At 40.8% G+C, this 576,716-nt stretch overlaps 4 protein-coding genes, 1 long non-coding RNA gene and 1 pseudogene across 55 annotated transcripts; 5 read left to right on the forward strand and 1 right to left on the reverse strand.

The window, feature by feature from the left end:
* Nucleotides 1-65,775: 65,775 nt before the first annotated feature.
* BDNF (brain derived neurotrophic factor) lies at nucleotides 65,776-119,922 on the forward strand. Of its 6 annotated transcripts, none has more exons than XM_089310212.1 (2): nucleotides 65,776-65,904; nucleotides 118,671-119,922. In XM_089310212.1, exons 1-2 carry the CDS (start codon nucleotides 65,902-65,904, stop codon nucleotides 119,433-119,435), a joined length of 768 nt encoding a protein of 255 aa, XP_089166338.1. In that variant the 5' UTR covers nucleotides 65,776-65,901; the 3' UTR covers nucleotides 119,436-119,922. The 6 variants fall into 6 exon arrangements, with proteins under 6 accessions (XP_089166338.1, XP_089166356.1, XP_089166349.1 ...); XM_089310230.1 differs by lacking the exon at nucleotides 65,776-65,904 and adding an exon at nucleotides 66,761-66,885; XM_089310223.1 differs by lacking the exon at nucleotides 65,776-65,904 and adding an exon at nucleotides 66,837-66,968.
* Nucleotides 92,932-312,475, reverse strand: LOC103351120 (uncharacterized). 43 transcript variants are annotated; one of them, XR_011387927.2, is made up of 8 exons: nucleotides 283,327-283,432; nucleotides 278,821-278,887; nucleotides 225,318-225,524; nucleotides 219,241-219,279; nucleotides 190,198-190,270; nucleotides 187,131-187,257; nucleotides 178,962-179,085; nucleotides 177,519-177,809 (listed from the first exon to the last, which is right to left on the reverse strand). It is a non-coding gene; the product is annotated as an uncharacterized LOC103351120 (long non-coding RNA). The 43 variants fall into 43 exon arrangements; XR_016218101.1 differs by lacking the exons at nucleotides 177,519-177,809; nucleotides 219,241-219,279 and adding an exon at nucleotides 143,466-143,729; XR_011387925.2 differs by lacking the exons at nucleotides 177,519-177,809; nucleotides 178,962-179,085 and adding an exon at nucleotides 143,466-143,729.
* Nucleotides 283,386-295,515, forward strand: LIN7C (lin-7 cell polarity scaffold C). Of its 2 annotated transcripts, XM_089310247.1 has the most exons (6): nucleotides 283,409-283,534; nucleotides 284,368-284,418; nucleotides 287,223-287,341; nucleotides 288,256-288,327; nucleotides 290,789-290,998; nucleotides 291,917-295,515. In XM_089310247.1, exons 1-6 carry the CDS (start codon nucleotides 283,498-283,500, stop codon nucleotides 292,070-292,072), a joined length of 645 nt encoding a protein of 214 aa, XP_089166373.1. In that variant the 5' UTR covers nucleotides 283,409-283,497; the 3' UTR covers nucleotides 292,073-295,515. The 2 variants fall into 2 exon arrangements, with proteins under 2 accessions (XP_002709070.1, XP_089166373.1); XM_002709024.6 differs by lacking the exon at nucleotides 284,368-284,418 and having other exon boundaries at nucleotides 283,386-283,534.
* LGR4 (leucine rich repeat containing G protein-coupled receptor 4) lies at nucleotides 311,023-432,710 on the forward strand. 3 transcript variants are annotated; one of them, XM_002709023.6, is made up of 18 exons: nucleotides 311,023-311,667; nucleotides 375,818-375,889; nucleotides 404,872-404,943; nucleotides 406,188-406,259; nucleotides 412,038-412,253; nucleotides 414,321-414,392; nucleotides 416,699-416,767; nucleotides 417,964-418,035; nucleotides 418,202-418,273; nucleotides 418,607-418,675; nucleotides 420,498-420,569; nucleotides 421,632-421,697; nucleotides 422,406-422,477; nucleotides 424,458-424,529; nucleotides 424,842-424,967; nucleotides 426,147-426,262; nucleotides 426,491-426,574; nucleotides 429,677-432,710. In XM_002709023.6, the coding sequence occupies exons 1-18, from the start codon at nucleotides 311,483-311,485 to the stop codon at nucleotides 430,951-430,953; spliced, it is 2,856 nt and encodes a 951-aa protein (XP_002709069.2). In that variant the 5' UTR covers nucleotides 311,023-311,482; the 3' UTR covers nucleotides 430,954-432,710. The 3 variants fall into 3 exon arrangements, with proteins under 3 accessions (XP_002709069.2, XP_017201116.2, XP_069928244.1); XM_070072143.1 differs by lacking the exon at nucleotides 311,023-311,667 and adding an exon at nucleotides 339,769-339,794; XM_017345627.4 differs by lacking the exon at nucleotides 404,872-404,943 and having other exon boundaries at nucleotides 311,071-311,667.
* Nucleotides 432,711-435,594: 2,884 nt separating this feature from the next.
* Nucleotides 435,595-477,239, forward strand: CCDC34 (coiled-coil domain containing 34). Its single transcript, XM_089310358.1, has 7 exons — nucleotides 435,595-436,135; nucleotides 443,430-443,568; nucleotides 451,728-451,835; nucleotides 461,760-461,918; nucleotides 462,434-462,575; nucleotides 473,994-474,100; nucleotides 477,160-477,239. Exons 1-7 carry the CDS (start codon nucleotides 435,789-435,791, stop codon nucleotides 477,187-477,189), a joined length of 1,032 nt encoding a protein of 343 aa, XP_089166484.1. The 5' UTR covers nucleotides 435,595-435,788; the 3' UTR covers nucleotides 477,190-477,239.
* A 29,639-nt stretch (nucleotides 477,240-506,878) lies between these two features.
* Nucleotides 506,879-507,796, forward strand: LOC127484439 (large ribosomal subunit protein uL10 pseudogene; annotated as a pseudogene).
* Nucleotides 507,797-576,716: the final 68,920 nt, after the last annotated feature.

Here is a 576,716-nt window from a genome sequence, read left to right on the forward strand (position 1 = left end):
GGGTTCTTGGTATCACTTGAACAAAAATACTTTTAAGAATCAAATATTTCCTAAGTCATCCATTCTTTTTCCCAGTTCTCTGTTCTTTACTGCGTCATCACCCTGACTTATCCTCTCTGTGAGCCCACTGATGCTCCAGCCACCTGCTCCCCGAGGTATTGTCCTCCTGTTCTTTTTGAATGCACGTCTGAAGTCACCCAGCTCCATTTTGCAGTTTAAATATTTGCTCTTGCTTCTGCTGCACAATCGTAGCCGTTCTTTTTGCCTAGTTTATGTTTTCAGTGACTCATTTAAAATTTTGCCTAAATGGATAAATGAACATTTATGCTTCTGAAAAAATGGTGTAGGATGATGAGTGCATTTGCTCATTAGAGAATTTCTGTCTATACAGATCTATTTTTCTAAATCTAGTGGCAATAACATCTAAAGTTGCCCCCTTTTTCAGATGTTTGTACAGAATTTAGACTTCTTCCATTCTTCCTTTTTTTTTTTTTTTTTTTTGTACAGGATGATAAAAATTACCTAAAAGGATCAGGAAAATGAATGGAGTGTCTAGTTAATTTGATATTCTGGATATCCTAGGGGAAATTCCAAACACATTTTTGTTCAAAAAAAGTTTAAGCTTTTTTTAGAAAAAATGCTTGATTCTTGCTTTCTACCTTAACAATGACACATAACTGCCCTAATTGAGCCTTAGAAGCTCAGACGATTGAACATTCCCTCAAACCTTGAGTTGGCATTTTGAGTGCCAATGCTCCTTGCTCAAGGACACAGCAATTTAGGCATGAACTAAGTACACATTGTCCCTAGGACCTAACTTGAAAATGTCTTTCATCTTTAGTTAGCAAGATTTTGCACTAAATCCCAGTTGTACCTCATTTTTCTTGTCACCCATCAAAGAAAAAAACTTCCCACAATTTGAAATTTTTGGACTCTGTTTTTCAATTTTTCATACTCGTGATTTTACTCTTGTTCTAAGGAGTTAAATACTGCAGTTATTTAATAACAATCCACAGGTTCTCATCTGCTCTTCTCCTAAAAACCACAGTGGTGTTCTCATCTACCCATCCTACGGAGGTCCAGATTGGCCCCCATTGTTCTTGTTACAAATAGAGACATTCATACATCTGTGCGGCCTGCAAATCTATTCTGCTACCAAAATAACAATAATAATAATAATAATAATAATAATAATATTAAATGAGGATAAGGCAATCTGGTGAATTGTGGTGATTTCAGCATAACTGATAGTAAAAGCAAGAGTTTCTCTTTAACTAAGATAAAGAGCAAAAAGATCAGGCAAATCCAAGCCCAGCATAGGCTAGGTGTGTGACCTTGGGCAAATCACCCTGATTTACTTTGAATCACTTCTCACATCTGTAACGTGAAGGGGTTGGATTAGATCACTTTTAAGGTCCTTTCTTGCTAGCAGATTCTAAATCTGAGCTGCCTTATCCCTAATTTGGAGGATGATTCCTCATTGCCTCTTCTATTCCAGTACCATCTTCCAAGGCATCCTATATAAAGACTGATAGTATTTGGTTGTTATTTTTTCCTTGCTTTAGTGCTATTAAGTGGGGTGACTCACAGGGCTGGGTTCCAGCTGGGGGCTCAAAAACTATCCATTTCTTCTCCTTTTTTAAAGATTTATTTATTTATTTGAGAGGAAGAGTTACAGACAGAGAGAGGGAGAGACAGAGAGAGAGGTCTTGCTCCGCTGGCTCACTCCCCAGATGGCTGCAATGGTCAGAGCTGGGCCAATCTAAAGCCAGGAACCAAGAGCTTCCTGTGAGTCTCCCATGTGGGTGTAGGGGGCCAAGCACTTGGACCATCTTCTGCTGCCTTCCCAGGCGCATCAACAGGGAGCTGGATGGGAAGTGCAGCAGCAGAGGCTCAAACCGGCACCTGTAAGGGAGCTGGCACTTCAGGCAGAGGCTTAACCTACCACAGTGTCAGCCCGGAAGCTATCCATTTCTAAGGGGGGAGCTCTGAAATTGTCAAAAAGGAAGAAAAACAAGGAACATCAATCAGTTTGCCACTCCCAACTGGGTGCTTCCTCTCTTGACTCCAATAAAACACACAGCCAAGCAAAAAATAGAAAGTCCCTCAGAGCAAAGCGGGCTCCGTCTCCATGGCCGCAGACCTTCCCGATAAATAAAGACTTTTACCCCCAGGGAGTCAAGTGCACAGTGAAAAAGGGTTCTTTGGAGAAATATCTAAATGGTATTTTCATGTTGTTTGCTATCGAGTACATGTGGTGAAGCCTCTCTTTCTTGCACTCTGCTAATGAATTTGTGCCATTTTAACCCTGGAGGAGTCACTTTGCAAAGACTGTCTCCTAATCTTTATTTAAAATAGTTTTTTCTGATAATAAAAATAATACATATCTAATGTGGAAAACAGAAAAGTTTAACACAATTTTTTAAAAATTATCTACAGCATCACCACCAAGTACTCTGGTATATTCCTTTCTAATTTTTTTTCAGTACGCATAATTGCCCTCTGTTTTTGAACTTGCAATAAGCTCAATTTTCACAAATGTAACATTGCACTAAACAAAGCAATTAAAATGCATATACTACAGCATTATTTGTATAATATTTTAGGATACATACAAATGTAGATCAAGACTATATAAAATATATAGATAAACAGATAGATCGATAGAGCACAATAGATAAAAAAAAAAGAGAGATATCAGAAGAAATAAACCCCAGATTGAGGTGGGGGACACACAAAGCTGTGATAAGAGAGAATTAAAAAGAATCCTTTAACCATTTTGTTGATTTTTTTCCCTCAGATAGAGTGAGCAATATCCAGGCTATTATTATACTAATTCTATGCATTTTTGTAAATCTTAATGATTTCATAATGTAATTTTTAAGCCACCCCCCATATATATACACACACCACTCCAAAAAAGTCCAGTGACAACTCCAGCATCTGAGATGGCTGTATCCTAGTCCCAGTCCATCTTTTAGCTCTGTCGTCCTCCAGGTTAGCTCCATTTTATAGGCAAACTCTCACCTTGTAGTGGTGGAGGGGTAACAAGAGCTTTAGGCTGAAATCCGCATAATTCTGAACGATAACCCCACACTTTCTTCTCAAAAATCCAGAAAGAGGGAGCATGCATATCTCACTCTTTCAGCAGTCCCAGGGAGAACGCCACAGTTCCATCCCGAAGGATCGCAGGCCCCTGGGTGGGCATTGTGACACAGTGTGTGAGGATCACATGCCCATCCCTGAATCTGTTACCCTGGGAAGGTCATTTGTGATGATTTCATTAGCTTGGCTGGATCATGTTTCCAACTCTGCATTTAGAAGGTGGATGGGTGGGTCAATAAAATCCAAACCACACGGACTGGAAAGGAGGAATGGGTGATTCCCCAGTAGCAAACCTAGGTTGTTGTTAGCAGAAGATGAAATAGATGCTGGTTAGTCCTAAACAACAGATGCCTATTCTAATTAGTGAAAAATAATTTACTGAAGATACCTTAGGGACACGGAGGAGAGGATGTGCAACAGAAAGCCGACAGCAAACAACCTGACAACACCGCTTAAACATTTCACTAAAGCTCCCTTCTCACTGTGCTGCCTCCCCCACTTCCCTCAAGTCCTTTCTCTCCTCTCTCTATCTCCTTATACCAAACAGTACCCTGACTTCCTAATTTCTCTCTCTCTCTCACTTATGCAAAACAGTGTTGTTCTATGCATAGACTTACATATTTCTTTTATCTTCTGTGCAGCAAATCCTACAATCAATAGGATGCACCTTTTTAGAAAGCAGGAAAGTTTAAGAATCATAATTTATTACTTGAGTAAACCCTTGGGGGTCTTTATACCCATCCAAGCAACTTATCAGAGCATAGCTCCCAAATGTTTGCAATATTTTAACTTAGAGAGATTTAAATACCAGCTGCTAAGATGATACATTTTCTCCCTATTATCACCTATAAGCTTGCTTACAGCACTGAGATCATAATAGTTTTACAATTTTGTATCCTGCTTTTGCATTTTTCTCGTCATTAATTATCTACTAAAGTATTATTTCTGAAATAGTTATCTAATATAACATTATACAAATATATCATAATTTTAAGCAATTATCTATTGTCGGACATTTAGAATGTTTCCATTTGTTATAAGTAATAGTGACATTAACATATGATCATAATAGTTACACTGTTCTCTCAGCGTTGCCTTAGGATCTATTCCTAGAATTGGAATTTCTTAGTCAATGGAGTGTGAACAATTTTGTAGCTCATGATACAATTTGCCAAATAGCTCCTCAGAAATACTAAAACCATTTACCCTCCCCAGGAGTGTATGAGAATGAAATAAGGTAATTCCTATTTTCTGAGCATTTCTTTCTGTGCCCTGTGATGCAATACTTAATGAGCTCTAAGTAAACCATGAAGAGTCCAATTATAAAGCAAGAATGGAGAAAGGGTGATTCTCCCAATGTCCGGGGTGTCAAACACTTCCAGGAAAAAAGCCAACATGGAGATAATATTACTTTGATTTTACCTTTATTTTCACCCACTCAGTTTTTCAACTCCAAAACTTACAAGTAATTCTCGATTCCTCTTTTTCTTTCAACAGCTCCATATTTAATCTTGCATCAGTCCCAAGCCCATCTACTTCCAACATAGAACCTGAACCTGCATGCTTTCCTTCATTTCTTTGGCTATCAGGTTGGGTCAAGTTACAATTCAACCTTGCCTGGAATGCTAAGATGGACACCTAACTGGTGTCCAGTCTGTTCTGCAGGTAACAGCCAATGTGTTCTGTTCAAAATAATGAAGGGATTCCCTTGATTAAAACTCTAGAGTAACTTAGGATAACTGGATCCCTTCACTTCTTACCTGTGTCACCTTCCTTCCACTTGCAAGGCTTTAGCCACACTGGCTCTTTTGTGCTCTGAAAGCACAGTAAGTGCACTCCCAGTTCAGGACTTTTGATTCCCCAGAAATTAGCATAACTGCTTTTGATCTTAGCCAAAATATGCCCTCCACAGTGAATGTTCCCTGATGTCCAAGCTAGTCTCTCCCACTCACTTCTTTATCATGTAGCTTCCTTTTCTTCATTGCGCTTTTTGTCTTGAATTAATCCCAATATTTTATCATTATTATTGTTTATAATTTGCATCATATAAGCTACATGAATGCTAAGGATTTCAGATTTACAACTATTCCAGAACCTAGAACAAGGCCATACACATAACAGATACAGTTAAGTCCCTCCCTCCCTTAAGGAGAGGGGTATGGTGGTGGGAAATATCATTATGGGCTTAAAATTGCACACCTGAAATACATGAAATCTGTTCTCTTTATATAAATTTTAAAAAGTTAAAAAAAAAGTTCCTCCCTCCTTCCCCTTCTCCCTTTCTTTTCCCCTGTTTCCAGTGCTTTAATTCAGGATCTTATTATCTATCATTTAGGATTCTTAAAACTTTTGTAGCCATTGAGCCCTGTCACTCATTTCTCCACCTCTCTCACCATTTCTGTACCTTAATTCCGAAAGTATTCTTCTATCTAAAACATACCTGAAGGTGATGATTTAAGGCTTGTGAAAGAAAGGACAAATATCTTATTGTGATTTCTCTATTTATTTAAGAGGCAGAGAGACAAAGCACTTGTGTTTACTGATTCACTCCTCAAATGCCTGTACTCTAGTTGATCTTCTGTATATAAAAGTAATTAAAAATGAAACTTAATGAAGAATTGGATGGGAGGGAGAGTAGGAGATGGGATGGATGGGAGGGTGGTTATGGGGGGAAGAACCGCTATAATCCGAAAGTTGTACTTTCAAAATTTATAATTATTAAATAAAAGTTTTCTATTAAGAATGCCTGTAGTAACCCCAGGGTAAAGGCTGAAGCTGGGAGCTGGAAATTCAATCCAGAACTCCCATGTAGGTGATAGCAACCAAATCACTTGTGTTATCAGTGCTGTCTCTCAGGATCTGCAGTAGGAAACTGGAGTCAGGACCAAAGCCAGGTATTCAACTCAGGCACTCCAATGTAGGTCACAGGTGTCTTCACCACTTAGCATTACTTTTTAAGGCCCTCTGCACTCCAATCCAACCTGACTTCCCAATCTTTTTTCCCCAAGAACAGATTCCCAGCTCCCACCAATACACACACACACACACACACACACACACATGCACAAAGCCAGATTATTTATCACTTTTTTTAAAAAAATGTATACTTATTTATTTGAAAGAGTTAAAGAGAGAAAGAAAGACAGGGAGCAGGGAGAAGGATCTTTCAACTGCTGGTTCAATTTCCAGATGATTGCAATGGCCAACGCTGAGTCAGGCCAATCCTAGGATCCAGCAGTTTCTTCCAGGTCTCCTATGAGGGTAGCAGAGGCACTTTGGGCGTCTTCTGTTGCTTTCCCAGGCCATTAGCATGGATGCTAGATCAGAAGTGGAGCAGTCAGGACAGAACCAGTGCCCATATGGGATGCTGGCATCACAAGCAACAGCTTTATTCACTAAACCACAATGCCACCACAATACTATCCCATATTTATCACTTTTAAATGTCTTCTACCCTCTCAGCCTCTATCACTTTGCTCACACTGTTCCATTAGGAAGAACATTCCTTACCCACTAAAATACTGCTCATTTCTCAAGAACTTTCTAAAACATAACTTCTTCCAAGAAAATTTTGTTCCCTCAAGCTAAAATGTATAGTTTCCCTGGTAAGGCAGGGATGACAAAGAGATTCCAAGTCAATTGGTAGCTGGTTCCTGAGGAAGATTTGAGAATTCTGAGGCTGCATATAAACTACTGAAGAAGTAGTTCTGTGATCAATTAGTCATGTCTGTCTTGGGTTTAGGAGTTGTTGAACACATATTTTCTATTCTTGCTTAAGGAATTTGCGTTGTAAAATATAATACTTTTTATTAGACATGTTTCCTTTATACTTTATATAATATTTATTGCTTTACATTTTCCTTTACCTTTGGATTTTGACAAACTCTCTTATGGCATGACACAGTACATGTCACATGGTATCTACTACTTTTCCATAATGGCTTTCAATATAGGTCAGAGACAATGAAGCTAGCAAACAGGTATTAAATGAAGCATTGTAGGGCCTGGCGCCGTGGCTCACTTGGTTAATCCTCTGCCTGTAACGCTGGCATCCCATATGGGCGCCAGATTCTAGTCCCGGTTGCTCCTCTTCCAGGCCAGCTCTCTGCTGTGGCCCAGGAGTGCAGTGGAGGATGGCCCAAGTGCTTGGGCCCTGCACCCTCATGGGAGACCAGGAGGAAGCACCTGGCTCCTGGCTTAGGATCGGCGTAGCTCCAGCTGTAGCAGCCATTTGGGAGGGTGAACCAACGGGAGGAAGACCTTTCTCTCTGTCTCTCTCTCACTGTCTGTAACTCTACCTGTCAAAAAAATAAATAAATAAAATATTTTTTTTAATGAAGCATTCTAGGAAAGTCACTTGAAAGGCAAATTCAGCCCCCATATCTTGGCTGAGAAGATGATGCTGACCTAAAAGTATGATTTTTATAAAAAGCAAAGACTTTAGAAACATATGTACCTTGGTCCAAATATCAGATTTGCCACTTCTTTGTTGTCTAAACTTTGGCAAATTATTTTATCTCTCAGAATCTTAGTTTTCTTAACTGATATGAAGATTGCAACTGCCATTTCATAAAATGTTGTGTAGACTGATAAAAGAATAAGAATTGCAATCGTAGGGGTCAGTACTGTGGTGTAGCAGGTAAAGCTGCCACCTTCATCCCATATGAGCACTGGTTCCGGTACTTCCAACCCAGCTCCATGTTAATGAATCTGGGAAAGCAGTGGAAGATGGCACAAGTGCTTGGGCTTCTGCACTTAAATGGGAGATAGAGAAGAAGCTCCTGAGTCCTGGCTTCCAATGGGCCCAGCTCTGGCCATTGTGTCCATTTGGGGAGCGAAGCAAAAGATGGAAGATCTCTGTCTCTGTCTCCCTCTGTAACTGTGCCTTTCTAATAAATAAATAAAATGTTTTTTTAAATGCAGTCATTAAAATTAGTGTGTAGGGGCCAGTGTTGTGGTATAGCAGACACCTGCAACTTCAGCATCCCATACAGCGCCAGTTTGTGTCTTGGCTGCTCCACTTCTAATACAGCTCCCTGCTAATGGCCTAGGTAAAGCAGTAGAAGATGGCCCAAGAGCCGAGGGCCTTGCACCCACATAGGAGACCTGGAGGAAACTCCTGTCTCTCCACACAGGCCATTGCTGCAATTTGGTGAGTGAACCAACGGATGAAAGTCTCTCTCTCACTCGCTCTCTCACTCTCTCTCTCTCTCCTTCCTATAGCTGTTTCAAATAAATAAATAAATCTTTATATTAAAAAGAAACTAATGTGTAACATTTCAATGTCTCTCAATAGATCTTGTGTTCCTCCCTTTCTCATTGGCCAGATGAGTACTTGATGGCTCTCTTATCTAATGTGGAGGCACTTAGAGTAACTTGATTGACAGACAGGAAACAAGCAGCCCAGATGTCCTCATAGAAAAGATGCCTAATACAAAACCAAATGATCACCCAGAGCCTAAATTTTGAGAGTCAGGATTTGGCAATAAAGGATTACTATGCTTTTCTGAACTGAGTTCATTTTCCATCCCATCAGTCACTCTTTGCCTTGGCTCCTCCACCTCCCTGCTCATGGAGTAAATAAGCTGTTAGACTGCCTCAGCACATTACATACCTTCAGGAAATCCCCCACCTGCCCATGAGCAAGGCTCACCTGAGGCTCTGGACAGTCACGCAGGAAGGGAGAATGTAAAAATAGCACACATGCCAATCCATTTCCTGAAAGCTCACCTCTGGAGCTTACATTACCCGTGAATTAGTCATAACTCTGTCACACTTAACTTTCTGATCATAAAGAGAAAGCCATTGCCATTTCCCATCTCTCTGTTGGACTTCTAATTTAATACACACACACACGCACACACACACACACTTTTTCCCAAAATATTTCTGTTCTTGAATTAAATTATCTATTTCTCCCATACCCCAAACATAGGCCCTCCCTATTCCCTACCACTATGTAGGAAGAGACCAAGAAAACAGAAAGCTCTTAGCACTGAGAGACACATGTAGCTAGTTCTAATTTTCCAAATATCCTTCCCAATGGCTTGCTGTTTTACTACAAATGGGGGTGGGGCACATAAAATGTTAGTCACAGAAGGACTTTGATGAGCCCTTATTTTACAGATGAAGAACACTGGGTCCCGAGATGAGAATGATTTTCCTAAGGTGATACAGAAAGACAACAGTGCAGATTTCTAGTCTAGTACTTTTCTGTTATACTATATGCCTATTTGCCTGTGTCTTAATATATTTCCAATTGTCAGATTGATACCAGTTTTTTATGTGCATACTTTCATCTGGTCCTCACTAGAACCCCAAGTGGCTTAGTTATTATCTCCATTTTAAAGGTGAGAGAGCTGATAGAAAGAGTAGGTCACTTGCCAATGGTAAATAACTCTGAAACAATAAAGGCAAAGTGGGATTTGAACCTAGGAAGTTTAACTTCAGACATCTAACGCTGAAACATTGCTTGATTCCTAACTTTTTACATTTCAGGATCTTTAGACAACCAGCAGGGACCCAACTAGTAGAAAGAAAAATGAATAGTGCATAAGATCAAGGCCAGTGACCAGGCAAGGCAGCTGATATTTTGCCAAGAGATGCAGGAAGGTGAGAGGCTTGCATAGGTTTGTTGCTGCCAGCACTGGGTGCAATGGGAAAAATAGGTCTGTAATATCACTCTGCACCTGCTCTACTGTCTGATGTACAAACTTACGCATCTGACGACCAGCAGCAGAATTCAATCAGTTCCAGAGTTCCCTTAGTCTTCAAGGGTAACTGCTGTGGCTATGCCCAGGGCTATGAAAACTACCTCCAAGATGCTGAGGCGTCTATTCTCTTTGTTTCTCTATATTCTCTCTAGGGCAAGAAACATGTTAGCCTTCCTCCTTTCTTTCTATACTGCCACTGGATCATACCCTTGCTTCAAACCATTTCCCTCATTCTCATTAGAAAAGAAAGGAGTTATTCTCGATAGATGCAGGAAGACAGAGTCCTGTTTTAACCTTGAGGTTTTGCTGGCTTAGCTGGTTTATCCACTAATCAGGGAACTTGGCATCTAATCTGAATTCTGTCTTTTATTATTCTCTCCATCCTGTGACTTTTTCTCTCTGGCCCTAACATTTCCCATTTGTTAAAAGGTGAGTGTGAACTCTAGTAAAGCTAGATCTAAGGTAGACACACACAGCTGCCACATTCTACAGTCCTCAAGTTCTTCAGGAGCTGCTGTCACAAAATGAGGGCAGAGACCCAGGCATATTGCTGGTGTTAGAGAAGGTCTGGCGAACGATAGTGATACAGCAGGGAGCAGCCCACAAGAAAGATGTTGAAGAGGAAATGGCCATAGAGTCCATGAACAACACAGAAAGGCACATTTCATCATAAGAAATTTTCTTTGTTGAACTTCAGAGATGGTACAGTCAGGCTTCACGGGATTGAAGGCTTGGATAGTTAGTCTCCCTAAGAACCACCAAGAGCACTTCTTGGACTGGGAATTTGGCACAGCAGTTAAGAAACTCCTTGGGATGCCCACATCCCACATCAGAGTACCTACGTTTGAGTCTTAGCTCCGCTTCCATTTCCAGCTTCCTGATGATGCACACCTTGAGAAGCAGCAGGTTATGGCTCAAGCAGATGGGTCCCTGCCACTCATGTGGGAGTCCTGGATTGAATTCCTGGCCCTGGATTCCATCTGGCTCAGCCCTGGTGGTTGTGGGCATTAGAGACATGAACCAGCAGATGAAAGATCTTTCTCTGTCTCTCTGCCTCTCAAATAAAATAAATAATAGCTAAAAAAAAAAGGAAACTTCATTGATAAGGTTGAAAAGAATAAGCAATAAAAACCAAAGCCTGCTTAACTAGGGGTGGGTAGTTTTGAATTTTGAAAACCACACAGACACACATTTATTGTCAATGATGTTTCAGTAGGAGTATTATCTAACAGCTCTGTAGTCTAAAATGACCTTCAGAAGAAATCTCCAAAGAGTAATTGGGATAACAATTCCTATCATAGAGATAAGGAAGCAGGTTTGTCCACCAGATTAGGATTCAAAACTACCTAGACATGCTAGAACAGATGGATGAAAGAGATCAACATCAACTCTAGCATTTGAGTCCAAAAATTGAATTTCTCGTCATACAGAGTCTTTGCAGTAGGTCCCAGGAAACAGACTCCAAGGTATACAACAGCCAGCAGTTCCACACATCTGCTTGAGCTGAGCTAATAGAAGAATTTTTATTTAAATCAGGCTGGCTCAAAAGTGTTTGAGAGTGGGATTCTCTGCTGTATAGAAGACTCACTTTGGATTCCTAGATATGTGCTGAGGCATGCACTATCATCAAAGATACCCCCCAGAGTGTACAGGAAAGGAATTGGACAGGTCTAGAGTCAAAGGTAGTTTTGAATTACTATCTTTGAAAATTTGGGCATGTTACCTCTGATCCTATATCCTTGAGCTGTCCCAAAATATGCTTCCTTTGCTTGGTTGTTGTAAGTAATAAAGATAATGTGTGGCCACACTTCTCAGATTAGGTTGGCAAATTCCTAGGAGTATTTGGCAGTATACTTGGGAGTATGGGAGGCCATGGCATAAACACAAGGCATGTTCCCAGTGTTTCTATTTTACTCAATGGCAAATCACTTGCAATCTATTTTTATATTAAGCCAAACAGGGAACTATTATTGAGTAGAAAGGAAAATCTGCTGCCATTTTTACAGCACAGAGTGGCAAAGAACTTTCAGGACAGCAGACAGCTTCTATATAGTCTATTTCTCTTGTTCTCTAGGAACATACATTCACCTTTTCTGCCTTGAGTACCTCAGCAGATTCATAAGTGTTTGTGCACATGAAGTATGTAGCATGGAGTTTGGCACATAGTAAATGGTCAATTATTAGTAAATGTCACTATTTGAAATTTCTGGAATGTAATAATTCCAATGAACCATGTACTAGTAAGAGCATACATGTGTGAAGTTTTAGGTCCAGTAAAAAGCATCCCTTTTGAAGAGGGATTTAAAGGGTTAAAGATCAGAAATCAGAGATCAGAAAACCTATTACATGAGGAACTATTCTATTAACTATTCATAAGGGATTCTTTTGCCTAGAGAAGAGAAGAGAAACAAGAGTTTATTACAATATCTGAAGAACCATGAGGAGGAAAACAGAAGAAATTTGATAAACAAGCAGACTATGAATAGCCAAAGTGGAGTAAATAAGAGGAAGATTAAAATTCTGTAGAAAGAAGTACTGTTTAACACTCTTTAACACTGAATTCTCTGGCAATGGGAAGCAAATTTTAGTGATTAAGGACTAAGGCTTTGGAGTCAGACTAATGGAGTTCAAATTCTGGTTTTAACCTGTCATAACTTTATGAATTTGGGGAAAAGTAACTCTCCTGGGCTCAGTTTTCCTCACGTATAAAATGATAGAATAATGAGACATCTTCACAGGGTTGTGGTGAAGATGATCTGAAACATGTGAATTGCCTGGAACTGCACCTGGTTGAAAGTAAAGCATCATTACATTTTTTTTCACCATGGTGGGCTGGAATTATACATCCAGAAGCCATCTGGGTGGGTACAAGGAGGTACTTGAAGCCCTTGGTGTTATAAAATTGTCCAAAAAGAGAATACAGAGAGAAAAAAAGAGACTCAAAGTGAACTGAAGCCCTGCAATGCTACTTAGGATGCATTTGACTGTAAGTAGTCAAAAACCAATTAATGCTGGATTATCCTATCATGAAAGCCATTTAATACCTTGAATAAAAGAAACATGGAGGTGGGTAACTCTGCGGTTAGTCTAATGCTCAGTGTTGTCATCAAGAACTCAGGCTCCTTCTGTTTTCTATACTGTGATTTTCCACTTGTTGACTTCATCCCCAAGCTTGTTGCCTCATGGTCTAAAGATAGCTGCCATAGCCTAAACTCCATGCCCTCATTCACTCATGTTCAAGACAGTAATATAGTTACAAAGCAAGGACAAAAGGTTTTTAATTGGTGAGCTTTTGTCTCTTCATATGAAAAAAGAATTCTTCTTAGAAGTCCATTTGCATCATTTCCTATAACTGGCTTATCTAAGCCAATCACTAGAAAGGCAAATGAGATTAACATTCCTGCTCATACCAAACATGATATATGTCCCAGATATGAGATAGGAGCTCACCTTCTCTAAAATCAAAAGACCTCTAAGAGTCAAACAAAATTAAGAGATAATGACTGTTGAATAGGCATCACCTGATACATTTGGGCAACGTCGATATTTAAAATAAAAGAGAAGGAAAGAGGCAGACGATGCAAGATCAGAAGCTGGAGAAAAAGCTAAAAGTAAGTGTCAAGAAAACAAAAGGAGAAAGAGTTTTAAGGAGGAAAGAAAAGTCATCACAAACTGTGTTCAGGTAGATAAGAGTTCAAGGTTCCACTGAATTGGCAATTAACAATCTGGGGAAAAGAGTTTCAATGGGGTAGTTGATGTAGGAGCTGTAGAAAGGCTACAAGAAGCTGAATGAAGTGAGGGAACACCATAGGGAGTGGAGATAACTCTTTATAGCTGCTCACTATAAAGGAAAAGATAGAGGGAGGATCACCAGAAGGGAATACAATGTCAACAGAAGATATTTTTAAGATATGAGAAGCTTAAATTACACTCATAGCCTGTGGACATATAGCCAAGACAAAGGAGAGATAATTGAAAAGGAAGAAATGGGATTAAAATAAAATATGTAGGAAAAGATGGAGTCAAGAAAAAGTGCAAAAGCCAGCCCCAGATAAGAAGAATGCCATCCTCTGTGATGTCGTGATGGGGGAGAGTCAGGGAATTGAGTGAAGGGACAAGGAAGGGCAGGCATGAACACAGAAGAAAATTGTATGTGAGTCTCACAGAAAGTACTCAGGTCTACAGCACGAAGGGTACAGGAAAGGAAGTGAGGTGAGAGGATAGCTGATAGAAGCTTTCTATACACAATTAACCTCAGAAAATGCTGTTGTTTCCCGCGCAAGACGTAGAAGTAAAAAGGAAAAGACCAAATCTCCCCATCTTTCTTGGGAGAGTCTAACTTTGGTCTCTTAGGTTCTAAGTGAAAATGGATACCTGAGTACCAGCCAGCCCTTACAGCAGTGTCATTTCTCCAGAATAGGTCTCTGTGCCCAGGAAAGCATTTCCTCTCACCGAGCATCAAGGGAAGAGCCCAACACTTCCCTTGTGCCCATTAAGACCTTGGCATTTCATCTAGGGGGGAGCTTCTGGAACTCGCACCACTGACAAGTGTTCTAAGTGATGGCTTTATTGTTTCCGGTATGTCAGGTCTCATGAGCCTTCCAATTAAAAGAGATAATTTTCTTTCCATTCACAGACACATTTTAGGGAAAATGCCCAATCCATCCAAGTCAATACTGGCTCATCTTTCTCAGGAGAGAAGCCTTTAGCCCAGTGTTCCTATAAAACAGCCATAACTCAGACAAAATACTCCATCCAGGACAACAAAATGAGCCATTGACAGACTGGAATCAAAATGCAATTGAAAACCAATTTTGTTAAGAATTATCCAACTTTTACATGTTGGCTCAGATGTCCTTTAGGATGGAGTAATTTTAAGGTTATAATTATTATTCTTTTGAAATACAGTGAATGTAAAGTGAATTAACATGCACAGAATTGTCTGGAGGACAAAATCATAATGGTGGTAACAACTTTTACTTAAGATATGTTTTGTGACACCTAAATTATTTTTCTATATATTTCATCCTCCCAACAACACTGAGAGAGATATGGTTACTCTCTCCCTTTTGATGATGAGAAAGTAAAGACTCGGGTAGTAATAAGATTCACCCAAAGTCACCGAGCTATGTATCAGACAGGAGATCTAAATCCAGGTATTCATACTTACCTCTTGGCTCTTGTTTCTTCATCTTTAAAAATTGGAATGATGGGGGCCAGTCCTGCAGCACAGCAGGTTGAGCCACCATCTATAGTGCCTGCATCTCATATGGGTGCAGGTTCAAGTCCCAGCTGCTCCACTTCCTACCCAGCTCCTGCTAAGGTACCTGGGAAAGCAGCAGAGTATAGCCCAAATGTGTGGGCCCCTGAATTCACGTGAAGCAGCCAGATGAAACTCCTGGCTCCGGGCTTCAGCCTGGTCCAGTCCTGGTTGCTGCGGCCATTTGGGGAGTGAACCAGCAGATGGAAGATCTCTCTCCTCTCTGTCTGTCTTTCCCTCTTCCATTTTAAATCTGACTTTCAAATAAATAAATAAATTCTTTACTTGAAAATTGGAATAATGGTGATAGCCACTTTATGAATGAGGATTAAGCAAAATGAAGCTTTAAAAGGCAGCATCCTTAGTGCATTGCTATTAGGGGAAAAGTTCAAACTGGACAAACAGAAAATTGCTGAGAAAGTCTAACCAAGAAGCATCAGGCTTCAGTGTGGAAAGGCACATGGATCCAGATTCTTGGTAGTGAAAGACACAAACTGATTCCAAGTGAAGCAGCAAAGAATTTTTTGGCTGGGCATTCAGTGTCTCCCAGTTTCAGTAGGGAGGTAGGAAAGCCAGGTTCAGGCAAAGGGCAGGACATAAGGGAAGCTGAGTGGCCTTGTCTATAGCCAAGGGTACATCCTGGAAACAGTATGCTTAGACCCAGGACACAACTTCTTCCCAGTAGTCTCTGCCAGTGCTATACCTTGGACGCCCTACTTCAATTAGCCATGTGAATCCCAAGTCTCAGTTGATTTGGGAGTATTTAATTGTCCACCATGACTGTGAACCAGTTTCCAGAGATGAGGAGAACATGTATGCTCTAACATCTTCTACTTCTATATTTACATAAAGAGTATCCCCCAAACATGGAAAGAAGTATGATATTCTAAGCAGTAAAAAAAAAAATAGCACTCACTCACTGCAGGTGGTCTAATGAAATTTGTGCTCTTTTTAATCTGACTTTCATTTTCCTATGGAGTGGTGGGCTTCTCAGATTGGAGCATTCCCATTCTCATAACTCTGCTTTTGGCAATTCTCTCTTTCTCAGAATACCTGGGTTTTACTCATGATCCCTCAAATCTCCAAATCCTACTCATTGAGAACGAAGATCCCAGTATGTTTATGGAGCATATTTGAATATAGATCTACCACCTCCCATGAGCCCTCACTGATGAGTCTAGTCCTCCCTAGTAGCCTAGATCTTATTGGCCCCCTCCCTCAAACCAAAGCACATCATCCAGTTCACATGGCTGCTGATTTGACCACATATACTGCTTATCCATTAATCAGCTGATGGACATGGGACTATGAGGAAAGTACAGGAATCAGGTTCTGGGATATCACCAAGTTGATATGCATCTTTTTTTTAAGGAGTTATGTATGTATGTATTTGAAAGTGAATTTTAGGTGGGATAGAGAGAGAGAATCTTCCATCTGCTGGTTCACTCCCCAGATGACCACAATGGTAAGGATTGGGCTAAGCTGAAGCCAGGAGCCGGGAGCTTCTTCTGGGTCTCCCATGTAGGTAGCAGGGATAAAAGCACTTGGGCCATCCTCCCCTACTTTTCCCAGATCATTAGCAGGAAGCTGGATTGAAAGTGGAGCAGCCAGGACATGAACTGGCATCCATATGGGACACCAGCATTGCAGGCGGTGGCTTTAGCCACTTTGCTACAAGTTTGATGACCCCAAGGTTGATATATTTCTATAAATAAGTTACCATTTTTCCATGCTGGTGTGATTTATAAATGAGACTGATGAAATCTGTGGTTTCCAAGTTGGGTTTGACTAGAATCACCAAAGTGAAGGGAGTTGATACATTTAAATTTCCAGGCTCCGGTATGAATCTCTTGAAAAAGGATCTCCAGGCCGGCGCCACAGCTCACTAGGCTAATCCTCCGCCTGCAGCGCCGGCACACCAGGTTCTAGTCCCAGTCGGGGCGCCGGATTCTGTCCCAGTTGCCCCTCTTCCAGGCCAGCTCTCTGCTGTGGCCAGGGAGTGCAGTGGAGGATGGCCCAAGTCCTTGGGCCCTGCACCCCATGGGAGACCAGGAGAAGTACCTGGCTCCTGCCTTTGGATCAGCGCAGTGCGCCGGCCGCAGCACATCGGCTGCGGCAGCCATTGGAGGGTGAACCAACGGCAAAAGGAAGACCTTTCTCTCTGTCTCTCTCTCTCACTGTCCACTCTGCCTGTCAAAAAATAAAAAATAAATAAATAAAAAATAAAAAAAAGAAAAAGGATCTCCAAGAATGAGTATGAAATCCATGTTTCATTTCATTCATTTTGTTTTGTTGTAAGATCACCAAGTTAAGTTTGGGACTCCTGTTCCTTTTAGCTTTCATGGTGAAGTTGTAAGGCCCGGAAGTTAAGGATTCCATTTGTGGGGTCAACAAATTATTTGGTTTAGATCCTGACCCTGTACCTCTCCAGCTCCAAAACTATCCACTATCTTCAAGCATCAGTTTCCTCATTTCAAAGCTGAGAATGATTAAAGTTCTTATCTCATGAGGTTTTCACAAGGGTTAAATGATATCTGGCATATCATGCTCTGAGCCCAGTGCCTAGCCCATGAACCACAGTCAGTGATCCTAGATGGATGATTATGAGGACAAAGAGAGAATAAACGCATCCGGCTGGTGAGTCTGTGTTGGGGGAGGCTTGAGGAACGCTGGTGGAAACATGACTTTCTTTTTTCTGTTTTTGTACTTGATTTAACTGTGTAAAAATATAACTGATGCACTTAAAATGTTCAGGATGTTGGCATTTTTCCCCCTGTTTTTTTGGCTGCAGCTTCTCAGAAGATGCGTTCCCAATGAGGAACATCTCAGTGGCCCTAACCAGTAACTGACTTGCTACTGTGTGTTGGCTCAGGCCTCAATGTGGTCCACCGTAAGCTGCTTTGCCTTAGTGACTCAGCATAGTAGGCCCTTTTTAATTTCTCTCTCATTCCCTGGCCAAAAAACTCTCCCACCTCTTTCTGCCGTATGCTACTGAGATTGCATTTTGTATCATCTACTGGGAGATAGCACAGTAAAATTGATGCTGGGAACCTTATAAGGGTATAAACACTTCTTTGCAGGATGGACGTCATAATAGCAAATCAAGGGTGAGTGCCAATAATAGATTTCCTTGGACTTCTTTTTTCCTTTGCACATCCTTCGGAGCTCTTTGAGGAGGACTGAGATGACATGGCAGCCGGAAATAATCCAAGGAGTCAGACTGAAGAAGGAGTCTTTTCATCAGGCTAGCAAACCAAATACAGCCCACACCCACTCAACCCAAATTTGTCTCTTGGGCCTTTTTGTGGCCCTTAATTAAAGCAGCAGAAGCATGACTTTGGAGTTGAACAGTTCTGGGTCTTGTCATGTCTGCCTCAAAGCTGCATGACCTTAGACAAGTTACCCACTTTCTGAGCCTCCTGTTCTTTGTCCTTATAATAAGTAAAAGCATAATGGTAAGATGAGGCAACATTGTCATTCCCCCAGACACATAGTAGGGATGTAAATATGTTAGCTCCTTTTTTTTCTAAAATAGTTTCCAGTTGATAGAATCAGTCAATTTCAAATGTGCAAAGGGAAGATTTTAGATTGTTCCAACAGGAAATAAGTCACTCCCCCCAAGAGAGTCTTAGGGCATGCTGTGTGATGTGGTAAAAACATTCAGATCAAAATCAGTTACAGGTTCTAGTCTTGTTTTGTAGCTTACCATCTTTTGAACATATTATTTGTGGTCCTTAACATATTATTCCTTTTCTACATGTGCTGAGGACTTTCTATGTGCCAAGTACTGCACTGGATGCTAAGTAGGCCTTATTTTGCTTAGTCTTATAATAATCCCTACAGAGTAGAAATTAGCATCCTCACTTTATAGAAAAGATATCTGAAGGACAGAGAAATTCAGCAATTTTCCCAAGGCCATACAGGAGATAAAGGGTAAAGTTTGGATTTGAATCCAGTTTTGCCTGGCCCCAGAGTCCATGTTATTCATCACCACGCTACTTGGCTCCTACTTACTGTTCCTAAGCTCACGCTCTCTATTCTGCAAAAGTGGGAATAAGAATTCATGCTTATCCCACAGGGATATCTAGACAACATAAAAATCATTGATTAGAGGGACCTTATACACTAAAAGGATCTTGAAAGGAAAAATTATATTTATTATCACAAGGATGTAATGATCTGAGTCCCTAAAAAATAATCTTTTCCTCTGAGAAAAATCACAAGTATAAAGCAGACAATTCTTGTCTGCACTCAGCAATGGGAGACTGAGAACAAGGTGGATTTTACAGATCCATGATGGTGTGTTGGGTAGGGTAGAGTACACACCAAATCTGTATTTACGCTCGGAAAACCACGCTATGCTTAAATTAGCACTTGAAGAATAAAAGCTTCTCTGAAATAGGCTGCCCTTTTAAGCAACACAGACTAACATTCCTATCACTACTGACAACAGTATCTTGCAAGCAGTAGCAAAACGCCTTAAATGCATCACAAATCTTTACCCACCCCTCTACAATCACGTCTGTCAACCTCACACCCTTAGTAACCATCATCTGTGTTAAATTGAAGCTCCTTCTTAACATCTAAATAATAAAAACTATCAGAGATTATCCCTGGATCTTTTGGCTTATTTGATGGTGTGTTATATAGAGATCACATTTGTTACATAGGAGCCCAGACTCATTTAATTAATCAGAGACACCCAAGGCATCATTGCTCTGGCAAAGGAATCAATTTTCCAAATTCATGAAAACCACAGAAATAGCATCCAAGCTTTGCCCTGAGATTCAGCCTAATTTGCTAGGGTCACTTCTCCTACTGCCTGGTGACCCCAACATTGCACCTGGCTGCCTCCTTGGGCTTTGCCCAGATCAGCATTTGCTCTAGGGAGTTCATCCTTTCTCAGCCCTTTCTTTTTCAGACACACTTACACATACCACAAACACACACATATGTGTGCACACACACACATCAAGAACACCAATTCCCATGGAAACCAAACAGGGGGAAAATTGAAAGGCAGTGCAAAATCTACAGAAGAGCTCTTGGTCCCTGTTTCCTGATTCTCCCAAATCTATGGCCCCAAACTCCTCTCAGATACCCATCTGTAGATCTGTGAAAATTCCATACCATTTAGTTTATAGATGAGCAGTGAATTTTTAAGTTCAGAATAAATGACCAAATAATTGAGCATCACAGTGAATAACTAGGAGAGATGCTAATTTTAATGTAGCATGCAGCTGTATGATTGCTGTAATGGACTGCCGCCACATCTGACTACATGACCCAAAATCATGTTTGCACAATAAAGTATTATAGATGTGGGAGGCAAAAGAAGGAGAGAGGATGAGGAAAATATAAACTCTACAATAATATGGATATTATATAATATTATGTGTTTCCCTCATTCTCTGGATTGAATGTAAATTAAAATACAATCATACAATGGAAAATTGTGCTATCTGTGAAGAATGAGAGGGAATCAGTGTTGTGGCATAGTAGGTAAAGCCTCTGCCTGCAGTGCTAGTATCCCAGATGGGAGTCACTTTGAGACCCATCTGCTCCAATTCTGGTCCAGCTCCCTGCTAATGGCCTGGGAAAGCAGTGAAAGATAGTCCAAGTCCTTAGGCCTCTGCACCCACCTGGGAGACCTGGAAGAAGCTCCTGGCTCCTGGCTCCTGGCTTCAGATCAGCACAGCTCCAGCTGTTGCAGCTATTTGGGAGTGAACCAGCAGATGGACAATCTCTGCCTCTTTGCCTCTGCCTCTGCCTCTCTGTAACTCTGCTTCTCAAATAAATAAATAAATCTTTTTTAAAAAAAGATTGAGAGATTTCTAGATACCAAAATGTCTGCTGGCGCCACGGCTCGCTAGGCTAATCCTCTGCCTGCAGCACAGGCACCCAGGGTTCTAGTCCCGGTTGGGGCACCGGATTCTGTCCCGGTTGCTCCTCTTCCAGGCCAGCTCTCTGCTGTGGCCCGGGAAGGCAGTGGAGGATGGCCCAAGTCCTTGGGCCCTGCACCCTCATGGGAGACCAGGAGGAAGCACCTGGCTCCTGGCTTCAGATCGGCGCAGCACGCCAGCCATAGTGGCCATTTGGGGGGTGAACCAACGGGAGGAAGACCGTTCTCTCTGTCTCTCGCTCTCTATTACTGATGCCATAGACAGGAGTGTCAATTGGTAAAGTCAACAACAGGAGTCACTGTGCACTTACTCCTCATGTAGGATCTCTGTCCTTAATGTGCTGTGCATTGAAATTTAATGCTATAACGAGTACTCAAACAATATATTTCACTTTGTGTTTCTATGGGGGTGCAAACTGTTGAAATCTTTACTTAATGCATACTAAACTGATCCTCTGTAAAAAAAAAAAAAAAAAATTATCAACTCCCAACTTGACTCTCACTGGGATTAAACATGACAATAGGTCTGATCTGATTTCATCATCATTAAAAAAATCATCTATTATTTTTCACTTTATGTTTCTGTGTGGGAGCAAACTGTTGAAATCCTTACTTAATGTATACTAAGCTGATCTTCTGTATATCAAGATAATCGAAAATGAATCTTGATGTGAATGGAAGGGGAGAGGGAGTGGGAAAGGGGAGGGTTGTGGGTGGGAGGGACGGTATTGGGGGGAAGCCATTGTAATCCATTATTCGTACTTTGGAAACTTATATTCATTAAATAAATAAATTAAAAAAATAAAATAAAATAAAATAAAATATCTAAGGTACATATGAAAAAAAGAATTACAGAGCTATGTTATTGTATAAGTCCATTTAGGTAAACATGATTGGATGTGGGGGGGATATGCTTTTAGCTAAAATTAGCATACATGTATAGAAGATTTTTGAAAGGATATTTACTTCCAGTGGTTATATGGAATAAGATTATGGGCAAGACATTTATTTTTATAAAGTTTTTTTAATTTAAGAATGACAATCTCTACTATATTTATAATAATAAAAATGATAAAGCCCAGTAAACCTGTCTCTCTCAACTCTGTAGGGACTAATAGTCTCGAGATTTTGGAGACCCCCGTAACAACATCTACAATACTATGCCCCAGAGCCTTCACTGCCCTGTTTAAGCAGATGTATCTGGAAACCCAGACATGCCACATGCTCACCACATCTCTATCCTTCTATTTTTGAAAAACCAAAAAACCCACAGTGACTTCTGTTCATCATTTCTGGTCCAGCAGTGGCCAAGTGGGTGGGTGGCAGAGTTCCAGGTCCTGATGGATGACAAGGCTTCAGCGGCCAAAACGTTACAGACCTTTCCTTCTTCTTCCCCTTTTGTGGATTTTTTTCTGCTTTTGTGCTGGCAAAACACATCTACAGCGTTGTATTAATGAGTCATCTGTCATCAGACTGTAACAGTGCCAAGGAGCAGTCCTTCTGTCCAGTGCAGACTCTGGGCTCTTGTCAAAAGAGAATGACATCTGGATCATGTGAAATATTTTGACTGAGAAGAAATACGAGGTGGAGACACTTGGTCTGAGGTTTCCCTTAACTCGATTTCTTGGCAGATCTTCTGATTAAACAATGAGAGACCTCCCCCTTGGACAGCCAAGCAATGAACATGGGTTTAAAATATGACTAAAAGTAGCCACATGGAGTGTTAAAATCTTTTTGTCGATGCCTGCTGATTGAGATACTGCAAACATGAGAACCTCTTTTTTCCAGGGGCCATCATTTCCACTTCCACCATATTTGTTCTACATGACCTTCAGACAGCCTTCCTGACGCAGTTTCATACAGGATGAGGACCTGACCAGCAAGGGGCAATAAGACTTTCCAGGGAATTTGTGATTGGAATTCAGATTCAGCAACTTAGCTTTTGAGACTAGAGCTGAGAACCGTAAAACCCAGGAGCTATGGGTAAACAGAGTATACCAACCAATAAAGGAAGTCAGTGTTCAGGTAGGATAGGAACAGAACAGATATGCAGTAAGAAGCAAGAGAATCAGCAGTGAGCTATCACAGGAAACCAGAAAGAAATAAACACACACAGCCAGGCTATCTCTTTGCTGTGAGGTTCTTGAAGGCCCCTCTGTATCCCTAAAATAGACTCCTCATTTTGCTTACCAGTTTGAAGAATCTTAGCTAAGGCAACATATGACAAAAGTATGACATTCAAATGAATTCTCTGCATCATAAAATACCTCCAAGGGGTTCAGTATTGTTCAATACTTTGAACGCTTTGATACTTCCTTCTGAGAATAGTTTTCACTACCAACAGTTGAGTCCATTCCAGCATCCATTATCACTATCCTGTGATCTAATCACCATGTTTATCAGATTCTTTTGCTCTGTAAGGCCCAACAGTGGAAGTGTTACTTGCATTATCTTATTAAGTTCTACAACAACCAAAGATATAGCTATCATTCCCATTTTACATATGACAAAACTGAGAATTGGTTATGTAGAGTAGTTTGCTGTAAGTAGTGATAACAAGATTTAGAAACTTAATCTGTGTGACTTAGAGCATGAGTCAACGTGGTAATTTGCCAAAAACTTATTTTTGACTGAAACTTGTCCTTGTAGGGTTTTATTGATTATGATAGGCTGGGACATGCCTTCAGTCTGTGTTAAAAATCACATATAGCCTCCAATGTCTGAGAATTTCTATCATTGGTTCATGACAAAAGAATGTATCATGGTGTAGCCACTATGAAAAAGAGTATGGAAATCCCTCAAAAAATAAATAAATGAACATGAATATCATATGATTCAGCCATTCCACTTCTGGGTATATATACAAAAGAATTGAAAGCTGGAACTTGAGCAGACATCTGAGCCCTGAAGTTCATGGCAGCATTATTCACAATAGTCAAAAGGAAGAAACATCCCAAATGCCCACTGATAGATGAATGGATAAGCAAAGCATGGTATATTTATACAATGGAATAAAAAGAAATGAAATTCTGACTCATGTTATGACATGGGTGAACCTTGAGGACATGATGCTAAGTGAAATAAACTAGACACTAAAGGACAAATATTGCATGATTCCACAGTTTTGAGGTTATCTTACGTAGTCAAAATCATACAGACAGAAAATAGAGGGTGGTTTCCAGGGGCAGAAGAGAGGAAGAATGAGGAACCCTGAGGAGTCTTTAAAATGTTCAAGGAAAATGCTAGAGTAGCATTTGGCCTAGCAGGTAAACTAACAGTTAAGAGCTTTAGTCCTAGCTCTAAATCTCAATCCTGGCTTCCTGCTACTTCATATCCTAGAAGGCAGTAGATGATGGCTCCAGGTGTGGATTCCCAACCACCCAAAGGGAAGACCTGGACTGAGTTCCCAGTTCCTGATTTGGCTTCGGCTGGGCCCTGCCCCTGCTGCCCTACTGTTGTGGACTTTTGGAATATGAACAAGAAGATGGGATCTCTCTCTCTCTCTCTCTCTCTCTCTCTCTCTCTCCTTCTCTCTCTCTTCCTCTGCTCCTGAATAAAATAAATAAATATTTGAAGCTCATGAAAATGTATCATGAAAAAAACTATCCATATATTTTTAAAATTTGCACCATAATAAACCCATCTTTTTAATTGCATTTTTTCCATGAACTTCTTGAAGTACTTTCATACCATTAAGTGTGTTCAGAATTTCAATTTTGGAAGCTGTTAAAATTCTGGAGATGGCTAACAGTAATGTTGGTACACAGAAATGGGAATGCACTTGATGCCACTGAACTGTACACCTTAAAATGGCTTAAATGGTATGTTCTATTATACCAAAATAAAAAAGCATATGTAGAACAGCTTTCTAGCCTAGCAGTTAAGACTCCACATCCCATACTGGAATACCGAGTTTTATTTCTGGCTCTGGCTCTTGAGTCCAGCTTCCCTGCCAATACAGATTTTGGAGGCAAAGGTGGTGGTTCAAGTGATTGGCTTACTGCCACCCACATGGGAGACAGATTAAGTTCCCAGTTCCCTGCTTCAGCCTGACCTATCACCAGCAGCTGCAGGCATTTAGAGAGTAAATCAGCTGAACTCTCTCTTTCTGTTTATTTCCCTATCTCAAATACATAAATAAAAATTAAGAAAAAAGAATATATCACAAGCTGTGGTCCACAGTGGAGTTCCAGGGTGATAGCTTTGAACAAATACATTCAATTCAATTACATAGCTCTTTCCTGGGCACCTGTGATGTAACAGGCCTGCTTTAGAGTTACGGTAAGGATTTAGAGGTTAATGAGATCTAGTCAAACCCTCATGGAGCTCACACTTTAGAGAGACCGCAGAAAGTACCTAAATATAAGACAAAGTGTTATGGAACCAAAAATAACTAAACTTTGGATTATCAAGAACTTGAGGAAGACTTTATTGTAAACTTAACATTTGAGATGGACCTTTGAGCATTGGTAGCATTGCAATAGGAAGATGGCATTCAGAGCAGACAGAATATGGATTAAGGCTGTGCGGCAATATGAGGATTACTAAGCAAAAGATACGACAAACTAGGCAGAGCATGTAAGATGTAGTGTTTATTACTATCTTCCAGTAGCCAGGCACAATATTTTGCATGTATCTCATTTAATTTTCACAGCAGTCTTAGGTAATATTGGAGAAGAGACTCCTGTTCCCCTAATGACAGCCATTTTTCCTCCTTCCTCGTCACTGAGCCCTGATTTGATTTGAATATTTTTCTTACACAGTCTTGTTCTGGTGAGTTCCTCCCCAGTTCTAGGGATGATTCTTTCCTAGTCCACACCAATGATCATGATAATAATTCCAATTGATTGAGCTAAGGGAAGATGAGATTTGACCAAAAAGAAATCCTCCTCTTGGCCCTGGAAAGTTTCCAGAGGACGCTATTTTCTAATGAAAAGAACAAAAAGCTCACAAGGAAAAAGTCCCCTCTTTTTGCTTTTGGATACATCTCTAAGAGTGTGAAGCCTGGTGCTGTGGTAGCCTTTTTGGCACTATAATCATTTGAGTCTGAAGATTAAATTAACTCTCTAAAGATAATAGTAGAGAAAGATGGAGGGAAGCCACTGACTTTTAATTCTCTGAGTTAACCAACTGTGCATCCACATCATTCCCTATATCTTCTTATTTAATTAATATTTTTTAAAATAACATTTAAGTCACTTTAAGTTGGGTCTTGTGTTGATAACAAGGTGATGTTTTCAGAGCAGGTAAGAGATAGGCTGCCTTTAGGTTAAAGGTCAAGGCACCTAACTCCTAGCAGGAGGGGGAGGGAGGGTCATGAGACAAAAACAGTTGTTTAGAACCTGGAACACTAAGATCAAGAGAGTGTGGACAGAAGGGCAGTCCTCTGGCTGTGTGGGCAGTTCAGGGATGCAGAGCATCAGTCACATTGTTTTAGAGTCACACCTCGACTGTCTACACCCTGGGGGAGGGAAAGTGATGGTATTTTGGTGGTGACTCAGCCCTTGCCTTCGAAAACTCAAGGAAACGTCAAGTGTGTCCTTGAAGGCAACCTTTCCTCTGTCACTGCTGTGTTTATATAGGGCAGTGCTTGGAAAGTCTCGTTCTTTTACGCTTCACTTGTCCCAGTGTCTCCCACCTCCTCGACTCTCACGGTGTGGGGGGCCGAATGTCATTCCAACTCTCTTCCTCTGCCTCCCACATGTTTCCAGGCCTTCCAAGCAGGCACTGAGGTGGAGTGACCTCCCTCACCAGTATTTTTATCTCCCATTGAGGGTGAATAAAATTGTGCTACATAAAAATACAATTTACCATGCTTGGAAAGGTTAGACGAAGATTTCAACATAAGATGACCAAAAAAGTCAAAGAAACCTGGATTTGCACTGCAGCTCTGACACCATGAGCTGCATGACTCTAGGCAAGTCACTTAACCTCGCTGAAACTCAAGTTATAAAAAAATATTTATTTGTGGGGCCAGTGTTGTGGTGTAGTGGGTAAAACCACCAACTGCAATGCCAGCATCTTATATGGGAAACTGATCAAGTCTCAGCTGCTCCACTTCCAATGCAGCTTCCTACTAATGCTCCTGGGAAAGCAACAGAAGATGGCTCAAGTCCTTGGGCCCCTGCACCCAAGTGGGAAACCCTTAAGAAGTTCTGGGCTCCTGGCTTTGGCCTTGTCCAGGCCCTGCCATTGTGGCCGTTTGGGGAGTGAACCAGCAGGTGGAAGACTTCTCTGAATTTTCTCTCTCTCTCTCTCTCTCTCTCTCTCTCTCTCTGTTTCTCCCTCTCTCTGTAACTCTGCCTTTCAAATAAATATAAATACATCTTTTTTAAAAAAACTCCCTCTCAAACAAATTTTATAAGTATATATATTTATTTACTTGAAAAGCAGATTCACAAGGAGAGAGAGGGAGAGCGAGAGATCTTCCATCCTCTGGTTCACTCCCCAAAGTGGCCGCAATGGCCAGAGCTGGACTAGGCAGCAGCCAGAAGCCTGGTACTCTATCTGGGTCTCCCACATAGATGCCAGGGGCAGGCACATTAGCAAGGAGCTGGATTAGAAGCAGAGCAGCTGGACTTGAATCAGTGCTCATATGGGATGCTGACATTGCAGGCAGTAGCTTAACCTGCTGCACCACAACACTGGACCTCAAAACTCAGTTTTGTTGTCTGAAGAATGGGAGTAATGTTCCCTACACTACCTGCCACATGGGGCAAGAATTATAATCAAAATAATAAATGATAATCACACCAAAACACAGCCACTGTGCTGACCAAAAGAATGGACCCTGGGCTAGGATCCAAATAGAAATTTTCATCTGAGCCAGAAGGGAAAAAGTCCAATAATAAGAATTAAGCATATGCAAACTATCTGGCTAGATCTTTAAGAAGAATCTGGGAAAACTGAGGGGCACATTTTCCCTGGGGAAGCAGAGGGAAGATCTAATTGGCTAAGTTTCTTATTCTATGAAGTCGATGGCAAGCCTGGGACATTCAGCCTTGTAAGATAGTCATACCATCTCTGTTTCATAAATAAAAAAAACCGCTATGCCAAGAAATCAAAAGTATCAGCCTCTTACCTCTTCACAACTTGGACTATCAGTATTGTTTTCCGGAAGGCTTAAAGATGTTTAAAATAGTCTTTTGTGTTTCCTAAGAGCATTGAAAGGGAACAAACCCTTGGAAAGTAATCTTGTAGCATTTTGGGAATGTTCATGCCTCATCATTTACCCTAACTTGAGACAAGAGTCCTATTGTATCCAGAGAAATAATTCTGATAGTGAATGAAATGTAATAGACGTTTTATAAATTCGGCTGAATAATAAACAAAGGAAACCAACATTATAGCCCAAGCAAATTTCTAACTGCATGGCTTTGGACAGTTATTGAAAATATACATGTTTCAATACAGTTTTCAACTGAAAATGAGAGCTGCCTGGTGGTCTCTTTATGTCTATATGATGTAGTCTGGATGTAGCCAAAGGATGAGAACAATCAGTTTTGAGAAGTAATACAGGGGTGGAAGTGGAGATTAGAGCAGTCACTGGTGTGGGATCAGAAGACCTTATATCCTCTGTCTTCTCATTTGTAAAATGAAAATTTATTCAAATCCATGGTTTTCTTTTGGATGTTCTGAGGCAGCAACTAGAGTGTTTTGCTATCTGAAATCTGACATGAAGCCCCAAACTACCAAATAAAAAAATATGCTGCACAGATTGAAACATTCAGGGGTGCAGAGCTTCCCGGTGGAACAATCCCCTTGTTACACTTCCTTGCCTCCTACCAAGGCCACTTTACTAGATACAGGACCCTATGTCTCTCTTAGGTTTCACAGGCTTGACTTCTGTGCTAAAGAAAGAGAGTTTTCCTGGGTTATTATAATGCATCCAAACTCTTTACCCTCACAACAGACCTATGCAATAGACTTTATAGTAAAGAAGAAACTGAGGTGCAAGGAGTTTAATCAACCTGTGTAAGAATTAAAACTCCTAACTGTGAATGCCTCCTTCCAGATGGGGAAAGTTTCAGTTCCCAGGTGACATGTATTCTGCTCTTTAGAAGATAACTAAAACCAAGCAGAGAATAGCCCAAAACTGCCAGTAACAAGTGATAAGTTCTTGTTTTCCAGAAAAGTTTTCCCATAGCAGTCCTTTTAGAGAACTGAGCACTGTTGGTCACATGCCCTTGGTATCTGGATAGCAGAAGGAACTATCCAGAAAACTTCATGACATCATGGCCTCATGACACCAAATGTGTCAGAACTCTACCATGTGGACTCACACGATGAATCAGTGTGTGCACACAGCACCACCCCTTAGGCATTTGTGGGGAAATGACTTGTCTGGTAGCTCTAATGAGAGTGGACCTGTCAGAAGCCTAAACTGTATCCTTATCTTAAAGAGTGAGCTAGGGTAAATGAGTATCTATGTGCCTCTGAGAAGTGATGAGAAAGAAACAAAGCTACTACTGCACAAATAGATAGCTCAACTTTCTGCTAATGCTAGGGAATATGCAGAGATACCCCAAAACAGACATGTTCCAAACATAAGCATCCTGCTTTCAGAAAGTAGCCCAGTGTCTTTCCACTGTGCTCTGCAAAATTTGGTGTGCAGAAAATATGAGTGCTTGTTCACTCCGGTGCCATTCCTTGACTGTCTACCATTCACCAAGCACTTGTTCAAACCTTCACTGGATGTTTGCTGAGCATCTAGGAAGCACTTCCTTAATCAAGAAATTGTACTGGGATCGGCACTGTGGCATAGCAGATAAAGCCGCTGCCTGCAGTGCCAGCATCCCATATGGACGCCAGTTCGAGTCCTGGCTGCTCCACTTCTGACCCAGCTCTCTGCTATGGCCTGGGAAAGCAGTAGAAGATGGCCCAGGTCCTTGGACCCCTGCACCCACGTGGGAGACCCAGAAGAAGCTCCTGGCCCCTGGTTTCAGATCAGCTCAGCTGTAGCCTTTGCCGTCATTTAGGGAGTGAACCAGCAGATGGAAGACCTCTCTCTCTCTCTCTCTCTCTCTCTCTCTCTCTGCCTCTCCTTGTCTCTGTGTAACTCTAACTTTCAAGTAAATAAATAAATATTTTTTTAAAAAAAAGAAATTTTACTGAATGACTATCATGGCAAACACAGTAAGAGTCCTCCCTTTCCTCTTTTAGCCAATAAAGAATATTTGTTCAGTTCTTTTTTATTATTATTATTTGACAGGTAGAGTTGTAGACAGTCAGAGAGAGACAGAGAGAAAGCTCTTCCTTCCGTTGGTTCCAAATGGCTACTATGGCTGGTGCGCTGCGCCAATCCAAAGCCAGAAGCCAGGTGCTTCCTCCTGGTCTCCCATGTGGGTGCAGGAGCCCAAGCACTTGGGCCATCCTCTACTGCACTCCTGGGCCACAGCAGAGAGCTGGACTGGAAGAGGAGCAAGCAGGACTAGAACCCAGTGCCCACATGGGATGCAGGCGCCGCAGGCAGAGGATTAACCAAGTAAGCCATGGCTCCGGCCCCCTGTTCAGTTCTTTTTGTATATCCATCATCTAAATATTCACTCCACACAGATTTACTAGATTATTTATTATTATGTGCTAGGTGTTGAATTAAGGCTGGCAACACACATGATTCAGACAACACCCCGCCCCTTTTTTTCCCAATACTTTGAAGCACATTGGCTTTGCTTTCTCTACATTCACTTGTCCCATATAATTTAACCTTTAAATTCTAGGCCAATAACTGTTGTAAAACCAAACTTAAATAGTAATATCCTGAGTCTTTGGGAAATCTTCATGTATAAATGCTCATCTTTAAAAATACCAACTGTAAGTGAAAAGTAACACAACATTGGTATTGTCTACATTAGAGACTTAAAATATCTGTATCCCACGAATACTTGACTCTGTTTTATAAAAGGCCTAAAAAATGGCAAATGGATTGATGTTGCTATAAGAAACAAGACAAAGAAAGGAAGAAGGAGGAATTGAAAAGACCAGTAGGTGTAATCTCCCAATTAATATTCATGGTTAAGTTGACCAGATTGCTGTAGCATAATTTTAGGAGTTTGCTGTTCAGGTTTTATCTGAATGTGTTCAGGGTGTGCAGTTTCAAGAACAACTGTGACTTGACTTAGAAGTATATATATTTTATATATTTCCATCATGATCTTCTCCATCACATCAAATGTCAGTTCTCTTCCATGAAGGCAGTAGCGCCCATGTGATGAGCTGAGCCCGCAATTATTCATGCTTCCTGGTCAGGTTATGCCAGGCCCTTGCCAGCCCACATCCAAGTTCTACACAGCCCTTGTTTTCAAAGTAGAAGTACCTAGGACTCACCAAGGTTACCTTAAGCCAGTATCTCTGGGCTGAAGCCACCAGGCTAAGAGAGCATCTACTTTCCTTGTTGAGGGTTCTCTTGATGTCAAGACCAACATTCATCATTTCCAAATGTAGAAACTTGGCATTTGATGTAGAAAATGCCAAATGTGTTTTTTTGCATATCTGCTGCCACATCAGTGATCTGTCCTTAGTTAGATCTCTGAAAAAAGGAAAGAGGGAAGCAAGCTTATCTTTCTGCCTTTTGCTTGCTGGGTGATCTTACATGAACAACTTAACTGTCTGAGCCTCAATGAACTCACATAAATAATAGGAACCTTAATACTCACTGAATACATTGATTATAAAGATTAAATTTTGCATCTGGTACATAGTAGGTAGTAATAAATACAGTTATGAATACTATTGTTAATACTATTCACTGAGTGTTTGCAAGGTAATAAATGCTGGTTCTCTATTAAGCTGTCTGAAACAATTTTACCTTATAACGTGGAACTCTCTTACCTGTATAGCAAACCTATCCATAATTTACATGTTAGTTTTAAGGCAGTAGTCCTGAGACTACTAAGTATCCCCTGAAGAGCTTCATGAAATATTAATTGCTAGGACCCACTCCCAATATTTTTTACTAACTAGGTTTGAGTCAGAAACTGAGAATTTACTTTTCTAACAATTTTCCAGTTGTTTCTGATAATAATGGTCCAGGGCTATACTTGGAGCCCCCTACTCTAATGATATATTATTTAGCATTTATTCAATATTCATTGCATGCCTATCAATAGTAGGGGCTGTTCTCAGTACAGAAGGAAAAGCAGAAAACAAGACAAAACCCTTGTCTTCAGGATTTCATATTCTTTTGGGGGCATTATGTAGTTAAGTAAACCGATAAACAATAATGTTTAATAAATAATAATGCTTCAGATTATGGTAAGTACTTTAAAGAAAATAAAGCAGATTAAGGGACAGTGAATGACCGAGTTGCATTTGAGAAGGACATTTCAGTACAGCAACTGAGGAAGGCATCTCTGAGGAGGTGATATTTGATAAAAATGACAAAAGTAGGGGAAGACATTCGATCTAGGGGAAGAACACTCAAGGAGGAAAGAACATAAAGTGCAAAGAAGGCAAGGAAGAAAACAATTTGAAGATCCTCAGGGGCAGTTAAGTGGCTGCTATGGTCAGAGCATAGTGAGTAAAGAGAGATAATGAGGAGCTAGAATCAGAAAAGGAGGCAGGGAGACCCAGGTCATGAAGGATCTGATGGGCCAAGATATGAAGGTGGCCTCTATCTAAAATAAAATGAAAGGTCTAAGGTAGGCAAGTGATATAATCTAATTTATAATTTTCAAAGAGCACCCTGGCTGTGGGGTAGGGCAAGAGTGGAAGAAGCAGGTGCTACAGTTAGGAGGCGGCTGAGATCCTTCAAGTAGGGGATGAATGGAGCTTGGCCTGAGGTGGTGGAAGAGCAGGTGCTGAGCCATGCTGAGACTCACAGGGTACTTAAAAAGTGAAGCTGACAACACTTGCTATTGAGTTGGGAATAAGAGGAGAATCAAAACTGAGACATGGGATTTTTGGCCTGATTTAGTGAACTAAGATCATCTGTAAGGAAAGTGTTTGGCACAAAATAAGGGCTCAGTTACTCATCTGTGTATTTTGGAATTGGGAAGTTTTCAGCCTGGAAATTCTAATTCTGCCAAGAATGGTCACACAGCTGGTGTACCGTACAATTCTAGAAGATACTCTTACATAGGCTGTGGTATGGATGGAGTTGCATCAAGAGATCCCTTTGGGAAAATCCTGACTTTCAAGACTCTTTCTCTTTGTCAAAACTATCCTTGAAATTTTCTACTGATCCACAACCAAATATAATGCCAATAAACTGTGTTGAGTGCCCAATGTGAATGTCACTCTGCCGGGTGCTGAGCATGTATCATTCATCTGGGAATATTCTAGAACTCGAAGTGCTTACTTTTGGAGAATGAGCTTATACCAAGAAAAAGAGTCATCCTGTCATCAGCAACCAGTATTGATGTAGGAGCATCTTTGGCATTTCACCAAGATTTCTTGCTCAAAGCATGGGGCTAGTTGTACCCCTCCGTTGTGGTAGTATCATTAGAGTGCTTGTGATTTGTAACCTAGACAAGGACACCAGTCTTGTATGACCAGAATTGTCCTGGCAAGCTTGCCACTAGCAGAGATAGAGAAGCAGTCATTCTGTGGGAGCAGTTACGTCTGGACCCTAAATCTCTCCAAGTAACATCAAGAAAAAAAAAATGACTCATCTAAATTCAGTTGTATTTTTAAGAGGTTTATTTTTGTTGTTCATAGCTTAGGAGACTGAGTTGGTATTGTTCACACACAAAAATTATGAAGAAGGCAAAGTTTTTCAACCTCAGCTTCTCTGGCCCACTCTGCTGTTTGAATTTACTCTCAGATGCCCAAGATCCTCTTGAATGTCAACATCAGTTCCCTATTTATCTCTCCCTGGACTCACCTAGCTGCCCATGCTCCACTTGAATTTACCAACTCCATCAGAAGTTTTTCATTCAGAAAGAATTAAAAGATCATTCTAAAGGTGCATCACCACACATCCCCTCTGGATACTGTCTTGATTTGTGATATCCAATATTTATTGAGTGTTTATTACTTATGAGCACTGCAATTCTATGGTTTCTAAGACTATTATTGTATCTATGTATAATCAAGGAAACTGTGAAGAGGTGAAATAAACCTCAAGTTCACCCAGGAAACTTAAAGCAGGGTGGGATGCAAACTCAAAACCCTCTGATTCATAGTCTTGTGCTCTTAAATTCCACCATATTACCTTAAACACAGAAGAGGACTAACATTTAGAAAATACCTCTTTTGATTTTTTTTTTTTTTTTTTGGACAGGCAGAGTGGACAGTGAGAGAGAGAGACAGAGAGAAAGGTCTTCCTTTGCTGTTGGTTCACCCTCCAATGGCCACCACGGCTGGCACGCTGTGGCTGGTGCACCACGCCGATCCAAAGGCAGGAGCCAGCTGCTTTTCCTGGTCTCCCATGGGGTGCAAGACCCAAGTATTTGGGCCATCCCCCACTTCCAGGGCCACAGCAGAGAGCTAGCCTGGAAGAGGGGCAACCGGGACAGAATCCGGCACCCCAACCAGGATTAGAACCCAGTGTGCCGGCGCCGCAGGCAGAGGATTAGCCTATTGAGCCGCGGCACCGGCCTCATTTGATCTTCACAGCGACTCTTCAAGAAAGATACATATTACTGCCACCTATAAAGAAACAAGTCACAGAACAGATGAGATCCTTGCACAAGATCCACAGTGATTACAAAAGTGACTGAGCCAGGATACAAAAGTTGATTCCCTGGATGCCAATACCCATGAGCACCAAAAAGCCCAACTTCATGGCTTCACCAAAGAGTTATGGTATCTGAAGGTTGGAAGAATTTCAACAAGAGAAGAGGAAGAATTCACTCTGGATGTAAAGAGTAGTGTGAGTAGACATAGCAGCTAGGAGTACACAAGGGAATCACCAATGGTCTAGCTCCTCTGCCATATTAACCCAAGGAGAGAACACCATTATTTTCTACATTTCTATACATCTTGTCTCCCCTCAATCTTTGTTTAAAATCTTTCTATGATTTTCCTTGTATAGTGCTTGCATGTTGTGTCTCCTGTCTGCTGCTTTTTTTTGTGTATGTGCCTATCATGACCTCCTTTCTGCTCCTTAGATTTATCAGTTCTTCTGCACATTAGGGCCTCTTGTACTTGCTCTTTTTCTTGCTGGTAACTTTCATTTACCTCATCTTCCCATGAAAGGGCTCAGTTCAGATGTCACCTCTTCAGAGAAGCCTTCCCTGACCACATGTCATTTTGACATATCATTATCACATTCCACCTTCAAATTTATTAAATAAATAAATTTATGTATCTTTGCCCATATTTGCAATTTAAGAGGAAAACCATAAAATGTAATGTTTGCTATAGACCTTTTTCCAGTTAGCTTGTCTACAGACAGATCAGTCTTGCCTTAGTACCAAAATCAGCATTTTGCTAAATTTTCAAACCGTTTCAAAGCAGCTTCTTGACATACGAAGTTCAAAAATGAGAGCAACTTTGATGAAAACCAAAAACCCACATAACAAATCCCACTAGAGGAAAGTGCTTGCAAGAGCTCAGTCTATAAATTCTGGTCTTGATGAATTAGAAGGACAAAAGATACTTGCCCCATAACCTAAAATGTGTTTGTTCTGCTGACCCAAAATCATAGTCAATAGCCCCAAATGGTTTGGAACAGCCTCCAGCACTCCCACAAGGGCAGACTTCACAGATTCACACATCAGTGAACACAACGGTTCTTTTCTGTACCCAGTCCACACAGCATAATTTTTTCACTTATTATAAGCCTCTTCATTTTTGGACCTAGGAGAAGAGGGAAGGTAGTTTCTCTTGTTCAAAATAAGCTTACTCTTGGTTGAAAGAAAACCCCTGAATTCTCAAGGTATTATGGTTATTTTATTATTTTATATTTAATTTATTATTAATATTCCTTTTTATGTTATTTATATATTTATGTAATTTTGCTGTTATTAACATTATTTATATTTTATTATTAAACTATTTTGCTATGAAATGAAATACAACATCAAAACTCTCATTTGAAAGTGACAGAATTTTTTAAATGACAGTTATAAACCCATTGTATGATAACAAAATAGCATATTTTATTTTAAAGACAACCATCTACTCCAAAATATATAGAGAGAAGAATATTATCCTTTTATCTTTTTGTAGATCTCGTTAATGTCTGGCTTAATAGAAGACAGTAATGTTCTCATATCTGATTCTATAGCCAATCTACTGTACTAACACACATAATCCTGACAACCCCATGGCACACTCCCTAGACAGTGAGAGGGAAAATGACAAACATCTTATTCTTGTGAACGTAGTTTTAACTTTGAAGACAGCTGTAAGGGCCTTGGGGTTCATACCTTTTAATTACAGCACTTCAGGAGTACACAAAGTTGCTTAGTTACACAAAGGTTCAGGAGCAGAAATCAGGGATAGCTGAACCACGGGCTCAGGGGTATCATCAAACAACTGCCTCTATCTTGACCTTCTGTGTTTGATGCTGGCTTTGTTCTTGTGCAGTCACTCCCATGAGCTGCAAGTAAGGGTATCAGCAGCCCCAGGTTTACTCCTGAATGAATTAACAACCCCAGGGCAAATACCACCTCATTTCCAGGAGTGCTACCAAAAGTGCTAAGACTGACACTCAGCTCATCTGACCAGCTGAGTCCTGTACCCATCTTCCAAGCACAGTGACACAATGGACAGGGGATAGGAAATGCTGAGTGGCTAGATCTAGGTAGATTTTACCATGGATCCAAGGAAATGAGTTGAGTACCTTATGAACCGCAGGCACACGGAGGGCTGAAAATAACAATGGTCAATTGTTTCTAAGCTACTCAGCTATCATAATGAGAAAACAAAGTGTGTATTTTTCCCTCCTTCATTTTCTCATTCATTCAGTGCATACTGAGGACTTACTCTATACAAAGTACTGTCCTGGACACTAATAATAATCACAAAAATAAAAGCATATCTGTTGCTCATGGAGTACTTCCTATGCGCTAGGTATTGTTTTAGGGGCTCTATGGACATTAACTCAATCCTCAAAATAACCTCAGAGGTATATATTACTGTAGTCCCCAGGACATAAATTAACAAGGCAGGGGCCAACATTGTGGTGCAGTGGTTTATGCTGCCAATTGCAATACTAACATCCCATATCAGAGCACCAATTCAAATCCTAGCTCCTCTGCTTCTGATGCAGCCCCCTGTTAATGTGCCTAGAAAAGCAATAGAAGATGATTCAAGTGCTTGGAACCCTGACACTCACATTGGAGATAAGAATTAAGTTCCTGGCTCTTTGCTTCCACATGGCCCAGACATACCTGTTTTAGCCATTTGGGGAGTAAACCAGTGGATGGATATGTGTTTCTCTCTCTCTCTCTCTCTCTCTCTCTCTCTCTCTCTCTCTCTTCCTTTCAAATAAATAAGTCTTTGTTTTGAAGTGGGGTGGGGGTTAGTAGTAAGACAGGCTGTCTTCTGCAGGACAGATGGGAAAACTCACAGCATTTTAGGCAAGTTAATGAATTCCAGGACAACAGGAGAAGTGTTTTGAGACTGGTACGAAGTACAGACTAACTGTGACCGAGTTTGGGAAGGCTTCACGGAGGAAGAAAGAGAATGCACAGAATGACATGGGGGTTGGAGACATGTTGTGGAAATTGAGAATGTAGTGTGGCTGAAGGAAAATCAAAATAACTCATCTTTTCCATCTTAAATTATGCCAGGAACCATGGCGAACATGCTCATGTATCATCTCAGTTAGTTCACCCCATTGCATATTATTAGCTGTTCGCACAGGAAACTAAAAATGTGATTAGCAGAGCTAGCAAAGGAAAGAGCCAAGACTGAATCCAGATCTTTCTGAGAAGCAGGCTGTATGTGAAGATAGTACGGGGAGGCAGGATGGCAGGAAAAAGTATTCAGGGGTGGAAGGAACATCGTTCCCTTTACAAGGCTGCTGGAGAAAGACAAAGCTTCTATAGATACAGCAAATGTATCTGCCAAGCTGGAGAGACATGTTATATATAGTTATATAGCTTGACAAAGGATTTTTTGAAAAGTTTGTGAATGTAATTACACCTTTAAAGTTCTAAAAGTGAATTCCCATTTAGGGAAACATGTAACACAATGCCAGTATAGAAAGATATAAAATCACATGAAATGTTAACTTTACTGGAAACTCCGGGATCTGTGTAGAGCAAACACATTGACATGTTAGTTTCCTCTCACTTAAACCTGAGAAATGTGACTAAGACTGTGCTTATAAAAGGGTTCTCTCCCACTTACTCAGTTCATTAAGACAGAGGCGTGGTTAGCACTCTTCTGGTGAACAAGAGCATCTGTCTCTAGAAATTAAACTCAGAAGTGGTAAAGAAAGAGGATATCTTAATTTTTAGAATTTTTAAATTTTTGATTGACATGTAATTATACATAAAATTTATGAATAAAGCATTAGTGTGATGCTTCAATATCTGTATACTTTGTGTCATGAAAAAAATAGAGCAATTAGGGGAACAGGCAGTTAGCCCAGGGGTCAAGATTCCCTGGTCCCAGATTGGAGTACTTGGTTCAATTCCCAGCTCTGGCTCTTGACTCCAGTTTCCAGCTAATGGAGATCATGGAAGGAAGAGATAATTGTAAGAGTAATTGGGTTCCTGCCACCTATGAGGGAAACCTGGATTGTGCTTTGGTACAAAACATTTTTTAAGTCCATGCATAGTTTTCCCAAAATGCACATTGCCTATAAATTTTTGAGTATCTTTGTGCGATCAGAGCATGCTCAATGAGAGCAGAGTGACAAGAAAAATTATCTAAAATGAAAGGGACTCTGGTCAGAGCAAGCATTTGTCAAGATACAAGAGAGAACAGATTTTCCCTATAACCTTAGTTAGACAAAGGGGAATAATGAAGGTAAATCTTGGTGTTGTGATTCTAAGCACCATCTAGGAAAGAGCGAGCCTTGCCCAACGGACCTTTTAAAAAGAAAGGAAGGAAGGAAGGAAGGAAGGAAGGAAGGAAGGAAGGAAGGAAGGAAGGAAGGAAGGAAGGAAGGAAGGAAGGAAGGAAGGAAGGAAGGAAGGAAAGAAGGAAGGAAGGAAGGAAGGAAGGAAGGAAGGAAGGAAGGGAGGGAGGAAGGAAGGAAGGGAGGGAGGGAGGGAAGAGAAAAGAAAAAAAAAAGATTTAGTTATTCTAAAGGCAGAGTGACAGAGATGAGATGGGGGTGGAGATAGTCCATTCACTGGTTGACTACCCAAATGACTGCAAAAGCAAGATATGAGCAAGGCCTAAGCCAGGAGTCAGGGACTCCATCCTGATCTCCTCCATGGGTTGCAGGGGACCATGTACTTCGGCCATTCTCCACTGCCTTGCTATGTACATTAGCAGGGAGTTGCACAAGAAGCAGAGTAGCCAAGAATCCATCTGATGTGCCCAGTATGAGATGCCAGAGTCCCAAGCAGTGGACAACACTGGCCTCATACAACAGACTTTGAATAGCATAGCGCCACTGAAATTTCTATTGCAAAGAACAACATGTCATATCACTGATCTCAACCCTAACCAACAATGTCCTTAAAAAAATCTTATTTGTTTCTTCATTTATTTGAGAGAGAGAGAGAGAGAGAGAGAGAGAGAACCCATCTACTGATCACTTCCCAAATCCTGCAATGGTTGGGGTTGGGCCAAGCAGAGACTAGGGGCCAGGAACTGGATATGCATCTCCCATGTCGGTGGCAGGAATCCAACTACCTGAGTCATCACCACTGCCTTGCAGAATCCACATTAGCAGGAAGCTGGGCTCAGGAGCCCAAGACAGGCAATGAACTCAGGCATTCTGATATGGGGCATGGGCATCCTAACCAGTGTGTTAAAAGCCCACCCCCATGTATCATTTTTGAGGAACCAAAATACCTATATCTAAGATATGTCTCAAGCATCTGAAAATTTTGTAAACTCTAATGGTCCCAAGGGGCCACCAGTGAACCAGGTAATCTTAGCCTGTCATTGGAACCAATTTAATATCTTGTATACAGATTCTATGAGCACCATACAATCCTCTGGTTATAACTCAATTTCACATGTAAGTGTTCATGCGGAGAAAGCATGTGCCAGTTCTTGCCTCACAAGTACTCTAAGGGAAATAATGAGTACTATAAGCCGATATTGATAATTTATGTACAATATCTTAATATGCCTAGTTAGTATAAATCTATCTTTGAGAGAATAATTCTTCTAAGTAACAACAAGTCAGGTTTCAGATCAGATCCCAGCCCATTTAACTTCATCCAGAAGTCATCACCTCAGGCTTTGTAGGGGTCAGCTAGCAAGTGTTACCGATATTCTTATTAAACTTACACAAGTATTTTATTTACACTTCTTCCACCTCAAAAATTAACAAAGAACAATATTTTAAACTCAAGCACATGTAGCTTAGAAGTGAGAAATCAGGTACTGGGACATTGAACACAGTCCTTAATGAGTCTCCTGGTTATACTTAAACTAAAAGCCCCACTTACCTTAAAAATATTGTTTTCATTATCAAGGGAAAGTGTTCCCTGCAGTGTCTTAAGCTGCTCTGGGGCGAGTGAGAAAATATTAGAATTTAAATGTGGAAATGAATGTAAAAGATGCACCATAAACTTCACAGACACAGCAGCAGGTACTAAAAGAGGTCTTTATTTTATTAAAATATTAAACGACTATTCAATTGAGTAAGTAGGACTGAAGCTGAGCTGCAGTGGGTATTGTTCTGGCTTTATAACAGCAGTCAGTACCCTTTTTCAAATGTAAATGGAGGGTATCTTTTGTCATCAACAAAAGTTACAAGGAACAATGGAGAATGGGAGAAATGTCATAAAAGCAAAAGGAAGAAAGCACAGAGGTGGATAATTCAGCTGCAACATCCTTGAAAATATGCCAAAAAATCTTTATCTGCTAGGGGAGCTACAGTGGGGAAATCTCTTATCCCAGAAAGGAAGCTTCTTGTTTTCCTGTGGAGATGGCACTGGGCCAGAGTAGCCATCCAGAGGAAAATGGAAGAATGGAGTTCACTAGAAGGAGGCCCAGGTGAAAGCAGAGAGAGTTGTGAGTGAAAGGGAGCAGAACAATTGCCCGCTGTTCTCCAAAGCCTTGTAAGGAAGAACAGTGCTGGATGCAGGCAGGGCGCCTGCAGTCCCTGGGGACCCTATTGGAGACACCCTGAGCAGATTAAAGAAAAGCTGACGCCTCTGTACTGGTCCAGACAGCCAAAAAGAAGCACAGCCTCTTAACATTCCAGCAATTTATGCACTTTTACCACATAGTCCAGGTATCAGCCCAAAAGGAATGTTCATCCAACAGTACCAATTTGTATGAGCCCTCTATTTAACCTGATGCTAGAAATATTAAAGTGAGGTGGGCAAGGTGGCACCACTCAGGACACCCACATCCCATTTCAGACTGGCCAGATTCGAGTTCTGACTCTGCTTTCCATCCAACTTGCTGCTAATACACTCCCTAGATGCAGCAGATGGCTGCCCAAGTACCTGAGTCCCTGCCACCCACAGGGGTCACCTGAATGGAGTTTCCAGCTCCTGGTTTTGACCTGGCTCAGCCCTGGCTATTGCAGGCATTTGGAGAATGAGCTAGCTGATGAAAGATCTCTCTCTTTCTCTTGCTCTCTCGCTCTCCTTTTCTGTTGCTCTGCTGTTCAAATAATTGAAAATAAATAAACATTTATAAAAAAGAAATGTATAAAGCAAGTAAGGGAGAGGGCACAGCATTATTTGTTAAAAATATATTTTTCTGGGCTTTCAACAGGGCTAGTGATTGAGCAGTTAAGCAGGTGGATTTGGGACCTAAAAAGCCTTGACTCAGAATACTAGTTCATGACTTACTAGTTCTACAATCTTATACGCAACACTTACTCTCTCATAGCTTCCTTTGCCTCAACTGTTAACTCAAGAAATAATACCTTTTCCATGAGATTTAAATAAGATGCCTAACAAGGGTTCCCTAGGGCCGGCGCTGCAGCTCACTAGGTTAATCCTCTGCCTTCAGCACCAAAACCCCGAGTCCTAGTCCCGGTTGGGGCGCCAGATTCTGTCCCGGTTGCTCCTCTTCCAGTCCAGCTCTCTGCTGTGGCCCGGGAGTGCAGTGGAGGATGGCCCAGCTCCTTGGGCCCTGCACCCACATGGGAGACCAGGAGGAAGTACCTGGCTCCTGGCTTCAGATTGGCACAGCGAACCGGCCGCAACACACCAGCCATAGCAGCCACTCGTGGGGTGAACCAATGGAAAAAGGAAGACCTTTCTCTCTGTCTCTCTCTCTTTCTCTCACTGTCTAACTCTGCCTGTCAAAAAATAAATAAATAAATAAAAATAAAAAATAAAAAAGGGCAGAAAAGAAAAAGAGATTATTGAAACAGACAAGATTAGAACAGGATAGGAAGAAATGGCTGAAATTGGCAAAAGGACTATCAGTCATCAGCCCAAAAAGCCACCAGCAGACAGCTGACTCAATGACCACATATAGTTCCCCTTCCAATCCTGTGATCCTTGTGCATCACGTGACTTGAATAGCTATCTTAATTTTCTTCTCATCACCTGGTAAGGACCACTCAGTGACAGCAGTGAATATATCACTCAATTATTGTCGGAAAGTGATTCCCGTATACTCCCAAAGCAGACACATCCAACCCACTCTGCAACAACCCTTCAATTGTTAACTGACCCAATCAACTTAGATGGGTGATAGTTCAAGTACAAGTCTTCCACATATACCAAAATACTCGATAGAACCAAGTGGAAAACTTCCACTGAGCTAAGGCAGTGTGGCACACTTGTATTTGCTTTTACAAAATCTACTGTTATCTTCACTGATGCATATAAAATTCACAAATTCTGATAAGCCTTCACCACTAATTTACTCTTAAGAAGCAAAAGAAATCTACCCAGTACTCTGTGATTGGAGGGAACTTACCCTAGCTATAAAGTTGTAGCTATATCTTTCCATGTCTTCAACCACACATCTGTATGCAAAAAGATCCATTGTCACTGGAGCAAATAATCCATTACTGCCCTGGGCTTTGTCTGAAATGTCAGTGAACCTTAAAAGAAGCTTAAGGTTGCCTCTACTCCTCAACTTAGTAAAGCTCCTACAATGGCCTCTTCAAAGCTCTAAGTGCCTGGAGAATTATTCACAGAGTAAAAAAGGAGGCTCTAGGAGCAGTGTTGTGGTGCAATGATGCCAGCATCCCATATGGGTGCCCGTTTGTGTCCCTGTTGCTCTGCTTCCAATCCAGTTCCCTGCTAATGGTCCTGGAGAACATGGCCCAACTGTTTGGGCCTCTGCACCCATACGGGAGAACAGGATGAAGCTCCTGGCATTCATCTGGCCCAGCCCTGGCCATTACAGCCCTTTGGGGAGTGAACCAACAGATGGAAGATCTCTCTCTCTCTCTCTCTCTCTTCCCTCTGACTTCTGTCTTTCAAAATAAATGAATACATCTTTAGGGGAAAAAAGTCTATTATTCCAAGTAAACCAGCTTCCAAATTTTTTAGACAGGAGTGGAGCAGATGAAGGTCCAATAATTTTGTATGAACACGTGGAAAATAACTTTCAAAGTTTTCAACTAGCCTGTGAGAATTCAGGTAGCATGTGATGTTCTTGGGATTTGCTACACATGAAACATTGGCAATGTGACCAAGCCAGAAAAAGCAGGTAAATAATCATTGAAAACAAGTAGTAATTTTCCATGAAGAATGTGATAACATACCATAGGGTAAAAAAAACATTTCTATGAATGATTTCTGTATAATGAACAACATCATGAAGTTTGGTTTGACTTCTACCTCCCTTCCCTTAATGAGGCATTAAAAAGTCAAGCCACAGGGAAAATTTTGGAGCAGGCTGCATCTGAAGTTTTCCTCAGCAAACTCCATTATTAAAAACACTAATGTAGTACAGGGAGTATTAAAACTTTTGTAACATATTGTGCATTAAATCTTTACCCTTTCTTTTCTTTAGCCATTATCATACCACACCATGTGTCTTTCACCACTTTTCCTTTTCTTTAAAAAACAAACAAATTGCTGCTCCACTTCCAATCCAGCTCTCTGCTATGGCCTGGGAAAGCAGTAGAAGATGGATCAAGTCCTTGGACCCCTGCACCCACGTGGGAGACCCAGAAGAAGCCCCTGGCTCTTGGCTTCGGATCAGCGCAGCTCTGGCTGTTGCCGCCATCTGGGGAGTGAACCTGTGGATAGGAGACCTCTCTCTCCAGCACCACCTCTCTTTGTAAATCTGTCTTTCAAATAAATAAAATAAATATTTTTTAAAAAGATTCATTTTGTCTATTATTTGAAATGCAGAGTGACAGAAAGAAGGACAGATGGAGACAGAAAGAGGTCTTCTATCTGCTGGTTCACTCCCGAGATGACCATATAGGCAGGGCTATGATAGACTGAAGCCAGGAGAAGAAACTCCATCGTAGTGTTGCATGTGGGTGGCAGGTGCCCAAGCACTCGGGACCATTTTTCACTGCTTTCCCAGGCATATTAACAGGGAGCTGTGTTGGAAATGGAGCTGCTGGGCCTGGAAAAGTGCTCTAATATTGGATGCCAGTGTCACAAGCAGTGGTTTAAACCCACCATTGCACCCCGATGCTGGCACCACCCGACTTTTTTATCACTCTCTGTTTTCGACTTATCTACTACATGCAAGGTACATGTGCTGTTTAAGCATTTGATACACAATTGGGAACAAAACAGATGAAGTATTTGGCCACATTTAGCTTCCATTCTGGTGAAGTGATAAAATAGATATAAAATGTCAATCATTAATAAATACTTTAGAGAAAAATAAAGCAGAAAGACATTACAGGAAATGTTGATGTGAGGGCTTTAGGGTAAAATGGGCCATGAGGTTAACACCAATATTCTTGAATATGGTTGAAGAATATTGATCTCTGACAAAGTGACATTTAACCAAAGGCATGAAAGAATAAGAGACATATGGTTATCTGAAGTACAAGGGTGCAGGCAAAGAACAAGTCCAAATGTACTCAAGAGCTGTGTTTGAAATGCTTAAAGAGCTATAAGGAGGACAACATAATTGAAACACCATGAGGGAGGGGGCAAATGGAAGGAAGTATAGTTACAGAAGTAGTGAGACCCTTGAGGAGAAGCAAAATAATGTGGAGGTCCTAAAAGGACCAAATCGTAAGTTCTGTGAGACTGTTGGGTTTTTGTGCCAAATGAGATTGGAAACCCATGGAGAGTATTGAACAGAGGAGCAACTTGAATTCACTTTCGTGTTTAAATGATCTCTCTGCGTGCTGTGCTTATGAATATTACACACACACAAAACTGAAAATAGATTGGGTGGGAGCAGATGGAGTGATCAAGAGGCTGAAGAAATAACTCAGATGAGAAGAAATGATAGCTTGGACCACAGCAATAAAGGAGAGTGGTAAGAAGTTGCTGGACTCTAGTTTTGTTTCAGAAATAGATGTTTTGATGGGCTGGAAATGGGGCATGAGAGAAAGAGAGGAATTGGGTATCGTGTCAAGATTTTTGCTCTGAGGAGACAAATAGAATTACTTTTTAACTGACATGAAAATACCATATGTAAAGTGGGATATGGAGGTAGGAGTAGGAATCTATGGCCTGGATTGGGGTATGCTAAGTTGTTATTAGGCATCCAAGTGTCTATGAAGTAAGCAGTAGGGTAAAAAGTCTAGCATTAAAGACAAGGGCCTAAGATGAAACTATGAATTTTGGAGTGAATACCATATAAACTGTATTTGACATCCAAGACTTAGTAACATGACGTAGAAAATTATTGGAAATAGAGAAAAACACCAAGAACTAACACTGAGAACTAAACAATATGATTAGGAATCTGGAGATTCAGAAACAGCCAGCAAGCTGAGGCCAAGAATAGCCAGTTAGATAAAAAAACCAACACAGAAAAGAGTCCAATACTTACTTTTTATTGAAAATATGAATTAATGAATGAATGAGTGAATAAATGAATGGAATTATGGGTTCTGGGGGAAAAGTCTTGGGCATCCTTGTGTTCCTACTAACATAGTCTTTTTATGTTTTTATTTTTTTATTCAAGACTTATTTATTTACTTGGAAGGCATAGTTACAGAGAGAAAGGGAAAAACAGAGAGATTCCATCCACTGGTTCACTCACCAAATGGCCACAAAAACAATGACTGAGCCAGGTCAAAGCCACAAGCCTGGAAATACATTCAGATCTTCCACATGGGTGGCAGGGGCCCAAGCACATAAGCACATGGGCCATCTTCTACTGATTTCCCAGGCACATTAGCAGAGAGTTGGATTGAAAGTGGAACAGCCAGGACAAGAACTAGTGCCTATATGTGATGCCAGCATCACATGCAGCAGCTTAACCCTCTATACCACATTCCCAGCCCCAACATAGCCTTGAAAGGATAAATATAATTATGAAGGCAAATAGTCCTAATGGTAATTATTCTAAGTGAAATAATCCAAGAAACCTGAAGTACCTATTATGTACCTCAGTTTCCTATCTGAGGCTGTAAAGCATTATCTGTTAAGAATGCATGCCATGGGTACCAGATCATGAGAATTTTTATTACAACTTTATTGCTAACTACATGACTTTGGCTGAGTTATTGGGCTTTTTCTGATGCAGTTTCATCATCTGTAAAGGAAGATAATAATAGAATAAACTTCATTAGAACTCTTGAGAAGATTAAATATGAAAACACTTAGACTAAGCTAGAACTGTCTCTGGGACTCAGCACCCAAGTCGTTTGTAGCTCTTATTACATGGCACATGATAGGTGATCAACAACTGGCACAAGATATTTTTAAGCTCAGAATTCTTTCAAAAGAAAGAACTGGAAAACAAAGTTCAATTGGGGGCATTCCAATGGAGTTTGAAGTTGTCTTCTTAGTTGTATGTTTATCTATTTTATTTATTTTTTAACAAATGCCATGGGGTGAGCGCTGTGGTACAGCAGGTAAAGCTATTACCTGTGGGGCCGTTTCAAGTCCCAGCTGCTCCACTTCCAATCCAGCTCCCTGCTGATGGCCTAGAAAAAGCAGTGGAAGCTGGCCCAAGTGTTTGGGTTGCTGCCATCCATGTAGGAGACCTGGAAGAAGCTCTTGGCTCCTGGCTTCAGATCAGCCCAGCTCCAGCCCTTGTGGCCATTTAGGGAGTGAAACAGCAATGTAAAACCTCTCTCTCTCTCTCTCTTTTTCTCTTTAACTCTGCCTTTCACATAAATAAGTCTTTTTTAAAAAATGCCATACCTAGGGTCCTTTTATGGATGCAGTATTTGTCTTTGCATTATGTGCATTCCCATTACCTTTTAAGAAATCTCTCAGGTTCTAAGAAAAATCCTTATTAAATTAAAATGCCTCACTTAACAAAATATTCCTCTATGCTTTGTTAATATATTATGGATTAGGTGTTCTGAAGAAAGTCTACCTAACAGACATCAGATTTTTTTTCCATTAAGGATAATAGAAATGAATCTTTTTTCCTACAGCAAATGGTAGGAGGAGGGAAGAGATTTGTATTGGTTTTTATAGCCTTTCCATTCACTGCCATTAGGTGTTTTAATTTTTGCTTTACTACTTTGAATTGCTCTTCCTTGAAAAATCACTCTCCCTACTTGTTCTTCTTCATCTCATACTCCAATGAGGGAAATTGATATTGAACACTATTTTTCTTCTTAGGTGTGTAATACCAAAAGAAATTCAACAGACAGTTGATCTTACCAAACAGATCAATCAGAAGATGATATCTTGCTTTCAAAATGATCCTTTGCTTTTCAAAAGGAGGTCCTAATAGGATTTCTTTAAATAGGTTCATCTGCAGGACATTGATACAATAATTCACTGTTGAGAACTTGATTCAGCATATAATAAATACTTAAGGAATACCTATTTTTGTTGATGATTATGATCTTCCTGATACCATAGGTATTTGTAGATATATCTGTCCCACCCCAACTAGAGTCAGGATGCTAAATGGATTTTACTTTTCGTTCCAGCTCAGATTGATTGGAAAGAGCTGCCCAGAGCATTGAATTTCAAAAGATTTTGAGACTGAAACCAGGTGCAGACAGAAAGAGCACCATAATCAATTAGAAATGTCTGATATGAGAGTAAGAAGGGAGAGTGCCTGCACATGTGCTTTCCAACTATGCCAGCAGTAAATATCTTCAGGGAAAGATTGTATGCATCTTCAAGTCACTCAGCAAGCACAGCACAATTTATGGTAGTGAATTCATTGATTTCAATTAAATGGAAGGATGGTGACTTTCATGATTATTTACAACAAATCAAACAGCTTCCTTATATAGATCTGGTACTTTTGTCACCTAACCAACATATTTATTGAGCATGTATCAGTTGGAAGGAGTCCCTCTACAAATGAATTGTCAAATTTCCTCCCTCCTTTCCTCCTTGACGAGACCAAAGTATAAACACACACACACACACACACACACACACACACACACACATCTCATTCAGAAACCCACAACAGAGATTTTGGTTGTGTCTTAACTTTCTTGTAATAGCTAGGTGTCTCTAGGTTCTGCCCACAGTTACCTCCCTTACAATCATAATCTTCTATGAGCATTTTTGCTTTGCAGATTTTCTCTATGCTAGAGTTGTAACAATGTGCAAATAGAAGATCAATAGACAAGTCTACTAACTATTGTGTGACAGCTCTTCCTCTAGTCTCCTAAATTAAAGAGTAAGTATTGACAGTGCTTAAATTAAACTAGATCAGAATTACTGAAAAAGCATATGATCCAAACGTTTTTCTTACCATCAATAAAACGATCACAAGTTTAGGAGAGTAGAGGGCATTAGGCGTAGTGATTAAGTTGCTGCTTAGGTTGTTCCCATACCATACCACAGTGCCTGGTTCCTGTCCCAGCTCCCTGCTTTCAATCCAGCTTCCTGCTGATATACACACTGGGAAGCAGCATATGATGGCTCAAGTATTTGGATCCTTGTGACCTACATAGAAGACCCAAATTAAGTTCCAGGCTCCTGGCTTCAGCCTGGCCCAACCTTGGCTGTTGTGTGCATTTGGGGAGTGAACCAGGAGATGGACAATCTCTCTCTGTGTGTGTCTCTGTCACATTCAAATAAAATGGAAATAAATGAATAAAAGTTTTGGAAAACAAGATTTGGAGAGTTTTTACCAACTGTAATAATGACAATAGCTTAGGGTTGTAAAGATGCTTTGGCCTTCTAACAGGAAGCTCCAGGTCTTGGAGCCTAGGTACACAGCTCAGCAACACGTAAAACACTGGAGTTAAGCCAGTATTCACAAGGGAAATCTTACAAGTAATACATTGCATGCTTTGTGTAGTAACTTAAATGTTCTCTCAGTTTCACCCAAATACACAATTACATAGCTTGGTTGCACGGAGGAGCTTCTGTGAGTCTATAAATATTCTAAAATGTAATTTTTTGACAGGCAGAGTAGACAGTGAGAGAGAGAGATAGAGAGAAAGATCTTCCATTTTCTATTGGTTCACCCCCCAATGGCTGCTGTGGCCGGCACGCTGCAGCCAGCACACCGCGCTGATCTGAAGCCAGGAGCCAGGTGCTTCTCATGGTCTCCCATGCAGGTGCAGGGCCCAAGGACTTGGGCCATCCTCCACTACAGTTCCAGGCCACAACAGAGAGCTGGACTGGAAGAGGAGTGACAGGGACAGAATCTGGCATCCTGACTGGGACTAGAACCCAGTGTGCCAGCCCCACAGGTGGAGGATTAGCCTATTGAGCAGCGGGGCCGGCCTCTAAAATGTAAATTTTTTTCTGATAAGTACTTTTAGAAAATGTCCCAAAATAGCTAAATCTCCCTACATAGCCTTTAATTTGTAATTCATAACCATCACCACACCTTTCTTCTCTCTTCCATGTCCCATATTCATTCATATTCCAGATTGAGCTAGTGAAATTGTTTGCTTTTTCCAAGATAATATACTACCTATGTCAAGGAAAAGCAAGATAAGAGACTCATATCTGGTATTGGAATCTTTTCTTCACCATACTTAGCCAAAAGAAGTACTCAGTAAACATTTGATGATGGGAGGAAGGAACCATCTATTTATAACAGCAGAGTCATTAAGCTGTTAAGCAAGATTATTATAGGCCTCAAATTTGGGTTTGATTTGGTGTCATTGTGTTCACAACTTGACTTTTTTTTAAATGCTACAGATGAAGGAAGGAACTCATTCTAATTTTGAATTTAAATATTACAATAGATAGCAATTAGCACAGACATCAAAGGAGTGGGGAAATTTTCACCATTACAAGGATAAGGATGTTATTATTATAACCAAAGAAAGATGATTAGATGCAAACCTATTATAACAGCTTCTAATGAAATAAAGCCTCGTAAAATGGGTTAAATTACCTCCCTAATATTAAACAAATGATTTTACAGAGGTGTCTTGCTGGAACTGAATATGAGGACAAGTCATGGCAAATGAGCTCTCCTGTTATTGCATCCCATAACAAAGACAGAAAATAAACGAATCAATGTAATTGTGATCACATCAATATTTACTTTCTAATCCCTTCCACACGTATTTTCATTACTTTATTAGATTGAAAGGTGTATCAAGTCAGATTTGGGATGTTTGAGTTTCAAATATATAACCCAGTGGAATCTGTACTTATTTGTTGATTAAGTAACACATGTGACCCCTGATAATTTTTAGAGTCAAAGACTCTATAAGAGGGGAAATTTGAATTCTCATGTCATTTCATTCTCCTCCCATAAACACAGAGATCAATTACTTTAATGGAATTTTTGTGCTATTCAAAGTGTCTGCCTATAGCACTAGAAGTTAAGTTTCTAAAACAGCTCTAATATAGAATGGAGGGACAGCCTTTCATCCATGGGAATTATCAGGAATCATATGATGTCTTAACTGGTGAGAATTATTATTCAACCCCAGCAAAAGTATATAGCCCTTTAAAAGAAAGAACAGAATGGCTTACAAATGAAGTGACATCTCAATTTAACAGCTGAAGAGAGCAGTGCAAAATAATTTTGGAAGGAAGTGAAGCTTACTTTAACCAAGTGAAGAATGTAAGAGAACTCAAAGTTGTCAGAATGCAATTATCCCTGCTGGAATTTGGTCAGGCCAGCATCTGACACTTCTAAGCAATGCTGTAGGCCTTTTTAATGAGCATGAAGCCTCTAGATTGGATTTCACCTCAATTCAAGGTATAAAGTTTGCACTCTGTGAGTAAGGAGTTCAGAGATGTTAATTAGTTCACTACCATCAGGTTCAGAATTTCCCTCCTAGAGATCAATAGATCTAATTTCATTTCACAGAAGAAAACTGAGGGCTGAACAAGATCACACAATAAACAAAAAAAATTTTGTGCTTCCTTCTGTGTTCCAAAACCCATCACTTCCTCAATTCAATTTAATTCAACAACTATTAGGCCTTGTTGTGTACCAGACCCTTTGCTAGAGTCCTGGGAATTTAGATGAAGGATACCTGGTTTCTGCTTTTTCAATCTTTATTTATTTATTTAAAAGGCAGAGAGACAGAGAAAGATCTTCCATCCATTGATTCACTTCCCCCAAATGCCCACAATAGCCAGGGCTAGGGCAGGCTGAAGCCAGGATCCAGGAGCCTCAGGCGGGTCTGGCATACGGGTGGCAGACACCCAGCTATTTGAGTCATCACCTGCCGCCTCACAGTATGTATGGTTTCTGGTTTTTAAAAGCTGCTACTCTGGGTGGAGTGACTGACATGGACAGAAGTAATTCTATCAGAGGGCACAGTGTGTTCAATGGATGAATGAATGAAAAAAATGTGGTATATATACACAATGGAAAGAAAAAAAAAAAGAGAAGCCCTGGTTATTTGCAAGAACATGGATGAAACTGGATGACATTATGCTTAGTGAAATAAGCCAGGCACAGAAAGATAAACTGCATGATCTCATTTATGTGGAATCTAAAAAACAAAAAAGAGTAGAAGGGTTGTTGGCAGAGGTTGGGATGCTAAGGAAGGGGGAGATATTGGTCAAAGGGTATAAAGTTTTGGTTAAGAGGAGCAATTTTCAAAGATTCATTATACAAAATGGTGACCACAGTTAATAATAATATGTTGTATACTTAGAAATAGCTCAGAAAGTAGGTTTTTAATGTTCTCATCACATAGAAAAAAAAAACTAAGTGAGGTGGTGATGTATATATTAGTTTAACTGGACAAATTACTCCACAATCTATACATATCTATGCATGTATCAAAACACCCTATGTATGCCACTATATATATATATATACATATATATATGTATACATACACTTTTTCATGTGTCAGTGATAAACTCTAAAAAAGAGAAGGCTGAATGTGCTGAGCTAAAGAACAGATACAAGGCCATGGGAATATGCTAGAGAGAAATATTCCCTTCTCTTAAGAATCTTAGAGAGATCCCTGGGGAGGTCTGCCTTCTTAAACATCCAAGACTCTCTCATAGCTTCCCACTGGGTTTACCTCCGGATCATGGACCCTGCTCTGTCATTTTTCAGACCCAAATTTTAATTCAGAACTTCTCTCAGATTCATAATTTTTTAAATATTGATTTATTTATTATTTGAAAGGCAGAGTTACAAAGAGGCAGAGAGAGAGAGAGAGAGGGAGAGAGAGAGAGAGGTCTTCCATCCTCTGGTTCACTCCCCAAATGGTCACAATGGTGCGAGGCTGATCCGAAGCCAGGGAAGAGCCAGTAGCTTCTTCCAGGTCTCCCACGTAGGTGCAGGGGCCCAAGGACTTGGGTCATCTTCTACTGCTTTCCCAGGCCATAGCAGAGAGCTGGATCAGAAGTGGAGCAGATGGGACTTGAACTGGCGCCATTATGGGATGCCAGCACTGCAAGGTGGTGGCTTTACCTGCTACACCACGAGCGGTCCCCAGATTCGTTCTTCTGGGTTTTTCTCAATTTCAGCTTGAAGACATGGATGGATCCAGGTTTTGTGAGGCTCAGCATATATACAATTTGATATACTCTTTTAAAGAGAAGAGTTCAATAATACAAATATAACTTCAGGTACAAAAGTAAATATTTATTTAGAAGAAAAGAAATCACAGCAAACTGTTGGAGGCTTGGAAGTTTGGTCCCTTTCTTCTTGGGTTTTTTGGTCAACTTTCCAGAAATGCTTACATAGAAATACTTTCTGATTGCTACCTGGCTCCCATATTCTCCCTGCTCCTAAAGCCCACTACTCTATAGCTCCTGGAAACTCCTGTCTGTAGGGTTCTGCGCAAGTGAGATGTTTCCTTACCTTCATAGTAAGTCTGTGTTTGGGAGAAGATTAGCTCAGGGTCACTCAGTGATTAAACTGGCCAAATCAGGAATGGAACGAGGGTTACTGGAGTGGAATGAGCACAGGTACTGACTAGCTGTGTGACATTGTGCAAGTAACTCCTCAGTTTCACTTTCCATCTCTCTTAAATGAGATAATAATATTAGGCTCATAGGGCTGGAAACTATCCTAATAGCCCAGAGCCATTCCTGTGGCTCAAAAAATGATAACTGCCGCAAAGTTTACTAGTTTTCCTTAACATTTTTTTCTTTTTCATTAGTAATAGAATTTATAAAAGTTAGCTAGTCAGATGATGTCCTAAATCAAGTTCATGTCTCCAGCCTGTGTATCAGTTAGGTTTGGTCACATGACTAAGTTTGGACCAAGGGAATATACAAACAGTGTATCTAACTTCCTCAAGTGTCCCTGAAGTCATAGACTATATCCTTTTCCAACCATTTCTTCTTTCCTGGTGGCAAAGAAGTAGCTATATTCTATCATGAGGTGACACAAAGAATGATACCACATACAGCATAAAACAGGCAGAAGATTGGAAGAGTATGGGTTTGTGCCACTACAGGACAGCTCATGGCTCAAGACCACCAACTAGCATTTTAACATGAAGTCAAATTTCTAGCAGACTTAAATCATTTGCATCCAAAACTAATTCTAAGGTTCGTTAAATTCTATGCTCTTCCCCTTGAACTACGTTGCCTTGGATTGGGAGTGTCTTTCCGTGCATTAGTCTTGTCAGATGTAATTAGAAATTTAAAAGGGATTGAATCCTTAAAATGAAATGTTACAACTCAAAGGAGCCACTTGTGAGATGTGTGTGGCAAACCAATAAGTGTTGCTTGCCTGGAATAGAGTATTTCATCCAACCCCACAGGAACTGTAGGCAAGATGGCCTGGTTTCATCATCATAATCAACAGCAGCAATAGTATTACTGCTACAGTAATTTAGGATACTTGTTATCTGCCTGGAAAATTAAAACCTCACAAAATTCCACACAGCCATGTTGATTCCCTGTTACAGTTAAGGAAACAGAGTGAGAGATATTGAGTGACTTGTCTGAAGTGAAGTAAGTGACTTATTAATTGCAGAGTTTATCAGAATATAAATCTCAATCTAAAGTCCAATCCCCTAACATTCACACTTTACCTCCTCCCTGAGCACAAAATGAGATATGACAAGATTGGACCTAAATAGAATTAATACAACCATAAGCATTTGGTAAGTCCGTTCAGAAGTATTTGTTATACCAAGTAGCAATAAGCTACTCTAAAACCTAATGTCTTACATCAATAACTGTATCTGATGGTCTTGGAATTCTTTGCCAGGCAACTTTTTCACTCCATAGGGCATTGACTGGAGTCTCTTAGTGAACTGCAGCTGGTGGCTAGTGTGATGTGGTTAGTGTGCTCACATGCTCAGAACCTTGGCAGAGCAAAATGGAAGGCTGAGCTCCACTGGGCGCTTCTCCCTCTCCATGACATCTCAGAAGCACAGTTGGGCTTCATACATGTTGGCCAGGGCTCCAAGAGCAAATTCCTCTGAGAAATGAATAGGAAACTAGGAATCTCATAAGACCTGGGACCCAGTAATGGACACAGTGTCACTTTTGCTATATGCTACTGGTCAAAGAAGTTACAGGATCTACTAGGATTTGAGGAAGGAGCACATAGATCCCACCTTGCAATGAGAGAACTGCCAAACATTTGCAGTCAACTTTAGTCCACCTCAGTAGTAAATATATTAAAATAATTTTCACATAAATAGGAAGGCAGATAATTTGACTATTTTCCATCTTTTTTAGTTTGCTATAGCCGCTGAAACAAGGACCACACTCTGGGTGGTTTCAATAAAAGAATTTTTTTTTAATTTTTTACTTAAATATTTAGTTATTTGTTTGAAAGACAGAGATATAAGGAGGGAGAGAGAGAGAGGAGAGAGAGAGGAGAGAGAGTGGAGAGAGGAGAAAGAGAGAGAGAGAGAATATAAATCTTCCACTGGTTCACTTCCCAAACAGCTACAACAACAGGCACTGGGCCAGGCTGAAGTCAAGAGTGACTAGCTTCCTCTGGATCTCCCACAGGACAGGGGGCCAAGGACTTGGGTCATCTTCCACAGCTTTCCCAGACTCATTAGCAGGGAGCTGGATCAGAAATGGAGCACCTAGGACTTGAACCAGCACCCATATGGGATGTCAGTACAGTTTAACCTTCTATGCCACAGCACCGGCCCCCAACAGCAGAAATGTATCTTTTCACAGTTCTAAAGGGAAATCAAGATACTGTAGTGCAGTGGATTAAAGCCCCGGGTCTGCAGCACCGGCATCCCATATGGGCGCCAGTTCTAGTTTTGGCTGCTCCTCTTCTGTTCCAGCTCTCTGCTATGCCCTGGGAGAGCAGTAGAAGATGGCCCAAGTCTTTGGGCCTCTGTACCCATGTGGGAGACCTGGAAGAAGCTCCTGGCTCCTGGCTTTGGATCAGCGCAGCCCTGGCTGTTGCGGACAACTGAGGAGTGAACCAGCAGACAGAAGACCTCTCTTTCTCTCTCTCTGTCTCTACCTCTCTCTGTAGTTCTTTCAGATAAATAAAAAAAAAATCTTTAAAAAAAAAAAAAGATAAAGGGGTCTGTCTGCAGGTTTATTTTGCCCTGAAGCACCTCCCCTTCATCACCTTCTTGCTATGTCTTCACATAGCCTTTTCTAGTGTACATCTTTGGCATTTCTCTCTTAGAAGATACCAATTGTATTGGCTTGAGCCTCATCCTAACTAATGGCCTCACTTTAAGTTATTCACATCTTTAAAGACTTCTCCGTAAATATAACCTATTATATTCTGATGCACTAGAGATTGGGACTAAAATACAGGAATTTGGGGGTGGGATTCAGGGATATACAATTTAGCTCACGATAAATGTTAAATAAGTTAAAAAAAACTGAGCCCTAGAGAGAGAGAATGTTGTGTAAAGGTCAGACTATTCAATTTGTAACAGTGAGGAACAGAGCTCTTTCTAGTGCACCACCTTCTAACACATCAGATAATGTTTCCAAGACTTATATCCTGTCTTATAAGAGGTGGGAAACAGGCAAGGGACACCCAATAAAGGCTCAATGCAGGGTGGGCAGACATTCCCTCTTTCCCTTAAAGGTTCAGGCTTTCCATGGCTGTCTTGATTCTAAGCGAATGAGTTCATGGGCCTCTTGATAGACCCAGATCTCTGGTCTACTCTTTCCTTTTTCCCATGTCTTGGCTGACATTTCTGGCATTCAGGACAGTATTTAGATTCTGAACCACAGAAATATTGGAGACTATGTTTCTGCCTTAACGTAGATCTGTCAAGACTTTGGGAACATCTCCCCAGTGATTTGCAAGCTCAGACCCATTCTGGGATTCTGAGTCATCACATTAGTGCCCCCTAATTTGCAGTGTGTACCCCGTCTTTGATTTGCAGTCCTTGGATCTCAAGAATAACCAAAAACTTAGAAAGGAATTAGACTACACTCTCCAGGACTCTCATAGTATGTATGTGGGGGAAGGGAAGACTCCAAAACACATTAAATTGCTGTTCACTGCTCTTCTTCCAGTGTCTCCTCACATTCCAATTATATTTGTGTGTGTCTTTCTACAGAAATAAAGGAGCAATTTAACTCCAACTCATACTGCAAGATCTTATTAAGCTTCTATTATATACCAGTCACGGTGTTGAGGGAGAGCACTACAGGTAAGTGTAACCGGCTCATCCCAGTACACCAACACAAAACAAATTGCAGTAAGAGCAAAAACGTAGATATTAAGAGAAAGAAGACAAGAAGGGGTAAATGTAATCTAGCATTTACAAGCATAAATTTTGAAATCTGAAAACCCTGAGTCTTAACTCCTACTCTAACACTTACAAGATATGTAATATTGGGAAAGTAAGTTGATCGCTTCATGCCTCAGTTATAATGATAATATTATTAGAAGACTAAACATAAGAATTAAGCAATGTTCTGAACACAATGCCTCACTTAGAGTTAGTGCCCAAAGATAGAAACTATAATTTTAACCTGTCTCCTAGTATAGCTATAAAAATTAAGTAACCCACTCCTCATCTAACTGTAAATCTGCTTTTCCTCCAAATCTTCTGCACTCAGTAAATGATTTCTTTAAACATCAGTTGTTCAAGCTAGAACTTTCCCTCCTTCTCATTCCCATAAACCAATCACCAAGTCTTTTTGATTTATCTTCAAACTATATCTCACATCCATTCAGTTTTCTAAGTCTAAGCCTCTGTCATGTCTCACCTGACACCTGTAGTAGACTCCCACATGAACTCCAAATCTAGATCCTTCTAATCCATTCTTCATTAGACAGCCAGTCAAGTCTTCAGATATTTTGCAGCCCTGGCTGTCTTGACTGCAACCCATGAGACAACACAGCCCTTTCCTCCCCAAGGCATGATTTCCTAGGCTGATCTGGAATTCCTGACCCACAGAAAATATGAATATACTAAGATCATATTTTTATATAAGTTATTAAGTTTTAGAGTGAGTTGTTACATTGTAGTCACTAAGACATCACCTCTGAAGCTTCAAAGAGGGTATTTTCTCTTCTTGGAATACTCTTTCCTCTTCTTTTCCTCAAGCTAACCCTTATTTAGAATGCAGAACAGAGAAGAGCCATATGAGAGTGGGGATGCACAATCTCACGTTGTCTAGGTGGAGGAGGAGGCAGTGAGAGGCAACAGCATGCATATGAGCACCACATATTTTAAGGAAAAGCTAAAGAAGCCTCCTCTTTCTTTTACTTATATCCTGAGTGACTGAACATTCACAGTGGCCTGGGACAATCTAAAGGAGTGGATCTATAGAAATTCCCACCAAGAGTTGTCCCACTGAAAAAACAGAGTTGAAAATGAATTTTGACAGAGGTTCAGAGTCCTGAGCTAATTTATAGTATGATTGATACATCTAGAGAGCTCATTAGAGAATCCTCAAAGTTTCTGGAAATCATGTATATTCCAATAATATACAGAAAAAGCTGTTTGCTTATTAACTCTATGAGCTCTATATGCCCCTGATATAAAATGATAGGGCTACTCAGATGGCCTGCAAATGCTTCTATCTCTGTCTCAGAGATCAAATGAAAACTCTGGTCCTCATATTTAAAGTCATAGGCAATGCTCTTTCTTTCTTTTTTAAAGATTTTATTTATATTTGACAGACAGAGTTACAGACTGTGTGAGAGAGGGAGACAGAGAGAAAGGTCTTCCTTCCATTGGCTCACTCCCCAAGTGGCAGCAACGACCAGAGCTGCGCCTATCTGAAGCCAGGAGCCAGGTGCTTCAGCCCCTGCTCCCATGCGGGTGCAGGGGCCCAAGCACTTGGGCCATCCTCCACTGCCTTCCTGGGTCAGAGCAGAGAGCTGGACTGGAAGAGGAGCAACCGGGACTAGAACCGGCACCCATATGGGATGCTGGCGCTGCAGGCGGAAGATTAACCTAGTGAGCCACGGCGTCGGCCCCAGCCAATGCTTTTTCAAAAAGTAAATAAGAAAATAGTTTCCAGCATTGATACAGAAAAAAAAAAAAGTAAGAAAAAAAAGTGAGAGGAAGGAAGAACCCTGCATATTGTAACTGACTATTTACATTTCTCTGCTGAATTGATGAAAAAAGTGCCATTTTCAGATGAAGAGGAAACAGAAATGTGATGTGTTACAGAAGTACAGCCCTTGAGCCTGGGGAATGTTAGTAAAGTTCACTATGTGCTATGAATACAAGATTTCTATTAGATTAATAAATTCTCATTTGAAAATGTTCTTAATGAACAAGGAGATAGGATCTCCCTTACCTTCTCATTTTCTCTCTCTCACTTATTTCCCCTCCTTATGTGAGCAGTGGAGTTTTGCCAGTAGGAACACCACTAACCGAGGGCCTTTAGAAAGGAAGAGCCATTCTTCTGGGCTTCAATCCTTGCCAGAACCCTTCTATCTTCTTTCCATAAGGCACTCTTGTCGCATCCTATTACTTCCACTACTTTTAGAATGATATCACCTCAGTGAGGTACCATCTCTTCTCTCCTTACAAAAGAAAATAGACCTAGTTTCTTTAACCTTTCAGCAGAAGCAAATTCCCCAAATCCCTCTGTCATTCTGGTTGCCTTCTGCTGTGCCTTCTCTAGTTCCAAAATATCCTATTTATAGAAAGAATCCCAGAATGAGCTCAGGACTCATAATATGACCTAACCAATCCTCTTTACATGACTAGAATAATTTTTCCTGACCTCTCTTCTGTTTTGCAGTGTGCCCAATTTATTGCAAACTGATTATTTTTATTTTATTTAAACACATGTTATGAAAAATACTCAAACTATAGCCAGTTACTGACAATAGAAGGTTGATGTCCACTATGCTTAGGAACTTTCTAGAATTAATCAATTCAGGAACAGATTACAGTTTGTAGTTTATGTAACATTAGGGTTAAAGGAACAATCGTTTCCTTGAATTATTCTTGCTATATGGAATTCACTTCAGTAACTAAAGAGCTTGCTGCTCTTTGCCGTGTTGCTGTGCATAATGTGGTGCAACTCCTTCACCTGGGGAATTTGTTGAAAATGTCAAGTCTTGGTCCCTACCCCAGACTCAGAATCTGCTTTTTAACAAGTTTCCCAGGAGATTCATGGGCACATTAAAATATAGGAAGCATAGTTTAGCATCTGTTAAAGTTTCTTTCCAGATGTTTTAGCAGATTAGATCTCAAGCATAGCTTGTTAGGCCCCACCATGATAAATATTCTCTGCTATTCTTAAAACTTTCACTTGGTTTTCATGATCCTAAGTTTGTTGACTCATTGGAGATTTTATTTAATTCCTAAAATGATCTTACAAACCTTGCAAATCCTGACCTGACACATTCTTGACCTGTCTTAATCTTCTATCAAATTTTTGTATTAACAACATCACTTCTCCCTTACTTACCACCCATATTTCCTCTTATTCATCTCTTGTCTGTAAGATGGCTTTGAAAGAGTCATTCAGGCCTTCCTCAATATTCCATGTGGGCTTGCTTCAGACTCATTACAGGGCTGTCTGGTTTTCTGAAATTGAGTTAAGTCATGTCCAGATCTTCTATCGCATGCTTACTTGTCAGGCTCAGAAATATACAAAGATTATTGTAAACTAAATCATGACTTTCCCAAAGCTTTTTCTCATTTGACTCTTTTTGATGCTCTGATTGTTTCCTTTCTAACTAAACTAGGTTTAGTAGATAGAAGACTCCTTGAATTCTTTTTAAATATGAACTCAACACCAGGTTCTTGGCAATCGTTGCCTATTCTTGTAGTTAGAAAGCTTTCCAAATTGTACATCGTGATTCTTTTCTTCTCTTCCTATTGCCTGTGGAGAACCATTAGACATCAGGAAGTGACTAAGGGAGCCAATCTTTCTTACCTGGTCAGAATCACTTCTTATATCACAAACAGAGATCTTCTGCTACCTGTTTTTTTCTTTTTCTTTTCTTTTTTGTTAGTTTGTTTGTTTTAGGTTCCAAGGCAGCAATTATCTCACACTTTTATTCATTAATTATTACAAACAATTTTGAGGTAATTACTAGGGGAGAGAAGGATTGACAGGGGGAAGAAGGCACTTGATGTCTTGGCAATAATTATCCAAGAACTCTTCAAATCAAACACTCTGAGATTGTTTAAAGTAGGGACTTACTAGTAGATGGATCACCAACCACTATCAATGAAACTGACAAAGAATACTGAAAGAGAAGAAGAAATAAATAAAAGTAGGAAGGAAGGAAGAAAATATTCTAGCCAGCACAAAGTGAGGTAGAGATCTTGGCAATTAATTAAAGCCAAATAGAGTTGGAACAAATAGTGGGAGGAGAGAATTAAAGTACTATCTCATCCATGTCTGCATTGATGGATAGGAGGAGTAACATATCATTTAAATAGTATGTTAAATTTACTTTTTGATACCAAGAGAGTAGACTTTGTCTCAGGGGACATTCCAAGCATCTCTTAGTTCTCTAAGAAAAAAGGAACCTTCTTTCATTCTTGGTTTTGTAAATGCCTATTTTGTTGTATCTCACATTAATTCTGATCCACTTCACACACCTCTTTAATGTTCTCATGCTTCTTAGTTTTGATGAGCCCCTTCTCACTAATATTTGTACTTATCATCATAAAAGTCCAGACAAAGAATAGCTTTATAACTGTGGCTTTAATAGAAAACTGTATGTGAACATTCAACAGTTCACCTATACAATGAACATAATGAATGTATGTAGTTTGAAAGCAAAAAATTCTTTCCTTCTAGGCTGTGTTAATACATGTTGTTTTAAGTCTGGCTTCACTGTTAGGTAATAATGCTTAAGAAACAAGATTTGTTTATCATGCAGTTAGAAATGTTTTTAGCATAACTAAAAATGAATGAGGTCAGATGAACCCAGGGAAGTGTGACATTCATACCACAGCTAACGAGGGTTGTGTTGAAAAAATATGACTCAGGAATAAGTGGCCCTGAGATTAAAATTATAACAGGTACAGTGCTTGGCATCTATTTTAACAAATGAAAAGACTTCAAACTTGCTTATATTAGATACTCAATTTCTACATGAAAAAAAAAAAACCAGAAAATTTGAGAAAAGCCTGGAGAGTTAATAATACACCAAATGAAGATAATTATCCTTCAGGTCATTGAAAAAAATCAAGAAAGGAAAATATACATATAGATGTCAAATATCTGTGTCTCTTCATCGTTCCCCTAACTTTACATAGTAAATCTCATTGTGTGGCAACTCACGCCCCCAGTCTTGGTCCATGAGTTTAGGTTTTAGTAATGGCTCTAGGAAATGAGGGCAATGATAGAAAATGTTCCTTAGGAAATACTGTCAATATAATAATGTATTGTCTAGATAATTTCAAACTAATCAATGGTTCCCATTCTGAATCCTCAGACACCCAAGTCAACAACTCAGAGCATCCCAGTATAAAACATAACATTAATTTTCAGGATAAAGATCCATCAGAGAAGCAGCTGATAGTTTATGCAAGCACCACAAACATATTTTTTTAAGATTTATTTATTTATTTGAAAGGCAGAGTTACAGAGAGGCAGAGGCAGAGGCAGAAAGAGAGAGATAGAGAAAGATCTTCCACTCGCTGGTTCAGTCCCCAGATGGCGGTCATAGCTGTGCCAATCAGAAGCCAGGAACCAGGAGCTTCTCCCAGGTCTGCCACGCAAGTGCAGGGGCCCAAGGACTTGGGCCATCTTCCACTGCTTTTCCAGGCCACAGCAGAGAGCTGGGTCAGAAGTAGAGCAGCCAGGACTTGAAATGGCACCCATATGGGATGCCGGCAGGTGGCAGCTTTACCCACTATTCCACAGCACCCACCCCACAAACTTTTGACTAAGTCAAATAAGTATATCTCATAGCTGATAAAGGAAAATCAGAATGTTCATGTAGTAATCATCTCCCTGTGCCATTTCAAGATTCAGCTCTGTACTAGAGTTACTGATTTTATCAACATGCAAGGGAACATATTTTTAGCATTATGGATGGTATTCTCAAAGAAACAATTTTAGGAGCCACATTGTGGTTAAGCCTCTGCCTGTGATGCCAGTTCAAGACCCTGCTGATCCTTTTCTGATCTAGCTCCCTGCTGATGCACTTGTAAAGGCAACAGAGGATGGCCCAAGTGCTCGGGTCCCTGCACACATGTGGGAGACCCAGAAAAAACTTTAGCTCTTAGCTTTGGCCTGGCCCAGTCCCAGATGATGTGGCCATCTGTGGAGTGAACCAGTGGATGGAAGCACCCTCTCTCTCTCTTACTCTCTCTGTCTTTCTCTCCCTTCCTCTCTCTGTCTCTCTCTCCCTCTTTCTGTCTCTCTTCCTCTCTCTGTCTCTGTCTCTCTCTGTGTGTGTCTCTCTTCCTCTCTCTGTAACTCTGCTTTACAAACAAATAAAATATAAATCTTAAAAAGCAAGGAACCAGTTTTGCCTACAAATTCTGCACCCCAAGACCTCTGAGGATGGTATATGCCAGCTGTCTCAGTCTTAGGGCAGCATCTGCTGGCTAATTCATGGATGGACAAAAATTGGCACTTGTGGGCAATATGAAATCCTCTCTTCATTGGAGGAAACTATAGATTTGATGACTTGAAGGGAGGGAGTGTCTGGCATTCTTTTGCGATGACCCTCCTCAAGTCTCCAGGAGCTTAGCAAATCTAGAACTGTCCCTAATGAGGTCCAGGAAGCATTCGTATTTATCCATTGGCTAGAGTCAAGGATTAGCTGGGTTGACTTCAGAGTACCCCAAAAGAGGTATGAACTCTCAGCACTGGATTTGCTGCCAATAATAACAACCCAGTAACAATGGGAACTCCAACAAACAGAGGTCTACATATTGAATTAAGGAATGAAGCACAATTTCCATAAGGCAGGCATTTCTGGGATGGGAGGGGTGGAAAGGACTTTGAAGCAGCCACTGAATGATAATGTCCCATGACTTCTAAGTCATCCAGTCGTGTAAGTGAGGTTTTCATACATCAGAAAGGAATGAGTGTCATTCAAATACACCAGCTTTGATTAGATTAACAAAATTAGAAATTGGAAAGAACTAGGTGGTCTGAAATTAAGAGCTATCTACCTTCTTCTGCAGTTGCTCTCTGTCTCATCCCTGCAGTCAATAGCGCCACGGCCAGGGCCTGCGCTGCCGCTGGTGGACCCCTCTGGTGGAAAGTAAAATCAGTGTCTGTGCCAAAGCTATGAGACCCGAAATGCGTCTGGAGACTTCTCCGGGAACACGCGCTCCTCGGCGCGATGAGTATCTCCATAACAACTGGTTTACATCCATCCTCTGCTCCTGTGCTCAGCCGTGCAGGCGGTGGTGGCTGGGGGTAGGCAAAGGACAGTTTCAGTGGAAAGATACCTTGGGTTAGTGCCTCCCTACCCTGGGGAATGATGCCAATGCTCGAGTTACTGCTATTTCCTGAGGTTTCCGGAGTTCTGGCCAGGTCTCCAGCAGAGAGCACCACCCCTCCCCCATCCCGCCCGTCTTCCCCCTTATTTTACACCAGCGGTGGAGTGGGCCGGAGAGGGGGCGGGGGATGGAGGTAGAGGATTGTTTTATTGTGCTTTTCTCTTCTTGGCGAAGTTCATCCTTCTGCTTCCAAGTTACTTTCCGCCAACACGTGACCTCTCCACTTCCCAGCCTGCGCAGCCACCGGTGGGGAGGCGCGGGTGTTAACCGCGGGGCTTCCTGGGAGAGCCCCTTCCCGGCGTTCGCAGCCTCAGCCCCGGCTCCTGTCGCTCGCCGCTCTGCTCCCCGCCGCGTTCCCCCACGCGCGGCACCCCGGCGGCGGGGAGCCCCCGGAGGATGCGCTAGCGACTCTGGGGCCGAAGCACCAAGCAGACGCGGAGCGCCAAGCCTGCGGCTGGGCCTCCCTCGCTGCCACCGCCGGCGGCTCCGCACTCCGCGGCCAGCCATGCAGAGCTAGCTGCGCACCGGGGCTGTTAACTCACATTTGAGAAGCCATAACCCATTAGAGCAAACGCAGTCATAACTTCATTCAACTCAGCCGCTCGAGAGCTCGGCTTACACTGGTTCCTGTGGGCAACTAGTGGCTCGCTCGGGTGTCTCTCGCCTAGTCATCAGTCCCTAAGAGAAAAAGGGAAAGTTGCCTGACTGATGCGCGCTTCGACGCATGCAGTTGTTCCCAAGGACAAGTCACTTAGTCCCCCCTCCCTCACTCCCCCGCCCCCCGGCCGGCCCCCCAGCCCCCATTTGATCATCACTCACGATCTCGTCGGCTGGAGACCCTTAGTCATGACCGGGGTGGGGGGTGGCGGGGGGGAGGGGCACGAACTTTTCTCAGAAGTTTCCTTTTTAGCAAGGAGTCACAGTGAGTTGGTCACGTAAATAGCTCTGAGAGTCGTCGCCGCCGCCGCCCCCCTTGCCCCCTCCCCGCTGAGCTTTTCTGACACTGTTATTAAAGCGGTCGCCCGCTGGCGCTGATAAGCAACAAGTTCCCCAGCGGTCTTCCCGCCCTAGCCTGACAAGGCGAAGGTTTTCTTACCTGGAGACGGGGAAATCTCCTGAGTCGAGCTCAGCTTTGCCAGAACCCCCAGGTCTGACCCGAGCAGTGGGCAAGGGAGCGGTGTACGTGCTGGGTTATTTTTGTAAGGGTACCCCGAAACTCCTCACTTTTTTTCTGGGAACTTTCTCAGCCTGGACCCAGTGACGAGCGGTTAGGAGGCGCCCCAGGAGCAACCTGCTGTATAGCAGGGCAGTTGGGCAGTCATTGATGACCTCGCTCATTCATTAGAATCACGTAAGAACTAAAGAGGAAACGTGGCTCTCGGAGTGAGGGCGTTTGCGTAAATCTATAGGTTTTTCAACATCGGTGCCGGTTGCTTTGTCTTCTGTAGTCGCCAAGGTGGTTGAGAGTTTAAGCTTGCGGATATTGCAAAGGGTTATTAGATTCATAAGTCACACCAAGTGGTGGGCGATCCACTGAGCAAAGCCGAACTTCTCACATGATGACTTCAAACAAGACACATTACCTTCCAGCATCTGTTGGGGAGACCAGATTTTAAGACACTTGAGTCTCCAGGACAGCAAAGGCACAATGGTGAGTAGCGATAAACCTTGCATTATAATTGAGAAATCTTGACATGTTGCTTAACAACGGGCATATCACGGCGCTTCCTAGCACTTCACACGCCAAAGAACAGCAGCTACTCGGGCCAGGAGAATCGGGTTTTTACACAGTGCAACTTTAATTGGAATCATTTGAGATTTAACACAGCAATGTGGAACTGCGTGGAACAAACTTGGAGCTGAAGACGGGGGGTGTGTTATATTGTCTGTTCAGGGCTGATGCTTGTCTTCCAACCGTCTTGTATTCCATTCTTTGCCTTTATGTGTATGATGTGTGAGCATATTTTATGATTTATATGTGGGCATGTAATTGACATTCACAAGGGGAATAATTTCCATATAAAAACAGTAATACCATTAGAGGTTGGGGTTAGAGCTGGAAAGGGGGTATGGGTGGGGTAGAGGCTGGGAGTTTAGGTGCAGTGGGGGAGGGGTTCCGGGGGGGGGAAATAAGTCAGAAGTGCATATCTCCGGTAATGAAATGGGTAATCCTCTCAGAAGAAAGGGGGCTCATCAACATGTGATCAACTGTTAACAGGATGGCTTTGGCAAAGCCATCCGCGCGTGACAAAACGTAAGGAAGTGGAAGAAGCCGTCTAGAGCAATATCAAGTATCACTTAATTAGAGATGTTTTAGCCTTTTCCTCCTGCTGCGTCGGGTGTGTAATCGGGGCTACCGGGAGTCCATTCAGCACCTTGGACAGAGCCAACGGATTTGTCCGAGGTGGCGGTACTCCAGGTAGCCTTCTTCGCCCCCTGGAAAGCCGGCCTGAGTCGCCCTTAAAAAACGTCTTTTCTGAGGTTCGGCTCACACTGAGATCGGGGCTGAAGAGAGAGTCAGATTTTGGAGCGGAGCGTTTGGAAAGCGAGCCCCAGTTTGGTCCCCTCATTGAGCTCGCTGAAGTTGGCTTCCTAGCGGTGTAGGCTGGAATAGACTCTTGGCAAGCTCCGGGTTGGTATACTGGGTTAACTTTGGGAAATGCAAGTGTTTATCTCCAGGATCTAGCCACCGGGGTGGTGTAAGCCGCAAAGAAGGTAAGCACCGGGCCGGGGACCCCCTGCACCCCAGTTCTTGAGCTATTTTGATTCTCGATCTACGGGAGAGGACGCATGGTGGAAGGGAGGAAGTAGAGGGAGAGCGTGAGAGGGGGTTGTTTTGTGGTATTTGCCCAGTTTGAATTGCCCTAGGTGAGAACCCTGTGGCAAAGCGAGGAGGGGGGAAGGGAAAAAAAAGGTCAGTCTTCCTGCGGATATAATGAGTTTAGTTAACTTGGACCTGCAAATGTCTAATTCAAATGTAAGGTTTTTCTTTTTCTTCCCTTCACCTCCCTCTTTTCCGTTCTCTTTGCTGGGGTGTGTGCGTGTGTGTGTGTGCATGTGTGTGTGGTGTACAGTAAATTCATTACTAATTATGAAGCTTTTGGACAACGTTCGATTTCCTAAAATTTGACTTTGTACCATTCAGAATGAGGCAGTGGAGGTGGCGTGCAGTGGGGGAAAAGGAGGTTGGGGAGAGGGAAGGAGGTAACGCCAAATCTCCAACACAAAATGAATCAAGGTAATTTCAGCTCTTCTAGTGAGGAGGATTCATTCTCCCTGTAACCCTCCCTCCCTCTCTCTCTCTCCCTCCCTCCTTCCCGCCCCCCTTCTTCCACCCCGCCCCCTCCTGCCTCCATCCCTCCCTCATTCTATCTCTTCCTCTCCGTCGCCCTCGCTCCTCGCTGGATGTTTCTTTCTGGTTTTCTTTTTCTTTCTTTCTTCCTATCCTCTCTGCTGGCGAGTTTGGGGCGCTGGCTTGGAGGGCTCCCGCTTTCTCAAGGGAAGGGGAACCGCCGAGACCGCGCTCCGTTTCCCTGCCGGGCCGGATGCCTCACTGAGCCCAGGTCCGGGTCGGTCTGGGTAACTCAGGGAAAGAGAGCCTCTGCTTGGGAGTGAAAGGTCTTTTCCTGACCGAAGAGCCAGGGAGCGGGCCGGGGGCGGGAGTGGGGGGTGGCCTGGGTGGCTGGAGGCGGTGGAGAACACTGGTAGCTCCGGCGGCTGGAGAGAGCCACCAATCAGCTGGTCGCGTAGACCGCCCAGCCAGGGCTAGGTTTCGCCTGGAGGCGCGGGTAGAGGGCGGCGGACAGCCCGCAGGGCCGCCGCCGCTCCTGTGAACCCGGAGCCTGGTGGGTGGTGGAGGTGGAGGGCTCCGCGGGTGAGCCGGGAGCAGCTCGGAGCCGCCCAGCCTTCTGTTCCACCTCCTGGTCCCCGCCTGTGCCCCCGGGGGACCCCGGGAGGCCGGAGCCGGGTGCTGCGTTGTCCTCCTCTTTGGAGAGCCAAGGGACTTGCTCGCTTCTGGGCGGGGGCCACCCACCTCTTCACACTCCTACACCCCTCACTGCCACCCCATTCCTGGGCCCTTTGTTCCGGCCATAGTGCCCAGCCCGGTGGCAGTTTTAGCCCCGGGGCTTGATCGTTCTGGTCTCCTCTCCCCATCGGTCCTTGTTAATTAAAAGGCAAGGGTTTGGGATGGGGGCGAGAGGAGTGTACAGAATACCTATTTCCCAAACTCAAGACTCAAAACTGGTTTAGCGAAAGAAAGAATCCCAACTCTGCGCAGGTGAAAGGATGGATTCATAGGCAACGCGAGGATATTGTGGAAATTTAGAAGGGGGGGGGGAACAGGCACTAGGATCAGATGACGGTGATAGGCTGCTCGGCACACAAAGAGAGCGTAGGGCAGGGTTTACGGAGCAAGCCTACAGCGAATGGGGCACAGATTGTTCCGAGATCCAGTCGTTTTCTCAGTCAGATCTACGCGAGAGGAGGAGAGAGGAGGGGCGGGGAGGGGAGTGTGACGGGAGGGGCTGGGCTTGGGGGCGGGGGGATTTCTGATCAGTCTGATGCAATTCCAAGCGTGCTGCAAAGGAACTCCAAGGCGCTCGCATCACCATCGCCACCCACCCTTCCCAGATGGTGCTGTTTTAAATACGGATCTGCAGGGCTGAACGCAGAACTGGGAGATTTATTGCAAAATCCCAGGAAGGGGGGAGGGGGGACGGGGAATGGAGGGACCGAATTTAAAGGTGCAACGCCTGCTTTTCCCCAATCAAGTGGCAACCATTCGGAATTTCTTTTTCTTTCTGCCTTCTTGTCTCTGGGTTCTAATTCACCAAAGAGGAGGTGTAAATATTGTGACATTTCGAGGCAGCTTGATGGATGAGGAAAAAACTCATCTGTCACTCTAAATTGCAGAGTTCCCTCTCCCCGCACCAAGCCTTGCTGGCGAATACTCGCTGCTGCCTGATACAGTTGCTAGAGCTTCAGATGAATGCACCGTTAAGGGAATATTATCCTTTTAGTCTACTTGCCAATTTATCTGACAGTTGAACCGAGAAAATTGTAGATTTCATGTCTCTGGGAGACAAGGAGCGGAAAAGCTAAACAGTCTAATTTTTGCAACCTCGAGCTCTTTAACAACTTAAATAAACCTCAAAAGTGTCACGTCATTCTCGCGCGCGCGCGCGCACACCACACACACACACACACACACACACATCCTTGACTTGTGAAATGAAATGGTTTCACCTAAAGTGTCGTGGACATGAATGTCACTTTAAGAACGGTGCACCTGGTGTTCAGTGTTTATGTGTATTTACATAGAGCTCTTCAGCATGAAGAATAATTGTTAACCTACAAAATTTAACAGTAAGCTAGCCCACTTTTGTATCTCCTGGTCTTGCATATTAATATTTCTGCCTGCCAGATCTTAGCTTGTTCTAGCTCTCCCCATGGAATATATCAGTATTGATTTAGATGAAAATATGCGAATCCTGCCCATACGATTTTCAGTGTCATTGATAGTAAGACCTACAACACAGCAGTTTTTGGAGGATGAAAGAGAATGTAGGAAAGAGCGTTGCAAACTGGGAAGCAGGCACTCCCTAAACGGGGAGCATCATTGTGACATTCTTCTTGGCATATAACATTTTCGTTTCATGGGACCAGAGTACAAATTATTTTAAAATATCATCTAATATGTGTATGGCCCAGGCAAAAATGATAATTTTAAGAACAAATGATTAGCTGACTTACAAAATATTATTTATCAACTGTCTATCAGTTGGAAATTGGAAAGACAACTTTAAAAAGATCTAAAATTCACACAGATAAGCTTCCTCGTTCATTTACCAGACTCTTTCCCTATCAAATTTCTAAATTCTTGTTAAGAAGAGAAGCTGGTGAATTTCTTTCCTTTTCCTGGCCTGTCCTCTAGGGGAAGCTTTAGTAAGAAACAACATTCCCAAATCAGGCAGTGATGGAAATAAGGCCAGGGGCTGGATGACTAGAAAATAAACAACCAGACACAAAAGCCACAAAGAGAAATGAGGGGAAATCAGCTTTAAAACATGACTTACAAATGTTTTTTATATTTTAATTCTGTTTTAATTATCATGGTTTTAATTTTTGATCTTGGGATCAGGTTCCAACTTGCTCAAATAACATTCCCCCAATCATATTGCTTACAATCTGTCAGTTAGAATGATGTTTAATTGAACATATTTTTTATTAAATATACTTCTACCAAAGGCCAATAAAGCTAATCTTTGCTTTTAATTAGGACAAACTAATCTAACCATTTAAATGAGCTTAATGAGTATGAACTGATATCATCTGTTTTAAAACTCTGCTTAAAACTAAATTTGTTCTGAAAAGCACTGACTTGCCAACAAATTATCTATTTTTGAGCTTTCTTTTCACTCTATGGATAATTTAATGAGTTGCCTATTTTAATTTTACAACTGCTACCTCAGAAGTATCTCAAATTATCTTTCTTTGGCTGGTGTCTTTGCTGATCTGCTACTGCCTCTGTGTGTGTGTGTGTGTGTGTGTGTGTGTGTGTTTTCTAGTGAGAATTTAACAAGCAGTCTTTTAAATTTACATGCATAATCCATGTAAAGAACAGGCATAGTGCTTCATAATAAAAATAAACACTAGCACTCAATGAAGGCTTACTATTTTTGACTACTATAGACATGGGAGCAGAGGAGTTCTTTAAGGGAGAAAAACTAAAATTCTTAAATGATAAGAAAGAAAATATTCATCCCCCTTTGGCTCAAGGGTGACCATAATTTCAAAAATATTTAATTTTTCTTCCTTTACTTTGGAATTTAGAGGTTTAATAAGTGTCCCTTTAGAAAAATACACATGTTCTATAAAGAATAAAACTGTCTGTCCTAACATCATGATGCAGAGATCAAAATATTAAATTCCTTATCTCAGCCTCCACTGTCATTTAACAATTTTGAGGGAATTCTGAGTTTTAAAAATTCAGATGACTTTTTTTCTAACATTCTAAAAGATGCCTGTAAGGAATTCTTTCTTGTAGTGCAGACTTTACTTGTACTTCCCTATTAATGGTAGTTTATATTCATATAGCACTTTGAAATCTCTTTATGGATTTCTTTATTTGACTTCCTTTATCAAACATGTGGGGTAGAAATCATTAATCACCTTTTATAGATGAGAACACTAAGGTGAAGGGTTGCCCAAGACCACTTTGCCAGGAAGAGGTAAAGGCTGATTCAGAATCTACATCTTCATATTTCAAAGATGGCATTCATTCCTCTCTAGACCAACTCTGCCAAGGCAGCTGAGGGAGTTGTAGGCATTACTTCCTCATATTTTTATTTCTTTAGCTTAAGAAATTGCCTACTGATAGTTCTAAAATTTCTGCAGGCTTAGTGCAAAGTTTTAACCAGCCTATGCCCTTCCCTTAATAAACCTTTCTTTTCCTCTCCCAGTTATAGGTTCAAAGAAGGCAGGAGTCTTACTTTAGCAGAAATACCATCTGAAGTACCATCGCCAACTCCCCACAAAACAAACATAGGAAATAGAAGAGCAAAAGCCAAGAAGTACATTACTTTTACTCACGAGTCATAGAATCTGAGGGGTAGGAAAGTTCTCAGAGGCCACTTAGCACAGCCCATATTTGATCCATGAATTCATGCTGATTTATTTTCTTTCAACCCCCAAATTGCATCCCAGTCTTGGATGCCTGGATACTTGTTTATGTTGGTAGATATTCGGTGGATATCTTATTTGATCATGAACTTGACTGGCCATTTCTCACGTTGTGCAAAAGGTACATTTTCTATGGAGGCTCTAACATTCTAAATTTTATTTTGTAAGTATTCATTGACAATATATTAAGCATCATGAACTGTGTTGAGATCGGATATTCAGCAATGAGCAAGTCTCTTAACTTGCTGAAGCTTATAGTCTAGAGACAAAGACTTGTCCCTTCATTACCTCTGTTCCTTGAAAGGGAACAAACTTCTAGATTCTTACTTCTTTCAATAGAATGCAGTGAATCAGAGTAAAAGCCTGAGTTTAAGCATTACTCTCAACTAGTTGTCAGAAGCTAGAAAAGTCAATCACCCAAAATCTCCTTTTCCAGCTCTGACTTTGTGTGATATAAAAGGTGGTCTATAACTATTTATTGGTGGGAAGTATATCCTAAGTTACCCTAACCCTCGATGATTTATAATTTTGGGTTCCACCAATTTTAGCTTGTTAAGAAAAACATTATGAAAAGTCAAAGCAAGTCATTTGAACCCAACATAGAAGGAATCTAGGTATTGAATTTACCGTTTACTGAGGAATGATGACTTATAAAGTTTTAATTTGACCGATGATTTCAAACTTCTGTAGAGTATTCTTTAAAGGATATAGTGTGATAGAAGACCTTTTATCAAAATTTAATCCTTATGTTCTTTGTGCATGTAGATGTTCTAATTTTTCAGGTCATTGCCTTTTAAATCAAAGATATTGCATCTTGAAATTGCCTGAATATCATGAATAATGCATTATATATATATACACGATAATAGGTAATTAGATGGACTAACCAGGAGAAACATGAAAGGGAGCGGGTAGCCCAAGAATTGCAGAAGGTGTGTGGGCATTTTGACATCCAGGAAATGCTATAGATCTGTCCTTAGCTAACTCAGCCTGGTGGAGATAATTAAGAAAAAATGTGGGTGTAAAAAGACTGCAAGCTATTCCCTAGGATTGGTTAGACTGCTGCAGTAGTTCAAAAACAATTGGCACTGCCACCCACACTGGACATGATTGCCCTTTGATGAGGCAGCTATTGACTTTTATAAAGATGCCATATTTAAAATAACTTCTGATGCACTAGGGATGACAGACATCATTCTTGAGTTCTATTTTTGACAAATGGCAAAACATATTCCAAAGTATTAATTTAAAAATAAAAAATCTTTGAAGTCTACTTTCCAAAAACGAGCAGTTTAGCAACATGTGACCTCTGAATTTAACAATTCAGCCTAAAACTGTGAGAAAATCTATGGCTTGTATTTAACAAGTAATGGTCATTTTCTGGACCACCACAGGAAGTAGAAAGTATGTCCTCTGTGTTCTTAATCTCTGAGTGAATGCTAAATGAGCTTCAAAATGTTCACACACAAAGGAAAAGGAGGCTGGCGCCGCGGCTCACTAGGCTAATCCTCCACCTTGCGGTGCCGACACACCGGGTTCTAGTCCCGGTCAGGGCGCCGGATTCTGTCCTGGTTGCCCCTCTCCCAGGCCAGCTCTCTGCTGTGGCCAGGGAGTGCAGTGGAGGATGGCCCAAGTGCTTGGGCCCTGCACCCACGTGGGAGACCAGGAAAAGCACCTGGCTCCTGCCTTTGGATCAGCGCAGTGCACCGGCCGCAGCACGCTGGCCTCAGCGGCCATTAGAGGGTGAACCAATGGCAAAAAGGAAGACCTTTCTCTCTCTGTCTCTCTCTCTCATTGTCCACTCTGCCTGTCAAAAATAAAAAATAAAAATAAAAAAAGACAAAAAAAGAAAAAGGAATTCAACAATTGTCCTAAATAACAGAAGAAAATGCTCTATCTTGGGGCCCAGAGTATTTGCTATAAAGTTATGCTATCTATAAATTACTTCAAAATATGATAAATCTCATATACATAAATATCAGAAAGGGTTGGAACAGATTTTTCTCCAACTTCAAGGAAATAAATCAACTATCTGTTGTCCTTATGTAAGAAGGCTACTATGGGGAAAAAATCCCTAAATTAGGTAATTGTAGAAAGGCTCAACAAACAACAAAAGCATCGGGAGTAGGACAGTGCAGGATGAATGAATGGAGAGGAAAAAGAGGATGTGGAAAAATTTGAGTCAAGAAATAAAAAGAAGAGCCAAGATAGAGTTCAGATTATCCTGGGGCTCTTGAGTCATAGCTTCCTGTGAATAAACCTCAAGGTCTTCTGTCCATGGATATGTTATCTACCTTCTTTTTTTTAAAAAAAAAAAAGATTTATTTATTTATTTGAAAGGCAGAGAGAGAGAGAGAGAGGTCTTCCATCCACTGGTTCACTCCCCAGATGGCCTCATTGGCTGGAGCTAGGCCAATCCGAAGCCAGGAGCCAGGAACTTCTGGGTCTCCCTTGCAGGTGCAGGGGTCCAAGCACTTGGGCTATCTTCTACTGCTTTCCCAGGCCATAGCAGAGATCTGGATTGGAAGTGGAGCAGCCATGAGTTGAACTGGCACCCATATGGGGTGCCAGCACCACAGGCAGCATCTTTACCTGCTACACCACAGCACTGCCCCATTATCTACCTTCTATACCCTTTACTGCTCTGGTTACTTCATTCAGAAGCAATAATTTCTTTTGATTGTACCTTCTTCTTCCATTAAGGGCCTCTTTTTCCCCAACATGTTCCTTAATTATTGTTTAAGTTTTACTCTCTTAGTATTATCTTTTATCAAATGTTGAAAAATCATGGTGTTTGTAACCTTTCATGTGCCATGGAGTCCACTCTTTGGGAAGTCTGGAGAATAATGTTTCTAAATGAATAAAATCGTAACTGTAAGATTACAAAGAAAGCCCATTACAATGATATACAGTTATAAAAATATTAGGAAACAGTATTGTGTGATACAGTAATAGATATACTTTTAAATGCATTAAACAAAAACTAGTAAGGTAAATACTATAATTTTGAAGTAGTGATAAGCATCAATGTATTTTGAAATATCTCTAACAACTGACTTGTAACATGAAGATGTTTGTGATGTCTTGTTATTAAAGTTTGCAATTACTACTGCATGACAATTCTCACACATGTTTGACAACATAACACTTAGGGGACACTTATTAATATAGTATAGATTCAAAAATGTTAATTTAACCAATGGCAACATTAGCTATTGGTTATCATTCTTGGCAAGAGAAAATTGCTGCTTGGTGGAAAAAAAAACCTCCTCAAAATCACTTTTGCAATTAGACAAAGGACCTTATGGGGGAAGGCCCAAATGATGTGATATCTAGGGTGGATAGACATGTTTCTATTGACTGAGTTATAACCTTGCAGTGTATCCTCAAGGTTATCCAGGGGCACATGATACTTAAGTTGTTTTCTGAGGAGCAAATAAATGAATAATAAAATCAAACTTTATGGAGCTCATTATAATGATAATTCTGTATTTCCAAATCTAGTTGAATGTGCACAACCACTCTTCTAGGAAGAGATTATTATTATACTATTATTTTAAAGATAAGAAAACTGAGGCAGCAGTTAATTAATTAACTATACTAAATTAGCAGAGCCAATAAATGTCAAAACTAGACTCAAACATGTATCTAATGTCAAAGCCCTTTTTAAAAAATTACCAAGCTAATATTCAAAGCCCTATGCAGTCTTAGCTGCTACTATGACAATGGCTATAATGCTAAAAATGCTATTAAGAGAAAGAATTGTCCGGAAATAAGTATATAGCCACTGAAGAGAAAGACTAGAATTCTGGGGGGCTGGTATGGCCCAGCAGGTTAAGCCTCCTCCTATAATGCGTGCATCTCCATTTCCAATATAGCTCCCTGCTAATGCACCTTGGAAAGCGGTGAATGATGGCCCACGTATTTGGGCCCCTGCACCCATGTGAGAGACTCAGCAGAAGCTTCTGGATCCTGGCTTTGGCCTGGTCCAGCCCTGGCCATTGTGGCCATTAAATGAGTGAAACAACAGATAGAAAAGCTCTCTCCCTCACTCACTCGCTCTTGCTCTCTCTTTTTCTCTCTCTTCTCCTCTATCTATAATTTTGCCTTTCAAATAAAAAAAAAGACTTAAAAAAACTTTTAAAAAAAAAGGAATATGGGACTGTTCACCTGCATGTTCTTCCTTCCACTTCATTTAGTTTATTACCAATTGGATGATGTCTAACTCCTTTCTTAACTTGTTTAGGGCAATTCCAAGTTAGTTAACTTCTGAAAGTTATTGAGTAAGAAACGTTATAAATTGTTTAGATTAGGATTTAGTGTGTTTAGAAGACATTTCATAAGTTTGCCTTTTCAAACTGTTACTGGCTATAGTACTGCAGATGCTGTGAGGAGGAACGCCCTCTCCAAAGACACACAGTGGATGACAAACCTCCAAAGCTAACATGTTGTTTATAGATGTAGAGAAGAAGAGGATGGACAAGTACAGTCTTAAACGTAATTACAAGGCTTACAGTCCCTGTTGGGGACTAAAATGTTTATTGGCTTTCCTTGTGCAATTCAATGTTCTTCCTCCAAAGGCTCCACTCTAAACTTGGAGCCTCTCTGGAAATAGCATCTCATTTGGGAGAATGCCAGGAATTATTGTTTGGGTCCTTTGTGTCTTTGCATCAACTTTGAACTTGGAATATTTGCTGTAAAAACTAAACTAGGAGGTGATCTGGGTAATGGAATCATATATCTATTTGGGCATCTTCCTGATAAATGCCATCCATCTTCCTCCTAGAAAGCAGCTCCTAGAAAGACGTGGTTTTAAATGAGGGATTGGATGCATACTGGTAAGTCTTAGATAGCACAAGTCAGTGGTCTTGGCAGAGCTTCCAAATTCATGTAAAAAATCAAAGATGTAGAAGTCTATGGAGAGACCTTATCCCACTCTACTCTTAGGGAATAACACCATGAATTCATAATGAATTTTAAATGTCCTGGAACTCAGAAATAAGCCCGGTGAAAAAGGATGATCTTAAAGCACATTTTCATGTGTGAAGAAGTCCTCCCAAAGCCTTGTCAGATGTAACTAAGTAATACAATGGAAAGAAGAATAAGCAACCTTACTTATCTTGGCTCAAGGCTCTAACTTTTGAAACTTTTTGGAACATGAGTTCCAAGTTCAGTTTATTAAGTAATATATAGCTCCTAAAAGGAGTCCAAATTTACATGGAAAAAATGCCGTAGAGATGATCTACTTCCTTAGTTCCTCTACCACATTGAAATCACATGAATCATTTGTTCTTTCTGAATTAGGGTCTGAATGTGTTGCCAGATTTGACAACTACAGTTTATAGCCCACTGACTTCATTTTATTGATTGAGCAGCTGAGGTGCACAGTAGTGATGGTCTTTCAATGTATTCAATAAATAGTTATACGGTCTTTATAGTATCTATGTATACAAGCTTGAGCTAGTGAATTTGCTTGCCTAACTTGGCTAGAAAATGATAGAGTTTAAATAAGGACCCAAGATCTCTTGACTAGAATCTTGGCTTCAAAATCATGTCAAATGACAAAGATATTTCTTCTATTTCCTAGTAATCAAAACAAAAGAAGGACAAAAATTTTTAATTATTTTGATTTTCAAAATAAACTGTGTGCATATAACAGATTACACTAATAAAATATAAGTAAAATATTGATAACATGTCAGTAATAAATTTATTAATTTCAAAATGGGAGGACAAAATAATTATATTTTAAATTTCTTAAAACATCCACAGTTACTTAATAATTATTGAAACACTAGCTAAGACAAGACAAAACAAAACCTCAGGTTTTCATGGATTCCCATATTATTATTTGTGTTTCAGCATTACTGTATTGACTCTCTTGTCTGAGATTTGACATTACTTCTCTTTGTTTTTCAATGACAACATTGTTTTAGCTCTCCTCCACTCCAAGGAAAACAACAATAACAACAACCTGATTTGTTTCCCTTAAAATGATCAAGAAATAAAGAAGGAAATCTAAAATTAATTGTATTTGGCCGGCGCGCGGCTCACTAGGCTAATCCTCCGCCTTGCGGCACCAGCACACCGGGTTCTCGTCCCGGTCAGGGCGCCGGATTCTGTCCCGGTTGCCCCTCTTCCAGGCCAGCTCTCTGCTGTGGCCAGGGAGTGCAGTGGAGGATGGCCCAAGTGCTTGGACCCTGCACCCCACGGGAGACCAGGAGAAGCACCTGGCTCCTGGCTTCGGATCAGCGCAATGCGCCGGCCGCAGCGCTCTGGCCTCGGCGGCCATGGGAGGGTGAACCAACGGCAAAAAGGAAGACCTTTCTCTATGTCTCTCTCTCTCTCTCACTGTCCACTCTGCCTGTCAAAAAAAAAAATAATAATAATGCAATTATATTTGTTAAAATCCACAGTCCTATAAAATATTACAAATTTAATTTTTCAAAGCAATACTCTTTAGAACTGTTTCCTTTGTTCTTATATTACATCCATACTTATGGTTATGCTTTTGAGCAACACTGTTCTAAAGTTGTAGTCTTATAATTATCATCCAAATGAAAGGTAAATTAGATATTTATAAATTAATCCTTAGCAGTCAGAGCTATGCTGATCAAGTCACCATTTCTCATAGTGTCCATTTCACTTCAGGAGGTTTCCTTTTTGGTGTTGAGTCAGTTGTCACCGATCAGGGAGAACATATGGTATTTGTCCCTTTGGGACTGGCTTACTTCACTCAGCATGATCTGTGTTAATACATTATCCCTCATACATTATCCCTCATAGTATTTTTTTTTGTCTGTTCTACTTAATATTACTGGTTTAATTCTGTAATTATCACACAGTTATTCTTAAGTGTTGAAAATTAACCGAAATGTGATCCCTGTTAAACATAAGAGTGGGAATAAGAGAGGGAAGAGATGTATAATTTGGGACATGCTCGGGCTGACTTGCCCCAATTGGTAGAGTTGGAAACATACCAGGGGATTCCAATTCAATCCCATCAAGGTGGCATGTGCCAATGCCATCTCACTACTCCAAGTGATCAATTTCAGTTCACAATTGATCATAATGAAAGGACTAAGAGTCAAAGGGAGCACATAAACAAGTCTAGTATCTGCTAACACCAACCGATAGAATAAATAAAGGGGAGAGTGATCCAACATGGGAAGTGAGATACTCAGCAGACTCATAGAATGGCGGATGTCCTAAATAGCACTCTGGCCTCAGAATCAGCCCTAAAGGCACTCGGATCTGGCTGAAAAGCCCATGAGAGTATTTCAGGCATGGAAAGCCAAGACACTCTGGCAAAAAGATCTCTGTGAGTGAGATCCCAGTGGAAAGAACAGGTCTTCAAAGAGGGAGGTGCCTTTCTCTGAAGGGAGGAGAGAACCTCCACTTTGACTATGACCGTGTCTAAACAAGATAAGAGTCGGAGAACTCAAGGGGCTTCCATAGCCTTGGAAACTCATAACTGGTGCATAGGGAGATTACTGATGCCATAAACAGGAGTGTCAATTGGTAAAGTCAACAACAGGAGTCACTGTGCACTTACTCCTCATGTAGGATCTCGGTCCTTAACGTGCTGTACACTGAGGCTTAATGCTATAACGAGTACTCAAACAGTATATTTCACTTTGTGTTTCTATGGGGGTGCAAACGACTGAAATCTTTACTTAATGTACACTAAACTGATCTTCTGTAAAAAAAAAAAAAAAAAAGAAAGAAATTTTCAATTCCCAACTTGACTCTCACTGGGATTAAACATGACAATAGGTCTGATCTGATTTCATCATCATTTTAAAAAAATCATCTATTATTTTTCACTTTATGTTTCTGTGTGGGAGCAAACTGTTGAAATACTTACTTAAGGTATACTAAGCTGATCTTCTGTATATTAAGATAATCGAAAATGAATCTTGATGTGAATGGAAGGGGAGAGGGAGTGGGAAAGGGGAGGGTTGTTGGTGGGAGGGACGATATGGGGGGGGAAGCCATTGTAACCCATGAGTCGTACTTTGGAAATTTATATTCATTAAATAAAAGATAAAAAAAAAAAAATAAATTAATTAATCCTACAGATGGAAAGGAAAATTGTAAATAAAAAAATCTGAACTTCCAAAGCACAGTAATAAAAGATAATATTAGAAAAAATATGAGGCTAGCCAATAGTCAAGACTATGTTAAACTTCTACATATTTTTGGGACAAATTGACATCATATAGATTAGCATGATTCCCTTTTATAGAATTGAACCTATTTTTTCCCAGATTAATTATTTTTTTATGCATACAAAATGAAAGGAAAAGAAAATTTGTCTCACAAAGTAGTTCTAACATGATCTACCTTCACAATCTGGCTGCAGTGCTCTATGGATATGCTATTCATGTGACCATGATAACTGAAGTCTTTCAGAATCAACAGAAAGTAACAAGCAATGTAAAGCTCACTTCTGTAGCTTACACTGGGAACTTCTTTTTTATTATTAAAGAGGCCAATAGATGGTAATATGTTTGACTCATTTTTCCCAAGGCCTTCAGGAAAACATGCCTATGAAATAAAAGATCTTCAATGAAAATGATTGTCTTGCATTTTGGAGAAGCATGAAACTTGGTAAATAAATTAAATATTTGGTCTTCATTGTTATAATTCAGCATGGAGGGTAATTTGAGGAAAACTGACAGATATCTAAGTTTGTGTCTCAGAATTATATTTAATTTGTATCATAGCATTAGCATCTGACTTCCCAAACTGTATATACAGCCATATACTCCACACACACACACACACACACACACACATACACACTAAGGAGTTTACCAAAGTGTACATATAGCAGTGACTGCAAAAAGAGAAAATTAAATTAAGGGGTCTTGGAATTTAAGTTTATGATTTTACTTCCTCCTATTCATTTTCTATTCCATTCCTCTGTTTTCCGTGTTAAGGAAACACTGTATCTGTCCTATCTAGCTCCATCAGCATCACCTCTTCTCAGCTCCAACTAGACTTACCACTTCTTGGTACCCATCTTGGGAGACTAAGGTTTAAGAATGCCTACTTAAAGCAAACACTTGTAATTGTCACCATTTGGTGGCAGAGTCCCTTGGCAATTTCTCAAGGTGCCATTATGAAGAAGTAATCCCTCTTCCAAGTTTCCTTTTAGACTGCTGCCTTCATTCCATATCTGGCCTAATTTCTTTTGCAGATAACTGAATTGATTTTACAGTCACCATTGTATATGTCCTCAACTGACAACCATGATTAGCAGGAATGGAATACCTGGTGATCTTCAGTTGGGCTATAATTAGAAGGCCCAAAATATTTGGCTACATTGGGTTATGTGATAATAATGAAGATATACCTGATGGGTGACATATTCAGCTAAAAACTTAATTTTTGGTATTATGTAGGTTAGTATGATTCTTTTGTGGAATTCAACTTAATTTTACCCGGGTTATTCTAATTAAGTTTGTGTACAAAAAAAAATTAAAAGAAATGGTCCAATTTAGGACAAAGTGAAAGAGTCAAAAGTGCTGTAGTATTTATTAAGCTTCCCCTCCTGGAAAAATTATGTCAAAACATAAATATGTGTGAGTGTACAAACACTGTAACTTATAGGTCCACAATTTGTGATATTAGGTGAAGTACAGAAAAATCACTTGGTCTTAACCAATTTTGTTGGGAGTGGAGTGGAATAAAAATTAAATATACTAGTCAAGATCTGGTGGGTTTTTTTGAAAATATACTTCCTCTAAAAGCTGAAGATGTAAGATACAGCTTTGATATGAAAGCTTATCTTTTTATTAATCATCCACTTCTGTCTCCAACTTGCAAGGGGAGGATTTGTCAATCTAATTGAATCTTCCCTGAGCTTTTTCTCAACAGCTGTGCTCAGATAATTCATGACTCCCATGTTTCCTGAGCCCTGGATAATTTCACACATATGTCTAGTTTAGGGCTCCATGGTTTCCAAAGAATATGGGGACCTTGGAGGAGGTCCAAGGTAGACCAAGGGAAATGATTAATAGATTGGAAGTTGGAGTTTATGGAGTAGGTTGTGAGATCTGATCTCTTGCTATGAAAAAAGTCTAAGTGGTGACTTAACACAAGGAGGTTAGTAAACAGCTGTTCTCCATCTTCACTAAGATTGGATGAAATGAAATAAGATATAAATTGCAACAAGAACAAATATATATTACAAGTGAGAACCTCCAAGCACTAGCATTGCTGGATTCTAGAAAGATTCTCAGAATAAGGACGATAGGCCTGATCTCACTGATAGGCCCAAAAGCGGTGAGGAAGATGATATAATCTTTTAAGATCACTTCTGAGCCTACCTTTTCATAATTCTAAATAATCACCTTTAGAAAATTTATTTGCCTCAAACAAAAATTCTTTCTCATTTCCTCCTTACTACTTCCTCTACCCTTGGTCCTTTGCCGATCTTTCTTTGAAACTAATAACCATGAATGATTGGGACAGTGATCAAAGTGGGGACCACAACCCCTCTCTCCCAAACCCTTGGTACTCCTCCAGCTTTGGAAACAAGTGTCTTGTCAACACTGCTACGCTACCCCTTGGCCACTAGAAGCATGATGATTGTCATCTCTGGCAAGGCAAACCAAAATGTACTTTTCTACCCTTGATAAATTCATAAGTGGCCCACTGGATGAACAAAAGCTGAAATTGAGAAAGTTTCCAGATGATGCTGCACGCTAGACAGACCTAAAGCCTAACCTATGCCATCCACGTGTGCTGTTGAGGATTTGATTCTCACCATGTCTGGTTATTTGGAGGAGCAGGACAACAGACCCAGTTGAAGATCTTACTCAGTGCTTTTGTCAAAAAGATTATTACAGAAAGACACATATCAGAATCATAGAAAATGTGGCTAAATTCTTAACATATTTAATATAACTTTGTGAAGTTTGGTAATTATTTTTCTCATCATTTTGTGCACTTTTTTCCCTCCATTTTCTTCTTGAAGACTATTAAGTTTAGCAGTTCTCTCACTTCAATCATCACACAGCTTAAATAGGTGGATCTCAAAAATAAGATAATTTGTTCCTTATCTGATTCAATCTCCTGAAATCCTTTAATTTTAACATTGTTAATTTTTCTCATGGCTCTTCTCCCATCACAACAAAAATGACAGTCTGTTTTAATCATTTTAAGTTTTAACTTATGTCCCAAGTCCACAAACTCTCATTCCCTTAGACCATGCTTAAGGAAATAATATAATGAATCAACCAATTTATTCTTCACTATTGATTTTCAAACATTCTCAAGGAAAACCTGGTATCACGGAGGGTTATAAGTTGATGGTTCTCATATGTCTGGGGGTTAGTCTAAGCAAATTCATAATGATTTTTGTGCTGTGTTCTTGATCCAACTAAATATTCCCAGATGGGTTCAGTGTTTTTTTACCTTCTTGTTCTACTCTTCTAATCTGGGCCCTTTAAAAATTTTCTTCTATGGGTTTTTGCTGTTACCAACTAATGGCCATAGCTAGGTACATAATTCCTATAACAGGGGGTGACTAATTTGGACACATTTGAGTATAGCATGGAGCTACTTTGATGGTTCATAAAAGTCTTACTTAAAAATTCCATGTAATGAATAGGGAAATCATTTCTCCATTAAAGTTTTTCTTAGGATAGGCCTAACTCAATAATTTCTTTTTTTCTTTTTTTGACAGACAGAGCTAGACAGTGAGAGAGAGAGAGACAGAGAGAAAGGTCTTCTTTCCGTTGGATCACCCCCCAAATGGCCGCTACGGCCAGCACACTGTGCCGATCCGAAGCCAGGAGCCAGGTGCTTCCTCCTGGTCTCACATGTGGGTGCAGGGGCCCAAGCACTTGGGCCATCCTCCACTGCCTTCCCAGGCCACAGCAGAGAGCTGGACTGGAAGAGGGGCAATCGGGACTAGAACCCGGTGCTTATAAGGGTTGCTGGTGCCACAGGCAGAGGATTAATCAAATAAGCCACGACGCCGACCCCCTTACTCAATAATTTCAAGGATTGAGAGTGACATAGCTCTGCATTGAATTGGGCCTTGGAATTCATCAAGCATGACTTTGAAAACACCTTCCTCATCAGGGGCGCTTTCTGTTGACTTATTATTTTCCCTGTGCTAATTACTTACTCCTGTTTTCAGCAGTGTTTGAGGTCAATTCATCTGATACTAGACAATCCCTCCACCCCCCCCCTTTTTTTTTTCAAGAAACACTGAAGGCAGGAGTAACTAGGAAACTTGAAAAAAACATAATTAAACATAAAATACTTAGAGTGATGGAATTGACTTCAGCCAATTAAAATTATTAATAGAAAAAAATGTGTCAATGTCAACTCTGAGCCTGTTGCCTCTGTTCCACTTGGGTAATGAGGATTAGTTCATATTTCCTGACAAGAATAGATGGGAACTCACATTTCTTGCTGGCCTTTGTCCTCCTGGAACATTGCATTAGGATAGTATTGAACTAAAACCAAAAAGAAATAGATTTTGACTAATTTAAAATTAACATTTAAGTGACACCCAAGAGAAATAGATAGCATTTTCTTATCAAGCTGTGACACCTTTCCTCTATTTGGTGATAGAAAAAATGCTTATATAATAAATCTGTAATTTGCTCCTAACACACTAATCATGTCAGAGACCAATCTTTAAGAAGCTAAATCTTTAAGAAGAACCAGAAATGCATGTTTTATATTTTCGGCATCACCACTGATCACAATGGGAAGAAATTCCATGAAAAGTTTGATCTTATAATTCAAAACTATTTCAATATACTATCTGTTTTAAACAAATTTTAAAAATATTCAGAAGTCCATTCAAGGCACTCGTACAGCTTTAGGTCATTTTGACTTCATTGCACTTGAATATAAGATAATCTTTTAAGGGAAATGGCTAAGCCTATAGAGTCTGAGATCTTAGCATGTGGATAATTCTATAATCACATATGAGAAAATTTGGAAATGCTCAGGTGTGTTAAGAGGACCTGTTCATAAGACTAATCTGAATTGGCATTTAATCTTCTTCTATTTCTAAATGTTCCTGCTTTTTTCTGGCTCCTCTTGTCTCTTCCTCAGTAAAACTGCACCACACACTGGAAAGAGAAGATACAAACAATTATGTATATAATATCAAGGGAGGGTAGGAATAAGAAGATTGGCCACAGATCTATCCAATCAGGCTCTCAGAAAGAACACTTTTTTCTTCAGCAGAAATGGTGACGTAACAGTGTCAGTTTAGAAAGTAAAAGATTTGCCACAACTTCTACCTGAGCAGCACTGAGAATGCTAAGGTTCTTGACTGACATTCACTTACCAGGTACTTTTCAGGAAGGAAGTAAATCACTTAAAACTCTGGGGGCTATAACTAATTTTCAGGCAAATTTAAAGTTAGAAAATAAGCATTAGTTTGATGCTGACATAAAGTTATGTAAAGTGTGGGTGAGGGTTCCTCCAACTCTTTATAAAGTAGTGCATTTTAAAAAAATTATTTGTAATAGTCTGCTACACTGTATTAGGATATTAAAAGAAATTGTGTCTACTTTCAGCTTACACCCCTGGGAACCAACACAGAGTATCCCCAAGGTGACCAAGGCCAGCTCCATGTCCTCCATCCTTTATTACTTTCTAGTTAGCCTGCATATCTCACACAGTTTAAATGTGCCACAATAAACTGCACCATCTGTGCAGTAGGGTAGTTTGTATTGGTCATGTGCTCTGTCAAGTTGACAGAGGTGCAAAGCTAAATGTGTGACACTCTAAGAAAATGCATATATTTGAATAATTTGACTAGTCCAACAATTTGCAAAGGCACTCTGAATGATCACACATTCTGATAACACTTCCCCAGGAACAGAGAGCTTCCTCTATTGAGGAGAAAGGGATGTGAGAAGGGCAATTTCCATCAGGCACACTTAGGTTTACTGAAATCTTGTCTCTGGTGCTTCACTGTGAACTTGGTCTAAATTATTTCCTGGCACTGAGCCTCAGGTCATTCATTTATAAAATGAATAATAACTTCTGTCACTAGTCTTTAGAAGCTCTAAAATAGCTAAGATTAGTAAGCTCATTTTGCTAACTGTAAAGCACTAAGTGAATTGAACTGAGCATGTAATGATACTGTATATTCAGTTCAACAGCAAATTCTTGATAACCACAGAGGGTCCAGGAAAGGAAACTGTTTATAAATCTTTCCCTTTAGCAAAATTAATGTTGGAGTGTTTAAGGAAATTCTTACAGCAATGGGTTTTAGCAATAATTAGGTCAGACTTTTGAGATTACAGAAAAATGCACGTACACAAAAAAGCGCTTACAAAAACTTAGGGAGGGACCGGAGAGATTCCTCTTATGCTCATTTCTGCACCCTTAATTTAAGAAAGTGTGTATGCTAAAGAGTGACTTCTGGTTGTCTACATCTGAACTGTTTGAGGTGCTTATTAAAATGCAAAATCCTGGATCCCGCCTCAATTTCAGGAGGAGGAGGAACCTTCATTTTATCACTCTCCTAGTTGATTTTTATGCTCCGGGAAGGTGGAGAGATTCCAAGTTAACAACCGCTGTCTCGTTCTTTTTGAAGTTTTAAGGTCTGTCCTGATACCTGTGAGTTGGTTGAAATAATGAGAAAACATTTTACCTTCAAAGCCGAAACCCAGATAGATGGTTGAGTTCCTCAAGCGACTAACTGAAAATTGTCCTCTGGCCCCTAGCCACATCTGCTCTGTGGAAGGGTCTCGACCACAGGCAAATGAGAACCCGGAAGATGCGTCTTCTGCTAGGGCGGGAGCTAGGGGCTAGGAGGTGGGGCGAGGTGGGGAGGGGGCTTAACGAGCCAACTCCCAGAGACCCCCGACCGCCCACTCTGGGTGAAGCAGAAGGCTTTTGATTTGTATTTGCCGGCGGGTTCCGTGTTCAAAGGGGTGGCTGTTGGGTGTAGATTTGCTCTGTCTGGAGATGAAAACATCTGCAAGAAGCATGCAATGCCCTGGAACGGAACTCTTCTAATAAAAGATGTATCATTTCGAATGCGCTGCATTTTGATTCTGGTAATTCGTGCACTGGAGTGTCTATTTCGAGGCAGCGGAGGTATCATATGACAGCGCACGTCAAGGCCCCGTGGAGCCCTCTCGTGGACTCCCACCCACTTTCTCATTCACCGCCGAGAGGGCTGCTCGCACCGCCGCTCCCCCCCCCCCCCCCCCCGCGAGCTAGCATGAAACCTTCCAGCCTCCGGCGAGATCAAATGGAGCTCCTCGCTCAAGGGGTGCAAGCCGTACCTCCGCCATGCAATTTCCACTATCAATAATTTAACTTTGCTGCAGAACAGAAAGACTACCACCGGGCAGCAAAGACTCGCCCCCTCCATCCAGCACTGCCCCGCCACACACACACCCCCTTCTTTTTAACCGAAGGGCAGGTGAGAAAGGAATAACAAGAGTCTGAGAGTTTGGGGGCTGAAGTGTTCCCAGAGCAGCTGCCTTGATGTTGACTTTGACGAGTAGTGACTGAAAAGGTGGGTTTCTCTCCTTTCCTTTCGTTTTCCGTTTTCCCCTGTTGGGTCTGCTGGAAGGTGTGTGGCTGGAGCGAGGTCTGTCATTACCTCGGCTCCCCGTAACTTGCTGTAATGTTATCTGGGGGGGCTCATTAATAAAAAATGCCGTTATTATCTTGATTGAATTCCTATTAGGCAAACTCAGGAGAGAGGTCAGTGCGCGAACTCTGGTTAAGCAGGTGTGTTTAAGGGAGCGCGGTAAACCGATAGCCCCCCGCGCTCCGTAGGACCTCATTGTGTGCGCTCGTGTCCGCGGTGCGGGAAGGTGCGGGAAGGTGTGTCTGTGGCTCGGGAAACGCACGCCCTCTCCCGCGGAACTTGGGTGCTGGGATGGGGAAGAAGCGGAGAGTTGCAAGCGGAGAGAGCAAGACCTCCGGGCGGCCGCTCCGCTCTGGCTCTCCCTCCCGCCCTGGCACGTACTGCCCGGGTTTCCACAGAGGGCGCGGAACGCGGGGTTCCCCGCGAGTGGGGCTCGCCCACCCTTTCCAAACCGCCGGCGTCCAGCCGAGGCAGCCTGATCGGACGTGGTGCTAGCAAGGCCACATAGCGGGGGCCCAGGGGAGCGAGAGGTCAGGACCCGCGGAGCGCATGCCCGGGGGGAGCCCTCGGCGCGCCCCCCGGGGATCCCTGGGCTGAGCCGGGCGGAGGAAAAGGCGCGGCGTTCCCTTTAAGCGGCCGCCCCGAACTGGTATCGGTAGCGCGGGCGAGCCTGGGCAGGGGGGCGGGGGGGCGGCGCCGTCTGACCAATCGAAGCGCAACCGAAGAGCTAAATAATGTCTGACCCGAGCGCAGGGTGCAGGCTGGAGCTCCAGGTCCCCGCCGTCGTCGCCGCCGCCGCCGCCGCCGCCGCACCCGGGCGTGCCCGCCCGCAGTCCCGCGCACCCGGTCGCGCTTCGGGCTCCTGGGCCGCGCCGAGGAGCCGGCCCCGCGCGCCCCCACCTCCCGCTGCTCGGGAAGCGTGGATGAGACCCTTGAACTGCAGCTGCCGCTGCTGCTGTGGGGCCGGCGGGGAGCCGCGCCGCGACGGGGACTGGGGCTGCGCGCAGGGGCCCGGAGCGGGACAACGATGTGACTCCGCCGCCGGGGACCCGAGAGCTTTGTGTGGACCCTGAGGTAGGCGAGCGCCGGGCGTGGGGGCTCGGCGCGGGAACTGGCCGCCCGCGGGGAAAGTTGGCCGGGTGAGGGGGTTCCCCGAAGTTGTGGGACGAGGCCAGAACTCCGTCTCTCCTCCCCTTCGCGGGGGAAGGGGAGGATGTGGAGTGGCTCTTGGGGGAGCTTTCTCCTATCCCGCGAGCCCGATGGGCGGCCGGCAGGCAGCCCGAGAGAGGAGGACCCCGAGCAGCCCCGAAGCGTGGGAAAAGAGGCCAAGGAGGACGCGCGGGGCTGCGTCCCGGGGATCCCGGAGCCGGACCCCAAGCCGCGCTGGGGAGCGAGCGAGGTTCGCGGCGCCGGCTGCCGCGGCTGGGGCCGGGGCCGAGCTTAGGGTGTGTCGGACTTGGGTACGATTTTCCCCTCCGGCTGGGTGTCCCCGCGCCGACGGCGGGGCTTGCGCCCTCAGCGCGCACCCCTTCCCCCGGGCTCTGGCCAGTGTGCGCCCGGACAGCTGCTCCCCAGGAGCGGAGAGCACGGAGGACGCACAGGTCCCAGGCCAGAGGAGCGCGAACAACTTGGATCACTGATGCCCTCGGAACTGAAAGGGTCTGCGAGACTCCCGGAGAAGCGGTACCCAGACCTCTCCTCTCGCTGTGGCCCGCCCTAGGGGGCACCCTCCAGGGACGTCAAAGTTTTCACTCCCAGGGTGTGTGGCGGGGAGGGGGGCGGGGGGCGAGAGGGTGGTCCTGACTCGGGTTGCTCTCTGGGGATGCAGAGCTGGGAAGAGGAATGGGCGAGTGAGTGAGCTGCGCCTGGGAAGAAACAGGGGAGGGTTGGGGGCTTTTGTACCGGATGGATCGCGAGAAGAGGAAATGGGAGACTTCAGGGCACCCTCAGGAGAAAGAGCCACGGAGCATGGGGGGGTGAACTGAAGTCTTAGCCAGAGGATGCAGTGTTTGTGCGTTGGGGGTGGAGCGGGCACGAGGGACCGCGGGGTGGGGTGGGGGGGGCCGCGGAGCGTGAGGAGCGGGAGGAGGAGGTGGAGGAGGGGACCGGGAGAGCGGCTCTAGGGAAGGTAGAGGGCGCCCTCTGCCGGCCGTACTGCCAAGCGCAGCCGCTGGGGGCGCAGGGCTGGGGGGTGGGGACGTTAGTGATGGTTTTGTGGGATCCCTTTGGGAGCTGGTAGGCGGGACTTGTTGAATGACGTGGCCGCCTGCGGCCGGGTGGGGCGGGCGGCTCCGCGTCTTAGATTTAGATTCGTCGCGCTCCTTCGGTTGCGGTGCGGAAAGTTTTCCTCGCGCTCAGGGAGTCTTGATGAGCCACGGTTGGTGATGGGTTAGGTGGTCCTGGACCTTATTTCCGGGACTTCCAGGTATCTTGCACGTGCTCTTCAATGTCAGCAGCAAGCAGTAGACCCTTTCCGACAAGAATGCAGCAATGTTCTTGGCTTGAAGCAAAGAAAAACATATTTCTGCGTGTTTATTAACCCTCCTGGTATAATTAAGCAGTATATGGTTGGGAACTTCGATTTTTAACTGCACATAAATGGTGTGCTGTTAAAGGAGACCTCTCAAACTGGTTCAACTTCTTAGAGAGTAACCCCTTCTGCTGTTATTTTGTCCAAAAATATTTTGATGTACTGTTGTTATCAAGAGTCGTTTGGTCTTACAATTTGCCAATATTTCTTTACGTCTTCATTTAATGAGGATATAAATGAGTTTAATTCACCCAAACATGGGAGCATTCAGTGTGTACATCGTGCCCCATTATCATTTTTAGCCTGGGGTTTCTAAGATTATGACATGTAGCACTTGGAACTGTTTCACGTAATAGAAAACAGACCATGTAAAAATTACAAAGCTTTCACCCTGGGAACAACACCCCATCTGAAACAACCAGAGTCCAGCACCCTGATTCTGCAGACGCCTAAGACAGCTTTCTTTTCTGAGTTTACCTCTGAACTAGCAGCGGAGGTAGGAGAAAGGAAAGAGACACTTACTGAAATGTAACCATAACCTTCACTGGAATTTAAAACACGTTGGCTACCCTGACTGGAATTCCAGGGGAATAAAGTTGTTGTCTTTCTTTATTTTGTAAAATGTGACAAATGTTCATAAATATAGTCCAGTAGAAAGTGTTATGACTGGAAGAGCACAGTGCATGTAGGACTATTTTGTTATTACAGAGCACTATTTATAAATGAGATAAGCAGGAAGAAATGAGTTACAGATAAATAAGACCTATGCACGTCTTGAAGCATTACATTTCAGACACACTTAGATATCACTTTTAAAAAAAAAGCATAGTAACAGTAGTTTTTCTCATACTTTTGGAGCCTTTCATAGCCTGTGCAGAGCTGAGTTAATACTTAGAAATATTCTTTATTTTAAGGTGTTACGAAGGCCATTTAAGAGTATAATATGTCAACATTTGTGCATCCAGAAGTTCAAGCATTTAAGAAATCTGTCTTAGGATATCTCATCCTGTGTAACTTTTACTTGCAAACAAAAGGGCCCAAGAAAGTGGTCATCTGCCTAGAATGCAGTAATCAACTCAAATGATTCATGCTTCGTGAGTTAATCGCTTAAATCTCATAATGGCCATAGGAGGGAGGAGTGGTGCTGGAGTATTGCGGGTTCATTTTGACTCACCAGGTGGGGAGAAATCCTGTAAATGTAAATGCAAATTTCTAAAATCAAGACTGGAAGTCCTTGTGTTTCCTGTTTACAAGGTCCATCATCAGATTGTAAGCTACTCCTTCTTCCTGCAGCCTGTAAGAGACAGCTTTTCAATAGTGGGAATGTAGGTGATTGATAATCCCATTTCTTTCAAATATAAATAGCTCTGGTGTGTAACTCAACACACAGAGCAAGCAAGCTGAGCATGCCTACTTGATAGTATAGCAAAGAGTTTGCTTATGTTGTTTTACACTGGCCTTTTAAAACCTGTAAATCTGTCTCTATGTCACACATACTCAACACATGCATGCACACCTGTGTCCAGGTAGTGACCTTTGAAACATAATGCAGCCAGCAGCCTTGGATCTCAGTCATGGACTTAATCTTCCAAGCATCAAGAAAATTGAAGTTGTGCACAATAGAAAGTTCATATACAGATAGTTCTTCAGCATTTTGAGATTTAGATTTAGGAAGTTAGTTGCAGAGTAGGGACAACAGTTTCAGACTTCCCGAATGAAAGCAGAGAGCCTGAAGAATGGAGAATAGCTGAACTCTGAATCTTGTAAGATGAAGGGCGCTTCCATTTCAGATGTCTGTAATGCTGATTTCATTTTAATGGTTAAAACATAACACTTGTGTCTCTCTGTGGAAGATTTCTGTGTGAGGGGGCCTAGCCCATTGCAAGTGACTGTATCCCTTTAATAGGATAATTGCTCACTTGTCTCAACTTGTTTTCAAACAATTGTTATGGAGCACGCCATTTCCACTAATTGCAAAATTGCTGCTTAATTGAAGGACTCTCAGCCATCTAGTGCAACCATTCAGCCACTGGCAGGCTCTGTGATCTCAAGCTGTGAATTGCATTTTAAAGAGGAATCGAGGAGAGATTTCTGTGGAATTCTAGGTTTAAAATGCTGGCAGTTGTTCAATGGAGGAAGAACTCATTTGAAGGAGAATTGCATTAGGTTGAGTTGGGATAAATTTTCTTTATTAGGATGAATAACATGCACAGATGGGCTTCAAAAGTGAATGAGCAAACTTACTGGTTACACTCTGCCTTCCTTTATTCTGTGTAGCATAGAGTAATGTTAAGCAATAAATGATGTTGGCAAATGAAATCCGTATGGCATTTGCATGTGGGACTTAACCCCAGGAAACATGGGGAGGCTTTGGTACTTTGAAGTTTAGGCTTGTGAGTTCTTAAAGTCCCCTTAAACTTCCACTGTAGGCAGATAATTATTTATCCTAAGCATTTTATGCTGAAGTGCATCACCAGATTTCCACAGTCCTTACACTAAAGACTTAGCAAAAAGTCATGAACTCAAATTATTGAATATATGGAATCATTTATTGATGACATTGCAAAACAATGGGACTCACTAATGTATTGACATTGGACAACTTTTCGGGGAGAGGAACTGAAAATGAACATGAGTATCTTCTCAGATAACTATGGAAACTTCACTCGTGTGTAAATATTCAAATTCATGTCCCTCTGGGACATGTAGGCTCTTGGCGAAACAAATCTGAGCAAATATATTGGATGCTAAGAAGTTTTGTTGATAGATTGTCTGATGTTTGAAGATGGTGCATGAGATGACTTAGGGGGCCGGGTATGGAATGGGAGAGTGACTGGGGGGAAGCAACATAAATTTACAAGCTCCAGTGACAGCCATAATAAAGTAAAAGTTTATTTCGAAAGAGCCCAGAGAGTAACAAATGTTATGTAGTTTTCCCCAAAGGTTCACTTGAAAGAACTTTTCATTGGTTGTCATGGTAGTAATGTCCTGATTTTGAAAGCTTGCAGAACTTAGTAGCTTTTAAATGCTCTTTCATCTTTGTGCCTTTGGTCTGACTGAAACTTTATGACGGCCTTCTGTGTTTTTGACATGCCTCTGCAGTCTAGGAGGGGGAAGGCAGGCAAAGGAGAATTTGTTAATGTTAAGACAGTGTAGCAAAGAAATGTAAAATTGCATGATAAAAATATCACCGAATGTCAAACTGGCTTATTAAAATAAAACCTAGAAGCAATCCGTCATTTAATTACAACTGGTATGTATGAAATTAAGATTTATGTGATAGAAATTCAAAGAAAATAAACAGTTTCAAGTTAATTTAAGCAACTCATCAAAAACTGAAGTAATAGTGCCACCTAGAGAACAAAATCATCAGCCTTAGCAGACACATGGCTTATTTCCATATGAACCACATTTCCAAGGCTGCATTTAATAGAATTATGGCTCTATGCAGATTGGGGGAGTGTGGATGCAGGGGGCATGGGAAAATAGGGCAGGGGAGGGTGCACTTGGGATTGTAGATGATATTTTAAACCAGGCAGATCCACAAATCAGTACATGCATGAAGTTCTTTTTGCAAAGTAGTAGCCAAGTGTAGGATAGCCTGCCAGGGATCAAGGGCTAGTCTCCCTTTTAACCTTTGTTATTTTCAGGGATATGCGCTGAAGCAGTGGGTACAAAGCTTCTGATTTTATTCACTTGCCACAGGCAAGTCACTAAATTTTTGAGATAAAATAACACCAAATAAATTGAGTGGAGAAATCTTTAAAAATGCCTTTGATCTTTGCTCTAAGTTTAATGATTTTGGAAGATTTAAGAATAACATATAGGGTCATATATGTAGTAGGATTTAAACACCAAAAAAAAAAAAAAAAAGAAAGAAAGAAAAGAAAACCAGAGAAGGGGAAGCAAATGAAAAGGATTGCCTCAAATTAGAATAGATAAACTGAGCACCTAAAAGGAAACCTGTAGAAGTGAAACTGACACTATGAGAAGCAATGACTTGATCAGCCCTTGTCGTCGCTGTCTAGTAACAGCTTACTATTTTATTCTTTTTAGTATTTTCTTGTTCTACTTAATACAATTGGTTGAACTCTTTACTTAAAACAGAATTATTCTTAGGTGTTTAAATCCAATTGAAAATTGATCTCTGTTAAAAATAAGAGTGGAAATAAGAGAGGGAGGAGATGTACAGTTTGGCACATGTTCCCTTGGACTTATCCCAAAGATAAAGCTAAAAACTTGCCATAGGACTCCAAATCTCATTAAGTTGGCAGGTAGGTACCAATGCCATCTTACTAGTTAAAGTGATCAGTTTAAGTTCATAATTGATCATAAAGATAGGATTAAGTGTCAAAGATATCACATAAATAAGACCAAGTGTATGCTAATAATTGATAGAATTAAAAAGGAGAGAATGATCCAACATGGGAAGCAGGCCACACAGCAGACTCATAGAATGACAAATGCCCTAAACAGCACTCTGGCCTCAGAATCAGCCTCTAAGGCATTTGGATCTGGCTAAAAAGCACATGAGAGCATTTCAGGCATGGAAAGCCAAGACAATTAAAAATGAATCTTAATGAAGAATCAGATGGGAAAGGGAGTAGGAGGTGGGATAGTCTGGGAATGGGAGGGTGGTATGGGGGGAAGAACTGCTATAGTTCAAAAGTTGTACTTTTGAAATTTATATTTATTAAGTAAAAGCTTTTTATTAAAAATATAAGGCTCAGAAAAAAGATTATATAAAGGTATACATCAGAGCCAGCAATAATAACAATAATAATGATGGAACTAGGAACCAACAGTTAGAAATTGCTTAAAATTCTTGGATGACAAAGTCTGTATTTAGTTCATTTATGCATGCTCTCACAACAGCATCCAGAACAGTGTTGGTGGCAGAGAAGACACTTAGATAAATGCTGTTGAATGAACAAATAGATTGACTAACAGTTGCTTTAGATTCTGACTAATGATGTAGACAATGCAGAAATTTTATAACTGTAGAAAATTGCTGGCAGAAATTAGAGAAAATAAGTTTGATAATGCTTGTTTTTTCCAGTACCCATTATGAAAGTCAGTTAGATGAGTTCTAAAATTTCTTATTTATAATCTGATTCACTCACAAAATTCTATTTGCAACATTTGAAATGTTAAAGTCAATTTAGAGAGCAACTATAAACTTGCTGGTAGATTTTCTTTTAAATGTCTTCACATTTTTGGATACCAGAGGAGATGTCAGTTATTAAGCTTCTGGAAATGGAATAAGAAGTCACCTCAAAAGCTTCCTGGAAATATGGAATAAAAATATGTTTCTTTTGATGCAAAAAAATTAAATCTATGCATAGTTTTTTTTTCATAATACACATTTTCCATGAATTTTTTGAAGGCCCCCTCTTACAGTTTTGTGTATCTCAAATTTGTTCCCAATTCTGGTAAGCAGAGGGAAAAAATAGCATGGTAACTTTTTTTAAAAAAAGAGTTATTTATTTATTTCAAACAGTTACAGAGAGGCAGAGAGAAAGAGAGAGAATGGTCTTCCATCCTCTGGTTCACTCCCTAAATGGTATCAACAATGGTGGAGCTAAGCTGATCCAAAGCCAGGAGCCTGGAGCTTCTTCCAAGTTTCCCACACAAGTGCAGAGGCCCAAAGACTTGGGCCATCTTCTACTACTTTCTCAGGCCATTGCAGAGAGCTGGATCAAAAGTGGAGCAGCCAGGACCCAAACCAGCATCCATGTGGGATGCCAGCAATGCAGGCAGTGGCTTTACCTACTATGCCACAGCCCTGGCCCCAGCATGGTAACTTTTAAAAAAAGTCATTATAGGCCGGCGCCGCGGCTCACTAAGCTAATCCTCCGCCTAGCAGCGCCGGCACACCGGGTTCTAGTCCCGGTCAGGGCGCCGGATTCTGTCCTGGTTGCCCCTCTTCCAGGCCAGCTCTCTGCTGTGGCCAGGGAGTGCAGTGGAGGATGGCCCAGGTGCTTGGGCCCTGCACCCCATGGGAGACCAGGAAAAGCACCTGGCTCCTGGCTCCTGCCATTGGATCAGCGCGGTGCGCCGGCCGCAGCGCGCCGGCCGCGGCGGCCATTGGAGGGTGAACCAACGGCAAAGGAAGACCTTTCTCTCTGTCTCTCTCTCTCACTGTCCACTCTGCCTGTCCAAAAAAAAAAAAAAAAAAGTCATTATATTGTCTGTACTTTTTGTCATGTACAAAAGCAGTGAAATGCAGAAAACTTTATTTTCCAAAAAAAGAAAATGACTTAAAAAAAAGAAAAGTGTGATAAACAGCAGCAGGATGTCCATTGAATATAATTTTTGCCACAGGGAATTTAATTTTATCAGTATTGCTGATGGCAGCAGCATTTTCTGATGCTTTTGTTCTGTCTTTATGTACCTTTGAAAGCTGAAACCATGCCCAAATTGAAACAAATTTCTCTATCTTTTCACTTATTTCTTGAATGGGTCTTTACACACAGACAACTCTTCTTTTAAATCATGTGGAGTCTGAAGGTTAAGAAATTTGGAGTCGTGCAGCTGGAGGGAGATGCTTGGCGGAGTCCCAGGTCACATTCCTAGACCAATTCACCAAGGTGTTCTCTCTTAGGCAGCGTTGGGAAGTACATCCAGCACTGGCGTGTTGGCTGATAGTGAGTCTGAAGGCACAGATGATCTGCTTGTCATACTGAAACATAAAGCCAGCGACATTCTGTTGACATTCAGTTGCTGAAATGTGAAATACTATGGTTAAGTTGAAAAAATCTATATGGGTAGAGTAGGGAATTGGTGGCTCATTTTTGGGTGATGACTTATCAGCAGATTGTAGAAAGGAAACCTGGATGTTTTGGGTAAGTGTAAGTTCAGTGTGAGCCAGTAGTGTCACTAGGAGCTGTTAGCATAGCTTCTGAAATGTTGGGCTGTGCAGGTAGAGGTAGATTTCTCAAACAGAGAAGCTAATAATTCTCTTCCACTTCTCTGTGAAGTCAGGAGGTGATTTTGCTCAAATATGTGGTATGAGTAAGAAACCATGTGGTGGCCGGCGCCGCGGCTCACTAGGCTAATCCTCCGCCTTGCGGCGCCGGCACACCAGGTTCTAGTCCCGGTCGGGGCGCCGGATTCTGTCCCGGTTGCCCCTCTTCCAGGCCAGCTCTCTGCTGTGGCCCGGGAGTGCAGTGGAGGATGGCCCAAGTCCTTGGGCCCTGCACCCCATGGGAGACCAGGAAAGGCACCTGGCTCCTGCCATCGGATCAGCACAGTGCGCCGGCTGCGGCGGCCATTGGAGGGTGAACCAATGGCAAAAGAAGACCTTTCTCTCTGTCTCTCTCTCTCACTGTCCACTCTGCCTGTCAAAAAAAAAAGAAAAAAAGAAACCATGTGGTGTTTATGTGTTATGTAAATACGCAATATAGCAAGAGCACAATTTGGCACCATCAACTCAGAAATGTTTAACCTCTTGGTTAACAACAAGGAAGCAAACTTTGACATAGTTCTTTTGTGAAACTCAGAAAACAAAAATCACTAGACCAAGAAGTGGTTATAGATCCCACTTTCTGAAACTAAATTATGCTGCATTCCTAGACTTTGCTGTCACTCCTGGGCATGGCCGTCAGAATACGCAGTAAATAAGTAGGACCAGCAACCACTCCTGTCTTCATTCTTTGAAACAAAATCAGAGAAACAGAAACATGTCTACGAACCTGTAAATTAATAATACAGATATAAATAATAAATAAGTATGATCAGACCAGATTTTTTTCCTAGTAAACTTTTATATGGAACCCCAATACATCAACAACAGTAAGCAGTGCTGGTCAAAGTTGAGCCTCAGGAGGGAGAACATCATGGCTGTGCCTTCTTGAACTCAGTTTTGCCTCTGTAGGAGGTTCCCTTAGCACTCTGCTCGGCAAAGCCCCACTGGAAAGTTTATTGTTCTAAATCAAAAGTCAACAGGTAGAGAAGTTCCTAAGCAGTATAGAGAATTGGTCCTAGTTGCTGAGATTCATAGGTTTGTGATATGCCCAGGCACTTGCTGTATTTAAGAACTTTTATAAGTGGTTCAGATGCACAGGAAAGTTTGGGAATTGCTAACCTAGACGCCTAGTAAATGGAATACCCTGAGATTTAGAGACACTTATCGTTTATTTGATTGTCCAAATACTTGGATTAGACCATGGTTAGAAGGGATTTGTAGCCTTGTAAACAATCAGAAATTCAAGGGTTTTGACATGGAGGCCTGCTGAAGATTTGCTTCTGACTCATAGAAACTTCCTAATCAGACAGTTAGACCTAGGACAGTACTTCTGAACCTGAGGATAAAGTTTTATCCTAGGTCTAACACTTACTAGGTCCATGGCCTTGGGCAAGTTATTTAACTTCTCTGTGCCTCAACATCTTAACAGGGTAGTAGTAAGGATTAAATGTGTTAATATATACAAAGTGTTTGGAACAGAACTTGGCATAGCCAATGTTTCATGAATTGAGCCATCTTTTTTGTCAATAGCATTTTCCAACTCTCAAAGAATAGGTTTTTCCAAAGAAACCTTTTTATTTAATGAGTACAAATTTCCTAAGTACAACTTTAGGAATATAGTGATTCTTCCAACCATACCTGCCCTCCTACCCTCACTCCCACCTCACCTCCTCCTCCCTCTCCCATTCCCAGTCCCATTCTCCATTAAGATTCATTTTCAATTAACTTTATACACAGAAGACCAACTCTATACTAAGTAAAGAATTCAACAATTTGCATACACACACACAAACACACACACACAATATAAAAAAACTGAGAATAAGTTTTACAGTTAATTCTCATAGTATAACTCACTGAGGACAGAGGTCCTGCATGGGGAATAAGTGCACAGTGACTCCTGTTGTTAATTTAACAATTAACACCCTTATGTCTGACATCAGTGATTACCCAAGGCTCTTGACATGAGCTGCCTAGGCTATGGAAGTCTTTGGAGTCCACAGTCTCTGTCAGTATTTGGACAAGGCCATAAGCAAAGTGGAAATTCTCTCCTCCCTTCAGAGAAAAGTACATCCTTCTTTGATGGCCCCTGCTTTCCACTGGGGTCTCATTCACAGACACCCTTCATGTAGGACATTTTTTCAAAGAATACTTTTTAAGTTTAGTTTTTATTGTTATCAAAACAATAAAAAGCTTCAACAGCATGCTTTATGCCTGGGACTTCGCTTTGTAGCAAAGTTGACAAGACCAAAACTCTTATTTCGTAGTAAGTGTCTGAGTCTGTGTGTTTATTTATGACTTTCTTCTCCTTCTATCCATTCAAATCCTACTCATTCTTCAACTTGCTGCTGGCATTTTCCTTCCTCTTATACACCACTCATAATAAACTTGCCCATCTGAGCTTCCAGGTTCATCTGTGATCTCTGTCATAACTTAGTGGTTACTTGTATAAGCAACTGTATAACTATTAAACCATTATTGTGTGTCTTTTCTGTACTGAGTTCTATATTAGGAGCAGGGGATATGATGTTCTTGTCTGGAAAAATGTTCTAGAATGTCCTATTCAGGATCATCTGTTGACTTTAAAAAAATATTTCTTAAATAGAAATGACATCAACTCGCCCAGACCTGGTACTTACATTCCTCAGCCTGCTGATTAAATTTTATTCCAAGTATACCACTTACTAGCTCTATGCTCTTGGAAAAATTACTGACATGCTCTGTGCCTAGAAAAATGTGGAGGAAACTTCTTTTCCCCATTCTTGTGCTTTGACAAGGGTCTTGCTTCCTAAAAGGGAACACTATCCAAGGAATATTGCTCTTTTATCCCATTATGTGTGAGAAGAGAGAATATGACTGTTGAAGCACACTCTGTCATATTCTGGATTGTGTAGCCTGTCAGTCAAAGCAATGGACCACTGCACTGTAATTGAGCTACCTTGTTTCATGGGACTGCCACACCCAAACCTGTGGGCTCTTGACGTTCTAGTCATTATATACTGAGTAATAAATGCAGGGCCTACTTCCCACAGACTGCACCATAATCCCTGTCTTCAATTCCCATTTTTCTGGCTCTAACTCTATGGGTCCCACAACTGGAATTTCAGATACTAGGAAATAGGCTATACTGTGTTTCTAACACAGCTTTGCTAGCATGAGACTGGCCCTGTACTTTTATGTCCACTTGACAGTTTGTTTCTGTTATGTTCTCAGTTCAAAATTCCAAGGGGAAAAGATATGATTGCCCTAAAAATATAATAGTAGGAAGTTGAATAAATGGTAAATTTTCAAAGTTATGTGAAATATGATTCTTGTCCCAGAAAAGCTCTTATAATGTTTGCTTTTTTCCCCCTCTTAGAATTTTAGTTGTAAATCCTTTGGAAGAAAATTACATTTCCTGTAATTGTTAGTCCCCATAAGACATAACACTTCTGGGCACATACACAGTGGGTGACCGTGTAGGTACTTGCAAAATGACTCATGAAAATCCTTTAGTGAAAAGAAAGATTTCAGCATTGTCCTCATCAGCTAGGAAGGGGGTCTGAATGGGACTAGGTAAGTACTTATAAATGAGTGTTTGGTTTCCAATCTATCTGCACCAGCAAACACTGATCTCTTCATGGTTATTCATCTTGCTTTATGAGTTGTGCATACTGAGGGGTGGGCAGATCAGCTAATATAATTTTTTTTTTTTTTTTTTTGCTGAAAAATATAATCTCTACTGAACAAAACTCTGGGCCAAAGCCTTTTCTCCTCTACCATCTTCCTCTCCCTTTTCTTTCCTCTTTTGGGAGTGCCCTTTGTGTATAAGTGAATTAATTACAATGTGAACAGTACCACACTCTACTGTCAGTTTATGTGTCTAACCCACTACTCATCCCTGCTTCTAACAGTGAAGTCCCTAAAGACAGATTCTACCCGTCATTTGGATGTCCCTAGTGCCTGGGCTCAAAGAATGTCTAATAAAAGGAACAAATATTTAAAAATAAATTTTAGGAGAAGGTTGAATCACAGTCATCCTAAGTCCTAAGCCTGAGGAGTTGACTTCCAAAAGAAAGGCTTTCACAGATAACCATAGATAGACAGGTGACCTTTGTAACTCTGAATGGAGAAGAGACAGAAATTGGAAAATTTTGTGGATTTTTTTCCCTTCATGGAATAAACAATCTGCCACAACAGAATTCTCTTCGCATGAGGGAATGACAGGAACACAGCCACCCACAGCTTCAGCTGACCACCAGAGCTCAGCTGATGAAATGGGGTTTTGTGTCTTGGTCCCTGACATGCATCTTGGGGGTGTCTGCTCATTGTTTCTGTGCTCACTTAAACATTTTTATAAACATTGATTTTTACCCCTCTAAAATGACAAACCATGTAAAATTGATCACTGAAAACACTATTGATAGATAGGTGTATCATATGTCCACCTCCATGGCTCTCTAATTTTCTTGTTATAATTGAAAATCAGTGATGATTTAAACTTGGGATAATCACTGATAAATCTATTAAGAGTTATCAAGTTAATTATTCCTATTTTACATGCAGCAACCTTAAAAATGATTTTCCTAAAGCAAAGTACATCAAAACTTGGTAAATTCCTTATAATCTTTGCTGAATGAATAACTGAAACGTCAACTAAAATTTAGTACATTGTTAATTCTTTTTTTTTTAAGGACGTATTTATTTGAAACAGCTACAAAGAGAGAGGGATCTTCCATCTGCTGCTTTACTCCCCAAATGGCTGCAACAACTTCTGGGTCATGCTGAAGCCAGGAACCAAGAACTCCATCCTGGTCTCCCACATGGGGGTAGGGGACCAAGTACTTGAGCCATCTTCTGCCACCTTTCCAGAGACGCTAGCAGGGAACTGAACTGGAAGCAGAGCAGGCAGGCTGCAAACTGGCACTCCAGATGGTATGTCGGTGTTGCGAGTGGTGGCTTAACCTGCGACTGCACGATGCTGGCCCCTGTATTCTTAATTCATAACCAGGGGTAGCTTGAGTTTCTGCCTTGAAGTAGCACAGGAAAGCAAAGCTAGAGAAATTTCTGTAAGGAAGCACAGTCTGCTATGACACATGACGCTGGAGCTCATAGGACATAGTATTAGCCCCAACGTGCGTTCAGAGCTTCTTACTGTGGCACGAAGTCCAGGTCCCTCATTTCATTAAGAGGAAATCCCAGAGTACATTGCTGCAGGCACTGGCACTGGGCATTGTCCTGATCACAGCAGTCAGACATTCTTTTCTAGCTGTTTCTCGGGTCCTAATACCTGCCTTCCTAGCCTGGCATCTGGAGAGCAGTCCCGAGTTAGGGCACCTTTGGTGTACTTCCTCGTGGTTATTTCCAGCCTCTCAGAATGTTTCATTTTGGGAAGGTGAGGAAAGCAGCCCTCAGATTCATGCGATTAGTTTAATATTGTGGCACGGCTTTGACCATCTGTTTAATGGGAGATCTGCTTTCCAGATGACTGAACATATGGAGAAGAGAAGAGGGGTGTTTTGGGGGGTGGAGAGCGTTGAAAGAGTGGTTTTTCATTTGGTCTCAAAGTTTGGGGTAAAAGGTCCTCCAGGGAGCATTTTCACAAGTGTTTGAAGCTTGTGTTTGATTTTGGAGGTCCACTGGAGCCCCACCTGCATGTGACAGGTACCTCTGCATCAGCTATATTGATCACAGGGAATAAGGCCCATCCTTTTCGGTGACTTGTTTGACATTGATGTCATCTTCAAATTCAAGTCTGTATCCTTGTACTCTGTTCCCAGATATGGCTCCCTAGCTTCCCTATTAAGCTTTTCAGAATTTCCAGTATATTCAATTGCAGTTGACCACATATGGAGTCATTTAACCACGTCTTGCTTTTAAAGTCTGCCTTTGTCAGCCTGCTCTTGTTTTCTATTTATGTTTTGGTTCGTCTTTTGGAAGTTTTCTTTCCTCCCTCCTATTTCAGTGCCCTGCATTTGGCCATGGTCACCCCTCAGGCGAGGGTTGTGTTTCACGACAGTTGTTTATAGAGTTGCCTCTTCAGTCTCAGTCTCTAAAGTCCTTGCCCTGTATTGATGATCCTGTAGTAAGGCTGTGACTTACTAAGGCAGGGTGTCTTCTTATCCTTGTCATCCACAGAGGTAAGATAGCAAGGTCTTTGAATTTGTTCACACATGAATCTGTCCTATTTGTTGGAATGGTGAGGTCTCACTTATTTCATAGAGCCAGCTTAATAGAATGCGGAAGAGGCAAGACCAGCACTCAGATCTTCAGTGCTGTCTACTCTAACTCCGTATGTGCCTAAAATTGAGATGGCACTCACCAGATTCATCCTTGTCACCCCCAGGACACACAAACAAAGGAAGTGGTGGAAATCTCTGGAGTATCTTTTGCATCAGAGAAATCTGGGAGATTGTTTGGTGCCCCAAACAAAGCCACTAGGTTAAACATTTCTAAAAATTGGTTATTGTTAATTTTAATAGTCCATGAATTTACATAATTCAAAGTCAAAATACTATTCCAAAGAAGTTTTCATTGAGAAGTCTTGTCCTGCTTGGATCTTGCCCACTCCAGTTTCCCTGCCAAACACACACCATCTCTAGGCCATCACTGGTATGTTTCTTGTGAATCTCCCACAGTGTGTTTGATGGCAAAACAAAGAAACGTGGCTATGCATTAAATTCATCTCTTCTTTTTTTTTTTAAAAAAGATGGCATACCATGTCTGTACCTTGTTTTTATCACCTAACAATAAATTCTAGAGAGCTTTCCTTTTTGGTATATGGGGAATAACTTGTTTACAGTTGCATGGATTCTATTTTAAATATTATTGTAGTTTAAATACATTCTTGTAGCTTGAAATTGGGCTATTTCTACTATTTTTACTATTATATACCTTATTCCAATTAATAACCTTGTATATATAGCATTTTGTACATTTGTACATTTATTTTCTAAGTAGAATTCCAAGGTCAGCAGGAAAATTCATTTATAATTTTGGTAAATATTGCCTAATTTTCCTGCAAGGAACCTTAACTGTTTGTACTCTCATCATCAGTAGATGAATATGTATTTCTCCATAGCCTCATGACAGTATGAGATGAGATGAGAAATGAGAGGCAAACTTTTAAGTGAAGTCTCTGTCCTTCACCTTGTCCCAGGTTTGCAGTGGGAACACTGCACAGTTCCAAGAGCTGACGCAGGCATCAGTTCCAATGGAAACAATGCCTCACCACAGACATGGGCTTAAACCAACTCTCATGGTGCACACAGAATCGATCCACGTTGCCACTTGCAGAATTTCCTGTAATGGAAAGTTGAGCATGCATTCATTATTCGCCTAACTAGCAATGCTGGAGCTAGAGCATGGCAGTGTTTACTAGAACAGAAAAGAAAATTGTTCCACCACAACACACTGCACACCAGGCTTTCAATGCTCTTTTCTCAGCTTTTCCTGGGACTGAGTTCAAAAGATGTATACCAAATCACAGAGAAAATCTTGCTAAGCTTTGAACTTTCATACCCAAGGGATGCTTTTTTGAGGAATGATCTTACATTTTCCTCTAGATTTCAAATTAAATAATTAGGGGTTGGCGCCATAGCTCACTTGGTTAATCCTCCACCTGCGGTACAAGCATCCCATATGGGCGCTGGGTTCTAGTACCGTTTGCTCCTCTTCCAGTCCAGCTCTCTGCTGTGGCCTGGGAAGGCAGTGGAGGATGGCCCAGGTGCTTGGGCCCTGCACCTCCATGGGAGACCAGGAGGAAGCACCTGGCTCCTGGCTTCGGATGGGCAGCGCCATCTGTAGTGGCCATTTGGGGAGTGAACCAATGGAAGGAAGACCTTTCTCTCTGTCTCTCACTGTCTATAACTCTATCTGTCATATAAATAACAATTTTTAAAAAAGAAATTAAGTAATTAGTTCTTTATAAGTTACATTGAAACTTCCATGGTACAGTATAAACTTTGAATTGTGATGCAATATTGCTGAAATTCTTCCTTAAAGTTTACAGGCAGTTTTCTGCATTATACAAATAGGGAATCCTAAAAACACCATGATTCATGACTGAGATAACATTTCCACATTTGAAAAGTATATACCGCAGGTCACCCTCACATAATTCCTTACCATTCTCAGAAAGATTGATTCTCTATCTTGTTTTTATCTGAGGACAGAATAATGTGTTTAGAGAAAAAAATCCCATCAGTTCCACTGTATAGAAAAGTGTGGTAGGCTGGCACCGCGGCTCACTAGGCTAATCCTCCGCCTGTGGTGCCAGCACCCCAGGTTCTAGTCCCGGATGGGGCGCCGGATTCTGTCCTGATTGCTCCTCTTCCAGTCCAGCTCTCTGCTGTGGCCCAGGAGGGCAGTGGAGGATGGCCCAAGTCCTTGGGCCCTGCACCCGCATGGGAGACCAGGAGGAAGTGCCTGGCTCCTGGCTTCGGACTGGCGCAGCGCGCTGGCCATAGCGGCCATTTGGGGGGGTGAACCAATGGAAAGGAAGACCTTTCTCTCTGTCTCTCTCTCTCTCACTGTCTAAATCTGCCTGTCAAAAAAAAAAAAAAAAAAAAGTGTGGTAAATGTAATCTGGCCGAGGCTCCATCTGAGGCTCCGTTCAAATGGAATGACCAATCCAAATGGTCACTGTTTTCTTCTTTTTCTATAGGATTTTTGACAAGGTCACTTTAAAGGGGAAAGCATCACTTCTCTATGAAGTAATTCCACTTGGAGAATTGCATTGATGACTGTACCTGGTCTACGCAAGAGATCATTCCGAGGCATATAAGGGTGGCCTGCCAAAAGCTAGCTGACACACCTCTGACAAATACACATTTTCTTTTGTTGATAATACCTGTGAAAGCTTTCACAACAGGCATTTCCAGTTTTGTTCTCAGGCTCCTAGCAGTTGCTTCTCTAAGAGTCTATGCTTTGCCAGGGGCTGACTGTTGACAGAAGCAAGGTGTTCTATCTTTTGTGCTGTCATCATCAACCCCTCCATGCACATTCAAGATGTTAGCCCAGGTCTATGTTTTGCAGCATCTTAGTATAGCTATCGGGTCCAGATTGCTTCTGTTATTCATGCCAGTGACCTCAGGTACCAGTTTGGTGGGAGACTAGGACTCTTGTTCCTTTGACTTGATGTTGGTTTAACTCGATGTTGGCACAGTCTGAGAGTATGCTGTGTGATCTGTGCTGGATTATCTGTTCTGTTGTCTTTGTGGTCTTCACCAGTTGTTTGAACTATTCCTTGAGAACACATTTGAAATCAGCCTGCCTCCCTGAGCTTTTCACGCACATCTCAGCCCCTCAACCATATTCTTGAAGAACTAGACAGATGGGATGGGTCATGAGTGGGGTGGTATACAGTACAAAGCTTCCAGACACTGAAGAGATCAGGTTCAGGTGTTAAAAATTATAATTATTTTAAAAAGGCACATTGGTACTTGGGTCTTGATAGAAATCATTCTTACTCAAGTGGGGTTGACAGAGGAGTATTAGGTAGTTGTGGTTATGAGTCCGAAAAGCGTGTGATTCTGTTCCAGCGCCCAAAGAGATTTCAGGGGAAAATGTTCTGACATCTTCAACAAATTACCTTCATACATAGTTTTGACACTGTGCCCTATTAAGGACACACGTACAGTTGGTACCTTGAGGGAATAATTCAATATTTGGAAGAGAGTAGTAATAAAGAAACATTACGGTTGTATTCAACCTCTGTGGAATTAGTGTATAACCAAACTGCTTATCAGAAATGGTCATATGGGAGCTTTACTTAAATAAATTAGGAGCTGTTGCAAAGGGACTGTGGGATACCTTTGCCAAGTGGACCTCCCTCAAATGGAACACACCACATCCACATCTGACTCCATATGGAAAGAATCAGTGCAAGCCAGCCCTGGTTCAAGTTCAATCTTCACCACAAGCCAGACATATGGTTTTAGGCAGTTCACTGAAGCTCTCTGTGCCTCAGTTTCCTCAGCTGTAAATTGTGTATAATCAGATTGTCACCTCATTGTTAATATTTTTATCTTCTTAATGCAAGGAGAAGCTTGATATTACTTATCGTTTATGCAGCTGTGTGAGCATCTTCCAAAAATCTCCTTCGTGCACAGCACCACCACCATCAATACTGTGTCAATTAATAGTTATTATGTAGGACTATGATCCCTATCTCATTGCTTAGATTAAACTTATGGATGTTTGAGTGTGCAGGTCATCTGTAGGAATCAATGTTTAGTGCAAAGGAATAAGAGACAATGGATAGTCTCACAGTTCTGTTACAGTGCCTGAATGTTTACATATAGGTGCATTCAAATGGCTTAAGTGATGGGGATATTTTCTGACCATCTGTATGGATCTTTTTGCTCTCTGAGATGATAATGTTTTCCTTATATTTTATAGTAGCTCAGAACACAGCCAGTTTCTTGAGTAGGGTCCACATGGCTCATTATGCATAGGACCCAGAAACTGCCTGACTTGTGCTATTCAGATGAACAGTGACACTTAGCAGGGAGCTGAGTTCAGGCAGTAGGCAGAGGTACATACTCAATTATTTTTCCTCCTGCATTAAGCTATAAATAATGAACACTTTCCTGTGCTTTACAGTAAGCAATTAAAATAAATTATAGAGTTGGATGCAAAAATAACCCAAAGGACAACTGGATGTGTGGAATCACCAGTTTTCTCCATGCATGCAGAAGAGTAATCCTCATTAACACTTAGAACATTGAGTTTCTACCGAAAGGGTTGCATGTCCATACATGTTTTGGCATCTACCCACACGCTTCTGTGTGGTGTGACTGTGCATCCCAGAAGAAGGGCTGTGGTGTGTGCCTCAGCACTCCAGTGGAATTGAACCAACTGATTCCTGAAAATGGTCTCATAAAGGTGAGCAACAAAGAGCTAACAACCCGGACCTGCTAATTGGATCTGTCCCCTAGGATTCTTGTGCTGGTTTGAAAAGTAATGTGATTCCTCTGTCTTCTTGCCTCCTCTTTCCAGTTTCTTCCCCAACCTACTTTCACCTCTCTTGCCATTTTAAATTCAGTATTCTATGTACTTCAGAGGATGGGGTCTAGAAAGGTCCCTTTTTGGTGAAAATTCTGCATCCCATTCTCATTTTAGTCCTTCTGAATTAATGATGTTGAACCTGCCAGCCTGGTCCAAGATATTCTTTCTCTAATGGAAACGCTGAGATAACTAATTAACCACAGGAATACATTGGCTATGGAAAGATTTCAGGTGCACCATCTGGAAAACTGGGAAGGGCAAGCCTTTACCACATCGCTGGGGTCCATTAGGGGTGACAGAGTCTAGTGGGGCATTGGCTCTCAGCTGTCAGCATTCCCATGGCATCTCATGGTAGAAACTCTGTGTCTAGCAAAGTTATTAAGAAACCTGTTGATTTAAAGTTGCCATTTCTGGAGAGAGAGACTGAAATATGTCAGACTGATCTTAATTTTCTCTTTCTCTCTTAAAATTGTAACTGTTTTGGCATGTTCCCGAACCCCACATAATAGCAAACTTACTTTCCTAAAGAAGGATTCCCTTTATCAGATGGGGAGAGTGACTGCGTGTTCTCCCTTTTGGGACAGAGAATGGAGTTGAGTCATCCTTGCGTTATTTTTTGGTGTAGAGCATACTTATTCTTTGATGCTGAAAGACAGTACTCTGGTTTGCTTTCACAACATCTCCTGTTAGTAGATGTGCCTTGTATATAATTTGGAGGAGGTGGTCCCTAGCAGTATTGACGCCTGTACTTTTCAACTGGGTCTGAAGGTGAAACCCAGCAATACTTGAGATACCTCCTGGGAAAACAGGGTCCTTTGTTATTATCTCATTCCCACCCATTTGTTAATGAGTTAACAGCAATATTGTCAGGGTTCTCAGTGCAAGTTATTTGCGCTGAGGAACTTGATGACTTCTTGATGTTTGAAAACTCGCAATCTTTACAGTCATTTGCAAAAACACTAAAAGGGTGGAGTGTTAGCCAGCTCTGTTAACAAAACTGATGCTTCAACTCCCCAGAAATGTAACTTTTTACTATTTGTGGTACTTTAGTAGGGAAGCAAAAGATCTCAAATATTAGCTACCAACTGAGAAACTGGGTAACCTGCTGGGTGCCTTAATTAAAGTAGAGACAGATCTGGGTTAGAGAGGGGTTTCTGATGCTTTGTACTTCTACTAATGTATGAATATTTTACGGTTTTGCTGCTGCTGTCATATTTAGTGCGTTTTTGTCTTATTTTAAATTACATAGTATATGGTAGGAGAGAGATGGTTTTGTTGGTTTCAGGACAAGTGTAGAAATAAGCAATTCAGCATTGAGTGAGTGAGTCACTTCTCCCTGCCTGTCTCTACTTCACCATTTCAGAATAGAAAGAACTTATGTGAAACAGAGACAACTGGCTGAAAGTAATCTGACATCTGGCTGAAGTAAAGTGCCTGGAAAGCTACCACCTGCTGAAGCTAGTCATATCATTTCCTGTATGGTCTTAACTGACTGATTTTTAAAAAAATATTTATTTATTTATTTGAAAGTCAGAGTTACACAGAGAGAGGAGAGGCAGAGAGAGAGAGGCCTTCCATCCGATGGTTCACTCCCCAGATGGCCGCAACAGCCGGAGCTGTGCCGATCCAAAGCCAGGAGCTTCTTCCCGGTCTCCCATGTGGCTGCAGGGGCCCAAGGACTTGGGCCATCTTCTACTGCTTCCCCAGGCCATAGCAGACAGCTGGATCAGAAGTGGAGCAGCTGGTCTCGAACTGGCACCCATATGGGATGCTGGCGCTTCAGGCCAGGACATTAACCCACAGCCGACCCGACTGACTGACTGAAACAAGGCTGCATTAAGTGATTAGGTTGTCCCATTATGCTTGCACTTACCCTATAGCATTTAGGTAAAAGTTAGTGATTGAGTAGGAATCCAAATTTAGGTCAGCAGTGCTCTATAAATTCTTATCTTGCCAAACATGTTTATAGGTGTCCTGCATAAACACAATAGTGGAAAAGCCAGTTGACATAAAGGGAATGCAGATTTTTACTTAATAATATTATGAAAGCTAATATGTTTTCCCACATAATAAATAACCCAACAAAAGAAGTTGAACAGAGGAAGAAAAATGACAGGTTATCACATGGCATGCTGAAAAAGTAGTATAATATTTAAGTTGACTTTGACCCCTTTGTTGTTTCCTTATCTTACACAACTTCCTTTATCATTTAATCTAGTGCTTCTCAACTTTACTAAGTTTATGAATCACCTTGAGGTATATAAATCTTGTTGAAATGCAGGTTCTGTTGAGTAGTCAGGGTAGAGAGGATTGGCTGCATTCTGCTGGGAGCAGCTAAGAGTTTGCATTTCTTGTAAGTTCCTAGGTGATGCTTGTGCTACCGGCCCATTGATAACACTTTAAAAAGTAAAGTTGAGGTCGGTGTAGCGGCTCACTAGGCTAATCCTCCACCTGCGGCACCAGCACCCCGGGTTCTAGTCCCAGTTGGGGCACCGGATTCTGTCCTGGTTGCTCCTCTTCCAGGCCAGCTCTCTGCTGTGGCCCGAGAAGGCAGTGGAGGATGGCCCTGGTGCTTGGGCCCTGCACCCTCAGGAGGAAGCACCTGGCTCCTAGTTTCGGCTCGGCACAGTGCACCGGCTGCAACACACCAGCCGTAATGGCCACTTGGGGGGTGAACCAACGGAAATAGGAAGACTTTTCTTTCCGTCTCTCTCACACTAACTCTGCTTGTCAAAAAAAAAAATAAAATAAAAATAAAAAATAAAAAAAAGTAAAGTTGAATTTAATTTCAGCTCCTGAAGTTTATCCCATACCTTTGTTTTCTAAAACTTTTTTAGTTCTCATAGATATCTCTTTTTGCTGGGGTATTTTAATGGCAAATTTGAGTTGTGTAAATATACTCAATTTATAGATATATGCATAAAATTCACACTTAAAGTTTTTATATAAATTCAAAAGTCTGTATATGCAACTGTAATTTAAATGCCTGTGTTATGTGACTTTTTTTCCCATTCATTATTTCCAGAGTCATTGCAGCTTTACAGGAATTGCCCCTGCCCCCATGACTTCACAGTAGTTGTGGAACACCTATCATCAAACATGATGTTTACTTGATAATTTTTCAGGTCCTTCATTACTGAAACTACATAGAACCCATTAGAATTAATTAAGTTCTTAATTAATGTCAGTATCTACCATGTGTGGGAATTTGGTAAGTAATACACTGTTAATTCTAAACTTTAGTGAATTGTAACAAATCCCACCTGAAATTCTCTTAAAGAAAATGAAGTCCACAGCTCTTGTCTATTCCATTGAGGAACAATGTTTTTTTTCTTTGTACTGTTTGTGGTACCCTTTTATTTAGTGTAGGGTTAACTATACAATCATTAAGTAAGCAAAAATTGTAAAAATTAAAAGTAGGAATGTGAGAGGGAGGAGGAAGAAGGATTGAAGTGTGGGTGGGAGGGAGAGTAGGGTAGGAAGTATCACTATTTCTAAATCTGTATATTTGAAATACATGAAACTTGTATAACCTATATTTTTCCGTTGGTTCACCCCCCAAATGGCCACCACGGCCGGCGTGCTGTGGCCCACGAGCTGCGCCAATCCAAAGCCAGGAGCCAGGTGCTTCCTCCTGGTCTCCCATGTGGGTGCAGGGCCCAAGCACTTAGGCCATCCTCCACTGCCTTCCTGGACCACAGCAGAGAGCTGGACTGGAAGAGGAGCAACTGGGATAGAATCTGGCACCCCAACTGGACTAGAACCTGGGGTGCCAGCGCTGCAGGTGGAGGATTAGCCAAGTGAGCCACGGCGCTGGCCAAAAAATAGTAGTTTTAAAATATAATCAGAAACATATTTGCTAACAGCCTACTTATTTGATATGCATGTCACTTGGGAATGCTTGGTGCCAAGACTTCTTTATAAAAGACTAAAGATGTGTACAGTTTTTTCTTTTATCCCCTACCCCAAGACTGATGACATTATTTCAGCTCACTTTAAGACTTACTGCTCTTACTTTAATTGCACCTCCCTAAATACTATGCAGATAATACCAGCACAAAGAGAATTAAGCCATTCAGGGTCAGAGGAACCTGGTTTGTACAGGGGACTATACAAATTGCTCCAGGTGGTAATTCAGGGAGAACATCCAATTCTTATGGAGCATATGGAGTAAATTTACTCTTAGAGAGGTGTAGGTCTCCTGCCAATAGAAAAATCCTTATTTTTTTCAGGGGTGAGATGAGGGAATATGAGCAGAGGAAGGCAAGAGGACTAGAGCTATGGTGATTTCTATCAAATATACGTATAAATTTATCCATCAAATTAATAATTCAGGGAAATAGTAGTTTTTTTTCTTATGGTAATTACATGTACTTACTACTCTTGGTATGAACTGAAAATGGGCCATTTCCTTGGCACTCTTAGTGAGGATAAGTAATGTTTGCAAGTGCCACTCAACACCATGGACACACCAGGGGATCAAAGGATACTCTGTATGAAGGACTGCATTTTGTGCAGAGTTGTGTTTGGGTTCTCTAGCGAGACAGAACCAATGCAATTTATATACACAGATAGAAGAGGGGCTTTATTAGAGAAAATTGCGCATGTGATTATAGAGGCCAAGAAGTTCCAGGACAGGCCATCTGCAAACTGGAGACCCTGGGATGCTGATAAAGTGGCTCAGTCCACGTCTGAAGGCCTGAGACCCTGGGGGTGGGAGTGGAGGCAGAGTGTAAGACCTGGAGTCTAAAGGCCTGGATTCTAACATCCAAGGGCAGGAAAGGAAGAGTGTATCCCAGCTCCAAGTCAGAGAAAAACCAATTTTATATTCTTCTGTTGCTGTTCTATCTGGGCTCCAAGCCAATTGTGTGGTACCTGCCCTCCTTAAGGGCAGATCTTCCACATTCACCAATCTCTGAAGCAACTCTCACATATATATGCAAAAATAGTGCTTTACCAGTTCTCTAGGTATTCTTTATCCATCTACATTATCAATTAAAATTAACACTCACAGAAGTATATTTAGATGCCCTCATTCATAAACTACATGACAATATACTACTGCATTATAGTACTACATATACATACTACATATGACATAGTACTACACAATATAGTAAATCACATCTTCAAAGGTTCTTCCTACAAAGCTTTGAATCATCTGCATTATCTGATATCATTCACTGAGATATTTAGTTTCAGTTGAATGGTCATTCAGGTAAGTAGGTGAGTTGAGAGGTCAATGTATTGTGTTTTCCATTTCATTTATGGATTTCAACTTCTAATTTTTTAGGAATTACTATATATCTTACGGGTTTCAACTTCTAATTTTTTAAAGCAATGTGAGGTGGTTATTGTTTTGGTGGGTTTTTTCAATTTGCTTCTTAAGTCTTGGCTAAACAATACACATAAATGGTAAAAATAATGCAGAAATAATGTGGAATGGTGGGACAAACTGGGCTCTGCAGTTTATGGCCTAGTTTCCTTTGGAATCTGGGAATCTGACCTTGTTCTACCAAGGGAACCACAGTAAGAGGATGAGTTGATTAAAAAAAAAAAAAAAAACTCCTGTAAAAAATGGGGATAATTATAGTTACCTACTCCTCCAGGATCCTATGAGTCTTAATTACTTAATATTTTCAGAGTGTTTGGAGATCTTTGAATTAAAAGTGCTGAGCTGTGGAATCAAAGTTCAGTGTAATTATAATTGGAAAGCAAGTCTATAGTCCAAGCTTCCTGCCCCCTTTATCATGTCCTTTCTGCCAACCCAGACATTACTGTCGAGTGCTACTCAGCTCTGCACACTTCTGACTGCTTGCAACCCATTGCAGCCTAAGGATCAACAAAATAGATGGTTGATTAATTAAAAAGTTCTATCTAGACTTAATGACAATATTTATTTTTAAAGCTAAAGAGTCACTGAGAATAAAATTGTTAAGCCAACTTGTTTCTTCTCCTCTATCATTTTTTCATGTCCCGCTATGTATAGTGATAAACTGGTCTTCCTGAAGCATTCACTGCTCAGAAACTCTTCTGGGCTATAAGTCAACATCCAGTCCCTTCAGTGTCACCCTCAGAGCCTTTCTGTCTGGAACCTGGCAACCGTTCCATCTTATTTCTCACTATTCCTTTTCCAGAACTCTCCTCTCCAGACGTTTATTCAATGCTTTCCAACCTCCCTGCCATTAATCAAGCTGCCACCCGTCCACTGCTGTCTTTTCTGCATCTGTTCAAATCCTTTGCAGTCTTCTTCACAAAGCATTCCTCCATTCCTTTTTTGGAAGTAGCTTCTTTATTTTTGTAGAATTGTATTTGTACTTCTACCTTTATGTTTTGGTTACATATGTGCACTATTGCCTCCTACACTTGATAAACTGGAAAGTAGACTCCATGTCTGATGAATGAATGACCAGAAAGAAAGCCAGAATACATGTAGTGAAACTGGATGCAAATTAAAGATTTTCAATATTTTTAAAAGATTTATTTTTTATTTATTTGGAAGACAGAGTTACAGAGAGAGATAAAGACAGAGAGAGAGGTCTTCCATCCACTGGTTCACTCCCCAGATGGCTGCAACAGCCGGAGCTGCACTGATCTGAAGCCAGGAGCCAGGAGCCAGAAACTCCATCTGGGTTCCCTTCTTGGGTGGCAAGGACTCAGGCATTTGAACCATCATCTGCTATTTTTCAGGCATATTAGCAGGAAGCCAGATAAGAAGCAGAGTAACCAGGACTGGAAGCAGCACTCAGATATGGAGCGTGTGTATCACAATCAGTGACTTAACTTGCTGCACCACACTGCTCACCCTGTCCAATTCCTGAGAGTTTACAGCTTGGGGCTAGTGCAGCCTATCCTGTAAGACCTAAGAATTTCAGTGGATTCAGTGATGATTTCCAAATGGAAATTTTGTGAGAACTCTTCTTCTTAATTTAAAAACCCACCAGTAAGTTTTTATTGAGTACTTCTATTACATGTTTCTATATCATTGTTATGGAGGATCACACGTGAACCATTTCCTCGGAGAACTTACCATCTACTTGAGGACTAGCCCTAATTAGGGAATACAAGTAACAATAAGTGAGAAGGGGATGAAATACTAGATAAGATGTACTGTGGGAGTGTAGAGGAGAAACAAGGCAGTGTGTGTTGGAGTGATTACAGAAGATGGCGTAAATGATTTTGATGCCTGAACTGGGTTATGAAGGGGAGAAAGAGGAGGAGGGTGGTGGTGGTTAGATACAGAAGGAGATTTCCCAGAAGAATGGAACAAGTCACTTCCAGGCAACAATATGTATAGAACTCCAAGGACTCTGGCCTTCATCAGAAGTGATGAAGTGTTGAGTAATATGAGAAAGTGAAGTATTGGGTAATACGAGAAAGTTAGCTAAAAAGGGTGAGGCCAGATTTTGAAGGGCGTTGGATGCCAGAAAGAAGAGGCTTTATTTGATCAAGTGGAACCAAAAGGCTTTGTGAAAGAGAATGATGAGAATGGTTAGTCAGGCAATGGTCATTAGAGTTGGACAGAGAAGAAAATATGTCCAGTAAAGTAAGGGAACATTGTCATCACAGAATGTAATGGTGAGAGCTGAACCAAGATGGTGGCAATGGGGTGCAGGAAAAGGAAGGGTCAGGAGAAGCATTTTAAGGGGAGACTGTTAGCACATCTTTAGTAACTGGATTTGAAGGCAATATAAGAAATATATTGTCAACATTTATTCTAAGATTTCTGACCTATGCCTAGGTTACCTAAATAGAAGGGAACCATTGTTAGAAGCAGAAAAGATAGGGATACCACTGTTCTAACAAACAGTTTTGAGTTTTGTGTTAAATCTTCTTGTTATCAAGTCTTTCTAAGTGAACATCCAGTAAGAATTGCAGAAATGGGCCTATACTGTGACACAGAAGGTGAGACTAGCACCAGTTTGTGTCCCTGCTGCTCCACTTCCATTCCAGCTCCCTGGAAATGTGCCTGGGAAGGTGGGAGAAGATGGCCCAAGTTCTTGGGCCCCAGCACCTACATGGGAACAGTGGTATCCCTGGCACAGCCCCGGTCATTGTGGCCATTTAGGGAAGGAACTAGCAGATAGAACACATCTCTCTCTGTAACTCTGCCTTTCAAATAAATAAGTAAATCATATATATATATATAATCATATATATAACGATTTCCCAACTGTTTAGTTTAAGATGTCTCAGAACCTTGAGCCATTTTTAGCTGTTAGCGTGAATACTTAGTAAATACTTATTAAACTTACTGTATTTCATTAGTTCGAAAGTGCACCTTGTTTCTTACTCTAACATCTTTCAGATTGCAGTAGTTACTACAGAGCCACTGGTTCCTTAACCAGTTTGTTTTGTTTATTTTTTCTTTTTATACATGCACAAAAGTTCTTTATTATAAAGTGTGTCCAAATAAATCTCAAGGAGCTCTTTCATTAAGTGTCCAATAGGATTCTAAGTGATGAATAGGTAGTTCTGTAGTTTTCTTTCTCAGTGGTACATAAAATGATATGTTTGTTCTGCCGTGATACTATCTTTGGTTTGATGAAATGTGTTTTAAGATAGCTGATCACAATCAAACTCTACCAAAGTGATGTAGATGGTCAAAGTATTCTAAATTCCTATTCTTTCTTATACCTGAAAGTGAGGCATCCTTTGGGTTGTTTTAATTTGTGCTAGAAATAGTAAGAGAAAGAGTTTTTATTCAACAGTGTAATTACTGCCTGCCAGGAATAGGAACCTCCTTGGAGAACCCATTTCTTTGATGGTACAGAATCCATAACATTCTCAAAATCTGTGTTTAGCAGAATGGGAATAGGTATGTTATTCAGGCCCATGTTTCCCTTCCTTATCTCAGACTACTGTGCAGTCCAAGCCACTCTGAGTATACTTGCTGTTCCTGTAAAGTGAGAGTGAGTCTACAAGGAAGTTTTGTTTGTGTCTAAGGATGGTATAAAGTCTCACAGTGGTAAAAAAAAAAAAAAAAGTTATCTCTTACAAAGGTCAAGGATAGAAATATTTGATTTTTAATACCAGGGTCTTCAGTCATTTCTGCACTATGATCGATTGATTGGAGGTAGGTTGCCTATGTGTTCAGTGATACTTTGTGGACAGAAACACAGTCTCTTTTCTTACGGATTTGCATAGCATAATGATTCTGGCATGTGTGTGTCTTTTTGAAAGTTTGTGCTCCAGCCCTGGGAAGTAGGAATAAAGTTAGAATGTTAGGGCTGAGGGATGCTACTCCTTACTACTAAGGGACACAATACTTCAGGTAAGTGATGCTGAAGTCCTTCACCACCTGGCGGTAACCTTGGGTTGATCCATAGGTATGTTTTCATTTTGCTTGTTTATCCATTCTAATTGGCTTCCTAGAGCTTGCTTGTAGAGGTAGAGCCAAACTGAGATTAGAGCAACCCTCTGGCAAACAGGAAGAGATTAATTTTGTGGTGTGCTGTTAAGGGACTTCCCAGGAAACTTCAAAAGCACAGAGACACACTTGCTGCCTATTGCAAAAATGTGCAAAATACCACTCAGCTTTCTAAAGGCATGATAAACTCAGAGCCTATGTTCTCTCTCTCTCTTCAACACACACACACACATACACACACACACACAGAGGACCATATTTCCAACAAAAAGAGAAGTTGGACTTTTTTTTTTTTAGGTAGATTTGTATATTGGCTGGAAAAGCCAAGGGATTGAGGGCTTCAGAGAGTTGGTGGAGATACACGTGAAGCCTGCATATGGGAGGCATTTGAAATTGACTTAAATGGCTTTTTAATGCTGACTTCTCTAGTTTTCTCCTAAGCAGACACATTGTTTTCATGATATCAGCCCCAGGCAGGGACACATCATTAAAATGAGCATACAGAAAATAGTTTTGGTTTGAAAATAAGCAAAACATTTTCAGTTATGGCCACCCAGGTGTAATGACAGAACACTGGAGTTGGGAGCCTCAAGTTCTAATATAAACTTTCTTCGTGACACGAGGCAAATCCTGTATGGCCTTGAGTTTCCTTGCCTAAAACAGCATGGCTCAATGAAATCTTTCTTTTCTGAAATAGAATATCTCTATGAGAGGAAAGAAAGCCAATGGAAAGGCTCCTTGGAGCTCCTTGATTGCTGTTTTATGATTGTGCTCTTCATACCTAGACATTACATAGGAAGAAAGGTTCATCAGACCCCTCAGGCCACCAGTGTTCCTGTCACACATTCCTGCAAAGGACCACATTGCTAACATGAAAAAAAATTACTATTACACTTGCAGCTGTTGCTTGGTAACCTTTCCAATTTTGTGTTTCTTGGGATAGCATGAGCGGAGATCATTAAAAATTTAACTTTCCAAACTGCTTAAAGTGAGGAGAAAGGAGAACTTGAAGCCACAATTTTTTCACTTGCATAGATGCCGTCTAATCTTTATATGCTAAGTCTTGGGGAAAACACTGCATGTCTCTGGTTTATATTAAACCACATTCAGCACACGACTGACATTGATTTGTGTCTAGTGCAGCTGGAGTTGATCACTAAGACGTAAAAAACCTTGACCCTGCAGAATGGCCTGGAATTATAATCAGATGGGCCACATTGTTTCCCTGTGAAAGAAAGCCCTAACCAGTGTGGTGTCTTCTTTCTGCTTTTTCCCTACAGTTCCACCAGGTGAGAAGAGTGATGACCATCCTTTTCCTTACTATGGTTATTTCATACTTCGGTTGCATGAAGGCTGCCCCCATGAAAGAAGCAAACGTCCGAGGACAAGGCAGCTTGGCCTACCCAGGTATGCGGACCCATGGGACTCTGGAGAGCGTGAATGGGCCCAAGACAGGTTCAAGAGGCCTGACGTCATTGGCTGACACTTTTGAACATGTGATTGAAGAGCTGTTGGATGAGGACCAGAAAGTTCGGCCCAACGAAGAAAACAATAAGGACGCGGACTTGTATACTTCCAGGGTGATGCTCAGTAGTCAAGTGCCTTTGGAGCCTCCTCTCCTCTTTCTGCTTGAGGAATACAAAAATTACCTGGATGCTGCAAACATGTCTATGAGGGTCCGGCGCCACTCTGACCCTGCCCGCCGTGGGGAGTTGAGCGTGTGTGACAGTATTAGTGAATGGGTGACAGCGGCAGACAAAAAGACTGCAGTGGACATGTCGGGCGGGACGGTCACAGTCCTTGAAAAAGTCCCTGTATCGAAAGGCCAACTGAAGCAATACTTCTACGAGACCAAGTGCAATCCAATGGGTTACACGAAAGAAGGCTGCAGGGGCATAGACAAAAGGCATTGGAACTCCCAGTGCCGAACTACCCAGTCGTATGTGCGGGCCCTTACCATGGATAGCAAAAAGCGAATTGGCTGGCGGTTCATAAGGATAGACACTTCCTGTGTATGTACATTGACCATTAAGAGGGGAAGATAGTGGATTTATGTTGTATAGATTATATTGAGACAAAAAATTATTCTATTTGTATATATACATAACAGGGTAAATTATTCAGTTAAGAAAAAAATAATTTTATGAACTGCATGTATAAATGAAGTTTATACAGTACCGTGGTTCTACAATCTATTTATTGGACATATCCATGACCAGAAGGGAAACAGTCATTTGCGCACAACTTTAAAATGTCTGCATTACATTCCTCAATAACGTTGTGGTTTGTTGCCATTGCCAAGAATTGAAAACATAAAAAGTTGAAAAAAATAATAAATTGCATGCTGCTTTAATTGTGAATTGATAATAAACTGTCCTCTTTCAGAAAACAGACAAAAAAAAAAACACAAAAATTTGAACCAAAACATTCCGTTTACATTTTAGACAGTAAGTATCTCCGTTCTTGTTAGTACTCTATCTGTTTTACTGCTTTTAACTTCTGATAGCGTTGGAATTAAAACAATGTCAAGGTGCTGTTGTCATTGCTTTTCTGGCTTAGGGGTAGGGGGGATGGGAGGGGTAGATTTCTGTTTGTTTTGTGTTTTATTTTTGTTTGTTTGTTTTGTTTTTTTTTAGTTCCCACAGGGAGTAGGGATGGGGAAAGAATCCCTTCAGTATATATTCTGGTTAATGAAAAATACATCTGTATGTTGTAAAGATGTTCGCAATATCAATCAGATGACTGGAAAGTGAATAAAAATTAGGCAACTGAATGAAATGTTCATACTTCACTTCCCATAATGCACCTCCCAGACCCCGGCTCACCCTATGGGCATTGGTTGGGGGGGAAGCTTCTTTCCTTGGAAAGACCTGCATTTGCTCAGAACACATTCTTTCCCTCCCTCCCCCTTTGGTCCCTTCTTCGTTTTGTTTTAGCTTAAGGGAAAAAATTCAGTTGCGCGCTCTGAACTATTTTACCACTGCTGTGAATAAGTGAACAAATTGTGTCACATCATGGCAATCGTATAAGCATGGGGAACAGTGATTTCTTTTCCTGCTTTTTTTTTTTTTAGAAGAGAAAAAGAACAACAACAACAGCAAATGTTTCCTTTTTAGGAGCAGTGAGATTTGCATAAACCATTGTAACACTTAAAAAAAATCAGGGGAAGGCTGAGAAATGTTTTATAAGTGAAAGCTAGAGTTCTAAATGAACCCAGAAACACCTAGGTCAGAGCAGGAATCCACATTGCCAGTGAAGTGAGACTAAGCAGCCAGATGGAGACTGTGCGGAGCTGACGTCATTTCTTGGCAATGCCGGAGGAATTTCTGAGTGGCCATCACGAGGTCTAGGTGGAGGTGGGGAATGGTATTTGAGACATTCCAAAAGGAAGGTCTCTTCAGGGCCCTTGAGGGGACGCTCGGGAATGACACGTGTCAAGTTGCTTGGACCTCGTGCTTTAAGTGCCTACATTACCTAACTGTGCTCAAGAGGTTCTCTACTGGAGGACCACACTCAAGGCGGCTTATGCCCTCCATTCCACCCCTCTATAATTGTGCATAAAGTTGGATTAGCCCAGAGCAGATTTGGAACCAAATGTGGTATTTGTGATGATGAGACTGACACATTGAAATAGAAGATGTTTGTACATGAACACTTAATTTCTTTGAAACTAGATTTGAGGAAACCAGGGTTTTATCTTTTGAGAACTTTTGGTAAAATAAAAGGGAACAGGGAAAGGCCCCAAGACTCAAGCCAAGTGATCAAAGGCCACTAATAGAAATCTTGTCCAGAGACAAGACTCGGGGAAGGTGCCTTGCTCTGTAGAAGAGGCTGGGACCGAGCTGACACAATCTTGCTCCCCAGAGAAGGCCGCAGCAACCTCCTGCCCATCCTGTCTGCTTATGAAGAGGGCTCCTGTCTCATCTCTGCCATTCTGGGTTAGGAGAAATCAAACTGGAAACCTGGAATAGTGGTCCTGAGAAAAATGGACCCCAGTGGAATTTAAGGCTCATCCCATTCACCCATTCAGCCCACTTCCAAAGCTGAAAACGGTGGTGGTTACTACCTGGACTAGTGTCCTTGAGTTTCAGAAACAACTGCATGCAAATGCTGCATGTGAACAGGGTGAGGGATAAGCTTAAATGTTCCAGGGAATAAAGATGCCACCAGCAAATAATTTCTGCTTGTTTCATTTTTCATTCAGAACTGGCCTATCTTTTACAGTATCACCTGAACACCTGTCTTTAAAACAAGGAAGACTTTATGTAGTATAGATTTGTTATGTGATGTTTGAAAATAATATCTTTGTAATTATTTTTAACCTGTAAGGAATGCTTGGGATATCTGTTATATGTTAACTTTTTGAAGCTTCCTTTGGAGGGACAAAACTTTAACAGCAAAAGTCCCTATCACAATCTTAAAGTATTGCAAGGGACAGATCTGTTAGGTGATTTCATAGGAGACATTTAGCAATTGTGTGGTAAGTGTACCCAAAGAGATATTTCACTATCACATGCTTGGTGGTTTATGTTGATCTGAGATTTATTTTGTTAAAATTTCTCTCTGTTGCTCTTTGTTCTTGTTCTGTTCTTTTCTGTTTTGTTTTTTTTAAAGTCTTGCTGTGGTCTCTTTGTGGCAGAAGTGTTTCATGCATGGCAGCAGGCCTGTTGCTTTTTTATGGTGATTCCCATTGAAAATGTAAGTAAATGTCTGTGGCCTTGTTCTCTCTATGATAAAGATATTATTCACCATGTAAAACAAAAACAAATATTTATTGTATTTTAGTATATTTATATAATTATGTTATTGAAAAAAATTGGCATTAAAACTTAACCGCATCAGAAGCCTATTGTAAATACAAGTTCTATTTAAGTGTACTAATTAACATATAATATATGTTTTAAATATAGAATTTTTAATGTTTTTAAATATATTTTCAAAGTACATAAAATCTGGGGGTTCTGGGTTTTTTCTCTTTACTGTAAAACAAACATGAAAACGTGTTTCCTTATAAATACGTGTGCTCCTTGCTTTAAGACCAACCTCACTAGTTTTAGCAATTGAAAAGTGCCCCAGAGAGGATGCTTATGCAAGGCTCAAGGAGGCCAGTTCTGCTGCCTGTGAGCTTCTGAGAAGCTCTGGTATTGGATCTGTCTTCCACCGTGGAAGACTGCAGTGTCATTTTCTAGGACACTTGAAAGTTTTCCCCTTTGAAGTGATATTCTTTCATCAAGTAGAAAACCATGTATCCTAGCAACATGAGGATCCATGAATCAGGGCTGGCTGGCTCTATGTGATTATAAAATAACTGTTAAAAAAAATCAAACTAGGTTTACTTAGGGATAATGAGAATAAATTGACCCAAATTTAGAAAGTCAACAAATGAGAAAAAAATACAGAAATTCAATATGTGGAGACAGGTCATATGCCCTCAGTTTGGAAATGATGCTGTTTGCAGTATGTATTTGTATCCATTGCACTGATTTAATTTTTGTACATTGAGCTTGCAGATTTTATATCATAGTACCCACGATCTAACAGATTGCTAGGATTTCTAAAAAGGTTTGCCTCTGTGATGGCTGCCAAGCCGCTGGGTAATTTAGTTAAAGTGTTTAAAGTTATCACTAAATCTTGGTGAAATAAATGGAAGGATTTTAAATTAGAGAAAGAGCCATTAAGGAAAAAAAGCATCTGTTCTTACTCTTCAGACTCCCCATTTGAACACTGAGAACCCATCCCAGAACGTGGTGAACTATATCTGTGCAATGTATCATTTCTATTTCAAACATACACACATGGTTTCCTCTTGTATTGTCTTATTAATAAGGATCAAGAAAGTCATAACAAACATTGACTTGTGTTGTGTATATGGAAGAACAGATCGAACTAGATGAATTATTCTCATCTGTCCAGTGAGTTTTCAGAGTACTCTAAACTCTAAGAGAAGCTCTTGACTGCCAGTCACGACAGCCCAGCCATGGAATTAAGACCTTGGTAAACTTCAGGCTCAACCAATTTTCATAGTTGTGGAAGTCTAAAATATTTTTGAAAGGGTTTAGTAAAAGAAAGTGAGAATTAAATGTGACATTCAAATTACTTACCAGAGTTTGGTCTGCATGACTGGAAGTTTTTATTACAAAATGAGGTTAGAGAAACAAAAACAAAAATGGAGGCATCTGTTCACCAACTTGGAGTTAACGGGAGTAAACACAGTAGTGTGGCCATCGGGTAAGCAGCTCAGCCTTGTTTAATTATTAAGATGCCAAGAAATATACCATTGCTTTGACCTATTGTTTTTCACCATGCTGCCAAGCCTTTGTGCTCACTAGTTGTGTCTGTGAAGTCTTTATCGGCTGTATTAATTCTATGATTATTGTCTCAGTTCTGGGTGAGAATCTGAACTAAATTCTAGAATTAATCAGTTCAGTTGTCCCTCATTCATTGAAGTGGTTACTAGACCCTGGATAAAATGTCAAACATCTTTAGAACTGCAACCAAAGGCTTCAGACCTTGCTTCAATTCAGCTCACACTCTCGGCAGTATTAGGGTTTAAGCCTGTTTCCAGTATGTTCCAACACAAGGCCTATTCTGCAAGTGGAATGGCAGCATATTTTGGCAAACCGTTGTTAAAGAAAGTTAATCATTGGAATAAAAAATAGTGTATGTACATAAATATAGTGTCAGTGATGTAATTAGCCTGGAAATTTGGATAGTTGGATATTATCCAACCTCAAAATACCAGCAGAATTGGTGTTTGATGGATCCTGGGCCATTCTTTCAGTTGTGGACTGTTGTTTTAAAGGTTTGCTAGTAGGTTTATGGAGTGAGGCGGGGGGTGTCTGGGTTACGTGGAATTAACTAGTGGTCGATTCACTCCCCACCTAAGAACCAAACACAGTGACACGAGTGGATGCAACCACTCCAAAATGGGTAGCATCTGAAAACATTCCACACCACCCACACCACTACCCCAGTTCTTTTGAGCATCATCATTCATTCTCTATCCTGGCCACCAGTTCAATACTCTGCAGGGAAAAAAAAAGAGTGCAACTTCCTTATTTTTTGACCTGTAGTTAGATACAGTTACCCAAGAAGATGTTTAAATATTAACAGGAAAGTTTGTGGTTTTACACATATTCCTCATTCTTAACAAGAGCCAGTTTTATGGTATGCTGTAGGATTTCCACAGACGTTTATTTTAATCCCTCCAATTATTTGCTAGGCACAAACCACCAAATCATGAGCTACTGAACCTGGCATTTGCTTTTCAGAATAACAGTCCTGTGTGCTTGGTTATGTCAGTAACATGGAATGGTAAAATCTGCTCTTTGATTTGTTAAATCTCATCATACACACAGTGTAAACAAGACCTTTACGCAAATTATATATTTAAGTGTGAGATGCTGTATTATTAATGTCTTTTAAGATGGCAAAACAAATGTCCCTTGGAAAATTAACCCCTTCTGCCCTGCAAAAACTCACACAAAATGCCCTATTCATGACAGGACATGACTTAAGCCTGTAAATAACCAAAAAGTGTTGGCTGAAATACTGTGCTTGAAGTGTGTGTTCTACCTTTGGCAAGGACAAGGATGCCCCTGCACCACTGCGCTTTGTTCCTGTATTTTATGTCTAATGGTTCCTTATAATCAGGAGCTGGTCTGTGTAGAATGAACACAGGGGAAATATTTTTGTCTAGCTTAAGTGCTCACATTTTGGAAAAATCTATAGCAAGTACTGCAGTACACATTTGCATTTAGTAAAGCACATTCTCTATTCGGCCCCAGCGTTTAAGAATTGGTGTTTAAGCTAGGACTTAGTACATATCAGGAAGGAAAAAGACAAAAAAGACATGCTGAAATAGCAGAGACCTCAAAAAGACACTGAGCAGTGTTTGCTTGGAGATAACAGTACTCATCCTCTCCTCCAACTGGGCTAATACAATGATTCTGAGTGTGATCTCTGACCAGCAGCAGCAGCAATGGCTCTGGGACCTTGTTAACAATGCATATTCCCAGGCCCTATCCTAGACTTCCTGAATCAGAAGCCCTGGGGGGGGGGGTAGGGCCCAGAAAGCTGTGTTTCAACCAGTGAGTCTGTGCCCACTCAAATTTGAGTCTCATTGGATTCAGGGGATTAAACAATCAGCCCTCAGTGTGTTTTTCTATGTGATAGGAAATGACACAGCCCAAGAATTTGAAACTCTTGAGTTCTGATCCTAGTCATGCCACTACCTCTTTCCATGGCCCCAAACATATGATTCCAAACTATCTAGATTCCCATTTCCTAAAGCATACAAGAGTAATGGGTGCTCTGAGGTGCTCAGTGTTGGGAGAGTGCCCTGATAATTTAGAAGCACACATAAATGTGTGCCAGAAAAGCTCATTGCAGTTTATAGTTATATTTTTTTCCCTTCCCTTTCAAAGCAACAGCAGTAGTGGATTCAGTACCCAGAGCAAGTGGTCGTTTGTAACACATTTGAAAAATGTGACTGTGAGAAATGAGAAGCAACATGCAGCAAATTAATAAGGAAAAGATCATTCCATCTGGGGAGCTGGGCTCTGCACATGCTGACACAGCTCGCTTGCTCTCTCTCTCTCTCTCTCTCTCAACTAAAGCTATATTGTCACAAATTAAATAGATATCTAGGATTAATCAGCTGTTAATGTCCAGCAGAGGAGTCCTAGGTTCATGCCTCCTGAATGACCAGACTGCAAATACAAAGGTCTTTGTGACAAAACTTTTCCTAATTAGAGTAACTGGTTTCTGGAAATGAAGACCTGAACATAATCTATTCCCATCCCCACTCCATCTGTGTGTGTATGTGTATGTCTGTGTGTGTGCACACTCCTGCACATTTTAAGCTACAAACTGTATTTGAAGATTTTTCTCTGCATGGGATGTAGGCAGGGTGTCCAAATACATTACTGATCTAACTTGGCAGTATTGCAACCCAAATCTAGACTAGGAGTCCTAATAGTCAGCCATTAACTAGGCTGGCAAACACATTTCTGGTCCCTGAGCCTTTAGACCTTGAATCCCTCATCCTCCATAGCAAGAGGCTCAATTGGGTAGTCTTGGAGGTGAATTCCATTCTCCTACCTTCATTGTCTGCAATAAGAAGAGATTAAAGAGGTTTGGAATCATGGCTGGGGGATGCTATGAGATAACTCACCATCCATCTCCTGACTCCCTCCATTTTGGTGCCCTTATTACTTGGTATTTGCTGCAAAGTTGAAATCAGGAGGCACTTTGGGTCAGCGTGTGGGTTGGGGATGGGGGACATGTCTAAGGGAAGGTTTTTCTGGTTTCAACCTGGCCCAGCCGTGGCTGTTGCCAACTGTTTGACAATTAGGCAGAAAGTGCCTTGTTCAAGGTGAATAATTTTTTTGCCTGACTTTAAGCTCACTTTCAAAGCCCAATAATATTATTTACTTATGTTTCCTGTCATGCATTTATGCCTATGGCATGATGCCTAACAAGGAGGATCCTGCAGTCAGTCAGGAAACTCTAGATTAAACTGCTGGATTTACATACTGTAGAGGTTCTAAACAGAATCGGTTTTTGGTCTTGATAAATTCACCAAATATATGCAGCTCTAACCTTGTTTCACTGCCACCCCCAGCAATCTGGACAGATCCTCTTCTTTAGCGGATGGCAATGAGGACAAGGGTATCTCTTGAAAAGTCATGGCAACACCACACCCAATGGCAAGTATCTTCAGGGCACTCAGTCATCTTCAGTATGGTGGGGGAGGTCATTCAGAGTGGGGCTTTGACCAGCTGTTGAGCTAGACCTCAGTGGCATACCAGGGTCTGGAACCTCACTTGATAAACCCATGTTTTCTTTCTAATTGACTCCACTTCTACTCTTGCTTCATGCCCTGCCCCCCTTCCTCATCACCTCAGGGCTTTGTTTCTTCTGGGAATCAACTTTTCACCTCTCAGAGGGCACATAGTATGATAATTAAGGTATACATTTTGGAGCTGAATGCTGGGATCTTAATTATGGGAGCTGTGTGGCTGTAGGCAAGCCACTTTCTCTGTGCCTGAGTTTCCTCACTGGCATAAACACTACCATTTCCCTTGTAGGATTTTGTTAGAATCAAATGAGGTAATGCACATAGGCATTTAGAAAAGCCAAAGATTCATGGGGAAGCCTAAAAAGTGTTTACCAATTCTTAGTAGTCACTTTGCTGACTGGCGATAAGCTGGGCTCACTCAGCACAGACCCCAGAGACCCTTTTCTTATATCCCTGATTCTTTAAATGGACCCCGTCTAGTCTGTGTCATTAGCATCCAGGGCCACTGTGTCTTTTCTGAAAGATTCAGAGAGGCAACACTTGTTTATCCAGTAGCAATGTTGCTTGACAATTAAGCTATGATCACTACACTTAGGCAAATGGAAGAGACAGACTACAATAAAAGGTGTTTTTCTGGACTACACATTCCAAATGAAACCCATTATCTCCAAGTGACCATCCTGGCTAAATGACACTGCCTGAAGCCAGGGTGGAAAGAATGAATTCACACAGTAAGAGAGAAGCAGAAGCCACAGTCACATTCCTAGACGTGATCATGGTACATCAGAGCAATCCTACCTCAACTTTCTGCTCCAGGTCATAGGTGCATCCAGCCCATATTCATGAGCAGGTAGTGCTGGCACACCTGATACAGATTTACTCATGTCACAGCAATCCATAAATGAGGTGGTATATTAGTACTTCCCTTTTAGAGATGAGAGAACTAAGGCACAGAGAACTCAATTAGGATGTCAAAGGTCGCACTACCAGTGAGTAGCAGCTCAGGGACAAAATCTACACCCTCAAGATCTGGAATCATTCTCAACAACTGCAAGTTTGAAAGAGTGTAAAAGCCATCAGGCAAATGACAAATAGTTAGCTACGTATCAGAGCATTTAGGCCACCAGCAGAAAGGGAGAATTCTCAGTGTTCACAGTTTTTCAGGAGTGCACTGGCTTGAGTTTTTAAGGGATTAAACAAGCAAACAGGTTCACATTGCATGGAGACCCTTCCAAAAGTGGACAAAACACTGTTCTGCGCTGAACAATCTGAGAGCAGTTTTCTGGAGCTTTGTGCCAGATGTTTCCAATACCTGGAAATGGAAAAGCTGTCATCCCTTCAACCTCATAGTGGATCTGAAAGATTTCCTTATGAGTTGCTGAGATTGGGTAAACAGAGTTCCCTGAAACCTTCTGCCAAACTCAAGAATACCCATTCCTCCCTATATGAATACTTTACAAAGTTATTTTGCATTTAAGATTGGTGGAAGAGAGAAGGGAAGAGAGATCTGTGTGTCTACATTCATCTTGGACACCAGTACCAGCCATTTCTTTCCCACTCTTCCATTTATGGTGCTCATCACTAATAAATCCTAGCTAAGCTCAGCCTCAGAATCCTTCCCCAGGTCATGCTTCACATGGTCACCACCACTTAAATGACCCCCCTCCCCCCAAAATGAATTCCATTTGCTGTCCTGGTTTTGTGAAAAGATCCCATATGTAGTGAGGTAGATCAGGCAGCAATGTTGAAGTGCTGAGGCCTGGATGTACCCCTCAGGTTAAGCAGCTGTTAGGTGTAAAAGAGTGAAGAATGTTTTATAGACATGTCTATGGAGAGTGGTATCCATGGGCTTCAGACAGAGCATCTGTATGGAGAAGCCCAGTAGAGGAAGATCACGTTAGGAATTAGTTGAACACAAGAACGAAAGTTTCACAATAGGCAATAATGTTACGTCCCCATTTTGTACCAGATACCATGCTAGATGTTTGCATGCTATCTAAAATACTTGTCAACTATGTGACAGTGTAACTTCAGAGATGAAGAAGCTGACAACACAGCAGCCTATATACCTTGCCCAAGGTCACACAGTTCAAACCACATCTCTATTACTCCAAGGCCATAATCTTCTTTTTAAATTTTTTTTTATCTGAAAGGGTTGCAGAAAGAAAGAGAGAGAGAGAGAGAGAGGGAGAGAGAGAGAGAGAGCTTCCATCTTCTGGTTCACTCCCCAGAAGGCCACAATATCCAGAGCTGAGCCAGGCTGAAGCCAGGAGCCAGGAGCTTCATCCAGGTATCCCATGTGTGTGCAGGGGCCCAAATATACTTGGACCATCTTCCACTGCTTTTCTCAGGCAATTAGCAGTAAGCTGGATCAGAAGTGGAGCAGCCAGGATGTGAACTGACACTTATATGGGATGCCGGGATCACAGGTGGCAGCTTTACCCATGGTGCTGGCTCCCAAGGCTCTAATCATAACCATCAGACTAATCTCAATCCTGACCTATATATTTGAGTCATATAGGAAACTTAAAAAAAAAAAATCTATGCCCAAGCCCTACCCTGGATAGGTTAAATTAGAATTTCTGAAAGTGAGGCCCAGACATCTGTATTTTTTTAAAGATTTATTTATTTTACTTGAAAGTCACAGTTATACACACAGAGAGAAGGAGAGGCGGGAGACGGGGGGATCTTCCATCCGCTGGTTCACTCCCCAGTTGGCTGCAACAGCCGGAGCTGTGCTGATCCGAACCCAGGAGCCAGGATCTTCTTCCAGGTTTCTCACGCAAGTGCAGGGGCCCAAGGCTTTGGGCCGTTTTCCAGTGCTTTCCCAGGCCATAACAGAGAGCTGGATCAGAAGTGGAGCAGCCGGGTCTCCGACTGGGAGACAATCCATACGGGATGCCAGAACTGCAGGTGGTGGCTTTACCTGCTACGTCACAGCACCGGCCCCAGACATCTGTATTTTTAAAATCTTTCGAGTGGTTCAGTTGACCAGTCATTGAAGAACTGCTGTCCTAGATTTCTCTTCCTCCAATAAATAGGAGTCAGAGATACTAAAGAATTGTTGATGCCAGGAAACAGGACCCTTGGTGACTAGGACTTGAAGATTAGCTCTACAGGACACTAGTCCTAAAGGACATTGAATACAAGTAGGAGTCTAACCATAGAAGCAAGGACAATGATTTTAAATACTGAAACTGACTTTCAGAGTCAGAATGGGACCACCAGACAGTGCAATCTAGCACTGAGCTCCTGCACCAGGGTCTGTAAATTCCTTCAGACTCCCTGTGATTAGAACAGGAGAATCTGAGTCTACAGATGAGGGTCAACTGGCCATGTGCTGGGGGTACAGAACTCCACTGGCATCTCACAGGCCAGTCATACATCACCCCACCCACCTCCAAGCAACCTGGTCTGAGCCAGGAACTTGTTCCCACAGGTCATTTCACAAACCCTAGGCTTATTCTACTGGACTCCAAAGGCCTTTGCAAAGTTCAAGAGGAGAGAAACGATCCACGTTGATTGTAGTGCTTTCTCTGTTTTTAGAAAACATCATTGGATTTCCCTCTGACTTTGTTTTCTGATCCTTGTAACATATTTATCTTTTCCCCACCCCTACCTCCAAACTGCCAAGCAGTCAGTCCTGATTGACACTTACCGGGAAAAAGAAAGCCATTTCCAAGTCTCACAGTCTCTTCTTGGAAGGCTTCTTTTGGCACTGATGCAGGACGTGCCCAGCTTAGCCAGGCCATGGGCTAATCAAGTTTGGCAGACACTCTGCGTCAGCAGACACAAGCGTGCTAATGCCCAGGTCAGCTGGTGAGAGGGTCAGTGGGCAAATACCTGGCTCCTTCCCCATGTTTTCAGGACAGGAATCTGAGTCCCAGGAATCACTAGCTTATGGGACCAGAGGCTATTTTGGGCCTTCCCCTATCCAATAGAAAGTTAGGGGTGGTGTCATCTGAAACTGCCAAGAAGCATCCAGTTTCACCCTTATCCAGGACGTGTCCCGGAGGAAATGGAAGCAATGTCAATGAGGCCAAAATGCAGGTGTCAGAACTTCCTTTTGTTTTTATTTCTGGGTCATTTTCAGCTCACCCCTTCCCCTCCTCCCACTCAAGTCTTCATTGTGTCTCACCTAGACTATCATAGCAGCCTTCCAGTGGTCTCTCTACCTCCAAGCTATGACCCCCACCCCCTTCCAGACTATGCTCCCATGAGAGAAGAATGAGATGTCTGAAAATTCAATGGAAATAATGAATGTGAAAATGCTTAGCAGTATATTTCACAAGTAGCAACAGCCTCCTCACCACACACACACTGCACACAAATATGTTGATTTGGCAGGGATGCAGTAAATACTCACTGTGACTGCACAGGGGTAAAGTCCAGTGCTTTTGCAAGAAGGAAAACTAGACAGAGGGGAATGCTTTAGGGCAGTAAGGTTAGAGACTGAGGCACACAGCATGGATCTTCTAACAAGTCCTCACCAAAGCATGCAAGGTAGTCTTTCCTGCTTGGTAATTGTATCTCAGTATGGCAATCTTGATAAGAATGTAGGCTGTGAATCTAGGTCTGCCCATTTCTCGGGCAGCCAAGACTGAGAGAGGCAGTAATTTGTGGGGATGACTCAGCACACAGCAGAACCATAATATAAATTTAGAGAACATATGATTTAAAATGTGTTACACAGATATAAATACACTTTGCAGATGGATGGCGAATGGATGGATGGATGAACTTTATGTGATTTCCCTCCCTTTAACATGTCAAAGCGCTCTCTATTGCTGACAGGGCACAAATTAGTCAGAATGGCATTCAAGGCTTTCCAGGGTGTGGTTTTAGTTTGTTCTCTGAGTTTAATGTCCTGAGAACTCCCAACATATCTTGCACTGCAACCACATACTACTTCTCCCTATTGCCTGAACATATCTTATACTCTCCCTTTTCTGTGCCTTTGTTCATTTCCTGTTTCCCTCTTTGATCATAAAAACCCAACATCATAACCTGAAGTAGGGTTGTCAGATAAAATACAGGATAACTTTTAAATTTGAATTTCAGTTAAGCCATGAATAACTGTTTAATATAAGAATGTCCAAAAACTGTGTGGCACATAATTGTGCAAAAAAAATTATGTGTTTACTAAAATTCAATTTTCACTCGGTGTTTTGCAATTTTAGTTGTAACATGGTGACCCTATCCACAAAATGGTTGTTTCATGGGCATCCTCTGGTTTTGCAGATCTCAAAGTGGGATTCAGCACTTTGTATGTCCCATACAGATTCCACTGTCACCAAATCATTAGTCAACAATGTGTGTGTGTGTGTGTGTGTGTGTGTATATATATATATATATATTTATTTATTTATTTATTTATTTTGGGGGAGATTTCTTACTAAATGTGGAAAACTAGGTTTACAGTCCACCAAAAATAGTGTTTTATTATTTTAAGTTCTTATAATGTCCTCTTAGTGTAGGTGTTTTGGCACAGGAGGCTAAGATCACATTTTAAGTGAATTTAACTCTATGCATAAGGAATGAATCAGGGAGTTACTTGAAAATCTGAGTAATTCACCACCCTAATTGCATGTTAAACATATGGGATATTTTTACAAGTTGCAATGTCTAGAACCCATCCCAAATCAAGTGAATCAGGATCTCAGATATCAATATTGCTTTCAAAGCTCCTAGTTGATTTTTCCCAGATAGGATGTGTGGAAAACTATAGGTGATTGCTGGAGACTGGGAGCAATGTTCTTCTCTGGGTGTAATTCATGACAGAGGAGAAAGAGCTATGGCTTTCTTATTGGTTTTTTTTCCCCCTTTGTACAATGTTTCATCTTTTACACAGTTCTTTCACACATACGTGCTCATTTACGCACATTCCACACCCACTGCACAGTCTGGCCACTGAGCCTTCAGCTGTGTGTTCACTTTGTGGGTATAAATAACAAGGTGGCCTCAGAATTGCTATGCAAATATGCAGTCTTGGTTTTGGTTGACTTGGATATTGCTTCACCAAGTTCCCAACTCCACTGTCACTCTTGAGTTCTGGTCTCAACAAGAATTCAATAACTGGTAGTTTCAGGGTATGAAGAGATAAAGGACTTGCTAAAGCAGAATTGGCCAGCTTTCCATGTGCCTCTCCCCACCCCAAAAAACACACACATACACCCAACCTGAACTGACCATCTAGAAGAATACCAACAGAACCATTTCTTGCTGGTTTGGATACATTCCACTGAAGCTCTTCCAGGCATTGTAAAGCAGAATTCCTTTCAGTAGATGTGACTGTAAAGGGATGGATTCTTGACATGGAGACTTTGAAAAATAAAGAAGAGCATGTTCAGAGAGAAAGTGTGGTCTGGGAGTCAGCAGATTGGAATCCCTGACCTTTCTCTGCCCTTTTTTAGCATCTAAGTTGGGCAAGTCCCCCTTTACTTCTTTAACCTCGATCTTCTCCTCTGAAAAAGGAGTGTCTTCATCTGTTTGTGTGGGTATAACAGAATACCCGAGACTGGGTAACTTACACAGATCAGAAATTGATTTCTCGCAGTTCCAGAGGCTGAGGACATGCAAGATCAGAGCACCAGTAGGTTCAGCACTCTGGTGAGGGCTGCTCTGTGCTTCTGAGGTAGTACCTTGATGCTGCTTTCTGAAGAGGGATGTGCTGTCCTCTCATGGTAGAAAGGACAGAAGCACGAAAAGGCATCAAAACCCTTTCATCAAGCCCTTGTGTAACAGCATTCATCTATTCATGAAGGCAAAGCCGTCACAGCTTACACAGCTCCCGAAAGGCCAAAGGCCCCCATCTTTTAATGCAGTTGTGTTGGGGATTGTGTCTAGCACATGAACTTGCAGGGGATGGGGGCAGCAATACTCTTAGGCCACAGCAAGGAGAATGCTGGATTTCATGATGTTAAGCTTCCTTCCAACTCTAACCACTTCATGGATTCTCAGTCTTGAAGCACTATTTGAGAAGTCTGTTGAGACTCTGTGAACCATTCCTAAGAAACTGAATTCTCCCCTACAGCCCTGTAGGTGCCCAGATGACACACTGAAATGAGCACTCAAAGGAGACAGAGCAAGTCCTGGTCCCTGGAACTGGCTCTGTGCTCCTGAAGAAGTCATGTTGTCTCTCTAAGCCCTAGTCTCCTGCACAATAACATGAATTCTAGACTAGGCCATCGGTACTGCTCCTGTCAACTTTGCCATTCTAAGGATGTTAGGTGCCCCAGTGGCTGAGAGTTTATGTCATAAATAACGTGAAATTTGAATGTAAGACAGCATTCAAAGCATGAGGAGAAATCAGAATTAAACACACTGTTTTCTAGGACAGATGAGTGAACCTGGCTAAAAGTAAATAGAAGGAAGCAAAGAAGAAAAGGAGGTAAGGAAAGAACTCAAAAATAAATTTAAATTCTAGATCTATTTTATAAACTCAAGCAGAAATACTTATAAATTGCATTTTAATATAGATATCAAAATTATATCAGATTTCAGAAAAAAATTTCTCAACTCTCCTAATGCAAATCAACTCTCCTTATGGTTTAAAGAAAAGGTATGACGTGTTCAGAAGAGAACTTACGAAGTAAATAAACCTATCTTTTCCAGTTCTTACTGGTAAATAATCACTCTCTCAAAATCTTAGCTCTTTCTCTTCATTTTAATTCTTTTTCCATTTGACTTCTTTTTTTTAAAGATTTATTTATTTATTTATTTATTTGAAAGGCAGAGTTACAGAGAGGCAGAGGTAGAGAAAGAGAGGTCTTCCATCCACTGGTTCACTCCCCAGATGGCCTCAATGGCCATAGCTGTGCTGATCCGAAGCCAGGAGCCAGTAGCTTTTTCCAGGTCTCCCATGTGGGTGCAGGGGCCCAAGGATTTGGGCCATCTTCTACAGCTTCCCCAGGCCATAGCAGAGAGCTGGATAGGAAGTGGAGCAGCTGGGACTCAAATCGGCACCCATATGGGATGCCAGCACTGCAGGCGTGACTTTACCCACTGTGCCACTCCATTTGATTTCTTTAAGAGCCCTTTGAAGGACCTCCAATTATTGGTGCACACTCCTTAGCCTGGCACTTGATGCCCTTTGTAGTGTGACATCAATTAGGGTTTGAGGCTTCACCCCTCCTTAATCTCCTACATATACCCTGAGGTCTGTTATCAAATCAGCAGCTACCAGTTGCTCATCTAGATCTCACCCTTCCTACACTGGGGCCCTTTGTCCTTTCTCACTCCTGTTTCTGCATAAGTACATCCTTCAAGATTCAATTCAGTTGGTTGGTATTGTGGATCAATGGGTTAAACTGCCACATGTGATGCTGGCATCCCATATCAAAGTGCTTGCTCCTGTCCCAGCTGCTCCACTTCTGCTCCAGCTCCCTGAGAAAGCAGCAGCAGATGTCCCAAGTACATGGGCCTCTGCCACCTGTGTGGGAGACTTAGATGGAATTCCAGGCTCCAGTTTCGGCCATGGCCATTTGGGAAGTGAATCCTAGTGTAGAAAATCTGTCTCTCTCTCTCTCTCCCCTTCTCCCTCTGGAACTGTGCTTTTAAATATAAATAAATAAGTAAATAAATAAATCTTAAAAAAAAAACCTCAATTCAAATCCCTCATCTTTCTGAAAGCTTATTCTAATTTCTTAAGCTAGAAACAATCTCCCACAGGCCCTGTGCTGAAATGCTCAGCCCACATCATTTCTCTCTTGTGGTACTTAGTGTCCTCAGCCCTGTGTTAGTGCTTCTAGCATGCAATCTTCCTGAGAGAAGGCTGGTATCTGACAGCAGCACACAGCTCAGGGCTTACATGGCCAGGCCCAGCTGTCCGTCAGACCTAGGTTTGAATCTCATCACTGCTTTAGGCAAGTTACTTGACCTCTTAGCTTCAGTTTCCTCCTCTATAAGAGGAGGATATGGGGGCTGGTGCTATGGTGCAGTGGGTTAAGCCACTGCTTGCAATGCAGGTATCTTATATCAGAGCTCTGGTTTAAATCTTGGCTACTCTGCTTCTGATCCAGCTCCCTTCTTTATTTTTTTTTTTTATTTTTGACAGGCAGAGTGGACAGTGAGAGAGAGAGAGAGAGAGAGAGAGAGAGAAAGGTCTTCCTTTACCGTTGGTTCACCCTCCAATGGCTGCTGCGGCCGGCGCACGGCACTGATCCGAAGGCAGGAGCCAGGTGCTTCTCCTGGTCTCCCATGTGGGTGCAGGGCCCAAGCACTTGGGCCATCCTCCACTGCACTCCTGGGCCACAGCAAAGAGCTGGCCTGGAAGAGGGGCAGCCAGGGCAGAATCCGGCGCCCCGACCGGGACTAGAACCCGGTGTGCTGGAGCCTCAGGCAGAGGATTAGCCTATTGAGCCGCGGCGCCGGCTGATCCAGCTCCCTTCTAATGTGCCTGGGAAAGCAGCAGAAAATGGCCCAAGTATTTGGGCCCCTACACCAGTGTGGGAGACCCAAATGGAGTTCTGCCTTCTGGTTTTGACCTGGCCCAGCCCTGACTGTGCTGGCCATTTCAGGAGTAAGCCAGAGTATGGAAAATCAATGTCTCTGTCTGTCTCTGTCTCTCTCCCTCTCTCTCTCTCACTCTCTCTCTCTCTCTCTCACACACACTCTCTTTCAAATAAATAAAATAAAATAAAATTTAAAAAGAGGGGGGCAGTGCAGTGATAAGAAGGGGAGGAGGCCCAGAGCTCATGACATATGTCAGACAGTATAAGCACCTGATGTTTATTAAATTCATCATTCTCACGGTGACTATAAATGAACCCCACTTGACACACGAAGAACTTAAAGCACAAAGAACTTCATGGTTTTGCTCAAAAACACACAACTAGTAGGCATACTGGTCTGTAAATGCATGCTTTTGGCCACTGTGCTATGAGGGATTTGCAAGAAGTTCACAGATGGAAAAACTACACATGGATTTCAATTTTTTGCATCATAACAAACTTTTTTTAATTCCATTTTTGAAGTACCCACATGTATTACCTCTGTTCTATGTTATTTATTCTTTATCTGTGAATAATTCAGTTTCCTTATAGAAGTTAGCATACTGTTGGCATGAAGTAGATGCTCAAGAAAGAATGATTTGACTGAAGTGACTGGATATTTAATTTGAAGAAATGCACCTGGTTAGATGTAGTTTGGCTGTTAGGTGAATGATGCAATTGCAGCGAGCCAACAACTGGTGAGCCCAGAGGTGTTTTCTGGTTTCCCTCCACTGGGAGATCCCTACGATCCCCAGCAGTGAACCTATCATATGTTCCATTGGCCCTTGGAAGAAAAGATTTCATTTTGAAAAGTATTTGCTTTCCAAAGAAATATCAACAATCCTGAAAATATCAAAATGTGTCAGAGGAAGAATAATGGCAGAAAAAGATTACTATTTTGCTGTGTGACCTTAGGCAAGCCGTTTCATGTCTCTTAGTCTCCTCATCTGTAAAATGACAGGGCTAAGCATAATGATCTTTAAGCTGTAACATTTTGTGATTCCATGTTGTTATGTCTTTCTGTCTTCTTTTGAAATCCCAAGATAGGCCTTAAGGCACACAGAATGCAGAAATGAAAAAACAAATGACCTATATAGGGTGTAATTGCAAATGCAGAGAACAAAACAGAAACAAATGCATATAGGGTTATTTTCATTCCTGCTTATAGATTTGCACAGCATTAGTAGGAATTGTATCTCCTGTGAATTTAATAATATCTTTGCATTTATAGAGGGCTTGAGAATTTTTTTCAAAGGCATCCACTTCTCCTATAAGAGTTCGCTAGACTGCTGAAAACATTGCAGCCAAAACATGAATGAAAGATGCACAGAGAACCTGAGTGTTATCTGCATATCTAGATTTATAAAGCATCCATCATTTTTAAGCTCCGTAAAGAAATTTGAAAGACACACCCTAGAGTTAAAATTATTGCCACCTAAGAAGTAAGACATAAAGATATATGCAGCTACAGATTAAGAATATGAAAGTATTGTGCAAAGGCCTTCCTAAAACATCCTGAGAACCAGGCTGTAGTCCAAAAGATCATCCTAAGAGTTTTCTGCCTTAATAATACCTTCTAAATTTGTGGTACCTTGGAGTTTCTAGAACATTTCAGATTAAAAAAAAAAGACTTATTTATTTATTTGAAAGGCAGAGTTACAGAGAAGCAGAGGCAGAGAGAGGTCCTCCATCTGCTGGTTCCCTCCCCAAATGGCCGCCAGCTGGAGCTGCACTGATCTGAAGCCAGGAGCCAGGAGCCAGGAGCTTCTTCCACGTCTCCCATGTGGGTGCAGAGCCCCAAGGACTTGGGCCATCTTCTACATCTTTCCCAGGCCATAGCAGAGAGCTAGATCAGAAGTGGGGCAGCCAGGACTTGAACCGGCACCCATATGGGATGCCAGCACTGCAGGTGGTGGTATTACCCAGTATGCCACAATGTTGGCCCCACTCACATGGATTTTTAAAAACCTAATCCTTAGAATAGAACACACATCACCACCATCAACTCCACATCTTATTTTACAGATGGGGAAATGATGATTCTGAACTATAAGCAGATTTAGCTTAGGTCAAGCAATGAGTATAATGTACTGCAAGATTAAAATCCAGGTCTTCTGACTCCAGGTCCTGCTTCCTTGTCTCTTTTTAAACAGTGTATCTGAGTTCAACATTTTAAGGAGATCAAAGAGACAGGTGGGGAGGCACTGGAAGTTTTGGTTACAGTCAGGGAGAGTAATACAGAACAGGTGTGCTTGAATGAGGCTGGAAAATCCACTACATGGAAGAAAAGAATGATTCTCCTTGAAACATTTTTAATTGGGAAAAGGTATTTTTATCTCCACTTACAGACAAAGAAATCAAGTCTCATAGTAATGAATCCCAATACACAAAACTAGTGGCCAACTCAAGGTTTGGAATCAGTGTGTCCAATTCTAAATATAATTACTATAAGTTTGTGTTTTGGTTTGCCTTCTGCTCTCCACATAGATTTGGTATAGCCAGCTCTCTAAGCCGTGTGTCCTCATCATGAAATAAGGCTCATAATCACTGGTAAGATCTTGTTATACATCATAGGTGATGTACTATATCCTGAGCCAGGATATAGTACCTGGCTCAAAGCTTAGTGCTCAGTAACTATTAGCCACTAAAGTTATTTGCTAGTCCTGACCATTCTCTTGAGAGTTGCTGCTCTGTTTCTCCATGTCCTTCTAGAAAGATACAAGGGAACATAAGAAGTTGTACAGAAACATAATCAGGTAGAATAGACAGCTCACGTCGACCTTCCCAGTGAACTGTCTTCAATCCATGGACACAGACTTGGTGCATGGGGCAGAGCTGTTTGGATTAGAGGTAAATACCAATTTAAACTATCAAGTTCCCTCTTCCTCTTTCGTGTATATGAAATTGAGACTGCAAAACACATGACAAATTTTGCATATATCTGGAACTATTACATGAAAACATGAAAGTGATGGGATGGCCATGTGCCACCCTGTGGACTGGAGAAGCAAAGATAAACTGCAGGGGGAAAGGATAAAGCCAGTTCACAGAAGAAGGCAGAAACAAGAGAAAGTTCACTACCTCAGTCCCTCCCTGAAAGTAAACTATAACCCTACTCTTGAGTTGCACTTCCATTTCCTCCATGTTGCTTAAACTGGCTCAAGAAGTCTCACTATTGCAGCAGTGACAGTGGCCCTGTAGCCCTTATTCAGCCCCCTCAGTGCTTGAATCCAAACCACCAAATCTCCCTTGAGTCACCAGGCCTGGCTCTTTAGGAAAGAGGTCATGGAAGCTGCATACCCAAGCACCCAGAGGAACACTTAAGCCAATCTGCTTCTGGACTGAGGCTGTGGGGTAAACCTATTTCAGATGATTTGAGCTTTCAGGATGCAAGATCACATTATATGCTGACACCTAAGAGTTCAAGGGTTTGACAGATCCATAACCATCACTAAGACCCGGTCATGCTTACTGCAGGCAAGATAACAAGGGTTTTCACAGGGCAGTGAAGACCCACCTATGAAAAACAACACAGTCTGTGGGAGAAGTTACAGTATTGCTGTGGTAATAAAGCCTTCGTCATTAAAGGAGAGGAACAAACTCTGGCTTAGTGTTATGTGTGTCAGTCCAGTTCCCCACAGCATCTTCTTTATGAAGCAATGTAAGGGTATATACAGAGGCAAATGGGTGCTGAGACAAAACCCACCATGCTAAGACTCTAAGACATCAGGCTACCATCAGTTTGGTAGCTATGCTGTAATATATCACATGAGAAGCATTCATTCTACCCACCACTGCATGTCAACCCCATATAACCTGGACATCTCTTGGCACTGGTGTCAGGAGGGAGACTGGTGCCCAGCACAAGCAGATCACCAGGGAAATGTGGCAAAATAAGGTAGATACCATGTAGAAACCCAGAAGACCAAGTGACTGATGCATGTGCAGCAACGTCTTTGGGCTCCTGGAAATAATTGGATAAAAGAAGACTTTTAAAATAATACCGGAAGTACTGCAGGAGTAATTAAGAGTGTGGGGAGGTGGGAGCAGCAAAGCTCAGGTTAGCAATGGCAGTAACTCATGGGACATAAATACGAACTCCGGCAACCACAAAAATTGGGACCAGATGACCTGAAAGAATTTAATGAGGCTGAAAATTTAGGCCAGTGATGTGAAGTGCAGATGGGCTGCTGAATTGCTGGACTGAGAGTCATCCAATCTCTTTTCCCTTTAATGCAAATGGTAACCTTGGAGATATACAAAGAGGTTTCTCCCTTCCTATCTGAATATCATCACACATATTCTCATCAGAGACTCAGCAGAGGGGATGCCAGCCAGTGCAGGAGAAAATCAAGTTGGGTTTTCCTGTTATCAAGTATGAAAACTGGTATTTTATATTTTTTTACTTGAAAGGCAGGGTTACAGAGAGAAAAGGAGAGTCAGACAGATATTCCATGGACAGGTTCATTCCTCAAAGGGCTGCAATGGCTAGGGCTAGGCCAGGCCAAAGCCAAGAGCCAGGAGCCAGAAGCCACAAGCTTCTTCCAAGTGTCCCACATGGGTGTAAGGGCCCATCTTGCACCATCTTCTGCTGTTTATCCAGGGCACATTAATAGGGAGCTGGACTGGAAGTTGAGCACACGGGACATAAACCAGCTATATGGGATGCTAACATCATAGGCAGGAGCTTAACCCACTGCACCACAATGCTGGCCCCAGAAGATTGGTATGTTAACTCTGAAATACTGTCAGGGCATCAGGTGCTCTGGAGCTGCAGAAATGTATGTCCATCCTTCATAAGCAGGAAACAGATCCTAGGTGAAGCCATTGTGGTAGAAAGGTAGAGCAGGATTTAGTGGTAATTCAACTTGAAGCCAGAGAAACCCAACCTCAAATTATGGTTCCACCACTTAGCAACCATATGACTTTGATCATATTAATTAACTTCTCTGGTCTCCAGTTTATCTTTCTGCAAGATTAGAATAATATGGGGCCGGTGTTGTGGTGTAGCAGGTTAAGCCTCTGGCTGCAACACTGGCATCCCATACCAGCACAGGTAAAGTCCCAGATGTTCCACTGCAATTCAGTTCCTTGCTAATGCTCCTGGGAAAGCAACAGAAGATGGCCCAAGTGCATGGGCCCTGCATCCATGTAGGAGACACAGGAAGAAGCGCTTGGCTTCTGGCTTCAACCTGGCACAGCCTCTGCTGTTGCAGCCATTTGGGGAGTGAAACAGCAGATGGAAGATCTCTCTTTCTCTCTGCCTCTCTGTTACTCTTCCTTTCAAATAAATAAAAATATGTGTTAAAATATTTATTTATTTGAAAGGCAGAGTAACAGAGAGGCAGAGAGAGAGAGAGAGAGAGAGAGAGAGAGAGAGAGGTCTCCCATCTGCTGTATCACTCCCTAAATGATCACAACAGCCAGAGCTGGATTGATCTGAAGCCAGGAGTCAGGAGCTTCTTCTGGGTCTCCTATGTTGGGGCAGGGGCCCAAGCAGTTGGGCCATCTTCTACTGCTTTCCCAGGCCATAGCAGAGAGCTGGATGGGAACTGGAGCAGCCAGGTCTTGAACCATCCACATGGGATGCCAACACTGCAGGTGACGCCTTACCCACTACACCACAGTGCTGGCCTTATCAAATAAATAAAAATCTTTTTTATAAAAATTGAATAAAAATATACAAAGGCAATATTATATAAAGTATCTTCTAATTTTTCTTTTATAAACTGGATTGGATCAATAAATCTTTTAACCTCATATTTATTTTCCTTTCCATTCCTTCCTCTAAAACTCAAATGCCAGTGAACCAAACAGGTAGCCTGGGACCAAGTGGGAAACAGCACAGAGAAGAGGGCCTGCCCCATGTGAAGAGGCTTCCTCAGAGTCAGCTTACTCTTGCTGTGGAAATGCCAGCCCAGGATTATCAGATGTGATATTTCAAGAGAAGCCAGAAATCTGGAGTTTCATGTGAAGTCTCTCATTTTAAATGTTGCAACTAATTCATTTTTTTTTTTTACAAAACCACATTATAAGGCACATCCCCAGCAGTCTGCAATCCCCCCATAGCTGCTGCCTTGCATGCTCTGGCTCTGTTTTGAGGAAGGAAATAATCCTGAGATTGAAGCCTTGACCTCTCCTCAGAAACCTGTTCAAACCTTCCGAGGCATCATTGGCACCCTCTGCACAGAAGGTCATACTGAGGGAGAACGGAAGAAAAGATTCTAAGTTCTATGGCTAAGTGGGGTCTTGATTATCCTTGTTGGATCAAGGATTCCCATGTCCACCTGGAGTTCCCAGAAGTCCAATGGAAGGGTACTTCCTCCATCTTCCCACAAGGGGGCCGAGGTTCTTTGAACCTGAAGTCCACCCATCCATGAGATTCTACATATAGGGAGTGTTCTAACCTCCTAGTTCTCCTCTGGGTTACCTCATTGATCCTGCAAGGACAGGGTAATAGAGATATTCTGTTTTCTTTTTAAGTAAGATATTCTATTTTAAATTTTATTTGTTTCAGAGTGAGAGAGAGAACTAGAGAGAAAGAGAGAGATCTCACCCACTGATTCATTCCCCAAATTTCTGCCATAGTTGGGTCTGTGCTGAGCTAGGTTGAAGCTGAGAGCAAGGAACTCTACCCAGGTCTCCCAAATGGGGTGGCAGGGATGTAACTACTTGAGCCATCACTACCTCCCAGGGTCTGCATTAGTAGGAAGCTGGAGTCAGGAGTTGGAGCTGGAAATAGAAACCAGATTCCTTGTGGGACATGGATGCCATAACCAGTATCTTTTTCCAAAAAGTTTATTTATTTGTTTGAAAGGCAGAGTTACAGAGAGGCAGAGGCAGAGAGAGAGAGGGAGAAAGAGAGAGTCTTCCATCCACTGGTTCACTCCCCAAATGGCCACAACAGCTGGAGCTGAGCTTATCCGAAGCCAGGAGCCAGAAGCCAGAAGCCAGAAGCCAAGAGTTTCTTCCAGGTCTCCCACGCGGATGCAGGGGCCCAAGGACTTGGACCTTCTTCCACTGCTTTCCCAGGCCATAGCAGAGAGCTGGAATGGAAAAGGAGCAGCCAGGACTCAAATTGGCACATAGGGATGCCAGCACTGCAGATGGCGGCTTTACCCACTATGCCACAGCGCCAGCCCCCATAACCAGTTTCTTAACTATGATGCAAAACACCTGCTTCAGTAGATATATTCTTCATGCAAAGCTGAAGGATTATATTTACAAAGCTTGTCAGGAGTTGATTGATTTTGACATTATCTCTCAGGCTCCAATGAGAAATTATCTTGGGAATCAAGTAAAGGAGGAAATCTCAGTGAGAGAGACAGCCACAAATAAATGCAGATGGAGGCCCCTGGAGAAACACTGGCGACAGAGGAAGTCAACACATGACAATAAGGTCATGGCCTCGGTGGATTAACAGGCTATCAAATTCACAAAGAACATGATGGTAATTCAGCCAATCCTGCTCCAGCAAGGAAGGAACACTCATCCAAGGGTTTTATCTTCAATAATCAGACAATTTAAAAATTGTACATGGTTATTCTGCAAGTCTAGTGAAAGGAGAGAGCTTGGGGCTGGCGCTGTGACGTAGCAGGTAGGGCCACCGCCTGGAGTGCTGGCATCCCATATGGGCACCAGTTCGAGTCCTGGCTGCTCCACCTCCAATCCAGATCTCTGCTGTGGCCTTGGAAAGCAGTGGACCCATGTGGTAGGTCCAAAGAAGCTTCGGATCAGCCAGCTCTGGCCGTTGTACCCAATTGGGGAGTGAACCAGTGGATGGAATACCTCTCTCTCTCTCTGCCTCTCTTCTTTCTGTGTAACTCTGACTTTCAAATAAATAAATAAATCTTAAAAAAAATAAAGGAGAGAGCTCACATGTGTAAAATACCTACTATATTCTATAAATACATATTCTTTAGCTATTGGATGTGGCACAAGTTACTTATCACTGAGGCCCAATTTTCATCTGTAAAATAAGAATGATAATAGCCATCTTATAGGCTAATTATAGGAAAGAAGGTAGGGGCTGGAGCTGTGACATAGCAGGTTAAGCCGCTGCCTGTAGTGCTGGCATCTCATATGGGCACTGGTTCGAGTCCTGGCTACTCTACTTCTGATCCAGCTCTCTGAGATGGCCTGGGAAAGCAGTAGAAGATGGCCCAGACCCTTGAGTCCCTGCACCCATGTGGAGACCTAGAGGAAGCTCCTGGCTTCAGATTGGCGCAGCTCTGGCCATTGTGCCCAATTGGGGAATTAACCAGTGGAAGGAAGACCTCTCTCTCTGCCTCTCCTTCTCTCTCTGTGTAAATCTTTCAAATAAATAAATAAATCTTAAAAAAAAAAAAAAAGAAAAAAGAAAGAAGGTAAAGTGTGTGTAATCCCCTAATACTGTTTTTGGTACATAATTATTCAACAACTCATCATGCGTTTTTTTTTTTTAAGGCTTATTTATTTATATGAGAGGCAGAGTTACAGACACAGAGAGGAAGAGACAGAGAGATCTTCCATTGGCTGGATCACTCCCCAGATTGCCGCAACAGCCAGAGGTGGGCTGATCCGAAGCCAAGAGCCAGGAACTTCTTTGGACCTCCCACATGGGTGCAGGGGCCCAAGCACTTGGGGCATCTTCCACTGCTTTCCCTGGACATTAGAAGGGAACTGGATCTAAAGTGGAGCAGCCAGGACTTGAACCAGCACCTATGTGGGATGCTGGCACCGCAGGTGGAGGCTTAACCTACTATACCACAGTGCTAGCCCTGATGATTATTATCTTATTTCAGTGATCTCTTGCAACATCCCAGGAACAGCATCTGCATTTCATGATGAAACTTAGTAAAGAGATGTTTTGTCCAAATTGCTTGCCCCAATTCTTCCAACTAGCATGTCAAGGAGCTTGGAGTCAAATCTAGTTTTGATTTTGATATTTTTCCCATGAAGTATTCTTTTCCTGATTTAGAAAATCTCCCCCACCATCTCCAAATACTTTCACCCATCTGATACCAAGAGCCAGGCCCTCTACTGTCAGTGTCACCTCTTTCCTCTTTCAGAAATATTAAAAAGTATTTAGTTGTGTGTGTGTGTGTGTGTGCGCGCGTGCGCGCACGCGTGCGTACTTCAAGGGGGGAACAGTAGTGGCAGTGTATGTATTACAAAGGAAGTACATTACTACAATTTGGTGAAGTTTATATTTTACTCAAAATCTTAAAGCAAAGGCTTTATGTATGTATGAGTGAATGTAACCAAATTCTCTGTTTATTCTTTATTAACAGAAAAAAATAGACTAGGCCCAATGGCAGTTGCAAGGGATGCCAATCTGAGTAATCCATGGTGATGTCCCCCTGGAGAACTCACTTTCCATAGGAGAAGACAAGTTTGTATATAGAAAATATCCATAATTAAGTATGAACCTTTTCCCTTAACCTCCTCTAACTGCTACAAAGCAGTATCACTTGATGTGGCTAAGAGAATAATAAAAATAATAACTGACATTTGTCAATGACTTGCTAACTGGCTGCCACTTCTAGATGTGCTTTCTAACATTACTATTTAATTCTAACAGTTATTTTGAGATAAGAATTACCACCATTTCCATTGTACAATGAAGAACACAAAGCTTCAATATCTGAGGATTAAATATTAAGTATTAGCTGGAGAGAGACAGCAGAAAGGACAAGATAAGCAAATGCACAACAGAGTAAATCAACCTGGGGGAAGGAGAGCTAGGAGAACAACATAGCAGAACTTGTAGGCCTTATTTTCTAGTCGCATGCCCAAGAATTCTTCTCATATTTTGACCTGTATGGTTTTCTCTAATCCAAGGGAAACAGCTCTACTGTTGAGTGATGGGCTAGATGTGCTGGTAATTAACACAATAGCACATTGAGGTGTGCTGATGGGAGCTGGTGTGTACATGGCCCTGCTCATATGCTCTTCAGGTGAGCTAACCCTAAGGCATGTGTTGTACATGTTTCCAACGTTGCTGTCTGTGGTTAAACTCTGGCTTGATAGCACAGCTTGTCAGTCACTTCCCTTCGCTGCATCACTTTCCTGGGCCTGACTTGCCTTTGCTGCACTTAGCAAGGATAAACCTCTTAAACTTTGTTGCAGGGTCTGCTTCTGAGGAAACATAAATGTAGTATTGCTAAAATATAAAGTAGGAAACGGAAGAGGTGTGGCAGGGTGTGTAGAGTCCACAGTCTGCCATTCCTTCACAGACAGAGGCCAGTTACCAGCCCAGGAGGATGTATGTTGTAGACTCATCAAACAGGTAACATGTGTGATGTCACTGTAGGAAGTCCCTGGAGACCATTTGTTTGTATTATCCCCATTTTGCAAATGATACACCTGAAACCTGGAGTGGAAGATGAATTGTCAATTGTTCCTGAGCTAGTTTGTTGCATAGCCCAAATTCTTGTCACCTGAACACTAATAGTGAGAGTCCTACTCACTGAGGTAAACTAGGGAGATGTTTGGAATGATTTTTGCACCAACTCCACCACCTTTATCAAATTCATCAAAGATTAGAACATTAATTTTTGTGTCCTGACTTTCTCAAAAACCAGCATGTGCTAACCAGTGTTCCAGAGCTGGCCAGGGCATACAGTGCAGACAAATGGAGAACTACTGTCAGTTTGCAAATAAACCTGGGTGTCAATTCATTAACCACCTGCTCAACATAGTCAGTTCACTGTTTCCTGGAAAAATAATAACAGGAAGACATGCATATATGTGCACGATGTAGCATTGTTTGTAAAATTGTAGAAACCACCTGAGTATCCCAACAGTGTAGCAATACATAATGCCATTGAATAAAAGAAGTATAATCTAGAAACACATCAGTACTATACTAAGTGAAAAAGCAAGTCAGAACCATGTAGGTACAGTTTGATCCTCTTTTGCTTAAAAAATGTGTGTAGATAGATATTTTGCTTTGTAAGCACAAGAAAACTTGGGAAAAATACTCATCAAATCATCCACACTGTATGATGGTATAGTTTGGGGGATATTAACTTGTGTTTGTTCTCCCTGTATTTCTTCACTCTGTCCATTGTAAGCAGATGGTCAGGCTTCTTTGTGGCCTCTTACCACAAGGGAGATGTTTGTCATGGGGCCAGAAGCCAAAGTTGTCTGCAAGACACTTCCGATCCTGGTCCTGACTTTTAAAAAGGCTCAACCGTTTGAGGAGAGTGTACTTGGTGTTCTGGAGGAGCTGGAGAGAGAAGGGAAGGTGTTTGCAATGGAAGGGGAATGGCAGTCTGTCAGTCCTGGAACACTCTCCAGAAGAGGAAGATCTCAGATGGGATGAGCCAGGGAGTTGGGAATTCCAAAACCTCCCCAAAGACTTTCCTGGATTTAAAAGAGGCAGCAAAGGGCCAGAACTGGAAGGGACTATGTGATCTGACACCACAAACACCTCAACAGTAAATTTCATAGACCATGTCCAACGGCTGAAAAGACCTCCCTGGGGATAGGTGCTACACGAAACCCTGGGACTTTTGCCCATCTCTGGGTGACAGTAATGGCTGAGATTGAATTCTTAAGCATCTGATGGGATTAAAATGGTTACAGCCTCAGAATTGGATTTACTCTTATGCCAAAAAATAAAGTGCTAAATTTTGCACATCTCAGTTTGTGTAATAAGATTCATATTGACTACTAATAATAAGATGGGAGATTTAAAGAAAAGAGGTTATCACTTCATGAAACATAGTTTTCAAGTGGCAAGTGTGTGGATAGTTTAGATTTTTGTCCCCTTTTGGCTACCACTTCCCTCACAATTTTTAAAAAGTAATGTGGGTTTTAATGTTCATTAAGTCATTCCACCTTCTTAGTCTCAGTCGAGAGGGGCTGAGTCAGCTGCAAAAGCTCCATTTCTGACTCTGAGATGGTTGGCTGTTATCTAACCATTTAAATATCACTTGAAAGATTCACTTCCTCAAATGGATTGTGATGTTTGCACAAACAGGAATGCTCACCCACCTGGGTTTGAATTTCTGGTTCTTCTGGACTTTCTAAAATTTTCTACTCTCTCAGAAAGGAACCTTCTTCCTGTGTTGTGACTTCGTCTTCACATCCAGGTTCCCTTGATGAGGTTCTTTTAAAATTTATTTGGAGGCCATCCCTCTTTGGAGGACAAAATGCCTTTATGGATGGATAGGAAGTACACAGAATATGGTGATAGCTGGGGACAGCTGTAGACAGTCTGAAGTGGACGCTGCTGTCAGTTATAGAAAATATGACTCAGTTTTGAAAAATGCAGTAATTCTAAGTTCCCTGTGTTAGGGATCCATTCTCAGAGAAAGTAACTGTAGTGCAGTTTGAAAGAAATTAACTGCGCTGTAGAAAAGTAACCACTCTAGAGCATAAGTTTGAAAAGGGACGGCCTGATTGGACGGCCTAACCGCAAACCACAAGCCAACTGTCATAACTGTCGTCGCCATGACTACAGGACCCTGAGAAGTCGGTCGGTGGGCGGGGCTAGCCTCTAGAAACTGTGTATTAGGGGACCCTCAGCCATTGTAAACCAGAGGTTGCTCAGCCTCTCTCCCCAGTCCGTAGCGCTTTGTGCCCGTGGGGAGAAGCCCCTGGTCCATAGCGCCTTGTGCCTGCAGGAGTAGGCTTGAGCAATCTCTCCTTCTAGTCGCCTAGAGTATAAAATGTGTTTAGCTTGACCTTCCTCAGTCTCCTTGACTCTTCCTTCGCGGCAACCTGGCCAGTTCCCAGAGGGGGAGATCCTGACACCCTGGATGGAAGGAAAAAGGCAAAGCCCTTTTCTATGTATCAGTCCTCAAGTCCTACCAACCCATCCAATCTTAGTATCTACTGCTCTCCAACACACCTCCAAAATATCAGGCTAGGACTGACCTCTCAAGGGCACAGACCCAATCTCCTGGTCTTTCTACGTGATGAACCATCTCTAGTGCACTTCTCTTAACTTGATGCTATTTGTCTCTCATGAAGCCTACCTTCACTCCTCCTGGCCTCAGTCCCCTTCTCTGAATCCAGATGTTCCTTATTTGTATCATGTTAGTCAAGGTTCTCCAGAAAAACATATATATATATATATATGTATGTATCTCTGATTATATATGTATATATTATACAGTCACACAAATATGTAAATATATATGAAGAGGGAGAGAGAAACTTTAAGGAATAGCACAGCCAACTTGACACAAAATTAACCATTACAATACTGACACTATTCTATTGTTTTATGTGTTTGAATCTTGTTTCCCTAATAGCATTTTTTTATTTGACAGGTAAAGTTATATACAGTAAGAGAGAGAGAGACAGAGAGAAAGGTCTTCCTTCCATTGGTTCACCCCCCAAAATGGCCACTATGGCCGGAACTGCGCCAGTCTGAAGTCAGGAGCCAGGTGCTTCTTCCCGGTCTCCCATGTGGGTGCAGGGGCCCAAGCATTTGGGCCTTCCTCCACTGCCTTCCCAGGCCACAGCAGAGAGCTAGACTGGAAGAGGAGCAGCTGGGATAGAACTGGCGCCCATATGGGATGCCGGGGCCACAGGTAGAGGATTAATCTAGTGAGCCATGGCACTGGCCCTCTCCAGTAGCATTTTAAGCTATGGAGGGCAGGGGACAGAATGATATCATGAGCTCAGGCCTGAGATGTGCTATTAAAAACCTTCATATAGTAACCAGAATCTCAAATAATTACAGTTCCTTTGACTGTGAGTTTAACTAGAAAATGTGGGCTTCTCAGGGTTGGTATCATGGTGTTTAGTGGGTAAAGCTGCTGTCTGCAATGTTGGCATTCCATATGGGTGACAGTTCAAGTCCAGACTGCTCCACTTCCCATATAGCTACTTGCTAATGTGCAGTGGAAGATGGTCCAAGTGCTTCGGTTTCTGCACCCACATGAGAGACCCAGAAGAAGCTCCTAGTTCCTGGCTTCAGCCTGGTCTAGCGCTGGTTTTGCAGCCATTTGGGGAGTGAACCAGTGGATGGAAGACCTTTCTCTCTGTCTCTGCTTTTTTCTCTCTCTGTAACTCTGCCTTTCAAATAAACAAAATGAATACTTAAAAAAGAAAGAAAGAAAATGTGGGTTTCTCATTCTGCTACTGCTTCCTGGATGCTTGATGTGGAAATAAATTTCTATTGTTGTTGAAAGTAAAAACGGTCAGTGGAAATAAATTGTTGAAAATTGTGATTGGGTTGCAACTCTTTTTTTTTTTTTTTTTTTTTTGACAGGTAGAGTTATAGACAGTGAGAGAGAGAGAGAGAGACAGAGAGAAAGGTCTTCCTTCCATTGGTTCACTCCCCAAATGGCCGCTATGGACGTTGCTGTGCCGATCCAAAGCCAGAAGCCAGGTGCTTCTTCCCGGTCTCCCATGCGGGTGCAGGGGCCCAAGGACTTGGGCCATCATCCATTGTCCTCCAGGGCCACAGCAGAGAGCTGGACTGGACGAAGAGCAACCTGAACTAGAACCCGGCACCCATATGGGATGCTGGCATCTCAGGTGGAGGATTAACCAAGTGAGCCATGGTGCCGGCCCTGGATTGCAACTCTTAATTGCCTCTGGATTTCTTTAAGTCATGCTAATCATGATAGACAGTCAGTTAAATGTTTAACTGAGCCATCATCTCCCCTCTGCACCTGCCCACTCCCTGTTCCCAAGACAGATTCATGCAAACACAGACATTGGTGTTAGTGGATCTTTGCCTGAATTAACCGAAGGTTGATCTATTAATTTGAAGTCAAGTCTGACGCATTAATCTTAGAATCTGTCTTCTTAAAAGTGACTGGGGATCTGAGTCAGAGAAAATAACGATACCAAGAGGGAAGCAGAAGGGACAAACTTGTCAGCTTCACTGCTTTGCTTCTGTTAGCCTCTAGAGTTCATCACAATAAACAGAAGCATTTTAAAAGGGTCCCCATTGCAATTGGTCATGATCATACAACGTAGTCCCACTTAGAGAATATTGCTGGTGTGGCTGTTCTTGTTCATTCCCTGAAACCTGTCATCTCTGAGAGAGACGGTATATAATATTTTACTATTTGATATAAAACACATACAAGCAGTATTTCATCTGCCTGTATCATGGTCCTAGAGGTATATTTAGAATTTTAAGCTGCTCCAATGACTACACATTTTGCCAAATTTTAGTCATTGAGGGAGCTGTATTTAAACATCTGTTGACTGCAGATGTTAAGTAGTGAGAAATATTCTTATAAGATGCCAAAAAGCAATTAAAATCATAATATTTTTCCTAGTAACACATCATGCTACATCAGTGGAAATTCAGAAGGATAAAACTCAATGAACAATGAATGGTAATAATTCTCTAAATAAATCATCCATAGCTCATGGCAAAGGAGAATTAACTTTTAACTAAATTATGTTAAACCACTGATGCCAATTTTTCTAGCTTTTGATGAGAGTTTTTTTTTTTTTAAGCCAGACAATGAATGGTCAGGTAGAGAGAAATGCAAGGAAGGATATATTTTTAGCTTAGGGTATGATGGTAATTGGGTAATACATTTCTCTTGTTTTTTTGGTTGGGCCATTGAACCAGAAGATCTTCTCTTGAATGCCAACTTGGAAGTGTCTGATTTATACCTGGGCTCAGGATCCCAGAGCAGGTGTGGAGAGTACAGCCTAGACATGCCTCAATCTGGTTGATGAACTCCACCCAAGACAGTGGAGGAAACATGTAACATGAGCAGAGAGAGCTTTTCTTCTCTACTTCCTAAGATTTTAAGCTGCCTTGTTTTGGTTGCTGGGTGGGGAAGTGGGAGCAATAGTGGAGTTTCCAGAAGACATATGAGAATTATCTCTTAGGTGTGAATTAAGCATTGTCAAGAGACCTCAAAATAGCTCTCTATCCTGACTGAAATTCTACTGCTAGAGTTTTCCTTTAAGTTTAAAACCTTGAAAGGAACATAATGTTCCTGGTTAGAACATTAAAGTCATTAATTGTCAGAAGATCTCTTCAATTTTTTTTCCTTTCAATTTTAGGTCTATTTTTTTGTTGTTGTTTCCTAAGAATATGATTCCTATTTTCACAAGGCTTGGGGCTACATATGTAAATGGTTCAAACATCTCAATTTGTTGACTTAAACCAATTCAAAAAGTAAAAATTCTTGTTTGGGTAAAAGTGAAGTTATCAAGTTGATTGATCCACTCTTTCTTAACTTCATCAATGATTAATTGAACATTTGTCATGTGCCAGTTCCTACATTAGTTCCTAGGGCAACAAAGAAGAAAATCTATCATCTCTGTTTCCAGTATGCTATCAGCTAGATGGAGACACAGGTACATAAGTAGAAAATCATGATGTGGTAAGTGGTAGTGGAGATATGCATAGAAAACTTTTGAGCACAGACCGGTAACCCACTCCACCCTGGTACTGTGGCTTTGTCCCTGAGTTTCCAAAAACAAAGAAAAAATGTAATAAGGATATGATAAATTAATATGTAGTATTTATATAAATTTCTACTATGTATCCACTCCTGTGTAAGTTGGGAGTGGGTGTTGGGGAAGAGGGGAACAGAAGTTGGAAAAGAAAACACCCCTCAACCACCAAAGAGTTTACAATGTAATTGGAGGAAATAATGTACAAATGTAGGAAATGAAGAAAAATCAAAACAACTTGTAAATCTGTAATGTAGAAGTATCAAATTATGTAGGCAAACAGTAAACACAGGTACTGTAAAGAGGGAAGGAGTGATCTAGTAGAATAGTTTCAGAAAGGTCCTCTGGGAGGAAACAGGCGAGAGACAGCATGGAAGGACTGGTCCAACTTATATTGGTACAAGCACAGGGCCCAAGCCATCAAACTAGTGAAGATACCAGGGCTAAATGCCCAGAGCTGGCACTGAGGGCAGGGTAAATGAGTATCAAAGAGGTGACAACAGGGACCTGTACAATAATAAGGAACCAGCCAGTGTGAAGCTGAGTTTGGGGCATGATCTTTTACTCGATTCTCGAGGGCTATGCATTGGACTACATTATAACGAATATAGGAATTAATACATTTTTGGCATCTGGAAGTGAAATTTCCTTGAACTTTAATGTGTTAGGGTCTATGTCTTTTTCATTTAATCTTTCAAATACTGCCTACGTCATGAAATTTACCTGATCTGTTCAGGTAAAATAATGTATACAGATAACACTGTGGCATAGCGGGTAAAGCTGCTGCCTGCAATGCTGGCATTCATATGGGTGCCAGTTCAAGTCATGGGTGCCAGTTCAAGTCCTGGCTGCTCCTCTTCCAATCCAGCTCTCTGCTGATGCACCTGAGAGGGCAGCAGAGGATGGCCCAAGTGCTTGGATCCCTGCACCCACATGGGAGACCAGGAAAAAGCACCTGGCTCCTGGCTTTGGATCAGCGCAGTACCGGCCATAGCAGCCATTTGGGGAGTGAACAAGAGGATGGAATACCTCTCTCTATATATCTCTACTTCTCTCTGTAACTCTGTCTTTCAAATAGGCAAAAATAAATCTTAAAAAAAAGAGATAATAGTATCTAGCATTATGAAGTTCCCTAGGCCAATGTTCTATACACGTTCTTCGTATAACTTATTTGTGATGACAGTCAACATCTTTTTTTTTAAAGATTTATTTATTTATATGAAAGTCAGAGTTACACAGAGAGAGAAGGAGAGGCAGAGAGAGAGAGGTCTTCCAGCCACTGGTTCACTCTCCAATTGGCCGCAACGGCCGGAGCTCCGCCGATCCAAAGCCGGGAGCCAGGAGCCAGGAGCCAGGAGCTTCTTGCAAGTCTCCCACGAGGGTGCAGGGGTCCAAGGACTTGGGCCATTTTCTACTGCTTTCCCAAGCCATAGCAGAGAGCTGGATTGTAAGTGGAGCAGCTGGGACTTGAACCAGCACCCATATGGGATGCTGGCACTGCAGGCAGCAGCTTTACCCGTTACACCACAGTACCAGTCCCAAGTCAACATCTTTTAAGTGTTTCAATGTACCATGTTATGTTCTTTACAAAGATTACATAATACAATATGTAAAATGAGCTTTAGAAGTATGTACTAATATTATCCCCATCATCTATGTGAGAAAAACAAGGCTCTGCAGGATTAAATGATTGCTCTGGGGGCCACTCTCAACATTTTTGGGGGAGAGGGAAGATGCTGAGAGAGCAGTGTAATCAACACCGTGTGTGTACTGATGTGAAATAATGTGCAGCACATGGCACATGTTTGCCAAAAAAATGTTGAATGTGTATTTGGTTAAATCAACATGTTTCAGTTTATTGAAAATAGAGGGATAAAGATTCAAAGCAAATGACACCAGAAAGTAGTAAATAGAAAAATCTAGGATTTGAAGACTATAAGGATTGCAGGACAATTGACCTGATTTCTTCACCATGTCAAATATCTTTACATATATATATATATATATACATACATACATATATATATGTATATATTTACAGGCAGAGTTAGACAGTGAGAGAGACAGAGAGACAGAGAGAAAGGTGTTCCTCTTCTGTTGGTTCACCCCCGAAATGGCCACTACGGCCGGTGTGCTGCGGCCGGCGCGCTGCACCGATCTGAAGCCAGGAGCCAGGTGCTTCCTCCTGGTCTCCCATGTGGGTGCAGGGCCCAAGCACTTGGGCCGTCCTCCACTGCCTTCCCGGGCCACAGCAGAGAGCTGGACTGAAAGAGGAGCAACCGGGACAGAACCCGGCGCCCCAGTGGGGTTTAGTTTGTGCTAATTTAATATTTGGGCTTGTTTCATTCCTGATTTGAACATATCTATTTTGTAAAGTCCTTTTTTAGTAAGTAAGAAAATTTGTGGACTGATTATTGAAAAATACCAAGGAAATATTTATTTTGCATGTGATAGTGCCGCTGTGGTTATGAAAGAAAATGCAAATACACATACAAGTGTGTTGGGAAAGACATTAAATCTGGGATTTGCTTAAAATTATTTAGCAACAATAACTACAGAGAGGATAAATTATGTCAGCATGGCAAATGTTTGCTAGCTCTTAGAGCTGAGTGATGGCTATACTATCATTGCTTTAGTGTTTCAACTTTGCTGTATACTTGACTTTTTAAAACAAGTGCTTATTCTTTTTAAACTTGTGTTTTAAAAGCAGTCTGTTGAAATCTTTACTTAGTATATACTAAATTGATGTTCTGTATATAAAGATAATTGAAAATGAATCTTGATGAAGAATGGGATGGCAGAAGGATGGGAGATGGGATGGTTGAGGGTGGGAGGGAGGTTATGGGGGGAAAAGCCGCTGTAATTCAAAAATTGTACTTTGGAAATTTATATTTATTAAATAAAAGTTAAAAAAAAAGCCACCTAGGCATCCTCCCATACCATAGGACTATTTCTTTGCACACAGTAGGTATTTCACAATTGTATGGTGAGTTATCAGAATTGGATCCTGGGAAACAGCTACAGCATGAATGGAAGATGCCTTTGTGTTCATAAACAAAGCCACAGCTGTGTGGACTCCAAGCAGGAAATCTCTTCTTTATCAAAATGTTCATACTACATGTGGTTTTACAGTGTCTCTTCCTTCTCTCTTTGCCTTCAAGGTTGCCTTTGATGTTAATTTCTATCAGAATTTACATAAAGCTATAAATATGAGGGAGAGGGGCCTCTGTAATGCTGTTCACCTTGAAAGGCTAGATTGCCTGATTATGAAGAGCTTTGAATACAGGCTGAGACATTGACCTTGTCTCTCATTGCAGCAAACAACAGCCACAATATAAGCATAGACATGATGAATCAATGGTTTAAGGAGACCAGTTTCTAGCTCCTCTGCTGCATATGCCTCCAAATCTGCCTTTTAGAAATGCATTTCTCTTGCACTAGGATAAGAATACTCCCAAACCATTACTGTAGAGATAATGGCTGCAAAGGACAGAAAGACATTACCAGTGCTATCCTACAACTTCGAATATGACCAGGCTATTTTTCCATACCAAACCTGTGAGGGATATAAAAAATTATGCCAACAAATACTCTTCTGGAAACCAATTTATTATACCAAATAGGAAATTACTGATACCTTTCCAAGGGGAAACAAGATTGAAAGCTCCTGCATGCAGCCTGCTAATGATAAGATATTTGTGTCTCAATTCCAGAAGCTGGCAATTGAACTCCAAGAAATGAACTGGCACCAATGACTATGAATCATTTCATTCTTGAAAATTAAACAAAGATGTGACTTAACAGGTGATGAGTTGAGCGAATGTGCAATGTTTCCACAAACACTCAGCCATAATACATGCTCATATTATTGGTGTGATTAGAATCCTTTAAACATTCTTGCATTTGAGGCTAAGAAGAGAGAAGAAACCCAGAATATCTGTTTAAACATGCTTAATAAACCATTTTTATGGAAGTCTGTCTTTCACATTAAGTCATGTGTAGTTTTTAGGGCCTGGAATACCTCACTTAAGACATCCTTTTAAAGGGGCCAGCGCTGTGGTGTAGTAGGCTAAGCCCCTGCCTGTGGCACCGCATTCCACTTGGGCATCATTTTGTGTCCTGGCTGCTTCCAATCCAGCTCTCTGCTGTGGCCTGAGAAAGCAGTGGAAGATGGCCCAAGCGCTTGGGCCCCTGCACCCATGTGAGAAACCAGGAGGAAGCTCCTGGCTCCTTCTGATAGGCCTGGTTGCAGCCATTTAGGGAGCGAACCAGGGGATGGAAAACCTTTCTTTATCTCTCTCCCACTCTATCTGTGGCTCTCTCTCTCAAAGAAATAAATAATTTCTTTTGAAAAAAGACACCCTTTTAGAAGCTAGTGTCTGCTTTTGTCCCCTCACCTAAAGAAGAAATGAGAATATACATGATTAGAATTAATAATCACTTACTGTCTCTTATACAACCAGAGACCCACTTCTCCATTACTTTGAGCATATAAAGCTGTGCTGTGAAATACAACAGTCTCTAACCAATGTGAATAAATACATTCAAATAAAATAAAATTAAAAATTCAGTCTCTCAGTTGCATTTCCGGTGTGAAACAGCCACATTTTGCTAGTGCTACTGTGTTGAACAGCCCAGATTTAGAATGTGTGCATAGCAGAGAGAATGGGGTCATTGATAGAGTTCCTATTTCCCTATTTCTTGAAGTTTGAAGAGCAGTATTTTTCTCTATAACTCTCACAAAACGATATCACAGGATTAGTGAGAACAGATCTGAAATTAGTTTCTCCAAAACACATCCTGAAATTCTGTGGCCCTTTTAAATAGTAGAAGATTTTTAATGAAATCTGTCTTTAAATATTCAAAAACAATAGACATGTTGAAAACATTTAAGAATCTACTTTAATAGCTAATTGAATTTTTGACATTTGATGCAAAATAGCATTTTATTATATCTCACTTGAAACTTAGGGAATGGCCTAGGTTTTCATATTTGAAATACTGATTGAAAAAGCCCAAACATGATGAAGGCGTGCTTGTGTAATATAATCTTTTGTGTTTTTTTTTTAAAACCATAGAACAGGATGTACAGTGGCAAATGGGAGTTCTTTCTTAAGTGACTTCAATGACTGATGTCAAGTGGGTGAAATGATCAAGGAGAAGGCTAGAAGCAAAGTTGTTGTCAAAGCTCGAGAGTTGGTATTTTATGTTTATTTCCAGGACAACTTTTGCATCTAATGAAATGATTTGGGTATATTGCTTTATCCAAAGATAAAACCCATGTTAAATTAAACAGTTTCTGTTAGCCAGTGAAGATTAATGGCAAAAAAAAAAAAGTACCATTGCAGGGGAAAAGTATTCACCATTACTTATTTTTAAAAAATATAATGGAGTTCCCATTAACACTAGTCACGATGTTAGGTACACCGAATGTTGGAGAAAATAGGCATTAAAGAGATAATTGAATGTATAATTAATTACAAATGAAATAAGATTATAAAGGAAAAGTGAAAGATCCTATAAAAGCATATGATATGAGGACTAACGAAACTTCGTTTGGGAGTTAGAAAAAATTTGCCTAAAACAATTGCGTTCACAGGGGACGTCTAAATGATGAGTAGAATTTATCCAGGTGAAGAGGTAGGGGAAGAGCACTTAGGATGGAGGATATATATGAGGAATCCTTAAAACAGGGAAGAATATTAAGCATTTATCACGTGGTAGGGAAAAGAAAGAACAAGGAGAGTGTGACCCAAGGCTGGGGAGGCAGGCGAGCACATGCTGGTGCAGCACCTTACAGGCCATGGTCAGTGAATAAATTAATGAATGAAATATGCACACATATAAACATTGCTTGTTTGTATTTTAACAATTATAATTCACAGAAAAAGGCATGATATGCAGAAGTACATGGTATAGAATGTTATTTAGTTATCCAGATCTATGAAAAGAAAGATTTCCAGATGGAAAGAAACTGTGTTTTTAAAGTTGTGGAGGTAACAAAAAATATGGTGTTTTCTAGAAATAGGAAGGGGAAGGACAAGAGGAAAAGTTAAATTGCAGAGGAGGCCAGATTGTTGAAACTTTAAAATGACATGAGAAGGTGAATGAACTTCACTTGTTCAGCAGGTACATTGACGACTTTCAGTACAGAAAGGGCAAAATAAAAACTTTATTTAGGATGCTAGATTAAGTGGTGGTGAGTTTGGGGGAGAGAAACTTCCCAGAAGGAAATGAATTCAGTAGATAGGTGGAATGAAGCTATTGCAACTATGAAGTAAGGAACAGTTAAGAGTATACGGGAGACAGAAGATGGCAATTGGGATCTTCCCAACTGCCACATATATGTGGATATAAAGAGCCAAATCCGAATTTCTCATTTGGCACAGGGACTTAAATTGCTGCTTGGGACGCCACATGGGAGTGCCTGGGATCAAGTTCCGCCTCTACTTCAGCATCAGCTTCCTGCTCATGTGCATCCTGGGAGCCAGCAGAGGATGGCTCGAGTACTGGTGTCTCTGCCATCCAGGTGAGAAATGCCGACTGAGTTCCAAGGTCCAGACTTTGGCCTGGACAATTCCTGGCTGTTGCAGGCATCTAGGGAGTGAATCAGCAGATGGAAGATCTCCCTCTATGTGTGTCTCTGTGTATGTGTCTCTTTCTCTGTGTAATATATATATATATATATATGCTTTTCAAATGAAGAAATGAAAAATATTTTAAATTAAAATTCAAAAGAAATGAGATTGCTAGTTGGTGGTAGCCTCCTCAGCCTCCATTTTCTTCTTCTTCCAACAACATCCGAATCTTCCTTTAGAGACCTGCCCTCACCTCGGTTATATGGCATTTAGTAACCAGCTAGGTATTTGGTAATTGTGTCAGGAATCTCCAGGAGACCCCTTTGGTGTTACTTAACATTTGCTGGGGCCTCCCTGGGGGAGAAATTTCTTTATGGTTCTCCACGAGCTATCAGAGGAGGTCTTTCTCCCTCTGAAGAAAGCAAGGGAAGGATGTGGAGCCTTGAGAAGCTGCTGCCTGTGTATACTCCAGGATGGGGAAAAAATATGTGGATCTTTTGGTCATAGGGGTCGTGTGTGGAGACAAACAGATGACATCAAGAACCTCTGTCTAGCTTGTGCACTGCAGTCCTATACATTTCTTAGTAGCATATTTTTAAACATTTTAAAGTTTTTTTTTTTTTTTAAAGCAGAATGACACAGAGAGATCGTCTATCTGCTTGTTCACTCCCAGAATGCCCACAGCACCTGGAGATGAGCAAAGCCAGGAGCCAGGAACTCCATCTGGATCTCTCACATGGTTGCAAGAACCCAAGTTCTTGGGCCATCATCTGCTGTGTCCCAGGCACATTAGCAGGGAGCAGGATTGGAAGCACCTAGTAGCTGGGACTTGAAACAGCACTCCAATATCGGAAGTGACTGTCCCAAGGTGTTGCTTATCACGCTGTGCCACAATGGCTGCCCCTCACTTACATATTTTTATGAAGAATACCTGCATGATGATAAAAGGTAAGGATGTAGAGCTCAAGTACATGCTCATATCTTGGCTTTTCCCTTTGCCACTGAAGCTTTCTTGGTTTCTTCATTTCTGTTTTGCAGTTTAAATGAAGAAAGGCCTCTACAGTCCTTTGCCAATGCCTGGCACAAGTGGTGAGAGTTATTATAATATTTTTTAATTAACTGTGATTTGAGACAGAGGGAGAGAGGGAAAAAAGGAAAAAGCATGCTCCCATCTTGCTGGTTCACTCTCCCAAATGACCACAATGGCCACCTGAAGCCAGGAGCATGAACTTCATCCAAGTCTCCCACTCAGGAGGCAAGAATTCAATTACTTAAGCCACCATCTTTGCCTCCCAAGGTCTGCATGGACAGGAAGCTGGGTAAGTAGCCAAAGGCAAGTATCAAGCCCACAGGCCCCAATGCAGGCATCCTAACTGGTGTCCTAACCACTAGGCCAAACGTCTGCCTCATTATTGTTGTGATATTATTAATATATGGGATGCTGCAGGCCGCCAAAGTGAGGAGATAGAGAAGATATGTTTAGATAAATATGTATAATAGAATTTAACCCTGTATATGTATACAACAGAAAAAAAATTAATAACAGAAAAAGAGATAACCAGAATTATATTTAATACAAAAATTAAATTATGAATTTGAGGATGAAAGAATTTTATAGCATAATTGATATACAGTTTGAGTGATGAAGTTGCTCAAACTACTGAACCTTCAAGCCCCCTTTTGATTCCTTCTCACTTTCCACAAATTAAGATGAACAGAAACATAAAAGTAGAGCTTATGGTCTTTATGAAAAAGTGATTTTCTGTGTCCTTAGGCAAAATGCCTTCAATTGACACAGGCTCCATCTGTACTCCAGGCAAAACTGCACGTTCTTCTTTTTTTAAATGTGTGTTTTTAAAATACCATTTGGCACCTACCCTACAAAGCTTAAAAATCAGCATTTGAGAAAAAAATCACCCAAAATGTTGCCTCTCGTGTAGAGGCAAGCAAATTGGATTCATGTAAATGATCCTTAAAAAAATGTCTTTACGTCTGTATTCTAACATTGCATTTTTAAAAATACACATTGATTTTAAAATTCTAGTTTCTCTCTATTTTTTCCTTTATTAGAAAAGAATTATGAATTATGTAAGTATATATTGCCTTAAGAAATCTAATGTATATTGCATTAAGTAACCTAGTACATATATCTAAGAAAAATTAGGGACTCATTACTCCTCAAAATGATTTTCAAAAATAATTCAAAATAAAATCCCTTACAGAGAAAAATGCTCAAGGTAACTAAAAATATCATTTAATTAAAATAGAACTTTTCTGAAACTCATGTACTATGTATGTATAGTAACATAACAATGAACATGAAAGAACTGTTAATATATACTCCATTATACTCCCAGCAGCGCTTGTAATTCTGTAAATATTTTGAGCCACAAAGAGATAGCACAAATAGCCCCAGTAATTCAAGAAACTGACTGCATCCAGTGCAGACTGACAGAATGACAGTAAAAGGGGTCACTTTGAGAACTTTCAGGGAAAGGCCGACACTGTGGCATAGTAGGCTAAGACTCTGCCTATGGCACTGGCATCCATATGCACGCCAGTTCATGTCCCGGCTGCTCCACTTCCAATCCAGCTCTCAGCTATGGCCTGGGAAAGCAGTAGAAGATGGTCCAAGTCCTTGGGCCCCTGCACCCATGTGGGAGACCCAGAAGAACCTCCTGGCTCCTGGCTTCAGACTGGTGCAGCCCTGGCCTTTGCAGCCATCTGGGGAGTAAACCAGCAGATCGAAGACCTCTCTGTCTCTCTCTCTGCCTCTCCTTCTCTCTGTGTGTAACTCTGACTTTCAAATAAATAAATAAATCTTTAAAAAATTGTATTTCTTCAATGTGCTTAAATTACAATCAATCATATGAAGAAAAAACTGAAACTGTATATCCCTATCTCATATCAGATACAAAATATTAATTCTCAATGGTTTAATGATCTTTGAGAAAAGCAAAAATTTTAAAACCTTTAGTAAAACATAAATAGATTTTTAGACTTGATCTAGAGAAGAATTTTTTAAACAAAAAGGGAAATAGTGACACATCTGATAACTAAAAGTAAGAACTATCAAAAATATTAAATAATAAAGTGACAGACATTATAACAAGCTTAGGAAGGAGCCTTCCAATGATTATAAAAAAATCCTTTCTTCAGGTTGATATGAATCTCTACTTTATTTCAGATAGAGCGATTGATTAGTTATAATGCTGCTATGATGAGGCCATTTTATCTAAAAGGTTGTCATTGGAATTGTTACAAATGCATCATAGCAGTTTGATAACATCCTTTAGATAATTCTTTCACCTGTTCATTTAATTGCTCATTCATTCATTCATATCAATTAGTAAATATTTATTGACCATCTGCTTTTTGCCCAACATTTCCCTAAGCCCTGAACATCCTCAAGAGAACCAACTAAATTTAGATCATTCATTCATTCAACAGCTGTCTATTGAGTAGCTACAATATACAGGCACTGTTCTAAGAATTGATAAAGAGCAGGGAAAAATGTGAAAAAATTTCCTGACTTTAAAGAATTTACTTTTCAGTGATATCTACTAATATCTCATTAACATTAGTAACTAAAGCTCTCTACACCTAATCCTCAGCTTCTCAATCAAGAATTACAATTCCTTGCAAACTCCCCTTCCCCCCATCAATATATTTCTAGTGCTTACCAAGTTCATTCATTCCCACAATTTGGGGCAGGCTATTACTTGTCACTGGATTATTTCATTTAATTCTATGAGGTAATCTATGCAGGCTTTAACTTTGAAATAAAGTCATACATAGCCTAACTATGAAGATACATTCTAAGAAATATGACATTAGATGATTTCATCATTGTATGATCATCACAGAATTTTCTTACCCAAACTAAGATGCCTCTGATATCACTAGGCAGCGATATGAAAGTATGGGACCATCATCGTAGATGCAGCTCATTGAAGGAAACATTGTCATGCAGTGCATGACTGTTCAGTATAGGCAGATGTCTGTGTGTATGTGTGTGTGTGTGTGTGTGTTTTAATCTACATTGCAGAGTAGTTAATTACCTTTGTTAATTGCCTAAAGCACCTTAGGGGTGGTCAGTTAATACTCAAAGGATTTTAACCAGGAAAACTCCTTGCATAGCTAGTTGGCCTTTGCAAGACTATTAGAATCCAACATTCCAGAGGCAGTTACTACAAAACTATTTTAGTCCTTTAGTTATCATGATCTCTTGACTAACACCAAAGGTTTATCAATTAACATTGGTTTAGCTAGAAGGATCATATAGTCACTCTCCCCATTAACTAAAGCAGGTATGAGAAATATGTATAATTTTTAGTGTCAGTTAACTATTTTCTTTTTTAATTTAGGGAAAGAATCTAGTCACCCGATAACCTAATTGCTCCAAAAGAATCTGTAGACAGGATCCTGAACAGAGGTTGTTGTTTTCTGGTTTCTGCTAGAAATTTAAGCTGAATTGTACCTCTACAATTGTCATATTACAGGAGAATCACAAAGAGCTAGCACTTTGTCACACTAACAGATTGGGTTTGATTACTGTTTTGTGCCTTCTTGTGGTAGAATTTCAGAATTTGGTCTGAGGCCTGATTTCATTGCATAGTAGCACCTGGTAAAGGGATTGTCATGGAGAAAACCTGTAGCCCTCTATGTCTAACTATTACAGGCTACCTACTATCTACTAAAACAAACCTAATAATAACCACTGGAGAAGCTACTATTTGTGAATAAGTCACAGGTAGTCATTTATCATAATATTTTAAACAGGAAGATTTAAGGAGGTTTTTTTTTTAAAGATTTATTTTATTTATTTGAAAGTCAGAGAGAGGTAGAGACAGAGAGAAAAGTCTTCCATCTGCTGGTTCACTCCCCAGATGGCCGCAAAAGCCAGAGCTGCGCCAATCTGAAGCCAGGAGCCAGGAGGTTCTTCTGGGTCTCCCACATGGGTGCAGGGGCCCAAGGTTTTGGGCCATCTTCTACTGCTTTCCCAGGCCATAGCAGAGAGCTGGATTGGAAGAGGAGCAGCCGGGACTAGAACCGGTGCCCATATGGGATGCTGGTGCTTCAGGCCAGGGCTTTAACACTCTGTGGCACAGTGCTGTTCCCTTAAGTAGGTTTATGGATGCTAAGTCACTATATAAAATTCTAAAATTAGGGGCCCACGCTGTGGCGTAGTAGGCTAAGCCTCCACCCACTGCCAGCATACCATGTGGGCGCTGGTTCGTGTCCCAGCTGTTTCTCTTCCTATCCAGCTCTCTGCTTATGGCCTGGAAAAGTAGTAGAAGATGGCCCAAGTCCTTGGGCCCCTGCACCCACATGGGAGACCCAGAAGAAGCCCCTGGCTCCTGGCTTCAAATTAGCTCAGCTCTGGCTGTTGCGGCCATTTGGGGAGTGAATCAGCGGATAGAAGACCTTTCTTTCTGTCTCTCCCTCTCACTGTCTGTAACTCTACCTGTCAGATAAATGAGTAAAATCTTCAAAACAATTTTTTTAAATTATAAGATTATTAAGTGGAGGAACTGGCAATTCTGTGTAGTTTCACAGACTTTATTCCAAACTCTTAATCACTATGTAATGTGAAATTCTGCTTTACATTATTGGACATATATTTGTTTGGTTCTCAACCCATGGGTGAGTTATAAGCACATTAATGCAAGGTTTATCATTCAAGAATACACATTCATTCTATTAAACTTCCTGTCCCCATTGCTTTTCACTTGACTTTGGCCATAATTCTCGGGCACATTTTTGGGTACACAGGGTAGTTCTGGGTGGCAGACATATGGTCTTTTTTAGCCATTTCTGCCTCAGGAAGGAAGATACAGGACATCCTGAAACCCTACTACTTCCCTAAGACAGTTTTCTCCCTAGGATTCTGAATGGAATCCTCTAGAGAGAAAATTATAGGAAAGGGCCAAATTTCTAATCTTATTAAAATTGTCCAATTGTTTGAACTCAGATGCTTGACAGCATATGAAGATGCACTGATCAGTTTACAGCCATGTAATCCAATTCAGATAATGTTCTGCCTAAAATGGCACTACTCATCCTTACTCTGATGGCAGCCCAGACTGGGAGCTTTCCGGCTAGAGCCACAAGATTCCCAGGCCAGTGAACTCTCGGGCTTTGTTCTGGCACACTGTACGTGCTTACATGCATTTAGGATATTGCCTTGTGTTAACTCCAGTGTTCACAGCTGGCTTATGTTCCACTCTCAGCCCTTGAGCCTTTGTAGTCACCTATACAAAACGGCCCCAAAGTTCCCTGAATGGTGCCTGGTGTCAAGTGGAAAGGCCCTACTTGCTTAAGTGTTAATTATGTTTAGTCTATTAGGGCTGATGTAACAAAATATCATAAACTGGCAGGAGAAAGTTATTTCTCAATCAACCAGAAAATTCCTCCAAAACTTCCCTTTCCAATCAATAATTATTGAGGCATCTACCATCTACCATATACTGATTCTGTTTTAGAAATACAACAGTGAACAAATATAAAGTCTTGCTTTTCTGAATTGCACATTCTTATGAGGGGAGTCAGGCAGTAATAAAGCCAAATAAGTATACAGCTATATGAATACAGTAAAGGCTGGTGAAGAGAAAAGCCAACAGCAAAATGTTGAAATGGAGGGCTAAAACTTTAGATAGTGTAGTCCAGGAAAGCCTCACTAGGGAAGTGACTTTTGAGTAAAGACATGGAAGAAGTGAGGGGACTAGGTCTTTCAGTAGTTGGATAACATCATTATGGGAAAGAAGAAGAGGAAACGCCCCAAAGTAAGAACAGGCCCAGCTTTCTGAGGACTGTCAAGAGCACTGACGCAGATGAAAGAGTGTAGGGTTGCTGTGGTGATGGGGACAGGAGGGAGGGATAGACGGGGTAGACAGGCTCTTTGTAAAAATATTTATTTCCTTATTTTCATCTACTTGAAAGGGTAGTAGAGAGAAAGGGAAGGGAGAGATAGAGAGAGAGAATCTTCCACCTGCTGATTCATTCCCAAAGTTCTGCAACAGCCAGGGCTGAGCAAGGCAGAAAGCAGGAACCAGGAACTTCATCCTCGTCAGTTATCATCCATTGCTTCCCAGGATGCAGTAGTGTTGCAAGCAGCAGCTTAACCCACTGCACCAAAACACCTGCCCCAGGCAAGTCTTGGAGCTCAGATTAATGATGTTGACTTGTACTCTGCATTAATCTGACTGGATATAGACCTTCACAAGACCACTCTCTCTGGCTGCTTACTGAAAATAGACTACCAACAGGTATGAGCAAAAGAAGAGAAGCCAGTTAGGAAGCTATTTCAGTAATCCAGGCAAGAGATGATGAAAGCTTGGGCCAGAGTGTGGGCAGTGGAATTGTTGAGAAGGTGGGTATGGTAGAGCTGACAGGTTCTAATAACATACTAAGTGTGTGGTCTAAGTGAAAGGAATGAGTCAAGGCTGACAATAAAGTGTCTTGCCTGAGCAATAGAAGTGATGGAATGACATCAAGAGAAATTCCAAACTTTGAAGTGTGCAAGACAGAACCCTTCACGAGCTCCTCTCCTCTGCTTTTACCCTTTTCCCTCTTGAGCTCTGACCCAATTCCAGTTCTCCTAACCCATCAGGGCTCTCTCTTGCCTCCACACATAGCACCCCTTCTTTCTGTCACACTTCTGACTCCTTCATTCCCTGAAAGAGGGGCTTGTCCTCAGCATATGATTGGTCATGTTCAAAGAATAAATAATGAATGAATACCTAAATAGCTTCTCAAGGATACCATGGTGCTGTAAAGAAGTTTGTCCAAAGCTGAAAGGAAAAGCGTGAATTGAAGAGCTGCAAGTTCCAGGGAGTGGATGCTTCAGTTATTAGAAGCTGGCAGGATAGCGGTGGAGTGGAAACCAGAGTGCTTTATCCATACCCCTTTACAGCATGGACCACACTTGTCAGAATGTGAATATTGGCTGAGCTTCTCACTGGAAATGGTCTTTTATCATCTAAGGCAAAATTCTCTCTCAGGGAACTGTTTCCAGTGACAGCTTACATAGGAATAAAAACTCTGACTTGCATGGTTCCATTTGAGACTACTCAGAGGGACTTTCCCAACATTTGAGCTCCCCATAGAATGGCTGAGGCATGAGTAGGAACTGCCTTGTAGGTCAGCTTCTCCATCTGCTCAATGTCGTCTTCATCATTTCTTTACAGGTGAATTTCCCAGGAGCACTTGCAAATAAACTTAAAATATGCAACCTTCCATCTCAAAGCCTATTTCCATAGAATTCAATCTAAGGCAGGACACACCCTTTTAAAGGACAGATACACTATGGACTTGAACGAGTAGCATCTTTCTGTGCATCTCGGAGACTCAAAGAACCATGGAGGATTCAGGAGGTAGGAAAGCTATGAGGCTGAGCCCTTGAAAATTGTAATTGTTCATTAGTAAAACTATGCAACATAATTTCATAGAAGATTATTCTATCTGGAGGCTAACAGATGGCTCTGAAGCCAAATTTGGGGCTGTAATTCAACAGAGGGATTCTGCTGATGTCACCAGCACTTGAGCTGTGTGTTCTAGTGTGGGCTTTTTAAGGGTTTTGGTTGTCTTTTTTATTTTTTCCTTCTACAAACAGCCATAGAGCCTCGAGAGTTAATTCAGCCTTGTAGTCACTCCAAGGCCATCTGTTGTTCAAATTAAAATACATATTTTTAACTTTAACCTTTCAATCTCTAAAGTTTTAAACCTTTGCAATAGAAACAGTCATTTTGCAACAGCTTTTCAGCTTCCTGATTCAGTGACATCAATGAAAGGGTAATGTCAGATTTGGGGACGTCAGTAAGGAACGTTGGCAGGGCTGACATTGGTGGAGGGACATAGTGAAGTTACCAGGTTATTTTCTGTTCTTGCATGATATGGTGTCATGCTATGCTCTCGTTAGTTGGAGTTAATCGAAACTCTGATTTCATAAAAGATAATTTAGGAATCCACATTTCTTCTGAGAAATGAATAAATAAAGGAGATAGAAAAATATTGCATAAGTTAGGATCTTTTGTTAGTTCTATTAATCTGTTGGCATATTCTAATGTGGAAGACAGAATAAAATATAACAAAAATGCTAATTTCTTTATGAATTTTTTATTTTAAAAGCCATGCATACTCATTGTAGAAAATATGGAAACTCTGGAAAACTGCAAAGATACTTACCATCTTCGTGTCTAGAGATAAATGCTTTTAGTATCTTCATGTATTGCACTCCTATCTAAAAATGTGAATTTAAATACTTCCTGAATGCAGACATGGGGCATTACAACCCAGGATGTGTGGTTGTTGGTATTTGAAGTGGCTGATGCCAATCCCTCATTAAAAGGAGCATATGTTTTGAATCTATTTCCTCATTTTTTCCCCACCAAAATTCATGATTTTTGTGCCATCCTCCTTACCTGTGACAAATGAATAAATTTGCTGAAGCTATTTTAAACTACACAAATTAAAATGGTATATTACCATTCTCAGTTCAATTTAATTCAACAATCCTTTTTTAAAATGAGAGCTACTATGTATTCTTCACTGTGCTGCATAAAGTGTAAGGATGGAGTGGGATAGAAAGACACAAATGTGAAGACCACACAGATTCTATTTCTTCATTCATACAATAAATATTCATTGAACACCTACTACATGCTGTGCATTGTTCTAAGCATTGGAAATAGAGTGAAAAACAATAAAAACAAGGTTCCAACCTTCATGGGGCTTATCTTCTATTAGAGTAAACAGACAAAACCATAAATAAATGATTATTTTAAATAGCATATGTTAATCATGTTTTTAGCTTTCTGTATCTTCTGATAATTTGACATTTTAAAAATGGTGGTGACCAGAAAGCGACTGCCTCTCGAGGGCCAGCCGATTCTTGGAGATAGCCCAAGGTTGAGGAGCACTCTTTTCATATGCCACCCAACCAATCCTGATCCATCTCTAACATCCCATTTATCTAACTCTCACACACCAGACCAACATTTCTACTGCCCTAAATTATCCCAGGGCCAGATACTAGACAGCTGGAGAACATCCCTGTAGCGCAATGCCCTCCAAAATTATTAAAACTAGCCCATTTTAGAGGTTTATTCCACTCTGCATCACCTTTCCCATGGAATGTCCAATAAAGGTTCTGACCTGGGCCTAGCCCTCCCTTCTGCTTCTGCCTCTTACCAAACCTGATGCTTCCTCCATGGCCCTGCACTGTATGATGTAAGAAACAGTTTCCTGTCAAAGGCATTGACAACTCCATGTTGTCACTCAGTCACCTCTATAAACTATAATAATTAAGACATGGTGGTAAGTACTAGGAAGGCAATAAAAGGGAGAGGTGTTACAGAGAGAAGCTTACTAGTGATAAGGAAAGTATTTGCAGTGCTGGGTGTTTTGGCTGAGACCTTTATGACGGAAGGAGCTAGCTACACAAAGAGTGTTCTAAGCGGAAGTAATAGCAAGTACAAATATCCTGCGGCAAGGCCAGCTTTGCACATTCAGTGAACAGAAAGGCCAGGATGGCTGAAGCAGAGTGAGTTGGGCAGAATAGGACAGGAAGAGGTGGGAGACATGGGTGGGGCAGAGTACACAAGACAGTCATGGAATGGAGCAGACCAGACACACTTGAAAATAAGCATGACAATGCATTCTGAACAGTACATGATATTTGCACTCCTCTCAGTTTTTGGGGATACAAGATTGGTGAACTCAAAAGTTTGCATCCTTGGTGCAATTCCAAGAACTATAGCTCAGTGGTGCCATTGGCACTTCTGGGTGGCTGTATTTGATAGCACCCCTTAAGACATACTCTCACCTTTTTTTCTGTGTTTTTTTTTTTTTTTTTTTTTGTAGGGTGAGTCCTTTTAAATTGATGGAAGACTGTTTTTCATCCAGCAGTGTTTGAGGGAAATTATAAATGTTGCAGTTTCCATAATAAGGGCAAAAACCAAGTGCAAGGTGCATATCCCTTGTGGTATGTGCGCAAGGGTTGAGGATGGTAATGAGCAGGAGAGAGGGATGGCAGATCTCCTTAATAAGGTCTTATTGAAGCCCAGATTACAAACTGTTGGGTGGAGAGCATGCACATGAATCATGATTCACAAAATGGGCCTCAGTGCTGATTAGAATGAAAACTAGAAGGCTCAGTCCTGACAGCTTCTTATTGTCAAATACAAGCAGACATACATTCTCCTTTTTTGGTTTGGTGCGACATAATTGTATTTTTGTTTACCTGTTAAGTCCATGAAAAGATTTAGCTTCTGGGTTCAGAAAATAGATTCCAAATATTACAGAGAAAGGACTTTCTTTTTAATTCCCCCTTTCTTTTTTTTTTTAACTTTTATTTAATGAATATAAATTTCCAAAGTACGGCTTATGGATTACAATGGCTTCCCCCCCATATCGTCTCTCCCACCCGCAACCCTCCCCTTTCCCACTCCCTCTCCCCTTCCATTCACATAAGGATTCATTTTCGATTCTCTTTATATACAGAAGATCAGTTTAGCATACATTAAGTAAAGATTTCAACAGTTAGCTCCCACACAAACATAAAGTGAAAAATAATAGATGATTTTTTAAATGATGATGAAATCAGATCAGACCTATTTCTATAACACAAAATATCTTCTTTTGAGCAAAGCTGGGGCTGCAGCTTTACTCAAACGAAAGGGTGTGTGTAAAGAATAGTCTATTAACTGCAATAATATGAGCCAAGTTTTAAGCTTAGGGCTATATAATTTAATACATTTATTATTATTACAATGCTGTTCAGTAGCTGGCATTATTTTCCCCACTTGACAGATGGGAAAACTGGGATTCAGCGATCTTAAATTACTAGCTTAAGGTCAGGCTTGCGCCGTGGCTCACTAGGCTAATCCTCCGCCTGTGGCGCCGGCACCCCGGGCTCTAGCCCCGGTTGGAGCGTGGAGTGTCAGGGGTCTGTCCCAGTTGCTTCTCTTCCAGTTCAGCTCTCTGCTGTGGCCCGGGAAGGCAGTGGGGGATGGCCCAAGGGCTTGGGCCCTGCACCTGCATGGGAGACCAGGAAGAAGCACCTGGCTCCTGGCTTTGGATCAGCACAGCACGCTGGCCATAGCGACCATTTTGGGGGTGAACCAATGGAAGGAAGACCTTTCTCTCTCTCTCTCTCTCTCTCTCTCTGTCTACTCTGCCTGTCAAAAAAAAATTACTAGCTTAAGGTCAAATAAGAGGTATGGACCCAGATGCCCAAAGAACCCAAGTCTTTTTCCTTCCTGCTTGGATTTTACACACCCATGTCTCCCAGTATTCTGTTTAACCAACTGCAGAAAAAGAATAGTCCTAACAGACCACCTCACATAGTTTTTGCCAGGAACAGACGATAATAATCATGACTTACAAATGACTACAGATTGCAATTTTAAATAGAATAAAAAGAAACCACACAGTAGATACCACCAGCTCACTGACAGGCCTCAATTCCAGGTAGCAAAGTTGCATCCTGTGAACATCAACTCTGCAGCCAACTCCTGGTGAGTTTCTTTTTATAGAACTGGGTTTGGAACACACATTTCAAGGTAAAAGATTTTCCCATTTTGAAAAGAAAGCAGCACTTTTAAAGTGCTTATGCCAAGATCTAGACCACTAATATAATATATTCTCACTATTATAATTCTCTATATAATGTTCTTTATAATATATTCCACATGTAATTCTCCTAACATATTTCCCCAAGATTATAATTATAAACATCTATTAAATGTTGATTTTGTATATATTTATACTTTGTCCACACTATATTTTTAAAAGTATAGGAGGCACCTTAGAATTATGAAAATTTAACATTATACAAAAGCTGACAAGTATTTATATAATGCAAAGAAAATAGACAAAAAAAGGAATGTGGAAGCATGGAGAGGTTATGTAACCTGATATATATTTTTCAGACCACTTATCCTTTCTAAATTCAGGTGCATTATCCCATTTGATTCTTGACACAATCCTATGATATGGGAAAACTAAGCAATATTGATAGAATATTATAGATGAGGAAACTGAGATAGGAAAAGCTTACATGATCTTCTTAAGATGACATAACTAGTTAATTCTAGGCTGGGATCAAATCTTAGATTTAATAACTAGTAGTCCAGAGCTCAGTGAATTCTAATGCCCACGTTGCTCAGGTGAAAGAGAACCCAAGGAGTGGGGATAGAAGTGAAGCTTGTCTTGGAACACTTGCTATCTTCAACTATCATTCAAAGCCATCTTGCTTCTTGGCTGTTCCGAGTCCCTTACAGGAGCCTTTGCCCTTCTCCACTCCCCCACCAAAGACTCATTTGGATTAGTCTCCCTGGAAATATAAACCTCTATGTCATCAACATTACCTGATCTAATTTTTGAAGTCTTGGTGTCAAGTGTTGCTTTGGTGAGTGCTGGGTGAACATTGGACGTACATGTGTTGAGACAAATCATAAGCCAACAGTGATGATTATGAAGAATGATGTTTTCATCTCAGTAAAATACAGACCTTCTTATCAACAAGGCTGTCCAAAATCAGAGCGGGCTAGTTGGGTGGAGGGAGGCAAGGAGGAGCCATGAGTTCCCATCCCTGCAATGGACAGCACCTGTCCACAGCAGACTTTGCTGGGGATCACCTTAGCCCTTATCAGTCAGACCAGATGCCTCTGATTCTACTTTCCACTCTTTCAGTCTGTGGTTCTTAGGGAACCTGTGTTGATGGGGTACTATTGCCCTGCCTCACTCCTCTCAGGCAACCCTTTCAGTCAAAGCTCTCACTCAGAAGTGGGACTACACAGGGGAAATTCCTCAAGCCTGGGAGAATGGGGTCAGAAGGACTTAAACACCCCTTGATTGTAGTACAGAAAAAGCCACCAAGCCCATATAACCTTCCTTCCTGGGACAACCTGGCTCTGTGTATGGGTTCTTTCCAAACCTTCTCTTTTTATGTTACCGTTTAAAGGTTTTCCCTAAAATCACTGAGTTGTATCTCTATTTTTAAATGCTTAAAGGCGTTGCTCAGTGAATTTGAATACTGGGAAACTTCATACCATTAAAGCAGCCTTACATTTTAGTCTACTCTGATCTCACAATGGTTGTCTCCACCAAGAACAGCAGTGAGGCAGGAATAGTAAGGAGGAGAGGAGGAACAATTTCTCAGCCTGTGCACTTCCTCCCCAAGGGGCCCATTTCAGTTTTTGGGAGGTGGTATGTTAACAATGCTGCTTCATGTTGGAGGAAAAAGAATGACTGCAGGATCATGGAATGCATAGATAAGATTTCCAAGTGCACTCGGTTTGTGCACTACCTCATCCCTAGCCAAGGTGCAGGCATTCTCCTGTCTCCCTGCTATATTCACCCCAACCCCAGGTTAGTCTCCAGTGTCACTTGTACCAACAAACACACTTATCAAACACCTCCTTTGTGCTGGATATTGTCATTAAGGAGATTATTATCTTGTGGAGGAGGAAAAGCACGAATATTTTTATATGCTGTATTCTGTTCAGAAAAAAAAAAAAAACTAAAGGCAGTGATTTGGTTAAGATGCTACTTGGAATATTTGCATTCCTTATCAGAGTGCTTGGATTCAATCCAGGCTCCACTCCCAATTCCAGCTTCCTGCTAACATGAATCCTGGAAGGTAACAGGTGATAGCTCATATAGTTTGGTCTCTGCCTCTCTTGTGAGAGACCTGGATTGAGTTCCTGAATTCCATCTTCCAAGCTGGTGGGTATTTGAGGAGTAAATAAAAAGATGGGAGAGTGCTTTCTCTCTCTCTCCCTCTTAAATAAATAAGTAATGTTTAAGATAAAAGTTTACAGAAAAAGAGTAAAGTTAGCAACATGAAATGAGGTTGATAGACACAAACCATAGAAGAATGGATAAACAATACAATATCATATGTAATGGAATATTTTTAAGCCTTAAAAAGGAAGGAGATTCTGAGGCATGCTGCAACACAGACAAAACCTGAGAATATTATGCTAAGTAAAATAAATCTGCCACAAAAGGAAAATACTGAATGACCCTGCTTATATGAGATAACTAGGCATATTCATAGAGACAGAAGAAATAGAATGGCATTTACCATGGACTGCAGAAAGAAGGGTGTGAGTAGTTATCATGTAATGAGGATGGAGTTTTAGTTTAGGAAGATGAAAAAATTTTTGAGATGTATAGTAGTGGTGGCTACACAGCCATGTGAATGCACTCGATACTTAAAAATATTTAATTTTGGGGTAAGTGTTTAATCTAGCGGTTAAGATGTCTATGTCCCATATTAGAGTATCTGGATTCAATTCTTGGCTCTGGCCTCTGACTCCAACTTCCTGTTAATGAAAACCCTGGGATAGAGGAGATGTACAGTTTGTCACATGCTTAATCGGACTTACCCTTAATGGTAGAGTTAGAAACATGCCATGGGATTCCAATTCAATCCCATCAAGGTGGCATGTACCAATGCCATCTCACTAGTCAAAGTGATCAGTTTCAGTTCATAATTGATCATAATGATAGGATTAAGTGTCAAAGGGATCACATAAACAAGACTAGTGTCTGCCAATACTATCTGATAGAATTAAAAAGGAGAGAATAATCCAACATGGGAAGTGGGATACACAGCAGACTCATAGAATGGCAGATGTCCTAAACAGCACTCTGGCCTCAGAATCAGCCCTTAAGACATTCGGATTCATCTAAAAAGCCCATGAGAGTATTTTAGGCATGGAAAGCCAAGACAATCTGGCAAAATAAAAAAAAAAATGACCTAAATGAAAGATCTCTGTGAGTAAGTTCCCAGCAGAAAGAATGGGTCATCAAAGAAGGAGGTACCTTTCTCTGAAGGGAGGTGTGAACCTCCACTTTGACTATGACCTTGTCTAAATAAGATTGAAGTCGGTGAACTCAAAAGGCTTCCATAGCCTTGTCAACTTATGAAAAAAGCCTAGGGAGATTACTGATGCCATAAAGAAGAGTGTCAAATTGTTAAGTCAACAACAGGAGTCACTATGCACTTACTCCCCATGTAGGATCTCTGTCCTTAATGTGTTGTTCAATATGAATTAATGCCATAACTAGAAAAAGAGTAAAGTTAGCAACATGAAATGAGGTTGATAGACACAAACCATAGAAGAATGGATAAACAATACAATATCATATGTAATGTAATACTCAAACAGTATTTTACACTTTATGTTCTGTGTGGGTGCAAACTGTTGAATTCTTTACTTAGTATATACTAAATTGATCTTCTGTATAACTGAAAATGAATCTTGATGTGAATGGGATGGGAGAGGGAGTGGGAGATGGGATGGTTGCAGGTGGGAGGGCAGTCATGGGAGGAAAAAGCCACCGTAATTTAAAAGCTGTACTTTGGAAATTTATATTTATTAAATAAACATTAAAAAAGGCCGGTGCCACAGCTCACTAGGCTAATCCTCCGCCTGCAGCGCCAGCACTCCAGGTTCTAGTCCCAGTCGGGGCGCTGGGTTCTAGTCCTGGTTGCTCCTCTTCCAGTCCAGCTCTCTGCTGTGGCCCGGGAAGGCAGTGGAGGATGGCCCAAGTGCTTGGGCCCTGCACCCACATGGGAGACCAGGAGGAAGCACCTGGCTCCTGGCTTCGGATCAGCGCAGTGTGTTGGCCGTAGCACGCTGCCTGAGCGGCCATTGAGGGGTGAATCAACGGAAAAAGGAAGACCTTTCTCTCTATCTCTCTCTCACTGTCTAACTCTGCCTGTCAAAAAAAAAAAGAAAAAGAAAAGAAAGAAAGAAATAAAAGTTAAAAAAAAAAACAAACAAACAAGAAAACCCTGGGATACAATAGTGATGACTCAAGTAGTTGGGTTCCTGTCTCCCACCTGGGAGATCTGATTGAGTTACCAGCTCCTGGCTTCACCCTAGCCCAGCCCTCGCTATTTTCCATTTGGAGAGGGAGATAGCAGATGAGGTAACATGCTCTCACCTCTCTCTCTCTCTCTCTCTCTCAAATAAGTAAATAAAAATTTTAATTTAAAATCATCAAGTTTATGTTATATGTATTTTACTACAAAAAAGTGAACTTCAATAGCTTAGTTAAAACAATGCAAGCCCTCTCGTTAATTCTTTTTAGATTTATTAAAATGTTAAAATTTTGGATGTTGTAGGTTAAATGAAGCACATCACTAAAATTTTTTTAGATATAAATCAAAGTGGAAGAATGATCAAATCAAATAACTTCCAGAGAGCCAGCGGGTTCATACACATGTGAAATGACAAGTGGTGTTCATAACAGGGAGTGAGCATGTTTGAGGCAACCACAAGACTGTGCATTCCTATTAAATTCTCTAAGGCATCCCTATTAAATGTTTAAGAAACTCCAGCTAAACCCACAAAATGCACCCTGTGTCTCAATGTCTTTGGACCAACAGTTAGTGACATTTGACACAGACTGTCATACATTTGCTAACAGGGTATGAATTTGTCTTGAGCTCCTTAGCAACCAATGTAAAAAGAGAAATTTAGTCAGTTGCACAGTTTACACGGTTGCAAGATACAAATCAAGCAATTTTGCAGAATCTCTTGTGCTAAGGATATTGAAATAGGGAAGAAATTTCTTTTGAGAGTTTCATAGAAAGAACACAGCCATGTATTAAACAATAATCTTACAGATCGAGACACCTCCATGAGATTTTTTTTTGTTGTATCCATCATTAAAAATCCACTCTTTATTTCTTTTTGTTTTTTAACTTTTATTTAATGAATATAAATTTCCAAAGTACAGCTTATGGATTACAATGGCTTCCCCCCCATAACTTCCCTCCCACCCGCAACCCTCCCCTTTCCCTCTCCCTCCCCCCTTCCATTCACATCAAGATTCATTTTCAATTCTCTTTATATACTCTTTATGTCTTTTTAAAAAATATTTATTTGAAATCAAAACAACAGAGAGAAGGGGAGTGGGGAAAGACAGAGAGAAATATCTTCAATTTGGTGGTTTACTCCTCAAATGACCACAACAGCCAGGTCTGGGCCAGGCTGAAGTCAGGAATTAGAAACTCCATACTGGTATTCCACACGGGTGGCAGGAGCCCAAGCACCTGGGCCATCTTCTGCTGCCTTGCCAGGAGCTTTAGCAGGAAGCTGGATCAGAAGTTGAGCTTCTCGATGTGAACCAGCATTCTGATATGAGAACCTGGTGTCACAAGCAGCAGCTTAACCAGCTGCACCACAATGCCAGCCCCTGAAACCCATTATTTCATAGAACAGTACCACAAAAAAACAGCTCATCCAGAGGTCAATGATCCAGTGGGAGATAAACTAGGGTTGAGTGAATAGTAAAGATGATGAGGTGCTTTTGGTGTCCAAAGGAGGGCAAACTTCCTGAGAGGTCATTTATAGGGAAAGGCTTCCTAGATGCTGAGGCAGCAGCTAGAGCTTTGAGAAAGGTAGGATTTATGTAAGTTCCTGTCTTGTATATAGTGGGTACACAGGCAATATTTGTTATGTGAATGAATAGATGTCTTAGTCCACTCTGCTGGCTAAAATGAAATATTTTAGAATAGGAGAATTCTGCAGATTGGGAACTCCAAGATCAAGGCTCCAGCCATTTCTTGTGTCTGCTGAAAACTTCTGCTGTGATTCTCAGATAGCACCTTCTAGTAGATTCCCCATAGGGTTGAAGGAGCAAAGGAGCACCCCTGGGCTTTTATAAAGGCACTAACATGGTTCGTGGAGGTAGAGCCCTCATGACTCAAACAATTCCCAGTGCTCCACCTCTAAATACTATGAAATTGGGTGTTAAGTTTCAACATTTGAATTGGGAGGGCACACCAACATAAAGGCCTTAGCAGTATAGAGGGAAAATAAAGGCATTTCAAGGCAAAAGGGATAGAGTATGTTGGAAATTGGAGGATGTTAGGGCTTTCTTGGTGGCAAGTGACAAAAATCAATTTGATTTAAAGAAAATTGAAAATCTATTAAAAGCATATTGAAGAATCATATGTAATTAAAAGAAAGACGTGAGCATTAAACGTGGTAAAGGCATGCTTGAAGGTCCAGGAGCATCCTTTCCCTGGGCAGCCCATATTCAGTGGCTGATGCCCATAGGAATATTAAGGTCAAGCCATCTCAGCTCATGAAGGACAATTATTATGGAAGTTCTCATGGGGCTGGGCCAAGGTTTTGTCAAAACTACACTGAGATCAATTTCTCCTCTACCCAATCCTGCTTTATCTCATAAGTCCTGCTTCCCAGTAAACATCCTGCATTGCAAACTCAATCTCAGGGTCTACTTTCATGGAATTCAATCTTTGATAGCATAAAATACATAAAATAAGGAACTTACACGCTGCCAGGATGCTTTTTCTCTCATCTCTCCTTTTCTCTGGATCTTTGCTCTTGACATTTCCACTCCAGATTGTTTTTCTCCGGCCATTGGTAAATCTGGTTGTAAAGAATATCTGGTAGCTCTAGCCCCAGAAATGATTAGATTCTTATTGCTCAGTTTCTGATTTCAAAAATGTGTAGGGGCCGGCACTGTGGAGTAGTGAATGGGGCCGCCACCTGCAGTGCCGGCATCCCATATGGGTGCCGGCTAGAGTCCTGGCTGCTCCACTTTCAATCTGGCTCTCTGCTATGCGTGGGAAAGCAGTGGAGGATGTCCTAAGTCCCTGGGCCCCTGCACTTGCATGGGAGGCCTGGAGGAATCTCCTGGCTCCTGGCTTCAGATCGGTGCAGCTCCAGCCATTACAGCCATCTGGGGAGTGAACCAGCAGATGGAAGACCTCTCTGTCTCTCTCTCTACCTCTCCTTCTCTCTGTGTGTAACTCTGACTTTCAAATAAATCTTTAAAAAAAATTGTGTAAATTCCAGGAATGATGCTCATTCAAAAACAAAAAACAAATCAACTCTGGCCAGGATGTCAAGGGAATACAAATTTCTAGGCTTGGGTCAAAACTTATTTCTCAGGAATGGGATCATATAAGAATAGACATGGCAGTCACACATATCCATGGAGTTCAAGTTAGGGTTGTGGAGCAAAAATCATAATGATACCCCTCTATTTTAGGGAATAGTAATAAAAATTGCCTTTGAGAGATAAATTTGGGATTTTGACTGCCAGGTGTAAGAATTGTAAAGTATCTTTATCTAGTTAATTAGTTTTCAAATACTTAAAACAATATAACTCTTTTTCAAACAAAACTTACTTTGGGACACCAACATGGTAAGAAGATAACCATGATGCTGCTGATTTGAGAGGATATGTTATTCTTCTCTAGTTACATTTGTCAGCGACCAGAGTCACCTCATTCATTGATTCAACAAATATTCACAAGACTCTTATTCTGCCTTAGAAAATGTGCTAGGTGCTAGAAAAGACAATGGCTGAAAAAACAAACACAATTCTTATTTTCAGAGTACACTACTACAATCCTAGGATGAAGTTTGAAACCCACTTTTCAGAGCAGTCTTGTGAGATAGATAAAGTCAAATAAAGGATTGGGAAAGGTAAAATAAAGGATTGGGCTAGGAGTGCGATGCTACAGAAATACTGAAAAATACTTATCTGGTAGTTTTAAATGTTGCCAACTTGATTTTGGGAAGATCGTTGATTAATTTGAAGCCCATTGCGATAGCTGAGCCGTGAAATGCAGAGGAAATGAAAAGGAAGGTTGGATACAAAAATATATAATATAAGAAAAATTGATGAGTCTTGGTGACAACATCTTAATGGATCTGGCTGGTGTCTATTAATGTATGACATTAAAACAATCCCATATACATTTATAGGTCCTCGGTATTCCTTTCACTTTTCCAGCTCAATCAAATGTACAATATATTCTGATCCACATCACTGCACTTACATATTAATCATTCATGCATTCTTGACAGCCTATTTCAGTTCCATTCTTTCAGCACCCTAACCACTCACACATACTTCTCCCTGGTTCCAAGTACAACACCCTCAAGGCTGATAGCAACTCTGGCCATTCCTCATGTCTTTCTTATATACAATAGCAATCAATATTAAATTCCTGATAATTTACAGTTCAACTAGTATCACATATGCTTTTTTCCAAGATATTGTTCTTTAGCTTCTCAAGGACTTACTTTACATCATATGAAAAAAGATTTAGTACTCTTTTTACATATTTTAAGTTCAAGTACAATTCAATGTGTGATTACATGAGTTAGGGTCTACTTTTCTGGCCTTTATAATGACTCAGTATTCTTGAAGCATCTTTGGGCTGAAGATGCTTGGACAACCAACCTTGTGTATATTCACTTCACAATTTAGATTCTCTAAGAATTTTCTAAGATTATCTCTAGAAAAGTCTTTATGGAATCATTGCTCCAATTCCCCACCCCACTCACATTTCACAGTTGAGGGAAACTGCAGAGGCTAAATATGAAACTTCTTAATTTCAATCTTGTGTTCTTTCTCTACTAGATGATACAGGTAAAGGTAGATACATGTATACCTTGTGAAAATTTACTAAAAGGGATTGGAAATTATTGTTAATCACTAAATATTGTTGGTCATTAAAGCCCTGTTCACAGACAAATCACTGGGGGCAAAGGTTTAGATTTAATTCTTACAGTGGTGTCTGATTCTATACGAATTAGAATTCGTAAGCTTATTCCTAAGGTTGCACCTACATTGCAAATTACTTGAAGGCAAAGTGTGTTTTCACATACCACTTTATTGGCACAAAGATCCTAGGTCACATGTCATTCATTTTAAGCTATTTATTGAGTACTTACTGTGCACCAGGTACTGTTCCAGGTATTTGGATACAGCAATATATAAAGATGACATAGTCCCTACCCTCACAGAACATATTGTGTGGAAAGAAAATTTTATATTGAACAAGTAGGATCCAGTGAAAAGACAATAATCAACAAGTAATACAAAGTGTGACGATAGAAACTCAAAAAGGAGAGAGTGGAGGCAAAGTCTGTGGAAATAGCATTGAAAGTACCCATTTCCTTTCTTCTTAACTTTTCTTCTCTCCTGCTTCAGATACATGAGTGTAACTGGCATCAATGGTGAAAGGCATAAATGTTACAATTCTGAGATATCTGTGTTCGTTGGGGTCCTTTCTATTGTTAAACATGGTGATACCTTAGAGCAAGTAGTATTGTAGGCCAAGCCCAAGATTTATAGTGTTTCCCAGAAGAGAACAACTGGGTGTGACAAGCCTGCATTCATTTATTCAGAAAACATTTACTGTGCATTTATTCTGTGTCAGGTGTTATGAGCAAAACATTTGCTGCCATTATTGTTGCACATGTGTGGTGGGGAGACATATTATAAACAAAAGATCTCACAAAAAAAAAAAAACAATAAAGTACCTTGGAATAAATTTAACCAAGGAGGTCAAAGACCTCTATGATGAAAATTACAAAACACTAAAGAAAGAAATAGAAGACAACACAAAAAAATGGAAAAACCTGCCATGCTCATAGATTGGAAGAATCAATATCATCAAAATGTCCATTCTCCCAAAAGCAATTTACAAGTTCAATGCAATACCAATCAAAATACCAAAGTCATTCTTCAAAGACCTAGAAAAAACGATGCTGAAATTCATATGGAGAAACAGGAGACCCAGAATAGCTAAAGCAATCCTTTACAATAAAAACAAGGCCGGAGGCATCACAATTCCAGACTTCAAGGCATACTACAGGGCAGTTATAATCAAAACAGCCTGGTACTGGTACAAAAACAGATGGACAGACCAATGGAACAGAATAGAAACATCGGAGATCAATCCAAACATCTATAACCAACTCATATTTGACAAAGGACCTAAAACCAACCCCTGGAACAAGGACAGCCTCTTCAACAAATGGTGCTGGGAAAACTGGATGTCCACATGCCGCAGTATGAAGCAAGACCCCTACTTTACACCTTATACAAAAATCTACTCAACATGGATCAAAGAACTAGAGATGCGCCATGACACCATGAAACTAATTGAGAGCATAGGGGAAACCCTTCAAGATATCGGAATAGGCGAACAATTCCTGGAGAAGACCCCACAGGCACGGGTAATCAAAGATAAAATAAACAAATGGGATTACCTCAAATTGAAGAGTTTCTTAACAGCAAAGGAAACAGTCAGGAAAGCGAAGAGGCAACCAACAGAATGGGAGACGTTATTCGCAAACCACACAACAGATAAAGGATTAACAACTAGAATCTACACAATGATCAAAAAACACCACAGAATCAAAACAAACAACCCAATAAAAAAATGGGCCAAGGACCTTAAAAGACATTTTTCAAAAGAGGAAATCCAAATGGCCAACAGGCACATGAAAAAATGCTCAGGATCCCTAGCCATCAGGGAAATGCAGATCAAAACCACAATGAGATGCCACCTCACTCCGGTTAGATTGGCTTACATACAGAAATCAACCAACAACAGATGCTGGCAAGGATGTGGAGAAAAGGGGACACTAATCCACTGTTGGTGGGAATGCAAGCTGGTAAAGCCACTATGGAAGACAGTCTGGAGAGTCCTCAGAAACCTGAATATAGCACTACCACAGGACCCAGCCATCCCACTCCTTGGAATATACCCAAATGGAATTAAAGGGGTGAAAAAAGCCATTTGCACCTCAATATTTGCTGCAGCTCAATTCACAATAGCTAACACATGGAATCAACCTAAATGTCCATCAATGGATGACTGGATAAAGAAACTATGGGATATGTACTCTATGGAACACTATACAGCAGTAAAAAACAATGAAATCCGGGCATTCACAACAAAATGGAGGAAGCTGGAAAACATCATGCTGAGTGAAATAAGCCAGTCCAAAAGGGATAAATATCACATGTTCTCCCTGATCGATGGCAACTAAACGAGCACCTAAAATGATACCCATTGAAGTGAAATGGACACTATGAGAGACAATGACATGAGCAGCCCTTGTCTAGACTGTTGAGGAAAAACTTACTATTTTGTTCCTTTAGTATTTTTGTTGTTGTTGTTGCTCGGTTTGCTCTACACAAGACCACTGGTTGAACTCTGCAATCAATCCACAACCATTCTTAAGCGTTTAAAAATTAACAGGAAATTGATCTCTGTGGAACATGGGAGTGGGAATAAGAGAGGGAGGAGATATATAGGATGGCACATACTCACTCAGACCTACCTCCAATGGTGGAACTGGAAATGTGCCAGGGGATTTCAACTCAATCTTACCAAGGAGGCAGGTACCAATGCCAGCACACTTGGTAAAGTGACAAATATAAATACACAACTGATCAAAAAGATAGGGTAAGTGTCGAAGAGATTACACAAATAAGACCAGTGTAAGCAAATAATGAAAGATAGAATCAAAAGGGAGAGAATGATCCTGCGGGGGAAGCAGGACACACAGCAGACTCATAGAATGGCAAATGCCCAAAACAGCACTCCTGCCTCAGAATCAACCCTTGGGACATTCGGATCTGACTAAAAGGTCCATGAGAGTCTCACAGGCATGGAAAGCCATGACACGGTGGCAAAAAAACAATCTAAATGAAGGATCCTGTTGAACAACACCTCAGCAGAAGGATCAGGCCATCAAGGAGAGAGGCGCCTTTCTCTGAAGGGAGGAAGGAAACTCCACTGTGATATGGCCTTGACTAAACAAATTCAGAGTTGGTGAACTCAAGGGGCTTCCATAGCCTAGACAGCTCATAGCAAGAGTCTCGGGTGATTGCTGACGTCATAAATAAGAGTGCCAATTGTTAAATCAACAACGGGAGTCACTGGGTTCATGCTCCCCACGCAGGATCTCTGTCCTTAATATGTTTATCTATGAAACTCAAAAACAACACTACTAGTTGAACAATACCCTATACCTGGTTCGGTTGTGTGAGTGCAACCTGTTGAAATCCCTGCTTAGTATATACTAAGTTGATCTTCGGTATATGAAGGTTATTGAAAATGAAACGTGATGAAGGGTGGGATAGGAGAGGAAGTGGGTGAGGGGAGGGCCACAGGAGGGAGGGGGGTCGGGGGGAAGCCACAACAATACAAAAGATGCATTTTATATTCTACTTAAAACTATTGGTTGAACTCTGTAATTAATACACAATTACTCTTAGGTGTTTAATCAATGCTATAACTAGTACTCAAATAGTATTTTACACTTTGTATTTCTGTGTGGGAGCAAAATGTGGAAATCTTTACTTAACATACGCTAAATTGATCTTCTGTATATAAAGATAATTGAAAATTAATCGTGATGTGAAGGGGAAGGGGAGAGGGAGTGGGAGAGGGGAGCGTTGTGGATGGGAGGGAAGACACGGGGGGGAGGGGGCTATTGTGGTCCATAAGTTGTACTTTGGAAATTTATGCTCATTAAATAAATTAAAAAATAAATAAACAAAAGATCTCACAAAATGTAAAATTACAATGGCAGGGTTTTGTGGTTTTTTTTTTTTTTTTTTTTTTTTTTTTTTTTTTTTTTTTTGCCAGAGTGTCTTGATTTCCATGCCTAAAATACTCTCTTGGGTTCATGGGTTGTTCAGCCAGATCCGAATGCCTTAAGGGCTGATTCTGAGGCCAGAGTGCTGTTTAGGACATCTGCCATTCTATGAGTTGCTGTGTATCCCGCTTCACGTGTTGGATTATTCTCTCCTTTTTTAAATTCTATCAGATAGTATTAGCAGACACTAGTCTTGTTTATGTGATCTCTTTGACTCTTAGACCTATCATTATGATCAATTGTGAACTGAAATTGATCACTTGGACTACTGAGATGGCATTGGTACATGCCACCCTGATGGGATTGAATTGGAATCCCCTGCCATGTTTCTAACTCTACCGTTTGGGGCAAGTCCAATTGAGCATGTCCCAAATTGTATATCTCCTCCCTCTCTTATTCTCACTCTTATATTTAACAGGGATCACTTTTCAGTTAAATTTAAACATGTAAGAATAATTGTGTGTTAATTAAAGAGTTCAACCAATAGTATTAAGTAGAACAAAAAAAAAAATACTGAAAGGGATAAAGTATTAAATTGTTCATCAACATTCAGGACATTCCATAGCCTTGGCAACTCATAACAAGAACCTAGGGTGATTACTGATGCCATAAACAAGAGTGTCAATTTGTTAAGTCAACAACAGGAGTCACTGTGCACTTACTCCTCACGTAGAATCTCTGTCCTTAATGTGTTGTACAATGTGTTGTACAATGTGAATTAATTAATATAACTAGTATTCAAACCGTACTTTACACTTTGTGTTTCTGTGTGGGTGCAAACTGTTGAAATCTTTACTTAATATATACTAAATTGATCTTCTATATATAAAGAGAATTGAAAATGAATCTTGATGTGAATGGAATGGGAGAGGGAGCAGGAAATGGGAGGGTTGTGGGTGGGAGGGAAGTTATGGGGGGAAAAGCCACTGTAATCCATAAGCTGTATTTTTTTAACTTTTATTTAATGAATATAAGTTTCCAAAGTACAGCTTATGAATTACAATGGCTTTTACAAGGCATGCTTAGCCCTTTTCTTAAATAAAGATGATGTGTATTTCACCATTATTGATGATAGCCATTGAGTGTGGGGAGAATTAACGTCTAAAACTAGACAATTAGTTAATAATTTATGGTATATGCATACATTGGAATGCTAAAAGTGATTAAAATGAATCTAGATTGTATCTAATGATATTTCATATATCACAAATATTCAAAAAATTTTGTAGAGATTTTATTTATTTATTTGAGAGGTAGAGTTACTGACAGAGAGTGAGAGGCAGAGAGAAAGGTCTTTCATCCTCTGGTTTACTCTCTAAATAGCTATGATAGCCAGAGCTGGGTCTATCTGAAGCCAGCAGCCAGGAGCTCCTCCAGATCTCCCACACGAGTGCAGGGGCCCAAGCACTTGGACCATCTTCTACTGCTTTCCTAAGCCATAGCAGAGAGCTGGGTCAGAAAAGGAGCAGCCAGGACATGAACTGGTGCCAATATGGGATGCCAGTGCTGCAGGTGGAGGTGTAGCCTACTATTCTACAGAGCCAGCCCCTCAAAAAGTTTTTAAAAACAGATTTTATACATATATTTCACATGTATTAATCAGTATGTCTATCTAATCTATTAATCTACTTATATGGAGGTAGAGAGATCCAGGGATAAAATCTGGGAAAATATTCTCTAAAAAGTTAACAGCAATTATCACTGACTGATTAACATGTATCTCTTTCAAATTAAAAAAAAAAAACCACATTAATTTAAAAATAAAGCAAGTTGACATCTGGTTTTAAAATGATGGAGTAAAGACACCTGTCTCTGTTCTTTCCAAAATCATCTTACAAGAACAAGCAAAAGGAAAACAGAAATGCAGACTCTGCCTTTGACAAAACTAAGAAATAACTTGAAATCTGAGTGATGATATGTGGGGAATGGGCTGCTCAGTGTGGAGACCACTAGAGAGGCCCATGGAAAAATGAAGCCAGGACCCACTCAAAAACGCAAAGCTCAGACAATGCTGGAAGAGCACCTGTTCTCCAAAGAAGTGGGAGATCCCAGGGAGAGCAACCATCAGTTCTTTATCTAAAGGATGATAGTGGAACATGCAGGCTTACAGCAGAAGCTTCTTTAGCCCTCAGCTGGTAGAAGCAGGGAACCTGGGGTGGAAAGCAGAACGACACAGGCTTAACGAAGCAATCCATGAATGAGATGAGGCAGGGTAGAGGAAAACACTGCACTACAAGCTGACACTAGAAAAATAAAGGCAAGGTAATTCTTTTATATACTTACATAACCACACTCACACAACCCTGCATTATAAGAAGTTTTATGACCTTCAATTAAAATAAAACACAGTTATATTACAGAAAAACTCCAAAAGCTTGAACAGGATGGAGACTATTTTTCTTTCATTTAAAAGAACTTCAAGAATAGCACTTATGTAGTGGCTTCAGGGTGTCATCAGGGAGCCAGGCTCTTGACTTTCTGCTCTGCAATCCTCTGCACATGGTTTCTATCTTTAAAGTCACCTCATGTTTTTAGATAGATTCTGGAGTGCCAGTCATTATATCTACCCATACTGGCGCTTGCAGGGATGAAGAAAAAAAGCCCCTTTCCCCTCTGCTTTTAAGGTGCTTGCCCTTGTATATTCTTTTTTTCTTTAATTTTATTTAAGGTATACAAATTTCATGTATTTCACATGTACAGATTCAGGAACATAGTGATACTTCCCACCTCACCCTCCCTCCCACCCATGCTCCCACCCTTCTTCCTCCTCCATCTCCTATTCCCACTCTTAATTTTTGCAAAGATCTACTTTCAGTTTACTTTATACTCATAAGATTTATCCTACACTAAGTAAATAGTTCACAAATAGTATGAAGGAAAAAAAAATACTGTTCCTCAACAGTAGAAACAAGGGTTGCAAACAATCATTGAATCTCAAAATGTCAATTTCATTCTAATACATTATATTTTAGGTACTCTATTAGCTACCACAAATCAGGGAAAACATATGGTATTTGTCTTTTTAGGACTGCTTTGTTTCACTAAATATAATGGTTTCCAGTTGCATTCATTTTGTTGCAAAAGACAAGATTTCTGAGCCGGCACTTTGGCATAGTGGGTAAAGCTGCCACCTGCAGTGCTGGCATTCCATATGTGCACTGGTTTGAGTCGCAGCTACTCCACTTCTAATCCAGCTCCCTGTTAATGCACCTGGAAAGCAGCAGAAGATGGCCCAAATTCTTGGGCCCCTGCACTCATGTGGGAGACCTGGAAGAAGCTCCTGACTCCTAGGTTCAGGTTGGCCCAGCTCTGGTTGTTGTGGCCATTTGGGGAGTGAACCAGCAAATGGAAGATTCTCTCTTTTTGCTTCTGCCTTTCAAATAAATACATTTTTAAAAAGGGAGACATGATTTCACTTTTTTTTTTTTACCACTGAGTAGTATTCCATGATTTATAAATACCATAATTTTATCCAGTCTTCAGTCAATGGACATCTGGGTTGATTCCATATCTTAGCTATTATGAATTGAGCTGCAATAAACATGGGGGTACAGATAACACTTTCGTTTGTTAATTTCATTTTGGTTTGGGTAAATTCCCAGGAGTGGGATGGCTGGATCATATGTTAGGTCTATATTCAGATTTCTGAGGTATCTCTACTGTCTTCCATAGTGGCTGCACCAGTTTACATTCCCACCAACAGTGGATTAGGGTACATTTTCTGCAACATCCTCACCAGCATTTATTGTTTGTTGATTTCTGTCCTTACATACTCTTAAACAGAATTTAGTCACATGGCCATAACCAACCATAAGAAAGCTAATACTGGATTAGAGGGTATTTTGCATGGGCAAAATCACAATGAATAGAATCTGGTTTCTGTTGTAAAAGAAACATGAACCAGAGAGAATTCTTTATAGCTCAGAAACATGATTCTGTTTTGTATCCTTCCAATAACTTATCAGAAATTACCTCTTTCATTTAAAGATAAGTAGTGATTTTAATTGAACCATTATACAAACCGTATAAAGATATTGTAAGAAAAAGGAGGAAAGAAAATAAAAGCAAATGGCAGATGGAGAATGAACATTTATTAAACAAAAATGTTGTGGACAGGCAGACAAAATTATGATTAAGCATATTGCCATATCACCCAAGAATTCAATACAATTTTCAACAACCTCAAAGCAGAGATACAAGAGCCAGGGAAAGGTTGAATAGATATTGCTGAAAACACTAGAAGGTATTCAGAAGACAGGGCTAAAAAAAGTAAGCAAAATGAGATAAATATGAATAAAGACGAGAGGCTGTAGAAGCTTGTCAAAGTTAAATGAAAAAGTGGATGACTGGTGTCCTTGGATTCCACGGCAGTCCAATTTTGTATTTAATCAAGATAACATTCAAAATAAACAACAGCAAAAAAAAAAAATCAAATCTACAACGTGCTCTGAAAAACTGATGTAGGAGAATTGACTCTAAAATATAACCTAAAAGTTTCTAGATGTTAGAGATAAAGATTTCTTTGGACATCCAGGGAATGACACCAATGTCATTAATGTGGGTAATAGAGTGACTGGGAGACAGGTGACCTCTGACATCTCTGTAGCATCGTTCTGTATGAGAAGATAGAGGAGAAATGTCCAGATTTCTAAACAGCTAAACTTGAGATCAGGAAACTTTTTTTAGTGTCAGATATTAAATGTTTTCAACTTTGTGGATCACAGGATTTCTGTCACAAGTATGAAGTTTTGTTTTTGTGCCTGAGAACAGCCACAGACAATATATAATTGGGTGGGCATGTTGTCTTCCAATAAAACTCTATTTAGAAAAGCAAGCAGACTACTGGGTTTGGCCCAAGCTCCACAATTTGCTGACCCCTGAGATAAACAATCACTCGACTACAAAGGCAAAAAAGGGAAATATTTTTGAAGCTGTGAGATCTCTGGGAATATACTCCACATAATCTAAACTGTTAGAAGACAAACTTCAGTGGACAAAAAGATAAATGAAGTAACTGAAGCAAAAATACTGGCAAGAAATAAAAAGCTAAAATATGTTCTTCTACCTGCAGAACAGAAAAAGAGGCATACCTTCCGGCTCCTTTGGCAGCAAGCGCCTTACAAGCCCCATGACGTGAAAGGATAATTCAAGAAACCAAGACATCTGTTGGAAGCCATAAAAATTATGATCAGTTCTAAATAAAGAAGGTGATGTCACATTCACAGAGCCCTTTAAAAACATCTAGCAATTCACAGGGATATTTGGATTGTTAACCATAGTGACAGCTAAAGTAAGATGTAAAATGAAGAAATTGTATTAAATCAAAGGTTCCTCAGCCCTAGGTGCTCATTAGAATCACCTAAGACCAAAAATGCTTATGCCCTGTCCCAACCCATAACCTGAATTAGAAATTCTGTCTTTAGAAAAAAATATCATTGTTTTAAGCTCTCCAAAAACTTACGTATGCACTCAAGTGGGAAAATCACTAGATTAGATTTTTTATATATTTATAAATTCAGATATTTTATATATGTATATATAAAGAATCATCTCAAGCTGAGAAATTTAGAAAATGTTGCAAAGCAAAGTATAATAGTCAGCTTTGTGTCACCATGGTAAGATACCTGACAGGCTACACGTGAAGGTATGCAGCAAATTTAGCTCACAGTTTTGGAGAGTTAAGAGCATTGTGCTTGCACCAGCTCATTTCTGGGGAAGACCATACTCCTGACTGTGTCACATCATGGTGGATTAAAATGGTGGGGTACACGGGGCTGGCGCTGTGGCGCAGTGGGTTGAAGCCCTGGCCTGCAGCACTGACATCCCATATGGGTTTGACTCCTGGCTGCTCCACTTCTGATCTAGCTCTCTGCTATGGCCTGTGAAAGTAGTAGAAGATGGCTCAAGTCCTTGGGCCCTGCACCCACATGGAAGACTGGTAAGAAACTCTTGGCTCTTGGCTTTGGATTGGCTCAACTCCAGCCACTGTGGCCATTTAGGGAGTGAACCAGAGGCCAGAAGATCTCACTCTCTCTCCGTCTGGCTCTACTTCTCTTTGTAATTCTGTCTTTCAAATAAATAAAATTAAAAAAAAAAATGGTAGGGTTACAAGCATTCACATCTCACGCCAGGAAGCAGAGAGAGCTGGGTAGGGACAGGCTTGCTCTTTTGGTAACAATCCTTACCTGAGAACCACAGAGAGTGCCACAAGAATTACCAAGGGTTTGCAAAAGAACACTTTCACTTTCAGGGACCTAAGGATTTTCTACCAGACTCCAACACTGGAAAGTTCCACTATCTCCAAATACCACCACTTTGGGGACCAAACTTCTAACCCAATGGCCCCTTGAGGAACACCCCAATCATATGTAAACCAAAGAGTCTAAATTAGTTGATTTCAGATGTATACATACCTTTAAATTACAGTTTCCATATTAGTTTGAGTCACAAGGGATTCTAAAGAAAACCTGAGCACTTAATGCCATCCCAATGTAAAGAAACTGGTAAGTATTTATGCATTAAGAAAAAAGAAGTAACTCCTTCTGGCAATGTAGTCAATTCATTATTTTAAAGGAAAAGTATCAATGTTGGGTAAGTTGCCAATGTTGAATGTTCTTTTGTTTCAAAAGTCAGAGTTCCCTGGGATGGTGTTTGCTTTTAAAGAGCATTTCATTAAGACTGGTGCATAATCTACCTCTTAAATCAAATCACTCAGATTTGAAAGTTAGAAAATCCAAAGAAAATTTTAAACACACAAAGAAAAATAAATGAATCTCAATAGAGAAATAAAATATTTTCCTAAAGAAAGCAGATAATCTATAATGATTAAGGTGACAATAGTTCCAGTTTTCCATCACGTGCACTTGTTATTCCAGAGTAATTACTAGTAGTACTCTCTCACTCTCAAACATTTCTCTAGTGTAGGCAAGAAATTACATAGTAATTCTCCTATAGATGCTAACAACAATAAATGAGACATATCTCTTCATTACAGCAGATATAAAAATCTATTCTTGGAAATATATTAATGATTAATATTGTACCTTCATAAGAGGAAGCCAAATTTTTAACCAGAGCTTGTGGTTGGAAATCAGTTTTACTCTGTAGTGAAGTAGGGGGAACTAAATCATTTAGTGGGATCAACAACAATATTTTACAAGAGGATATCAATAAATATTGGAAGGTGCATAATAGAAAATCAAATTGGAATTGTTGATAATGGAATTGGAGAAGTTAGCATTGCTAAAATACTAGGGAAAAGCAGATGCAAATATCAGGGCCACAGGGACTAAATCTGGTCAGGAACAACAAGGAGAGACAGAAGTCAAAGAAAGGATCTAGAGAGGTCATGTATAGTCACTTTTCTGAAGAACTTTCAACTGTTTCCTCCAGCTTTTCACTGACCTAATCACAAAATAGATCTATTGGTTTCTAGCACTCTAATGGAGTTGAAGTTTGTAGAAAACTATTCAAATGAATCTATTCTTGCAAAGATTTCCTTAACTGAGACCTTTAATTCAAATTGTTCAACTTTTTTTTAAAAAAGCCTGATTTTCAAAGAAAACTGATCAAATGGTTTCTAAGATAATTATTCTGAACCAATGTTATTTGATATTCTAAGACTTTCATGAATTAAGAAGAAAATTAAAGTCTGCAGAAAATACAAAGATAAAGTTTCAAACCGGTTAAATCATTCTTGCCCAGAGTATCCTGATGTGCACGACCAGTCAATGGAGAGACAAATGTCACTATCAAATGTCCTTCATATCCAAGAAAGAATGTGTGACAGCATTCTAAAAGTGAGTTACAACATTTAGTCATTAAACAGATATTTATTCAACATCTACTACAAACATAGCATTATGCATCCCTGGTAGAGTATGGCTATTTGTAAAAAGATGTGAAAAATAAACTACAAAAAGAACAAATATGTGCACAAATGCAGTAGTAATGGAAAAGCACCTCATGGGATCCTTGATCAATCTCTTCTAAGAATGGCTTATTTATAGCACCTAAAAAAGACATGGACTTAATCAGTAAGTTAGTGACCTATGATCCTAAGGGAAGACAGAGAACACCATAGCTCTTGGTTTCCCATGTTCTAGTTCCAGAACCTCAGAAGTCTCAACTTCTTATCCTAGGGTTTAATGAGACATCCTTATTCTCTTTCAATCAATTCCTCATTTGCTTAAGCAAATATCAGTGGATTTCTGTTCATTGCAAATGAAGAACCTAAGACAGATAACAAAAGTGAACTTGATATTTTAATATAAGAAAATAACAATAGCTTATTCTTGATGTTTGGTATAATTCATGTCAAGAATATGGCAACAAAAGACAATTTCTTCTAGAAAGAATTGGATTAAATGTAAATGAAAGGGGGAAGGCTCAGTGATAAATGAGGTCTAATCCTAGTGGGAATCCTTAAGCTTTGTGCTAGTATAATGAAGACCACTTGGATGAGCATAAAATAAGAGACCACCAAAGTTGATAGTTACAGAAGTATGTTATTGCCTGTTTAATCAAGTAGAAGCTACAGATAATTAATGCCTTCTTAAAATATACTGGCTGTTTGAGTTCTCATAATTACATAATAATATCCCTCACCTTGCTTTCATGGGTTGAATTTATATATTCATCCCTGCACTTTTGAGCAAACTTTTCAAGCTGTCACTGGGTGACGCTGCCTACTTGTTGACCAGAAGAGCAGTAGTTTCAGCAATATAGCCACCTTTGCCCTCACTACAGTATTCATACAATCACTTGAGTATCCTATGACAGGTTTGTAGTCATTTTCTAAAACAAGAGGGGTGAAAAAATGTGAACATATTGACACTACGATTAAGTAATACAAGGATAGTTCAAAGAATTTGTGGGGAAAATGGAATTCAAGGACAAAGATGGGGGCCGGCATTTGACATAGCAGTTAAGCTGTCTCCTGGGATCCCCGCATCCCACCTTCACTTACAACCCAATTTCCTGTTAATGTGCACACTGTGAGGCCGCAGGTGATGGTCCAAGTAATTGGCTCCCTGCCACCCACATAGGAGATCTGGATAGAGTTCTGTGCTCCTTGCTTCAGCCTGGCCCAGCCCTGTTGCAGGCATTTAGGGAGTGAACCAGCAGATGGAAGATCTCTTTCTTTCTATGTCTCTCCACCTTTCTAGTAAATAAAAATAAAAGATTTGTAAAGATAAGTTTATTTTGGTTCAAAAAGATTCTGAAATGCAAGCATAGCTCTTTCATATTATACATTTTACATAAACTTTTTAAAGAGCTCTTGTACATTTGTCTTTAGCTTATTACAACTAAAACCAAGATTGGAGTCATTTACCATCAATTGAGGTCATAAGGATTAATTTCCCAAATTGAGGCTTAGGTGTAAAGGAAAACAATAACATTAAAGAAAATATATAAAAAATAAGACTGTTATCAAGTTTTTAAGACTGTAATAGGCTGGCGCCACGGCTCACTTGGCTAATTCTCCGCCTGCGGCACCGGCACCCCAGATTCTAGTCCTGGTTGGGGCACCAAATTCTGTCCCAGTTGCTCCTCTCCCAGTCCAGCTCTCTGCCGTGGCCCGGGAAAGCAGTGGAGGATGGCCCAAGTGCTTGGGCCCTACACCCACATGGGAGACCAGGAGGAAGCACCTGGCTCCTGGCTTCAGATTGGCGTGCTGGCTGTAGCGGCCATTTCGGGGGGTGAACCAACAGAAAAGGAAGACCTTTCTCTCTCTCTCTCTCTCTCTCTCTCTCACTGTCTAACTCTGCCTGTCAAAAAAAAAAAAAAAAAAAAAAAAAGAGAGAGAGAGACTGTAATATGATCGAGGTTTTTTTTTTTTTTTTAATTCTTCTGGCAATAGAATCCTTCATTATAATACTCACGTCTACTATTCAATATCTATGCATTTGATTTCCTGCAGTCTCAGAAAAATGTCCTGTACTAAAATAATGCACTACCTCTATGACAAAACTGGCACAGAGGTACAGTGTATGTTTATGGGAAATCTCAACTTTCTTGACATCTACTAGAATTCTTCTGAAATTCAAAGTGTTTAAAAACAGTTTCCTTTACTTGACTGATAACATCATCTCTGCAATAATAGACAGTAAAAAATAATACTGCTGTTTTGGACTAATTTCTGCCTAACAAGGAAGAACTGAATAGTTACCATGTCACCTTGGAATTTTTAATATGGAAAGGAAATATAGGGCAGAACCTGACATGTGCTGAAGATTTTAAGAAAGCAGATGCTGAGAGCTTCAAAGGAAAGGAATTTCTAACACACAGGGCAAGAACTCAGAGTACAGATGCCAAGAAAGATGCAAATCTGCATTCTGGGTGTAACACTAGTTGTATAACATTGATCAAGCTATTTAGCCTCTTTCAGTCTCATAAGTCTCCTTTGTAAAGTAAGGATAATAAGGATCCCACAACCTGCCTAGGGGGAAAAATCGCTTAACTTCTCTAAACTAATTATCTTAATTTCAAAAAATGGGGAAAGTTACAGTACATATAAAATACAGAGGCGTGAGAGAGAACTAAGAAAATGTATATGAAACACTTAGCACTGAATTGGGAAAATAGTGAATATTTAAATACACACACGTTGTACATGGCATTGTATACTGTTATTAAAGGTCTACATTTTCCAGAAAGGAAGATGGTAGTCAGGTAAAGAAGTCAAGCAGAATGCACATCCAGTGATAGTTTAGAAGAGAGAAAGGAGGGACTGGAGACGTAGAGCAGCAGATTAAGCTGTTGCCTGGAATGCAGGCACCTTGATTCATGGCACTGTTTCAAGTCTCAGACACTCTGCTTGCAGTCCAGCTTCCTGCTAATGTGCCTCAGAAAGCAGCAGCAGATGATTCGAGTGCTTGGGGCCCTGCCACCTATGTGGCAGACCCAGATGGAGTTCCGGCCTCCTGTTTCTGGCCTGGCTCAATCCAAGAAGTTGCAGCATTTGATCAGTAATCAGCAGATGGAAGATCTCTCTCTCTCTTTCTGTCACTCTTTCAAATAAAAAAATAATAATATTTTTTAAAAAAGGAAAAGAGAAAATGAAGTACAGTTCCTACTTTAACTGCATTCAAGCTTTCAGATCCATAGATTAAGTAGATTAAGTGACATCTCAAGACTTTTTCCAGGACCATAATTACTGGGCATAAAAAGATTTGTTACAGAGGCCAGTCCTATGGCGTATGGGGTAAAGCCACTGCCTACAGTGCCGGCATCCCACAGGGGAGCCAGTTCCAGTCTCAGCTACTCCACTTTTTTTTTTTTTTTTTTTTTTTTTTTGACAAGCAGAGTGGACAATGAGGGAGAGAGAGAGAAAGGTCTTCCTTTTCTGTTGGTTCACCCTCCAATGGCTGCCACGGCCGGCGCATCGCACTGATCTGAAGGCAGGAGCCAGGTACTTCTCCTGGTCTCCCATGGGGTGCAGGGCCCAAGGGCTTGGGCCATCCTCCACTGCACTCCCGGGCCATAGCAGAGAGCTGGCCTGGAAGAGGAGCAACCAGGACAGAATCCGGCACCCCGACCGGAACTAGAACCCGGTGTGCCAGCACCGCAGGCGGAGGATTAACCTATTGAGCCGCAGCACCGGCCAGCTACTCTACTTCTGATCCAGCTCCCTGCTATGGCCTGGGAAAGCAGGAGAAGATGGCCAAAGTCCTTGGGCCCCTGCACCTGTGTGGGAGACCTGGAAAAAGCTCCTGCCTCCTGGCTTCGGATCAGCACAGTTCCAGATCAGCATACCTCCGGCTGTTGTGGCCAATTGGGGAGTGAACTAGCGAATGGAAGACCTCTCTCTTTGTGTAACTCTGACTTTCAAGTAAATAAATAAATCCTAAAAAAAAAGATTTGTTACAATAATAATAAATTGGCCATCTATATCTTTACAGATTTTGATGTACTTTATAAAGCATACATAGTTTACTTTGATATATTCTTTTGAAGAATATTAAATTATTTAAACCAAAGAAGATTCTCCTAAAGCAAGTCAACAATTAGTAGATAGCATCCCTTACTGGAATTTGCTTCCTCCTTCTGAAGATTGACAAATAGGTCAATGAAACGAATCCTTAATTATCCAACAAGGATTTGAATATTTATTAAGTGCCAAGTAAACTGAGAATATAAATATGACCTTTGCTTTCTGTGAAATGAGGTACACAGTCTTACGATTAGGTTGAAGTTCAAAACATAGTCTGAAATATCAAACATAGGTGCAAGAAAATTGCTGCAGGAACACAGAGATGAAGCAAATATTCTGAGCTCAAAGATCAAAGACAGGGAACAGTTGTAGGCAGGATTGCTACAAAAATACAACAATTTATATGGCACAATACATCAGAATGGCCTTTTGACAGAACAGACAAATCAGAAGATAATATAGTGGCAGTGGCTTTCCTAGAGAAGTCACCAGCTGGAAATGGCAAGACCAGTTAGAACGTCATTAGTGCAAGTGAGGGATATAAGGGCAACACTAAAACATTGTAAGCAGAGAAATAAGAGAATGTAATGTGTAAGATTTCCAGGCTGTATAACAAGCTAACACAAATGGAGTCACTTGAAGCAACATCCATTTGTTATCTTGGTTTTCATTGGTTGTGAGTCTGGGCACAGCTTAGCAACGTGACTGTTCAGCATCTCAGAGGGCTGCAGTCAAGATGTGAATTGGGCAGCATTCCTACCTGGAGGCTTGACTGGAGAAGAATTTGTTTCCAAGTTTATTCTAGTTGTTGGCAGAATGCGTGTCTTTGTGGCTATATGACTGATTTCTCCACTTCTTGGCGGCTCTCAACTTGGAATACCTCTGTACTCCTAGGAGTCACTGTTGAGTCCTTGTCACATGCTCTCTGGTTTCATAACACTGCAGCCTATGTCTTCAATGTTGCAAGAGAACTTCTGTTGTTTTGAGTCTCTGGACTCCAGAAAAGTTGAACATCTCCTTTAAAGAGCTCACCTGTCAGAAGTAGCTACCAGGGGATGGTGTAGTGGCACAATGGGTTAAGCTACCCTCTATGACATGAGCATCCCAAATGAGCTCCAGTTCAAGTTCCAGCTGCTCCACTTTCAATCCAGTTCCCTGCTAATGTACCTGGAAAAGCAGTGGAAGATAGACCAAGTACTTGCAACCCTGTCTTCCACATGGGAAACTTGGATAAAGTTCCTGGTTCCTGGCTTCAGCCTGGCCCACCCTCAGTCATTGTGGCCATTTGGGGAATGAACCAGAATTTGGAAGATGTCTGTCTGTCTGTCTATCTATCTATCTATCTCTATCTCTACCTCTCTCTGTAACTATGCCTTTCAAATAAATAAATTAAGTTAAAATAACAACAACAATCACAACAAAGCAGCTGCTACTGAGGCCCAAGTTGTGGTACCATCAGTTAAGCCACAGTTTGTGAGGCCATCATCCCATATTAGAGTGCCAGTTGGAGCGTAGCTTCTCTCCTTCCCATTCTGTTTCCTGCCGGTGCACCTGGGAAGGTAGGAGATGATGGTCCATGTGCTTGGGCCCCTCCAACATTCAGGAGACCCACGTGAAGCTCCTGGTTCCTGGCTTTGGCCTAGCCTAGGCCTGTCTGTTGCTGCCATTTTGGGAACAAATCAGGAGATGGAAGATCTTTCTTTCTTTGTCATTCTGTCTTTCAAAAAATAATTTAAAAAAATGTAGCTACTACTGGGGCAGGTGTCTGGTCTAGCAGTTAAAATACCTATGTCCCACATTGGTATGCTTGGGTTCAAATCCCAGCCACAGCTTCTAGTTCTATCTTCCTACTAACACACACCCTGGAAGCAGCAGGTGATGGCTAAAATATTTGGGTTTTTAGCATCCATTTGGGAGTCCCAGATTGAGTTCCCGGTGTCTAGCTTCAGCCTGGGCTAGCCATTGTGGGCACTTGAGGAGTATCCAGCAGATGGGAGTTCTCTCCCCCCAATAAGTTAGTTAACTAATTAATAACAAAATGGATCACCTGGTAAGGTCAAGCCCACTCAGGAAAATCCTCCTTGATTAATTAAAAATCAGTTGATTAGGGGATTTAATTATATCTGCAAAATCCCTTCACCTTTGCCATATAATGTAACCTAATCACTGGAGTGACAGTCACCAGATTCATTTTCCCCACCCTCAAGGAAAGGGATTTTATTAATTTATTTATTTATGATTTTATTTATTTATTTGAAAGGTAGAGTTACAGACAGTGAGAGAGAGTGACAGAGAGAAAGGTCTTCCTTTCATTGGTTCATTCCCCAAATGGCTGCAGCAGCCGGAGCTGCACTGATCCAAAGCCAGGAGCCAGGTACTTCCTCCCGATCTCCCATGCAGGTGCAGGTGCCCAAGCACTTGGGCCATCTTCCATTGCTTTCCCAGGCCACAGCAGAGAGCTGGATTGGAAGAGGAGCCACCAGGAGTAGAACAGGCACCCACAAGGGATGCACGCACTGCAGATGGAGGATTAACCCACTGCACCATGGCACTGGCCCTGGAAAGGGATTTTATTGAAATTGTACCAAGGATTAAGAATCTTGGGAACCACTTTATAATTCTGTCTACCACATCTAAGAGCTGATTAGACACAAGGAGGAGACAGGTCAAACAAAATTTTAGCCTGAGTAATTATGAAGATAACCATGTCCTTAACTAATATATGGCACAGAGAAAAAAGTTTTTTCTTTAACTTATCTTTTAATTTTATCTTTCCATGGGGATTTTTAAAGTTTATTTATTTATTTTTATTTGAAAGGCAGAGCCAGAGAGAGAGAGACAGAGAGACAGAAAGACTGAATCACTCCTCCAAATGCCTGCAACAATTAGGGCTGGGCAAGGCCAAAGCCAGAAGCACAGAACTCCATCAGATCTCCCACATGGATGGCAGATACCCAAACACTTGAGCCATCATCTGCTGCCCTCCAGGGTGCACATTAGCAGGAAGCTGAATCAGAAGCAGAGTCAGGATTCAATCTCAGGTACTCCGATATGGGATGTGGACATCCCAAGAAGCAACTTAACACAGTACACCACAACGTCCATGCCAGGAGGAGCTTTAATGAGAAAGATTATGAATCTTGCTCAGAAGTATTCATCTTGCGGTAGAGCCATTAATGCTAAACCAATCACATCAGTTTGTTTCAACAGTATTTAAAGTTTAATAGTGTGGAAGAGAAGGGCTTCTTAACATCTGGAATGATTCTTTCATAAAGTACACTATTTTTTTAATGTTACAAATGGCCATGAACTTGAGAAACAATTAGCAAGCTGATTATGTTTTAATTCATGTCTTCTTCTTTTAATAGAGCATCTAGTCACAGGGATTTTTAAAATTGAGTTGTTTTGATAAATGCTCCTTTCAGGCTCTGTTATTTCTGAGAAATAGCCAGACATCTTTTTTCTCCCAGGAATGTTTATCTTAAAATACATCCAGTAATAGCTGAATGAGTTGTTAAGCAAGTAGATAAATGAAATGCCCAAAATAACCAAGGAAATATTAGGGTTAGCACTAATATGAGTTAAAATAAATAATCCAAACTCTCCTTTTAAACTATCTCATTTATCCCATGACTTTGGGATTACTGCAAATCACACACACCATGGTACACACAACGAAATAAGAACTATTATTACTTGGCACAATTTTTAAAAGAAACATTTACCAGGTCTCTCTTATTGCCAATCCCTATGCTAGAAATTTTTCACATATGCTATCTTATTTCATTCTAACAACTTTGAAATAAAGATCATATAAGCCTCATTTTTTTAGATAGTGCTGTTGAGGCTGCAGTTTCACATTCCACTCAAGCTGGGACACAGGAAAAGCCAGGTATCAGAACCAAATACAGGGATAGTTAAGTTTGTGGAAAATGGAATTAAAGATAAGTTTATTTTTCAAATAGTAAAGCTTTGAAACTCATGTGTATGAAGGAACTTAAAAGAGTTCTTACAAAATGTGAATTATAACAAAATGCTATATGGATTTTAAACATTTTTTGCATGAAAATACAAGTAAACTTATCTTTTAATTCCATTTTTCTACAAAATTTTTGAAGTACCCTTTATATCTAATTCTCATGCCTCATTCTTTCCACTATTAATCTTTCTTCAGTTCTCAGATTAGCTGCAACTTCCTCTAAGGAGTCTCCCATGACCACCGACCACCCTCTGGGTCTTCAGAGACTATGTCTCTCAGAAACCCATTCCCACCACCATGTCTTCCCATAACAACCAATTAGTGCCACAGTTATGTGCTTGACTTTCGGGACTGTATGACAGGATTCAAATTCCACAGGCCAAGATTCAAATTCTGGCTTTATACTTGCTAAGTTTATGAACTTGCAGAATTGACTAAGCTTGAAGTTTTTCAAGTGAATTAGGGGTAGTATCATTTCTATTAATCATATTAATTATTCTTATTGCATTAATAATATTATAGTTGGCTCAAGAAATAGTTGAGAGAATGAAAATTTCTGTTATTGTTATCAATAATAGTGTAGGTTGTTATTGCACTTACTGTGCTGTCATTTGCCTGTTTACTTTCTGTATTTCATGCTGGATTATAGAAACCATCTCTGGGATGGAAGTTAGGCCTTGTTAGCCATGATTTCCCAAGAGCCTAGCACAGTGCCCATGTGGCACACGCCAGGTGCTCAAAAATTGCTGAAGGGAGGAAAGAAGCAAAGAAGGGAGAGAGAGGAGTCAGGAAGGAGTGCAGTGAGCAGGGAGGGAGACTTGAGACTGCCCATTTTACAGGTGTTCCCGCTTTTCCCTGACACAACCTCAATAAAGGCATGAGGATATGTGCTGATATAAATAGACCATTACTCCTCTTGAGTTATATTTAAGGATCAGAGACCTTAAAAATTAGTTTGTTTTGACATCGTTAATGCCCAGTATGAACTGGAAATCCTGTTAGGTTAAAAAGTGTATAGAAAAAGGCAAAGCCTAGAAATTTTTCAACAAGTGATCATTGTCCTCCTTCAGGAGACGAAATCTAGCACTGATGTATGAAATGTAAATGACCTCCCATGAGCTTCAGAACCCCCCACCATCCAGTTCTCCAGCTCCCATTCCCTATCAAACAGAAACTCCAGTGTGGTTATGAAAATGCCAAGGCTCCCATTTTTTTTATTATTTAATAAATATGAATTTACAAAGTGCAACTTTTGTATTGTTGTGGCTTCCCCCCCAACCTCCCTCCCTCCCATGACCCTCCCCTCTCCCACTCCCTCTCCCATCCCGCCTTTCATAGAGTTTCATTTTCAGTTACCTTCATATACTGAAGATCAACTTAGTATACACTAAGCAAGGATTTCAACAGGCTGCCCTCACACAACCGCACAAGGTATAGGGTATTGTTCGACTAGTAGTGTTGTCTTTAAGTTTCATAGTAAAACACATTAAGGACAGAGATCCTACATGGGGAGCCTGTACCCAGTGACTCCCGTTGTTGATTTAACAATTGGCACTCTTATTTATGGCATCAGCAATCACCCGAGGCTCTTGCCATGAGCTGTCTAGGCTATGGAAGCCCCTTGAGTTCACCAACTCTGAACTTGTTTAGTCAAGGCTGTATCACAGTGGAGGTTCCTTCCTCCCTTCGAAGAAAGGTGCCTCCCTCCTTGATGGCCTGTTCATTCCGCTTGGGTCTTGTTCACCAGGATCTTTCATTTAGATTGTTTTTGCCACCGTGTTGTGGCTTTCCATGCCTGTGAAGGCTCCCATTTTTAACTTCATTCATCTCAGCTACACCCATCTTCATATTGTCACCTTTCAGTTCTAGCAGGCCAGTGCTTATTTTTAATTCTTCTGGTGACTAGAATACATTTGGAGTTGCCTGTATATTATTTCCACCCATTGGAATCAGTGCATGCAAGTGAGAAGAAACTATCCAAATAAGTGTATTTAAGTAATATAAGGTCAGGCAGTTTACCCACTCATAGTCCAAGACAATAAAATATTCTTCATATTTTTCACATTTCTTATAATAAAAGTCAGAGTCATAGGTAAAAATGCAAATTATGCAGAAGTCACTGCAGAGAGATGAATATAAAGACAAAGAGCCCTATTCATCTGTGATTCAAAAGTCCATTATTCAGAACACATCTTCTCCAACAGCCTTGTGCATGCTGCATAATTCACCAAGCCCAGCCGTACTTAGGAAGTGATGGTTAAATATTGAAAATCTGATTGGAAGAAGGAGGTGGCTTCCTGCTCTTTCCTGTAATTGCCTTGTCTGATTTTTCTCATGAACAATGTATCACTGGAATTTTTGACTATGATAGAGTGCACCCTCCTGAGAGTTCTGCCCTGAAGGCAAGGACTCCAACTCCGCAGGAGCCATCTGATGGAGGACTTCATACATCTTCTCTGCACCTGTCATCCTCGTTCCCTTGTCAAGCCCCAGGGTGCTGTGTGGAACTTATGTGCCTCTCCCAGCCTGGCTCCCTCCACTCCACCGCCTCTTGCACATTACAGCAGCTTAATGAGTTGAAGAGACAGAGCCAGCCCAGGCTTCTTGTTACAATCACATTCCATTTTCTTCAAATAAACTCTGCTCGGAACAAAAGCAGGGCCTTCTGGGCACAGCCTTTGTTGTGGATGTTTAATCATAACATTTTGGTGGGACCCGGCATATTATGATGACTGCTTTCAAGTAATTTGTGATATACATGCTTAGCGGATGATGTAACTGCATATTGTTGCTGTGCTTTTTGCTCTGTCGCTTCACGAGGCATAGTTTTCTATGACAGTATACTCTACAAATGCAAACAGATGTATTTCCCATGACCTTAACCCTGACAAAATAGAGTTGTTTCATGTATTTCCCAGTTAACATTTTGAAAGCTTCAAAACGTAGGCTTCTAAGTTCTCCCAATACTTGTGCTTTTCACACTTTTAATCATTTTAGATATTTCAGGAATGTGATAACATTGAAGATATGTTAGGACAAGAAATACAATAAAAAGTATTTAGGCTCCAACTATAAAAAGTTTATTTTAAAGTTGTTGGATTCTCTTAAGCCTTGATTTTAATTAACTGACTAAATGGTAAGAAAGAGCTTTTGAAACAAAATGTTAAAAGTGAAAGGCATCTAGAATTAGGTGATATCTGAAAATAGATGTGAAAATCTAGCAAAGAGAATTCCTAATACATTATGATGAAATCACTCTACAACAAACAAATGGGATTTATCCTAAAAGAGCTAATACATAATCGTTATTAGAGCCATCCTGCCACAAATGCCCTATTGTCTCAACCACTTCCTGCTTTGTGTTTTTTGCCTTCTAGGGTCTAAGGAGATGAAAAGAATTCTGAGGAGGTGGGATTTCCTCTTATTTGTGCCTGATCCTTTGGCATTTTCCAGTGAATCCTTACCAGTGAGGTGTGGTGATTAAAAACACTGGCTTTAAAATCAGATAGCCTTAAGATAAAAAAAATTTTCAGTTCTTAATAAGTGATTTTTAAAATTATGATTTCTTGATTTAAAATAGTTTTAGATTCACAAGAACTTCTGCAAATAGTAGATATTTTCCAAATACCCATCACCAAGTTTCCCAGTGGCAATGTATTACAGAACCACTGGATAGGGCCAAAACCAAGAAACTGACATTGATACAATACATTTTCAAACTAGACCTTAGTTGGATTTCACATTTTTTTGCATGAGCTATTTTTGTGGGGTGTATGTGCATATGGTATAGTGCTATGATTGGTATAACCAATAATTAAGACATAAAACTGTTTTATCAGCACAAAGAAACTCTAGGGTTATATGCTTATAGTAACTTCCTGCCTCTAAACCTAACTCCTGGTGTTCACAGATCTATTTATCACTATAATTTTGTCACTTCAAGAATATTTCATAATTGAGGTGGGCATCTAGTCTAGCGGTTAAGACATCCATGACCCATAATGCAGTAGCTAGGTTCAGTACCTACCCCTTGCTCCTGATTCTACCTTCCTACTAATGTAGGCCCTAGTGATGGCTCAAGTAATTGGGTTCTTGCCTCTCACGTGGACAACCTGGACGATGCCTTTTGTTGGCAGCTCTGGAGTAAACCAACAGATGGATCTGTGTGTGTGTGTGTGTGTGTACAAATCTCTCTCAAATAAATTTTAAAAGAATATTAAATAAGTGGAATTATTTATACAGCAGGCAATGCTTTCAGTCTGGCTTCCTTTTTTAAATTCAAAGATATCTAATTTATTTTCATTTATTTATTTGAAAGGCAGAGAGAGACAAATCTCATCCGTTTCATTCCCTAGATGCGCCCAATGACTTGAACTGGACTAGATTTAGTGCTAAGTGCCAAAGACTCAATCCACGTTCTCCATGTGGATGGCAGAAACTCAGTTATATCTATGCTGCCTCCAAAGGTCTGCATTAGCAAAAAGTTAGAGTCAGAAATCACAGCTGAGCATGAAGTCTAAGTAATCTGATATGGAATGTGGGAGTCTTAACTGGTATCTTAACTCCTAGGCTAAATGCTTGTCCCTGCTTTCACTTAGTATAATTCTTTTGAGATCCATTCAAGTTGTTAATACCATTTTATTGTTCAGCAGTATTCTGTAGTATAGCTGTCCCATAATTTGTTTATCCCTTCACCTATTTTAGAACATTTGGCTTGTTTTCAGTTTTTCACTGTAACAAAGCTGCTGTAAACTCTCTGATACAGACTTTTCTATGGATGTAACTTTTCATTTCCCTTAAACACTCATCAAGAGTTTTCTGAGTCATGTAATCTGGGTATGTTTGATTTCATAGGAAACTACCAACTACTTTCCAAAGCCGTTATACCATTTTATATTCCTTGTTATTATATGATATTATGACCTTTTTAAAAAGATTTATTTATTTTTATTTGACAGGTAGAGTTACAGACAGGGAGAGGGAGAGACAGTGAGAAAGATCTTCCATCTGCTGGTTCACTCCCCAAATGGCTGCAATTTGTGCAATGGTGTAGCTGGAGCTGCACCGATCCAAAGCCAGGAGCCTCTTCAGGGTCTTCACATGGGTGCACGGGCCCAAGGATTTGGGCCATCTTCCACTGCTTTCCCAGGCCATAGCAGAGAGCTGGATGGGAAGAGGAGCCGCCAGGACTAGAACCGGCGCCCATATGGGATGCCAGTGCCGCAGCCGGAAGATTAACCTACTGTGCCACAGCACCGGCCCCTGATATTATGACATTAAAAAAATTATTTGAAAGGCAAAGCAACAGAGGGAAAGTTCTTTCGTCTGCTGATAAACTCCTTAAATTCTTGCAGGATCTAGGGCTGAACCAAGCCAAAGCCAGGGGCCTAGAACTCAATGCAGATCTCCCATATGAATGGCACAGACCTAACTGCTACCTCCTAGAGTGTGCATTAGCTGGAATCTAGAGGCAGCAGCAGAGCCAGGACTCAATCCCAGGCATTCTGATGAGGGACATGGGTATCTCAAGCAGCATCTTAACTACTTGTCCAAATGCTCATCCCATCAGTATTGTTTTTTATTTTGATTATTCTTTTTAAAAGATTTATTTATTTGAAAATCAGAATTACAAAGAGAGAGGGAGAGAAATCTTCCATCCTCTAGTTCACCCCCCAAATGGTTGCAATAGCCAGTGCTGGGCCAGGTCAAAGCCAGGAGCCAGGAGCATCTTCTGTGTCTCCCACATGGATACAGGAGCCCAAAAACTTGGTCCATCCTCCGCTGTTTTCCCAGGTCCATTAGCAGGGAGATGGATTGTAAATCAAACAGCCAGGACTCAAACTGGGGCCCATACGGAATGCTGGCACTGCAGATATGATGGCGGCTTAACCCACTATGCCACAGCACCAACTCCTATTTTGATTATTCTAATAGGTGTGTAATAGTAGGACATGTAGCTTTAATTTGCATTTCCCTAGAGGATAATGATGTTGAATAGCTTTTCATATATTTATTTGCTATCTGTTTGTGATCTTTAGCATCTGTTGAAATCTTTTGCCCAAATTCTACTTGGATGACTTGCTTTCTTACTATTGAATTTAGAGCATTTTTTTATATATTCTGGATACAAATCCTCTATCAGATATGTAATTTGCAAATATTTTCTCTCAGTGTATAGTTGTTTTTTTTTTTTCATTCCCTTAGCACATATTGACAGGTTAAAAAGGTTTTAATTGCGGGGCTGGCACTGTGGCACAGCAGTTTAACGCCCTGGGCTGGGGCACCAGCATCCCGTGTGGGCGCCTATTCAAGACACGGCTGCTCTGCTTCCTGTCCAGCTCTCTGCTGTGACCCGGGAGGGCAGTAGAGGATGGCCCAACTCCTTGGGCCCCTGAGCCTGCGTGGGAGACCAGGAGGAGGCTCTTGGCTCCTGGCTTTGGATCTACACAGCTCCGACTGTTGTAGCCATGTGGGGAGTGAGCCATCAGATGGAGAACCTCTCTCTCTCTCTCTCTCTCCGTCTCCTCTCTCTGTGTAACTCTGATTTTCAGATAAATAAATTTTTAAAAAAAGGTTTTAATTGCAATGAAGTTTTTATCAAGTTTGTTTTCTAGTTAGTTCAGGCGAGGAATGGAAGCCAGTGTTCTTTGGACAGGCTCCACCAGACTGGGCAGGTCGTCACTCAGGACAGGATTCCAGGGTTATAATGGACTGAACTGTGCTCCTTCCAAATTCGTGTGATGAACCCCAATGTGGCTATAGTCAGATTTAGGGTCTTTATAGAGGTAATTAAGGTTAAATGAGATCGTAAGTTTCAGGTTTCATTCTGAAGAAGAAGAAACGGGAGATACCACCTTCTCGTCTGTTGCACAGAGGAAAGGCCACGTAAGACGCCAAGGGGCCAGCACAGCAGCCTTGTAGACTAGGCCTCTTGTCTGTGGCACTGGCATCCCATACCGGTACTGGCTCATGTCCTGGGTACTCCTCTTCAGACCCAGCTCTCTGCTATGGCCTGGAAAAGCAGTGGAGGATGGCCCAAATCCTTGGGCCACTGTACCTGCTTGGGAGACCAGAGGAAGCTCCTCGCTCCTGGCTTCCGATCGGCCCAACTCCGACCATTGTGGCCAATTGGGGAGTGAACCAGTGCATGGAAGAAATTTTCTCTCTGTTCTCTGTAGCTCTACCTCTCATACAAACAAACAAAACCAGCAAGAAGATGGCTGCCTGCAAGCCAGAGAGAGGTCTCTCTAGAAACCAACCCTACTCACACCTTGATCTTGGTCTTCTAGCCTCCACAGCTGTGAGAAAATGAATTTCTGCCTCTCATGGCATGATCCTCTGTTATGCCAATCTGCCTTAGCCCATTTTCTGCCATGATAACAGAGTGCCACAGACTGGGTAAATTATATATGGTAGAAATTCATTTAGCTGGCAGATCCAGAAGCTTGGAAATCCAAGATTGGAGGAGTGCATCTGGTGCAGACTTTTTTGCTGTCTCATAACATAGAGGAAAGCATCATTTAGAGAGACAGCCAGAGTAAGAGCAAGAGCAAGAACCTACTCCCTCAGCAACTAACCCATCTGGCCTTAATTCACTCATCACGACAGTGCCCCCACAATCTAATCACCTCTTCTGGTTCCACCTCTCACCATTTTTACAATGACAATTAAATTTCAACAGGAGTTTCAGAGCAGACATTCAAACCATTGCACAGCTAGAGTAGACTAACACAGATTTCCACCTACAGATTCCACAGGGGAAGGGTACCACCTCCTTATTGCAGGGAAAGTGGGTGACAGGCTTCGGTCCGTGAATTCTATTGCCTGTAGCGCCCATGAGGGTGGAGGAAGAACATGACTTGCTTCTAGTCCTTACCTAGAGAGCAGGCAGGTACGGTTAAAGGCTTCTGACTCATTGGGTTGAGCTTTTCACAAAGAACTTTTCATAGCTCTTTGCCTAGAGAATTCAAGCTTCTCTTGTGGCTATTTTGTCTATGCCTGTTTCCACTTTGGTGGTTTCTCCAATGCCAAGGTCAGTAAAAACAGGAAGTAATAAAATGTCCCAGGAAACTCACCTTGAGTCTTTAGATTCTTAGCTAATTCACCTTCTCTTCTCCGCTTTTCAGATTCATGTATTTTATCTAAGATTTCTTGTTATGATAAGTGGAGGGGTTACACGACATGCACCTTTTATATCTTGACTAGAATTGGAAACTGAAACTGTTTTTGTAAAAACTAAACTGAAAAGATTTCAGGATCTTGAGGGTTCTAGAAGTTACCTTGATTGGGAGACAACAGCAGGGTTGATTGACTCGATCTGGTATTGAAGAAGAAACTCTGGACTTGATGGAATTGGTTTCCATTTCAGTTTTGTGTGACCTTGGGGAAAGTGATTCACTCTCACCTTTCCATATTTCACTCTCTTCATTCATCAGAAATGTGACTGGGTTAGATCTGAATTAGGAAATAGATTTCTTCCCTTGTACCAACAAAATGAAATTGGAAAGCTTTGTTCAGAAGTATTCTAAGACCATGGTTAGGCTTAGAGAGAAGGAACATTGTGTTTAATTATTGATGTCTATTGTAGGCACAAAATAAGATCATGGTAGCACATTTGCCTTGCTTTTCTCTCTGTACTAGAAGATCTCTAAGGACTTTGCCAGGTCTAAGATTGTCTGATTCTAATACTGAAAGGAAATTAGCTCGAATGTATAGATTTCCAAGATGAAGATAAAAAATATCAGAAATTATCTTATGAAAAATGAAAATAACCATAATAGAAACAGAAGATAAAACAATTGAGAAAAAAATTTATCTGGGCTTCCTGTCAATCATGGTAAAAGGGGAAACTTTTTTTCTGGATCTCATCTCTTTATTCCTACTTTCTGGTGTGGTGATACAAATTTCCATATTCTCTTTTTTCTTTATGACTTTAGATGCTGTAGCAAAATGTTTCCACCTTTTTAATGGTTATTCTTAAATTTTAGAAGTACATACTTTGTAATTTTAAAAGTATACACTTTCAAAGTATTTCAAAGAGTATAAAGTCATTCAGCTTCAGTATCTCTGTCCTCTCAAATAGGACAAATAACACATTAAGTATCCTGTAAAGAACCACTTAATTTTCTATTATTTTGGTTTTGACTTTTAATTTCACTGTTTTAAATTTAAGAAAAACTTATTCAGTTTCTCTGCTTGCTTTTTATCATCCACCACAGTCTTCCTCTCTGAATTTCATTTTCTCTTTAGAAAAAGATTTTTTTATTTATTTATTGAAACACAGAGTGACAGAGAGAGGAGAGACAGATAGAGAGAAAGAGAGAGAGAGAGATTTTCTATCCACTGGTTCAGTTTTCAACTGATCATAACGGCCAGGCCAGGTACAGACCAAAGTCAGGTGCGTGGAATTCCATCAAGGTCTCCCATGGGGAAATGTGGTTGGAAGAAGGATGAACTGATATCATCTTCCCAGGCAAGCCTTGTTAGGTCCTGAGGCTGATGATAACCTTTTACTCAGATGATTTCCATCAGCATAGAATAATTTAACAGTTTTTTTTTTTTTTTTTTTTTTTACCTCAGCAATTTGTAGATATTGCTCCATTGTCACCTGGTATATGTAGCTGCTAATGAGAAGTAAGCTGTGTGTAATGATGATTCCTTTAAGAATTTGATCTTTCAGGTTAGTGTGGGCTAAACCATCACTTGCAATGTGCGCAGGATGCATCTAACTCTGCACTTATTTTTATTTATGCATCTTAGAACCTGAATTATATTTAATTTGAAGACTTGTGTTTTCAGCACTGAAAAATGCTTAGCCATCATCTATTCAGTTGTTGCATCCTTTCCACTCTTCTATTCTATTCTTCTGGAATTTTTGTTAGGTCTAAATCTCACTTCTCTATCTACCAATTCTCTGAATTGCTTTTTCATAATTTCCCAGTTCTATGTTATATTTTGGTAATTTTCTCTTTCATTGTGTTGATAAAGTTTATGGTATTTTATTTCTAGGATTTCTAATAAATTAATCTTAGATCTGCCTGTTATTTTATTTTTGCATGTTTTGGTTACATATTTTCTTATTTTTCATATTTTTATTTTTTAAAAAATTTTATTTTATTTATTTGAAATGCAGAGTTATAGGGATGTTCCATCTGCTGGTTCACTCCCCTTGCAGCTGGAGCTGGAGCTGGGCCAGGCTGAACCCAGGAGCATGGAGCTTCATCTAGATCTCCCACATGGGTGGCAAGTGCCCAAACACTTGGGCCATTCTCCACTGCATTCCCAGGCTTATTAGCAGAGAGCTAAATTGGAAGCGGAGTAGCTGTGACTCAAACCAATGCCCTTATGGGATGCCAATGTCACAGTCATGCTGGCTGTCCCTCTAGAGGATTTTCAATGGCTTTCACTTAACCATGCTAGGCTGTGAAGCTAGGACTATTTTACACTGTTATATCAGGACCCCTTGCCTGTGGATATAGTTGTATATTACAGCTATAGTCACTGATACAGAAGCAAAAGTTCTGGTTTAAAGCTATGTCAGTATCTTTGCTTCCTTCCTTGCTATTCAAGTAGTATTGGGAAACAGTTTCTTTAAACATCCCTTCATGTCCAAATTGTGATCTCCCTGGTCCAATTCCCAATTACCTGGAAACTTTAGATCCTGTCACCCTTTGGGTGCTTAGCTCCTAGTTTTCTATTCTGGCTGTTTACTATGCCCAAACCCAGCATACCCCCAGCTCTGGCCACATTCATTGCTTTGCACTTCTCTTTTCTTCCTGATTCAAAGAAACATTTATTTTGTTCCTGGAAGTGCTATTGGCTCTTGAATTTTTTTTATTATTTTATCTATAATTATTGTTACTAAGAAAAGGAGGGGTGGTTCAACTGTTGAAACTTCATCTTAAACAGAACTACAATATCTCTTATTCATTACCCAGTTTACATTCCACTTCTTTTGAAACATTTTATCTTGAAGATACATTGAGTAAGGTAATTGGGAGTGGTTCTTCAGAAGTAAACATATCCTTATCAACGTTACATAAAACCATAAAGCATCATACTTAAATGTTATAGAGATGACAATAATTCTAATGAAATGAGAGCTATCATCCAAATAATGTCTAAACTTTGTTCAAGGTTAAAACTTATTAATTCCAAATGGCACTCTTCTCAGCCTAGCTTTTTGATAAGACTGAATATTAAACTATTCAAAATTGAACTCTTTAGAGGAAGTGAAGACATTGTGCTGATTGAAAAGAGATCCATATGTTTTAGTCATATGTCAGGTGGCAAGGCTGATGTTCTGTTATGAAAATGCACAAGTGACTTTTACTGTTACTCCAGAAGAAGGCCTTGCCACCTCCCCAGTGAGCTGTAACAATGCCTGTGAAAAAGCTAAACTCTTAGTTTAAAAAAGCTTCAAATCATCTCAAAGCCTTGGTAGAAACCTCACTAGAGATCTTCCATAGCACAGGGGGAATTTTGTAGGACCCAGAAGGAAGATGTTGACTAAAGCAGATATTAGATCAGAGAACATCAAATGAAACACATGTGATCCTAATTTTCCTCTTCATTTAAAGTTGAATGCATATTAAACAAAGACCTTCCATGTTCTCATCTCAGTTCTGAGGATACTGAAATGATGGCCATTTGTTTCCTGTCCTTGACTGATTACATCAGTACAAGACTAGAGGCAGAGAGACACGCTCAGGAAATAACTAGACATTGTGAAATATGAAAAGATTAATCTAAGGGAGTGGAAATGTGAAAGGGATAAATAAACTTTTTGAAAAGTTTTAAAGGGACAAAACCTCAGTAGAGGGGCTGGCACTGTGGCTCACTTGGCTAATCCTCCACCTGCGACGCCAGCATCCCATATGGGCGCCAGCACTAGTCCTGGCTGCTCCTCTTCCAGTCCAGCTCTCTGCTGTGGCCCAGGAGGGCAGTAGAGGATGGCCCAAGTGCTTGGGCTCCTGCACCTGCATGGGAGACCAGGAAGAAGCACCTGACTCCTGGCTTCGGATCAGCGCAGTGCCAGCGTAGTGGCCATTTTGGGGGTGAACCAATGGAAGGAAGACCTTTCTCTCTGTCTCTCTCTCTGTCTATAACTCTGTCAAAAAAATCTAAAAAAAAAAAAAACCTTGGTAGAATGCAGAGTAAGGATACAGGAAAAATTTATAACTCCAAGATTATTTCCACATGTTTTGTTTATGTGACAGGATTGATAGGTGGGGTCAACCATTGATTGACACAAAGAATATGGGAGAAAGAAAAGGAAAAAGGGCAGTAAGACAAAGGTTTTAGGTTTCAGATAGATTGAACTTTAAGCGTTTGGTGGCCATCTGGGTAAAGGAATCCTCCAGTGGGAAGCTGGATGCTTGGTAAATTTTAAGACAGAAACTATAAAATTAAGAGCCATCAGTTTATATGGACAGTGATTAGAGAAAGAATCCCAGAGGGAAGAGCAGAAGGAGTTATAATTTCTCATTCCATCAAAGAAAGTCCTGATGAGCTGAGACACATGAATAAACATAGAATTAGCATTTTTAAATATAGTAAGGCCACAGAACATTCATTTCTGGAGTCAATTTGATGACTTCTGGAGTAGAAGATTACCTGGACTAGAACCCTAGGTGGAGAGACCCTCAGAGAAGTTCCATTACTGAGAGTAAGCTGCCCTTGAACATAGGAGGAGGTTGAAAGAAGGTAATAAGAGCTACTGGTGCCGCGGCTCACTAGGCTAATCTTCCGCCTGTGGCGCTGGCACCCCGGGTTCTAGTCCCGGTCGGGGCACCGGATTCTGAAGGCAGTGGAGGATGGCCCAAGTGCTTGGGCCCTGCACCCACATGGGAGACCAGGAGGAAGCACCTGGCTCCTGGCTTTGGATCAGCCCAGTGTGCCAACCATAGCGGCCATTGCGGGGGGTGAACCAACCGAAGGAAGACCTCTCTCTCTCTCTGTCTAACTCTGCCTGTCAAAAAGTAATAAGAGCAAGTTTTGCTGTTCACAAGCATCTGTGCCCTGGCGCTGTTATATAAACTGCATTTGTGGACGCAGAAGTTGATGGCTGGAGAGGACATAAATTTCAGGGAAGTAACAGGGTCTTCCTCAAAATTCAGGGGCTTATGCCAGAGTCACATTCCAAGTAGAAAGCAGGTGACTTTGAACCCAACAGTGCTGATAGGACCAATGGGAATGAACAAATGTAGCCAGGGGGACATGAGCAATGAGAATAAAGAAAGGTACTGGTGGATCCATGAACAGTGGAAATGGACATAGATTGGCACCATCAGGATGAGCACCATCAGGGAGCATCAGAGCATCAGAGCAGGGATTACAACATGGAGGCAAGATGAGAAGCTTAGGTTGGAAGAAACCTAGAGATCAAGTCCATGCCCACGGGAAGACTCAGAAATAACTCTACGATGCTTCAAGTGGGGAAACTTTCAAACCACAATAATTTGTGAAACAAAAGGGGTTGCAGTTGTACTTGCTGTCATAGACTGATGAGGCAAGTGATATTAGGAATTACATACAAAATATCTAAAACTCCTAGAAATTCAGGAGTATGTCAAAATGTATTTGAGTTTTATTCATTAGAAAAACATCTGTATTCATTTGAAAAATAGCATATGAAAGTGAAGAACAAATTATTTATTCATACTGAGACTGATATGCAAATAGACTTAGGTACTTAAACTAATTTTATGTCATCTTCCCCACATCATCCACTGTGGGGAGCAACCCGGACTAGACTAAGTTACTGGAATTAAGACTTATTCTATGCATCTGCTCTCCCACAATATGGCGCTGGGAGAGGAGAAAAACAGCTTCTACACAGCTGCCTCCAGTTCAGCCAATAAACTGTAGGACTTGCTCCTGATTGGAGGAGAGCAGCGTACTCGGCGTGTGGGCAGCCGAGTTGGGATTGGCAGAGGAGGACTATAAAGGAGGAGAGAGACGGCATGCACCAGGAACATCTATCTGAAGGAACACCTGTGCAGCCCCCGAGAGAGCCGGCCGGCGGTGTGCTGCTCCCCCGTGGAAGTGGGGAAAGTGGCTAGGGGGAACCGCCCTTCCACGGAGGTGGAAGGGTCGGTAGCCAACCAGGGAAGAACCAGCAGCAAACCCAGGAAGGGCCGAGCAGACAAAAGAACAACGCAGGGTCCTGTGTCGTTCCTCCACGAAGACGGGGAGCGACATAATGGTGCCGTGCCTCGGATATGAAGCCTAGGCAGGGTTTGGTGTCGTTCCTCCATGAAGAGGGGGAGCGACAATCCACTAACCAGTGACTCAAAGACAAATTATTTGGTGCTAGCAAAAGCCCAAAGAAGAGAGTGTGCTGATCCTATTTAGGATGGAATCTCCTCATGGCTGTCAGAAGGTCTAGCTAAAGAAGTAGAAAACTGGCTCTCAGTGCTCATGACCTGACCTCTGCTGCATGTTTAGCTTCATCTCATACCAACGTGTACATTGCTTTTCTTGCTCCCCTCTTACTAGTCTGCTTTTTGTTCTCAAAAACTTCTCTCTCCATGAGAGTCAGGGGTCTTTTGAGGGCTGTTCCCTCTACTTTACATGCTCTAATCTTCACTTGCACACCCACCCCCACCTTTGTCTAATATATTCCCAGGCCTCCTCAAACCAGAAAGTTTTATGCCTCTATGGTATTATGATAGAGTGGGAAAAACAATGGTTTATAAGTTAGGAGAAACTGTTTCTAATCCTTTATCAACTTCTATGTAGCTGTGTACTTTGGGTTACTTTACCTCTCTGGAAATTAATTTACTCATTAGAAAAACAGTTAAAAAATTAAGTGTACCCAACCCAAAGGGTAGTCAAAGAATTTTTCTGAGATAATAGGAAGGCCTTTAATAGTACTCATTCAAGGCACTATATTTGGAAAGCTCTAGGAAGACTTTTCTATTACTCAGCCCACAGCTTCTCAGCCTGTTCCTCACATACTCTACAGTAGACATCAGACATCCAATCTGCCTTCCTCTTTTACAATAAAGGTCAGTTCTCACCAGGTCCCATGAAATCACATTGCTCAAGAATAGTTGTTCTCCCTACTCATGATAACATTTGATGATCCAAAGCCCACAAGTTGTTTGACTAGTAATTACCACCAGGAAACAAAGCTAGCAAAACCAAACTCCAGACCTCTGGAAATCTATTTCTCTCGTATGTTTTATTTTTTTCAGAATAACCTAAACATCTTTGGCTTTTATCTTCTAGCTTTCTTCTTAGATGTAAAGCTCAAAACTTCCTTCTGCTTTAGATCCTGGTGTTAGCAAACTCCCTGAGAATTCTGCAGCAATATTCCTCTTCCTAAAATGAGAAGGAAGAAAGGTTTTCTCCTTGTCTTAGGTGCAGTGTGCAACCTGGAAGCCTCCAGTTCTGATGACTCCATGGAGCCTCAGGAATGACCTGAAAGAAGGGAGGAAATACATGGCCCAAGTGCTACTAGCCACCCCATGCCAGTGCACACATTGAGCACACATTGCTGAGTGAACCTAGAGTTCTTTCCAGTTGATCCTAACTCAGCCTCATAGTTCTACTCATTCCAGCCCTTCAGCCAGTCATCATCAATCAAAAGCCGACAAGTGAGATAAAGCCAATTAACAACAAATACCATTGAGGCAGAATCTTTCTCTGAAAGTTCACTCTTAAAAATTCTGGAGTAACCTTCTGTTGTGCCAGAATTAGAAACTACCTTCAACTCTGTAATGTGTGTGTACTCTGGCTCACTTCAGAGATGTTCAGTTCAGATTGGTAAACTGCTCTAAGAAAAGATTTATTAAATAGGACAATTCTGTTTTGGACAAAAATAAATACAGGCTGGAATGATGTTTATGAGGTAATTTTTTCCCTTTGGCAAAGCAATTTTGTACTTTGTCTTCTATAATTGCTGTTCAGGGCTAGGAAACAAAACTTTTGCAGCCACCATTGGTGGCCTATACAAATCCTTTCCCAGTCTTCTTCCTTGCTAGTGGAATCAAATTTCACTTGGGTATTCACAGGTTTACTTTGCTGTGCCCATTCTGACTGGTTGGTGTCCATCTGTACCCACTGTCCAATATTTCAAAGATCACTTTCTAGCTCCCCTCTGCAGAGTTATGCAGTCCTTCTCACAGCTAGGAGTGAACAGAAATTTGTCCAAGCCAATCAAAGTTATTATCTAATTCTCTCTGCCAGTGATTGACTTAGGTATTAACATATACTCCTCCTGGTTAATGACATGAGAAAGTATGTGTGACATTATGATATAAATGTGTTTTTGTTGATGGTGCCTGGTTCATAACTCCCTCCCCAAGAAACCAGAATTTGTCTTCCTCAAGGTGGGTCATAGAAACTCTGATCTTCCACTGCCTTTCAGTCTCAGAGCTGGCCGTAGAAAAGTCTATAACATTCTTTGATAGTAGAAGACAAGATCCTCATTTAAAAAGGGGTCTTGCCCCATACTCACAAAGAAAGAATGTGAAACAATCTTAACAGCTGGTTTCCCCTATTCAGCATAGTAGTAGCATAAGAATATACCATTTCGCCCAATCACATTTCTGTGTGGTAGCCCATTTCAATCATAACTATGCAATGAATTCTCCACAAAAACCCACAAGACAAGGTTCAGAGAGCTTTCCAGAAGACTGAACACATGGAGGTTCCTGCACAGTGGAATGTCCAGAGAGGGCATGGGAGCTCTGTACCCCTTGCCTGATAACTTTCTTTGTGAATTTCTTCATCTTTATAGTATCTTTTTTATTAGACTGATAAATGTAAGTATTTCCCTAAATTCTGTGAGCCACTCCAGAAAATTAATTGAATCCAAAAAGACAGAGTTGTTCAAACCCTAATTAATGGGTGGTCAGCAGCACAGGTGAAAACCTAGGACATGCAATTTGGAATCTAAAACAGGAGGGAGCCTTCAATTCAGGTAGACAATGTCAGAACTGAATTGACCCAGCTGGTGTCTACTGCAGAATTGATTGCTTGCTTGGTTTTGGGAAGAAATCTCCACTTCTTTTGAGTTCACTAGAGTCTTCTTCATTCATTGTTGTGGTGTGAGAAAGCTGAAGGAAAACATGCAGTTTGTTTTTCAATTCAATAAGTCTAGTGAGGAAACTTCTGGGAAAATGTTTTTCTTAAAAAGAGATATCCACGGGGTTTCACAATAAAGTTAGAAGATAAAATGCTTGTATTCAACACCAGTTCCTTCTAAAGCTCCACTAAAAAGACAGTAAAGAAATTTCCTTTAAGGCATAAATTGTAAGAACAGGAAAATATGAGAGAGGATATCAACAATTTGTTTTGTTTTTGTTTTGTTTTGTTTTTTGACAGGCAGAGTGGACAGTGAGAGAGAGAGACAGAGAGAAAGGTCTTCTTTTTGTCGTTGGTTCACCCTCCAATGGCCGCTGCAGCCGGCGCGCTGCAGCCGGTGTGCCGGCGCTGCAAGGCGGAGGATTAGCCTAGTGAGCCATGGCGCCGGCCAAACAATTTGTTTTTAAGCTAGAAAGCATACAGACAAGTAGGAACTGACTTGCAGAACCAAGTTGAATGTCAGCCATCATGGAAAAGTCTAAGAAAGAACACCATTTCACGAGCATGCTTAAAAGTCTCAGGAAGTGGAAATTGGCCACAAGAATATAGACCAGGGCTAAAACAAAAGGATTTTTAAAGTTTTTATTGTTGTTGTTTGAGAGGCAAAGAAGGAAAGAGAGTTCCCATTCATTGGTTCATTCTGTAAATGCCCTGAATGGCCCCTGGCTGAGGATGAAGACATGAGCTGGGCATTTAGTCCAAGTGTCCCACAGAAGTGGCAAAAATTGAGTTACTTGAGTCATCACCACTGCCTCCCAAGATTCACATTAGCAGGAAGCTGAAGTCAGTTGTAGGGAGGGTTATTGAACCCAACCACTCTGATTTAGAAGTTTGGTGTTTTAATGGGTGTCTTAACTACTAAGTCAAATGCCCACCCCTAAGTGTTTTTTTTTTTAATAAATAAAAAGCATCTCCAAATCTCCTCTGAAAATATAATCATTACCCCTCCCCACAATGATGAATTTTGCTCTAAAAGGCTTAGGGAGCACCAAGCAAAATTGAGGACAAGAATTTAGTATCAAGAATGAGGAGCCTGAGTAAAATTCTATATTCTCAATATTGAGATCCCCAGCCCTCTTCTCTAAGTGGGATTTCCAAAATGTTGGCTGCCAGAATTATACCTACCAGGAAGGAGACTGGAGAGTCTTCTCCTGATAATCTGTCCTGTCCAAGAAAAAAAATTAAAGGTCATGTTATTAAGGATTCCTCTCTTAAAGGATTATAAGAGAGGCTCTAACATTTAATCATTTAAGAGAAGCTCTAACACAATGGACACAGTCCAAAAGACATATAGAAAAGCAACTGTGAATACAGTTATGACACAGGGAGAAGAAAAGTTCAGGGAAATCAATGTCTTCATTGCATCCATAAAATAAAATAAGTTTCTATTTTTATAAAAAGGATAGGAGAGAGTTTGAAAGAAAAGAAAAGAGCTATCAAAAATAAAAAATTTTCAATGAAAAGACTGGAAGATAAATCTGACGAATCTCTCCCCAAAAATAGAACAAAAAGAATGGGAAAATTTGGATGTAGGAAAGCAAATATTGTAACAAAAAAGACTTAGTATTGAAATAATGGAATTTCTAGAAAACATAATGAAAAATCATAAAGAAACCATGGAAAAAAGAATATAATCAATTTTTAAAAAATTTCCAGTGCTGTAGATCATCAAATTCCATCTACTGAGTACCAAACACATGAATAAAAATAGATCCACACTAAGGCACTTCTGTGGTCTAAATTTTACGTTCACCTGCACCCTCCATTCATACATTTACCTAGGCACCAGGGATATAATATGAGTAAGTGGAACCTTGGGAGATTCCTAGGTCATTTTCATTTTACCCTCATAAATTAGATTAGTCCACTCATCTCACTAGACAGCCCAGTGAGCTAGCTCACCTTTTCTACCACCCAACAGAGGTAGAAGGCACTGTCTAGGAGCCTGAACACCTTTACCAGATGTTGAGTCTGATGCTGCCTTGATCTTGGACTTTTCAATCTTCAGCACTGTGAGACAACATTTAAGCTGTTTATAAGCCACTCTATTTATGATCCTTATTGCAGGATGAAATTACTAAAAGATATATACTATGAAATTTCAAAAATTAAAGATTGGGCAGTTATATTACTTACTAAGGATCAAGAACCACAATGGCATCAGATTTTTCTACAGTAGCATTAGAAGTAGAGAGGTTGTAGAGCAATGCATCAGACTTCTGGGTGGAATAACAATCTATACCAATCCTATCAATCAAATATAAGGATCAAATATGTTTTCAACTATTCAAAACATTTACCTTCCATATACCCTATCTCAGAAAACTATTGGAGGATGCACTCCATCAAAATAAAGAAAGAAAAAACAAACAAAGAAACTTGAAAACAAGAAATCCAAAAGCAAGGGATTCACCATAAGAAATAGAACTAGAAGCTCTAGCATGAAGAAGCTTAGGATGACAGGAAAGCCACAGGACTAAGGCGAAAAACCAGCTCATATTGGCACAAGTCAGGAGATTGTAAGAGATATATCTCCAAGAAGATAAAGCTGATAATGGAGCTGCTAAAGGCGCATGACATCCACAAAGAAATATGCCTTAGTCAAAAGCCAAAATGTTGGGGCCAACATTCACGGTGAAGCAGATAAAGCTGCTGCCTGTGAGGGTAGCATCTCATATGGGCACCAATTTGTGTCCCTGCTACTCTGCTTCCAAGCCAGCTCCCTGCTAATGGATGGGAAAAGCAGTGGAGGATGACCAAAGTGTTTGGGCCCCTGCCACCAATGTGGGAGACCCAGATGAATCTCCTGGCTCCTGGCTTCTGCCTGGCCCATCGCTGGCCATTGTGGCCATCTGGAGAATGAACCAGTAGATAGAAAATCTCTATCTCTCTCTGATTCTCCTTCTCTCTCTGTAAGTCTGCATTTGAAATAAATATATAAATATATAAAATATATATGTAATTTATTATCATTTAGTATCATTCTTGATACTAAATTATATATTATATATAAATATACAAAATATAATGTAAGTCTGCATTTGAAATAAATATATAAGTAAATACATAAATATATAAAACATATATATTTATATAAATATATAATTTTTTTTAAAAAGCCAAAATGTTGAATATATCAAATAGAAAAGGTATATAACGACACTGTGGGACCAGCCCTTTGGTTTAGTGGGTAAAGCTACTGCCTGCTGTGCCGGCATCCCATATGAGCACCAGCTCATGATCCGGCTGCTCCACCTCTGATATGGCTCTCTGATAAGGCCTGGGAAAGCAGTGGAGGATGGCCCAAGCCCTTGGGCCCCTGCACCTACGTGGGAGACCTGGAGGAGGCTCCTGGCTCCTGGCTTCAGATCAGCACAGCTATGGCCATTGCAGCCAACTGGGGAGTGAACCAACAGATGGAAGACCTTTCTCTCTCTCTCTCTCTCTCTCTCTCTCTCTCTCTGCCTCTCCTTCTCTTTGTGTAGCTCTGACTTTCCAATACATAAATAAATCTTTAAAAAAAAATAAATGAACTATACCCCTGATGATACCACTGAACAATCCTGAAGCCATCTAGGTCTTCAGACTTCATGTTATGTGAAAAAATAAATATCACTAGTACAAACTGCCTTCAGTTGGATTTTCTTCACTTGCATCCAGAATCATATAATTAACAAAAAGACGCAATTTCCTACAGAAAAAAATGGAGGTGTAGAGTTTGGCGCATGGTTTGGAAAGCCATCATGAATTAAAATAGCTCTCTCATTAGTCACATGAGCACTCCCAACTTTCTCCTGCATCTGTTCAATCTCTCTTTAGCTCTCATTTCCTCAGCTTACTCATATTCTTATACTTTTTTTTCCCCTGTTTTTAGCAAATGGCTGGTTACTACCCCTCCTCACTGTTTACTTCTACCTTCAACTCTCATTATTAAAATAAGAATATTCTCTAGTACTTTCTTGAAAAAATAAATTGAGGAGGTCAAGTTCATATTTTTTTTTAACTTTTATTTAATGAATATAAATTTCCAAAGTACGATTTATGGATTACAATGGCTTCCCCCCCATACCGTCCCTCCCACCCACAACCCTCCCCTTTCCCACTCCCTCTCCCCTTCCATTCACATCAAGATTCATTTTCGATTATCTTAATATACAGAAGATCAGCTTAGTATACATTAAGTAAGGATTTCAACAGTTTGCTCCCACACAGAAACATAAAGTGAAAAATAATAGATGATTTTTCTTAAATGATGATGAAATCAGATCAGACCTATTGTCATGTTTAATCCCAGTGAGAGTCAAGTTGGGAGTTGATAATTTCTTTTTTTTTTTTTTTTTTTACAGAGGATCAGTTTAGTATGCATTAAGTAGAGATTTCAACAGTTTGCACCCCCATAGAAACACAAAGTGAAATATATTGTTTGAGTACTCGTTATAGCATTAAATCTCAATGCACAGCACATTAAGGACAGAGATCCTACATGAGGAGTAAGTGCACAGTGACTCCTGTTGTTGACTTTACCAATTGACACTCCTGTCTATGGCATCAGTAATCTCCCTATGCTCCAGTCATGAGTTTCCAAGGCTATGGAAGCCCTCTGAGTTCTCCGATTCTTATCTTGTTTAGACAAGGTCATAGTCAAAGTGGAGGTTCTCTCCTCCCTTCAGAGAAAGGTACCTCCTTCTTTGAAGACCTGTTCTTTCCACTGAGATCTCACTCACAGAGATCTTTTGCCAGAGTGTCTTGGCTTTCCATGCCTGAAATACTCTCATGGGCTTTTCAGCCAGATCCGAATGCCTTTAGGGCTGATTCTGAGGCCAGAGTGCTATTTAGGACATCTGCCATTCTATGAGTCTGCTGAGTATCTCAGAGGTCAAGTTCATATTTAAATGCAAGGTTGATGGTACCTCTGACCAACTTTCTGATTGGATTCCTTTCATTAAAACAACAGTCCCGGCCGGCGCCGTGGCTCACTAGGCTAATCCTCTGCCTTGCGGCGCCGGCACACCGGGTTCTAGTCCCAGTTGGGGTGCCAGATTCTGTCCTGGTTGCCCCTCTTCCAGGCTGGCTCTCTGCTGTGGCCAGGGAGTGAAGTGGAGAATGGCCCAAGTACTTGGGCCCTGCACCCCATGGGAGACCAGGAGAAGCACCTGGCTCCTGCCTTCAGATCAGTGCGGTGTGCTGGCCGCAGCGCGCCGGCCGCGGTGGCCATTGGAGGGTGAACCAACAGCAGAGGAGGACATTTCTCTCTGTCTCTCTCTCTCACTGTCCACTCTGCCTGTCAAAAAATAAAAATTAAAAAATAAAAAAAAAAAAAACAGTCCCTGGCCCAACCAACCACATGTTGTGGGTGGAGGAAGGAAAGTAGTATTGAGGTCATGGTGAAATAAAACTGGTTACCTGGACTCATTATCACCTCACAGAAGATGGGTGCCATTTCTTCTTAGAATGGGCTGTGGAATAGAATGAGTGACTTAACCTAAGATAACTGATTGCCTTTCTGAAACATCAAAAAAGAGAATACACAAATTCCTTTAATGGCCCATTCCTTTTATGCTACCTCACAGCAAAGGCATTTTAAAGCCTAAACCACAACTTCCCGCTACAATCATTTTCTCTTGTGGCCTCACTGGAAATAAGATACAGAAGCTTCCTACCACAACTATAGTATCCATTCTGGAAATACTATACCCCTTTGATAATCCCATTTCTAAGTAAAAAAGAATCCATTTATTCACACTATTATTTTTAAGAACTAAGGAAGAAAATGTCTCATGCATCACATCTATAGAGCATATCTCCACAAAATGAAAGTGTAGATTAGTTTTTGTTCAACAATAATATGGTATGATGCAAATATCAAAGGCAATTTGATATTTTTAAGAAGGCAAAGATATTTTAAGTTATAGCACTCTAATTCACAGGCTCTGTACTGAATACAATTTAAAGAAATAAAATTTTTGTCTTTGTAGTGCTCACAAAATAACACCAGTCATTTCTTGTGGGAGGCCAGAAACTTATGATGGATGATAGAATTATATATGGAAATGTATATGGATATGCATTACATTATAGAGAAATATACCTAGATATAACTAATGTGCCATTAAGTGCATATAAACTTTGTGACAGCTTGATGTATGCATAGCTGCTTCTAATTAATGTTAATGTGCCTTATATATACAAAAGGGAATTTCAATGTGTATGTGTGTGAACATGTATTGAAAGAGCAAAAGAAACTGACATGTCTTTAAAGACATGTATTAATGTGTACTGTAGACACATTAGCATTACAATGTATCTTTTAATACATGTTTTAACGTGTCTTTAATGCAAACCTTGTAGCAGTTCATCAGAAATATAAAAATGACCTAGCAATGCAGTTATGGAAGATTCGTTGAGGTTTATACATATTTAGGAACTTTCTTGTTAGTAGCCAGTCTATGGACAGTTACACTTCACATTCACTGAGTACTTACAAAGCACTAGAAACAATGCACAGGGCTTCCCGGCTCATGGACAATTGTGGTTAAACTTCCTTTCTGTCCTTCTCGTGTTTGATCCTGCCTCCTCATCTTAGCTGTCATCAGCCCGGGAAGTCCTGGTCACCTCAGCAATTGCTCTGTGCTTCAGTTTGCTGCCCTCTAGATTGTCCACTCCCATTTTCTACAGTGAACACTTTATGGGATCTTCGACCATCAGCCTGGGAGTTTGGTGGAGGAAGAAACTGTCTCCCCCTTACAATTCCTCCTGGTTTCATCATGAGAGAATTACATTGTATGGGAGGGCCAGAGATAAATCACTGAGAGAAGACTCTGCGTATTTTTACAAGTATTTACTTGTTTTTATTTACTTGAAGAGCAGAGTAAAAGAGAGAGAGATGAAAAGGGGGAATGGAGAGAGAAAAAAATATTTTCCATGCATTACTGATGGTTCTATGTATTTGGGAATAAACTTGTGCAAGCGTCATCATCTGGGAAATTATATAAGTAATTAGATGGTTAATTTTAATGTGTCAAGTAACTGGGCTAAGAGATGCCCAGATAGCTGGCAAAAGATTATTTCTGGGGTGTGTCTGTGTGAATGTTTCCAAAAGATATTAGCATTTGACTTATTAATCTGCACTTCTGTTCCCGGGCCTTCAGACTCCAGGATTAACACCAGCCACCACCCTCCACCCACAACCCCAGTTCTCTTACCTTATTGAGTTGTGTCATCAGATCTCTTGTTCTCAGGTCTTGAACTGAATTGTGTCACGGATTTTCCTTAGTTATCCAGCTTGCAAACAGAAGATGGTGGGACTTCTTAGCCTCCATAATCATATGAACTAATTCCAAGTTATATATAATTACTTCTGTTTCTCTGGAGAACTCTTCAATAATACAGATTTTGGACCATGAGTGGTTCTAAAGGTATAAAATTTTAAGGGTGAGTTTTAAAATTAGTTTCTTGAATTTCTGGAACAAGCTTTCTAATCTGATTAAAAATGGTAATGACTATTTCCAGTACTAAAGATAACACTGATAGTCCATGGCATGCACTATTTACAGAGATATATCAAATATCTGCATTGGATACCTCTAACCAATCACTTATAAAGAATAAGAATATTGGCCGGCGCCGTGGCTCAATAGGCTAATCCTCCACCTAGCGGCGCCAGCACACCAGGTTCCAGTCCCGGTCAGGGCGTCGGATTCTGTCCCAGTTGCCCCTATTCCAGGCCAGCTCTCTGCTGTGACCCGGGAAGGCAGTGGAGGATGGCCCAAGTGCTTGGGCCCTGCACCCCATAGGAGACCAGGAGAAGCACCTGGCTCCTGCCTTCGGATCAGCACGGTACGCCGGCTGCAGTGTGCCAGCCGTGGCAGCCATTGGAGGGTGAACCAACGGCAAAAGGAAGACCTTTCTGTCTCTCTCTCACTATCCACTCTGCCTGTCAAAAAAAAAAAAAAAAAAAAAAAAAAAGAGTAAGGATATCAGTGACTCTATATGTGATCCTTCTGAACATTTTTGGAAAACTAAAAAATAGAGCCTGGCACTGTGGCATAGTGGGTGTGAGGCCACCACCTGCAATGCCAGCATCCCATGTAGGCCCCAACTAGAGTCCCAGCTGCTCCACTTCCGATCTAGCTCTTTGCTATGGCCTGGGCATGGGGGAGGGGAGGATGTGGAAGATGACCCAGGTGCTTGGGTCCCTGCACCTGCGTGAGAGACCGGGAAGAAGATACTGGCTTCAGATCAGCGCAGTCCCAGCCATTGCGGCCATTGGGGAGTGAACCAACAGATGGAAGACCTCTCTCCCATTTTCTCTCTCTCTCTTTCTCTCTCTCTCTCTCTCTCTCTCTCTGCCTCTGCCCTCTGTGGCTCTGCCTTTCAAATAAATAGATAAATCTTCTAAAAAATCTGAGAAATAAAATTATGTTGAATGATTGCTCTTAATGTCATTGGGCATAATGATGTTTTTAAAAATTATTAACTTAGGGATTCAAATACATTCTTTGAGTGCTGCATAAATGACCTAAGAGTTTCTGTGTGTTCCCTAAAGTAACCACAAGGCTAAAATTGCTGAAAATCATATGCAAAGTCTCATCCTATGATAGGCTGAATTGCAATAATTCTATGGTTGAAGTGAAGACATTAACCCTGGGAGGTAGCAAATGATGATGGCTAAAGTGCCTGGGCTCTTGCCACCTATGTAAGAGAACTGGATTGAGTTTCAGGCCCAAACTTGGCCATTGTGTGCAACTGGGGAATAAACTAGTGGATGGAAGATCTCTGAATGTCTCTGCTTTTCCCTCTGTCTCTCTGCCTTTCAAATAAATAAATAAAGGCATTCATTAGTAAACAATAGGATCCTGTAAGCTGGGGTTAGGTTGTATGGAAAAAGCTTTTTTTTTTTTTTTTTTTTTTTTTTTTGACAGGCAGAGTGGACAGTGAGAGAGAGAGACGGAGAGAAAGGTCCTCCTCTGCTGTTGGTTCACCCTCCAATGGCCACCGTGGCCGGCGCGCTGCGGCCGGTGCACTGCGCTGATCTGATGGCAGGAGCCAGGTACTTATCCTGGTCTCCCATGGGGTGCGGGGCCCAAGTACTTGGGCCATCCTCCACTGCACTTCCTGGCCACAGCAGAGAGCTGGCCTGGAAGAGGGGCAACCAGGACAAAATCCGGCGCCCCGACCGGCACTGGAACCTGGTGTGCCGGCGCCGCAAGGTGGAGGATTAGCCTGGTGAGCCGCAGCGCTGGCCTGGAAAAAGCTTATTAAAACTAGGGAAATTGAGTCCCTAAATTGTGATTAGTCTTCTTTGCCAGTGGAAGACATCTTATCCCCTGTAGAAGTGGTCTCCTCAACATCAGCAGTGGTATTTTCCCAACCCCTCATGTTAGTCCATCCCCACTCACAGCATGTGAACCCTTCTGCCTCCATCCGAGAAGATTAAATAATTTCCGCAACTGCCCAAGGAAATGGTAATGGCCTTCCCTGAGCCATTATGCAAGATTCTCCTCAAGATCCATCCCTAGCACCCATCTTTGCCTCTAGATCAATAATTGGACTCAAGTTCAGCATGTCCCTGAAAGTGATTTCTAAAATGTGACCCATGAGGGGGCACACTGCATTCCAGAAGAAATACTTGAGTTTTCTAATTTATATAAGCAGAAATATTAGGAACATGTGAAGAGATGGATGTTTAATATGTAGGACAATGGTGTTAGGAAAATAAAGTTGGGTCAGGTCAAATTTATTGATATGGGCTCACTAAAGCCAAGATTCAAAGCTTTAATAGTGCATCTTGGGAGTCAGAAAGAGCTCTACAGTGTGTGGCTGATTGGTTACCTTAGTTTAATGTAGAGAAAGGGATTCAAAGACTTAGAGAGATTAGAATGTCAGAGTAGATTTATTATTTAAGACATATTTACCCACACTGAGAAGGCCCAGAAGACATACCTTTCACCAATACTTTGAGAAATAAATTTATGAGGAGAGTCCCAGAATCTTTGAAGACCTCTGTAATCAACCTTCTCTGCAGACCAGGCTTTATAGTGGGAACTGCAGCCACTCAACTGGAAAACCTAAATGCCATATGAGTAATTGTATTCAGAGTGCCAGGGGCCAAATGGAAGCACTCAAGGAAAGGTGGACATTGTTACTGTGATGGATAGCAGGGCCAAAGAAGCAATTAGAATAGTCTGACCCATGCAAACCTATGGTGTTTCCTAGTTAATCATGGTGTTCCCAAAAGTGCAGGATAGGAAATTTACTATGTTTTTACCTGATTTGTATAACAGAAAATTTTCAAGTCAAGTGAACAAAAATCTAACTGGAATGGTAAAACAGAGAGTCAGAGCCCCTCAATCAATTCCCAGATCTGAGAGATTTTACAAAACCAGAGCCCCTTGAATAAGAGAGGCAGGGTTCCCTCTAAAACACCCTGGTATATTACCCCAATTATTTATTGTTAATCTTTGTTCTAGTTTCACCTAAGAGACCCAAGACATTAAAACAGGGTAAGTGTAAAAATTAAATAACCAGAACTTCTGAAGACTATTGAATACTGACCTTTAACTGACACTGATTCCAGGAGACCCAGAACATCTCTGTGGCCCTTCAGTCAGAATAAGGGGTTAGGCAGATCAAGTGATCAATAGAGTTTCAGCTCAGGTCTATCTCACAGTGGCCCAGTGGAACCCCGCACCCATCCTGTGGTTATTTCCCAGTTCTAAAATGCATAATTGGAATTGATAGACTTTTTAGCTGTCAAAATAACCACACTGGTTCCCTGATCTGTGGAGTAATTCTTGGCTAGCCACGTGGAAGTGACTAGAACTTCAGCTGCCCAGGAAAATAGTAAGCAAAAGTAATACTGCATTCCTGGAGCAATTTCAGAGTCCACCACTAAGACCATGAAAGATGCAGAGATGGTGATTCTGATCACATCCCCATTCAACTCTCCTATTTGGCTTGTACAGAAAACAGGTGGATCTTGAAGAATGACAGTGGATTACTGTAAGCTTAACCAAGTGATGACTCCAATTGCAGCTGCCATAGCATATTTGGTTTCATTGCTTGAGCAAATTAACACATCCTCTTATACCTATTATGCAGATATTACTTGACAAATGCTCTTTTCTCCATCTCTGTCCATGAGGCCCACAGGATGCAATTTTCTTTAGGCTGGAAAGAATAGCAATACATGTTCACTGCCTCAGAGGTATAATAACTCTACAGTCCTATGTCATAATTAGGTTCCAAGAAATCTTTCTTTTTTAAAGATTTATTTACTTATCTATATGAAAGGCAGTGTGACACAGAGACAAAGACAGCAAGAGAGAGAGAGAGAGAGAGAGAGAGAGAGAGAGAGAGAGAGAGAGAGAGTTAGTTCCATCTGCTGGTTCATTCCCCAAATGGTCATAACAGCCAGGGCTGCCAGGCCAAAGCCAATAGCCAGGAACTCCATCCTGGTCTCCTACATGGGTGACTGCATCCCAAGTACTTGAGCCATCATCCACAGCCTTCTTAGGTACACTACCAGGAAGTTGGATTGAAGGAGAGCAGCTGGGATTTAAACCGGCTCTCTGGTATGTTATGCCAGTGTTGCAAGTTGTGGCTTAATCTACTGTGCCACAATGCTGGCCCACATTCACAGAAATCTTGATTACCTTTACCTCTGTCAAGATACCACACTGGCCCATTCCAGAGAGCTGGATCAGAAGTGGAGCAGCTGGGATTCAAACCGGCACCCATATGGGATGCCAGCACTTCAGGCAGCGGCTTTACCTGCTACGCCACAACGCCAGCCACATAAAGTTGGTTTTATCCAACCCACCAAGCCATAACATTGAGCATGCACAGCAGCAGTCCATCATCAAATGGAAGTTTTATATATATGTTACATATATATATTATATATATAAATAAATTCAGATGTGAGAAGGTCCTGAAGATACAAGTAAGTTATAAAGTTACATGAAGTGGCTCAAATGTCCATGGTCCCCATTCCTGCTACACTGCTATATTGTTTTCCCCCTCCAGTTGTACCTATAGCTTCATGGAAACTTCCCTGCAGTCAGTTAACGGAAGAGAAGACCCGTGTCTGGTTTATAATGGATTTGTATAATATGCAGGTACCACACAAAAATGGAAAGCTGTTAATACTATAGTCCCTCACTGCAACATATCTGAAGGGCAGTGATGAAAGGAAATCCTCCCAGTGAATGGAACTTCAGGCCACACACCTGTTTGTGCACTTTGATTGGAAGGAGAATTAGCTAAATGTGCAGTTATATACTTATTCAAGGACTGAAGCCACTGGTTTGGTGAGATGGTCAGGGGCTTGGATGGAATCTGAGTGATAAAATGGTAACAGACAATTTGAGGAAGAAGTATGTAGACAGACTTTTCTGAATGGACAAATAATGTGATGATATTTGTGTACCATGTGAATGTTTACAAAAGGGTGACTTCAGCCAAGGAAGATTTTAGTAATAAGAGAGATAAGATAACTTGTTTTATGGATACCTGTCAGTCTCTCTACTAAGTTGCTCCTGTTATTATTACCTAATGAGTTTCATCGACAAAGTAGCCAGGATGGCAGAGATAGAGGTTACTTCCATATGAACTCAGGAACACAGACTTCCACTCACCAACACTGATCCGATTATAATCACTGTGGAGTTCATAATCTGCCTGCAGCAGCAACCAACACTGAAGAGAGTTCCCAATATGGCATCATTCTCTAGGTAATCAGTCCAATATCTGGGAACAGATCAATCATGTTGAATCATTTACATTGTGAAAAAAATACTTTGTCCTTTCTGGAATAGATACTCCATATATGGGTTTACCTTCTCTGTATGCAATGCTTTTGTCAAAATTATCATCCATAGATTTACAGAATGTCTTATCCATCATAGGTTATTTTATATAGCATTGCTTCTGATCATGAAAGTTATCTCACAGCAATAGAAATGCAAGAGTATGGGACCATCCATACTCCTGGAATTTTCTGGTCTTACAATGTTTCCCGCCACCCTGAAGCAATTTTGAAATATTGACAGAATGACCATTTGAAGACTCAGTTAGGGTGCCTATGACCCTAACCATCACACTGCACCTTTACAAGATCTGGCCTCTAATGGGGACCCAAAAAATAGGAGTTTCCAAGGTCCCTACTGGACCTGTATGGACTTGTATGATTGCTGTCTTCTCAGAGAGAGAATTCTGAGCACAGAAAGTGTCCTTTCCTCTATAAATCTGAAGTGCAAACTTCTACTTTACAATAGGACCTCAGATAGGTGGCAATACTTGAATCAGCATCCAGGATAGTATTGTTTTTCCCATGACCAGGATTCACAGATCCAGGATTGAGGAGTATAAATGGTAGTGATTATTATCCCTAGTGACTCAGTAACAGAATTTTTGCCTCTTGTTTCTGTGATGTTGTACTCTTCTGACCTAGAAGTGGTAGTTCCAGAGGGAGGAATGCTCTCACCAGGAGATGCAACAATGCTTCCTTTGAACTGGATGTTAATGCCACCCACCCAACCAAATTGGGCTTCTCATGTCTCTGAGTCAACAGACAAAGCTGGGAGTGACAGTCTTGAATGAACTCATTGACTCAAAACCACCAAGGAGAAACTGTACTACTATTCTATCATGGAGGTAAAACTGTATGTTTAGAAAATAGAAGGTTCCTGGGCCAGCACTGTGGCTCAGTGGGTTAACACCCTGGCCTGAAGCGCCGGCATCCCATATGGGCACCGGTTCTAGTCCCGGCTGCTCCTCTTCCGATCCAGTTCTCTGCTGTGGCCTGGGATAGCAGTAGAAGATGGCCCAAGTCCTTGGGCCCCTGCACCCACACGGGAGAACCGGAAAAACTCCTGGTTCCTGGCTTCGGATCGGCGCAGCTCCAGCAACTGTGGCCATCTGGGGAGTGAACCATCAGATGGAAGACATCTCTCTCTCTCTCTCTCTCTCTCTCTCTGCCTCTCCTCTCTTTGTGTAACTCTGACTTTCAAATAAATAAATAAATCTTTAAAAAAAAAAAGAAAATAGAAGGTTCCTTATGCAATCTCTTCAAATTATAATGCTCATGAGAAACTACAACAACTCAATCCAGGTAGGACAATGAGTGATCCAGTCCATTGAGGAATAAAAATCTGGTTAACATCACCAGGTGAAGAACTGCAAGTAGCTGAGATTACAAGTAGCTGAGATGTTTGATGAAAGTAAAGGGAAAACAGAATGGGTAGTAGGAGGTAGTTATAAATATAGTCTCAGTTACCATGTTACCAGTTACAGACTTGATAACCCTAATTGTCATGCATATATCCTCCTTATTTTGTTACAAATACATGTGTACATGTACACATAATAGACAAGTATCTTTTTCTTTTTTTCTCATTTCCTTCTTATGTAATGTATGATATATTGACCTGACATCAGTATTTAAATATTATTTTAAAATTTTTAATTTATTTGAATAACAGAGGGAGAGGGGGGAGAGAGAGAGAGAGAGGAGATTTTCCACCTATAGATTCTCTCCCCAAATGCCTGTGACAGAATGAAGCCAGGAACCCAGAATTCATTCTGGGTCTCCCATGTGGATGACAGGGACCCAGTGACTTCAGTCATCACCTACTGCCTCCTAGGGTGTTCATTAGTAGGAAGCTGGAATCAGAAGTGGAGCCAGGATTTGAACCCAGGCACTCTGATATAGGATAAAGGCATTCCAAATAAGCATGTTAACAACAACATCAAATGCCAATCCCAATATTTAAGTATGACTAATTTTATAGTAAAAGAAAGGAGATGAAGAGTAAACATCTTCTCACAGGAGAAGAATAAATTACTTACGGACTTTATTTCTTCTTCTTTTTGGTATTTTTTTAACTTAATGTTTTATTTATTATTTTTGAGATAATATTTTTAATTTACATTCTAGTCAAAGGCTTAATGGTTCAAAAATAAAAAGTAAAAAAACCATAGTCCATCAGGAAAATAAGCAAGGGTTATAAATAATCATCAAATAGGCTGGCCCTGTTGTGTAGCAGGTAAAGCTTCTGCCTGCAGTGCCAGCATCCCATTTTGGGCCCCGGTTCAAGTCCTGCCTGCTCCACTTCTGATTCAGCTCTCTGCTGTGGCCTGGGAAAGCTGTAGAAGATGGCTCAAGTCTTTGGACCCCTGTACCCTTGTGGGAGAACCAGAAGAAGTTCCTGGCTACTGGCCTTGGATTGGCGCAGGTCCAGTCATTGCAGCCACCTGGGGAGTGAACCAGCAGATGGAAGAACTCTCTTTCTCTCTCTCTGCCTCTGCCTCTCTGTAACTCTGCCTTTCAAGTAAATAAATAAATCTTTTTAAAAAATAATAATCAAATAAAAAGGTGCTGGGGCCAGCACTATGGTACGGCAGGTCAAAGCCATGGCCTGTGATGCTGGCATCCCATATGGGTGCTGCTTTGAGTCTCAACTGCTCCACTTCTGATCCAACTCCCTGCTAATGCGCCTGGGAAAGCAGCAGAGGTGGTCCAAGTCCTTGGGCCCCTGTGCCCAAGTGGGAGCTCCCGGCTTCTGGCTTCAGCCTGGCCCAGCTCTGGTTGTTGCAGCCATTTGGGGAGTGAACTAGCAGATGGAAGATCTCTCCCTTTGTAACTCTGCCTTTAAAATAATAATAATAATTTTAAAATGTGTTAAACTTCACTCATAAAAAATTTTAAAACTCTGAAGATCATTAAAATTATAGTAGTATTTATTTCCTGTCATTTTATTTGACAAAGATTTGAAAGAAAGTTTAACAAAACCCTATATTTGAAGCAAAACTGGCACACATATGCATTTTTCTTTTTTTTTAGTTGTTTTTTGTAATTTTAGCTCCTATATGTAAGGGAGAAGAATATACATTATTCTTCTATGTCTTTCTTATTTCACTCAACATGATGTCCTCCAGTTTCAACCATTTTGCTACAAATGATAGAATTTCATATTTTTTAAGTTTTTTAAGCTTTTTATTTAGTGAGAGAAATGCATAGGAGAGTGAGGGCTATATCTAAGAGAGAAAGGGAAATCTAGACCCATAACGAGCAGAGAGTAGGCTAAGAGCCACTTGAGGAAGCGTTTGGTTATGAGCGGCTGCTACAAGCAGCTTATCATAGGCAGCAAAGTGAAGGCAGAGAGCGTGGGCTACCTCAAGGCCAGGTGCCCCGAAGGCAGGGGGCAACAAGGACAACAAAGGTCCCTAATGGCAAAAAGGAGAAATTCATCTTTTAAGGTGAATAATATTCCACTATATGTAGAAACCACCACTTTTTATTTTTCAATCTGGCAAATATTTTATTCAGAACTGTTATAGTAGAAAAGAGTGTTTGACTTCAATAGCATTAATGGGAAAGATGGGAGGATTTTCAACCATTGGATGAGGTTATGAGAAAGTACTGGAATGTTAGCGTGGAGATTAGCCAATGTGGTTAGACCCTATATGTTTGCTAATTGTCACTCACTGATGTTAGGCTCCTAGCTATGCAAAGAAAGTGGACCACTGCTTTTCCATCTTAAGGTAATATTAATTAATACAAAAAGAAGAGTCAATGTAGTTCATAGATAAAATTCTAAAAATATTATGATATTCTTCCTCTCCCTTTCTTTTTTGTTTAATTGTTTTATTTTGGATTTGAGATAACATTTTTTAAAATTTACATTATAGTCAAGGGCTTAATGCTTCACTTAATAAAGAGATCAACAAAGAAAAAGTAAAAAGACCCTAGATCAATGATATATGCAAAGGCTATAAACAATAATCAAATGGAAAGATGATGGTCTCACCCATATATAAGAAACTTAAAAATTAGCACAGATTATTAAAACTACAGTAGTGTGGCATCCCTAACCATTGAGAAACCATTTTCTTTATCATTCATCTGATGAGGAGTACATTGGCTATTGGGAACAGTGCTGCTATACAGATAGTGGAGCAGGTATCTCTTTGATAAAGTAAATTTATGTCTCTTGTGTATACACTCAGGGATGGGATTGCTGAATCAGATAGCAGGTCTATTCTTAGCTTTTTAAAAAATCTCCATGCTGTTTTCCATAATGGCTACCCTAATTTACATTCCCACCAAAAATGTATAAGAGTTTCCTTTTCTCTAAGTATTTGTTGCTCCCTGTTTTTTGGACAACAGCCATTCTGACAGTGGTGATGTGATATCTCATTACTTACTTCCCCTTATAAGGAAGGGATTAGTTTTAGTGTACAGGATAGTTGTATTGTGTTAGGTGGAATTTTGACCTTATGATTGTCTATTTGGAGACTGAGTGTAGCTTAAGAAAATGCATATAGGTGCAGAGTGGTAAAGGGTAAATTTGTACTGGTTAATTTTATGTATCAACTGACCAGGTAAAGGAGTGCCCAGATATCTAGTAAAACATTATTTCTAAATGTGTCTGTAAGGGTGTTTCTAGAAGAGATTAGCATTTGAATTGATAGACCGGGTAAATATTCATCTTTTTTTTTTTTCACCAGAGACAGGTTGCTTTATTGGAAGCAAAGAGGTTGGCAACAGTCTGTTTTTGCAAAGAGACTGCGTGCTGGGGGCATTTGGGACTCAGGTTTTATCTGGTTAGTGGGAAATTTGCCACTGAGGGAGGAGGTATAGAAGGCTGCTGGGGAAAAGTGGGTGTCTCTTTGAAGCCTCAGAGGACTTCCCCCTTATCTGTTTCTTTTTTTTTTTTTTTAAGGTTTTTATTTAATGAATACAGATTTCATATGTACAGCTTTTAGGAATATAGTTGTATCTTCCCTCCAGTCCTGACTCCCCCCCACACTCCCATCCCACCTCCTACTCCCTCTCCCATTCCATTTTTCATTAAAATTCATTTTTAATTCACTTTATATACACACCAACTCTATACTAAGTAAGATTTTCACTGTTCGCACCCACACAGACACACAAAGTAAAAAGTACTGTTTGAAGACAGGTTTTACCATTAATTTTCATAGTACACCTCATTCAGACAGAGGTCCAACATGAGGAGTAAGTGCACAGTGACTCCTGTTGTTGATTTAACAATTAAGACTCTTATTTTTGATGTCAGTGATCACCCGAGTCTCTTGACATGAGCTGCCAAGGCTATGGAAGCCTTTTGAGTAAACAAACTCCATCGATATTTAGACAGGGCCATATGCAAAGTGGAAGTTCTCTCCTCCCTTCAGAGAAAAGTACATCCTTCTTTCATGGCCCCTTCTTTCCACTGGGGTCTCACTGACAGAGATCCTTCATGTAAGTTATTTTTTGCCAGTGTCTTGGCTTTCCATGCCTGAAATGCTCTCCTGGGCTTTTCAGCCAGATCCAAATGCCTTTGGGCTGATTTTGAGGTCAGAGAGCTAATAAATATTCATCTTCACCAATGTGGGAGGGAATGGTCCAATCTATTAAGGGGCTGAATAAAATTAAAAGGTAGAAGTAGGCAAGTTCACTCTATCTGAGATGCATCTCCTAGACATTAGAGTTCCTAATTTTCAAGCCTTCAGTCTCCAGGACTTACACCAGCAATCCCCAAAACAACCCACCCTCAGTTCTCAGGCCTTTTTTGTCATAAACAGAATTATACCATTAGCTTTCCTGGTCCAGTTTGCAGTCAGAAGATCATGAGACTTTTCAGCTTCATAATTATGTGAGCCAACTCAACTAAATACAGGATATAGAAATATATCCTTTTGGCTCTATGTCTCTGGTGACCACTGACTAACACAATCTCCAATATTAATATTCAACAGTCTGCCGTTTCTGAGAATCATCCGGTCTTGGCTATTAGGGATGTCAGAGACTATGGAAACTCGGGCTTTAGAGTGACTGCTCACAGTCTCAGCCGAGGGCTGGCCCCTTGAGGTGAACTTTTCCTTGTGGAGAGGAGTCATGAGAAATTTCATTTTAGTGTGGGAAAAAAAAAAACCTATCTAGACATACACAAAACAACTAAGAAACATATTCAAGGGAGCGAGATGATTTTCTTCATTTTGACTTTTAACCCAAAATGTTACTGTGACCAACCACATATCACACATTCTTTCCAACAGGACAATGACGTATCTTCAAACAATGCAGTCCTGAACTCTTTTATCTAGCTTCTTGGCTGATCTGAAATCCAATCAACTTGAAGCAGAAGGAAGCCTGGACACTTTTATGATCATTTACAACAACTGACTGATCAATTACTGTTATTGTGTTTTCCAGTCTAAAGCAAACATTGAAAGACACTTTCTAGAAAAAAGGTAAATGTTATTACACCATGCCACAAATTCTTCTATGTGACGCTTAAATTACATGTTTTAGAGCAGGCAAACTATACAAATTTGCCAGCCCATTTCCTTTCTTGTCTACTCCACAAATTCCTTAATTACAGAGATCGATTTAACTTCAGGAGGCAAGGGAGTTGAGAGGAGGGGAAAAAAATCTGCGCAGCTCATAGCAGCTGTTCCTAATTATAAAACATTAAGGAAGAAAGTAGCCTATTAGTTTAGAACAACTGCAGAACCCAATCATAGAGCACAAAATCCTATCTTCTTCTGTCTTTGCCAAATTAAGCCAGTTGTTCCAGACTCCACTTCCTAAATCAAAGTCATACATTGAACAAGGGTTTGCTCCTTTCAGATGAAAATCAGAGGTGTTTCTAGAAGGCTCTTTTACCTATGAAATCTATCTACATAAGTAGCATATGCAAAATGAGGGGGTCAATTACTTTAAACATATGAGGTGGGCAGCTCCACATTATAATATTTCAATATAAATTTCCTTTAGATTTCTATAACTGCTTTTAATTTAAATAACATTTTATCATTATAAAAATTATTCATCCTTAGTATAGAAAGTCTGGAAAATAATATTACGCCTACAAAAGAATATAAAAACCATCACATTATCATAATATATATTACTTACTATTTTGGAATTTTTCCTCCAGTTTTTTTTATTCAAATAGATTTTTTCAAAAAAGTATGTCTCACCATATTTGTATAACATCTTTGTATCTCCTTATGAACTGAATGTATATTATATGCATTAAAAACTTCTCTCACACTGTTTTTAATTGATGCAAAGTAGTCCATTTAATGGAAGCACCATCATTGAACAAATACTCCTCTAATCGCATATTTAGGATGCTTCCAGTGTTTACTATTACAAACATTATTGCAATGACTCCAGATTGATACATTTTTGCAAGCATGTATGATCATTTCCTCCTGCTCTGTTCTTCATGTTAGATATTATGGACCAATATTGGCAAAATCTTAATTCTCCAAGTTATTTACAGAATGTTCACTAAGCAAAGATTTCTGTTGTTAAGGGTTAGAGATCTTGTGCCAACTCATTTTTTTTTTTTTTGAAATCTTAAATTCTCATAGAGTAAATTGAAAAACGTTCCTTCTGGGTTGTCTAATTTAAAATGCTCTGAAATGGGGCTCAGCTCAGGCACAGATTTCTTTTTCCAAGACCTGCAAATAATTTTGCAGTGTAGTCAGCATTGAGGACCACTGGGGCTTGTTAGTGAGCTTCCTGGAGGACTAGGAACTTTAGTTCCATGTAGGTGGTAACTAAATCACAAACCCATAAAAATATTTTAAAACTGTTTGGAGCAAATTTTTTGAGAGGCACAACTGTGAGTTTACACGAATGAGTTTTATAGAATATCTGTCGTCCTCATGTGCATGTGTATAAAGTCCACATATACTAAATGTTGAAATCCCTGTACCATCACCTCTTTATTTAAAATCCAGTACAAAATCTACAACAAACAAATGAGTTAGACATTTTTTGGCTGTCATCTTTATTTTAAAACCATTTTTTAAAAGAACAGTGGAAGCATGATGTCCAACACCATAAATTCTCAGAGACAGGAAGATGAGATTCTACTACTTCCTCTTTCTAAGCTTCAGTAATCTTTCAGAACATTATAATCCCCTCCTCATCCTAAAGAAATCTGATCAGCAGCTTACTCATGCAGCTCTCTGTTTTCAGGCCCCCTTCACAGTAGTAACTGTCATCCAGTCTCCCCTCCTCCCTCTGGCACAGTCAGCTGTGTACATTGATGTCACTTGGAAAATAAATGCCTCCACTTCCACCCTCCCCAGCCCCAGTATAGTGTGCTTATCCATTTATATCTTTGGTATTGTTTCATCATTTATCCTATTTGATCTTAGGTCTTTGCATTCAACTCTAAATATCTCTGCAATTCCCATAGAGGGGCCTAGCTATGCCAGGGCAAGCCACAGAAAGATCAATTTACAAAAGACAGGAACTATTTGTGTCTGAAAATGTTGGCTTGTGTTGTCTTTGGCCATTTCCTATGGAATAGAACCATACTCTTAATGAATAATAGAAGTAAATACTAATATTTATTATTTTGTTTAATAAGCCTGGCAGTATACCAAGGACATTGGCTGTATTATGTTTAATACACACAAATAACCCATTTCATGGAGGCAAAAGTGAGGGTGAAAGAGGTCAAGGCACTATTTTAAAGTTACTGGGAAGTAACTGAATGAAATCAAGGAGGCTGTCTAACTTGAGCACCCACATAAACTTAGTTTTGCCTCAAAGGACCTCTACTCTCCCCTTCTAATTTATCTTCTAGGCAAACTCCTAACAAATTATCTTATTCCCTGTTCCTTCAAAATGCCATCTGGAATTATGGTGAAAGATCTGCCTCTCTTATTGAAGTAAGCCACAAAATCCTTTAGAATTTCAGCAGAGAATTCTTGAAGGATAATATTCAATTAGGTAGAATCAAATGTCTGTTCATATGTACCTACTAACCCCAATATATTCCTACCAGAAGTTTTGTTTGGTTTTCAAAAATGGTTTCCTTCTACCCCTTCTTTCTGTTTATACCAAGTTGAGTCACCCATCAAGATCATACTCAGACCCTGCACATACTGTCTCAGGGGGTAATTCCTCTTTTCTTGTAAATTCCTAGTTCACCCAACTACAGGAATCCATTTAGAAAGGCACCAAACGTGAAATTATGATATTTTCTGTATGAGGATACCCCAGAACATTGAAGGAAAATAGAATTAAAAGATAAGTTTACTTTGAGGCAAAATAAATTGAAACCCATGCATGATTTTCTTTATAATACACATTTTCCATAAACTTTCTGAAGTATGCTCATATGTATACTGTACTTGTGATAGAGAATACTCACAGTGAAGGGAAAATTTTGGAAACTAGCAAAATATGACATTGAGAGAGGAGGGAGGCAGATTTGGCCCAATCTTGGCCAAGTTATTACATTTCCAAGTCTTGGTTTCTTTGTCTTTCAAATGCAGAGGTTAGCTTAAGTAAACTCGGTTCTTACTGCTTATACATCTTTGTACAGCCTTCATTATCTGCAGCACTGTGGATGCTGAGCAAGAGATAAAACAGTTCATTAAGTATGAGGCTTCTGACTAATAAAAAATTGTATCTAAACCTTAAGTCCATGTAACCATTGCTCGACTTCAATTTTTGCCATAAATGCAAAATACTATTGAAATTCTGAACTAATTTGGCTTAATGATTTGGAGTAATTCCACCACCAAATCTTATTCAAGTGTCCAAATACAGATAAAACAAAGCTTTATGAAAGCACTTCTTATTGTGGAATATGTACACTACGGAATACTACATGGCAGTAAAAAAGGATGAAATCTGGTCATTTGCAATAAAATGGAGCAAGCTAGAAACCTCATACTTAGGGAAATAACCCAGTCCCAAAGAGACAAGTACCATATGTTCTCCCTGATTTGGGAGAATTAATAATGCACCTAAAATGGGAGCTATAGAAGCGAACTGTCACTTATATCATCAGTGACTTGAATAGTCCTTAATCTGACCATCAAGGGACAGTTTATCATTGTTACTTTTTATTTTGTATATCCTTTTTGTATTGTTTTGTTTTTTTCTCTGTTTTCTTTCTTTTTCTTTTTTTCTTCTTCATACTATATGCTGAACTCTTTATGTAACATAGAGTCAATCATATGTATTCTAAGGCAATTGGAAAAAGATCCCAGTTAAAAATAAGAGGGGGAATAAGAGATGGAGGAGGTAGTCTATAATTGTAAATCAGTATAGTACTGCATACAGTCATTCAGACTTACCTCTACGGGTACAGCCTAAGAACTTGTCATGGGGCTCCAAACTCATAAAAATAGGTGGCATAAATGCCATCTCAACTGTTAAAAATGATCATATTAAATGCTAAAGTCAACATATAGATTGGTTTAAGTATAAAAGTGATCATATAAATAACATCAAGTGCCTGATAATAATAATATAATTAAAAAGGAAGGAAAGTCCAATATGGGAAGCAGTCCATACAACAGACTCCTAGAGTGACATTCACTGTAAATAACACTCTGACCTCAGAATCAACCCTTAAGGCTTCCTGGTCTGGCTGAAAGGCCTGTGAGAGCATTTCAGGAATAGAAAGCCAAGACTCTGTGGCAAAAAAATATCCTACGTGGAGGATCTCTGTGAGACCTCAGTGGAAAGAATGGGCCATCAAAGAAGGATGTACTCTTCTCTGAAGGGAGGAGAGAACATCCACTTTGCTTATTGCTGTGTCCAGATACCGATGGAGTCTATGGTAACAAAAGGCTTCCATAGCTTGGCAGTCCATGGCAAGAGCCTCAGGTGATCACAGACATTCATAAATCAGAGTGTTAATTGTTAAAGGAACAACAGAAGTGACTGTGCACTTACTCCCCATGTAGGACCTCTGTCCCTAACGAGTTGTACTATGAGAATTGACTGCAAATTTTGTGCCCAAACTGTGCTCTATATGTTGGGGGGGTGGGGGTGGGAGGTGGGGGGTGAAAATTGTTGAAATCTCTATTAAACATGGAGTTGGTCCTCTGTCGGGATCTCAAGTCCGAGGCTGGCCCCTGACCAGCAGGGGCCAGTACAGACCCTCTCCAACAAGGCGAACGGGAAGGGTAAGGTTGACGGGTGATGAATACACCACAAACACCCATCAGTTCTGTCAAAGCAGGAACCGCTTTATTGAGGAAGTATACAGGCTTATAAAGCTTACAAAGGACATGCGCAGTAGGGGAGCCAATCGTAGAAAAGGTCACGCAGACACGGGTGGACCACACACAGGGGCACCTTAAGTAGAGTATAGGGATCACGCACTGTCCACATGTTCAGAACTAAAGCGGACCTATCCCTGCCAGTGGTCTGATCTTATGTAGTTTAACCTCGGCAGCCGCAGACATGCCCCTCAAACATCTGCCAGGCGCCATATTGTAATGGAGATTTTAGGCAATGCCCAACAGTCCTCCATATATAAAATCAAACTAAAAATGAACCATAATGAAGAAGGAGATGGGAGAGGGAGAGGGAGGTAGGATGGGAATTGGGGAGGCGGGAAGGTGGGTATGGGGGAAAGAACCACTATATTCCTAAAGTTGCATCTATGAAAAAATACATTCATTAAATAAAAACTTAAAGAAAAAAAAAAAGAAGCACTTTTTTACCTCTCATTAAAAAAAAAAAAAAAAATCTGTCCCTCTCTGGCTGTTGCTGCATGCCAGCCCTGATAGTGCTTCTGCAATAACAGTGATATTTCAGATGCCACACACAATGATGCCTTTTCTTTTTTTTTAATAAACACTTTATTTATTTATATTTGAAAGCCAGAAGTACAGAGAGAGAAGGAAAGAGAGAGAGAGATCTTCCATCCGTTGGTTCACTCCCTAAATGGTTGCAATGGCCAGGGCTGGACCAGGCCAAAACCAGGAGCTTCTTCCTAGTCTCCCATGTGGGTGCAGGAACCCAAACACTTAGGCCATTTTTCACTGCTTTCCTAGGCCATTAGCAGAGAGCAGGATCAGAAGAGCAGCCAGGACACGAACCAGCACCCATATGGGATAAGCCACAGTGGAGGCTTAGCCTTCTACACCACAGCGCCAGCCCCACAACGATGAGTTTTCAAATATACTCAACTTCTCCCTGCTATTGGATCTGGGTGACTCTTCTTACTGAACTCTCTTGACTTACATGACCCTTTTCTCTCCTCTGATGCCCCATTCTCTTGTAATCCCCATTTTAATCTCTTTTATGATTCCTTCTCTCATATTCCCTTATGTATTAGTATCCCGAGTTCCATCCTCAGTTCTTGTCATGCATTCAGTCTTCTTCATTTCTATGCACTCTCCTTGAGTAATGTAATCTGTACTTCTAATTTCTGAAATGGAATTCCACACCCTCACCTCTCTCCTCCGTGTTCTAAATGTAGTAAATACCTCACATATTCCTTAAGGCACACACACACACACACATATACAGATACCTACACATATATGTTATTATATTCCATCCAAAAGCTATTCTAACTTCATCCTGCAAGTAATAAATGAATACAATCAGGGTATAAATGCAATTAAGTCTTGGAAAACCTTATTTTAAGACCCAACTTAAGTCCTTCAGCACCAAAAATTTTCCAAGTAATTATTTTATTTATTTTTAAACTATCGTGCACTGTAATTGATTTTTTTTAAATATTTATTTATTTATTTGAAAGAAAGAGTTACAGAGAGAGAGAAAGAAAAAGGGAGAGACAGAGACAGAGATCTTCCAATCCACTGGTTTACTCCCTAAATGGCCGCAATGGCAGGGCTGGGCCAAGTCAAAGCCAGGAGCCAGGAGCTTCTTCCGGGGCTCCCACGTGAGTACAGGGGCCCAAGAACTTGGACCATCTTCCCTGCTTTCTCAGGCACATTAGCAGGGAGCTGGATTGGAGGTGAAATAGCTGGAACTCCAACCCCTGCCTGTATGAGATGCTGGCACTGCAAGCAGTGACTTTACCTGCTATGTCACACCGCCGGCTCCCATAATTGATTTTTTTGTGTACAGTTCTATAAATTTAACACATGTATAGATTCCTGTAACTACCTCCATAAAAACCATCCAGAATACTCCTGTACCAAGAAAAATTCTCTTATGTTCGCCCTTTGTGGTCACACCTTCTCCATATTCCAAACCTCTAGAAATGACTCATCTTTTCCCTGTTGCACCATTATGCCTTTTAGAGAACAGCATATAAATGGAATTATACAGTATGTACCCTCTAAAACTGACTCCTTTATGTTACTTCAATGCCTCTCTATTTCATCCAACTTGTTTTATATATGAATAGTTAATTCTTTTTAATGATAAGTAGTATTTCATTGTACAAATTAGCACAGTGTATTTATACATTCATCCACCGAATGACATTTGGGTGTTTCTAGTCTTTGGTGATTATGAGTAGAGCTGGTATAAACATTCACGTACAGGTCATTATTTGAACATAAGTTTTCATTTCTCTAAGGTAAATACCTAGGAATGGGATTGCTGGGTCATATGATAAATACATGTTTACCTTTTCAATAAACTGCCAAACTGTTATCCGGAGTGGTTGTTTTCTTTTCCTACTAGCAGAGTATGCAAGTCCCAGTTGCTTTTCTGCATCCTTACCAGCACTTGTCAATTTTTAAAATTTTAGCTATTCTAACAGATATGTAGGATATCTCATTATGGCTTTAATTTACATTTCTTTAATGGCTAATGAACACTTTTACATGCCTACTTGCCATCATTTTTCCCAAATTGGTTGGAATATTTTAGTTCCTTTGCTTTTCCATATAATTTATTTCTAACCCTTTGGCTACTTGCCATCATTTTGCCCAAATTGTTTGGGATATTTTGACACTTTTGCTTTTCCATATAATATATCTTTATTTTTAAATCTTTAACCCTTTTGTTGAAATATAATTAACATAAAATTTAATATATTTAAGGTGTAAAACTTGATTTTTCTTTTTAAAAAATTTTTATTAATATAAAGAAAACAGATTTCACATATTTCATAGATACAATTCTAAGAAGATAACCATACTTCCCTCCCACATCTGTCAATCCCTCTCCTTACTTCCTTTTTTCTTTAATTTTTGCAAAAACATAATTTCTTTGTTTTGTTATTTATTTATTTGAAAGTCAGAGTTACACAGAGAGAAAGAGAGGCAGAGAGAAAAAAAGAGGTCTTCCAAAAAAAAAAAAAAAAAAAAGAGGTCTTCCATCTGCTGGTTCACTCCCCAAATGGCTGCAATGGTCAGAGTTGGGCCTATCTGAAGCCAGGAGCCAGAAGCTTCCTCTGGATCTTCCCACTCAGGGGAAGGACTTGGGCCATCTTCTACTGCTTTCCCAGGCCATAGCAGAGACCTGGAACAGAAGTGTGGCAGCCGGTACGTGAACCTGTGCCTATATGGAATGACAGCGCTACAGATGGTAGCTTTACCTGCTATGCCACAGCGCTGTCCCCAAAATAATAATTTCAATCCATTCTTTACTCACAGGCTTAATGTAGCATTAAGCATAACATTCAATGAGTAAAAAGTAGAAAGAGCACAGTTCCACAGGAGTATAAACAAGGGCTAAAAACAATAATCAAATCACAAGATGTCTATCTCATTCCTACGCATTTTTTGTATTCTATACTAACAAATACATTGTGAAATGACAATTACATTCTGATTAATTTACATATCAATCACTCCCACTGAGTTAACATGTGTGTGGTGAGAAGATTTAAGACTTATCATCTTAGCAAATTCCAGTTATATACCCAGTATTTTCAATTATCATCCCTCATGCTATTTAGTCTTTTAAATGCACTTTAGAATCAACTTTTCTCTGCTAATGGCCCGAGAAAATCATCAGAAAATGGCCAAAGTACTTGGGTCCCTGCCACCCACATAGTAGACCCTGATGAAGCTCCTGGTTTCAGCCTGGCTCAACCACAGACACTGAAGCCATTTGGAGAGTGAATAAGCACATGGAAGCTCTCTCTCCTCTCCCTTCCTCTCTCTCTCTCGCTTGCACTTGCTCTCTCACTCTCCTTCTCTCTGTAACTGTGACTTTCAAATTAATAAATAAGTCTTTTAAAAAAAAAAGCAGCTTATACATACCTACCAAAAACATGTTCCGTTAAATCTATAGATAAATTTGAGGAAAACTGAATATCCACTTTGTTGAATCTTTTAATTCATAAACACAGTATTTTTAAAAGTTGAGATGGGGCCAGCATTATGGTACAACAGGTTAAGCCACTGCCTGTCATGCTGGCATCCTATATTAACATGCAGCTGTGCTTCCAATCCAGCTCCCTGCCAAGACTCCTGGGAAAGCAGCAGAAAATCCCCAAAGTACTTGGTCCCTGTCTCCCATGTGGGTGACCAGGATGGAGTTACAGTTTCCTGGCTTCTGCCTGACCCAGCCTCAGCCATTTCGGTCATTTGGGGAATGAACCAGCAGACAGAAGATCAATTTCTTTATCTGTCTCTCCCTTTCTCTCTGTCACTCTGCCTTTCAAATAAAGTAAATCTTTCTTATTTTCTTTTTCTTTTCTTAGAACACATCCTTTTGGATATATGAGTATAAACAAGGGCTTTCTTTAGTGGATTGGGCTTAGTGTCACATTTAAAAACTCTTTCTCATAACAGGTCATAAAGTTTCTCCTCCAGGTTTTTTTTTTTTTAAGCTGTACATTTTACATGTAGGTCTATGATCCATTTTTAGTTCATTCTTATATCAATTTTGATGATCAGGGCTCATTTTTTGCATATGGTTGTCCAGTTGTACCAACACCATTTGTTGAAGATCTGTACTTAACTCCATTGAATTATTTTGCAACTTTGTGAAAAACGAGGACATATTTGTGTGGGTCTATTTCTGTGTTCTCTATTCTTTTCCAATGATCTGTGTCTATTCTTTTGCCAATATCACACTGAATTGACTGGTGCAGATTTATAGTAAATCTTAAAATTTCATAGTGTAGGGGCTGGTGCTGTGGCACAATGGGTTAACACCCTGGCCTGAAGCACCGGCATCCCATTTGGGCACTGGTTCCAGACACAGCTGCTCCACTTCTGATCTAGCTCTCTGCTATGGCCTGGGAAAGCAGTAGAAATTGGCCCAAGTCCTTGGGCCCCTGAACCCATATGGGAGACCGGAAGAAGCTCCTGGTTCCCGGCTTCGGATCAATGCAGCTCCAGCCATTGCAGCCAATTGGGGAGACAACCATCGGATGAAAGACCTCTCTCTCTGCCTCTCCTCTCTGTGTAACTCTGACTTTCAAATAAATAAATCTTTTTTAAAAAATTCATAGTGTAATTTCTCCAAATTTATTACTCTTTTTCAATATTGTTTTGGTTATCATAGTTCCTTTAACATTACATATGAATCTTAGAATCAACTTATCTGTATCTATAATAACACTGCTGAGATTTGATTGAAATGACACTATTTCTATAGGTCAATTTAGGAAGAGTTACATCTTTGCCATGTTGAATCCTTAATCCATAAAATAATATATTTTCCACTTATTTAGGTCTTCTTTGATTTATTTCATCAGGACTTTTAAATTTTCAGCACACAGACCCCATAGAGTTTATGTTTTGTTAGATTTATACCAACTGCTTCATTTTCTGGATAAAAATAAATTTTTTAGGAAATTATTTTCCAATTGTAAAGTATTCAAATAAAGAAATACATTTGACTCTTGTATGTTGACCCTCTACCTTGCAACTTGGTTAAACTCACTTATTAATACTTGGAATTCTTTTATGGATTCTTTGGAATTTTTTAAAAGATTTATTTATTGATCTGAAAGTTATACAGAGAGAGGAGAGGCAGAGAGAGAGAGAGAGAGAGAGGTCTTCCATCCAATAGTTCACTCCCCAATTGGCCTCAACAGCCGGAGCTGCGCCGATCCGAAGCCAGGAGCCAGGAGCCTCTTTTGGGTCTCCCATGTGGGTGCAGGGGCCCAAGGACTTGGGCCATCTTCCACTGCTTTCCCAGGCCATAGCAGAGAACTGGATCGGAAGTGGAGCAGCCAGGACATGAATTGGCACCCATATGGGATGCCGGCACTGCAGGAGGCAGCTTTACCCACTGTGCCAGAGTGCTGGCCCCTGGAATTTTATGCATAAGAAATCACATCATCTAAAAATCTGCATACCTTTTATTTTTTTCTTACCTTAACACTTGAATAAAGCACCCCGTACAACAGTGAGTGATAAGAGCAGGTATCTTTGCATTGTTCCTAAATTTAGGGGAAAAGCATTATTCTTTCACCCTTAAGTATGATGGTAGTTTGTGGTTGACTTTTATCAGATATTGAGAAAGTTTCCTTCTATCCCTCGTTTGAGTCTTTTTCTTTTCTTTTTTTTTTTTTTTTTTTTTTTTGACAGATAGAGTTAGACAGTGAGAGAGAGAGACAGAGAGAAAGGTCTTCCTTCCATTGGTTCACTCCCCAAATGGCTGCTACAGCCAGAACTACGCCAATCCGAAGCCAGTAGCCAGGTGCTTCTTCCTGGTCTCCCACACGGGTGCAGGCACCCAAGCACTTGGGCCATCCTCCACTGCCTTCCTGGGCCACAGCAGAGAGCTGGACTGGAAGAGGAGCAACCAGTACTAGAACCAGCACCCATATGGGATACCGGCCCAAAAGGCGGAAGATTAACCAAAGGAGCCATGGCACCGGCCCCTCCTAGTTTGAGTCTTAATCATGAATGGATGTTAACTTTTGTTAAATATCTTTCTATCAATAGATATGATCATGCGATTTTTTTCTTCTTTAAACTGATAATGTGGTAAGTAACACTAATTAATTTGAACTAGTCTTACAGTCCCATAATAATCTCTGCTTGGTAATAGTATATTTTTAATATATTGAAAAATCCAATGCTATAATTTTATTAATTATTTTTGCATTTATTTTTATGAAACATTTGATTTGCAATGTTTTGTGGAATTTAAATTTTTTTTTCTTATTCTGTCTTTGGTTTCTAGACAATGCTGGCCTCATAAATTCAATTGACATTGTTCTCTCCTAATTTCTGGAAGAGATTAAAAGGAACTGGAGTTAATTCTTTATATATTTGGTAGAATTTGCCGATGCAATCATCTATGCCTGGAAATTGCTCTTTTGGAAGCTGTTCACTGTAAACACAATTTCCTAAATTGTTCTGCAATCTGAGTTATCAATTACATCTTGGGTAAGTTTTGATAGTTCTACTAAATGTATATGATAACCCTCTGATTACTAGTTTTCTTCAGTTACACCTGCTTCTACCTTTATATCTCTTTAACCTGGAAATACTGATATGTATGGTGGGTGCATCCATAGTATTTTGTTTACAATATATTCAGTTGTACCCAATGTGATTTACTCAATCAATATTAATAAATGTTTCTGAAATGTTTAAAATAATTGTTTTAAGTCTGCTATTTTAAAGAATTTAAAAGTCCTTTAGAAGGAATCACATCTAAATCACAATATCTAAATCAATCAATAACAGTGAGCATCTATTTTAAATATACTATGTGCCAGACATTGTGTATGTGGGGAATAATACATACATTTAATTTCAAACATATCCTACAAGGTACACATAGAATATAAAGGATGATAGTTTCACAGAAAAAATATGAGTTTGGAGTGAAACCAATTTGAAACTTCTGCTGTCTCACTTATCAGCCACGTGACTTAAGCCATTTATTTATCCTCTAAAACTTCAGATTTGCAAATTGAGAAACAGGGATAAAAGTTGTTGTGAGAATAAGTGATACTGTACGAAAAGAGTCTAGGAAAGTAGGGAAATTAGGGATTTGAAGTTTATGATATTTCAAATACAACATCATAACATATTAGTCATGAGACCTTTAGCAAGTTACTAAACCTCTCTGAATTTTAAATACTTCATATTTAAATAGAGCTTATTAGATGATTGATAGATAACAGAAAGAATGAATATGTGTGCAGAGACAGATGAATAGATACAAGATCTTCCATAAAACTTCTTATTTAGGTATTTCTTTCTTAATTATTGGCAACTCCATACATCCCCTGAATTGTTCAGAAAAAAAACAACTTTAGGTAGATTTTGAACCTCTTCCATAACTTGTAACCAATATGAGAGTAAATATCATTAGCTTTACCTTCAAAATCTCTTCAGACTCTCTCATATCTACTATCTCCTCTTACATTATAACCTGAGCCACCTGCTCTAATTGCCACAATTTCCTAACAGGTTTTTCCAGCTTTCACCCTTATGCTTCCAATGCACTACAAGTATTACAACAACCAGAATGATCCATTTAAATTTTTTTCATCTATTCAAAAGGGAGAGAGAGAGAGAGAGAGAGAGAGAGAATTTCACATTTTCTTGTTCATTCCCCAAATGTCTACCAACAGCCAAGGCTAGACCAGGTTGAAGCCAGGATCCTAGAACTCTGTCTGGTTCTTCTTTTTTGGTGGCAGAGACCCAACTTCTTGAGCCACCACTGTTACCTCCCAGAGTGTACATTAGCATGAAGCTAGAATCAGAAGCTGTGGCTCAGGTACTCCAATATGGGATGAAGGAATCCCAAGTGGTATCTCAACCCCTACAAACTCCTGCTCATATGTTGACCCTTTTAATTCTAAGTATGACCAAATTCTCCAATGGTTTCCCATCTCAGTCAGAGTAAAACTGGTCTTTACAATGACTTAAAAGTCTTCCAGAATTCTCCTACCACAACCACCCCGCTATATCACCAAACTATTTCAGGGATCTCTTTTACTCTCTCTCACTTGCACCTGTTCCTCTGCAGACTCACTGGCCTACATGCCATTTTGGGAACACTTCTGGCTCTCTTGCACTGAGGGAACCTTGTACTTCCTATTTCTTCCACATGAAATGTTTTCCACCCAAATAGCTTCAAGACTCCCTACCTCCTTTAAATAATCTTCTTGGCAAGGCCTTCCCTGTCCATTCCACTTAAAATGTCAACAACCTACTCTGCATCCAGAACTCTCTACTCCCTCACCCTGACTTATTTTTCTTTATTGCATTTATCACCATTGAAAATAGTTTTACTGTAGTTACTTTTTTATTGCTAGTACCCTATATGCACAAATGGAAACTGTGAAAGTGGGCATTTTTGACGGTTTCATTCATTTTTTAATCACCAGAACCTAGATAGTATCTAATACATAGCATTTTCTCTCTCAGCCTTTCCCTCATTTCTCTCTCCTTCCTTTTCTCCTCTTTCCACTCCTTCCAATTCTCTCTCTCTTGCATATATATATACAAACACATAAAATGAAAAAAAAAAATGTTTGCTTATGGAATCCTAGAGAAAGCAATCTAAAAAGCAAATCTTCCTTTGTTTGTTAGATACAATCCCCCCCCCTTTTTTTTTTGACAGGCAGAGTGGACAGTGAGAGAGAGAGACAGAGAGAAAGGTCTTCCTTTGCTGTTGGTTCACCCTCCAATGGCCGCCGCGGCCAGCGCGCTGCGGCCAGCGCACTACGCTGATCCGATGGCAGGAGCCAGGTACTTATCCTGGTCTCCCATGGGGTGCAGGGCCCAAGCACTTGGGCCATCCTCCACTGCACTCCCTGGCCACAGCAGAGAGCTGGCCTGGAAGAGGGGCAACCGGGACAGAATCCGGCGCCCCAACCGGGACTAGAACCCGGTGTGCCGGCGCTGCAAGGCGGAGGATTAGCCTAGCAAGGCGGAGGATTAGCCTAGCAAGCCGCAGTGCTGGCACAATCCCCTTTCACTGGGAAGGAAGGTGGGATTTATGGTACATAGTAGTTAACATATATATACTGGAACCTAAACCAAATACTATTTTATTTAGGATAAGAAATAATATGTGTTCTCTAATCACTATCTAGTTTAAGAAAGAAACAAGTAAATATATAAAAAATAAGAGAACAGTGTTCAGGAAAACAGCAAGGAGGGAATTATGAGAGGTTTAAATATAGGTCTGATGTGGTCAAGACAAATCCGGCAATAACAATCAATTAAACAGAAGACTAATGGCATAGTGTGAGTTTGGTGCAGAAGTTTCCCCATTTGATCAACCTAGGGGGTTGATCAAGATGATTCAAGTGTTCCCTTGACAATGAGTCATCCATAATTTCATGATTGCTTTTTCTGTGTTTGTGGTTATGAAATGATCCTCACGCTACCATTCCTAATATTAGAAGATTCTGTTCTAACCAGTACAAATTGTTAGGCAAGGGAGCAAGTGTTTATAGCACGGGTTTATTTGTTCTCCAGTGGGCCTGGGTTACAGTGAACTCAGCATTTACTGAATAAGAAACACATACTAGAACCTTCCTTAATTTGCTGAATGGAACTAAACAAGAGGTGCTTGGGGGCACATTCAGGGGAACTCAAACATCCAGATGGAGGAATGGAGAAGGTGAAGAGTAATAGCTAAAGTGTTCTTGCAGTCTGAAAACAAAATTGCCCTTCTGAGTAAACATTCAGCAAACTGGCCGAGTCATAGCTCTAGGGTTCAGAGGGCTGAACGTGCCAATAGCAACAGTGAAAAGAAGCCTTGAGGACATACAAGGGAGCTTTCTGAAAGTTCATGGAGAGTAATATCATCATTTAATTCTATTTTCCATGAACTTTTTGAAGTCTCCTCAAACCTCCAATTTTCAAAACCTGTTTCATTAGGGAAACTTCCAGAGCTCTGTTTGACATTCTAAAAGTCTAACTCTGCAAGGTTCAGGGTGGAAGCTGTAGATACACAGGGAGCAACTAGGGGAAAAACAAAATCTTTAAACTTACTCTTTGGGAAATGTCAGGAATAGCTGATAGCTGTGTGGAGCGTGGTTATTCTGTGGTCATTATACCATCTAATCCTCGTAACACCCTTAAGAAGCAAGTATTGCTTATTTTCAGCATTTTATAAAACAAACAAGAGGCTCAGAGAGATGAAGGAACGTTCATGAGAGGCAGAGCCAGGACTCAAATTCTGGTCTTCTCACTCCTGATCCTACTACCTTTGTCTACTTGCTATGCTGCAATCCTGGAAAAGTAAAGCTCCATTCTATAGCAACGTTTCTCAGCCTTGGTTGTTCATATCTCCTGAGAAGATTGATACCCTGCTCAGATCTCAGTCCTATCACCAGAGATTCTGATTTAATTGAGCTGGATTGCAATCTGTAAAGTGGGAATTTTTAAAGTTTTCCAGGTAATTCTAATTGTAGTCAGACATGCAAAGAACTATGAGGTTATTATTGTAGATTACAGATTCCCTGAGCTCCATCCCAGGTATATTGAATCAGAGTTCTAGAGGTGAGTTGTAGTGACTGTTTTATAAATAGTGATTTATTATATAATATCTATTATATAATAGGGATTATATAATAAAATATATGATTATACAATAAAATATATTATATAATAGTGATTTATTTTATAAATCCCAGGCTATTTTACTAAGTATCCAGCTTTGGCAACCACTGATCATCATATGACCTTCACAGCTGCTCATTTTGCTAATAATTACTAAAGATCCAGGTGTTAGTCCTACCTCTATCCCTGTTCTCATGGGGAACTGCTTTATCTTCAAAGCACCTGTCTTAAAGAGCCTATTAATATTTGTCCCAGAACCAGTGTTGTGGCTGAACAGGTTAAGCCACTGCCTGCAATGCCAGCATTGCACATGGGTGCTGGTTCCAGTCCAGCCTGCTTCATTTCTGATCCAGCTCCCTGCTAATACACCTGGAAAAGCAGCAGAGAATGGCCTTAGTGCCTAGGCCCCTGCACTCATGTGGGAGACTTGGAAGAAGCTCCTGGTTCCTGACTTCAGCCTGGCCCAGTCCTGGCTGTTGCAGCCATTTGGGGAGTGAACCAGCAGATGGAACCAGCTTCCTTTCAAATAAATACAATAAATCTTTAAAACAAAAATTTGTTCCCAAGAATCTCTTTGGTTGTATGTCTAAAGAAAAAACAATGAAAACATGAAACAAACAAAAAAAACATGAAAGTGTTTCAAAAGCTATAAGACATCACAAAAATGTAAGCTATTATTACTATTGTTCCACATGGTGTTCCTGATTTTTATTTCTGAAATTGATTGCCTGAATATGCCTTGCGCAGGGAAGGGTCCTACCCTCCACTGATTCCCTTTTTAATCCTCTTCCCAGTTCAGAGGAGGAAGCCTATTGGCTGAGAAGGGTAGTTTCAGATTCTTTTTCCCATCACTGGAAAGACTATAAAGAGGAGGTTTGCCCCAGTGAGAGGAAATGGAAAGAACAGAGAATTTTATAACCTCCACCTCAGGCATTTGTTGTCAAAGATACAAATTCAAACAAGGGACTGAAACATTAGCCAATATACTTTCCCAGCACACAAATTCAATTCAGAAATGAGACTGCTCATTACAAATATCATCTTATTCCACTGGGACCATCCAGCTTCTTTATCCGGGTATTCTGTGTCTAGCTCTATAATGGGAATATGAGGAGTGACTTGGGAGTGGGGTGAAGAATCATGAAGAAACAGAACACATTGTGAAGATGATTTCTCAGGTCAGATACAACTCCGGGCTTCTGGTAGGTCCCCACTATTAAAATTTTCAGGACAGTGGCACAAAGGGACTGATGGCCTTCTGTCGCTCCCCCTCTTCGTGGAGGAATGACACTAAACCCTGCCTAGGCTTCATATCCGAGTCACGGCACCATTATGTCGCTCCCCGTCTTCGTGGAGGAACGACACAGGACCCTGCGCTGTTCTTTTGTCTGCTCGGCCCTCCCCGGGTTTGCTGCTGGTTCTTCCCGGGTTGGCTACCGTCCCTTCCACCTCCGTGGAAGGGCGGTTCCCCCTGCCACATTCCCCACTTCCGCGGGGGAGCAGCACACCGCCGGCCGGCTCTCTCGGGGGCTGCACAGGTGTTCCCCTTAGATGTTCCCCTTAGATGTTCCTGGTGCATGTTGTCTCTCTCCTCCTTTATAGTCCTCTTCCACCAATCTCAACTCTGCTACCCACACGCCGAGTACGCTGCTCTCCTCCAATCAGGAGCAGGTCCTGCTGTTTATTGGTTGAACTGGAGGCAGCTGTGTAGAAGCTGTTTCCTCCTCTCCCAGCGCCATATTGTGGGAGAGCAGATGCATAAAATAAGTCTTAATTCCAGTAACAGTCTAGTCCGAGTTGCTCCCCACAGCCTTCTAAGAGGTTTTAACACTTTAGACCCTGGAGAAATCTTTGCAAAACACTTATGCCTTGGGTCCATCCCCTAGATATTCTGACTTAAATGTTCTCAAGTGGCATCAAGTTTTTCAAACCTTCTGTGGAGATTCTAATAGGTAACAAGGCTGAGACTCCTAGGAGAGATGGATGACAGTAAAAGGGGCCTGATCTGTATCTCTAGGCCTCTACCTTCTTTGGGAGTTTTTTGGCCAACCCACCATCATTTTAACTTCAGTGGAGTGTCCATTCTGCTATAAATCTCTGAGTTAAGTGGGTCAAGGTGGGGAGGAGTTACTTAGCTGTGAACGTCTTTAACTGGCACATGAAAATTATACATATTGATGGGATGCCATGTGATATCTTGATACACGTATCTTGGATAAGTTCAAATCAAGGTAAACATATCTATCTCCTCAAATGTTTATCATCTCTTGATGGTGAAAACATTAAAAATATTCTTCCCATTATTATTTTCTATAGTTCCCTTACTCTATTGTGCATTATATGACAAGAACTTCTTTCTCCTAAGAAACTAATTTAATGCCCATTAATAAACCAATAAACCTTTTCCAATCCTTTCCCACCCCTACCCCCCGCCAAGAGTCCTCACATCTGGTAGCAACCATTCTAGTCTGAACTTCTATGAGATCAACTTTTTTAGACTCTCCATATGAACAAAAACATGGTATTCATCTTTCTGTGCCTGGCTTATTTCACTTAACATAATGACCTCTAGTTCCATCCACCTTAAAGCAGATGACAGGATTTCATCTTTTTTATGACTGAATAATAATCTATTGTGTATATAAACCACATTTTCTTTACCTATTCATCAACTGATAGACACTTAGTGAGTTTCCATTTCTTTTCCTTTTTTATTTTTAAGATTTATTTATTTATTTGAAAGGCAGAGAGATCAATCTTCCATCCTCTGGTTCACTCCCAAATGGCTGCAATGGCCAGGGTTAGACCAGGCCAAAGTTAAGAGCCAGGAGCTTCATCTAGATTTCCCACATGGGTTCAGGGGCCCAAGGACTTGGGCCATCCTCTGTTGCTTTCCCAGGGGCATTAGCAGGGAGCTGGGTCAGAAATAGAGTAGCCGGAACTGGAACCAGTGCCCATACGGGATATCAGCACTGCAGGTGGAGGTTTAACCTACAACACACAGTGCTGGCCCCAAAGTTTTCATTTCTTGACTATTGTGAACCGTGCTGCAATAAACATGAGAATGTCTCTTGACAGACTGATTCCCTGCCAATTCAATTGGCAGACATGTTAACCAAGTCAACACTGGTTGGGTATTTGATTAGTAAAAGTTACATGGCCAAAAAAATTAAAAAGACAAGTAACTGTAATAAATGTTGGTAATTATTTAGGGGATTACAACCTCACAATTTTAAATTTGTTATTTTTTAAAACACCTTTAAATATGATTTAGTATAATAAAATAATCAAAATATATATTTATAAGTATCTTTCTAAGCTTTGGCATTAGATAAATGAACACTTAAAATGGAAGAAAATTTACTGTGTCAGATCATTACACACTTAAAAAGTATTTTGTCTTAAACAAGTGGCAAGTAAGTGCTCCAAAGACTGTTAGATGATTCAAAAAGTAATGCTAATTATGAGGAAAATACTGATACATTTCTCCTAAAATGTGAGTTGCAAAAAGACATGAAATTTGATTTCAAAAAAGCAGTAATTCTAAGTATATTTTTTCTGTAACATATCTACTGTGGGGAGCAACTCGGACTGGACTGAGTTACTGGAATTAAGACTTATTCTATGCATCTGCTCTCCCACAATATGGCGCTGGGAGAGGAGAAAACAGCTTCTACGCAGCTGCCTCTTGCCAACTTGAGTGATGACCTCCAGGAGCTGATCCTGCTCCTGATTGGAGGAGAGCAGCGTACTCGGCGTGTGGGCAGCCGAGTTGGGATTGGCGGAAGAGGACTATAAAGGAGGAGAGAGACAACATGCACCAGGAACATCTAAGGGGAACATCTATCTGAAGGAACACCTGTGCAGCCCCCGAGAGAGCCGGCCGGCGGTGTGCTGCTCCCCCGCGGAAGTGGGGAATGTGGCAGGGGGAACCGCCCTTCCACGGAGGTGGAAGGGACGGTAGCCAACCCGGGAAGAACCAGCAGCAAACCCGGGGAGGGCCGAGCAGACAAAAGAACAGCGCAGGGTCCTGTGTCGTTCCTCCACGAAGACGGGGAGCGACATCTACAAATATCTATGCTTAAATTTATATATTAAATGTTATAAGTAGACATTTCATATTTCACTCTTCTCCAAAGTTTATATATTTATGCTTCCTGATTTAAAAAAATTCATAGTGAAAATGGAGGAATCATGTCTAATTAGTCATAAATAGGAGAAGGTTGATTCTCCCAGTGTTTTTCACAGCTTTAAAAATACTCATATGCATTGTGACTCCATAAATTGATGTATTTCCCGTTGTTATTTGACCATGGGAAAATTGATCTACATGAGACAAGAACAATGCTTTCTTTTAAAAAGATTTATCTATTTATTTGAGATGGGGGTGGCATATAGAAAGAGAATCTTCCATCCACTGGTTCACTCCCCAAATGCTAGGGCTGGGCCAGGCAGAAGCCAAGAATTCATCTTGAGATCTTCAGCTGCTTTCCCAGGCACATCAGCAAAGAGCTGGATCAGAAATGGAACAGCCAGGACATGAACCGGTGCCCATACAACATGTAGGAACTGCAGGTGGCATCTTAACCTACTATTCCACAATGCTGGCCCCAAGAAATACTGCTCTTGCCTCCAAGGAGTCTGACCAACCTCAAAAGCACCTTTGTCAAGTTCCTTCTCTTTGATCTCCAAGCAGAATGCCTCTATGTGTGGTGCTATCTTCCAGGCCACCACAGTGAAGCTATTCCCTGCTGGGCTAGTATGTTTTAATCAAGAAAAATATTTCACTTTCTTTTCTCCAAGCCCTGCCACTCCCTGGGGTTCCAGCCCTATTGAATAATTGAAATAACAAATGAGCTCACTGTTCAGATGTGTTCTCAATCATTAAAACAGAATTCTCTGGTCATTTGCTTGCTCAACTGTGTAATAACCCCTTAATAGGTGCCAGCATTGTGGTGCAGTGGATAAAGCCATGGCTATGATGCCAGCAGCCCATTTGGGCACCAGTTTGAGTCTCAGCTGCTCCACTTCTGATCCAGCTCCCTGCTAATGCACCTGGGAAAACAGAGGAAGATGGCCCAAGCACTTGGGCCCCTGAACCCATGTGGGAAACCACAAAGAAACTCCTGGCTCCTAGCTTCAGACTGGCCCAGCTCTGGCCATTGCAGCTATTTGGGGAGTGAACCAGCCTTTCAAATAAATAAATATTTTTTTTAAAAATCCCTTAATAGACATGCTCAATCTGACTTGCCCCAAATGGTAGAGTTAGAAACATGGCAGGGGATTCCAATTCAATCCCATCAAGGTGGCATGTACCAATGCCATCTCACTAGTCCAAGTGATCAATTTCAGTTCACAATTGATCATAATGATAGGACTAAGAGTCAAAGGGATCACATAAACAAGACTAGTGTCTGCTAATACTATCTGATAGAATTAAGAAGGAGAGAATGATCCAACATGGGCAGCAGGAAACAAAACAGATTCATAGAATAGCAGATGCCCTAATCAGCACTCTGGCCTCAGAATCAGCCCTTAAGGCATTCAGATCTGGCTGAACAGCCCATGAGAGTATTTTAGGCATGGAAAGCCAAGACACTCTGGCAAAAACAAACAAAACAAAACTAAATGAAAGATCTCTGTGAGTGAGATCCCAGTGGAAAGAACGGGCCATCAAAGAAGGAGGTACCTTTTTCTGAAGGGAGGAGAGAACTTCCACTTTGACTATGACCTCGTTTAAATAAGATCGGAGTTGGCAAACTCAAAAGGCTTCCATAGCCTTGGCAACTCATGACAAGAGCCTAGGGTGAATACTGACACCATAAACAAGAGTGTCAATTTGCTAAGTCAACAACAAGAGTCACTGTGCACTTACTTCTCATATAGGATCTCTGTCCTTAATGTATTGTCCAATGTGAAGTAATGCTATAACTAGTACTGAAACAGTATTTTACACTTTGTGTTTCGGTGTGGGTGTAAATTGTTGAAATCTTTACTTAATATATACTAAATTGATCTTCTGTATATAAAGATAATTGAAAATGAATCTTGATGCGAATGGAATGGGAGAGGGAGCGGGAGATGGGAGGGTTGCAGGTGGTAGGGAAGTTATGGGGGGGAAAAAGCCATTGTAATCCATAAACTGTACTTTGGAAATTTATATTTATTAAACAAAAGTTAAAAAAAATCCCTTAATATACAACATCCAAAACATCTACCCAAGAATCATACCCTGAGTAATGGAAGGTCAAGTAGTTCTTCTCATATGATAGGCAATGATGATGAGTAATAACATAAACTGTAGCTATAATGAAGTGAGCATCCATTGGACTATGATACGAATGATAAAATGAATAATTATTATGAATGGTATTAATGAATCATATGTGGATGGCATACTATACGGTTTGTTCTATACTAAGCTCATAATATTTAATTCTCACTACATTGAATATCCATTTTACACCTAACTAAACTGGGGAGCAAAGTCCAAACAACTTACCCAGAATCACACAATTTGAAAATGGCCAAGTTCAAGTAGTTAGCCCTTTATCACTGTACTTTCCAACCCTTAACTCTCCAAACTTTATTCTCAAACTGCTTGGGAGCAAAGGCAGTCAAGTTTCATATTACAGAGTTATAATTTGAACTCAAGTGACTGGTTTTTATGCAGTAGCTCCAGCTTGTGGCAGACAGGAGAAAATAAAATGGATAAAAATGGACAGGAGGAATAAAATAAAAGTTCTGATAATGGCACAGAACTTCAGAGAGTGACTAGAAATATTTTTGTTTTCACATAAAAGAAAAAAAATCAGGCACGTGTTCTATTGTATTTGACAACTCTTCAGTGATGAACTCCTGGGGTTTGTTTCCACAAGGAAGAACTGTGGAAAGAGAGGAAAAAACCAGGCCAACGTAGGCTTGCAGCTGGGCCTCCACATGCCTTTCGAAAAGTTACCTCTTGGCTGGTGCCGCAGCTCAATAGGCTAATCCTCCGCCAAGCGGCGCCGGCACACCGGGTTCTAGTCCCGGTCGGGGCGCCGGATTCTGTCCCGGTTGCCCCTCTTCCAGGCCAGCTCTCTGCTGTGGCCCGGGAAGGCAGTGGAGGATGGCCCAAGTCCTTGGACCCTGCACCCCATGGGAGACCAGGAAAAGCACCTGACTCCTGCCTTTGGATCAGCGCGGTGCGCCGGCAGCAGCGCGCCAGCCGCGTCGGCCATTGGAGGGTGAACCAACGGCAAAGGAAGACCTTTCTCTCTGTCTCTCTCTCTCACTGTCCACTCTGCCTGTCAAAAAAAAAAAAAAAAAAAAAAAAGAAAAGCTACCTCTTGACTTTTCATCTAAAAAATGGGGATAATTATCCTTCCTTGTAGAGTTGTAAGACATAAATCATGTGTCATTTGTAAAGAATTTTTACAATAATTGATAGTTTCCTTTCCCGCTGAAAAAGCCATTGAAGACGATTCATGTGTTTTTCTGCCCAGTAGCTTGTTGGCGCTGATATTACTTACAAGTTTCCACCAGGGGGTGATCCACTGCACTCTGAGCAGTATTTGGTTTCCAGTGTATCAGATTTGGCTGGGAAAGGTAACACTAACAATAAGGAAGCTTCAAATCCTGTATAGGGCTTACCTTTGGTAAAGATGATGCAACTTCCCCAATAGCAAGGACATAATTATGTGCAGCAGTAGAACTTCAGTGATGAAAGCTGCACACCAGAGGATGGTCCCCATATTTCCTCAGTGCACTTCCTTCAGTGTAGTTCCCCAGCCACCAGGAAATCTCTGTATCCAGGGAACACTTTAATATAAGGGACAGCTATGAGCGCTGTTTGTATGTTCTGCCTATCCAAAAACATACCGCAATTTGAGGTATTTAAATGTAACTCATGATTAAAACAATTGTTAAATTTTCATGAAATTATGTATGCAGTAGTATTAGTATGTTTTTGTCTTTATTTTTAAACAAAAATTACTGATAAATTATTTTTAGCATTTTTACAGATTTATATTTAACTGTTTAAGTACTCATTCCTCAATTTATGATGATATTATAGCCTGATAAATCCATTGTAAGTTAAAAGACATCATTAAGTTGGGCCGGCGCTGTGGCATAGTGGGTAAAGCCACCACCTGCAGTGCCAGCATCCCCTACAAGAGCCGGTTCAAGTCCCGGCTGCTCCACTTCCAATCTAGCTCTTTGCTTGGCCTGGGAAAGCAGTAGAAGCTGGCCCAAGTCCTTGGGCCCCTGCACCTGCGTGGAAGACCTAGAAGAAGCTCCTGGCTCCTGGCTTCAGATTAGCACAGCTGTTGCGGCCAATTGGGGAGTGAATCAGCGGATAGACGTCCTCTCTCTCTCTCTCTCTCTCTCTCTCTGCCTCTCCTTCTTTCTCTGTGTAACTCTGACTTTCAAATAAATAAATAAATCTTTTAAAAAGATATCATTAGGTCAAAAATGTATTTGAGGGAGTGGGCATAGTGGCACAGCAGGTTAAATTGCTGCTTGGGATGCTAGCAACTCATATTGGATTGTCTGAGATTGAGTTCCACCTCTACTTCTGATCCAGCTTCCTGTTAATGCATCTAGGAGGCAGCAGATGAAGGATTAAGTGCTTGGGTTCCAGCCACCCATAGGGGAGAACTAGATGGAGTTCTTGGCTCCTGGCTTTGGTTATTGCAGGCATTTGGAGAGTGAACCAGGGGTAGAAGAGTGATTGATTTCTCTCTCCTTTCCTTCCTCTCTCTGCCTCCTCCCTCCCCTTCTCTTTCTGTCATTCTTTCAAATAAATAAATAAATATTTTTTTAAAATGTATTTAAGACAGATAACCTACCAAACATAATAGCTTAGCAATGTAGCCTATTGTAGAGTATTGGTTGTTTGCCCTTGTAGTTATGTGGTTGACTAAGAGCAGTGGCTCACTGCTACTTACCCACCATCATAAGACAGTGTTGTATAGCTCAAGAAAATATCAAAATTTTAAATTTGTAGTATGGTTTATACTGAATGCATATCACTTTTACAACACCATAAAATTAAAAACTCATTAAGTTGAACCACAGCAAATGAGGTACTATCTGTATAATTAAATATTTACTATGTCAAGATGGAGGGAATATTTTCTTTTTTAAATAAAGAAAGGTGGGGGGGACTATAGTTTTGGAAAGATGAATGTTTCAAAAATGTAAATGCTGTAGACCAGAACCTACAGTGAACTTGATATTTCATAAGTATATAGCACAAGTACATTTAAAGCCTCAGTTTACTTGCTAATAAAATGGACATAGTATATAACTTGAGTGTTGCTGTGAGGATTTTTTTAAATTTTTATTTAAAAGACAGAGTTACAGAGACAGGAAGGGAGAGGAAGAGAGAGAGAGAGTATACTCCATCTACTTGTTCACTCCCCAAATGGCTGCAACACCCATTCCAAAGCCAGGAGCTAGGAGCTTCTTTCAGCCCATGTGGGTGTAGGAGCCCTGCTGCTTTCCGAGGTGCATTAGCAGAGAGCTGGAATGGAAGTGGAGCAGCTAGGACTGGAACCAACACCCATACGAGATGCCAGTGCTCAGGTGGCAGCTTTACCCGCTACTCCACAGCGCCAGCCCCTTCTATGAGGATTTTAATATGACCTATGTAAAGAGCCAGGCATTTGGTGCAATGGTTGAGATGCTGATTGGGACACCTACATCCCATATCAGAGAGTCTTGAGTTTGAGTCCAGCTCCACTCTCAATTCTAGCCTCCTGCTAATTTGCACCTAGGGAGGCATCAGATGATGCCTCCAATACTTGGGCCACTGCCACTCATACAGAAGAGTTGTACTGAGTTATTGTTTCTTGGCTTCAGCTTGGCCCAGCCCTGGATGGCGCAGGCATTTGGGGTATGACCCAGATGGGAGACTTGCTCACTCTAGCGCGCTCTCTCTCTCTCTGCCTTTCAAAAAAGTAAAATAAATAAATAAATAAATAAATTTAAAGCAAGCCTAGCATGAAACACAGCATGGAACAGACATTCCTATGAATATTAATTTCTTTTGCCTTTCCTGTGAACTGGTGGGCTTCCTCTAGCAGATTCTGACTCCTCAGAAAAGGGCTTCAATACCATCTTAGGACAGAGAAATCTGATTTTAACAGGCTGCTTCAAACACTCAGAAATCTAGGGTGAATACCAACTAAAAAATTAATTAATTAAAAGCCAGTGTGAAAATTATATACACAAAATTGTTAAGTTCTTTTTGAAATGAATGTTGTAGAAACTATTTTAAATGTCTCGATGGAAAAGGAGATAAGAGCTGTCACTGTGCAGTAGCAATTCTGTGGCTTTGCAGTTTATGCTCATCTCTGTGCCTCAGTCTATTCATCTAATTCACCAGGATATTAGTGAAAACAAAGAATACGCTAACGGGCTCAGAGCTCTTCCCTTCAAAACATTATTCTGACATGAAAGCAGCTATTTGTAAAGCAATGCTTAGAATTCTTGTAACTATATAATGGACTGAATACATTCTGTTGTCCTTTTTTTTAAAGATTTATTTATTTGAAAAGTCCGAGTTACAGAGAGGGAAAGACAGAGAGATCTTCTATCCACTGGTTCATTCACGAAGTAACCACAAAAGCCAGAACAGAGCCAAGTTGAAGCCAGGAGCCAGGAGATTCTTCAGGGTCTCCCAAAAGAGTGCAGGGGCCCAAGCACTTGGGCCATCTTCTGCTGCTTCCTTAGGCACATTAGCAGGGAGCTGAATCAGAAGTGGAGCAGCCAGGACACCAACGGTGCCCAGTATAGAAAGCTGATGAAGGGCCTCTAAATTGTTTTTCATAACATGCATTTTTCATGGATCTTTTGAATACCTTTTGTACATAATAATTGAATGAACTATCTAACAAAAAAGTTCTTGTACTGATTTATTTCCATTGAAGTTCCTGAACTTTGGAAATGATCCTCAACTTACCAGGAAGAGCAAGGTTCCCATAGTTGAAACACAAAGTGAGATACACCATGTAGCTAGTAAGGAAACGATCAAGAAAGCAGCCTACATTTGCGGAAACAAAGCACTTTCATAGTAATTCTCTCATTTGATCCTCAACAAGTCTGTGACATTAACGAAGAAAATATTTCTCTTTTTTATGATTTATTTATTTGAAAGGCAGAGTTACAGAGAGGCAGAGTCACAGAGAGAGAAAGAGAGAGAGAGAGAGAGAGAGAGAGAGAGAGAGAGAGAGAGAAAGTCTTCCATCCACTGGGTCACTCCCCATATGGCTGCATCGGCTGGAGCTATGCGATCCAAAGCCAGGAGTCAGGAGCTTCATCTAGGTCTCCCACATGGGTGCAGGGACCCAGGTACTTGAGCCATCTCACAACACTTTTCCAGGCATATTAGCAGGGAGGTGGATCAGAGGTGGAGCAGCCAGGACTTGAACCAGCGTCCACATGGGAAGCCAGCACTGCAAGTGGTGGCTTTACCTGCTCTGCCAAAGCACTGGCCCCAGAAGGTATTTCTTAGTATCTTCACTTTATTCATGAGGAAATTGAGGCTCAGTAAGATACCAGGTAGTAAAGCTGGAAAGTGGAAAGGGGAAATGCTGACTCCTTCTGAAAGGGAGGTAGGTAACAGATAAGAATATTATAATGGCAAGAACACCTCTTGGAGATGGAACAGTTTATAACAAATTCAATCTTTTAGCAGAGCAGGAAGTAGGTTATAAACAAGAATAATCAAAAGGTTCATGGAAAATGGATTAAAAGATAAATTTCTGTACAACAGAATTTTGAAATCTATGCATAGAGGGGCTTTCAAAGTTTGTGGGAAATATGTACTATGTAAAACCTACGCATAGTTACATTTTTGTACTAAATAAAATTACCTTTAATTTTCCATGGACTTTTTACCCTCTGATGACAGCAGTGATATTCATCTGCATGTCACCTTTCTTTGGTTCCCAGTTCCAGTCTAGGATGTTTTGAAATTAATTAAAGAATGCAAGCAAAGTGATTCATTCTGACATTATTTTAACTTTTTCACCTCAGAGGTAAGAACAAAGGAGAATATGCCACCAACCTGACCTGTTTTGGTGAATATATATAAAAGCAAATTAACCAAAGCTTAAAAAAATAAATAAATGGACCGTCTCACCTACCACACCCTTACAGAATGCTAGCCAGAAAGACTTACATATTGTGTTAGCAGCATGAAAGGTGGGGAAAAAGGAGTAGGGCAACCCAAAGTCAAAGTCAACAACCGTTATAAATTTGAGCCATATATTCTTTGCTTACAGGGGATAAGGGAAGAACCAACTTTCCACCGTCTTAATGCAGAAATGAGAGCAAATGTTGATAAACAATGGAAACTCTTTTTCTCTCCTTCTGGTGGGAGGGACATGATTTAAAACAGCACAGTGTCACCTCAAGTCCCAATATCCTAATTAGAAAGCAAAAATGGCATGATTTTAAAAAAAATCACACATAATTCATACATATAACAACAACAAAGTAAGATGTCTCCAATCTTTGGTGTAATGGGATTATACACAATAATTAATGATGAATTTGTAAGCAGCCCTGTTGGCTCTGTTCAAATGCCAAGTGTGGTAGTCCAGTGGATCATCAGTTTTAAGTGTGGATCCCTAATCTAAAGGCACTGAAAGTATTGGCACTGAGAGATGGGTTTCAAATGGTTGTAGAGACTTGAAGGAAAAGAACAAGGCTTTGGGGACTAAAAACCAGCCAGACACTTGGGTTGTTTTCTTGGTGCCAAATGTCATCCCTCTGGTCCACAGACTTCTTTCAGACAGAATCAAACTCAAGCCCAGAACATTCAGCAAAGCACACACCCAACCCATACTTAAATCTCTGCCAGCCTGAGATTAGGCCTGAGGACATCTGTCCTAGCCAGAAGAGGACGAATGCCAGAAAGCTGGAATTTAGCCTACCGTCCTGTGTTTGCTGGGACTTGCATCCTCTGTATCTGCAGAGAGAATTTTGACACTAGATGGCAAATTCCTGTAGGCATGGCTTTGTATGAGGCTGAACAGAAAAATCTCTTTAATGAAGGCTTTGAATGATGGATTATGGTCCCATGATGATCAAACCATTTCAGCCATTCCCACACACAGGGATCACATAACCATCAATGGAACAAGGCCAGCCCTAGGCCAAATTAAAAACTAGGCCAAATCTGTCCTTGGCTTTCTCCAAGCTTGGTGTGTCTGCCAGCCTGCTTTCTTTCAACATGCTCCACCTTCCCTGACTTCTTCCTATTCTCCACAATAGTAAGGCCTAAACTCTTTATGTTGCCTCTGGCTCTCCAAGAAACCCTCTTAGTACCCCTGTTATTTGAAGCAAGGAAAGCCTTGACCCACTCCAGCAAACATTTACTGCATCTTAATGATGGGACAGAAAACATACTATGTACAAGAATTACACACACACACACACACACACACACACTAGGGTGAGTGCCAGGCTCCCAGCTTTGACCTGGCCCAGATCTGGCTATTTCAGCCATTTGAGGAGTCAATCTGTGGATGAAAGACCACTCTTTATTTCCCTCTCTCCCTCTCTTTCTCTCCCTCTCTCCCTCTCTATCTCACTCTCTGTCATTCTGCCTTCCACATAAATCAATAAAAATATTACAAATATTCTCCTCAGCCTTGATGAGAAAGCCTTATAATTCATTCAAAAGCATGACTGGACCACCTACTATAGGAAACAAAGTCTCCTGGATACCCTAGAGAATACAGAGATTAGGAATTTACATTTTTACTTCCAGAAGTCCCTTGAAATTAGGAAAAGACTTAGAAGCAAGAGAAAGAGAACTACATGAATGCAAGAACCATTATGTCTTGCCCAATTAATATAAAAGCTTCCAACTGCCCTTCCTGCTTCTACTTTTATCTCTTATAATAACAATCATAATGAATATAAGTCTATTCACCATCCAGGACCCAAAGTTTTCTTTGTGTTTTGTTTTTGTTTTTGTTTTTTTGACAGGCAGAGTGGACAGTGAGAGAGAGAGACAGAGAGAAAGGTCTTCCTTTTTGCCATTGGTTCACCCTCCAATGGCCGCTGCGGCCAGCGTGCTGCGGCCGGCGCACTGCGCTGATCCGATGGCAGGAGCCAGGTGCTTCTCCTGGTCTCCCATGGGGTGCAGGGTCCAAGTACTTGGGCCATCCTCCACTGCCTTCCCGGGCCACAGCAGAGAGCTGGCCTGGAAGAGGGGCAACTGGGACAGAATCCAGCACCCCGACCGGGACTAGAACCCGGTGTGCCAGCGCCGCAAGGCGGAGGATTAGCCTAGTGAGCCACGGCGCCAGCTTCAAAGTTTTCTTTGTAAAACACAAATCAGATTATGCTGTTTCTAACTTAAACTCTCTCCCTACCCCCCACACACAAAGATTTCTCTTTGTGCATAGAATAGAGTTCAAAGTCCTTCAGCTTCACTGACAAGGCACTATATGAGTGGCCCCTACCTACCTTTCCATCTATTCATTTCAGATATATTGGCTATGATTCTCTTCCTCAGACATTCCTACCTCAGGGCTTTTATCTTTGCAGTAGCCTCTAACTGAAATTTTTTTCTTCCAATTTGTCTTGTCTGGCCTCATTTCATTATTTGGTTCAAATACTCTTTCTTTTTTTTTTTTTAACTTTTATTTAGTAAATATAAATTTCCAAAGTACAGTTTATGGATTACAATAGCTTTTTCCCCCCCCCATAACTTCCCTCCCACCCGCAACCCTCCCATCTCCCACTCCCTCTCCCATTCCATTCACATCAAGATTCATTTTCAATTATCTTTATATACAGAAGATCAATTTCAAATACTCTTTCTTGAGAGATACTTTCACTGACAAGAATTCTCAGTTACTCTGTGGCTAATTTCCTTTCTTCAGGACACAAATCACTATCTGAAACTATCTCCATTTTTTTGTTGTTGTTGTTGGTTACATTACTGGTTAGTTAGTTGGTTGGTTTAATGGAGAACTCAAACTTAACAGGTCCAAAATTGAGATACTGATCTGCCTACTCCACAACTACTGTTCATCTCAGTCTTCTCCATCTTATAGGCACTTCATTTTTGAATTCCAATTCTTCCAGGGACTCAGATTAAAAAATCCAGGAGTCATCATGAACTCCTCTCTTTCTGTAGAGTCTATCGAGAAATGCTCTTTATTCTATCTTAAAACATAACTGCTTCTCCCTGCCTTCTACACTATCTCCTTCATCTTTCACCCATGTTATCACTCTCTCTGACCTTTCTGCTTTCTCCTTACTCCCAAATAAGTTTGTTTTCAACAGTGCAGCCAGAGTGATCTATTAAAAATGAGTACTCTCTTGTCATTTCCTGCCATATAGCTTTTCAATGACTTTTATCACACACAGCAAACCCAGTATCTAGCAGAAAGGTCTGTACTATCCAATACAGTAGTATGTGGTTACTGAACACTTGAATTGTGGCTAGTTCAAAGTGAGAGGTTCTTTGAGTGTAATTTGCACACTGGATTTCAAAGACTTAGTATTAAAAAAAGAAGCATCTCATTAATCACTTTATATTCATTACATGTGAAAAATGTTAACATTTTTGACATTGTACATTGCACAAAATATTTTATCTAAATTAACGTGTTCCTTATGACTTTTTAAATATGTCTAATAGAAAATTTAAATTTATATCAATGACTCACATTTATGTCCTTTATTATAGTTCTGTTGCTCAGCACTGATATAGATAGTATGTAGTTATGATCCTGAATGAGATCATCTAGTGAGTGAGTGTAGAAAGAAAACAGAAGAAGTCTAAGCATAGAATCCTGGGGGTCTTACAAAAATTAAGGAGCCAGGGAGATAAAAGGGAACCATTTAGAAAGATTGAGAAAGTATCCAATGAAGTCAGAGAAGACTTGTGACGAAGTCTCAGAAGCCAGATGAAGAAAATATTTCAAGGAGGAGTTATCAATTGTTTCAAGTGAGATAAGAACTAGGAATTGACAACATGGAAGTCACTGGAGAGATTGACAAGGACTATTTTGTTGTAATGTAGTAGATAAAAATCTAATTAGAGTGCTTCAAGATTGTGTGAAACAAAAACAATCACTACAAACATGAATAAAATTTAAAGAAGTTTTATCAGAAAGTTGGTAAGAAAATGGGAAGGTATCTAGATGGAAGCATGGGATCAAGGAAAAAATGTTTTAATTTGGGAAATACAGTGTGTTTATATGCAGTGTGTTTGTATGAAATAAATTGATAATGAAAAAGAAAGAACCTCTCCAAAATTACTAGAGTAAAATTGCTAGAGTAATCTCCTTGAGTAGATAAGAAGTCCTGGGAGCCACTGTACAAGAAGAGGAGTGTGCCTTAAAACATGGACCACTCCTCCGAGTAATAAATGGATGACAGAATATGGGCACAGTATATGTAGGTTGGTAGAAGTGATGGAAGACACAAGGAAAGTCTCTACTCTTTCGATTTTCCCATTTAAAAAAGAACGACAAAGGAGAAAGTGGTAAAAGTTTAAGGAGAGATAATAAAGTTTGAAGTCATGTTTCTGAAGGAAGAATAGACTAATGAAATGAGTTAGAATTGTTGGACTCGCTTGAGTTTAGTGGTTCATGAGTAAGAAGGATAAATATGTGAAAGTTGCCAAGAAGTAAAGGATGTGTGAAGTGTTATTATTATATGCATAGACTATAAGATCTAGGATGGGTAAGGAGATAATAAGAACATGTGGGTTGTAAAGAATAATGAAAAGATGGTAGGACAAATGTACTGTTGGGTCAGGGAATTTTTAAGTCACAGTGCTTGGGACAGCGAATTGGAAAGATACACAGCTGTGAGCCTAGAGTAGAGTGATTGAGGTTGCGATTATGGAGAAGGTAGCAGTTATTAATAAGGACAAAACTGAAAGTAGTGTATGAGTGGTCCATTCCATGGGAATGATTTGCTAAACCTGAGATTGAGTAAGATCATTAAAGGATAAGAGATCAAGGATCTCAGAGTCTATGGTTTTGAAATCATCATCTACATGGAAAATAAAATCACTGACAATTTAAGACAGGCATATTGTTGAAATGAATAAGGGTGAATTGGGAGCTTAAATCTTCAAGGAACATGATGGGAGGTACAAAGTCAGCAAGTAACTTCAACAAAGAAGGGTAAGTTTCACATCAAGGTCCTAAAGGGAGAAGAAAACTGGGGCTGCCAAGAGCAAAGGAAACCAATGATACATCTCCTCCACATTTAAGTACAGAATTCTAGTCCAAAATCGCATTCCAAATATTGTCCATATATTCCTGAACCTACAAAAGTCAGACTCTATTCCCAAACAAGCTAGAATGATTCTAGGCTTTTTGCTTTAACTCAGAGCAATACGAAACAGATACCAGCAACACTTGATTGGGCTACAAGAAAGCAGGACTTTGGAAGATCCAGGTTACAGAGCACAAGGGACACTCAAAGAAGTTGAGAGTACAAAGATTTTTGCTGATGATGAGAGAAAAAAAAAAAAAAGAAGAAGAGGAGGATGAGGAAACAGGGGTTGGGACTAGAATAAGGAATAAACAGATGAGCTGTAGGTCTGGGTTATACGGAATGACTTGGTAAATTGGGATAAGGGTTATGAGAAATTGTTTGTGATCAACTCAGGCAGATTGTGGTAGGGAAGCTGTGAGTATTCATTGAAGAAGGAAGGTGAGGGTCATGCCAGAACCTAGGGTTGAGGGCTCTGGGGATATTTGAAACATTGGTGTCATTTGCAACACTTCCTCATACCCAGGATGTGTGGCTCCTCCATTAAACTTTATCCTAACAGAGTTAAATACTCATAATATGAGCCTGCTTATACTTTCATAATGAAATTTTTCTAAATTCTGAAGGAGAACATAAGACAAAACAACAGGCCGGCGCCACAGCTCACTAGGCTAATCCTCCGCCTTGTGGTGCCGGCACACCGGGTTCTAGTCCCGGTCGGGGCGCCGGATTCTGTCCCAGTTGCCCCTCTTCCAGGCCAGCTCTCTGCTGTGGCCAGGGAGTGCACTGGAGGATGGCCCAAGTACTTGGGCCCTGCACCCCATGGGAGACCAGGATAAGTACCTGGCTCCTGCCATCGGATCAGCGCGGTGCGCCGGCCACAGCGTGCTGGCCGCGGCAGCCATTGGAGGGTGAACCAATGGCAAAGGAAGACCTTTCTCTCTGTCTCTCTCTCTCACTGTCCACTCTGCCTGTCAAAAAAAAAAAAAAAAAAAAAAAAAAAAAAAAAAAAAAAAGACAAAACAACAAACAAAAAGGACAAAATATCCACATTCCAAATACAGGTTTCTGATGTCAGAAGAGTCCTACCCTAGCCCCAAAGAAGATACTATGATTAAACACTTCATGGTTTAACTTGAAGGAAACACTCATGAATTGCTGAGACAGTACTGCATGATACCAGATGGGGAAGATGTTTTGGAAAGGGGTTTTTAATACCTGAGCATTGGTCTACATCTGCAGCTTAGCTGTTTTCTTTTCTTTTTTATTTATTTATTTTTTTTGGTTTGGAACATTCTTCATATTAACAACAACAATAAAATCACATAAAATCAGTCCATGAATAAATGTTTACTAAAAATCTGAACAATAAAATTTTATCTGATACTCTGAATGAGGGAAGTTCAGGTCAAGTTCATTGAGAGCCAGGAAGATGAGTCACTAGCTGACATCTATAGCAATGCTCTTAATGATTTTTACAATTGTTTCCTTAATAATGGAATCTCAATAAGCAGGTCAATGTTAAATTAATAACATGGAAGTACTCTAAAAAGCATATTAAAATATGATTTTAGCCCATTCATTTAAGGTTTATAACCATTCTCCAGATTTTTTTCTTCCTGGTGGAATATCATCTAGTGAAAGGAAATATTTAAGCTAGGGATAAAGTTTAAAGCACAAAATTAGTAAGCAGGAAAAGTATAGTTTTAACAACACCCAGGCAAAGGCTACGTAGGCATATATCAACACTCACAGACCCTCCCCATGTTTTAGTCAATGAGGAATCACCAAACATGTGTAATGTGCCAGACAGATTGCTACATGCTAGAGAGACCACGGTGATCAAATTGCCATTCTTACCCTTGAAGGTAAGGAATGGGGAGTATAGACACTTTAGCAAACACAATACAACATTGATAATTTGTATGAAAAGTGCAGTACGGAAAATGTGTCATTTGAAGTGAGCCTTCAAGGGTGGGCAGAGGTTTGCTAGACAGAGAAGAAAAAAGTTATGCCAAACAAAACGAAGAGCATGTCAGAATGCAGACAGGTATGACTGAGCAATGACATACCCGAGGACCATGAGCAGTTCGGGGAGGCAGGACTACAGGATCCGGAAGAAGGGTGTAAGAAATGAAACTCTTACTGTAGAAGCACCCAAATTCTTTGCCCCATTTCTAGCCACCATTTACCTTTTTTGTCACCACCCTCATTTCCCAATCCTCAATCATCATAAATCTAAATACAATTAGCATGTTGTGATCTTTGCAAACATAAGTAATGATCTGGAGGTCATGGGGAAAGGTCTCACAGTATAAACTGCATCATCGCCCCACTCTCACCCCTTTACCTGTCCTCAGCTCTTCACTCTTCATCCCATGCTGGTACAATTATTCAGCATTTTCTACTTTCTTCTCTACTGTTTTGGCACCAAACAACCAGAGGTTGACAACAGACAACGCCAAAAAAAAAAAAAAAAAAGTGATCCTCTCCTTCAAAATAATTTTCTTACTATATGCTGATAATCAGAGCATCTCCCTCTGATTATATTTCTAAAACACAGTTCAATTGCTTCAATGTTTTAAACCCTTTAAAAGCTCATTCCAACTCAAAGAAAAAAATCTAAGCATTCATCAGCCTCCACATTCTGCCTCAGTTTAAATAGTAAACCCTACTTCTTCTACATCTTTCCCAACCCCGTCTGTGTACTCAAGACCCACTGTGCCCATTCCCATCATCATTGTACAATGGTGACTTCTTGCTACCACAGGTTCTCAACCCTCATTACTACTGCCATTTTGCACTGGATAATTCTTTGTTGCAGGAAATTGTCTTGTGTATTCTTAAATGTTAAACAGCCTCCTGACCTCTTCTCTGTAAATGCCAGTAACAATTCTCATCCCCATTACCATCCAAGGTCCTGAAAATTAGAAATGTCTCCAGATATTGCCAAATGCCTTTCAAATGTCTGATTGAGAAACACTGGTCTGTAAACTGTTCTCTGGTTACCTCCAGTAAGAAAGCTTTTCTCCCTCCTCTACTCCACAACACTTGCACCTCTGTTAAAATCCCCACAACTGCAGCACCAGCATCCCATATGGGCACTGGATCAAGTCCCAGCTGCTCCACTTCCAATCCAGCTCCCTGCAAATGTGCCTGGGAAATTAGCAGAGGATGGCCCAAGTCCTCAGTCCCCTGCACCCATGTGGAAGACCCAGAAGAAGCTCCTGGTTCCTGGCTTCAGTCTGGCCCAGACTTGGTCATTGTGGCCATTTGGAGAGTGAACCAGCAGATGGAAAACCTATTTTTGTCTCTCCCTCTCTTACTAAACCTTTCATATTTTTTTTAAAAAATCCCCACAACTAAAGAAATAGCAACAACTATTAGAGTAACATTTAGCACCATCTCTCTTTTGTTTCTATTGGTTGCTTATAAGTTTGCCCCCTTCCACCAGTTTGTGAGCTCTTCGAGCAAAGAATATCTTCCTGGTATCCCTAGTGCCCAGTATAGTGTCTTAGTACAATGGGTAACTGGACAACACTTGCTGAATTGATTTGAAAAGGCTATTGCCTTGGTCTATTTGTCTTTTGAATAGCCATGTGATGACCAGATCAGTTGGGGAACTGAGAAGCTAAAAATTATTCTAATGCTGTTTTTTTTTTTCTTTCTAATGCAGGGCTTCAGACATTCCTGAGAAGTTTAAAGAAGCATTAAGAACAATAGATCTGAAAAAAGGTTTGTTTATTTTATTCTCACATTTTACAATGTTTTATAATTGGGTGAATATTAATTTACAAACTCAGTTTAGGTTAGCATAGTAAACTGTTTTTAGTTTGAATCAGTTTACAGACTGAATGAATTTTAAGTTTGAAAAATAAAGATAGAGAAGTGGTTTAAATCATAGGACACAGAACTTCAGTTTATACTAGTAGAAGTATTTTGGATTATTTCATTTATATAGGTTTCATGTACCCAGATTTCTTGAAAGTTGCTTGAGGCCAGAAATACACCTGGGATTTCTTTTCTCTTCCATAACATCTTCTCAGTAAATACCTCTGAGTTAATCATTTGAAAACTTTCCAATGTGCGGAAATAAATCTATTGATTTGAATTCTCCTGGAAATAGTTAAATCTATTTAAGTTTTAGAGGTTGTGGTATGCTATGGCAATGCTTGCCAAAGGCTTATCCCAATATTCATTTCTGCCTTCATCCTTAGAAAACATTTGGGATTTCACAGCTGTGTCCCTTGTTATTCACAAGACTATTTCCTAGTTCCTTTACTGCAAGATGGAGTTATGTATCTGTGTTCTAGCTGATAAGAAATGGGTCAAAATATGTGGAATTTCTGGAAGCGTGCTTAAAATCCCACCTAAAGCAACTGATTCCATTGGGAAGGATGATTTTTATATTCTGCAATTCCTTTTACTTTTTTTTCTAGCATGCAACTCACACATAATGACTGGAACTCCTACAGTCATCTCACATCATGAGTGAATTTGATTATGGAAACCATGGCCTGGGATTGTGGGGAAAAACAAAGAAGCTAGGATTGAATCTTAACTCTGCTTTTGATTTGAGCATCTGCTAACATGTACCCTGGGAAGTGGAAGGTCATGGCTCAGGTACTTGGATCCTTGCCATCCACAAAGGAGACCCAGGTTGTATTTTGGACTCCTGGCTTCAGCTAGGCCCAGCCCTGGCTATTGCAGGCATTTGGAAAAGTAAACCAGTAGATGGACTATCTCTCTGTCTCTATTTCTGTTTCTCTCTGCCTTTCAAATAAATATTTTTTAAAATATTTATAATATATTGTTAGATAAAAAGGACTATTTTCAAAACGTGCTTCGTGAAATGATGACACTGTGTTGGAGTTGTTATACTTGTTCTGAATTATCTATCTCTGGGTTTCTTTTACGCACTTTAAACACTGCTATTTTGAACTTTTCTGAATTTTCTTATAATCTTTATTTATTTATTTGAGAGGAAGGGAGGGAGGGAGGGAGGAGAGGGGAGGAGAGGGGAGGGGAGGGGAGGGGAGGGGAGGGGAGAGGAGAGGAGAGGAGAGAGGAGAGAGGAGAGAGAGGAAAGAGAGAGAGAGAGAATAAGAGAGACAATGAGCTAGCTCCCATTGGTTAGCTCTCCAAATGCTCACAATGGCCAAGATTGTGCCAGGTCAAAGATGGGAGATGAAAACTAAAGCCAGGTCTCCTGTATGAATGGGAGGAACCCAATCACTTGAATTATCACTCCTCTCAGAGTCTGCCTTAGCAGGAAACTGGAATCAGTTGCCAGAGCTAGGAGCGAAACCCAGGTATTCTGATATGAGATGTGGACATTTTAACGGCATTTTAACCACTAAGCTAAACATCCACTATGGACTTTTGTGGTTTTATACAGATGTACTTAATCCTAATTGATACATAAATATTTAATTTGTCAGTAGTTCTCAAAGACTGCATACCACAAAAACTTTCATTGTTTTCAGAAAGCACAATTGTCTGGGCCATACTTGGAAGTTTCTAAATCAAAACTTACAAAATTTACAGGTTGGGCCTCTAGCAGGAACATTTATAATTATCTATATGTACATATAAATATAAAATCATAGGTTAATAAATTAGGCAACTTAGCACATTTGTAGTTACATAGTTATATATTACATATAGTTATTCAGCTATATACAGTATATTATTTAATGGAGAGCTTTCATAATTGTCACTTATATTCCTTTTGCTCTTATAGGGTTAGTAGTAATGTCCTCTCTTTTATTCCTGATTTTAGTAATTTCTCCTTTCTACTGGTCAAACTATTGTCACTTTGTTGGTTTTTTTTTCTCATTTACTTTTAATTTCTATTGTTTTGGTTTTGTTTTGTTCTGTGCTCTACCTTTGTTGTTTCCTTCCTTCTGCTATTTTAGGTTTACTTTGCTCTTTGTTTTTTGCGTATCTTAAGATAAAGGGAAAAACTATTGATTTGAGATCTTTTTTTTAATATAGGTATTATAGCTATAAATTTTCCTCTAAACAGTGCTTTAGCTGCACCATGAATACATTTTTAAACCCCTGCAGAGAATTTTGATATGCACATTTGGTGAGAATATGCTGTACTTCTTTTGTCACTGTAAGGTTTCCTTTTTTTTTTTTTTTCATTTTCATTTTCTCTGGTCTTTGGAATAAACAAAGCTTTTCCTACAAAGCAAAATGCCTTGGCTTGAGGTTGATTAGATATTGCAGAAAGACTCTTGTTTGCAACTCAAGGTTTCCTTTCATAATCTAATCTAAAAATTTTGACCTGATATTCTTCTTTGAGAAGTGAAAACTTCCTTTGAAGGGCACTTTCAGTTGGAAATTTTCTTCTCTGCCTATATATCTACCATGCATTTTTGCAGTCCTGAAACAATGATATCCTGTATGTAGAAGTTAGCTAATAGTGAAACATCCCATTCCACCCTACACTCCCCCTTATTTGGCCTGTGTGCTTTCCTATATACCTTGCTTTTTCCATAATTTGGCAGCAGTATCAGCCACTGCACGTGACAAGTGACATCATTGCTATAATGAGAATTCCAAGCAACACCACTGGATCAAAGCCCATCTGTGTGCCTGCTCCCACACTTGACAAAACAAATTCCAAATTCATTCAGCATGCCGGTGCCATTTAGTCACTGTGACATATCCCAAATTTTGGACTCTATGCAAAAACCAATCTGTGCCCACAAAATTAATCATGGAACACATTTTATGACGTTTGACAACAACTTAAAAGGTTTTCATCTCTGGCAGGTGGCTCTGCCAGTCTGCAAGTATGTTCATGACAAATTCTGAACAATATATTTTGTGTCTGAAAATTCATCTTGCAGGATGCACACCCTGGAGAGAACCAGCACGAGTCTGACCAATTCTGAAGTATTTTTCAGGGACACATAAGCCATACTGCTGTCTTGTGAAGGAAGGATGATGGCCCCAGGTAGTCATAGAAAGCCAAAGAAAAGGCAACAGCTCGTGTGCCAGTAGATGCTGAGAACACTGGCACAATTGCCTGTGTTGGCAGGACCAGGAGTTTGAGATGGCTAATTTAAGCGACAAGATCCTGGCAAACAGATTTATTTAGGGCAAGGGTGCGTCAGGAAGATGCCAGAAAAATACATCAATCTGTGCCTTTAGATGTACTATGGAGTGATGATGAAACAATTGACATTAAAAAAGTCAACCCTTACACTTTAAAATAATCTGCAATTCATCCTAACAAGAAGTAGGGTTTACTTTAGATCTCTAGAACTTCAAGATGGGGTTTTATGTTTTGATCTGAGATTTGTGATAAAAGTTCCCTTCAAAAGATGTGCTTGAAGAGATCTCCTCATCTTCCTATGTTTAAGTGATTAGACCAAGTATTTTTATATATTATTTAATTCATTTTAAAATGAAGCCTATTTTACATGACAATACCATTAAATAAATGAAACTATTTATCCAACATTTTACTTTTCTGAAGCATATGTCAGAGAACCTCTGTTGAGGAAAAAAAAAAAAAGGAAAACAAAAGTTGTTTGTTTTTTTTTTTAATTATTTATTTGAAAGGCAGAGTTACAGAGCGGCAGAGATAGAGAAAGAGAGAGGTCTTCCATCTGCTGGTTCACTCCCCAGATGGCCACAACAGCTGGAGCTACACGGATCCAAAGCAAGAAGGCAGGAGCTTCTTTTGGGTCTCCCACGCAGGTGCAGGGGCTCAAGCACTAAGGCCATCTTACACTGCTTTCTAAGGCCATAGCAGAGAGTTGGATGGGAAGTGGAGCAGCTGGGACTCGAACCGGTGCCCATATGGGATGCTGGCACTGTAGGTGGTGGCTTTTACACACTATGTCACAGCACTAGCCCCGAGAAATGAAACTTTAAAACTTTAGTTGTACTGTTAGAAATCTAAATGCATCCCTTTAATTAAGAAAAATGTTCTATGCAACGTACAAAATTGTTTTTAAATGTGTATTTCATATAGTATGATTATTTGTGTATGGCTTGATAGAGAACAAAATAGAAATTCCACTTGCAGCATCTTGCTTCCCCATATTATGTTCCACTTTTCCTAAATTCCCTAGACAACCCTCTACCCCAAGCTTACCCCACCAACTCCTCTTTACTCTTTATTAATGCTATCTAGGTACAGCATCTTTACAATGTCTCAGGTTAAGAAAGCTTTCAAATCCAGACAGCCTGGTTAGGACTCTATTTGTTCTATAAAGACAAAATACTCACGAGCTGGCTTTCACTGGGATTTGTCTGGACCCAACCTTCCTGTTCTAATCTGAAAGTTCCTCTTCATCTGTGGCAGGAAGTAAAGTGAGGAAGCAACAGGTGAAGGGTGCTTCCACAGGAAGAGCAATTCTTAATTAAGAGACACAGTGATTTAATAACCTGGCATAGGCATAAAGGCAAAAGCACTTCTCCCTCCTTTGTGCTAATAGTCTTCTTTGAGATATAGGATACCACTCCATTTTCTCTTTTGTCAAGTGAAGGAATTGGACTTCTAGATGTCTCCCAAGTTTAATATTCTGGGACTTACCAGTTAGGGGGAAACATTTTGGGGATTTTTCATTATATAATAGTTGATTCTTTAATATTTTATATGTTGAGTATAAGTGGATTGCTAATTAGAACCATATTTTCCTTCCCAAAGTAGCTCCTAAAACTTTTTTCTTCCTTACCTACACCTCATAATTATAACATTAATTTTAAGATTTATGTGTTTACTTATTTGAAAGGCAGAGTGACAGAGCGTAGAGGAGAGAAAAGGAGAGAGAGACAGAAAGCGAGAGAGTTCTTCCATTCACTACTTCACTCCCCAAATTGCCACACTGGTCAGGGCTGGGCCAGGCTTAAGTTGGGAGCCAGGAACTCCATCGGGTCATCCACATGGGTGAAAGGGGCTCAAGTATTTGGGCCATCTTCCACTACTTTCCCAGTTGCATTAGCAGGGAGCTGGACCTGAGTAGAACAGCCAGGACTCAAACCAGCACTCCAAGGCAGCAGGCTCACCTGCTCTACCACAATGTTGGCCCCTGACATGAATTTTAAAATCAGCTAGAAATGTTGCCCTTTATGCAAGGACACTTTATCTTTTTATAATGGAAATAATTCCCTCAATAACACATCTCTGCAGTTTTGCGAAGAAAAAGAATTTTAGGAGGAAGAGACCCTCACAATCACATTTTGAACCCCAAACACAGGTCAGGCTGGCTGAGTTAGAATCACAAGAAAGTTTTCAAATGTAGATTCCCAGGGCCTTTTCACAGATTCTGGTTTATTAAATCTATGAAGCTCAAGGGAATTTGTATTTAAATAAATATATGCTATATTACTTACTGTATGAGTACAGTAATTAATTATGGTTAAGTAATTTTCATGTACAGACCTTATTCAGTGGTGTTGACAGATGAGGAAACAGGTCTAGAGCAAGACTGATATTCTCAAGATCACACTATCACATGGTGGCCCTGCTATGATTAGAAACCAGAGCTTCTGACATTTACTTCAGTGCTTTCCCACGTCCAGTTGCTACTCCTATGGAAACTGAAAGGTCTTCCCCAAATATATACGTAATATATTTTACTACATACACCAAATGCATTGTCTGCCATGCCCAGCCTTTATTTCATTTCATTTTTTTTAAAAGATTAATTTGTTTATTTGAAAGAGTTACAGAGAGGGAGAGGCAGAGAGAGGTCTTCCAACTGCTGGTTCACTCCTGAAATGGCCACAACAGCTAGGGCTGAGCCAGGCTGAAGCCAAGAGCCAGGAGCTTTACCCAGGTCTCACATGTAGGTGCAGAGGCCCAAGGATCTGAGCTTTCTTTCACTGCTTCCCCAGGCACATTAGCAGGAAGCTGAATCAGAAGTGGAACAGCCTAGACTTAAACTGGCACCCATATGATATGCCAACCCACTATGCCACAGCACTAGTCCCAATGCTCAGCCCTTTCTAAAGGAAGATGTTCTGCGCACAGCCCTATCAGAGCCCTAGGTTAATCATTACCTCTATTCCATAACGCACAGTTGATGGAACCAGAGCTGAGTATTCAATCAAAGGTAGCAAACCCATGGAATGACTACAGTTCCTAGGATTCAAACATCTGATAATGCAAATTAATAAATCTAACAAATGAAAATTGTTTAATAACTAAAAATTACTTCAAACCTAGTAAGTCTGTGCTTTCAAACATTCACATAGTTTTTGCAGTCAAGATTTTTAATATCCTTTATGTCCAAATCCCGAAAGCAAACATTTCAAATTGAAAATACAAGGCTGTGGCTGATGTTGTGGCTCAGTGAGTTAAGCTACCACTTGAGAAATGGGCATCCCACATTGGAACACTGATTCAAGTCCTTGCTACTCCACTTCTAACCCAGCTCCCTATTGATGTGCTTGGGAAGAGAGTAAGTAGACCAAGTACTTGGGCCCCTGTCTCTCTTTTTTTTTTTTTTTTAAGATATTTTTATTTTTTATTTGACAGGCAGAGTTTACAGACAGTGAGAGAGAGAGACAGAGAGAGAAAGGTCTTCCCTCCGTTGGTTCACCCCCCAAAATGGCCGCCTATGGCCGGCGCTGCACCGAACCGAAGCCAGGAGCCAGGTGCCTTCTCCTGGTCTCCCATGCAGGTGCAGGGGCCCCTGTCTCCTAACGTGGGAAACCTGAATAAAGTTCCAGTCTCTTTGTGGCCATTTGGACACTGAACCAGCAGATGGAAAAATCTCTTTTTTTTTTTTTTTTAAGATTTTATTTATTTATTTGAGAGAGAGAGTTACAGTGAGAGGGAGACAGACAGAAAGGTCTTCCGTCCATTGGTTCACTCCTCAGGTGGCCACAATGGCCGGAGATGTGCCAATCCGAAGCCAGGAGCCAGGAACTTCTTCCAGGTCTCCCATGTGGTGCAAGGGCCCAGGGACTTGGGCCATCTTCTACTGCTTTCCCAGGCCACAGCAGAGAGCTGAATCAGAAGAGGAGCAGCTGGGACTAGACCCAGCGCCCAGCGCCCATATGGGATGCCGGTGCCGCAGGCAGAGGATTAACCTACTGTGCCATGGAGCTGGCCCCATAAATAAATCTTAAATAAATACATACAAGGCTAATAAAAGTTGAAGATTTCAAAATATATTAAACACTATACAATATTCTGGTTATTAATTTTATCATTACTTTTCATTTTTATTAAAATTTATTCTTTTAAAACATCAAATAGCATTACAAGGTTTACAACTAAATAAAAATAAAGTGTTTTATCACCCTCTGTACTTTCCATCACTTTGTGGTATGCAGTTAATCTATTTTGTATTCTATATTTCCTTCCTCATCCAACTTTTTAGATTTTTAGTATTAATAATTATTTCATTTACCCCCATTTGCTTAAGTTTCTATGTGCTTGTCACCAGTTCTTCCCTGAACTCTCCACTAAAACTGTTTGTGTGGTATCAAAATGGTCACCCATGGAGCAAGCTCTTTGGGACACTGTACCCCATATTAGAGTGCCTGGGATCCAGTTTCCTCCTAATGCGCCTAGTAAGCAGTAGATGATCGCTCAATTACTTGGGTCCCTGCCACCCATGTGAGAGCCCTGGATTGAGTTCTGTCTCCTGGCTTTGGCCTGGCTCAGCCCTGGCAGTTGTGGGCATTTAAGGAGTAAACTAGAGGGCAAAAAAATCTTTTTGTCACTTAACTTTTCAAATAACTAAATAAACAAAACTTTAAAAATAATCATGGCCAAGGGACAGGCATTGGGGCACAGCTTGACACCTGTATCGGATCTATGAGCACTGGCTGAAGAGAGTCCTGGCTGCTCTACCTCCCATCTAGCTTCCTGCTAATACATCTGGGCAGTCAGAAGATGCTAGCATAAGAACTTGGATCCTTGTCACCCATATGAAGTTGTGGGAAACCCAGATGAAGTTCTGGCCTTCTTGGGATAGTGAACCAGCAGGAAGAAGAACTCTCTCTCTCCCTGTGTCGCTCTATCTTCAAATAAAGAAAATAAAATTTTTTAAAAATGGTCATCCACATTGGTGAATTGCAAATTTCATTTTTTTTTCTTGGTGACATCCCATTTAGTCTTCTGCCCTGCTCCAGTGTGACTGAGCCACCACTCTGCAAGCCATCTGCATGGGCTCCCCTGAAAAATGCTGATAATTAATTTGCTGTGTCATTTTGACTGTTACGGGATGCTCAGATGCTAGGTCAGTGAGGCTGTTTCTAAATGACATTAGCATTTCAATCAGTAAACTAAGATCACCCTCATTAATGTGGGTGGGCATCATCCAATCCACTGGGGACTTGAAAAGTCAGAAATGGGGGTGGGACAGGGCAGGGGAGTGGGAGATTGGGGATTCAGTCTTTCAGACAACTGAGATATCCATCTTTTCCGAATTCCTTGTCAGGACTGCACACTCGGACTAAGATTCACAACACTAGCTTCCCTGGGCTCAGGCCTTGGAGTCTGGATTGGAACTACATCCCCATCTTTCCTGGGTCTCCAGCTTTCGGACAACAAATCTGCACAATCACCCGAGCCACTCAATCCCTCAGGGTAAGTCTCTTTGTACGTAGCTATTTATAGTCTTTTGGTTCTGCTTCTCTGAAGCCGTTTCTCTATCCTAGGTGAAGCCAAGGGTTTCAAGTAAGAGGTATGAAACCTGTACCAAGGTGTTAGAGTTGGGAAAGGGGCTTTTCTTAATCTTAGTTGGTCGACACCAGACGCTAAGGAGTGAAGCCTACCTTAAACTCCCACGCGCAAATACACCTACACTGGAAGCGCCGGGAAGCACCTCGCCACCCGCCTGCTCTCGCGATACCCGCTAGTCCTCGCCCTTCCGGCTCCGGTAGGCCCCGCCCCTGCCTCAGCGCCTCTGTCGTCATTTCCTGTGGGTCTGCAGGCTAAAAGAGAAGATGGCGGCGCTGGGGGAACCTGTACGGCTAGAAAGGGGTGAGTGCGGCCAGGGTCCGGACGGAGGTGGGTGGAGGGTATGTGAGAGTGCCGTGTCGCTGGAAGTGAGGAGGGAAGGTCTAGGTCCCGAGATCCAGAGCCAGGCCGTCCATGGTGTTGGCGCATGCAACCGTCTACGTCGCTGTGCGCGGCTCCCGGGAGTGAGCTTAAGGTCTTTTGATTGATATCCAGCCCCGCTCTGTTCAGCACGGACTGTCCGGGTGTTTAGCACTGTTGAACACAACCTTGCCCGCGTTCGCATACAGGCACGGCACATGGGCTCCATGGGTGGCCACAGCAGACGCGGCATTTGGAGACCTGTAAGCTCTAAAAGCAAACGTCACACGCTGTGTTCCGACCGACTACACTCGAACCCATGCACGCGCAAAACCCCGTGTCCCCGCCTTCACCCACATATCACACACTTAGCAGACACGGCACCTCCTCCAGTGCCCCGCTTAGTGCACAAACCGCATTGCTTTCACCCCAGCGTCACTTGTGTTTGGAAACTAGCTTTGCTTTTCCTTTCAGTAAAGGAGAGGATGCTTTAAGAACGATGCTACTGACTTGATCTTGGGAAGTTTATACAACTAGATGGAATAGTGAGTGACACTTGCAGGTGCCATGTTATGCTTTCTTTACAAACACTACAATTGCAAACTGTGGCAGGTTGATTGCTTCTTAGATTGTGAAGGAAAATAAAACCTGTTCCACTGAGTAATGTAGAGAGGAATCGGCCTGTGAAAATACCCGACTCTGCCCCTACCAGCTTCCTGATACAGATTTCCAATATTCCACTCCTGCATCCTCCTCAAATCGTTTTTTTCAAGCAGATTTTAAACACAACAGCATTAGAATCCTTGAAAATAATCAAGAAGTACAAGGTAAGTATTTTGAATACTGTTGGGAAACAAAGCATAGAGTGGAAATTGAAATTATTTTGCACATTGTCACATTTGGTCAAATTTGCAGTTATAGTTATTAATATCCTCTAACAACAATATACATTTTTAGAATTATTGTACTTCTGTCATATCATCCCACAAACAAATGTGTACTTTCAATTGTAAATTTACTCCTTATGGTGTTCACCATTTGGAAGCCTCTTTGTATATGAGATTGTTACTGTTCAGCCCACCAGGCTGTTAATTAAAGCAGCACTCTATGACAGGGGCGTAGCTAGACCTAAGACTGTACATCTTCCTTGCGAATGCAATGGCATTGTGCTTTGTAGATAGAAACAAATCTGTTTGGTGTTAACAGGAGGAGGTATTTTTCTATGAAAGGTGTTTGTAGGATTCTAAGTTAGCATATTTTTGTATTTTTAAGTACAGTGCAAAATGTGTGACAGAAATTAGAAAATACATACAGCCTCTAGCTCATGTGGAAAGAAATGTGATATTCATTTTGAATTTATAGTTGTTAAACACTTTTGAACTTTTCTATAGAACTAAGGGCCAGAAGGTTTTCAGGGGCAGTAAATCTTCATACTCTAAAGGCAAACTTATTTTTTTAATTTAAAATTAGTACCAAATCTGGTGTACTGTTTGGAAAATATTGTTTTTAAATGAGATTTTAAAAATTGATTCCACAGTAAATAGAATTTTTTAAATGTATTTATTTATTGGAGAGGCAGAGTTAGAGAGAGAGAGGAGGGGGGAAAGGTCTTCCATCCATTGGTTCACTTCCCTAATGGCCACAACAGCTGGAGCTGCGCTGATCGGAAGCCAGGAGCCAGGAGCTTCCTCTGGGCCTCCCATGTGGGTGCAGGGGCCCAAAGACTTGGGCCATCTTCTACTGCTTTCCCAGGCCATAGCAGAGAGCTGGATCAGAAGTGGAGCAGCCGGGACTAGAACTGGTGCCCCTATATGGGATGCCAGCACTGCAGGTGGTGGCTTTACCCGCTACGCTATAGCACTGGCCCCAATAGAACTGTTAATATCATTTTTTTTTAATTTTCATTAATCATATTTAGAAATAGAATTAAATTTTTGTGTATTTTGAAATGTAGAACTCCATTTCTGGAATTAGTGATGATTTTGTGTTTTGTTTTCCAAGTTTCTATAGTTCTACAATAGAATTCTCAGCACTATAGTAGAAATAAGTTAGTAGTGGTTCCATTTATCAAGATGAAGTCAGATTTCATCAACTTGTATGTAGAATTTTATCAGAGTCTACTAACAAACGCTTGCAATAATCTTATAAAATTAATGCCTGTGATCAAGATCCCAAGAGCCCTCTAAATCATCAAAACGTGATTCACTAGAAAACGAATTTGAGTACTTATCAGATACATTGTAGATTTAGTAAAGGGTGTTCTACTTTCTTAAATTTTTTTGTTAATTTAAAATTTTTACATGGCTCATGTGTTATAACTTTGCAAATAATTGGTGAACCAACTATCTCCATTATTAGCCTTTCTGGTGGTAGGAAATCATTGCATTTGATAAACATCAGTGTAAGATTTTATTATCTGAAATTGAAAAACCACGTTCCTTCTTTACTACATGTATTCATAATTTTCCAGCTGCAAATACAAAGAAGGCAATATTCTATGAAGAGGACTCTTCAGTCCTTAGGTATAACATGAAATTAGGAACTTCTTCCACTTCAGTCAGGACACAGGAAAGGAATAATAGCCAATACTCTGGTCCACTGGGGTACAAAAGCAGTTCAGAAAAAAAAGTCAGAATAGAGGTAGTTATAGTATTGGAACATGAGTCTGACTCTGAAACTTCTGAATTCGTAAGCATGTATCCTCACACTTCCCAATGAGAACTGACCGGCATGCTTAATGCATTTGCATAAATGTATTCAGCCTCTTAGTGTTGTGAGTAATTGGTGCCCATATAATTACATTTATGCATGCTAGGCCCTTTTTCATGTTGTTGTTTGTTTCAGTCATCAAGTAACTCTTAGGAAAATACAGTTGTCTCCATCTTACAGTACAAAAGAAACTGAGACACTGAGACATTAAGTGGCTTGCCCAGTTATATACAGATAGTGTTGAGGTGAAATTGGCAGTCATAGAGTTTTTATTTTTCTATTTTGTAAGCATGTATTTGATTGAACTTACCTGAATTAATACATTGATCCTAAGTTGAAAGCAGAGCAGTTAATTTTGTTTGTACTGTTTTAATCGGCTCCCTACCATTAACTACACCTGTTAATGAATATTTTGCATCTACATATGTGTCATGTTTTCAGTCAGGAATTGAATAGTGATTTCACCAGCACAAGGAAAATTATCCTGTTCAATGCTTTGGATGCTAATAATTTTTATTGACTAAATCATTCCTGGTAATGTGAGTACTGCCAGCTGTTCTGAAGCAGGACAGGCTCTATCACATTTGAGCCCCAGTCCTTTCTGGTTCTATTCAGTTTTTTATTTTCAATTTGCCTATCTCAAAAGATTCCATTTCCTGGATTTTCTACCTTTTGCAACATGTATTTTTTCCTAATGTACTCTAAAATGTGGCATTCTCAGATTTTGCATTCCCACCTGCCATGTACGTACTTAGCCACACAAATCCTCCCCATATATGTGCATATGCACACTTTCCCCCTCTGTCTTCTATATATTTCTTGTTAGTCCTTGAGAAATGAATACTGTTCCACTGTCACATAGGCATATAGAGAATCCTTGGAGAAAATTATCTATCAGTTTTTTTTTTTTTTTTAACTTTAGATATTTGTAGAGCAATTGAATTGTTGGAAAAACTGCAGAGAAGTGGGGAGGTACCACCGCAGAAACTCCAGGCTTTACAAAGAGTCCTTCAAAGTGAGTTCTGCAATGCCGTGAGAGAGGTAAGTAAATGTGATTCACATTTACTAAAATTTTGAACTGATTAGCCTCTGGAATTGGGGTACAGAATATCCTTTTTTTTTTTTCTTTTTTAAGTTTTTTGTTTGTTTGTTTGAAAGAATGACAGATGAAGAAAGAGAAATAGATCTTCCATCCACTGGTTCACTTCCCAAATGGCCACAATGGCCGGGGCTGGGCCAGGCAAAAAGCCAGGAGCCAGGAACTCCTTCCAAGTCTCCCACAGAGGGGCAGGAACCCAAGTACTTGGGCCATCTTCTGCTTTCCCAGGTGCATTAGCAGAGAGCTGGATCAAAAGCAGTGCAGTTGGATGGATGCTCTGAAGTCAGCATTGCAAGTGGTGGCTTAACCTGCTGTGTCACAATGCTGGCCCTGATTTCAGAATTTTCTTAATAAACTTTAAAAATAGAGTGGTGGTATTAGAAGAGAGATTAAGATGCTACTTGGGATGCTCACATCCCATGGTGTAGTACCTGGGTTTTAGTCCCAGCTCCACTTCTGGTTCTAGCTTCCTGCTAGTGTACTCCTTGGGAGGCAACAGATGATAGCTTGAATTCTTGTGTTCCTACTATCCACATAGAAGACCTGGATGGAATTCCTGTCTCCTACCCTTCTCCTGGCCCATCCCTGGCTGTTGGGGCACTGGAGGAGTTAACCAGTAATGGAATATCTGTCTCCATCTCCCTCCTGCCCCCTACCCCCATTTATCTCTTTCTCTCTCTCTGTCTCTGTCTTTCAAATAAGTAAATAACTTTTATAAGAAATACTAGAACTTGTCCCTCTCAATTTTGGAATTTCGAATCAGATATTTTACAGCACATTAATTGACTACAGAAAGAACCCAAACATAGTATAATCTGAGGTTTAAAATCAAATATGATAACCTTTGGTTTTACAGGTATATGAACATGTCTATGAGACTGTTGACATCAGTAGCAGCCCTGAAGTGAGAGCTAATGCAACTGCAAAGGTAAATTTTTTCATTTACAAAAGTAAGAACTCCTTATAAATTACATGTTTAAAATATGTGATTAATAGATTCATAAGCTTATTTTGAAAACCAATATACAATATCTTTAAAACTACACAAAATATTTCAGGTACTTAAAAATAGAATACATTTTTTAATTGGCTTATAGGATATTTTATCATGAAGGTAATGTACTGACAATGTACTTACACAAATATTATACACATCATGCAGAAATAATATATTACCCATGCGTAATTAATTATGCAGACTTTCATCAAAATTCTGAGTTATGAATTACTGAACACATTTAATGGTAAAGAAGCAATATTTATAGATTACTTGCCTAAAATCACATAAATAGTAAATGGGAGAGCTAGAGTATTTCTCTAGGTTTCTGTTTGCTTTCTGTTTTGCGTAGCTCTGCAAATATATAGAAGAATGTCAGGAGTTATGAAGGTTACCTCTTCATAGCTGCAGGTAGCAGGTTTGTCCTCAAATAATTCAAGCATTGACCAGTGTCTATCATATGGTTAGAATAAATTAATATAAGCTAATAGGTAACTTATACTAGAAATAGTCATTAGCCTATAAGTTTTCATTGATAGCTCACAAAAGGAAGCGCTAGACACTCTGTTGAATACAAACATTTAGCCGTGTGGGTATAGTTTGGCAGAACTGAAAACAGCAAAAGAAACTTGGTGTTTATTCTTATAGAGTTATAGGACCTTTGAGCCTTAGTCCCATCAACTCTAGAATAAGGCCTTTTCACAGCTTCACAGATAGTATTCAACAGATCTTGGTTTACTTCCTCCCCATTCCCATTTTGTCCATGTGTCCTGATGTATCCTGAGCCATCATGAAAAAAATGGCACAGTCTTGATTAAGCCACCACTTGTGATGCTGGAGTCCCAGCTGCTCTGCTTACAACTCAGCTTCCTCCTATTGCGTCTGGGAAGACAACAAATGGCAGCCCAAGTGCTTGAGCCTATATCATTCATATGGGAGACCTGGATGGAGTTCCTGGCTCCTGGCCCAGACCTGGCTGTTGTGACCACTGGGGAGTGAACCAATGAATGGGAGAGCTCTCTCTGTCTCTCCCTCTTATCACTCTGCTTTTCAAGTAAATAAATTTTTAAAAGGCGCCAAATTACTTAATTACCCTTAAAAGCAAAGAGAAACAAAAAATACCAACTTTTTGTTGGAATTAGTCTACATTAGTCTAAATTTGAGTTTAAAAGATATTTTGGCTGTTTCATCTTCTGGTTTTCTTAGTTTTTTAGTTGTAACTAGTTAGCCAAGGCAACCAAAAAACACATTGATAATAAGCACTCCTCTTTTTCTCAATATTTATTTTTTAATCTATTAGTTATTTAGCATATAATACAAATAGTGTAGAAGCCAAAATGACTACATAGAAGGACACTTCCCTGTAAGTAACGTAGGCAGGTTATGTTCTGCAAAAAGGCCCCTAAAGGAGCTGGGCCATCTGCCTCTACAGCTCAGGGCTACCAGCATGCAGGGGGACAGTCTCCTCATTAATTTATAGAGTGTCCATCTGCCCAGCAAGCCTGCTTGTCAAGCTTTGTGAAAATGCAGCTGCACAGAAGTTCTGGCCGCTGAGCAAGCTATGACAGACCTGAAACATCTTAATATTTACTACATACTTTTCAGTTGGTATCTCTAAAGAGCCCTTCTGCTTGGCATACTTCTCAGAACCACCTGTGGATTTATGAGCATTTAGACATTAAAATATATGCCCTCAGTAGTTTTAGGACAAGCTTTGTGACAGCACGTTAAACTGCCCCTTGTAGTGCTGAGGTGCTTGTTTGAGTCCCAGCTGCCCTGCTTCCTATCCAGCTTCCTACTCATACAACTGCAAAGGCAATGGAAGACTACGCATATGAGAAACGAGTTCCTCACCCCTGGGTTCAGCGTGGCTCAGAACTGGCTGCTGTGGTCATTCAGGTAGTGAATCAATGGATGGAAGATCTCTGTTATCTCCTTGTCAATCAAATGATTAATAATAAATTAAAAAAATGTTAAGTTTTATTGATGTATTTACTTGAAAGGCAGAGAGAGAGAGAGAGGGAAAAACAGAAAGGTCTTCCATCTGCTAGTTCACTCCCTGAGTGGCTGCAAAGGCTGGAGCTGGGCCAGGCCGAAGTTGGAAGCCTGTACCTTGTTCCAGGTCTCACATACCTGGGTGACTGGAGCCGAAATACCTGGGCCATTTTCTGCTGCTTTCCTAGACACATTACTTTAGCAAGGAGCTGGATGAGAAGTGGAGCCGATGGGATTTGAACCAGCACCCATATGAGATGCCAGCATTGAAGGCAAAGCTTCAACCTCTGTCCCACAATGCTGGCCCCTAAATCTTTCTCTTTAAGTAGTTTTTAAAAGAGACAAAAGAGCTGAAGTAAGCAAAGGTCAGTTTTAAATATGTAAAATTTTATTTTAGGCTACGGTTGCTGCATTTGCTGCCAGTGAAGGACATTCTCATCCCCGAGTTGTTGAGCTACCAAAAACAGAAGAAGGCCTTGGATTCAATATTATGGGAGGCAAAGAACAAAACTCTCCAATATATATATCTCGAATAATTCCGGGTGGAATTGCTGATAGGCATGGAGGCCTCAAACGAGGAGATCAACTCCTGTCTGTGAATGGAGTGGTAAGAATGAGTTTTATTTCTGTTTGTAGTGATATATTGTGACCAGTTGGGGGTGTATTTGAGTTACAGAAATAAAATGTAGGAAAAAGCTAAGAAACTTTAAGAATCCCTTGAAAGGACAGGTAGTACTATTTAGTCCAGTGATCCTTTTTTTTTTTTTTTAATTAATTTATTTATTTTTTGACAGGCAGAGTGGACAGTGAGAGAGAGAGAGACAGAGAGAAAGGTCTTCCTTTACCTTTGGTTCACCCTCCAGTGGCCGCTGTGGTCGGCGCGCTGCAGCCGGTGCACTGCGCTGATCTGAAGCCAGGAGCCAGGTACTTATCCTGGTCTCCCATGGGGTGCAGGGCCCAAGCACTTGGGCCATCCTCCACTGCACTCCCGGGCCACAGCAGAGAGCTGGCCTGGAAGAGGGGCAACCAGGACAGAATCCGGCACCCCGACCGGGACTAGAACCCGGTGTGCTGGCGCCGCAAGGTGGAGGATTAGCCTAGTGAGCCGCGGCACCGGCTCCACTGATCCTTTTTAAAGCTTTTAAGTGTGCTTTGCTTCTTTCCGATGTAAATTAGCAGTGTTTAACATGGCTTATATGACATAATTAAGCTCTTCAGTAGTGAAATACAATACATTAAATTAGTACTGTGCCCTAATTAGATAAATGCAGTTGCTGGATATATTGGCAATAATAGGATTTTAATAAATGAATGATTTGAGACTTAAAAAAACAGTTCCTAAACTATAAACAGAATTGATACAGCATAGAATTTTATACTAATTAAGATGATAAAGTAGGATTGTTTCTTAGCTTTATAGTGTTGATATTATATAGCACTGAAACTTTTTTACTTAAAAATTATTGTTTTTTTAACTACTTACAAAAGCTAGATACTAATTTTATACCTGTGTGTTTTATTGTAGAGCGTTGAAGGAGAACATCATGAAAAAGCTGTAGAACTGCTGAAAGCAGCTCAAGGAAAGGTTAAATTAGTAGTACGATATACACCCAAAGTCCTAGAAGAAATGGAGTCACGTTTTGAAAAAATGAGATCAGCAAAACGCAGGCAACAGACCTAATACAGTTCAAACTTTGTATTGCAGTTTGCTTTTTAGCTAGAGAAGTTTTACTTGTGACCTACTGAGGGCCGCAATGCCAGTGATTGTAAAAACAAACAAATTTCCCGTGAGATCCTTCTTACCATTTTATAAATACCTATTTTAACATTATTTATGGTTCCAGAGATGCATACACTTTTTTCTGATGAGAAAAAGTAAAAGGTGATGAGGGCGATTGTGTCCTGCTGTTTTTACAGGCCTTTTTCAAATGCAGATTTTGTCATAAAATTGTTATAGATTTTTTAAAATGCTTTTTTAATATTAAAATGTACTTTTACATTCTTAATCTTTTTTTAGGAAAAAATGTTTTCTTCATTTGGCTACATATTTAAAATAATAGTTCACCAGTTCTTTTTTCGCTTACTCTATTTTTTTTAATCTGTAAAATTTCTTTACAGTTTTCCAAGAAATTAAACTTAACAGTCTCACCTATAGCAGTTCATTAAATTGTCAGTGTTAACATCACTGCTGCATTTTGTACTTTGAACACACACATAATATATATATATACTCAATGGTAAATCATAACTCAGCACAGTGGAAGTTTTTAATTTAAGCATAATGTATAATGGATATTCATTTATACTGATTTATACAAATTTTTAAACACTGAAACAATCATTGCTGAAATATGTATTCTTTCATAATATTTGAGCAGTAAGGCAAAAGGATGTAATTTGATTGTTAACATTACTAATTACATCCCTTTCTATTTATATTCAATATATCATAAATTATAAATGCAAACAGGTTCAGATTTCTTCTTTTGCAAATTTTTTTAATGCTATTCATTTTTATTTAAATAAATTTCTTATATTTTGGTCCTTCCATTCCTAAAAATGAGCCAGTTAGTTTGTGGTTGGAAATGGCAGAAGCGAAGAGGAAAAAGTAATACTTTTAATCTCCCTAGCCTCAAGAGTTGTACATTCTTACTAGTTCAATTGAAAAAACTGATTTTCAATAGGAAGAAGAGAGAAGGATTTATTTAAGATATATAGAAATTAATGATGTAATGTATTCATAAGAATCTATGGACTGTGTCAAAATGAGTAGGAACTATTAAAAATGATTGGATTTAGAGATGCAATCTTTGTTTATGGTCAAATATAACGATAGGAATTTTGAGAGATACTTTATTTCATTTGTCCACTGGATGTCACTGTTTTACTAAAAGGCAGCTATTAGTGTATGATTGTGACTGGGATCTAAAAGGCTGAAATTAGAGTTTGTTTTCAGTCACAACTTATAGGAAGTTTCCTGCTTTTCACAATATTGTAAGTGACAAGCAGAAAAGAAGATAGTGGATTAAAATGTATGAGAAATTTGGCATAATTATTGACCCTATATTTGAAAAGTGGGCATTTTGTAACATTCCTTCAGGATGACTAGAAATGTATACCTTTTTCTGCATGTTTGTGAGCACTGTGATTCTTAAAAGATTATTCCAGGTTTCAGTGATTTTTCAGAATAAAAGTCAATCAGCATTGTTATTTATCATTTAGGTATTGAACACTGGATTGCATGGTTGAATGTGTCTTAGTCCACTACAAAATGTGCTTGTTATTGATAGGATCATGTTAAATTGTATATTTTCAAAATTGATGTTTTTAAAATGTTGAGACCAAAGTAGTATAGAAGAATTATGGACTTATTTTAATTTAATTGTAAAATTATTAGTTGTAGAGCTTTATATATTAAAGAGAGGTATTGGTGCATATGAAAACAGTAATATTATTGTTATGCTCGTATTCTTGCATTACAGGGTAAGTAAACCCTGAAGAAACCCTATTTTAGTGTAACTACAGCTGCAGTAGCTTTTAAGAACATATCAACATTTCATTATAAATTACAGCTTCCTGGTTCAGTGTCTCAGCTGTTTCAGAACTTCCAGCCAAGTTAAATCGTTTTGGTGTTGAAACTTAGTAAGTTGAGTAAGCGTTTTTTCTACAGTAATCCACAATCTGTTCTTTGTGTGGGTTGGCACCTATTTATATTTCTTAAAATAAGGATAGCTTGAAGGAGCCAAATACAGTAGTTTTGCTTGCTCCTGTTGAGCATGAGTAGCAGTAGTTTGTTTTCATCATTAATGCAGTTTTCTAGTGTCTCCCAGAATTTTAAATCTTGACCACAGAGAAATTCAATCCTTCAGTGGCAAAGATGTATAGTAGTGGTCTAGTATAGAAAGGAAATGAAGGGAATTTTCATCTTATAAAAGAATGGTTCATGAATAAAACTAGGCATATAGTAAGTATATAGTAGGTGTTTGATTTATAGGTTACAAGTATAAATTATCCACCTGCTCCAGTTTCCACTTATTGTCTTGATATTTCAAAATGGGTTGACTAAAACTTTTGCTGCACATCAGAGCACCCTACAGAACTTGAAGAATATTGATACCTATTAACTACTAAGTCAGAAGCACTCATTTTTTTTTTCATTTATTTAAATGAATGCTTTTTTTTAACTTTAATTAATGAATATGAATTTCCAAAGTACAGCTTATGGATTACAATGGCTTCTCCCCCCATAACTTCCCTCCCACCCGCAACCCTCCCCTTTCCCACTCCCTCTCCCCTTCCATTCACATCAAGATTTATTTTCAATTCTCTTTATATACAGAAGATCAGTTTAGCATACATTAAGTAAAGATTTCAACAGTTGAAGCACTCATTTTTTTAAACCTTTCCTGGTGATTCTAATGGACACCCAGAGCTGAGAACCAATAGTTTTCACCTTTGTAAAATGATCTAATTACACTGGATTCTGTTTGGAAGTATTGGAATGGAATAATTCAATTTGCAGCTATTTAATGATTGATTATATTTCTTAAGCATTAAAGGCAACTTGGCATTCCTTATTTGGAAAGTAATTGCAGTCTACTTTTTTAAAAATAAATTTACCAGTAGTTTAAAAGTAATCTTTTAGTATATGTCATCTTTATGCCCCATTGCCCTTAAAACTTAGAAAAATAAGTGTTTATTATTTGAAAAAGCATGTTTAAAAATTGCAGGTGAGAAATGTTGTCAATGATAATTACTTGCTGTCTTAATATGGCCACTTTAACCATTTATTGAATTAAAGTGGCCTTGTATTGTAGGGTTTGATGATTCAGATGTGTTCTTTAAAAATATCATTGTCCTTCTCTTCTAAATTTCTAAAAGCTTTCTGGTCAAGAACTTAAGTAGTTTGGCTCAAATACTGTGTTTATAATTAAAATGGATATTACATCATTTAATAGAAGAAATGGTTATGGCTTATCTGAAAAGAATGTCAGCATGGCTTGGTATAGACTTAAAAGAGTACATGTTGTGAAAATTTTATAATGTGGAATGATCATTGAAATATCAAGGACTTTAGTAATTGTATTTCCTGAATAAATGTATGTTTATGAATTTTCTAACTTACATTTTGTTGTCTCTGCTAATAATAATTATCCCAAACTCACTAGCTTTGTTCCTTAAAGGTTGTTGCAGTAGTGGAAAATTAGTGGAAAGAAACAAATCAGTTACTGACTCACTAATTTTCAACACTTTCAAACTAATTTGTATTTGGACATGGTTTTTAAAAATATTGAGAAGTAGTATACTTTTTAGTTAATATCCTAAATGATGTGAAATAACACTTTTTCAATAGATCACTTCATTTATGAGTTTAATTCTGATCTAAGGCTTATTTAAAATAAATTTGTATTAGTCATGTCCTTGTTCACTGGGTTTGAAAAATTTACCACCATACCATGGATACGTTTCTGAAAACTTTTTTACATAAAGTAAAAGCATAATCTGCTGATTGTTAAAATGAAACTTCAGATTTTTATATTTTGCTTTGTCTTTTATAAAAGATAACCTCAGAAAAAAAATTCCCTATTTCCAAGCAGGCTGTATGGTATGTGATTGACAGCACAGACTATGGAGCCCAGCTATTCTTATTTGAATTGCAGTTCCACCCTTACTGTGTAATCTTAATCAAGTTCCCTGATTGTTCTGTGCCTTAGCTCCCTCATCTCTCATCTGCAGTAAATGTGCTTGCAAGTATTGTGCCAGTATCTAAAGCCCTTAGAGAGGTGCCTATTTCTATTTGCTGTTTTTTTCATGTAAAGTAGCATTAGGACCTTGTTTGCTAAAGGAAAAATTGTCAAGTAGTAAATTAGCAGGTTCTTATTGTCGATACCCAGAAAACATACCTTTAAGTTAAGTTTGAAAAAAGATAGGAAGAGCAGAATTCATTAGGAATTTTCAGATTTCTGTCTACTCTGATTAAAAACTTCATGGAATTTCAAGATTATTGGAGTTTTGAGAGGTGGAGGATTGAGAACACTTTCAGAATGAAAATCATTGGAAAATAAGTTCAAGTGAGAGATTTGGAAAATCAGAAAACTAATTTGTAAAGAAATGACCCAGCTGTGAGAGACAGTGGATTGTAGGAATAGGTGTCAATACAAGGCTTAATCACTGCCATGAACATGTAAAAGCATGGAAATGTATCAAGCAATAAAATGCCTTCATAGAAGGGTTTTTGACTGAGAAAGGATGAAACCCGGGTCTTTGGGGGTGAGGAGAAGCTGGAGTCTTTGTTTTCTGTGGTTGAAATGTTTCTGTGGACACCTGTGTGTAGGTGTGTAACTGCTGTGCTTTCAAGTGGCCACCTGGGCTTATTGGCCACTCAGAACCTAAAGCTTTTTCCTCCTGTTAGACTATTGGCTGTTAACATGGTTTCATGTTTTTCAGCTCTTAGGGCTCTCTGAGAGTTGTCATTGTCAAGGCAATGTCTCCTTCAACACTGAAGAGAGATGTTTCTGTAGCACCCCTCGCTCCATTTGGTGTGTGATGAGAGTTTTTCTTTGGCTGCAGAGACTGGACTCTGAAGGTTTGTGCAGACTCCTTAGGATCCATGAAACTTATACAAAACATTAATTCAACTAGAGCTAGCTGTGTTGCTTCCACCTTAAAACTTTCCATAGTATTTGGGATATGGTCCAAATGCCTTAAAAAAGGAAGAAAAGTTGGGGCCGGCACTGTGGCCTAGTGGGCTAAGCCTCCACCTGTGGTGCCAGCATCCCATATGGATGCTGGTTTGTGTCCTGGCTGTTCCACTTACAATCCAGCTCTCTGCTATGGTCTGAGAAAGCAGTGGAAGATGGCTCAAGTACTTGGGCCCCTACACCTACGTGGGAGACCCAGAAGAAGCTCCTGGCTCCTGGCTTCCAGTCGGCTCAGCTCCAGCCGTTGTGGCCATTTGGGGAGTGAACCAGACCTCCCACTCTGTTTCTCCCCCTCTCTGTGACTCTACCTCTCGAATAAATAAATAAATTATAAAATTAAAAAAAAAAAAAAAGGAAAGTTTAAGATGGGGGTGGTTAAGGGAGCAGGTATTTGATACAGCAGTTAGGTCACCCCTTGGGATGCTCACATTCCATGTCAGAGTACCTGATCCAAGTTCTGCCTTCTCTGCTTCCAGTCCAGCTTCCTGCAAATGCACATGCTGGGAGGCAACAGGTGCTTGGGTCCCTGCCTTCCACATGGGAGATGTGGATGAAGTTTTGGGCTTCTGGCTTTGGCCTGGCTGTTGCAGGCATTTGGGAGTGAACTAGCAGATGGAGAATGTCTTCCTCTCTCTACCTTTCAAATATGTGAAAATAAAAATTAAAGAAAACCTTGCCATGACTGAAGACGTCCAGCATAATCCATTCCTTACTTCCTCTCAGGCATCATCTCATTCCACTGCCCCACTTGTTCTACCCCATACCAAATCCCCCTTACTGGAAAGCTTTCCCTCTAATTCTCCAACCAACAGGTGGCTCTTCATTCAGAAGTCAGCAGAAGTAACCTTTTGTCCCCTCCTAAAGGTAGGTTCTTCAGCCTTTGTGAATTTGGCAACACTTTGTTTCTATTTTAATTTGCTTAATTGTATCCTCTCCATCAGAACTTAAGTTCCATCCCAGCAAGAAAGATCACAACAGAGCCACCACTGCTTAGTGCAATTTCTTAGCATTGTAGGATGATCTGTTGTTCAGCTGGCTTACTTTCCACAATTTCACTGGCAGATCCAAGAGCTTACATTAGAACTATATAAAAACAGTAAAAAAATAAATAAATAAAATAAAAAAATTAAAAACAGTAACAATGATAGATGCAATACTGACGCCGCAGCTCAATAGGCTAATCCTCCGCCTGCGGCGCCAGCACCTCAGGTTCTAGTCCTGGTCGGGGCGCTGGATTCTGTCCCGGTTGCTCCTTTTCCAGTCCAGCTCTCTGCTGTGGCCAGGAAGTGCAGTGGAGGATGGCCCAAGTGCCTGGGCCCTGCACCCGCATGGGAGACCAGGAGAAGCACCTGGCTCCTGGCTTCGGATCAGCAAGGTGTGCCGGCTGCAGTGGCCATTGGGGGGTGAACCAACAGAAAAGGAAGACCTTTCTCTCTTTCTCTCTCTCTCTCACTGTCCACTCTGCCTGTCAAAAAAAAAAAAAAAATGATAGATGCAAGATGCAGCCATGAAATTTGTCAACTGAGGTTGTTATGTGCCTAGAGAGAACCAAAATACTGAAGGAAAATAATGTCTTAATACCTTACTCAATTCCAAGTAATTGCAGAGGATGATGATGAAGTATACCTTAATTTTTTTACTTACGTAAAAAAGTTCCAACTCAATATTAACCAGAATTGGTACAGTCATTGATTAAAAAGAAAAAATTTGCTGGCGCCATGGCTCAATAGGCTAATCCTCCACCTGCGGTGCCGGCACACCGGGTTCTAGTCCCGGTCAGGACGCTGGATTCTGTCCCGGTTGCCCCTCTTCCAGGACAGCTCTCTGCTGTGGCCCGGGAAGGTAGAGGAGGATGGCCCAAGTGCTTGGGCCCTGCACCCCATGGGAGACCAGGATGAGTACCTGGCTCCTGGCTTCAGATCAGCGTGATGCGCTGGCCGCAGCTCGCCGGCCATGGTGGCCATTGGAGGGTGAACCAATGGCAAAGGAAGACCTTTCTATCTGCCTCTCTCTCTCTCACTGTCCACTCTGCCTGAAAGAAAGAAAGAAAGAAAGAAAGAAAGAAAGAAAGAAAGAAAGAAAGAAAGAAAGAAAGAAAGAAAGAGAGAAAGAGAGAAAGAGAGAAAGAGAGAAAGAGAGAAAGAGAGAAAGAGAGAAAGAGAGAAAGAGAGAAAGAGAAAGAGAGAAAGAGAGAAAGAGAGAAAGAAAGGAGAAAGAAAGAAAGAAAGAAAGAAAGAAAGAAAGAAAGAAAGAAAGAAAGAAAGAAAAAGAAAGAAAGAAAGAAAAGAGAAAGACAGACAAGCATGCATGACTGCCTTTCATTAAATATCTGCTGGACACTGAGCCTAATGCTTATATCGCTCAGCAAGACAGGTGTTATCCCACTTGTACAAAGTCAGAAACCAAATTGTCATTTTTTCAGTGATTCCTGCTAAATCCCAAGTTTATTTTCAAAAGCCATACATTTTCTTGATAACCATGTTGCTCTGCTAGCTACGTTTATTTTTTTTTTTTTACATTTCTGTGTGATTAGATTTTTCTTTTGTATGCTAAATCCATATGTCATTAAATGAGTTTAACCAGTGGCTTATGTCAATATTGAATTAGATGTCTTCAAGTGGTCATCTTTTTCCCAGTGTACAAAGCTGTTATCCATTAAATTGTATGGGTACAGTGAAATATTCTGTTGGCTTACTTTGTATCACAAAATTACAAATAAGTAGATTGTAGCAAATCCTAAAAATCTTAAGCTATAAATGGAATAGTAAATAGCAATTTAAGTGAATTATAACCATAGCACAAAACTTTTTAAAAATAAGGCATTTTTATAACCATTTAAGAATGGTGGATGGGAGGTAGGCATCCAGTATTCGCTACTGGAGCGCCTGGGTTTGAGGCCTGTTCTATTTTTTTTTTTAAGATCTATTTATTAGAAAGGCAGAGTAACACAGGGAGAGACAGAGAGTGACACAGAGTGGAGAGACAGAGAAAAAGAGATGTTCCATTTGCTGGTTCACTTCCCAAATGGCTGCAATGGCTGGAGCTCAGCCATGCAGAAGCCAGGATTCTGGAACTCCATCCAAATCTCCCAGGTGGGTGGCAGGGGCCCTAATACTTGGGCTGGTATCTGCTTCTACCCCAGTCAACATTAGCAGGGAGCTGGACTGGAAGCAGAGTAGCTGGGATTTGAAACGGTGCTCTGATATGGGATGTCAGCATCTCAGTAGCCTTAACCTGCTGCACCACAGTGCTAGTCCCTCAGTTCTGCTTCGATTCCAGCCTTTTGCTAATGCACAACCTGTGAGGCAGCAGTGATTTCCAAGTACGTGGGTCCCTGCTATCCATCTGAGAGACCTGGCTTGAGTTCCCAGCTCCTGTCTTCAGCCTGGTGCAGCCCCAGTTATTGTAGGCAATTGTGAAGTGAATCACCAGATGGGATGTGTCTCAGATAGCATACCTCTCTCTCTTTTTCATATAATAATAGGAATGATGGAAGAAACTGAAGAAAGAAATGACAGTGCAAAAGTTGGAAGAAGAAAGATACTGGCTGTGATATTCATTTCAGTAAAATAAGCAAGATTTCTGAGTCATCTCAATGGGTAGAAACTATGAAATTCATGAATACATGTATTCTGTTTGCACACACTGATGCAGTACCTGAAGCACTGGACAGTGTTCTTAGGATGCAGCAGTAAATGAGTCAAAGTTCTGCTGATGGGGCTGGCACTGTGGCGTAATGGGTAAAGCCACCGCCTGCAGTGTCGGCATCCCATGTGGGCGCAGGTTCAAGTCCTGGCTGCTCCACTTCCAATCCAGCTCTCTGCTATGGCCTGAGAAGGTGGTGGAGGATGGCCCAAGTGCTTGGGCCCCTGCACCTGTGTGGGAGATCCAGAGGAGTCTCCTGGATCCTGGCTTTGGATTGGTGTGGCTCCAGCCATTGCAGCCATCTGGGGAGTGAACCAGCAGATGGGGGATTCTCTCTCTCTCTCTCTCTCTTTCTCTGTCTTTCCTTCTCTCTATGTGTAACTCTTTCAAATAAATAAATATTTTTTAAAAAAAGTTTGCTGATAAGGAGCTCATGTTCTAGTGAGAGAGAAACAGAAAGCAGGTAGTGTAATTTTAGGTGGTGATGTGTTAGGAAGTACAGCAGGGTGGGAGGCTAAAGAGCTATAAGGAAATGAGACTCAGGGACATTTAGTCACATGTTAAGAGTCACACGCAGTGATACCACAGTCCCTTTTCACACTGGGCTGTGTCTGGGGTGGGCTCAGGAATTTGAGCAACCAGCTTGTGGTTTCTGTCAGAACCTTCATATGGCACCAACTGGACCTCCCATTGTGCTTGCAATTGCAAAGTCCTAGCCTTTCTTTCTTTCTTCCTTCCTTCCTTCCTTCCTTCCTTCCTTCCTTCCTTCCTTCCTTCCTTCCTTCCTTCCTTCCTTCCCTCCCTCCCTCCCTCCCTCCCTCCCTCCCTCCCTCCCTCCCTCCCTCCCTCCCTCCCTCCCTCCCTCCCTTCTTTCTTTCTTTCTTTCTTTCTTTCTTTCTTTCTTTCTTTCTTTCTTTCTTTCTTTCTTTCTTTCTTAACAGGCAGAGTGGACAGTGAGAGAGAGAGACAGAAAGGTCTTCCTTTGCCGTTGGTTCACCCTCCAATGGCCGCCACGGCCGGCGCGCTACAGCCGGCGCACCGCGCTGATCCGATGGCAGGAGCCAGGTGCTTTTCCTGGTCTCCCATGGGGTGCAGGGCCCAAGCACTTGGGCCATCCTCCATTGTACTCCCTGGCCACAGCAGAGAGCTGGCCTGGAAGAGGGGCAACCGGGACAGAATCCGGCACCCCGTCCGGGACTAGAACCTGGGGTGCCGACGCCGCAGGTGGAGGGTTAGCCTAGTGAGCTGCAGCACCGGCCTGATGATCCCTTTCTAACATCCTTAATACTTTCCCTGGCTCCCCATCCCAATTAGAGTAAAAACCTAAGCTACTTACTATGGCTACTCACTATGGCCGCCAAGCCTGCTTAACCCTGCTGGTGGCTCCCTCTGCAGCCTTCCCGAGGATCTCCCCACCTCTAATCTCCAACAGGACTTCACACTTGCTCTGCCCGAAATCTCCTTCAGCTGCTGCTGCTGCTGTGTAGTTGTCAGTGTGGTCTGTTTGCTCTGTCCCTAAGACCATAAACTTCCTGAGGGCAACACAGGAGCCCTTCTTGTCCACTGCTGTATACTCAGAGCTGAGACCTCTGCCTGGCACATAGTGGACAACATTTGTCGAGGGAATAAAATGCAGGGGTGCTGTGTTAGACAGGGCAAGGAAGGTGTCTGAGGAGATGACATTTGAAGAGTCCTGAAAATGAAAATATACAAAGTAAAACCATGTATTGGGGTGGACCTTGTGCTATAGTGGGTTAAGTCAATGCTTGGGATGCCTGCATCCTATGTCAGAGCACCTGGCTCAAGTCCCAATTATTCCATATTTTCTGATTCAGCCTCCTGCTAATGCATTTGTCACTGACACTCATGTGGGAGATCCAGATGGAGTTCCTTGCTCCTGGCATTGGTCTGGTGCAGTTCTGGCTATTGCAGGCATTTGGGGTATGAAGAAGTAAGTGGAAGATCTCTATTTGTCTCCTTTATCTGTCACTCTGCCTTTCAAATAATGTATCTTTTTAAAAATACATTTTGTTGGCCGGCACTGCAGCTCAATAGACTAATCTTCCACCTGCAGCGCCGGCACCCCGGGTTCTAGTCCCGGTCGGGGCGCCGGATTCTGTCCTGGTTGCCCCTCTTCCAGGCCAGCTCTCTGCTATGGCCCGGGAGTGCAGTGGAGGATGGCCCAAGCGCTTGGGCCCTGCACCCCATGGGAGACCAGGAGGAAGCACCTGGCTCCTGGCTTCAGATCAGTGCGGTGTGCCGGCCGCAGCGTGCCAGCCCCAGTGGCCATTGGAGGGTGAACCAACAGAAAAAAGGAAGATCTTTCTCTCTGTCTCTCTCACTGTCCACTCTGTCAAAAAAAATTTTGTTTTTATTTATTTCAAAAGAATGACATAGAGAGAGGGAGACATAGAAAGAGAGTTCTTCCATATATGGATTCAACCCCCAAATACCCCAACCATGGCCAACGCCATGAGCCAGGAATTCTATTCAGGTCTCCCCCATAGGTGGCAGAGTCCAGATACTTAGGCCATCTTCTGCTGCCTTCCCAAACACATTAGCAAACAGCTACATTGGAAGCAGAGTAGCAGGGACTTGGACAGGTGCTCTGATGTGGCATGCCAATGTCACAGGCAGTGGGTTAACCCGCTGTGCCACAACACAGCCCTCAGGATTTTAAAACCTCAAATATGTGATTATTTTAATATGAATATTTTTCTTTTAAAGAGAAAAGAAAGTAGCAACACAGATACTGCCCCCCCCCACCACCACCTGTAAATACATAGCTTCTCAGATAGACTGCACAGGTAACCTTTTTCTCCTACTTTTTATATTCTACCACAAGGTGGCGCCAAAGTGCTTTTGTTTCTATTTTAGAATTTTCTATTCGTGTTGCTGAAGATCAGGCCTAAGTTTAACAATGCCCTTGCCACCCATGGCAGAGACCTGCATTGAGTTCTGGATTCCTGGCTTCAGCCTGGCCCAGTCCCTGCTCTTGCAGGCCTTTGGGGAGTGAACCATCAGATGGAAGCTCACTATATCTCTATATCTCTATCTGAATCTCTGTATCTTTCTCTTCTCTCTGCCTATAAAACAAATGCAAAATTAAGTAACTGATCTTTTTTAAGAAAAAAATTACACTTGAAAGTGTTTTCTAAAATTCAAAGCTTTGGGAGCCTGTGCTATGATGCAGTAGGTTAAGCCGCCATCTACAGTACTGGCATCCTATATGGGTGTCAGTTAGAGTCCTGGCTGCTCCACTTGCCATCCAGCTTCCTGCTAATGTGCCTGGAAAGCAGCAGAGGATAACCCAAGTGTTTGTGCCCCTGTACCCATGTAGGAGACCCAGATGAATCTCCTGACTCCTGACTTCAGCCTGCCCAGCCCTGGCCATTGCAGCCATTTGAGGAGTGACCCAATGGATGGGAGCTCTTTTTCTGTCACTCTCTCTCTCTCTCTCTCTCTCTCTGTCTCTCTCTTTGTGGTGTGTGTGTATGTGCTGTCTACCTCTCTGTCTGCAATGCTTCAAAAAAAAAAATCAAAGCTTTGTAATAGAGAATCAACTCTTCCCAAATATATCCTAAATGAAAACAAAATGAACTAACTTAAATATTAGACTATATGAATGCATATCATTCAATATAAAGGTTGGGAGTATTGTTTTTGGTCCTTCTATCAAATATGTACAACTTATTTGAATGGAAATTTTCTTTGGCTTTACCTTAGTTGTCATCAATCACGCTCAAAGAGGGTGTTGAAGAAAAAGGATTTCAGAGGGGCTTTGGCAACTTCTTTTAAGTGAGTCAAAAACCATCTGAGTCACTGAGATTAGCCTTCTTTGTGTGACACTAAATGTATTTTCATATGACACAAAAATCTGCTCTCTTTTCCATGAAAATTAAAATAAAAAGTAAACCAAGATAGAGTAGAAAGAGCAACTGACCTACATATAAGCTCCAGTTCTGTTAGTAACTAGGTATATTGCCTTGAGTAATTTAGTTATCCTCGGAGGGTCTGCTATCTCACTATTAAATTAGGAGGTTTCACACATGCTGCCCAAAGTTCTCTGTATTTCTGAGGATTTATGAAGCGTCAAGAGAAAGAATTTGGCACAACATGGGATAGAACTTTCTAACAGCCAGAACTACCCAAAGATGGACTCTCCCACCTGTACAGATATGAAAATGCTAACCCTAGAGGTATCCAAGAATAGCAGGATGCTGTTTAGCATTCTGAAGCCTTAGCAAGGTGATTGAACGAGTGTTGAGTTCCTTTCTGACTCTGAATTTCCAGATTCCATAAGGCAAATGGAATTGTAGCTGCTTGAAGGCAGGGTTCCTCGGCATACCTTATATCCTGAGGCTTCCATGAAAATGCACATCTCAAATCTGGCTGTGGAAAGAATAATAGACAATCCTATTGCTAAAGCCACACTTCCTACAGGCAGCTTCCAGCCAGTGACTGCACAACTGAGGGCCTTTAACAGGCTTGTTCCTGTGAGCCACGGGACTCCTGATAGATGATTTTGTCTTGAGCACTCCTCACTGAACTATTCTATAATTTCACAGCAGTCCATAATGCACCTTTCTTAGTCTTCAGGCTAAGACCCTCTCCTCCCTTCTGTCCCTCACCTGTGGCTACACCTGTATTTCAGTCTCATGGCTCTGCCAGCCTCCCTCTGCTCCTCCACCATGCCTCTCACAAGCATTCCCACTAATGAATCTCGTTCATGAAGCATCCTGTATCATTGCTTCTTAGAAGATTGAATGCACACACTCCTGTAGCAGAGTTGTAAGTTTGGGGGTGAGGGGACCACATCAGAATTAGGAATTTCTTAAACATTCAGAATCCATCCACCAAGTCCTTCTGAAACCTACCATAACAGAATCAATGGGTCGAACCCTGACATTTCTACTTTTAAATTCCTCCCTGGGTGACTTCTATGAAGCCAGCCTTGCATTAATCCAAACCTTTTAGTTTCTAGTAGAGGAGAATCTGAGGAATAGGTGCATTTTTTTGAGATTTATTTATTTTATTTGAAAGAGAGAGAGATCATCCATCCACTGGTTCACTCCAGAGATGGCTACAACAGGCAATGCTGGGGCCAGACCAAAGCCTGCAACTTCTTCCAGGTCTCCTATGTGGGTGGCAGAGGCCCAAGCACTTGGGGCATCTTCTACTGCTTTCCCAGGCCATTCGCAAGGAACTGCATTGGAAATGGAGCAGCCAGGACATGAACCAGTGGCGTCACAGGCAGCGGCTTTACCCACTATGCCACAATGCCAGCCCTTTAGGTGCATATTAAATATTCTTTGAAAAAAGATCTAAAAAAATGTTGAAAAGGTTGACAAAGTTGTGTTCTTTTAAAATAAAAGGAGCAGGGTGTGCATTTGGCACAGTGCTTAAGTCACTACTTGGGATGCCTGCATCCTATATCAAAGTACCTGGGTGCAAGTCCCAGCTCTACTCTCTATTCCTACTTTCAGTGAGTGTGCACCCTGGTGCAAGGCAGGTGATAGTTCAAGTACTTGGGTCCCTGTCACCCATTTGGGAGACCCAGGTAGGGGGAGAGTTTAATAAACAGCATTTTTAGCATCTTCCTAAATATCTAACCAAATGGCCACAACTTCCCAAATGGCCAGGCCTGGGCCAGGCAAATCACAGGAGCCTGGAACTCCATCCAGGTCTCCCACAATAGCTATTTGGGCAGGATGCCTGTAAGCCATCATCCTCTCCCTTCCCAGGTACATTAGTAGGACTCCAAAGGGTGCTATACTTTGGGATGCAGGCATCCCATGTGGCAGCTTAACGCATAGCACCACAACACCTGCCCCATTTATTGTATTTAAACTCAGTAGGTATTTCTCCCAAGTTGTGTTATTATATCAGGTAAATAATATTTGGAGTGTTTTATAAAGGGCAAGGTAAACTCTTAAGTGACCAGGACTCCTCTGAGCCATTTATTTGAGGAAAGAGGAGACAGTTTTAAGCTTATAATAGGCTCTTGTTTGCCCATTCTTGCACTAGACTCTTCACCAGGAGTTCACTAGGAAGACCAGAATTTTGAAAGTGCTTTATCTTAACTTACAAGAAAAGATGGCCACCATTGATGAGTCTCCCTGTGAATTTTACATAACCCTATGAGTGTTTTCAAAAATAATCAGATTTCAACAAAATTGTAAAAAGAGGGGAAAAAAGTATTGCCATACTATGGCTGATGGGCAGAACTAGTCCAACACCTGTTTTTATTGAGACTCCTTGGAATACAGCCACATCTATTTGTTTCTGTATTACATATGGTTGCTTTCATGCTACAATGGCAGAGTTAAATGATTGCAACAGAGGCCATATGGTTCCACAAAGCTCGAAATATTTACTATCTGGCCTTTACCAGAAAAAGTTTTTTGACCCCTTTATAGAACAATTAAAGCAAATATGAACAATCCAAAAGAAAATAAACAAGTTAAGGAAATGAATAGACAACACATAGCAGAACACACTGGAATGTGCAATAAACACATGAGAAGATGCAGTTGTAGTCAGGGAAATTCAAATTGAAGCCACACTGAGATTGCATTTTGTATACATTAGGTCCACAAATATTTAAGTCTAACAGTATGAGGTATTGGTAAGATTTTTATTTTTTTGCGGAGGGACACATAAATAAGTGCAGTCACTTTTCTGAGCAACTTGGCCAACATCAAATGATGATGAGTGTACACAATCTGTGAGTCAACACTTTCATTCCTGGGCAAGCAAATGCAGGTTTATAAAGCAAATAGGCCCATTTTAGAGAAACTCTTACATGTATGAACAAGGCAAGAACAAGCACAGTTGCATTGTTAGAACACAATAGAAATAAACTTAACATTAACCAATAGGATGATTGAGTAAATACTGGGAGTGACGGTTAATTATATGTGTCAACTTGACTGGGGCAAGGAAGCCCAGATATCTGGTAAAATACTACATTTTGGTGAGTGTTCCAGTGTTTCTTGAGATTAGCATTTGAATTTGTAGATTGAATAAAGAAGATGCCCTCATCAGCGTGGGGACATTCATATTCTTCTGCCACAGGACACCAGTGTTCCTGGTTCTTAGGCCTTTAGACCCACATGGGACCTTATACCATTGACTTCCCTGCTTCTCAGGCTTTGGGGTTTGGACTGGAACTAAACCACTGCCTTTCCTGGGACTCTGCCATACAGATGCAGGTAATAGAATTTAGCATCCATAAACACATAAGCCAATTGCTCATGATAAATCTTTAGCTAGCTAGTTATCTATCTATATATGCCTTTGGTTCTGTCCCATGGCAAACTCTAACATACTGGGTGTAATTTAATACTATATAGTAATGAAAATGATTTAATATTGGCCACCTATATCACGACCATGGATAAAGCTCATAGGTTGAATGAACAAAGTTAAAGAACAGGGACTAATATTGTGGCATAGTGGGTAAGTCCTGTTGGCGGTGCTGGCATCCCGTATCAGAATGCTGACTGAGTCCTGTGTGCTCCACTGCTGATCCAGCTTCCTCGTAATGCACCTAGGAAGGCAGCAGGGAATGGCTCAAGTATTTGGGCTCCTTGCTACCCACATGGAAGGTTCAGATGGAGTTCCTGGTTCCTGGCTTCAAACTGACCCAGACCTAGCTATTGTAGCCATTTTGGGGATGAAAGATCTGTCTCTCTCTGCCTTTCAAATGAATAAGTAAATAAAGTCACAGGACAGTCTTGAATGGTATTTTTTATATATGTAAAATAATACTATATATTATTTAGGAATACGTATGAAAATAGGTATGGGAAATAATTATGAAGTAAAGTATTTCTCAGGGAGAGGAAAAAGGAAAACAATATGATTAGGGAGGGGTACAAAAGGAGTTTCAACCACAGTTTCTTGTTTTTTAAATATTTATTTTACTTATTTGAAAGGCAGAGTTAGAGAGAAGGAGAGAGAGAAAGAAACAGAGAGAGAGAGATCTTCCACTTACTGGTTCACTCCCCAGATGGCTGCAACAGTATTATTTTTAATGCTAGCACACATAATATAGCAACTATAAGAAACGGAACACTTTTGGAGACAGCATTGTGTCGTAGCAGGTAAAGCAACTGCCTGAGATGCCAGCATCCCACAGGAGCACTGGTGAATCCTGGCTGCTCCACTTAGGATCCAGGTCCCTGCTAATGCACCTGGGAAAGCAGTGGAGGATGACCCAAACACTGTACCCACCTGGGAGACCTGGATGAAGCTCCTGGCTCCTGGCTTTGGCCTGGCCAAGTCCAGACCCTTGAGACCATTTGGGGAGTGAACCGGGGGATGGAAGACCTCTCTGTCTCTGCTTCTCTCTGTAACTCTGCCTTTCAAATAAAATAAATCTTAAAAAACCAAAAACTAACACTTTAGTAGACTTTACATTTCTTTCTTCTTTATCTAAGACAACTGTTCCTGATCTTTTGTTTCGCACAAGCTGCAAATTTGAACCCTCCTTTCTTATAGGAATTAATCTGAAAGACAATAAGGAATTTCTTCAACAAAATTTAGATTTCTCCTTTCTCCAAAATCTGAATCTCTTCTTTACTTAAGTTGCCAGCTATACGATTTTATTCCTTGAAAGCAAAGAATAAAGTTCTTCAGGTGTGGCTCATGAGCCTCCTATATCCTTCTCAGTTGATGTGCAGCAAAATGCTGATTCCTGGGCTCTTAGGCAGGCCTACCAAATCAATCTGTATCTTAGATCAAGCTTTACATGAGTTTCTTATGCTCATACCTTGAAAGAAATGGATTATTTGGAAGATGCATAATTACTTACTACAGTTTATAATTGTTAGACAGCAGAAGACAGTGATATACATAGCAAGCGAAACTGTCGTCTTTCAGTGTTCAAAAAGAAAGATCTTAACAGCATCAGTTAGAGAGAAACTAACTTTGTCTCCTCACTTCACTCACCCATGAAATTTGCTAGGAACTAATAGAAATGACTTAGTGGAAGCCAGTATAAGGAATGCTCCCAGATAAGGAGCAGGGCACCCAGTTGTTCTGTGATAATCTTAGGCAGAGCACACTATCTGAGAGCCCAGATCTCTTATCTGTGGAACCAGAGTGTTGTCCACCTGCCTTCAAGTTCTCTTTCAGAAGAAACTGGAAGTGAAGGCATGTCTTCATCTATTGACTTTCTATCTTGACTCTCTATAAACTTACAGTAGTCATGTGCCCAACCTCACATTATTTTTAAGGTAAACTCCTGAATATGCTGGTGATGGAAATAGTTCTCTTTAAACTCCTAGGTCTGCCTCACCAGATGACTGTCTAGGAGAGTGACATTTTAAAACTTTTCTTGCTGTGTTCATAAAACATGTCTACAATATAGGAAATGCTACTCGAAGGCATAGCAGAACACAGGAAAAGAGGACCCCATAAAGCAATATTTGGGAGAGATAATGACTCTGTGTTTGGTGGGCCACCAGGACTCAAGGTCCAACAAAGCAGAGACCTCTGATAATTACCGAACAACAAGGTTGTCACCGGCTTCTCAAGGGTAAAAACTTAGCGCTCAGTTTTGTTGTCTGGAGAATTTGTCCCTTGCTCAGAAACATCACCTCCTTTGACCATTGCAACACTCCCGTGTTTAACGATTTTAAAGGAGTCTGCTTTGCATCGTGGACGATTGGTTGCTAAGATTTAGGCTACCAAGTGTACATTGAGATAGGTGTAAAGAACCTGGGGAAGTGCCGTGTTTTAATTTAGGGTATAACTAAGCCCCCAAGCTTTGTGTCAGATGAAGGGAAACGTTTTCCCTCCTCTTCAAAATCTTTTTTCCGTTTGCACAGCTCCCAGTGTCCTCGCCCTTTGGAACAGAGGAGAGTCATTTGAAACTTAACTGAATGCTGCAGGCAAGTTCTACTTTTCAGGTCATCCAATTTAAGAGATCTAATTTCTGCAGAGGGAAGAAAAAGAGGAGGTGGGGGAGGGAAAGAACAGAATCCTTGTCTTCCGATCTTCCTACCTTCAATCCACAACCTGCCACGCAAATCGAGCCAACTCAGGGATTTTTGCCTTCAACCACTACCACCACCACTACCTTGTCACTCACGCCCGAGACACACGCCCCTCTGGGCCCACTCTCGGCCAATGGCGGCTCCCCTCCCTGCATAGTAATGAGCTCGAGACCTTCCCGGGCCAATGGCGCTCCGGGAGAAGGGTTAGTTTTGCATGTACCTAAATGATTTGCATAACCCAGCGGCCGGGGGCTTGGGAACCGGAGCGTGCAACCCTAGAAGGGAAAAGGACGGGAAGAGCTGGAGCCGCGGCGGGGAGAGAGCGAGAAGAGTCTGGGTGTTTGTACGCGAGCCGAGGCGGGGGCTGGGACGAGGGGCCGGCATGGCTGAAGGCTGCGCTCCGCAACCTTGAAGAGCGGCAAGGCCGGGGCAAGCAGGCGGGTGCGATGGCAGCGCGCGGCCCCCGCAGCTGCGCCGGGCCGGGCGGGCTGGCCTGAGCCGCCAGAGGAGCGGGGCTGCCTCTGCGCTTCCATGGAGCAGCGGGAAGGGCGAAACTCCGGAGCGCCGCGTCCCTGCGCTGCTGCGGCTGGCTGGTGAAGGCGCCGAGCCCGCGCGAATTGCCGAGGGAGAGAGCCCCCGCGCCAGCCCGCAGGCCGGCTGCCCGGGAGCGCCGGGGGGGCGTCGGAGGGCGGCCGAGCGAGCGGCGCCCGGGAGAGGCCGGCGCGGGAGGCGGCTGCAGCAATGCCGGGCCCGCTGGGGCTGCTCTGCTTCCTCGCCCTGGGGCTGCTCGGCTCGGCCGGGCCCAGCGGCGCGGCGCCGCCTCTCTGCGCGGCGCCCTGCAGCTGCGACGGCGACCGTCGGGTGGACTGCTCCGGGAAGGGGCTGACGGCCGTGCCCGAGGGGCTCAGCGCCTTCACCCAAGCGCTGTGAGTGCGGGCGACTGGGGCGCGAGAGGGAGGCTTTGCGGGGGCCTCTGCGGGATCCGGGCCGGCCGTGCCTGTCTGCCAACCCCCAGCGCCCTAGGGACTGGGGGGCGCCGCCACCTGTGTGGGGGTGCTGGCCACTCTCTCCAGTTCTGCGTGCGTGCTTTCCAAACTTTGCGGGTGCGGTGCGAGCCGCGAGCAGCTCTCTTGCCCAGCCTTTTCCGGCTCAGTCAGCCCCCCTACACACACACACACACACACACACACACACACACACACACACCACACTCAGGTGTGTCTGGGGCCAAGGCGGCATCTGGAGACGCTTGTCCCTGGCAACCTGCTCTCGCGGGTTCCTGCTCAGCAGGGTAGGTCTCGCCACTGGTGGGGGGCCAGGGCGCCGAGAACTTGGCCTGAGTGCACACCGAGGCACGTTTTCTGGGGACTCACCTGGGGACTCCCGGGCTCCGGCACGTGTGGAGAAAAAAACACCTGCATCGCAGTCCGCGCCAGTCTCCTTTCAGTTTGGCCCCATCCACGGAGTGCGACCTGGCACCTCGGCCCGGCTCCACTCCCGGGCTCACCCACAAAGATCCAGGGTTCTGGAGCACGCAGGGAGGCCAGGAGCCAAGAACGGGGAAATGACAGGCTTGTCCTGGTGAAAATACCCCTGTCCCCAGAGAGGCCTGTCCGAAGGAATGCTGACCCCAGGTGCAGGGTGTTGGGAGAGAAAGCCCGGGAGCATGTGTTCAGCCGCTGCGCGCACTGCAGGCGCCAGGTTTCTGCTGCACCCAACCAGCGAAAACTTCTCTGAAGCTGCTTGTGTTCCGGGGAGTCACTCAAAAGGCTCGGCCACTCGAGTGCTCCCTCCTCCAACGGGAACCTGAGCGCTTAGAGGTTTCCCTCCGAAAAGAATCTGACATAGGTGCTGGAGGTGGTGTTGGCAGATGCCGCCGATAGAGGAAGAATAGGGTGAGGGAGTGCAGGGCTTGTGTGCTCTTGTTCTTGTGTTGTGTGGCCAGTGCAGCGATTACATCAGGAGCTGGGACAGGACTGTTTGCGAGAGGAAGGGAGTCAGGGAGGCCCATGGGTAAAGGGAATTTCCTTTTCCCTTATTGCTACCCAAAGGGACCTCTTAGAAATAGACAGTCTCATTAAAAGCAGTAGCAGCCCTGTGAAGAAATCCTTTCTATGCAGGCCAGGCTGTAGCTCCAGGTGGGTGGTGGCCAGGTGTTCTGCTTGCCCTCCCCGGGTGGCATTTTAGGCAGCATGGAGGCCTGTGGCCTTGGAATCTGTTTCAGTCCCCCCCTTCAGGTGTTAGGCATTTGAAGCCATTTTCCTTCAGCATGGTGAACTTTAACTTTCTCTCTCTCTCTCTCTCTCTCTCTCTCACACACACACACACACACACACATGTTAGCTTTGCAGTAAAGAGCATTTTGTTCACAAAGGGTCATTAAGTGACAATGAGGTGAGGGACTAGAAGATAGAGCCCCCCCACCTCAAAATCTTCTAGAAACATTTAGGGAATTGGTGCCAAGAGAGAGAGGTGCCTTTACCTGAACCTCTTTCAAGGCTCTCATATAATAGAGAAGCAGGATTTGAGTGTTTTGACTAGTGAGACCTTGTTTAGCAGCTTCCTTGAAATTTAGTAAACAGACTTACCTTGCCATATGAGGAAAAGAGCTTTCTTTATATTAGTACCTAAAACTGCAAAGAAATAGCACATTTTTGTGAGTGCATGCTCCTCCCTCTAGAGCACCAAGACAACTTCCTATGAGAACTCAGAAAGGGAGTGCTGTGCTGTATCTCCAACTCTGAGCTTCACGAAAGTTACTGCGAACAGATAGACACCAGTCCAGATGAGATTGCCTAGACCAGCATCAAGGCAGGCGGCACTTCCTGAGTTGCAGTGGTGAGCAAATGCGCTGTTTTCTTTGATTTGTGACCCAGAGGTAGCATGACAGTACATACCAGCCACTCCTTACTTCATCCTAATACTCCTCATCTCACCCTCAAAAGTATAAATTCCATGAGCAGCCTGCTTAAGAGTTTTCAAGGGCTGTCTGCTTGTATTTTACTCATGAGGAAACCAGTTAGTGTAGTGATTCTCCAAGCCGTGTCTGAGAAGGGGCAGGTGCTGCAGGTGTGCACACTCCAGTGGATCTTACACGATAGCTTGGCACCACCTGGAGTCTCTTTCCAAGGACGTCCAGGCTGCTCTTCCATCACAGCTGTAGTGAGTGAGCCACTGATACCAAGAAACTAATTCTCTGAGCCCTAACTTTTGATTCCCTGGTCTTCATTTCTGCAGCATATGCACCAAAGCGTGTTTAGTTAACCATAAAATTCAACATAAAAATAGAAATTAAAAAGTCAAAACTATAATTATTAATCTAAGTTCCTTATGCATCAAGGACTTGTTCATTGGTAGCACTTTCACTTCTCCATCCTACGTTGGATACCTGGGACTAACAGAGAACAGGGATTTTATTTTACGCAATTTGGAGTCCACACAGCTAGTACCCAGCAGGCATTTACAAAGCTGGAGTGAGTGAGTAAGTACGTAAGGCTTTACACTGAGGAGCAGAACTGGGATTTGGAACTCAGACACCATTCCCATGAAGGGCTGTCAAATCCAGCCTCCTCAGCACTCAGCCTTTTGTCCAGATTTGAGAAGGCCTCAGAGAGAGGGATACCTGCTTCTCCTTTAGGCTCGTTTAAACTTGTTCAGTCTAACCGTGCCTGTTACCTGCTGAAAGCTGCCTTCCCTGAGTCTGGGGACAGACTCAGATGTAATCCTCAGTGTTCTTGATGGGATTCCCACATTCACACCATTTGCTGCACCTGTAGGAATTATCTATGTTTTTGAACAGCAGTTTTCAATCTTATGTCACAATACACTGGCTTCTCACAATTTACCCTGAGATGTGTGCTAGAAGGTAATCTTACTAAATCTAGGATTCCAACATTTATTTTAACAAAGGGGTTTGAAGTTATGCCTATGTTAAGAGGTACCAGTTACATTAATCAGTTATATTCCAAGATTAGGGGAGAAAGAGATGAAGTCACAGTGGTGATGGGGAGGAGATTGTGTGTTGTCCTTTGGTGTAACCAACGATACACCTGTGAAGATTGAGATCCATAGACCTGGAGCACAAATTTTCACATCCTAGATATCCTTCGTGCCTAGTTCTAAGATTATAAAAGCTATTTCTGTGCCTTCATGAAGAGAGTAGTGGATCTGAGCCCTTAATGATAGTCCTTACCATGGCACTGAGTAATTGTGTGGCCTTGGGCAAGTCATTCCACTTTTGTGTTTGTGTGACAATTTCCTTATCTGAAAACTGAAACAATTGAATTCCGCTAGATTATCTCTAAGCTTGCCTTTTGCTTTCAGAAGTTCTCTGATTTTCTAATTCTCACGCAATTTTAGGATGACAGGTGATGATAATGTTGAGATCCTCTCATTAAAAGATCCCAGGAGAAGCAGAATCTTCTTTCAGTTGAAGTTACACAAGCCGGATTTTTACCACTCACTTGCAGGCGTCCTTCTTTGTGTTTAGAAGTGTGTGTTAGGAAATTTGCCATGGAGACTTGTTGCAGAATGCATGACTAGCTAAGGCGCTTTGCTAGGGTAGAATAGCCTTGCTTGTTTCCTGTGGGTATGGCTTAATGCTTGGAAAATAAAATCACTCTGTTTCAGTAATTTGGATACTGTACAAAAAGTTACCCAACATCCTCACTTCCACACGTAATTAGTCATAATCTCTCAAACCTTCACGGTGTGTGTATACTGTAGAGGAGCAGGTTATTGAACTTTTTATATAGGATTGATGATTACCTGGAAGGCCTTGAGGTGTTTTTTTCAAGAATCTGTTGCTTTTTCTTTTGGAAACGTCATCTCAGCTTCTCTAAGGTGTGTTTTCTCAGTATACCCTTCTCTTTTACTAGTATTGTCTGTAAGGATATTTTTATGTATCTTTAGATATTTGCTGTGTTTTCCCCCCTGCAGGTCAGGTCAGTAATCGGTAATTAAGTGTTTATTGATAGAAGAGTTTTGATATCTTTTCATTTCTGAATTATCCATAAATTTCAGGGCAAATTTAGTTTGTGTAGGGTGTGTATCCTTCCAGAGTTTTTATATCCAGGTGAACTTTGATCAAAACACAGATAATATATGAAAATCTGTAAGTATAGTTTGTTGGATAAACTAGTGAAGCACTGAATTTGAATTCTCTTTAAAAATCAGAGAGGAAAGAGGCTTCTGCAGGAATATGGAGACCAGCTCTGTCAATAATTCACAGGAGTGACCTTGAGTGAGTCACGTGCTTAACCCTTTAAGGGCTTTAGTTTCCTCATCTGGAAAACAAGGAAGTCAACAGCTCTAACTGCCAGTTGTTTTCCTTCTATTTAATTTGATTTTTGGTTTTGATGCACTTATCAGGTCCCTTGTGTCATGTTCAGTGAAGGATAGCCGTCTAACATGGGCTCGCTCATTCACCCAGCGTACTGCTCCAGTTGTCCAGTTTAATTGGGATCTTTCCATTGAATGGGGAATTCACTGTCTCAGAGCAACGATGTGCTGGTATTTCTCTTATTCTGTGATCCTTAAGGCTTGCCGTATCCAACAATATTTTATGATTACCAGTCAAACCAAGTGCTTATGCCAGTTTTGGTATCACAAGTATTTAACGTCCAGGCAGTTGGCTCTTTACATTAGAATTGTAAGGTAACATTTGACAGCTTAATCTCTTAGGAAAGATCAAAGTTTGTATTAGTAGGTGGATCCAGGCAAGTTTAGGCATTTTCTTGTCCTCTGTCAGTCTACCTCGCAGATTCTTATTTTAGTCATGTTATAATAGTGGAAAGTACTGACAGCATGCAATTATTAGTTTTGGTTTCTATTCCCCTTGGTTGTGCCTATCCTTTTATTTTCATTTTTTCTTATCAATCAGTAGTGAATATTGGGCAAGATCATGGTTATTAGTCTCTTTCCTGTTAATTTACACAAATATTAAGTAAAATGGTAAGAACTGTGTAAGTGATTCATTGAGATCTTTCTAAGACTATCTCCCACTTCTTGACTATAACAGGAAAAGATATGAATACCCATAGAAGCAGAATATTTGTTGGTGTATCTGGGGTAAAAACTGTCCTGCAAATGTGCCGTTAACTCTGAAAAAGGTAACTAGTAGAACTAAAAGTATTCTTGATAAAACAGCTGTTTCAATTTGTAAAATTTGATCTCAAGGTTTCAGGTTCAGAAATGTTTTCCAACTTATTTTTTAACCAACCTCATAGCCTTCATGTTTTGGCAATGCTAAAGTTTGTTTTCCTATATATAAAGAATATAGATAAGTCCTTTTTACCCTCAACGTTGTTCAGTGAAGTGTGAGTTCTTAAAAGCCTGATGGACGATGATATAATGCTCTAATTCTAAATACCTTAATTGAAGAAAAAAAATCTAGGGCACTTAGCAAATCGGTTCTCTTACACAATGGCTAATTTGTCTGCCTTTCTGGACATTTCTTTTGTTTCTTTAAGTACCTGATGGTCAAGCTGTATGCCAGGTGTCAGCTCTATTGTCTGAGGGTGAGTTCAAAACTGGGTTTAAAAAGTAGTCTTTGCATGAGACAGAGTCTGATTTCATAATTCATTCACATTTAATAACTTCTCACCTTTCCAAAGACTTTAGCAAGTTAGTACTTAGATATCCCTTTTAAATAGCAAGATGTAATTGTGTAGTACTGTACTTCGAATTCACCACCCTAAATATTTGTGACTAAACTTTGTATATGGCTGGGCTATTTTTAGCAAGATTCTTAAAGTACACTGAAGTATTCTGTGTCATGTCCAGGCAATTAAAATTCTGAATGTTTGGGTTGGTTATTTTTAGTCCCTAACACATACTTTTATCCTATTACGTATTTTAATTGTCAAAAAAGCCCACTTAACCAGGTCCTCCCCCACCACAAGATTTGGCATGATGTCTCTGTTATTTTAAATGCAAATGATTTGGGTCCAGGAATGCCTTTATAATAATCTAGGTTCAAGAAGTGAACTTTTTTTTTTTTTAAGTATATTTCTTCACTTTCTTTACTGAAAGGCCCTATGGAAAGACCACTGAACAACACTCCTGGGATAACTTGTTGTCCTATAGAATATAAGAATATCTTTATAAGGAAATGTAAGCCATAGATATTTTGGGAGGCAGCTGGACCAAGATGGGGCATACGTTTGGTTTCCAGACTGCTCTGTTGTCTGTGCGAGTGAGAAAACTTATGGAGGGAGCATATGTATTATATTCTATGACATTTGGTGACTCTTGTCCTTAAAATTTGATTTATATATAAATATTCTGAATCAGGTTAAGTAAAAGGCTGTATAAGCCCCCCTACCTGGTTGTTTTGATTTCTATTTTTACACTAGAAGAAACATGACTAATTTTTTTTTGTAAGAGATTTAAAAAATAACATTGACTATTGAAAGAATGAAAATCTCATTACACTCTGACACCAAAATATTTTTGGTACTGTATTTGAATGGGAGTGTAGAATCCAGCGTCCACAAAAATGGTGACTTCGAGTCTCCCCAGCCCCTTATATTTTTAAAGTGCTATTTGGGGAAATTTTCCTTCCCCAGAAAAGTGATATATATTTGGCAGGAAGATGGCTGCTTTACCTTGGAGCTGTACTGGGCTTGGCTAAGGAATGTGTCTAGGATTGCTTTGGGTCTCCCTTCTCGATTTCCCTCAGGCCTTCACACTCCTAGTGTAACCCCCAAGGTAATTCAGTGCAAATGGTGATGTAGAACCTCCCCCCAAGAGCTTGATTAGAGCTGCTTGCCTATAAAGGGAGATGAGTTTTATAATTCTCACTGTCTTCCCATTTCTGGTTTTGAAGGTGCAGTTTGGGAGGAGGTGTGCTTCTAAGTTGGCAGTCTCTTCTCTGAAACCCCAGGGATGGGGCTATGATGTTACTTTCTGGGTTTTTCCCGTTTCCCTAAGGGCTAAGCTGCGTACTTAGAAAGAAACTATATGGATTATACACAAAGGGCTTGGCACACAGGATATTTTAAGGAGAGAGATCCCTGGTTGACACTGTTCTAGAATGACATGCTTTCTATGTACAGACCATCTCAAAGTGGCTTTCTTGCAGAATTCTCCAGAGAATGGGAGAGTACTGCCTCTCCTCTAATGACCTAAAGCCTATCAAGTCTTCTTCCCAGTAGTTGGGGGAGGGAAAATAATGCCAGCTGTGGACCTTTAGGTTTCTTAACGTCTTTGAAGGCTGTCCTGCACTCTTCAGTCTTCTAGTTCAGGTGCTAAATGAATCAGATTTTTGCATTTTCTAAATGTGGTGATTGCCCTTTGTCAAGCTTTCGTTACTTTTATTTTATTTTATTTTTTTAAAGATTTATTTGAAAGGCAGAGTTACAGAGAGGCAGAGGCAGAGAGAGAGAGAGGTCTTCCATTTGCTGGTTCACTCCCTAGATGGCTGCAATGGCTGGAACTGTGTGATCCGAAGCCAGGAGCTGGGAGCTGCTTTCAGATCCCCCACGCAGGTGCAGGGGCCAGAGGACTTGGGCCATCTTCTACTGCTTTCTCAGGCCACAGCCGAGAGCTGGATCAGAAGAGGAGCAGCTGAGACTTGAACCGGTGCCCCTGTGGGATGCTAGCACTGCAGGTGGCCGCTTTACTGGCTACACCACAGTGCTAGCCCCCAAGCTTTCTTTAGCTCACATAAGTTGAAATAGACACAGAATTCACATAAATTTCATCTGAGTTCATAAGAAGGGAATATTGAATGAATTGTTTTTACAACATTTATTTTTTTGAAATTTCAGGGGGTGGGGGAGGGAGAGAGAGAGAGAGGAGAGAGAGAATCCAGTGGTTCACTCCCCACATGGCAGCAACAGCCAAGGCTGGGCCAGGTTGAAGCCAGGAAACAGGAATGCCACCCAGGTCTCTTATGTAGCTTTCAGTAATCCAAACACCCTAAGCCATCTTAGGCTGCCTCCCAGGCATACTAGCAGGGAGCTGGATCAGAAGCAGAGTAGCAGGACTCCGATATATTGAATGAATTTAAACATTTCAAATATTTTAGTGCTGAATTTCTACAGTTACACATGAGTTTACTGTTACTTAGCTGTTTGTCATAACCCCAGCTTCCGTCTTTTCTGTGTTGCTTCTGTTCATCTCATTTGTTGTTGTTGTTGTTGTTTTTTTTGTATCTTAACATTTTCCTATAAAGAAAAATTTTGGTTGGCCTTGTGTTTTCCGGGATCATTTGGAGTTCATGGTCATGTTATCCAGTTTTTTATGCCACTATCAACTCTCTGGTCTTCTTTTATAAGGATATTTTTAATAACATTTTCATTTTATGAAAAAAAAATGATTTTTTTTAACTTGTGGCTCATGGAATCAAGGCCCCCACATTCAAGAGCGCATTCTAGATATTGGGTGAGTCACTTCACCACTTTGGACCTTAAATTTCATATCTGCAAAAAGAAGGTGCTCGCTTTATCTTCAGGGTCACACCTAGGGATCTTTTTTCAGCATGAGCTCTTTGAGTAACACTGAATGAGGACCCAGGACCCGATGTGTCGTTTCTTTTGAGAGTGACTAAGTATTTATATATGTACATTACCACTTTGTGATTTAGAATTCTAAGTCCTATTTCTTTTATCCTTTGAATTCATGTCAGGTCCAAAATCTATTGTAGTCTTCACAGGTGAACCACTGTGCTAATGGAAAATGGCTATTCAACTGGCAGATTTTCCTTTCAGAAATCCATAAAGATCCTGGTGGAGAAGCATGAGGTGAAAAATATGTATTATTTCATATGTTCATGGAAATATGTATTATCAAGATAGCATACATGGATTTAAATTTTTTGTACCAAAATAAACTTACCTGTAATTCGATTTCTCACAAATGTTTTCAATCCCCTTGTGTTTTTCCATGAAGATACCTTCGTATCAGTGGTACTCCTCCCCTTCCACCAAGCAAGCCTGGTGGTGTGGAGGAGCAGTTTCTGTGGGGGAAAGCAGTGGGGGGAGATCCTATTCTCTTGCCTTGGGGCTTGATTCTGCTTTCTTGAGATAGTTGGTCAAGTATTAGGGTGCTGTCCCAAAGGGAGAATAGTGTATTTTCAGGCCAAATTAAAGACATGTGACCTTTGCTCATGATATCCCTGCCCTTTAAAGATAGTTCCAGTGTAATCTTTGGGTACGAATTTTCTACTTCTAGATTCTGGCATACTGAAGATTTTCATTAAACAAGCTCCTTGGGAAGCCTTACTTGTACTTTCAGACTTTGGAATACTTAGGACTCCACCAATAGTGCTCTTCAGGAATTCTCATGCCCATGGGCGCCAGCAGTTCTTGGTTCATTCTGTCCTTCCTTGTTGGGGATGGGTAGGACTTTCTCAAGGCTGACAACTTGCCTACATGTTTTGTTTCTAGAAATAATTATATTAGATACCTTTTTAAGTCCTTTAAAAGTGATATTTTATTGGTTATTAGATACCTATATATTTTTTATACTCGAGATTATTTTATAGGTAAAAAGGGATGTTATGTTAAAAGTAAATTTTAGAACTAAGTAATTTCTTTAGAATGTTTCATTTTTCTAAAAGGTACAGTTGACTCTTTCTCGGATACTCCCTTCTCTGGGTTTTGATTCAGATCTGATTTGAAAATGAATTCTACAGCTCAGCCAGCAGCCAACACATTCAGTTGTGCTCACTCAAAACCTGAATAGGCTGAGTGTCTCAAATACAGTTGTGCATTTTCTATCCTCTCTTTCTTTTAAAAAAAGGAGGGGGGGATGTTTTTCCCATTACTGTCTTGACATCTGCCTGGTTACACATGAATAGCTTGACCCAGTCCCTCAGCGGGGAGACTACCGTGGCCTTGCTTTCAATAGCCATGTCACTGACAAAGAAAACATATGGAATATTTCATTCCTATCCTTTGCAAACAGAGTCTGGGACTGTGAGGGCATACAGCAGAAGGCTTCCTACTTCATGGTAGGTTGGCACATTTGCACGTTAACCACAGGCTGTGCTGTCAGTAATCAAACTGTTTTCCAAAGCCCCATTACATTCTGTGGAAAGGAAATCCTCCGTTTTGGATAAATCAATTTCTAATATCAGTTTGAATTAAGTCTGTGTGGCATGCTTCCAAGGTAGGATTTCCTACTGAACCATATATATTCATCAAAGGGCGTGTGTGTGTGTGTGTGTGTGCGCGCGCACGCGCGCGCGCGCGCACACAGGGCATTTGGTTTCTGCTTTTGCAGACTTGGTATGTAATGTGTGTTGGGAATGCAGATGCTTGATTCCCAGTAGAACATGCCTTGAGGACTGTCTGCCTTTATGTTTATCTTCTTGTCAGTTCACAGAAAGAGATCAATTGATCTTTCTCATGCTAGCCAAACACTGCTGCATTGACTGGGAAATGTTTCTGCTGTCTAGTACCCGCTTTCTACTTGGGGGCTTGATTTCAATTCAGCTAGCATTAAAGGGCTTTGGTTTTTGGCATCTGAATCTATGGTGTGGAGGCTTGTTGGCAGGTGTGACGAGAGACGGCCAAGAACATGGAAAACAGTGGTAAGTTAATTCCTATCTTTCTCAGGTCTTATTCTGTTTTCAAAAACTTACCCTTTGTATTACCTTGGCTGAGGTAGCATTCTGTTAGGAGAAAAAAAAATCCCAAACCTATGACATTCAAAGGTGAGAATAGTCATAATTCTGGTGGAGAAAATAGTGACATCCATTTCATCAGGACCCTTTCTAATGCTGAAGTTTCCCCAGCCTGAGTGTCTTCTTTTATTATATATATTATATATATGAGCTAGTTTTGACCAGGGTTGGTTTATCTAAAAGGAATTGATCTGTTGATTATTTTATCCCAGATACAGCCAAATATTTATATGTATATGTAAATCTTATCTAGAAGCCATTTATTTATTTATTTATTTTTGACAGGCAGAGTGGACAGTGAGAGAGAGAAACAGAGAGAAAGGTCTTCCTTTGCCGTTGGTTCACCCTCCAATGGCCGCCACGGCCGGCGCGCTGCAGCAGGCGCACCGCGCTGATCCAATGGCAGGAGCCAGGTGCTTCTCCTGGTCTCCCATGCGTGTGCAGGGCCCAAGTACTTGGGCCAACCTCCACTGCACTCCCTGGCCACAGCAGAGAGCTGGCCTGGAAGAGGGGCAACCGGGACAGAATCCGGCACCCAGACCGGGACTAGAACCTGGTGTGCCAGCGCCGCTAGGCGGAGGATTAGCCTAGTGAGCTGCGGCGCCGGCTGATTTCTTTATTTAAAAAATTATCTTTTCATCTACTTTAAAAGCAGAGTGATAGCGATGGAGAGAAAAAGAGAGAGAGGGAAATCCTCTATCCGCCATCTGCTGATTTATCCCTCAAATGCTCTTAAGAGCCAGGGCTGGGCTAGACAAAAGTCAGGAGTCCAGAACTCCATCTGGGACCCAAGTGCCTGAGCTGTCATCTGTTGGATCCCAAGATGCATCAGTAGGAACCTGGATTGGAAGTAGAGCAGCCAGGACTCAAATTCATACTTTGACATGGGATGAGGGCATGCCAAGCAAAGACCCAGTCCACTACCATAATAACTGCCCCAGAAGGCGTTTTTGATGGTTCATGATATCAGTATCGAATATAAGATGTATAACTTTATGCTAGTAGAAGTTATCATCTTTCATATTTTCTCATTACTTCTTTTTATAATTCTTTATTATAATAGATTCTCTTTGAATTTATTGGCTCTTGAAATGTTAAATTTTTAAATTTTTGTTTTATGGTCCTTCACAAAAGGATCTACATAGGTTCCCTCTTTTTCTGTTTTTGTTTTTTTTTTTTTTTTTTCCTTAGTGCTACTATATTTTTATCCTGGAATGAAGGATTTCATCTTGAATGTTCTATCTTCATTTTGTTGACCACCTAACTGAAATATGCCATATGGTAGAATCTCAGATGCTGTATGGTGAGTATAAGGAGCCAGGCATGAAAGACAACCTTCTGTTTCATTCAATTTGTAAGACATTCTAGTAGAGGCAAAACTATGTAACATAAGAGACCTAGGGTAGAAAATACTTCAGCACTGGCCGGCAGCTGGAGGTAGGAAGAAGTATTAACTACAAAGGGACACAAGAAGATTTGGGAAAGTGATGAAAATAGTTTAGACCTCATCAGTGGTGATGGCCACAGGATTGTGTACATTTCAAAACTCAGAACAGTACACTAAAAACAGTGAAATTTACAGTGGAGAGGTTTGGAGGTTTTTTTCCCCTGTGATTCATAATTAGGATCATCACCCTGACAACTGCTGAACTTTTGAGATTCTGAGTGGCATTTGAGAGCCTACCATGTTGTTGGGTATTTCAGTAAGTGACACTCATTTTGAATGCTGAGGAGTATCCCATTGTGTGGATATATGAGGGTACCTCAAAAAGTCCATGGAAAATGCAATGAAAAGATAAGTTTATTTTGGTACAAAAGATTTCTGAAATCCATGCATATGAACAGTCTTTTCAAAAGTTCATGAAAAATGAGTATTATGAAAAAAGAAATGGCATAGATTTCAATTTATTTGCACCAACTAAACTTAGCTTTTAATTCTATTTTTCCATGAACTTTTGGAAGTAACCTCCTACTACAATTTGTTTATTCCCCAGTTGAGAGAAATTTGCCTTGTTTCTAGTTGTTTGCAGTCACAAATAAAATCGCTATGAGTATTCCCATAGTGAATTGAGGGGTGGGATTTTAGTGCCGCTTGGGGTGCCTGCATCTCATAACAGAGTGCCTGGGTTCGAGTCTGAGATCTCTTCCCAATTCCAGTTTCCTACTTATGTGCACCCTGGGAGGCAGCATGTGATGGCTCAAGTAATTGGGTTCCTACCACAACTGTGGGTTCTTGACTTGTGGCTTTGGCCTGACTCAGCTCTGTCACAGTCATTTGAAAAGCGAAGCAGCGGAGAGATCTCCCTCCCTCTCCCTCCCTTCCCTGCCTCTCCTTCCCACTCCCTCTTTCTCTGTCTTCCTCTCCCCTCCTCCATCCTTCTCTCTCTCTCCTTTTTCAAATAAATATAAAAATAAAACAAGATTTTTGTATGAACACAGGTTGTTATTTCACTTGTGAGAATACTTAGAGTAAGATCCTGGGTCATATAGTAAATATCAGATCATACAATGTTTTTATCAGAAAATGTTTGTCTTGATTTTAATGTCTTGGAGCTATAAGGTTTGTGCCATCAGTTACGTAGAACTTTAATATATTGTTAGAATGGTGTGTAGTATTAGCAAAACCTGCTAAAAACCGATTTTGTTTAACTGTCTGTAAAGGAGAATTCTTAAATCTTTTTGAAAATTTTCATCTACTTGAAAGGCAGAGAGAGAGAGGCAAACATCTGCTGGTCCACTCCCCCAAATGCCTGCCAGATCTGGGCCAGGCTTAAGCTAGGAGCTCAGAACTCCATTCAGGTCTGTTGCATAGGTGGCATGGACCCAAGCACTTGATCCAGCAAATGGTACCTTTCAGGATGCTTTAGCAGGAAGCTGGTTTCAAACCGGAGTAGCTAGGACTCAGCTCCCACTCTGATATGGAATACAAGTATCCCAAGCGCTGCTTAACCCACCTGCACTCTAACACTTGCCCTTTAGCTTCTTTGGTACTTGGCAGTTACCATGATACTCCCAAAGACTCTTACAGATATGATCCCAATGTGAAACATTTTGATTACAGTATAAAAAATTGGACTTATTTGTGTATCCATATTTGGAAGGTCCAGTTTAAAAAAAATGGAAATTTAGTGAGTTGGGCCTACATGTGTATTTAACATATTACTTATACAACTATAATTTCCACAATACCCATTCTGGGTTCATGGAACTGTTTCTATTTTATAGCTGAGGAAACTGACATTTGAAAGGGTTAGGTAACTTGCTCAGGCATCCTTTAGTGGATGACAGGTTGTTGGTGAAGCTCAGATGTTCTGTCTTTAAGTCTGTTCATCACTAGTTTGCTTGGCATTTGACAGTTTATCAGACAAGAAAAAGGTAAAATAAGAAACAAAATGGTGAGAAGCAACATAGAGTGGGATACTATAATTTGATTTAGGAGTAATCATATTCAAGAATCTATTTATGGGACCAGAGCTGTAGCGTAGCAGTAAAGCCGCTGCCTGTGGTGCCAGCATCTCATATGGGTACGGGTTTGAGTCCTGGCTGCTCTACTTCCAATCCAGCTCTCTGCTATGGCCTGGGAAAGCAGTAGAAGGTGGCCCAAGTCCTTGGCCCCTGCACCCACATAGGAGACCTGAAGAAGCTCCAGGATCCTGGCTTCAGATCAGCCCAGCTCTGGCTGTTGTAGCCATTTGGGGAGGGAACAAGCGTTATCGCAAACCTCTCTCTGTCTGCCTCTGCCTTTCTGTAACTCTGCCTTTCAAATCAATCAATCAATCTTTTTTTAAAAAAAGAATATTCACTGTGTAAAATGAAGTTATTTATTTATAGAGTTTTCTTAAAGTATCTCTGCCTCTGTTTTTTATACATCTTCATTTAAAAGGTTCCAAAAAAAAAGGTTCACATCATGTTTCCATGTTAATAGTGTTTTTCTGTGTTAGAAAGGTATCAGTCATGATTTTTGGTTTCTTTTTTTTTTTTTTCTTTTGTGGCATTCACTTACACAGTATATGAGGATCAGATCTGTTAGTGGACTTAATTTTCTTAAGGAGTACATTTCTGAATGTGCTGCTTTAAACCAAAACCTTGAAATAGATTACAAAGCCGAGTATGCAGTGTGATGGTTCCCATATAGCTGCCCCTTCTCACTCACAGGAATTTCCTGCCTCTCCTGTTGAAGATGTTTTTATAGGGAAGTCAGCATAAAAGTGAATCACCCATGAGCCTTTTTTTCCCCCCTAAGGCATTTCATTTAGTCAACTTGGTATTAATTTAGTTGGTACTCTTTAGTTGACTTGAACACTGTGTTTGTTGATGGTGTGAGCTGATGTTTATTAAGCTGTTAATATTTTACAGACTTCGTGAGTTCCTATTTGGATCTGTATGATCTTTCCTTTAGCAGCAGGGTTATTCATGGTTGAATCTGTGGCCACAGTCTCCAGTGTGAATGCCCTGGTTGTAGCCAGCCCCATCCTAGGCAGTCATTTGCTTGGTGGTTCTGAAGCTTCTCTTCTCCTGGAAGCATTTTGTTTTTTTCTCTTCACTTCAGTTGCATTTTTTTTTTAAAGATTTATTTATTTATTTGAAAGGCACAGTCACAGAGAAGCAGAGAGTGGGGCTGGGGTGGGGGTGGGGGGAGAAGTCTTCCATCCACTGGTTCACTCTCCAAATGGTCACAGTGGCTGGAGCTGGATGGATCCAAAGCCAGTAACCAAGAGCTTCCTCTGGGTCTCCCATGTGGGTGCAGGGGCCCAAGGACTTGGGCCGTTCTCCACTGCTTTCCCAGGGCATAACAGACTGGAGGATCAGAAGTGGAGTGGCTGGGCTTAAACGGGCACCCATGTGGGATGCCAGCACTGCAGACTATGTGCTTACACTGCACCACAGCGCTGTCCCCTTCAATTGCATTCTTAGTAATGGATGAAGTTTATAAATCATCACCATCATCATGTTATTAACTGAGATGCTCATAATAATGTTATTGAATGCCAGGCATTAAGTGAAGTGTTTAATCCTCCCAACAACCCCTTCAAGCACATGCTGTTGCTCTCTCCATTTTAGAGATGGAGAAACCATGGGGAGTGAGGGATAATGACCAAAGGTAATGAGTCAGCTTTTGCAGATTAGATGTTGGCTTTTGGTGTTTTTCAGACCAAGGTTATTTGATTGAATGTGTTGTACAACATTATCTTTTAGTGCTTTCTAGATGTAAGTGTTAATCTGTCTTAGATATCTAGATATAACAAACTGCTCACTTATTATTTAAAAGTCTGAGAAAGACAGAGATGGAATGGAGAGAGATCTCCCATTCACTGGTTCACTCGCCAAGTGCCCACAACAAGCTAAAGCCAGAAGCCACAAAATCAGTCTAGATCTCCCAAGTAAATGGCAGGCACCCAAGTAGTGGAGCCATCATCTGCTGCCTCCCAGTGTATCTATCAGCAGGAAGCTAGAATCAGGAGTCAGAGCTGCGACCTAACCCAGGCACTCTGAAGTGAAATGTACGCATCCCACACAGTATCTCAACCATTATGCCAAACACCTGCCCCGCAAAATGCCTATTTTATAGATGAGAAGTTGGTTGTAGAGAAGTTAAAGCTGTGTTGTCCTCAGCTCCTTAGGCTGTAGATTTGAGGCGGAGCTTACAGGTCATGTAACGCAGTATACCTAAAGCTCTTGTGTATTGTGGGTCACCCATTGAAGTGGCTTAATCTTCCCATGGGGAAAAGGAAAAGTCCATTTTCCCATCGGACTATGTTTACATCTACGTGTTTGTAGCCATGATGGTGTTTTATTATTTGCTATTTCAATTACATCAATTGTAACATCAGCATTTTCAGAACTTCTCCCCTTCTCACTTTTATTACGAACTGGTAGAAAATAGATTGTTTGGCTCAAAATCCAGTTATATTTACTTAAATATTTTGCCCAGAATCATTCACAGCCCTCTAGAATATGTTAAAACAACAAGCAAAAGGAAAGACCCATATCAAAATAGATATTTTGATTATGTAAATCATCAACATTTAATAAGAATTTTGATTTGTGGCTTGTACCTGTTAGGTAGTGAGATTTGCTATGCTTCTTCTAAGTCTTCCTTTGGTCTAGTAGTTTGTTGAAGATGAAAGACATAGTCAATTTGTGGAGGTAAGTAGAAAGGTTTAATACAAATAATTTTATCTGTCCATACAATTCTTTGAGAGCTGAGAGCTATGCGTATTTGTATAGAAATTCATGGAAATCAACAGTCTTTCACCTTTAAAGTAATAACTCACCAAGATCATTCAGTACTTAAAAATAGATTTGTTCAATGTATATTTATTTATTAAGTGTCTTATGTTAAGAATTGTTTTTGGTGCTAGGGACACAGAATTGAATGAGACCTGACAACATCCTTGCTCTCAGTAACTTGCCTGGCAGGGTTGAGGCAGAGGTGGCAGCACATAGTAAATAAACTTCATAAACCTGTACGGTCAGATAATATTTAATATTGTCAAGAAAAATAAAGCAGAATGAAAGAGGCTTGCTGTTTAAGTAAGGTAGTCAGGAAAGAATTGAATGGACTGAAGACACCAAGTCAGTCCCTGTAGGAATATGAATACATCTTTTTTTTTTGAGAGGCAGAGTTAGTGAGAGAGAAAGAGATAAAAAGGTCTTCCTTCCGTTGGTTCACCCCCCAAATGGCTGCTACGGCCAGTGTGTTGAGGCCGGCGCGCCACACTGATCCGAAGCCAGCAGCCAGGTGCTTCCTCTTGCTCTCCCATGTGGGTGCAGGGCCCAAGGACTTGGGCCATCCTCCACTGCCCTCCCGAGCCACAGCAGAGAGCTGGACTGGAAGAGGAGCAGCCAGGACAGAATCCAGCGCCCTAACCGGGACTAGAACCTAGGGTGCCGGTGCCGCAGGTGGAAGATTAGCCTAGTGAGCTGCAGCACCGGCTGAATATGAATACATCTTAAATGATGGCAAAACAATGTTGAAAAAGTTCCTTCTTCCCAAAATGACAACTTAATTTCAACATAAAAAGACTAAAAATTGGTATATCAGAATAAACTGGAATGTCAGCACAATGGGATACTACATAGCAAGAAAAAATAAAGTATTGACACATGCAGCTACATGAACAGCTCATCTCAGAGATTTTATTCTGAGTGATAAATGCCAGTCTCAGAAGATCATATGCTGCATGATTCTAGGCATGTCACCCTAGAAATGACAAGATTACAGTGATAGAAAACAGGTCAGTGGTTGCCAGGGTTAGAGTGGATAAGGTGATATGAATACAAAGTGGGTAGTGGGAGTGAATTTCTTTGTGGTGATGGAGGAATCCTTGTTATGACTGTAGTGGTTGTAATATGAATCCATACGTGGGATTTTACAAATGAGCACGTGTACATTGTAGTGAAATTTGAGTCAAGGCTGCAGTTTAGTAAATAGTGTTGCACAAATACATTTCCTGGTTTAGCTAATATATTATGTTTATGTAAGATACTGTCATTGGGCAAAACTGGGTAAAGGGTGCTTAGGAACTTTCTGTAATGTCTGAGGAGTTTTAAATTACTTAAAAAAAAAAAAAAAACCAAGCCAACAACAGGTCAGGTTAAATTCTGAGAACTCTCAATCTTGACCTTACTCTATAACCAAAAAATGGGGATACTGAGTCTCTAAGGTGAGATGAGAACCTGAGGTTACAGAGCCAAAGTTGTAGTCTACACTTTTGAACTTTCAGATCACATGATTATCCCCCGGATAGCATAACCACCACTTTTTTTTTTTAAAGATTTATTTATTTGAAAGTCAGAGTTGCACAGAGAGAGGAGAGGCAGAGAGAGAGAGAGAGAAAGAGAGAGAGAGAAAGAGATCCTCCACCTGATGGTTCATTCCCCAGTTGGCCGCAACCGCCAGAGCTGCGCTGATCTGCAGCCAGGAGCCAGGAGCTTCCCCCGGGTCTCTCACACAGATGCAGGGCCCAAGAACTTGGGCCATCTTCCACTGCTTTCCCAGGCCATAGCAGAGAGCTGGATTGGAAGTGGAGCAGCCAGGTCTCAGACCTGCGCCTATACGGGAAGCCAGTGCTTCTTCAGGCCAGGTGTTAAACTGCTGCGCCACAGTGCCAGCCCCTAACCACTTTTAACTTCCCAGAAAAACTGTTGCTTATTTGTTTGTTTGATTTGACAAAGAGAAAGATCTTTTATGCACTGATTTATTCTATAAATGCCCAGAAAGGGCAAAGCAAGACTGAGCCCAGGAGTCAAGAACTCAATCTGCGCCCTCCACATGTGTGGCAGGTATCCAAGTACTGGAGCCATCATCTGGTTCACGGAGTGTATGTACATTATCAGGGAGCCAGAATAAGAAGCAGAGCCAGGACTCAAACACAGGCACTCTGATATGGAATGTGGATGCCCGGGCATATCTTAATCTCTCTTCCAAACACCTGTCCCTAGCTTTAGTTTGTTATTGAGCTATTGTTAGAAGATCATGTAGGTGTCCTCCATCTTTCTCCACAGCTTCCTGCCCACAACACCCCACCACCACCTGAGTGTATTTATATATGTTTGTGAGTTCTTTTCTATGTTCTGAGCAGAGAAAGTGCAATATACAAAGTACACATTAGGTTTATAATTTCAATGGTTTTAGATATATTTTTGAATGGAGCACATATACATCCCCCGCTGTGGAGGCATTTCATTCTTGAGTGCTTTGTATAGTCTAAGTAGTATGGGGAGTGATGTTGGATTGCTGCCTGTGAATTAGTAGCTGAGTGGTGTTTTACTTCTGATGATTCAGTATATTTGCCTTAATTGCTGGATTAACCAATTTCTTGCCTCCCACAAAAAGCACACACATTTGTATAAAGAGAGGGTGAATGAATGAAGTTTTAGGGACTAATTTTTGTGGTATTTAAGCAACAATAGTTTAGATTACCCACAACCTTAATTTCCTTTCATGAGTCCTATACATGGGCTTTGTCACCATTTACACTTGATTACTTCATTGTTAACCCCAGTGATGTGATTTAGCATGCAAAGACTTAATTATTCCTTTCTGGCCTAGTGAGAAATTTCCTTCCAATAATTGCCTCCACTGCCCTTTAGCCTCTTAAACATTCAGTTTGTTTGGAACAACATGGTTGCTCAGTAAGCAATTCCAAGCCCAGCAGTGCCTGGAGCTGCCTTTGGACCATAATTTATACCTTTGACATACTGACTTAAGCCTCAATTCTTCAGTGATGACTGTGGGTGTTCTTCCTTAGAGTAGTAGTGTGAAGCGTTTGTCTGAAGTTGCCATTCATGACTAAATGGCACTAAACACTTTTCTGGTTGTCTCTCTTTAAATGTAATATTTTCTTATTTTAAGTGAAAAAAATCATGCCAACATTGAAAATAAGATTATACTGTCAAAATTTAGTTTCCAGTATTCAAAAGTACTTTAGTTTTGGGTACTGGGAACTTGAGTGTATATAAATGCTGTTTTTGTGAGGCAGGCACTTGTGATCATTTTGCCACTTGCTGCTGCACAGTATTCTGTGGACGGGAGGATCAGAGCAGTTGGATGAAATCGAGAAGATGAAATTGAGAGGGTTATGCAGAGTGGGCAAAGAGATCCTTTTATTTTGTTTAGTTTTAAAATATAGGTGTCATTTCATCTGGAGCCCAACAGCAAGGAATGAAGATAATAGCCACATTTTCTGAAAGTATTTTTAATTTTATGCCAGCGGCATTCTATGGGCAACTCTTTCATTTCCCAAGTGGAAGTTTGTGGAACTGAAACTGTGGTTTTCTGCCAGGAGGAATTGAAAGTATTAATTCTACCCAGGCCTTGTTTCAAGTAGAGTAATATGCTGGTATCTCTATAGACAATTTGTACAGCTTGTTAAATTTCACTTTTTAATTTTTTTGGCAGTATACTTTTAGTCCTGAGGCTCCAGCTGCCCATCTTTGAAAATTGTATCCATTCCTGTTTCCTTAAACAGTATCAGCAGCCCCAGTTCTCTCAGGGTCTGGAACAATAGCGGTGTGGTAGGGTAAACGGATAGTCTGCAGTAAAAATTCTTCTATGCCAGACTGTTTGTGGGGACACAGCTATACGTTGAGAGAACAAAATGTCTTGTTTATGAGACTAAATGAAAGCATTTTTGAGAGAGATGTTTTATGTAGCCAGGTTCCACTTTTCCATTGCTGTGAATAAAAGACATAATTTTTATGTAGTTTTATTTATTTTAGATTTATTTATTTATTTGAAAGGCAGCGTTATAGGGAGGTAGGTTTACCCTCTGTGCTACAGAGCCGGCCCCTATTTATTTATTTTTTAAAGATTTATTTATTTATTTGTGGGCCGGCGCTGTGACTCACTTGCTTAATCCTCTGCCTGTGGCGCCAGCATCCCATATAGGTTCCCGTTCTAGTCCCGGTTGCTCCTCTTCCAGTCCAGCTCTCTGTTGTGGTCCAAGGGGGCAGTGGAGGATGGCCCAAGTGCTTGAGTCCCTGTACTGCATGGGAGACCAGGAAGAAGCACCTGGCTCCTGGCTTTGGATCGGCGTAGCTCCGGCCATAGCGGCCATTTGGGGAGTGAACCAACGGAAGGAAGACCTTTCTCTCTCTCTCTCTCACTGTCTATAACTCTACCTGTCAAATAAATTTTAAAAAAAGATTTATTTATTTATTTGAGAGTATTGCTTCATTCCCCAAATGGCTGCAATGGCTGGAGCTGAGCCGATCCAAAGCCAGGAGCCAGAAGCTTCCTCTAGGTCTCCCATGTCAGTGCAGGGGCCCAAGCACCTGGGCCATCTTCTACTGCTTTCCCAGGCCATTTGCAGGGAGCTAGATCAGAAGTGGAGTAGCTAGAACTCAAACCTGCACCCATAAGAGATGCTGGAGCCAAGGTGGAGGCTTAACCTACTATGCCATAGTGCCAACACCAAGGCATAATTTTTAAATCACCAGTTTTTAGGGGAATTGGCTCATTGTGCTAACCTAAGACTAAGACAAAGGAGCACTTACTGAAAGAATGTAGGCAATGGATTTGTTGCAGTTGCTAAAAGATTGATCAGGAAACTCATGGATTGACACCCTCTTGTGACACTGTAGTTCCTTCTTATCTGCGGGGGATATATCCTAAGACACTCCGTGCCCCACGTCTCCTTCAGTGAATGCCTGAAACCTTGGATATTACAGAACATGGTATTTGCTGTGTTTTTTCCTTTATAAATATATGCATTTAATGACTTTTTCATCTTGTTAAGTTCTTAGTGTACACTGCAGCCATAATTTTCACGGTAGAAGTACAACAGCAAAACTAACATGAACTTCTTTTTCCTTAGGATCTTATTTGTTCTTACCATAGATCTTTGCAACCTTAGCCTGTGGTTTATTTTTCCCTTTCCTTATTATGGTCAAGTCAAGAACTTCCACCTTTTCACTTAGCAGAAGTATTTTATGACTTCTCTTTGGCATATCCGAATTGCCAGCATCACTACTCTGGCGCTGTGGGACCATTATTAAGTAAACTTAGAGTTACTTGAACAGAAGCTCAGTTGATCTGTATGATTAATGGGTGGGTAGTGTATACAGCACAGCTATGCTGGATAAAGGGATTCAAGGTCCAAGCGGGACACAACAGGTTGGAGTGAGTTTCATCACTTTACTCTTAAAGGCACACAATTTAAAATGTATCAGTTTTGTTTCTCGAATTTCCCATTTAATATTTTTGGACTCTGGTTAATGGTGGAAACTAAAGCCATGGTGCCGTGTGTGTGTGTGTGTGTGTGTGTGTGTGTTGGGGGTGGGGTTACATTTTTCTGGAGTATTTTCAGAGTTTAAAATATTCAGCCTTGAATAGATATTCATCATGATTTCTGTAGGTATATAAAGTAATAGAATTTTTCTTACAAATTATCTTTTTTAATACTTCATATGATTGAAATAGATTTTTGTTACATTTGAATTTTCCTTTCTTACAGTAGTAATAAATGCAATATTGTTCTTCCCAAACTCTGGAGTGTCTTGAGGAGTCCTTATAATTATTAGGCACTGGTTATTGTTTTTTTTTTTTTTAAAGATTTATTTTATTTATTTGAAAGTAGAGTGACAGAAGAAGAAAGGAAAAGGGAGAAGAGAAAGAGATTCTGTATGCACTAATGCACTCACCAGTGGCCTACAGCCAGATCTGGGCCAGGGTGAAGCCAGGAGGCAGGAACTCCACCTGCATTTCCCACTTGTGTGGTAGAGGCCCAAGTATTGCTATCATCCCCTGCCTTTCTAGATGCATTCGCAGGAAAGTGTATTGGATGTGGAGTAGCTGGCAATCAAACTGGCACTTAGATATGGGATGGCAGTGGCACAGGCTGTGACTTAACTCCCTGAGCCACAATGCAGGCCCCAGCATTTATTATTTTACAGCCAGCCAATAAAATACCTGGACAGTGATCATATGAATCACTCCTCATTCTTATGGACAAAAGCAGTAAGACTTTTGACACAGGTTCAGATTTGTTTTTACTGCTTGGTTAACTTATTTTTTTTTTTTTTTAAAGATTTATTTATTTACTTGAAAGCCAGAGTTACACAGAGAGAGGAGAGGCAGAGAGAGAGAGGTCTTCCATCTTATGGTTCACTCCCCAATTGGCCGCAACGTCTGGAGCTGCGCCAATCCGAAGCCAGGAACCAGGAGCTTCTTCTGGTTCTCCCACGCGGGTAAAGGGGCCCAAGGACTTGGGCCACCTTCTACTGCTTTCCCAGGCCATAGCAGAGAGCTGGATGGGAAGAGAAGCAGCCGGGTCTCGAACTGGCGCCCATATGGGATGCCGGTGCTTCAGGCCAAGGTGTTAATTCACTGTGCCACAGCACCGGCCCCTGCTTGGTTAACTTATAATAGATATTGTCAATTAGGTGAGTTTCTCCTTATTTGCATAATGCCATGGAAAACTAAGAAAAGTTAAAATTGACCATGATGTACTTTTTTTTTTTTTTTTCATTTTATTTGAATTTGAAATATCTAGGAGTGAATGAGAAAAGTCATTTGTTGGTAGTCTAACCTGGTGAGAGTAGAGGTAAAAGGAGCTCTACTGGGCTCAGAGCTTGTTCCCAGGGTTGACTGGAGAGGATCCTTGTTGTTAATTTGTTGCTATTCTCCTTCAAAGAGCATGGGAGTTGTGAATCTGCCTGACCTTTTCAAATGCAAACATATATTTGTCACTTTAATGCATAATTCAGACATTCATGAAATGTTTTATGACAAAATAATTTGGCAGTGAACAACTGTGTACCAAAGTCATTTTAATTCCATACATTCTTTTCAGCTAAAGATTTTATTTATTTGAAAGTTACAGAGCGGGTGGTGGGGGTAGAGAAAGAGACAGATCTCTGTATCGTCTGCTGGTTCATTCACTAAATAGTTGCAACATCCAGGGCTGGGCCAGTCTGAAGCCTGGAGCCAGGAATTTCTTTTGAGTCTTCTACTTGGGTGCAGGTGCCCACGCACTTGGGTCATCTTCCACTGCTTTCCCCAGCACATTAGCAGGGATCATGATGGGAAGTGGAGCAGCCAGGACTCAAACCAACACCCATATGGGGATGAGTCGTAAGCTGTGGCTTTTCCAACTGCACTACATAGCACTTGCCTCAGTGCTTTGAATTTAGTAATGATTTGATTAATCTAGATCTTACTAGAATTGCTACATTTAAACAAGCAATCCTGTATTTAATGGTGATGTCTTAGAAAAGAGCATTATAGAAGCAAAATGATTTTGCCACATTTGTTCATGACCCAAATTCTTTAATTTCATGCATAAATAGCTTTGATTTTTACAGTGCTATGGAGAGCAATAATTGTAATCATAGAACCACAGGATGTAGATCTGGAACACATGCATGGAACTATACTAATGAGGCATACAAGTGAGACTTACAATGTTCATTGAAGTATGTTAAATATAACATTTTTATATGCTGTATCTTTTTCTTCCTTTTAGTGAAACAAAATACTTCGGTTGTACTTTTTTAAAAAAGATTTCTTTCTTTATTTGGAAGGCATAGCAACAGAGAGAGACAGTAGAGATAGAGATAGAAAATGGCAGGGGAGTGGGTGGTAGTGGTGGTGGTAATCTTCCATCCCCTGGTTCACTCTCCAAATGACCTCAACAACCAGGTCTAGACCAGGTCAAAGCCAGGACCTGGAACTACATCCAGGTCTCCCACGTGGGTGGCAGGGGCCCAAGCACTCTGGGCCATCTTCTGTGCCTTCCCAGGCACATCAGTAGGATGCTGAACTGGAAGCGGAGTAGCAGAGACTCAAGCTTCAGAACTGTTAGTAAGCTCTGCAAGGGTAGAAATCAAGAGTTACTCAGCATTGTTTTAGGTTTTCCATAGTTGTGTCTGTCTTCTATGGTAGTTCTCCCTTAGTCATGACTTCAGTTTCCCATAGTCAACTGAGATCTGAAAATACTATATGAAAAATTTCAGACATTAGAAATTCATAAGCTTTAAATTTTGTGCCTTTCTGAATCTCACTGATAGCTTTGGGATCCGCAAGGAGGAAGGCCTATGCTTCCGGGAATGGAAGTCCCTACCTGTACTTGTGGGGAAGAAAGTCCTTGTCAAGGTCCCTGTGGGTGCCTAAAGGTCAACCAGTGAGGATCAGACCCGCCTCAACCTTTAACCCCCATGCCCTGAATCTATAAGAGGAGCTCTCCCAATCTCTGATGCGTGACTTCCCCAGCCCCGCTCTGTTGGGACCCCAATAAAAGCCTGTGAATTAATTGATTCGTCTGCCTGGGAAGATCTGTTATGCACCGGACACCTTACACTCAAATTTTCCCTCCCTGTCCTGCTTGGGATGTCCCTTTGTCGCATATCCATGTTGTATACACTGCTCTCCTGTTAGTCACTTAGTTGCCTTCAACTCATAGTATTGTGGTGTTGTGTTCAAAGAACCCTTATTTAGTAGCCTAACACTAAGTCATAATGCCTGCAATATTCACTTCATTTCACCTCATCAAGTGAGCATTGTATCATCTCACATGATCTCAAGAAGGGTGAGTATAGTGCAAAAAGGTATTTTGAGAGACAGGGCACCTTCATTTTTTAAAAAATATTTATTTGTTTGAAAGTCAGAGTTACACAGAGAAAGGAGAGTTAGAGAGAGAGGTCTTCCATGCACTGGTTCACTCCTCAATTGGAGTGAACAACAGGAACAGGAACAGAGAGAGAAAAAGATATCTTTGATCTGCGTGATTACTCCCCAAATGCCTGCAAGAGCCAGGGCTGGGCAAGGCCTAAGCCAAGAGCCTGGAACTCCATCTGGTTCTCATGAGTGCTTTGCAGGGGCCCAAGCACTCGCGCCATCGTCTGCTGCCTCCCAGGGCAGCAGGAAGATGGGTTAGAAGCTGAGTAACCAGGATTCTGATGTGGAGTGTGGACATCACAAGCAGCAACTGTGGTATAGCACCCTACCCAGAAATTATATTTTAACTGACAACATTTTTTTTCAATTAATCTGCTGAGCAGAAGTTTATACTGTGGATACTGAGTGGGTGCCTATTGTATTTCCAGGTGTGTTGATGAGCACTTCATGTGTGCCAGACATTGTGCCTTAGCACAAGCTCTCTTATATTTGTTCATTCCCTTGATTGCCACAGCAACCATATGAGAGAGGAACTCTTTACTCTCATTTTACAAGAAAACCGGGGCTCAAAATGTTTAAATGAATGTGTTAGTCATATATATTCGATATATATATATATATATAAAATAAAACATGACTTTGTGTGTGCTTTTAGACACACAAAGTCCTGCTTTATAATCTGGAACCACAATTTGAATGTGAAAGGTCTGCCCCCCAGACCTATGCTGTCCTACAGGCCACCTTACAGGCTTATGAGTGTTAGTAGGTGATGAGGCCGGGTTGGGAGGACAGGTCCAAGTTTTGACAAAATGCAGTACGAGAGTGCTGTAAAGGAGGGGTGCGCCAAGGGCTGTGGGTGCAAGGAGGAAGGAACCTACTCTGCCTTGGGGAGCTGGAAAGCTTCGAAGCAGAGGTGACATTTGAGCTGGGTCATTTAGTCTTCTGCGGGGCAGCTGCAGGAGTTCTGCCTTGTTTGAAATAAGCACATTTACAAGAGAATAGTGGAGCACATTCCGCTTGATGGATTGGATTGACAGATTGAAAGTAACTCCCCAGAATGATGGCTTTGTTAGGTATTTGTTCTCTGAGAACCCTACCTGCCACTCCCCTTTGGTGAATTGTGGCAAGAAAGCTGTCACATTAAGCTGTCATTCAGGATATTTGTGAGAGGGGGAGGGAAGAACAAATTATGGGCAGAACTAGGTATTTTCAGAACAGTCTAAGACCCGGAAAGATTATATTTCAAGGCATTTAAAAATGAACACAACAGCCTTTCTTAAAGTTGTGCAAAAAGAAAATTGAATAATGAAAAGTTAATTAGGCTGTGGGTACTTTTAGAGCTAAGGCATTCTGATTCTTATCCACTACGATATAGGAAGCTTTGTTGATACGAAGACAGAAAAAGAAATCAATTGTAGAACTGTACAAAGTTTTTATATGGAGGTTGCTGAATTGCAGAAGTACTTTATCTTTTTCTGTGTGATTGTTAAGAAGCAGAATCAATTCCAACTGTAGTACCCTTTGTCTCAATTGTGTATTTGTCTGCCTTAAGAATATCTCATGTGTTTTGTGGCTTCTTTGGATTTTTATGTGCTAATCTCTGAATGACTTAGAAGACCAATCTAGGTCTTTCTAAATTATGGAGAAATGCTTTAACAACACTGCTTCTAGTTTGCCCTCTGGTCCCTTGCACGGACTCCTGCGTTCCCACCTCCTTACCAACCCCTCATTCACCTTCTACTCCCCAAGCCTGAAATGGAAAGAACTTGCTTTGTTACTGATGATAATATTTAAGCTCTAAAATTTTAACAGTATTTCAGTTGCAAATAAATGGAAATTGTGTATTCTGTTTAATGTGTTTCAGAAAATCCCTGCTATTTTTTTTCTTTAAATACAAGAAAACAGGCGTGTAATGCCTCATTGAAAAAAGCCTGTAGGGGTGCTTTGTGCAGGTCTTAATTAAGGGCTTTGAAAGACCAAACAAAAGGGAAAAGGAAAATGCTACAGGGTTATTGTTATTCCACCCCATTGGCTCAGCTAGCTGACCATCCATTGGAGCGTTTTGTCCATTTTGAAACTGAATGACACTTTTGTTCGTGATTAACAGAGGTGAAAGAAGCCAATTATTGGGCCGTCTTTTTCCATAGAGCAGCTGCTGTTGGATTTAACTGCAGGCAAATCTGGCCTTTTACAACCACAAGGATGTTGTGATGACAGTTTATTTTTATAGAACTATGTGGTAGAAAACAAAATCTGTCTGACTCCTGTTAGGAATATGCCCTGGAATTTACCATGAAAGGGTGAGTGTAATGTTCTAGCTCTTCCACAGTTTCCTTTTAAAAATAATATATATGTGTATTTGTGTGTCTGGGTTTTGTACACATTTTTAGCAGCTTTTTAATGCATGAGACTCCAGCATTTAAATTATATAAGATCATTTTTAATCCATAGTTTGTAAGATGCTTCAGTCTTTTCCTATTTTATTTTATTTATTTGCTTGCAGCTTGTTAAAGTTGCAGAGTAATTTGTGGAGAAGGCTGCTTAAAGGGGAACAGATGAGTCTCAGAGCACCTTACCCACTAGTTTAGACATCTGGCCTTGCTAGCATTCAGTGGTAGGAATCTCTCATACTGTCTAGGTGTTAAATGAATATGTAATGGGGTATTGCTGGGAGCGGAGCACAAGATTCAGCTCTCAGGAGTCACCTCACTCTGATAAGCTTGACAATGGGACAGAAGGTGAGATTGGGTACTGGGTACTAGGGGTCAACCTTGAAATCCTTCAGTGAGACCTAAAAGCTAAGCTTTCCTTTTTTTTTTTTTTTTTTTTTTTTTTTTTTTTTTTTTAATTTTTATATACTTAATAGGGGGGAAAGAGGAGGAGTGCACTGGTTCACTACAATCCATGCTGAAGTTGGAAGTGGATCCAGGTGTCCCATGTGGTGTCAGGGACTCCACTATTTGAGCTATCACCTGCTGCTGCCTCCCAGGGTACACGTTAGCAGGAAACTGGAATGTGAGTGGAGCTGGATCTCAAACCCAAGCACTCTGACATGGGATGCAGGCATCACAACTGGCAGTTTAACTTCTAGGCCAAAGGCCAGCCCCAGGTGTCCTGCAGTAGACAGGATGCCCTGTTCAGTGTCTTCTTGGGGAAGTTCTGAAGATTTTTGAGTTTCAGTTTAATCTTCTAGTAGCTGAAGTCAACAACACTTGTTTTTCAGAGTGGTTGTGAGAATTCAGTTGAGCATTTTCTGTGTCTAGCTCAGTTCCTGAAATAGGAAATATTTGTCGACCACTTTTTCTTTTGTTGTTAATAGCTTCTCATACTAAGATCTAAAGTCAAGGGGCGGAAGTCCAGTATCTTCGCTTCCCATTCAATTAGTCTTTTCTTTAATTCTTTTTAAAATCTAGTTTTGAAGTAGCAGAATTTTTAGGGATAACTTAATGAGAATACATGGCTTCTCTCTGCAGCTCTCCCTTCTTCATTTGTTTAGAACAGAATCCACATGGCTATGTTACAGTATGAAAAACATCAAATATGGACTTGCTGAGAACCACTGTCATACTTCATTTGAGAATCTTCCCAGGCCTTGCCTTGGCTTGCTGTGTAGGATTGGCAAAGTCACCTGACTTCTGTGTTTTGTTAATGACAACATAACAATATTAACACTTAACTCAGGACTCACTTTTGAGATGTTTTGAAGATGATCATATGTAAGTAGTGTAAATATTACTGTGTTAAAATAGAAGGATGAGTTCCCTAAAATTGTAAAACTCCAGTACCTAAGTAGCTTAAGTTGTCAGTTGAATGAGTTGTTTAGTATTGAAGTTCATGTCTTAATCTACGTTCTTTTGGATAGCATTTCACCCCATGGGATGTGGATGATTCTGCTGTTTGGAGACCGCTTAGAAAAGGTGGTGTGGGATCTGGGTTATGTGTCTCTTCTCCCCTGATTTGATTTCCCACACCTCCTCTCCATCCCAAACCTTTGCTTGCCTCCCATTCTTTGATACCCTCCTCCTGGGGCTGCTGTACTTTCCTACATCCTTAGCCTCCCCACTGGGTGTTAACTGAGGAATTGCATCTTCTGCAAACTTTTGGTTAGAGGCTACTCATCTTCCACAGTATTGAGATTAGCAGTGAAGTTTTTAACACTCCTCTTTGCTGCCTATAGGTCATTGAGAGTCCGTCTTACAAACAACTACTGTTGTTCTATAGGCTATGGCTGTCAGTTCTAACACCTCACAAATATTGTCATCTACTGGCTTCTTATTCGTTCTTTTAATGGAGAATTGGGTATCAACCTCATGATCTTCTCATTTCTGCCATTCTCTCCCATGTAATAAGGCTATCATTTAATGCACATGAATAGTGCTTCCAGTACTCTTGCCTGTCATTTCATTTACCTGTATCACACTGGTGAACCCTGATTCAAGTCTCTTTAAGCCATGTCCTCGAATGGCCACATCTTGGACTTTGACCTGCTAAGTACCTTTGACTATAATCTCCTTCCTTCCTCCCTTCCTCCCTTCCTCCCTTCCTTCCTATCTATCTATCTATCTATCTATCTATCTAAGGCAGAGTGACAGAAGAGAGAGAGAGAGAGAGAGAGAGAGAGAATCTTCTATCCATTGTTTCACTCCTCAAATGGCTACAATGGCCAGGGCTGGGCCAGGCTAAAGACAGGAGCCTGGAAATCCATCTTGTTCTCCCATACAGGCAGAAGGGACCCAAGCACTTGGGCCATCTTTTGCTTTCCCAGACACATTAGCAGGGAGCTAAATCAGAAGTGGAGCAGCTGGGACTTAAACTGGCCCTCATATAGGATGTTGGCATTGCAGTCATCAGCTTAACTACCATGACCATAATGCTGGCCCCTGACTCTTTTTTAAGCCCAGTTTCTACATTATTATCACTATACAAAACTTTCAACCTCATTAAGTTCTCAAGTCCTTTGATCCGTTTACTTTCTCATCATCATTTTTTCATTTCTTTCTCTGGTCAGATTAAGGTTTATTATCCATTCCTTCAACTTCTCAAGCCAATACGCTTAGCCCTCCTACCCTGTTGTCCTATCAAAGGTGACTTTTTACTTAATGATGACATCAGACTGTTTGTCACTTGTGCCTCCTTCTTGGGTGAACTACCCAGTGGGTCGTGTCATGCATGACTCTCATTTGAAGAGGCAGTTAACTAGCAGAGGCTGAGGGCTTGGTTGTTTTGGTTTGGTGGAGAATGAGCATGAAGCTTCCTCAAGAGAAAAGACTTTCAATTATCTCGTTGTGTGGTCTTGCTCAGATCATTTAACCTTCTCTGGGTTCTAGTTAACTCATCTACACGTGGAGGATATTTGGCTCTGTGAAAGCCATTATTTCTCTAGCACTACACATTCCATGATACTATAATTTCTTGTTAACTCTCCATTTGCTTACTTATATTTGAAATAAGTCAGGTGGTTGGTGTGGGCCTCAGTTTCCCCATTTGTACAAAGGGACACTCCTCAAGCCTGGTCTGCCTTAAAAAGTTGCAGTGAGGTGCCAGCAATTTGACTTTTTTGAAAGTTCTTGGTAAGACCTAGGCAGGGGTTCTCAACTGCGCCATTTAAAATGCATTAGCATCACCAGGAAGCCTTGTAAAATCCTATATTTTCTGATTCAGTAGACGTAGGGTATGGCTCAGTAAATTGTATTTCTAATAAATTCCCAAGTAATATTGCTGCTGATCATGCTGAGAGCACACTGTGTAAAATGCCAACTCCAGGGAATTCTAGATATGTGAGATATTAGTTTGTGATCTTTTCAAACAATAATATGCAGTATGTTAACCATACTTTTTAGCCAAAAATCAAGATAAGTTTAAGTGTCTTCTTGGGAATAAAGCTACAAAATTATTGGGATTCAAACTCTTCCTGGACATCTTGGACCTACTATTGTCCTGTATGTGAATATGCAAAACAACATTTCCCCAAGAGTTGCCTCATGAAAATGATTGCATTTGGGTAGAAACATCTCAGCAGTGGTAAAGCACCCTGTAAAACCAGAATCTTTTCCCACAAGGCACATGTGATAAGAAATCTCAGAAATAGGCTTTCTTTTTCAAAGGGTACAGTCAGGTGCTACACAGAAAACTCAAGATGTTGTGGGGATTATTTCTATCGTGTTTCACAGATGGGAGTCAGGGTGGTTTTCTGAATTGGTGTGGAGAAGGGTCATCAGCTGGGCAGGCAGGTGCATTTCTTCCCACATTCTCCATCTTCTCCACAGCCTTCATCCTGATCAAGATGCATTCTGAAAAGTATACCTCCAGGAAAATGAGAGGGTAGCTATTCATATGAAAAAGGAGTCAGTCTCTGGTGTTTCTTTAAGGTGCTCCTATTTTTTTAAGCATTGTCTCACTACCTGCTTTATGAAAGGAGCAGGGTACAGGGAAGGAAGTAGAGCAGAGAGACTCAGAGGAGCACTTTTGTTATTGGGAGCCAATATGCACCTGTGGGAATATAAACTGGTGTAGCCACTGTGGAAAACAGCACCCTGGTTCCTAGAAAAAAATTAAAAGCAGAAATTGCCATATGCTCCAGCAATCCCTATCCTAGATATGTATAAGCCCCCAAAACTGAAAGGAAGATCTTAAACACAAATTTATAAATTCATTGTCACAACAGCAGTATTCACAACAATCAAAAGGCAGAAGTATTTCAAGTTTCTGTCGATAGTGACTGGACAAATAAAATGTGTTATATCCATACAAAGAAATAGTGTTCTACTTACGAAAGAAGTTCTGACATATGGGTGAACCTCAAAGACACTATTCTAAATGAAATAAGCAGAAGGAGAAACACTCTCATGATTCCATTCATATGAGATACTTATTAGAGCAGTCAAATTCAAGGGGACAGAAATTGGAGATGCTAAGGGCTGGCAGGAGTGGAGAATGGGGAGTTTTTGATTAATGGGTAGAATTTGTTTTCTAAGATGAAAAAGTTCTATGGATTGATGATGGTGATGATTTTATAATAAGGTCAGTGTACTTAATGAATGCCATGGAACCATGCATTTAAATGGCAAATCTTATGTCTAACACAACATCTCCGTCATAAAAGTATTTTCACGCATCAGAATTTCTCAGCCTTAGCATTGACTTTTTTTTTTTTTTTTTTTTTTTTTTTTGGACAGGCAGAGTGGACAGTGAGAGAGAGAGACAGAGAGAAAGGTCTTCCTTTTGCCGTTGGTTCACCCTCCAGTGGCCGCTGGATGATTCTTAGTTGTTGGAACCTATATTAGCCTGGGTTCTCCAGAGAGATAAAACTAGTATTTACTGAGACTTACTAAAGGGAATTGGCTCACGTGGTTATAGCCCAAGATATTCCAATGTATACAGTCAGCAATCTGGAGAACCAGGAGAACCAATGGCATTGAATAAAGAAATTGTCCCATTTCAATTTACCCCGCAGTATAAGTTCTAGAGGTAGCAAAATCATCTCTGTGACTTCTTTTAGCATAAACACTCCTTTCTCTCTCTGTCTCTCTCTGTGTCTCCCTTTTTAGTCCTTTGAAAGAGATTCAGGTTAAGTCCATTAAGACTTTAGAAATAGGACCTCTTCTTTCCCTGGCAAGGATTGGAAGGGCAGATCTAGTTCCTGTTGTTACAGGAAATACCTGACCAGAGGGCATTCAGTAAAAATAGCCATGCCCTCCCAATTTTAATTTAGTTTATTTAGAATGCACTTTGTAAAAAGTGTACTTTATGGAGATACAATTGGTTTCAACGACTGCTTCTGTCATACTTTAAAACGCATTCAACACTAGAAAGTGGTAGCAGCTCTATATACCATGTGACAAATTTTTTCAAAATAACAATTTGTAAAAAAAATTATAAATTGGCCCAAACAATATACTTTTTGGTTATTTTTAAGGAAGAAATTACCAAGACACAAAATAAGTTTTAAAATAAAAACCAGTGTGTGTTTATTTGGACTAACATATTTATGTTGGTACCTCTAGCTCAACCATAGAAGTGGCAGTTTACACTCAGGGCCAAGCTATTTAGCCTGCTGTCTCCCAAATTTTAGATGCATCCCAACTTTTGGGGCTCATGTTACTATCTAAAGATCAGGTAGAAACAACAGAACCAAAAAAGGGTGAAAGGGGTTAATTACAACTATTTAGTAACCACACAGGCAGGTATGTGTCAGTTTTTTTTTTTTTTAAGGTTTTATTTATTTATTTGAAAGGTAGGGTTTAAAGAAAGAAATACCTATTTTCTATCTGCTGGTTCACTCCCCAAATGGCTGCAATGGCCGGAGCTGGAATGATCCAAAGCTGGGAGCCAGGAGCTTCATCCGTGTCTCCCATGTGGGTGCAGGGGACCCAGCACTTGGGCCATCCTCTACTGCTTTCCCAGGTATGTTAGCAGTGAGCCAGATTGGAAGTGAAGGAGCCGGGACTTGAACAACCCCCATATGGGATGGTGTTACTGCAGGAAACAGCTTTACTTGCTATGCCAAAGCACCAGGCCCATATACCAGGTTTTTTAATGTCATCTGTAATCTCTCAATCTCCCATCAATGTTCCCTCTACTTCCTAGTGCAGGGCAAAGACCATTTAAGATATAGGCAAGAGAGAGGCCTGCCTATCATACAAGTATTGGATTTGCAAACATACAATATTCAGGCCTGGTGTTGCTTGCAGGCATGTAATAGTTGTGTGATAACATTAGGGACAAGCAATATTAACACCTGTGACAGAATAAGCAGGCCAGGAGCTATTTTTACTACTGTGTTATAAACTATAATTATGAAAATTGTAGGGCTCTCAGAAAAGATCTTTACTTCTATCATGATGTGTTTTTCAGAGATTTTTTTTCTTTATTCCCTCTGCATACATGATAAAAAAAAAAAAACTATGGTGGAAATGCTGTGGAATATATGTGTCATATTAAGTGGCTTCACTTTTTACCAAATCAAACTCTCATTCTCATAGGATAAATTTTCAGGGGTGGGTTTTTTTTTTTTAACAAAGGTAAATTCTTTTTTTTTTTTAATTTTTTAACTTTTTTTTTTTTTTTTTTTGCAGACCTATTGTCATGTTTAATCCCAGTGAGAGTCAAGTTGGGAATTGATAATTTCTTTTTTTTTTTTTTTTTTTTTTTACAGAGGATCAGTTTAGTATGCATTAAGTAAGGATTTCAACAGTTTGCACCCCCATAGAAACACAAAGTGAAATATATTGTTTGAGTACTCGTTATAGCATTAAATCTCAATGTACAGCACATTAAGGATAGAGATCCTACATGAGGAGTAAGTGCACAGTGAGTCCTGTTGTTGACTTTACCAATTGACACTCCTGTCTATGGCATCAGTAATCTCCCTATGCTCCAGTCATGAGTTTCCAAGGCTATGGAAGCCCTCTGAGTCCTCCGACTCTTATCTTGTTTAGACAAGGTCATAGTCAAAGTGGAGGTTCTCTCCTCCCTTCAGAGAAAGGTACCTCCTTCTTTGATGACCTGTTCTTTCCACTGGGATCTCACTCGCAGAGATCTTTTGCCAGAGTGTCTTGGCTTTCCATGCCTGAAATACTCTCATGAGCTTTTCAGCCAGCTCCGAATGCCTTTAGGGCTGATTCTGAGGCCAGAGTGCTATTTAGGACATCTGCCATTCTATGAGTCTGCTGAGTATCTCACTTCCCATGTTGGATCACTCTCCCCTTTATTTACTCCATCAGTTAGCGTTAGCAGGTACTAGACTTGTCTATGTGCTCCCTTTGACTCCTAGTCCCTCCACCATGATCAACTGTGAACTGAAATTGATCACCTGGAACAGTGAGATGGCATTGGTACATGCCACCTTGATGGGATTGAATTGGAATCCCCTGGTATGCTTCCAACTCCACCACTTGGGGCAAGTCAGCCTGAGCATCTCCCAAATTATACATCTCTTCCCTCTCCCATTCCCACTCCCATGTTCAACAAGGATCACATTTCAGTTAATTTTCAACACTTAAGAATAACTGTGCATCAATTACAGAACTAAACCAGTCACATTTTAACTTTTATTTAGTAAATATAAATTTGCAAAGTACAGTTTATGGATTACAACGGTTCCCCCCCATAACTTCCCTCCCACTCGCACCCCTCCCATCTCCCACTCCCTCTCCCATTCCATTCACATCAAGATTCATTTTCAATTATCTTTATATACAGAAGATCAATTTAGATTATATTAAGTAAAGATTTCAACAGTTTGCACCCACACAGAAACACAAAGTGTAAAATACTGTTTCAGTACTAGTTATAGCATTACTTCACATTGGACAACACATTAAGAACAGATCCCACATGAGGAGTAAGTACACAGTGACTCCTGTTGTTGACTTAACAAATTGACACTCTTGTTTATGGTGTCAGTAATCTCCCTAGGCTCTAGTCTTGAGTTGCCAAGGCTATGGAAGCCTTTTGAGTTCGCTGACTTCGATCTTATTCAGACAAGGTCATAGTCAAAGTGGAAGTTCTCTCCTCCTTTCAGAGAAAGGTACCTCCTTCTTTGATGGCCCGTTCTTTCCACTGGGATCTCACAGAGATCTTCATTTAGGTCTTTTTTTTTTTTTTTTTCCCCAGAGCGTCTTGGCTTTCCATGCCTCAAATACTCTCATGGGCTGTTCAGCCAGATCTGAATGCCTTAAGGGCTGATTCTGAGGCCAGAGTGCTGTTTAGGACATCTGCCATTCTATGAGTCTGCTGTGTATCCCGCTTCCCATGTTGGATCGTTCTCTCCCTTTTTTTATTCTATCAGTTAGTATTAGCTGTTTAGGACATCTGCCATTCTATGAGTCTGCTGTGTATCCTGCTTCCCATGTTGGATCGTTCTCTCCCTTTTTTTATTCTATCAGTTAGTATTAGCTGTTTAGGACATCTGCCATTCTATGAGTCTGCTGTGTATCCTGCTTCCCATGTTGGATCGTTCTCTCCCTTTTTTTATTCTATCAGTTAGTATTAGCTGTTTAGGACATCTGCCATTCTATGAGTCTGCTGTGTATCCTGCTTCCCATGTTGGATCGTTCTCTCCCTTTTTTTATTCTATCAGTTAGTATTAGCAGACACTAGTCTTGATTGTGTGATCCTTTTGACTCTTAGACCTATCAGTTTGATCAGTTGTGAACTGAAATTGATCACTTGGACTAGTGAGATGGCATTGGTACATGCCACCTTGATGGGATTGTATTGGAATCTTCCCCTGGCACATTTCTAACTCCACCATTTGGGGCAAGTCTGATTAAGCATGTCCCAAATTGTATATCTCCTCCCTCTCTTATTCCCACTCTTATATTTAACAGAGATCACTTTTCCATTAAATTTAAACACCTAAGAATAATTGTGTGTTAATTACAGAGTTCAACCAATAGTACTAGGACAAAAAAAATACCAAAAGGGATAAAGTATTAAATTGTACATCAACAGTCAGGACAAGAGCTGATCAAGTCAGTGTTTCTCATAGTGTCCCTTTCACTTCAACAGGTTTTCTTTTTGGTGCTCGGTTAGTTGTCACTGATCAGGGAGAACATATGATATTTCTCCCTTTGGGATTGGCTTATTTCACTCAGCATGATGTGTTCCAGATTCCTCCATTTTGTTGCAAATGACTGGATTTTTTTTTTTTTACTGCTGTATAGTATTCTATAGAGTACATGTCCCATAATTTCTTTATCCAGTCTTCTGTTGATGGACATTTAGGTTGATTCCAGGTCTTAGCTATTGTGAATTGAGCTGCAGTAAACATTGAGGTGCAGACAGCTCTTTTATTTGCTAATTTAATTTCCTTTGGGTAAATTCCAAGGAGTGGGATGGCTGGGTTATATGGTAGGGTTATATTCAGGTTTCTGAGGAATCTCCAAACTGACTTCCATAGTGGCTTAACCAGTTTGCATTCCCACCAACAATGGGTTAGTGTCTCTTTTTCCCCACATCCTCACCAGCATCTGTTTTTGGTAGATTTCTCTATGTGAGCCATTCTAACCGGGGTGAGGTAAAACCTCTTTGTGGTTTTGATTTGTATTTCCCTAATGGCTAGTGATCCTGAACATTTTTTCATGTGTCTGTTGGACATTTGGATTTCCTCTTTTGAAAAATGTCTGTTGAGGTCCTTGGTCCATCTCTTAAGTGGGTTGTTTGTTTTGTTGTTGTGCAGTTTCTTGATCTCTTTGTGGATTCTGGTTATTAATCCTTTATCGCTTGCCTAGTTTGCAAATATTTTTTCCCATTCTGTTGGTTGCTTCTTCATTTTCCTGTTTATTTTGCAGTACAGAAACTGCAAATAAATAAAAAAAGAAAAAAATAATGAAAAATAAATAGATTGATGGAGTTATTTTATGCATATTATCATCTATTAAAATAAAAAGTGGGGCCAGCACCGCAGCTCACTAGGCTAATCCTCTGCCTTGTGGCGCCGGCACACCGGGTTCTAGTCCCGGTTGGGGCGCCGGATTCTGTCCCGGTTGCCCCTCTTCCAGGCCAGCTCTCTGCTGTGGCCAGGGAGTGCAGTGGAGGATGGCCCAAGTCCTTGGGCCCTACACCCCCATGGGAGACCAGGATAAGCACCTGGCTCCTGCCTTCGGATCAGCGTGACGCGCTGGCCGCGGCGGCCATTGGAGGGTGAACTAACAGTAAAAGGAAGACCTTTCTCTCTGTCTCTCTCTTTCTCACTGTCCACTCTGCCTGTAAAAAAAAAAAAAAAAGTGGAAAACCCTGCGTAGGTCTCCTTAGTTGTGTGGGTTTTTGAGTGCTGGAGGAGGACACTGTAATATTTAAGGTACCAGAATTCTGGGAATCCCATCCATGGTAGGAATGCCCTTTTCCTTGTCCTTGATGGCTGTTCTTCCAGTCACTGCCTACGTATCTCCATTGACAAGGCAATAACTTCTCTATTGAACAGGTCTAAGGTATTCATGGTGTTCTTTCCTTTTTTATTCTGTGTTGCAGTTGATCCCAGGACAGTTTGGTGGGAAGGCTTCTACTACACCAAATATTAATTTACTTTGGGTACTTAAGGCCAGAGCTGTGGATATTAAAAGGGAACACAGATCTAAATACTCAGCCTACATTGGACACTTGGGAATTGTTAGTTCCTTTTCTTCTTCCTTTCCCATCTCCAGCATCTGTTCATTATTCTTAATTCACTCTTCTACAGCAGAGGAAATGGAGTTCTCTTACGTGCAGAAGAGTGTTTCCAGTTTCTTCCTCAGTCTCATCTCCTCCAGACTCGATAACCTCTATTTTCAGCGTGTCCCTTAGTTTAGTGTGTCCAGGCCCCTCACTGTCTCAGCCTTCCCTTTTGGAGATAGAATACATGAAGTTTGTGCTTGGTTCGTCATATTTGCCTGGGCACCTAGTATTTATAGGGTAGTAGTAATAATACCTTACACTTACCAAAGACTTTACAGTTTTAAAAGTGTTCCTACCTCCCAGCTCTGTGGTAGGGCAGATGCATTTGCCCATGAGGAACCTGAGAGTCCTTCTAAGAACAAACATTTAATTTTAGAGTAGGGAAGGCTTTGCATGCCATGCCGGCTTCACATCCCAGAAGAGAAACTAGATGTGCTGTGAGCGTTAAGGGGTTTGCCTCAAGCCACATGGCCAGAGTTTGGCTGTGGCCTTTAGGAATTAGACTGGATTTTTAAGTCTCACTTTAACTCAGGGCTTAAACTGCTACACTGTGCTGCCTCTGTGTTGTGTAAGTGATAAAGAGCAGCCTAAAGCACATGCAACAGGAATAGGGTGAATGATTTGTTTTTCTGTTTAATTTGGAGGACAGCTGAAATGATGGTGCAGTGTAAACTTTTGGAAAAGGTTCACGTGGAGTCGGATCACGTAGGGAGGATATTTTAGAGGAGACCTTAAAGAAAATTAGATTAGGTTGTGGGAGAAGAGGGTGGAAATACACTCTGTGTGTGATGCAGTGTGGTGCTCCTTAAGATGCCAGTGTTGATGACTAGCTTTTAGGTTTTTGTTTTTCTGGTTTTTGTAAGTTTCTGGTCCACTCTAACTCCACACTTCTGCAACATATAGTAAAGATTAGTTTTTAGAAATGGAAAAAAGTAAAACATGTATTACCTATGCAAAGGTATTACTTAAGAATTATTTTGTCAAGTTGCCACAATGGAACTTTCAATAACTCTGCTTGTCTCTTTGTGGAATAATAACTTAAAGATTGGCCCCAGGTTTTGAGTACTACAAACAAAAGTGGGAAGAAGCCAGATGTGGTGGTGGTGGGCGGGGGAGGATAAGAGATCCAAGGGAGGAGGACCTAGCAGAGCAGAAGAATGTAGCTGGAGCCAGGGGAAAACAGAGTGGTAAGGCAGTGCTAGCTGATGGAAAGGGGAGGCTAGAGTTCAAGTCTGACCCCAGAAACAATGGGGAGCCTCTACACATTCTGAGGTTTGTCAGCATGATACTGCATGGCTTTCTAGGGTATTCACAACTTTAAGAAATTTGCTGCCATATGAAAGCTGTATGTATTGTATATCTCAAACTGTTTTGTTGTATTTCAGTTGCTTTCCATTGAATCCTTTTTTCTTCATTTTCCTCTGAGTGTGTCACTCAGAGAGCAGAAATAAACTGCTTCTGCAGTATCCTCCTCTGCATTTGCCACTGGGCTGTCTCCTGGATAGACACTGTATCTGGAAGAGGTCAGCTGGCTTCTTGCACTCCTGTTACTTCACCACCTCTACACAGTTGCACTCAATGACATTTATCTTTCAAAAAAAAAATGTTTGGTTAAACAAATTCTTGTTTTGTTCCTGATCATTTTGGAAAGCAAGGTGAAAGATGGGAGGCAGGGAGAGAGGGTGTTGAAGTGGAAATGGCTACCAGAGTACAGAAGGAAGGCATGGCAAGGAGTATATAGGGAACTGTAAAAACTAGCCATGTTAAGTAGGGTCAGGGTTTCTGCAAGGTGGAATGCCTTATTCTTTGCGTAGGTGTGATAGGAAGTGCCATGTTATATAGCCCAGTCTTTTACTCTTGAACCATCAGGACTGAGAGTTTTCCAAAGACCTAGGCATAATAACCAGCAGGATGGGATGTATTATAGCCAATGCATGGGGTACTTTCCATGCGACAGGAATGCTCCAAACACTTACCTTAATTACCTTATTTAATTCTCACAGTAACCTTGTCAATACGTGTCAGGATTCATTATTTCTAGCTGAGGAAGCAAAAGCACAGAAGTTCTTCAATTACACAGCTAATAAGTGGTGGAGCTTGGAATTCAACGTACGCAACCTTGGTGCAAAGCTGGGGCTTTCACTAATGTTCTTTTTCACTAATGTTCTATTGCCCAAGGCTGAAAGAATCTTAAATTGGAGATGGAGGGCTCTGAGGATTGGTCATCTTGCCTGATTTAGTCAGCTAATTGGTCCTAAGTAATAAGAAAGATGAATGTGAAAGAAAAATATAGTGACCTAAGAATCCCAAATGAAGAAGAGCAGAAGAAAGAGCAGGATGATATCTTTAGAGGACAGCAGTTTAGATAGCCATAAAGTTCATATTTTTAGTTCAATAGGTTGGAGGTTAATTATGGAATGGGGTACCCTCTCCCCACAAATTCCCATATTATGTTAGGTCCTGATGTAGGAATTAGAAAACTGATGGTGAACAAAACAGACAAGATCTTTGCCTTTGCACATGGCAAAGACAATGAACACATAGGAAGCAGTCTTATATACTGCAGTTGTAGTCACATTTGAGTGTGCATCAGAATCACCTGCAAAACCTGATTGGTAGGTCCAGAAGGGGCCCAAGAATGTGCATTTCTGTCAGATTTCCAGGTGGTGCTTGGATCAGTGGTTTGAGAACCCCTGGCTGAATGGGTAGGGCTGGTCTACTGTAAATGCTATGTAAAAAGGGTTTTTCCCCCCTAATAAAGTAAAAGGAAACAAATAAGATAATTCAAATGATAAGAGCTAGATATAGGAAATAAATTACTGGATAACATAGTTATTTGGGGCCTTTTTAAAAAAGATTTATTTATTTCTTTGGAAGGCAGAGTTACAGAGAGGCAGAGAGAGAGGCCTTCTACCCACTGGTTCACTCAACGTAGCTGGGCTGATCCAAAGCCAGGAGCCAGGAGATTCTTTTGAGCCTCCCATAAGGGTGCAGGGGCCCAAGCACTTGAGCCATCTCCTACTGGTTTATCAGGTCACAGCAGAGAGGCAGATCAGAATTGGAGCAGCTGGGTCTCGAACCAGTGCCCATATGGGATGCTGGCGCTGCAGGCGGCAGCTTTACCAGCTATGCTACAGTGCTGACTTCGGGCCGAATTCTAAGGAAAGACTATCCAAAGAGATGATGTTTGGGATGAAACAGGAGGGTAAGATTGAGACTGCTGGGAAGAATCATCAAGGCACAGGGAACAAGTGCGAAGACTGAAGGAGGAAAGATTCCTGTCTTGAACAGAAAGGAAGCTTGGGTGATGGAGGTGCATATGTGTGGTTTGAAATGAGGTTGGGGAGGACACAGGAGCCAGTTCAAATAGAACCCCAAGAATAGGATTGGCATGAGTTTTTCTCTTATTTTAAAGAGGTTGTTGGGGCCAGCGCTGTGGTGTAGCAGGTGAAGCTGCCACCTCTAGTGCTTGGCATCCCATATGGGCACCAATTTGAGTCCCTGCTGTTCCACTTCCGTTCCAGCTCTCTGCTATGGCCTGGGAAAGTACTAGAAGATGGCCCAAGACCTTGGGCCCCTGCACCCATGTGGGAGACCTGGAAGAAGCTCTAGGCTCCTTGGCTTTGGATTGGCCCAGCTCTGGCCGTTGCAGCTATTTGGGGAGTGAACCAGCATATGGAAGACTTATCTTTCTCTCTCTGCTTCTGCCTCTCAAATAAATAAAAAATAAAAAAAGAGGTCGTTTGAGTTGCCAGATGCACATTGAATTGGAGCGGGGCAAGTGTAGAAGGAAATAGACCAGAAAAAGAGGCCGCTGTCACCATCCTGGGAGGCAGTGATGGCTCAGTTCGGGTGGGGTTGGTGGGAGGGAGAAACAGGATGGAGGTCAGCTAGAGGAGTGCAAGGACTTCTGTCTCCTGTGACTTATCACGGTGCTGGATGCTCAGAATGCAGGCTGTGGGAAGAGTCAATTCCACTTTATAGGCGCTGTTTTAGAGAGCAAAGAACACAAAGAATATTTTAGAATAGTCGTTATCAAAAGTCATCTAACGTCTGCGCCTCCCCCTTCAGTTTCTCTAAGGGTGAACCTTCAGCTATCGGGGAAGCTTGACCGCCCTGGACAGTTTGTTCACTGAGATCTCTGCTTTAGCCATATTAACATGGAGTATAATCTCTCTGTGTGTCATTGCTTAATTGTTGGCAAGTGGTGACTCCACTGGTAATTTAAATCAATAGACTGTGCATATAAACATACTATTGTTCTCAGATCTTGATGGAGCTTTGATTGGCACGTAAGTGATGGTGTATTTGAATTAATTACTATAGCTGAGAAAGAGCTGGGAAAACTAGGAGGAAAAAAGTATAGTTGCAATGCAGGAGTGAAAGGAATACATTCAATGTGAGAATAAACCTAGAATAAATGGTCCTGGACTTAGAGAATGAAGGAATAGATGCCAGGGATTCAGAAGTATCTGGGACCCTGTCCCACTGTGCCCCTGGAGATGTCATCAGCTGGCAGTGTAGCCCCGTGTGCTCCCCGAGGGGAGAACCTCACCTCATGCCCGCCCTGCCATCCTCTGCTGGAGAAACAGGCACAGCGTGATTCCCCCTCTGCTGTGTCTCAGGATCCTCGCCCAGTCAGTTCCACCTCAGGCGATCTCTTTCGCACATGTTTGCACACATCCTCTTTAAACCTTGTGTTTCTTTTCCTTTGCTCTTTTAAATCTTGCCCAGTTACCTCAGGAAATTCTCTCCCTTTCTTTGTTCTATTCTGAAGCCAAAATAAGGAAAAAAATTTCTAGTTATGGTTAATATGCATGAGATTCAAGCTGTGATAAACATATTGACAAATGATCCAATTACCAAATCCTGTGGCTGCTTTATTTACTGATTCCTCAGCAGCCTTTGACAGCTGAGCGCGCTCTCTGCTTGAAGCGTTTCCCTCTCCTTCCTGATCATTCCTGCTTCCTGCCCACCCTCCCTGTTTATGTGTCTCAGATGGAGTTATTTCTAAAAATGCTTCCTCGGCCTTTTTCTTTCTTTCTCTCCACTTCTTCCGTAGGTGATGCCAACCAGGGCTGCAGTTGTAATTCTCTGTGCTGTTGCCCACACCTACACTTCTCCCCCTTCTCTGACACTTCTTAATTTTGGGCTTGAGTTGACAGCTACCTGCTGGGTCACACCACATGACTCAACAAACCCACACACTTTTCCTGCTTTTGTGCCTCCAACTGATGGCAACATCACTCAGCCAGCTCCACGGACAAAACACCCCCGTCATGGTCAGGCTTCAGCCTTTACTTTGCCCTCAGCCTGAAATCTCCCCTGGAGTTCTGCTGGTTTTGTCGCTCAAGGGGCTCTTGTCTGCTTTCTCCTGTCTGTCCCCTGTGCTGCTGTTTGGGTTCAGGATCTATTACCATCCCTCACTGTAACTCTTTCTACTTCTACCTCCTGTCTCTGTAATAATCACTCTTTTACACTTGTACCACCAAGCAAAACATGTTTGTGCATTTGTTGATTCATGTGTACTAAACACATAGAGAGTGTTCACAAGATGTAGGCCTAATAATATTCCCAGAAGAATTCAGGATAGCTTGCAGAAAATGCCTAAGATAACATACAAAATAGGTGGATGAGAAGACTAGGGACACTCTTCCACCCCCTGCATACACACACACACCCACACACACTCTTTTCAACCTCCTGCGCACACACACACATGCACATACACACCACACCCTCCTCTCCCAAATAGGGCTAGGAAAGATGAGTTGGAGACAGGAATGACTAAAGCTGCCTATCTAACATATACACTTAAGAATAGGGGATTACAGTGTTGGCTCAGAGGGAAAGATCCTCTCTGTGATTCCACATGGTCCATAAGATAAAAAGAACACGTTGTGCAGCAGAAACACAGCTATTCTTGGAATTGAGGTCAGAGAGAGCTTTTCCCCCCAAGGGCTCTGATAAAGGGAATTCTGTTTGCTTCATGAATAATAATCTCATCAGCATTCTTAGAATATTCATAGCAATCAGTTTCATGGGACTGCTGCTTCTCACTCTGCCTGAGCCAGCCAAAGAGTATCAATGTGGAATTTCAAAAAAGGTAGTTGTAGGGAATGTTAAAAAGTGTGCCCACCCACCAGATTGCTTAGTAAAGCAGCCTTGTTAAATGGTGCTTAAAAAAAAACTCTGGGAGCAGACATTTAGTTTAGCAGTTAAGATGCATCCCGCATTGGAGTGCCTGGATTCCATTCTCAGCTGCAGCTCCTTCCAGCTTCCTTCTAATGCAGACCTGTGAAGGAAGTAGGGAAAGTTCAGATGATTGGGTCCCTGTTACCTGTGTGGGAACCCTGGGTTGTGTTCTAGTTCCTGGCTTTGGCTGGGACATCGCAGGTATTTGGTGAGTGAACCAGCAGAAGGCAGCATGATATTCTCTCTCTCTCTGCCTCCCAAATAAAAAAATAAAAAAAAATTTATCTTCTATAGCTTTTTGTTCCCATCCTCCAACTTTACCATGTGGACATTCAGTACCCTCTGTAATCTGAGCCTGTGTTATCTTTCTAGGTTGTTCCTAGCCCCAGGCTCAACTTTCCCATGTGTGCCCCATATCTCAGCCATGCCCCTGTGCTTGCTGTTCCCTGGATGGCTCTGGCCTGTAGAATCTGCCTTCCTGTTGCTGTTGGGCAGCTTCACAGGCCCATCCCTCTATCTCTTTCTCAGGCTGTGTCCCTCACTTCAGTGTAGGTGGGTTCTCCCCCATAAGATCAGAGAGAATGGTTTATTCATCATTGCAGTAGACTTGTTGACCAACAACCACAAAAGCTATAAGTTCTTTAAGTAAAATTGAACATATCACTGTTAATACATCAACCCATATAAGGGTATCCAGAATTCCATGTTAGAAATTTTGCCTCATGAGCAGGCACTGTGGCATGGTGGGTTAAGCCGATTTGAGCTCTACTTCTGATTCAGCCCCCTACTAATGTGCCTGGGAAATTAGCGGAAGCCAGCCCAAGTTCTTGGGCCCCTGCACCCACGTGGAGAGACCCAGATGGAGCTTCTGGCTTCTGGTTTTGGCATGGCCCAGCCTTGCCTATTGCAGCTATTTGGGGAGTGAATCAGTTGATGGAAGGTTTCTCTGTCTTCCTCTATGTCTGTAGCTTTGCCTTTCAAATAAATAAATAATAATAAATTGCCTCATTTTAAACTTATTCAAAGACCAGTATTCTCAATCAGAATAGTGGTTTTGTTCACTCACTTGCTTTGTATTTTATAGGAAGTACTCTTTGCTGGTTCATTTTGATTTTCTGCTGTAACATTGGTTCATTAGTTTAGCCACAGTGAGGGACTTAGCCAACTCTTACTCATTAACCTCAGAGTCTGAGTACCATATGATGCACTGTTTCTGGGCCATTGGTTTCCCCCAAGTTCCAAAACATGTTTCTAAATCATTCCTGTAACACACTCCTGTTCCAGGTAATACAGAGAATACTGGACCAGCACTTATCATTTGGATTCTGATCTTGGTTCTTTGATTAATTATCCAGCCCCTCTGGGTTTCAGTTACCTTTTTATTAAACTAAGATGGTTCTGTGTGATGCTGAAAATAAATTGTAATAGGCTGACTTTTTCCTGTGAGCTAGGTACTGTGGCATTCTGAAGTCAGAATTCTCACCATTCCCACTTGCAGAAGCCGAGACATCAGAGATTAAGGGACTTGCCTGGGGTTGTACAGCTGGTGAGAAAGCAACTCTTGGTCTTGCTTCTGGGAGAAACTCTTAACCACTATGCTTTCTAGTTCAGTGGTTCTGTGTGGTGCTATTTATAGGACAAGGCCTATATTTTGAAATTTTGAGGAAGAAAAATTAGTTTTACTGAAATCCAATTTTACATCATTCTTCCCAAGCTATTTTTAAACCCAGAAACTTGTGTTTAAATGAAAACCCTATCCTCTTTCCTGCTTTCCCTCAAATCTGTTTATATGTAAGGTTATTATTTGGTTATAGAAGTAGTCAGGGAGAAATTCTTGTCATTAACAATCATTGCTGTCCATAAGAAATGTCATCTGTCTTTTTGTTAAAAAAAAAAAAAAGATTTATAATTTGAAAGACAGAGAGACTGATTGATTTTCCATTTGCTGGTTTATTCCTCAAATGCCCTCTGGAGCCATGCAAGGCTGAGCCACAGTGAAGCCAAGAGCCAGGAACTCCATCCAGAAACTTGAGCCATGATCTACTGCCTTCCCAGGTGCATTAGCAGGAAACTGAAGCAGAAGCTGGGTAGGTAGCTGGGACTTTTAACACAGCACTTCTATACAGGATGCTGGCATCCCAAGGGATAGTTTAACCTGCTGTGCCACAACACCCACCTTAAGGTACATCATATTCTTGCTAGTCTTGCCCAGAAGCAGATCAGAGGTCGCTTGTAAAAAGATAACTTTATCCGTCCTTTATTTCTTCCTGCAAACAGGCCCTTGACTTCCTCTAGATAGTTAGGAAAATGTTAGACCTGTTTTTTTTTTTTTAAACGCTAGATACGTACTAGCTATGATCACTATGTAAAACCTTTACTAGTATCTGACATATCATTCACTCAACAGATATTGTGCACACAGTTTGTGCTAGAGGCATGGCATACAGCAGTATGCAAAACATGGACCCTAACCAGAGCAGAGCATGGGTTCAGGTAGAAGTGCAGGGAATTGATCAAAGAGACATTTACAAACTATACTTGCTCCACAAATTTAAATTTTTCATGTTACTTGTATGTACATCTTTCAAAAAAATTGCACCAAAACTTATCTTTCACTCCTTTTTCTGACGACCTTTTGAAATCGTTCATGTTATTATCTTCATAGTATTGTACATATAAGGAATCAATCTTTTATCTAAACCTTTCCCCAAAGCAGTCCAAACCAAAATTCCCATCCCTTCTGGCCACAACCTATCCAGCATCACTCAGCCATACATGCTTCTATGGGATGATCAGTTTTATTTATCATCCACTAATACTCATGCTGAAACCGTAAGTATAAACTGGATTGTAGCAGCCTGACTGGAATATATTGTCACCCTTATTTGGATATTTACTGATATCTGAATTGACTTTCCAATCTTATACTCTTTAAATAGGATTAAGCTCTTGAGACAGAATATCAGAGAAGTATATACCTCTTTTGCCAGGATTTGGGAGAATTAGATATTCTCTTCCTTATAGGAGTTTTCTTTCTTTCTCCTTTTTTTTTTTTTAAGATTTATTTATTTGAAAGTCAGACTTAGAGAGAGAGAGGGAAAGACAGAAAGAGAAATCTATCCACTGGTTTACTCCTCAGCTGGCTACAACTGCCAGGGCTGGGCCAGGCCAAAGCCAGGAACCTAGAACGCCATTCTCAAAGACTTGGCTGCTTTCCCAGGCCATTAGCAGAGAGGTGCATCAGAAGTGGAGCAACTGGGACTTGAACTGGTGCTTATATGGGTACCAGCATCCCAGATGACAGCTTAACCTGCTGTAGCACAATGCCAGCCCAGGAGTTTATGTTCTTTCTTTTTTTTTTTTTTTTTAAGATTTATTTTATTTATTTGAAAGACAGTTACAGAGAGAGGTAGAGAGAGAGGGAGGTAGAGAGAGAGAGAGAGAGAGAGAGTCTTCTATCTGCTGGTTCATTCCCCAAATGGCCGCAACAGCCAGAGCCAAGCTTATCCGAAGCCAGGAGCCAGGAGCTTCTTCCGGGTCTCCCACATGGGTGCAGGGGCCCAAGGACTTGGGCCATCATCTGTTGCTCTGCCAGGTGCATTAGCAGGGAGCTGGATCAGAAGTGGAGCAGCCAGGTCTTGAACCAGCATCCATATGGGATACCGGCACCGCAGGCCAGGGCTTTAACCTACCGCACCACAGGGCTGGCCCTAGGAATTTGTTTTCTAAGATACCTTTTCTTTGCTTACCAGCTTAGTAAGAAAAACTGCTAGTACTACATCAAATCAACTGCAGGATTTTCTCAGATGAATGTCATAAAGCAATAACTCTCAGTCATCTTTCTCTGGATTGAAAACACTGTGCTGCCATGCTGCCATGAAGACTGTGTGTGTGTGTCTCTTTCTTTTCTGAAATAAATTTTGTAGTAACACATTGTTTTCTATTCAGAGAAAGAAACAAAGGACCATATGGTCCACATGGATTGCAAAAATGAAAAGTAATGAAAATTTTTTATTTCTGGGATTTTTTAGAACTTAAAGATTTGTTATAAACGGAGCTGTCCAGGAGTGTTACAAAGTTTGAGAGTTTTTATTCCGAAAGATTCAGGCTCTTGTTATGATTTGATTACATAGCCTCTTCTATACTGAATAAATCATTTATGATTTTTATGAGTTCTAGGTCATTCCCAAGGGAATATGTTGAATGACTCTTTATAAACCATCATTATCAATGTCTGTTGTCATACAGTTAACAGAAATGATTGAGTCATCTCTGTTATAATTTTGAGTCATTCCTTTATGGATATAATACCTTTTATAAGCCTTCTTAAAAATGGCCATCAGAGGAGAGAGGAGAATGACAAGAGGGAGGGAGGATGCTGGGGCAGGGGAGAAAGAGAAAAGAGGAGATTGAGTGAGTATGTTTGGGAGGGATGTCTTGCATGTCTTATGGCCAGAAAGGAAGAGATTGCTCCATAAGCCTGCATTACAGGAATGGTGAAATCTCAGAGCCTGCCTGGGGGTTCAGGCCTTGACTGTTGGCAGCTGGCCTTGAGTGTAGGGTGCATCACCACTTAGAATTTTCCTCTTGCCTCAACATAATGAGGTCAGTGCCTCAGTGTCTTAGAAATTGGAGCTGCTCTTGCCTAGACCATTTATTGGAAGTTTAAACAGTGCATATTGGGTGGCCCCTTGTGGATTTGGGGTATTAGAGATTTACTAAAGTATAGGTGGATGTTTCAGGGAGGGAGAGCTCTTTTTTTTTAAATCTTAAAATGATTACATTATCTAGGGATGGTTTTGCCAAGATTATTTATAAGCATGTTATACACAGTAAGTGAAAAGAATGTCATGATGTTGTCATATCCTTTTAAAACCCCAGTGGAGCCCGGGGTGGCCAATTTAGCTGACTCAACTTATTTATCATGAGTTCTGTTGGAACACTTGAAAGTATTAGTGTAAGGAGGTCTTTAAAATACTTCATGGATCTCATTGGTATTCTGTCCTGCTGTTACTGTCAATTTTAGAGCAGTAGTGTCACAAAAATATGAAACCATTACAATGTGAACAAAGGTAAAGGGAGGATTTTTTCAAAAAAGATTTATTTATTTGTTTGGAAGTCAGAGTTAGAGAGAGAGGGAGAGACAGAGAGAGATCTTCCATTCACTGTCACTCCCCAGATGGTCACAACTGCCAGAACTGAGCCAGACCAAAGCCAGGAGCCAAAAGCTTCTTTCAGGTCTCCCATATGGGTGGCGGGCCCAGGAACTTGGGCCATTTTCCACTACTTTTCCCCAACCATTAACAGAGGCTGGATATGAAGTGGAGATATGAACCAATGCCAGGGATGCTGGCATTGCAGGTGAAGCTTTACTTGTTACACCAAAATGCTGGCCCCAAAAGGAGACGTTAAGCATTACTAAATTCAGTGATCCACCCTTGTGGTGCTGGGAAAACAGCTCAACTTAGATTCAGGAAGAGAACTATCTGGCTTGAATAGCTAATTCCTTACACTCATGGTTTTGACTATTTTGTGGACAACATATACAAGCCCCAGAATGTGCCAGGTCTGGGGAAGACAGAAGCATACAAATGCTGAGACAGTTTATATCATTACTACATTTGACACATTCTTTTTTTTTTATTCCAATTAAAGGAAGAATTTGGCTGTGAACCATTAATGATTTCACAGCTCTTCCTCTAAGTGGTCTCAGGTGATCTGTGAAAATAATTTGCTATTCATTTGACCCACAAAATCATGCAAATCAGGAGATTCAAATCTTTTTTGTTCACTTTCAGCTATCAAGTATCTGAAAAATGTCCATTAAAGAAGCAATGTGTGTCTTTCTGTCATTACAGTGGTGGGGTTGTAATACTGCTCAGGCCAAACAGTGGGGCTAGACACAGGGTTGGCAGCCCAAAATGCATAAAGGATGTTTGTTGCACATGCTTAAAAATGCAGAGAGTAATGCTGAACTTAAAAGTTTTAGATATAGATTCTCAAGTTATTGAACCTAGCCAGGAGAACAAAACATCAAAGATGTGCACTATACTTAACAGAGCTCATGGTCAGATTAACCCATACGGGAGGTCTCCCTGCCACATTGAAATATCTTCACTGAAAAGTAGCAAACTGTTCCTAAACCAGAAGAGGAGATGGCACAAAAGAAAGAGACAGCCCAGAAGACACTGAAGAAACAAACACGAATGGCTTGGGAATAAATAAATGCAAGTAAAATAAATTAATTAATTAAATGCAAATTAAAAGGAAAAAGATTTCACAACCCATTAATTGGTTGTGAGCTGAAGTTTGAAAAAAAGTACACATCTAAGCAGACGATGTCATGGGTGTGCATGATTAAAGGCAAGGGCCATGAAGTAATGTTTTCCTATCAGTCGTGTTAATAAGTGTAGCCATAATAAAACATAAACCATTTGGTTAGTTAGAATATTTACTATAACAGATGTTCTTGGGTTCGTTTCTTTACAAGTAGTACATTTTGTCTGTTGGGATGAAGTAATTGCATGTTTCCAATCTGTGCAGATAAAGATCCTCACAATAGTTTTTGTTGATGTTAAATGGACTATTGAAACAGTGTTTTGTCTGTGTGTCTGGGCTGGTAATGAACATTGCTTTGTCATGATAGGGTGACCAAAACAGTTGTTGACATCCAAAGAATGCCTGAGATACTGGTTAGGTAGGAAGAAAATGAAGAACATTATAGTTTAACCCTGGCTTGTTCCACGTGATGCCAGATAGTAGGGTACTTGATCAAATTATAAAATCAAAAGCAAGGTTCTTTTTGTCTTTGGCATTCGTTTTTTCTTTGCATGTTGTAAACATTGTTCCAGAATTAGAGCATTTAATATTTTTGTCTTTAGAACACATCCTACAGTTAGTCTCTGTTGAAAAAGGCAAACATCAAATAAGCCGAACTTGTTTTAGTATTAGAAAATATTGAATTAACCTAACCCGTTCTGTGTTTTAAAGTTACCCCTTTAATTTAAGGATGTGTAATTTAAACCCATGTGTCTTTCAGTGTGGTGTGATATTTATAAACCAGCATTTTGTCTATCTGTCCTTTTTAACTTGTGGGGTTTGCATCTTGAAGAACACACCCTTAAATGTCTCCTCGCCTGTAATGCTCCATTGACAACATAAACAATTACAGTATAAACTATTACCTTTGGAAATGAAGTCATGCATCCTTCTTAATTGTTGAACTCTTGAAATTCTGTAGGGGATATGTTTCAGTCTGTACTCATTAACACACTTGCTAACACCAGCAAATGTGCCTACACATATAGAGAGGAAAAACATGAATCTGAGGGTTCCTTATTCTCTACTATTTATTCATGGAACGTGCAGGAGCAGGGATGCCAAAGTAGGAGTCATATGATAGATTTGGAATGAGACTTAGCAGCTAGGTCAAAATATTTTACAGTAGGAAGCTGAAACCCAAAGGGGCGGAGTTTCTACTTGCTAGCTTCCTCTTTTTGTCTCTTAGTAATATATGGCTGCCAGAATGATCTTTTCTGCAGCAAGTCTGACTTCTTAACCTTCAGCGGCAGCTTTCTATGCTTTAAAAATTAAATCTTGAGTCCTGAGGTTTACATGTACTGCCTTTTGAGGTGTACTTTCTCCTGTCTGGGTGGTTTCTCTTACCCCTTGTAGCTATCCTGAATGTAATGCTCAAATTCCTGGGTGGTTTTACTTCTGACCACCCTGACTGATCTCTTTTGACTGCTTTCACACATGATATTCCCTCTTTGAGAAGGTACCTCCCGGGCCGGCGCCGCGGCTCACTAGGCTAATCCTCCGCCTAGCGGCGCCGGCACACCGGGTTCTAGTCCCGGTCGGGGCGCCGGATTCTGTCCCGGTTGCCCCTCTTCCAGGCCAGCTCTCTGCTGTGGCCAGGGAGTGCAGTGGAGGATGGCTTGGGTCCTTGGGCCCTGCACCCCATGGGAGACCAGGAAAAGCACCTGGCTCCTGGCTCCTGCCATCGGATCAGCGCGGTGCGCCGGCTGCAGCGCGCTGGCCGCGGCGGCCATTGGAGAGTGAACCAACGGCAAAGGAAGACCTTTCTCTCTGTCTCTCTCTCTCACTGTCCACTCTGCCTGTCAAAAAAAAAAAAGAAAAAAAAAAAAAAAGAGAAGGTACCTCCCACCTCCCCCAAAATAACTCATCATGTTTAGAGGCTCTCAATTCTTTTTTAAGTTAGGAACCCAGTATGGACTACATTTTAAATCATGATCACATACTTCATGTGTGTGTATTTATATTTGTCTGTGTTGTATATAATATATATTTTATTTAAAATTTTAATTGTAATGAAATTTATTAAAATATTAATTATTTTTATAGATGTTGTACTCAACTTCTTGAAAAAGACTATTTATTTATTTATTTGAAAGGCAGAATGAAAGAGAGAGATCTTGCATCTGCTGGTTCATTCCCTAAATTGTTGCAATGGCTGGGGCTAGGCCAGGCTGAACCCAGGGCCAGGAACCCCACTCTGATAGGGGATGCTAGCATAGCAAGCAGCAGTTTAAGTCACTGAGCCACAGTGCCAGCCCTTACACCTGATTTTTTTTTCCTTTAGATTTATTTATTTATTTATTTGACAGGTAGAGTTACAGAGAGAGAGAGAGAAAGAGAGAGAGAAAGGTCTTCCTTCTGCTGGTTCACCCACCAAATGACCACTATGGCCGGCGCTGCGCCGATCCGAAGCCAGGAGCCAGGCACTTCCTCCTGGTCTCCCATGCAGGTGCTGGGGCCCAAGTACTTGGGCCATCCTCCACCACCCTCCTGGGCCACAGCAGAGAGCTGGACTGGAAGAGGAGCAACCAGGACTAGAACCCGGTGCTCATATGGGATGCTGGCGCCACAGGTGGAAGATTAACCAAGTGAGCCACAGCGCCGGGCCCTACACCTAATGTTGATGTTAGCTATTCATTAGTTTTTTTTTTCTTTCAAATAATGCTTTTTGCCACCTACCAACTAGATTTCATGCTCCTTTCTATGCTACCAACAGCGCCTGAGGGAAGGTTGGAAGTGTACAGGGATGCCAAGCACCCTAGTAAGCAGGATTGTCTTGAATAGTGAAGAGTTACCCTATTCAGCATGCCAATTGTGTCTCTACTAGAAACATTTCCAGCCTAATGAATGAGACCACAGATCAAAGCAGCCACTCTATAAAGATATCTGTCCTTCACCTCAGCACAGGAGCCTCTCTGGAGATCTGGTCTATGTTTATCCTCTCTTGCTGGGCCCTGTGTGTCACAGCTTGTACCTGTATTGACATTGTCTCTTCCACCACCCCAGAAAGCTCTTGAGAGTGGAAACTGTGGCTCTCTTGTCCAAGGATATAAGTGCAAATCTAATTGGTCCTCAACAAAGAGAGAATTAAGAGTCTGGGCCCAAAGTTCCGCTGCAAGTTGATAGCAGGAATCAAAATGACCAAAACAGAAATGGGAACAGGGCCCCAGCTTTTCTGACTGTCAAGCTGATCCTGACATTGTAGTTTTTGGTTTTGCGTAGGGCTTGGAGAGAGGGTGTGTAGGCATAGAATGAATTACTTTGTCTTATGAAGAGGTACTATTATATATACTTTTTTTAAAAATATACCTTTTAAGATTTTATTTATTTATTTGAGAGGTAGAGTTACAGACAGTGAGAGGGAGAGACAGAGAGAAAGGTCTTCCTTTGGTTGGTTCACTCCCCAAGTGGCCACAACCGCTGGAGCTGTGCTGATCCAAAGCCAGGAGCCAGGTGCTTCTTCCTGGTCGCCCATGCAGTTGCAGGGGTCCAAGGGCTTGGGCCATCTTCTATTGCTTTCCCAGCCCACAGCAGAGAGCTGGACTGGAAGAGGAGCAGCCGGGACTAGAACCGGTGTGCATATGGGATGCCGGCGCCAAAAGCAGAGGATTAACCTACTGTACCACAGTGCCAGCCCCATCATACATACTCTTGGTCATAAAAAGTTAACATGGGTATTAAGGTTTAAATTACATATAGTAAAATATGTACTTTGTAATGTGCAATCTAGGATTTTTGAAAAACTGTACAATCATGTAACTGCCATTGAAATCAAGAATATTTCCATCACTCTAGAAATTTCTCTAATGGTACTTGGTAGCCAACTCTTCTCTCATGTAAATTGGCTACTGCTGATCTCTATGGATTCACATTCTTCAGAATTCAGTATAAGTGGAGTCATATGTTATGTAGCCTTTTGCATCTGGCTTCTTTATTTTTTATTTATTTGAAAGAAAGAGAGAGAGAGAGAGAGAGATCTTCCATCTGCTGGTTCATCCCATGAAGTGCCTCACACTAGCCAATGCTTAGTCCAGGCTGAAGCCAGAAGCCCTAACTCCACTCAGGTCTCCCACATGGATGGATGCCAGGGATTCAAGTACTTGAACCACCATGCCTCCCAGGATTCGCAGGAAGCTACATTTGGAACCAGGCACTCTGATTTGGGATACAGATGTTCCAAGCATCTGCTTAATCTGCTGTGTCAAATGCCTGCCTGATAGCTGGCTTTCCTGACATGCTTTCTTTCTTTTTCTTTTTTTTCTTTTTTTTTTTTTTTGACAGGCAGAGTGGACAGTGAGAGAGAGACAGAGAGAAAGGTCTTCCTTTGCTATTGGTTCACCCTCCAGTGGCCTGCACACCGCGCTGATCTGAAGCCAGGAGCCAGGTGCCTCTCCTGGTCTCCCATGGGGTGCAGGGCCCAAGCACTTGGGCCATCCTCCACTGCACTCCCGGGCCACAGCAGAGAGCTGGCCTGGAAGAGGGGCAACCGGGACAGAATCCGGTGCCCCGACCGGGACTAGAACCCGGTGTGCCGGCGCCGCAAGGCGGAGAATTAGCCTAGTGAGCCGCGGCGCCAGCCTCCTGACATGCTTTCAGCATAGATCATTAAGAGTCTCATGTGTTGTTGCTTTTATAAGAGCAAAGGAATTCTGTTGCCAGATAATATATATTCCTTTGTATACATACATCAAAAGTTCTTTATCCATTCACTGTAGAAGGATATTTAACTAGTTTCCAGTTTTTGACAGTTATGTTACTTCTATCTAGGATTGCTGGATTATATGGTCATAAGTGTACATTTATTTTGTTAAGAAGCTACCAAACTGTTTTCTAAAGTGATTGTATATTTTGTAGCATCTCCAACAGCATATTAAAGTTCTAGATTTTCTATATCCTCATTAACACTTGTTACTCTGAACTATTATTTAAAAAATTACAGCCATTCTAACAGTTGTATGGTGTCTCGCTGTGGTTTAATTTGCATTTCCTAAATAACTAATGCCATTGGTTTATGTGTTTATTGGCCATTTGTTTATCTTCTTTTATGAAGTATCTGTTCAAATAGTCTACCCATTTAAAAGTTCAGCTAGGGAATGACTTTATGGCTCAGCAGGTTAAAGTTGCCGCCTGCGATGCTGGCATCTCATATGGACTCTTGTTCAAGTCCCAGCTGCTCCACTTCCAATTCAGCTCCCTGCTATTTCAGCTGAGAAAGCAGCAGATAAGTGTTTGGGCTCCTGTACCCTTGTGGAATACGAGGAAGAAGCTCCTGGCTTCTGGCTTCTGACCAGCCCAGCTCTAGCCACTGGGGCCATTTGGGGAGCAAACTGACAGATTCAAGATCTCTTCTTTCTGTCTCAGACTCCCCCCTTCTCTCTCTGCCTTTCAAATAAATAAATAAATCTTTAAAACATGCAATTAAAAACTTTAATTGAATGTTGCAATAATATTGGAAACACTTATGGCAAGTTAGGAATAGAGTTGTCTAATGGATTTTAAAACAAAATACTGTTAATATCAGTGATTAAATTGCCCACTATCTTAGTATGCATGCGAATATTAGATACTTTGTAAATATCTGCTAAATAGATGACAGGATATCTCCTTTGCTCTTATAAAGATAACCTAAACTAATGTGTTTTTTTTTTTTTTTTTTTTTTTTTTTTTTTGACAGGCAGAGTGGACAGTGAGAGAGACAGAGAGACAGAGAGAAAGGTCTTCCTTTTGCCGTTGGTTCACCCTCCAATGGCCGCCGCGGCCTGCACGCTGCGGCCGGCGTACTGCACTGATCCGATGGCAGGAGCCAGGTACTTATCCTGGTCTCCCATGGGGTGCAGGGCCCAAGGACTTGGGCCATCCTCCACTGCACTCCCTGGCCACAGCAGAGAGCTGGCCTGGAAGAGGGGCAACCGGGATAGAATCCGGCGCCCCGACCGGGACTAGAACCCGGTGTGCCGGCGCCGCAAGGTGGAGGATTAGCCTAGTGAGCCACGGCGCCGGCCCAGATAACCTAAACTAACATTTTATTTTGGGAAGGCGAGACGTGGTGGCTTCCAGTAGCAAAGATATTCCCATTCCATGGTTATAGGCTGCCAAAATTATCATTGTGATATATTATACTTTAATATTTACACTTTCATTAAAAGATTTATTTCATTTAGCAAATGAACAATCTTAGATGAACATGATTTCATATTTACAAAAATGTCTACCATACACAGAAAAAAATCCATAGTGATACCCATGAAACATAGCAGTGTTTTTCTGTGGATGTTGCTATCATGGATGATTTTTTTTTACAACAATTAGCATACGTAACTTTTGTGATTATAAAAAGAAGGTGTGAAAAAAGAGATTACCAGCCCAAAGATAAGGAATAGTGTCAGAAAAGAAACTATATATATATATATATATTTAAGTTTATTTTTTTTCTTTGTGATGCAGAGAGAGAGAGAGAAATCTTCCATTCACCGGTTTACTCTCCAAATGTTGATAGCAGCCAAGGCTGGACCAGGCCAAAGCCAGGACCAGGATCTCCACCTATGTCTCCCAAATGAGTGGCAGGGACTCAAGTACTTTAAGCCATTATCTGCTACCTCCCAGGATGTCTATCAGCAGGAAACTGAATCAGAAGCAGAGATGAGCCTCAGGCCCAGCCTGTCTGATATGACATGTGGACATCAAAAGCTCCATGTTAACTCGCCGTACCACATCACCAGCCTCAGAAATTATATTCTTAACAAGTTTTTAAAAATTTATTTAAAGAAAGACATTATATTCATTTATTTGAAAGGTATAGACACACAGAAAGATTTTACATCTACTAATTCACTCCCCAAATGCTTCCAATAACCAAGCTGGATCAGCCCAAACCAGGAGCCTAGAACTCAATTCGGATCTCCACATGAGTGGTAGGGACTAAACTACTGCTCATGAGCCATCGTTGCTACCTCCAAGGTGTGTGTTAGCAGGAAGCTAAAAGCAGAAGTAAAGTCAGGCCCTCCAATAGGGGATGTGGGTGGCTCTAGTGTCATCTTCACTGCACGCCAAACACCTGCCCTTCTTTCTAAGATTTGATCAGAACTTGGTGTTGTGTCTGTGTATATTACTTATGGATGAGAGAAATCTTTTTAAATTTGTTCCACTGGAGGTATCTATCAAAGTTAGCTTTTGTTTTTGGTCGTAAGTATGGATACCTGTTAACTGGATATTGGTCTGAAATTTCTAGTTGATTACAAAAACTGGAAAAATCATTGAGAATATTAGCTCTTTTTTTTTTTTAAAGATTTATTTATTTGAAAGAGTTACAGAGTGGCAGAGGCAGAGAGAAAGATCTATCTTACATCATCTGCTGGCTCACCCCCAAATGGCCACCAATGGTCGGAGCTGGGCTGATCCGAAGTCAGAAGCTTGGTCCAGGTCTCCCACACAGGTGTAGGGGCCCAAGGATTTGGGCCTATTTTACTGCTTTCCCAGGCCATAGCAGAGAGCTTTATCAGAAGTGGAGCAGCCAGGTCTCGAACTGGCACCCGTATGAGATGCTGACACTACAGGTGAAGGCTTTACCCGCTATGTCATAGCACCAGCCCCAAGAATATTTGTTTTTGACCATTATCAACTTGTGTTTTTTGAGGATAAGGACATACTCACTTTTCCCCTAGAGAACACAGCTGAGGACCCTGTGTTCTCTACAACCTGTGTGTAATTTCGTGACTTTTTAAGTTGCCAGATAATATTTGAGATAGAATCAATAATATGGTAGTAGCAGTACAGCTTTATCTAAAACAAATAGGAGGGCTTATTCAAATTTAGATAACAGCAGGTCAGTCACAATATATTTAAAATTAAGTAATTCAGTGGCAGAAAGCCCAGACCCAATGAGGATGCAACGACATAGTATGTAGTGGGTACACGCTTGGCCATCAGCAAACAGGTTAGGCTTGCTTAGGGAGCATTTTACAGGGATTTTAAAAGGTGCTTTGTTGAAACATGATGTTCTTCTTTCCTCTGTAGACACTTCAGCATTAGTGAATTTTATGGGGGGAAAAAGAGATGAGGGTTTAACCACTGGGGAGATTTGGCAGTTTCAATTAAACAGTTGTGCCCTTTAAATTTTAATTTTGAAATCAGTGACTGCTGGTGTTTGGGTGTTCAGGTTTATTTTTCTAGTGAGGTCATAGGCTTTTGTATTGTTGGTCTCTGTGGTCAAAAGGTGGGAGTATTATGTTGTGTGAGTGTAAATGTAGTTATATTCTGTTTCAGGTGTATCTCGAGAGACTGAACTCTAAAATCTGTATAAAAACAAATATGTTTAGAAAGGATTTTACACCTCTGCCCTATTAAGTAAAAATTCTAGGTTCTATCCCCCTCCTTTCCACTAAACTGCTTGAAGTCCTCTTCATGCTTCATGTTTTTGAGAAGGGGTCTTGTCTGTCTTTGTTATTTCCTATAAAAATGTGATTTCTTTTTATTTAAGAGGGCATGATTTGTCAACAACTGGATCACAACCTTTTTTTTTGGGGGGGGGAGATGTGAAGTGTTTGATCTCAGAAAGCTCATCCTGCTTAGCATCTTTGACTCCTGGAGTTGTAGAGTTAAGTTTGTGTTTAGGAATGACTCCTAGTTCTGGTCTCCTGTAGAGTTTAGTGTTTTCTCCGAAGTCGTTTCTTTCTGGGAAGGCCACCAGAGGCAATGTGAGGCTTGGCCTCCTCTTAATCCTGTCTGGATCACTGGATTCAGATAGCCTCTGAAGCAGCAAAAACGCAGATAATAGTAAGAAATAGCTACAATTTGTTGGACTTAATTATTTGTGACTTGGCATTTTCTGTTCTTCACAACAGCCTACAAGGTTCAGTTGTCACTGCCTCTACTTTATAAACTAAGAAGCGAGGGCTCAGGAAAGATGAACAGCTTACCACACAGCTAGTGGTGGTGAATTTGTAAGTCAACTTTGGTCTAACTCCAAAGCCTGGATATTTCCACCTAGACAAGGTTAGCTCCAAAGAAGACCATCAGTTCTCTTGAAATTACTCATCAGAGATATTTGTGAGCTTGTGGTAATCTGACCTTGTATTATTATTATTTTTTAATTATTTATTTATTTATTTGAAAGGCAGAGTTACAGAGAAAAGAGAGAGAGAGAAATGTTAGACCTGCTGGTTCATTCCCCAAATGGCCCCAACGGCCATGGCTGGGCCTGGGTGGAGCCAGGTGGCTCATCTGGATCTCCCACATAGGTGCAGGGGTTCAAGTACTTGGGCCACCTTCTGCTGCTTTCCCAGGCATGTTAGCATGGAGCTGGACTGGAAGTGGAGCAGCTGGGACTCTCTGGTGTCCATGTGCAATGCCAGTGCTTTAGGCCACTGCGCCACAATGCCTGCCTGTTTGTTTTCTATGTTGTATTTATTTTGTGGTAGGACCCAGGATGGCAAATCACTCACTTCATTTAATTACTAATGTTACTGCTAAGACCACGTTGTTCATGTGAATTTGAAGGCACTGATCTGTGGGAGCATCTTCAAACTGAACATTCTCTAAATTGCAATTTTAAAAAAAATTATTTTCATAATTCATGTGTCTTATGAGCCTCATGTGTTTCAGTTATTGGCATAGAGCTTCCATTTGTAAATTGTTAGAATTTATCTCATCTCCCTCAGCATCCTTTCTAACCTCTTATTTCTAAAGTCTGTGTACGTTAGCTGTTCTTTTAGGTGTTGGTGAAGTCAGGTCTAGAATAGTCTTAAGACTGTCTGTAGGTTGTTTATCGCCATTAGCTCTCATTATTCTAAATGAGTACCCCACCTAGCCTACACTCTGTAACTACACGTTTCCAGAGCTTCTCTAGAGATAGCATCTCATAGCTTTCCCTCTCCCCCTACACTTTTCTTTTGATTGACTAAAAATGTTTTATGACTGAAGCCCAGAAAGCATGAGGGAAAACACCTGTAAGGAGAGAACGTGCTCTCTGGGTGTGTGAAATTGGGGGGAAACAATTGGAAATAAGTGTAATTCCTGAATCTGAAACTTTGAAATGAAACCTCACCATGTGTTTAACACATATTAGTTTGTAAATAGAGTCTCACTAATTGCATTTACAGCTCACAGCAGAAATACTTGTTATGTCTTGTTACTCTAAGGAAAAAATGAGAGAATTATATATGTGTGTGTTTAAGACTGGGAATGCAGAGAATAGTGTGGTGTCAATTGTCTCTAATTATGTGTCTTTTTTTCTGAAGGCAATTAATCAGTTCTTGCCAGATCTTTTTTGGATGAGGCAATTATTCAGCTTTTCTGTTGTTGTGATACCTGAATTCAGGTGTGCCAAGCTTGGAGGAAACTCCATGGAGTGTCTGATTTTGTAAGGCAATAAACGATTATTGTCATTCTTTCTCCTTTCATTGGAATGATTAAAAAGCGCTAAAATTGTCCCATGTTTTATGGAGTCACTGCTTATTCATTACCAGATTGTAATATGTCTTTCAATAGTTCTAAAAGTTTTCCTGTATCCTCAAGACCAATTTCATTTATTCAGGCCAAATGTGTTTCTAGTGAAGTGACCAGTAGTTTCATAATGACAACTAATTGTCTTTACTTTTTGTGTTATGATAAATTAATGAACTTTGTGTATTTTTTCATTTGTTTTTAAATATTTTATTTATTTATTTGAGAGGTAGACTTAGAGACACAAAGACCGAGAGACAGAAAGGTCTTCCATCTACTGAGTCACTCCCCAGATGGCTGCAACAGCTGGAGCTGGGATAATCAGAAGCCAGGAGCTTGGGCCATCTTCTACTGCTTTCCTAGGCCATTGCAGAGAGCTGGATCAGAAGAGGAGCAGCTGGGACACAAACCAGGGCCCATACGGGATGCTGGTGCTGCAGGCGTAAGCTTAGTCTACTATGCCACAGCGCCGGTCCCACTTTGTGTATTTTTATCGAGAAGGTTGTGTCCCTCCATGAAAAAGCTACAGAAAAAGGTGAACCATCAAAGTGCATAATGTCAGGCCAGGAGGTCCCCGAGTCAGGTAAACTCACTCGTTTTACAGATGATTAAACTGAAGCAGGCCTGGAGCCTGCTTCTTCTGACCTCCTATTTTGGTGCTGTTTCTCCAATATCTTGCTAGAGGCTTTATGAAAAACAAAGGGTTCTCCTTCTTCTCCTTCTCCGTGGATAGTGGTGGCTGATTAATGTTGGGGCCTTGGTTTTAAAAATACCAGTTCTGGGTCTGGCCAACAGACACATAAAGAAATGTTCAGGATCACTAGAGCCATCAGGGAGATGCAAATCAAAACCACAATAAGGTGGAACTCAAGGGGTTGCTTTCTATCTTGATGACTGCTGGAGAGAAGTGACGGGTTTGAAATGATAGTTGAGAAGGCTCATAATTCACAGTGAAGATCATGAACTCTGCAGTGCACATTTCAGATTGCATCACTTGTTGAATGGCCTTGGGAGGTTATTTTACCTCTGTAAGCCTTGCTTTCCCCATTTGTAAAGTGAGATTTTGTGTGTTGTCTTATGAGCATTAGTTGTATATTAAAGGCTGCCTCTTCTGCTGTTATTCCCAAATCAGTTTCCACACCTCCCTTGGGAAAGGTTTCTTAGAATGCAAATTCCATTCCTGAATTGTAATGAGAGGAAAGATGGGGAGAAGGGATTACCTGCCTTGGTACTGAAGGTGTCACAAAAGAAATAGTGTTGTTAGATGAGTTTGGTGTGCTTGATTTCTACCTCTTTATGCCAGTGTGTGTAAAGTAACAGTGAGAATGTCACACAATGAACCTTTATGGCAGTTTCTAGAGAGGAAAGACTCAAGGTCTCAACCACACAATGGAGCACCAACAGCAGATGAGAGGCAAAGGAAACTGAGGGAGGCATCTCAGCTGACCAGTGCATGCTAGGACTTTCCCTTAGGAGGCTGTCCCAACCTGTCTTTCACAGTGTTGATACCAAATGGAGTGTGGAAGAGAACGCCAGTTTCAAAAGGCAGCTGCCAAGGAAAAGGAGAATGGTTAATGAAGTATTTTTTAGTTGTTTGAACTAGTTAATTGTTGAGTTATATCATCAAGTGAGTTCTCTCTCTGCTGATGCTCCACGGGAGAACTGGAAATGGACCGCATACCTATCATGTATGCACTTGTCTTTAGTCTGCATCTGTTCATAGGCTAAAAATGAAGTCTACTTAAAACTCTTACCTGGAGGACTTTTATGATTTTGAAGAAAATATGGCTGCAGTAGAGCTAGGACATATTTTTATTGTCCTCAATAGTAACATCAGAAACCACCCTTGCCAGCAAGTCTATTTTGTCAAGCCTTGGGGTTTGTTTTTTTTAACTGGGTGCTGCACTTTGAATAACAGAACACTAGGAAGCCACACTGAAACCTTTTTTTCCCCCCAAAGATATTTAAAAGGAGAAATCAAATATCTAGGTACATTTCAGAATTTTGGTTATAATTTAAAATAAAAAATTTAACATCTCTGTGTTTTCTGAGCATTGTATCCTGAAGCCAAATTATGGATATTCCCAAGTATGTCTTTGGTGCCATGTTTTCTTGCTTCTTTATAAAATTTCAGCCACTGATTCATTTTCTGTAGGATTAAATGCTTTTAATCTCATATTATTTAGTTAACATCATTCTAAATTTTGTTTTTCAGGGATATCAGTATGAACAACATTACTCAATTACCTGAAGATGCATTTAAGAACTTTCCCTTTCTAGAAGAGCTGTAAGTATTATTTGGAGAAATGTGTTTTGTGTTCATGCCACCTCCCATTCTCTGTAGAATCTTTAAATACAGAAATAGACTAATGTTTCTCTTTAGGAACATTTAGATAGTTTAGTGTCAGTGGGCTTGGTGCAAAGAAAATCATGTTTTCTTGGGAAAACAAACTTGATTTTTAAGCAGTATAATTACTGCAGTTAATTTTGAAAGCCAGAACTAAAAAATACCACGTCCATAAGACTTCTCTCTCTCTCTCTCTCTCTTTTTTTTTTTTTTTTGCTGCAATTATTATAACTATGCATGCTGCAGTGATACAATTTAATTACAGTTTTATCCTGCGATATCAGGGCTGCTGGATAATTACTATTGTTGCTGAAGGAGTTGCTGTGCGGGTAACAGAAGCGTAAAAAATGACTCAAGTTGCTGGAGGATGCAACAGTCTACACTGACAGAGAACAGAAAATGAAATATAGATTCTCTTGGATATTTGCAGATAGCATTTGGGGGTGGGGTGCAGGCATGGGACATCATCCAGCTCTCTAAGAATACCTTTAAATCAGTTGCATCTCATGTTGCCAATTTTTAACAGTTTATATTGTAGAAAAAATTATTTTCACTTGTTTTAACCTGCATTTTGTAATACTGTGCACATGTTTTTGAGTCTATAATCAAAATAGCAAACTTTTAGATTTTAAAGAAATTGGGAGTTCTGATTATATTTTAAGAATACAGGTTAAGGGGCTGGCGCCGTGGCTCACTTGGTTAATCCTCCACCTGTGGTGCTGGCATCCCATATGGGCACCAGGTTCTAGTCCTGGTTGCTCCTCTTCCAGTCCAGCTCTCTGCTGTGGCCCCGGAAGGCAGTGGAGGATGGCCCAAGTGCTTGGACCCCTGCACCCACATAGGAGACCAGGAGGAACACCTGGCTCCTGGCTTCAGCTCGGCGGAGCTCTGGCCATAGCGGCCATTTGGGGAGTGAACCAACGGAGGGAAGACTCTCTCTGTCTCTCTCTCTCTCATTGTCTGCAACTCTACCTGTCAAATAAATAAAAAATAAAAAGAATACAGGTTAAAAACAAAGAAAATCAGACTTGAATCAAATTGATATACCCTTTCATAGGCTAAGCTAATAGATCATATAATGTATAGAGTTTGGAAAGTGATAGTTTGATATTAAGAACAACAAAGAGATCTAGCCCTGAGAGTCTAAATTAGTTTTACAGATGTGTCTCATACTCCAGCTGTTGAGTATCGATCCAAGTCAATGAATGTCTCCTATCTTAGTTGGGACCCTCACCTACAATAGGGAACAGGAGTCAAATAAGATATTCAGATTGTGCGTCTGCTTCTGACAGAATAGTGAAATAGCAGTTAAGTGTTTAATGAAGTACCTACACTACTACTTAGTTGAACATAATGCTCTCATAGCAAAAATGGCATGGTGATTATCTGCCACTTGCAAGTTTGTGAACTGAATCAAATTACTTAGCCTCTCTCTGCTCAGTTTCTTTGTCCATAAGGTACAGATAGTAATAGTCTCTCCCCCTAAGCCGGCGCCGCAGCTCACTAGGCTAATCCTCCGCCTAGCGGCGCCGGCACACCGGGTTCTAGTCCCGGTTGGGGTACCGGATTCTGTCCCGGTTGCCCCTCTTCCAGGCCAGCTCTCTGCTGTGGCCAGGGAGTGCAGTGGAGGATGGCTTGGGTCCTTGGGCCCTGCACCCCATGGGAGACCAGGAAAAGCACCTGGCTCCTGGCTCCTGCCATCGGATCAGCGCGGTGTGCCGGCCGCGGCGGCCATTGGAGGGTGAACCAACGGCAAAGGAAGACCTTTCTCTCTGTCTCTCTCTCTCACTGTCCACTCTGCCTGTCAAAAAAAAAAAAAAAAAGTAATAGTCTCTCCCTCTTAATATTCTAGAGAAGACAATACGAGTTAATATATTTTAAGTGCTTAGGACAGTGCATGAAACTGAGCAAGTGTTATATAAAGGCCAGCTCGCATTTATTTTACTATTTTCAAGGTGCACAAGAACAAAAAGCAGTAGAATATTTACCACATGTTATCTTTAATTTTTTTAATTGAGAGGTAGACAGCTGCTGGTTCACTCCCCCTATGTCCACAACAACCCAGAATTCAGTCTGGATCTCCCATAGTGGTGCCAGGGGCCCAAGCATCTGAGCCATCATCTGCTCTTCTCTGCTATGTATGCCAGCAGGAAGCTGGAATAGGGAGCAAGTCTCTCTTGAACCAACCCACTCCAGTATGGTATGCTGGTGTCCCAAGTAGTGTCCTAACTGCTGTGCCACTCATTCACTCCACCAAATATTATCTTTGGATAAAAAGGCTAAGTGTCTGTTTTTTATTAATAAATCTTATTTTAAAAGATTTTATTTTATTTGAAAGGCAAAGTTACAGAGAGGCAGAGGCAGAGAGAGAGAGAAATCTTCCATTCTGTGGCTCACTCCCCAAACGGCCTCAATAGCTGGTGCTGGGCCCATCCAAAGCCAAAAGCCAGGAGCTTCTTCCAGGTCTCCCATGTAGGTGCAGGGGCCCAAGAACTTGGACCATCTTCTACTGCTTTCCCAGGCCAAAGCAGAGAGCTGGTTCAGAAGGGGAGTAGCTGGGTCTCAAACCGGTGCCCATATGGGATGCCAGCACTGTAGGTGATAGCTTTACCAGCCATGCCACAGCATTGGCCCCTAAGTGTATATTTTTTTTAAGATTTAGTTATTATTTGAAAGAGTTCAAAGAGAGAGGAAGAGACAGAGAGAAAGAGGAGAGAGACTTTTACATCCACTGGTTCACTCCCCAGATGGCCACAATGTCTGGGGCTGGGCCAGATGGAAGCTAGGATCCAGCAGCATCCAGTGGGTCTCCAACATAGATAGCAAGGACCCAAACACTTGAGCCATCCTCTGCTGCTTTCTCAAGCTCATTAACAGCAGCCAGGACCTGTACCAGTTCTCATGTGGGATGTCAGTGTCTCAGGCAGTGGCTTTACCTATTACACAACAATGCCAGCCCCCTAAGTGTATGTTTTATATTTACCTCCTGCATTTTTAATAATGGACATCAATGGTTTTATAATGAAGTTTTTAATTTTTACCTAAAAATTTGAATTGAATTTAAAAAAGTAAACCATGTATATGAAGCCTCCACCTCCACCCCTTAACCAACCTTTAAGGTGCTTATATATCTTCGTTTTCATTCTCTATGTGGTTTTAGATCTTAGGATTAGTCTCTTTACAGAAATAATTGTATAATGAAAGGACATTAACCAGTAGTTGTTCAATTGTTGTATAACCATTGTGGGCTAATGCCGGTGCCGTGGCTCACTTGGCTAATACTCCACCTGTGGCGCCAGCATCCCATATGGGCACCAGGTTCTAGTCCCGGTTGCTCCTCTTCCAGTCCAGCTCTCTGCTGTGGCCCCGGAAGGCAGTGGAGGATGGCCCAGGTGCTTGGGCTCCTGCACTGGCATGGGAGACCAGGAAGAAGTGCCTGGCTCCTGGCTTCGGATTGGTGCAGCACCGGCGGTGGCGGCCATTTGGGGGGTGGGGGTGGACCAATGGAAGGAAGATCCTTCTGTCTCTCTCTCTCTCTCACTGTCTATAACTCTACCTGTCAAAAACAAACAAACAAACAAACAAAAACAAACCATTGTGGGCTGTGTGATGCATCAGGCAGGAAATGGAGATGACTGCCTCACTCTGGATGGAGCTATTGTATGCAGACCACCTCTGCTAATGCCTCTGATTACCAGTTCTGCCTTTAGGATTTTTATAGTGAGTGCCTGGATGTGGAGTCAAACCTGATTAATCTGTGCCTTATGAAGCGCACATGTTGGATTTCTTAAAATCTCAAATAGCTAAGCATATATCAACCTCATGAATTCTGTCAACCAAGACTTTTAATTAGAACCAACTTGAATTTGACCGCCAGTTCTTTTAGCTAGGTCATGTTCTCCATATTCTGCTGTTGTACTAACAAAGCCTATCAAACCAAGCTGGTACAGTTTCTCTAACTACTGTATGGGATTTCAAAAATGAATTTGGTTAGGAGAGTAGAGTGTTATGTTTAAAGAACATTTCAAAGTAGTCTTTAAAATCTGGCAATACTTTAGGCATTCAAAGAAATTTATTTTCCATATTAATATAAGCATAGTATGTTTTTTCTTTATAAAAATATAGTTGATTTTGACATTCCAAAATGATGCTGCTATGACTATTGTAATATTTCATAAACAGTGTAACCATTTGTCCAAAAGTCATCTGGAAGTCATTTAGGAATGACTGTGAAGTTGAATACCCTAGGTAGAAATAACTGATTTGCTGAGAGTTTTTTCCATGTTAGTTAATGAGGTGTGCTTTACAAGATGTGAGTAATTTGGCCACATTTGATATGGTGAGCTAGAATGCTTAGAGTTTTAGGCACAATCATTTCCCAAGAATATGTAAGAAGTGTTTATAGAAATGTACACATTCACTTATTCTTTCAATAAACAATTGAGTGCTAGTCTATGTTGGGTCCTGTGATGAATGCTAGGGATACAGACACAGCATGGTCTTTTCTTCAGAGTTGACAGTCTCCCTAGAGCTGTGTTACCCAGTACCACATCCACTAGTCACAGGTGGCTATTGAAATTCACATGTATAATAATTAAAGTTAAATAAAATTAAAAATTCAGTTCCTTAAAGTTGAACTAGCCACATTACAAGTACTCAGTAACTGTGGATACTTATTAGACAGTGCAGATATTAGATTGTTTCCATTACTGCAGAAAGTTCTATTGGGCAATGTGGATCTAGAGGGAGAGATGAAAGTAACACGTTACATCACCGTACAGAAATGTGTATGGCATAAGCAGAAGCCTAATGCAGTGTATGAATTCAAGGCTGTGAGAGATTTTGGAAAGTCTTCCCAGAATAGCTTCCACTGAGTCTTTTTTTTTTTTTTTGTAATAATCAAGCTCTTCTTTATTTCTTTTAAAACTTTATTTATTTGAAAATCAGAGTTACAGAGAAAGGGAGAGACAGATGGGAGAGAGATCTTCCATCTGCTGATTTACTTCCTATATGACCACAACAGCCTGGGCTGAACCACGCTAAAGCTAGGAGCAAGGAGCTTCCTCTGGTCTCCCACATGGGTGGCAGGGGCCCAGGTACTGTTGCTTTTCCCAGGCCATGATTAGGGAGCTAGATTGGAAGTGGAGCATCTGGACTTGAACTTTTCACCCACATGGGATGCCAGCATCACAGGCAGCAGCTTTATCTACTATACCACAGCACTGGCTCCTTCCACTGAGTCTTGAAGCATGATTATAATAAGCGTGTTCCATGAAGAACTTCAAAGTGCATCCAAAGGCATGATGTACGCCAATATAAGCAGTGGCTTTTTGTGACCAAGTGGAAAGGTCAATTGAGAGAAATGTCAGGAGATGAGGCTAGATCATGGGGTACCTTTTTAAGCTAAGGAGTTTTGATTCTATCCTGAAGGAGCTGAATTTGATATGAGCGTGAGCAGTAGGGAGATGAGGCACTTTGCCCCAGTGAATGACTGGGTGCCATTTATTGAGCCTGGGAACACAGAGAGCCCTTTGTTTAGGGCCTAAAGAATTAAATTTTATAATAAAAACAGGATGGTAAAGAGGATGTGGATAGAGCTTTACGATGTACAGAAGTCCATTCTCATAACTGAGGAAAGTCAGTCTTACCAAAACGCTGAGCTGAAGAGGTTAAGAGTGCTGTTCAAGTTCACATGCCTTGTATGTTGTTTTGCTGGGACTTGGAATCAGGTCTCCAGCGCCCTGCTTTTTTTTTCCTGAAGCACTGTAAATGATATGTATTTATACTCAAGGAAATGTTCCGTCCAAGGTTTTAAGTGAAAGGGACTTTAAGTACTATTGTGGTCAATTGCTTTATTTTCACGTTTGACCTGCTTTCAGAAGTTACCTGTAAACCTGCCACCCCCACCCCCAGAAATACAGAAACATAGATTCTGGCTCTACATTTACTCTATACATGGCTCTGAAATCTTGAGTCTATACTGTACCAAGCTGAATGCGCCTGATCTTATCTGAAATGTTGAGAAAGTCTCTTGATTTTTTTTATACTACCCTTTCCTAGTCTTTAACATGAGACAGTTGGGGCAGACACTTGGTGAAGGAGTGAAGTAGCCCTTTGGGACACCTGCATCTCATGTAAGAGCACCTGTTTTGAATACAGGCTATTCTCCTTCCAATCCAGCTTCTGCTAGTGAGCGTCCTAGAATGCAGCAGATGATGGTTCAAGTACTTGGGTCCCTGACACCCCATAGGCTCCTGGCTTTGGCCTGGCCTGGTCCCAGCAATGGTGGGCATTTGGGAAGTGAAGAAGCAGATGGAAGATAATGCTCTCTTTCTCTCTGGCTTTCAAATAAAGTAAAAATACATAAAATGGGACATCTCATAGGGCCACTGTACAAAGGCACTGAGATAGTTTATGCAAAAGTGCTTCGTGACCATAGAGAGCTTGGTCTAGTAAGGTAAATCTGACTCATCATCTTAAACATTGCTGTCTTTTCCTTGAAGTCTTTGGAGGAGGAGAGATTTTGTTTGGGGATATGAGTTGGAGTGGTCCAATGTGAGTATCTGTTAGCAATATAAAAGAAAAGTCAGAATTTGTAGAAAACATTCAGTTAGCACTGACAGGATCTCTGGCCTGATGTGCGATACTACCACAGATGTTTTTGGTTCTCCTTGAGATTTGTCAGGGCATTAGTAGCCATTTGGGGAATGACTGAAATTTAGAGTTGTGAAAGTGATTTAGTTAGAAACAGCAGGAGGAATATCCAACTATTTTCTGTAGACTGTCGTGAAAATTCCTATGGATTTTACTTTGATGTGGCAACAGCAGTAGAAACTGTCACCAGCTCTGGCACTTGGACTATTATTGTTTAATGCATATTCTATGACTGGGATAATTCTATTCGTTGCAAAACACTATTTTACTTTGGAAGACTTCACAGCGCTCAAGGGCTAATAGGTGTCTGAGTACCAATTCCATGTTACTTGTCATTTTGTTTCATCTGTATGAGAATTCTAAGTGGAGCACCACTTTATACAAAGGGACTAGCAGTAGATTTAAACACAGGGGTGGGCACGTGGCACTGCAGTTAAGACACCACTTAGTTTACCTGCACCCGTGTTGGAGTCCCTGGGTTTGAGTCCCAGCTCTGCTTCTAATCCACTTTCATCTAAGGTGTACCTTGAAAGGCAGTAGGTGATGGCTTAAGTACATGGGCCCCTGATACCCATCTGGGAGACCAGGATTAAGTTTCTGGGCTCTGGCTTTGGCATGGCCCACCCTTGGCTGGGTTGCAGGCATTTGGGAAGTATTTTTCTTTCTCTCCTTCTCTCCTTCTCTCCCTCTCCCCTTTCTTTCTGCCTTTCTAATAAATAAAATGATAATAAAAAATACAAACAAAGGCCAGCGCCGTGGCTCAATAGGCTAATCCTCCACCTAGCGGCGCCGGCACACCGGGTTCTAGTCCTGGTCGGGGTGCCGGATTCTTTCCCAGTTGTCCCTCTTCCGGGCCAGCTCTCTGCTGTGGCCAGGGAGTGCAGTGGAGGATGGCCCAAGTACTTGGGCCCTGCACCCCATGGGAGACCAGGAGAAGCACCTGGCTCCTGCCTTCGGATCAGCGTGATGTGCCGGCTGCAGCGCGCCAGCCGTGGCGGCCATTGGAGGGTGAACCAACGGCAAAAAGGAAGACCTTTCTCTCTCTCTCTCTCTCTCTCTCATTGTCCACTCTGCCTGTCAAAAAAAAAAAAAAAATACAAACAAGGATGGATCAAACTTAAATAGCTTTAAATAGTTAAATTGCCTATGTACACTTACAGTTAGTCCTCTATATCCATGGGTTCAGCCAACTGGGGATGGAAAATATGTGGGAAAACAGACTTTTTATTGTCATTATTCCTTAAGCAATACAGTATTCCTTTTTTTTTTTTTTTTAAAAAAAGATGTATTTATTTGAAAGGCAGAGTTACAGAGAAAGAGAGAAGGAAAGACAGGAGAGATCTTTCATCCACCGGTTCACTCCCCAAATGGTCACAATTGCTTGGGCTGGGCCAGGTCAAAGTCAGGAGCCAGGAGCTTCAGGTCCTCTATGCAGGTGGGCAGGGGGTTTTGGACCATTCTGTTGCTTTCCCAAATGCATTAGCAGGGAGCTAGATTGGAAGTGGAGCAGCTGGGACTCGAATCAATGCCTCTATGAAATGCCTGCATTGCAGGCCATGGCTTAACTCACTGAACCACAGTGCCAGCCCCAGCAATAGAGTATTCTATTTACATAGGATTTACACTGTTTTAGAGATTGCAAGTAATATAGATATGATTTAAAGTATACTGGTGGATGTGAGTAGGTTATAGAGAAGACTGCACCATTTTATTTAAGGAACTTCATCACTCATGGATTTTGGAATCCGTGGGAGGTAGAACCAATCTCTCACCGATATTGCAGGAAGATTGTCTATATAACATGTCAATTTTAATTTCATCTATCCAATCATATATATAAATAAAATTAAATCCTCAGAAGTGGGCATTCCATGCAGTGGTTAAGACACTGCTTGACATAGTGATATCCCATATCAGAGTGCCTGGAATTTTAGTTCTGGCTCTGCTTCCAGTCCAGCTTCCTGCTAATGCACACCCTGGGTGGCAGCAGGTAATGATTCAAGTGGTTGTGTCCTTGTCACCCATGTGGGAGAACCAGATGGAGTTCCCAGCTCATGACTTTGCCCAGTTTTGACTTTCGTCAACATTCAGGCAGTGAAACCAGCAGATGGGAGATCTCTCTCTCCCCCTCCCTTAACTCTCTGTCTCCTCCTTTCTTTCTTCCTTACTTCAAAATAAATAAAATAAAGATTTTTTTAAGATTTAAGAAGTCCAATTCATTTATGAATAACATACAGTAGTATGAAACACATATAAAACATTCTGCATATGTAATATATATAACACTCTGTATTAACATAATATCAGACTTTCAAACTTTTAATTTTATTTGAGAGAAAGAGACAGAGAGAGAGAGAGAGAGAGATCATCCATCTGCTGGTTCATTCCCTAAATGCTAGCAAAAATCTACCAGGAGCCCAGAACTTAATCGTGGTCTCTCATGTGGGTGTTAGAGACTCAAATATTCGAGCTGTCACCTGCTACCTCCCAGATGCGTGGGCAGCTGGATGCCTGAATACAAAGCGAAGCCAGCACTTGGGCCAGCCACTCCAATATGGAATGCGAGTATCAGAAGTGGTGTCTTAACCACTCCAACAAATGCCCACCCCTAGACTTTTAAAATGTTCCAGTCAAAAAGGATTTTCATATACCCTTCAGTCAGATTTCCCAAATATTAGTACTCTTTTTTACGACATATATAAAATATATTTCTTCTGAACCATTTGAGAATAAGCTGTATGCGTAAAGCTCCCATATCTCTAAATACAGTAATGCTGATTCCAGAAACACAGGATACTATCTTAACCAAAATTGAACACAGAGATTCACCTTTGATATAAATAAATAAATATTTCATATGTAAATATATATTTATAATGGTCTCATCTATAATTTTTTTACTTAAATTTTAATAGCCCACTGATGATCTTTATAGAAGAAAAAAATGTATGATCCAGGATTTAATTCAGAATTGTGAACTACATCTGGTTCCTGTGTCTCAATAGTTCATTTTAAAATTTCTAGAATGATTTTCTTATAATCTCTATTTGAAATTATGTAGATAATTAAAATTAGTCAAACTTGGCAAAGAAATTATTTTAGAGTACAGTAGAAAAATAGTGGCAGTTAACATTTATTGAGAGTTTGCTATGTGCTGAAACTTTAATATATTCCACTCAATGAGGTACACAGGGTTTGTTATCACAGGTTTACAAATTAGGATATGGAGGCTTTTTTTAAAAATATTTATTTATTTGAAAGGCAGAGTTAGAGAGAGGCTGGAGCTGAGCCATTCCAAATCCAGGAGCCTGGAGCTTCTTCCAGGCCTCCCACATGTGTGTGCAGAGGCCCAAGGACTTGGACCATCTTCTACTACTTTCCCAGGCCATAGCAGAGAGCTGGATCAGAAGAGGAGCAGCGGGACTTGAACCAGCACCCATATGGGATGCTGGCATTGCAGGTGGAGGCTATACCTGCTACACCACAGCAACAGCCCCAGTGTGGAAGATTTAGAGGTGAAAAGCCTTGATATGGTCACATGGTAAATAGCAGAGCCAAGAGTGGAATCAATATCATTGTGGCTCAGTTCATTCCTCTTCATTTTTAAGCCTATAATTTTGCACACTGCAAGGCACAGGAATGGAAGAAAGCTGAAGAGGGCATCCACTCACCTGCAGCTCAAAGTGGGTCTACAACTTGCCATCAAAGGTAGTCAGCTGCCCAGTGTGTCCTGCAGTAAGGTCACTGGAAGCATTTATTAATAACAAGTACTTTCTAGAACAAAGTTTTCTTGCCTGGTCTGTCCATTTTACAGTTGAGGTCATTGAGACCCAATCGGAGATAAGTGGCTTGCTCAAAGTAACACAGTAAGTATGTCTGAGCCAGAGTGAGAACTACAGTTTAGTGCCTTTTTCACTATATCTCATCAACTTTGTTTTTAAAGATTTATTTATTTATTTGAAAGTCAGAGTTACACAGAGAGAGAAGGAGAGGCAGAGAGAGAAGTCTTCCATCCACTGATTCACTCCCCAATTGGCTGCAACAGTTAGAGCTGCACTGATCCGAAGCCAGGAGCCTGGAACTGCTTCTGGGTCTCCCTTACGGGTACAGGGGCCCAAGGACTTGCATCATCTTCTGCTTTCCCAGGCCATAGCAGGGAGCTGGATCGGATTTGGAGCAGCTGGGACTCAAACTGGTGCCCACGTGGGATGCTGGCACTGCAGGTGGTGTCTTTACCTGCTACACCACAGTGCCAGCCCCTCCCATCAACTTTTATGTCTCTGAGATATATAAGTATCATTGCATAGTTTTTTCATAAGATATACTTTCCATAAACTTAGAAGACCCTTCATATACATTTTTGCTTCAGAATAAATTTGTGTTTTAGTTCCATATTTCCACAAACTTGTTTAAATACCCTTGTAGCCTTATTGGGTCATTTACAGGTAGAGAAAGTATCTATTGTTTCCTTCTAATACTTATAAGGCACCTTCTGTGCTTCCAAACTAAACATTTACTCTGTCTTCTCCTTTGATGACACCTTCTAGATATGTTCTATCAACCAGTATTTTCCAGAAAAAGCAAAATAGTTCCTCACTTTTTCTGATAATGTTTGATAGCTAAAAATATTTTTTTGGATGCACTCTCTCATTTCATGTTGTAGTCCTCTGGGAGGATGGTTTGGTAGCAAAGATCATTGCTCTTACTATTTGGATAGACGTGGTGAGCTCATAGATGAGTGTTGCTTTTCTGATTCATACCATTTCCTTTAATGAGCCATTTGAGAGCTCACAGATTAGAGAGTAAGGGTGAAAGAGAAATGGGAAGGGAGCTTGCATAATTGGGACCTATTCGAACTGTATAAGCCTTCCAAGAACATTGTTTTGTTTTAACTCATAAAACTCTGTGAGCTGTATTTATCCCCATGTTGCTGATAAGACTAAGCTTTTTTTTTTTTTTTGTCAGAGATTAAGTTAGCCCAAAGTCACAAAGCTCATTAAATTAAAAAGCTGTTGTCAATCCCAGGTCTGATTATGCCCCTGTAGATATGGAGAGGATGAGAAAAGACTAGACAGTCTACTGATTCTACAAACATTCGTTAGGTAAAGCACTAAATGCTGTATTAAATGAGATTTTTTTGCCTTCAAGGGAGAGGAACTGTATACTCGAGGTATGAGAGTTCAAAGGAGAAGGGAAATTACTTCTAGCAAGAAAGATTAAAGAGACCTCATCAAAGAGTTGGCATTTCAGGAGAGCCTTGAGGGATGGTGGGAGTTACTCATGAGGAGATGTGCAAAGGAGCATATGCATAGATGGGGAGACAAGGTAGTAAAAATGTTTGGTTTGGTTGAAATGTTGAATTCTTGAAAGAACATTATGGGAAAGAAACCTCGAAAGAAATTTGGGGCCAGACTGAAGACTTTCTTGGCAGACTGGTGGAGTTTAAGGTGTTGAGTGACTAGTGAAGTTTTTTGAGCTAGGGAGTAATTTGATCAGATATGACCTTCAGTAATTGTTATCTCATAGCAGAGAGTTTAGAATTGAGAGAGGTCAGGGAAACAAATGAGAAGCTGATGGCAATAACGTAGATGAGAATTATTTGAGAATCTGCATTAGAATAGTGAGGGTAAGGAAGGGACCTCTGTGAAAGATGTTATAGAAAACGAATTGAGGTTATCTTAACTGGCGTGGCAGGGAAGACATTGACATTTAATTTTAAAATTACCAGAAGTTGAATGATGTTTTGGCAAAATTAGAGACAATTCAGAAAAAGAAACTGTTTCCTAAGAGAAGATATTAAAGGCAGTTTTGGTTGAGTTCATAAAGGATATGGGGACGAGCATTTGAAATAGGTATGGAGGACATAAAAGAGATGCATGGACACAGATTATAGAATAGCATACCATGAGTATAGACTTGGGAGTCTTTCTTTTGAGGTGATTATCAGAAACATGAGATTGAGAAAGCTGGCCAAGGGAGAGAGGGTGGAAGGACGGGAAAAGAGGCAAAGACGTATCCTTGGGAACGAGTGGAGTCAGGGTGTGGAAAGATCAAGTGCCAGACGAGAAAGAGATCCAGGGCAGAGTTCTGCCCCAAGAGCTGTGGGAGGGGAGATTCTGACCAAAGAAGTGAGAGATCCACACTGACATGCTGGAGGGGAATGCCCATGACCAGATACTGAGAAAAGGCCTTGACTTGAAGTGTATTTAGAATCATGCAGTAGGGTGCAGAGAGTGACCTTGGGGTAAAGAAGCTAATTGAGAAGCAGGCATTAAGGAACTGCAAGTTCCTGATTTGTGGATAGTAAAAAAAAAAAAGCCTGGAACATTTTCTATATTTGATGGGAGTCTACCAGTTTTAAGAGGCAGAAACCTAGCTGAGGCATAATAGAGGATTTATTGGTACATGTAGAACTAGAAAGTCCAGAGGTGGAGTTGGATTGAGCTAATGCTGGATCTTGAGGCTTAAAAGTAATGAGAGTTTTCTCATGCTTTCCATTTCTGAGCTTTGGCTATCTCTACTTTTGTGTTTTTGCTTTATTGTTTCCTGTTACAAATAGTCTATCTCTCTATGGTGGAAAATATAACCTTCAGTGGCCTCGAGTGTATCTAAGCATCTTGAGACACTTTATGAATAAAGAGTTTTCTGAGGAAAACTTTTAGGAGGACTGTGATTGGCCAGACTTGCTTCACAGTGCTGTCTTTGAACCATGGGATGGGCTACCTGGAATCATGGACTCGTCTGCAGTAGAACTCTCAAAAGAAGAAAAAGAAAGCAGGGAGGGAGACATGCTAGAAGCATCCATATCCCAACCCACTAGACTGTAGTAACTAGGCACGCTGTGGGAACTGTTTGTGTAATTGGAATAATCCAAAATAAACCAAGGATTGCTGGAAAATACTAAGGGCCCACTTAAATCCTCGATAATATAAAGTTGTAGTGGAACCAACTGAGTCTAACTTTGTCCGGTAGTGCCTAGGAGTCTAGGAATAGAGGTGATGAAAGATGTGATGTATTTAGAATTTGGGTTTGATGAACCAGGATTTAATAGGGGAGCAAGGAAAATCAGGAGAATCAAGTAGTTCATTGTTAGTGTTTGGCATGGGATTCAGAAAGTGTAGAGGGGCAAATGAAACTGCAGTTTGCTGGTTCATTTATTTACTTTCATCAAGGCTGTTTATTTGTTCTTTGACTAAATATATAGGTAATGAACTACAAGTATATATGAAAGTGTATTTTATTTTTACTAGCACAATTAAATTTTCCAGTGCAGAATTAGGCTAAGTCATTTCTTTCTTACACTTATTCAATGTAGTATTAATCATAGGAGTACTTAGAAGTAATCAGAAGCAAACCCATGAACTAAAGAAATCTGTACATGACATGAAAGAAAGGTTTTCTCATGAAATTGAGATTTTAAAGAGAAATCAAGGCAAAATATTGGAAATGAAGAATTCAATAGAACAAATAAAACATTTCGTGGAAAATCTTAACAACAGAATTGGTGAGGCAGAAGAAAGATTATCAGAGGGGCTGGCACTATGGTGTAATGTGTAAAGAAAGCCACTGCCTGCATCCCTTATGAGCACTGGTTCGAGTCTTGGAAACTCCACTTCCAATCTATGCTATGGCCTGGGAAAGCTACCTGCGTTTCCGGCATCCCATATGGGCACCGGTTCTAGTTCCAGTCCAGCTCTCTGCTATGGCCTGGGGAAAGCAGTAGAAGATGGCCCAAGCCCTTGGGCCCCTGCACCCACGTGGGAGACCCAGAAGAAGCTCCTGGTTTAATTCCTGACTGTTCCAGTTACAATATAGCTTCCTGCTAATGCAGTAGGGAAGACAGTGGATTTTGGCCTAATGCCTGGGCCCTTGCCACCCATGCGGGAGACCCAGATGGAATTCCTGGCTCATGGCTTTGGCCTTTCCAGACCTGACTGTTAAACTTATTTTGGGGTCTTTCTCTTTCTCTGTCTCTCTCTCTCTTCCTCTTCTCCACCCCTGTTGCTCTGCCTTTCAAATAAATAAATCTTTAAAAACCAACAGTTAGCAGAGGCTGGCATTGTGGCCTGATGGGCTAAACCACTGTTGGGTTAAGCAGCCACTTGTGATGCCAGCGTCCCATATCGGAACACATGTTCAAGCCCTGACTGCTCTACTTAGGATCTCATTTCCTGCTAATGCTTGAGAAAGTGGTAGATGGTGGCCCAAGTATTTGGGCCCCTCTTATTCACTTGAGAGACATGGATGGAGTTCCAGGCTTGTGGCTTCTGCCTGTCCCAGGTGCAGCCTTTGCATCCATTTTGGAGTAAACCAGCAAATCAAAGATCTCTGTCTCTGTCTTTTCCTCTATGTCACTCTGTTTTTTGAATATATGAAATTAAACTTACAAATAAAAAGAAGTTAACAAATATAGAGCCTGGTGTTCTTTGTAGTTCTTTGTGTATAACTTCTTAAGGTGACAAAGTAGCTGTCTGCTGTATCCTTCAAGACTTCATCCTCAGCTTTCAGAAGGAAGGATGAAAAAGGGGAAATATCCCAGTAGTCAGCTTCCTTTAAGAAGACATCTTGAATATACCAGTAATTCTGCTTGCCTATCATTGGCTAGAATTTAGTCACATGGACACACGTAACAGAGGATGTTGGGAAATAAGACCCTTGAGTTGGACATGTTGTCTGGACTACAGTCAGGGTTCTGTTACTAAGTAGGAAAGGAAGAATTGTTAGTGGTTAGGTAGTTAGGTAAGGTACAAGTAAGAAAACCATTCCAAATGGCTTAAACAGTTTCCAAATGCCTTGTAAAGCAAGGTAATACAAACTGTTCCAGGACTGGTAGTTGCTCAGCCACATCTAGAAACCAGTTCTCTCGTGCTATCCAGTTGCCTTTCTCTTGTATGGGCTATACCATGGCTATTGTCACTTCTCATAGCTTATTACATAATTCACACAGGGTTTCATCCAGAAAGAGAAAACAGTCATACCTACTAATATTGCGTTATTTAGAAAGAAAGCTATCTTTGTCCTTTCACTATATTGACCAAAGATGGAGTAACTGGTTAGGTCTGCCTCTAACCAGTTACTGGAATGAATATTGTGATTTTTCTGAGTCATGAAAAGGAGGGGATATTTGAACAAAACCAGGTTCTGCCAGGAAGGTGTGGAATTGGTGCTTGGTAGGCAACCAGCAGTGCCAGCCAGATTTCCTCTCTCTATTATGCAGATCTCACCCAGTGTGTGGTCTGTTTTGAGTCTCTCCTGCCAAATGAAGCCTTTCCTGGTCGATAGCACTGGACTGTGTGCCTTGTTATTTTGTGCTTCAGGTGTGTCATTGTATACTTGTCTCCTCATCTTAATGGCTTTTCTCCAAGGAAGGATCTATTACGCTTCTCCTGTATGATGTTTGGTGGCAGTAATAACATTTTAAAAAACATATTTATTTATATATTTACATACGTATTTGTTTCTTTGAAAGAGTTACAGAGAGAGTGACAGGTGGCTGTATCAGCCAGGGATAGGCCAGGCCGAAGCCAGGAAACAGGAGCTTCTTCCAGGTCTCCTATGTGGATAGCAGGTGCTCAAGCACTTGGGCCACCTTCTACTGCTTTTCCCAGGCCATTAGTGATCAGAAGTGAAGCAGCTGGGTCTCAAACTGACACCCACATGGGATGCTGGCCTCACAGGCGGTAACTTTACCTGCCACATCACAGTGCTGGGCCCTAGTAATGACATTGTTTAACCTGAAATTGAAGGAGGGGTTAGACAAAGGGTTTCTTCTCATTTTAAGTTTCTTGATATTGGAAACCTTATCAGCCTATTTAAAAGTAAATTCCATTGAAGTTTATGCTTAATGAATTGTACTTATTTAAAATGAAGTGAGTGAGAAACATCCTGGGAAAATCTCAGTACTTCCTTTGCCCTACATATGTTGCTTAGTCTGTTACAGAAGCTCAGTAAATATTTGTTGGTTGATGTTAGTTATTTTTTAAAGCTATAACATATTATTTCCTCACATGGGTGGATATTACATGTGTTTATTGCTAGAAGGTAAAATGACTATGTTGTCAGGAAAACTTTGCTCAGGAAATGTCAGCATTGCTGGAAGTTTTATTGATTTATTTCTAAAATAAAGTCATACTTGGGTTACTGTAACAGGAAACAAGAGATAAAAAGACCAATTTGATGCAGGTGGAACTGAAATATCTTTGAATTGAGTAAAACTTTTTAGTATATAGAAGAGTTTTAAAAGCCTTGTAGATGGAGATTTAGCAGGTGCATATTTACTTTTTAAGTGTTATTGCTTTAGTTTTTGTGCATTTATAGAGAGATATACAGTGATATATATATGCTTAATTTCCCCCATCTCTCTGAAGGAACACTAACTTAACCACCTTAGAATTTCTGTAAAAAGTATTTCTTAATACATGTAATAAGTTTTTTCTTTTTTTAAAAAAAATTCTTTATTTGAAAGAGCCTTAGAGCCTTAGAGAAGGAAGGTGAGACAGAAAAACAGTAGTTCCCTCCCCAAATGACTGCAATAGCAAGGTCTGAAACAGACCAAAGCCAGAAGCCAAGGATGCCATCTGAGTCTCCCGTGTGGGTGGTAGGGGTCCAGACACTTGGGTCATCTTCTGCTTCCCAGGAATATTAGCAGGAAGCTGAGTTGGAAATGAAGTATCTGTGAATTCAACCAGCACTCCAATATGGGATGCTGGTGTCACCAACAAATTAAACCCATGGTGCCACAATGCTGGCTCTAATACCTGTATATTCTCAAAACATATTCGCTATTTACAAATCCTTTTATAGAAGTTATATGAAAGTGGAAAAATTTTCACTGTTCTTTGAAGAAATAGGGTAAGTCAGACATGATAAGTTGATGTGGGATTACTCTTATAATCTATATTGGATGAGGTTTAACCTTCATGGCGGAATATCCAAGGGGAACTATCAAGGATACCACTTGGTTGATGGCCTTCTTCATTCACTAAGAAAATAACCACATCCTTGTTCCTCTTAAAGCCAGTGGCAGAAAATAACACAAAATAATATTGTTCTATTTCTAGAATTTTTGAGGGTACATGGATTTCAAAAATTTTTTGCACCAACATATAACTTATTTGTAAATTATTTTTTCTGTGAACTTTTTCAAACTTGTACATTACTTTATTTGCATTGTTTTATTTCAAGGATTTATATGATTTAGATATACTATATGACCTTGGGCAAGGCACATAGGAAACAGGTTCACATTTCTCATTTGTTAAAAAAAGAAAATAAATCCAAGAGTGAGTGCTTGGATGATAAATTTATCTGGCCCAAGACAGATGATTGTTTAATGGACCAGTATAGTAGGATTATGAAAATGAGAAATACTGCACAAATGTTAGTATGCTTTTATTATATATATTGATATCAAAGATACCTTAAAGGTAACCAATACACCTCTTTTGGTGTCTTGATTTTTCACAAGAGTCATCATAATTCTAAGCCCTTGATCAGGCCCTAACATATAAATGAATATGTGATTCAGGACTTACAGCAGAAGTAGTGTTGTAATATTTTTTGCTGTTTAAAACAGTTGCAAAAATTTTGGATCCTGCTGATTTGAAAGTATACTTAATAAAAGAATGTCACTTACCTCCTGTTAAATGCTTTCCTGTGGCTCTACTTGCCCAGTTCATTTCTAAACGAGGAATGCCTTCTCTGAAGGTAGTGTTCTAGGCTGATGGTTGTGCCTGTTGTACTTTGCACACAGCATGGCACTATGGTGATCCACCCACTTGAGAAAATTTAACGGCATCATTGGAGAGGCAGCCTGGACGTGTTTGAGTCTGATCTGTGATACTTACCTATACATGGCGTCCACAGAAGGTGCATAAAGAAACAATGAAGGGAGAGAGAAGATATTTCTGAGGGGTGGATTAATGTTGATCAGGAGGGAAAGGCTAAACTCAAGGTATTTTTCATTCAGGACTTAACTGTAGCACATTATCCAACCGTCTGGTGATCGGCTCTGCAAAATGAAGGCAGCATGAGAGTGAGTGTGAGGCTGTGGCTACACTCTTCTGGTGTTGTCACCTCCTCCTCAATTTCCCCATAATGTGACAGAGAAATTGCCATTTGTTATTTATGTGCAAAGTATATTTCTTGCCTGATGGGTACAGTTGCTGTGGTCTCCCTCTGCTTTGTCCACCCCATGGCTCCTCACAACAGCTGTTGAAAACTACAGTCCCCTCATCTGCCCTCCCCCCAGCTTAGTACATATGTCTAGTCAGTGTGGATATTGTGTTCATTATTCCACTAATTCTGGCTAGAATCCTAGCCAATTGACCGCAATGAAATTTCTGTGATAGAAGAAACCTAAAGCCACACATTTTTCAGAGAAATAACATCAAATGGTTTATTCTTTGTTTCACACTTGCCTCTCTTGTTTGTTTAAATTGTCTCCCAAGTAAAGAAATCTCAGTCTAATTTAGCATGTTTCACAAAGATATTAACCCCTGGGGCTGGCATTGTGGTATAATGAGGAAAGCTGCACCTGCGACACCGGCATCCCATGTGTGCACCAATTTGTGTCTTGGCTGCTCCACTACCATTCCAGCTCCCTGCTAATGTGCCTAGGAAAAGTAGCAGAAGATGGCCAATGTACTTGGGCCAAGAAACCCAGGTGAAGCTCTGGCTCTTGGTTTCAGCTTGACTCAGCCCTGGCTGTTGAGGCCACTGGGGAGTGAACCAGCAGATGGAAAACTCCCTCTCTCCCTCTCTCCTTTTCTCCCTCTCTCCCTCTCTCTCTCTCTCTGTGTGTATGTGTAATTCTGATTTTTAAATAAATAAATAAAGGCATTAACCTTCTGGCTCAGATTCCCTTCTGAAATGTGGCCTACTCATTCATATACACCACTGACTGCCCAGTGTCCTATGTCTAATGAGTGCTGTTCTTGCTTTCCCTTCCTGCCGAGGGACATAGATAGAAAATGTCATGTAGTATATGCTTTAGGAGTAGAAGATGTATCTGGCTTCTCCTAGTCATGGATGTTGCTGGCATCTGGAGAATGAACCAAAAGGTAGACAATTTCTTTCTCTCTCTCTCTGTCTCTCTCTCTTTCACACTCACTCTCACTCTCTTTCTGCCTTCAGGTAGATGAAGTAGAGGATGTAATTCAGAACACTTGCTTCCCCATAGGAGCTCCTGTTCTGAATCCCTGGCACTTGTGAATAATAAATGCACACAAAACAGATTCATAAAGACATTGCACACTGAGCTAGTAGGATCCTGTTTCCTGGAATGGTTCCAAATCCAGTGGGTGAGCGGAAGTCTGTCTAGTGGGTTGCTGGTTTCCTCTCCTCCACCCTTTCTTTGTCTTTTCCTTTTCTGTCTTTGCTCTTTGCTTCTGGAACTGTTGCAGCAAGCAGAACATAGAGGAGCTGCCTTGAGTTAGACTGTGTCTGTATTTGAAGTCCTGTTAGACTTGTTTTAATTCTGTGAGATCATGTGTACAACACTGAGTGCACTGAGATACTACTGTTGACCAACGGATTGGCATTCCCATGTTTTAAGTCCCTCTCCACCCTTCCTTAAGAAAATATACTTCCAGCATACATTGAGAAAGAAAATTGTTGCCCTGGCACTGGATACTTTAAAAATCTAGCCAAGTAATTCCTTCCTGTTAAGAGAGTGAAGGGGAATGAAGGAGTAGAAGTAAAAGAGAGTAAATATGCAGAAAAAGAAAGATAAGCAGAAAGTCTTTGCATTGTTTAAATCACAGTATTACCCTGTTAAATTCAGATTCTTAATATGTTGGGACCTAACTGAGGCATTATAGCAAATACCAAGTGTCTGCTTTGTATTAGGTCTCATGCAGGGGAATACAAAACTAATATGACCAAATCCCTGCCCATAAGGGACATACAGTGTTAAAGGAATGACTAAGAGGAAGTACATAGCAGCTGGAGGTAAAAACTCAGAGGCACCCAGAAAGAAAACTTAGTTTAAAATACCCATGGAATCAAAGGGCGAGTATCATGATGGTTTCACATTTGTGGTAGTCTTCAACTTGGACCCTTTGAATGATGTTTCAGTTGACAGAGGCTGCATAAGGGGTATTTCCAGTGAAGAAAAATAATGTGAGCAGAGTCAGAGGTGGAAAAACATGGTGTTTGGGTGTAGTGACAGGGTAAAATGAAGTAGGCGACAAGGAACCCTGGCTGAAAGTGGGAAAGGAAATGGGGTCCTCCTGAAGATCCAGCTCATTCGGCGGTTGGGGGAGGGGTGGTGGGGGGGAGCCTTTGGGAAATTGCTCCAAGTTGTGCATTTTAAGATTTAGATCTCACGGTATTATAATTAAGTGGTTTGAGGCCAGAGTTTTGTGGAAGTTCATGGCAAGAATTCAGAGGAAAAAGCCAGGCCTAAACTTAGGTGACAACAGGAAGAGTGGATGGATTGAGACCCTGCAGAGCATGCACTGTGGTCACTGCAGAGAGAAGACACAGGCTGCAGAGAGGGAAGCCGGGATGCTATGACGAGAAGAAAATCATACCCACTTTCACCCTTCTGTTCTCAAACAAATGATTTTTTTTTGTAGAATTTACAGCCATTGGAAGAAAAAAAAATACAAATGTAATTATGTAGGGAATAACATGGTTTTCTGTGGTCAGGCTATAGGTTCTCAGGTTAGTGAGATGCTAAGAGACCTTTTGGCTATGATATGGAAGTGCAGACCCAGGCAGGGAATGGGATGCAGCTGGTCTTTGCTGTTGGGAGCCATCGGTGAGGGTTCTGCCTCACATTCAGCCCCCTCTTTTTCCTGGCAGTTGCTTTAAAAGCACAGCTCTAGAGGGCTGTGTGTCTTAGTAGCTTCCCAGTGAGTTGTGAACATAATTCGACCTCACACTCAGGGATCCCGTTTTCACTGCTTTCCACTGCTTGTCTGTGGCTACAGGCAGGATGGCACTGTTGGTCTGTTGGTAATTCTCCAGGACTGCAGTTCTGAGTTCCTAATGCATGGGCTGTCCTTGTTAGCTTGAGTCTGCTGGGTGAGAACTATTGATACTCAGACAAGGATCTTAACCTGCCTCTCCTCCCTTGGAATTATTTCCTACTCTCCTGGGGACTCACCAGAGTCATCTCAGAGCCGGAAGAAGTGGATAAGTATTTTCCAGCCCAGCAAGGACTGGAATATTGGCTGCTGCACTTCCCAGCTGTGTGGTTTAAGCCAAGTCACCTAACCTCTCAGGGATTCAGAGAAGCAGTGCTGTTATCCTGAGATGATTAAAATGGAGGAAGATCTGCGTACCTTCTATCACTTGCACAGTGCCTGCAACTGCCCTGGGCTCGTTACCAAGGCCTTTTCTTCCAGAGTTTATAGGACTTTGCCCCTAACCCTGCTATTTATTCTGCATCTGAACTTTGAGACGTGAAGCATCCCTACGGTCTAACATAAGAAATACTGGCTCATAAAGTAAGGAAAATTGTGAAGAGGCTCTGGACCGTGCAACTGCTCAGTCTGCAGAGCTTTTCCAAACTGCTGTGCTTATTATTCATTAACACAGCAGCCTGCTCAATTTAGGTAGATACATTCCTGAAGGCTCCATGGGATATGTTTACTCTAGTAAGAAACAAAGTAATCAGAGTAGAGTGTCTTCTTGCGCAGATTATCACCATCTACCGCATACTGGTGGTGTTTATTTCTCCAGATAGTTGGCTTGTATTTCAGAATAAGCCTCATGCAGAGAATTCATTTTGTCATTTATATTAACGATAAGTAGAGGAGAAAGAATACTTTTTGAAGTTAGGTTGCATGAGTTTTCCCATGGTTTATAAAGGGCCAGAGATTTGGGGAAAGGAAGCAAATATTTTGGCTAATGTGGTTAAGCACTCTTTTCTGTTGACAAGTTAAGATAATCAGGTGTTCTGCCTTTTGCCACTTCCTTTATTAACTTACAAAAATATTCTTTGCTGGGGGCCTAGAACAACAGGCTGAACTCAAGGAAAAGCCCATAGACACAAGGACATTAAAAACTAATATTAGAAACAAAAGTGTAGGAATCTTGTAACAGCCTCAGTCTGTTTATAGTATTTATTTTTGGCAGACTCTGGGTTTTTAACACTGGTCTTTCAGACAACTAGGAGGAGCAGAGTCACACAGCTATTAGAGGCTGGGATGGGAGTGGGAGATGTGGGTAAAGATGGCTACTGCCTCTTCAAGCCTTTATGGTACAATTTGATCCTTTTTTTTTTATCTTTTAAAATGTGACTTTTTAAACACTGAGCATTACAGCTGATAGCATTATCAGTTGAACTTAATGAGTGAGCCAGGGGTGTAGAAAGCCCCTTGATAGTGCTTGCACCAATTGCATCAAGCCTGCACTAAGGCAGCCTACAGAATGTTCTGGCATTGAAATGGTGAATGTTTTCCAGGAGGTACTTCTGAGAAAGCAGATCCTGGCTAATGAGTTGGATGTTGGTGGGTGGTAATAAAGGAGTGTGTTGCATGCCCTGTCCTTGGCCTATAAGACTAATAAATGTGCAAGAAACATCCAGGAGACGTTTTCAAGGGAAGTAGCATTGCAGTTGAATATTTAAGGGGAAAAATTGAGGAGAAGCCTTTAAAAGATAGAGGGGTGGACTTGGCTAGAGAATTTACCAAAGGGAAAGTTTTTTTTAAAAGGCTACATTCTATTTATTTAATTTCTATCTATTTAAAATGCAGAGATTAATATCCTATCCTCTGGTTTATTTCCCAGATATCTGCCTAAGCTGGGCCAGGCCAAAGCCAGGAGTTAGGAACTCAATGTGGGTTTCCCACATGGTTGGCAGGGATCCAAGAACTTGAGCTATCCCCTGTCTTTTCCCAGAGAGCTTATTAGCAAAAAGTTGGAGTGAGGAGGGGAACCAGAACTCTAACTCAGACACTTTGATATGGGATGTGGGCATCTCAAACATTGGTTTAACAGCTGTGCCAAACACCTGTCCCAAAGAGAAATATTTTTAGATGGGTGCACTAAAGAGACCTTAAAATTGTCTTCTTCAGTCCTTTGTTTTATGTGTGGTAAGTACACTTAAATGAACTTGGAGAAGTAAATGGCCATGAGGCTTTTAAAAATGTAAATTAAGGCACAAAATTTTTTTTAGGGTTTATTTGAGCAAACAGTGATTCATGAATTGGGCAGCTCCAAACCTGCAATAAAGTTGGGGAGCTCAGCAAGGCGACGAAAGAGGGAGGCTTTAAAAGGAGAACACAGAAGTAAAGAAAAGAATGTATTCGATTGGTGATGGTTGTACAATAGCCTTGTAAGTGTTAGGATTGGTGGAGCTTACGTTCTGTTTTTCTTAAATATAGGCATTTCCAAGAAATAGCTCATTAAGATTTGCATATGTTTGTACATCTTACAAAGACAGTTATGAAATCTCATTGACTTTTATCTGCTCTGAGATTCTGCATGCCTCATTTCCATTTTAATTTACACCAACAAGGCTAGGGCTATGAAGTAAGTTACTGTGAAGCCTAACTTAGGAGATCCTTGAATGGCATGTCATATTGAGCTTAGGTGCTAGAATGCCTTGTGAGACACAAAGAACATGGTGAGAGGAGATTTTAGGGAGACTTTTCTTCAGGGACATGAACCATGTGTTTAAGTTGTAGTGTTGCTTGAGAATCCTTTATTGTTATCATTGTTGTTGAGGAAATAATTCAACATATTCTCCCTTTTGATTTCTGAATTGCTTTGATCCCCTATATGTCTCTGCTAAAGCCAGATAAGGATCAGGTATTCACCTTAGGCTGTTTGTATTTTCACTGGAAAAAAACTTCTCTGGAAAAAATAATGTACCCCAAAGTAGAGTTTCAAATCCCAATGACTTCAGGTCTTAGGTGTAGTAAAGGAGCCTCAAGGAACCTGAAGCCAATGGAGAGGATATTGTATGCCTGGCACTTGTTTTTGTTTTCTTTTCTTTTTTTTTTTTTTTTAATGAATTAAACTTTTAGTGAATTAAAGAATTGATGAATGTGGTTCAGCCATGCCGATGCCTACAGAAGAAATAGAAAAGGCAGGGGAAATTTACATTTTAGAGTTTGAATTATAAGTATTAAGTTTTATAAATTTTAAGAAAGTTTAAAATTACAAATTTTAAAGGAGGACTTGGTGACGATGTGGTCCTAAGACATGAGGGAGGACAGCAATTAAAATTAAGGTGATGGAATCTAGCTGCCTGGCAGATGATTCTGACAGCCAGGAAACTGAGACAGTGCTGTATTTGATCACGTGACACATAACCATCATTTTTAAGTACAAGGACACTTCAATGAGTTCACAGAAAATTGAATTAAAAGGTAAGTTCCTATTGTTACAGAATTTAGAATTCCATACATAGAGATGTCTTCAGGAAGTTCATGGATTTGCTATAAGGAGCTCAAGAAACTCAACAACACAACAAACAATTCAGTTAAGAAGTGGACAAAGGACTTGAATAGGCATTTTTCAAAAGAGGAAATTCAGATGGCCAGCAGACACATGAAAAAATGCTCAGGATCACTAGAGCCATCAGGAACACGCAAATCAAAACCACAGTAAGGTTTCACCTCACCCCAGTTAGAATGGCTCTCATACAGAAATCAACAAACAATAAATGCTGGCAAGGATGTGGGAAAGAGGTATCCTAATCCACTGTTGGTGGGAATGTAAACTGGAGCATCCACTGTGGAAGACAGTATGGAGATATCTCAGAAATCTGAAAATAGATCTACCATAAGAACCAGCAGTCCCCCTCCTGGGAATTTACCCAAGGGAAATGAAACCAGCATATGAAAGAATTATCTGTACTCCCTCTTCATTGCAGCTCAATTCGCAATAGCTAAGATATGGAATCAACTCAGATGTCCATCAACTGATGACTGGATAAAGAAATTGTGGAGGGCTTGCACCATGGCATAGTGGGTAAAGCCACCACTTGCAGTGCCCGGCATTCCATATGGGCTCCGGTTTGAGTCCTGGCTGCTCCACTTCCAATCCAGCTCTCTGCTATGGCCTGGGAAAGCAGTAGAACATGGCCCAAGTCCTTGGGCCTTTGCACCTGTGTGGGAGACCAGAAAGAAGCTACTGGCTCCTGGCTTTGGATCCTCGAAGCTCCGGCCATTGCGGCCATCTGGGAAGTGAACCAGTGGATGGAAGACCTCTCTCTGTCTCTGCCTCTGCCTCTCTGTAACTCTGACTTTCAAATAAATAAATACATATTTTTTTTAAAAAAAGAGAAATTGTAGCTTATACACACTATGGAATACTACTCGGCAGTTAAAAAAATGAAATCTTTTGAAACAAAATGGATGCAACTGGAAACCATTTTACTTAGTGAAATTAACCCGTCCCAAAAAGACAAATACTACGTTTTCCCTGATGTGTGGTAACCAATAGAGTATCTGAAATGTAATGTATAGGAGTGAAATTGACATTTTGAGATTCAATGATTGCTTACAGCCCTCATCTTTACTGTTGAGGAACAGTGTTTTTTTTTTTTTTTTCTCATATTATTTGTTGGAACTCTTTGCATACTGAAAGGTTAATCTGTGAATATAAAGGAAACTGAAAATAGATCTGTGTAAAAAATTAAGAGTGAGATAGGAGAAAGAGGAGGAAGAAGGGTGGGAAGAATCACTGTGTTCCTAAATTTGTATATATGAAATGCATGAAGTTTGTATATCTTAAATAAAATTTTAAAAAGATCATGGATTCAGTGGGTTTTAGCTAATCAGTTAAGATGCCTGTGTCTCACGTTGTAGTGCCTGGATTTGATGCCCAGCTTGGGCTCCTGGCTCCAGTTTCTTGCTGAAGCAGCAGATATTGCTCAAGTAATTGGGTTCCTGTCACACATGTGGATTCAGGTCTGGGCTTCTAACACAGGCATCTGCTGTGGGCCTTTGCAGGCATTTGAGGAATGAACCAGAGGTTGGAGCTTTCTCTAACTTTTTCTCTCTCTAAAAAGAAAAAAAGTAAATGGAAAATGCGTATATGAAAAAAGTATTCATGGAGTTCATTTTCTTATGCACTAAAACTTAACCTTTTACTTTAAAAAAAAAAAGATTTATTTATTTATTTATTTATTTATTTATTGGAAAGGCAGAGTTACAGAAAAACAGAGGCAGAGAGAAAGAGGTCTTCCATCCGCTGGTTCACTCCCCAAATGGCCGTAATGGCCAGAGCTGGGCTGATCGAAAGCCAGGAGCCAGGAGCTTCTCCTGGGTCTCCCACATGGGTGCAGAGTCCTAAGGACTTTTTCATCATCTACTGCTTTCCCAGGCCATAGTAGAGAACTGGATTGGAAGCGGAGCAGCGACTCCAACCGGTGCCCATATGGGATGCTGGTATTGCAGGTGACAGCTTTACCCACTAAGCCACAGTGCTAGCCCCACCTTTAACCTTTTAAAAAAAATTATTTATTTATTTGAAAGGCAGAGTTAGAAGGAGAGAGAGAGATCGATCTTCCATACACTGGTTCACCTCTGAAATTACCACTATGGCCTGGGTTGGGCCAGGCCAAAGCCAGGAGCCAGTAACTCCATCTGGGTTTCCCATGTGGGTGGCAGGTGCTCAAGCACTTTGGACATTTTCTGCTGCTTTTCTGAGTGCGTTAGCAGTTAGTTGGATCAGAAGTGGAACAGTTCAGACTCAAATTGATGCTCATAGGGATTGCTGGTGTCTCAGGCAGTGGCTTAACCTGCTGTACCACAATGCCAGCCCCTATCTTTAATTTTTTTTAAAAAAGATTTGTTTATTTGCTTGAAAAACAGAGTGACAGAGGAGAGAGAGAGAGAGATCTTCAAACCACTGGTTTACACTGCAAAAGGCTGCAACAGACAGATTGAAGCCAGGAGCTGGAAACTCCATCTCAGTCTGTCAAGGGGGTGGCATGGGCCCAAGTACTTGGCCCGTCATCTGCTGCTTTCCCAGGTGCATTACCAGGAAGCTGGATCAAAGGTGTAGCAGCCAGGACTTGAAACTACCTCTCTACTGTGGGATGTTGGTGTCACAAATGGCAACTTAACCCACTGTGCCACAACCCTGCCTCCAGAAACATATCTTTTAATTCTATTTTCCAATGAGGTTTTTTTTTTTTTTTTTTTTAATTATTTGAGAGGCAGAGAGACTGGGAAAAAAGACAGAAATAGGGTAGAGGAAAGAGAGGTAAAAGAAGCATAGTCTCATCTTCTGGTTCATTCCCCAAATGCCAACAGTGGTCCCTGCCTGAAGCGAAAGCCAGGAGGAACTGGTAACTCAATCTAGGTGTCTCTTGTGGCTTGCAGGAACATCACTTTGAGCCATCACTGCTGCCTCCCAGGGTCTACATTAGTTAACAGGAAGTTAGAGTTAGGAGACAGAGTTGGGTATCCAACCCAGGCACTCCAACAGTGGAAGCAGGCATAGCAGCTAAACCTCTAGGTAAAAGTCAGATACAACGTGTTCATCCTGAAGACATTCCTTCAGTTTACCTGATAACAAGTATATAAGTCATGGTTCCCATTTCCTGCTTTTTCTCCCTACTACCTTCTATTCAAGTTTTTCTCCCATTTCTGTATGTTCAGGGAAATGGAAGCAGAAGTGGGGCTCAGAATGAATTATATATTCAAATATGTTATGGAAGGACTCAAAGAATTCTCCTTTTCTTACTACATTCTTCTGCTATTTAAATTCGTCATTTCAACATTTCTTTAGGAAAATATTTACTTTAAAAATATATACGGACTTTTGTTTGGAAAGCTATGCTTACAACGAGTCTCACTTTTTGCCTCTCTTTTGCAAGGGATGTGCTGTCCTTGGTTGTGCAGAGATAACAGGCTGACTTGCCTCCTGAAGGCATTCTTCTTGACAGACTGGTTTGCTCTGATCTGTATAAACACCCCTGCCTGCTGACTAGCAGTCTGTATTTATGAGGCCCTTGGAAAACAGTGCAAGCTGCAGAGAGTGACCATGAATAGCAAACTTAATTTGGTTTAATGTGTTTTGGCTTGCTTGACCTCACCAGAATAAGAATGTGCCTGCTTAAGTTATTGTATTGAAAGTTACAAAAAATTTCTAGAGACGCTTATCTCATTGGCAGAATCTTGGAACTGTTTTAGGGAAAGTTTAAGTCCATGTTTAATGTCAGATAGACTAGAGAAATGTTGAACACAGAGCTTTAGTCACAGGTCCCATTTTTGTGAGTTCTGAATTTTCAGTCTGAATTACTTTATTTTTATTTTTAATTTTTATTTTTACCGTTGCTACTTTTTTTTTTTTTCTAGACAATTGGCTGGCAACGACCTTTCTTTTATCCACCCAAAGGCCTTGTCTGGGTTGAAAGAACTCAAAGTTCTGTAAGTAATGCAATTTTAGAGTTTCACAGCTGGCTCTGTATTTTCTTTCTGCATAGTCAACGTGCTTGGAACTAGGTTAAGCACAGTGTTTTTTAGTGCAGGATTAAAAGATTTAAGGAGTGGCCAATGGGTAGTGTGGGAGACTAGAGGCTGATTTAGACAAACTTGGTTCTAGATAACAAAAGTTAAAACTCTCAATAATACGTATTCTGACCTCCAGGGTATTACAGTTGAATGTTGAGTTTTTTGTGTGGCTAAATGCATTGAATTAAAACCATATTTAAGCTCTACTGGTAAGATTTCATTACTACTTATTTTTTGGCTATGAGAACTTTGAACTTTCTGACCCTAAAGGGGAAAAGGTTTATAAGAGCTTCAAATGTTAAAATCATTTAGCACTAAAGGAATTCAGGTACCTCTAGTTTACATAGATACTGAGAGATCAGGAAATGTATTTCTAGAAATGTCAGGAGCCTGCTGGGTGGCAGATTGGGAAACAGGTGAGCAGACTGCTCCCTCTTCTGCCACTGCCTTGCTGGCCAAAGTCATAAGACCTCTCTGGTTGCAGGCCCACAGTGAGCCTTTACCATTCTGTGGTTATTTCAGGCAGTCATTTCATTAATGTGACAGTAATAGCTTTAGGTAAAAATGAACTGAATTTCATTTTTGGTTTGGATTTACACTTCCATTCTCCAGGCCCTAGTAATCGAATGATTAAAGCTCTATTTCTGAGATGGCCTCAGCTGCATTGGGGCCATTCCTTTTGCTGCCTAAAAGCCCAAAGTCTGCTATCCTCTTGGCAAACTGGCTTACCTAGGCTTTGTCCATTTTGCTAGGCACTGCTTTATTACCATTTGAAAAGGTATTAGGGATACCAGTGAGTTTGCTTGTTTGTACCTCCCAGTGAACTTGTTATACTTCCAATTAACATTTACTAACAGTACCTCAGGTGATGAGCGTTAACTAGAGTGCTGTAATTCCTGGGAATGAAGCAATGTGGGTTGCCCAGCAGGTCTGTGTGAGGAGATGGCTTGGGAGAGCAGCATAGGTTTCATTTCTGACTTTACATCAGATGTTTCTTGCTTTTTAAGCACTTCTTTTGTCTTGGAAACTTTCTACCTCTACTTTCTTTCTTTCTCTCTTTCTCTGTCATTGGAAATATTATTTGGAAAGAAACAGTTCTGAATTCTAATGAAAAATGGTAACAATTGCTTGCTATTCACTAACCAAGAATTTCCTTCCAGAACCCTCCAGAACAATCAGTTGAAAACAGTACCCAGTGAAGCCATTCGAGGACTGAGCACTTTGCAGTCTCTGTAAGTAACTCTTTGCTTGTGTGCATTCTTGATTCATTAGGAGACCACTCTGGCTACTAAATGTGTAAAGAACTGGAATTATCAGGAAAGGGGAGATTTAACTTTTCATGTGGGGTAAAGATTGGTGTGGCAAATGGCTGTTAGGAAAATATCCTTTGGTGAGGGAGGAGGTGGTACCATTTACTCCTCTGTGTCTCGGAGGCTGAGAGTAAGCTACCAAGTAATCAGTGCTGAGGGTACATGGCTAATGATCACACCTCTTTGAAACCAGAGTTCTGTGGGTGCTGATTCAGTGTTTTGTGCCCTTGGTTTCAAGAAAACAGTCACAAAATGGTTTATGTTTCATGAATTAATAATGAGAATAAACTGATTTTAGTTCCTCATTGAGTATATGTTGGGGGTAACTTAAGTGCCTGAGCTACTTCCCTCCCAGAGTTTTCATTTTGAGAAAAATGTGGTTTTATGTGGGGAATTCACAGTGTCAACTATTAATTTTTACTATTTATAATCACTAATGTAAAAATATTTTTCATATAACACTTTTTTTTGCCACTGTTATGCAAAGAACTTGTTTATATATATATATATATATATATATATATAAATTCCAAGTGCTTTCCATGCATTAAAGTACATGGTAGGTAATGAGCAAACTACTGTTTGGAGAATTTTAAATAATTTTCCTAAAATCACACAGCTAGTAGGAGCAGAGTAGGAATTCATAAACCAAGCAGACCTGTTTCAGAATTCTAACTAATGCAAATTTCTGTTGAGACAGTCTCGTAAGTAGTGGGAAATGAATATGAAAATACAAATGTTTTAATAAAAAATATGTTGTAAAATCTAAACTATTTCATAATGACGTTAATGTCATAACTAAGGGGTGCCCAGTATTACATTGCTTTCACACAAATGGTAAGTTATGTAATATAAGGATTTATTATTCACCACAGCTAATTGAGGAGACTCCAAGTAGACTCTTAAAATGATTCAGTTGGAAGAACAACAGAAATGTTATTTTGCTATTTCTATACCCTTTCTCACCTGGGACAGATGGTTGGGGAGAGAGTCATCCAATCTCCTTGGACTCAAATTTGTCAGACACTTTACATAGTCTTGTTTGTTTTGCTTCTTCAGAATTAATTTTGCTTCAAGGTCATCATACTGAGTTATTTCCAAGAATTAATGATTAATTTTGTCTAGTTGAAAAGGTTAAAAAAAAAGACTACATTCTCATTTTCAACTTTAGAACAGAAAAAGTACCAAGAAAACATAAAAATAGATTCTAATTTGTGGTCTGTAAGTACATCAAAGTACATGTGACATTTACTGATAATGTAGATGATTTAAAGTGGTGTTTTTCACAGAAATCATGGGGTTCTCACTCTAAAATACTAATATTTTAGAAAAACCTGTGCTTCTCATTGATTGCTTGGTTTAAATGATCTCTAGAATTGCAATGAGGATTGGGAGTGGAGTCAAAACAGACTATTTTTAAAAAATACACTGGTTTGTTTGCATATGTATCAGAAATGCAAGGCGCTGCTATGCATCAGGCCTGTTTTATTTAAGAAGGAAATGTTCATGGGTTTGTTAGCATAGTGGGTGCAGTGTCTAGTTAGATATAATTGAATTTCTGTCCTGGTGTAAAACATTCTTATCAGCACTTGAGTCAGTTTGAAAATCTGATCTTCAGACCTGAATTACATGAAAGATTTCCTTGTGGTTTTGAACAGTGTTTAAAAGGAGCAAAGTTCATTAGGGGTTGAAATTGCCTAGAGGTGGTTTGTAGCAAGTGTGAACTTGATGATGTCCATAAAATCTGAAAGTGAATTGTTGATATTAATTAAAAAGATAGCATAACAGCTTCCCATAAAGCCATGAGAATGACTTAAAACATTATTTGAGCAGTGTATTAAAATGATATGTCAGAATTAGTTACACTAGAACTTTTCCTTTAAGCTAGATCTCATTCATCTTGGATATTAAAATACCTCAAAGATTAACTTTGCTAGATCTTCCTCAAGAATTTTAAAGAGTTTATGACTATCATATTTATATTATTGGTAAATTGAAAGTAGGGAGAAAAAGAGACCTTTGATTACCCAGGTCTGTTTATTGATAACATAGACTTTCAACAGTAAGTAACTAGATATAGTGTGTGGTTTTTTTAACTAATTTTTTTAAGACAAATAATTCAAAAGCACAAGAACCTCAGTCAGATGTAAAATAGGCTTTTAAGAATGGGAAACATAGGGGCCGGCGCTGTGGCGGCATCCCATATGGGCACCGGTTCGAGACCCAGGTACTCCACTTCCGAACCAGCTCTCTACTTTGGCCTGGGAAAGCAGTAGAAGATGGCCCAAGTCCTTGGGCCTCTGCACCCACATGGGAGACCTGGAAGAAGCTCCTGGCTTCGGATCGGTGCAGCTCCAGCCGTTGTGGCCAACTAGGGAATGAACCATCGGATGGAAGATCTCTCTCTTTCTCTCTCTGTGTCTCCTTTCTCTGTGTAACTCTGACTTGCAAATAAATAAATGAATCTTTAAAAAAAAAAAAACACATTTTCAAGAAAATGATAAGAATTGAATTCAGTTAATATATTAAACTTTTAACAAGAAAATTGGACTAAAAGTAATATTTATTTCTTGCTATATGAGTTTAAATAGAATACCTTGAAGAGGCACACATAATTTCTCCTCTTTGTGAGCTATCTGATGCTATGATAACTGTTGAGTCATTTACAATATTTTCTTGATCTTAGTGTAGGTCTCTGGTGTAAAGCTACAGTTCTAAGATAATTTCTTTGTGAAGCACTGATCTTCAGGAGAGTGCAAACCTTTATGGGTGTGTCATCAGTACCCACATTCAAATTGAGGTGAAAGGATTAACCATTTGAGTCACCAAAAATCTTTGTCATTTTATTACTTAAGTGTTCCATTTTTCCATACGTATTCCTTTTTAACCTCTTACATGTGCCTTTACAGTTTTGGGAAATGTTTAGTATAGTGGAATTTGTGTCTGTGCTTTTATTGCTTTATTATTATTTTTAGAAAAGATAGTTTCATTACTACCTTAGCTCAAAACTGACATAGTTATCTCATTATAAGTTAAGACTTCTTTGATGGTATATGGCAGAGAATTCTCAGGAGCATAAATGGTGAATATAGTAGTGGATTTATTTTCAAACAGTATGGGCAACTTTTTTATTGCATTTTACCATATCTTCATGGTAAAATTTCATAGCTGTTCATTTCAGTGAGACTGGATATGTGTATTTGGGGGTGCATCACTTTTTTTGTTGAATAGGAAGACATAGTAACATCAGTGGGGGGAGGGTCCTGCAAATTGTTCATATATATGAATTAGGAAAAATCTATGCATGGATTTTAAAAGTTTTATTGTACCAAAATAAGCTTATCTTTTAATTTCATTTTCCATGAACTTTTTGAAGTTCTTTGGTATGGTAAAAATAAGCAATTTAAACTTTTATACTACTGTAACACTGAGAAATGGGAGAACTAATTCAGTTTGTAGTTAAAACTCAATCTAAACCCCTTCTCTGGCTTCCTGGGACCTGCACAATCTGGACCCTGTTTACAGCCTCACCTGTGTCTTCCTGGACCCTCCACTCACTTCCTCAAGTGTTCTAATCACTCTGACCTTCTGGGTCATGCTGGATCTCACCAAGCTGGTTTGCGATACTGGGTCTCTTGCCCTTGCTCTTTGCTTAAAACACTCCTTGCCTAGCTACTGTATGTACTGCCTCTTGATCATTCTTTAGGTCTCAGTTTAAATATCTCTTTCTTAGTGTAATTTTTCCTGGCCAGGTACATTTTAAATTGTTACCTTCCCCATCAGTCCCCATCAATGTTTAATTTCATAATCATGTTTGTTTACTGCATAGCACTTTTTAAACATTCTGTAGTCACTTGGTAATTTGTTTATTATACTGCATGCCTTTCCTTCATTGGAATGTCAGGCTCATGAGGTCAGGTCTCATGCCTGTGGAGTTCACCATTTAATCCTTTGTGCCTTGCAGGATGCTCAGTTTAAAAAGATTGACTGAATTGCAGATAATTAAATTAGTTCAAGTATGAGTTTGTTGCATTACATGGTTAATTTGTATGATCCTGTGAGGGGTCTTTACAAATTTCAAAGAATTCTGTGTTATAAGTTATTCATGGTTTCCAATTTTTTTGTACCTCAGTAAAGTTATGTTTTTAAATTCCATCTTCCATGAACTTTTTGGAAGTCCACTCATGTGTTTAGCATTTCCATCTTCTTAATAAGAGGAGTTCCAATCTGTGCTATGTGTATGTCTGTGTGCATTCTGTCCCCTCATTAAAGCAAATTTCCTAAACAGCACTGTAGCCAGTACTTTTGCCTGTCTGTCATAGAGGATGCCTGTCTCTTTCCAGGGGTAAGTTCTAGAAAGTCCAACTAATAAACAGGTCTAAAAATACTTGTTTTTAAAGCAGTCTTATGGCAGCTTTCCCTTTCTTAAGTGTTCTTTCAGTTATCTTGCCTCTGTCACAAAGAAAGCCCCCATCAGTTTTCACCAATGGTCTTTAACCTCTGCTAATCTACCTCTGGGAAGGAGAATACCTCTGGGGCTCAGGGCAATTAGATGGGAGCAGGAGCCTGGAGCTTGCCTGGAGCAGAAAGGGATAACTGTGACAGGAGCTGAAGTTAGAGTAGCATAAGGAGTCAGGAGGCACAAGAACCTCTCCAACACTTAGAATTTCCTGAGCTTAAGAGTTGCCAAACTTTATTTCTTTAAAAACATGCTGTCATTTTGAGTTCTTATCAGGTTTTTTTTTTTTTTACATTTCCTAATTTTCACAGAGGCTATGAAGCTTCAATATAAGTGATGAGCATATATCAACAAGGGATTTATGAGGAAAATTGTGATTTGCCTTGCACATACCATTCCTCAGCATATTAATTCCAGGTGGTCTTTGTGTTGAAAATGATTATTCCAATAATTATACCTGGTTATGCCAACAATAACACTTGGGACTTTGTTTCCAGATTTTCAGATGAGAACCTAAATTTTAAGTATGAGTAACGTTATTAATAAGATTCCCTTAATTCCAAAATTTTTGAAAAAATACTGAAGCTTGAAACTCATAATGACATTGATTTAAGGAGCTATTTAATTTTTCCTACGGACAACTTGACCTTATTCACTGTAATCTTGGCATATTAACTTTTCAAAAGTATTTAGTGCTAAGAGAAGGTTGCTTTACAGTGGCAATATGGGTCATTGAGAATCCATTGAAATGGCTTGTTGCTGTAGGAAATTTGTAAATATTTTCTAAATTTTCTTTTTAAATACCAGAGTAGCAATTGTTTATTACCAAATATTACATGCAATGTAACATTGTGAATAATGTAGAGTAATTGCTCAACTTGGTTTCTTCTTGTTTTTCTGTATTTTTGATAGGTTTCCACCAAAGGAAAAAAGTCCAACTTGAGCTCTGTAGAGTTTACTTTTTTCCTTCTAATATTTCTTTCTACTATAAAGTCATTTCTTCACCAAACATAGTGGAAGGATTTAGATGCGGATATATCCCTTTGTTATAAGAAAGCCCAGACTTTCATATACTGGTCTTGTAAAAGTTCTTAGATTTTGTGAGAACTTCTAGTAAATCAAAGAAATATAGTTTTTATAAATGCTTTTGTACTTTTTGAAAGCCCTGAGAATTTTGTGACGTGGACTGACTCGTTCTCCCAGAATCTGTTACTGAATGTGCTTGTTTCTGCTGCTGCCAGGCGTTTGGATGCCAACCATATCACCTCAGTCCCCGAGGACAGTTTTGAAGGCCTTGTTCAGCTCCGGCATCTGTGGCTGGATGACAACAGCTTGACGGAGGTGCCTGTGCATCCACTCAGCCACCTACCGACTCTGCAGGCCCTGACCTTGGCTCTCAACAAAATCTCAAGCATCCCTGACTTTGCATTTACCAACCTTTCAAGCCTGGTCGTTCTGTAAGTATCCATCCCTTTCTGAGCATTGATTTAGAGGAAATGCTGCTTTCCTGTGACCAATTATTTTTTGAAAGTAATTCACTGCTCATGCATATGGGGGGTGCTACCTTTGGATGAGATTATTGCAAATGAGGAACATTTTTAAAAATTAATAATTGGGGCCGACACTGCAGCTTAACAGGCTAAGCCTCTGCCTGCGGCATTGGCATCCCATGTGGGTGCCAGTTCATGTCCCAGCTGCTCCTCTTCCAATCTAGCTCTCTGCTGATGGCCTGGGAAAGCAGTGTAAGATGGCCCAAGTGCTTGGGCCTCTGCACCTGTGCAGGAGACCTGGAAGAAGCTCCTGGCTCCTGGCTTCAGATCAGTCCAGCTCTGGCCATTGTGGCCATTTGGGGAGTGAATCAGCAGATGGAAGATCTCTCTTTCTCGTTCTAATTCTGCCTCTCAAATAAATAAATAAAATCTTTAAAGAATTAGTAACTGTTAATTTCCTTAAAATAAATGGGCATTTCTAATCATTGCAAGAAATTGGGTCCTTTAGCAAACATCCATACAACTTTTCTTGTGTCTTAGCAAGGTATTCAATTTGAGAGGCAAAATTGTCATAGAAATAAGTTCTAGGATTAGCCCTTCAGACTTCCTGATCTGGCTGAAAAGCCCATGAGAGCATTTCAGACATGGAAAGCCAAAACACAATGGCAAAAAATGTTCTACATGAAGAATCTCTGTGAATGCGACCCCAACAGAAAGAAGAGGCCATCAAAGAAGGATGTACTTTTCTCTGAAGGGAGGAGAGAACTTCCACTTTGCTTATGGCCTTGTCCAAATACTGACAGAGACTGTGGACTCCAAAGGCTTCCATAGCCTAGGTAGCTCATGTCAAGAGCCTTGGGTGATCACTGATGTCAGACATAAGAGTGTTAATTGTTAAATTAACAACAGGAGTCACTGTGCACTAATTCCCCATGCAGGACCTCTGTCCTCAAAGAGTTGTATGATGAGAGTTAACTGTAAAACTAGTTCACAGTTTTTATGTGTGCAAATTGTTGAAATCTTTACTTCGTGTAGAGTTGGTCTTCTGTGTACAGAGATAATTGAAAATGAATCTCAATGGAGAATGGGACTGGCAAGGGGAGAGGGAGGAGGAGGAGAAGGGATGGGAGTGTGGGTGGGAGGGCAGGTATGGTTGTGCTTTTGAAATTTGTATTCCTTAAAAAATAAAAGAAAAAGAATAAAAGAGAAATAACTTCCAGGGATAAATAATCCAGGGATACTTTATTTTCCAACTTTTCTATTCAAAGAGTATGTCCTCTGTGTTTCTGATCTTTCAAAGCTTGGGCATTATGAAGTAACAACCAGTCTCACTAATGTAAACTGATGTGCTTCTTCATGTCATTACTCCCATGTCCTTATAGGACAGGTTATTGAAGTTCTGCTTCAGATGGTTAAAAGCCAGTCAACCTTTTCTTTTGGTTGAGTACCTATTAAATAATCTTGGAGGGGCTGAATGGGGTGTAGCAGATTAAGCTGCTGCCTGCAATGCTGTCATCCTATATAGGAGCTGGTTTGAATCCCGGCTGTTCCACTTTCCATCCAGCTGCCTGCTAATGTACCTGGGAAAGCAAGTCCTTGGGCCCTCAATTAGGAGACTCAATGGAGTTTCAGGCTCTTCTAGCTTTGGCCTGTTCCAGTCCTGGCTATTGTGGCCATTTGAGGGGTGAACCAGTGGATGGAAGATTCTCTCTCTCTCTCTTTCTCTCTCTCTGTCACTTTCCCTTTTTCTGTAACTCTGCCTTTTGAAGGAATAAATACATCTCTAAAAAAAGTAATACTCAGTGTGTAGACCTTTCTTCTTTTAGATTTTTCTTCCCTTTCTGTTGGTGTTCTGTCTTCATACACACACACACACACACACACACACACACACATCAAAACCTCACTCCCCAGGGCTATGTGTTTTCCACAATCAAAGGTTGAAAAGTTTGGCTACCCCAATTTAGATGCATGAAAAATTATAATAGTTGCCCTTGGAAGATGTGAAAGTAATTTTGATCATTTTTCTCATAGGCATCTTCATAACAATAAAATTAAAAGCCTGAGTCCACACTGTTTTGATGGACTGGATAACCTGGAGACCTTGTAAGTATATTTATATTTTGAGCTATCCCATTGTGATATTTACAATGCAATTTTGTACTTCACTGCAGGAAAGGGAAAATAATATTGGTCTTAGTAAATCTCATTATTAATTTGTTTTAATACATAACTAAATTCTTGCCATCAAATAACGCACTTATAAATCTCAGTTTAGGTTAAAAGCACATTATAAATGTGGATTTTATACATTTTCCAAAAAATGCTGATTTTGCTAAATGTGTGAAAGTTTTGGAACTTCAAAACATCTAAAATAAATTCTGGAGAGTTGTTTTGTTTTTGCCGCGATCTCCGTTGCCTTGCTAATTGTTTATACTGGTTTGAAGACTGTATCTGGTTTCCCATGCTAATGAATAAAAAATTAAGGTTTTATATTTTGTTTATGATACTTTTGTTATTGTTTCCACTAGCTGAAGTGTTCAGGACTTTCTGACTGGTTCAGCTATGTGTAGCACTATAGGCATATAAGGAAACCATATTTTGCAGCTGTGTGTAATTGAGAGTAGAATCTTGGCCGGCACCGTGGCTCAACAGGCTAATCCTCCACCTGCGGTGCTGGCACACCGGGTTCTAGTTCTGGTTGGGGTGCCAGATTCTGTCCTGGTTGCCCCTCTTCCAGGCCAGCTCTCTGCTATGGCCCGGGAGTGCAGTGAAGGATGGCCCAAGAACTTGGGCCCTGTACCCCATGGGAGACCAGGAGAAGCACCTGGCTCCTGGCTTTGGATTGGCGCAGTGCGCCGGCCGCAACATGCCATTGGAGGGTGAACCAACAGCAAAGGAAGACCTTTCTCTCTGTCTCTCTCCCTCACTGTCCACTCTCTGCCTGTCAAAAAAAAAAAAAAAAGATATATAATATTTATTATTGTGATGTAGTAAATGATTCAGCAAATGTTAGGATTAGATGAGTGAGTAAACTGATTGGAATGCTTAAGGCTTTTGTAGTAATTTGCTTAATAGAATTATCTAGCTGTCACTTAATGGAAAGATTTGAAATCCTTTAGGATTCTAGTAATCCACTTTCCTGTCTGAACAGTTAAACAATCCACTTTCAGTTGCAAGCATCAGAGGGTATTTAAAGTTGAAGATCTGGAAGAAATAGTTCCAAACTTAGGTTTTCTTTGCTAAGTGTATATCTTCTAGTGTAACAGATTGAATGAGTCTCCTGAGCATAGGCCATGTATACTATTCTTTTTTTTTTTTTTTTAATTTATTTATTTGACAGGTAGAGTTGTAGACAGTGAGAGAGAGAGACAGAGACAAAGGTCTTCCTTGCGTTGGTTCACTCCCCAAATGGCCACCACGGCCAGCACTGTTGCAATCCAAAGCCAGGAGCCAGGTGCTTCTTCCTGGTCTTCCTTGCAAGTGCAGGGGCCCAAGCACCGGGCCATCCTCCACTGCCCTCCCAGGCCACAGCAGAGAGCTGGACTGGAAGGGGAGCAACTGGGACTAAAACCCGGCACCCATAAGGGATGCTGGTGCCGCAGGCAGAGGATTAATCAAGTGAACCATGGTGCCGGCCCCCATGTATACTATTCTAATTATATTAAAATTAAGCCTCTTCTTTCCAATTAACTTAATTTTTGGTTGCTGTTTATTCTTTATAATATATGTAGAAAAGGGAAATAAAATCATTCTCAAAGAAGCTAGCCTTTTAATTTTACTTTTATTCTGAAATCAACTATGTTAATTATGTCAACCTGCTCTTTATGTTAAGAGAAATGATAATTTAGACAATCTCAGGACCAAGACTTTTGATACAGATCTCTGTGCCTTATTTGTCTTGTAATTAATACAACATTTTCAATCATTAACGGCCTGAATGAAGAGAATACTTACATAAATCCAACTTGATCCTTCTCCTGGTCATTGTTATCACAAGTTGTTATGTTGATGGTGGGGCCAAGATCAGCTGCTCTCATACCAGAATTTCAAAAACCCAGTCTGAATGCCAAATGGAAATTATTTATACGTGGATATTGAATAAATTCTACTGTAAGGTGAATTTGCTGAGAAATGTTATTCAGATGATTAGCTGATTTAATGTGTCAGTACTAGTTTTTCTGAGAATTCATTTAATTCTTAAATTTACTTACCTAAAAACATCACAGAAGACTGATTTATTTTTATTCAGTATTCTAAGAAAAGCCATAAATTCAATTAAACTCTTCTAGGCATTTGACGACAATATGGTTGGTAAAGAAATACTAGCATTCAGAGGGTGTGATCTTTTCAAATATTTATAAAATTCTTTACGAATTGTGAACACACTTCAATATTCATATTTTTTCTAGGGACTTGAATTATAATAACTTGGGAGAATTTCCTCAAGCTATTAAAGCCCTTCCTAGCCTAAAAGAACTGTGAGTATTGCTTTGTTCCCATTATGCATTAATATTCCTACAAGTTACCACTTACTGTTTCATCAAGAGATTTTAGAACATCTTTGTTCAATTATATATATATCCATAATATGTACATACAAGCACAAGTATGATCACATAGACTGGGTTGTGAGGTGAAATAGACAGTTGTTTTTAAAGATTTATTTATTTATTTGAAAGAAATGACAGAAAAAGAGAGAGAGAGAAAGCTTCCATCCTCTAGTTCACTCCTCAAATGGCTGTAATGGCCAGAGCTTAGAAGCCAGGAGCCTGCAATTTCATACGGTCTCCCACATCGGTGGCAGGGACCCAAATGCTTGGGCCATCATCCACTGCCGTCCACTGTGCTTCAGCAGGCAGATGAGACTAGAACCAATGCCCAAATACAGGATGCTGATACTGCAAGCAGGGGCTTGACCCACTGTACTACAGTGCCTATCCAAATATAGACAATTTTGAGCAGAGATTCCTATAGAGGGTTAGATGCTGGTGAAACAAAAAAGGCATGATGTGTACAGTGTCTGCCTTTAGGGAGCTTGTAAGTCTTGAGTTTCACCAAGAAGGCAGACTGTGGAAGTAGACTGTAGGTGAGATAAGTGCTGAACAAATGGTATGAATAAATCACTCCAGAAAATATCTCATTGAGACTTGGAGTCACTGGAAATCACTAAAGGGGAGGAATTTGGCAAGATTTGAAAGAAGGAAAATATTTAACTTGTGAAAGGGCTGAGCAAGCATTTTGGATGCTGGGTTTGTCATGAACAGAGATAGGAATATATATGGCATAGCAGGGATTGTGTCTTGTGAGTGGCCAGCTAGTATTCTAAGATGTATTGCCTAAAGATGAAATTCAGGCTGCAGTGAGAGAGATTATTAGGCTAGACTGCCTTATGATTCTTATGGTCAAAAGTTCTTTGATGATAAAGCAACAGATAAATGCATATATGAGACCTGAAAGATATTAAGCTGAGCAGTAGGTTTAAAAAGAATTAGGTATGGTCTTGAAAGAGATTAGATGGAATTAGACATCCAGGTTCCTTACATTTTTGAAAATTTTCATGTAGTCATTATCAGTTATATTTTGTATAGTACTGAGCAGCAGTAAATATTTGGTTTTTAACTTATTTCGGAAGGGAATATGAATTAAAAAAATTTTTTTTCTCCTATCTCTCTAGTGGATTTCATAGTAATTCTATTTCTGTTATCCCTGATGGAGCATTTGGTGGTAATCCACTCTTAAGAACTATGTAAGTATTTTTGAAAGTTTCTTTTAATATATAGTCATGTAAAGCTATGCTTTGGATAAAGTGTGAAGATTCAGGCTTTTAGATATATGGACATTGGGAAAGTAGATTTACTCTTAGAGTTCATGTGAGCATCTGAAAACTTTGCCTTTTCTGGGTACTTTTGCAGACATTTGTATGATAATCCTCTGTCTTTTGTGGGGAACACAGCATTTCACAATTTATCGGATCTGCATTCCTTGTAAGTATTATGCAAACTTGTAAAAACTCAATATTTATACAGTTAGTTTAATGGAAAAAAGGGACTTACTATTATTCCTTAAGGAAACATAATAATCTTTTGTCTCTTCACACCCCCAGCCAGAAGTCCAAAGGAAAGATTCTAAAAATTTGTAATGATTCTCATGTATGTTAAAATTTAGCCAAATTATCCCACTTTCAAATACATTCAGAAGAAACTAATTTTAGTTATAGTAGTACTGTAATTTAAAACTGTTTCAAAGAAAAGATGAAAATATTATCTGTCAACTCTTTTCCAATCTGAAATAACTTTTTCCTTCTCAATTACTTAAAGAGTCATTCGTGGTGCAAGCATGGTACAGTCGTTCCCCAATCTGACTGGAACTGTTCATCTGGAGAGTCTGTAAGTGAGGCCTTTTGAAGGGGTTAGGGTGGTCTGCTGGCAGGTGTCAGTGCTTGTGTTCCATTGATGAGGAGTTATGTTGATTCCTCCAGTCTCCTTTGTGAACATCATGCCTGGAGGAGGATGCACTGGGTTTGGGTCCATCAGCTCAAACAGAGTACAGGCTAGTAAGTAGAGAGAAGATCTGAAAAGGTCACCAAAAATAAAAGATAGTAACTAAGAGACAGATTAGAAGTATCGCTTTAGGAATTCGGAAGCAGAAGCCTCCATGAAGGAGACGGTGTATTTGAAAATTGAATACTAACACGTTTCTCAGAGCAAAAGTTTTTATTTACAAAGGCATGATTTAATAAAACTGAAACACTGAAAATATATTCAGGGAGAGTGTGCAAATGATCAAATATGTTAACAATGGGATGGAGGAATGATACAGAGATATTTAGACACTTGTTTAGGAACAGATTCTAAAATGAAAAGACGTGAACCTTGGATATTTGATTATGGCAGAGTTTAACAGTCAGTAGTCTGCAAATGGCTTACAGGGGCATCTAATATCCTGACCTCAGTCCTCCAGACAGCCAGATGGGGTTGAAATGACAAGGGCTTCTAACCACAGGAGCCTTATCACAGTGTGCCATATAAATACTGTACTTTTCACATGTGCTAAGGTAAAAAAAAAAAAGCAGTTGAGAAACACTGAGATAAGAAATTTAAACTTGACTTATAAGGCAGTTTGCAGAGGTTGAAAATGTATGAGCAGGCAGTGAGGGGAGGGTAAGGAGAAGACAGACCCATGAGGAGGCCATGGGAATAGTCTGCTTCACCAAATGCACAGAGCTTACCTTGAGAGCTCCAGGTCTTCAGTCTGCCACTGGAGTTGCTCCAGAACAAATAGCATGGTCTGTCTGAGATGCCTCCAACCCTGTCTTCATCACTTCACAACTGATAGGCATAGCAGGAATAAAAATGGAAAGGATCAGATGCTACAAGTACTAGAGAGGAAGAAATTAAAGAAGTGGTGATTGACTGCAGATGGGAGCATAGAAAGAAGAGACTAAGAAAGTATTTCAGAAGGCTAAATAGGTTGACTCAAAGAGAAGAAAAACAAGGTCTGGAGGTAGAATACCAAGCTGGTTTCAGATGTTTTAAGTGTGAGAAGTGACAGGTGATTGTGGTCAGGCTTGATTTGGATCCATGTTTTTTTCTTAGTCTATATGGCAAATCCAGCCCATAATCTGGAAAATGTTAACATCTTGTGTTGCATAACTTTTTGTTTGCATTTATTGTGAAGATAATATCAGTATTTATGGTTGATTCTTCTTACCACATGCCTAACTTTAGTCAGTGAGATGTATACAGTGTAGTCCATAAGCAAATATGTGAGCATTTACTTATTTTTTAAAGATTTTAAAATGTATTTGAAAGGCAGAGTGACAGATGGAGAGAGAGAGAGAGAGAGAGAGGGAGAGAGAGAGAGAGAGAGAGAGAGAAAGATGCATCTTTATTCACTGGTTCCTTCACTGCAAATGGCTGCCATGGCCAGAGCTGATCCAAGCCAGTCAGGATACTGGAGCTCCATCCAGGTCTACCACATGGGTGGCAAGGGCCCAAGTCCTTGGGCCATCACCTGCTGCCCTCCCGTGTTCATTAATAGGGAGCTGGATCAGAAGCAAAGCAGCCAACAGTATCGGATGCTGTTGTCACAACTGACAGCTTAACTCACTGTACCACAATGCCAGCCTGAAACATTTATTTTTCTAGATGAGAATAACATTTGGTTTACTATTTTGATTTATTTCTTAAATGAACTGTTTTTTCACAGGACCTTGACAGGTACAAAGATAAGCAAAATACCTAGTAATTTGTGCCAAGAACAAAAGATGCTTAGGACTTTGTAAGTTGAATTCTTCCTCTCTTCATACCTTTCTTTTACTTCACCCATGCTGAGTTTTATTTTTAATAAACTTTTTTCATGATATAATTTTGAGGCATGATTGTTTCTTATTTGTTCCTTTTATGTAAATGAGCCAACATGTTAGTTGTTCACAGGTTAGATAGTGCGCTTTTGAATTTGGTTTTAGGGCTATGTATGTATTAGGGTTATGTATGTAGATCTTGTTACTTTATTTTGAACAAAATAAAAGCAAGCTAGCTCTTTCTTGATTCTTCCTTATCCTGACTCATTGTCCTTATTCTATTTTTTAATTATTTTTTTATTTTATTATTATAGCTTTAAAAAAAAGGTTTTATTTATTTATTTGAGAGGTAGAGTCACAGAGAGATGGAGAGACAGAAAGAGGGAGAGACAGAGAAAGATCTTCCACCTGCTGGTTCACTTCCCAGAGGGCTGCAACAGCCAGGGTTGAGCTGATCTGAAGCCAGGAGCAGGGAGCCAAGAGCTTCTTCCAGGTCTCCAGTGCAGGTGCAGGGGCCCAAGAACTTGGACCATGTTCCACTGCCCTCCCAGAGTATAAACAGAGAGCTGGATCAGAAGAGGAGCAGCTGGGACTTGAACTGGCAAACATATGGGATGCTAGTGCCAAAGGCAGAGGCTTAGCCTACTATGCCACAGCACTGACCCCTCTTATTGTTTTTTAAGTTAAGACATTATAAAAACTAATTATAGCATAAACAATGTTGGAAAACTCAGCCACTTAAAACATTATATATATTTTTGTATTATATTTTTATATTTATGTTATGTATTTTGATGCAGTTTATCATATTTTATGTTGTCTGTACTCAACATTATATACTTGAACTTTACAAATCTTAAGGCTGTCATACTATTGAGGTTTTCTAGAAGCATATAAAAGCTTAGAGAAGAAATAGTTGCTTTTCTTGTTTAGCCATATCTCCTTATTACAGATCTTAGCATGCTTTTCAATGTTTCTGAGTACAGCTCTTTTAACATAGTATTCTGATAATAACATTAGTTAATTCCTTTTGTTTTGAGGGACTTGTCTTACAACAATATAAGAGACCTTCCAAGTTTCAACGGTTGCCATGCTCTGGAAGAAATGTAAGTTGGTCTCTGATTTATTCTATTAGTTGTGGCATATTGATAGTTCATTGAGTATTTTCTATTTTGAATAAATTGTTTTAATATTAAACTGGGAATATAATTAAGTGTTCCTATCAGTCCAATGTCAAATTGTATCAAATGGTTCCTGTAACCAACATTTATTAGGCAGTTATCTATCCAAATTTCTGTGAGAAAAACAACAAATTGTCTTACTATTGAGAGAAACTAGATATGGATACTGGTACCCATGGAAGCTGATTGCGAGAAGAGAGAAAATATGACTTCTCCCATTTTTAATTTATTTCCTCTAACTTCCTGTGCTACTTGCTAAAGTTGTGCTGTGTTGGATCCTTTCTCATGGTGTTTTCTTCTTTCTCTCATACCAGAGTGGGGTTGAGGAGGAATTTGGATAGTGTACGAGTTATCTACCAGGGTAATTTGGATGGCATACCAAGCTCTTTAATTTTATAGATGAGCCAGTGGAAGTTCTCTTTACTTTCAACAAGATCATTGATACTACCTATGATTGAATATTTAAACTTAGAAAAACCTTTACCAAGAAATGCCTTTTTTTTTTTTTTTTTTGAGGGGGTAAAGATTTACTTTATTTATTTGAGAGGTAGAGTTACAGAGAGAGGGAAAGACAAAAGCTTTTTTTCAAAATACATAATTTTCTCTTTTTTTCTTTATTCCTTTTTTTTTAAGTTCTTTACAGCGTAATCAGATCTACCAAATAAAAGAAGGTACTTTCCAAGGCCTTGGGTCCCTAAGGATTCTGTAAGTTTGTCAGTAATTACTAAAGACAGTTTTTTTGGTAAAACTATAAACTAATGTGTCATTACAATTCCTGTGTCAAGAGCTGTACTTAAAGATGTGATTTATTTTACATAGATATTATGCAAACTGTACCAGTTGGTATGTTATAAATAATCTATATTTGATAATTTTTACCTTAGCAGATTGATGATAATATATATTGCTGAATGAAAAGAACATAATGTATTTAATCTGAGAGATACACATCATTTGTTTTCAAATCAAAATAATGAGATTTTCTGATTCATTCAGATAAGGCTAGGCAAACTACAACCTGGGGGCCAAATTCAGTCTGCCTCCTATTTTTGAAAATTAAGTTTTGAAATACAGATAGATCTTTTGCTGACGTGTTGTTTAAAAGTTCTTGTTATAGAAGAGTTTAGTTGTTGGCAGCAGAGACCCTATGATGCAGAAAAGCGAAAATATTTACTATCTGGCCCTCTACAGAATAAGTTTACTGACCCTGAACTGAGGTATCTATCATGACAAATAGAGCTCATATGCAGCAGAAGCACTCACTGAAACACTTCTTTATATTTGACTACAAATTTTCACCAAGTACTCTAGTAAACATTTGGGAATATAGTTGTCCCTTGATATTCATGGGTGATTGGTTCTGGGACCATACCCTGCCACCTGAGATAGCAAAAATCTGTGGATGCTCAAGTCCCTCATTTAAAATTATGTAATATTTGCATATAGCCTCTGAGATGCTCCCATTTACCTTAAGCTTTAAATCCTATGTAGTCCAATTTAATAAAAACAGTGTAAATGCTATGGAAGTTAGGCATTATTGTGTTTTGGGAATAATGACAAGAAAAAGAATCTGTGCATGTTCAGTGATGCAGTTCACACCTCCACCCCCAGTATTTTCGATCTGAGGGTGGTTGAATCTGTGATTCAGAGGGCCAGCTGTACAAAGGTGACCAAGACAAACCTTGTCACTAACTGATTTAAAAAATTTCAGTACAGAAAATACAGTCCATATACTGCATTAGAGAATAGCTTGTTACATATAGAACACATTTGAAAAATAGTGAGATGAAAATATCTATACTGAATTGATTTTCCAGTAGACTCCTATTAAGAAATAATACATGCATTTTACTGGAAATAGTAATTGGTAGTTGTGTTGCTGAATCTTCCTTACTGCAGAGAGATTCTGAGAAGTCCTGGCAGTGGGCTGGCTCCTAGCTGCCATCATGTTTACAGCACTAAAAAGTGACAACAGTGAAAAACTGGTCTTCTCATAATTTGCAACCAAATTTGTATAGTTTTCTTATTCTCCAAGAAATGTGTGTGGGATGAATTTATCCAGTCTTAAAAATTTCCATTAAGACCCAGTTTAAATTGGAGATTAATCTCTTTTTATCAAGTCTCTAATAGTATCAAAATTCTTCAGGGTGTGTTCCTGAATATAGAGTTGGCTCTACTACAGATATGAATTTTTATTTCCTGCTTTGGAAAAGAATGATATCTGAAGCCCTCTTGGAATGCTCTTGTTTGTGTATTGATTGTTTGTCTTCCCTGAGGGCCTTATCACTAACCTTTGGGAAGGCAAATACTAAGCAGCCTGTTTTTATTTTCAGCTTTGTCAGGAGCTAGACTTTCCTTCACCTAGTTAATAGTAACAAAGGTTATATCGTATCACTTATAGTTTTGAACTGGAACCAGAATGATAAAGTGGAGAAAATTCACAACTGTTTTGAAACAGATGCCAGCTAAAATGACTGCTACAGGGAACACATTTTGAGAACGAGGTTGTTGAAAAGGAGAGGCCTTCAACATAAACATGAAAAATGTTGTTGGACAAGATTGAAGATCTTTGTTATCTTATCAGAGATATTGTGTTACTACCTTATTTTCTAAAACTCAGCCTAAGTAACAGGCATTTTGAGTGTGTATTTGAAAAGATTAACAAGTTACTTTCTGTAATTGCAGTGATCTGAGTAGAAACCTGATCCATGAAATTCATAGCAGAGCTTTTGCCAAGCTTGGGCCAATAACTAATCTGTAAGTAGACTCCCTGATACAATGGCTTCTTGAAAGCACTAAATAGTGGTTCAGAAACTTGTTTTTTTCTTTAAAAAAAAAAAAAAAAAAAAAAAACATGGTCAAATAAAAATGTATTTAGTTGTTCCCTTACAGTAGGAATGTTAAACTGCGTAAGTGCAGTAATAGCTTCTCAAGATGAGTACTGGATCTGTTGTTTGAGCACCCTAAGCTTATTGTAGGGATCTAATATTTATGTTGCTAGTAGATATGCAGATATTTTGGTGTGACTTGTATGTTAGGCTTTAACTTAAAATCACATTCACATTTTAGAGATATGAGTTTCAATGAATTGACCTCATTTCCCACGGAAGGTCTGAATGGACTAAATCAGCTGAAACTGGTGGGCAACTTCAAGCTGAAAGAAGCTTTAGCAGCAAAAGACTTTGTTAATCTCAGGTGTGTTTTAACTTTTTCATTTTATTGAAGTCACTATAGACTCAAAAAGTATAGCGTGTTCTGTTTTTTTCTGTGGTCCCCAAATTCTCTGGTAGACAGTAACTTTGGTATTTTTCTACCTTGGTGTTTATGGATTTGGTAAAAAAAAATTAGAACATAAGCATTATTCCATAGTGTTTGAGAACATGGACTAGAGCTTCTGATGTTCTCAGAGATGTAATATATTTATCAGAATTTTTTTTTCTGAATATAGTGGATTTGTCACTAGCAGCAAGATGGCAGACATCAAATAAGGGAGGACCTACAGAAAATCAATATAATGCTATAATGTTTCACAGAAGATTTATTGAAGCAACTTCATTAACTATTGCAGAGGAATAGCTAGAAAATATTTTTGTGAGAAAGGAATAAATATTTTGATTCAATTTATATGAACAAAGGAAATTCACTTAATGGTGTACAGTTACATATGACCTGGGGTATTAATTTCAAGTGAAACTGCCAGTTGCATTGTTGGTATATTTATTGGGCATTGTTGGTATATCAAAGGAGTCATAAGATCTTATTTTAGATTGCAATATTATAATGACATTTTAAATATGATTTTTAAAAAAGATGTATATACTTATTTGAGAGGCAGAGTCACAGAGATAGAGAGGGAGAGACAGAGAGAAAGTCTTCTATCTGCTGGTTCACTCCCTAAATGGCTGAAATGGCCAGAGCTGGGCTGATCCAAAGCCAGGAGCCAGGAGCTTCTTCTGGGTCTCCCACGTGGGTGCAGGGGCCCAAGGACTTGGGCCATCTTCTGCTGCTTTCCCAGGCCATAGCAGAGAGCTGGATCGGAAAAGGAGCTGCCAAGACACAAACGGGTGTCCATACGGGAAGCCAGTGCCACACATGGAAGCTAAACCTACTACACCAGAGCGCTGGCCCCTAAATATGATTTAAATACGATTTTAATTATGTACTACCAACTTAAAAGATGTATAGAAAGAGAGAAACTCATGGTGTGTCTCACTAATGAGAAAACTGAGGTCCATCGAGTATGAATGACCAAGCTAAAGTATGTGAAAGTTCCGTCTTTCTGACTCCGACACTAGAGTTCTCAAAGATTAAAATACTTTTTACAAAGCAAAATCATATCTATGAAGTCGCTATTCATTGTACATTTTTTCCCAGGTCTTTATCGGTACCATATGCTTATCAGTGCTGTGCATTTTGGGGTTGTGACTCTTATGCAAATATAAACACAGAAGATAACAGCCTCCAAGACCATCCTGTGACAAAGGAGAAAGGCAAGTGCATGAACTTTGAAAAGTAGAGCACTCCTTAAGGCATTAATCAAAGTACCTGTCAGTGTAATCAGTTTGTGAAGGATCAATACGAAATCTGTGATAAAAATGGCATTTCTGTTGTGCTGGCAACTTTAATCTGTGCCCAAGCCATGAGAAAATTGTGGGCAAATAAAGTTCTTTTGAGTTGTATAAGGTTTCACTGTAACATGCTTTCTATTATATATTCAGGTACTGCTGATGCAGCAAATGTCACAAGCAGTGCTGAAAATGAAGAACATAGTCAAATAATTATCCATTGTACACCCTCAACAGGTATGCTGAACCTAGTTTGTCACAGTTTCTTGCTTTCAACAAGCATTAGGCAAATATAACTAAAACTCCGGGGCATGGACGTGGTTTCTGCAATAGGGATGGGACAAGGTGATCCTGCAGGGCCTGCTGTCTGACAGTGTGCTCTGTGTGCCCGTAGTTTATTCAGCTCTTGCAAAGACTCAGGTCCACACCCACTGAATCAGATCCTGCGTGTCTACCCGGCTGAGGGTAACACATACTACATTTTGTGAAATGCTTTCTTTTTTCTTTTCTTTTTTTTTTTTTTTAAGATTTTATTTTATTTATTTGAAAGTTAGAGAAGGAGAGGCAGAGACACAGATCTTCCATCCTCTGGTTCACTCCCCACATGGCCACAACAGCCGGAGCTATGCTGATCCAAAGCCAGGCGCTTCTACCAGGTCTCCCACATAGGTGCAGGGGCCCAAGGACTTGGGCCACCTTCTATTGCTTTCCCAGGCCATAGCAGAGAGCTGGATCAGAAGTGCAGCAGCCGGGACTCGAACCAGAATCCATTTGGGATGCCAGCACTGCAGGTGGCAGCCCTACCCACTATACTGACCTCATGAAGCACTTTCTTAATGCTTCTTTAACTCTAGGATAAGTTCTGTAAATTACTGCTCTGTAAGGATTTTTACTGCTTTTTTTGCTTTTTAAGTTTATTTAAGTGACTGAGATAGAGGGAGAGACACACAGAGAGATCTTCCATGTGCTGGTTCATTCCCCAAATGCCTGCCACAGGCAGTGCTAGGCCAGGCCGAATCCAAGAGCCCAGAACCCCATCCTGGTCTCCCATTTGTGTGGCAGGGTCTCAAGTACTTGTAATATCATCTGCTGCCTCTCAGGTACATTAACAGGAATCAAAAGCAGAGGTGGGGCTCGATCCCAGGCACTCCAACCTTGCCTTTCCTTTATTTTCTGATATACTTCATTGAATTTAGTATTCTGGGGGAAGTTACTAAATTGATATGATATGTTTGGCTGTGATTAATGTCATATCTTGCCTGGTCCACCAGATAAGATGGATTAATAATTTTATCATGAAAAATAGGATTAAATATTTAGTTAGATTGTATGCTACACAGTAGATTGTTTGTTAGCCTTGGAATACATTTCCTTAGTATAATGTCCTCAAATGATGGACATAGATTTTATAACTCATAAGCCTAAGTATTTTTTGTTCATTAATGATTACTACTGTGAGTTCATTAATGATTATTACTGTGAGTTTCCTGAGAGACTGGGTATATATTTGTTGCATATTTAACATCCTGTCCTATATGGAGAATAAGCTTAATGTTACCAGATGAGTAAATGGGGTTGGCAAGAAGCACTTAAGTTTATGTAACTTATTTTATTCTGTGGTAGTTTCTATATTAATTTGGAAGTTAGGATGCAGCATGCTCACTTGTCTCCTTGGGTTTCATGTGTTTGTGAATGCACATACAAAACCGATGATCCAGTGAGAAGGGATTAGCTTTATTAAAGCGGAAGCAAGACTTGAATATGCAGCAGTTCCATTCTTTCCAGAGTGAACTGAAACTTTGGGGTTGTCCAGGAGGGAAGCTGGTCTCAATCTGTGTCCCTCTGCTGCAGTGCAGATGAGCAGCGTGCCTGTCTCTCCCCACTCAGACACTGATGGGATGTCCTTAGTGCAGCAGCAGGAAGCAGGGTATGGAGGAGCACTGGGATCTTTTTGTTAGAACTGGAGGAGGCTGCTGCAGGCTTCCAAAACCGAATGGTTGGGAACTGCTTCCTTAGCCCTTTTTGGGAAAGTCAGCCCACCCACCTTTGAAGCGGTTCATGTGGGTTCTTACTCTCCCAGCCCAGTCAAAGCATTGGGCTAACCTCCTTCAGTGAAGGATGGTCTCAGATACAGAGATAAAGATGATAAAGAGCTGTTTCTCAGTTTTTTCTGCTAGGGGAGTGAAAGAAAAGTTTTAAAAATTAAATAAAGTCTCTTGTGTTTTAGCATTTAGATAAAGGGTGAAGAGCTTTTAAGGTTTATAACTGTCTCAATAATTAAAATGCTTTATTGCATATATAAAATATCAAGATAGTTCAGAAAGACAATACATGTCTTTTAGGAAATCACAATCCATTATGGAGAAGACTGACCATGACACCTTGCATTTCATAGTCTAAATCTTTTCTTTCCTAATTTTTGAATAATATTCTTACCATTTTTGATGTGAGTAGCATGTCAAAGTCAGTTACTAGAATGTATAATTCAGCTACTATATGGGCTCTTGCAATCCTACTTTGTGTTAGATAGGGTTATATTGTACATAGTTTGTATGAATAAGTAATAGAACCGTAGTTTATCAAATGCTTTAAAATATCAGTTCTCTGGATGAAAACTGGGGATAATTATACCTATCTTAACCTGCCTCATCAGGTTGCCTTTGGAAGCCGTTAGATGGGTAAAAATGTTTTAAAATATGTGCTTGTATATATGTATATAACTATAAAATATACTGGGATTAGGATGGAAGAGGATAAGGGAGCTAATATTTATTAAAGTTCAACTATGTACCCCATAGCTTGCTAAAGTACCATATATGTAAAATTATTATCCACAAGTAAGAAAATGAAGCTTATAGAGCCTTTTTAAAATTTTTATTTATTTATTTATTTGACAGGCAGAGTGGACAGTGAGAGAGACAGAGAGAAAGGTCTTCCTTTGCCGTTGGTGCTTATAGAGCTTTAAATTGCTTTCTCAAGGAAAGAGTAGCAAGTTATAAACCATCTTATTCCAGATCTTCAGTAGATCAAGTACCTTTCATGTGCTAGATAGATATTGTACAATGCATATTATTTTATGCATAGGAAAAAGTGACATTTTTCTTTTAAATATCTATGTGGCCTTACTGAAAATCTCAAAGAAGAAACTAAAGCCTGTTCATTTTTTTGAAAGGCTAGTCCATGGTTAACATGTTAAGTAGTAATCTTTTCCATTTGGTTCAGGTAGGAGCAGATTTAATCTAGATTTAGCCCCCATGAATTTTTTTTATCAAGCTGTATCATATGAAATATGGTGTTTTCTAAATTGTCTTTTATTTTTCTGTCTCTCTTTCATTTCAGGTGCTTTTAAGCCCTGTGAATATTTACTGGGAAGCTGGATGATTCGTCTTACTGTGTGGTTCATTTTCTTGGTTGCATTGTCTTTCAACCTGCTTGTCACCTTAACAACATTTGCATCCTGTACATCACTGCCTTCCTCCAAATTGTTCATAGGCTTGATTTCTGTGTCTAACTTATTCATGGGAATCTATAGTGGCATCTTAACATTTCTTGATGCTGTGTCCTGGGGCCGATTTGCTGAATTTGGCATATGGTGGGAGACCGGCAGTGGCTGCAAAGTAGCTGGGTTTCTTGCCGTTTTCTCCTCAGAAAGTGCCATATTTTTATTGGTGTTAGCAGCTGTTGAAAGAAGCTTATCTGCAAAAGAAATCATGAAAAATGGGAAGAGTAATCATCTCAAACAGTTCCGGGTGGCTGCCCTCTTTGCTTTCCTGGGTGCTGCAGTGGCAGGCTGCTTCCCCCTCTTCCATCGAGGAGAGTACTCAGCATCACCCCTGTGCTTGCCATTTCCCACAGGAGAAACGCCGTCATTAGGATTTACTGTAACTTTAGTGCTGTTAAACTCACTGGCATTTTTATTAATGGCCATTATCTACACTAAACTCTACTGCAACTTGGAAAAAGAGGACCTCTCAGAAAACTCACAATCGAGCATGATTAAGCATGTTGCCTGGCTAATCTTCACCAATTGCATCTTTTTCTGCCCTGTTGCATTTTTCTCATTTGCACCACTGATCACTGCCATCTCTATCAGCCCTGAAATCATGAAGTCTGTTACTCTGATATTTTTCCCATTGCCTGCCTGCCTGAATCCAGTTCTGTATGTTTTCTTCAACCCGAAGTTTAAAGAAGACTGGAAGTTACTGAAGCGACGTCTTACCAAGAAAAATGGATCAGTTTCAGTTTCCATCAGTAGCCAAGGTGGATGTGTGGAACAGGACTTCTATTATGACTGTGGCATGTATTCCCACTTGCAGGGCAACCTGACTGTGTGTGACTGCTGTGAATCTTTTCTCCTGACAAAGCCAGTATCGTGCAAACACTTAATAAAATCACACAGCTGTCCTGCGTTGGCAGTGGCTTCTTGCCAAAGACCAGAGGGCTACTGGTCTGACTGTGGTACGCAGTCAGCACACTCTGATTATGCAGATGAAGAAGATTCCTTTGTCTCAGACAGTTCTGACCAGGTGCAGGCATGTGGACGCGCCTGCTTCTACCAGAGTCGAGGATTCCCTTTGGTGCGCTATGCTTACAATCTACCAAGAGTTAAAGACTGAACCTACCGTGTTTGTAACCATTTCCCCCAACAACCAAAATCACAGTGTTTATAGAGTGGACCCTATTCTGATCTTTCATCTGGGAGGCACTTCTGTGATCACTGCCTGGTGTCACATAGAAGAAGAGGAAGGTGGCAGTTTTTTTCTCAAAGCAGACGTTTTCAAAGAACAGGTGCCTAAATTATAAATTGGTGGAAGTAATGCAATGTCCAAGCAATGTGTGGTCTATTGAAAACAAATTTATATCTTGAAAAGGATTTTAGGTATGGTATGGCAAGAGAACATTAGGTTTTTCTGATCCAAAAGAGCAAATTGTTATCTATTTCTGATTTAAGCACAATATAAAGAACAGCTGTTAATATTTTTTAAAAGTGTCTTAAAATTTAATTTTATATAACTGAAGAAAAAAGTTTTTCTAATTTTACCTAATGTTTCACCATTAATCTCAGGATAATTTACTGCTGGGCCAAAAAAGGGACTGTCTCCCAAGCAAGAACTGTGAGAATGCACAATGGCATTATTTTGCTGCATTTTCTGTTTCCATCCTTGACATAAAATCATAAATTTTGTTTAAATGACTTATAAATCTAAAATCTGAAGATGTTTTTAAAGCAATATTAACAGCTGTTAGATTTCTTTGAAAAGTAGCTGAACTTTTGTTTTGGTATGATCACAGTATTTTTTTTTCCTGAATATTTTGCAATCATACTACTTGGAAAAAGTAAAGGAATAATTGCTATGTGAGATTAGTGGATTTGGCTAAATGATTAACTAATTTTGGGGCTTTAGTAGTACCTGAGGGATTTGGTGGCCCCATGTAATGTTCCCATCAATAAATACTTCCTAATGTCATTGGTTTGCTGATATTTTCCAATTTTGTTGGAATGTCATCTATTTGTGTTTGGATTATTTAGAAAGTAAGTCTTGATAAATAATTGTTAATAATTGGAATAAAGCAGGAGTAGTTCTGACACAAAGCACTTATATTTGTTTCTTAGTGAGCTGGGTCCTCCTGAACCATGCTATACATGGAAGCTTCTGTACATTTTCCCCCATAGTGTGACTTACAGAAGAATATATTCAATAGCTCAGATGCTGAACTCTTGTTACCCAAGACAAATGTGTCATTTGGGGGAGGTGGGTAAGAAGGAATAAAGTTTAGTCCTATGTCTTTAAAAATTAAAACTTTTACTTGATTCTCATCTGTGGGCTTTTGACATTTTACCATGTGGAGTCTTAAAATTGTTCAATATGCTTTTTGAACAATGTACTAAATCAATAGCAAACCCACTGCCATGTTAGTTGTTCTGGATATACTAAAAAAATTAAGCTAGATTACAGTTTAATAATTAAACTGTATAAACTGTGCATATAATGAATTTTTATCTTATGTAAATTATTTTTAGAACACAAGTTGGGAAATGTGGCTTCTGTTCATTTTGTTTAATTAAAGCTACCTCCTAAACTATAGTGGCTGCCAGTAGCAGAATGTTAAATTGTGGTTTATATACTTTTTTGCAGTGTAAATAGTCTTGGTTGTACATTGTCAGTGTAATAAAAACAGAATCTTTGTATATCAAAATCATGTAGTTTGTATAAAATGTGGGAGGGATTTATTTACAGTGTGTTGTAATTTTGTAAGGCCAACTATTTACAAGTTTTAAAAATTGCTATCATGTTTGTATATTTACACATCTGATAAATATTAAATCATAACTTGTTAAGAAAATCCTAATTAAAAGCTTTTTTTTCCAAAATTCAAGTTACTGTGACTTTCTTTCACCTAAGAAATAAAATGGCAGTTACATGAAATATTTGGTATATTGTGCTATACATATAATGATAGTATTCAACAGTTTGGATTGTTAAAGATTCTAGAAAGCAATCTATTTTGCCTTAGTTTATAACTAGTTATATCAATGAAATTATGTAGTGTTAGCGTAGGCTAATTAAATATTTTTCAAGATTTATTTATTTGAAAGGCAGAATAATGACAGAGAGAGGGAAAGACAGAGATCTTACATCTGCTGGCTCCCAATCTTAAGTCTAAACCATACCCGTAGAAAACAGGTTATGAAATTAAGATGAACCATCCATTACATATTGTCTGTTGCTTAGACTCTTAAAAATACCTCAGTTATTTACAATCATCAAATTTTCATTTTGTAGATCAGATAACAAAGGGTTTAATGAAATTTAGGTGAATTTTTGAATCACAACAAATAAGACCCAGCCCAGAAATCAGTTTTTCTGAATTTTGGACATTATTTCTTGTGTTTATTTTAAACTTAATATGTGTTTGAAATTTCCATAAGAGATTAAATAGTGTAATTATCCCTCCTCTCCATCCCCCATCCTATACCCATCTTTTTTGCTTTGACAATTGTCCTTAGCAAGTATAAATCTTGTTTCATCATCACATTTATTAACCTCGTCCAATCCTTTGTAGCTTGGATTATTCTGAAGCAAATCTAAGACAGTATATCATTGCATCTATAAATGCTTCAATATGTCTAGGGATACTTTTTTTTTTAAAAGAGAGTCATTTACTTATTTGAAAGGCAGATTAAACAGAGAGGAGTGTGGAGAGAGAGAGATTGAGATCTTCCATCCACTGGTTCACTTCCCAAATAACCGCAACTGCCAGACTGGACCCATCTGAAGTCAGGAGCCAGGAGCTTCTTCCGGGTCTCCCATGTGGTTGCAAGGCTGGGCCCTAATCCACTGCTTTCCCAGACACATTAGCAGAGAGCTGGATCGGTAGAAGAGCTGTTAGAACTTGAACTGTTGCCCCTGTGGGAAGCTGGTACTGCAGGTGGTGGCTTTACCGGCTATGCCACAGCACTGGTCCCAAAGGATAAATTATCTTGCCACAGGGCTAACTGGTAATTAATTATTTTTGAAACAATGTCAGATAGGTATTTTTAAACAAAAGTTACTCTTTACTAAGGCCACAGAACCTGCAAAAAATAATCTCAAATATGCCATAAAAGTAAAAATAAATGAGTGGTCAGAAAAGGCAATAACCTAAATTTCTCTTTTGAGTTAATTTGCATATATATATAATTCTATGCATCTTGATTATGGCTTCTCAGTCCCCCTAATGAAAAGGCACCGTAAGAAAGGAGACCACAAGGCTGGAGTATGTTTAAATACCAGCACCATATAAGTCTGCCTCATAGCCTTTGGGACACCAGTGTTAACTACAGCATAATGTAATTGTTGTTCATAATGATGACCTTGACGCATCAAGCAAAGGACATAATTTGTTTAGTGGCAGGAAGTCTAACACTTTAGATATCGATGCCAAGACATTAAAGTGGAAAAGTTTTGGAGTTTAACTGACCTAATTTAGCACTGTGTGTCGCTAATAAGACAACACAACTCTGTGAGGTAGATAATTTCCCTATTGTACAAAGGAGTATGTTAGGATTGGAAAAGTCAAAAAGCTTGTTCAAAGATACCTACTTAGTACGAGGAAAACCATTGATTCGAATCCAGGTTCCTTGCCTACTAGTGTTTTTTACAGTTATTTTGGATTATGTCTATTGGAAAATAGTTCTCAAGTTCACCTATTCACAAAGCAGCTCACTCCTTTAAATGTTGTTGCTATTGATTCTAGAGTTGTTGTGATAAATGATTTTAACCAGATATGCCAAAGTAGATTACAGTAGAGAATGAACATTCCCTTTAGTCAGTTTTATTCTTTAATCAATTTTATTAGTTGGATTGCTCTAATTTTCTCCCATTTTTAGTTTGCTGAAAATTGTAACATATTTAAACAATTTAAAGTATGTCATTGTATTATAGCTCTACCTTCTAAATTGTCTTTGGTTGCAATTTCTACCACATTTAATTTTGCATCAAATTTTGCAGATCTAATTAAATCAAAGTTTTTCATTATTTCTCTTTAGTCAGTTATAAATTTTCTGTTTTAGCAGTGGTCAGCTTTTATATTTCTGTCAGCAATCTACATTATGAACTGGACAAAAGCCGTCTTAAGGGCACACGTTTTGTCTGCGTGAATAAAGCATCTGCTCATCACCTCTGCTTTGCTACCTTTATCCCCATTCCCAGTCCCTGAGAAGGCCCCTGAGATCACACAAAATGCTTTCTTTCCTCATAAAATGCATATCAGGACATTTTAATGGTATGACCCTTCAACACAAAACAATAAGGAATTTAAGGTAAAGGCATTATCTTTCCCCGGTGCTTGGCACTAGACCTGGCATACAAGCTTCAAGAGGCCAAAAAGTTCACATGCTAAGACAAACGAGGTGCTACCAAAACACTGCGAGATTGTCCCCAAAGTGTTCTTGGACAGATTTGTAAGACTTGGATAAAATTCAGCCCCCTCTCTTAATAAACTACGGCCCTGTGCTGAAAGAAATCTCACGACTGATGCTTACAATCCTGACGTCATCATTATCTCAGGGGTAGTTCTGGCTTTTGCCTCTGTCCCTTTGAAAATATCTACTCCATTCAGTCACAGGTAACATTTTATGTATTAAATGATGCGCCACACGAGCGGGGATGGACCCTCCAAGTTGTTGGTAGACAGCCAGGACCTCGCCGGTGGAGAAGCCGAGGCGCGGCGTTAACCAAGCGCCGCGCAGCAGGCTCCTCCCTGCCGGTGAGGAGGCGTCAGCGGCCGAGAGGCCCTGGCGGAGGAAGCCACGCTCTGCAGGCCGGGACAAAGCCCTCGCGGCCTCCACGCGTCGCCGTGGCAACGCGGGGTCTGTGTCGTCCCGGATTGGCCGGGTCCATCGCGCGCGGAGCCTGTTGGGAGAGCACGTCCCCGCCGCGGCTCCACCGGTTTGAACTTGGCGGGCCTGATGTGGGCGGCGGGGCGGAGGCGGCCTGCTTCTACCCCAGTCTCCAGCCAGCCCTCCGCCGACTCCAGGCCCGGGTCTCGGCCTTCCTCTGGCTCTTTCCCAGGCGTCCCGACGGGCGCGCGGGAGCAGGGCCTGGCGGCGGTGGCGATGTCTGAGTGCTCGCTGTCGCCGCCACAGAGCTGTAGCAACTCCACCTTGTCGCTGTTGTCGCCTCTTGGCCACCAGAGCTTCCCATTTGACGAGGACGACGGTGACGGGGAGGACGAGGGAGACGAGGACGAAGATGCCCCTGACTCAGAGGCCAAGGTGTCGAGCCTGAGAGGACTGGAGTTGCAGGGGTGCGCCAGGTAAAGCCGAGGCCGCCCGGCCCATAGAACCCTGCTCAGGTTCCTTAGACCCTCCTCGGTACCTCCTGCCGGGCCCTCTCCTGCTGCCCGCCTCCAAGGCTGCACGGGCACCTGCATCCTGAGGGGCGCCTTGCAGAGCCCTAGGGAAATAATGACCACACAGATTTCTGTGTTTCCTAATTCTTTTCCCTAAGAATACCGATAATTGCTACACTTTCACGATCCAGAAAAACGTGTAGTCTCTCAAACACATAAAACTTTGCTGCCATTTCCGTTTTATAGCTCTTCAAAAGCCAGCTTGTGGACTCCGGGAGTCTTGTGCAAAACCTTAACCCTCAAATGTTTAGTAGCAGGTTGTAGTAAGCAGGTCACTTTTTAAGTACGAAAGATTAGCGGTGTGTACTGCAGCATGCTGAGACAAGGGTAGGTCTGATCTAAGCACAAATTTACAATGGAATAATTACCATTGTATTGAAAGTTGGAAGCAAAAAAAAAACCATCCTAGTACGTTTGTGCCATAATGTAGTCAACAAACTTTGGGGGAGGGGAGGGTCACTTATTGGTTTAGATACCCACAACCCTAAACCAGTTAAATATGGTTTCTACTGTCATGAAATCAAAATCCATATCCACCCATTTTACAGATGACAAAACTGCCTCAGAATCCACATAAAAAGTCTGACTCGAGGGCATAACAGCTAGTTACTGCATACCTGATCCTGGGACTGGGGTCTGCTGATCAGGTTCTCTTCCCTACACTCCATGCCTAGTAGTGGGCATTTAGAAATAGGAGTAAAGGGCCTTTCCCTAGGAGAATATCTGAGGCCTAGTAATGCAGGTGCATTCTGGGGTAGACTCTTGTCATCTTCAAAAAGTATGAGTTTCTGATTGTCATGCTTTGTAAGGCACTGTACAGGAAGAGAAGAAAATACAGATTAGAGAACCCGTTTGTTTCATGTAAGTAGCAAGATAGACCCCTTCAGTATAAGGCATTTATATCTAGAGTGAATGAATGAAATAACCATATGAAGTGACCTAATTACAAGTGTGATTGTTTTAAGGATGAGAAGTAAAAGTAAGCTCCTTGCTGGGAATGGAGATCAGAAAGTGTAACCAAAGCAAGCCATTTGTCCAGGCTGATTATGGCAACAAGAACTGTGCCTTCTCTGATCAAAGTGATATCACAATTTAATGGTAGATTTAGATTTTCAGAGGTATGTTTTTCATGGGTCTTCATAGAGATTTTTCAAGACTAATTTGGTCTCAGAGGTTTTTAAAGTAAATTTTAAGGCTTTGGAAAATACCTTCTGAGCATAGTCAACAAAACTAAGCCATGTGGGTATAATATACTAGCATGAGGAATAAGTGACCCTCAACTATAGCTCAGCTACTCAGACTTTGCATTAGCTTCCAAGAGCCAAAGCCCTGACCAAATGGAGTCTCCCAGGAGACAAACCAGACAGAGGTGTTATTTGTCCAAAGAGGGAATGAACTGATAGCAGTCCAGGGCTAAGGCTACCTTCCTTATCCCATTTTAGACCTATAAATCCAAAGAATAGTTAGGACACGGGTCTGGAAAGAGAATACAGGAGTTGTTAGGCTTTGTGTGTGCTGTCAGATGGTTATTAGGTATTCAGTAAATGCTGAATGAATGTCTTTCCCACTTCTAGAGAACAGATAGATGCAGTGATTATTTTTCAAATGTTTCAGAAAACCTAGCACTTCCTTTCAGGGAAGATAAGTGTTTAGAAAATTTCATCATTCTGCCTCCTTGCTTCCAACCTTTAGTTAAGGCCCAGGACCAAACTGGTGGTGATGGGATGAAGGGAGCAGGCAGCCTGAGTCATAGCCCAACCACTGTTCTGGGCACTGAGCATCCTGTCTGTGGAGCAGAGAGATAACCTAGAGCTGTGTGGAATTTTATGCCACCTCTCCATCCTGCACCTGCCACAAGTGATCTGACTGTGGCAAAACCAATAGGGTAAGGTTTCTTTGAGATAGAGACTTAAGCATCAACTGCACATGATGGCTATGAGCTCAAGATATTTTCAGTATAAACAACCTTGTTTAGAGGGTTGATTGACCTTTAACTGTATTGGCCAGGACTTAAATGAAGCACAGTATTGGACTTCAGATAAGAATATGAGAAGTATTTTCCTGGAATCTTTTATAGTATCCCTTGGGCCTGCTGTTTACTCAGCTTTATCTTGGTTTTCTATCACTATTCATTAGGAAAGCCAAGCCTTAATAAATATCATAAATGGCTGCTTATCAAGCCTTGCTTGATTATGGGTAGAGTTGTAGTGTGTATAACATACATTTGAACATATTTATTAAAAATGGTAAGGTAATAAATTTAATATATTTAAAGTATCACTTTTTCAGAAATACTGATTTCTTTCAGCAAATATTTCTTAGGAGCTTACTATATTCTAGGCCTAAGCTAGGCTCTTAAAAAAAAAATAAGTTAAGATATATTTTCTTTCTTTAAGGAACTCTTGGCCTGTGGCAGAGATGGGCAAGTGAGAGGAAACTCAAGACAGTTCATCCAGACTTTTTGCAGAAGTTTCACAGGCAACATAAGACAATGCCAGAGTTGATTCTTGAAGGGAGAGTAGAAGTTAGCATAGTAATGATGATGATAATAATAAATGGTGTACAAAGTGTTTATCAAATATACGGAGCTATACTTAGTGCTTTGGCATGGATATTTTCATGTGTACTACCTGGAGGTAACTACTACTGAATTCCATTTTAACATTTAATGAGAAAAAGGAGGTACAAAGTTTTAAAAAGTAGGGGCAGGCATTTGGCCTAGTGATTTAGATACCTGTGTTCACTCTTAGAGTGCCTGGGTTCTGTTCTTAACTCTGGCTCCTAATTCCAGCTTCCTGCTGGTGCAGACCTTGGGAAATAGCAGATGATGGCTCAGGTTTTCCCCTCTACCCCATGGGAAATGGATTGAGTTCTTGGGCTGGCTTTGGCCCAGCCCAGTCTTGGCTATGGACATTTGGGGAGTGAACCAACAGATGGGAGCTAACTCTGCCTGTCCTTGTCTCTCTGTTTCTTGAATTAAAAAAAAAAAATAGTGTATGCAACCAAGAAACAGCCGGTAGGAAGTACCCATAGACTATTTTACTCCAAAATCTAAGCTGTTACCCTGGCCATCTGTGAAGGCAGAGGAAAGGAGTTTTCATAGTTTTAGGCAAAAGTTGCACATCATAAATGTTGACACATTCATCAACCTTCAGGAGTTCAGCATGACAAATACAGAGTCTGTAAAGAGGCAGGAAGATAGGCAGTTCATAGATGTGAGGCTAAGGAGTTTGAATTTCATCCTATAGACAAAGGAGCCATTGAAGATGGGGGGAGTGACATGACACGATTCATTTAATGGATGAATCCTGCAGCAGGTGTGGAAAATAGTTAGGAAGGGAGGGTTATTTCCAGAGAGTGGTTATAAAGTTGGTAAAGAAAAGAATGGCTTGAAAAAATGGAAGAGGTGGAATTGACAAAAGGTGATCATGTGGAATAAGAGGTACAAGAAAACAGATGTGGAAGGGAAGCAGGTAAAGTTGAACATCTATATTTCTGATTTGGGTAACTTCAAGAGCCATCACCTACTGCCTTCCAGGATGTGAATTAGGAAGCTAAAATGACAGTAACACCAGAACTTGAATCCAGGCACTTTGATATGCAATGCAAGTGTCTTGAGCATCAGCGTCTTTACCTCTGGCTTGGATAATAGTGATACATTTAAGTGGTACTCTTCTACCTTAGCTAGATGAAAGCTAGGATTATAAAAGGTAGGATTATAAAAGAGGAGTCAGTTTTTTCTTTTTTTTTTTTTTTTTTTTTTTTTTTTTTTTTTTTGACAGGCAGAGTGGACAGTGAGAGAGAGAGACAGAGAGAAAGGTCTTCCTTTGCCGTTGGTTCACCCTCCAATGGCCGCCGCTGCAGCCGGCGCACCGCGCTGATCCTGGCAGGAGCCAGGAGCCAGGTGCTTTTCCTGGTCTCCCATGGGGTGCAGGGCCCAAGCACCTGGGCCATCCTCCACTGCACTCCCTGGCCATAGCAGAGAGCTGGCCTGGAAGAGGGGCAACCGGGACAGAATCCGGCGCCCCAACCGGGACTAGAACCCGGTGTGCCGGCGCCGCAAGGTGGAGGATTAGCCTATTGAGCCACGGCGCCGGCTCGAGTCAGTTTTTTCTTAATGGGGAAGGTGATGGGTGAATGATGGGAGATGATTAGATTTGCTTTCAACTGATTGAGTTTGCCATCTATGTAAAGCTGTCTATCAGGTCATTGGAAATTGCAGTTTGGAACTCCGAAGTTCTGGCTTGCAATTGCATCATCAGCATGGAGTTGATAGTTGAAAATGGAAGCACAGGAGGTCTTTGTGCAACACTGCCATGGAAAATATGTACAAGAAATAGCCCATCAATAGTACCTCTTTCCCATTAGAATACAGATTCCATAATGGCATAGATAAGTGAGGAAATAATAGTAGCAAGAAAAAATGAGTAAGCCATGTCGATGAGGTAGAAAAGTAGTGGGCAAGGCAGTTGGTTGCCAGAAGCAGGAATGTTAAACAAAGAGTAGAGCCTGGAATAAACTTGTGTCTAGAGTTGCTTTGGGTCTTTAACTACCTTTTCTTTCTATGTGTGCTGATTGTTAAGCTTCGCTAAGATTTTTAGACTTCTGTAACTAACTGAGGCCCTGTGTTGTTCTTTATTTACATATGTGCTTATAGTTTATTCCCTCCCTTTGTTTTAGCTTAAATAAGTAGTTACTTTTTTTTTTTAAAGATTTATTTATTTGAAAGTCAGAGTTACACAGAGAAGAGGCAGAGAGAGAGAGAGAGGTCTTCCATCGATAGTTCACTCCCTAATAGGCTGCAATGGTAGGAGCTGCACCGATCTGAAGCCAGGAGCCAGGAACTTCCTCCAGGTCTCCTATGCGTTTGCAGGGCCCAAGGACTTGGGCCATCTTCCGTTGCTTTCCTAGGCCATAGCAGAGAGCTGGATCAGAAATGGAGCAGCTGGGTCTTGAACCGGTGCCCATGTGGGATGCTGGGGCTCCAGGCCAGGGCGTTAACCTGCTGCACCACACTGCTGGCCCCATAGTTACTGTTCTTTGTACTCAGAAGAGACATACTGACAGAAGGAAGGTGCATGGTGGAAATGGAGGCTATGGTAGAAGGAAACCATACTAGAGACTTTTATATACTCTGTTAAAGAATTAGATAAAGGAGTTAATCAAAATATTAAAGAAGGGAAGAGTCATAATTTTTGGTAGTTTTTCTTTCAAAATAATTTCAGACTTAAAAGTTGAAAGGAGAATTTCTAATTGTTAACACATTTGCTTTATCATTCCCTCTGTGTTTATATATACTATTGTTTTTCCTGTACAGTTTAAGGAAGGAAAAGGAAAAATCTGCTCCAAGTGTGAATTGGTTTATATATTTTAATTAGCTATCCAGATAAGATTTTTAGGAATTAAAGTCTTTGACATTAATGTAAATGGACTGAGTTTGAGTTATCCCAGTGAGTTTTTAAATAATGTGATTTTAGAAGTGAAGGAATCCGGCCGGCACCGTGGCTCAATAGGCTAATCCTCCGCCTTGCGGCGCCGGCACACCGGGTTCTAGTCCCGGTTGGGGCGCCGGATTTTGTCCCGGTCGCCCCTCTTCCAGGCCAGCTCTCTACTATGGCCCGGGAGTGCAGTGGAGGATGGCCCAAGTGCTTGGGCCCTGCACCTGCCTGGGAGACCAGGAGAAGCACCTGGCTCCTGCCTTCGGATCAGCGCAATGTGCCGGCCACAGCGCGCCAGCTGCGGCGGCCATTGGAGGGTGAACCAACGGCAAAAAGGAAGACCTTTCTTTCTGCCTCTCTCTCTCACTGTCCACTCTGCCTGTCAAAAAAAAAAAAAAAAAAAAAAAAAAGTGGAGGAATCCAAAGGCAGTTTGATGGATAAAGTAATTCAAATACCGGATTCTGTTTTCATTATTTTTTCATGTGGAGAGTTTTAAACAGTTTATCAAAAAAATGGAAATAAAAGATGAAAACTAAAAATTATGAACCTTATTTCTGAACATACATTCTGTAGAGTTCAGGACACTTTTGTAAGCAATGATACTGGCTGTTTAGTCCATCCCTAAAGAACTGAGTGTCCTGAGAATTTAACCATGTCAGTGTAGTCTTATATTATTAAGTGAAGAAAAACAGGTTTCCTTGTGATATTATTTTTAAGATTAGGAAATAAAAAGAATTTAGAGGAACCAAATGAGGGCTGTGAAGTAGATGCCTATTGATATCCCACTGAAACTCTTGCAAAATTGCAGGAATTTTGTTGTGGTGGAGGTGAACTCTGGTAAAGCTTTCCCTGGCATTTTTCTGATAAAGCTTTAGCCGGCTTTCTCAGAACAGTCAGAGTAAGATGTTATCGTTCTTTCACCCTCCAGCAAAATGCCTTGAGCATCTCAAAAAAGCTTTTGCTTTTGACCTGTCTGCTTCTGCTTTGACTGGACTGTGCCTACCTCTTGGTAGCTATTGCCTTGATTGTGCTTTGTTTTCAGGATTATGCTGGTAAAAGTCCTGTTTCCTTTCCTATTAAAATTCTTGGAAAAAATGCTTCAGGATCTTGGTCCCATTCATTTCAAATTTCCATTGAAAACTCTACTCTTGTGTGCAACTGATTTGGTTGCAACAGTTTGGCACCCATTGAGCAGAGTGGAAAGTTTGCTTCATTCAGAATTATGTAAGCTAAAACCGTTAAAATGTCTATGGTGTTTGGCTGCTGTTTCTGCTGTTAATTATTAGTCATCTTCAGTTAGAGAACCAAGAAGATTAATTTTCTTCCAACTGATATACATGGTCTGCTGCTGAAGGCTTTATCTTCAACCTCTTCATATCCCGTCTTAAAACAAGTTATCTGTACGTTAACTACTGATTTGGGGAGCATTGTTCCCATAAACTTTTCATAAAGGATCAATGATTTTACCATTCTTCCACTCAAGCTTCACCATTAATTGGAGTTGGTTTTGCTTCAGTTTCACACAATTCATTCTGGATTGATAAGTCTTATCCTTAGCTATTCAAATAGATCCTGTTAATGATGTTTTAAAAGTTAGTATGAGTTTACTTTAAAGATCCCATAGATATAATTAATGCATATATGTTTGTAAAAATCACAGGATTGTAAATATATTCAATTTTGCTTTCACTGTACAAAGTGACTTTTTAATTAGGAAAGAGTTTTGTGTACAAGTCCTGAAGTAGTCTCTCTCTTACAGCAATGAGGTTGAATCAGAAGATAACCAAAAAGAACAGAAACAGGTGTTCTTACAAGAAAGTAGCCTGACACCATGGGAGGTGTGGTTTGTTGGCAAAGAAAAAGAAGAACGTGACCGGCTACAACAGAAAGCTCTAGAGGTAAAATTAGTTGGTATTCTTTCTGTTTAATCCATAGGCTCACAAACTAGAGTGGTATTGCCAATTAAAATGTTACTGTTATCATTTCTGAAAAGAGGTTTGTCTTTATGTCAATTTAGCAGTTTTTGATTCTTAATATAGAGGTGATATATGTTAATTAGAAAAGCACTTTGGAAATTCAGCTAAGTGTAACTAAGAAAATTAAAATCTACCATTATTAATATTATGATGTGTAGTGTTCCAGAATATCTATGTGAATTTTTTTAAATGTACAAATTTATAGATACAGAACTACAATGGGACTTTACCATATGTATGTTAAATTAAGGTATATTCAACTAAATATACTCAGTAAAAATTTTAACTTTACTGAAGCAAAAATCAAAATAGAGGCAGAATTTACTCTCATGTTACTCATAGTTTGTGCCCCAGAGTGAGTGTGCGCTGGGCAGTGAGAATGTGCTGATTACCTGAGGGGTGTTTTCATTTTCTATGTACCTTCCTGCTTTGCTTATGGAGTTTTCTCTGTGTGTGATTCTCTTTCTTCGATTCTCCCTAGCCAAATTCAAAAATGTAGATATGTTTTCACTCAGATACCTCATTCTTTGAACTCTTTGGTATTTGCTATTTACTATTTGCTATTGAATACCTCCCAACCAAGTACATTGGAATCATTTGGCATCCCCTAAACTCACTATCAAAACTCAGTAACAGAAACCAAATAGATTTGAATAATGAGAGATACTTTTAATTGTTAATGAAATGGGATCAAACTTTTTTGTAACCTACTTTTTCTATTAATATGTTTTTATATCATTTTTATACCATTAAATATTTTATAATGTCAGTTAAAAATAGCTGCCTAATAATCCTAAATTATACTTAAGGTGTATTAAATATATATTTTAGTTAACCAGTTAATAATGGTTGAGTATTTCAGTTTTTTCTAGTCTGTTAGTAACTTGTTGCCAAAAAAGTATGGGGAGCTAAAGTTTGCCCCTCACCATCTTCTGTAGAATATGTTTTCCATATTAGTTTTGAAACTAGTTGTCATTTTACATTGACTTTCCAACCAGTTAGGCAGTCACATGTTCAGAAGGCTTGGTATGATTCAGATGATTGTGAAACAGTTATATTGTACTGTTTCCCTATTGCATGATACTTCATATTCTAGAATTCCTGGATAATTGTACTGAATAGCATTTCTTTTCTCTTAGCAGGGTACAGGGCTTGAGAGAGACTTTATGGTTTGGTGCCAGGAAGGTTTAGTAAAAGCCCTAGTTCTAGCCTTTTTACTTGCTAAGTGATCTTAGACAAGTTATTTCAATTTTTTTGCTTCAATTTCCCGAATCTGTATAAAAGGAATAAAATAAATACCTGTGGCACAGGATTTTTGTAAGGGTTAAGTGAACCAAAGTATAAAGATGGATTATTTTGCTTTATTTATTGTTATTATTTATATTATTGCTTAATTTATAGCCTTCTTAAGACTTTTTCATTCATTTTTCATGTGTATTTTTGAGACCTTGGACTCTTCCTTCTCTTACCTCCACTTTAAATTTTAACATTTATGGCCGGCGCCGCGGCTCACTAGGCTAATCCTCCGCCTAGCGGCGCCGGCACACCGGGTTCTAGTCCCGGTCGGGGCGCCGGATTCTGTCCCGGTTGCCCCTCTTCCAGGCCAGCCCTCTGCTGTGGCCAGGGAGTGCAGTGGAGGATGGCCCAGGTGCTTGGGTCCTGCACCCCATGGGAGACCAGGAAAAGCACCTGGCTCCTGGCTCCTGCCATCGGATCAGCGCGGTGCGCCGGCCGCAGCGCGCCGGCCGCGGCGGCCATTGGAGGGTGAACCAACGGCAAAGGAAGACCTTTCTCTCTGTCTCTCTCTCTCTCACTGTCCACTCTGCCTGTCAAAAAAAAAAAAAAATTTAACATTTATTAGTTCCATTTTTCATTGAAATGGCTTTAAAAAACATTTGTTAACAGTGAGGAATCTTTATTTTTTCTTTGTTACACATTAAAGCTTACCTATATAGAAATGTGTCTGAAAAAAATGTCTTAACTTTGTGCAAAACCCAGTATTGTATTCTGTTGCTCTTTTTTGAAGGCTGATCAAACTCATTAAATTGACTTTCAGAGCCCGTGCTGTGGCACAGTAGGTTAAGTCACTCCCTGCAATGCCAGCATCCCATATCAGAGTGCTCGTTAGAGTCCTGACTGCTCTGTTTCTGATCCAGCTTCCTGCTAATATGCCTGGGAAGGCAGCAGCAGATCGCTCAAACGCTTGGGCCTCTGCCATCCACAAGGCAGACCTAGATGGAGTTCTGAGTTCCTGGCTTCAGCCTGGACCAGCCCTGGCCATTGTGGCTATTTGAATAAGCAGATGAAACACCTCTCTCTGTATATCCTTATCTCCCTCTCTCTGTGTGTGTGTAACTCTTCCTTTCAAATAAACAAACATCTTTAAAAAAATAAATTGACTTTGGGCTCATCACTTAGAAAACACTGATGGTCTAGTGAGTTAGTAGTAAAGCAGAGTTCGTTTATATATTTGCTTGATCTGTAGTCACTTAACTACATGAAGAAAAAGAGGGTCACTTCTAGTCATTTTCATTCAATCACTTTCATTTTCAGTCAGTATACAAAGAATGTTGTTAGTTAAAGTACAGAAAACTAGTGGCAGAGCCTGGGCTTTGGAGTTACATACAACAAAACTGAAGTTTTACCTTTCTGAATGTGTGACATTGCGAAAATTACTTAAATTTTCTTGGTATTGGTTTCTTCATCTTTAAGCCAGATGATAGAGAAGCAGTAGTGAAATGGTTAAAAGCACAAATTCAAAGATTTATTTATTTTAAGGTGAGAGAGAGAGAGAGATATCTTCCATCTGCTGATTCCTTCCATCTGCTGATATCTTCCATCTGCTGATTCATTCCCCAAACGGCCAACTCGGTTTGGGCTGGGCCAGGCCGAAGCCAGGAGTTTGGAACTCCATCCAGGTCTCCCTTGTGGGTAACAAAGGCCCAAGCATTTGGTCCCTCTTCTTTTGCTTTCCCAAGTGCATTAAAAGGGAGCTGTATTGGAAGTGGGACAGCCTGTACCCAAACTGGCCACCCATATGGGATAACAGAATGGCAGGCAGCAATTTAACCCATTACAACACAGTGCAGGCCCCAAAAGCACAAGTTCTTGAGTGATCATTTCTGCATTAATATTTAGGGGCCAGCATAGTGAGTACAGCCAGTACATACAACACTGAAATCCTCATGGGCACTGGTTTGTGTCCAGGCTGCTATATCTCCAATCCTGCTAATGGCCTAAGAAAAGCAGTAGAGGATAGCCCAAGTACTTGCGCCCTTGCCACCCACGTAGAGACTCAATGAAGCTCTTAGCTCCTGGCTTTAGCCTGACCCAGACTCAGCTGTTGCTGTCATCTGGTGAGTGAAAACAGTGGATGAAAGATCTGTTTCTTCCTCTCTCTCTATGTAACTCTTTAAAATAAATAAATAAATCTTTTACATTTTTTTTAAAAAAATGAGAATTTAGGCAAATTGTTAACATTTGTGCCTCAATTGCTTAATCAGTGAAAGAGGCAGAATCATATTTGCATCATAATGCCTAAATGAACCTCAAGCCTGGTACATAGGATGCCCTCTGTAAAAGTTATTTTTGTGTGTGAAAGGAGATAATAATAACTGTGGTGAATATTTGTGTTGAGAATAGGTTAAAATAATGAACATAGAGTCCTCACAACCTTGATGAAGCATTTAGCAAAATATAGTTACTGGTAATTTGGTTGACAGATTAAAACCTTTTCATGGATCAGTATTAGTTTGGCATTTCTTATGACTACTTCATTACCTAACTCTGAAATAAATAAAGTATTTTAACACGAGTCTTATATTTCTGTCATACCAGAGGTATTATAGGCCAACTAGTCAACTCCTTGTTAGCTCATTTTGAGCTATTCTATTCACATTGTTTTCATGACTTTTCTTCTTTGTTTTCTAAGTCCTATTTTTCTGTCTTTGTTTACCATATCCCCTAATTTGTTTACAACCCATATCATTAAAAGCATAAATTTTTAACCATAAGGAATTGTTAGTCTCATATTCCTATTGAAGCTAAAAAGCCTGAAGGCCAGAAAAACAGCTTTGCAGAGGTGTCAGTTAGTAACAGATATGGGAATGGAATCTAATTCTTTTGACATTCAATTCAAATGTTTTTTCCACAATATCGTACTTGGGAATTAAATGCATCAGAGTTTGTATTTGTTTTTGAACTTAGTTCAGCTTTGTTATTTTCATCCTTTAAATTAAATGATAGGGTAGATTTTCGGCACAGTGGCTAGCCACAGCTTGGAATGCCCACATCTTTTATCAGGGTGTCTTGGCTTGTGATCCAGCTTCCTGCTAATGTATACTTTGGGAAGGAGCAAGTAGTGGCTCAGGTTCTTGGGTCTCTGCCTCTCAAGTGGGGGACCTGGATTGAGTTCCATGTTCCTGGCTTTGGCCTGGCCCAGTTCTGCCTGTTGTAGACACTTAGGGGAGTGAACCAGTTGATGGTTGATTTGTTTCTGTCTGTCCCTATCTCTCTGCCTTTCAAATAAATGAAAATAAATTTTAAAATTTTAAATAATAAAAAAAAAACCTGTAGGGTGATTGGATCATTAAAAATATCACCCCCATTCTTAAATTTGATTTCAGCAACTGATCTTTCAATTTGTTCAGATTCTGTGGGATTGAATAAAAAAATTATTTTAAGGGTCGGCATTATGGTGTAGTTAAGCTGCAGCCTGCAATGCTTACATTCCTTATCAAAGCACTGGTTAGAGTCCCAGCTGCTCAGCTTCCTGCAAATGTGCCTAGGAAAGCAGTGGAAGATGACCTAAGTACTTGGGCCTCTGCCATCCACATAGAAGACCCCATTGGAGTTCAAAGTTCTTGGCTTCAGCCATTCAGCCCTTGCCATTGTAGCTATTGGGGGAATGAAACAGCAGATGAAGATCTCTCTCTTTCCCTGTCTCTCCTTCTCTTTCTGTTGCTCCACCTTTCAGATAAGTACATACGTAAATAAATCTTTAAAGCGTTATTTTAAACCATTAAAATTACAAAATTTCCAGCATCTTATACATTTGTTACTGTTGTTAAGATAATAAATATATTAAGCAATTAACATTAGTATTATGAAAAACTAGCATATTGGTTTTGTAGGTCATTTTATTTATATTTTTATTACTTGAAAACATTTCCTAGCCAGCTGCCCTAAATTATATATGGTATTTGGCTAATTCTGATTTTAAGCAGAGAGAAAAGGAGGGAGTGGCAGAGAACTCTTCCTTCCGTTGGCTTACTGCCCAAATGTCCACAACAGCCATGGCTGAGATGGACTCATCAGACTGGTAAATTCTAAAAAACACTGGCCTTGGAAGAGAAGGTTATGTTTCACAATGTGATGTATATTCCCAGTTGGCAAATTATTTGAACATAGTTGCTGAAGATGGAGCACTATTTGGGACAGTGGTTACATTTTTCTAGGTACTTTTTGACCCTTCCTTCTTTAATCCCTCTGTCAACATTAACTCAAATTTGGCAACCATAAAGTAGGAGTACAAGTTCTTATTTTTTAAATTTAGTTTTATGAAGAATCTTTAAAAGGTATGTAAATGTAATTAACTGTGTCTTTATTCATACATTTGAAGTTTTCTTAAATAAAAATTAAGACTTGGAAATTGGCTATATAATCTGTCAAGTCAGTATATCTCTATCTGTATTGTACATAAAAATATAGGTCATCAGATATCTGTATAATACATAAAGTATCAGATATTTTTCCCTTTCCATGCTTCTTGACACAAGTCCAGATTTTCTTCCTCTTGCAACTCATATTGCAGCCTCCTAGTCTATCTGCCTCAGAATAGTTCTGATCCTTTAAATGCATCCTTCAGCCTTTGTCACAAAGAGTGTCAAATCTTCTCTTTTGCTTTGTATTTTCACTTCATAATGTTATTTGCTGTATCTGTTTCATTCTTTTTCCATCTAGTTAATACCACACTCTAATTTTTTCTGCACACTCAGTCACTCCCTTCCTTTCAAATCATCTTTCAGTGTTCCTCATTGTGCTCATTTCTTTTCTTTTTTTAAAGATTAATTTTGTTTATTTGTAAGAGTTACAGAGAAAGAGAGGTAGAGACAAAGAGAGAGACAGAGAGATCTTCTATTTATTGTTCACTCCCAAATGGCTGCAACAGCTGGGACCCAGGAGTCAAGAGCTTCATCTGGGTCTCCCACATTGGTGCAGGAGCCCATGTACTTGGGCCATCCTCCCCTTCTTCCCAGGTGCATTAGCAGGGAACTGGATCAGAAGTGGAACAGCCTGGACTTGAACCAGTACCCATACGGGATCTGGCATTTTGGGCAGCAGCTTAACTCACTAAACCACAATGCTGGCGGCCCCATTTCTGACTACACTATTTCTCTTCGTCATACCTTTCCTATTATAGACAATAACTTAAAATGTAGCACTTAATTACTTGATGTCTTGAAGAACAGGTTAGATCAAGGTTTCTAGTATTTTATCTCAATAGATACATAGATAAATACATGCATACACACATAGATATCTTAGTTCTTGCTAGCTCAATAGTAGGTACTTCATAAAGATGTATTGAATAATAAAGGAATAATAACTGTAGAGGGTAAAGAATCCTTAAAAACCAAGATGGATATTTGCTTTTGGGAAAATAGAGTTGAAAAGTTGGAACACTTTCTGAGGGAAGTGAGGGTGGCTATTTTTTTTTTAAAGACAGGCAGAGTTAGAGAGAGAGACAGAGAGAAAGGTCTTCCTTTTTCCATTGGTTTACCCCCACCAAGTGGCCACTACAGCCGGTGCGTTGCGGCTGGCACGCTGCACCGATCCGAAGCCAGGAGCCAGGTGCTTCCTCCTGGTCTCCCATGCGGGTGCAGGGCCCAAGCACTTGGGCCAACCTCCACTGCCTTCCCGGGCCACAGCAGAGAGCTGGACTGGAAGAGGAGCAACCAGGACAGAATCCGGCGCCCTAACCGGGACTAGGACCCAGGGTGCCGGAGCCGCAGGTGGAGGATTAGCTTCGTGAGCCACGGCGCTGGCCAGGGGCGTAGCTATTTTCTATGCAACAGAATTTTGAGGAGAGATTGTGGAAGACAAGTATCTTGTGAGCAGCCATTCTAAAATGCAAAAGTAAATCATGATGTCATGTTTTACCTTTATTTAAAACACGGGAATCAGTCTGAGAGTTATGAAACTTTCCTTCCCTCTCCTATCCATATCCAGATAGGTAGGTCTTTGAGAAAAAGAGGGAAAAGGTGAAGAATAGCAGACCAATAGAAGATATGCAAAAGTATCTAATTATTAGTATCTAAAGAGAGAAGAGAAATAACCAGCAATTATGGTTGTAGAGTTCCTAGAGAAGTCTAGTTTGAACAACATCCTCAACTAATGCAGTAATTTCCCTGATGAGTGACAGAGTGGTGGCATTCAACTCATAGTTTTATTGGGCCATACCTTTCACATTCTTTCCCCTGAAGAATGCCCAAACGTGTAGATTCGAGTGAAAGCAAGGCAGTTAAATAACCTGGGATATGAATGTGGTTTTATTTTATATTCCACAAGCTATAAAATCAGTGAAGAAAACTCTGGATTCTTTTTTCCCTAAGGAAAATTGAATAGCTTCCTTATGTTTCTCCTTTGGTTTAACTCTGAATTAGAATTTTAATTTAGGGATTACTTAATTCCTATCATTTATCTTCGTTAAGAATCTAGAAGCTTTTTATAACCGTGAAAAAAAAAAAGTTGCAATTCTCTTGAGCTACTGCCAATAGCTTGCAACGATGCCAAAATTTATGTGTGGGAAAGTTGATTTCAATGAGGGTAATTTAGTTGAAGTTTAGTCTAAGAAACTAGTGTATTGCTGCCAAGCAATTATATATATTTCTAAAAAATGATTTTTACCAGTGCTTGCTTTCATCATATACTAGTTACTTAAATAGTTATTGTCACCGTTAGTATGTGTTCTGTAAAGGGAACTATATTCTTGTTTAATTTGATTAACCTTAGCTTTTTTAAAACTATGTGATTTGGGTACTTCTGTTAAATGCTATCTTTTGTTTAAATAAAATCTACAGGAATTAAATCAACAACTAGAAAAAAGAAAAGAAATGGAAGAACGTGAAAAAAGAAAGATAATTGCTGAAGAAAAGCACAAGGAATGGGTTCAGAAAAAGAATGAACAGGTAAAAAATGCACACACAAACATATGCTGATATCTCTTTGGCAGGCCTATCCCTCATTACCTAGGTTTTTCTTCTTTTTCTCTTAGATTCTTTCTTCTCTGGTATTCCCTACTTCCCCCAACCATCATGGACATTTATCAAATCTCTGTCTATGCCTTTTGCCCTCTAATTCTGTCATTTTTCCCTCCTGTGTCATCCCCTAGTATCTGTCTATTAGGTCAATGGCCAATTCTTAGCCTGCATATCCAAAATGATTCCATTTTTGTCCATTCTCCCTTCATGGAACCATTTTCCTATCTCCCTTGTTTCTGTTGTTATTTCTTTTGCCTTCTGATTTACCTCACAGAATCAGAATTCCTATGTTGTTCCTGGTTATCATTTCCTTTTCTTTCTTTTTCATTTATTTGTTTGAAAGGTAGAGTTACAGAAAGAGAGGGAGAGACAGAAAAAGAGAGATCTTCAGTCTGCTGGTCCACTCTGCAAATGACTTCAACATCCAGATCTGGGCCAGGCCAAAACCAGGAGACAGAAGCTCTGTCCTGGTCTTCCATATGGAGGGCAGGGACCCATCTTCTGCTGCCTTCCCAGGTAGATTAACAGGGAGCTGATCAGAAGTGAAGTAGCCAGGACGTGAACAGGCACTCTGATACAGGATGTGGCAATGCAGGTGAAGCTTTACCCACTGTGCCACAACCCTGGCCCCTCATCTCCCTTTTTTTTTTCTTTAACAGTTACTACCACCCTCTTCCTGAATGATCTCATCATTTCTTCTCTTTTAAAGATTTATTTATTTATTTTAAAGGTAGAGTTATAAAGAGAGAGAAGGAGAGACAGAGAAATAGAGATCTTCCATTTGCTGGTTCAGTATCCAATGGCCGCAGTGACCAGGGCTGTACCAGGCCGAAGCTAGGAACCAGGAGCTTCTAGGTCTCCCTCATGGATTGCAGGAGCCCATGGACTTGGGCTGTCTGCTGCTGCTTTTTCCAGACCATTAACAGGGAGCTGGAATGGAAGTGGAACAGCTGGGACTCGAACTGGTGTCCATATAGGATGGCTACACTACAGTCATTGGCTTTATCCTCTATACTGAAACGCTGGTCCCCTCATTATATTTTTTAACTTATTTCTTGCCTACTTTCACATACTAGAATATAAGTTCATTAAGGTCAGGGATTTATACTGTTTTCATTTTTCCTGCAACTAAATCAGTACCTGACACATATACAGATAGGGCCAAATATTTTTTGAATGAATCAACTCATTCACTACATCTCTGCCAGACTAATCTTGCTGAAGAAGTCTGGCATGCCATTCTCCAGAGCAAAAAGTATTTTTTATGATTCTCCCCTGTCCTCTGAATAAAATTTTTTTAAAAAGATATACTTATTTATTTGAAAGGCTGAGATACAGAGAGGGAGAGAGAGAGATCTTCCATTCATTGGTTCACTCCCCAAATGACCTGAACAGCTGGGGCGGGGCCAGGCTGAAGCCAGGAGCTAGGAGCTTCTTCTGGTCTCCCACTTGGGTGGGTGGGGGCGGGGCCCAAGTACTTGGGTCATCTTCCTCTGCTTTCCCAGGCATATTAGTAGGGAGCTATATTGGAAGTAGAACAGCTGGGACTTGAACTGGTGGCCATGTGATGCTGACATTTCAGGAGGAGGCTTAACTTTCTGTGCCACAGCTGGCCCCACTGCATCCCTGTTCTAACTGGCTAACGCTTTCATTTCAGCTGTGTCCCCTCCTGTCACTCCTTTGATATCATGCTGTTGCTTCCTATTGCGGTTCTTTTGGGAACATGTCCTGGATAATCATGGTCTATTCTCATGCAATATTATTTCTACTGGAAAATCTTGAGAGGAAAAATGTTTTATTTGTATACTAGAACAAGCACAAATCTGTTAATAGAGAACATAAATTATACATTATTTTTCTAGATTTCATAGAAATCTTGAGCTTTTAGGTTCTGTTTGCTAGTCCCCTGAAAATGTGTTCTTGAGGAATTTCCATAGTACTTTTGTTCTTAGTACTATTTCTCACTTCCATATTTTCATGTTAACACGTGGCCTCATTCTTCGTGAAGAATTTGTTGATCACATGCTAGTCTTTCCTATGAATCCTTGTTCAGTTTATACTACTCTTATGCACCTTAGCATAAGCTGCCTTCTGTTTTATGTATATACATTTTTGTTGCTATTAATATTTAGCTTAATAGAAGCTATTTTTTATACTGCCTTTACCATTATAAGGTATAACAATGCTTTGCATATAGTATGCACATGTTAATTGAATAAATGAATGTGTGGATGATTTTTCTTTCAATTTTAATGCAGTCTTATTTTTGGGTTACACATAGAAAGTTAAGCAATACTTATTCTGTTATGGATTTGTTTCCTGCTGTAATTTTTACATATTTAGAATGGCACTGCTTTTATTATTTAATTTTATGAATTTGGACAGATGTTTAAATTACAGACAGAGCTTAAAAATTTCAATTTTATTTTTTGTCCTTAACTATTGTTTAGTCTAAAGTCCAGTAGTAGTCAATAGGATTATCAAGTAAATAGGCTCAGTAAATTAAAGATGACATAGCTTTTGCATCTAGGTATGATAAGAAGGAAATGTGCTGTAACCATAAAAGTATGTGCTGGTTATATCAGAAATCAATGATTGTGATTTTTAGTTTGTTTCATTCCATAGTGTAGTAAGAAACTGCTTTGTGAATAAATACTGAAATAAAATAAGTCTGTGACTATTACCAAACTTTAGATGGTACCTTATTCTAAGTTTATAACTTTAAAACAAAATGGTTTTACATCTGCAGAATAGTATGCTTGCTCCTCTAAAAGCCTCTCTTATCTTCTAACTCCATTAAGCTAATGTTACCATGCCAATCATAGTTGTTGTTTGTCTAAGAATTTAAGATACTGCTGAGAGATAGATGATACATTCATTGTTTTAATTAGTGGCAGTAGACCTAATCCAATTATTTGAAGGGAAAAAAATTCTTTCTTTTGGAGGAAACTGGCTTGCCCTCACGTAAATCACTAATTATTGAAGGCAAAATTCCATAAGGTTGCGAATAGTTCAAAAATGAACACTGAGAAATGAAATTTACCTTCTCAGCACAACTCTTACATGTTAAGGAATAATTGATTACTCTAACTTTCTTTTTTCTTTAAAACCTATCAGATTTCTTATTTCAGCCTTAGTTACATTTACCTCTATTTGTAAAGACTGTTCTCCTGGTTCTTCTCTTCCTGTCTGGCATCTAGCTTTTTTCTCTTCTGTTTACATTGCATGGTGTGTGGTCCTCTGCTGCTTCCAGCTTCATTCACGTTTTAGCTGTATCTGTGACTGCTGTTTTTTTCTAAGTCGTGTTCACTGTTTTATAACAAAAAATCAGACAAAAAGAATTTATGTATCCATTAGCAAAGCCAGTTTCTTATAATATGACTATAAATTGTTAAATCTTTTTCATAATAAATGGCTTATCTCAACTGGTTCTCTTACATTTGTGGTACCATACTCATTTATTTTCTAGATTTGCTTTTTATGTGTTACCACATATTTTTTAAAGAATCCTACTTTCAGTTTTTTTAAGAAAGTTATTTAAAAATAAAATTGTGTTAAATTCTCAAGGCACAACTGATTTTTTTAATGTAAAAAATTAATTCACTTCTACAAGGTATGTTGTTGATAACACTATCAGTGTATCATTCATGCTTTCAGCAAATATTTACTCAGCTTTTACTATGTGCCAGGTACTACTGGAGGAACCAAAACAAAGTCAGAAGTTTTAAGTAGCCAGTTGTTTCCCAAGTTTCCTTTAGTTGTAAGAAACAATGGTTCTCCATCTTTGAGAAACAAAGGACACCATCTTGAAAGAGGAAGATTTATTACTGTGTTGTGTCTGGTGCTAGAAAATGTGAAGATACTCAGTGGCTGGCTACTCTATCCATATTAAAGATACTGCTGTGTTCTTTGGCTGGCTGAAAACATTGTTTTCTCTAGTTTAAATTCTACAGAAAGTCTGAGTTTTCTAAAAAAAATCAATTTTACTGAACTATAATTTGCACAAATACACATATTTTAAATTTGCTAAGTTTTTTAAAATTTTATTTATTTATTTTTTGTTTTTAAGACAGAGAGACAGAAAGAGATCTTCCATCCACTAGTTCACTCCCCCAAATTCCCAAAACATACGGGGTTGGGCCAAGCCAATGCCAGGGGCCAATAACTCGTGTTCTGAGTTCCTCACGTGGGTATCTGGGACCCAAGAACTTGAGCCATCACCTATTGGCTCTCAGAGTGAACAGTAGCAGGAAACTGGAATAGAAAGTGAAGATGGGATTTAAAGTCTGATATGGGATGTGGGTGTCTTAACCATTGAACCACATGCCCCTGCTCAAGTTTGATGTGTTTTGACCAACTTACATACCTGTGTAACTAAGTAGCACCGTAGTAAATATAGAGAACATTTTTGTCCCCCCCGAGAGCCCCCTTATCTCCTTTTGCATTTATCTCCCACTCTTGTGTCCTCAGCCATCCCCAGCTCAAAGGAAACCATTAATCTGCTCTTTGTTAGTGTGAATTAGATTTACATTTTCTAGAATCTCATATAAAAATGATAAAGAATATACTTTTTTTGTGTTTGGCTTCTTTTGTTTTTAAGTCTATCCTGATAGTTCATATATTTCTGGTTCCTTCTTATTGCTAAGTAGTATTCTGTGGAATACAGTAAGTTGACCATTCACTAGCTGGTAGACAATTGTGTTGTTTTCAGCTTTAGGCTATTATGAATTATGACATTTTGTTTTCATTTCTGTGGACATTTTCATTTCTGTTAGGTAAATGCCTAGTAGTTGAATTGCTGGGCTGCACAATATATTCATATTACTATTGTATAAAAATTCCAATTGCTTCACATCTTTGCCAAATTTGATTTTGTCAGCCTTTTTCATTTTAAGTCCTTCTACTGAGACTGTAGTATTGGTGTTGTTTCAATTTTCATTTCCCTGAGATTTAATGATGTTTAGCATATCTGCCTAAGCTTGTTGTATTAGTCTTCTAGAGCTGTCATAACACAGTACCACAGACTGGGTTGAATAAACAGCAGGAATTTATTCTCTCACAGTTATGGAGACTGGAAATCAAGAAGAACATGTCTATGGGTTTCTTTTCTCTGGGGAACTTTCTCCTTGGCTTTCAGATGGCTGTCTTTCTGTCTCATCAAATGCCTTTTCTTTCTACATACACATCCCTTATGTCTCTTTCTCTTTTGATAGGAGTCTACACTTATAACCTGATTTGAACTTAATTACCTCTTTAAATGTCCTCTCTCCAAAATATAGTCACATTGGGAATGAGAGTTTCAACATAGGATTTGAAGGGCTAGGGAGACATCACAATTCAGCCCATAATACTTATTGACTAATTCTATATCCTTTTGTTGTTGGCTGTTTTTGTTCAGTTTTGTATGTATTTAAATCTTTTCCCATTTTTTTGGAGACTATATGACTTAGCATTGTTAAATTGTAAGAATCCTTTGTCAGATGTATATAATACAAACATTCCCTCCCATTTAAGTTTTCTTTCTTTTTTTTTTTTTTAAAGATTTTATTTATTTATTTGACAGGTAGAATTACAGACAGTGAGAGAGAGAGAGAGAGAGAGAGAGAGAGAGAGAGAGAGAAAGAAAGAAAGGTCTTCCTTCTGTTGGTTCACTCCCTAAATGGCCGCAACGGCCGGAGCTGCGCCAATCCGAAGCCAGGAGTCAGGTGCCTCTTCCTGGTCTCCCATGTGGGTGCAGGGACCCAAGCACCTGGGCCATCCCCCACCGCTTCCCCAGGCCACAGCAAAGAGCTGGACTGGAAGAGGAGCAGCCGGGACATGAACCGGCACCCACAGGGGATGCTGGCGCCGCAGGCGTAAGATTAAACCTACTGTGCCACGGAACCAGCCCCAGAGTTTTCTTTTTCTTTTTCTTTTTCTTTTTTTTTTTAAGATGTTATTTATTTATTTGATAGGTAGAGTTACAGAGAGAGAGAAGAAGAGACACAAAGAAAGGTCTTCCATATGCTGGTTTACCCCCTAAGTGGCTGTAGCCGCTAGAGCTGGGCTGATCTGAAGCCAGGAGCCAGGAACTTCTTCCAGGTCACCCACACAGGTGCAGGGGCCCAAGGACTTGGACCATCTCCTGCTGCTTTCCCAGGCCACAGCAGAGAGCTGAATTGGAAGTGTAGCTGCTGGGACTTGAACTGGTGCCCATACGGGATGCCGGCACTGCAGGTGGTGGCTTTACCCACTATACCACATTGCTGGTCTCTCAGATATATTTCTTTGGCATAGTCCAGTTATTTAGAGAAACTGCAGACTCTGCAGATACAGGAATGATTCTGAAAAGCTGTCCAAAAGTAAAGTAACAGTGGATGCAGACCTGTGCATCTCACACCATGCCAGCTTCTTTCCATGGAAAGAAGAAATTGGGGGTCTGACACCTGACCATACCTAGGAGCCTTTATCTGCATACTGAGACAACCCTTGCTTGCTGTGCATATCATTCCCTATCTTCCATAGTCTGCCTCATGGCCCTTCTCCCCCAAGCCCTCAAAATTGGCTACATTTCTACCCCTGTAAAAAAAGGGTTAAATAAATAAGCTTTTGAATAATGCTGACTTAGTGGGTAATCACACTTTTGTGATTTTCCCCTTGCTTTGATTTTTTTTCTCCCTTGTGTATGTTAATAAATTTGTATCCCTTTTCTCCTGTTCAACCTTTGCCAGTTTATCCCAGCAGACCTTTGGAGCAGAGGGGAAATTTCCCTTTGCCTCTAGCAAATCACGTAGTGTAAATCACTCAACCTTTTTCTTCTTTTTCACACTTGTTTTAGTTGCTCTGCATCTTTCCATATACAATTTAGAATCATCTTTTCAGTTTCCCTAGTAATTCCTGCTTGAATAGTGCCTGACACTATTGGTATTGTGTTAAACATGTTGTGGAAAAAATTGCTGTCATAGTAATATCAGTTTTAAATCTATAAATATGATTTTTCTTTCCATTTATTTTTAAAATTTTCATCAGCATTTTTTAGTTTTTAATGTTTGTTAGTATTATAATCTTTTGTAAGTGCTAGATTTTTTTTTTTTTTTTTTTTTTTTTTGTCATGAGAGCAGTTAACTTTGTTTCTGGTGTTATCTTGTAATTTCCATGTCTGGTTTTGCTATGAGTATAGTGCTGGGTTCTTTAAATAAGCTTGAATTTATAAAGGAACTTTGTTTTATAAATTAATGTATGTAGTTATTTATTCCTTATAGTTGTAATAGAATCTAACAGTAAATCTAGAGACTGGAGGACTGGAGTTTTTTGTGGAAAAGTTTTAGATTTTGAACTGTTTTTACAAGTAGACAGTTATGCAGACTAGTTCTTCTTATGTTAGTTCTAGGGAATGGTAAATTTTAAGGAGTTAATTTGTTTTTTTTTAAATTTTCATTTTGTTTGAAAGGGGGTTAGAGAGAGAGAGACAGACAATCTTCCATCTGCTGGTTCATGTCCCAAATGCCCACAACAGCTAAGGCTGGGCCAGGCCTAAGCCTGGTGCTCAGAACTCCATTCAGGTTTCCCTCATAGATGGGAGGGACCCAAGTCCTTGATCATCATCGCCTGTTGCTTCCAAGAATTACGTTATCAGGGACCTGGATTGGAAGTAGAGTAGCTGGGACTTGAATCAGGCACTCAAATTTGGGATGTGGGAGTCTCAAGTGGCAACAAGCCGCTGTGCCAAATACCCACCCCTATTTTAAGCAGTTTTGACATTTCATTTAAATTGTTGAATTTTTTTCTAAAAATTGTTTTTAACATCCTCTAAATTTGGTGTCTGTATGATCTGTAGTGCTCTGCCATTCACCATCTATGTGTAGGCAAATTACCCTCCTTGTGCCTTAGTTTCCTCCTTTGTAAGATGGGATAGTAGTATTTTTTCTGAGATTGTAGGGACTAATTGATTAATTCAGTTGATACACATGAAGTATGTAGAATGGTTAAGAACCATAATTAGTACTCAGTATTTAGCACTCAATAAAAACATTGTCAAAACTTTTTTGACAGTTCCTTGTGAGGTTGTAGAGAGTCATGAGGCACACAGGTCAAGCCAGATGTGCTACAAGATCTTTTTCAGTTTCCTGACAGTGGAAAGTTGTTAAAGTCCAGCATTGTTGCAGTGGCTATTGAGTTCTCAGGAAAGATTCTGTTTCACAGATACCGGCTGCCCAGCAAGAAGGGAATGCAGCAGCTTGCAGATTGACTCAGGCTTTGATTTTGAAGTCCTACTTTTCCTACATAGCACTGAACATATATTGTATGAAGGATGCTTTTATGTCTTGTATATTATTTACTGAGCCTTTGATAAAAAAGAAATAGCTATGGTGTTGGTTATTTTGAATTCAGGTGTATGGTAGATTTTCTTTTGAATGAAAAGGAAAAAACATTGAGTATACTCTGTAACATACATCAATAATTTTTTTCTGTAAAGGACCAGTATAGATAGTAAATATTTTAGGCTTTTGGGGCCATATAGTCTCTGTTACAAAAATTCAACTTTGTTATTACAGTGCAAAAGTAGCCATGGACAATAAATATGTAAACAAATAGGAGTAGCCACATTCCTGTAAAACTTTATTCGCAAATGTTTGGCTGGTAGACAAGATTTGACCTTTGGCTCTTAGTTTGCTGACCTCTGGTTTCTGTAATAATTATATAGCCTAAGGGGCTGGCACAGTGGCATAGGAGTTGTGGTGCCAGTTCTTGGCTGCTCCATTTATGACCCAAATTCCTGTTAGTACGCCTGGGAAAGCAGTGGAAGATGGCTTAAGCCCTTATGTCCTTGCACCCATGTGGGAGACCCAGATGAAGCGCCTGGCTTCAGATCAGCCTGGCTCCAGCCTTTGCAGTCATTTGGGGAGTGAACCAGTGGATGGGTGATCTTTCTGTCTCTCTCTGTCTCTTTTCCTCTCTGTAATTCTGCCTTTCAAATAAATAAATAAAAGCTTTAAAAAAAATAAAAACAATTATATAGCCAGAGATTTGCCTGTATGTGCCCATGGCATACAGTATTTAATGGGCATTATTTATTTGTCCTGTGTAGCTTTTTAAAATATTTATTATTTATTTGAAAGCAGAATTACAGAGAGAGGAAGAAGCAGGAAGACACAGAGAGAGAGATATCTTCCATCCTCTGGTTCACTCCCCAAATGGTTGCAATGGCCAAGACTGGGAGAGGCTGAAGCCAGGAGCTTCTTCTGGGTCTCCCCGGTGGATGCAGGGCCATCTTCCACTGCTTTTCCTAGACACATTAGCAGGCAGCTGGTTCAGAAGTGGAACAGGCAGGACTCATACCAGTGCCACTCTGGGATGCTGGCATCTCAGGCAGCAGTTTTACCCGCTATGTCACAACAATAGCTCATGATGGTGAGATTTAACCCAGGTATTTGTAGTGGTAAACTATCCAGGAAATGCGTACATTTATGGCTTCTACTTTTGTGTGTGGGAAAATATGCATTAAAAAAATAAGATTCAGGATAATTTAGCATTGCAATTTTTATTTGCTAATTTATTCATCAAATCTTCACTGATTGCCTATTTACTTAGCACTGCTCCAGGCTCTACGTATATGTTGATAAGCATTATCTTTGTCACTGACCTCATGAAACTTACAGCCCAGCAGGTAAACTGACATTGAACAGGTAATTTCAGGTATGTTATACTCATTTATTTTCATAAACCACATTGTACCAACCTATTTTAATCAACATGATACCACCTATTTTAAGAAATAATTGAAGTTTAGAAAATTACTATATATATATATAATAGCCCTTCCTTAGATGTGTATAATTGCATATTTCAATTAAAATTCTATTTTTATTTAAGAAAAGAAAAGAAAGGGAAGAAAAAATTAATAAAGAAATGGAAGAAAAGGCAGCAAAGGAACTGGAGAAAGAACATTTGCAAGAAAAAGCAAAAGAAAAATATCAAGAATGGTTAAAGAAAAAAAAAGCTGAAGAATGTGAGAAGAAGAAGAAAGAGAAGGTATTTTTATTAAAGTGACTGGTTAGAATACCTGACTGTGGTATTCATATGTGACAGTTTTGAAAAAGTATATAATCATATTTGGGACTATCTTAGCGTAAAATAAATGCAGCTATCCGTATTTATTCTGTTATGCTTTGTTTAACCTTCAGATTGAAATATTCACTTGTGGTTTTCTTTAAGTTGAGAAATATTAATAAGCCTGTAAATATTTTTCAGTCAAACTCAAAACTTTTCATTGCCATTATTGATTTTAAATATTTTTGTGAAAAATCATGTTATTGTGTTATATACATTACTATTCCTTTAAAATAGAAAATAGCTTTTTTTCTTGGATTTGCTGTCACCTTAATATCACATCCCTTGTCATACATAATTTTGTTCTCAAATTATTTAACATCATGGTGAGTGATCCATTCAGGTGGGAAGCACCTGGGCTGAAATTCAGTAGCATTTAAATGGGAAAATCTAGTCATAGAATATCCTTGGAAATTCTTTGGTCTTGTCATTTTAAGGAAAAAGAAAAACAACGACAAGCTGAATTACAGGAGAAAAAGGAAACAGCAGAAAAAAAGTTTAAAGAATGGTTGGAAAATGCAAAAAATAAACCTCGTCCAGCTGCAAAGAGCTATGGTTATGCCAATGGAAAACTTACAGGTTAGTTTTTATGTTATGTGGTTTACATAAGTATGGTTTGCCAGAAGCAAATGTTGTACATTTTGTTTCTTTTTGACAGAAATAGAAATGTATAAAAATTGTTTTTCTTTCAAATTACTATTTTCGAAGAATTGTATTATAACCTACTATGTTGCTATGGATATACTACAAATGTATTGTCATTCTCTAAATCAGATATGTATAGACACACACAAACATATATATATATATATATATATATATATATGCATATATACACTTAAAGGCAGTAGTTGCAAAACTGCAAACATATGCTTTAATGATTTCTAACACAAGTATAGTTCCCTTACATTTTTGGTGATTATAAAGCCTTAATCAGGATATATTTAAGGGGTCATTTTACCTCCTCTTCTCACCATTCCTAAGGTGCAGCTTCCAATGCCTTTGGCACTTTTTTTTTTTTCAGGGTGAAATATTAGAGAGCATGTGATCCAAACACAAAAACCATTGGCCTTTAGGCTTGGTCTGATTGTAAATGGTAGTGCATGTTTTCCTTTGTGCTTCATGTTGGAAGCTCATACCTTGCTGACAGCTGCCTTCACTTGTTTAAGTGATTTATTATTAAAAATACTCCCATTCTGTTTTGTTCACACAATAGAACATATACCAGACTTTGTTTTGACCATCTTGGTGAAGTGTGTGTTGACATATCTATGCAGCCAGAGTGGTTTTCAGTATCTGAAAGACACATTCCTGCTGTCAGGATTAGGCCTCTCTCATATGTCACAGAGGTCATCCATTATAGCTACTGAGAATGGCCTGTTCCTTTTTTGTTGTTTCTTGTTTAAAAAAAAAAGAGTAAAATGCAGTGGTTTTTAGCTGATGTTTAGATAATAAAGTTAAAGATTTGGATATATTAACTAGAAATTAATTGCTAGAAAAATTATTTTATTAATATTTTTCCATTTTTAATTAATTCTAAAAAGGTACAAATTTGTCTGTAAATGCCATATTCATTTTAAGTGTCTATTTCTTAGCTTCAATACATTTTCTAAAATTATGAACTGAAATCTGTGTGTATATAGTGACTGAAGGATTTGGTGATGATTTGCAAAATGTCCCTCTTTCACAAGGTTAAACAATTTGTATGCGTCAGTACAGTGCTCCATAATTACTAATCAGAATTACAGTGCTATTGTGAAATGATTTTGAGTAACAGCAATCCAGAATTCCAGTAATTCTAAACAAGAATCTTGATTCACTTTAGCCACATATGCAAAATAATTTTTTTAAGATTTTATTTATTTATTTGAGAGAGTTACAGGCAGTGAGAGAGACAGAAGGAAATGTCTTCTGTCCATTGGTTCACTCCCCAAATGGCCACAACAGCCAGAGTTTTGCCAATCTGAAGCCAGGAGCCAGATGCTTCTTCCTGGTCTCCCAGGCGGGTGCAGGGGCCCAAGGACTTGGGCCATCTTCCACTGCTCTCCCAGACTACATCAGAAAGCTGGATTGGAAGAGGAGCAGCCAGGACATGAACCGGTGCCCATATGGCATGCCGGCGCCACAGGCGGAGGATTAACCTACTGTGCCATGGTGCCAGCCCCTGTTAAACTTTCTGGAGTTTTGGCACCAGCCGCATATGCAAAATAATTGAAAATTTTATTTTTATTATTTGAGAAACAGAGATAGAAAGAGCACTGCTGATTCCTCCCCAGATGCCTGCAGTGGCTGGGGATGAGCCAGGTTGAAGCTGGGAACCAGGAGCCGACAACTCAGATTAGGTCTTCATGTGGGTGGCATGAGCCCAACTACTTGAGCCGTCACCTGCTGCCTTTTAGGGTGTGCAGAAGCAGGAAGCTAGATCGGAATTGGAGGAGTTAGGACTCTAACCAGGCACTCAGATATGGGATGTGAGCTTCCCAAACCACATCTTAACTGCCACTTTAAAGGCCCGCCCTGCAAAATAATTTTTTTTCCTATAAACTTCAGTGTCTACAAGGGAAACTAGTAAACAGTCATTTCCAATACTGAGTTAAAAAGATGAAATTTTTTTTATTTAATGGTTGTGAAATTTGTTTCTTAGTAAAACTTTTGTAGGAGATATTGCTTATCTAGGTTTTAACATTATTGTCATTTGGATTCTTAGATTCATTTATCTTTTAACATTTACTATTCACAAGTTCAAATATTAAATTCGTCAAATTGGTTTATCAGTATATTTTGACTGTTTTCTAGAAATTTTTAAGTTGGTTGTTTTTTGGTCTAAAGAAAATATTTTATTTTGTTTTGATTTTTCAATAATTTTAGGTTTTTACAGTGGGAATTCCTATCCAGAACCAGCCTTTTGTAATCCAATTCCATGGAAACCAATTCATATGCCCCCTCCCAAAGAAGCTAAAGATCTGTCTGGAAAGAAGAATAAAAGACCTGTGATAAGTCAGCCAGAGAGGGCATCATCTGTGATAATTCATAAAGCCAGAAGCAATCTTTGCCTTGGAACTCTATGCAGAATACAAAGATAGTATACATGGGTAATAGCATGCTTTTTACCTGGAACTATTTGTTGTTAAAATCAATTATTTTTTACTGTTCAATCAGTAACTGAAAGTTTGGTGTGATTATTGGCAAGTACTAATTTTTGCATTTGTATATATAGAGTTCTTAGAGTTAATTGAGGAAGGTATTTTTTACATTTTGTTTTTTATGAAACTTTCAAGGGTAGCCTTTGCATATTTTGCAGGATAAGTGACTGAATAGTTAATGATTGTGTTTGTATTTAGCTTATATTAAAACTATGCTGTAATACCAATAGAACCAATGTTTTTTATACTCTGTTATTAGTTTATGTTTATGAGCTAATATTAATAAGATTAATCTGAGGGTGGACATTTGGCACAGTGGTGAAGATATTGCTTGAGAAGTCTGCATCCAATATCACAGTGACGGGTTTCAAGTGACAACTCTGCTTCTGATTTCAGCTCTCCTGCTGATGCACACTCTGGAAAGCAGCAGGTGATGGCTCAAGAACTTAGGTCCTTGCCTCCCACATAGAACACCTGAAATGTGTTCCAGTCTCCTGGCTTCAGTCTGGGCCAGTCCTGCTGTTGTAACATTTAGGGAGTGAACCAGTGAATGGAAAAGCTCTGTCTTCAGCTCTCTGACTTTTAAGTAACTAAAAATAACAAATAAATAAAAAATTAATGAGTAAATTTTTAAAATGAGCATTTCTAAACTGTATGCTTGAGGTAACTCTTAGAACAATCTAAAGATTTAGAATACTAGAGTAATCAGAAACAATCTTTGTTGATAGTTTTTGGTGTTTTTTTAATTAGTTAATTAATTAATTTTTGCTATGTAGGCATTTTACAAATAACTGAAAGCACGTTTTGTAAGGAAAAAAATCAGGATTGAGATGAGCAAAAGAAAATTTAAAAGCATTGTTTTGTACTCTCAATCTTATATTGATGTGTAATATTGAGACAATAACATTTTGTTGCACTTTGTAAAAACACTTACATGTTAATTTTAATTAGACTGCCAGTTTTGAAATTCAGATTATCATTGCTTTATTTTTAATATTGAAAATGTTGAATGTTAAATGATATTTTACTGACATTAAAATGAGTGATCTTATTAATAGATTTAAGGATAGTTCAAATGATTACTAAAATAGCACTCAGTACTTTTTATTAAGTTTTGAAAGTCTGTTATTTTTAGGGGATAATCAATTAATGAAAATTTGTTGTGACAATCTGTGCATCAGTAAGTTCATTTAGAATGATTCCTATTTAGAATATATTACATTTCTGCTAGGTTAATCAACTGCTAAGTTTGATGAGCTGTGTTGATCAATGCAAGGAAATGATAGTAGAATCTTTAAAAGATATTTAAGTCATTAGCAATCTGGGAAAATTACTTCCAAGCAGAAAATAGTATGTTAGCAATTCGTTGGGTTTCATGATATTTAAAGGCCTGACCAGTGAGAACCTCAGAGATATATGAAATGTCCAGAGCTAATTGACTTGTACAGAGAGAATACAAAATTTGACAGGATATCAGTTATCTCATCTGTAAAGAAAATATATAGTGAATATTTGCCTGAATTCTCAGGCATTTGAATATATTTGTCTAATAAACTCCCAGTTTCACAGAGGAGATTTTATTTTAGCTGTAACTATAGTAACAAAACTTTTTCAGTCATTCAATCATCAATCACTTATGTATATTCCAAGAACAGTATTTCAGATCTTACTCTTAATTGTAATGGAAGGCAGGGAATTTATACCATCTGGTTTATACTTTGAGATTACTCTGATTGCTGTGAGGAAATTGTTGGGAGCAAAGAATGGAAGTAGGGAGACTTACTGGGAAGATTTTTCAGTAGACTACAAAGAAGCCATGATAGCTTGGATTAAGGTGTCAGTAGTCACATGGTAGGAAGTATAGATCGATTTGAGTTATATTTTTTTAAAAGATTTATTTATTTATTTGAAAGTCTGAGATACACAGAGAGAGAAGGAGATGCAGAGAGAGAGGCAGGTCTTCCATCTGCTGGTTCACTCCCCAGTTGGCCACAGCAGCTGGAGCTGCACTGATCAGGAGCCAGGTCTCCCATATGGGTGCAGGGGCCCAATGACTTGGGCCATCCTCTACTGCTTTCCCAGGCTATAGCAGAGAGCTGGATCAGAAGCTGAGCAGCAGGGACTCGAACCGGTGCCCATATGGGATACCGGCAAGGCAGGCAGTGGCTTTACCTGCTATGCCACAGCGCCGACCTCATGGGTTATATTTTTGAGGTGGACCAAATAGGACTACTAATTTTTGGATGTCAGATTGAAAGAAGGGAAAACAAGATATGATATCTAGTTTTTTTTTTCTTTTTACCTGATAGTTGAATGTTGATAACTAGACTAGAAATAGGAAAATTGATAGGAGGAAATGTATTGGCTGAGAAGGGTCTGAGAGAGAGGTATTTAAGAATTCTATCCTGGATTTGTTAGGTTTGTGGTACTGACTGAATATCCTGGTGGAGACATTGGTTAAACATACACGTCTGATGCTCATGAGACACAGGGTTAGAGATAGAATTTGAGAAATATTAACATATAGGTAGTGTTTAAAAGCATAGGACTTAATCAGGTTACCCACTAAGAGTTTAGATAGTAAAAAGAGAGGGCTGGGGCAGGCATTGTGACTCAGTATGTGAAGCCCTTTCTTGGGACACCCACATTCTACATCAGAGTCCCTGATTTGAGTCTTGTATACTCTGTGCCTCCAGTCCAGCTTCCTGAGTGCACTTAGGGAGCAGCAGATGATGGCTCAATTATGTGGGATCCTGTCACCCATGTGTAAGACCTGTATGGAATTGTTGACTCCTGGCTTTGGCCTGGCCTAGCCCTGGCTGTTGTGGGTGTTTGGGGAGTGATCCAGTGGATGAGATCTCTCTCTCTCTCTCTCTCTGTTTCTCTCTCTCTCTCCCTCCACCCACCCTCTACCCCCTCCCCATCTCTGCCTCTCTGTGTATCTGTCTGCCTTTCAAATAAATAAATAAATATGAGAAAAAGATAAATAAATAGAGAGGGCTGAGCATTCCAATATTTAAACTTAAAAAGCCAACAAGGATCCTAAAAATGAGCAGCCAGTAAAGTAGGAGGAAAATAGAAGTCATTAGTAGATGTGAGTTGTGAAGTTTTGCCTAGTGCTGCTTGAGAGATGAGGGAAGGAAATATCCTTCATTACTGAATTTGTTAAGATGAAGGAGGGTTTTATTGACTAAAATGGCAAACATATATTGAATAATTTCTATGTGCCTAGTATTCTTGTACTTTTATATGTACTATTTTAATCTTCAAAAAAAATCTCTATGAAGTAGTTGCTTTTATTATCTTCATTTTATAGTTGAGGAAACTGAAGCACAGAGGAAAACGGAACTTATGTTGCTTTTATAGCCTGTAAATCACGAAGCAGAAATTAGAACCCAAGAGGTTATGGTCCATATATATAGGTCTATATACGTATATTAATTGAAAGTCAGAGTTACAGAGAGAGGAAGAAACACAGACACAGAGAGAGAGAACTTCCGTCTACTGGTTCACTGCCCACATGGCCACAACAGCTGGGTTCAACCAGGCTGAAGCCAGGAGTCCAGAGTTTCTTCTGGATCTCCCATATGGTGCAGGGGCCAAAACATTGGGGCCACCTCCTGCTACTTTCCCAGGCACATTAGCAGGGAGCTGGATCCAAAGTAGAACAGCTGGGACTTGAACTGGCGCCCATGTGGTATGCCAGCGTACACCACAATGCTGGGCCTTAAAGTCCATATTGTGTTTCCTATCCTTTATAGGATAAGAAAACTGGTATGAAACTATAGTTAAATAGGTTGAACAGAGAATGGAAAGTGAGAAAGAAAGATTATAACTAAAGATCTCTGGAAATATTTTATTATTGTTAGTATTTTTTATTTAAAAGACTAATGGGGGAGACACCGAAGTCTTCCATGTACTGGTTCACTCCCCAGAGGCCCACAGTAGAGACCCAAGTTTTTGAGCCATCACCTGTTGTCACCCAGAGTGCATATTGGTTGGAAGTTAGAATCAGGAGCAAACCTGGGTCTTGAACCCAGGCACTTCAATATAGGAGGGCCATCCCAGGTGGCATCTTAACTGGTGCACCAAGTGCCTGCCACTCTGGAAGTTTATCATGAAGAAAATATAAATGGGAAGGGAGCTGGAAGATGACATAAAGCCAAGGCCATTTTTTTGTTTGCTTATGATGGGTGATATTAAATAAGTCTCTGTGCTGATGGTTATTATCCAGTTGAAAGAGGGAAATTGATGATTTAGGAGAGATATCAGAGATGATTGTTAGGAATATAATTCTTGGGTAGTAAAAATGGTGGATTATATAGAAGCAACGAAATTTCCTCCATTTTAACAGAACCGTGTACAGAGAGGTTTAGGTAGAGCCACTGGATAGTAGTGGTCATAGGAAGATGATTAGGTAGTTCTTGTCAAACAGCCTCTTGTTTCTCCCTAAAGTGTGAAGGGAGGGCAGAGTCATCAGCAGAGGGACACAACAGTTTGTTAGAAGTTTGTGGAAAAAGGAAAGGTTAATAAAGAAATAAGCATGTTAGAGCTGGGGAGACAAAATAGCCAGAGAAATTAGTGGGACTGCTGGACAATGTTGTTTGCTATTTGGCATTTTTGGCTATAAAATCAGACCAAGTGGGAGTTCTGTTTTTTGTTTTTTGTTTTTTGTTTTTTTTTTCTTTCTCCCGTTTCTGGAGAAAAGTTTAGCTACCTGGGTTTACTGCCAGAGTTAGGTTTAATTGGGAAGGAATTGATGTGACTTGGAAGTGGCAGTTGGGGAACAGAGTAGGAAGGGAAAACCCCTACCTGCCAATGCCAAGTCTCAGTGCATACCCTGGAGGTGGAGGGCTGCAAAGTGGGAGTCCATTGCAAGTATGCAAAGCTTTTCAACACATGGCTGTAGCAGTAATGAGATTGTGGAACCTTTTAATGAGTAAGGATTAGATGAGGGCAGGAGGGTTGGAAAGGAGGAGAGGTGTGTGAAAGAGTCACCAGAATTAGAACTGACAGGACTGTTTTGGAGCTAACTGGGATGATAATATTAATGGACAAAGGGACTACAGAAGTGAAATATGGATTTGGGAGTAAGAAATGGGAAGTTTACTTATTTTCAATTGTTTAACAAAGTAATATATGCATATAGTCTTTTAAAGATTTATTTATTTATTTGAAAAACAGATTTACAGAGATGCAGAAGCAGCGAGAGAGAGAGAGAGGTCTTCCATCCATTGGTTCACTCACCAGATGGCCGCAACAGCTGGAGCTACACCAATCTGAAGCCAGGAGCCAGAAGCTTTTTCTGGGTCTCCCACGCTAGGGGCCTAAGGGCTTGGGCCATCTTCCACTGCTCTCCCAGGCCATGGCAGAGAGCTGGATCTGTAGTAGAGCAGCTGGGACTTGAATCAGCTCTGCCTATAGTTTGAAACAGTACAAAAGTTTTTTTTTCTTTTTTTCCCCCAGAAACCTTTTAAGGAATACAAACTTCTTGCATTTCATAAATACAACTTTAGGAACATAGTAATTCTTTCCACAGTACCTGCCTTCCCACTCACACTCCTACCCCTCTTCTTCCTCCCATTCCTATTCCCATTCTTATTTTTTTTTTTACTAAGATCTATCTTCAATTAACTTTATAACACATATGATTAACTCTATACTAAGTAAGGAGTTCAGCAACTAGTATGAAAAAAGCTGTGCATTTCAAAGTGTCAATTTAACTTCTGTAGATTACTTTTTAGGTTCTCTGTTAGTTATCACAGATCAGAGAGAACAAATGGTAGTTGTCCTTTGGGCTGGCTTATTTCACTAAGTATGATGTTTTCTAGTTTCACCTATTTTGTTGCAAGTGACATGATTTCATTTTTTTTTTTTAACTGCTGTGTACATATCCCATAATTTCTTTATCCAGTCTTCAGTTGACAGGCATTTAGGTTAATTCCATATCTTAGCTATTGTGAATTGAGCTAGGTAAATTCCCAGGAGTGGTCTGGCTGGGTCATATGGTAGGTTTATATTCAGATTTCTGAGTATCTCCATACTGTCTTTGATAGTGGCTGTTATCAGTTTACATTCCCCCCAGTAGTGGATTGGGGTACCTTTTCCCCCACATCCTCACCAGCATTTGTTGTTTGTTGATTTCTGTATGAAAGCCATTCTAAACAGGGGTTAGGTAAAACCTCATTGTGATTTTGATTTGTATTTCCCTGATGGCTAGTGATCCTGAGCATTTTTTCATGTGTCTGTTGGCCATTTGGATTTCCTTTTTTGAAAAAAAATGCCTATTTAAGTCCTTTGCCCATTTCTTAACTGGATTGTTTGTTTTGTTGTTGTTGAGTTTCTTTATGTATTCAGGTTATTAATTTTTTATAGTTTCATAGTTGGCAAATAATTTCTCCCATTCTATGGTTTGCCTCTTCAGTTTGCTGAGTGTTTCTTTTGCAGTGCAGAAGCTTCTCAATTTGATGGAATTCCATTTGTCTATTTTGGCTTGGATTACCTGTGCCTCTGGAGTCTTTTCCAAGAAATGTTTGCCTATGCCAATGTCTTGCAGGGTTTCTCCAATGTTCTCTAATAATTTGATGGTATCAGTTGTAGATTTAAGTCTTTAATCCATTTTTAATGAATTTTTGTGTAAGGTATAAGGTTGGGTCTTGCTTCATAATTCTGCATGTAGATATCCAGTTACCCCAGCACCATTTGTTGAAGAGACTGTCCTTGCTCCAGGGATTGATTTTAGCTCTTTTGTCAATGATAAGTTGGTTGTAGATGCATGGGTTGATTTCCGGCATTTCTATTCTGTTCCATTGATCTATCCATCTGTTTTTGTACCAGTACCAGGCTGTTTTGATTATAACTGCCTTGTAGTATGTCTTGAAATCTGGTATTGTGATGCCTCCAGCTTTGTTTTTGTTTTATAAGATTTCTTTTTTTTTTTTTTTTAAGATTTATTTCATTTATTTGAAACACAGAGTTACAAAGAGAGGTAGAGACAGAGAGAGAGAGGTCTTCTATCCACTGGTTTACTCCCCAGATGGCCGCAACAGCCAGAGCTGCACTGATCTGAAGCCAGGAGCCAGGAGGTTCCTCCTTGTCTCCCACGTTGGTGCAGGGGCCCAAGGACTTGAGCCATCTTCTACTATCTGAGGCCATAACAGAGAGCTAGATTGGAAGAGGAGCAGCCAGGACTAGAACCAGCGTCCACATAGGATGCTGGCACTTCAGGCCAGGGCTTTAACGCGCTGCGCTACAGCGCTGGCCCCTGTTTATAAGATTTCTTTAGCTATTCAGGGTCTCCTGTGTTTCCATATGGATTTCAACATCATTTTTTCTATATCTGAGAAGAATGTTCTTGGTATTTTGGTAGGGATTGTATTGAATTTATAAATTGCTTTTGCTAATATGGACATTTTGATGATACTGATTTTTCCAATCCATGAACATGGAAGATTTTTCCATTTTTTGTGTCTTCTTCTATTTCTTTCTTTAATGTTTTGTAATTGTCATATTTATCATTGACATCCTTGGTTAAATTTATTACAAAGTATTTGATTTTTTTATAGCTATTATGAATGGGATTGATCTTAGAAGTTTTTTCTCTGCCATGACTTTGTCTGTGTATACAAAGGCTATTGATTTTTGTGTGCTGATCTTATATCCTGCCACTTTACCAAACTCTTCTATGGGCTCCAATAGTCTCTCAGTGGAGTCTTTTGGATCTCCTGTATATAGAATCATGTCATCTGCAAATAGGGATAGTTTGACTTCCTCCTCCCCAATTTGTATCCCTTTGATTTCTTTTTCTTGCCTAATGGCTCTGGCTAAAACTTTGAGGACTATATGAATAGCATTGGTGAGAGTGGGCATCTTTGGTTCTGGATCTCAGTGGGAATGTTTTCAATTTTTTCCCACTCAATAGGATGCTGGCTGTGGGTTTCTCATACATTGTCTTGTGTTGAGGAAGTTTGTTCCTTCTGTACCCAATTTGTTTAAAGTTTTCATCATGAATTGGTGTTGTATTTTATCAAATGCTTTCTCTGCATTATTGAGATAATCATGTTTTTTTTTTTTCTTCAATTTGTTAATGTGATGTATCACATTGATTGATTTGCAAATGTTAAACCATCCCTGCATACCTGGGATAAATCCCACTTTGGGTGAATGATCTTTCTGGTGTGTCGTTGGATTAAGTTGACTAGTATTTTGTTGAGGATGTTTTGCATCACTTGTGTGTCACAGTCCTGCACTCGGGATATTTTGTTATAGTATCCCTTTGATAATTCTCCCTACAATATTCTATGTTCTCTTTTTTCCAGATTCCTGTTATGGAATTAGTAGTCTTCTATCCTGTTAAGCAATTACTAGTTAATCAGTTCCCCGCCCCCCTTTTTTTTAGAGTTTTTATCCTATATTTTTTTCTGCAAGAATTCATTCATGTGATCATCTGATCCTTGAATAATTTTTATATGTGTTTTATTTTAAATTACAAGCACTCTTTTCCATTTATTCCTTTTTCTCACTATCTTATTTTATGGCTGAGTATATTTTCTTGTCTCTAAGGACATGAATTACAGTTTTTCTCTTCTTAGTTGGCCATTTCCCCTGAGTGCCTTTTTTCTTTCATTTTCTCTTTTTCTGTTTACAAGTTTCCCTCAAATGCTTGTTAAACCAAGTTTTCTTTCAAATGCTTGTTAAGCTGCGTCTGACTTTATAGTCATAATCTGAATCCCTGTCTGTTTGTATTTAAGAATGGGGCATTAAAAAGCTGAATAGAAGTTATGTGGGCATAGGTAGGGCTTGTTGATAGTAGATTTTTTTTTTTTATTTTTTTATTTTTTTTTTACTGTTGCAGGAAACTTCCAAGTACCTGAAAGTGTTTCACCTTTAAACCGTTCAGTTTCTCAGAGAAGAAAGAAGCTTCTAATCTGGGGGATAAAAGCCCAGTGCCAGTATTTCCAGGTAGGGTCAGGGAGGCTGGTTCTGTATATTATAGTTTGTTACATAAATTCATGTTACCTGTGTTCCAGTCTGGTGGGTGCATAAACTCTACTCTTCTTGGGACCTGCAAACTCCATACACAGAGCCCTTCCAGAGCTCTGTAGGCTGAGTCAGTTCTTCTTTGTTTGCTTAGTATCTATTTCAGTATGGAAACTTTTAGGTGTAGAGGAGAACAGGAAGGGGAAAAAAGCACCAGGGAAAGAAAGTCAATTTTAAAAGAAGAAAAAGATATTGCAACTATCATAATATCCTTAAAGTTGAGAAAGATTCTACATTCATTCCAACTCCTCACTCATACTTCACCTCCATCTACTTTCTACCTTCCCCAAGTCTGTTAGAATCTTTGGTTAACCATTGTATTCTCTTCTGTTCTCTTTGCTCCTGTGGATTTGTACCTTTTTTCTTAAAGGAAATCCTTTGCTGTCATTTTAGCAGGAATTGGGATAGAAAAGGAGATATTTGTGCGTAATTTCTCTGCTGTTTATTTAACATCTTAAGTTTATTTGCAAATCTATTGATGTAAGGTGCTTGCAGGAGTTTACTACCGGCAAGTCATTAAGTTTAGGCATAGATGTTTAGACCCCGTTGATTTAGTGTAATTATTGAAACCATGGAGATGAACAGCATTTGGAAGGAGAGTCTGAAGCATAACATTCTCTCATTCATTCATTCAGCACATGTTTACTAAGTGCCTACCATGTGCTGCCAAGGAGAACTGGACTAGGATGGAACATAGGGAAAAAGAGACTAAAGGTAAGGCAGAGGGAGAGCAATGAAAACAGTGGTAGGACAGGAGGAGAGTGTTCCCACAGCGAGAAGTGAAACTTTCAGGAAGAGAGAATTAAAAGTTTTCTATACTATCAGATGCTGCTAAGATTCTGGGGGAATGAATGAGGCCTTCTAGTAGTTAACTAAATTCTGTTTTTAGGGGCCAGCGCCATGGGTCATTTGGTTAATCCTTTGCCTGCAGTGTCGGCATCCCATATGGGTGCTGGGTTCAATCGTGGTTGCTCCTCTTCCAGTCCAGCTCTCTGCTGTGGCCCAGGAGGGCAGTGGAGGATGGCCCAAGTGCTTGCCTTGGGCCCCTGCACCCACATGGGAGACCAGGAAGAAGCACCTGGCTCCTGGCCTCGGATCGGTGCAGCGCCGGCCGTAGAAGTCATTTGGGGAGTGAACCAACGGAAGGAAGATCTTTCTCTCTCTCTCTCTCTCTCTCTCTCTCTCTCTCACTGTCTGCAACTCTACCTGTTTTTAAAATTACTTTGAGAGACAAGAGACAGAGCTCCTGTCTGCTGGCTCACTCCCCAAATTCTGGAATTGGCCGTGGCTGAGGCTGAGGTAGGCTTACATCAAGAACTGAGAACTCAGTCCAGGTTCCCCACATAGGTGCCAGGGTCCCTGCAACTTGAGCCATCACCTGCTGCCTTTCAGGGTACACATATGCAGGAAGCTGGAATCAGCAGAGCTGGGAATCTCGCATGGACACTCTAGTATGAAATGTGGGCATCCCAGCTGGTGTGTTAACTGCTAGGCCAAATATTCGCCCCTGTTTATTGAATTCCTAACATTATATTAGATTCTTGGGATTGTGATAGATAAGATCTACCTAATCCCTGAGCCTGTTAGAGTTTACATTCTAGCAGAGATGACAAAATCTTTCCCTTTAAACACAAGTCATGAGGGCATATGAGGAGGTAGCTAACCTTTGTAGGGTTTAGGAAGTGCTTCCAGGAGGAAGTGATTAAGCTGAGACTCTGGCTTGAGGCACTCAAATAAACAAAACATTATTTAATCATTATGGAAGCTAGAGGGTAAGGAATGGGCTGAAAACATGGGTGGTTCCATGTGTAACCTTTCTTTAGAATACCAAGGACAAGGGGATACTATAGCTTTTAAACATCAAAGGACTTAGAGGGCTTGTATATACTGACACATTACTACAAAGTTATAAAGGAAATTTCTAAAATCTTGGTTGTAAAGAACATCTAAAGTATTCCATGGGAAAATATACCTTGAGGTTCGATGGCAAAAATACACCATCCATGGCCCCAGAGTCTGAAGTAATATAGATGAAATGAGGCTATTTATTTTAAAAATACATTGCTAGTGATGTCATTAGCAATTCAAAGTTTGAACATTCATGGATTTGCTTATTTTATCTATGGCCCAGGTGAACAACAAGGTGTAGAGAAATTTACATTGCACTAACAAATTATACTTGCATTATCAAAAAAATATAGCAAATAATATTCATGTGTTTGCTGTGCCCATTGGTTTCCTAAATTCATATGTCGGCTTGAGAAAAAAAAAACACAAAGTTACTATAGAAAGAATATTTACCTACTGCTATTGATAATGGCAGTCTGCCTGAGAGAGAAAACTTTTCAGAAAAGGCAGTGGTATCTTGAATTTCCTCTTAAAATAGAGAAAATACTTCATTATCTGTCATCTGGGAGAAAGCTGTGCCTTATGTGCAAGAGAAAAAGAAAGGAACACACTGCCCTTTCCTTTCCTAGAAGCCACAGAAAGCCCCTCCTTTCCCTTTTCCCGTTCCTGTGCCCTTGGCTGATGGAACTGACGGGAGAACTTGAGAAAAGGAGGCAGCCTGCCCTTCCCCCAGTCTCATGCCCTGGGAATCACCGGAGGGTCAGAAAGAGATGGGAGCTGTCCTTGTTTGTCTCCGTGTGGCCGCCCTGGGTGGAGTGGGAGTGGAATGTTTTCTTAGTTTGAATGAATTTACCCTAACAACCATCTAACCGCCCACCTGTCTACAACTCCCATTTCCTCTGCCAAGGGCTCTTCTCCCTTGGTGTGGGCTGAGATGCAGAAGTCAGGCATCACTCATGTCCAAGGTAAAAAAAGTCTGTCAGTGAAACAGCAATGCTTCCCAATTTTCTTCATTTACTGGAGGTTAGACTAGATGATCTCGAAGGCCCCTTTCTACTCCATTATTTTGTGTGGTTCATTTTTGTATTTTTAATATAAAGATATTGTTCACCATTTATCTCTTGTAAGGGCAGTGGGGACATCATTTCCCTTTTAAAAGGTGAGCATGATCTACTCAACAACTGACTTCAGGAAATGTTCCGGAATGCCCAGCTCAAGACAGCATTAAGACTCACCTGAAGCCGCCGCCTGCAATGCTGGCATCCCATATGGGTGCTGGTTCAAGTTCCGGCTGCTCCACTTCCCATCCAGCTCTCTGCTATGGCCTGGGAAAGCAAGTCCTTGGGCCCCTGCACCCACGTGGGAGACCTGGAAGAAGCTCCTGGCTCCTGGCTTCAGATCGGTGCAGCTCCAGCCATTGCAGCCAATTGGGGTGTGAACCAGAGGATGGAAGACCTCTCTCTTTCTCTGCCTCTCCTTCTCTCTTTGTGTAACTCTGACTTTCAAATAGATAAATAAACAGATCTTTAAAAAGAAAAAAGACTCACTTGAGTTTTAATACATGTTCTGTGGGAACTTAGACAAGACTCTTATCCTTTCTAAGCCTGAAAAATGGACTCTGAAAATGGGCTTATTAGGGGCTGGCAATATGGCATAGTAGGCTAAGCCTCCGCCTGCAGCGCCGACATCCCAAATGGGCTCCAGTTTGTGTCCCGTTTGCTCCTCTTTCAATCCAGCTCTCTTCTTATGGCCCAGGAAAGCAGTTGAAGATGGCCTAATTGCTTGGGTTCCTGTACCTGCGTGGGAGACCTGAAAGAAGCACCTGACTCCTGGCTTCGGATTAGCCCAGCTTCAGCTGTGGCAGCCATTTGAGGAGTAAACTGGCAGATGGAAGACTTTTCTTTCTGTCTCTCCCTCTCTCTGTCCATAACTCTACTTCTCAAATAAATAAATAATTGGCTTAATAATACTTAGTTCAGGGGCTGGCACTATGGCATAGTGGGTTAAGCCACTGCCGCCTGAAGCAGCAGCATCCCATATGGGTGCCAGTAGTAGTCTTGGTTGCTCTACTTCCAGTCTGCCTCCCTGCTAATGCACCTGGTAAAGCAGTGGAAGAGAGCCCAATTGCTTGGGCCCCTGCACTCACATGGAGAGACAAAGATGAAGCTCCTGACTTTAGTTTGGTCCAGACCTGACTGGGATGGAGTTTGAGGCTCCTGGCTTTGCCCTGGCCCAGCCTGGCACTGCAGATAGTGGCTTTCAAATAAATAAATTTTAGAAAAAGAAATGAGCACAGATAGGCACAGTGAGAAGGTGGCTTGAAAATAGGGAGAGAAAGGCCGGCGCCGCGGCTCAGTAGGCTAATTCTCTGCCTTGCGGCGCCAGTACACCGGGTTCTAGTCCCAGTCAGGGCACCGGATTCTGTCCCGGTTGCCCCTCTTCCAGGCCAGCTCTCTGCTGTGGCCCGGGAGTGCAGTGGAGGATGGCCCAAGTGCTTGGGCCCTGCACCCCATGGGAGATCAGGAGAAGCACCTGGCTCCTGGCTTTGGATCAGCGTGGTGCACTGGGTGCAGCGGCCATTGGAGGGTGAACCAACGGTAAAGGAAGACCTTTCTCTCTCTCTCTCTCTCACTGTCCATTCTGCCTGTGGGGGGGGGGGGGGAGAAAAGAAAATAGGGAGAGAAGAGGGGGCCATGGAGAAAAATTAGAGTTGTATTAACTAGATGGAAAAAGTCTTTGAAACAGATACACTAAATAACACTATGAAGGGAGAATACAAATCAAAAGGGAAGGTTTGACACTCTATGATAAAGGCTGAAGAATGCATTTAAAAATCAAAACTATTCTAAGGCAGACAGACTAGGAGGCTGCAGTATGAGTTGTAAAGGGAAGAAAATTTGCACTTCTGTCTTTATTTATTTGAAAGGCAGAGTTATGGAGAGAGAAGGAGAGACAGATCTCCCCAAATGGCCACAAAGGCTGGGAGTGGACTGATCCAAAGCCGGGAGCTGGGAGCTTCTTCCGGGTCTCCAACATGGGTGCAGGAGTCCAAGCACTTGAGCCATCTTTCACTGCTTCCCCAGGTGCATGCAGGGAACTGGATCAGAGTGGAGCAGGGAAGACTTGAAACAGTGCCCATATGGGATGGTAGCACTGCAGGGAGTGGCTTAACCCACTGTGCCACAGTGCCAGCCCTAGGATGCCTGTCTTTTAAGGATTGAGAGCCTTTAAAAAAAAAAATCAGTATTTATTTGAAAGGTAGTTAGAGAGAATAAGACAGAAAGAGAGGTCTTCCATCCACCATTTCACTCCCCAAATGGTCGCAATAGCCAAGGCTAAGCCAGGTTGAAGCCAGGAGCCAGGAATATCATCCTGGTCTCAAATATGGGTGCAGGAGTCCAAGCACTTGAGCCATCTTCTACTTTCAGGCCATTAGCAGGGAGTGGGATTGGAAGTGGAGCAGCCAGGACTCCAACCAGTGCTCATATGGGATGCTAGCATAGCGGTTGGCAGCTTAACCTGCTGTACCACAATACCAGCCCCATGGAGAGTCTTTAATGTAATCAATTGTTTGGATTTTTTGCATAAATTCTCCATATGAATTCCATGAGGGGAATCCAGGCATATGTGATTTTCTCTAGCGAGGTTGTTTTCCTTAATTAGATTTGATGTTTTGTTCATAAAACTCATGTAAGTTGTCTTGGGCTGCATTTATGGAGAGTTGTTTCTCACATTTCCTAAGAATAAAATAGAAGAATTAATTTTTAAAAAATTAAAGCCTTATTATATAAGATTCTTTCCTCTGAGAAACCAACACTGCAACAGGATTAGTCTTGTCAGAGAGATTACTTGGGTGCAAACTTGTGAGGAAAAACAGGGAGGGAGCCAGAAGGAGGCCAGGAAAGCCATCAGACCATGAGAGTGGTGGAATAGAGAGGAAAGGGGGATAAGTTGGGTAGGAAGAGTCTTAGATGGCAGTACAACTCTAAGAAAAATTCAACAAGGCTGATGATGAATTATTTTAAAAGATTTATTTGTTTGAAAGTTATAGACAGAGGGAGAGATCTTCCATCCAGTAGTCCACCACCCAGATGGTTACAATGGCCAGCACCAGGACAGACCAAAAGCATGAAGCTTCATCCAGGTCTCCCACATGGATGGCAGAGGCCCAGACACCTGGGCCACCCTCTGCAGCCTCTCCCAGGCCACTAGCAGGATCAGAAGTAGAGCAGCCAGGACACAAACTGGTGCCCATATGGGATGCCAGTGTTACAGGCAGTGGCCCCAGTGATGATGAATTCTTTATCCAGAATTACCCATCAGAGGGCCCACTTCTTGCATTTATGGGCCTGCCTAGGAATCTTTGTTATTATCAGTCATTGACTAGAAGCACAGGGGAGGAGGATCTCACCTAGAACACAATGGTAGATTCAGAGCATGGCATCTGGGACCTGCAGACAGTTAAGTTTCTGACAGCAGATTGGGAAGCCCATTTCTATAGCTGTTACACTTACCTACACTTCCACAGTCTTACATAGTTGATACTTTCCTCAAGCATTAATGTCGCAAAGTTATTGAAAAGGAGCATGTAACACTGCATTGCTGTATGTCTTAAAAAGCACTTTTTATTTGCAGCCCAAGGCTATCTATGGTACAGACTGGACTCCACTCTTGTTTTCCCAGGTTTTAGAGGCATACGGGGTGAGGGTAGAATGTGAGTGGCCCACCCTGGGAGTAGGCAATAAGGGTGTAATTTATCTGTAGAGAATTTATAAACAATAAAACCAACTAAAACATGTTCTGCTTTTTATTATCACCATGTGCTGGCAACTCTAAGTGATGTCTGATAAATATTCTCCCTAACCAAGGCAGACTGCTCCTCCCACCCTCCCACCCTCCACCACCACCACCGCCACCACCACCACCATATACTACCGACAGGTCTCCTTTGTTTTTAATTTGCACCCATGGAAGTGGGCTAAAAAATTCAGTTTTTCTCTTTTTCCCTTCAGATTCCTGAGTTGCATTGTTTCAGAGCATCTTTGGAGATGCTAGATGTTGGAAGGCTCTGCTGTACAGTATTATGTGGTTTCCAAAGGGGAAGAAATTGCTTTCTTAAAAAGTGGGTCAGGGAAGCCCTCTAGAGACCAGCACTAGATTTTGAAAGTTGGTAGATTTTGGCTTGGCAGACAGGAAGATGGTAGGCTTGCAAGCTGGAGATAAAGAGGACAGAGGAAATGCAATATATATTTGAGAAGCTATGAATAGACAAAAACAACCAGTGTCATGAGGGATGTGAGAAATTTCATGAGTACAAAAGTACACTGGAACCAGAATTTTAAGATTTTTGAATGCTAAAGAGTATATAGTTACTTAAACATGGTTAAGTAGTTTTGAGTAGGGAAGTGACCCAAAGAAAGCTGTAGTGGGTGCAACATGGAGCTGGTTAGAGGTTACTTCAGGGGAACCCAAGAAAGTCATCCTACATATCAGGATCAAGATCTGAACAAGGGTAGTGGAGGGGAATTTGGAAAGAAACTGATCCAAGAGATACGAAAGAAACTGCATCTCAAACTCATTGTATGAGACTGAAATTGCCTTCCCTCCCAACATCTGCTCATCTTGTCTTCTTACTCATTCATCTTAACTACATTCAGCAGATACATGTTGAGTGTCTGCCACTGTCCAAGGGCTGGTTGATGGCTCAGCTTTCCCAGGTGTTCTCTGATAGAAACCTGCTTTTGTCCATCCATGATGCCTCTCCCACATTCTCACCTTTGGTCGGTGACAGATTTCTATTGACTGACCTTATACACTAAGTTGCTGATTCCTCTGGTATTCTGCACATCACAACCAACTGAGTGAAATTCCAAAGGCCAGCAGGACATCCCAGATCAGTCAAATCAGAAGACTCTTTTGAAGCCTTCCAAAATGGCTCCAGTGTGTAAATTTGGTCATCAATGTCTTAGGTATCTTTTTTTTTTTTTAAAGATTTATTTATTTGAAAGGCAGTGTTACACAGAGAGAGGAGAGGCAGAGAGAGAGAGAGAGAGAGAGAGAGAGAGAGAGAGAGAGAGAGAGAGAGAGAGAGAAATCTTCCATCCGCTGGTTCACTCCCCAGATGGTTGCAACGGCCGGAGCTGTGCTGATCCGAAGCCAGGAGCCAGGTGCTTCTCCTGGACTTGGGCCATCCTCCACTGCACTCCCGGGCCACAGCAGAGAGCTGGCCTGGAAGAGGGGCAACCAGGACAGAATCCGGTGCCCCGACCGGGACTAGAACCTGGGATGCCGGTGCCACAGGCAGAGGATTAGCCTATTGAGCCTCGGCGCCGCCCTGTACTCATTCTCACTTGGATATGGCACCAGCTACCTATGTGATCACTAGACTTCTAATCTTATTTCCGTCCTTTTTATCCTCTGCACAACAACCTACTGACCTCCCAGAAATGCAAAACTGACGATGTCACTGCTCTGCTTCTGACTCCTTCGAGGCTCCCCCACATACAACATTCCTTCTTAATACTTTTTCTCTCTCCTGTCTCCACAATATTCACTAGCATACACACATCCTTCAGAAGTTTGTGTTCATGATGATTTTCGATGTTTGGGAGCATCCCCCCCAAAGGAACAGTGTCAGGGTATTGGAGGAGGATTCAGATGGTCTGTGAGGCTTGAAACACACTTTCTCTCCACCACCATCACACACACACCCCTTTTTTTCCCTGGCCCCTTTTCCCTATTCTGATTTGTGGTTTCCTACTATGGGATTCAAACCCCAAGATAAAAGTCAGCACCAGTTTTTACCGAGTCTATCTCCCTAATGTTTCATCTATCTGTATCTTGCTATTTTTGCTTCATGTACTGCAGACTTCTGAAAGCGTCCAGTTCTCATCTTTTATGCCTTTGCTTGTTTCTCCTCTCTCACAATGCCACCCCTTTTACCTTCTCCATTGCTTTCATTTGAACTAACTTGAAGTTTTGGAAGGAACCCATAAGGCTCAACTAAGGGGTTTCCTGTATAAAGCCTTCTCTGATTCACTATTCTAGCTGGACTGGGACCCTTCTTTCATTATCAAAGTCTCTGTGTATTTTTCTCATTATTCTTCATATGTAATACTATAATTAGCTATTTAATGGTTCTGTTTGCTGTTCTCTAGATTTAAAATTTTTATTATGATAGTTTTATTTTACTTGATATGAGGTTTTGAACCCAAGTAATTGAAAGTGTCTTTATGATTAACAGCAGCTATAATAAAATATCAGTATCAGGCCCTGGAAGATACTTTTAAATGGGACTTTATATTGGAGATTGTACAAAGTCCCATTTAAAAGTGTGTATATATATATGTGTGTGTGTAGTGAATTGTAAGAGGGGCTATCTGTGTAAAGGGAATTATTTCAGCATGTTCTAGAAATATGAAATTATAGGCCTGCACTGCGGCTCACTAGGCTAATCCTCCGCCTGCGGCGCCGGCACCCCAGGTTCTAGACCCGGTTGCTCCTCTTCCAGTCCAGCCTCTGCTGTGGCCCAGGAAGGCAGTGGAGGATGGTCCAAGTACTTGGGCCCTGCACCTGCATGGAAGACCAGGAGGAAGCACCTGGCTCCTGGCCTCAGATCGGCGCAGCGCGCCGGCTACACCACTCCGGCTGTGGCGGCCATTTGGGGGTAAATCAACGAAAGGAAGACCTTTGTCTCTGTCTCTCTCTCTCACTAACTCTGCCTGTCAAAAAAAAAAAAAAAAAAAAAAAAAAGAAAGAAAAAGAAAGAAAGAAGTATGAAATTACAGTGCATGCTTAAGAATCTAATAGAGAAGATAGGTAGAAGCCTTAAGGGAAAGATACAGAAAGAAAAACACAAAGGACAAAAAGCTGATCATTAGGTAACACCTGCCTTCAGGACACATAAAGAGATTAAGAGATGCCAGTTAAGAGGACAGAAGATTTACAGAAGCACAACCAGTATAGTGTCATGAAAATTATAGCAAAGAATGCTGTAAGAGGTAGGGAGTTAGGCCAGTACTCCTGGGGGCACTCAGACAGCGAGTGGTCCTGAAAAGTTCCTCGCAGCTGTGACTCCAGTTCTGGGAAGCAACATCCACTGAAGAGAAATCTGAATTTCCAAGGAGTCAAACTGGATAAATTTAAGGAGACCCCAACCCCTTTAGCTATAACCTGAACCCAAGTGGTTCTTGGCCTTTTTAGAACTCAGAACCTTTTGATAATCTGATGAAATCTAATGATGCTATCTTCAGAAAAATGCACATAGGCACACACACACACACACATACACACGTATTCAATTTTGCATACAATTTCTGCTGGCTCATTCTACCACCACTACCAAGCCACCCTCATTCAAGCCTCTACAGGGACCCCACATGCACACACATGGTTCCACTGTCAGATACCAAAGCCTGCTTGAGTGGTAAGGACAGGTGACATACTTGAGGATTAAAATCTATTTCCTCTTGCTCAAATCTGAGCAGGTCTAAACCTGTGGAGGCCTTAGAAGAAATCCTGTATTTTGCTCTACCCTTCTAAGGCGCAATAGCCTGAATAGAGGTATTTGGTGCTTCCAAGACACACAGCCTGCCAATTGAACATTTCTTGAATTCCTGTCTATTGACTAATCAAGTCCCTAACCTGAGGCCTGCTAGCCTTTGTGCTTCTCCAAGCCTTGCCTTCTGAAAAGGCCTTGAGAATTTTAACAAGCACTATAACTTACCTCATTTCCACCTGTCTTGTTTTTGACTTCCACTTACTGTAAATGACACATCCTCATTTTTCCCCGAACTTCAGAGAGCAATGAAAACATTCTGGCTTGTAGAAATAGAAAAATGGCTTTTTAAATTTTTATGAGAAAAAAACAATTACAGTCAACTTTTGTCATGCCCAGCCCAAGAAAAGAGTAGTGGGAAATTCAAAGCACTGGGAAAAAACAAGTAGTAACTATATTTGATTATAATTTATATTATGAGGTTATTTTTGGACATATTTTCTGATTTCATTTACTTTGCATTGGCATAGAAATGTTTTGTATGGAGAGTAGAAATGGACTATGGCAAATGACTTGAGATTCAAAATCTCAAAATTGGTTGATCCATATATGTTATTAGTAATTGAGACTTGCTATCATTTCAAGAGAGAATTTAGAATTTTCAAGATTTCTTAAAGTGGAATATGAACTTTGAGTAAAAAAAAGTAGTATATACAAAAGAGCTTCAGCCTAGTAATAACTGTTGTGGTCAGTTGCATATTTGATTTTTAAAGGCCTATGAATCTGGATAATAATGCTGCTTCTGGGCGGGTGTTGCAGAACAGCAGGTTAAACCACTACGTGGGAAGCCTGTATCCCATTTTAGAGTGCTGGTTTGGGTACTGATTACTTTGCTGCTGATCCAGCTTCCTGCTAATGCACATGGGAAGGCAACAGAAGGTGACACAAGTACTTGGGTCCCTGCCACCCATATAGTGGATGGAGTTCTGGGCTCCAGATTTTGGCCTGACCTAACCCCAGCTGTTGCAGGCATTTGGAAGTAAACTGGTGGATGGAAGACCTCTCTTACTCTCTGTCTCTCTTCCCTCTGTCACTCTACCTTTCAAATAAGTTAATAAATAAGTCTTTCTTTCATTAATGCTACCTCATTTCACAAGATTTTTAAGATGACGAGCTGCTCTGTATGGTGCTATGGTGTTGGATTACTTAATTACATTTTTCAAAACCCATAGACTTGCACTCAACACTAGTGATTTTTATCATATGCATATAAAAATCATGCATAAAATACGTAGAAAAATCAACCAGGATGTCAGTGGAATCCAGGATGAAATGCAGACTGTGACAAATTAATCTTAACTCTATTACAAATATAGGCTCTTTAAAGGATGTGGGAAAGAATGGAGTGGTCCTGAGTATATATGGAAAACAGTGTTTTGTCAAGAGAGTGTAAGGATCTAGAAGGAAAGACTAACGAACTATCACAGACTGGAGGAGACTAAAGAGACAACTCATCGCCATGTGGTATCCTGGATTGGATCCCGTAGTAGAAAAAGGCCATTAGTGGAAAACCTGGGTAGATCTGAATAGAGCCTGAAGTTGAAGTAATAGTGTTATGTCAATGTTAATTTCTTAGTTTTGATAAATATATCATGGTTATATAAATGTTTATAAATACTTATATGTTAATGCATCATGGTTGTAGGTAAGGGGAAGATGAATAAAAGATACATGGGAACTCTCAATCATGTTTTCAACTCCAGTAAATCTAAAATTATTTTAATATAAAAAGCTTAAAAATACGTTGCATGCTAAATTCATACAAATTTGGAGGTTTTGTTTATTCTTGTAAATATTGAATATTTTGTTAGTCTTCTACTTCAACATGTTAACTTTCCTTTGGTAGGAAAATGTTTAAGCATAGTCATAAATACCTGAAATTTGTTTAAAGTAAGAGCTTTCCTTTACTTTTAAGTTTTAAACAGAGCTGAAGTTGAACTGAATAGATCAAGGCTAAAGTGAGTAAGGTTATGGATGTACATGGACGGCTGCATTTCATTCAACATAATACTTTTGCTGAGCAGTGAACTAGTGTTTGGACTGTTTCCAACAGAATGTTACCACAGAGAAAAGTACATCATTTCAGATTAAGTACATGAAAGGGAACTATAATTTCATGTTACTATTGAGGGAAAAAAAAAAAAAACCTGTGTTTTCTATGTCATGGTATCTTCTATTTTAAAAATATGTAGATAGGGTAGGCTTTCAGCCTAGTAGTGAAGCTGACAGATAGGACATCTGTGTCTCACGTGAGAGTGCCCGGGTTCATAACCTGCTCTGGCTCCTGAGTCCAACTTCCTGCTAGTGTAGACCCTCGGAGAGAGCTGTGATTGTTCAGGTAGTTGGGTTCCTGCCACCCAGGTTCCTGGCTTTAGTTCCTCGGTCTCAGTTTTGGCCCAGCCTAGTCCTGGCCATTGCAGGCGTTTGGGGAATGAATCAGTGGGTGGGCGCTCTCTGTATGTCTTTTTCTCTCTGTTTCTCTCTCTCTGTCTCTCAAATAGATACATAATTAAAAAAAATAAATATATATCTGTACATATGTGTGTATGTGTAGTCAAGCAAAATAAATTGGTGCTTTAATTCATCTCTAAGAATTTGAAACTGTCAAACAATATAGTGAACTTCCAAAATATTAAAATTATTCTGATTTAAATTGGACTGACTATGCCAGAGTTTTTAAAATTAGTGACCTATAAGATGAATTTAGCCCTAGAAGATGTTTTTATTTGTTGACACAGTTTTAAATTTTTTGTTACTGGTGAGTTTTTTTTTTTTTATTTAAAAAAATTATTTCTTTGACAGAGGGAAAAACAAAGGAGAATGAGAAGGAGGGAGGAAAGGAGGTAGAGAGATCCCGCCTTTCTGCTGGTTCACTCCTCATATGGCTGCAACAGCTGAGGCTGGGCCAGGCCAAACCCAGAAACTTGGAATTCCATCCTGGTCTCTCCCAAAAGGCTGGCAGGGCCCCAAGTACCTAGGCCGTCTTCCACTACTTTCTCAAGCACATTGGCAGGGCAACTGGGATTCAAACAGGCACTCAATTTGAAATGCCAGTGTTGCAAGTGTCAGCTTAACCTACTGAACCCCAACCCTAGACCCAAATTAGTGGTGATTTCATAGATAGTGAATTTTTTTAGATTTTTTTTTTTTTTTTTTTTTTGACAGGCAGAGTGGACAGTGAGAGAGAGAGACAGAGAGAAAGGTCTTCCTTTTGCCGTTGGTTCACCCTCCAATGGCCGCCACGGCCGGTGCGCTGCGGTCGGCGCACCGCGCTGATCCGATGGCAGGAGCCAGGTACTTATCCTAGTCTCCCATGGGGTGCAGGGCCCAAGTACTTGGGCCATCCTCCACTGCACTCCTGGGCCACAGCAGAGAGCTGGCCTGGAAGAGGAGCAACCGGGACAGAATCCGGCGCCCCGACCGGGACTAGAACCCAGTGTGCCGGCGCCGCTAGGCAGAGGATTAGCCTGTTGAGCCGCAGCGCCAGCGAATTTTTTTAAATTCTGAACTGGCAGCACTTGGTGACACCTGGATAGTGGATGCCTCTATTAACAAGGTATAGTTTTTCTAATTTGCTGTGGTTTGTTGTTGTAGATAGCTGTTCTTATACAGTTGAAATGAAATTCACATAACATAAAATTAATTGTTTCAGAGTGAACATTTTAGTGCCATTGAGTACATTCACAAAATTGTGTAACTCCCAGCTTTACCTAGTTCTAGACTTTTCGTCACCCCAAAATAAAACTCCACAACAATGAAACAATTACTCCCCATCCTGCCCTCCTTCCAGCCCCTGACAACCACCAGTCTGCTTCCTGTCTCCCTGGATCTGTCTGTTCTGCATGTTTCATAGACTTAGAATAATCATTTGTTCTTTCTTCTAGCAGAATGTCTTCAGGGTTCAGGTGTGTTGTAGCATGTGCCAGTCCTTCCTTCTTTCTTTACAGCTGAGTAACATTTCAATTCATGGACGAACCACATTTCACTTGTCTTTTCATGGGTTGATGACATTCGGTTGTTTGTACCTTTGACTGTTGAGAATTGTGCTCTCAGAACATTTGTGCACAAGGTTCTGTTTGAACAAATATTTAAAATTTCCAGGGATATTAGGATTGTTTCAGTCACAGTTCTTAACACTGTTGCCTTCCCCCTAGCTTGCTTTATGCTCTTCCTTAGTCATTCAGTCCCCATTAGCTTCTGCTTTTACATTTTCTGGCCTATGTAATGGGGATAGGCATATGCATTTACTTCAATTCCTGTTACTTTCAGTACAAAGCTTGAACTAATTAATAAAAACCTTCTTTACTTTTCTTTCAAATGTACCTCTATACTAGATTTGGTTTTTTCTCCCTCATTTGTGGTTATTCTCTGATAAATATTCATTTTGGATGAAGTTGGTTCTCTCTCGCTCTCTCTCTGACATTAAAAAATCAGACTGTTTGAGATCTAAAATAGTGGCTAGAGCTTTGCCCCTTTTATACTGAGAAGTAACTTTAAATATGCATCTGGGTTTAATTATAGTTGGTATCTCTGAACTCTGAAGCAAAATATGCATTGCCGAGATGTCATGTGTTTCTGGCAGTGCAAGAGTATAATCACTCAAATGTATAATCACGCCCCTGGCTTTTTTTAACCTGGCCTCAAGGTCGGCCTTACCTCCCTCTCCCTCCCCTGCACTCCTGCAAAGGCCTCTTTTTCATTCTTCACTGCCCCCTCTGATTTCTCCTCATTTTCCATGTAATCATTCACTCCTAGTAACATGACTTAACTGCTCTATGGTTATATCTTGCCTTCCTACCTAGATTATAAAGTTCTGCTGAACAGAATCTAGTTTTATGTTTATTTTCAAAATGTTTAGTGCAGAACAAATATAATAGGTATGCAATAAGTATTTGATCTAATGACTCTAAACCAAAAGGATTTCCCTTTACAGTATACCTAATTTCTTAGTTTTAAGAAGTTCAAAATTGCTCAATTGAATTTTTAGTATAATGCTTATAATTAGGATTAAAGATAGCACCCTGAATAAACAAGTTTTATATTATAATTATGGCATCTAAATTCCTTTTCAGCTGTAATCAAATGTATTGGAACGGGATGGGCATTTGATGCATCAGCTAAACCTCCATTTGAGACACCTGCATCACATGTTAGAGTACCTGAGTTACAGTCCTGGGTCCACTCTGCATTCCATTTTCCTGCTTATGTGCACCCTGAGAGGCAGTGGGTGTGATGGCTGAGGTGGTTGGGTCCCTGCCACCCACATGGAGACCAGGATGGAGTTCCTGGCTCCTAGTTTTGGCCTGTCCCACTGCTGGTGTTGTGGGCATTTGGAGACTAATTAAAAAAGAATGTACACTTAATTTTTAAAAGTGCACATTTCAAAAATGTACTGGTAAGGATGGGTGTTGAGCTGCAGTAGGGGCTTAGCCTACACACACATCCAGTCTGAGTACTCCTTTGAGTCTGGGGTACTCAGGTTCCAATCCAGCTTCCTGTTAATGTGTCTGGGAGGCATCAGCTGATGGCTCAACTACTTGAGTTCCTGCCACCCACATGAGAGACCTAGAGGGAGTTCCTGACTCTTGGCTTTGACCTGGCACAGTCCCAGCTGTTGCAGCATCAGGGAAGTGAACCAGCAGATGGAAGATTCTCTCTCTCTCTCTCTCTCTCTCTCTCTCTGTCACTTCATCTTTCAAATAAATAAATACATAAATAAATAGATCTTTCAAAAAAATTTGTAAGTTGATGATTCCAAAATCATGTGTTACAAACCACCTGCATCAAAATTGCCTAATGTGTTGGTTCAAAATGGAGATACTTAGCCCCCTGACTATTGTGGATGTTTTGCTGGGAGTACTGAAGCAGCAGTTCTATTAGTCTCTCAAATAAATAAATAATTTAGAAACTCTCCTGGAGTCTTCCCTACTCTAAATTTTGAGAATCACTGGCTTGTTTGAGAAGTTAATACCTTCATTTAGCATGATTCAAGTAGATTTGAATTTCAACCTAAGTTGGTGTGAGGGTAAAATAAACAACAAAATTGTATATTTAATGAATAAGAATTTTAATATAATATTTGGAGAGGTTAATTTTTTTTGGCATGAGTCCACATACAATTGTTGTTGATGTTGTATAGTTTTAATGGTATAGAATAGAAATCTTAGGGCTTTGGCAAATCCCAACTCACTTGAGAATTACTGAGGTGAAACAGCACAACAAAAATCACTGGAAAACACCACTGCATATGATGAACATGTAAGTCATTCCTAAGGGCATAATCAGATAATAAAATACTCCTTCCAGGAGCTGAAGATGTAGTTGAAAAATAATTACTGCATGACACCCCCCCAAGTTACAGTTAGTGTTTATTGGTATTTCTTAAAATACTGCATCGTTTATTGCTATTTTAAGGAAGTCCTGGATTGGGGTGAAGAATTTCAAGGCATTGCAATCAAGTATTGTAGAATTTTATGTCCTAGGCATTAAATAAACAGAACATTAATAAGATATCTTCACTAAACAAATGTGACATGTACATTGTTTGCTGGTTGCAAGTTAATTGTAGTGTTACAAGTTTGTTATCCTGTGGATAATATAAGGGAATAAGTTGCAAGCAATGGAGTGAGACATTTTTGTCAGAGAAGCCAGCAATATTCTGGTTATATGTTTATCCACATGCTCAATGGTTTCCTCTCACCTTTTGACACTTTATATTTCTTGAATATGTATATTAGGTAAGTCCTCATTGAGTTGTGGAACATTGGTGCTTTTCCTTTATTCTGCAAAGATGTTTGAAGTGTACTTTCATTGTGGGATTGTTTTTTTTTTTTAATTTTTGATAATTTCACTTCAAAGACAGAGAAAAAGAAAGAAGTAGACATCTCCCACCTATTGGTTTACTTCCCAAATGTCAACAACAGCTAGGGCTGGGTCAGACTGAAGCCAAGAGCTGGGAATTCTATCTGGGTCTCCCATGGGGATGGCAGGGAACCATCTACTTGAGCAAACACCTGCTGCTACCCAAGGTGAGCATTAACAAGAAATTGGAATCAGGAGCAGGACTGGGACTTGAACCAGGCACTCTGATAATGCAATTAAGGATTCCGAGAGGCATCTTAACCACTACACAAAACACCCACCCCTATGGGATTATATTTAATTCTTCCATGTAGTTTGATAATTCACCACGTGATTGGACAGAGGCAGAGCTTATTTCAACCTAGAGCTAAGAAAATGGAGCAATCATTTGTACAAACTAAATACGTACCAAGAGGACTGGCGCTGTGGCATAGCGGGTAAAGCCGCCGCCTGCAATGCTGGCATCCCATATGGGCACCGGTTCAAGACCTGGCTGTTCCACTTTCCATCCAGCTTTCTGCTCTGGCCTGGGAAAACAGTGGATGATGGCCCAGGTCCTTGGGCCCCTGCACCCGTGTGGGAAACCCAGAAGAAGCTGCTGGCTCCTGGCTTCGGATCAGCGCAGCTCCAGCCGTTGCGGCTAATTGGGAAGTGAACCAGCGGATGAAAGACCTCTCTCTCGCTGCCTTTCTTTCTCTCTGTGTAACTCTGACTTCCAAATAAATAAATCTTTAAAAACAAAAATATGTACCAAGACCTAGGTTGAGTGCTTTTCTCACCATCTCCTTTCACTCTCACCAGAAACAGCTTATATAGAAAGGAAAGGAAACTGAGGTTATAGAGGGCAGTTAGCTTCCTAAGATCATCCACCCTCTATTTATTCTCACTTCACACAACATGTGGCACTGTCAGCAGACATTGGAGAAGATGGCTTCTCCACTCCGAAACAGATTTTTTTTTTTAATTTTTTTTTTTTTTTTGACAGGCAGAGTGGACAGTGACAGAGAGAGAGAAAGGTCTTCCTTTGCCGTTGGTTCACCTTCCAATGGCCGCCGCGGCCGGCGCACTGCGGCCGGCACACCGTGCTGATCCGATGGCAGGAGCCAGGTGCTTCTCCTGGTCTCCCATGGGGTGCAGGGCCCAAGCACTTGGGCCATCCTCCACTGCACTCCTGGGCCACAGCAGAGAGCTGGCCTGGAAGAGGAGCAACTGGGACAGAATCCAGCGCCCCAACTGGGACTAGAACCCGGTGTGCTGGCGCCGCAAGGCAGAGGATTAGCCTAGTGAGCCACGGCGCCGGCCCGAAACAGAATTTTCCCTTTCACTTCATGGAATATATAATTGATAAAGACTGACAGCTGCAAAAGGAAAATGTGTAGTCTGCCCAGTGAAGTCTCCACTTCCAATAGAACTGAAAGCAGATATAGCTGAGAACAAGGTAAAGGAACTGGATGGCTTTTCCTGGTTCTTTGAGTCAGACCGTGTGACCTCATTATTTTGTTTCAATTTCCTATTCCAAGAACTTCATATGTACCCAAGATCAAATATGCATATCAAAATACATTCCAAAATAAAATAAATGATTTTTGGATGATCTAGGTCACTGGTCCCCTCCACTAATATGCATAATCCGATGATGCCATGTATGATAAGCAACCCTTTGATGAAAGGTTTGATGCTTCAGTCCTTAAAGGAGTTTGGAATTTTGCCAGTTTTGACTATTTTTGAAGACTGCTCTGTTTAGTGCTCTGTCATTTGAAATTCCTAGCTATTTAGGAAAAGGAAGATGAAGTCATATTGAAAAAGAAAAAAAAATGGGTCCAACAGGAGTAACAACTTGAGTCAGATTGAACATCATAAAGTATTAACTGGTTGTTGAAATAACAAGTTAGCAACATAAACTAGACTCCCACTGAAAACGAAGCAGTCACTCTGTTTTCTGGCCCCCTCTTCATTCCTTTCTTGTATATGCAACTTTTATAATGCACTTGTCAGGCCACTCATTAAATTCACATTTGTATTCTGACCATGAGGACTGTTTTGGCTTCCAAGTTGGTCAAGTTGAACTGCTTTGAAGCTGGTAATCTGCTGAATTGGCTGACTTCTTTCATGGTTTTCCAGAACAAACAGATCCCCTTTAAAAAATCCCCCCTTTTGTTATTTCAGGTGGTTTGAGTCTGTTATTCTTACATAAAGATGTTAAGGTTCTTCCAAGAGAGGTTCAAAGCAAACTTAGAAATAAAATGTTAAGCGGATTAAAAGGACCTTTAGTGTAATGATCATTTCACTGGATGAAAGATGAGGTTAAAATTGGTCATCACCTAACTATATAGCCAATCTTCCATTTTTTTTTTAAAAGCTTACATAGAAAATCTGAAGGTAGCCCTAAATATTAGAAAGGAATGTCATCATTCAGACAGTCATCAGGATAATAATAACACTTACTAAATGCTTATTCTAACAACCCTGGGAGGTAGACATCCTCGTTATCTCTGTTTTTCAGATGAGGAAACTGAGGCACAGAGATTAAGACCATATGTATAAAGTAAGCATGAAAGCTATCGGATTGAAGAGGCAGTGCAGCATAACAGGGAGCAGGTGCTTCAAAGGTGTGCAGAAATGGGTTCAAATCCAAGCTCTGACCTTTATTTGCAGAGTAAGCACATTTCCTAGCCTCTACACCACCACTTGCTTATCAATAACATAGGATTATTATACCTGCTCCAAAGGTGGTTTCAAGGATCAAATAACATTAAATAACAATAGTATAGGACTTATATTAAGTGGTTTATGTATTAGACTTTTTTTCTTTTTATATTAAGTGGTTTATGTATTAGACTTTTTTTAAATTTATTTCCTCTCCAAAGAAATTTTTTATTTAAGGAATACAGACCTCATGCATTTCATAAGTACAGCTTTAGGAATGTAGTGATTCTTCTCACCATACCCACCCTCCCACCTACTCTCCCAGCCCTCCACCTCCTCCCTATCCCATTCCCAGTCCTATTCTCCATTAAGATCCATTTTTGATTAACTTTTTATGTATAAGACTTTTTCTAGGCACTTAATTTTTACAACAATGTTAATATGTTGGTATTTTTGTTATCTTCATTTTTACCAACAAGAAAATATTAGCATAAAGAAGCTAACTTGCTAGTTATGACTTAGCATAATGCCTGGCATATAATAATCATTTGATAATAGTACTGTACTACTAGTATCAAGAGAAAAGGAAGTGCTTGCAATTTATTTGAAAAAAATTTTTCATTTTACCATGATACCTTCACTAATAGATACTGGAGAAAGACAAAGGTATAAAAGAATTGTTAGGGTCATGGGGCCTAGTTAGGCTGATCTAAACCTATGTATCAATTGAAACCGGAAAGGCATAAAGTAATTATTAGTAAATTTGATTTCAACTCTGTGGCAATGATATATTAAAACAAGTGCTGCTACTTTTTCATCATTGGGTCCAGTCAAGTGGTCATACCTCAGTAAAGTATGATGAATAATAGACACACATATCTAGATATGTATACACATGTTTTCATATGTATAATCAGGTTTTGTTGTTACCTGAATGAATTTAGTTAGTAAGAATCCTGAAATTTGATGTTTTGGGACTGTTTTTCATGTTTTGTTTTTTTTTTTTAAGTCAAGACAGTTATCTTTGGCGATAGGAGGGTAGGTTCTTTTTTTTTTTTAAGATTTATTTATTTATTTGAAAGTCAGAGTTACACAGAGAGAGGAGAGGCAGAGAGAGAGAGAAAGAGGTCTTCCATCCGATGGTTCACTTCCCAATTGGCTGCAACAGCTGGAGCTGTGCTGATCCGAAGCCAGGAGCCAGGAGCTTCTTCTGGGTTTCCCACACGGGTGCAGGGGCCCAAGGACTTGAGCCATCTTCTACTGCTTTCCCAGGCCATAGCAGAGAGCTGGATGGAAAGTGGAGCAGCCAGGTCTCAAACCGGCGCCCATATGGGATGCCGGCGCTTCAGGACAGAGTGTTAACCCGCTGTGCCACAGTGCCGGCCCATTACTATCTATCTGTTTTGACTGAATGTTTGCCAGGTGATTTTAGTTTTAAAATAGTCATCTAATCTCTATTTTCTCTTTTCCTCTCCTGTATCCTCTTACCCTATCTATAGCCCCAACACACATACACACACACACAGACACATACATATATACATACATACACACACTCCTGCACAAAAATAGACTTATAGACTTTTAAAAGTTCCTCATTAAACACAGAAATGCCAAAGAATGTTTGGAACTGGTATGTTCAAGCCAAAGAGATTTATCACATTCTAAAAAGAATCTTTGGCATTAATGAAGAAACCAGAACCAATTTTAAAAGCAATTACTGCACTAACACTCAATATGTGTGAAGCTCTGATCATTCCTTTAATCTCTCATACCAAAGAAAATTAGACAGTGTGTTGGTTGTTTAAATTCCCACGCACATTGCTCCTGTATCCTGCTCAAACATTACTTTGCTTATACATATAGTTATATAAAATGCAAGCAAACATACAAGCTTAACTTCTTGGAAATCTGGTTTGAGTTCTTGAAGTAAATTCATTTGGCTCCTCGTACAGGTGAAAAGGAAGGTGGCATGGTTTTATCACCCCAGTTGCAACAACCACACAGTTCTGTGCAAAGAATATCTGCCTCTTAGGGAAACTGTGTGGTGAACTAATCTTTTAGGAAGAAAGTCCCCTATTTTTCACATTTGTAAAACAAATTTCCTAGTAGAATCTTCAAGGTGTCTCAGGTTTAGCTCATATACATTTCATTTTTTGTACTCTGTCACTTACCTCAGATCAGGGAAAACATGTTTATCTTTTTTTTTTTTAAGATTTTATTTACTTATTTACTTGACAGGCAGAGATACAGACATAGAGAGAGAGAGAGACAAAGAGAAAGGTCCTCCCTCCGCTGGCTCACTCCCCAAGTGGCCGCAATGGCCGGGGATGCCATTAACCCAGTGCACCACGGAGCCAGCACCGATGTTTATCTTTTTAGGACTGGCTTATTTCACTAAACATAATGGTTTCCAGTTGCACCCATTTTGTTGCAAAAGACAGGATTTCATTCTATTTTATAGCTGAGTAGTATTCCATATATATACATGCCACATTTTCTTTATCCAGTCATTAGTTGATGGACATCTGGGTTGATTCCATATTTTAGCTGTTGTGAATTGATCTTCAATAAACTTGGAGGTACAAATAGCTGTTTTGTATGCTGATTTCATTTTCTTTGGGTAAATTCCCAGGAGTGGGGTGGCTGGGTCACATGGTAAGTCTATTTTCAACCTTCTGAGGAATCTCAATACTGTCTTCCACAACGGCTGTATTAGTTTGCATTCCCACTAACAGTGGATTAAGGAATCTTTTCCCCCACATCCTCACCAGCATTTATTATTTTTTGATCTTTGGATGATAGCCATTCTAACTGGGGTGATGTGAAACCTCATTGTGATTTTGATTTGCATTTCCCTGATGGTTAGTATTCCTGAACACTTTTTCATGGGTCTGTTGGACGTTGAATTTCATCTTTTGGAAACTGCCTGTTCAAGTCTTTTGCCATTTCTTAACTGTGTTGTGAGTTTTGTTGTTGAGTATCTTGAGCTCTTTGTTGATTCTGGATATTAATCCTTTATCAATTCCATTGCTTGCAGGTATTTTCTCCCATTCTGTCAGTTGCCTCTTCACTTTGTTGTGTGTTTCCTTTGCACTGCAGAAGCATTTTAGCTTCATGTAATCCTATTTATCTATTTTGGCTTTGATTGCCTGTGTTTCTGGGGTCTTTTCAAGCAGTCTTTGCCTATGCCAATGTCTTACAGAGTTTCCCCAATGTTATCTAGTAATTTGAATAATAAAGCTAGATCGTTGGTTCATTTTGAGTTGATTTTTGGTATAAGGTGGATGTCTTGTTTCATAGCTCTGCATGGGGAAATACAATTTTCCCAGAATCATTTGTTGAAGAGACTGTTCTTGCTCTAGGGATTGATTTTAGCTCCTTTGTCCAGCATTAGTTGGTTTTAGATGTGTGGGTTGATTTCTGGGACTTCTATTCTGTTCCATTGGTCTATGTGTCTTATTTTTGTGCCAGTACCAGGCTGTTTTGATTATACTGCCCTGTAGTATGTCTTGAAATCTGGTGTGTTGTAATGCATCTGGCTTTGTTTTTGTTGTTTAAGATTGCTTCAGCTATTCGTAGTCTCTTGTATTTCCATATGAATTTTAGCATTATTTTTTTCTAGATCTGAGAGGAATGTCATTGGTATTTTGATTGGGTTGTATTGAACTTGTAAATTGTTTTTGATAATATGGACATTTTGATGATATTATTTCTTCCAATCCATGAACATGGAAGCATTTTCCATTTTTTTATTTCTTTGATGTTTTATAATTTTCATTGTAGATATCTTTCACTTCATTGGTTAAATTTATCTTAAAATATTTAATTTTTTTGTAACGATTGTGATGGTACTGATCTTATAAGTTCTTTCTTAGCTATGGCTTTGTCTGTTGTATACAAAGACTATTGATTTTTGTGTGTTGATTTTATATCCTGCATCTTTACATAACCATACATAGAGTTTTAAAGAAACAAGACAGATTTATATTTACATTTTAGAAAACTCACTTCAATGGCTACTGTGTAATTATAAGCAAACAATGTGAAGCCTCAAACTTAGACACGATATGAAATGAGGTATTTGGAAATGGAATACTTGAGAGATATTTAGGTATCAAAAGACCAGGATTTATTGATCTGGGTGGCGAGAACAAATGAAGAGAAAAGATCTAGGTTGACTTATGTTTCAGAGTTGGGTGATATAGGAGTAAGGGTAGACTTTCTACAGCTAAAACTCCCACTCTTTTGCAGAATTATAGGATCTTTTAAAATATTTATTTATTTATTAGAAAGTCATATGCTTTTTTCCAGGCCATTAGCAGAGAGCTGGAAGTGGACCAGCTGAGATTCAAAATGGCACCCATATGCGATGCTGGCATTGTGGGCGGCAGTTTTACTCACTATACCACAACGCCAGCCCCAGCATAACAGAATCTTAAACACAGGCATTTACTTCATTTTCATAAAAGCTGCCAAAAGGTTGATGGTTCAGGTTGATGTGGCTCCATGGGGTCAGTAGGAATCTATGCTCCTGTCTTTATTACTTGTCATCCTGGAACACGGTTTCCAACCCCAAAGTCACCTATGATTCCAAGGTGGATACTGAAACTCTGGTCATCATTATATCCATGCTGGAGGACAAAAGATGGCAGGAAGACAGAAGCACAGAGAAGGGCTCCTCTCAGCTAAATCAGTTCCCTTTAAGTAGTCTTCCTAGAAATACCTTACAACAGTTTCATGAGAGGACTTAAAAAATTTGTGGAAAAATAAAACTAAAAGATGTAATTCTGGTACAAAAATTTTGAACTATATTCATAGTTTTTCATAATATGCATTTTCTTTTTGAGGATCTTTCATATATCATTAGCCACATCTTGCCTACATGGAATTTTTTTGGCCCCATTTTATTTAAAAGGTGGAGAGACAGATCTTCCAGCTGCTGATTCACTCTCCAAACGCTTGCAACAGCCAGGATAGGGCTAGGCTGTAGCCAGGAGTCAGGAACTCAGTTTGGGTCTCATACAGGGAGTGGCAGACACCCAACTACCTGAACCATTATTTGCTTCTTCGGAAGGTGAGTAGTAGCAGGAAAGTGAAATTGGAAGCAGAAATCATACTTAAACCAGGTACTTTGATATGGGGTAACTACTGCACCAGATAACCAGTCCTCCTCCAACAGCCTCATTTAAATGAAAGGCAGTCTCAGAAGTGAAGCATTCTGGGTGTCATTGTACCAAGAAGAAAACTGAGGAGTTTTCCCAAGGAGGGAGGAGAATGTGCTTGGCATTGGCAACTGCTAGTGTATAGTTCATGAGCTGTGGTGCAGAATTATACTACGAAGAGAGAATCAGAGAAAACTTCCTCAGAGTGTTGGAAGAAATGAGCAGAGGGGGCCGGCGCCGCGGCTCACTAGGCTAATCCTCCGCCTAGCGGCGCTGGCACACCGGGTTCTAGTCCCGGTCAGGGCGCCGGATTCTGTCCCGGTTGCCCCTCTTCCAGGCCAGCTCTCTGCTGTGGCCCGGGAGTGCAGTGGAGGATGGCCCAAGTGCTTGGGCCCTGCACCCCATGGGAGACCAGGAAAAGCACCTGGCTCCTGGCTCCTGCCATCGGATCAGTGCGGTGCGCCGGCCACAGCGCACCGGCCGCGGCGGCCATTGGAGGGTGAACCAATGGCAAAGGAAGACCTTTCTCTCTGTCTCTCTCTCTCTCTCACTGTCCACTCTGCCTGTCTAAAAAAAAAATAAATAAATAAAAAAATTAAAAAAAATAAAAAGAAGAAATGAGCAGAGGAAGAAGATCCAGAAGAATGATTGATGAGGCAGATGTGGACTTAGAAATAATGTGAAAGCAACTGAAGAGAGAATCTCACAATGGATAGAGTGACCCCAGGTACCAGATATTGCTGATTAGTCAAGTCAGGCAAGAAGTAAGAAATGCCCGTTGGATCTAGTGGGTGGAAGTCATAATTTTTGGTATTCCAAAGACCAATTTTACTGGAGATTCGGAGGCAGAGACAGACTAGAATTAGTTAAAGCACATATGAAAGATTAGAAAATAGAGACAAGGGTTGTAGGCAACTCTTTTGAAAACCTTGGCAGGGGGAATAGCATGAGAGAAGGCTATAACTAAAAGGGATGATGCGGGATTAAGCAAGTGTTTTTAAGGAGGATATATACTTGAATGTGTTACTGCTGCTGAGAAGGAGCCTGTGGAAAGGAAGTCTGCAGAGACAAGTGAGAGTCTTGATCCCTTCAGCATGACAGAATAGCCGTCTTGAAACTAAAATTGCTGAAATTCAGAGGTGAGAATTTCAAAGGAAATTGCTGAACACCTACCATGAAATTAAGGAATCTACAGATACTTTGTAGTGAGAGAGAGAACCTTGGGCCACAAGCCAGCACCAAGGTCTCTGTATGCTGGAAACGCTGAGCTGCTTTTCTGGTGGCTGCATGCAGTGTGGGAGACAAGATGCAACACTTGGACACAATCTACATAGCCTTCTCAATAAGAGAAATGTGCGCCAAGCTCGAAGGCTAAAGACGCAGTGCAAAGGTGAACAAAAAATAAACCTTGTGCAAGAAGGCCCAAAAATAAAGCCTTCCTCCCTCAACAGAGGTGCTGAATGTGGGTGGTTAGCAAGAAAATCCTTCCTGAGAATTTCTAACAACCAACTTGTTTGCACAACTCAAGTGAATAATTTAATTTACTTTTAAAGCAATCCTTCAGTAATTAGTGTTTCTGAAAGTGACAGAAATCATTTCTGATTATATGATGAATCAGTTCCAAGGGAAATTTGCAGCTCCTAGTTAAAAATCACAAAACACCTGGACACTCTCAGAACTTTCACTTTCAGCCACGAGGGAGAAGAAACAGGGACCAGGTATATTCTCCTGCCTGAAACAACTTCAAGAAGCAGAAAATAAAAATACATGAGACAGAAGGTCTTCAGATTCTGGGCATCAGGCAATATCAGATCATGATCATTGAATGATAGGAAACAGGGCTAGTGAGCCCTAACATGGCTCCAGTTTACTGCCCAGAGAGAATTTCTAGCCTGCAAGCAGGGAGGAGGAACCCAAGCTGAGAGCCCGGGTAGGCTCTAGTTGAAGAGATGGAGCTAGAAGTCTGAGCAGACCAAGGAGAATAGATGTCTTAGGGCAGAGCACTGGAGAGGGAAGGTTGAACAAAAAGAGGACTCTTTTAATTTTTTTAAAGGTAATGATTAGTGGTGAATTAGGCCTGTGATTATAGAGTAGATTAAAATTATGTCTTTGCAAAAATTAAAGAAAAATAAAGGGAAGGAAGGTGGGGGGGGTTGAGGGAAGAGGGGAAGAGTGAGAAAAGCATGGTTATCTTCTTAGAACTGTACTTATGAAATACATGAAATCTGTTCTCTTTTTATTAATAAAAATTTAAAATTAAATAAATATAATCTTAATATATACTAAATCTATCTTCTGTATATAAAGATAATTGAAAATGAATATTGATGTGAATGGAATGGGAGAGGGAGCGGGAGATGGGAGGGGTACAGGTGGGAGGGAAGTTATGGGGGGGGAAAGCCATTGTAATCCATAAACTGTACTTTGGAAAATTATATTTACTAAATAAAAGTTAAAAAAAAGAAAAAACAATAAAAAAAGAAATATAATTTTATTGCTTTCAAGGATAAATAAGCTCAGTTAGACTTATTAAACAAAAAAGATTTATTTATTTGGAAGGCAGTTACAGAGAGAGGGAGAGAGACAGAGAGAGAGGGAGAGAGAGAGCTTTCATCCACTGTTTCACCCCTCCAGATGTCTACAACAGCCAGGGCTGGGCCAGGCTGAAGATAGGAGCCAGGAGCTCCATCCAGGTCTCCCACATGGGTGGCAGGGGCCCAAACACTTGGGCCATTCTCTGCTGCTTTCCCCAGGCCATTAGCAAGGAGCTGGATTGAGGTGGAGCACCCAGGACTGGTACCCATATGGCATGCTAGCATTGCAGGCTGAGGCTTTACCCGTTACGTCACAATGTCAGCCCCAGAAAGGGGATTCTTAAGATCTGCAAAGAGTACCCCACATGTTTTTAGCTAAGTCTGCTCAGTGCACGCATGTGAGACAACTACCAGAGGCTAAGGAAAGAATCACTTAAAGTAATGACAGGATCCAATCTTCAAGGCTCGCTTGGTGCTAGTAATTTTTCTTGCTTCCACCACTTAGAGTAAAAAAAATCTCATAATCATAGGTATCAGATAGAGTATGCAGAAGAGTTTTGCTTCACTAATGAGGCAAAATTACTCTCAGAATAAATGCTTCTCTGGTCCCACAGAGCAAAGCTTAAAATCAAGGCAGATCAAATTGGTTCCAAGTGATGTAACTGCACTCCAGAAGAAGATTCAAGGATCTTTATGTAGCAGCCAATACCTGGAAACAATCCAAACGTCCATCAACAGGTGACTGGGTAAACAAATTGTTTTATATCACTCAATGGAACATTATCCAGCAGTAAAAACAAGTGTATTATAGACACACAGCATGAAGAAACCCGAAAATATTTATCTTGAGTTAAAGGAGGCAGACTACAGGGAATATATACTGTATGATTGCATTTATGTAAATTTCTAGAAGATGCAAGCTAATCTGTTCTGACAAGTAGATGCTTGGACACAGGGATATGGGAATGAGCAGAGTGGTTATTAAGGGAGGATTCACAAGGGCTAGGAGAAATTTTGAGGAGGTCGATGGTAAATGGGCTGATTGTGGTGAAGATTCAAAGGTATATACACTTGTCAGGATCTACCCAATTGTACATCTTAAACATGTAGCTTATTGTATATCGATTGTGTCTTTAAAGTTCTGTTAATTAAAAAGAAAAAAGAAAAGAATGACAAACAAGAATCATCAAAATAATAGCTAACATAATAAAATCTCCTACTTTAGGAAGGAACTTCATTAATTTTTGAAGGCAACTATAAAAACCTACAACATACCAGGGGATTCCAATTCAATCCCATCGAGGTGGCATGTACCAATGCCATCTCACTGTTCCAGGTGATCAGTTTCAGTTCACAGTTGGTCATGGTGAAGGGACTGGGAGTCAAAGGGAGCACATAGACAAGTCTAGTACCTGCTAACGCTAACTGATGGAGTAAATAAAGGGGAGAGTGATCCAACATGGGAAGTGAGATACTCAGCAGACTCATAGAATGGCAGATGTCCTAAATAGCACTCTGGCCTCAGAATCAGCCCTAAAGGCATTCGGAGCTGGCTGAAAAGCTCATGAGAGTATTTCAGGCATGGAAAGCCAAGACACTCTGGCAAAAGATCTCTGCGAGTGAGATCCCAGTGGAAAGAACAGGCCATCAAAGAAGGAGGTACCTTTCTCTGAAGGGAGGAGAGAACCTCCACTTTGACTATGACCTTGTCTAAACAAGATAAGAGTTGGAGAACTCAGAGGGCTTCCATAGCCTTGGAAACTCATGACTGGAGCATAGGGAGATTACTGATGCCATAGACAGGAGTGTCAATTGGTAAAGTCAACAACAGGAGTCACTGTGCACTTACTCCTCATGTAGGATCTCTGTCCTTAATGTGCTGTACATTGAGATTTAATGCTATAACGAGTACTCAAACAATATATTTCACTTTGTGTTTCTATGGGGGTGCAAACTGTTGAAATCCTTACTTAATGCATACTAAACTGATCCTCTGTAAAAAAAAAAAAAAAAGAAAGAAAGAAAGAAAGAAATTATCAATTCCCAACTTGACTCTCACTGGGATTAAACATGACAATAGGTCTGCTCTGATTTCATCATCATTTAAAAAAATCATCTATTATTTTTCACTTTATGTTTCTGTGTGGGAGCAAACTGTTGAAATCCATACTTAATGTATACTAAGCTGATCTTCTGTATATTAAGATAATCGAAAATGAATCTTGATGTGAATGGAAGGGGAGAGGGAGTGGGAAAGGGGAGGGTTGTGGGTGGGAGGGACGGTATGGGGGGAAAGCCATTGTAATCCATAAGTCGTACTTTGGAAATTTATATGCATTAAATAAAAGTTTAAAAAAAAAAAACCTACAACAAATATGTGTTATGATGAAATGTTGAAAGTATTCCATCAAGAAAAGAGAGAGGTCGGTTAACACTAGAAAGCACTGGAATGTTCAGGCAGTAAAGTAATGTAAGGAAAAGAAATGTAATGATAAAGACTAGAAAATAAAAGCAGAAGATCACTATTGATGCTAAATCATTCTGAAAGAGTCTACAGATAAATCATTTCACCTAAAGAGAAAGTTAGGACAAGTGGCTGGATTAAGTATCAATATAGAAAACGCAGGTGATTTCTACTCATTAGCATCAGTAAGTTCCTTTCTATGGTGGCAATACAATGTATAGTTTTAAGGAGTGTGAACGCTTTCATGGAAAAATGATTTAACGCTACTGAACATCATTAGACAACCTACATGAGGGGACAGTTATAATCTTGAATAGAAAAACAGTATTGTAAGATTCTCACTATCTCTAGATGTATTCAATGTTATTGAAACCAAAATCCAAGTGGGTTTTGTTTTAAAATTGGAAAAATTATTCTAAAATTTATATGAAAGAGAAAAAAGTAAAAAAAAATTAAAAAATGAACAGACCAGAAACTTGTGAGGAAGAACAAATGGAGGAGAGGCTTGCTTGACCAAGATTTAAGGCTTATTATAAAGCTGTAATGATTAAGGCCCTGCATTGACCCCAGAGATAGACACATCCATGGATCAGAAGAAAGGACTAGAGTGAAAACCATTCATGCATGCAAGCCTGATTCATGATGAAGTCATTGCAGTTCACTGAAGAAAAGATCAACTGTTCAACAAATGGTGCTGGGATGATCCATCTATATTAGCAAAATTGGATCCCAACCTTGCACTATACATAAAAATGCTTTTTTGATGGATTAAAGATTTAAATGTGAAAGCATAAGCACAGAAATTTAGGAGGCAATGTACTGGAATATAGCCTTTTTTTAAAAAAAGATTCACTTTATTTATTTGAAAGGGTTATAAAGAGAGAAGGAGACTGAGAGAGAGGGAGAGAAAGAGAGAGAGATCTTCCATCTGCTAGTTCACTCCCTGAATGGCCACAATGGCTGGTACTGGATCATGCAAAAGCTAGGAGCCAGGAGCTTCATCCAGGTCTCCCATGTGGGTAATAGGGGTCCAAGGACTTGAGACACCTTCCACTGCTTTCCCAGGCACATTAGCAGGGAGCTGGATTGGAAGTGGAGCAGCCAGAACTCGAACTGGCACCTTTATGGGATGCTGGACTTGCAACAGCTTAACCCACTGCACTACAAAGCCATCCCATAGAATATAGCCTTTTGATACAGGAGGAATTCTTACGAAATTAAATAAACAAAATGCAAATCACAGAGGAAAGCATCGATAAATTCATATTATATAACTGCAGTTCATCAAGAAGCACAATAAAGTAAAAAGGCAAGTTGTGAATTAGAAAATCATATTCTCAAATCATTTCTTATAGAGGATTAGTCCCCTATATGCCTCTTATATATATATATATATATATATTTTTTTTTTTTGACAGGCAGAGTTAGACAGTGAGAGAGAGAGAGAGAGAAAGGTCTTCCTTCCGCTGGTTCAGCCCCCAAAAGGCCAATATGGCCAGCGCTGTGCCGATCCAAAGCCAGGAGCCAGGTGCTTCCTCCTGGTCTCCCATGCGGGTACAGGGCCCAAGCACTTGGGCCATCCTCCACTGCCTTCCTGGGCCACATAGAAACTGGACTGAAAGAGGAGCAACCGGGACAGAATCGGTGCCCCGACCGGGACTAGAACCCGGTGTGCTGGCACTGCAGGTGGAGGATTAGCCTAGTGAGCCGCGGTGCTGGCCGCCTCTTATATATATTTAAGATATAGCTATTCTAGGGGAAAAAATGGCCAAAATATAAAAACAGATATTTCATGGTAAAGGAAACACAAATGGTCCGTAACATAGGAAGATATGCTCCATCTCATTATTAACCATGGAAATGCAAACATCATGTCATACCAACAGATTTGGAAAAAAGTGAAAAATTCACGTTACTAAGTTAGCAAGGCTATGTAATAATGTAAGTTGTGTTTGCTGTTGCTGGGAGTATTAATTCAGAGTATATTTATTATTGGAGCACAGTTTATTATCTTTTTTTTTTTTTGGACAGGCAGAGTGGACAGTGAGAGAGAGAGACAGAGAGAGGTCTTTCTTCCGTTGGTTTACCCCCCAAATGGCTGCTATGGCCAGCGTGTTGCGCTGATCCAAAGCCAGGAGCCAGGTGCTTCTCCTGGTCTCCCATGCGGGTACAGGGCCAAAGCATTTGGGCCATCCTCTACTGCCTTCCCGGGCCACAGCAGAGAGCTGGACTGGAAGAGGAGCAACTGGGACAGAATCTGACACCCCAACTGGGACTAGAACCCAGGGTGCTGGCGCTGCAGGCAGAGGATTAGCCAAGTGAGCCGCAGCACCGGGCAGTTTATTATTATCTAAGCAAGTTCAAACATGCGCATGATTTGCAATCCAGAAATGTTACACTTAGGTTTTTGTTTTCAATGGGATCAGGTGATAGTGGTGGGTGAAGCACATTTTTGAAAAGATGAATTAGAACAGGATATATATATATAAAAAAAGAACAGGATATAATAGAACTAAACAGAGGAGAAAAGAAATGGAGTATGTTAGAAGGCATTGCTAATAGTAAGCTTATGCTTTGTTTTGTTAATGTTTTGGTTGCTAATAGTAAGGTTTTGCTCTTGCCAGCATGCATCCTCGTGAGAATGACATCATCTTTAACCCTGCTTGGGAACCTGCATGGCAATCTCTGACGTACTGCCATGATGCCCACAGAAGAAGGGTGATCTGGAAGTCCAACTATTTCCTTAAGATCATCCAGCTTTCAGATGGTTATACACAATGCTTCACTGTGGGCTCCAGGCATGTCCCTCCAAAGGAAGGCTGTGGTGCTGATGGGCAAGAACACCATGATGCATAAGGTCGTACAAGGGCATCAGGAAAGCAACCCAGGCTTCATATCCGGGGGATTGCCAGCTTTGTGTCCACCAAGGAGGACCTCACTGAGATCAGAAACATGCTGGCTAATAACACCATCTTCCACTCAGGCTGGTATTATTATGCCCTGTGAGGTCACTGTGCTGGTCCAGGATACTAGTTTGAGATCCCAGATCTCCTTCTTCCAGGTTTTAGGCATCATCACTAGCATTTTCAGGGGCACCATTGAAATCGCGAGGAAAGCCAGAGACAAAGTAGGAGCCAGCAAAGCCATACTGCTGAATGTGCAGCACACATCCAGCAGGTGTAGCAGCAGTATCCAGAACCCCAGAGTGCTTGGCATTGCAGAGGAAACTGGATTCTCAACTACTGGAAGGTGTCTGCAACACTGCCAGTGTTTTTCTGCAGACTGGTCACCTGACTGTTGCACCAGTGTTCCACTCAATCAGCAATGGGTACAAGTGAGTCCTGGCTTTGTCTATGGAGATTGAGTACACCTTTCTATTTGCTGTAAAGGTCGAGGTCTCTTGGTTGATCCATGTGCATTTGTGGATCCTGTCCCTTGGCTGCTCCCACCACTGCTGCTCCAGGGTTGAGGTGGAGGAAGAGTTGGAGGAATCAGAGAGCATACGAGATTTTGTCTCTTGGACTAACCACCAAAAATAAATGAACTCAATCAGCTTTATTTGTGAAACAAGGAAATGAAGCCCTACTCTTTTCAAAATAAATAAAAAAGATTTTTCGTTGTTCTGCTAATTTTTGAGGTTGTATTGCAAAATGCTGTTTTCATCATGAGGTTTTTTTTTTTTGTTTTTTTTTTTTTTTTTTTTTTTTTTTTTTTTGACAGAGTGGACAGTGAGAGAGAGAGAGACAGAGAGAGAGAGAGAGACAGAGAGAAAGGTCTTCCTTTGCCGTTGGTTCACCCTCCAATGGCGCCGCGGCCAGCGCACTGCGGCCGGTGCACTGCGCTGATCTGAAGGCAGGAGCCAGGTACTTAATCCTGGTCTCCCCTGGGGTGCAGGGCCCAAGGACTTGAGCCATCTTCCACTGCACTCCCGGGCCATAGCAGAGAGCTGGCCTGGAAGAGGGGCAACCGGGACAGAATCCGGCGCCCCGACCTGGACTAGAACCTGGGGTGTCGGCGCCACTAGGCGGAGGATTAGCCTGTTGAGCCGCGGCGCCAGCCTCATGAGTTGTATTCAAAAACTTTTCGAAGTCACCTTCATAGAGAAATTCTTATTTGCACAGGGACACAATTATAGGAGCGTGCACAATAGTGTTAGTTTTAATAACGAAAAAGTGAAAACAGCTCCAATATCCAGCAACAGTAACATGATAAAAAAAATGGTAGATTAGTCATGAAATGGAAGTTATTCAAGTATTAGATCTAAAAGAATCTGGTGCCAGGGTGTTTGGCACAGTGGCTAAGATGCCACTTGGGATGCCTGCATCCCTTAGGATAGTGCGTAGTTGAACCCTAACTACTCTACTTCTGATCCTAGAACCCTGGGAGGCAGTGGTGATGGCTCAAATACCTGCGTTCCCGCCAACCATGTGGAGATCTGAACTGGGCTCCTAGCTCCAGGATTTAGCTTGGACCAGCCCTAGCTGTTGCAGGCATTTGGGGTGTGAATGAATCGATGGAAGATCCCTCTGTGTCTCTTTCTGCCTCTGTGACTGTCAAATAAAAACAAAAATAAGTAAATAAAAATGTTTAAAAGTATCAGATAGGATATATTAGAAATAAACAACAGTATTCAGAAAAAAAATCTAAAGCATTGTCAACATTTAACCCTTGAGTGAGAGACACAATGCAGAGGAATGCAAAGCTTGATTAAAGTCCCAGTAGTGCTCTATAAGCTTGGGTGATGGGCATACATGTGCTAATATTTTTATTATTTAATTTCAACAGATATTTTATATATTTTACCTTGTGTGATATACTTCACAGTTTGAAATAATTAAGATAAATACAAGCGAGAGAGAAGTTAGCTAATGGAATAAGAATTTTTTTTAAAGCTGTGGATTTTCTTTTCCTTTGTAAAAAAATTATTTGAGGGGCCATTCTTGTGACTTAGCATGTAAAGCCACTGCCTGCAGTGCTGGTCTACCATATGGATGCTAGTTCTAGTTCCAGCTGCTCCACTTCTGATCCAGGTCCCTGCTAATGCACCTGGAAAAGCAGTTAGAAGATGGCCCAGGTGCTTGGGCCCCCACACCCATGTAGGAGACCCGGAAAAATCTCCTGGCTTCTGGCTCGGATCAACCCAGCTCCAGCTGTTGCAGCCATCTGGGGAGTGAACCAACGGATGGAAGACTTCTCTCTCTGCCTCTGTAATGCTGCCTTTCAAAGAAATAAGTAAAATCTTTTTAAAAAATTATTTGTAAGGCAATGTTACAGAGAGAGACAGAGTCAGAGAAAATAGGTCTCCTTTCTTAGTATTTCTCAAAGCTTGGGGTGTGGATACAGTATTAAAGAACATTAGGAGGCCAGTGCTGTGGCACAGTGGATTAATGTCCTGGCCTGAGGCACCAGCATCCCATGTAGGTGCCAGTTCGAGACCTGGCTGCTCCACTTCCTGTCCAGCTCTCTGCTAGGGCCCGGGAAAGCAGTGGAGGATGGTCCAAGCCCTTGGGCCCCTGTGCCCACATGGGAGACCGGGAGGAAGCTCCTGGCTCCTGGCTTTGGATCAGTACAGCTCTGGCTGTTATAGCCATCTGGGGAGTGAAACATCGGATAGAGGACCTCTCTCTCACTCTCTCTGCCTCTCCTCTCTCTGTGTAACTCTGACTTTCAAATAAATAAATAAATCTTTAAAAAAAAAAAAAGAACATTGGATCATGTACTGAGAAAATTGTCCCCATTTCATTTCTGAGAGATCTTCCTTCTGCTGATTCACTCCCCAAATGGCTGCAAAATCCAGAGCTGAGCCAGGCCAAATCCAGGAGCCAGGAGCTTCTTCCATGTCTCCTAGGAGGGTGTAGGGACCCAAAGACTTGGGCCATCTTCTACTGCTCTCCCAGGGATGCTGGCCTGGCAGGCTATGGCTTAACTCATTGCGCCACACACCAGTCCCTGAAATAAGATTTTTGAGTCAATGCATTGGAATGGACTTCGGAATGCAAGTGAATGACCATTTCTTCTTTTTTGTCTTTTCTCTCACAAACATGCACATTTCTTGACCAGAAAGGACAACTCCTTCTCTGAAGGCAAAAAAGGAAAATGCAAGGATTGGAAGGGACGAAGATATGTTCTCAGGTTTTTGTATGCAGGGAGCAAGTGTTAGAAGCAAGTGGAAGGAATGCAAGTTTGATAGTTCCTCTGTTCAAAAAGGGGAAATGGTCTGCTGCGAATGAAAGGGCATGTTTAGGAAAGAGGCATGTATGAGGTGTGTATCAAAGGCGTAGAGAGTAGTGTTCCATGAGGGTGCATTGGCACTGTGGCCAAGATGCTGCTTTGGGGGCTGGTGTTATGTCATAGGGGGTTAAGCCATTGCCTAATAACACTGGCATCCCATATGAGCACCGGTTTGAGTCTCTGCTGCTTCTCTTCCAATTCAGCTCCCTGCTATTGTGCCTGGGAAAGCAGCAGAAGATGGGCCAAGTAGGTTGGGTCCCTGCCACCCACATGGGAGACCTGGATGGAGTCTCAAGATCCTGGCTTTAGCCTGTCCCAACCCCAGGTATTGCAGACATTTGGGACTGGAACCAGCAGATGGAAGAGATTTCTGTCTGTCTCTTTCTCTCCCCCCACCCCCCAAGTCTACCTTTTCAATAAATACATCTTTAAAGAAAAGGAAAAAAAAAAGATGCTGCTTGGGATGCCGCATCCCATTCTACAGTGCCGGCTCTGCACCCAATTGCAACTTCTTGCTAACACACACTCTAGGATGTAGCCAGTGATGGCTCAAGTACTTGGGTATATGCCATTCACATCCCAGACCCCTGGCTTCATCCTGGCCCAGCCCCAGGTGTTTGGGGACATTTGGGAAGTAACCAGTGATGAAATATCTCTGTCCTCTGTCTCTCTGCTTTTCAAAAAAGAAAAAACAAAAAAACAAAATGAGTACTTCACAAAGTGGAGCCAGCATAGCAACAACATTTGGAGGTGATTGTTGTGGCTACGTAGGCAAAATTGTTTTTTAAATTTTAATAGTTATGAGATTTTTTTAAAAAATTAGTTATTTATTTGAAAGGCAGAATTAGAGAGAGAGGGAAAGACACACACACACACACACATACACACACAGGGGGGAGAGAGAGAGAGAGAGAGAGAGAGAGAGAGAGAGAGAAAGCTTCCATTTGCTGGTTCACTCCCCAAATGGCTGCAACTGCTGGAGCTGGGCTGATCCGAAGCCAGGAGCTTCTCCCGGGTCTCCCATGTGGGTGCAGGGGCCCAAGCACTTGGTCCATCTTCTGCTGCTTTCTCATGCACATTAGCAGGGAGCTGGGTCAGAAGTGGAGCAGCCAGGACTGGAACTGATGACTGTCTGGGATGCCAACATTGCAGGTGATGGCTTTATCCTCTATGTCACAGCACCAGCCCCATAAGTTTGTTTTAAAGAGTTTTTTAGTTTGAAAGGAAGAATGACAGAGAGAGAGAGAGAGAGAGAGAGAGAGAGAGAGAGAGAGAATGAGAATGAATCAGGGTCTTCCATCCGTCTTGTTCACTCCCCCAATGGCCCCAACAGCAACGTCTGGGCCAGGCCAATGCCCTGAGCCAATGAATTCCATTTTCATCTCCCATGTGAGTGGCAGGAACCAAAGCACTTGGACCATCTCCTGCTGCTTTTCCATCCGCATTAGCAAGAAGCTGGATCAGAATCAGAGCACCTGCGACTTGAAGTGGCACCCCAATACGAGATGTTGGTGTCATCACTGGTAACTTAATCCACTGCACTCCAGTGCCAGCCCCAGTTATGAGTTTATTTTAATGCAATGGATTTTTAAAATGTTTAATAATTTTCTGATTAATGTGTCCTGGGAAACATAGTATATCAAATCTAATATTTCATGGATATTACTTACAAAGCAAAAAGTAATGCTCAAAAATTGAAATACTTTTAAAAAAGACTATTTAATAAACATTAGCGGCCAGCGCCACGGCTCACTAGGCTAATCCTCCGCCCGCGGCAATGGCACCCCGGATTCTAGTCCCGGTTGGGGCACTGGATTCTGTCCTGGTTGCTCCTCTTCTAATCCAGCTCTCTGCTGTGGCCCGGGAAGGCAGTGGAGGATGGTCCAGGTCCTTGGGCCCTGCACCCGCATGGGAGACCAGGAGGAAGCACCTGGTTCCTGGCTTCAGATCGGTGCAGTGCGTCAGCTGCAACGCGCCAGCCGTAGCGGCCACTTAGGGGGTGAACCAATGGAAAAAGGAAGACCTTTCTCCCTCTCTCTCTCTCTCACTGTCTAACTCTGCCTGTCAAAAAAAAAATAGCTCAGAAGGTACTTCTTTATATAAGGTTTATTTATTTATTTGAAAGCCCGAGTTATAGAAAGAGAGGAGGAGACACACACACACACACACACACACACACACAGAGAGAGAGAGAGAGAGAGAGATCTTCCATCTGCTGGTTCACTCCCCAGATGGCCATAATGGCCAGGGTTGGGCCAGGCTGAAGCTGGCAGCCAGGAGTTTCAACCAGGTCTCCCACATGGATAGCAATGGCTGAGAAACTTAGGCCTGTTCTGCTGCTTTTCCAAGCCATTAATAGAGAGCTGGAGCTCAAGTGGAACAGCCAGGACAGGAACCAGTGCCCTTATGGAATACTGCCATGGCAGGTGGGGGCTTTACCTGCTATACCACAATGCTGGCCCCTCAGGTGCTACTTTGATATGGCAAAAATTTTGAAGGTGATGCTCAACCACATAGAGTTGGGGAAACTGTGGTTTTAATAGATATCTGAAAAGACCATTGGAAAAAGTGCAGCACTGTGGGTAAAAAACTTGAGTGATGCTGAGAGCCCAGCTATGCCTGATAGCACAGGTGTAGTAGCTCAGGCCTCCATTCTTTACCAAGAAGCCACTATGCTTTCATGGGGGATGTTTCCAGTATTTGCTGGAAAAATCAGATTTGTCAGAATAAAGATAAAAGTTGGTTTTGCCAGAATTAAGATAAGCAAAATAAACCAGAGAATTAGAGGTATAGTGGTTCTCTTTTGAACTCAGAACCCCCCACCCCTTTTATTGGACTTACTGCAATAGGAAGAGGATGGGGCAAAAAATGTATATTCATGTGTAATTAAAGTACAGTCAGAAAGGTATGAACTGCTGTTATGGTTGGAAAATAATTAGGATATTTCCCCCATGTGTAAAATTCTTGATCCCCATTCTTATGTTAGTGGGTCAAGAATGGAAGTTAATCGAATAATAGTGTCTAAAGCTGAGGTCCCAGAAAGTGATTAGTTGGAAAGTGATTGGACTGGATTAGGTTGTTGGAGTAGAGCCCATATGATCACATCATTGTGTGTGCTCCCTGTGCCTGTCTGCCTCCTGGCTTACCTATGATCCTTTTTCTGTTTGGTTTCAGCCATCCAACATCAGATGCCAGACTAAGACATCGGATGCCAATCGTGGGCATCCAAAACGATGACTCTATATGAACTTACTTCCTTCCTAACTAGCTTCTCTCAGGTATTTTAATTCAAGTAATGAAAATCTGACTAATGCAACTGTGCTATGGAAACAGGCGGGGATTGCCAACTCAGGGAGCTGGAGAAGGCTTTTTTAAGGTGACGTCTCGCTAGGTGGGCAGGGATGTAAGAAGCCAAGGGAAGTTGTATGATAAAAGCTCAAAGCCATGGGCTGGGCATTGTGGTGAAGCAGGTTAAGCCACCACCCGGGAAGTCTGCAACCCATATCCGAATACCTGGGATGGAGTCTTGGATCTGCTGTTTCCCATCCAGTATTCTTGCTAATGTGCCTGGGAGGCAGCCGGTGGGTTTCTGCCAACCATGTGGGAAACCAGGTGGAGTTTCTGGGAGCATTTGGGGAGTGAGCCACTGAGTAGAAGATTGATGTCTCTTCTCTCTCTGTCACTCTTTCTTAAAATACATACATACATACATAAATCCTTTTTAAAAAGAAAAGCGCAGAGCCATAGAAATGAATGATGACTGGAAGGTGTGTAAAACGATCAAAAAGACCGTCCTAACTCAGATGCACCATTAACAGGCTGCCTTGAAGCTGAAATATTCTTCTAGTCATTAGTCTCACCTTTTTTACTCAAAATTTAAAATATCCCTCAATGTGCTATCTCCTCTGGGAGGTTAAAGCAGGAAGCTGATATCATTGCCTAGGGGTTTGTCACATAATCTAGACTGCAGCAGTGGGTAGCAGGACAGAGAAGAGAATTTTTCATAAGGGCAGCCCAGCATCCAGAACCTGAGGTCGCAGGTGTGAACGGTTCCAGGGAATGTCCCAGGTCACCAGAAGCCGTGTGTTACCTGGGACAGGGAGTACAGAGAGGATAAGCAGTTTCCCAAAGGTGCTGACTCATTGTGGACCATTCACATATGCCTTCATTAAATATGTGTTGAATATGCCCTGCTGACAGGAGCCAAATGTATTTGCTATCAGGAATACAGCTGAACAGTATGGACATGGTCTCTACCTTCTCAGAACTCATGTGCAAGAGAATCATGTGACTTAGTAAATCACAGCTGTTCATTCAGACTTTTCCAAAGCCATGGAAAATGCCAGAATGAAGGAAGCTAAGAATTTAGAGGCAGGGCTGGTTCTTGTTCACTGAAACAAAGTGCTTCCTATATTCACTGATGTATCTTTAGGCTTCTCATAGAGCCAGCCAGTGAGACTGTGGTAGGCTGTTACATCTGAAAGAATGCTTCCAAATTGCTACTTTCCTAGAAACATCTCAATTTGCCACTAATCCTAGGCATGCCTGTGGGAATGCTAGAATGCCTTGATGACAATATCCCCTGGAGTTTTCTTAAATGTTAGCAAATATATACTAATTTGTTCGATCCTTTTAACTACTCTGAACAATGGGTTAGAAAGATACTGGACAGACATGGAAAACATAATTACCAAGGTAAAAGGTAAAGAACTTAAAAGTTTACCTCCCTTGGGCTCTTGATTTCTCAAGATGAGATCTGTTACATGTTAATTGTTTGGGTGCTTGGAGTCCTGCACACTCAGTAGATACTGAGTGATCCTTGAAATTTCTAATTTTATGTGAAATTATTTATAAATATGGGTCCATAATTCTCATCTGATTCTTAATGGAACATCTTGAAAGCCAAGAATCACTTCTATATATCGTTTGGAAGTGTTTCCATGAAGCTGAAAAGGATACAGTATCTATGAGAATATTCATGGATGACTTTATACAATCATCATGGAAGAAAAGGTGGTACAGCAGAGCACACAAGCCTAGGAGCCAGAAGACCTGGCCTCTGGCTCTACTTTCCTTATTAATCACTCCATGTGACTTTGTACAAGTCTCAGCCCTTGTTCAGCTTCAGTTTGCTTATCTTTCAAATGGAGGAAGTACCAAAACCTCAGGGGTTTGTGACCATGCTCTAGAAACCTCAAGGTGTTATCCAAAAGCAAGAGGCGTTTTCTATCAAAAGCTTGTAGCTGGTGTATGTTCTTGGTCACTAGAGGGAGCTTTAGGATTCAGGGGAAAGATAAGCCAAGGATGTCTATTGTTGAAAGCTTGGGGCCTCTATGAGAAATTACTTCTTTAAAAAATTTTTGCATTATATAAATAATAAATTTAGATGGTTTTTATTCAGATAAAAGTCTATAAAAACCAGTAGGACCACAGATCTTTGTGACACAGATTTTTTCCACCAATTAACTCATAGAATTCTATCTTCCACTACCATGATTTTAGTTTGAGGAAAGTCCTAAGATTTGTGTAGAATCATTTAGAAAGCAAAGGGGAGGGGCCGGCGTTGTGGCATAGCAGGTAAAGCCATTGCCTGTGACACTGGCGTCCCATATGGAAGCTGACTTGAGTCCCAGCTGCTCCACTTGCAATCCAGCTCCCTACTAGTGGCCTGGAAAAAACAAGGGAAGATGGCTCAAGTGCTTGGGCCCCTACCACCCATGTGGGAGACCTAGATGAATTTCCTGGCTTCAGCCTGGCTCAGTCTCAACTGTTGCAGCCACTTGGGTGTGAACCAGTGGATGGAAGATCTCTCTCTCTCTCTCTCTCTCTCACTGTCTCTCCCTCTCTGAAACTCTTTCAAATAAATAAATAAATATTTAAAAGAAATAAAATAATAAAAAATGCAAAGAGGGAAAAAGGTAGAAAACACAGTTTTCCAAAAGGCCATATAAGAAAAATACTTTCCTATTATCAAAAACAATTCACTGTGAGTGGATATTTGGCCTAGTGGTTAAGATACCAGTGCATTTCATACTGGGGTGTGCCTGGGTTTGATACCCAGTTCTGGCTCCTGATTCCAGCTTTCTGCTAATGTAGACCCTGTGAGGCAGCAGGTGATGGCCCAAGTAATTGAGTTTCTGCCACACACATAGGATGCGTGGACTGAGTTCCCAATTTCCAATACGGCCCCCAGTCGGGCATTTGGGGAATGAGTGGGCTAGCAGATGGGAGCTCTCTGTCTGTGTGTGTGTGTGTTTGTGTGTGTGTGTTTCTAAAAATAAATAAGCAAGCTAAAATAATTCATTAGAAATTCTGTGCCTCCTGACATTGTTGTTTGATGATTTTTGTACCCAGGCAAGATGAGGAAGTTCCTTGTCTCTGGCTTTGGGTTTCCTAATAGTACCCTCTGAAGTTCTTAACTGGTGCTTTTCTCATGCTAGGACCAGAGTTAGAGAATTCTCACTTAAAACAGTTCGCTTGTTACAGTAAAGGACTCCAGAATGTTCTGAAGGAGAAGGTATGCTGCAGTGATATCTTCTCTGTGTGATTTGGGGAATCAGAGTATTGTGCTTAAGAACAATATCTATTCGCTTTGAGGGCCTTTATTTCTCTCTATGATTCTGAGCAATACTCCAGCCCACCTACTCCATCCACATATTCCTGTGATCTGATGGACTTTCTTCATGGAGTGTGTGGAACATTTAGATGACCAGACTCAGACTTTAGATCGTGAAAAGCAAAGTTTGCAGGAACACAAGGATCTTAGGTTTAGCTGATTTTCTACCCAAATTTATTTAGGGAAAGTAGAGTCTTGATATTTCCTTTTCTTATAGTCCTTCAGGCTGTGTTTCAATTCTGAAGAAAACAATCATCTTCAGAACACTAAATATCATTTTTCATATATATTTTCAGGAAGCAAAGTAAAGACGTAATTGCTAATACCCATTTCTTCTTGCATTTTCTATTGCTATAACAGAACACCCAGGACTGAGTAATTTATAAAGCAAGAGATTTAGTTTGGCTCACAGATATCCAAGAGTGTGGTGCTAGAATCTGATTGGCTTCTGCTGAGGGCTGCATGGCAGAGAGTGGAAGGGCAAGTGGGTGCATGTGAAAGAGAGATCACATGATGAGAGAGGAGGCAAGAGAAAGCTCAGGAAGCCCAACTCACTGTACAACCTGCTCTGCAGTAACACGCATCCAGTCCCAAGAGCAAGAAGTCACTTCTCCCTGGAGACAGCATTATGCTATTCGTGAGGAATCTGCCTCCTGAAATACCTCCCACTAGTGCTCATCTCCCAACACTGTTGCATTGATGAATTTAACCTCAGCATGAGGTTAAAAAGTGGGGACAAACCATAGCACCATTAGCAAAAGTGACCAATGAAATTGTCAGGCACTGATTCGCCAATTTTTTAAAAAAATTGAACGATATACCCTCATAAATCCTGCTTTCGCCCAACTTAACTCTTTAAAAACAGACAAGTCTATATGTTTTTTAAAAAGATTTATTTATTTACTTATTTGGGGGTGGCAGAGGGAGGGAAAGAGAAATCTTGTATCTTCTGGTTCACTCCCCAAATGACCACAAAAGCTGTTACTGGGCAAGGCTGATGCCAGGACCTAAAAATTCTGGATCTTCCATGTGAGTGGCAGTAGCTAAAGTACTTGAGCCATCCCAGGAGCATTGGCAGGGAGCCGGATCAGAGGCTGAGCCGTCAGGACTCCATCTGGCACCCTGATATGTGATGCGGGCTTCCCAAGCAGAGGTTTAACCTGCTGTGCCAGGCCCTCCCCAAATCAGTGTATTATTTAAAGAAATGCTGACTACCTCTCTGGAAAAGCTGTCATTAAGTCCATGTTGTTTCCTGCAACCAACGACTTTCTGGTGCTGAGGAGGTAAGAATATTCTTTTTTTTTTTTTGACAGAGTAGACAGTGAGAGAGAGAGAGAGAAAGGTCTTCTTTTACCGTTGGTTCACCCCCCAATAGCCACTGCGGCCAGCGTGCTGCGGCCGGCGCACCGCACTGATCCGAAGGCAGGAGCCAGGTGCTTCCTCCTGGTCTCCCGTGGGGTGCAGGGCCCAAGCACTTGGGCCATCCTCCACTGCACTCCCTGGCCACAGCAGAGAGCTGGCCTGGAAGAGGAGCAACTGGGACAGAATCTGGCGCCCCAACCGGGACCAAAATCCGGTGTGCTGGCGCCGCAGGCGGAGGATTAGCTTATTGAGCCGCGGCACCTGCCAAGGTAAGAGTATTCTAAGACATAATTTATTTTTGTTTTGTATTTTCTTCACCCATTGACGTGGAAAAGGCTCCCTTCCACTACCATGTCAAGCCTGAGCTCTCGTTGCAGCTCTTGGTGTCTGCAGTCATTCTGGCAGGAAGGCTTTCTCTGCTGCCAGAGAGGCAGGAGATGGCAGGTTACGAAGAATGAAGCCCTGCTAGGTGTGTTCATTGCCGTTGATGAGAAACAGCTGCCCTTCCTTGTTGGGCCAGTTGTTTAAGGCGTTCCACTCCTCTCCCCTGAAGTCTAATAAGTAACCAAGACAAATCAGCTGATTTGGGTCACACCAAGCTGGAATCTGCCAGCCCATTTTAAGAGTGACTTAAATTTATGGTGTCAGCATTGGGAAATTTTCTAGAACAATGCAAACAGCTAGATCCATGGTTCCATGAATGATCACAAGCTGAGTAATTTTCTCCTCTCTGTTCTCAGGGGCTGCTGTTTCTTCTTAAAGCTTTCAGGTGGGAAAACTCAGAAGGTTGGCAACAGAATCACTATTACCTACTTTAGGATAATGCAAATTTTAATGTACACAGCAATCACTGGGAATCTTGTTAAAAATGCAGATTTTTATTCAGTAGTTCTGGGTGTGAGGTTGAAGGTGGAGGAACTGAAATTCTGCATTGGAAAGGCTCTCCCAGATGATGCCAGTGTGACTGGTCTTTGGACCACACTGAGCAGCAAGCCCCAAATAATTTTTATCTTTGTTTCCTGTTTCAAGCTTGCATGATATTAGAAGGATGAAGAATACATTTTCTAATCCAATTTCTAACACTATCAGCAATGGAGAATGTATAAGTAATGATTTCAAATCCCATGGAAAACCATGAGGCTACATATTTCTATCCTCTGAATTAACAATTGGACAGCCATGACCTTGAAGCCTAATTTATTGCAAATCAAAATTTTGAGAATAGACCTGTAGAATTCATACACGCAGAAAGCAGAACTCATTCAGATTGGTTTTTCTCATAAGATTGCAAAGCAGCTGTTTATGGGAGGTTTTTTTGTTGTTGTCGAGTGTCATGCTGTCTACTATATTTGAGAAGGAACATGGATGGACTACCTGTAAATCTTTGAGCCAATTCCTCTGACTCTTTCTGCTCACTGTTGTGAACCCAGTTAAATTACTGCTTATGCAAAGGGATGCCTCTTCCTCAGTTGTGGAGACATTTCACATTTTTCATGAATATTTTCAGGAGAGCAGCTTTTTGGAATTGTTGTACTGAGTTTCCATTCCCATTTCCAGCTGTAAGTTGGTTGTTGTGGGAGATCAACACCTTCTGTTTGGTGGACTGGATGATTGGAAGTGAACTTTAGAATCACTGAGTCCCATTTTGTCTTAAAGTTTGTATTTCTTCAAGCCAGCCTCTGCCCGAAACACTGTAGGTTATAAGGATCTTACTATTTTATATTCCATACTTTGAATAGCTCTGACCATTGGTAAGCCTTCTCTTATGTTAAACCAAGGGTTGTCTCCTTGTGAGACAACTAGACAGTTTTTATTCACCGGGGGGGGGGGGGCAATAACTTTGTCTTGAATAGACTGTAGACACTCAATGCATATGGCTTGGTAACTGTCTTTTTCAGCCCCAGGATCTGGGATTCTTAGGATCTGACAATTTCTCATGCTGCAAAGCCTTCAACTCCTGACTTGGAGAATAGACCTAGGCCAGATTCGGAGTTGCTCTGCCAGAAATTTCATGAGCCAGGGTGAGGTATGACAGTTGCTGCTCATAAAGACGTCACCCTGCTTGATTACCTGGGCTTACAATTTCCTGTGTTTCTTTCTTATGTCCAGCCTGGCTTAAGCCATTAGTGAAATGCAGGATGAGGATTCATGGTTACTCATGAATTTTCACACAACCAGGTCATTCAATGGGAATCTTAGAAATGACTCCAATTTCTAGACTATCATTTCTTTAGTTCTTAGCTAGTGCAAATGTTTAAGTCCGGCAAAGTTGGATTTTAGTCCGCCTTTCTTATTCTCTTTACAGGACTTTTCCACCCTTCCTATTTGTGCTGCTTGTGTGATCTGATCCTCAAGGCATCCCCCTTGCAGTATCATTCTATGCCTTGGATCATGCATTATATCCTCCCTACTTTTCCCTCATGAAAACTTACCTGTTTCCTCTGATTCTCTCAGCAGTTGGCTTTATGCAATATCACTTTGGCTGTTAATAGATTTTGGTCCCCCTTACAAATTTTTCATAATGAGTAAGATTGCTTTATTTGCCTACCTCAACCTCATAATTCCTTAATTCTGTCAAACACAGGTTTCTAGATGGCTCTTAGATAATGACTTTAGAGTGAGGACAGATAAAAATCAAAAGATCATGGATGGAAACTTCTGGTTTGTGAAACCCTTAGGATAACTTCATATCACACGTCCCACTCATTTGTAGTACCTGTGCTGTTCTCTATAAACAATAGTGACAATAGCTCTTATTACATGTGGTTATTAATTACAGCTGTCTACTATGTTCTGGGAACTGTTCCTAGGGCTTAACGGAGTCCTCATTTAATTTTCATAATAACTATGATTTAGGAAGCATCATTCTCGTTCCATATGAACAAACTGGAATTTGGAGAGGTTAGGTAATTTGCTTGGCATCACACAGCTTCTATGTTGCAGAGACAGGGTTCAAAACCATGTCTGACCGAAGCCTCTGTGGCCTTCTGTTCTCTAATCAACCAATAGAATAGAAGCCTAAAATCAGTGAGATTCCTCAGATAAGCCCTGCTGTATCCGCTTTGAACATAACTTTCCTGTTTCATCTAAGTATGAAAAAACCGCCGCCTTGCTCTTTGTCCCTTAGGTCTTTCACTTTTCCATGTTGAGAACAGCTTCTCTGCCTTCTGCATGCACAAGAATAGCAAATATTTTTTATTTAATTATAAGGATTTATTATGGAATGGGAAGAGGGATACTAACAAATCCCATCTGGGGCCTATTAAAAAGAACTGTGTTCCCAAGTCTATGTGGGTTTTCTTTTTTCAACAGGGGAACAGTTCCAGCACCTTTTTTGGCACATGAAGCATGGTGTGGTTTAAAAGGAGCTTGGTGACTGAGAAAATCCTGTGTTATTTCTAAGAGAGCAAGATGGTCATCTGCAATGAATGAGAAATGAAGTTTCCTTATAGTAGGAGCCCTAAGCAGGTGGATTGATTACCTGTGCTGTGCTGATTGATTACTGTCACTTTTTTTAAAAGGGGTACCCCTGTGAAAGCCTACTTTTGGGACAAAGGGGAATAAGAGACACCCAAATGCAGCTTTCAGGGTAAATGCATCAGTTTGCAAAAATCTACAGGGTGGCCACCCACAGAGGGAGCAACATCTGGTCATCATGCTGTCACTACAGGGAAAGCAACACTTGGGCACAGGGCGAAACAGAGCGTTCCTTCTAACTAGAGGGAGCAAGAGCCAGCAGACCTCCCCAGGTCCAGGAAATGCTGAGCTGAGTAAGGTCATTCATACTTGTCCAAGGTACGTTCATCCTTGTGCTGTAGTGCCTCGACAATTTTGAAAGACTTACACAGTCATTAGGAAAATATGAATCTCCCAACAGATTGCCACATATTTCCAGAACACAAGCAGAATAAATTAGTATATTTTAAGACTCATAAAGGAAACCTTTCCTTTCTTGGAAATGTATTTAGCCTATTCTCCATATTGAAAACTGACATTGAAAGACAATTTCCATTCGTGGCCGGCGCCGCAGCTCACTAGGCTAATCCTCCGCCTTGCGGCGCCGGCACACTGGGTTCTAGTCCCGGTCGGGGCACCGGATTCTGTCCCAGTTGCCCCCCTCTTCCAGGCCAGCTCTCTGCTGTGGCCAGGGAGGGCAGTGGAGGATGGCCTGGGTCCTTGGGACCTGCACCCCATGGGAGACCAGGATAAGTACCTGGCTCCTGCCATCGGATCAGCGCGGTGCGCCGGCCACAGCGCGCTGGCCGCGGCGGCCATTGGAGGGTGAACCAACGGCAAAGGAAGTCCTTTCTCTCTGTCTCTCTCTCTCACTGTCCACTCTGCCTGTCAAAAAAAATTAAAAAAATTTAAAATTAAAAAAAATTTAGAAAGACAATTTCCATTCGTGAGATTTTATGAAGTGTCTCCCATGTACCAGGATCTGTGCAATGTGCTTGAGATACAAAGGGAACAAGAGATTTCTATCCACAGCCAGCTTAGAGACAAGCAGGAAAGGCAGAATTAAATAATTGTAATTTTGTAAGCTTTCAGGGACCCCCAGGAAGCATGCCTAATCAACTGGCAGGCAACCATGGAAGCCTCTTGGAGTAGGTGTCATCTGAGTTGGGTCTTGTCAAATAGTCAGGAGTTATCTTCTAGAAACCTGTATTTGCATAATATCCCTATGCCATGTAGCAAGAGAAGATATGAAATAACTAAGTTACTATTGTGGAGTTGGGCATAAGGGGTAGTAAGTAAAGAATAGAAATGTAAACATTCAAGCTGAATTATTCCAGGCACGTAACAGGCCAGTGCAGGGTGTAGCTTAGGATACCACAGTGCAGATTCGCTACCACTTCCCAAGTGTATGAACAGAGAAAATTGCACAGCACTTTTCAGGTCCAGTGCTTTGTAGGGTTTTCAGCTTCCAGTGAAGGAACAGGTGCAAAGCACTTAGCTCAGAGCCTGGCTTATTTAAATGTTAATAAATGTCAATTCTTATCATCAATGCTGTTACTATCATCAGCAATGTTCGTTCAGGATTACGCTTCTAAGCTCCCTGAATCTCCTGTTCCTGAGTTTTGCCTCCAAAGTAAAATAGAGAAACTGGGAAAAATAAGATTAAGAGAATATTTAAAAAAATTAGAATGTGTTGCTGATTATCATCCTCTCAGAACTGGTGGGCGAAAACGAAAATCTTCCAAAGAACCAGAACGCAGCAGTGTTTTCTGCAGCCTATCACAAATCCTGCTTCCACAATCTCTCTACTCACAAAGGCGAAAGCTTTAGTGGCAAGCATTATAAAATATGACAACTTAAAGCCCTCATGCTATAAAACTTCTTTTAAAAAAGCATTAGTAAAATAAGTAAAGTCCCTGTGGGAAAAGGAGGAGAAAGAGGAGTAGCAGGATGAGGAGGAGGAGAAGAAAGAGGAGGCGGGGAGGGAGGATGAGAGGAAGAGAAAGAAGGAGAGAAGGAGGAGGAAAGAGAAGAGTGCTATGGAAAGCAAAGGCGTGCAAGCCTGGGTGTGAGCTGGTGCTGTAGCTGCATGTGGGGATGGAAGATAAGGCCATGGGCCTGCCTGAGTGAAATGTTAGGACTGAGACCCCAAGAATTATGCCCTCACTAAAACGGGACTAAAAATTTTTAACCATCAGTATAGGATGATGACGAGGAGAAAGGCCTCCCTCACATGGGTTTGGAACTTCAATTAAAACCATCTTCAAGTTCCTGGAAGCACCTGTCACATCTCTCTAGCTGATAAATTAGCATAAAAAGTGACCTCAGGCCAGTGATATCACAGGCAGTGATAACTTTGGAGGACTTTCCAAGAGCTACCACTTTAGCCAATAGATTTTAAGACAAAATTTATTAGTGGAGATGAAGGGAGTCCTCTGTTAGTCTCAAAATAAGCAATTTATCACTTGCATGTTCTTAATAATATAGTCATAAATATATTTAAAGCAGAAACCAATTGAATTACTAAGAAAAATTTTTAGAAGTTATACTTACTGGGTTTTAAAAGAATCTCTGAGTAACACACTAAAAAAGAAAAATTAATAAGGGTATTGAAAGTTTGAACAACCCAATTAACTACCTTAATTTTGTCTACCACATATGGCACCCAACAAGTGACCACTTGCTAGGTCACAAAGAAAATCTCAGCAAATAACAAATGAAATCCCATCAGAATACATTTTCTGACTATATTCTAATAATATATGAGCATGAAAAGCAAAAATATTAAAAATATACATTTGAAAATTATAAAGAGAGAAGGAAAGAGACTTCTAAATTTCATTTGACCAATGCAACAGTCAAGATGATATAAGTAATGCTGGAATAATGTATAAGCCTAAAATGTCTCTATGCTGTTTCTTAAGAATTTAAGGTGTATTTCTCATTCATGGTACGTTGCCAATGTAAGTCATTTGGGGCTCCATTGCTCATGCTGGGACCAAAGCTGATGGATATTCCACCACCTGGCACATTACCATTTACAGTGGTGGAGGGAAATGTAGCTCAAGTTTTATGCTCCAGAATGATACATGGCTCTCCTACTCACATGCTGACCAAAGAACATCCATTGCCATAGCTGACTTTTAGAGGATGGGAACTTGACCTGAAAGAGAACTGAACATGTTGGTGACCAGCACTAAGAATTATCATAGGCCGGTGCCCCGGCTCACTTGGATAATTCTCCACCTGCGGCGCCAGCACCCTGGGTTCTAGTCCTGGTTGGGGCACCGGATTCTGTCCTGGTTGCCCCTCTTCCAGGCCAGCTCTCTGCTGTGGCCCGGGAGTTCAGTGGAGGATGGCCCAAGTGCTTGGGCCCTGCACCTGCATGGGATACCAGGAGAGGCACCTGGCTCCTGGCTCCTGGCTTTGGATTGGTGCAGCCTGCCGGCCACAGCGCACCAGCCATAGCAGCCACTTGTGGGGTGAACCAACGGAAAAGGAAGACCTTTCTCTCTATCTCTCTCTCACTGTCTAACTTTGCCTGTCAAAAAATAAAAATTTAAAATTTAAAAAAAGAATTATCATAAAAAAGAAATTATCACAAAAATGAGAAACATCTGCATTTGGAAAATAATGAAAATGTAGCATAACAACATGTAGGATGCAGCTAAATCAGTACTTAGGCTAAAACTTCATCCTTAAATGATTGTATTAAGAAAACAGACTGAAAATTAAGGAGCTAACCATCTAAGTCAAGAAAATAAAATATCCCCAAATAGTGGAAGAAGAAAATATGAGAAGAGATACATAAATGAAGCGGCAACAGAAAATGAAAACCAATATGAAGAATCAAAAGAATAATACAACTTGCATCTGTTGGCTTCTTCAGTGTCAGATTTTAAGATAAAGATGAGTGTGTGCTTGATCTATTAAGGAAATGCTCTCTAGAGATGCAAGGTAAGGGGAATGTTCAGGGAAAAAGAAGCAAAGCCAGGGCACAGGTTCAGGCCTGGTCCCACAGAGAACAGGTTCCCCCTGCCCCACAGTGGATATCTGAGGAATGAAGTACACCTAGAGCTACCCACTCGGCTCCTTCCGTACTCCCACAGCCACTGGTTATTAACCAAGGGCTAACTGAATCAGATGTGAATGCCAAAATTACTCTGTGTCTCTGTACAGGTGGGCACAGTGGCTCTAGTAGCTCGAGGATAGCTCTCAAGAGTTTTAGGTGGGGTCCCACACTGTGGCTTAGTAGGTTAGGCCTCTGCCTGTGGCACCGGCATCCCGTATGGCTGCCAGTTTGCATCCCAGCTGCTCCTCTTCCCATCCAGCTCTCTGATAGAGCCTAGGAAAGCAGTAGAAGATGGCCCAAGTTATGGGGCCCCTGCACCCACATGGGAGACCCAAAGGAAGCTCCTGGCTTCAGCTTGGCCCAGCTCTGGCTGTTATGGCCCTTTGGGGAGTGAACCAGTAGATGGAAGACCTGTCTCTGTGTCTCTTCCTCTTTCTGTCTGTAACTCTACCTCTCAAATAAATAAAATATTTTTAAAGAAAAGACAAAAAATAGTTTTACGTGCTGGCCATTGGAGCTAAGCTACTCTGAAACTGAATAATAATGGCAATCACTGTGAGGACTAAATATATTAAAATATGAAAAGTAGTTAAGCTTTACTGTTCTTGAACACATACTAAACATGACTGGGTATTTGCTTTTATTTATTTCACATACAGAATATTTTTCCCAAGACAGTTATGATAAAACCATTTTTACAATGTAATTTTTTTTCTCTTTTAGAGAGAAAAATGACCTTCTAGATTTACTTCAAATGATATAACTAAAGAAGACACTATTATTATCTGAAAAACATAACACGAAAATGACTATTTCATTCTTGGGCAATCTTGGCAATTATTTTAATGCAAGCATCTCTTCCCTGGGAACCAGCCTTCATTTGCATGAGCCCTGCAGATTGTGGTCTTTTCTTGGTAATCCGAACATGGAGCAAATTCCTCCTGGTGACTTGTAGAATGCAGCTCCTTGGCATCTCCTAGGAATCCAACTGTTGGAGCTCCCCAGCAGGTCTGACGCTGCCATAGTGCTGGGGACTGACCAGGTCAGTGTGAAAATCTGGAGCCTTCTCTGCACTCCCCTTTGACTCTGGGTCATCATTTCACTTTTTCATGTGGGCCCTCCCACATTTATCTCTCGCTAGCTGCTGAAATAAATAAGAGGACTTGCATTCCTGTTTCTGTATTAGACCATGCCAAAATATTGGTGTAGTCAGAAGAGAAATATTTGTAGATACTCTGGAGGTCTTAGGTATTCATCATTTGACAGATAAAAATCAGATGATCCTGGGATTATGTGAACCACAGAGGTGAGGAGGGGCCATTTTTTAAAAAAATCTTTCCTCAAAATGGTATTATTTCTGGCCCCTTGGCTGAGTCCCTATGGTTTTAAAAGGCAGTTGTCCTAAGCCCACTGTTTTGCCTTATGAATAAGCTACTACCATCCTCCCCTTAAGCAGCAGCAAGAGCTGTTTTGCTTCAGCCCATAGCACGGTTCAGAAGGTCAGATGTGACCACAGTATCTCCTGTTATTTCAGGGCTCATATGTGTTTGCTTTGGCTCTGTTTCCCTGGCATTTGGTTTCCGTTATTTTTTCATGGGTTTGGCTAGCAGGAATCAAAGACACACTTTTTAAAAAAATACGCATCGCTCATAAAGATGAAGTCTTCTGAACTGGTGGTGACTGGACGCAGTTGGAGGGAATGCACACCTCCCAGTTTACATTCAGTAGCATGGTCCTGACCCCGCTGTGGTGAATGTGAGTAATGGCCAAGGCAGAGGGCGGTCCCCACTCAGCAAGATTGTACCTCCTTGCCCACCCTGCCTGACTCCGGCTCGGCTCAGCTGTCTCTGTGCAGGAGCCCTACTGAGGTCGAAGAGAAATCCCTGAGAGAGCTTCAGGCTCCCTTTGATAAAATGTTTGTCATTTCAGCCTCAGTTACACCGCATTGTCCTCAGTTGGGCAATACTGTGATTGTCCCATTGCTGTGGCTTGTTTTGGTTCCTGCTGGGGGCTCTCTATGAAATACGCATCTGGGACATGGGCATTCGCTCTCTATACAACATTTCTACATCACTACTGAGGGTTTAGACTGACAGTGGAGACCTCAGGGCCACATGTTACAAGTCTGTCGGGGTGATCTGGTGGAAGAGATGATAGGCTGCCATGGGGTGGGAGAGAAGTACAGTGGTTCCTCAACTTGTGTGTACATTGGAATCAGCTGGGGAGTTCCTCCTTCAGAGGTTGTGGTTTAATTGGCCTGTAAGATCACATGGACTTTGGAGAACGGGGAAGATTCAAAGGAACAAGGAAACATTGAAGTTGTGCAGCCATAATTGAGTTCCACTTCCAACACTTATTAGCTGTGTTATTTTGACCAAGCCACTAGATCTTTCTGAGTTTCCTCATCTTTGATGTGGGGATGATTCTTTCTTCCCTTATGTGGTTGTTATAGAGAGTGAACATAAACATGCCATGATTCTAACACTAAAACTTTCAAATCAATAGAGAGCCAGGTAGCCGTATAAGCTCTGCCACTTCCTACCCTTACACTAGAGAGGCTCTGTGGTAGAGTTGTTCTTAGCATGGGTTTTGGAGTCATATATGATAAGCTTGCGTTTTAATTCTCACTCCTCAGACTTGGAGCAGATATGTTTACCTCTAAGCCTTCATTCTCACTTTTGATAAAATAGAGATTTATCTTACTTTGTTGGGTTAATATGAGGATTGAATGGTACAATGCTGTTAGCATTTGGGTTGAATTATATTAATCACTTCTTTTTGGTTGTTTAAAAATGGTAGAATATCAATAATATCACACATTCAACCTAACATTGTTTTTAAAAATGTTAGTAGTAGTAACTACTACTAACAGTCACATTCTGGGCCTGATTTCTTTTTTTTAAAGATTTATTTATTTATTTGAGAAGCAGAGTTACAGAGAGAGAGGGAGAGACAGAGAGAAAGAGGTGTTCCACCTGCTGGTTCACCAAATGGCCACATCAGCTAGAGATGGGCTGATTTGAAACCAGAAGCCACTTCTTCTGGGTCTCCTATGTGGGTGCAGGGGCCCAAAGAACTGGGCCATATTTTATTGCTTTCCCAGGCCATAGCAGAGAGCTGTATTGGAAATGGAGCACCAAGGACTTGAACTGGCACCCATATGGGATGTTGGCACCACAGGCAGAGGTTTAACCTACCACATCATAGCGCCGGTCCCCGGTAGTAGTAACTATTAATAATATTAATCAGTGTGACCACAAGAGAACTTACTTCAGAAGGTTTCAGTTTACCTATCCACAAAATTGGAAAATTATGATTCTGTCTTTTTCATAGAATTGCTGTAAGGTTTAAATGAGATGAGATGTGATGATGCTTTTGTAATCACTTTGAAGATTATAAAATGTGAGGAAATCAAAGTAATTTAGGAAATGTTCTGTAAACTGATCTTTTCATATACATAATGGCAAATATCTATTCTGGGTAAGTTAGAGAGCTATGTCTATACAGTATGAAACTTGAGAAAGGAATTAAGTCACATAGAGGTTGGCCTTTGGGATTCAAACAGGAAATCACTTTTAAGCCTACTGTTGAGTTCTGTACCACTTGGCATCATGGAGAGAGAAAGGAGTGAAGGCTGTGGTCCTTGCCAAGGGCAAGCTTGCATCATCAGTGAGAACATGTATTGTACTATTTATATAGAGAATAATAACTGATACTCACCTATTGCTTACCACATGCCAGGCTTTGCTTTAGTTCCTCACATGTAGTATCTCATTTTGTCTTCACAAAGTCCTGTTGTTAGCACAGTTTTTGGCAGATGAGGAAACTGAGGCATAGTGTACAGGCATAAGAATAAAAGACATTCAAGAGATGTTGATTGTAAAAAGTGGTACTGGTACATGAATAAGTTCAAAATCATAACATTATAACAAATAACACAAGATTTCACCTAGCGGATGGGAGGGAGGTTATAGGGGGAAAAAGCCACTATAATCCAAAAGTTGTACTTTGGAAATTTATAGTTATTAAATAAAAGTTTAAAAAAACAAATAAATAAAAATCTTTAAAAGTAAAAAAAAAATATTTCCCCTAAAGCTCCTTTGTGCATTTTACCCTTCACTTTTTTTTTTTTTTTAAGATTTTTTGTTCATCTATTTGAGAGGTAGGAGTTACAGACAGAGAGAGGGATAGACAGAGAGAAACGTCTTCCATCCACTGGTTCACTCCTCAAGTGGCTGCAATGGCTGGAGCTGGGCCCATCTGAAACCAGGAGGCAGGAGCTTCTTCCAGGTCTCCCATGTGGGTGCAGGGGCTCAAGCACTTGGGCCATATTCCATTGCTTTCCCAGGCAATAGCAGAGAGCTGGATTGGAAGAGAAGCTGGGACATGAACTGGTACCCATACAGGATGCCAGTGCCACAAGTGGAGGCTTAGCCTATTACACCACAGCATGGGCCCCTACCCTTCACTTTTTTTTTTTTGAACTTTGAATTAATGAATATAAATTTCCAAAGTACAGAATATGGATTACAATGGCTTCCCCCCCATAACGTCCCTCCCACCCGCAACCCTCCCCTTTCCCACTCCCTCTCCTCTTCCATTCACATCAAGATTCATTTTCGTTTCTCTTTATATACAGAATATCAGTTTAGCATACATTAAGTAAAGATTTCAACAGTTTGCTCCCACACAGAAACATAAAGTGAAAAATACTGTTTGAGTACTAGTTATAGCATTAAATCTCAATGTACAGCACACTAAGGACAGAGATCCTACATGAGGAGTAAGTGCACAGTGACTCCTGTTGTTGACTTAACAAATTGACACTCTTGTTTATGGCCTCAGTAATCACCCTAGGCTCTTGTCATGAGCTGCCAAGGCTATGGAAGCCCCCTGAGTTCACTGACTCTGATAATATTTAGACAAGGCCATGGTCAAAGTGGAAGTTCTCTCCTCCCTTCAAAGAAAGGTACCTCCTTCTTTGATGACCCGTTCTTTCCACTGGGATCTCACTCATGGAGATCTTTCATTTAGGTTTTTTTTTTTTTTTTTTTTTTTTTTTCCCCCAGAGTGTCTTGGCTTTCCATGCCTGAAATAGTCTCATGGGCTTTTCAGCAGGATCCGCATGCCTTAAGGGCTGATTCTGAAGCCAGAGTGCTGTTTAGGACATCTGCCATTCTATGGGTCTGCTGTGTATCTCACTTCCCATGTTGGATCACTCTCCCTTTTTTATTCTATCAGCTAGTATTTGCAGACACTATTCTTGTTTATGTGATCCCTTTGGTTCTTAGTCCTATCATTATGATCAATTGTGAACAGAAATTGATCACTGGGACTAGTGAGATGGCATTGGTACATGCCACCTTGATGGGATTGAATTGGAATCCCCTCCCTACCCTTCACTTTTAAGATAGACTTTTTCATTTGTAGAAAATGTCTCATAGGTTACACTAGGGACTGATTCCCCATATTTTTTAATTCTTAACCTAATTTTTCATCCCTGACACGTTGGGTGGCCTTGGATGAGCAAAATAATTTCCCCATGTCCATAGCTTGTACATCTTTAACATGGGTCTAATAATGCCTCCCTTAAAAGCATGTGGTGGAGGCTAATTATCATATTATTATTATTATTTTGCCTCTGATGCAGACTGAAAACCCAAAGGCCACCCAGACTTCAGCCCTGTGGTAAAATCTTGGCTTCTCTTGGACAGAGACAAGAGTATTGCTTCTTGGTGGGCTTCCAAACCCTCTCGCTGTCTGCTCTTCATGTAGGGAAGTACTGGGCCTCCTTTTTCACATGTAGCATTACTTGGAATGAGTTTCCATAAATACCCTGTGGCCCAGGAGTAAGTGATACCACTTATTATAAAGTTACTTGGGAGACATTTTCAACTAATAGGGATCATTAAGGCATGACGATGTCACTTGATATGCTCGTGGTCCAGTAGGGAGAAAACACTGTTCCACATAGGAAAATCTGACAACGGATTGACTTCCATTAAGGGCAGAAAGAGTGGCTCCTGTGGATTCTAGAGCCTTGCCTCTGCACGTGTGGTCCACAGTCCAGCAGCATAGATACCATCTCAGAGCTTGTCAGAGTGCAGAATCCAGGGTCACACTCCGGGACTACTGAATCAGACTCTGCAAGCCAAAACAAACAAACAGACAGACAAACCCCACAACTGCTTGATAAGCCTGTTACAGCTTGAGAAGCACTACTCTGCTTGAGGCTGCCGCAGTGATGACCCAGTAAGTGGAGAAGCTGGGAACTCCACAGAGATCTCTCAGATTCCCGGCTTATGCTGTGTCTCCTGTGTAGGTAGTTGCAGGTGAGGTGTTTGTTTTGCTGAAATGCCATCTGACCTTGCTGTAAGAAGACTGACCATTGCCAGTGTGGTGGAATACACACTCCTCTGCTCAGGAAACTTCTGAATAAAACAGCTTTTATGACAGTGTTTGTAATTGTCCTACATTTTGATTTGCTTCCTTTATCTTTTAGAAAGCTCTTGGTGTTTCCTTACCTTAAGAAAAAAATAGGCTGGCTCTGTGGCTCACTAGGCTAATCCTCCGCCTAGCGGCGCCGGCACACCAGGTTCTAGTCCCAGTCGGGGCGCCGGATTCTGTCCCGGTTGCCCCTCTTCCAGGCCAGCTCTCTGCTATGGCCCGGGAGTGCAGTGGAGGATGGCCCAAGTCCTTGGGCCCTGCACCCATGGGAGACCAGGAGAAGCACCTGGCTCCTGCCTTCGGATCAGTGCAATGTGCCGGCCATAGCGCGCCGGCTGTGGCAGCCATTAGAGGGTGAACCAATGGCAAAAAGGAAGACCTTTCTCTCTGTCTCTCTCTCTCTCACTGTCCACTCTGCCTGTCAAAAAAAAAAAAAAAAAAAATAGAGAGGTGAGTGGGGAGGGAGTAGAGAAAGAAAAGAGAAGGAAAAAAAAAAAGGAAAAAGGAAAGAAAAAGCAAGTGGCTGAGCAAACCAAATCTTTATTTTCATATTCTAGTTGTCTATTCTGGTTGTGAAATAAATGATTTCTTTTATAATCTTTTGGAGCTGATATTCTATTTCAACTTAAAAAAATATTGAATGAGACAGATAGAAATCTCCCACCTGCTGGTTCACTCCCCAAATGCCAGCAATGGCTGAGGCTGGGCCAGACTGAAACTAGAAGCCCAGAATTCCACCTGAGTCTCCCACATGGGTGGCAGGGACCCAGCTCCCTGCTCTCTCCCAAAGTATGTGTTGGCAGGAAGCTGGATTCAGGATCAGAGCTGGGACTCCAACTCAGAGACACTGATTTGGGATGTGGGCATCTCAAGCAGCATGGTAACTGCTTCGCCAAATGCTCGCTTCTCAATTGTATTTTTAAAATGAAAATTTTTCTGAAATGATTGAACAATATCAGTGAAAGGAAATAACCAAACAATTTAGCTCTTTTCCCCCTTTCTTTTAAACTTATTTACTTTAACAGGCTATAAAAGTTACCAAACCAGGATGAGGCACCCAACAAATATATCATTACAACTTGATTTTGATTGTCATGCTCATGAGACTGCACTTTACTATAAAGCTGTTACACTTATTCTGTTTTTACCAAAACGAGAATGATGTTAGAAAAATGCAAATTTGAGCTCCTGATAAGGCATTTTATCTAACCATCTGATCATCAATAATTTTTAACATCATCAAAAAACAAACAACCTGGTATTGCATACCTCCCAATGGAGTCATACAATACAACCTAGGAAATGCTGTGATCAAAAAGTAGTAGCTGGGAAGGTGCCGTGGCTCACTAGGCTAATCCTCCGCCTGTGGCGCCGGTACCCCGGGTTCTAGTCCTGGTTGGGGCGCCAGATTCTGTCCTGGTTGCTCCTCTTCCAATCCAGCTCTCTGCTGTGGCCTGGGAAGGCAGTGGAGGATGGCCCAAGTGCTTGGGCCCTGCACCCACATGGGAGACCAGGAGGAAGCACCTGACTCCTGGCTTTGGATTGGCGCAGTGTGTGGGCCGTGGCGGCCATTTGGAGGGTGAACCAATGGAAGGAAGACCTTTCTTTCTGTCTCTCTCTCACTAACTCTGCCTGTCAAAAAAAAAGTAGTAGCTGAATCTCATTAATATTCTATATCCCTTTACCAATGTACAACAAATACAGCATTACTGAACTGTCAACTGGAATGCCTCCTCTTGGGATCCAACTGCCATGCTGTGAGAAGTCCAAGCCACACGAAAAAGCTATGTGTAGGCAATTTTGTGGACAACTGCAGCTGAGATTTCAGCTGACAATCACTGAACGTCCAGCCGACATGTGACTGCATTTGTACAAGAGACCCCAAATGAGAACCACCCCAGGAATCCCAGTTAACCAAAGGAACCAAGGGAGTTAATAATAAATGTTTTGTGTACTAAATTTTTGGACGCTATGCTAAGTAGTGTTATAGATTAAAAGTCTCTTGAAAAGAGGATAAATGACACTCTCTTAGATGGTACTCACTAATTCAACTTTTTCTGGGTCATCAGTGTGTGGTATGAAGGGTGGAAACCAAGTCTCAGCCATTGTGGGGACCTACCACTTTCCTTGATGTTCTACCTAAATTCTAGGTAAACTTACAAAGTGCCAAGGGCTTTGATAGGTCTTCCATGCACCTTAACTATTGCTAAAACATTCTCTAGTTCTATGTGTCTTTCTCCTTTGGAACAGTGTTATTTCCCATCTCTTGCATAATTCTTTGGTCACAGGGCAGGCCTGGAAGGGATCACCTGCCTGGATACATCCTGTACCATATTGTCATCTTCTCTTTCTCACAGTGTCTGGGCTCTGGATCCCTCCTTGAAATGCTGTAGAGAGAAGAAAGCACAAGAATCTTCCCTCTGGCACCCACTGGACCCTTCCTGTCATTAATTCCTTCCTTTCTCTCTCATCCACCCACTTCACCCTCACCTCGGGCATCTTTTTCACAATTTGTGTATTTGAATAGATCTCTGTTCAAATACAGCTATACTTTTTGGCGAAACTCTAAATCATTCCTTAATGATTTAAATTTTTAAAAGTCAAAATCAGGAAGAGACCTAAAGGTGATTTCTACTTTTCTGCACTATATTATCCCTTCTCAAAGACAATAAACATGGGTAGCAAGGTTGCTTGGATGGTGAGGGCTAGGGGTGGTGGGACATAAATAAGAAGATAACAAACTTCTATTTTTTTTTAAAAAAAAAAAGTATTATCCTAAAACATAGTCCAAATATCAGCCTGGTGACTTCCCTTTCAGTCTATTGCTGGAGTTTGTGTTTGCAAGTGAACCCATGCAAGCACAATGACTGTGAAGTGGATGGAGAGCAAGGATGGATTGTGGGTTCTAATCTCTACCCTTCTCACAACCAGCCTGGTGACTTTAGTGCCTCCGTTTACTGAGACTGCAGTTTGATGAACTGAAAAATCAGTAGGTTAGAGTATGATTGACTTGAATAGGAAATATTGCATACATTAAGAGTATTATCTGTAAGATGCTTATATGGTGTGTGTGGATGTTTAGTGGAACACAATATAAAATGTATTTCTCAGATGAAGCATGGTCAAAAAGTTTGAAATTCACTGGACTAGAGGACTCTGTGTGAATCTAAGCAATTGGCCAACTACTATGAAAATGAAGAAACTTGAGGGTTTTTTTTTGCAATGGACTTTTAGAATTGGAAACAACTCCTCCCTTGTGCTATGACCTGGGATGGGATTGCTTCTTCCACTGTGTCAAAGGAACCCAATGAACCTTCCTTTCTTCTGTAGCCTAATGCAAGTGTATTTTTATTTTCACATATTATTTATCCTTTTTCCCCATTTATTTTTTTCCTTCTTTCTTTCCCCTCCCTTTTCTCCTATATTCTTTTTCCTTCTAATCTTTTCCTCCCATCATGTTGCCTTTTGGGAACAGACTTTGTGGGCATGGTTTCCCTTGTGTGGTTCAGCATGTAGATATCTAAGTATTATTAAGTCTGGAAACTAGATGTTGCAGACTTGCTTTATTCCAAGTGTGGTCTTTTGTCCAGCAGCTCAGCATGACCCAGCAGCTTGCAAGAATGCAGAATCTCAGGCCTTGCCCCAGATTTGCTGAAACAGAATCTGCCCTTGACGCCATCTCATTATTCTTATGAACATTCAAGTGTGAGAGGTACTGATACAGCATTGACCATCTTCTTAAATCAAACAATCCTTTGAAAATATGTCATTAAACCCTCAAAACCAATTATCCACATGTGCTTCTCATCAGTATGGTTATAGCAGACACTCCATGTCATTGAAAATAAATGGGGTTAGGGGTGGGGCAGGTGTGGAGATGTGGGAGTCTGTGTGCCTAAATGGGAAGGTGGTGGCTCTCCCTAAAATGTTTAGTCATGAAGGCAAATGTCTGGCTGTCCTAATAAATATCAGGTTGTTTCTTGTTTGTCAAGGAATGGTTGGTGATGTGGTTTGTGGTTTCAGGACCTGTTATACATTGTCAGACGCCAGCCTCAGGACATGCTGGTTTCAGTTGGCTCAGAAAGAGGCATCATTCTACTTGTTTTCCTTCCCTGGGAAACACAGTAAGTTGGAGGTCATCCCTGAGAATGCATCTGTTAAAAAGAAGGGTGCCAAGCCCAGATTTCGTGAGACAGTCCTAGCTTAACACCTGTTTCCCAGAAAAATCATTAATAGAGCCAATTTTGCTTTCAAAAGTGTTTCAATTTTGGCAGTAACTTGTGATCATACAGGGTATAGTAGATTCCAACCAGGTCTCTCTTAGGGAGCGAGTAAAAATGAATCTAACAAGCTAGAGAAATAAATTATACTGATTCTGTTTGTTGCCAAGGCCCAGGGCTAGGAAAAGGATTTCTCCTCACCAGTGGTCCCTGATACTGGATATTTGGTGACATTTTTTGTCACCTGGCATCTTTGAGTAATTCTCAGTTTGGTGCCAATTTTAAGATCACACTCTTGTCCTTTTGCTCTAACCTCTGATTTCTCCTGACTTGGTTGTCTTTTTGGTTATAGTTCCAGGATCAGACTGTGTCTCTGATACCCCTGAACTTCTCTTGCCACCTATGGCACGATGAAGAGTGGATTTCTGGGAATCTTAGAGACTTCTTTGGTCTTGGTGTCTCTGGCTTCATACTTAGGAGAGAAGAAATGGTACTCTAAATAGCTGAAATGTCCTGCACTCCAGGTTGGGGAAGTAGAAGGCTAATTTACAAATGCTGGCAAGGAGGCAAAACATTTTAGACCAATTTATTAGGCTGACATTCTGAAATTGAAACTGAATTTGATGCCAGATGGTTAAGAGTGGGAGACAGAGAGACTTCAAGGCACTGTTTACCAGGCTCTCCCATTATATGCATTCTCTGTTCTTACCAATGTCTTTCAAGGGCCAGGAAGCAGATCCCATGATGCAAAGTTCTAGTCTCTGCAGCTTGTCCTTATACCTAGCCCTTGCATATTTAAGATGAGCTTCAGAAAATATATTTCTTCTGACCCATCTAGAGGCTATGAAACGAAAAATTCTGGTGGTGCTAATACAGTTGTAGAGCTCAGGTTTTTTTTTTTTTTTTTTTTTTTTGTCACTCATGGGGCAGGTCCTGGCAGATGTAGGGTGAGAGAGCACCAACAGGTGGGCTCCAGGGGATGTGTGCTTTGAATGGGGTCCTTTGTGCTTCTGTCTTGGGGAGTTGGTGTTTATTTTTGCCCTCATTCTTAGTCCTTGAAGGTGTTAAATTTCTTTAAAGCCCTCATGGCTCATGACCCTCTGTGAGCTCAGATTCCACTTTTCTATCTCCTTAACCACATTAGCCTTGCTCTTCAAAATGAAAATAGCAAAGTCTCATGGAATGAGCACTTGTTAAAGAAGACATCTCTGATCAGTGTTGGGAAAGCACTTTATAAGCTCTAAAGCACCATGCAGCTAGCAGGTGGGGTTGTCATTCTGAAGAATTTGTTTCTGGAAGTTGATTTTCCACACATGTTTTCATGTGACCAAAGAAGGCTTGTCTTTCAGAATAGTCGTATTGAAGGCTTGCCTTCCATGTTAGCTACCAGGGTTCAGAGAGTGTCTGGAATGGCCTTTAGAACTAGTTGAGGAGACAAGTGAGAAATTTGGTCTCTGTAGTTTCACCTCATTTTTCACCTGAACTCCCCTGTCTGATTTGGTTTCCAGACTTGTTCATCAGACTTGGCACTGAATCTTATTGGGCTTTTCCAGAAGTCAAAACTTCCTTCTGAAGGTTGTATTCGTGCCATTATTGAGGAAATCCAATAGAAGAAGTCTGAGAAATTTGGGGAAAGTTACAATGAGGAGTTTTAGAAACCACTGAATTAGATCAGAGGCAAGATGGCGGAATAGGAAGGGAGCACACTGATAGTCCGGGGAGAGATAGTTTAATAAAAGTGGAGATACTGCAGGTTCAAGGAAGAGTAGGGGAGGAAACAGCAGAAGAAACTCTTCCAGAACGCGTGATTCACAGCGGACCTGTGTGGAGAGCGTGGGAGCCCACAGTTTGGGACACCAGCGGCAGACTCAACACACCAGCGCTGGAACGCAAGGTGAGCCGAACCTCAATAGCCCGAGACACCGGCAGGCAAGCGGAGAGAGACTAGAGGGAACGACCCCAGTGGGGGAAAAGTTCACCAGGCTAGAGAGAGAGAGAGAAAAAAAAAAAAAAAAAAAAAAAAAAAAAGTGACTGGTACGGACACGGGTTTCTCTCTCTCTGCTCACCTCTCAAGGGCGAGCAAGACAAAGAGCAGGCGCCATCTTGGACATACGTCATAAGCAGAGCGACCTCAGGTCTGCACTGGCCCTGAGCCTAGCAGAAAACCCTGACTCTGGGCGGGGCGAATTAACAGGAGATTAGGACCTAGTAAATTTGTGGTGCTACTGAACTGAGACTGTGAAAAAAGAGACGGTGGGGGAGAGAACTCACGGAATTCACCTGAGTACTCTCCAGAGACGCTACAATTCCGTAACTTTGGCAACCCAGTGGGAGACTGAAGGAGAATTTGAACCCACTCTGAGGGCCAAACAGATTCCCTGTGTGGTCCTTGGGAAAGAGCTTCCAATCTCTGGCTCCTGTGGGTATATCATTTGCCTGCTAACTACCTCCAACTTCGTTCAGCTGTGCGGAATTACTTCCCTTTTGAATCAAAAAAAGAAAGAGAGAGAGAGAGATTTACCACTCCTAACCTGGGAGTGTCACCTTTGGGACACCAAACAGAGCTCTCAGGCCACACCCATCTCAAGCCCTAAGGCTCCATCAAAAACAGATAGTCCACTTAATCTAGAGTCATAGTATAACAAGAAAAAGCACCACAGTGAAGAAACCAAATATCTCCAATATGCCAAATAACAAACGCAAAAACCAAGGTAATAAAAACAAGGAAGTCACCATGACGCCCTCAAATGAAAAAGACACCCCAATTCAAGATTATGAAGATGATGACATAGAAGAAATGCAAGAAGCAGATCTCAAAAAATTGATAAGAACATTAAGAAGTTCTCAAAAACAAATTCTTGAACTACATAAAGCCTTAATGGACAAGATAGAAAATCTCTCTCGTGAAAATGAAATATTAAGGAGGAATCAAAATGAAACGAAACAATTAGTACAACAGGAAACTGTGATAGTGACTGAAGTGAAGAATTCAATAGATCAAATGAAAAACACAATAGAGAGCCTTACAAACAGAATGGGTGAAGCAGAAGAGAGAATATCGGACTTAGAAGAGAGAGAACAGGAAAGGATACAGTCAGATCAAAGAAAAGAAGAGGAAATTAGAAATCTAAAACATATTGTCAGGAATCTTCAGGATACTATTAAAAAACCCAACATTCGGGTTCTAGGAGTTCCTGAAGGCATGGAGAGGGAGAACGGATTAGAAGGCCTTTTTAGTGAGATATTAGCAGAAAATTTCCCAGGTTTGGAGAAGGACAGAGAAATCCTAGTACAGGAAGCTCACAGAACCCCTAATAAACACGACCAAAAGAGATCCTCACCACGACACGTTGTAATTAAACTCTCCACAGTGAAACATAAAGAAAAGATCCTAAAATGTGCAAGAGAGAAACGTCAGATTACTTTCAGAGGATCGCCAATCAGACTCACTGCTGACTTCTCATCAGAAACTCTACAAGCTAGAAGGGAATGGCGAGATATAGCCCAGGTACTAAGAGAGAAAAACTGCCAGCCCAGAATATTATATCCTGCAAAGCTATCATTTGTGAATGAAGGTGAAATAAAGACGTTTCATAACAAACAGAAATTGAAAGAATTTGTCGCCACTCGTCCAGCCCTGCAACAGATGCTTAAAGATGTGTTACACACAGAAACACAGAAACACGGTCATCAGTATGAAAGAAGATAAAGGAAGGAAACCTCACAGCAAAAGATCACAGGGAATTCAAAGCATATATTAGAACTTATCTTTGGCAAATGGCAGGGCAAAGTTACCACTTTTCATTAGTCACATTGAACGTTAATGGCCTGAACTGTCCAGTTAAAAGACACCGATTGGGATTTGCTTTTTAACCTGATGCAATTTTAAATGATGCTTAATTTTGTTTTTAAATTTCAAATCCTAGCTCTTACCCATACATGGAACAACAATCAAATTGTACATGTAATTCGCCACTTTGCTACACTAACATTGTTCCAGGGGTACTTATGATGTACTTTTGAATTTTCTATACATGCAATAATGACATTTGCTAGCAGTTTTATGTCTTCCTTCCCAATATGTATGCATTTTGTATCCTTTCTTTGTGTTACTGCACTGTCTAGTAATTCCACCATAATATTGAAAAGTAGTGGTGAGAAAAAGACACTTCCCCCTTTCCCCAACTTAAGGGAAAACTGTCCAATTTCACTATTAAAGCTGGTTTTGGTAGATATTCTTTATCTAGATGAGGAATTTCTCTTCTGTTTCTTGTTTGCTCAGTTTTTTTATGCCAAATATCTTCTACAAAAGTTGATGTAATCATTTAACATTTTTGCAGTTTGTGTAGTATGTCCAATTTATTGATTTTTTAAAATGCTGACAGCCTTGCTTACGTGGGATAAATACCACTTGCTTGTACTACATAAAATTGTTGGATGTTACCTATTATTAAAAAAAAAAAAGAGATTTCTAAAGGCAACCCAGAGGAATCCTTAATCCAGTTCTTCATTAGAAGAGATGTGCAATTCGGGACATGCTCAAGCTGACTTACCTCAAACAGTAGAGTTAGAAACATACCAGGAGATTCCAATTCAATCCCATCAAGGTGGCATGTACCAATGCCATCTCACTAGTCCCAGTGATCAATTTCTGTGCACAATTGATCATAATGATAGGACTAAGAACCAAAGGGTTCACATAAACAAGAATAGTGTCTGCAAATACTAGCTGATAGAATAAAAAAGGGAGAGAACGATCCAACATGGGAAGCGAGATACACAGCAGACCCATAGAATGGCAGATGCCCTAAACAGCACTCTGGCCTCAGAATCAGCCCTTAAGGCATGCGGATCAAGCTGAAAAGCCCATGAGAGTATTTCAGGCATGGAAAGCCAAGACACTCTGGGGAAAAAAAAATGAAAGATCTCCACGAGTGAGATCCCAGTGGAAAGAACGGGTCATCAAAGAAGGAGGTACCTTTCTCTGAAGGGAGGAGAGAACTTCCACTTTGACCATGGCCTTGTCTAAATATTATCAGAGTCAGTGAACTCAGGGGGCTTCCATAGCCTTGGAAACTCATGACAAGAGCCTAGGGTGATTACTGATGCCATAAACAAGAGTGTCAATTTGTTAAGTCAACAACAGGAGTCACTGTGTACTTACTCCTCATGTAGGATCTTTGTCCTTAGTGGGTTGTACATTGAGATTTAATGCTATAACTAGTACTCAAATAGTATTTTTCACTTTATGTTTCTGTGTGGGAGTAAACTGTTGAAATCTTTACTTAATGTATGCTAAACTGATCTTCTGTACATAAAGAGAATTGAAAATGAATCTTGATGTGAATGGAAGGGGAAAGGGAGTGGGAAAGGGGAGGGTTGCGGGTGGGAGGGACGTTATGGGGGGCAAGCCATTGTAATCCATAAGCTGTACTTTGGAAATTTATATTCATTAAATAAAAGTTTAAAAAAAAAAAAAAAAAAAAAAAAAAAAAAAAAAAAAGAAACCACTGAATTATTATTATATCTTTGGGACAAGGGTCCAACTTTAAGAGGTAACCAGTAGGAAAGTCAGTGTATATTTCTTTTTTATTATTATTTTTTTATTTTTGACAGGCAGAGTGGACAGTGAGAGAGAAAGAGACAGAGAGAAAGGTCTTCCTTTGCCGTTGGTTCACCCCCCAGTGGCCACTGCGGCCAGCGCACCGCGCTGATCCGAAGCCAGGAGTGAGGTGCTTCTCCTGGTCTCCCATGGGTGCAGGGCCCAAGCACTTGGGCCATCCTCCACTGCACTCCCGGGCCACAGCAGAGAGCAGGCCTGGAAGAGGGGCAACCAGGACAGAATCCGGCGCCCTGACCGGGACTAGAACCCCGTGTGCTGGCGCCGCAGGTGGAAGATTAGCCTATGAGCTGCGGCGCCGGCCGTATTTATCTTAATTATTTCAAACTGTGAAGTATATCACACAAGGTAAAATATATAAAATATCTGTTGAAATTAAATAATAAAAATATTAGCACATGTATGCCCATCACCCAAGCTTATAGAGCACTACTGGGACCTATTGAGCCTATTGAGCCGTGGCGCCAGCCACGTGTGTATTTCAAAAACATACACACACACAAACACAAGGGTACTTCAAAAAGTCCATGGAAAATGCATATTATGAAAAATTTATGCATGAATTTCATTTTTATGTACCAAAAATAAACTTCTTTTTAATTCCACTTTCCATGAACATTTTGAAATCCCTTTATATATGTTATAAAGTCTCATTTGGAGACTGGCGCCGCGGCTCACTAGGCTAATCCTCCACCTGCGGTGCCAGCACCCCGGGTTCTAGTCCCGGTTGGGGCACCGGATTCTGTCCCGGTTGCTCCTCTTCCAGTGCAGCTCTCTGCTGTGGCCTGGGAAGGCAGTGGAGGATGGCCTAAGTGCTTGGGCCCTGTACCCACATGGGAGACCAGGAGGAAGCACCTGGCTCCTGGCTTCGGATTGGCATAGTGGCCATTTGGGGGGGGTGGTGAACCAGTGGAAGGAAGACCTTTCTCTCTGTCTCCCTCTCTCTCACTGTCTAACTCTGCCTGTCAAAAACAAATAAACAAAATAAATAAAACAAAACAAAAAGTCTCATTTGGGTCACCGCTTAACATATCCTGAATATATTAATATAGTGTTTGCTAACATGTTTACTTTTTGTCAAGAGTAGCCAATAAATAACTTTGTCATCAATTAATTTAGTTAGTTGGTCAGTCCCTATCTGCTTGGTACTCAACTCTCTATGTCAAAGAAGAGATGCTTACTGCCTTCATTCAAATGGGAGAGAGATTTGAGCATTAATCAAAGAATCACCTAAATACTTGTAAGAGAAACAACAACAAAAAGAAAACTTATTACGACTAAGTGCCATGTAGGAGAAGGGCATCCCTAGAGGTAAGAAACAGTACAAGGGAGAGCTCTGGCTAGGGCAGACCTAAGGGAGGAGTAGCAGCAACTTGGTGAGGGAAGCAGCGTGTTAAGAGCTTTCCAGCTAGAGAGACAGCTTTAGGTAAAGCCTCTGAAGCAGAGCATGCTGGAATTGGAAGAAGGGAAAGGCTTCTCCTGGGATTGCTGCTCAGAGCCTGATAAGAGACAGGGATGGGGAGATCTGCAATGCAAAGACCATGTGGGACCTTGTAGGGGGAACCACATAATTTATCATCTGGACTGAAACATTTGTGAGAGTAAGATGAGGGGATATCCATAAATACCAAAACAGACATGAATTCCAGCTCTCCTGGGCAAACCAGGACACATGCTTAGCCCACAGAGACCACCCTAGGGATGGCCTTCATCTTAAAAGCAATGCCAAACCACTGCAGGGTTCAAAATTAGGGATGAGAATGAGGAAGCGATCGCACTTGCATTATGAAAAGATCTTTCTGGTTACACTGTGGAGAGAGGAGCATTGGTCATGTTCTTAAATGCCAAGAGGCTGGGTTTGATTGAGATTTTCTTTGCGGCTCCCATCCCAGTGTTCAGCATACATCTGTGCAGCAGCTGCAGAGCTGGGATTCCAGAGGCTCTGGCTAATTTGTAGTATTATGGGGACGGTGCCTGGCAGTGGACTGCTCCCATTAGTGCTGCTCATGTTCATGTTGTAAGTTTGATGCCTTCCACATGCTCCTGTTTTATTCCAATTCTCCTGGGGTCAGGCCAGTAATTAACTCTTTGGAGGAATTTGTTCCAACCTAGTATCTTCCATTGCTGACATTACAAAATAAAACAAAACAAAACAAAACAAAACAAAAAAACCAGGGCTTGTACATGTAAATCAATGGGGACAATGCCTCAGACACAAAGAGTTTTGTTCCCATGACTATGTCTCTTCTTGATTATCTTCCCTGTCTCCTGTAGAGCCACAGTGTCAGAAAGCAATTCATGAGATCAGATCTCTTCTATGACCTGTTGAAGAGAAGTCATCCCAACTCTGGCTGAACCCTTCTGGGGGCCTGGACCATTCACTGTCCTAGAATTCTATCCAGGCTCTGCTCTCTCCACCTCCACTTTCACCACACAGTCCAAACTGGCATCTTCTCTCACATGGATCAATGCAATAGCCTTGCAACTGGCCTCTGTTTGAATTTAGCCTCTCTAACCAATTCTCCACACCACAGCCAGAATGATTTTTAAAAAACAAATCAGTTATGTTACTCTCTTGCTTAAGCTTCTTCAATAGTCTCTCACAGCTTTTGGATTCAAATGCAAACTCTCTAGTTTACCCATAGTCCCTACTTTCTGCCTATTTCTCCAATCTTCTCTCTCACCATTCTCCTCCTTACCCACTAAACTCCAACATCATTCACTTTCTTTCAATAAACTTTTTTTTATTGCCTCAGAGCTGTTGCTTGGATGACTCTGATGCTGTTTATACACCTGGCTCCTTCTTGTTCTTTAGGTTTCCATTGAAGTGTTACCTACACAGAAAGTTTTTTCCTGACCATCTGTTTACAGTGGTTCCTCTTACTAATCCCTGGTTCAGGACCATTCTGGTCTACTTTGTAATCCACAGCTTGTGATTTAAAAAATTGGTTTATTTGATTACTTTGTTTGGACTTGTGTCTTTGACTAAAATGTAGACCTCTGATGGAGGGGATCATGATGGCTTGGTTCACAACTGTATCCTTAGCACTTAGCATATAGAGCTTGGCACATAGTAGGCGAACTTAATAAATATTTATGGGCTGAATGAACACATGACAGTGGATTACTTTTTCTTTAACAGCTCCATTAGTTATGAAGCAATTTCCTAATATAAACCATACAGTCATGTTTACCTTTTGCTACAGTTCTCTTTGGAATCCTCTTTTCATAATGAAAACTGCTTAGGTATGTGAAGACCATTATCTTGCATTATCTTGTCCATTCTTTTTTTTTTTTTTTAAATCTTTTCCATTCTAAGTCTTCTTTTCTCATGTTAAAATATCCTCAGTTCTTTTTGTGTGGAGTGCTGTCTTGTTTGATCCATCCTATTGTTCTTTCATTCTATCCAGTTTTTTCAGTTTCAGAATGTGTCATTTATCATAGTGGTTATACCTTCTATCTCCTATATTATTTTCAATTTTGATAGATCTTGTAGCTAAACCGCCATAGAATTTACAAGTAAATATGTTAAGGGCCCATCAGCAAGTCCTCTTTTCAGGCATTGATTAGTTAATAAGCCCATGGAAAAAATGAGAGACTCAGGCATTAAATAGAAAGTAAAGAGTTGAATACTTCAACCAACAGATGAAATTTTCTGGAGCTGTCTAGATATTTCCAATTGGATGTCTTACCTGCTTCATTCATTCATTTTCCAAAAGAAACCTACAAATTATGACACATAATAGTAGGTGGTCATTTAAATGGTGGTTGTAAAGGCTCTGTAGCAACATGGAATAATGATTCTGCTATGTGATCCATGATAAATGGAAAAAGCACAATGCCAAATTATGAGCAAATTTTCTTCTCTATTTTGAAATCTGTGGTTTTCACATTTATAATGAAAAGCAGACATTTATATTCCTCTTGTAAAAATTAGTACTTTCTATTAAAGAACCTCGTTTTCTCATAGAAATAGGGATCAGATCTGTGAGTAATGGACGGGATAAAATCTTTTGAGGTCTGGGAAAATTAACCCCCTTCTACCTTAAGTACTCACAGGGCTTACAGTTACATTTACATCCCATTTTGTAAAAGTTTTGGGTTTCTTTCTTTTGAATGGTACTATTTTTCCATGAAGCATATTTTTAGAAAAAAATTTTTTTCAAAAAAATTTCTCCATAGACTTTACCGTGTCCCCACTAAAGTGCTCACCTTAATCTCAAACCTCCTTTTAAACTCTTCTGGCCTCTATCCAGCTTACCTATGCTGGTTCCTGTTCACTCATACTCTAAAAGTAATATTGATCATCATCATGATCTACAGAGTTCATAAAAACATAAAGAAGGAAAATGTCACTCGTTGCTTAATCACCCAGAATAGCTCCCCCTATTTAAAAATAATATATCAGGTTTCCATTTGGCTCAGCACTTTCTGGGTGGTCATACCTCAGTCTCTCCCTTTCCTGTTGCTCTTTCCCATTCTAAAATAACAACGGTCTATAAACTCCTTAATTGAAAGGAGTGACTCCTTGGTAGGCATTTTATTCACTCTCATGGGGCTGTAGGAGTATTCTCCTAGGAAGATCATAAAGAAAGTGCTGTTCCCTTTCTCCAAAGGAAGTCAATGAACAGCCATTTAACTCCATCTTCCTAGAAACTCATCCCTTCTTTACACAATCCCATGTGGAGAAGACACAACTTAAAATTCATTCTCTAGGTCTATTCAATTATTCATTGCAGTTGTCACGTCCCACTCCTAGGCAGCTCCCAGCTCTCTATGATGTTTATTAGGGACAGGCCACCCAGCTAGTGTCTCTCCTTTGAATTCTGATACTTTACTGTCTTTCCTACTTGATTCTTCCCAGCCTTTTTCCTTAGTATTTTTCATATAAATATATATAATGAAGGGCAGCCTTTAATTCGGATACGTTCCCAAAGGTCAAATCTGTACCTTTCACAGGAAAAATCTCATTTACTAAAAATGTTTGAAGGCCTTAGGTCTGATGTATTTTTCTGTAAATGTATGCTCAAAATTAATCTAAATATTTTAATAATATATCCAAGATAATGGAGTCTTCTTTCTGTGTCCATAATAGCACAAAGAGAATAGCATAAAATTTTTTATAATGTTTTATGTATTTGCTGATTTAGCCTTCTGGACAAAGTTTTTCGTTTCTAAAATTTGGCTGTTGAAGTAAACATAGAGGATACAAGGTTTCATCATCGTTCTTAGTCTTTTTCTCTAAGACTTGACCTTCAGTCATCAATAGTGCTTGAAATGTCCAAGTCCATAAGAGTAAAGTTGAAAGATGATATCTGAGAAGTTAAAGAAACTCAACATCATGGCAGGGCCTTGTTATGTAATCAGGAGGGACATCAGCGCTGCACTAGCCCCGTTCAGGAGGTCAGTGCGTGCAGCTTCCGTGGAGTACTGTTAGTCCAGCACAACCTTTCATAGAGTGAAGGGAGCTGCTTGCTGATACTGGGGCTCAGAGACTCAACCTTTGACAAGGTGCAGAAACTAGTTCATGGTAGTTTTTTCTTCCAGCATCTATTTATCCATGTTCTTTGGAACTCCTCTTGGTATATGTGTGGAAAGTACTGTTCAACATTGTGAAAGGTGACAATACATAATAAAAATTCAGAATCTGGTATGTGGAAAGCATTTAATGAGTATTTAGTGGTTTTAAATCAGTACGCCAATGTCAACTGTGCCTTTGCTCTGACTTCGTGAATGACTCTGGACTGTTGTTTCACCACCTCTTTGAACTTTATAGTTTTTTTCATCTCTAAAATGGGTAGGCCATTACCTACCTCCCTTACAGAATTGTACATAATTCCAGTAAATTAAGACTTCTTCAGTTGTTTTTTAAAAAGATTTTATTTATTTATTTGATAAAGTTACAGATGGAGAGAAGGAGACACAGAGAGAGAGAGAGAGAGAGAGAGAGAGAGAGAGAGAGATCTTCCACCTGCTGGCTCACTCCTCAAATGGCCACAACAGCCAGAGATGCACTGATCCGAAGCCAGGAGCTAGGAGCTTCTTCCGGGTCTCCCACATGGGTGCAGGGACCCAACCACTTGGGCCATCTTCCACTGCTTTCCCAGGCCACAGCAAAGAGAGAGATCTTCCATCTACTGGTTCACTCCCCAAATGGCTGCAACAGCCAGAGATGGGCTGGTCTGAAGCCAGGAGCCGGGAGCTTCTTTTGGGTCTCCCATGTGGGTACAGGCGCCCAAGCACTTGGGACATCTGCCACTACTTTCCTAGGTGTGTTAGCAGGGAGCTGGACTGGAAGTGGACTTGAATCCCATATGGGATGCTGGTGCTGCAACAGGAAGCTTTACCCATATGCCATGGCGCTGGCCCCAAATGACTTTCAGATAAATTTTAAAAAAGAAAGAAAAAAAGAAAAAATACTGAGGAGAGATTATGTGGAAGACCTTGATAAATAAGAGGCAACTTGGACATTCCTGCATCAGTTGAACTCACCATTGAATATGGATGAAGAGGTCATTCATTTGCTCAAATGCCTTTACTTTAGAAACATAAATACTGAGACTCAGAGTATTTCAACTAAAGTCACTTGTCTAGGTTCTCTTGATCCAATGTCCAGTGCTTTTCCCATGGAAGTCATCAAAATATCTTTAGTTTCAAAGGAGGTTCCAAAGCAAATGGCATAACATCCAATTTATACATAGCAGTTTGTATGTAGGGCTCCCACATGATCCTTATAGACTGGACATGGTTGTTTTCTAATTTGAAATAATAATAAAAATATCCTATTGAGAGTCATGTTGGTCAAGGAAATTAAAAATTAATTTATCTCAGAAAATGCAAATAAAATGCTGGCTAAAAATACTGTTGGGGGCTGGTGTTGTGGTACAATGGGTTAAGCCCCTGCTTGTGACACCAACATGCCATTTGAGTGTGGGTTCAAGTCCTGGCTGCTCAGCTTCTGATCCAGCTCCATGTTAATGCACCTGGGAAGGCAGTAAGTAGTGCAATATGGTCTAGGTGCTTGGGCCGCCTGCCACCCATGTGAGAGACCCAGATGAAGTTCCAGTCTCCTAGTTTTCACCTGGCCCAGCCCCAGGCTTTGTGGACATTTGGAGAGTGAAGCAGCAGATCTCTTCCTCCCTCTGTCTCTCCCTCTCCCTGCCACTCTGACTTTCAAATAAATAAAATAAATCTTGGGGTTGAGGTTGTGATGTTGTGATGCCTGTAATGTCAGCATCCCATACGGGCACCAGTTCAAGTGCCCTGTGCTCCACTTTCAATCCAATTCCCTGCTAATGCACTTGGGAAAAGCAACAGAAGATGGGCCAAGTTTTTGGGCCCCTGCCACCCATGTGGGAGGCCCAGATGAAGCTCTTGGCTCCTGGCTTCGGACTGACTTAGCCCCTGCTGTTGCAGCCATCTAGAGAGTGAACCAGTGGATGGAAGATCTCTCTGTCTCTCCCTCCCTCTCTCTAATTCTGCCTTTCCAATAAATAAAATAAATCTTGAAAAAATAAAAAAACTCAAAAAATACAATTAGAGATTTTCAAAAAGAATAGAGAAGAGAAATCATAGCAATTCTTGCTAAAATTGGCACTAGCCTGTAAGAATACAAACTGCCTCATCTAGTTCTTTTTTTTTTTTTTTTTTTTTTGCATTTCTTTTTTTTAAAATTTTTTTTGACAGCAGAGTGGACAGTGAGAGAGAGAGAGACAGAGAGAAAGGTCTTCCTTTTTGCCGTTGGTTCACCCTCCAGTGGCCGCCGCGGCTGGTGCACTGCGGCTGGCGCACCGCGCTGATCTGATGGCAGGAGCCAGGTACTTATCCTGGTCTCCCATGGGTGCAGGGCCCAAGGACTTGGGCCATCCTCCACTGCACTCCCTGGCCACAGCAGAGAGCGGCCTGGAAGAGGGGCAACCGGGACAGAATCCGGCGCCCCGACCGGGACTAGAACCCAGTGTGCTGGCGCCGCAAGGCGGAGGATTAGCCTATTGAGCCACAGCGCCGGCCTACTCATCTAGTTCTGTAACCCCCCTCATTCAGCACCTATCAGTTGTACTTTCTTTGTGCCAGACACTGTGGTGATTACTGGGGACATGCATTGAATGAGACAGTCCTTGCTCTCAAGAGAATTTAACAAATACTATCCTGCCATGTGATGGTTAAGTGAATTATTCATGTGCAAATGGGTAGTCATTGATAGATTTGGGGCCACACATGAAGGCTGATCACTTTCGTTGCTGCCAAAGGTATGCCCAATTGTCTTTTGGATCTATCAGCCGTGCTTAATTTTAGCAATTATGTCCTCAATAGGGGACAATTTCATCAAGCCTCTGTCTCTTTTTAAAATTAGAGTTGTGATTTTGGAAGGCTTTGCTGTAACTTACCCATTCTAAGACTCCCCTTTGTGTGTTAAGTAAAATTTTTTTCTAAATTAGATTTAGCTCCTCTCCCTTTCATTAGGGCAGGGATATAATCTGTTCTACAGTGTTATTGTTGCATTCCTAAGAAGCCTCTTTATATAAATCACTTTAAAAACAATTATTTCAAAGGGAAAGCAGAGAATGTAGGCCTGACCATTTAGACTCATGATAATAATTTTGCTTGCAGACATGTCAATAATACCGTGTTTTTATAGCTTTAAGTCTACAGTTAGAAAGTGAAATAAATATCCCGGGGCAAATCCAGCCTTGATTACATCTAGCTTTTGATCAAGAAGAATGGCCTCTGTTTTTCTATCCTCCCCAAGACTATCACTGGCACAAAGCTTTTTAGCCATTTTATCACATTTCTCACCTATTGTTGGATAAACATTCACAAAGCCATCGAAACAAAGACATTGACAGCAAGGTTTTTTTTTTTTCTTTCTTCTGGTAGACCGTCAGTTCTAGAATTATAACCATGTGTATAATGAAAATCATGTGGCCTATTATTTATTTAACAAATATTTTTGATGCCTACCTAGTGTCAGGCAATGAATTCGGCATCTGGGTTGTAAATAAAGTGGACAAGCCTGTGCTCATGGAGCTTGCATCCCCAAAGAGGAAATGATCCATAAAGAGATTAACAAATACAAAATATCACGTCATGTGATGGTAAGTGATATGAAAAAAATTTAAATAGTGTCAGAGTTGGAGAAATGGTCGGAACATGCTGAGCCTTGAGAGTCATCAAAGGGACTTTGGGTTTATTCTGGGTGTGATGGATGCCTTTAGGATTTTTTAAACAGAGCAATGACATAATATAATTTATGTTTTGTAAGATCTACTCTAATTTCTGTAGGACATAGAAGAAAAAAGGTATAGCTGAGGAAGATTAGGAGGCTGCTGTGGTCTGTGTCCTTTTCAAAGCTGAACCTAAGATAAGGGCTTGTGATAGGCAATTTGTTTTAGGAAGTGATCGAAGGAACAGAAATGGAGGACTAGGAAATGTTAGACTGGTAAGGAGGTGTAGTCAACCCAGCAGTGTGGAAGATGCTCATAAGTTCTCCACTCCACTGGAAGCCCTCTTATAAGTCAGGTAGGAATGCAACCCTGAATCATTTAGCTCTTGTGCCTCAGTGGTCCAGGGTCATCCACTGAGGTGTTAAATCCCTAGCACTGCCAGATGTGCTCATGAGGCAGAATGACAGTGGTTTCCACAGCATCTCACGTTTTAAGCAGCAGGCACAGACCAGGAGTGTAGGGGAGCAGTTGAGCCACAGTGAGGGCGTGTCACAACACAGAAACTAGGGCGGTCTGACATGAGGGGAGCGTAGATTTGGATGGCAGTGGTGAGGTGGTGAAGAGTGGACAGGTCCATGGTTTACATTGAAATTGCTCAGTAAAAATTTGCAGTAAATAGAAATATTTGTGTTTCTAAAGGGAGAACATGTAATTAATTTTGCAACACCATGCGACTATGATATTGTCTTCATTCCATAATCCCATTGTATATCCACTCACACAATTACCCGTTATGTGGGCATCAAAATTTACCATTTGAGGCCAGCGCCGTGGCTCAATAGGCTAATCCTCTGCCTGCGGCGCCGGCATACCAGGTTCTGGTCCCTGTCGGGGCGCCGGATTCTGTCCTGGTTGCCCCTCTTCCAGGCCAGCTCTCTGCTGTGGCCCGGGAGTGCAGTGGAGGATGGCCCAAGTGCTTGGGCCCTGCACCTGCCTGGGAGACCAGGAGAAACACCTGGCTCCTGGCTTTGGATCAGCGTGGTGCGCCGGCCGCAGCATGCCAGCCACAGTGGCCATTGGAGGGTGAACCAACAGCAAAGGAAGACCTTTCTCTCTGTCTCTCTTTCTCTCTCACTGTCCACTCTGCCTGTCAAAAAAAAAAAAAAAAAAAAAAAGAAAGAAAAAAGAAAAAAAATTTACCATTTGAAGATTTGAAGCAAGGAAATAGTGGCAGGTGTTGTGACACAGCAGGTTAAACTGTAGCTTAGGATGCCTACCTCCCATATCAGAGTGCCTTGTTTGAATTAAAGCTACTCAACTTCCAATCTAGTTTCTTGCTAATGTACATTCCAGGAAGCAGCAGGTGACATCTTAAGTACTTGAGTCCCTGCCACCAATGTAGGAGGCCCGGCTGAGTTCCAGGTTCCTGGTTTTGGTCTGGCCCAGCCCTGGGTGTTGTGGGCATTCGGGGAGTAAACCACCAAATGAAAGATCTCTCTCCCTCTCTGTTTCTTCATCTTTATCTATCTATCTTTGTTACCTTGTCTTTCAAATCAAAAAAGAGGAAATTTATGAATGAAGGTAAAATAATCACAAGGGCAAATTAATTTTCTTGTTGAAAGCAATCATTTAATTGTTTATAAAGGAAGCTTCAAAATTTTCATGAAAAAAATGGAGTTAAAAGACAATGCATATTTTCCATGAATTTTTAGAATCCCCCTCATAAATGTATATTATGTACAATAAAAAATAAGTCAGTTAATTAAAAAGATTTAATAACCCACAAACAAATCTTGATTTCTTCGGTGTATAGTATATTTGATAGATTGTAGAGAGAAACAGAGGTAAAGTAATGGAAACAAGCTTGAACTTGCTGTATATTTGAATGGAAAATGCATTTTGAGTTAGACAAATGTCTGAAAGGGTAGGAGACTTACAAGCAATTTAAAAAATGTCTGTTTAAAAATTTAAAAACAAAGGATTATCCCTCCATTGGTCACGGGTATTCAGGTTTCTTATATCATGCTAACCCAAGGCCAGGAATATAATTTTCATGGCATGGAACTCAACATGTTGAAAAATAATATGCATTGTGGTGTTTCTCAGGAAAAGAAGAACATCTGTAACTTCTCAAAAAAAAAAAAAAAAAAGAGAAAACATCTTGTGGATGAAGGTACTTAGGAGAGTGATTCTGGAGAAAAGTCCAAAGAATGTTGCCAACAACCATGGTGAAGGGGCTGAACAGAAATGCATTATGGCATCCGAGGTAGCTGTGCATCTTCAGGTTTCAGGATGTTCTCACAGAAGCATGGTCTGTGTTGCTTAGAACTTAGGACTCTTCCATTTTAGTTTTTCTCTGTAGTCGCTGTAGGCTTTATGTTTAACTCCACTTACACAAAGTGACAAGAACAGGAATAATAGTAATTTCCACCTAATAAGTCCTCTTTTGGCAAGCACTATGCCAAGTCTGAAATATACATAGAGGTTGATAAAGAAAAATATTTTCTTGGTAGATGATGCAAGAATTCTTTTTGGAGAGGTTCTCGTCTCAGAAAAGTTACTTTCTCCAGTCCACTGAGATGTAGAAAGAAACCTCTGGAGCTGGGAGTGTTAGGCTATGCCCAAGTTTGAAAATAATAAGGGCATTTTTTGGGCAAAACGTGACAGAGACTCCAGCACTGTTCTATGTGGAGGGTGAGAGGGAGAGCTGACACCTTATGGCTAGAACCAGAAGTGGCTTGGAAATAACACTTGTCTAATGGGGACTCGTTCAAGTGAATCCGTCATGCTCTTTGTGGAGTAAGCCTTCTGGTGCAAGTTGTGGGGAGCAAACCGGACTGGACTGAGTTGCTGGAATTAGGACTTATTCTATGCATCTGCTCTCCCACAATATGGCGCTGGGAGAGAAGTAAACAGCCTCCGCACAGCTGCCTCCAGTTCAGCTAATAAACTGTAGGACTTGCTCCTGATTGGAGGAGAGCAGCGTACTCGGCGTGTGGGCAGCCGAGTTAGGATTGGCGGAGGAGGACTATAAAGGAGGAGAGAGACGGCATGCACCAGGAACATCTATGGGGAACATCTAAGGGAACCCGTGCAGCCCCCGAGAAAGCCGGCCGGCGGTGTGCCGCTCCCCTGCGGAAGTGGGGAATGTGGCCAGGGGGAACTGCCCTTCCACGGAGGTGGAAGGGATAGTAGCCAACCCGGGAAGAACCAGCAGCAAACCCGGGGAGGGCCGAGCAGACGAAAAGAACAGCGCAGGGTCCTGTGTCGTTCCTCCACGAAGAGGGGGAGCGACACAAGTCATGACTTTCAGTGAAAGGGGTGTTGGCTTTTAATATGGTGGAGGCCCTGGGGGCTTTGCAGAGAAGGAGAAAAGCCATTTAGCCTCAGGAGGCAGCAGAGTAGTTGAGAGTATGGCTTTGAATCCCATCAAACATATTTTAGGTTTTTCTCCATTTGCCCTTCCTGGTCTATTTTCAGCCATACTCTGAGCTCTGGGATGTTCACCTCTGTGTTCAATGTCTCACTGTCACCTGGACTGCCTTTTTTTTTTTTTTCAAGATTTTTATTTATTTCAAAGGCAGAGTTACAGATAGAGAGAGGAAGAGACAGGGATAGAAAGAGAAATCATCCATCTGCTGGTTCACTCTCAAAATGGCCACAATGGCTGGAGCTGGGCTGGTCCAAAGGCAGGAGCCAAAACCCTCATCTGGGTCTCCCACATTGGTGCAGAGGCCCAAGCACTTGAGCCATCTACTGCTTTCCCACACCGTCAGCAGGGAGCTGAACTGGAAGTAGAGCAACCAGGACTCGAACCAGTGCCCATATGGGTTGCAAGCATCACGACAGTGGCTTTACCTGCCATGCCACAATGCTAATCTCACTTCCTTGACTTCTGACTTTCACTTGAATTTGATTAATAGGAAGTATCAGCAGAAAACTAGAGGGTAGGAGAAAAGAAAGGTCAGGATACTAATTCTTTTTTCTCTTCCTGCCAAGCCGGAAGTTTCGGCAGTGGCTGGGTGTCTCTATCTGTGACCATCTTGCCCATGTATAGAGCTCCTACCTGGTTCTTTTTTTTTTTGACAGGCAGAGTGGACAGTGAGAGAGAGACAGAGAGAGAAAGGTCTTCCTTTGCCGTTGGTTCACCCTCCAATGGCCGCCGCTGCAGCCGGCGCACCGCGCTGATCCTGGCAGGAGCCAGGAGCCAGGTGCTTTTCCTGGTCTCCCATGGGGTGCAGGGCCCAAGCACCTGGGCCATCCTCCACTGCACTCCCTGGCCATAGCAGAGAGCTGGCCTGGAAGAGGGGCGACCTGGGACAGAATCCGGTGCCCCAACCGGGACTAGAACCCGGTGTGCCGGCGCCGCAAGGTGGAGGATTAGCCTATTGAGCCACGGCGCCGGCTCAACTCCTACCTGGTTCTAGCTATCTCAGTGTCTACTCTTGTTCCTTCATGCTCTGAGGTGGTGATGACTCTGTTGGGTGGTCTCTGGTTTGTCACCATCCTTGTTTCTTTTAATTTTGACCATGCCTTTATTAAACATTCTCAGTTTCCCCTTTGAACATGTCTATCATCCTGTCTTAAGCGTTTTGGGCTATTATAAGAAACATCTCTTAAACTGAGTGGCTCATGAACAGCAGAAATTTGGAGACAGCGAAGTAGACACCAGTAGATCCCATGTCTTCTGAGAGCCCACTTCCTCTTAGCAACACCTTCTCACTGTGTCCTCGCATGGTAGAAGGTGCCAAGGGACTCTCTATGGTTTCTTTTATATGACCCTACTCCCATTCATGTGGACTCCTCCCTCATGACCTAATCATCTTCCAAAGTCCCCACCTCCCAGTACTATCACTTGGGGGTTAGGATTTCAATATATGAATTTTGAGGGAACATAAGCTTTAGTCCATTACACTCCCTGACTGTTATGGTGAGTAGCCTAACAGGAAGTTACTTAACTGTTTTATGCTTTATTTTCTCATCTACAAAATGAAGGTGTTGGTAGTGTATACCCCGTAGAGGATTACATAAATAAATATCAACAAGGGTACTTTAAAAAGCTTGTGGAAAATGGAATTAAAATAACTTGGATTAAATAATAAAGTTTATGTTAATTCCATTTTTAAAAACTTTTTTGAAGTACTTTTATAAAAAGTACTTTACATATAATAAGTTTTAGTTACTATTATAAACATTATTTCCCATGTAATCAGTAAAGCAACTCTGTAATGTAGGCATTTTCTTATTCAGTATGGGGCGAGTAAGACATAGTGAGGCCCCAATACCAGAGTAGTGACTCAAAGACCAGGTCTGATTTGGGAGCTATTTTTCAAATCATTGCATAAATGAGACTTCCCACCTAGTTAAGAGGGAGAAAAAAGTGGCAAGTTTAATAGCCAGCAAAAAATGTGCTGAAATACACTAACGATGATGGAATCTTGAGTACGTTTGTTTTTAAAACAAGTAATCCTCTAGGAGTGACTTTGGACAGTTAAAAGAACATTTATCAATGTCACGCCAATCATGCCATGAAATAGGACTGTTTCCCCCTCAAAGAGAGCTTGTCATTTATACTTTTTTTTTTTTAAGCTGATTGATTTTTTTCCTTCGGCCTTCCAGGACTTTCCATTTTAGTATGTTATTGTATCTTCAATCCTGGATTCTACAAAACTATGGTTCTCATCTTCCTTATTGCTCATTGAAAATATCTGAAATCCTGTGATGAATTAAAAAATTCTCACCTCATTTTCCAAAGCAGGGCTTTAGTACTGAGGTAAGATGGAAAAAGTGAAGCTGGAAGTTCTCAGCTGCATGTCAAACCTGTATTTAACTGTTGTGTGGCGGGAGACGGGAGACGATGCGTGGAATAAAGCTGGATCTGTCAGAGCCAATGATAAAGGATCTTAAAGGTCTCTTCTGAAGGAGACAAATTCGTTCTGGCTTTTATAGCTTGAGGGCGTCATCATTTTTCAGACTGAAAACAAAATGTTGGACATTAGACAAAAATCACCTGGGAATCTGTGTGTGCCAAGTTCCATTCACTAGTCTCTTCCAAGCCAGCTAGACCAGAATGAGGAAGTGCAAAGCAGTTGTGTCAGAAAGGAGAATGTCTGGGGCTGGCGCCTTGGCTCACTTGGTTAATCCTCTGCCTGCGGTGCCAGCATCCCATATGGGTGCTGGGTTCTAGTCCCGGTTACTCCTCTTCCAGTCCAGCTCTCTGCTGTGGCTCGGGAAGGCAGTGGAGGATGGCCCAAGTGCTTGGGCCCCTGCACCTGCTTGGGAGACCAGGAGGAAGCACCTGGCTCCTGGCTTCGGATGAGCAGAGCTCCGGCCGTAGAGGCCATTTGGGGAGTGAACCAACGGAAGGAAGACCTTTCTCTCTCTCTCTCTCTCTCTCACTGTCTATAACTCTACCTGTCAAATAAATAAAAAAATAAAAGAGGAGAATGTCCAGAGGCATCAGGAATGCTGTTTCTGTCCAAAAAGGCACATTGAGTCTAGGAAATTAGAAATTAACAACATTTAAAATAGGAACAGGAATAAATAAATGGATATAGAAAATCTCCCAGTAAGAAAAATAATTCATTTGGAACCAGTTAGAGGAAAGATTAGCTGGTATGGGAGAAAAGCCAAGTATAAAAGATTTGATTTGATAAGGTCTGGGACAGAGGTCATCATTCATGTCTCCCTCTGTATAAATACACACCCAGTTCACTAACTTTCTTTCTTTTAATATCCCCACCACACTTGGCCGGTGTGTAGTGGTGCCCACATTGGCACACAGGTTAATTATGATAAGAAACGATCTTTGTCCTCCATGAGAAGCTCACATTGTAAACTAACGGAGATCCACAGAACAGATTTGCAAGATGTATTTCCTTTGTCTTAGAAGTCCATTTAACCTATCCTTTCCCTCTTTCTTCTACCTGCAGAAGCTCTGCCATCAAAAATGCTCATTGTCAGTGTGGCCATCGTCATCATCTCCTCCACAAACACATTAACAAGAGCAACCACCGTGCAGTGTTAACATGCGTCAGTTACCAAGTCAAACATTCCACATAGATCACCTCGTTCATCCTTTACAAGGAATGAGCATAAAAAGGAAGATGCTATTTCTTCTGCTTTTTAGAATAGGAAACAGATGATTCAGATGATATAGTCAGTAAAGGGGAATTCAGATTCATATCTGATAAACCCTGTTGGCCCTTCTTTATAATGTGCTAATATGTCGTAACCATAGAGAAAAGAATTTGAAAAAGCGAGAGGGAGACTTGTCAATCCAATTCACTTGCCACTTAGAACAAAGTAGAGAAAGCAATGGAGGAGTTAATCAATTCTTAGAGGTTGAACTCAGTATCACCCTGGTTCATAAACCCTAGAGCCTGAGCTTGCCAACTACACAACTACCCTTTTTCGGAATTGACCCAGAAGTGAAACTCAGGCCTCTTCTGGGTTTACACAAAAGCCCTACTCACACAAAGCCATGTATGTATTTACTAAATTTTATAGAAATCTTCAGATGTGGTTAGGAGCTAGAGGAGCAGCTTACACTGCCCAATAGCAAAGAACTTCACATTGAACTTCAGGGACCCTTGTTTCTAGAGCCCCCAGCCTTCACATTGGGGGCACTACCTTAGCTTCAGGACATCTCATCTCCTGGTGACTTTCACCTTCTCTCTTGGATAGTTTTTCAAAGTTTTCTTATGTGGGGAGCAGCTCGGACTAGACTAAGTTACTGGAATTAAGACTTATTCTATGCATCTGCTCTCCCACAATATGGCGCTGAGAGAGGAGAAAACAGCTTTTACACAGCTGCCTCCAGTTCAACCAATAAACTGTAGGACTTGCTCCTGATTGGAGGAGAGCAGCGTACTCGGCGTGTGGGCAGCCGAGTTGGGATTGGCAGAGGAGGACTATAAAGGAGGAGAGAGACGGCATGCACCGGGAACATCTCTAAGGGGAACATCTAGCTGAAGGAACACCTGTGCAGCCCCCGAGAAGAGCCGGCCGGCGGTGTGCCGCTCCCCTGCGGAAGTGGGGAATGTGGCCAGGGGGAACTGCCCTTCCACGGAGGTGGTAGGGACAGTAGCCAACCCGGGAAGAACCAGCAGCAAACCCGGGGAGGGCCGAGCAGACGAAAGAACAGCGCAGGGTCCTGTGTCGTTCCTCCACGAAGACGGGGAGCGACATCTTACTCTATTAAGTAGAGCCATTCAATTTTCTTTGGTTTGAAACTGCATCTTGTCTGGGTGGCTTTCTATTTAACAGATGCCACCTTTCTTAGAAGGCAGATGGTAGAGGAGCCCCTGCCTACTTTCTCTAGCAGCGTTAATACTAACTCCAGTATCTCACACCTTTCCTGAAAGCCTGCATCAAGCCAATTCCCTGGAGATCAATTTGATGGGGTTGGATCTGTGTCTGCCTCCTGCTGCTCTGGGTTACACGGGGGTTTCTGCAAGCCAGGAGACTTCTTTAGAAATCTGGTCTCCTTAAAGGGCATTTTGCACCCTGTAAAAGCTGCTCATTAAAGGAAACAGTAGGATTGCTTTCCCTTTAATAGTCTAGCCATAGAAAGTTTGACCCACTTGGAGAGATCGGAGATGGAAGACTGGAGGCCTGAGACAGTGGGTTGGTGGGACCAGCCTATTTGGCAAGGCAATAGCAAGACTACAGAGGGAAGACCAGGCCAGGGAGCTCTGAGACCTAGTTCCTGGAGGTCAGGAAAACCCAGCAAGGGCTCTATAAAAATAATGACAGCAGTTAAGCCTGTCAGCGGTCTAGTTTGGGGCTGAAATTCCAGATTTTGCTTTTCTCCTCACTCTTGAGGTTTGGCTCATTGCCTTTTCTCCCGTCCTAGGGTCCTGTTGACACATGGGTGTTATTAAGGTTTCCGGAGGGTGGGATGAAGGGCAACACAGTCACAAAGGAAAGCTAATTGGCTAGAACTCCCACTCCGCCCTCTTCAGCTGGCCTGAATCTCTTAAGTTTTTAGTTCTTCCTAAAGGGTCTTGGAATTACTGGCCTGCCTCTTTTTTCAAAATAATTAAAACCAAAGAAATTCAAATTAGGTCCTTTGTTGCTGTGCATACTATTTTGCCCTTGTTAAGGAGGTAGGCATGAGTGGGGTGCCATTGGACATTTTAGTTTCTGGCTGGACCTGAACCCAGTGAATTCTTTGTGTAGAATATGTCCAGGCTGTGATCTCTCATAAATATGAATAACAAAATCTGGGTATGTGTGTGGCTCACACCCCTCCAAAACTTGTGCAGACATTGCTAATGCATCACAGCATTTTGTTTCTCTCCATCTGAGCCTCAGGAGCATCTCATAATCCTTTTTTATTTTTTAAATATTTTATTTATTTATTTGAGAGGTAGAGTTACAGAGAGAGGGAGAGACAGAGAGAAAGGTCTTCCATTCGCTGGTTCACTCCCCAAATGGCTGCAATGGCAGGAGCTGAGCCGTTCTGGAGCCAGGAGCTTCTTCTGGGTCTCCCGCGTGGGTGCAGGGGCCCAATGATTTGGGCCATCCTCTACTGCTTTCCCAGGCCATAGCAGAGAACTAAATCAGAGTGGAGCAGCCGGGACTAGAGCCGGCACCCGTATGGGATGCTGGCGCCACAGGTGGAGAATTAACCTGTGCACCACAGCGCTGGCCCTTCGCAATCCTTCTTAATAAAACTTTCTCAGAAGCTACTATCAATAATCAACATTGATTCAGGGCTTGGAATTGATGTAGCATCCTTGTTCTTGTTTTCATTTACTCAATAGCTCTGAAGGCATCACCTTCTTGGTAGGGGCTGGGCCAAGGGCAAGTTTCCTTGGATAAATTGTAGATTTGTTTCCAAATCCAAAAGAATCTCTTTCCTGGGCCTTCAGCTTATTTTTCCTTCTCTCCCATCTCCCTCTATGCTTTCTCTTTTCCTAGATGTGTTATAGACTCCTAGGAAAAGCTTTCTGCCTGCTAAAGTGCATCCAACCAAGAATCCCAGTATGTGTGATAAAAGGCCCTACCTAGTCCATCCAAGACTCTGCCAACCTGAAATTCATCCCCTCACAGAAAGTCTTTTTGGTTCAGCCTCAGCTAAAATAAAAAGTGTGTTAGCTAGAAGTAGTTGAGCTTGTTCTGGAGTTTCTGTAGTTGAGTGGGTACAGCACAGTGGATAAGTCTCAGGATACTATCCCAGATGGACCTGGACTCAGACTGTGGCTGGATCACTTTCTTGCTGGGTTATCTTCCAGAAGTTAATGGAACTTTTTTGAACATCTGTTTCCTCACCAGTAAAATGGAGAAAATAATAAGTCCTTATCTCATGTTGTATTGGGAGGATAAAATGAGCTCATACGTAAAAGTCACTTAGCGTATTTTGGCAAATTCTGGGCTCATGCAGGGCCTCTCTCATCCCTAAACTTGTGGCAGACATTACTAATGTACCAAGGCACTCAGGAAAGATATGCTAATTTTATTCTTACTGACCACTTGACAAAGAGGTGAAATTAGTTGTTCAAGGTCACGTAGTTAAAATGAAACAACTAAGCTTTGAATCCAGGTCTGCTGGATTTCAAAGATCAGGTTCTTCACCTCACCAACAACTGCTATTTGGCCTTAGATAAACTACTGTGGTTTTTGGTTTTCTGGAGAGGGAAGTAGACTCCTTACCTATAAAATGCAGATAATAGAATCAATCTTATTGAGAAATTGTGAGAAATAAATGAGTCAGTGCTTATAGCTCAGTCCCCAACCTGTTGGAAATGAGCACTATCACATATTAATCAGCATCTTTATTATTTTTCTGAGTCTACACCTTTCTCCCTATTACCTGGCACTGTAGTTGGCACAGATGTTGAGTAGGTGCACAATCATTTTGAAGTAGGAGATGGTATCATTATTCCAGTAAAGGAGGCAGAATGAATGACTGATGGGACTGATCACCCTAGCTGACCTCTGGCATCCTCATCAATAATTCCAGGAAATCTGTTTCTGGCTTCTTGGACATAGCTTGTAGGAGTAGCGCAGCCAAGCAAGGATTAGAAACTCTTCCCAGTCCTTTCAGAGTCATTGCTGTTGCAACTATTCTGTAGGTGTGGCTCTCTAAAGGGTCAGTGAAATAAAACCTGTTGTTACCCAAATGAGGGAATAGCTCCTAGGGCTCCCATCAAGTCTTCCCTGTCAAGTGGACAGGAAAGACTATTGGATTACATATAGAACTCTCAATAACTGTTGTATCCCTGGCTTTAACACTCAATGCCTGGAAAAGACCACTCTTGTTGAGATTAGGAGAGGTATATTTTGTCACCAAGAGTCCCAAGAAAAATAGCAATCCCTGAGTTTTTGCTTGAACTGTACCTGGACAGAGCTAATATGGGAAATCTTTTCAGATTGTTTTATTTCCTCCTAGTAGTGAGGCAATCGTCATGACTCGGACAGTATACCTTAAGCTCCTAGTGTCATTTCCTTCTGTAAAATGTATTATTTTCAATGGTAGAAACTGTGTATTTAAATTGGATAATGCCAGTGATATACTTTGCTTCTGCACATATATGTGCTTTCTGCATATACATGCTATTTCTAATGACTTACTTATTTTCAAGGCAATATTATTTTTCTAACAGATTTTGTTTTTTACAGAAGTTTAGATTCACAGCAAAATTGAGAGGAAGGTATAGAGATTGCTCATATAATCCTATATCCACACATGCATACTCTCCTCCATTGTCAACATTATGTACCAAAGTAGTACAATCATTACAACTGATACACCTACATTGACATATCATTACCACCTGAAATCCATAATTCAATTCTTGATGTTGAATACAGTATGGGTTCGGACAAATGTATGACATGTGTCCTTCATTATATTATCATATAGAATATTTTCATGCCGCGAAAATCCTCTATGCCTACCTGACTGATCTCACCCCCTTTGGATCTCTGATTGTTTTACTATCACCATAGTTTTCCTTTTCCAGAATGTGATATAGTTGAAACATTATATAGCTAGAGTCATGTAGTTGCCAAAATTATTTTTAAACATTGATTGGAGAGATCTTTCATTCACTTATTCATTCCCTAAATGACCACAGCAGCCAGGTCTGGACCAAGCCAGGGCCGGAAGTCCAGAGCTTAATCCAGGTCTCCCATGCAGATGGTAGGACTTAAGCTACTTGAGACATCCCCTGCTGCCTCTCAGGGAGTATATTATCAGGGAGCTGGATCTGAAGTAGAGTAGCCAGGGCTCAAACCAAGCACTCTGGTATGGGGTGCAGGGTCTCTAGGGGCAACTTAATTGCTATGCCAGATGTCTGTGCCCCCACTTTATTTTTAGCTTTTAATTCACAAATAATTGGAGACTTGTGGAAAAGTGAGACAGTACGAAGAATTCCCATATATGGAACTATGTGTATCTATATTAGATACATGAGTTGGTAGCAATATCTCTACTCCTAATCCAGCTTTCTCTCCTTGCTCATTTTTCAGCCTCCTTGTTTACTTGTAAACTCTTTCTGCAAAAGTCAGAAACCTGGGTCCTACTATTGTTAATGCCAGCATAGGTGTATAATGGTTGCAAAATTGTTAACTCATATCCTCATGGGAAACAATTTTTTAAAATTCAGCACTATGTACAGTTCCTTTTTCCCAGTCTTTTTCTGCTACTTAGGTAAGCTCATTTCCACATTACATCCTTCAGTGTGGTTTGTTTTGTGCTTTTGCAGTACAGTTTGATTCTTTCATCACAGTCTGCATTTCCTCTGGGATCCCTTTGACTTCCTAGATTATTTATTTTTAAATTTATTTTCATAAACAGAGAGAGAGAGAATTGAGGGAGAAGAGAGTCAGACAGAAAGAGGTATTCTGTCTACCTATTCACTCTCTAAATGTCCACAACAGTCAATGCTTGGTCAGGCTGAATCCAGGAGCCTAGACCTTAATCCATGTAACCCATGTGGGTGGCAGTAGCCCAAGCACCAAGTTCCTGCCTCTAAATGATCTATTTTTTAAACTTTTAGGTTTATTCGTTGTTCTAAAGATTTATGGAATTTTGAAAAATATGTAATGTTCATTTTTTATAAATCTTTTTAAAAATGATTTATTTTATTTGAAAGGCAGAGATACAGAAAGAGAGGGAGAGAGAGAGAGAGATCTATCTTCTGGTGTACTCCCCAAATGGCTGCAATGGCCAGTTCTGACCTGATCCTAATCCAGGAGCCAGGAGCTTCTTCTGTGTCTCCCACATGAGTGCAGGGGCCCAAGTACTTGTGTCATCTTCTGGTGCTTTCCCAAGTGCATTAGCAAAGAGCTGGATTGGAAGTGGAGCAGCGGGAGCTTGAACCAGTGCCCACATGGGATGACAACACTGCAGGCAGCGGCTTTACCCGCTAGGCCACAGAGCCAGGCCCAGTGCTGTTCAGTTTTTAAAACTTGATATTAAGATGTATTTTTTTAGCTGGATTTTTAAAAGTCACATATATACAAGCATAAGATGTGTCAATCATTGAATTTAACTCTTTAATTAATGAAGAACTCTGTAAGATATTAAAACCAGCCCAAAGAGTATTTGAGAAGGTAGATGTACAATATTGGAAAAGAGTGCTACATTAAATACAAAAGTGGTTATTGTCCAGCAGTCTAATAATAAGCCACAAATTATAAGAGTATCTGTTCCAGGAGAAAATTATTTCCATGTCTACTGGATAAAATGTTTAAGCTAACCTCAGCCCCAACAGAGTTATAAAATAACCCAGACAATAGGTTGTCAAAACTAGTATTGCACTGGGAGAGTAGCCAGTAATTTTCAAGTTTCAGATACTTTTCTGATCCTGAGTTGTTAAAAAAAAAATTGGATGTTTCTGTCTAACAAAAGTACATAAGTAGGAAAAGGAAAAAAAAATATTGGGTAAAGAGATAAAATTAAGAGACAAAAGTAAGGACAGAAGGAAGTAAAGGGGGTAAAGTTAGGATTCAAAAACTTATTCCTGAAGTTCTTGTGCAACTACCATGCAGGCTTGGAAGTTTTCCTGGGCTTTCTAGCTCTGAAAGCCAAAGGGGAGCTAGAGAACTACTAAAAATTTGTCATATCCTTTGATGGTTCAGAAACTTTTGACCTGATTTTTTTCTCATTGGCAATAATAAAAAAAGTTATCAGTTAAATTTTTGAGAGATAAGTTTGTAACCATCAGAAGCTGAGGAAGTTGTGGGACTAAGAGAATTTCAGATAAAGCCTAATATTCTCAGGTATTTTGTCAAATCATTCTCTGTGTTGGATGCTTCTAGCCAGAATCCTTTGCTCACTAAACCAAGGCCATGAGTCCTAACCTGCTAAGAGCCAGAGAAGTGATAGCTTTCTGCTGTTCTCACCATATGTCCAGTTAGGTTAATTTTCTATAAATATCACTTGAAGAGATGACAAGTCTGTATTAATGATGATAGGATAACATTTCCAATCCCATGGAACACACATATCTAAGAGCTGGAGGACTGAGAATTACAAAGGGTGATCTTTAGGCAAAAATAGGGCAGAACAAAAAGCCAACTATGGAGGAACCAGAAGCCTGCTCTGTCTGCTCTTGCTTCTACCCTGTTTTGATGTTTCTTTGATTATCATATTTCTGCATCACAGGCAAAATTCCTTCTGAAATGTCCAACCTTTGTTTCTTTAACTGCGTTCAGGCTGTAGAGATAGGAATGCACTGGGTCTCCATAGGTGGTATAGGAAGTATTGTGGAAGAAATCCTAGGAGGAAAAGAACACACCAGAGGCCAAGAGTTGAGTTTCCTTGTGTGGCTGAGTCCTCCCTTGAGCTGTACTTCCCAGTAACACATCCCTGCTCTGCTTTTAGAAGGAAAACTTTATAAGTGGTCCTTTCAGGGCGTATTCCCTCGTAGGGCTTGTAGGGTCTTTCTGCAGAGCTGGAAGTGAAATCCTTTTTGCTTGAATCATATTTCTCAGTCAAGAAGCAGCACTGTAGGATTTCTCCCCCATACAAGATTAGTGGAAAATAACTTTTGTCTTTGAAACAGTGTTGGAAATATAATCCCTCTACGAGTCTCAAATTCAGGCAGATCATTTCCAAGATAAGTGTTCTCTTTTGAACCATTTTCGTTTTCCCAGTGAGGTCACCACTCTGCCTCCCCAGGAGGCCTCCCACGTAGGGAACATCACACCATCTTGCTCAGCCCCAGAGATCCTATCTCGTTGCCCTGGCGCGTGTCCGAGCCTGAGACATGGTGAGAGCAGATATGGCTCCTTCTTGTCTCACCCACAAAGATGTGAGTCTCAGCTCCCCGAATGATGGCTTTGCCATTTACAGATGGGAAGAAGTGCTCATGGAACAGAAGGAATGCTGCTTCATTTTATGGTGCTGCATAAAACCCAAATGTGGAATTTAAGAATGCAAAAACATTGAAGAGTTCTCAGTTTTCATCAGTTTTTATTATAAATTGCCACAATGATGAGCATTGGGAACATTCTTGGGGTCAAGGTAACCGTGCCTTTCAAATGATGCTAATTATCAGGAAAATGCAATGTCCTATTTATACCAAGATACTGTTTTTTCATTATTTGTGCCCCCCCCCCCCAAACATGCACATAAACAACAAGAACAGCAACACAAAATTGCCCATAGCTGCCTAAAAATGTCTCCTCCATATTTCCTGGGGATCTGTTTACAAAAGGTTTTTCTGAGTCAAGAAATCTTTTCAAAATTGTCCTCTAAATTGAGGCATGACAGCAATCATTCACACTTTAGTGTTATTTAATTATATAACTTACTACCCCCATCCCTCGCCAACATCCTGCTGAGAATTGACTCCTGAGGGAATGGACACTTTTATTAGAAAGGAGTGGAAGTGGGGGTTAGGAAGGACTTCTATTGGGAAACACCAATCCACATTTCAGGATCCCTTCAGACTTAAGCCTTTTCCCTTGCTCAAAATATCCTTTTCTTAAAAAAATTATGTCGTATATTTAAGCCAATCCAGAGTATAATATGTGGCCACATTAATACACACCTGAGGATAGTCACTTAATATAAACACCCAGTCAGGGTCTCAGGTTCAATTTAAGTAGTGACAAGAGAGCAATTCTAAGTGAATGGCTTATTGTTCCATGTCTGGCTTTTAAAGTGATTTCAAATGCTGGAGCCTGTGACTATAGGGTGAGTCAAGGAGGGGAAAGTGGTATCCTAACTTCTAAGGTGCTCAGAGACAATCAGCATGTAGCATATTTGTTGTCTACCTCATCCCTGTGATAAATCTATCACCTTCTACCCTACCCCATTCAATGCTCTCCCTGTGGTGAAGGTTAATGTGTTGTAACATAGTCTCATTCATCTATTCAGTTACATATTCTTTCAGTTATTCCCAAGGAAGTATAAGCTATGGTTTTGAATTGCAAACATCAGATGCTTATTTTTACTAACTTTAATAAAAAGGGGTTCTGTTGGAAAATTAACAGGGAGCTGAATGGCAAATCTGTGATAGTTTACAGATATGACCATACTTTCCCATCCTGTCTGTATCCATGCCATTTTCAACATGGCTTTGTAGCTCCTCCCATCAAAGAGCAGAGTCTAGGTCTGATTCCACAATTTGTTGTGGTCAATGGGATGCAGTGAAAACGTTGATGTGCCAAGTCTCAAGCCTAGGCCTCAACAGGCCTTGTGTGTTCCTACTGTCTCCTGAAACTTTGTCCAGCTGTGTGTGAGTAAGCTGAGGTCAAAATGCAAGAAGATGAGACACCATGTGGAATATGAATCCCAGCAAGGTCACCCTAGACCAGGCAAACCTCCATTTACCAGCAGCCCTAGAAGTATGTTTGGATCCCTCTAAGACCAGGATAAGCACCAAAGCGAGCCAAGCCCAAAGTCCTTGTCACTAGAATTTTGAGCAACAGATCAATTTTATCTTATGCTATAAGTTTGGAGATTATTCATTATGCAGTAAAACTCACTGGTACAAAAAGCTTGAGTAGACTAGAACTCAGGAGCCAAGGCCCTTGTAACTCCTTCAGAGGGCTGCCACCGAATGACAGAGCTCCAGGTGACATTCATTCTCCAGGAAGCCTGCTCATTCCTGGGTAGGAGAATCTGACTGTCCCATCTTGGTCATATGCCCTCCCTAGGTGGTGGGTGGATTACTTTGACTCAGGAACTTTGTTGGAACCACAAGGAACAGAGAAAGAAAAGTTCTGTAGAGAATAGCAACAGCTGCTATTTGCAGAACACAGAAGAGAAGGTCCCTGGTCAACAAACCATATATCCACTGTAAGCATTTATCCTATGGACTGACTCAGTGATGAGCAAAACATTCACTTGGAACAAGGAAGTAAGTCTTGGTGTATGGAGGGTCAGGCAAGCAGCAGAGTGGTTACTGCTGTCACAGAGGGGCCAGAGATAGCTCTGAGAGCCAGAGGAGGACTCCTGACTCACATTGCTACCAGGAAAGTAATTTGGGAGAAGATGCTAGTGGAGCTGATCTCTGTGGGGGTAAATAATGAGCTGGGTAAAGAGGTAGGAGTGTCAGAGAGCCAGGAGGCGTTTCCAGGCACTTAAAATAGCATGACGGAAAACCTCGTGTGACAGTCCTCAAATGTCACCATGGACCAAATTATAACCTGCTTATGCCTGGTTTGGTTCAACTTCTGAGGGAGAGGGAGAGAGAGAGAAAAAAGAGAGAGAGCGAGAGGATGAATTTGGTTCACAGACTCCACAATTTCCCATTGTTTTATCTCTCCCAATTCTCTCACCTGTTATCTGCTAGTTCTTATTTTGACACCTGAATTTGCCCCTTTGCCTGAGGTCACAGAGCATTTCTTGGTCAGATGGCATAGAAAGTGTGAGGTTAGGGGTGGGGTTTGAGAGCCTGATATGCTTGCTAAGGAATTTTTATTTTCTTCTATATGCAATGCGGGTCTATTGCAGATATTTGAGCAAGGGGAGTGGTCATATTCAGATCTGTGTTTAAATAAAGATGGGTCTGGCAACAAGTAGAAAGAAGATGCCAAGGGCAACAAAGGAGGCAGAGGGACCAGGGAGGAAGCTGCTGTTTCTAGCCAGGAAGTAATAGGTTCAACCAAAGGGAGCAGGATGAGGAAGTGGAAAGGTTGGGATCAACGTTTTTATGATATTCTCAAAGAAGATCTGGGGACACCAGTTATTTTTTCTTCCAAACTACCTTTGTTCCTTTACAACAAAATCATAATTTAAAAAGCCTTCGTATCTGGTAGCAGCATTTCCCTAATGTCAAATGAGATGCACTTGTCCTAGAGAAATCAGTGGTAAGTCTACATGATGCTGAGACACAAAATCCCTCCTTGTTCTTGCTAGGAAAAATAAATAACTCTCCTTGGACCTACTCCTCTTGCCAGAAATGCAAGCAGTTTCCACACCCACTTAGAGTCATGGTGTGAGACAGAGGACTGTCAAAGGCCAGCCCTGAACTAGAAGCAGATGGGAGAGGATTCTTGCCAGAGACATCATCTTGCTTTTCAGTGATCAGAGGTTAAATGTTCAGAGAAAGTGCATCTGATGCCTTAGTCACAACTGGATCAACTGAAATAACAATGCAAGGAGGTGTCGGCCTTGTGAGGGATAAGAGGAGCAGCTGCCAGGAGACCCATGCTTGCTTTCTGGAGTGGGAGGTTAATGGAAGGGGTAGTACCCTTAACACAAAGCAGTTTGGACAGAAAGTGAAGACGACAGATTGATTCCAGCATTTTTCCTTTCATATGATAATATAGGCTTGGAGAAGACGGCAGGTCTCTAGGATGTATATGAACTGGGAGGATAAAGAAAAAACATAAATTTGTGGTAGAAAGAAGTATACCTTCCGTTAGCTGTTTTCTTTTAAAACAGCAACTTGATACTCAACAACTACTACTAAATCAATTAGCATGTTACATCTTTGTATAAGAATAAAAAGTCACAACAGAATATATGACTGTTTTATTCTGGTTTATCCTGGTTTACATGGAAAATACTGGTACTAATATAAGAAATAAAGGCTCTGTCTGCGGCGCCGGTACTCCAGGTTCTAGGCCCAGTTGGGGCGCTTGTTTTGTCCCGGTTGCCCCTCTTCCAATCCAGCTCTCTGCTGTGGCCCGGGAGGGCAGTGGAGGATGGCCCAAGTGCTTGGGCCCTGCACCCGCATGGGAGACCAGGAGGAAGCACCTGGCTCCTGGCTTCGGATCGGTGCAGTGTACCAGCTGTAGCGGCCATTTGGGGGTTGAACCAATGGAAGGAAGACCTTTCTCTCAGTCTCTCTCTCTCTCTAAACCTGCCTGTCAAAAAATTTTAAAAAATAATAAAAAGAATATGTATGGTTTTCAAAATTTCTTGTACTAAAATAAACTCATCTTTTAATTTAATTCTCCACAATGTTTTTGAAGTACTCTTGTATATACAGTAGTTTTATATGCCTTCTAGCTAATAAAACTTACAAAAGCAAAAAAAAAAAAAAAAAAAGAAATAAAGGCTCATATTTCTTTTTTTTAAAGTTTATTTATTTATTCAAAAGGCAGAGTTACAGAGAGGCAGAGGCAGAGAGGGAGAGGTCTTCCATCTGCTGGTTCACTCCCTAGATGGCCCCAACAGCTGGAGCTGCACCGATCCAGAGCCAGGAGCCAGGAGCTTATTCCAGGTCTCCCATGTGGGTGCAGGGGCCCAATGCTTTGGCTATCCTCTACTGCTTTCCCAGGCCACAGCAGATAGCTGGATTGGAAGTAGAGTAGCCAGGACTTGAACCAGCGCCCAGGTGAGATGCCGGAGCTGCAGACGGTGGCTTTACCTGCTATGACATCGCACCGGCCCCAAGGCTCATACTTCAGTCAGAAGCTATTGTCAGGGCTGCCCATGGCAGAGGTGAGAAGGGTCTCCCTATGGCCTTTAGAAAACACCACCAGTCTTTTCTTTCAGATTTTCTTTCCCTAGGAAGATGTTCAGGGCACTTCTAAGCTCTCAGCCTCTGCCTTGCTCCTGTGTAATGATTGTCCAATGTGAGCACTGTGCTACCCCATCCTGTTCAGGGGACCCAGGCCTGGCCAGCTGGGCCACTGCTGGGACCCAGAGAGCAGCATCTGGTCTCTTTCCCTTGGGATTTTCTTGCTTTTTCTGACTGGCTTATTGTATTTTCATTATGGGCTTCTCTTCTCCAGGCCTGCCAAAGGTCAGGAGGAAGTGTTTGCCTGGTGAAGACATCTCTTTAGCCTAGTGAAGATATCTCCTTTCACCAAAATGTTCCTCGGAGGGGTGTAATCGAAAGGAAATGGGAGACTGTGTTTAAAGTGGAACCTTCATGAGCCCTGCGCACTCTGACTTTTAGAGGCCACACCATACAGCATATGAAACATACTAACTGCTCTCACATCTCACATTAAATAGAATTTTTCTCTTAAAAATTTTTTGCAAGGGTTTTTATGCTTGTACTTTAGAAATTATTTGACTCTATGTAACTTTAATTTGTGATTGGCTATGGGTTTGCAACAATCTCTGTGTATACTTAAAGGCATTTGTGAAGTGAGAAAATTGAGCCCATTAGATGTAATGCAATCTTTATGAATACTAAATTGAATAGCTAATGAAGTTGGCATGTGGGTGCATTTTTGTAGACATTTAATTAGACATTTATTAATTTTAATTTTTATTGTTTTCTTATATAGTTTTGGAGCCAGAAAGTGTTCTTCTACCGGAGTCTCATATATTTTCTAGGCCCCTGAAATGCTCATAGCTCTCAGGTTTCATTGTAGTGAGTGCTGGTACCAAATTAGTTCTAAATTTTGACTTCAGGACACTTTTACACTTGAAAATAATTGAGTACTCCAAAGATCTTTAAAAAGTTTTTCTTTTAAACATAGATTATATCTATTAAAATTTTTTGTACTAGAAGTTACAACTAGGAGATTATTAAGTCACTTATTAAAATAATAATGAGCCAATTACATATTTCATTATTTACAAATTTGTGATAATGAAATTTTCCAAACAAAAATGTAGTAAGAATAGTGACTTTTTGTAAATTTCTGTAATGTATATCTTAATTGAAGAGTTTCATAAACCCTGAAATTCAATGGTTGCCATATATTGCTTTGGTTGTAGTACAGGAAAAAAACTAGGTTCACACAGATAGATAGTTGGAAAAAGGATGTGTATTTTAATGGCCCTTCTCGGTATTACATCAAAACTTGGCGTCAAAGTTTTAAAAGTTAGATGTAATTGGAATCTGATATTACAAAATAAATTTTCATACTGTATTATGTTAAAATTGATGGGTTATTTTGTGCTTTGAGTCACATTTGTGTGTGATTTTGTAACATGATCATTGGACATTTGCAAAATCTTGGTTCATTGAATTATGCAGATCTTCAACATGTGGTCACATTTCTTTGTACACTCTCAAAGATCACATTTATTAATTCTACCACAGATAAGCTCAATCTTAAAGTATTGGGAAGTAAGTTTTCCAAAATTATTTTTGTTTTTAAAAGACTTACTTATTTGAAAAGCAGAATTGCAGAGAGACAAAGAGAGAGAGGGAGAAAGAGAGAGAGAAAGAGAGAGATCTTCCATCCCCTGATTCACTCCCCAAATGGCTGCAATAGCCAGGACTGAGCCAGGTGGAAGCCAGGAGCCAGGAGTGTCTTCTGGGTCTCCCATGTGGGTGCAGGTGCCCAACAACTTGGGCTATCTTTTGTTGTTTTCCCAGGCACATCAGCAAGGAGCGGGATTGGAAGTGGAGCAGCTAGGATTTGAACTTTTGTCTATATGGGATGCCAGCACTGTAGGCAGTGGCTTTACCCACTATGATACAACACCAGTCCCAGTTTCCCAAAATTCTAATTTTCAGTTGAAAATAAATGCTACTAATGGCAACAAACACTGTCAGTTGTTTTCCTTGAAGTCACAGTTTCACTTAGTTTAATTTCTGAGAACATGTATGCCAAATACCCACCTCGATTTTCATAGTTTCTCATTTGCTTTTTCAAATCCAAATGGTGATCAATGAAAAATCAAGTTTAGTTCAAATTGCAACTTGAACAGTGGCACAGATGCCTTTCATTGAGACAACCTTGGTATTTGGACATGTGTAGAAATGCAATATGAGTTCTTCCCGGTTCCTTATGCAGAATCATAAAATGAATGTATGCTCAAAAGTTGTAATTTTTTAAAAAAATATTTATTTATATGAAAGGCAGAGTTACAGACAGAGGGAGGGAGAGACAGAGAGAGAGGTCTTCTGCCTGCTGGTTCACTGTTCAAATGGCCGCAACAGCCGGAGTTGGGTAGATCCAAAGCTAGGAGCCAGGAACTTCTTTGGGGTCTCCCACATGGGTGCAAGGGCCCAAACACTTGGACCATCCTCTGGTGCTTTCCCAGACCATACCAGAGAGCTGGGTCAGCAGAGGAACAGCGGGACATGAACCTGTACCCATATGGGATGCCGGAGCTGCAGGCAAAGGCTTAACCAACTATGCCGCAGCGTTGGCCCCAAAGGTTGAGATTAATAAACTGAATGATTATTCTGCATCATCAAAGACATGCTTAAGTGAACTGCCACTTTCTTTTCTAATGCAAGTGGATGTTACTAAAGAACAAGCACCAATATAGTTTGGTGTGTTGCTTCATGCCGTGGGGCTAGCAACTTTTCCCATGTTTTCTTCTGCACTGTTGGTGCACATGTGAACACAATGGAAAAGTCTTGTGTTATTACTAATATTGGCTGCCATTTCGGATCTACTGTAGAGATCATGGAGACCCAGAGGGGTACACAGATTGTACTTGGAGAGTTGCTACAGTACTTAAGCCATGCAGACTGTGCCAGGCACGTTATAAATGCTCAATCAATTCTGATGAAAACTATCATTCTCTGTGCCTTCCTAAGCATTGTTTTTCACCTTTTAAAGGTAGGGTTACTGTTACTCAGCTCAGAGAATTTGCAGAGATTTAATGCAAAAAGTATATAAAAACATACCACAATGTTCAGCACATAATAAATGTGCTATAAAGATGAAGTATTATTATGAATATCACTAATAATAAGTCATTTTAAATTTTTCCTGGAGAGCGTGGGGAGGATTCTTTAGTATTTCTACTGCCAGGGCTTGTCTGGCCTCTTTTTCCCATGGAGAATTTTACACTCTTCACTCTTCCCCTGTCCCTTGCATTCCTTAGGTGGAGGCTGCTTCAGCCTTAGAGCTGTGCCCTGTGGACACTGGGACAAGGCCCCACCAAGGAATTCCCACTTGTTCGAGGGCCGCAGCAAGCAGCCGTCCTTTTTTTTTTTTTTTTTCAGCTCTCGCAATCTAGTCTAGACACTCTGAGGAGGTGGAGGATATAATTACAGCTTGAAACACTTCACATGCACCAGCAGCCCAGCTCCTTCTGCACATGTGTGACTCAAGCCCCAAGAGAGCAGTGAAACCTGATGATTCACTTGCCCAGATAAGCTGGAAGTGAAACCCTAGAGGTCCAGAGTCCAGTTGCCTTTACGACACAGCACCCTTTACATGCAACCAGTTTCTCCTTTTGGTTCACTTGAAGTCAAAGCAACAAATGTGCCTTGAGCTCTATCCCTCTGGGTACCATGCTGAATCAGCTATTGTGCTTTAGTCCCTGTTGGCTGCTCCAGACTCATTCCTGCTTCTCTCTGAGCTGCTCTGAGGCTGACTTTTTTGGATGCCATCTGTAGCTTCTTTCGTCTTCTTGTTTCCAGCTGGATTCCATCTATGGCACGTGCTGGCGGGAAGGAGATTGAAGAGTCAGAGGAGAGGCAGGTTGGCCTTCTGCCTTCATAGCTGTGCTGCACTGGCTAATACTTCTGTTAGGTGACCTCTCTTCCACTGTTAAAGCTGGCTATAGTTCTTCTTGTAATCTGATAATACTATTTTCTCCACTTACGTCTTTTTAAGGTCGTAACAGCCTTGCTCTGTGGCTAATCCCTGGCAAATCACTACCCTCTGCCCTTACCTGTCCTGCCTGCCCACATCTCTGTAGATCCTGCCTTCCTTATGCTCTTTCCAGTTTAGCTTTGAGTGTGCCATCTGTTCCCTGGCTTCAGTCTGACACATAGACAGCAACCTACCCTTGAGAAGCTTACTATGTTCTTAGAGAGGGTAGTTATCCCAAGCATCAATCAGATGCATACCATCTTCATACCTATTGGATCCAAGAACCAGCTGTACAATTATGATGCACTTAATATTTCTGCTTAACTTGCCTCACTTTTTAAAAAATGATACATTCAATTAGAAGACAAAAGACTTTTTCTCACCAACTATGCAGAATTGCTGCTATGCTTTGAGTGACTTATTCCTTCCAAAATTCATGTGTTTAAATTATAAGCCTCAAGATGATGGTATTAAGAAGTAGGAACTTTGGGAGGTAATTAGGTCCTGAGGGCCCCTCCCTCATGAGTGGGATAGTATCCTCATAAAACAGACCCCAAGGAATTAGCTCGTCTCTTCCATCATGCAAGCACATGATGAACTGGGCCTTCACCAGACACCGAATTTTCCAGTACCTTGATCTTGCATTTCTCAGCCTGAAGAACCATGAGGAATATGTTTCTTTTGTCTATGAACGACCTAGTTTATGGTGTTTTGTTTTAGCTGCCTGAACAGACTAAGACATTTGCCAAAAATGTAATACAAGGGTGAAAACAAAGCAGTATATTAAAGGTAGGCTTACACTCATTGTGGTTAAGGGCGCATACTCTAGATACTCTGTCTGTGCTGGAATCCTGGCGGTCCCACTTTCCAGCTCCGTGAACTTGAGGAAGGCACATAACCTTCATGATTCAACGACAGAGTTGTGAGAGCTAAGCTTATTAATGTATGCAGATATACGTAAAGCATTTACAGCCCTGCCGGGCACACAGGAAGCTCTGCATGAATTTAGGCTGGCATTGTTTACTGATGACGATGATGATGATGATGGAATTTCCTGACTCAGGCTCTGAGCTGCAGTGTGACGAGCAAGGAAGTAAAGACTCATCTCCCAGACGGAGACTTTCTCCCTGATGTAACCAGCAGAGTTTGAAGAGAGCAGAAAAGAGTAACTACCTTATCATCTGGCTCACTGTTATTTGTTTCTCTTTGTTCTCTTTATTGATATGCCTCAAAAGTTTCCTTGTAGGCCAGCGCCATGGCTTGCTAGGCTAATCCTCCGCCTTGCGGCGCCGGCACACCGGGTTCTAGTCCTGGTTGGGGCGCTGGATTCTGTCCTGGTTGCCCCTCTTCCAGGCCAGCTCTCTGCTGTGGCCCGGGAGTGCAGTGGAGGATGG

The sequence above is a fragment of the Oryctolagus cuniculus genome, chromosome 1 (assembly GCF_051225735.1).
Source record: "Oryctolagus cuniculus isolate XC-2025 breed Fujian yellow rabbit chromosome 1, ASM5122573v1, whole genome shotgun sequence".
Classification (NCBI taxonomy): domain Eukaryota; kingdom Metazoa; phylum Chordata; class Mammalia; order Lagomorpha; family Leporidae; genus Oryctolagus; species Oryctolagus cuniculus.

Bases quoted from the DNA above. Each gene is read 5' to 3' on its own strand.
- LIN7C (XM_089310247.1), top strand. From the start codon at position 283,498: ATGGCGGCGCTGGGGGAACCTGTACGGCTAGAAAGGG. The intron at 288,328-290,788 runs GTAAATTTTTTC...ATTTTATTTTAG, and splicing joins GAGCTAATGCAACTGCAAAG to GCTACGGTTGCTGCATTTGC. The intron at 290,999-291,916 runs GTAAGAATGAGT...GTTTTATTGTAG, and splicing joins TCCTGTCTGTGAATGGAGTG to AGCGTTGAAGGAGAACATCA.
- LGR4 (XM_002709023.6), top strand. From the start codon at position 311,483: ATGCCGGGCCCGCTGGGGCTGCTCTGCTTCCTCGCCCTGGGGCTGCTC. The intron at 422,478-424,457 runs GTAAGTTTGTCA...CTGTAATTGCAG, and splicing joins CTTGGGTCCCTAAGGATTCT to TGATCTGAGTAGAAACCTGA. The intron at 426,263-426,490 runs GCAAGTGCATGA...TTATATATTCAG, and splicing joins TCCTGTGACAAAGGAGAAAG to GTACTGCTGATGCAGCAAAT.
- CCDC34 (XM_089310358.1), top strand. From the start codon at position 435,789: ATGTGGGCGGCGGGGCGGAGGCGGCCTGCTTCTACCCCAGTCTCCAGC. The intron at 451,836-461,759 runs GTAAAAAATGCA...TTTTTATTTAAG, and splicing joins TTCAGAAAAAGAATGAACAG to AAAAGAAAAGAAAGGGAAGA. The intron at 461,919-462,433 runs GTATTTTTATTA...TGTCATTTTAAG, and splicing joins AGAAGAAGAAGAAAGAGAAG to GAAAAAGAAAAACAACGACA.